This window comes from Ambystoma mexicanum, chromosome 3p (genome assembly GCF_040938575.1).
Source record: "Ambystoma mexicanum isolate Mex_15411 chromosome 3p, UKY_AmexF1_1, whole genome shotgun sequence".
Classification (NCBI taxonomy): Eukaryota; Metazoa; Chordata; class Amphibia; order Caudata; family Ambystomatidae; genus Ambystoma; species Ambystoma mexicanum.
This window is the reverse complement of record NC_090925.1, coordinates 164,629,479-165,197,171: the sequence shown is the minus strand read 5'-3', so window position 1 is coordinate 165,197,171 and position 567,693 is coordinate 164,629,479. Positions and strand designations below refer to the sequence as shown.

The following is a 567,693-nucleotide window of genomic DNA, read 5'->3' as shown; positions in this document are numbered from 1 at the left end:
GGAGACCTGAGCAAGGGAGTCTGACACCTCACTGCACCACATGTGCATACCAGGAGTACCCAGGGGGAAAGGTGGATGGACCCTGGAAAGGACCAAGGGAAGGTCCACCCATATGGGAGACAGCTACACCAGTGCCCCTAGTTAAATAAACAGACACAGTCTGGCTTCTGGTAATAAGCGAAAACCGCTTTCCTTTGTATATTTGTATCAGTCAAACCAATCCTTATTACTCATGAGCCATATTACATTACTGCGCTCCTAACTGAGGCTCTCTCAGACAATACAGGAAATTAACAATGTTCAACAGTTTAATTTCATCACTTTCGGTATCATTAATTACACATTTTCTGCCTTAGGTGTTTCTCAGTGGTTCCTGTGTGGCCCTTGGGACCCAATTATTCACCTTTTTGTTGAACACCTATTCATTTATTTAAGTGCTGGCACCTGTGAATCTGTGCATACACATTTGTTCAATTTATCTTCATATATCTCAGAGAGATCCCCTGAGAATTTGCGCATTCACCTGTTTAACTAAATATACACATATCATATTTAACACTGACGTCACCTGAGAAAGTGCACATTCACCTTTGGTAAATAAATATTCAAATATACCATGCAAGTCACATGAGACGTGATCATTCACATTAGTTGAATAAACATTTTTATACACCAGAGGGGTCACCTGGGAAAGTGCACATTCACCTTTTGGTAAATAAATATTCAAAAATATCATGTAGGTCACATGAGAACGTGCGCATTCACCTTGGTTAAATAAATATTTGTATACACCAGAGTGGTCACCTGGGAAACTGTGCATTCACCTTGGGTAAATAAATATTCGACTTGATCGCCTAAAACTCCCTCTTCACACAGGTAGCTGCAGACTACCACTGGGAGGTACCCACACTCACACCACATTACGTCAATCTCCCCAGTCAAGATAATCCCTCCTCACCACAGTGTTCGGAAAGGCCCCCTCGGAAAAACCATCCCAGCATGAATGATCACGTTCTGCCTCCAGAGCGGGGGAAGTGTACAAACTAACAGGCGTGTCAAATACTGTACCCCTCAGGGCTCACCAGAAACCAGATGAATCCCCACTATACCAGCATGGATCTACGACTAGCCACATGAGAAATGACAGGGATCCTTCAAGGGGCCCAACCCCCTGTGGGAACCACAGCACCTTCTTCACAGCATCTGTGAAAGTCGGACAAAACCCCTTTCTTCAGAGCGTAGGTTAACTTAAATGCCTCTCAGCATCCCCCTGGAACAGGAGAGGAGAACATTTTTCATCCGTCCGGGCACTCCACGGCCTCGTGTAAGCCGGCAGGCGGCTCACGCAGGGGTTTGGGAGCCCGTTTTAGTGTGATCGATATATATATCTCTCTCTCTCTCTCTCTCTCTCTCTCTCTCTCTCTCTCTCTCTCTCTCTCTCTCTCTCTCTCTCTCTCTCTCTCTCTCTCTCTCTCTCTCTCTCTCTCTCTCTCTCTCTCTCTCTCTCTCTCTCTCTCTCTCTCTCTCTCTCTCTCTCTCTCTCTCTCTCTCTCTCTCTCTCTCTCTCTCTCTCTCTCTCTCTCTCTCTCTCTCTCTCTCTCTCTCTCTCTCTCTCTCTCTCTCTCTCTCTCTCTCTCTCTCTCTCTCTCTCTCTCTCTCTCTCTCTCTCTCTCTCTCTCTCTCTTCTCTCTCTCTCTCTCTCTCTCTCTCTCTCTCTCTCTCTCTCTCTCTCTCTCTCTCTCTCTCTCTCTCTCTTCCTCTCTCTCTCTCTCTCTCTCTCTCTCTCTCTCTCTCTCTCTCTTTCTCTTTCTCTCTCTCTCTCTCTCCTCCCTTAACAATGGCCCCCGGCACACTCCCTCAACCCCCGGGGTGGGGGAGAGAGACTGGCTTCCACCAGGCAGACGGCCTAATGGAAGGGACCATCACTGGACACCAGAGGGCCAGGGTGCCCCCAGTGCAGACTCAAGCTCCTGTCTTCATTCGTCTCTCCCCTGCTCTGCCTCTACCGACCTCTCCAGCCACTTATCCTCCGCCGGGATTACCCAACAGTATCCACCAGCAGGGGGGCCCGCGACAGTCCAGAGGTGAAATCACCTCACAGACAACCCAAGATTTTGTGGACAGGGAAGTTGGAGGGGTGAATCTGTTTCAGGTGCATCTCAATCACTGACCCTTGGATGGTTTCCTGTTTGAAGAGGTGGCTGAGAAGCACACAATCTGTTTTGGTCAGGTCGAGTTGTAGATATGCATGTTTCATCTATGGTTGAACAGTAGCGACATTTTCAGAGGCGAGTAATGTCGTGGGAGCCCCTTACAGCTGGGTGTCATCTGCATTCTGGTGTAGCGAGATGTCTGGGTCATCAAGGAATAATCCCAGTGGTTCCATGTATACATTAAAAATCACCAGGGAGCAGCGAGCCCTGGGACACTCCGCAGGTAACCAGGCGGCGGTAATAAGTGAAGGGGTCCATCTGTACAGCCTGGCATCCGACTGAGAGGTAGGCGGAGAACCAGTAAACAACTGTCCACATGACCCCAGTTTTTGCGGGATGTTGCTAATCAGAGTCTGGTGGTACACCCTATCGAAGGCAGCAGTCCAAGAGGAAGGAATCCCCTTTGTTCATGAACAGGAGAGCATCATCAGGAGCCTTGCTGGTTGTTTAGAAACACACCTGGGTTGGTGGTTCTGGAGCGCAGCTGAATTTTTGATTTGCTCAACAAGTTAATTTGCCACTACTTTCCTCATTATTATATCAATGAATGGGACACTGGTGATTGGTCAGTAGTTGGCAAAGTCAAGTGGGTGCAGTGTGGGCTGCATAAGGAGTGGGTGAATCAGCCATGTTTTAGAAGGCTTAGGGATAATGCCCTGGTTGATTGTGGCATTAACAATCTGAAAGAGTACACAGAGTATGAAACGAGATCTTTTTTAGAATGCTAGGAGGCAGGATGTCACTGGTATAGGTTGGATTTAGTGAGGGAGTGTGTTGACTAGATCCTTTATAGGTTGGCTTAAGTGAAGGGAGTGTGATGACTAGATCCTGTATAGGTTGGCTTTATTGAAGGAAGTGTGTTGACTAGATCCTGTATATTCTGGCTTTAGTGAAGGGAGTGTGTTGACTAGATCCTGCATAGGTTGGCTTTATAGGTTGGCTTTAGTGAAGGGAGTGTGTTGACTAGATCCTGCATAGGTTGGCTTTAGTGAAGGGAGTGCATTGACTAGATCCTTTGTAGGTTGGCTTTAGTGAAGGGAGTGTGTTGACTAGATCCTGTAGGTTGACTTTAGTGAAGGGAGTGTGTTGACTAGATCCTGTATAGGTTGGCTTTAGTGAAGGGAGTGTGTTGACTAGATCCTTTGTAGGTTGGCTTTAGTGAATGAAGTGTGTTGACTAGATCCTGTAGGTTGACTTTAGTGAAGGAGTGTGTTGAATAGATCTCTTTGTAGGTTGGCTTCAGTGAAGGGAGAGAAGGGAGTGTGTTGACTAGATCATGTATAGGTTGGCTTTAGTGAAGGGAGTGTGTTGACTAGATCCTGTATAGGTTGATTTAGTGAAGGGAGTGTGTTGACTAGATCCTGTATAGGTTGGCTTTATAGGTTGGCTTTAGTGAAGGGGTGTGTTGACTAGATCCTGTATAGGTTGGCTTTAGTGAAGGGAGTGTGTTGACTAGATCCCGTATAGGTTGGCTTTAGTGAAGAGAGTGTGTTGACTAGATCCTGTACAGGTTGGCTTTAGTGAAGGGAGTGTGTTGACTAGATCCTGCATAGGTTGGCTTTAGTGAAGGGAGTGTGTTGACTAGATCCTGTATAGATTGGCTTTAGTGAAGGGAGTGTGTTGACTAGATCCTGTATAGGTTGGTTTTAGTGAAGAGAATGTGTTGACTAGATCCTGTATAGGTTGGCTTTAGTGAAGGGAACGTGTTGACTAGATCCTGTATAGGTTGGCTTTAGTGAAGGCAGTGTGTTGACTAGATCCTTGGGGATGAAAAGGTTGAAGTCATTCCAGGATAGGGGTTTCTGAAGTGGGACGGATGATTTGAAGGCACTTATTTGAAGTCTAATTTTGCAAAGGAAGGAATTATTGCTGGCACTTCTCCAAGGAGTCTGGTAAGTCGTGGGTTTGGTATGAAGTGTGTGCAGTGTTTGACTATTTGACTATAGTGAAGAGGGGTTTGCCACTATTGGAGGCTGTTGCAATTGTTGAGGAGGAGGCTTTGATATCAATACCAGGTCCTGGCATGTTGAGCGTAAGGCCTTAAGTGTGAGAAGGTTCTCAGGTTTGTGTTGTGAAAGTGTGTTTGCTCTCATGTAATTCCTGGGTGCTCATGGGGGGCAGGGTTTGGCTTGGCTCAGACACATCATTTTTAAAGGGGCTTGTGTGTCAACCAACTCTTTTGAGGTTTGGTTGAAGGTGTCCAATGTGGAATTTACATTGATGGTTGCAGGGATGTCGGTCAGGCTGATTTTCAGTGCTTCCACTGGGAAGGTTTTGAAGGAGCGACATGTGGACACGGTGGGTTTGCCCTCTTCTTATTGAGAAAGGAGGATGTGTGAAGTGTGAAAGGGACTGTGGCATGGTCTGTCCAGTTCAGTGGGATGGGTCAAAGCATTTGATGAGGGGGGAAGAGGAAAGAACAAAGTGAAGGATGTTTCCCATGATGTGAGATGGGGTTTGCACGTGTTGCATTATGTTAGGAATACTGGGTCCTGGGTAGTTGGAAGTCCTCGATGAAGATGTTGGTAGAGTGGGTGACTGAAGCAAACAAGAGAGTGGGAATCGTCATGTATGACACGCCATAGATTTTAATGCTGTTTGACTCTGTAGTATGCAAGACATTTCAATCTTATGGGTGACTGTCGTGTCTACCCTGGCCTTCCCTGACTGGTCAGCATATTGGATGCTGAATCCAGATGGGACAAGGATGTCAATGACATAGGAGGAGGTGGGGGAGAGACCGGTTTCCGTGATGAGGATGGCAGATGTCATCTAGCTTATTAGTGGTGATGAAACTGGCAATGTCGGCTGAGTGCAAGATGGCAGAGTGATAATGAGCATCAGAGTGTGGGGGGGTGGAGCTGATAAGGGAAACTTGGATAAGGATTGTAAGGTTGTATGTTCGTACTGATAAGCTTGTTTGTATGAATGAACCGCAGCAAGCAAGTGTGGGGAGGGGTTGTGGTTGTAGGGGATGCATGCTGAGGTCTTACTGGTTTTGTGGGAGAGGGTGTCTGGCCCCTTGGCCCTACCAGGCTCAAACAATCAATGTCTGTGTCTTTGTATGTCCTTGGCTGAGGACAGCAGCGATAAGAAAGCCTAGGTGAGTCAAATGAAATAGGTTGCTTGAGGGAGTACATGGCAGAGCAGAAGCCACATGCCCAAAGCAGTCTGTACTCAACCACTGCCTGGAGTATCTCGCTTCTGCATGACCAAGATAGGTGGGAAAAAACTGAAACCATAACAAGCCAATGGGCAGGTTGGATAGTTCAAACACTATAGTAGCTCAGACTCAAACACAGGCTGGTGGATCTGGATTTTGAATGCACGAGCTGCAGGTGCACAAGAGTAGAGTAGCTGATGCCCTAACGAGCCAATGGGCAGACGGGAGAGGTTGGAACAGTAGTCACATGACCAAAGCAGCCCAGTCTCAACCACGGCCTGAGGCTGCCTATTTAGAACGCCAGATCTAAGGTGTAAAACAACAGAAACCCCAATGAGCTAATAAGCTAACACACTAGATCCACCAGCTCACTAGGAATTAGGGAACTGGGGTTCCCTTTCCAGGCCCTAACAGGGTAAAACAAGAAATTCCCTTTTCTTCATCTGCCCTTCACTTCAAAAGCCCGGACACTCTATGATCTAAGAGTTAAAAAAGCAAAAAAAGAGGCAGGGCTAATCAGGTGGGTGGGGCAGTGGTCACATGACCCAGATCTACTTGCACCCGTTGGCCAACTACAAAAGAAAAGTGTCTGAAAGGCAGCTAAAGTTGGGAAAGAAAAGGAAGGGGCTAGGAAATAGAGCACCAAAAGGCACAGTAAGATTAGCAGTGATTAGCAGGTGGGTGGAGCAGAGGTGTTAAGGGTGGGGGGCACCTGGTCTGCAGTACTGCACATAACTATTCAAATTCAGTTTAAGTACCAAATTAAATTTGTGTCGAACCAATCCCCATGCTCAGCAACAAGTTGGAAGCAGGGAGCTGGAGGTAGCAGATGAGTGCTGTAAGAAAGCAGAGTGCATCAAAGGGGAGGAGGGTGAGCACGAGGAATATGGGATTGGAGGTGGCCACAGAGAGCGATGAGGAGGGTGGAAAGCAGGAAGGGAGAGCGAAGGGAGAGAGAAAGAGAGAGAGCGCGAAGGAAGAGAGAAAGTGCGAATGAAGAGAGACAGAGCGCAAAGGAAGAGAGAGTGCGAAGGAAGACAAAGAGAGAGCAGCAAGAAAGAGAGCAGAAAGGATGAGAGAGTGAGCAGGAAGGACAAGAGAGAGAGCAGGAAGGACGAGAGAGAGCAGGAAGGTAGGGAGCGCAGGGAGAGAGCATGCGCAAGCAGGAAGATAGAGCAGGGAGAGGGTGCAGGAAGAGAGAGTGAGCAGGAAGAAAAGAGCGAGCAGGAAGATAGGAGAGTTAGAGAACAGGGAGAGAGAGAGGGAGTGAATGATTTTGAAGTGGACCAGACAGACGATGGTGAAACAACAAGAGGAGGAAGAGAGGGTATTGGAAGTGACAAAGAAAGTTAAGAAAATCATTCTGTTAGGTGAGGTAGAGAGAAGTAGCTACTTGGATTTGAAGAAGGAGGTACCAGAGAATATCCAGATAAAGTTGAGAGGGGAGAATAAGAGTGCCTGGACATTGCAGGACGTTGAGGGGGGAGAAGAGGAGAGTAAGACAGTAAAAGAGAGAAGGAAGAGCGAGGAAGGTCAAGAGAAGGAGGAAGTGACCAAGGCCTACAGCCCCGATTGGTGGGACACCTACCACCCCAGTGCTGGCAGAGACTTTGCAGAGTCTTACAATGGCATGAGGTGGCCAGAGTCCTTCCCTTCCTGGGCCGAGGGATCTGGCCAGAATCAGTAAATCCACAGGCCACACAAACTCAGGTGGTGGAATGTGCTAGCAAGGCGAGCAACATCCTGATCAGAGCAACTAGAAAGTGACCAACAATCCAAGCTAAGAAGTAGTATCAGGGCACTTAAAACCCACAAAGACAGAGTGACTTCATTGAAGCAGCGGCTGGTGAAGAGAGGGCAGCACTGATAGATTATGGTCCTTAAGCAAATTGAAATTGCTCAAAGTTGTGTTCTTTAAATTCCATGTAACCCTGGTTACTATCTACTCCAAACCCTTCACACTTTTACTTTGTAAAATATATCATTTTTAATGTTATATTCTGAGCTGCAATTTCTCTCTTGATCCACTGGGCCAACAGGAAAAAGGGGAACCGGAGTATCTCAGTCAGCTAGGGGACACATACTGAACCCTAAAATGTGAAAAGGGAGCAAGAAGGAAAGTAGTGGGAAAAGGGCAAGGCATAAGGGTCAGGGAGGAGAGGTTAAGGTTTGGCTTCTTGTTCTCTATTATCCAGTAGACCACATCACAGTCTAGTCATTAGTAGAGACAGGACATTTTTGAGAATAACACAATAAATCCCTTTCATCGCCGGCACAGCCATGGCTTTTCACTGCCCCACTCCCGCCAATGCACAAGACATATGGCTGTAACCAATCTTAACAGACCGGGCGTAGCAGAGTAAGGCCTATTACCTTCAATTTGGTGTAAGGGATTGTGAATCACCCTGTCCACTAGGGAACCATTATACTGGACACTAGTCCCTGGACATATTAAAGGAATTTGCATGAATTTCCCGTAACCAAAATGACCGAGGAAGAAAAGATTGAATGTTATTTGTTCGAAAATAACATTTGTTTTTTCTTCCTGCGTCCATTTCGGATACCCCGATCCCACCCAACCCCTTACTTACCCATCAGCGGCACGTTCCGCTGACTTGCTGTGTCCCTGCGACACCAGTTCCCAATCACAGAAGTCTTCATCTTGTTGGTGTGACTCCAGGAACCCCGGAGCCCGCAATTTCCATCTAACTAGATGATGTTCGCCAATCAGCCATCCATCACCACTAAACCTCTTCCCACTTCCCAGTCTCCCACACAAACTGAAGAAGAAACCTACTCTGTTTATCCTCCACCCGTGTTTTCCAATCGAACAAATCAGTTAACCCCTGTACAATCACCCCAGTGCCACTCATCCTAACTCAGCACATGACATCTCATACAATCCAACATATAGTGAGTCACTGTCTCTGGGCAACCACACGCCTCACACGTCGCCGAGGCAACTCTACCCAGCATAAACTTCCACCCTGCCAACCCTGCATGACCCACCCTAAGGCTATTCAAGATTGTTTCCTCCTTTTGCGCCAACTCTACACCCCCCAAAAGCCCAAACCCGCACCTCCCTGCACACTGCATACAACTGCCACTCCTTCAAACTCATATCCCACCGATCTTGCCACATATCCTTAATCCTGCCATGCACCACCACATGTAACTCAGCCAAACTCAATGGGACTTCTACATCCACCTCCACCCTCAGTGTGGCCCCATACGCATCCCTGTCCACCAATCTGTTACCCAAAACCCCACAATGAATAGGGACCCATGCCAACTCCACCACGGAACCCCCCACGATACACTCCTCTAACCACTGTCTAATGAGCATAATAATATCCCCCATCACAATTCCCCTCCTTGATAGCCAACAAACCACTCATCGAATCCACAAACACCACCACCCTAGCCAACTGCTTCCCCACAATCCGAAGCACTGCCATATTAACAGCCATCAACTCTGCTGTGCAGACAGACACATCATCCGACAACCTAGCCACCTAAAACTCCTCATCCGTCCAAAAACAGCAGGCCATACCAACCCTGTTCCTCTCTGGATCCCTGGAACCATACGTATACACCTGAGCACTAACTTTCCTTTCCACATACTGCACTAACAAACTCTTAATCACCCCGCGATCAGCACTTTTCTTGACCATCACCTTCGCCAAGTCCAAACAGTTAATAGTATCATGCAGCGTCCAAAAAGGCCCCACCACCCTATCCACATCGTCCATCATACACAACTCCTCCACCCTCAATCGTTTCAACACCAACCTGTCTGCATGGAACCCAAAAGTACCCCCTTTCCTCTCCCAGCACCCACTCTTGTAGGCATGCAGCCAATGAACCACCAGACACTTCTTCAAAGGATGCCACACACTGAGGGACTTACATTTCAACCAATATCTAGAACTCAGCTCCTTTCTTCTGAAATCCAGTGGCAACATCCCAGTCAACACTTTCTCCGTGAGGGATGACCGAATCGTCCCAGTCACAATTCTCATCGTCCTTGCCTGGACACCCTCCAACACACCCAGCTAAGCCGGACTATAACCGCTCTACAGCTAAACTCCAAATTTCAGCACACTCCTGACCAACCCCACACATCATCCTCATACTCTTCTGCCCTCCACCCTACTCCTGACCCGACTCCGCCTTCAACAAATTAAGTCGCCTTTTACACTTTGCCACTGTCTTCTTCACTTGCTACTTACAAGACAGGCATTCATCCAAGAGCATACCAAGATACGGGAATTCCTACACCCGTACCAACACAGCCCAGCTCAACTTAAGTTCCAAACTTACACCACTACGTCACCTGTTAAACAGCAAACACACCGTTTTGGAGGAAGACACTGTAAAACCCCAATTCTGACACCACACTTCCATCAATTCCAAATCCTCCTGCAACCTTTCTTGAATCACTCCACACACCTTACCCCTAACACAAATCACACCATCATCTGCATAAAATCCCGCCTGACAACCACACTCCCGAACCTTTTCACTAAGGCCATCGACAGCCACAATAAACAAAATAGAGCTGACAACACTACCCTGCAGCATCCAATTTTCCATCAGAAACTCCCGGGATAACACAACCCCAGTGTGCACCCAAAACACTCTATTCCCCAGAAAATCCTTAATCTAAGAATACATTGTCCCCTTAACACCTTTCTCTCGCAGCACAAACAGCAACCCATCCCTCCACACCATATATTACGCTTTCTCCATATCAACAAAGATCACCCCCACCATCTCCTGATAGGACAAAGCCCCTTCCACATCTGTCGCCAATGCAACCACAGCATCCATCACTGATCTAAATTTATGGAACCCATGCTGAAACACACTCAGCCACTGCTCTGACTCCAAAAAGTGCACCAAACGGCCACACACCAATTTTTCCATCACCTTACACAAAACAGAAGTCAAAGCAATGGGCCGATAGGACCCAAACAAGCCAGCTGACTTCCCCAGTTTCAGAATCGGCAGGATGACAGCCCTCTTCCACCCACTAGGCAATTTACTGGAGGCAATGTACCTCTACCCCACACTACATTAAACAGCCGCAACATCTCCAGCAAACAAACATTGGGCAAATTCTGCCAGTAAACATAATGTGCACCATCCTCACCCTGACTAGAATCCCGTCGTCCCCTCAGTGCAGCGCACAACTCACTCAAAGTGAAGGACATATCCATAAAGGACATCCAATTGCCCACGGCATTCAGAACACCCTGATTAACAGCCACAAACTCAGACATCTTCCGTCTGGGCACCAGAGAATAATTTTCTGTGCTGTGCAAACCCGCAAAATTCTCACCCACCAGCCTCCGCTTTACCACCATCATCCACCATATCTCACCCCATAACAGTAATCACCAGAATCTGACATCCACCTTTTGCCTGCCTGCACATACGTTGAAACCTCGTTCACACCCACGACAAACAAGTGTCACCAGAGAGAGTACCACAAAAAGTCCTCAATACACCCGCTTATGATACTGAATCACCCTCTGCACCAGGGCACTAGCTTCTTAATATGCTATAATGACCTCCACCACTTTAGAATGCATGGCCTTCCGCCGCTTCCTCTTCCTATCCTGAACAGCCACTGTACAATCCCATACCCAACACAGGACCTCAGGTTTCCGGAAGAGCTTACCTCGAGCCGGGGCCAGGTCCACCACAACACCCCGAAAGATGCCTACCAGAGCAAAATCCAACTCATCGACAGTAGTCGGCAACGTCACCCCCTGGGTACCACCCACACCCATCAACCTGCTACACCTCTCCCCAAACTTCACCCAATCCAAATTATGGAAGTTGCAACCCCTCGGGCAGGACTCGTCGACTTCCCACCCTGACATCTACCTCCACGGATATAGACCCATAATCACTCACCACCTCCCCATCCATCCTCAGTTTCCACACAAACTTAGAGACCAAAAAAGCATACCCAGGTCAAATCCAGGCAAGACCCAATACCCGTATGAACATCAGTCCTAGTATGCCTCGGTGAGTTCACTAAAACAAGCTCGCAATCATCAGCCAGCACCTCAAGACTAGTCCCATTAACATCTGTCACAGGACTATTCCACAGCGTATTGTGACAATTAAAATCACCACAAAAAACATATCTGCCACTCTGCCCCAAGGCACGCTGTAATGCCCCCACATCAAGAGGCCAACGCGGATTATAAAAATTCAAAACAGCCAACTCACCATCACCAAGAAACAACCTCACACCAATTGTCTCCACCTCCCCAACAAACTCAAGGACAGAACATTGAATACCAGTCTTCACCAAAATGCAGACCTCTCCCCGCGACCCGCCACTCTATCCTTCCTAAACAACACGTACCCCGGAAAGCAGAAATCAATACCCTTTCTCAACCACGTCTCCTGAACACACACAAGATCAACATCACCCACCCTCAACAACTCCTTCTTCAACTCCTGCCCATTTGCCAACAGACTCCTCGCATTCCAAAGCCACAACCTCAGACCTCTGAACTCTCACGGGAGACATCACCACCACTCATCAAACTATGTGCATCCCTATCCGTGATAGTTCCAATCTTCAAATACATGATTTACACTCAGCCATCATATTGATATTTGCCATAATAAAACATAGCAAATATGTCATTCTGAAATGACACCTCCACCAATCACTCCACCCATCACCCAAAGGCTGAACCTACCCCATCGGCTTCACCACTTCAGCAGGAGTACCAGACACAACCACCTTCTAAACTGCTGCAGCATAACCGATGTTATGGCTCACCTTTGTATTCACAACCTTCCAGGCCTCCACATGAGCAGCACACCCCCTAAAGGAAGCAACGTGCTCACCACCACAATTGCAGCACGTCGGCGTACACACTGAAACACAATCCTTGATATCAAGGGGACCACTACACTAAACACACCTCCTCTCCTTCCTACAAGATCGTGCCACATAGCCATACTCCTGACACTTATAGCACTGAAGAGGGGCTGGAACATAAGGTTTCACCTTAAACCACTGAAACACCAAATACACGTGCTGCGGCACCTCACACCTCATAAACCGAATAGCCATAGTCGTAGAAGTAATGCCCCATCAGGGCCTTTACTACACAACCGCCACACCTAAAAAAAAAACAATTCCTGCAAGGAACTCACAATATCCTTGTCATGCACACAGAGGTACCCCATAAATCACCCTCTTACACACAGCACCACCCTGTTCTGACACAGAAACAGGGTGCCTCGCAGGGCCACCCAAATCCAGTGCCTTGTTCCTGGTCACCTCACCCACACCTTTAACCACCAACCACCCCCACTGATCACCTGTACAGACTGCACAGCTCCAATCACTTTCTGGACCCACTCTGACACCACAAAAGGGCTAACTCCACCAAGATCCTGATTGGGCTTCGACGACTCAACTCTGCCTTCATGGGCTCAACCACACACTCACACACGCACACTGCTGCCCATCACCAGACCTCCCCACCGCCCTCAACCCTCTGATCCACAGGGGATCTCCTACGGAGCAGTACCCCACCGTCATCACCATGCGATCCCTCCTTCATCCCCCCAACATTAACCCCATCTCCTGCCAAACCGCCTGCCAGATACTGGCGACCACCACCCACACCCAATCTCCCTTTCTCACCATCACCCTTGTAACCTTTTCTTCCCACTTCTCCCCCCTCCAGTCCTAAGGGCCCCCTTGTCAGGCACCCCACCACCAACCACTGCAGACCCAAAGGTACCCTTGCTGCTCAAAGCATCACCCTGCCCAGGAGCAGGCCTTAAGCCATCATGCACCCCTTCCCCAGTACCGCAGCTCACAGCTGCCTTCTTTGGAATGTTGGGGGTTGCCTGCCATGGATCTCTGGCAGGCACCCTGGGTGCTATTCACTTAAGCACACGACAGGCCCAGTGCCTGTGGGGGTTGGGAGACTGCCCTGGACATCCGGCAGGCCCCATGATACTTTGGGTCATCAGCACCTATGAAGGGTAGGGGCACAGCCTGCCAGGCCTCTGACCATGCGGACCTTTGCCACCGTCCTGGCATGAGGGTTCCACGCATCAGGGCCTGCAGGCCTGGGCCTCCATGTGTAGGCCTGCAGCCTACATGCAATGAGACACGGACACAGGAGTCCCTCTTCTGGAGTCTCCAGCCGTTCTGCCTCAAGTGCCTGAAGGGGCTCCTTTTATTAGTCTGGGCCAGGACACAATACACGTGGGATGGACAAATCCCCTTAAAGGGGCAATACACATGGGAGGGTCACACCTAAAATGGAGCATTCCCCTGCCCACTCATTGCCAGGGGGCAAGGACACCCACCACACCCGTACCGACAATCAACTACTATGCCACTTTCAACCCCCCCGAACACATGCAGCCCCCACTAGCACCTCCTACTCGCTGCCTCTCTAAAGATGCATTTCCAAAAAAGAACATCAGTGCAGACTATGCCTCAGCCTTTCCTGCTAGTAACTCTCTCATGTCTGCGTCTCAGGTGATGTCTAGTTCCCATCTCACAAAAGGATCCTCAGCGGAAAACAAAATCATGGAAATAATTCGGAACAGACGTTGCAGGGTCCTTTTCTTATTTTTCTTGTTTTCGTTATGTGAACAGGTGCAAGGGACACCCCTGCTGACATTATGGTGAACAAGGGGGTGGGAGACACTCCTGCAGCCCCCACTCCCCTTGTTCACCATAATGCCACCAAATGCGGCATTTGATCGAATTTTTCGGCCGGTCAAACTTTTCGTTAGGCCGAAATTCGATCAAATGTCCCATTCAGACTTTTTTATTCTCTCTTTTTGGGTGTTTCCATATTAAAGCATTGCCAAGAATGTGTGTTCTACTAAACACATTTTCAAAGGCTGTATGGTGCGTTATGCTTATTTTCGATTACTGAATCACTGAAGAGAGCATATGTGTGCAACTGTAGAGATATCGCAAGACTTCCGAGTCTCGCGAGATCTCACTACGGAGGCGGAAGAGCGGCTCCCGCGTGCCAGAAGCTGCAGCACAGGTCACGGAGCAACATCAGCTTCCGTGTGCTCCTCATATGAACTGACCACCCATTATCTTTCATGCCTACAGACCTATGAGGCAGAGAGCAGAGTTGTGGGGCTTGTTGCCCCTGTTACATTGCAGAGTTATTGTTGCATGAAAGAAGCTGATGTCAAGTACAGAATAAAGAAGTGTCATCAGCAAACCTTCAGTCTACTGTGCATTATTATACAACATAATTGGTGACGAGGATCAAGACTGAAACCCACATGGCGCCATGCAAGGAGCAACACCACCACCGCCATTTCTTCAAACGGCAGGTAGTCCTGCCATTCCTTGGCCACAATGGCAACCCTTATTCACCACGTATCTCGAAACCTTGGGTGGCGCAGGCTACACGGCAGTGAGACGCAGAGCCATGCTACTGAATGCCCTGGGCGTCGAAGGCCAAAGAGTTTTCGAAAGTCTCACCCCTGAACCAGTGGCCGGTGACAATGATGATGTATTTAAGGAAGCAGTTAGAAGAATAGTCAAAAGATTTGCCAGTAAGGAGAATACCGTTCTACACAGGATACGGTTTTACAGTGGCAAACAGGAAGCGTCGAACCAGTAGACGACTACGTAACCAACTACGTGAATTAGTCATGCTGTGCAACTTTGGAAACAACACAGAAGGGTTGATCTGCAACATGCTAGTGGTACATACCAACAGCAGGAAGGTGCAAGACAAATTAATTCTAGAGAAGGAACTGCAGTTGGAAAAAGCTGTCAAAATCGCGAGAGCGGTGGAAGAGACCGCTGGGAGGAGGAAAGAATACGCAAGCGGACACAGCGTACAAGTGATAGCCTTCCGCCCAAAGAAGGAGAAACCGGTTTTCGACATGAGAGAAGGGAAGTGGGCAAGGAAAGAACCGTTAAACTGTCACAGGTGCACCAGCACAAAACACCTAGCCTTTGACAAAGAGTGCCCAGCAAGGGACAAAGAATGCTCAGTGTGCAAAAAGATTGGACATTTCTCAAAAGTGTGCCGATGGCGAAATAAAAAAGTCACCAGCGTCAATGCTGAACACAACATGGAGAGGGAATCGTCATTTGATGAAGAGGCAAGGCCGACTGTATGATGAACAGCCCACGGGCCAGGAGAGAAAAGCCCCACTGTGCCACTAAAATAAACTGATTTGAAACGAGAGTCGTGGCAGACTCGGGCTCTGACTTAACTATATACCCCTGCGCACACACAAAGAGATGATGGGCACAGAGACAGTCAATGTGTTCAGCACTCGGCACAAGCCCACGGTGTTCGGAGGCGCATCAATTGACCTACTGGGCTATATCAAAGGAAAGGTGGAGTTCAAAGGGAGAGAGACCACTGCACTAGTATACTTCAGTCAAGAAGGCTCACCAGTGTTAGGTTGGGATGATCAGGCTAAACTGCAAATCAAGCTTGACCCCAGCACAGAGGACCAGGTACTCTCAGTCAGTTCTAGAGGAGCGCCAGTAGCCAGAGAAGATTATCCAAAACTGTTTTCAGAAGGGCCTGGACACATCAAAGGCTTTGTCCACAAAATAATACTCAAAGTCAACGCAGTCCCCGTCAAACACAGAGTAAGGCCAGTACCTGCGACTTCCAGAGACACGCTCAGAAGCCAACTGGACAAAATGATGAAAGAAGGCACCATCGAAGAAATCAAAGCATCAGAGTGGCTGAGCCCGGTCGTGCTTATAAAAAAACAAAATTCACAAGAGTTAAGAGTATGCATCGATCTCTGCAGTCTAAACCTAAAAATAATTATGGACAGCTACCCCCTGCCAAGCATCAACGAGTTAATCTTCATGATGAAGGAAGCCAGAGTGTTCTCCAAGTTGGACACGAGGGACGCGTACCATCAAATACAGTTACACAAAGACTCCAAGCCACTGACCGTATTCATCACCCCGTTTGGCACCTATCAGTTCACGAAGATGCCGTTTGGCATATCATCTGCAGCCTCAGCGTTTCAATGCATGATGGATGCACTACTACGAAACGTCAAGAACGTGTCCTATTTCCAGGATGACATCCTAGTGTACGCTGCAGATGAACAAACACATGATGTCACGTTGAAGAAGGTCCTTACCAAGCTCCAAGTAGCGGGAGTGAAACTAAGGTACGAGAAATGTGTACTGAAGGCACAAGAAGTCTAATATTTGGGGTACAAGATATAAGCGCAAGGCATAAGCCCCAAGCAAAACCTGCTGCAAGCAATAATCAAAGCTCCCGAACCTACCAACAAAGACGAGGTGAGGTCATTCTTAGGTCGGGCGGAATACTATGTTAAATTCATCCCCAAATTCTCTGAAACCTCAGCGCCACTTCGTGAGCTCCTCAAAAAAGGGTCAGAATACATGTGGCAAGAAGCTCAGAAGAAAGCGGTGGAAAGCATCAAACGACATAGTGGAAGCGCCGTGCCTACAACCGTTCAATCCAGACTGGTGTACAGTCATTACCACGGATGCCAGCACGTATGGATTAAGAGCCGTCCTCACCCAGAAAAAAGGAGACACGGAACATGTAGTGGCATTTGCCTCCAAGGCCCTATCACCAGCTGAACAAAATTATTCCACAGTCGAGAAAGAGATGCTGGCTTGTGCATGGGCTGTGGAACACTTCAGGACGTACGTATGGGGCACGAAGTTCAAGTTAGTCACCGACACAAGCCCCTCATCCATATGCTCAGCCCAGGAGGCACCAAAGTGTCGACACCCAGGTTGGCACGCATAGCAGCCAAGCTGCAAGAATACACATTTGAGCTACAACACATCTCTGGGTGGAAAAATTCACAGGCAGACTGCATGTCTAGATTGCCAGAAGGAAAAGACAAACCCACCACCTTCTTGCAAGAAGAATGCATAGTAGCATCCATCATAGAGCTCAGGGCCCCAGACTACCTAGAGCTGAGCGAAAGACATTGGATGGAAGAAGATGAGAAAGACCGCACCATGGTGAGAACCAGGGAATGGATAAAGAATGGATGGCCAGATGAAAGGGCAGTGCCAGAAGGAATGAGACCATATTGGAATGTGACGGCATAATCATGAAAAACGACCAAGTAATTCCACCCACAGGAATGAGGAAAACCATCCTGTGCAGAGCCCACGCAAGACATCTAGGAAACACCATGACACGACGAAGAGTGAGGGAAGCATACTGGTGGCCCTCCATGGATCAGGAGATTCGTACAATGATGGAGAGATGCCATGAGTGTCTTAACAGTGATAAACGCTTGAAGTTAAGAGAAGCTCCCATGATTCCCGCTGAAATCCCTGAAACAGTGTGGTCAAAAGTAGGTCTGGACTTTACTGGACCACTGGAAGTGATGGCGCCCAAACATCGATATGGCATAGTGTTAGTGGATTACCCATTGAAGTGGGTTGAAGCAGAGTTTGTCCCCAACATCACGACTGTCACCATGATAGAAGTCCTCACTGCCATCTTCCAGAGGGAAGGGCTCCCCAGCGAGTTAGTAACAGACAACGGGGTACAGTTAATTTCTAGAGACATGGAGTTGTTCCTGAAGAAACATAACATTTACCAGAAGAAAGCAGCTTTATATCATCCACAAGCAAATGGACATGTGGAGAAAGCAAACAGATACAACAAAGGAGCCATCCAATTAGCGACTGCCTCGGGAATGGATCCCCTCAAGACGACCAAAGAGGCCATCGCAACTCACAGACTGACTCCCAATGGTATCACCTAAATCTCCCCATTTTGCATGTTGAGAGGGAGGAGAGCAGCCTCCACAATAGTACCACCGTGGTTGGCCAGAGTAAGAGAAGACGACGAAGTAGACATGTCGGAAGTAGTGTGGAGAATAGAGAACAGCAAAGCACTCATGAAAAGGTGGAGCGACAGAAGAAGAAGGACAAAACAAGGTCGGGAGGTAAAAGAAGGAGATTGGTTTAAAATATGTTTACCGACCAAAGACCAAATGACCGGTTCAAGGTTCAGCAGACACATAAAAGGGATTCACAGAGGAACCAACCACGTCCGCACCGAGGACGGCTACACATGGAACATGGAGAGAGTAGCCATGTTCGAAAAGAGTCAAGAGAGAGAAAAGATCTATGAAGGACCCAAAACCTAAGAAGTACCAGACAGAGAGGCTGTGAGAGAACAAGAGCCGGAGACAGGCAGAAGAGAGGTCGAGGAGGAAGAAGTTGAAGCAGATGCACCCATGATTATTCAGGAAGCCGATCAAAAGCAGGACACCAGCAGTGAGAGGGATAACCAGCCGAGAAGGGAACACAGAAGACCAGTGAGATACAATGACTATGTCATGCAGTAACCTGTTTTGCATTATCAAAGGGAGGTGTGTAGAGATATTGCGAGACTTCCGAATCTCGCGAGATCACGCTACGGAGGCGGAAGAGCGGCTCCCGTGCCCCAGAAGCTGCAGCAGAGGGCACGGAGCAACATCAGCTCCCTTGTGCTCCTCTTACGAACTGACGACCCATTATCTTTCAAGCCTACAGACTTATGAGGCAGAGAGCCGAGTTGTGGGGCCTGTTGCCCCTGCTACATTGCAGAGTTATTGTTGCATGAAAGAAGCTCATGTCAAGTACAGAATAAAGAAGGGTCATCAGCAAACCTTCAGTCTACTGTGCATTATTATACAACAGCTACATATTTTAAATTGTAATGGCGATGTTGCTTTCCCAAAAAAGAGGAGCATACTCTCAGTGTTATTCCGTCACTTTAGGAGCCGAAGCATCACTGCCCGCCCCTCCCACCTCCCGTTCATAGCATTTTAAAGAGCCTCCACCGTGCTAGAGGCTGTGCCAGGCAGTGGTATTGTGGGATTATAGAAAGGCAGGGTGCTAATGTTGGGGTTTATAGTGATAATTTCGAAAACAAAATGTCGACTTACAAAAATGTCGAAAAAAAATGTCGAAAACAATAATGTCGAAAACCTATACTTATAATGACAAGAGTAAATTTTTAGAAAAAAAAATGTCGAAAAAAATGTCATTTAGCACTATCAATAAATACATAAACAAGAAGAGTCCCCCCAACCCCCCTCACCCAACACCCCCCTGCCACCCCCCCCCACCCCCCCACCACCCTCTCACCCCTCATACTCAACACATTTTAATTATATATATATTTATTTATTTATTCAATAAATAAATAAACAGGAGTATCATTTACTAGGGGTGGGGGGGTTCCCCCCCAACCCCCCTCACCCAACACCCCCCTGCAACCCCCCCAACCCCCCACCACCCTCTCACCCCTCATACTCAACACATTTTAATTATATATTTATTTATTTATTCAATAAATAAATAAACAATGAAAATATCATTTACTAGGGGGGGTTCCCCCCAACCCCCCTCACCCAACACCCCCCTGCCACCCCCCGACCACCCTCTCACCCCTCATACTCAACACATTTTAATTATATATTTATTTATTTATTTATTCAATAAATAAATAAACAAGGAACATATCATTTACTAGGGGGGGTTCCCCCCAACCCCCCTCACCAAACACCCCCCTGGAACCCCCCCACCACCCTCTCATCCCTCATATTCAACACATTTTAATTATATATATTTATTTATTTTTTTCTAAAAATTCTAAAAAATGTAGAAAAAAATTCAACATTATTGCTTTTCTACATTATTTTTTTCAACATTTTTTTTTCGACATTTTGACTGTCGACATTATTGCATTCGACATTATCACTGACCACCTAATGTTGGGTACAGTTGGCTGGCAGATGGGAACTGAGAGGGCTGGGCTTAGGGCATCAGTTCCAAGGAAATGCCATGCAGGTGGTAGCAGCAGTACCCAGTTAGAACATGCACAGCATAGCGGAAGGGGGAGCAGAAGCAAGGGCAGAAAGGTTTGAGGGGGACACTGTAGCACTGATAGAGGAATGGTTAAGCAAGGGCAGGATAGGCAGTGCAGTGTTAGAAGGGCAAAGGTGAGGTTGTGGCAAGACCAAGGCTCCTGGGAAGATTCAGGGTGTGTAAATATAGGGCCAGTGGAAAATGGGAAGTTGCCATCCCCCTATGAGGTTGGGAGATGGGTGTACAAGAAATTTCAAGAGTTGGATGAATGGGCATGTTAGTAATAGTATGGTGAACCAATCAAAACAGTTGTGCACCATATGCCAAGAGGTTTGCGGTGTCATAGAGCTATCGGCCCAAACTGTGCCCCATTGAAGCAGCGATGAAGGTAGAAAAAGATAGTGGTAGAATGAGAAGGATGAGGCGGCAATGAGGGCGAAGGAGGATTCTGAGTGCAAGGAAAAAGGGAACCTTGAGCGTAAGGCCAGGAGTAAGCAGACTATCAGTGAGGAGAAATAGGGAAAGGAAGAAGAATAAGGGCTTAGCGAAAATGGTGAACAGGAAGGACAAAGCTATGGAGGAGAGTGAGGAAGGTGTGGTTTGCTGCAAAATAACAGTTGGTGAGGAATCACAAAAGGCAGTGAACAAACAGCACGAGTAGGCAGAGCAGCGACAAGAATAAGAGCAGCAGCGAGTCAGACGAATTGTCAGACTGCAAAAAGGGCCATCCTTAGCGGCAAGAGCGTCCCCAGGCTGTTAAAAAAAAATTGGCGCCAATTATGTTTTTCTAAGTCCCCGCTACGGTGCCTGGCAGGGAGTTAACCGCTGGAATAGGGCGCTCATGTTAATGCATGAGCTCCCTATTCCTATGAAAACCACCTCGCTCCTGCATCGGAGCTAGGAGGTAATCATCTGAATAGGGTGCTGATGCAAAGCAGCAGCACACTATTGTTATTAAATGTGCCCCGTGGATGCATTTAAAAACAAAAGGGTGCTTGCCGCGCATTCGCTCACTATGCCAGCTCGGTGAAACCCTTGAAAGACTCCTCCGAGCTGGTGTGGCAGGGGGCTAATGGCACCCTGGGGGGTATGGCGCACTGGGCGGTCGCACGGCCCGCCCTGCCGAAGGCCGGCCCTGACTGCAAAGAACAGAAAGAAAAGAAAGAGTGTAAAAGAAGCAGAACAGCAGTTCAGCGAGAATAGAAGGAAAACAAAATAAGAGCCTAAGAGAAGAGTTGAAGGCAATGCTCACAAGAGCTGGAAAGGGTGAAAAACAATTAAGGATTGTTTGGCAAAATGCAAAAATTAAGAAGAGCTGGGTGGCATAGATGACGCATAGTGAGTTGACTATATCGCAAGGAGCAGGGACGCCAGCCATGTCTGGGTCAAACCTCTGTCCATGTGCGGGTGAGCTGAGGGACAAGTGTCCAGGCTTCAGTGTTTGAACCCCCTAAATGGGCACGGTGTAGCCGTGTCAGTGAAAGAAGGCTCCTCTGTTAAGTGTCCATGGGGCGATTGAAAAGTGGCTCATCTGCTTAGGTCTAATGGCCACTTTTAGGGGTGAAAATAGACATGTCTAACCAGTGCCAGATTTAGACGTTGAGGATGGCTGGTGTTACCATGACCAAGAGTTTTCAATATACAAAGAGTGGTACCCAGCAACCGGGCGGGACCACGTGAAAACCAATATAATGTTGCGGCAATGGGCAGACCGGTGTACTGGACCCTTGGTTTCAGAACCTTGCCTGTGGGACAGAGACAGAGAGAGATATGCCATTTTAAGTGTCTAAATGTTGGGGCTATGCTGGCAGTTTGATCTGGTGAAACTGCTGAGCAGGTCCAAATTGCAAATAACCCCACAGGTATTACCCCTGTGAGTCACATAACCCCAAAGCAGCAGCAAGGCCTCAAGCACTAAGGTGAGTTGTAAGAAAGAGACTGCCACCTCCTGCCCCTCCTACATTGATACATGGCATGGAGAAGCCTGTAAAGGACTTTTCCAAAGCAGAGATGGCAGATTTCTGCTGGATGGTTGTACAGATGGGTCTGTCATTCTGTACAGATGCCACGTGGTACCCAGGGTGGTAAATAAGTTGAATTCCTAGTGTTCAGAGGAGCTCCAAGAAAAGATACAGATAGGGTGCAGGAGGGTGTTATGGCCTATCCCATCGCCACCGCTAGACAATCTAAAGGTTTCACCTATGGGGTTGTGCCTAAAAAGGACAGAGGAGAATTTAGACTGCGTTGCTACCAGTCTGTTCTGAAATCCAGGTCAGTAAATCCACCTGAACAAGGAGGTACTTTCAGTAAGTTAAGCCTGGTTTGCTCCGGGGTTGGCATCTTTTGGTAGCTGCCATTGCAATCCGGAGGGCGCTTCCCACTTTTGGTGTTCATGGTGCATGACAAATTTTAAGTAATATACAAGAGAGGCACTCAGTTTATGAAAAGGGTCCCAACGCCGGCAAATGTAAGCTGCTAAGGAGACCCTATATCCCCGCTTGAAACTAGGATCTTCATACTGCCCTCTATCGACCCAACTAGGTAACTGCAGCTCATGAAGGGTAGACGCGGCAGGATTATATAGATGAACTCCCAGAAGGGCACGTGGTCAACTGGAGAGAAAGGTTGCCTCCCACAGCACCCTAAACATCTGCATGAAGTTCCTGGCAGGCCTCAAGAACTCCCAGGAAGCGCGAGCCAAGGGTATTTAGTCCCAGAGGAGGAGGCGGCCCCTAAATGACGTCTTTGCTCCATGAAGTTCCTAGCAGGCCTCAAGCACTCCCAGGAAGCGCGTGCCGGGGGTATTTACTCCCAGAGGAGGAAACCCCGATATATCGTTCCTAGAAGGCCTCAAGAACTCCCAGGAAGCGCGCGCCAGGGGTATTTACTCCCAGAGGAGGCAACCCCTAAATTACGTCCCTGCTGCATGAAGTTCCTAGCAGGCCTCAAGAACTCCCAGGAAGCGCACGCTAGTGGTATTTACTCCCAGAGGAGGCGGGCCCTAAATGACGTCCCTGCTGCATGAAGTTTCTAGCAGGCCTCAAGAACTCCCAGGAAGCGCACGCCAGCGGTATTTACTCCCAGAGGAGGCGACCCCTAAATGATGTCCCTGCTGCATGAAGTTCCTAGCTCAAGAACTCCCAGGAAGCGCGCGCCTTGGGTATTTACTCCCAGAGGAGGTGACCAGTAAATGATGTCCCTGCTGCACAAAGTTCCTAGCAGGCCTCAAGAATTCCCAGGAAACGCATGCAGGGGGTATTTACTCCCAGAGGAGGTGACCCCTAAATGACGTAACTGATGCATGAAGTTCCTAGCAGGCCTCAAGAACTCCCAGGAAGCGCGCACCGGGGGTATTTATCACAGTTCAAATCACACCATCAGTTCAAAATGCCCCCTCGTTGCTCCCAGCATTCCTGTCCATAGAGGCTGGCCCTGCATGGCCTTGGGAGAAAATGGAAGGGCACACTGCTCTCTGCTTCTTTGTGCATGGTTCCAACTCACAAACGCTCACAATGACACCCTGGCATTGTGGAATGGATAAAGCCTGACTACCTGTGAGACAACACATGCTCGCCCCATTAAGCGTGTCAGGTTGTGATTGCATAGATAACAAGACATCTGGCACTCAGCACCCTGCCTACCCTGTTTGTTACACATCCACCTCTGCATATGACACTGTGCAAGGACAGAGTCTGGATAAGGAGATCAGATTATATTTTGTCACTATAGATGGCTACGTATATTTTGATAGCCTACTCCCAAGCAAGGTACCATCCTATGTCACCACGAACTAAAATATAAGTCCAGTATGATATGGCACACAACAAACTCCTAATAATAGCCTTTTTGACATCAAGGTGCTCGGCTTTTTCAAATGATCATACTCGTTTGACGACTGCACTCCTGTACCTTCTGCTATGAACAGCAGTCTATTCTTGACTAGGCCACTCTTGGCTCAGGCTTGGCAGTTGCATAATTACAATTCTGGAGTTTGGCCTGGGATACAATGTCACATTGTGTACGAACTTACAGTTCTCCAATTCTGCTTTGGAAACATAACATTATCACAATATTTAGCACATATCATCCACCTCCCTTTTGCAGAACTATGGTCCAGCTACCAGGACTGGCTTGAACTCGTGCAATAACAAAACATTCTTTCCCTGCTGCATCCCTCCCTTTCTATGTTTGTAGCTTGTATGTCCCGCTCTCCCATCGTCTTACCTCCCCTATCTTATTTTCTTTTCTGCCACGGACTAAGGGCTGGATATCCAGGTGTGGGGGCACAGAACGTCTCTCCATAGACCAGGGTAGGCACTCTCAAACTACTCTGGTGGTGAAAGCCACAGTATAAAATCATATTAACTTAACATAAAAGCAGGGCTCAAGATTTGCACATACCACTAGCAGTTGGCTAGTGACGATTGGATTTTGGCGAGTAAGAAATGGTGTGCTGTGTATATATGTATAATTGAAGTGGCAAGGAACATTGTGGCCGGTTAGTAGTTTGTAGTTTTGAGGTGAAGCCAAGTAGGCCTAGGCAGAGGCAAACTCTGCTCCCTAACCATTCCCAGGGATCTTTGGGGGGTGACCCACTGCAGGAACAAGATCTGCCTCTCTGCCAGCCACAGCGATACCCAAGACCTCACTGTACTGAAGGACCCTTGTTGTTTTGAGCCAGCCTCCCCTTTGTTTGGTAGCCCTGGAATAAGAACCCATCTTGTCCCTGAATCCTTGGAGTGGGACTCACAGCAACCTGAGGAGTGACCTACTGGTGTTGCAAGACCTGCCTCTCTGCCAGCCACAGCAGCACCCATGACCTCACTTTGTTGAAAGACCCATGCAGTTGTGTGCCAGCCTACCCCATGTTTGGGAGCACGAGAAAAGGACGTACCTTGCCATCAATACACAAGCACCTGCAGCAGGCATTCATTTATTCAGTTGAATTAGGTTAATAACATTATTTTATGACCTCTGTTTACGTACAGGAGTTCCATCTCACGTGCATTCTTCAAAACGTGCATCTCCTTCCTCCAATGGCGATGTAAGAAAGAAAGCGTCCTTGATGGACACATTCACTGTTTAGACAGCGCCTTCTTTGTAGTTGCGGCAGAGTCCAGGCAGGCAACAATCCGATGGAAACTTTATCTCATATGTCGGTGAGTGCTGCTAGCAGTGAACAAGTGTGAAGTCTGGTTACAGGCCTCCTTTTGGCCGTTTAATTGGTTACTGTTAAGGAGAACTTCAGGCTACTAGCCAAGATGTTTTCAAGGTGGTAATCAGGTGCTCCCTGGAAAGTAAGGACACACTAGTACATTTTTAACATTTTTAGGTGAAAAAGCTCTTGATGAAAAATCTTTAGGTGAGTAGACTGTATACCCTGCAGTCCTTTCTACAGCTCGTTTGCAACTAGTGTTATTCCTACAATGGGTCTTAAGAACAAACAACCTTTCACTAGACTTTGCAAAGGTACAAAGGAAGGCGTACATGTGCAAGAGGAGTTATTGGACAAATGTAATGCCCAGTGGGAGAGGGCTGTTTGGATGCATTTGGTAGCATGGGATTTGGACCCTTATTGGGAACACCGTGCTGCACTGAATCGTGGCCTGCTGGCTGCAAGGAGCGAGATGTTAGGGCAACATCAACTTGCAGGTGCTCTTTCCCATACAGGCAGTAGTAGAGATTTTGGTGGTCCATTTTGGGAAAAAGGAGTATAGTTTTGTGGCCAGACAGTTGGTCAACAGTACACGCCCCAACAATGAATCAGCTATTACTATTATTCCTAGCACTTGCCACTTGCTGGCTGCACTACCACTGTTTGTTGCTTTTTGTTATTTCATTAGTTTTTAGATATGAGAAAATATCACTCCAATGCGACCACTCCTAATTGAAGTTTCATAAAAAATAATTATTGATGGTGAGTCAAAAAAAGAAAGACAGTCATTCAATTCATGTTCATAGTGTTGATTTCACACTTCTTTACTTTTAATCAGGTTTTCATAGTCAAATTTTCTTGCTCTTAGTATTATTTTCACACCAATCTGCTTTCACAATTTGAATTCAGTTGTCCATAAACAAATTCACTTTCTCAAATGTCCTTGCTTTTAGTGTTATTTTCACACCAATCCGCTTTTACAACATTGTGCCCTCTTGGAAGTACCCCAATACATCTGTTGTAAGGACACCTTAGGTTCAAACACGTTAATCTCATGAGTCCATGTGTGGGGTCAGGGGCACAGGAGGGGTTACTTGATCGTCCTGTCCTGATGGGTGCGGTGAGGGATGGTATTATGATCATAACAAAATTGCTTTCTCATGACCATTTCACTTTCTCGCTTTCTCATGACAAATTTACTTTCTCAACACGTGTTTCCCCATTGCCAATAGCAAAGGTTCATCAGGAGAAAAGAAATTGATTTCTATATGTAGAAAAACATAAAAAGAAAAATAATTTATTGGGTTTTGTGTCTAACTATAGGTAAAATGAAAAGAAAATCATAATTATTGGTATTGATTCCTAATCAATGGACTCACCCTATTTGTGTAACCATTGTAATGCTTTTCTTTAGGCCAGTGTAATTTTCAATAGAATTTTATAGATCACTTCAAAAGGGCAGTTCTTTGGTTTATGGTTGTAAACAAATTGCTTCTGGGAAGAGAAGAACAAAGAAAAGAAAAAACTCTTAATTATTTTAAAAGAATGAGGAACACACCTCATTTTGTGGTTTGGAGAAAGTAATTTGTGCTAGGAACTAAGGTTTCTAGCTGCTTGTATCAAGTAGACCTTACCTTTATTGCAAATTTTCCTTGTGTCTTCTAAAGATTACTCGCTCGCCATGATAAGCTGTACGCGCCTCTTTGGCTGCCCTCGCAATGAGATGCACTATTTATAGCGTGCTTGTTGCGGATGTGACGTCACCACGTCACGCGCAGCGTTGATGTGCGTGACGCAATGACGTCACCTCGCCAGCACGTTTTCGACGCTGCCCGCGGCCATTATTGAGCATGCTGCATGTTTGAATGCTCGCGGAAAAAGGTCCATTACTAGTAAATGTTTAAATTCGATGGAGCTTATTCTATTAATGCCATTTAGTGTGTGTACTTCACTATTGGCAAAAAACAGCCAGTGAGTGGTTTAAATTTGGTTATATTTTTGCCGCTAATTTGCTGGTTAATATGGGGCAAGTGAATGTAAGCGTCCCCTAAAATGCACCCCCCTTAATGAGAGGCAATAACGGACACACCCCAGGAGGGAATGAGACCAAGACCAAGTGCGGGTGATATCAAAAGGGTTTTATCTAAACCAATATAGGGCATGCAAAGGACTCTGAAAACTCTGAGAGCGCTCTGTCTGACAATAGCAAAGACAGTCCTACTTATTACAAAACTACGTCACGCATGACACAGCGCTATAGGGGGCACATAGTCTTAGGGATTGGGTGGTGATGGCTAGGTGGTATACATTGTATACAGTTGCTGCTCCAGGATTGGCGGACGTCCGTGCGGTGCCACGCGGGGTGATGGGTCAGCTGGGCTCATCAGGATGGAGTGCTGTAGTGATGATAAGTGGCGACTCTGATACTTTGCCCTTGTGGCCAAACATTCACATTCATTCATCATGCTATACAATTTCAGTTGTCTTGTAACTCTTGTAATACATTGAGCTCAGATCGAGAATGAGACAGGGACATTGATATATAATAGGAAGTACCCCAATACATCTGTTGTAAGGACACCTTAGGTTCAAACACGTTAATCCCATGAGTCCATGTGTGGGGTCAGGGGCACAGGAGGGGTTACTTGATCGTCCTGTCCTGATGGGTGCGGTGAGGGATGGTATTACGATCTTTTGGTACAGGGGTGGGCGCCCCCCTTCGAGGGCCATTAACTTGGGGTGAATGGGGATACCAATGGGCCATGGGGGGCATGTAACCGGTGCCCGGGAGACAGTGGGATTTAGGACCAGGTAGCTCGTAATTCATAGAGTCAGGCTATGGCAGCCTTTGACATGGGGGAGGTGGATGCTTGAAGCGGGTCCAGCAAGATTGGGAGGGGAGGCGAGGATGTGCTGTTCGAACACCAGCTATTCCCGGCGAGCCTGGGAGGGAGGAGGGGGAGACGACCTTGCAGCTCTGAGCCTGTCTCCCTGCACAGGGCAGTGTTTTGTACCATTGGCAAGGGGCAGGTGACAACAATTGGGGGCTTCTGGGTTGTGCACATATATTTACATTAGTAGGAATATAAGCTGGGTGACTTTGTCATTTAGCTCAATATTTCATAACAACAGTTGACATACGAACATGAGGTAGTGTTAGATTGGTTGGTGTACAAAAGAGGGCAATACATATTATACCATGATACAGTCTGGCTCCAGTCCCTTGGTGGGCCTACATACATTTCAGCAGTTCATTATTACATTATGTACAGGGGCTGTCAAAAAGCTATCACATCTCATATGGCCACTCTTCTACACAATAGCAGCAAACGTTAGTCAACCCGACAAATATCACAAAAATGGTTACCACACAATACAAGGTGCCTCGGGGGTGGGCCGGGTAAGGGGCGCCACACAGTCCGACTTTGAGGGCTTGGTACAGGGTCAGGGCATGCAGGATTGGGCTGGTTTCGGTTGCTTCCTAATGAGCTTGGTCACGACTGGGGCAATGATGTACTGCGGAACGTTAAACGATACAGTGTTTATTTTGTTGTTTGTTCATGTCTGGTTGCTCGTGAGATGAGCTCTCAGCAGATCTACCATGAGATGGAGGCCGGGGGCGGGGAGTGCAGGCCTCTGTCAACGCGGTCAAGCAAGGGTCAGGCTGTAGCTTTCTTTGTGTGCAAGTTGTTCTGCCTGTGTTAGGTTTTAGCGCCTTTGACAAAATTGAGTTGTCTAGTGCAAAATGGTGTCTGTGTTGTGCCATATATGTGGTCGTGCAGCCTCACGTGTTGATCCGCAGCCACCTCGCCTTCCAGGCCCTGGGGCGCGGGGGCTGCAGACGAGTCATGAGTCTTCCCCTGGGTAGGAGATGTAGGCTAGAGGGGGGTCCGATTGACCTGCCCTCCCCCACATTTCCCCGCTTACTTAAGTAACAAATACCGCAATTCCCTTAGCCGCTCATGTTCTTTTTCATCCATTACTGCTTCTTCCCATGCTGGTGTCCCCTTTATTGGCATCCACGCTCTACATACTCCCCGGAGGCTTTCTCCCCTTCTAGCATACGCATCTGGCGTGCATATCATATATATACATCCCCCATCTCCCTCCAGGTCTACCCATACTTCTGTGTACCATTCTAGTTCCAGGGGCTCTTTTATTGTTGTATGATATAACCTATCTACTATATCACCATCATAGTATATGGGCACCATTCTGAACTTTGGCTCTGAGTTCTCACCAGTCTGTACGTGTACCTCCTGTTGCGTTCGTGCCACTCCTCTAGCGTTGCCCATTGTCACCATCATCATTGCTCCATTGGGGACTGCGCCTGTGCAGCAGCGAAGACCCAGCTGGCACACACAAAAAAATCAAGAGAAAAAACACGATGAGGGGCATCAGCATTTTGACGGCGAGTCCCATTCAGGAAGGCACCCATGAAAAGATGTTGTCGAACCATGTGCTTGACTCCGCGCCGCCTTCTTTCTTCATGCGTTCCCCCAAGTTGTGCAAGGCGGTGATAACGTGCGATAGTGTCCCATTATCTGCGACTTCAGAAGGCATGAATGTGCAACACGCGCTCCCGATTTTTCGGCAAACACATCCCATCCATCGCCGTCAACAGGTCTAGGACATACCTGTTTTGCATTGTCATTAGTCTCAGGGCCCTTAGCTCCACCTTGATCACGTTGAACCCTTCTTCAGTGTCGTTTGCCAGTTCGATCAACTCCCAGCGCGTGATCTGCAGCCACTTTGCGTTTGTTCATGCCTGGATGCTCGGGACAAGGGAGGCGAAAAAGGTCTCTGCTGAACTGAATAACCTGTACTTGTCTGGGATCTTTGCCAATAGCTCTGAGGAGGCTTTTGATATATAGTTTGACGACCTTCGTTTCCGGGATACACCCCCTTTGATGTGGCCCTCCAACAGGGCATACAGCCGTGGCTCCTCAGTGGGTGGGGCGTTGGCTGCCCATCGAACCACTGTCCTGCTTCCTTCTCCGATGTGGCTCTCCGGGATCCCCATTAGGGCTGAGTGCAGCGTTGCCAGGGAACACGTGACCCTCCATGATGGTGGGAGGTGCATGTGCGCCCGTTTGACACAGACCCAGTAAGTGTCCATCAGAGCGGCTGTCCCCTTTTTCATGTCTGGTATCATGAATGTTTTATTGCAGTTCGTGTTTCTTTCCAGATCATTTTTTCCTTCTCCCAGGAAGCAAAGTTCATTTGAGATTTCTTTCTGCACCTTGAACAGTTTTTCTATGGCGCTCACCCACGTCAGTTTGGCTATATGTTCTGTCCAGATTGTGGTACAGGTTTTCTCGACCCATTGTAGCTTTTTGGCTGGCAACCCTCGCAGTGCTTCAGCCTTACACGTTATCACGACATCCTTCCACTTGTTTTCAGAGAATAGTGTTCCTTTTATGATGAAAAATGGTTCTTTGAAGCACAGCACTCCCTTGTCTCTTGAGTAGCATGTCTTCTAATTTTGCATCATTTCGAACGATACCGTGTGTGCCTGGAAGGTGTTCTTAATTCTACACAGAGTGAGATGAAGGAGACATTGGGCATTTATGAGAGGCAGTTCTTGTGGCATCAAGACCTTAGGTGTGCCTGAAGCATGGGGAATCAATGAGCACACATAGCAACTTTCGTTAGTTGTTTGCTTAGCTGTGGAGCTCATGTCTGCATACCATTTATTTGATCGGTGTAGGTGTCTGGGATCTTCTATTGTGTCCAGCCCCAGGCCGGAGTATTCGTCATATTTTTTCCTACCCACTTCCCTCCTCCTTCTAATGCTTTTAAGGAATTTTTTCGTATTCCTGGCTGCTCGTAGTAATGTATCCCTTTCCCCCGCCCCCCTTTTCCCACTCGTCATACAGGGTCATGAAGTTGTTAGTCATTTCTGCATTTTCTTTCATTCTATCTGTGATGTAAACATGTTCTATTGGTTGACTGGTTGCTGGGGTGGGCAGGGTAGCAGTGGTGTCATATAGCCATGATATAGCAGAGGGATTGCGATCATTGAAATCATATACACTGACATGTTTTGCATTGAGTTGGGGCTTTCGGAGTGTGGTTGGGCTGTTACTGGTATCATCATGCTGCTTAGCTTGGTCGGGGTAAGGGCCGCGCCCCCATACCAGCTGGAAACCATCCCATATCAAATAATTACCCTCCTTAAACGGTTTCGTTGCATTCTCCATGATGGTTCCATTACCTCCCCCCTCATTTATCTCAATGGAGATAAATGCAATCGCCCAGTAAATTATGAGCCCAAACATGATAGTAAAAAATAGAATTGCACAAACAGTCAAACCACATTCATACGAATAAGTCCGCAAATCAAAAGTTAAATTTCTATTCCTAATTTCCCTATCCCTATCCGTTGCAGGCTGCCGGTTTGTTGCCATGGTTTCTCCTATATGTTAAAACATAAAGGTGTATTAAGCATACAGTTATATTCAAATTCAAATTTCTCAATTTCCGATAGTATAGGTAAGGAGTGGAAGATAGAATAAGGAGTGAAAGAGAAGGAAGAGGGAGAGAGAAAGAGAGAAAGAGAAAGAGAGAGAGAGAGAGAGAGAGAGAGAGAGAGATTTCACTTATTTACATTTAACTTTTTTTTTACACAGGTTAAATATATTTGTCATACATTGTCATTCACTCTTCTTGTACATCACGTGGAGACATTCAGTGTGGCTATTTTGTCATTGTTCTACTCTTGTGCTTCTTGTACATTTTCACCATCTGTGCTTTTCACCTGTGTGACGCTGTCATAAACCCTTCGGACGTCTGTCAAATGTATCCAATACCTCAGGCCCTTTACCTTTACAGCTGTGGGCGTGCAATACACCACCTTGTATGGGCCATGAAATCTTGGGGCATTCCACCTACGTACAAAGCTTCTGACATAAACCATGTCTCCTGGCTCTAGCTGCCCTGTTGGTGTTTCTTTTTCTGTATCTGATGCGTCTGCTTCTCCCTCGCCTGTGAATGGTAGTGCGAGCTGCCTTGCTATCATGCAGGCTGCTTTAGTAAGTTTTGTCAGATACTCATTAAATTCTTCTACCAGTACAGTTGCGCTCCTGTAGGCGTCAGAATGTCTGCGAAGGGGTGAGTTTGCTGTGTGCATTCGTCTTCCTGTCACAATCTCATGGGGTGACAGATGGTGGTACTTGCTGGGCTGATTTCTCAGCTCGAATAGGGCCAAGGGGAGACAGTGCACCCAATTCTTTTTAAGAGTGAAGCAAAGCTTTGAGAGTCTCCCTTTCAGCAGGCTGTTTATTTTTTCCACCATGCCGTTACTTTGCGGGTGATAAATCGAGCACAATTTGTGTTTTATGCCCAACATTGATGTTACTTCCTTAAAGAGATAATTTACGAAATGCGTGCCATTGTCTGAGCGAATTACGTCGCAAATTCCCCAGCGGAGGAATACCTCTCTCACCAGAAACTTTGCAGCACACTTCGCATCAGGACGTGCACATGGTCCTGCCTCGACCCACCTTGAGAAGGGGCACACTACCACTATCATGTACCTAGCTCCATTGCACCTTTCCCCCATGTCTGCATAGTCAATACGCAGCTCTCTGAATGGGCCTATTGGCCTTCTTAGTGTTCTTAGAGTCATGCCTGAATTGTATATCTGACACGTTGTACATTCTATTGCCAATTTTGAAAGTTGTTCTTGCAACCCAGGGACGAACCAGTGTTCTTGTATTTCTGCAGCAATGTGTTGTTTTGCATTGTGTGCGGGAAAATGCAAATGCTGGAATGCCACTTCTAATAATTTAGTGGGCATGACCACCTTCTCTGTGTTGTTTTGTCGCCACAATAAATCAGTTGCTGACTGGCTGCATCCCCTCTTTTCCCACAGTTCTTTTTCCTCTTCTGTTGCTCCTTCTTGCAGCTCTAATATCTGTGATGTGGGCATAGTGTTGTAACCGTCTGGGAGGGCCTCCGCTGTTTCCTTCCTCACTAAGTACTCACCTGTCCTTTCTTTTACAAAATAGGATGCTTCTTTGGCGGCAGCATCCGCTGCCGCGTTTCCCAAAGAGACAAAATCGTTGTTGGTAGTATGGGCTTGGCATTTCACTATTGCCACTGCAGTGGGATCCTTCAAGGCCTCTATAAGTTCTTTCAGAAGTTCTGCATGTTGCACCGGGGACCCATCAGCCCTATTAAATCCCCTTCTTCCCCACCTTGCAAGTCCACCATGTACCGTTGTGGTCATGTATGCTGAGTCTGTGTAGTTTGTGACTGCACAACACTTTGCAGCACGCAGCGCTTCAATCAATGCTATGAGCTCTGCCGCTTGTGCTGAGAAATGGGCGGGCAGGTGCTGCTGTATTAACACTTCGTACTCACCTTCTTCCAATCGTACGACAGCCACCTCTACATGTTTTTCTCCTGTTTTTGAATTTATGGAGGCTGACCCGTCTATGAAAAATATTTCACCTTCAGCTAGTGCCTTTTCACTCATTATTGTTGCCCCCTTTTCCTCTCCTTGATATGTTGCAATCATGTGCTTGTACCTCCTCCACAGTGCATGGTTCTGAAATTAATCTTGCAGGGTTCACTACCTTACACCTTACTACATGTATGTTGGCGCTTGATAGAATTACCTTGTATGCAGTGGCTCTCTGTGTGGTCAGTGTGCTTTTGGATTATTCTAGTATGGCGAACAAGGAATGTTTCACGTACAGTGTCACTGAATACCCCATTACTATTGTGGTGCTTTTCTCAATGGCGAACGCGGCAGCTGCGAGGGCCTGTTCGCACGCAAAGTGTCCCTGCATTACTGCGTCTAGTGTTCCACTGTAGTATGCCAGAGGCTTTTGCCCCAATGATGTTTTTTGTGTTAAGACCGCTGTCATGAGCATTCCTTTGCAGTGTGAGAACAGGTAGAACTCGCGTTCATAATCTGGGTTCGCGAGTACTGGTGCACTTGATATGAGTTCTTTGAGTGAGGTGAATGCGTCGCACACTTCTGAGTCCCACTGGATCTCTGTATTTTCCTTCTGTGCTTCTTTGAGTGCCTGAAGCAAGGGGCGTGTGTATGAAGCATAATCTAAAATCCATGCACGGCAGTAGTTGCACATCCTTAGGAATTTTTGCATGTCCTTCACTGTTTTTGGTCTTCCTACAGCTGAAATGGCTGCTACTCTGTCTGGAATTATTCTCTTGCCATCTTTTGAAATTAATTGCCCTAGGTACAGCACTTCACGTTGACAGTATTGCAACTTTTCTCTTTCAACCTTGTACCCCTTTTGGGCTAGCAATGTCAAGAGGGCAATGGAGTCTTTTCTACATTCGGCTTCGTTTTTACTGCAGATCAGCAGATCATCCACGTACTGAATTATCGTGCTGTCTGCTGTCATGTTTCCAAGATTTTCATGCAATATTCTGTTGAATATGCTGGGGCTTTCACAATAACCCTGGGGCAATCTGCAATGTTCGTACCTCCTCCCCCCTAGGGTGAATGCTATCAGGTATCTACACTCCTCTGCAAGTGGTATTGAAAAGAATGCATTCTTCAGATCCACAACTGTAAAGTGGGGTGCATCTTTTGGGATGCTGCAGAGAATGGATGCAGGATTTGGGACCAACAGGAACTCTTTCTGAATGACGTCATTAAGTGGGCGTAGGTCTTGGATCATCCTCCATGCCCCTCCTTTTGCTTTATTGATGGGGTAAATACATGTGTTACACAGGGAGTTTGAAGGTACTATTATCCCCTGTGTTTCTTTTATCCCTTCCTCTACTTCCCGGGACAGGGGGTATTGTTTCACCCGGGGCAGTATGGCTCCAGGTTTAAGGGTGATTTTTACTGGAGTGACCCCGTGTAGTGGCCCTACATCATGTGGACCTGCTGTCCATAATGGCAGGGCACTGATTGCATGTCATCATTGAAAAACGATGGTGGGGCCCCCACTACCGCCATTAGCTGTACTGGCACCTGTCTTTGCTGTATCATTATTTCACAAGGGATCGCTATCTCCATTATGATTTCTCCATCACTCTCCGAGTCTGTGAAAAGCTCCTCGTCTGACAAATCTTGAAGTGCAATGTTGGTGTTTATGCATAACACTGTACGCCACTCGCACCCGTGTATGTCCATTGCAATTACAGCTATTCTTTTGGCCGAGACTTGTACTGCATGTATGTCCAGTGACATGACTGTCCCTGGCACTATCTCTGGGCGGGCTATTGGACGAAAAACAAATTCTGCTGGCACCCTCCACTCCAGCTTTTTTAACTCTGGGACCACCCGGACCAATGTTTTTAACCCATGGAGGAACATCTCTGGGTCCACCAGTATGCCGCGCACCTCTGGGCATGTTGCTCGCGAATATATCACTAGTATTACGCGCATGGAGCACATCCCTGGGGTTGAGCAAACAATCCCTCCTCTTCTGGTAAACAAAATAGTCATGTTAAGCTTGCTGAGGAGATCCCTCCCCAGTAGGTTGACAGGGGATTGCTCATAATACAATAGGGGTGCCCTTACTGTTTTTCCCCCTACTGTTACATCCAAATCTTCTGTGTAAGGAACTTCGACCACCGCCCCACAGAACCCCTGCGTCTCCAATTTACGATTAAATAGCGGAAACCGGCCTTCACGTATACATGACTTCTCGGCTCCGGAATCTACCATAAAGATGAATTGCTTATTCCCTATCTCTGCCCCTTTCAATGGTTCCTCAGTTGCATTGAAGGTTGTCGATAGGATTGGACATGCAAGTGCTCCCTGTGGGCTGTCCTATGCTGGGTGTCTTGTCGTTCCCCCTTGGCTGAAAACATTACCTGACACTACCGCTACTCCGCCATATGGGCTAGGTGCGCCATTCGGTGTCGTGGTGAAGGGGTTGTTTTGTGTGTAGGGGAGGTGTTCACTACTTTGTGGATGTTGTTGAACATTATGTGGTTGTTCCCTATATTGCTCTTGCCCTCTTTGGTCTTGCTGTTCTCTCCCCCGTCCCGGGGCAATCCGTATGGACTCCATGGATGGGGGTGCCCGCAATACTGATCATCTTGGTAAGCTGGGTTCGGTCTGCTTCTACACTCGCGTGAGAAATGTCCCCACCTCCCACAATTCCAACAGTTTCCTTGCCCCCCTCTGGGTCCTGGTCCCCCATTTCCGCCATTACCTTCATATCCCTGTCCACCTCCTCGGCACCCTCTGTACCCTCCTCTCCTGTTGCTGGGGTGCCACACTTGCCACTGCTGCCCTCTGTAGTCCTCCTGTCCATTCCACTGTCTTTGCCCGTTGTCTGCCCAATTTGCAGCCATCCTCCCCTGTATCGCTACCAGTCCCTCCTCCTCCTCTGCGTCTTTGTCATGGGGGAGTGCTGCTACAGCTGCAGCGACCTTCACTAGTTTAGTTTGTATTAGTTTAGCTTCATCTGCCAGCCTTTTTTGTACCATCTCCTTCTCCCTCTATTTGATTCTTTTGCAAGGGTGAACTATTATGCTCTGTATTTCTGGCCATCCCTTCGCCTCGATCCCTGCTATTTTGTCAAGCGCTTTTTGAACTTCTTTTGGGAGCCCTCTCTTTATTATGAAGTAAAATAATGATGTTGATTGGTCATACGGCGTACCCGTTTTAGCTCTCCACATCTCCTGCACTCTGAAAATGTAATCATAGCCTCTTCCCCATCATTCATGGTGCATTGCATCACTGACTGTAAATCTGGCGTGTCTGGGAATGTTTCCCTCAATGCATCCCAAACTCACGCTTGCACTGTATTGAAAGCAGCACCATCATGTCTGTCACTGTCCAATGTTATTCCCGGGAAACCTGCTTTTGCTCACACCCGGTCTGATTGGTCCCCTACTGCTGACACAAGTAAACTCTTGACATCTCCTATGGCCAGGGGTACTCCCGCGGTATGTTTCTCAAAGGCATATATCCACTTACTGGCTCCTCCGGATAGCGGGGGCAATGATTTTAGTAAATTAGCCTTATCCATTTGTAATGTATGTATGTAGGGTATGTAATTTGGTCTTCCCGCCCCCCGATGTATCATTGGGAGTTGTAGGCGTCCCTTGCTTCCTCTCCCAATACTCACCTTTGACCCTTTCCTTCCTACCAGGGCCATCCTTCCCATCCTGTTCCTTAATCTCCCTGTCCATTCTTGTTCCATTGCTCTTCCCAATGGTGTCTCCCCAAACTCCACTAAATCACCCCGTGGCCATTCCTAATCTCCCAGCTTCTTGTTCGTCCTCTTCTACATCACACCATAGCTCTTCTCTCCCTTCGTCCGCCACTTCTTCCCCCTCTGCTCTCCCTCCAAGGTTGTGTGCTCCCAGCTCTGCTATCATTGTGGGCTCCTCCTGTATCCTGAATAGTATCTCCCCCTTTGACCACCCCTCCTCATTTGATTTATCTAGGGTGTGTGATCGGGACAATCGCTCTGATCTTGTTGTGCCTGACTCACTTTGTTCACATATGCTTTGTATCATTGATATCTCTTATCTGGCTATTGAGAGACGGGTATCGAAGTCTTCTGTTAGTTTACATATGCTCACTGATGGCGTACTCACCTGCCCACTTGTTCGGGGACAATCATATGGCGGTGGTGCTGTTGGTCATGCTGTGGGGGCGGGGGTGCTGGTGGGCACATATGTGGGGTCACTATAACCTTCAGCAGGTGCAGGCTTATTCAAGAGTGGGTACAATCAGGTTACCTCTACCGATTCTTCTTTCCCTTCATCCTCCTTACCACCTTCTGCTCTTGCTGATGGGGTGGCAGTGAGGGCAGGTTGATCGAGTGTGGTATCTATTTTGTTTGGTGGGGGTATTTCCTCGAATAATCGCCACAGATCTAGTATTTCTCTCATGTTATGAAAATGTTTTCCCTTGTATTTTAGGAATATGCAGGTGGCCACCATATCCAGAACGCTCTTATCAAAGGACCCTCCTTGTGGCCAAACCTGGGGGAGACCCTCCCGCTTCAGCTCCGTGACCCACTGATCATGGTACTTAGTTATTCTTTCCGCATGTCCCGGTAAACTTCTACAAATGTGCGCTAAGGGTGTCTCCGCCCCCATGTTTAGACTTGTGTTACTCTATTCTCTTGAGTCAATCTCTTATATCACTATACATGCGTAACTGTATATGTGGGGCTCTATTCACTATGAGTTTCTAACGATCAACTTATACTTTTACTCAAACAAAAACATTTTTTTGTCAAATCTTACCAGGTCACACTTACCTGGAAATCACTTAAATCAGTAGTAATTTATATAGACAATCGATTGCAAAAAATCATAAACACACAATGTGCACAACATACGACAGACATTCATCATACTTCAGCATACACGCATAGCATTTACCCTCCCTGCCTGGCCCTTCACCTTTCTCTCCCGCGACACCCCCTAACCCTCACACAACTTCTTTTGTTTGTTTGTTTATTTATTTATTTATGTTTTCTATTCCTTTATGCAGACCTTGTTTTACCCCAAATAAGAAGGAGAAGAGAAAGAAAGACTAGTTCTAACTTATTTACCGTGTCTCTTTACTTAGACACCCTCAATTTATTTTTCCATTGTTTTACTAATTCCCAGCACTAGTCGAGATAGCACTATGCGGCGCCGCCTTCTACCCCCTTGCAGAGTTAGGTTCCCGTCCTCTTTTCCCTTTTTCACTTTTGTATCCTAATGGCCATATGCAAAGAAAGAGAAAGTATTATAAATTGAAAGTCCCCTCTATGTCCCCAACTTATTTCCCCTTGTCCTCTCGATTTGTTCCCCTTTTAGTATCGCTCGCACTTAATACTCACGTGCCCGTCTTGATCCGAGACTCTACGGACTTGGTCTGTCCAAGCGGCACGGCCTCACACTCAATGGCCCCACCCGGCTCCGGCGAGCGGTACTAAAGGTTTTTTTTCAAACGGGACCGTACCCTCTCCCCCTAACTGCGTGCGCACGTCTCTGCGTACCAGTTGCCGTAGGTGGGCGGCTCTGTTGAGCGGGCGCGCCGAGCGTCTCTACTGCGACCGGGGCCATCTCGTGCCAAGGGGACAATTATTACAATAAATCACGTCTATGGGGTCACCACTGAATCTAAGCGTCGCCAAAAACGCACCCCCCTTAATGAGAGGCAATAATGGACACACCCCAGGAGGGAATGAGACCAAGTGCGGGTGAGATCAAAAGGGTTTTATCTAAACCAATATAGGGCATGCAAAGGACTCTGTAAACTCCGAGAGCGCTCTGTCTGACAATAGCAAAGACAGTCCTACTTATTACAAAACTATGTCACGCATGACACAATGCTATAGCGGGCACATAGACTTAGGGATTGGGTGGTGATGGCTAGGTGGTATACATTGTATACAGTTGCTGCTCCAGGATTAGCGGACGTCCGTGCGGTGCCACGCGGGGTGGATGGGTCAGCTGGGCTCATCGGGGTTGAGTGCTGGGCCGGACATGACTTGTAGTGATGATAAGTGGCGACTCTGATACTTTGCCCTTGTGGCTAAACATTCACATTCATTCATCATGCTATACAATTTCAGTTGTCTTGTAACTCTTGTAATACATTGACCTCAGATCGAGAATGAGACAGAGATATATAATAGGAAGTACCCCCAATACATCTGTTGTAAGGACACCTTAGGTTCAAACACGTTAATCTCATGAGTCCATGTGTGGGGTCAGGGGCACAGGAGGGGTTACTTGATCGTCCTGTCCTGATGGGTGCGGTGAGGGATGGTATTATGATCTGTTGGTACAGGGGTGGGCGCCCCCCTTCGAGGACCATTAACTTGGGGTGAACGGGGATACCAATGGGCCGTGGGGGGCATGTAACCGGTGCCCGGGAGACGGTGGGATTTAGGACCAGGTAGCTCATAATTCATAGAGTCAGGTTGTGGCGGCCTCTGACATGGGGGAGGTGGATGCTTGAAGCGGGTCCAGCATGATTGGGAGGGGAGGCAAGGATGTGCTGTTCAAACACCAGCTATCCCCGGCGAGCCTGGGAGGAAGGAGGGGGGAGACGACCTTGCAGCTCTGAGCCTGTCTCCCTGCACAGGGCAGTGTATTGTACCATTGGCAAGGGGCAGGTGACAACACTTGGGGGCTTCTGGGTTGTGCACATATATTTACATTAGTAGGAATATAAGATGGGTGACTGTCATTTAGCACAATATTTCATAACAACAGTTGACATACAAACATGAGGTAGTGTTAGATTGGTTGGTGTGCAAAAGAGGGAAATACATATTATAGCATGATACAGTCTGGCTCCAGTCCCTTGGTGGGCCTACATACATTTCAGCAGTTCATTATTACATTATGTACAGGGGCTGTCAAAAAGCTATCACATCTCATATGGCCACTCTTCCACACTATAGCAGCAAACGTTAGTCAATGCGACAAATATCACAAAAATGGTTACCACACAATACAAGGTGCCTCGGGGGTGGGCGGGGGAAAGGGGTGCCACACAGTCCGACTTTGAGGGCTTGGTACAGGGTCAGGGCATGCAGGATTGGGCTGGTTTTGGTTGCTTCCTAATGAGCTTGGTCACAACTGGGCCAATGATGTACTGCGGAAGGTTAAACGATACAGTGTTTATTTTGTTGTTTGTTCGTGTCTGGTTGCTCGTGAGATGAGCTCTCAGCAGATCTACCATGAGATGGAGGCCGGGGGCGGGGAGTGCAGGCCTCTGTGAAAGCGGTCTAGTAAGAGTCAGGCTGTAGCTTTCTATGTGTGCAAGTTGTTCTGCCTGTGTTAGGTTTTAGCGCCTTTGACAAAATGGAGTTGTCTAGTACAAAATGGTGTCTGTGTTGTGCCATATATGTGGTAGTGCAGCCTCACGTGTCGATCCGCAGCCACCTCGCCTCCCGGGCCCTGGGGCGCGGGGGCTGCCGACGAGTCATGAGTCTTCACCTGGGTAGGAGATGTAGGCTAGAGGGGGGGTCCTATTGACCTGCCCTCCCCTACACAAGTTAAATGACCGGATTAGCGATATCCTTTGGTTGTTTATTTTATTTTTATTTTTAAATAAATAACATTTGTGTTGATATATTATTATCTGTAAAGTGAAAAAGTGGATGAAAGAAAGCAGAAGGAAAAAATTGAAGGTAACTTAAAGAATCAAAAATATAAAATAAAGTAAAAAATAAAGTAAAAAATGTTAATAAAGAAGAGAGCCAAAAAATAGGAGAGACCCAAAAAGTATTTGAAAGTTTAAAGAAATGCAACCTCTATGAAGGTTAAAAATTAAAACAATAAGATTGTCCATGTTTTACAATAACTCAATGTTCTCATCATGCAAAATACAATATTTCTAAATAGACTGATGAACAACATTATAACCAGTTATACATTTCTGAATCGCAATTCAATCCAGATGCACATGTGTCCATGATACAAATCCATTTACTCTCATGTTTTCGTAATAGCTCTTCTTTGTTTCCTCCACTGGGGGGTGCAGGAATTTTCTCCAAACCTTTGCTTTTTGTTATTTATTCATATTCTTATTTACTTATTTTTATTTTTGCTCAGCACTTTCCACATCTTCCCCCTCTCCCTTGCACTTACCCTGCTCCCTCTCCCATGCACTTGCTGCGCATTCTCAATGTCACGGGCCTAGTAAGAGCTTTGTTTTTGTTCTCCCTTGTTCCCCTCCTTTGCGTCGTCGTGCTCTGAAACACTTGTCTATGAGCGCAATACAAATAAAATATCAATAACAATAGGTGCCCACACATCCAAATCCTGGCAAAGGTGCCTGCAACTGAACATCCATTTTAATGCAAGGGCTGTAAATATGAGATTGCTGATGCCCTTGCTCGTTTCAAAAAGATGTTCTGAGAACAGTCCACGCACACAGAAACCCAGAAAACAATGCCATTCTACCAAGGCATTTGGGTCATTGGGCAGCATTGGTCTGGGACAACAAATAAACCCAAGCAGCAAAAGAGGAATTGAGACAAGACCCCAAGAAACGTGGCTCACATTCATGAACCACGATTGAGACTTTTCTGAATAGTAAGCACTGTGAACCAAAACATGTCTAGGGGCCATCAATTTTGGAAGATAAAGTAGAGTGAGTTTAAATGAGTAACCCAGAATATCACACTTTGGTTAAGTGTTGAAACTGCTCACTCTTTACTGGAATGAATATCGGTGTTCCAATAATGATTCTCAGCTTTCTCTCTTACCCATTCTTTATTGGAATGTCTATACATACTTTTATATAGATGTCTACTCTTCTCCAGTAAATTTAACATTAGGTCCCTGCTGGGCCGAGTATGATGCTCCTCTTTGTTATTCTCGGTATATCTCCCGGCTCTCCTGCCTCCCCTGTTACCTTTAACTCTCAGGATTAGTGTCAGCGGGTCTGCGTTCAGGATGGGATCCTCTCCTCTGTCAGAAGAGGTTCTCTGTTTTCTTCTCTTCTTTGTGGTTACCGCTTCGTGCTGTATTTGGGTAAGGGGTCTCCGCATATTTATTGGACTTCCCAGTCCACCAACTCTCAGTCACGCCACCACCTTGGATTCGGTTGCTCATCTGAGGCTTCCGTCCTTATGTTTCTCTCGCTTTGGGTTTCACCCAGGTAGGGTTTACACACCAGTTTCCCTCTAAGCTTGGAAACAGCTTGTCCCTCTCTGCTTCAGAGTTCCTCGCCCAGCTCACTTGAACCTCCTGGGCTTCTCTCTCGCCCAGACACCTCCACATCCTTGCTTAATGACGTGATGCAGGGACTTTCCCAGCAGTCTGTCAACGTCCTTCTTCTCTGTTAGATGAGTACTCTGTATTACTTGCATGATCATCTTCTGCCCAGTATGAAACAATTATTTCTTTTCATGTTTACTTAAGGTCTCTTAAGGATTGACAGCTTGCTCCTCATGTTTTCTTTGTGTAGGTGTTTTCAGTGATGGTGTATAGATGAGTGCTTTAGGGAGCCTCTTTGCAATCGGAGTCCTTGTCGCCAAGGAGGGTGGGAGGAAGTCTCTCCCTGTAAGGTCCCGCTTGCCTCTGCCCCTAGGGAGGGTATCACGTATGAAAACTCACCTACCTAGCCCCACAGAAAGGCTCCACTGGGGAAAAGTGGCTAAATCCTGTGATTCACCACACTTCACGTTATTGAGTGTACTAAACAAAAGCTTTTATTCCCCATCTACTTAGGGTGGAGATTATTGTATTCAAGGATTGCACGCAGTGATGACTCTAGCCTCATCTTCATGTAAGGCTGTTTTTTAAGTACAGCAGACTTGTTCATAGTCATCTCAAACAGTTCCAGTTGACAATAGTAGATATGAATAAACAGTCACCCGTCATCCATCTATATTGAAGTCAGGCTTCTGTATCAAGTGTTCATCATGGAACCCTCCTGTGGCCAGCAGGTGAAAGTTGCATGATGTCAAGATTTCCATTCTGTAATGGCCCGTTTGCTTCTGAGAGGGAAGAGAAGGATACAACAGAGATGTAATGTCTTGGACTATATGGGATGTTTTGAACATTCCATCACCTTCATTGCAGACTCTGGTCTGCTACACTGCAGTGTAGTATAGAACTGAATGAGGACTTCATATCTAGACCCTTATAAACAAGCCAACATGATACATGGGGGATGCTGCAATACCACAGCATACCCTTAAATGCTGCACTGGTACCCTTCATGTAAAATGGCAAGAAAGTACAAGAATGCAGACTTGGGAACATGATTCAAAGTCTACTGTTTGTGCTAGGTTTGTAAAGCGAATAGATCATATAGCATTCTCAATGCTTAAGAGTTCTACACTGCTCATCTCGTTCCTGCATTTCTTGTCCGGTGGTCCCCCGGGTGAAGCCAGATTCACAACAGAGCATTGTACGTGGGTCAACGCACAGTAGAGCATCACGCTTCTCCTGGACAGCCTCTGGACATAGGAGCAATACGGACCAGACCAAGGTAAGTGGCAAGGATGTGGGAGGGAATGGTGTGGAAGGCGGTGGGAGAGAGGAGCTGGGGGCGTATAGACATTGATACATTGCTCGGCAGATGCACAGTAGTGGTGACAGATGTTATCAGAAACACATGAGCTGATCTCTTGAATTGGTTTTAAAAGCTAGTTCGAAGTTCACATCTTTATTTTAAATTTTATTTGCTGTGACAATTCTGATATTGCTCATCTTTTTCGCCAGGCACAGAAAGAATAGCTTCTGCATTTAACATTGGGGAATTTCAAAAGCTGGGAAAGAGTTCTTCAGACAGGTGGGTTATGATATATTGCAGGTCTATGACCCATTCTTCACATTCACTCTCCTTTACTCGCTGGAGTAGGTGGCAGTGGCAGCAAGCTGTTTATTTTGCTTCACCTCCATCACTATGAAAAGTAACCTGTCTGGGGCTACTTCAGAATGGCTCATTTCAGTAGGAGGCCGTCGGTTCAGTTACTTGTTGGCAGATTACAGAGCTCCTTATCCCCTGATCTTCCATTGCCCAGTAGTGTTCCTGCAGCCTTTAACAGCTCAGAGTTGCCTTCTAATAATCAGGAGAATGGGTCTACAGTTTTGCAAGAGGGAGGCTATGGGAAAAGAGGAGGAGGAGGGGATCTAGGTGGTGATGTCTCCACTCGTTCAATGTTACTGGAAGCTGGACTTTGATCCTTGCGTTTGAGAATGTCTCACAAGAGATTTCTGCTCCATGACGATCCTCATGGATAAGTTCCCGAGACTGCTCCAGAGGTTCTTTAGGACTTCCCCAGTCTGGATTTGGCGCCACACAACCATTCTAACTATGGCTGTGACTTTTCAGATCATGGATGCTGACTCACTTTGCTTTTACTTGCCCGATTCCATGACTTGGTTTTTCACCCGGAGATTGGAATTAAGGACACGTCTGCCTTTATCTGTTGCCACACTTACGTGAAACAGGTGTCTAAGCTTCCAATCATGTTATTGTTTTGGTTTAAAGCCATCTTGGGCGTTTTTTCTTCAGTAGTCTTATTTTATGCTCAATTTCTCAATGCCTTTTTGTTTGGTGGCACGAAAATAGCATATTATTTTGCTACATGGAGTGAGGGTGCTGGAATTGCTGCCTTGCTACACCGAAGTTATAAAATGGTGTGTTCCTTTATAAATGCAGTACAAACTTTTTAAATGAAAGGCTGCATTACAAGCAAAGCACCTGCCCCGGGACCCCGTACTCCTCCTATTTCCTAGCCAGGAGATAAAGGTGTCTTATTCCTGGTTAAAACCATGAGGCTCATAGTCTTTCTCTATGGAGGGTAAACTTAAACTGTGCCTTCCTCCTTTCCCACAAGTAGGGAAGGGGGTTCTTTCCTTAACTGAGTCTAGTCAGAAGCTACCACATTATCTTGCATATTCTCTCTCGATTCTTTCTTTGTTTCTTTTCCCGCCCTCTTACCGAAATTATCATGTCCAAGGAATTTAATAAGTGGTTGACATCACATCACCAAATTGGGGTTTCTTGCCTTGTTCATTAAGTGGTGCCAGCCTCCTATTAGTGTCTAGCCTGGAAGATTCCCCATAGTAATGGCATCACTATACTTTTCCGAGAGAACACCTCCATTACAGTCAATTAATAAGGGTCAAAATAATGCTAAATGATCATGAGAAATGCGAAGCTGAACTCAGTAGAATGGCTTGAAGATTTGAGGATAGAGGTTATTCAACAGATGAAATTGCAAATGCTAAAGTATAGGTAGAGAACTTATCCTAGGAATCTCTGTTGAGAGGCAACCCAAAAAAATAAAAGAACCCATTGGTATTTGTAACCACATATTCTGTAAAGAGTAGCAAGATCATTAGGAAAAGATGAGAGATTTTACAGAGTGACAACCGAGTTAAGGATTCTTTCCCCGATTTGCCCGTTTTCCTCCATCAAAGTTTGCAATCTTAGGTACCAATTGGTGGTTACAGATTACACAAAATGGGGAACTAAAAAAACCTAAAAGAGTAGGGACTTTCCATGTCTGCATTGCTCCAACTGTTAAGTAACCAAGAGAGTTGCGATAATATATCATCCTCGCATTGGTGAGAAGATTAGACTGAGTTGTTATGCTACTTGCAAACCAGCAAATATAATCTATGCTATCAGATGCCCTTGTGGCATCTAATACATTGGACAATCATCAAGCCCAGCGAAACTTAGGTGGAATTAACTTTTGAATATATGTACCAAGAATCAGAATGCAGCAGTGGCCAGTCACTTTGAAATGTACAAACCTCAGATCAAGTTCCAGATTTGGGAAGTGGTCAGCACAAGGACGCACAATGATATGAAGAATTGTTTGGACAGAAGAGAATATTCTGACCAGACTGATTAGATGCTTTATCCCCAGGGCATATGAATGAAGAATTGAATTTTGCATGTTTTCTTTAAACACTTGGATTGGTTGCGACATTCTGCACTATAAGTATGTGCTTTAAGGAAGTATTTTACATATTTATGTGGTGACAAGTTTGTTATAACCCACTCTTTGTACTGGTCTTTGAGATATGTAAATATCAGATTGTGTTAAAATTATTTTGACACACCTTCTGCTTTATCATTGAATAGATTATTGCAGATTCTTAACATTTGTGTACTCTGTAGGTTATAAACACATTATCATGTGTTAGTGATTATGTAACCCAAAGTTTATGTTACCAGAGTTTTTTCCTGCCATTTTTGCCTGCTATTGATTTCTTGATAATTTGGATAAGTATTACACGCCTAGTTGATACTAATATCGTCCTTACAGCTTTTGCGTTTACAACTGATCCTGTTATTTCTTTCACATCTTCTTTTTTTAAATGTCCTCATCCTTTGTTAATGTGTCTTATCATATTGGTGGAGAGGATGTGCAGCCTAAAAATTGTAATTAAATATAAAATAAAATATTTGAGTACTTTAAAAAAATGTCCTACGTCCTCCGGTAATTTGTTTACATTTACTGGGCTCCCGCGCCCCTCCTCTGATGTCATCACTTTCGCATATTGACATCATATGATGACATAACTATGTGACGTGCATTGCACAGGTTGCCTGGCACACATAAAACTGGTTCAAGGTAGGATATACAGTCACATGCTCCAGAGTTCTGTCCAGGCAGGATTATTGATAATGGGTAAGCAAAAGTCCATGCCTTATGTCTACAATCATGTTGTGATTGGATAAATCAATGATGAAATGTTTTTCTTGTTCTCTTTGCTCTCTTTTTTCAAAACTGTATCACAGCCAGTTCGGTGTATATTGTAGACCATGCTAGTTTCAGCCAGCCATTAGGTAGTACATGATTTAGATGTCTTGTGTACCCAATTGACAATTGTTATGAGACTCTTTCCCTCTCCATTCTTTCCTCCGGTCCGACGCACTACAGCCCAACACACCTTGGATGCTCTCATCTCTGCAGACATCCCCATCTCCAACCCTCTCACGTGGACCTCCTGGGTCACCCGGATAAGCCCCCCCCACACTGTCAGTCTCCTTCTCTGTCATTCAACCCATGAAGCGGGTGTCAGTTGCTGCTTATGCTGCAACCTTCACTCCCCCTCCTACTCCTGCCATTGACTCTCGATCTGACACAGCCCTAACTAGCCTTCAACTCCCCATCTCCAACACCCTAGACATCCTTGCTCCCGTCTTGAGGATCTGCATGAAACCTGCCTCCAAGTGCAACTCCTGGTATGACTATGACCTGGCTTCTCTGAAACGCAAGTGCAAAGTAGATGAGCAGATGTGGCTGGCTTCAGCACATCCTCTGACAAACTGGCCTGCCACCTGCTCCAAAGGCAATACAGACTTTCCATCTGTTCGAAGAAGGCGGCCTATATCCAAGCCTGCATGTCTGGGGCCACTAACACAGCAGAACGTTTCAAAATCTGCAAGGAACTCGCCAGTCCTACTGCAGTCTCCATTTCTCCTCTGCCTTCCCTGGCCTTCCAGACTTCTCTGGCCTCTCATTTATTTTCTAAAACTCTCGACATCCTGTCCTCTCTCTACTCCAAACCTCACCCTTCTCCCTCACCCACTCTCAGGCCTCAATTGCACAGCCTTCCCGCCTACTCTCCTCTTTCTCTCCCATTTCACCTGACGTGGTTTCTAGACAAGTCCGCTCTACGATAGTCTCATCCAAACAGGTGCTCCCCTGCTCTTCCAGAACTATGAAGGACAACATTGTCTCCAATGCTCCAGCCTTGGCTGACTTCTGCAATCACTCCTTTGACATTGGATCCTTCCCATCACTCCTGAAGCACTCCCTTGTGCACCCCCTCCTCAAAAAGCCTTCTGTCACCCTTCCTGTCCGGCTAACTATTATCCTATCTCCATTACCTCCTTCCTGGGCAAACTCTTGCATAAAATGGCCATCTCCCAGCTTATCCACCACACTGAATCTGTTAGTTGTCTCCCTGACCACCAGTCTGGCTTCATAACTGCCAGAGGCAGAGAAACTGCACTCCTGAACACCCATGAAGACTTGCTCTCCATTCTCGACTTCAACTCTCCTTCAGTTCTCATCCTTCTTGACCTCTCCGATGCCTTTGATATGGTCAATCATGTTACCCTTATAAATCAGCTCTGTGATACGCTCGGCACCACAGACCTGCCGCTGGAGTGGCTGACCTCCTTCCTCTGTGAACGACCTTCCCAGGCTCAACTGGGCACATTTCTCTCAATCATCCTTTTCTCCACCTGTGGTGTCCCTCAGGGCTCTATTCTCTCACGTTGGCTTTTCAACATCTGCCTTGTCCTCTAGCCCAATTTGATCTCTGCCTTCTCTCCTTACTTCCAGTGTTATGCAGGCGACATGCAATTCTCCTTCAAGCGTCCCGCCTCTGCCTCCTCCACTTCCTTTCTCATGCCTGACTGTCTGTTATTCAGGCATGGTACACTGCTAACAATCACTGCCTTAATGCCAGTAAGACTGAGATCTTTCTCTTGGAGACGCCAGCTCCCTACTTTCCCTCTACACTCTGGCCACCCTCCAGGGACCCACTCCCCTCACCCTCGATGTCATCTTCGACTCCTCTCTCTCCTTCTCTCCTCACATCATGGTCCTTGCCAAGAAGGCTCACTTTCAGCTTCAGCTCCTCAGAGGCATTCTTCCTTTCCTCACCTTCCCCCAGAAGCTCAATGTCTTCAGAGCTCTGGTCCTCTCCAGGCTGACTACTGTAACAGCCTCTTCCTCAATCTTCCTAACTTCTCCCTTCGCCCCCTTCAACTAATTCAGAATAGGACTGCAAGACTTATCCTTGTCTTCACGCCCAGGGACTGTGTCTCTCCAGCCCTAAAATCTCTCCACTGGCTCCCGGTTGCTACGAGGATCAAGTTCAAAACCCTCTGCATCATCCACAAGGCTTTCTGGGGCCTGAGACCCCACTACATCCAACTCTCTCCCAACATACCTCCCTGCTAGAGCCCTTCGGTCTTCTAGCTCCAACTCTCTGCAGATCAGACGCTTCAAGCAGAGAATGAGCGGTATATCTCTCTCTCCTCTGCAGGTGCCTCCCTCTGGAATGGCCTCCCTGCCCCTCTCAGACATGAGCCAGATCTCCAGACTTGAGCCAGATCTCCTTAAGTTCTAGAAGCTTCTCAAGCCCCTTCTTTTCTCTTCTTCCTTTCCTATCCCCCTCCCCTGCAAATTTTCCCCTCTTTTGCCTCTTGACTGGCTGCCTGGTTCCTTCAGATTCTTACAGGGCACCAGGCCCTCCCCTACTTTGTCTCCTTTGCCCCCGTAACCTGCTCTTGCCTTTCTGGGCTCCTTCCCCCTGCACTAGCCTGGCTGAGCCTGCACCCCCTTAGCCCTCCCAGGCCGTTCCTTGCACTTAGCACGTGGACGTTTCTGCCCCTGCACTCTCTTCTCCCTGGGCTCTGTCCACCCGGCCTCCCCGGGCACTCGCTTAACCCTCTGGCTCCCCCCCCACACCTCCCCTGCACTTCTATTACTGCACTTGCACAATCCTAATGTCACAAGACCTAGTATGAACGTTTTTGTTTTGTCACCCCTGTTCCCCCCCCACCCCCTGGTGTTGTTACGCCTGGAAACACATTGTGAATAGGCATATTATAAAAATCCAATAAATACATAAAATAAAATGTATATTAGCTATATGTTTCTTTTTAAGGCTCCTATTTTATACGCTCATTTTTCTATTGGTGATTTTAGTTAATGTGCAAGTGGGTACTGGTAGTATTCAAACTAGTTGAAATCAGCATTTATTTGAAGGTGATTAGATATCTATATTAACTGTTATCCGTTTTCGGTTTATGTTCCCTTTCTTATCTTTGATGCATATTCCATTCAGATTTTGCCCCGACGACGGACTGTGTCTGAAACGCATTGACCTTGTTATGTTACACACATGTGGATCTGGTTTCCTCCTATATCTGCAGAGGTTTATTGTATTGTAAAAAATAAAAATGTAATTACCAGTTTAGAATTATGAATTGTTTTGGCTTCCCCGAGTTAAGTCATCTTTACTGAAGGTTTTATGGCCTTATGGGGGGCACACAGCACCTAGAGAAATCTTTGGGGTTATCGAGTGCCCTACACTTTTCACCACGGGGAGAATTTAAGCCATCTGTAGCTTCCAAATCATTACTGCAGCTGAGCCTTGCACGCTACAGTGAACAGTCATAAAATGCTATGTTTCCATTTTCTTTTTAAATGTAGTTTTTAGTATAATGGCACATTACAAGTCGACCTTTTCAACTGTTAGAACGGATGCTTTGCATTTTATAGTGTGAGCATTATGCGACGTGTTATGTGCTGCAGCTATTTTTGCACTGCATGCATGAAACAGTATTTCCTTTCTTACACAGAAATGTAAGTGATGTATTAATGAATGCTGCTTCGTGCAGTTCTTAAGCTGGATGACAGAGTAACCTCAAATAGTGATGTAATAAACCATAGTTAAGCCAGGCTGTAATGAACTTCGAATGATTCATGCTGCAAGATTTTATCTGTACTGGTGGGATGCCACTAAAACGGACCTTCTCATTTGTCTCAAATCACATCTTTCTCCATCGACGGTAACACCACCGAGGTCTCCAGTCTTGTGAAAATTCTGGGCGTTTACCTATATGCAGACCTTTCTATGCACAAACAGATCAACCCCCCCCCCTGCCTCATCTGCAGCATACTCCACTAAGCCGATCAACCTCAGCAGAACATTTCTGTCCTCCGATAATTGCCTTACGTTAGACAGGCCCATCATTGGTAGAACATTGAATTATTGCAATGCCCTCCTCTCTGGCAACTCCACCAAAATAATTTCCAAACTACAACTGATCCAAACAATGCCCTTCAGGCCACCAAGGGTATGAAGCAAACTGATCACATCTCCCAAGCGAGGCGGGATGGCCACTGGATGCACGTCAAAGCATGAATTGAGTTTAAGATTGTATCCATAACTCACTGCTGCATCCACAATACTGCACCCGCATTCCTCAACCAATGCATTTCCAAAAAATTAAACCCTCCTCTGCCGCCCTGGCTTTGCTACACCAAGGTACACCAGAAAGAGAGCAGGTGGAGCCAGCTTTCTGGTTACAGCACCCACCTTGTGGAACGCCCCACCTCCCTGCATTCAAGAAGAACCATCACACTTAACTTTCAGAAAACGCCTGAAAACCTGGTTGTTTAACAAATATGACTCTCTTCCCTACTTACAACCTGACTGATATACCTTTTATGTCTGTTTATGATACCAACCTGTACCAGCGCCGTGATACCTCCAGGTCTGGCCGCTGTCAACAAATACAATAAATACAGTATATGTTATCTATTTTGGTGCAATGCCACAACAATCTTAAACACTTTCACTACTGTGCATTGTACAGTTCCACCTAAATCCTCTATAACTCGTTTTTACCTTGGACTATCTTGCAGTGACCAAATGCCATCACAGCCAAGTGTATAAGAGTATCCAGTTGGCCTGAGAATGTCTATGCGTGTTGTCCTCCTGATGCCAGAGAAGCCGTGTGAACTTGATAAGAAGCTGTGGGAACCTGGACATTTTGTTATTCAGGCTGATTTTAGGCAGATAGCCAGACGTTGAGAAGATGCTGGGTAGGTGAACGTGAAGATGAGATTAACAAAGTTACTCACCATAGTGACTATCTTACTCCTAGTCCATTGTCCCCTTTCCTCCATACTTTTGGGACATTCCGTCCAGTGGGATGGGACCGGAGCACTTTTGTAAAAAAGCATAACATTTAAAAATGTGTCCTTCTCTTTTTACGCGGGGTACTGCACGTGGCCGTAACCCCGCCCTCCTGAGCTCCACACATCGCCCTTCAGTCCTTTTCTATCGCCAGGTCTGAGAACTTTTAAGCAATAATAGAGGATACTTATTAGAGGGGACGGCGGGCGGGTGTATGAAGGAAAGGAGATTATGGACTAGGATTAAGATAGTCACTAAAGTGAGTAACTTTGTTAAACTCCTACATCCCGCCCCCTTTCCTCCATACTTTTGGGAATATTACCAAGCACTCCTCACAGGAAATATGGGTGGATGGAACCTCCTTACTGAAAAAGGTTTTTAAGAACAGCCTGGCCGAATTGAGCATCGGTTCAGGAGCTCAGGTCTAAGCAGTAATGCTTACCAAAAGCTGATGGGAAAGCCCACGTAGCTGCTTTGGCAACGGTTCAATGTGCTTACAGAGCAACCAATAGATAGGAGGCAATGAGGGGAAAGCATAAGCTTTCATGTTGACCCACAAGCTGCGAAGAACACCACCTCTGGCGTGCCCTATTGCTGGAAAAAAGTGGAGATGATATTGCTGTTCATCTCACACTCATAACCAATGCCGACTGGCGACTGAATTAATCTGCGGTCACATTGAGGTGACCCGGGATGTGTGGAGCCTGGAGCCAAACAATATACTGGATGTCCCAGCCCAAATTTGTATGGGAAGATCCACAAGAGAGGAGAGCGTCGCCCTGCTTGTTGATGTAAAACATTGCTTTAAGGGAGGTATTCAAAATGGTTACTGTGGCCCGCAGAGGTTGGACCGCCATTATCACACACCAGGGGTGAACTGGGTCACAGGAGCAAGTGGAGCAATAGTCTCCCCAGGGGAGTCAGGGGCCCTGTGTTCCATCCTAGCCTTGAAACAAGGAACCTTGGCAGAGCCGCTACTGGAAGATCTAGGGTGTTTACTCAACACGTCAGGGGCTTCCCCAGAATTAGCCTTTAGTGGAGGATCCTCGGCAGAGCCGGTACTGGAAGGTCTGTGGTGCGTGACTGCCTTCTTTCGCCCCCTCAACAGAACTGGTATCACCACGGCCGCGCGCATGTAAAGGCTTCGGGATATACCTTACAGCCAGGAACCTCGATGAGGGACTCTCAATTCTTTTGGTGATAAGTGCATAAGTCTCTGAAACTTCCTGAAACTTCTCGAAAAAGGCATCCTCTGATGAAGATTTAGACACTCTGGTGGGCAGAGGCCACTCATAAGGGGCATACCCCCACGAACGTAATGAGGAAGGCTGCCAGGAAACGAGACCGTATGAGGTAGTGGCATCCGAGCATGCCAGTCATAAGAAGGGGCGGAACGGATTCACACTGACCCGTGGAAACGGTTGTTCACCAAAGAGAAGGTTGCCAGCACCCGTCGTCGATAGTGTGGGTGTAAGGGAAGAATCCAAAATGGCCACCGTAGACCACAAGGTAAGGCTGTAACGCCCACCTGGTTCCCACGGGGGCGCTGATCTAGTCTGGATTACTGCGGCCTCTTCTAGCGTGATGCGCAGGACCCGGAACACCGATTGGACAGGATCTCCAAATCGTGCTTCCTTGGCCCGTAGGAATATCCTTCTGCAGATGAGAAAGGGGATTAACAGTCTGCAGAATGGTGTGCTAGCTCCCCCCTTCCCCCCTCCGTTCCTCTCTATTCCTCCAAACCCGGTTTAAGCTCACCTTATGGTTTGGAAGGTTGAACTCTCCATCCTGCTTCTGGTGCAGGGGCGCGCGTTCGTCCAGTTACTTCACTGGTTTTCAGAATGGCACTGGCAAAATCCACTTGACTTTCCTGAGCGATGCGCCGTAAGTATGAAAGTTCAAAGTTCAAGTGAGGCCCCCTTTATGCTGTCTTTCTCACCTGTGATCTGTCCTTTATTTCAGGTGCAGAATGAAGGCGATGCGTCGAGGGGTTAACCTGCCGAGGTGAGTAGTAATGAGGGCGATCCCTCTAGATGTCCTTATCATTCCTCTGAAATGTCTCTAGTCCTTTCCCCATAGGGGCCGGGGTACGGTACCTGCCAACGGGGCGGCGCTGACCCGAAATGTGGAAGAAAAGCCGGTAAGTATTATGGCTGTTAATCAGGCTTTCCTTCTGTGTGTCCTTCTGCTCACCTTTTGTTTCTTCCTCTCTCCCCTAGGTGCAGAGATGTGGCGTCCGATGCTGACAGCCGCGATGGAGCCGGGAGATGTCTCGAGGACAGGACAGGTGAGTGAAGCGTGGCGCTGCAGCGAGCAACGCGATGCTTTTAAATTGAAGTCTTCCTTCAGGGATGCTGGCGAGAAGATTCCGGATGCAGGTAAGAAGCTTGAAATAATCCTTGGTTTTCACCTTTCTCTTCTCTTCCTTCCTTGCAGGTCTTCCAGGTTCAAGACGGGCGTGGCTGTAGTCCAGGAGCAGACACGGTGAGCGTTAAGCTGCAGGAAGCAAAACAACGCGAAGCATGAGCTGCTGTCTGGGCGTGGCTTAAATAGCCTCCAAAGAAGTCCCAGGTATGTATCCTTCCCTGGCCACGCCCGAGTGAAAAAATAGTCCCTATGAAATAATAGTCCCTTTCAGGTCTCAGGGAGGCCTGAAGCGTGCAGCATGGTCTGCATCAGGTAAGTGCACAAAACACCTCCCTTTATGAGCCTGGCGCCTATGGCGCCAGGACTGATGTCCAACATGAGCCTGGCGCCAAAGGTGCCAGGACTGAGTCCAAAGAGTCCCTATAAGGGGCCGCTGGGCTTTTACCCGAGGGCATGATGCCTGCTTCCGGGGGTGCTGGGCCTGGCCTGATGCTCCGGGGGTAGGCATCATGACAGCACTCCCCCCCCCAAGGCCCTCCCAAGGTCGTTCCTTCTGGAGGTTTCGGTTTGTTTGGGAAATTCCGATGGAACCTTTTTACCAGCCGAGGTGTATGTACGTGATCCCTGGGTTCCCAAGAGCTTTCCTGAGGCCCGTACCCTTTCCAATCAATTAGATAGAAAAGCTTTGATTTTAAGATTTTGGAATCCAAAATGTTCTTTACTTCGAATTCTGGCTCTCCATCTATCAGGATTGGGTCTGGTGGCTTTATTAATCTGGTTCCTGGTTGTACTGGTTTCAAAAGTGACACATGAAAAACGGGGTGAATCCGCATGTTGGCTGGTAGATCGAGCTTGACTGCTACTGGGTTAATTATAGCTTTGATTGAGTAAGGGCCTAAATACCTTGGATTAAAAGTTCGAGGTCCCTTGAGCGATAAGTGTTTGGTAGCCAACCATACTTGATCCCCAATTTGGTACGGAGGCGCCTCCTTTCGATGTAGATCCGCATTCTTTTTGTATTTCTCTTTCGCATGTTGCAAATGTGCAGTTGCATCCTTGAAGGCTTCAGTTATCGTAGAATGCAAATGATCCACTGCGGGCATTTCAAGGCTCGAAGGTGAGTCCAAGTCTGAAGTACGAGAGTGATGTCCATATAGGGTAAAAAAGGGGCTTTGCCCCGTTCCAGAGTGTATGGAGTTATTATAAGCATATTCAGCCACCCACAGAATATCCTTCCAATTACCCTCCGATTGGTGCAACATACATCGTAGAAATTGTTCAAGGGTCTGGTTCGTTCTCTCCGTCTGACCATCGGTCTGTGGGTGGTGGCTGGTCGAGAGTCTTACGTCGATTTGTGCCAGCTGACAACACTTTTTCCAAAAATGAGAAATAAACTGGCTTCCCCGATCGGAGACTAGTATGGACGGGAATCCATGCAAACGGATGATATTCTCGAGGAATTCCTTGGCAAGAACAAAGGCTGAAGGTAATCCTTTCAACGGAATAAAGTGGGCCATTTTGGAAAATAAATCCACCACGACCAGAATAGTATTGTAACCATTACAAGAGGGCAGGTCCGTGATAAAATCTAGTGACAGGGTGTGCCAAGGTGCTGGTGGAATGTCTAAGGGCTGAAGAAGACCGGCGGGTCTTGTCTTTTGACCTTTGTTTTGGGCACAAACTCCACAGGACATCACGAAAGATTTAATATCCTTTCGCCAGGAAGGCCACCAGAATTGTCGTCTAACCTTTTCCTCAGTTTTGGCAATGCCAGGATTTCCTTCCATCAGGGTGTCATGATGACGGGAAATAACCAGTTCTTGCAATTCCTTTTCTGGCAAAAATAAGCGTCCTTGGAAGTAAGGTAAGCCATCCTTGACTGAAAAGTTAGACCCCTTTTTGATCCAATCCTGCAAGGCTGAAGAGTCCAGGACTTGTTTTACTCGTGCTTGAATGTCTTCAAGGGTTTGTAAAGTGGTTATTCCCAAAATTCTTTGTTCGGGAATTATCGGCACAGGTTCTGAGTTTGTGTCTATTTCTTCCATTCCAATTCGGGATAGAGCGTCCGCCTTACCATTCTTAGAACCGGGGCGGTAGGTGATTACAAAATCGAACTCAGCAAAGAACAAAGCCCATCGGAGCTGTCGAGACGATTCGGCCTTGGCAGTTTTTAAATATTGTAAATTTCGGTGATCACGGTGATGGTATGCCGGGCGCCGAGGAGATAATGCCGCCAAGCCTTAAAGGCGGACTTAATGGCTAATAGTTCCTTATCGGTAATCGCATAATTTATCTCCGGCAGTGAGAACTTTCTGGACCAAAATGCTACGGGGTGCAGTTGGTTGGTTTCAGGGTCTCTCTGAGACAGGACAGCTCCCATGGCTAAGCTGGACGCGTCGGTTTCGACTATATATGGGAGATCAGGACGCGGGTGCTTCAAAATAGGTGCGGACGTGAACTTAGCTTTCAACTCCTGAAAGGCCTGTTCGGCTTCCTCGGTCCATTCAAAACGTTTATTTTTTCGCAAGAGTGCAGTGATGGGTTGCACCACACGTGAAAACTCCGGGATAAACCTGCGATAAAAGTTGCCAAAACCAAGCATGCTTTGGACACCTTTCACTGAACTAGGTGATGGCCATTTGAGGATGGCATCCACTTTCCGTGAATCCATTCGGACCCCTTTAGGTGTCAGGATGAATCCGAGAAACTCAACCTCGGTGGTATGGAAAACACATTTTTCCAGCTTGGCAAACAGTTTGTGCTGGCGCAGTTTCTCTAGGACGGCCCTGACATGTTTTCTGTGATCAGATTCCGAAGAGGAGTACACAAGAATGTCATCGATATACACGATAACACAGACATCGATGAGTTCCCGAAGGACATCATTCATGAAGAATTGGAAGGCAGCAGGCGCGTTGCACAACCCGAAAGGCATCACCTGGTATTCGAATAGTCCATATTTTGTACGGAAGGCCGTTTTCCATTCGTCGCCTTCTTTTACTCGTACCAGATGATAAGCCCCCCGGAGATCTAACTTGGTGTATACGCAAGCATCCTTCACCTGGTCAAGGAGTTCAGGGATCAGAGGCAGAGGGTAACGATTTTTAACAGTTATCTGGTTCAATGCGCGGTAATCGATACAAGTCCTAAGGTCGCCCTCTTTTTTAGGCACGAAGAACAAAGCTGAAGATGCCGGGGACTTTGACGGGCAAATGAAACCATTGGCGAGGTATTGATCTAAATATTGTCTCAAATGCAGATTTTCAGGTTCAGTAAGGGCATAAATCCTGCTACAAGGGGGTTGTGCACCGGGCACCAGATCGATTTGGCAATTGTACGATCTGTGGGGAGGTAACGTGTTGGCCTGTTCCTTTTGGAAGACGTCCTGAAAGTCTTGGTACTCTGGAGGTAGTTGCACGGGGACAGAGGTTACTGATGCTAGATTAATCTTTGGATTTTCTGGGTAGCAGGTTTGTGCACAATCCGGGAAGGTTATTCTCTTCGCTCGCCAATCAATTCGAGGATTATGTGTCTCTAACCAAGGGACTCCGAGAATAAGCTGAAACTGTGGAGCCTTGATCACATCAAACACAACTGCCTCCCGATGGCCATCCGGACCTACAAGTGTCACCTCAGCTGTGGAATGTGTTACCGGTCCAGAGGCAATTTCGGTTCCATCTACAGTGGTGATGACATCTTTGCTGGTTTTAGGACACAGAGGGAGGTTTATCCTAGAGACCAATTCTCGATCCACATAGTTTCCTATAGCCCCGCTATCGATGTATGCCTTTATAGCATGCAACCGTTTTGGCTGTTCCGGATCTATGAGGACCATTGGCACAATGAAATGCGAGGTCTGAGAGTTAGTTTTCAAGCTCGGCAAGCGGACCCCTATGCTTGCCGGGCGTGGTCGTTTCCCGATACAGAGTTTCCATGGATTTTATCAGCGGTTCCTACCACCTTCTTGGGCGGCTTAACCGGGCAATATCGTAGAAAGTGTCCTGAGGACCCACAATAAAGGCATAATTGCATCTGTCGTCTTCTTTCCCGTTCTTTTTGAGTTAGGGGTCCTTTAACTCCTCCGATTTGCATAGGCTCCGAGGCATCAGCCCCCTTGGGGTTAGCGTGGGTTTTGGCCCACACCCGGGTTTCAAACTTGGACCGATCTGCTTTTCTGTTTTGCAGCCTGTGATCCAACTGGACCACTAAGTCTATATATTCAGTGCATTCTTGGGGCGGATTTACAACTTGTGCCAGGACATCTTTAAGTTCTCCGCGTAGACCTCGATAGAATAACGTGATTCTTTTATCCTCTGGCCAACCAGTTTCCACAATTAGTCTATTGAAGGTTGCAATGTAGGATAGAAAGTCTTTATTGCCCTGTCGCAGAGATAGAAGTTCGTCATCCAGAGCCTGTCCCTGGGAATGTCGAGCAAATAACCTTTCCATGCTTGTTTGAAATCCTTGAAAATCACGAAGAATCGGGTCATCTTGAGTTACCAGTGGGACTGACCAATCGGCAGCACAGCCGCTGAGATATGACAACACAAAGGCTACCTTGGTCTGATCATTAGGGAAGGCCCCGGGTCTGCATAGGAAGTGCAAACGACACTGATTCATGAATACGGCGAATCGTTTGGGGTCCCCAGCAAAGCTTTCGGGTGGGGCCAGCGGCATGTTTGCAGGTAGATTAATCAGCACAGGGTTACTGGAAACCACAGGAGTGGGGTTCCCCCCGGAACCGGGTAAAGGAGTTTGTCCAGCTTGACCTTGCAAAAGCTGTCTAGCCAGGTCATCAGTCCTTTCCCTTGTTACAATCACTTCTCTTCTGAGAGCATTAGTCTCTTGACGAGCGGCATGTACCTCGGCCCGTAATTCCCCCAGTAGTTGGGCCAGTTGGTCAGTCTCAGAAGTTTCCATAGCGCCTGGGTGGGAATTTGTAGGGAGGCTTCGCGTTCTGTAACGCCCACCTGGTTCCCACGGGGGCGCTGATCTAGTCTGGATTACTGCGGCCTCTTCTAGCGTGATGCGCAGGACCCGGAACACCGATTGGACAGGACCTCCAAATCGTGCTTCCTTGGCCCGTAGGAATATCCTTCTGCAGATGAGAAAGGGGATTAACAGTCTGCAGAATGGTGTGCTAGCTCCCCCCTTCCCCCCTCCGTTCCTCTCTATTCCTCCAAACCCGGTTTAAGCTCACCTTATGGTTTGGAAGGTTGAACTCTCCATCCTGCTTCTGGTGCAGGGGCGCGCGTTCGTCCAGTTACTTCACTGGTTTTCAGAATGGCACTGGCAAAATCCACTTGACTTTCCTGAGCGATGCGCCGTAAGTATGAAAGTTCAAAGTTCAAGTGAGGCCCCCTTTATGCTGTCTTTCTCACCTGTGATCTGTCCTTTATTTCAGGTGCAGAATGAAGGCGATGCGTCGAGGGGTTAACCTGCCGAGGTGAGTAGTAATGAGGGCGATCCCTCTAGATGTCCTTATCATTCCTCTGAAATGTCTCTAGTCCTTTCCCCATAGGGGCCGGGGTACGGTACCTGCCAACGGGGCGGCGCCGACCCGAAATGTGGAAGAAAAGCCGGTAAGTATTATGGCTGTTAATCAGGCTTTCCTTCTGTGTGTCCTTCTGCTCACCTTTCGTTTCTTCCTCTCTCCCCTAGGTGCAGAGATGTGGCGTCCGATGCTGACAGCCGCGATGGAGCCGGGAGATGTCTCGAGGACAGGACAGGTGAGTGAAGCGTGGCGCTGCAGCGAGCAACGCGATGCTTTTAAATTGAAGTCTTCCTTCAGGGATGCTGGCGAGAAGATTCCGGATGCAGGTAAGAAGCTTGAAATAATCCTTGGTTTTCACCTTTCTCTTCTCTTCCTTCCTTGCCGGTCTTCCAGGTTCAAGACGGGCGTGGCTGTAGTCCAGGAGCAGACACGGTGAGCGTTAAGCTGCAGGAAGCAGAACAACGCGAAGCATGAGCTGCTGTCTGGGCGTGGCTTAAATAGCCTCCAAAGAAGTCCCAGGTATGTATCCTTCCCTGGCCACGCCCGAGTGAAAAAATAGTCCCTATGAAAAAATAGTCCCTTTCAGGTCTCAGGGAGGCCTGAAGCGTGCAGCATGGTCTGCATCAGGTAAGTGCACAAAACACCTCCCTTTATGAGCCTGGCGCCTACGGCGCCAGGACTGATGTCCAACATGAGCCTGGCGCCAAAGGCGCCAGGACTGAGTCCAAAGAGTCCCTATAAGGGGCCGCTGGGCTTTTACCCGAGGGCATGATGCCTGCTTCCGGGGGTGCTGGGCCTGGCCTGATGCTCCGGGGGTAGGCATCATGACAAAGGCCCGCCATTTTGTCCAAACCTGAAGAGGACTGCGTCACATGTGTGGATAAGGCAGGTATCTCCACAGGATGGTCAGGGGACTTGATCGAAACTTTAGCCTTGACACAAGAATCCTCGGCAGAGCCGGTACTTTGGGGCCTCAGATGTTTACTGGAGATCCTGAAGGGGCCCTTTCAATTAGTCTCCAAAAGAGGAACCTCTGCAAAGCCGGTAACAGAGGAGTCACAGTCAGAGACCTCTCTCTTTTCCCCCTCGACAGCACCGGTATCACAGCGAGCGCGGGAATGTTGAGGAATCCACCTCACAGACAAGACCCTAGCAGGTCTCTCAGTTCTGTCGGTACACACCTTAGCCTCAAAGACAGGAACCTTGGAACAGCGTCCGGTACGTACAGCTTCCCCGAGAGGGGCCTCGAACCGTGGTCCGGTACAGAAAGCCTCAACAGAGGCCTCAGGGTGCACCCCGGTGTATGTATGGGAAGCTCCAGACAAGGAGACCTTGGATCGAACTCCGGTACCCAAAGCCTCAGCAAGACAGGGCTGACTATTAGCACCTGACTGGTGAACCTCGGATCGTAGTCCGGTGTCGGCAGGCCCCTCGCGGGAACCCTCAGAGAAAAACCCTGGTACGCCCGTGAGGCACCTCAGGGGAAACCCTGGTAGCAGAGCTTTTGAAGCCCCTCCCGGACCTGGAGGACCACGGCCGGGGTGCCCTAAAAGTAAAGAATTTACCGGGCGTCACTTCTTTTCGTCAATGAAAAGTTGAAAATGCAGTGGAGGAACGCTGGTAGACCTCCTTCCACCAAGGAAGACAACTCTGAAGTGCCCGGACCTAAAGGGAGTCGCAGTAGAAATACAAATCCCAACGGTGATCCAGTCCCAGACACTTCAAACAGAGAGAATGGGGATCCACCCTAGTGAAACGACGTTCTCAAGAGGAACAGGAGATAAATCCCAAACGATCCGGCATAGACGGAGGACTACACGACTGAAGTAGGAAAGAAGGACAACGGGGAAGAAGAAAAATAACTTCCCGGTGATGCACGTGCGTCCAGCCCCGACCGCGCAGAGAAAAGGACTGAAGGGCAATGCGTGGGGCGGAGCTCAGGAGGGCGGGGTTACGGCTACGTGCAGTACCCTGCATAAAAAGAGAAGGACACATTTTTCAATATGACGCTTTTTTACAAAAGTGCTCCGGTCCCGTCCCACTGGACGGAATGTCCCAAAAGTATGGAGGAAAAGGGACGGGACGTAGGAGTAAATGTGAGTGAGGCAGAGCCATACATAAGGTATGCAGAGAGCTGCACCATCGATAAGGACACTTGAGAGATGGACATAGAGATGAAATAGGAACCTGTTTCTGGGTAGAGAGGCATGCAACGTCAGAGGAACTGCACTGCTACCCGCAGTGCTAACAGAGGATGATTCTGCCAGCTTTAATCAAAGGATAGTTTAAGCCAGCTAGAAATGCATTGATTTGTATATTGATTGATTGACATTTTATTTCTATCACACTCATACACAAGTGTTTCAGAGCGCGACAAGGCAAGGGAAGGGGAACAGGGTAGAACAAAAACAACAATCTTAGTAGGCCCAGTGACATTGAGAACGCGCAAGTGCATGGTAGAGGGTGAGGGGGAGAAGTGCTTGGAAGAGGGGACAAAAGGAGAGTGCGGAGCGAGGAGGAAAACAAAAACAAATAATAAATGAATAAGTTAAAAGGCAACAAACAGTGGAAGTGCAGCCAGCAAGTGGCAAGTGCTGGGTTTAAGGCAGCAGGCTGGGTAGGTCTGATATGTACAGTACAATGAACTATGTCAAATTGAGATGACATTTTACCAATTTATGATTGGCTTGAAGAAGATGCTAAGTTGACTTTCCTGTGAACTTTTAATGATAATGGGAATAGCTAACTGTATAAATATTATTATAATATTTGTCGTTTCCACATGGGGGATTAAACTATATAAATATCAGTATAATTTCTAAAGAGGCATTTCTATGCAAAAATTCTTGAAAATATGAGTGAGTTCCTATGTGCTCTTCATGGTAAGCCCACAACAAATTATTGCTGACAAGAGAACGCCTGTCAGTGCCAAGTGGGAGAAGAAGACCCCAGCACCTCGCTCCAAGGCGCTGCATTGGTAATTAGCGCCATTTCTCTACTGCACCAAAACTTGCTCATCTCCTGGTTGGATTGGAAGCTGGACTCTAGAGTTGGGTGTAAGCTCTGGCTGAGCATGGTTCAATGAATATCGAGTCACTACCAAACGTCCATCCTTCTTCAAGACCCCTACGATTCGGACTGGCAGTCACTCTTTCGTTTTTCAAGAATGTCAACCGGAACATTCTGGGCCATCTAGTCTTCCTCAAGGCCGTCAATACAAGGCCCTCCATGCTCGCATTTTGTTGTCCCAGTGTCTTTGCTAGCAGCAGGAGACCACCTTGGTGGTGTACGGCACACCTTTCAAATGTTCAACATAAATAAAGTATTGTGTCCCAATTGTAATGAGCAAAGCGAGAGAGTGGATGCTGGGACATGTGGTGCTGTGAGGCCTTTCAGTGGTCTCAGGCAGTGTGCCTTCTTTGACATGCTGTCCTGTGGTATGATAAGATATATGATATAAGGCATTTGTAACGCGCCTATACACAAGTGTGTCCTCTGCACTCAGTGAGGAAAGAGTGCATCCAGGGCAATGTAGTCCTGTGAGGTTGATCGGTCCTGAGGGAATCCGAGTGCATTCTGGGCCATCTACTCCTGTGGGGGTCGAGGGGGGGGCATCTGTACTGAGTGAGGGCTGTTCTGTACATATTTGGGCAACATGCATCATGTGAGATGTAACTCTTTGGGGTGAGACTTCCTGACTGAGACAGGCTGCCTTCTGTGATATCTGCTAGAGAACCATGTAGGGGGAGATTGAAAGATCCCACATATCCATTGAGACCCTGAAAAAGGGCAAGATACCCTCTTATAGCCCTTGTAAACTCAAGAAATAAAACCGCCTTAGATGTATCAGTATGGCGAAGCCAGCAGTAAATAGGTAATTCCCCTCCCCACTTATAGAAACCCCTCTAATGTGAATATGGAAGGGAGTCCGAGTAGCAAGAAGAAATATAGTGGCGATTTCTTTGAACCAAGGCCCCTGGAAATACCTGCTAATATATTGCAGACTAAGGCAGCGGATTCAACCAGTGAAGATCTTTTAATTGCGACGCCAGCTCTCCACATTTATCCATCTACAGGACCTCCACTCCGGACCCTGTGAACTCAACAATCCAAAGCGGAAAACCTGGTTGGAAACATACTAATACTGTTCATGAACAACGGGCTGATGGGTTTCTAACCTTACAGCCATTAATCTTCAGCTTTATAAATATCACCCCAAGTGAAACTGGTATGCCAGACGGTTCCATCCCGTTTTCACGGAAGGAATTACTTCGAAGGAAATTACTCTATTGTAATTTCTGTCGGTAAAACCAACGGGATACGATGCCAGACATGGGTCTTGGGCTTGATGTGCCAACAAAACCACGCTACACCTAACTGGCTATGCCCAAAGTGGCTGCCATATCTCTTATATTGCTTATGGCCTTGTGGAGGGGATATCAAGTAGCAGTTCGTGGTGTACTGCCCCTTTTGTGTGGGACCAACCCTAATTTCCATTTGTTCTTTCCCTTTGGGTAATAGCATATTAGGCTGAAACACAGAGGTGTGGAGGGTTTCCCCGAGCAATGCCAGAGGTTGCGTTCATTCAAAACCTTCCTGACCATCAACCTTCAGTTTTGCAAAGGTCAGAGTAAATGTCCACTTATACTTTCTCCCAGCGGAAGAAACAATAATGGGAGTCTCTATCCTACGTTAAAGCAAAGATAATGCTCTAGCGGGTGTAGTTTGGGAAGAGGCCCATTAGCTACAAAAAAAACAAACTCAGCAAAATAGATGTCTCTAGGCAGTTTCACAGTAGTCACGAGCACTAAAATCTCAAACAATGGTTCTAAATGAAGTAAAGACATTTTCAGGACACTATAGGGCCTCATTATGAGTACTGCGGTGCAGGGCAAAAGTGGCAGTAACAGAATTGCTGGTTGTTTGCAGGGTCCTAGAAGTTGGTCACTTCCCTGGCTTTTTGAACTGAAGATTTATAATAGGTATTACATTGCAAATTATGTGTTTCTGTATGTAATTTTATAATGGATTGTGGATGTTGCTTGATGTGTATGACTGGTATGGTTGAGTACATTGTTTTCATAATTAACACATTAGGTGCATGTCTAACTTTTTAATTTCGTGTTAATAGTAGGCAGTTGATTTCAAATTGACCTTGCCCTTGAAATGATTGTATGATTAATTTTTCATTTTATAATAAAAAAAAAAAGAAAACGTTTTTTTGAATGAATATAATATAGAACAGTTTCCAGTTTCTCTTTTTGCTTGCCTGGTTCTAGACCTTGGTGACACCTGCTGTTCCGTTCCTTTTTTTTTAGTAACAGAATTACCGCCACTTTTCCCGCTCCACCATATTACGATTTTGGCCAAGGAGTGGGAGATTTACCTCCAGTATTATGGAAAAATCAGCAGAATCTGTCCAACGGACTCTGAAAGAATGGGGATTTTCTCTGCCACCGCCACTTGTGATCTGGCAGTAATTCCGCCAGACCAAGTGGTGGTAACGGTAATTCCATTGGGTGGCATTTTGGTGGATTTACCGCCGGAATACCGCCCAACTCGTAATGAGGTTCCTAGTTCCTAAACTAAAATCAATTCTGTGAAAATGCAACATGGAACCTTATCTAATCAAACTGCAACCAGAATACATCCAGTTTGCAGTAACAAAAGAGAATTGACTAAACAGGCACAACTCAAGCCAGCTGCAAGTCATGGAAATTGAAGGTGTGATCTTGTAATTTTGAGAGGTGGAAGAGGCAACGCGTTTGTAGGTTCAAATCCCGATCCCCTTGCGTCTCTAAGCATTATAAAAGATTCATTAGGAAAACATCAGTCTAATATCCTATTGTCTTGCAACTTTGAGAATCTTCACTAAAGAGACTTTGATACACAGAAGTCATTCATTTAAAAGAAACTTCATGCAGCTCCGAGTATACGAGCATGAGCTTGTTTATCACTAAAGGAATAGCTCCGTTTACCACTGAACTGCTAATAAACAGATCTTGACCAATGACAAAGAACCCTCTAACTGCTGCTCGGGCAATACATTGCATCATGAAAACGATGGCCCGGTGCTGATTTAACGTCCAGTCACTGTTCAAACGCAGAAGAGCTTCAGGAATTGTTAGTAGAAGCAGAATAATGCATTGCTAATTCGAAAGATAATTAATCTGTGATTCTTTTTATTCTCTGTTTTGTTGCACTTCCTTCCTGAGCCTTTCTAGGTTCTTAGATGTCAAATTCTGGTTTATATGATTTGAACTGTTCTAGAGACTAATTTACACTGACCTTTTACAACCATTGGTATCAAATGGCCAGAAAGAATTAGATTGGAACGCTACTATAACAGGCACGATATGATAAACCACAACCAGCTATTACTGCTCGTAAAGATTAAACAAGATAAGCTTGTCCAAAATGTAAGTACCTATACTGTATGCAGCGCTCCTGATAAGATTTTGAAGTGGGAGTATTTTTTAAAGTTGGGAGTAAAATGAATTTTTAGGGAGTAAAAATGTGAGTCCAATTCCCAACAGGAGTACTTTATAAGCAAATAAAAGTATGTTTTAATGTAAAATGCAAATGTTTTTGTAAGAAGTATTCATTTGCACCTAGTTATTCATAAACATTAAAAAGATACAGGTTTACATCTCCCGATCAGGTCATAATAATAGTAGTTTCTTACTGAGGTACAACGGGCACTAGTGGTCCAAACCTATCCACGGAGCTGTGTGGGTGAAAGAGGCACACGGTCCTAGTGTTTGTTTCCTATTTTTTTGTTGGGGGTATTTTCCCTCCCTATTTTTATTTTTTGGGAGTATTTTCCTAATTTTTAGGGAGTGAAAGTAATATATACTCCCCTTATCTGTAGGGCTGATTGTATGTGAAAACTATAAGAAACAGCAATTAAAAGAACGTTTTTTTAAGTTTCTCTGCCAAGACATTAACAAGCCGATTCATGGAATTAATGTGCGCCCAAAATTCCCGCGCAGAGGTGCCAAAACGTGCGATTCGCAGTAAAAGTGCGAAAATCACAGTGCAACTGCGAAAATCGCAGGGAAACCAGCGCACATCGATTCATGGAAGTCGGTGCGCGAGAAAAGTATTGGATGTGCGCTGAAAAAGTGCGCGGCGCACGCCGGAGCACAGGTCATCCAACGGCGTGCGCCACGGCCGCTGCAAAATCGCACATAGCGTGGCGCACATTACAAAAGTAGGCGGAACACGGGGCGTAAAACTCGGAATGGGGAACAACGCGTGAAAATATGGGTGTCACGGGGAAAGTACAGGAGGCAAGTGCGCGGAACGCCCACACGCTCGCCTACAAATCGTATTCATGGAATCGAATAGGGCAAACCAGCGCACGGTCAAAGACGCGCACAGGGCCAAACAAGTACGCCACAAGAAAGCAGGCGGTAGCGTCCCTGCGCCTGAAATAAATGTGCACCAAAATGTGCGCTAACAAAAAGCACCCATATACAGCTATGATGAATGATCCATACAGTGGCCCTCTAGGACAAATCAGGTGCAAAGGGGTACCGACAAACACGGACACCCGCTGTGTGAAAAATAGCGTGTGCGTGTATTACGGGGTTCGCGGGAAGTTCCACACGCGATTGGCCTGGGCACGTGTATTCCGGGGTGCGCGGGAAGTTTCACACGCAAATTTGCAGGGTACGTGTATTTCGGTGTGCGCGTGAAGTTCCACACGCAATTCCGGCAGGGTACGTGTACTCCAGGTGCGTGGCAAATTCCACACACGAATCCAGCAGCCTACGTGTATTTCGGGGGTGCCAGGGAGTCCCACACGTGAATTGGCCGTGCGGGTCCTCCCAGCTGTTCCCTCTACACCCTCCACAGCCCCTGCAGGCGGCCCACACCAAAGGGGACTACCCTGCACCCCTGCACATGTCCCGCAGGCAGCCCATCCATGTCCATGCCCCCAGCCAACCCACATGTCACCTTGCACTACTGCCCACCAACGCATGTCTCCCAGCACCCCCACCCCCCCAGCATCCAGGGGCACCCTACACCAGGCCCCCACTCCTGACCCCCTGCACCCCCACCCCCCAGCACTGTAGGGCACCCTCCAACAGGCCCCCACTCCTGTCCCCCTGTACCCCCACCCCCCTGCATCCAGGGGCACCCTCCACCAGGCCCCCACTCCTGTCCCCCTGCACCCCCACCCCCCTGCATCCAGGGGCACCCTCCACCAGGCCCCCACTAATGTCCAACTCATGCCCCCCTGCACCCCCACCCCCAGCACTGTAGGGCACCCTCCACCAGGCCCCCACTCCTGTCTCCCTGCACCCCCACCCCCCAGCACTGTAGGGCACCCTCCACCAGGCCCCCACTCCTATCCCCCTGCACCCCCACCCCCAGCACTGTAGGGCACCCTCCACCAGGCCCCCACTCCTGTCCCCCTGCACCCCCACCCCCCTGCATCCAGGGGCACCCTCCACCAGGCCCCCACTAATGTCCAACTCATGTCCCCCTGCACCCCCACCCCCAGCACTGTAGGGCACCCTCCACCAGGCCCCCACTCCTGTCTCCCTGCACCCCCACCCCCCAGCCGTGCGATTTGCCTGGGTACGTGTATTCCAGGGGTGCACGGGTAGTCTCACACACGATTCCATCAGGGTACATGTATTATGGGTCCGCGTGAACTTCCACACGCGATACCAGCAGGGTATGTGTATTACGGGGTTCGTGGGAAGTTCCACACGCGAATTTGCAGGGTACGTGTATTTCGGTGTGCGCGTGAAGTTCCACACGCGACTGGGCCTGTGAGAGTGGGGTACGTGTATTCCAGGGGTGGGCAGGAATATTTACTCGCGTCTGGGCCTGGGAGAGCGTGTTACGTGTATTCCTGGGGTGGGCGGGAAGATTTACACGGTCGCCTACAATGCGGCAAAAAATAAAAGGTCCAATCCTGAAACACGTACGCCAGCATGAAGCAGGCGCACATCCCGCGCAGCATAAAAGAGTGCGCAAACAACAAACAAGCTCAGACGCCAGGATGAATATACCGTTCCTAGCAGCAGTGGCCGTGGGATACCGCAGGAGGAGGAGAAGGATAGTCAGGGCCAGAACCAGCCTATTTGGTATGCCTGATGACCAGGTGTATGGGAGGTACAGGTTTCCACCACACATAATACTCCCTGTGCTCCCAAGCACTCAGCCCCCTGGAGAAGGTCCTCAATGTACTGCACTTCTTGGCTACTGGATCATTTCAGCGGACAAGTGCCATAGTGGGGGGGTGTCACAGGCCACGCAGTCACGGTGCCTACACCAGGTGTTGGCCATCATCACTGCACGCCCATCAGTCCGCAGGCACATATACCTGCCCAGAACACCTGCAGAAAGGCAGGCTGTCAGCCTGGATTTCTACAGGGTGGCACAATTCCTCAAAGTGCTAGGTGCCATTGATTGCACCCATGTTGCTCTACGTCCCCTCAGGGCATCTGAGCACATCTATAGAAACCGCAAGCACTGGCATTCCATCAACGTCCAGGTAGTATGTGATGCCAAGGGAATCATCACCTCAGTATATGCCAACTATCCAGGGGCCACCCACGACAGCTTCATTTACAGGATGTCAACCCTAAACCGGGACATGGAAGCTGGGCGGCATGGCGATGCATGGCTGCTTGGTGAGTAGAAATGCCACAGCACACGCATGCATGACAGATACAGAGTAATGCCAATACCCCACTAATGATCCCCATCACCACCTCCCCAGGGGACAGTGCCTACCCTCTGAGCACACACATGATGACGCCAATTCGGAACCCCATCACGCCTCCCGAGGTAAGATACAACACAGCCCATATTGCAACACGGGGCATAGTGGAGCGCACATTCGGAATGCTCAAGTCACGCTTTTGGTCCCTTGACCGTTCTGGTGGGCAGCTGTTATACGCTCCCCCAGTAGTGTGCAGGATCACAGTGGCAGCATGTGTCCTGCACAATGTTGCAACACGCCGGGGCCTGGCCGTGGACATGGTGGTGCCCCCACATCCCCAACCACATGTACGCCCGCTGCGCATGGGAGGGGAAAGGGCACGGGGTGAGGCAGCCCGTACGCAGCTGGTGGCTAATTACTTCACATAGAAAGCACACCCCTGTGGAGTGCACACAGTCCTGGCACATACCATCTGACAATCAATGATGACTCAATCTGACAATTCTGATGAATTAAGGGACAGTCAACTGTCAGAACCATAGCAGCCTGAGATTGTTCATCTGGAAGTGTCACAATGTGTGCATCCCTACCTACACAAACACCACCAATGCAGTGTCATCAAAATACACACTTCCATGCAGCAAAAATTAATACCCACTTGCAAAATACAACATGAGAACAGTGCCATGTCACCCAACCCCTCCCCGGCACGGCCACACAACACACCATGGCATGTCATGCAATGTGAGAGCAAACAAATTAATCCCCACAACATGCCCCAAGTGTCACCAACTACAGTGTCCCTAATGGAAACTGGCCACACATGAAATGCTCACAGTAATGCAGGACCAACAACACAAATTGCCAAATACTTACCAATAATACCAATCACCTACACAACCGCCAACCTACCATAAACATGACAGTACGGACTTAAAAAATTGGTAGCCTCACTACCTAATAATGCCAGTACTTCGAACACTTCCAACTATACAGTGTTAGCGCCACGCAAGAGTGTAGGTGCACTGCTTACAACATGGACTCCAGTTCCAAAGTAGACCGCCTTGTGAAGACATGAGAAATGGACCTGCAAATTAGGAGGATGAGATGGATGTAGAGGCACATATCAATACACCATGCAGTGTACAATACAACAATAATATGCACTAGGAAGTGCAGTATTGACTACAGACTGCCCACACATCAAATGGGAGTCCAACGTCACCGTGTAAGTCAATGTCACTTGGGCACACCCTTTGCAAGCCCATGGAAACGGGAAGCAGGAGGGGTGTGTGTCACACAAACCCAAGCATCTGACCCAAATTCAGGACAAGCCTGCATGTGCCCAGCCACAATACAGCGTATGCCCACGGGAGCCACACAAGGCAACACACTGTCCAAAAAAATCAAGATTCAAAAATCAAAAAAAAAAATATCAAAAATCAAAAATGGCCATGAATGGGCCCAGGGGGTTGGGGGAGGCCACCCAGGAGGTCCGAGGACAGGGTGCACACCAAAACCCACCTGTGTGGATCTTGCGAAAAAAAACACATCCATGGGCTCATGGCCTGCACGGCTACCCTATTGTGGGAGAATCGCTGCTGTCATTCTCCTCACCCTCTGCAGCTGCATCAGGAGGTGGTGGCACTATGGGAGGCAGCCCACGCAAAGCCCTAGTCTGGTCCTCCATGGCAGCAAGCATGCGGGTGTGGAAGGTCTGGTTCTGAAGGATAATTGTGCGTAGGTCCCCATGCAACAACTCACGGGATACCCGGACCTCCTCCCTAGTTTCCTGCATCTCATCTGAGAGCGTACGTGTGAGCCGCTCCAGCTGCTGTTCTGTCCTCGTGTTAGCTGAAGCCTCAAGCTCAACCAGAGTTGCCCTGAGCTGATGGAGTTCCACCCTCAGGGCTTCCCTGTGGCCCTGGGACTCAATGGAAATGGCTTCCCGCAGAGTCTCCAGTGCCGCCCGCCTGTCCCTGTTGGACGCCAACATGTCCTCCCTGTATGACTGGCTAATGGAATCTGTTGCCTGCTGTAGTTGTTCAATTAGCCTTTCTTGGGGGACAATGGAAGTGGCCACCCTATCCATGGCCTGAGCCATCATCTCAGTTAAAGCTGCCTGTTGGTTTGCCATACCGTATATGGATTGCTCCCATGCGGTATTGCCAGGTGGCGTACGGCCACCGCGTCGGCAGGCACCACACCTGTCTGGGGCAAGGCGAACTGCGCCTTGCTGTGCCGGCACTGCCTGAGGCGGCAGGACTGCATTCCCCCCCTGATCTGCTGGCCCAGGAACAGGATCAGATGTAGCGGAGTGTGACCCTGCATCCGTAACCACCAAAGGCGGACCTACCAACACGGACATCCTCATTGAGGGTTCTACCCCTGGTGCAGGTGGGTTGGACAGTACAGAATCCCTTCCAGAAACACTTACCTGCGACGGCACATAGGTCTCATCATCCGAATCGACACCTGAATAGAGCTCGGGGGAGGTGCACCCAGAGACACCCCTTGAGATGACGGCCTGCAGCAAGTGTGGGTTCTCACCCACCACCACACCACGTCCCTCACTGGTGCCAGGTCGGGCCTGAGACCCCTCTTGGGTCTGCACCATCTCCACAACCCCAGCAGTATCAAGTGCGTCATCCCCCGCAAAGACATGAAAGAAAAGAAATGGGAACAGGCATTAGCACCATGGAACACAATTATGGCTGAGAAGCAACAGAAACAGTACTTCATTGACACATGTACCACATGACTATAACCCTCCCATGCATGCACTGTCACTGCGTATGAAGGGGAGGCAAATGGCACACATTGATGACACCAAGATGGAAGACCAACACATTTGCTGCATGCTGCCTAGTAGTGCCATCACACATTGGCCTGTGATTGGCATGTCCAATACACATACATGACACATGCCATCATACAGATGGCATGTACCCTAGCCATGTCACACATGTGACAATAGGACTGAGAAATGCCTAGTGAAAGTGGTGGAATGCAGACAATCAGCCTGAATGAACACAGAATAACATGCAACTATGTTGTGGCAAGATGACAATTCAAGGGCAACTGGCGTGAGGTTGGGCTGAATGTCTACTGTTGCCAGAAGGGATACTGCAACACCCAAATCCTGGTGCGCAGAATGTATTGGATGAAGCACATGGGTGACCCAAACCACTCAGGCACACACCCCCTCACCTGGCACTCAATCAGAAGCACTCACACACACCATGCACATGGATGACACACACATCCATGTGCACTCACCGGACAATGCCTCGTAATCTGGCAGGTCTCCCACGCCTTGGATCTGTTCCTCCGTGACGTAGGTCCCAGCAACATACTCATGTGGAATGAGTTCTATGTCCTCTGCCGGAGACCCACCTCCAGTCACTAGAGTTGCGGCATGACTTGAGGCCAGCTTTTTCTTTGCCCTGCGCTTAAGGTCATTCCAGTGCTTGAAGCAATCATTAGCTGTGCGCCTCACGAATCCAAGGGCACTTATGAGTTCCGCAATGGTCTGCCAGTGTGCCTGACGTTGTGCAGGTGTGGTATTGCATCCTGCAGTAATCACCATTTCGCTGTCATGTGCGGACACATTCTCCACAAGTGCATCAAGTTCAGCCTGATTGAAGCTGGGCTTCCTTGGTGGGCCGGACTGTGTAGCCGTGTCTGGGGCATCAGCCTGTACTGGACGAGCACTCTTCCTCTTCCGCTTGGAAGGTGGTGGTGATACTGAGTGTCCTACGCCGCTCTGGACACTAGGGGCAGGAGCCCCGGTGGACTGTGGACTAGGAGTGTGGGAATGAACACTCACCATGGGACTTGGTGCAGGCATTAGCTGAAGTGTGGGAACGTCAGCAGGATGGACTAGGACCGACACTCTCCTGGCTGGGACACTCAGAGCTGGGGTGGATGGAGCCGCAGCTGCCCCTGCAGCCTCCCCACCCTGCCTACTCAGGGCAGCAGATGACATAGCTGCCCCTGATCCACGTGGGCTGGTGACACCAATGTGCACCGCCACACGTGGCCTAGACCTGCTGACCTGGAAGTCAGCCATGGAGTCACCCTGTGCCAGGTCTGGTGCCACAATGGGCTGGTCCAACAAGGGCTGAGCGGGGATGTTGTCAGCCACGTTACCCTCAACCAGGGAGGGGGGGCATGGGTGTCCCTGACTGGTCACCCACACATGGGGGGCTAGGGGCACCCTGCAAGTCCTGGCCACGTCCCCTACCGTATCCACCACGGCCACCTCTTGTGGCTCGCCCACCTTTGCCACCCTTACCGCGTTCTCGCCTCCCAACCATGGCACTGATGTTGTTGTGCGTCTGGGAGTTGCAGTAAACTATTGTCCTGGGCAATTGGGGGTCAAAGGGGTAGGGTACTAGATGGAATTCGTACCCTAGTGCTCTAGCAAGGCTGTATGTGACCCCTGGGGGAAGATGACGGGTCACGCAATGTACAGGCACCCCGAAAAAGGGAGATAATGTGCACGCAACCCCTCCTAGACCACGTGCGTGGAAAAAAAACCTGCACTACGCTGTGGCACCCAGAAACACAAAAATGAACGTATGCGTGTCACACGCAGCCTAGACTGACCTCTGAAGGGGTAGGCAACACACGGGGCAAGCACAGATGTCAAATACGTGCACAACTCACCGTCTGCCAGGAAAAATCGCGTGAAAAATACGCGCGTGTGCGCGTTGGCAACACCCCCGCCAAAAGAAGAATTGTACGCTGTCTGAGGAGACAGGACAACAGGAGAAGTGAATGCTGTTTGAGGAAACAGGCCCAGGAAAAAGACAAGAAGACAAAAAGCTGTCAGAGGTAACAGGGAGTACGAACTTGGAACGCCGTGAAGTAAATCGCGTGTGAACCGACAAGAAGTACAGATTTCACCCACTCGCTCTCCACGAAAAGCACGTACAAGGAAATGGCGTTCTACACGTACCTTTTAAACATGCCCACACGTCCAGCGTCACTTCCGCGTGTACGCGCTAAGGCCTCATCCTCTAATTAAACAAGCTGACACTCTGACGTGCAGTCTTTGGACGTGTAACATGCACTCGTGTACATGGAAACGCCTGTGCACGCACGTCACAGACGCGCATACGCGCTGGTGGCCTTTGGGCCAATGAATTCGCGTACGTGTGCTGACGCGCTTACGCACTAAGGCCCTTTCCTCGAATTACACGCAGACGTGCTGGACTTTCACGTGCCAAATCACTCCGTATCAAGCTGGCCACGCGTAAGCACACGGAAGACCACGCTCCTGCCCAGAAGGCCGAATTACTGCCCCCCCCAGAGCCCCGAGCACGCTCCCACCTGCCATCTGCTGCTGCCTGATTGCCTGCTGCCCACGTGCCCTGCCATTTGCTGCCTGCACATCAGCCAGGGGTGCTGTTGCTGTGACCACCCCTGCTGGAACCGAAGACTCCCGACTGGGATTCCATCGCTCCACAGCCCAGCCCCAGGACCCAGTTGCCCACCCACTCCTGCCTCTGGGGTTGTCATGTCGGGCACTGCAACATCTGGCACCACTGACAACCCCCGGCCAGAGAGGCAGAGGGGCACCAGCTTCACTGCCACCGAAGTTGGTGTCCTGGTGGAGCAAGTCCTGGGGCAGTATGATGCCGTCTTCGGAAGTTGGCGCGCCGACAAGGAAGGACGGACTCGGATCTGGACGGATATCGTGACTGCCATCAACGCGGAGGGGGTGGCAGTCTGACTATTCCATCATGTCAAGAAGCGCTGGGAGGACTTCAGGTCCAGGACCCTCAACAAGGCCCGGCGCCTCTTGAAGGCAGCGGATGCTAAGGGGCACCGGGGCCACTTGTCGGACGATCAGATGAGGGTCCTGGAACGCATATCCCCAGCGCTCCACGTCCAGGTCCTTGAGAGGCAGACCTGTCGGGAGTCGAGCGGTAAGTGTACATGCATCATGATTGTAAGCTGTGCGTGTGGTGATGTGCCAGTAGTGTGCAGGTTGCACATGTGTTGTATGGGGCCAAGTATGGGTGGGGGTGTACAGGGCCGTGAGGCTAACACATGCGAGGGCTCTCATGTGTGAGACATGGATGGTGCTTGTGTGTGTAGGCTTGCATGCCAAATGCAGTTGTGTGGGCACACATGTTTGGATGAATGTGTATGTAAGTAGGCATGTTCGTGATGTCACACATGGATGTTGTTTTCAGCTGCATGTATCAGCACTGTGTACATGTGCATGTGTGTGTATTTGACAAGGGTGCAACAGTGATGCAACATGGATGCATGTGACACCGGGATGTGGAAGCCTGATTGGCAGATGTGACATGGATGCCGATCTGAACACTGCGACAGTTGGCAGAGGTGTACACATGCATGCAAGTGTGGTGGTGTGCGTGCATGTGTAGTGCACTCCCTGTGTTGCATGTGATGTCTGGCTCACCTTTGCCTGCTCATGCTGTTGTATGTGTATGGATGGTGCTGGCTGTTGCAATATGGCTGTGGTATGGCTCATGTGTGCAAGTTGAAATGACATGTGTGTTGCCGATTGTGATGCCATATCTGAGGTTTGCCAATGCCACTCATGTACAACTGTCATGTGTGTATGTGTCCATTGTACAGTGCCCTGATGCCTGTGTTTTATTTCTCCCTGTCTGCAGCGTCAACTGATGAAGAGGGCGGAGAAGGTGCTGTGGAGCACAGCGGCGGGGATCGCACCGCCAGCCGGAGACGCAAGGCCCGGCTCCCCTCCCAGGTTGTGATCTCGTCGGGGAGTGAGTAGTCCGGTGCCACGTCCCAGGCCGCAGCTGCCGGGGGGAGGTCCAAGAGGCGGAGGTCGCAGTTGGACTCCTCGGCAGCAGAAGGGGCAGCTGGGACCCCACAGGGCCCAACGGAGGAAGATGGCACGGAGTCATCCAGGTTGGTGGGGGGTTTGGTGGAGGAGGAGGAGGCTGTGCAAGCAACAGAGACGGGGTCTGGAGGTGGGGATTCCACTGGTGCTAGTGGTGCAGTGCAGGACCAGGGACAGGAGGCAGCACAGGCCGCCGCGGAGGTGCCTGTGTGCAATCCTGTCCCTGATCCTGTCACTGCATCATCTTGCACCAGCAGGGATGCCTATGTCCAGACCCGTTTTCAGGCAGGGGATGAGCTCACAACAACTGGCCTTCCTCTGCCTGCGGACGTGGCTATCCGGGTCCGGGTTGAGCCTGTCCTGACTGGTGTGGCGTTGCGTCAACGGGCCATGCGAGGTGACCTGCAGTCTTTTGATGAGGAGACTGCACGTCATCTCGAATGGCTCGTTGACCGCGTCGGCCTACTGGGGCAGGTCACCCAGGCCGGATTCCTCTGTTTGATGGGGCTTGCTCAGACCCCCTCAACTGAACCCCCTATGCGCCAGTCGTCCTCCGGACCATCTTCCCACCCATTAGTCACCTGGGTGCCTTGTGGAGCTGCCTCTGACGGTGCGGCCAGGCTGGTGGAGGAGGCATCCCTGCCACAGTCGGGAGTCGGACGTCCAGCAGGGGTGGCCACATCAACGACTGCACCCCAGCCGGTGGAGGATGTGCAGGCAGCAGGAGCCAGGGCACGGGCACAGCAGCAGCAACGAGGTGGGAGCCATGATGGCTCGGGGCCTTCGACATCGGAGGGGCAGGCATCGGCCGGAGGGCAGGAGGACCCAGGATGGGAAGTGTCTTCCGTGTGGCAGCGGTTGGGCCACGCCATAGATGCGGAGCGGCAGCGGGCGGAAGAGGCACGGCTCACGATGGTCAGGGCGGAGAACTCCATGCGGAGGGCCCTGAGCCGGGCCGAGTGCCTCGAGGCAATCCGCAGGGAGTTGGAGGTGAACATGTCGACGGCCCTGCGGACCCTCGGGGCCATGGAGGAGGACCGCCGCCGAGACATTGAGCAGGAGTTCGATGATGCCCTGGCCCGGAACATCCCGAAGTGAGCCGTCGGACTGGCCCGCTGCCCTTGTAAATAGTTCTGTAGTTAGTGTTAGGTTTCCTTTGGTTTTGCATTTTTTTTGGACCTTTTGGTCAATGGGCCACATTTTTGTATATAGTTTTTTTTATTAGGTAGTGTTATTAGATAGGTTTCATTTCTTCTGTTGGGATCATGGACCCTGGATTGTTTATCTGTATATAGTTGACTGTTGGATTTTCTATTTTTTTTATAATTTACCCATGGAGCAATGGTTTCCGATTTTGATTTTCCATTGGATTTACTTTTGTGAACTGTGACTTTGGACACCTTTCCTTTGGATTATGAGTTGTGGTTTTACATTATTTTACAGACATGCTGCTTTCTTTTTTTTAATTCCCATTCTTGTTTGTTTATTTTTGATTCAATTTATGTTGCTTTTAATACATATTTTTTCTTCAAACTTCAATGTGTGGTATCATCTCATTGGTTTCATGCTTATCATGATATGGGTTTTGACATTCACTGACACCCATTGTGTGTATGTGAGGGACATGTGTTCATTTACAAACTTGCCATTGGGGTTGTATCATGTAATTGCCATTTCTAAGTGGGTGGATGCAATACTTGGGTGGGTGTTTGGCATTTGGAGGCTGCCCATAAGGCCCAGGGATCTAGATTGTGATGACGTGTTGGCTGGGGGACATGAGTGGGGGCCTGGTGGAGGGTGCCGCTGGATCCAGGGGGGTGGGGGTGCTGGGAGACATGAGTGGGGGCCTGGTGGAGGGTGCCGCTGGATCCAGGGGGGTGGGGGTGCTGGGAGACATGAGTGGGGGCCTGGTGGAGGGTGCCCCACAGTGCTGGGGGGTGGGGGTGCAGGGGGACTTGAGTGGGGGCCTGGTGGAGGGTGCCCCACTGTGCTGGGGGGTGGGGGTGCTGGGAGACATGAGTGGGGGCCTGGTGGAGGGTGGCCCACAGTGCTGGGGAGTGGGGGTGCAGGGGGACATGAGTGGGGGCCTGGTGGAGGGTGGCCCACAGTGATGGGGGTGCAGGGGGACATGAGTGGGGGCCTGGTGGAGGGTGCCCCACAGTGCTGGGGGGTGGGGGTGCAGGGGGACTTGAGTGGGGGCCTGGTGGAGGGTGCCCCACTGTGCTGGGGGGTGGGGGTGCTGGGAGACATGAGTGGGGGCCTGGTGGAGGGTGGCCCACAGTGCTGGGGAGTGGGGGTGCAGGGGGACATGAGTGGGGGCCTGGTGGAGGGTGGCCCACAGTGATGGGGGTGCAGGGGGACATGAGTGGGGGCCTGGTGGAGGGTGCTCTACAGTGCTGGGGGTGGGGGTGCAGGGGGACATGAGTGGGGGCCTGGTGGAGGGTGGCCCTCAGTGCTGGGGGGTGGGGGTGCTGGGAGACATGAGTTGGACATGAGTGGGGGCCTGGTGGAGGGTGGCCCACAGTGCTGGGGGGTGGGGGTGCAGGGGGACATGAGTGGGGGCCTGGTGGAGGGTGCCCCTGGATGCAGGGGGGTGGGGTGCAGGGGAACAGGAGTGGGGGCCTGGTGGAGGGTGCCCTACAGTGCTGGAGGTTGGGGGTGCTGGGGGACATGAGTGGTGGCCTGGTGGAGGGTGGCCCACAGTGCTGAGGGGTGGGGGTGCAGGGGGACATGAGTGGGGGCCTGGTGGAGGGTGCCCCTGGATGCTGGGGGGTGGGGGTGCAGGGGGACATGTGTTGGTGGGCAGTAGTGCAGGTGACATGTGGGTTGGCTGGGGGGCATGGGCATGGTGGATGGGCTGCCTGCGGGACATGTGCAGGGTAGTCCCCTGTGGTAGGGGCCGTGGAGGGTGTCGAGTGAACAGCTGGGAGGACCCACACGGCCGATTCACGTGTAGGACTGCCCGGCACCCCCGGAATACACGTAGGCTGCTGGATTTGCGTGTGGAATTTCCCTTGCACCTTGGAATACATGTACCATGCTGAAATTGAGTGTGAAACTTCACGTGCAACCCGAAATACACGCACCACGGACAATCTCGTGTGGAACTTCCCACGTACCCCGAAATACACGTGCCCAGGGCAATCGGATGTGGAACTTCCCGCGCACCTTGGAATACACGTACCCTGCTGAATTTGCGTGTGGAACTTCCCGCGCACCCCAAAATACACGTGCCCAGGGCAATCGCGTGTGGTACTTCCAGCGCACCTTGGAAACACGAACCCTGCTGAAATCACGTGTGGAAGTTCACGCGGACCCATAATACACGTACCCTGATGAATTTGCGTGTTAGACTACACGCGCAACCCTGATATACAAGTACGCAGGTGAATTGCACTGCTGGGGGGTGGAGGGGTGGTAGAAAGGAGTGTGGGCCTGGTGGAGGGTGCCCCTGGATGCTGGGGGGTGGGGGTGCAGGGGGACATGAGTTGGACATGTGTGGGGGCCTGCTGGCAGGTGCCCCACAGTGCTGGGGGGTGAGGGTGCTGGGAGACATGCGTTGTTGATCAGTGGTGCAAGGTGACATGTGGCTTGGCTGGGGGGCATGGCCATGGTGGATGGGCTGCCTGCGGGACATGAGCAGGGGTGCAGGGTAGTCCCCTGTGGTGTGGGCTGGCTGCAGGGGCCGTGGAGGGTGTAGAGGGAAGACCTGCGAGGACCCACATGGCCAATTCACATGTAGTGCTCCCCGCGCACCCCTGAAATACACGTGCCCTGATGGAATCGCGTGTGATACTTCCCGCGCACCCCTGAAATACACGTGCCCTGATGGAATCGCGTGTGATACTTCCCGCGCACCCCTGAAATACACGTGCCCTGATGGAATCGCGTGTGATATTTCACAAGCACCCCTGATGTACACATACCCAGGACAATCGCGTGTGAAACTTCCCGCGAACCACTGAAATACACGTTCCCCGCTTGGCGTTTGCTGTTTGGCAGCCCTGTGAACTGGTCCAGGGTTAGCGCAGCCCTTTGCGATGAATTGGGAATTTTGATGGCTTTTCCAGGGCGTTCTTGGGGGCGTAACTGGCGCTGCTGCAGGGTCGCTGCGCCACGGCTGGTTTTGGAGGCTAAAATCCATGAATATGCTGTGCGATGAAATGGATTTTATCGCACACGGCTGACGCAGTGTATCGCACGGGGACACTGTGCGCCAGCCGCGTGTGCCACTTTTGTGCGAAATTCTATGAATTACCCTGTTAGTAGTTTTGGTTAGAATATCATCTACTGAACAAGTTTGCAGAATATGGCTATTTTGACCCTGTTGGTTTGGTGTTGTCATGGATTTGCAGGTTCAAGGCTGAAGTAAGTGCAATATTTGCGTTTCTTTTGGAATTTACCTCTTTGTTTGATTGCTCATTTAAACTCTGTTCCTTCTAGATCTGGATGTGCATTATAATGTAACCAAAAAAGTGATGGGTGGAAGGTTTTGAATTAATTGGATCCACAGGCACTGCTCTTGGCAACCTTCCACACCACCGTTTTGTAGCTCGTCTGTGCCATTGCAAAAGGGGTCCAGCCATATGCAAATCAGTCGGGTACTGCCATCAATGGTAGCAGCCCAGCCCCGAACTGCTAGGTCAGGTCCCCTCTGCAAGGTAAGGCAAGCAACCCCAGACATGTTTCGGCCTTGTTGGGCCTCCTCAGTGAGGTGCAGCTTGGATTCTTATGGCACAGGGGCAAGAGACCGACGTCTGGGCATACCCTCTCTCACATAGGGAGACAAACTAACCAAAAAAGGGATGGGTGGAAGGTTTTGAATACATCTGAACCACTGGCACTGCTCCTGGAACCTTCTACACAATCGTATTTTAGGCCATCTGTGCCATTGCAAAAGGGGTCTAGCCATATGCAAATCAGTCAGGTACTGCCACCAATGGTAGCAGCCCAGCCCGAACTGCTAGGCCAGGTTCCCTCTGCACATTATAATGTCCTTAAATTATTGATTGGAATGATTTACTGTCATAATGTGTATATTCCATATCTACAGTTTAGCATTGTGCGTGTTTTTATTGATGTACTGTTTAATGGAAAAATCTGATCTAGAATAACTGATGGGAAAGGTATTTGGTATATGTGTTTTCTAATGTCTTAATAACTTGAAAGGCCTGATGCCTGCGAGTATAACATATTAAACAATTCTAAGACCCCAGTGGGGTGACTGGGTTTGATTTCCTGTTCAAAGGTAAAGCAGTTACATGTACACAGGGCCTGCTAAAGAAACATAACTGGCACAAGCAGTTACACATTTGGTGTCAGACCTGTGCTTTCCTTAAATTAAAAACTTGAATATGAAGCAAACACAGATACTAGTTGTTTTGCCACCTAAACTTTAATTTATAAAGTGAGCAGAACGAATTCTATTTTAACAAAACTACGTATTTCATTTGAATATATTCTCCAATAAATGACTAACTAATTTGTAAAGTGGACTTTACGAATTCTATTTTAACAAAACTACTTATTTAATTTGAATATATTCTCCTAAAAATGCAAATCTAGGTAGATAAGGTTTCCGGACTATGAAATGGCTGCTTGCATCTCTGCTTTTCTCAACGCCTACTCCTTCTTGGACTCTTCTAGAATTTCCTGCCAATTCTTCTCCACTTCTTCCTTGCACTTCATAAAGGCGTTTTCCAATTTCCTCATGGATTCAGTCAGCACTGGGTTGGTTCGCATCACCACCATGTCATAAGCCATCCAAGTCGCTTGCACTGCAGCCACAACAAAAAAGGAGCTTGTGAGAACAGTGGAAGCATGGAGGAGAACCAAAAGTTTTACAAAGGCTAAGACAAATGTTCCATGTTAACAGTCTACTTCGGTTTTATTTCAATCGGATATACGTCATACTCAACTTTTTGAACGCAAAAAGGTCAGGGATTTTGGTACATGAATTCCTATACGCAAGGCAACATGGTGTGGTCATGTGATTAAGGCTTCCTACTAAGAAGCACTGTGTTACTACTCAAGCAACACGTTGTCTTGGAAAAAAAGTGTGACATTTTCAAATCTTTTACTTTTTTTGCAACAGAGAGAATACTATGAAATTATAACGATTATGTGTCACTGTTAAGATGGATTTCTGACTTCTGAACTGGTGGGCAGAGGTTCAGAAGGCCAGTCTAGTTTCTTGGAACAGGGTAACTTTATGGAAAAGCCAGACCAATCAAGGTAGCATTGGCGACGGTAAAGACTAGGTCTCAGGAGGGGTGAGGGTGATCGAAAGCCCACAATGAGCACACACAGCAAGTACACTAAAAATTACTCCCAGTCTGGTGTATATCAAAAATACATATACATTTATTAATGGCCTTTTAAATCAAACACGGAAGTAGAACACAGCATTAACAATTAAACCAACACAACACTATTATACAATGGGCCCCATTACGACCCTGGCGTTAAGGGTTTAACGGCGCCGTAAAAGGTGTTTGCGCCGTTAAATCCTTAACGCCTGATTACGAGGTCCCTTTACGGGACCCGACCTTAACGGCTGGTTTTTCCAGCCGTTAAAGTAGGGACCCGCAAAGGGACTTTGGTGCTAATAACGGTACCGCAATTTGCGGTACCGTTATTGGCGCCTTCCCCATTCCCATTGAGCCCTATGGGGCAAAAATGAGAATGGGGAAGGGCCATGGCGGCATGGGGAATTACCGCCCCACCAACCTCAGAATGGGGTAGTAATTCCCCATTACGCCATGGCGGACACCGGCATGGACCATGGTGCTAATAGCACCATGGTCCTCGGCCTGGGTCGTAATGAGGCCCAATATATATATATATATATATATATATATATACATACAGTAACCAGTCCTAAAAGAGATGGCACACAGAAAGGGTCCACAACCTGTAAAGAAAGGGATCCTACAGTGTACATATTTTTTGGGTAGTCCTTCACTTTATCAACCGGGACTGAGAGGCAGTCCAAACCCTAAGCAGAGTGGAGCCTTGTGCTCCAAATTACAGTTGGGGGCTGGTGCACATGATTGCGCGGTAGAGGCTAAACAGGGTCTCTTGAAGGGGCTATAGCAGCTCGGGAATGTAGGTGAGGCAGTGAAGAATAAGTTCCCACTATACAAGGAGGGTCTCCCCAAGAGGGTAGAGCAGGATCCAAGCGTTGGGAATAGGTTGCTAGCACAGGATACCTTGAGAAAGGAAGAGTGGCCCTCAGGGGACACTTGTGCGTAAAAATGGATGGATGCGCCAGGGGCCCCCAGTAAGGGTTCCAAGTACTCACCGACACAATGCGCACTTTCTATCACACTTCACCAGTCAAGTCCTCTTCGGTTGCGGGTTCAAATGCTGCAATTGTGTGGCTCTGCTGCTTTCAGCGGCTGAGTTCCAGGGATGATTCTGTGGCAGGAGAGTGACAATTTCTCCTCTCCTGTTGAAAGGATTGACTCGATTTCACTGCAGCACGTTTCAGGGAAAAGGGGGGCACAGCAGCAGCGCACCCACGAAGTTCGTCACCAAGGCTAGGCGACACAGTGACCGCATGTACTTGGGCTCTGGCAAACTCTTTATTCCAGACCTGGGAATGCCAAGTGTACGAAATTCGGTTGAGAGTACCGTGAACCCAGAGCTAGCGATCTTCAAAGTCTCAAGTGTCTGCTTGAGACGGTGGCGGTTCCAGAGCTATGGTCCTTTGCAAGCTGGTCAGTTCGCTGGTTGGCCCAGGAACACTTCCGAGAATGCTAGCTTTCAGGATAAGTTAAGGTGCCAAGAATAGTTGGTCTCACTATTCCAATGGGTCGAAGCGTCTTTGCGGACCTTCTGTTCGATCCAAAAAGAGGGGGGTCCTGCGGGACAACAGCAGACTCACGGTGCAGTTCCTCGACTCTGCTTTGTAGTTTCAGGAGACTTGGCTCCTATCCAAGGTTCGCTGAGAACTCAGGAGATCGACCTGGCAGGGGTGCTAGGAGCCTTCTCTTATCCAGAATCTCCTTTGCGCCAAAACGAGGAGGACCCATTGGGAGATCTGCTTACATACAGGCATGCAAGACGTGGGCCAATCACGGACCACCGTGGTCCCAGTCATTCCCAGCACACCAGACTCTCTGGCACCAAGGATGTGTATTGAAACTAGACAGTCCAGCCCACATCCTGCAGGCACCCACACAAGACATGCAGAAGCCTCTGAAAGCTTGGCGTTTCGCAGGAGAATGCATGACCAAATAAGGACTGACCCGGGTCTGCCCGACCTAGGGAAGGCAAAGGGACAAGATGGCCAAATGACAGGACAAAGAACCTCGTAGAATGGCCATTTTGGAGCCAGGCCACCTTCCTGGTCAATGCGGTCTGCATGGCAAGAATGGGTTCAAAATATGCGAAAGTATAAGCTGCCACCAGCCCTGTCCAAGGCACATCTGGACTTCTACCAAATAATCCTTTGAGGGATCTGGGACCTTTGGAAACGAAAGGAAGACCCCAGCGCACTGTACTGTAAGGTACTTTGTGCACAGGTAACATGTTGCAGAAAAGTTACAACACTGGAAAGGACTAAGGTAAAATAAATCTCCCAGTATTGGCTGTGCTTAAGGGCATGTCAGTTTCCCCATAACAAAGTGAGCGAAAACCCAGTGGAGTGCAGCAGAAGGCTGTGCTCTACTGGCAAATGTCAGACTATGGTGTTCAGACAGCAGCAAAAAGTTGAGAGGTACAAAACTGGAGGGAAAATTATGCAAACATTGAAATCTTTCCTAATAGTCACCCCCATCATTGATAGTTTATGTGTTTGACAACCATGCCAAGAAAGGACCATTAGGCCGTCCTAGGGGAGGGATGCTCGCTGCAGTTAGAAACACTCCAGGGTGTACAATAGTAAAACATAGGTGCAAAACTGATTCATTGTTGTTCACCACAATTTCTGACAAATCTAATGAAAATAATGTCTCCATTCTATTGATTAATATGTACTACAATCCAGTCAGTGATGATGAGATACATATTGCATTGGTGAATGCGGCAGAGAAGCAATTAACAATGATGGTGGGGGATTTCAATAGCTATTGTCCTTGTATAGATTTGAAAGACACATACAGATGAGGAGATAGATATGTCTGTCGGCCCAAAGCATAGGCCTCGGGCACCTAAAGGTAGCAATGGATGCATTTGGTCCACCTTCTTGGCGAGGTGGGGCTTCTGCCAATTGAACACACTGTTTAGTCCTGAACCAGTTAGCACTTGGTTTGGAATGGGTTGCAAATCAACAACTGACTACATACATATGGATAATTGTGAAATCTCTCTCATAACCTCTTTTGAGGTAAGAAAAACAGATAGAAGTGACCATGCTTTGCTGCTAGCAACAAATTTAGTTCATACTAATGAGAGGGTCTGTTCTACTCAATGTGTAAGTCTAGTCACTAAAGAAGCAGGGAATAGGGTGTCACAATTTAGGAAGAGCTATAAACAAATCAGCAAAGTAACATAGGCTTGGTGGGATTCCATTGATATCAAGGAGAAACATTTTAGGTGTTCCCCACTTAAGATCCATAATACCTTGTCAATGCTCAAATATAACACTCCATGTCCGGTGTCCTTGAAGAAACGCAATTCTGTTGGAAGAAAATATTTGATAGCAGTTCACGACATAAGTGTTAAAAAAACACGTTTTCAGACACAATGTGAGACAAGTAATCAAATCTAAAAGAGACTGGCAACTGAAGAAACTGGAAATTAGCTCTTTAAAGAACAAATATAAATCCTGGCTCCGAAATCAGAAGTTGTTCAAATATATTAAGATCTCTTCTTGGACTTGTTGAAAGGTAATTCCCGGTCACTATGGAACAAATTAAACTTGAAGGAGAACAGCCAGATTTGCAAACAGTCATCAACTATAGCAGAGAACGACTGGGTAGAATGTTATGGTAATACATTCTGGGACAACTCTAAAATTGCTTCAAATAAAAGAACCAACATCTTTAATAATAATGAGCCCTAGTGGAAGCATGTTCTAGATAAGGATTTAATAATGCTGGTCATTAGCAAATAGAAAAACTCAAGGGCTTGTTGACCAGATGGGTTCAACAATAGTCTTCTGAAACTAAACCCGGTCATCTGGTCTGAAATTATTTTCATGTTGTTCTCCCATATAGTAAAGGCGGGCTTAATTCCTTCATCTTGGAAGATGGCTACTGTAGTCCCCATCTTTAAAAAAGGAGATAGGAATGAACCTTTGAATTACCATCCAAAATCGTTAACAGGTGCATTGTCGAAGATCTTTTCCAATATTTTCTTGAGGTCAATTCTTAAATGGATCGAAACGATAAGTATTTTAAGCCCTCTATAGATGGGCTGCAGAAAGGGATACAGCACTGTTCTTAGTGGGTATACTTTAACATCATGCTTAGCCCAGGCAGGAGGTAAGACCAGGAGGACTCTGTATGTTGCAGTTTTGAATCTCTCAGTTGCATTTTATAATGTAGGACGAGAAATTCTATGGGACAAATTATAGTAAACAGGGAATGGAACACAACTTAAGTATACTGCCGATATTACACTCTGACAATAGTGTGAAAATAAGACTAAATATGGAGGCGGATCTTTCTAGAAACATTGCAATAAACAAAGGAGTACAACAAGGTTCCATATTAGCCCCCACTCTGTTTAACCTATATATGTCGGACCTATGGGAAGATAGTAAAGAATGGTCTTTGTACCCCCCAAGATGTGGTGAGTTACAAACTAGCTGCATCGCATATGCGGATGATGTGCTCCTCCTTGATTTTACACCAGCAGGTCTTCATGTTGTTTTGGACGAAGTAACTAAGTACCTGGAGGAGAAAAAATTAACACTTAATCCACTTAAAATATAATAGTCTATACTAACAAAAAGGTCAAAAAGAACTATGTATGGAAAATAAATGAGACTAGAATTCAAGAGACAGACAAATTCTATTATCTGGGATTTCTGTTTGCAAACAGAAACCTATCCTTACATAAGAGAAAGAGGCTAGATGAAAAAAAGTGAGAACATGCACTTCTATGATTGGAATCATTTATAGGTGCTTCTGTGCCTATTCTTTAGTCCCTCTCATTGAGTTTTTTTAATCTTAAAGTGACTCCAACAGTCCTGTATGGAATAGAGCTCATGTCCTTTAAGGATAGGAAAACCCTTGACATCCTGGAGGGTGGAGTCCTAAAAGAAGCTCTAGGCCTACCCAAATACATCTCCATTAGTTTGATTAGACTGGAATTGGGACTCCAATCTTGATGGTCCATATACATCTACAGGAGCCTGTCACTCTATCTTAAAATAGATGAAAAAGGGGACATGGGTATATCCTACTCCTTGAAGCAAGTGATGGCTGGTGGTATAAATAATTTCATTAAAAAAACCATAAGGAGAGGTGTTAGAGTTGTATATCTCTGATGAGCAAAGATGAAATTCCAACTCAGTTGGCCCTAAAACAAGCACTAACAAAATGGGATAGAATTTGGGATATTGACGAACAACATATATCCCTGCTAGGAAGCAAAGGCTTTATTTAAGAAAATTCCCTTCGGCTGTGTCCCGGCAATGGTACATGAAATTTAGATTGAACTGCCTTGCCACACTTGAAATTGTAGGACCTCAATTAAATATTCTGTGCCAACTTAGATCTTGCAGACTTTGCACAGAAAATTGCACTGAGACACTTTTTCAACTAGTCATTGACTGCACTGGATTGACAAAATATAGAATCAAATATTTTAAATATCATGTTCACTCAACTGAAAATGTTAATGGTGCATTTTTATGGATTAGACACGTCTCTAATTTTAGCTTTAGTAAACATTTTGAAAAAAATATTTGAACCGATATCAATTGTCAGGAAGCAAGGAGATGCTCTTTTACATGAATTAGTGTAAATAAGTATTAATTTAGTTTATTGACAATTTAACTTACTTGAATTGTTTCTTATTTTAGATATTTTGAATGATAAACTCTTCATGGCTCTTCATGGACTCTAAAGATATGTTGTATAAATTGTTATTTTATGGTATGTTAAATGTGTAATTCTAATTGAAACTATTGTGTAAGATATTTTTCTTATACTGTATACGCAACAATAAAAAAATATGAAATTAAATGGAGCCTGACCTCAAAATAAAATTGTCTACATATGTGTGCATACGTTGTAATCCAAGCAGGGATGTTTGGACATGCATCTCAAAGAACCAGAGCCTTGATTATCAGAAAGTTTATACACCTATGTGCTACGGGGTCACGTGAGCCTCGGAAGCCGTGGGCCAGACAATGTGAAAGCCTTGAACTGTCCCATGGTAAAATGTGCCTCTTGGAAATAAGGATAGAGTCGGGGTTTGGGACTCAAAGCAGTGACAGTGACAGAGAAGAAAGCCAATTGCCCTTCAATTTGACAAGCAGATTATTGGCTAAGGAAACAGCAAAGACTCATAACTGTCTGGACAGCAGCCAATCAAAAGAAAGGGTTAGAGAACATGCTCTACTTGGGAATAAGTAGGAGGAAGGCACACTCAGATTGGGCGGTGTTGGAGCCAGGAATTAAAGGCCAATCCCAACTCAGAAAGCAACAAATTGGAGCATTCAAACTAAGCAGCAGCTGTATGAGGAGGAAGAAATCTCCTCCCTTGGAAGGTATTGTGGGTGTTAATACAGTGTAAAAGTCAGAGTCAGGTGTTGCAGCCAGAGGATGGGATTAAACAAAGCAGAACCTGAGCGTGCCAAGCTAAAAGGGCGAGATTGCATGAGAAAGACCAGCAGAAGTATCAACGTGGAGCCTGAGTTCGGCAAAGCCAAAAGGGCCAGATAGCGAGAGAAAGACAAGCATGAGAAGACGCAAGGCAAATTCTGCATTGGGCAAGCCAAGAAGCTCATCCTGAGACAGGGTAATAAAGGGAGTTGGCTTCGTTGCGAAGGCCAGAGCTTAGGAGAAGTCAGGTTGAGACAGAGATATACGGAGAGGCTGCTGGCCTGGTCCTAGAAAATGGCAAAGGGTTGTCGCAAAAGTGGCTGAAACAGCAAGAGAAGCTAGCTCGGAGCTTTATTTCAGATACTGTTGGGAGTAGATTTTTTATGTGACTAACTGATTATGTCCTGGGTGCAGAGGCTACATGAGGTTCGGATTTATACAAGGGAATTTGCTGGATTTTTGACTCAAGAGACAGGTCCTTTAGAAGAGGATTCAAAAGCTTTTAATTTACCCCATTTACCCCATCCCGACACATTCGACCTCCTGACGCACAAGGAGCAGGAGCTCTTTCCATCAAGGGGCACTGCTGGAGCAGTGAGCCTGATTTAACAGGATCAGAAATATTTATATGAGGTGAGCCAGAGGCCCGACCACTGCCCTTCACCCATCTGACCCCTAGCCGCATCCACCACCGTGAGCCTGCTGGCTCTTTCATTCTTTCTTTTTGATGCTAAGGGTATTTACTGCCTGCACTCCCTCGTGCACATTTACTTTGTATTTGCCTGATGCTCACGAAGCCAGACATTCCAAGATGGCCGACCTCTAGGTGCCTCGGCACCCTGAACACCAAGTCTTTCAGATTGGATGCCCACCAGCTATGTTTGCCTCCAGTCTCCCGGCAGGCGCAAGCCGGCTCCCGCACTAAGGCGGAGAACGAAGGCTCCTGTCCTGAGCCTGTGAATAGCCTAGGAGAGGCCAGGGCAAGCCACTATGCCAGTTGACCACAGGAACTCCTCTGTTACGACAACTTTGGTCGAACATCCAGATTGCTGATAACATAACATTGAAATCAGCAATACCGATACGTATCGAGCCATCACTTCGCTGGGACCCAAGATTACTCTACACTACTAGCCCACCACCCTATCCAGCTATATTACATCTCCTGTGTTCAATAAACCATGTTGGCGAGCTCTACCGCTACCCTATGGTCCTAGCTCGCAATGCTACTAGCAACGCCGTCACTGCATATGTCTAGCCTACCCTGCCGTTAGATATACTGCCATTTCATATGCCTAGCCTGCCATGCCATTAGATATATTACCATTTCATATGTCTAGCCTGCCTTGCTATTAGATATACTGCCATTTTATATGTCTAGCCTGCCTTGTCATTAGATTTACTGCCATTTTATACGTCTAGCCTGCCTTGCCACTAGATATAGTGCCATTTCATATGTCTAGCCTGACCATACCAAAACACCCCACACCCAATGTACTTGATTCTGCTCAGCTGTACCTGATCTTGTCCATTGCCTGCTGCCCGAGCTAGTTGCATTTGTCTACGGCAAATCATGCATCTGCCAATGATCTATACTGTCCTATTGAGGACCATCCTAAACCTAATTAGCATACTAAACCCTACCATGGCACACTCTGTCTTTAGCAGCTCCTGCGACCCATTACAGCAAACCCTTGTGTCAGAATAATCTGAACACTAGACCATGCAGTCTCCTTCAGAGAAACCTCAAACTCTGTGCCAGACTCCCTAAAATCTACAAACCTCTAGCTAAAACCTCACACCTTCTCATAAATAAGACCACCAAATCCTTGAGTGGCCCACAGCCTAATACCAAAACCTCCACTCACAAAACCACTAATACCCAGCACCCACTCCAGATTAACAGCCGGCTCACCCGAGATATCAACACCCACCCGAAATACCACCATAACACCCAGCTACCACCAATGGAATCTACAAAGACTAGCATAAAAGGAGCCCTAATAAATGCCTGCTCCATGGTGGCCCATGCCACTGAAATAGCTGACTTACTCCAGACAGAAAAAATGGACTTCATCGCCATCACTGAATCCTGGCTTCATTCAGCAGCAGGCCCAGCAATCATGCTAGCCATTCCCGAGGATTACACTCTCCTTAGACTCGATCGCACCAAATCCTGAGGCCGAGGCCTTGCCAGAATTGCCAAAACCAGTCTAGCATTGAAATTCGCCACGCCGCAATATGCAGACTCTTGTGAATCCTTCACTGCCAAGCTGACCATCTCCGACACCCAGACCCTGTCTATCCACCTCATATGCAGACCTCCTGGCCCCTTAGGATCCTTCGAAGAAGACTTAACTAATATTTTATCTGACAAACTTAAAAATTCCTCACAATGCCTTCTCTTAGGAGATCTCAATTTAGGCTTTAACGGCCCATCAGATCAGAACACCACGCTTATCAACCTCAAGGAATTAGGGTTCACCGAAAAAAGTGACGGGTGCAACCCACACTAAAGGTAGGACCCTCGATTGGAGAGCAGAGCATAACTGCCAGACATCCATTATCTCCATAACACCGCAGCCCTGGTCCGACCACCACCTGATCTCCTTCTCCTTAGAGGCCACACCTCCCCTACCTGCCAATAGTATAGCTCCTGCCGTTCCCACCAGAAACAAAAGAAATATCACAGCTGAAAAACTCACTCCCCTGATTCTGCCTACTTTGAATTCGCTTACTGACCACACAGATCCATTCACCTTGGTAGAGGAGTACAACAAAACAATGCTATCTTCACTAGATGTCATAGCACCACTGAAAGTTCGAAAGAGCAAACCCAAAAAACAATTGAACACCTGGTTCTCTCCCCACTTGAAAGCAATTAGATTAGAAAAACGTAAAAGTGAACATATTTGGAGACAAGATCCCTCTGACACTAACAAATACAACTTTAGCAAAATATCCACTCTCTACAAAAGAGAAATTATCCTTGCCAAACAATCGTCATACAACCTACATATTACTCAAACCAACTCAAGCTCTAAAGAACTGTTCACAATCCTTAAAGAGATAGAAAAGCCAATCCAAGCCCCAGACACCTGTCTCAAGGACAAAATATGGTGCACTAGTATTCAGAGTGCCCTATCTAACAAGGTAACGACCCTCCAAGCTAAGATCAATAACAAAAAAGAAACTCTCCTCCTTGCCCCCAAGCCCAACAAAACCTCTGCGCCACTGCCCCAGCCTACTTCGCTACCTGTCAATCCACCCATACCCCGCTTCAACTTCAATAAAGTATCCATCCTAGAAGTTGAAAAAGTCATCCTTACCCTCAAACCCTCCAACTGCCACGGCGACCGCTGCCCAGCCCAAATCATAAAAGATGCTGCACACAATCTCTCCCCATTCATCTCCAAACTCATAAATGCTTCCTTCTCCATCAGTACCATACCCAACAACTTGAAATAGTCTTGGGTCCTCCCACTACTTAAAAAACAAACACTTGACCCGTCCATACCCACTATCGCCCTATCACCACAGTCCCGTTCCTGCTTAAAATTCTAGAGAAGGTGGCTTACCTCCAAATCCAACAATATCTGGAGTGTAACCACCTTTTAAGAGTATGTCAGTCAGGCTTCAGACTACAACACAGAACTGAAACTGGGCTTATCAACCTAAGGCACAAATAGACGCATTGAGAGACGACGGTAAGGCAGCACTTTTGCTGCTGCTTGATCTTTCAGCGGCGTTTGACCTAGTGGACCATAAGATCCTATGTAACCACTTGGACTGTGCCGCCCATTTCCCCACAAGAAGCGATAGGATGGATCCAATCCTTCCTTAACAATAGAACAATGCGTGTCTTCTCAACCCTAGCTGCCGCTGACCCCATACCCATCACCTGCGGGTTTGCCCCAGGGCTCCTGTGTCCGCCCCACCCCGTACAACATCTTCACAAAGCCCCTCTTTGATGATCTATATGGCCTGGGTATCACCTACACTAATTATGCCAATGATACACACATCCTCATCCCGTTGACGGGCGATTACAACAAGGATTTGGCCTTTGTGGACAGAGTGTACCTCATCATCCAGGCTTGGATGGCCTCTCATGGTCTATGCCTGAATGATGACAAAACTGAACTTCTCATTCTCAGCACCCCTGCGAACCTCAACAAATTAGGCCACAACTACTTGAACTTCAAAATAGACAACAATATCATTACAGTAGCCAAGGAGGTCAAAACCCTTGGATTCTACCAAGACTCCACGTTAACCTTTAAAAAAACAAGTCAACTCCATGGCCTCATCTACTGCTTACACATGTAAGCTAATCAGAGCTGCCAAGCCCTTCCTCTCCCCCAACAACTGTATCACCCTAGCAAGAGCCCTTGTCTTATCCAAACTGGATTATTGTAATGCTCTATATGTAGGGAGCAACAAATACATCACCAACAAGATTCAGATCCTACAAAACAATGCCCTGAAAGCAGCCCTAAGTATTCCTAAGAAAGCCCACATCTCTGACCTCAGAAAGCCCACATCTCTGACCTCAGAAGATCCAATAACTGGCTCTCCACGAAAGACAAAATCCTCCTCAAAACAGCCTCCCTGAAACACAAACGTCTCCACTATGCCGCCCCACAATACCTCATAGCTAGATTTACAAGACAACCCTCCAACCGTCCCATGAGATCTGCTAATGCCAACCTCCTAACGGTGCCTAGATTTAAATGTACGAAGACTGGTGGAAGCAGCTTCCCGGTCAAAGCTGCCCAATACTGGAACTCCCTCACTCCGCCCCTGAGGAAAGACCTACCCGACCTACGCTTTAGGTCCAACCTTTTCCATTGGATCAAAGAAAATGTCATCTGACCTCTCACTACATAGAGAATGTAATTCCTGTTCTGCCTGTACCTTCTGTATGTACTGTCCACGGCCGTTTCTGCTGTAGTGTGTAAACTGCCTGTTTTATGCCTGTATTTGTACATACTGCCCGTTTACAACTCATTGTATAATGTATGATCTTGTACAGCAATGTACCAGAAGCTGAACAACACTCTTGATGCCTATTGCGCCCTGATACCCTTGGGTCTGGCGTTTATTACCAATATTAAAACAAACAAACATTTTGCTTCTGAAAACTCTCCATTCTTGTTTTTTTAAGTCTATCGCACAGATCCAGCAGGAGTCAACCTCACTCTACTAACCCTGATTGTAAATAAGGACTACACAACTCTAGACCTTGAAACCAGGGAAGCTAAGATTGGCTTGGGGAAGTCATTGCAGTATGTTTTTTCGCAGGTTTCTTTACCGTCGATTTTCCAATGAAAAAACTCATAGAATTTATTTTTTTTAAATAAACCCCCATCCACTTTTATTTTTTATATGATCACGAAAACCCACACCCTAAATATATATTACTCCAACCCCCTAAAAAATGTGATAAAAAATCCTGCGAAAAAACATTCCGCGATGAAAGGACGTTATACCTGGGGCAGGTGGAGGGGGCGACCTATCCTGATGATATGAGGTGCAGTTCCATATTCACAGGAAGATATTTGGGTTCAAGAGATATTCCGTTGTTTACCTTTGACCATCCCGCTCAGAGGACAGGGGGTGTTAGTGTCGAGATTTAAGAGCAGGTCTTCACAGGTATTCAGAAGAGCGTTTTCCATTCCTCTGGATGCTCTCTAGCCAGACTGATGGTCGTGGAGGCAACCAGCAGATTCAGTGTTGAGGGTGAGCTGAGAGATAGCCAGCTTCTCTAAGAGTTTGCCCAGGAAGGGGGTGCTAGAGATGGGGCGGTAGGTTGCTGGAATGGAGGGGTCGGCAGAGGGTTTCTTAAGCAGAGGGTGCACAATGGAGTGCTTAAGAGAAGATGGGAAAACTCTAGTGGTAAAAGAGAGATTGCAGTGATCAGCCAAGGCTGGAGAAAGAAAGTCAATGTTGTACTTAATGGTTTTGGAGGGGCAGGGGCCCACCTGTTTGGATAAGGCCTTCATAGATCGGACTTGTCTGGCGACCTCATCAGGTGTAATGGGATTGAGAGAAGAGAGGAGAAATGGTAGAGTGGCAAAGGGAGGCTCCAGAAGTTTTGGTGTATGATGTGATGTGGAAGTGAGAGAGAAAAGGATGTCTTGGGTTTTTTCAGTGAAGTGTGCAGCCAGGGCCGAGCAAAGGTCCTGGGTGGGTGTGACAGAGGAGGAGGAGGAGGGGGAATATTCAAGATTACCAGTAAGTAATCTGAGTATTACCTCCACGTCCCTCTTTCTCGTCCAGGTACTTACCTTTGAGTTGTACCAAAGCAGAAACAGGAAGGACGCCCATGCCCACCACAAAAGACACAGACACCAACGGTAATGCGAAACCCACCCAACACCAATTTATTCAAGATACAGCAAAAAGCCAAAGGCAGGCTGACCATGACTCCTAGCACCACCTCAACCAGACACAGCCTCCAGACACCAACACCAAATGACTTAGACTGGAGCTCCTCCATGTTGAGTTGGTAATGCAGAATGAATGTATTAGGTGTAGCTCATGTGGCAGCTCGGCAAATATCCAACAAAGGTAGCCCCTGCAGGCCTGCCCAGGAGACGGTCACCCCCTTGTGGACCGACCCTGGACCCAAGCTGCAGTACAGAGGCCCACAGACTCATAGAATCAAGGATTAGTCCACCGGCTAATCGTTGGAATGGAAGCCTGGCAACCACAGTGCCCTGCCCCCTGATCAGTGATACAAAAGGACTCTCTCTGGATAATGTAAGACCGCCTGCTTGGCATCCAGAAAATGCCAAGCCTCCCCCCAAGGAGAGGACGGAGCAAGAAAGAAAGCTGAGATAACCACTTCCTGAGAACGATGGAACCAAGAGGCGACCTTGGGCACAAACGAGGGGTCACAGCCCAGCACCAAAGCCTCCTCCTCGACCACTAGAAACAGTGGCCTACGCAAGAGGGCCCCGATTTCCCCCAAATGCTGAGCCAAAGTAATGGCAATCAGGAAGGTAGTCTTCAGCAACAACTATTTCATCTCCACCTCCTCCTTGGGCTAAAATGGAGGCTTATGCATTATGGACATGACCAAAGGAAGGTCCCACGGGGAACCCCAACTGGGCCCAAAGGATGAGTACCTGCTACCCCTTTCAAGAGCGTTGAGACCAGAGCCTCGCCCCCTACCGGAAAGGACCAGGAAACCTGGAAAGCCTGAATGGCAGACCACTGAGAACAGAAAGTAGAGACCACCAACCCCTTCTCCGCCCCTTCATGAAGAAATTGCAAAATGTCTGGGATGCCACACTCCAGTGCCAGGACACACTTCAGGTGACACCAACCCAGAAAATTAGCCCAATGACGGTCAGAACTTAAGTGTAGAGGACTGACGCGCCCTCTGAACCATCCCAGCCACTGCAGCTGAAAGGCCTAATGCCAGGAGATCCCTCCTCTCCGTTTCCAGAACCCACAACGGATGAGAGAGGAGAAGGGGGACATTGACCACCCGCAATGCAGACGGCCACCTGAGCAACACCCAAGGAGAAGCTAACTGCATCTCCAGAAGGCCCGGGAACCACCCCCTCTGAGGCCAGTAAGGGACCACCAGGATAAACACACGTGGAGATGATCTGATTGTGCTGATGACCTGCAGAATTAGGGGATTTGGAGGAAAGGCATAAAGAAGCTCTGAGGGGCCAAGTCAAGGGAAGAGCGTCCACCCCCCCACAAACTCCTGGGGAGCAGAGTCCTTAAGCAAAACCAGGAAAGTTGAGAGTTGCAGGGGGAGGCAAAGAGGTCCATCCAGGGATGCCAAACCACCGACACACATCCTGAAAAACCTTGGGACAAAGAACATCTCCGCTGAGACCCGAAACACCCTTCTGAGCCGGTCCACAGTCACATTGTCTGCCCCCCGGATATGGACCGCTCTCAAGGAGACCAGGTGTGCCGTGCTCCAGGTCCAAATGGACAAAGCCAGATCCTCCAGGGAGCGGGACCCATAGCCCCCTGATGGTTGATGGAAGCAAGAGCCAAGGTGTTGTCTTTCCGAACCATAACATCATTCCACTAGATCGAAGACCTGAAGACCACCAAAGCCCTAGAACACCTGATAACTCCTTCCAATTGGAGGAGGGCAGCTTGAAAAGAAAAGCGTTCCAGTGAGCACGGAACATACTCAAAGGTAAGTACTGGGAGGAGGAATGGGGACATGGAGGTAATGACTTATTCATTCAAATGGATGTTAAATTAATTTTAATACATATTACATTCACTTCAATGTGTGCAATATTCTTTTCAATGGGTGTCATATTCATTCCATTGCATGTCCTATTCACGTCAACATGCGTCATATTCATTTCAATGGGTGTCATATTTATTTCAATGCATGTCCTATTCATTTTAACGCATGTTTTATTCATTCCAATGCATGGTATATTCATTCAAATGCATGTTATATTCACTTTGTGTGTCCTATTCATTTCAATGGGTGTCATATTCATGCCAATACATGGTATATTCACTTCAATGTGTGTCATATTCATTTCAATGGGTGTCATATTTATTCCAATGAATGTTATATTCACTTCAACCTGTTTCATATTCATTTCAATGGGTTTCATATTCATTCCAATGAATGCCCTATTCACTTAAACTTGTGTTCTATTAATTTCAATGGGTGTCATATTCATTCCATTGCATGTCCTATTCACTTCAACATGCGTCATATTAATTTCAATGGGTGTCATATTTATTTCAATGCATGTCCTATTCATTTTAACGCATGTCTTATTCATTCCAATGCATGGTATATTCATTCAAATGCATGTTATATTCACTTCAACGTGTGTCATATTAATTTCAATGCGTGTCATATTCATTCCATTGCATGTTCTATTCACTTCAAAGTGTGCCATATTCATTTCAATGGATGTCATAATTATTTCAATGCATGTCCTATTCATTTCAATGTGTATTTTATTCATGCCAATACATGTTATATTCACTTCAATGTGTTTCATGTTCATTTCAATGGGTGTTATGTTTATTTCAACGTGAGTCATATTTATTTCAATGGGTGTCATATTCATTTCAACGTGTCATTTATTTCAATGGGTGTCATATTCATTCCATTGCATGTCCTATTCACTTCAACGTGTGTCATATTCATTTCAGTGGGTGTCATATTCATTCCAATGCGTGTCCTATTCACTTCAATGTGTTTTATATTCATTTCAATGGGTGTTATATTTATTTCAACGTGAGTCATATTTATTTCAACGTGTCATTTATTTCAATGCGTGTCATATTAATTTCAATGAGTGTCATATTTATTTCAATGCGTGTCATGTTCATTTCAATGGGTGTCATATTTATTTCAATGGGTGCCATATTCATTCCATTGCATGTCATATTCACTTCAATAGGTGTCATATTCATTTCAATGTGTGTCCTATTCATTTCAATGCATGTCTTATTCATTGAATTTCAGTGTATGTCATACTCATTTCAATACATGTCATACTCATTTCAATGCATGTTATACTCATTTCGATACGTATTATAGTCATCTCAGTGTATGCCTTACTCATTTCACTGCATGTTGTATTCACTTCAATATGTCACATTCACAAAGGTGTAATCTTGACTTGAACGGCCTCCCCATATACAGCCTCACCTCAGCATCAATTAGTACCGTCGGCAACACACTACCTTCCCTGCACTTGCATAATGCCTCGCCTCCATCAGGGCACAACCTCGCTCCCCGCGGCAAACAGCAGCGCCTTCATCAGCGTATCTCACACCCAACAGCACACAGCTTCAACTGATCTCCACACAGCCTCACCCGAGCAATACAGTCCCAATCAAGCCGCATACACAGCCTCAAACAAATAGAACGCACGCATTCCATGTCTTTTTGAAAACTAAAATACGTATTATATGATAGTACTCTTGCAAATTAAACAAGATTAGCACATTGAAATCATTGTTTACCTCCCCTCAGCCAATCAGAATGCTTAGAGTATTCAGTAACGACTGGTATTCCCATCAATCTGAACATTCCGACTTCAAAAGCAGAGAAACAAAAATGCAATTTCAGGGAAAGAGGTCTTTCAAGGAGACACCTCTCTTGAAGGACCTGCTTTTACACTGACATCCTGTTTGTAACATAAAGAGAAAGCTAAAACATGGGGAAATGTTTTCACTTTCTTATAGAGAAACCATTTACTTTTGCTCAAACTCTAATGCATACTCATGTTAAACCCTCCCCACTTTAACAAAGTATGCAATTGACATGTTTTACTTATGAAGATAGCGTTGTGAAGTAACAGGGTTCTTCATGACAGACACTAGCCAGACCAGCAGGTAAGTTTTAAGTATGTTTATTCCTAGTGTCTCACATAGGTCAGGAAAACGCTGCAACATCCCACCCAGCCAGCATTAAGATATCAACTGCCACCCATGCAACACTCATGGCTACCCTCACCAGAACATTCCACAATGACATCCACACATTCCACACAGCCCATGACATAACACCAGTAACACCAATTATAACACCTCTTCCTCCGTACAACCCAACAAAGGCAACCCACAACAAGTTCCTCACCAATCAAACATGTGGCCAACATGGAGATAAATAAGAAAACCGCACCTCCGCCCAAATGGATACACGTACTCCACGTACGCGGGTCAATGCTAACATGGACACCTGTGGACCAGAACCTACTACACAACCCACAGGAAGCACATCACACAGAAACATCGACACTAAACTTCACCACTACCACAACTTCACCACTACCAGACACCCACCAGAAATAACCCAATTCAGAGATGCATGCGCAGACTCTTAACCACTTCACCATCCACTGCGTTCCCATCAAACCAACAAGGAAGCAACACCCACCTACATAGAAAAAGGGCCTAAACCTTCCTCTCAAAACAAATCAGAACCAACTACTACCTTCGAGGACTAAAAATAACAAATAACAGCACCACAACCTGTCCCAAGCGGCCCCTCAAGACCACAGGCCTGCCACACCCGAGCATACCACACCCGAATGGGTCACAAACTAACAACCCTGCCCATCAGTGCACAAACTCCTTCGGCCCGAGCTGCCCCCCAGAGCCTCAGACCTGCCAAGCCCAAGCACAACTAACTCAATTGTGAGCAACAACAAGCACCACTACTATTTGGCCCAACCATAAATCACATCCAACAACAGAGAAAGCCACCTCAACACCCACTCAGTTCCAGCACCACAGCGGCTACCAGACACCTTCCTAGATAATCACAAGAGGAAAAATGACCGGTACCACCACAAAACATTAATGGAACTAAACAGAAATCCAAACCATGGTGTCCACAGACACCAACCAAGACAAAAAACTCACAACTTACATCAACATGCCCCTAGTCACTGCCACCATCATAATACAAATTAACCCGATACCCCATGTGACATCTAGTCAAGTCACCACCTCCACTGTAACAGCAGTTTAAACACTACGCACCAAATGCGCCCCAACCAAACTAAAGATCGCCCCAACTGAAATCACCTGTCACCCTGCCTGTAACCTCAGACACCAAACACAAGAAATCGCCCTGACAGTCCAACAGTCCAACAGTCTCCCTGACTATAACCCCAGTCACAGACACACAGAACCCAGCCGGTATTCTGCAGCGGACTAATCCCAAAGTTATGGTGAACACACCACCCCAACACCACAGACCCACCCAGCCATCTGCAGACAAGAACCACAACCCTACAGATCCACCTGGTCATCTGTAGACCACACCTGCAACCACAAGTTATGACCAAGATTCCGCCTCATCCCCCGCCTTGGCCAACATGACTGTAACCTAGCCATGCCACAAATAGGGAACCCGCCCGGCATTCCACCCCATGTAACCAACAGCGTTAAAGGATACACACCCACAAATCTCCTCGGCCGTAACCTGATGCCATTCCTACAACTAGACAAACACCAAGAAACACACGACACATCATTTTATGCACATCCCAACAGAAAACAATTAAATCAGCCTTCCGTTGCAGAAGAACAAGTTATTTACCAACTGGTAATGTTCTTTCGACTGGATTTTCCTCCAACGTATACCTCATCTTTGATATCTTGTCCAGCTTCGGCTGCTTTCAGAAAAAGAATTCTCGGCAGAGGGCACCGTGCGTCGATGCCGTTGAGTCGAGGTCCCTTGAAGGCCTCCGTCGAGGGTGACGTCATTGGGTCTACAAGAAGCACGCGTGGCGCCCGTTGGCCTCCGTTCTGTTTTTCCCCCTCCTGTTCGTGTTGGCTGTAGTGTAGGCAATCAGCAATCTGCCCTGCGAGATCAGAAACTGTAACAGCATGGAAAATTCTACCGAGGGGTAGGCTGGGAGGGCGATGAGGAATACGTTGGAGGACCATCCAGTCGAAAGAACGTTACCAGTTGGTAAGTAACTTGTTCTCCGAATGGATTGTGTCCTCCAACGTATTCCTCATCTTTGAATGACTCCCAAAGCAGTGTGCAGGATTTGGAGGAGGGAGTAGAATTTGAAATTGTCTGTATTTTATAAGGCCGAATACAGTACTGCCTTATCAAAGGCAACGTCCTGAGAGTGGGAAGTATCTAAACAGTAATGCTTTGTGAATGTATGCAGTGATGACCAAGTTGTTGCATCAAGGATAGATTTAATAGGTACGCCCCTTTGAAGGGCTGCAGAAGAGGCTATACCTCTGGTAGAATGAGCTCCCAAGCCTTCTGGCGGGTCCTTGCCTGCCGATTTATAACATTCTGAGATGCCAAGAATAATCCACCTTGATAAAGTCTGTTTTGAAACAGCTTGACCCAATTTCCTTCTGGTGTAACCAATAAAGAGTTGGTCATCCACTCTGAGTTTGGAGAACCTAGAAATATAAAAGCTTAAAGCTCTTCTAGGGTCCAACCTACGGAGCCTTTCTTCCTATTTACCGAGATGCGACGGGGGGTAGAACGCCAGCAGAACAATTTTCTGATTTAAATGGAAAATCGGATACAACCTTAGGTAGGAAGGAGGGTTTTACCCTTAACACAACCCTGTGTTTGTGAAATACAGTATAGGGTGGCCTAGAGGAAAGTGCCTGCAACTCGCTCACTCTACGTGCAGATGTCAATGCAAACAACAATATGGCTTTGAAGGTCAACATCCTCAAAGGACATGCGGGCAAGGGTTCAAATGGGACACACATTAAAAACTTTACAACCAGATTGAGATCCAAAACTGGGGCCTGAAAAGAAGAAGGTGGGAACACGTTTGTGAGCCCTTTAAGAAATTGAATCACAAGGGAATTTTAGAGTAGGAGCATTCTCCTGAAGAGCGCTTGAAAATGGAGAGCGCTGCCAAGTAACTCTTAATGGTCCCAACATTGAGACATTTGTGTGCCAATGATAAGAGGAACGTTAACACCTCTGGAGTTGAACATAGAAAAGGATCAACATTCTTTTCTCTGCACCAGTAGCAAAACTTGTTCCAACGGCAACGGTACAGGGATTTTGTTGCTGGCCTTCTTGCCAAAAGCAACACCTCCATGATGTTATCCGGGAGGTCCCAATCCTTACATCTCAGACTTTTAGAAACCAAGCGTGTAGGTTGACAGTGTTGACCTCTGGATAGAGAACCTGTCCCTCACTTTGTGAGGGAAGACCTCTCTCTGCGGAAGACGATTCGGAGGACAGATGGACATATCTAGAAGGTCCGGGTACCACATTCTCCTGGCCCAATCTGGGGCAATTAGGATCATGTGGTTTCCAAACCATCTCAATCTCCCGATTACTTGAGGAATGACGGGGATCGGTGGAAACGCTTAAAGTAGTGGGAACTCCCAATCCACCACAAACCCGTCTCCTAGAGCACCTCTCGGAGTAAATTCCCTTGAGCAATACCTTTCACACTTCCGGTTGATCCCGGTCACAAAAAGGTCTACTTGAGGGGTTCCTCAATGGGCAAAGAACTCTTGAAGGACTTCCTGAGATAGTTCCCACTCGTGGGACACTGTGCTCTGCCTGCTCAGAGTGTCCGCTGTTGTGTTTTCCTCCCTGGCTAGGTGAACTGCTGATAAGGAGATTCCTTCTTGAATTGCCTAGTACCAGAGCTGCATTGCCTCTCTGCGCAGTGGTAGTGACCCTTCACTACCTCTTTTTTTGAGGTAATGCATGGCCACTGTGTTGTCTGTCATTATCGGGACATTCTTTCCTCAGATCAAGGGCAGGAAGGCCTTCAGCACTAGTCTGATTGCCCTCAACTCCAAAAGGTTGATGTGTAGTTTGGACTCCGATGGAGACCAACGACCGCTGACTGGCAGATCGTTGGAATGGGCTCCCCACCCCATGAGTGAAGCGTCCGTCACTACTGTAATCTGCGTGGTTGCCAAACATGTTCTCCCTTCAGAATATTGTCCTTGCAGGCCCAGCACAGAAGATCCTGTGCGACCATGCTTGGAACCTGAAGTCGGTCTGTCATCTTTCCTGAGAACTGTGACCATTGAGTTCTTAGAGGCCATTGAAGGGACCGCATTCTCAGGCGGGCTTCTGGCACCAGAAAAATGCAGGATGCCATGAGACCGAGCACCCTCAAGGCCGGAAGATTCTGGGCAGTTTGGAATTTGGTAACCATCAGAAGAATGTCTTGAGCCCTCACCTTGGGTTGCGAGCTCTTTGCCAAGGATGTGTCTAATACAGCTCCGATGTACTGGAGCTGCTGAGAAGGTGTAATCTGTGACATCTCGAAATTGAGGGAGAAGCCCAGTCTGTGAATGGAGTGGCAGGTGACTGAGATGATCCAGGGCTTGTTCGGGAGAGCGCGCCCTGATCAGCCAATTGTTCAGGTAGAGGTAGACATCCATCCCCCCTCTCCTGAGATGAGCAGCCACCACCACCACCACCATCAGTTTGGTGAAGACCCTCGGGAGGAGGTCAACCCGAATGGCAGGACTCGAAAACCGATAGTGCGAGCCGCCAACAGCAAACCAAGGTATTTCCTGTGCTTGAGGTGGATTGGCACATGAAAATAAGCATCCTGAAGATCCAATGATACCAATCAATCCTGATGTTGGAGGGCCTGAAGGATCAATTTGTCCTTCCTGAGGAACTTGTCCAAGTATCTCAAGTCCAAGATGGGTCTAAGTCCCCCGTCTTTCTTGGGGATCAAGAACACAGGTAGTGGTTCTATAGCACCTTTCTCTAGCAGGGTTAAAATTTCTTCACAAGGAGCAGCTTTGGAATCTCAAAGGGTGTTTTTCCCCAGTGGATTGTTGTGAGGCTGCATTATAAATGGAAGACAGTAACCTTGGGCTATTGTCCCCAGAGCCCAAGCATCTGAAGTAATGGCTCACCATTCTTCGAGATGCTGAGACAGTCTAACCCCCACCGGTGATTCATGATGCAAGCTCTCAAAGTGCTTTTGGAGCGGTTGCTGCAGCTGCCGATGGCAAGAAAGTGGTAGCTGAAGCTGGCTTTGCACTTTTTCCTCGTCCACCACAAGGGTTTCTTCTTTGGCATCTTTGACTGGCCATTCCTCTCACCTTTCCAAATGAGGAGTAGTAACGATAGGATCATCCCCACCAAGGTTGTCCTGAAGGACGAAAAGGCTGAGGTTACCTAACAGCGGCCCTTGAAGATTTGACAGCCGCCTTTGAGGTCTGCACCATCTCAAGCCTCTCGTCAGCCTTGTTACTAAAAAGGTGCGACCTGTCAAATGGCATGTTTAGAAGACGGAACTGCACATCTGGTGCGAAACCAGACTTCCGCAACCACGCAAATCTGCGCATAACCGTGCTTGTAGCCATAGACCTGCTGACGCTGCCTGCAGTGTCTAATCCAGATTGAAGGGATTCCTGCATGGACATAATATTCAGGAAGCTCGGTACAGTTGCATCAGACTGATCTACTCTTTGAATAATTTACAGTGGACATAATATTGTGTTGAGGTATATGCAAGTAATATTACAGTATCTATGTGAATATGTTGTGCTGTGATTTTAAAGCAGGCATGATGGTGGATGTTTGTATGGTGTGCTAGTATTTTAAGTGCACAAGATGTCGAGTATGTAATTGAGGCCTGGCTGGGAAGGCGCATGGTGGATGTGATGATGTTGTGTGGTGTATAGTTGATGTGTATGTATATGCAGTTTATTATTATTCTATTTAATCGTACAAAAGATTATACCATAATAAACAACACCAAAAGAAAACAAAAACAAAACAATTTAAATTAAAAATGTGTTTAACAGTATGCTAGATTTGCAGGTTATGCATTTTTGGACTGCACCTATGGACTCATATTACAGGATATGTGGATATTGTTTGCTCTGAAATTGATAGTATTATTAGTTTTGGTTAGTGCTATGAAATGTTACTGAGCAATGATACATGATGATATATATCTTTTGTGAAAAGAAATTGGGAAATGCAATGTTGGCATCCTGTTATGTTTAATGATGGGTGTTGGTTATAATGTATGAGTAGTGGCTGTGTTTCAGGTTTTTGAAATGTGTGGTGCCATGAAGTAGCCCAAATAAAGTGAATATGATCAATTGGCCCGAATGCTGTATGTGATGCTAGGGTGAGCCCAAATATTATATATGTTTGTGAGTCCTTGAATGAAATGTGTCTTGCTAGGGCGTGGGTGTATTTATTGGAGCATGTTATGAACGCAGTGTAGTGCGGGTAATTATTTGGCATATTTTGTTCTGAAAGATGAATGCATTCATTGTTGCTGAAAGACCTTTCACACTTGACCAGTCAACCTGATCAGTTTTCTGTTGTGGTGTTTCCTTTCACGCGCTGTTTCTTTTTCAGTAGCGTTGTTTGCATGTGACCTTTGTTTTGTAAGTATCTTTTCTATCTTTTCCCACTTTTATATGTTTTCTTGGAGGCAGCGAGTGTTTGTATGGACTGTATAAAAGGACGAGGCAAATGATGGGTTTTCTGGAGAGAATGGTGGTGTATGTGGTTATGGATGTGATGATGTATATTGATTGGTCTATCTGGATGCTAGTTGAGTTGTCTAGATGGTTGCGTGTGCACGCGTTTGTGCTGCGGGTGTGGCAGGCCCAAGTCTCCATGTGGAAGATGGAGTGGAAGGAGTATACGCTGTGATGGTTGTCGGGTGTGGTCAATGTCTGTATGTGCTTGCAGGTGGCAGCTGTGAGGCCCGGGAGTGGCAGTCCCGGGCAGGTCGCAATTAGTGTATTATGTTGGTGCTGAATGTTAGTTATGAGTTTGTGGTATACGCTGTGAGGGTTTGTGATTGTGGCATGGTTTTGGTAGATTTGTAATGACTTGGTGGTTGCAGAGTGCCTGGTTTGCAAATCCTGTTTGTGTGTTTCCATTGGAAGGAAAGGGGATGTGTAGTATCTGCCTATAATGTGTGCACCATTGCAGGCAGTGGAATGTTGCGATGTCGGCTAGAACCCTACGGGTCACCAGAGTTCTCATAATGTCAGTTAGCAATTCAGGATGGGAGAACTGATCTGAGAGGATGCTTACTGTTTAGCTCCTACCTTCACCCAACTTGCCCTATAACTTATAATAAACCAACTTACTTTTATATACATATGCCTCCAGTGTCATACCTGTCTCCTGGTGACTCTCCGATGTACCCAATACTACAAGAACCTTCACATGCCCCTTAAAGTCGGGATCAATAACGCCTGCTAAGAATCCATCCCGAACTTCCATGTGAGGCCAGATTTTGGGGCTAACCGAATGTAACACCCCAGAGGGGGTATAAAAACCTAGTCTGTAGGAATCATTCCTCTCTTCCCAGGGGGGGGCGGTAGCTTTCCTACTGCTACAGATGTCAAACCCTATTGATTCCTTGGTGGCGATGGAAAGGCTACAGTCTCTCTGACTAAGTTTCTGAAATTGTAGGGTTCCCCAATTAGTTTCAATTGAGTCACATCCCATTACTGACACCATATGTAAGGAACTCACAGTGGCAACAGTAAATACAGACACAAGTGATCACAGTTCAAGGGTGTTTATTGAACTATAAATGCAAGGTGTAAAAACGACTAACCTAAATCTAAGATGGGAGCAGGCGTTGACCATCAAGTGAAAAATAAGGCAGTCCTAGTGGCGCCATGTCATAATAAAAGGGCCCATGCTAAGAAAAACCTATTGCCAATTACTTACAACTAATTACAGAAAGAGTGTGATAGGGTATCAAAATAAAGGAAACAGTCTTCAAATAATAAGACGGGATGTGATTGCCTCGAGGTATCCCTTCCCCGTGTTTTTAGCACGGGACAATGTGGGACTTTGGAGCACAGCACACGCTTGAGCCTTCCCAGCACAAGCCGACAGTTCTGTTCTATCAGGTTCTTCAATGGTAAAGTCTCTTTTCAATAAAAGTCTCTTTCCCTCGAGGACCTGATGTATTCCACAACAAACAAAGTTCTGCTTCACCTATACTTTGGGTTACAGCTTCAGCCCTTAGTCTTCCTCTTCTGGGCGCAAACCCCTCAGTAATTGTATACAACAAATTCACAACACAGTTTCCTTCTAGGAGAACTTTGGGTGACCACTTTCCACCCCTTTATTTCCCTCGGCCGGGCTCAGGTCCCAAATGACAAGGGGGGCACTTTCATTCCCTTTGTGTTGCAATACTTCTTACTTGCACAAATCGTAATGTCTTTTTAAGCAGGCTTCCAGGCTTTGCCCCTCGTTGTCGGTTTCCCATCGGCTGGGTTCACTCTCGCAGACTTTTCCGATATACAGCTCATGTATTAACGGTTCACTGTGCAGGATTCACTTCCCTGAGCTTTTGCAATCATCTGCCGGACATAGACTTGACAGTACAGAGGATTTTACAAGACGCCTGTATGACCACATTGACTTCTTTTCGCCTCTTCCCAAGGGCTTCTGGTTACGGTGGTCTTTCTACCATTGGGTAATCGCCCAGATTTGCCTGCCTGAGCACCCACGTGGTGCAGGCCTTCTCAATTGCTGGTTTACCCCCTCTTTAGCTTCTCAAAGTACAAATTAGCCACTGGCTACTTTTCGTTCAACACAGTTTGGTTTCTTATCGATTTCGCCCCTCAACTCGCCGGCTGTGATGAACCACTTGCCTTTCTTTATCCTTACAGTCAAAGTTTGTACCACCGAGACCGATATCCTTCCCTGGCTAGGTTTTCAGCGGAAGAGGGTCTCGCATACCATAGACATCTGCTGCAACACATGCTGGCCTTTGTTTGCGGTCTTATGTTTCCGTTTGTGGAGGTTTCATGGGCCTGGCTCGGAAAGGGCAAGGTCACTTCTCTCTTTGTCACCCCCTCCGTCTGCGTCGTCCTTCTCCTCTTCTTGAACTGCTGTGCCGAGTTAGCTCTTACGTCGTGCGGACTGCCTTGCTCGTACGTGCTCCATGTTTTATCCATGTGAGGAAGAGAAAGGACCATCAGGTGTGCGTGATTCTGGTCTATTGCCTGACCCTGGTATTGGGAGATTTCAGGTAGGCAGTGTTTTGGCATGTCCTACGTGGTAGGATGGGGAAAAGATGTTGAAAGAAGAAGGTTGATACCGGGTCTTGCCTGTTAGTGTCCCACTCCCACTCACCAAGGGCCCCCCCAGGTGATCCTCCCTCACTGGTCCACCCCCAAGAAATGGATCCAATAGCGATGGCGCTGTCCTGGCCACCTGAATAACAAGCTAGCGAGACACCTTCGGGTTTCTCACACTTCCCACACATGAGTGTTCAGAGTCACCCTTATCCATTATCCAGAATGCACAGCCAAAGATGCCAAGAACCTTCTTCAACTGTCTTTACTGAGGTGTTTCTGCCCAGGCAGAGTTTACACACTTTACTTGTGATTTTGTCATATTTTAATGACATTCCAGCCCAAGTGATTGGAGGTACATCGGCTACAGCAGGTAACTTGCCTTATGTCCATTTTGCACCCTGCTAACACCAGAGCTCAGGGACAACGTGCTCGCCTTGGATGTCCCTGTGCCACTTGCACATATTTCATATGTAAACTTCACCATTTGACGAGACCAGATTTAAAAATGTAGTTATCTTGCATTAACATTACAGACCAGGCTAGATGCTTCTCAAGAGTGACATAAGGCAATTTGTGATAGAAACCAGATATTAGTATTAAAACCAAAATTCCTCATTCCAACCTTCTCCCACTTGTGTCCAGTTGGCAGACAGGTTATGTTTTTAGCACTCTCTAAAAGATTGTTTTCGGACCTAACCGAAAGTAGACAATTAGCCGTAATATCTACCTTTACTGCATTGAACTGTAGAACACACTGCCTTCTCCAAATCTTGGGCAGCAGAGATCTGAAAACAGTCTTTCAACTAACATAACATACAAGTTGACAGGCATGAATTAATAGAGAGGAAGCAATATTTTGTAATCTCTGCAAATTTAAAAACATCGTTATAATGTTATAGAGCGAAAATGGGGACGAAGGGGTGTAGTTTGGACAACACAGACAGAGTTTGCTGAAGGGGGGAATCTGATTAAGGTGGCAAGTTGGGTAGAGGTGGAGTAAAGTTGGGGGGGCACATGTACTGATTTGGGCTTAGGGAAGCAGAAAGCATAAATAGGCCACTGCCTAGGGGGAATATCAGGTAGCGGGCTCACCTCCCTAGCCTAACAGGGAAGGACTCCCTGCCCCCCTGGCGAGAAGTAACGGGATCCCATGACTCGTCACACTGCTTATATGGGCATTGGAAAGACTGGTTAGTTCTGTTTTGGACTTTGCAAATAGTGACATTTCTTCAATCGCTTTGGCTTCAGGAAATGCTGGATCTTGCCTAAACTCCACACTCAAGAGGAGCGGCACACCCCTTTTGTTTGTGATGACGTATGTAGAGCAACAAGGAACTTGGAATGAAGGAGAGAGAATCCTACGCAAAGGTGAGCCTCTGACGGGAGGAGATCCTGGAGGTGAGGAGAAATGCTGGACCACGGAGTCGGTGGTAGTGTGGTTAGGGAGCTGCTCACAAGCAACACGCCTGAAGCCTGGAGTTCTGAGCTGCAACAAAGCTGAGAGGAGACCGTCTCTCCTGGTGGCATGACCAACCGGCTCCAATACCAGACCGCAGCAGAGGGTTCGGATCCCCGTTATACGCAAGAGAAGAGCATCAGCTGCCGAGCAAAGCAAGGGAAGCTTACGCTCCCGAAGAGCTAATGTCGCTGAGAGGGGCAAACAGCTGTATACAAGGATGGAAAAGCCAAAAAGGTTACAGGAGCCAGGAAAACCTGAACGGGAAGAGGCCCCAATAAAGCAGGCCTATTCGAGAACAAACAGGCTCTGTGGAGCCCAGGAAAACCAAGAAACTTTGATATCCACTGCTGGGAATCACCAAAAGGGTTACAGGAGCCAGGAAAACCCAAACAGGCAGAAACCTGACAGAGACCTCACTAAAGCAGGCCTATTGGGGAGCCGTGGAAATATAAAACAGATGAAGCAAGATTTGGGACAGAGAGAACCTGGAGGGTCACATTCTTCAAAAAAAAAAAAAATTGTAAACACTGAGTCAGAAATTGTGGCACTGCATTAAGGCGGAAATGTATAAAGATTTAAGCCTGTCTGTTAAAAGACCTGCTGAGAGACTCGAAGACCGTTTTGTGTGAAAATGAAGACCATTTAAACCTTCTTTTGGGAAAGAGATCCCAGTAGTTGGCCTGGGCAAAACCCAAGGATGTGGTAGGGCCTTATAGTAGGGTTTGGACTAAGGACTATTTCTTTTCAACATTTGATGAGCACCATTAGTTTTTGGTTTGTTAGGTAAGGAATTCCCCTCACAGTGGTAGGGCTATGCAGGCTTTTTTTATATATTACATAAACACACTTGAACATGTCACATCTTAGTCCAACTCCTTCTTGCTCACTACAGTACATACAAGGAACACGGGCTCTATAAGAAAAATGACATTAGTGGCATATCTATTAAACTTTAATTTATCAAAACACTTTTGGTTGGTGGAATCATGACTCTAACATTTTGCACATTAAATATAGGATTTAATCACCTGATATTTTTTCCATTTCTTCTAACATTTTTTCTAGGTCTTTGTTCAAGTCCCTCAGCATCTGGGTCACATTGTCATAGTTCTTGTCACTAGTCTCCGAGTCCGCCATCTAAAAGAAAAGCAAATGGACCAGCAGTGTACAGCAAATTGAGACATAAGGGCCTTGGAGGTGATTCAGGGCATTTGGTGCCTTCTAGACTAGCCAACCCTAAAATAATTAAATCCACAGTGTGGTCCAGACACCAATGATTTTGTAGATACAAGCAGGGTTCGAACTTGAGGGGAGATGAGAACTATTTAAGCTCTTGCTCGTAGCCTAGAAGAGCCTGGTTAGCTTGACACTAACAGCTGCCAGGAACTACTTTTGGCTTCCCAAGCCAACTGATGCTAGACAAGCGTGTGGACAATCTATACATAAACATTAGGACACAGCTAAACATTTAAAGCATAAGGAGTCCTAATTGGACACAATTATAACTTTGCATCTTATATGAAGTTGTTGAAAGCCAGCTAGCAGCTCCTCTTTCCCCAATGGTAGATCTTGGTCACTGGTTAATGCAAAATACCCAGGAGCTGCCTTTAGCTCCTGAAATCTTTATTTCGATACATGTATATAGGATAAAGACAAGTAGCCATAAGCATTGTTAGGGTCTGTTATATGTCCCAAAAAGGTAGAGAGACTGCAATGTGAGCGAAACAAAAAAGGGACTGACACTCAAAAAAGTCCTTAAGTTATGCCAGAGTCTGGTCATAACTATTGATTAAAAACCGAATTCACAAAGGTTTTGAGTGATTCCAGGCACAACTTACTCCAAGAGGGAATTACGTTTAAGTTGTTCAGAAAAGAGAGCTGCTTGTGCATGCTTTAGTCGGCAGGTCTTTTATAAAACAAAAAATGTATTCTCCAATTAAATAAAATATAAATATAAATATAAACAAGAGGTTTTCTTTTTTTATAACATATTCACACTTTCGCCACACAATCCACTAACTTGTAAGGCACAATTTTATTTGTTCTACTATTGACACCAGGTTTAAACCAAGAACATCGAGACAGGCTTTTATCATCAAATAGGTATTTGCAGATAACAGAAAGGTTTGTGAATGCTTTCTAAATTACAACTTTGTGAGTGTGTACATTTTTACAAGTGGCAAAACACCTGGATGCATTTACTAATTGAATGAGAACTCCCTTGGCATACCTTTTTCAGGCTACTTACTGCAAACACTATTAGTTACAGATAAAGTAACCAGATACACAAGACAACAATGGAAGTGGAGCAGATTTTTTGAAATGGTGCGATTTAATGTCATCCAAACTGGTTGAGTGTTATGAAACATGTATGCAGGTTGAGTCTGCAAGAGAAATACATCATGTAACAAGGACAGCCGACAAATGTTTTGACCGGATTGCAGGTATTTTTCAAGGTTAACACCATTACATCAAAAAACGAATACCACACATTGTAAATCAACTGAAACGTGAGTCCCATGAAAAACATCAGTCCCCATGGTATCAAAAGATAATGAAATTGTAAAATAACCACAATCTGCGGAGGCGAGCATGTTTAGTTATACAATCGGTATGTACAAGATTGGCCAACATCGGGTGCAAGGGGGAAGAGAAGAACAGAAGAACTAGCAATGTCATGTCATGCTTTCCCATCAGTGATTTCCCTTCATTTGCGTATTGCCTATATATTTAGGAAAATGGATTTCCACAGTGGATAAAGTCAAATTTACTCTACGAAATACAAACCATTTGTTCAAAGGGTTTAACAAATCTATTTCATGTTTAAAAAGCTGGTGAATTATACAATACATTGCATACACAAAGATACATGTCTCAATCAAACAGTGAAAAAACAATACAACTATTGTATTCTTCTGCCCCCAACTCACCTCTAGTGCAAAGTCCCTCAGCTTCACCAGCGATTGAGACCTCTCCTAAAAGCATACATCATCAAGAAGACAGGCAGAATGGTATCAGCTCCACGCTAGCACAGAATCGAACCCTTCATCACTGCCAAAGACTTTCTTTCCATCGTCCCGGCTTCGGTTCTCTACCACCTGGATGGTGGTAACGCCCTCCTGGTAGGCCTCCCAACACTATCCTAGTCACCCTGAGAGTTGCCCAGAATGCCGCAGCACATCGCATTGCAGGACTGAAGAAACTGGATTCGTATTTCCCCCACTCTCAAGAAACTACAATTGTTAGCCCTCCAAGTTTGCATCACCAAGTCCACCATCACCAAGTTGGCTCTACTATCCAAGACGCAATCATACTTAGCTGAGAATATCACCATCTCAGGAGGTCAACAGAACACGAGCAGCCAAGATATCGGCAGACTGAAATCCAAGAAATGAAGACCAGAAAACAAACATTCTCCTGCTATGCATCCAGCCACTAAAACAAACTACTTGGTAACATTAGGGTGGCTCCTTCCCTCATGTGCGTGCTATGTGTATTATAGAGAGCCTATGGCGGAGGCATCTAAGCGCTGTGAATTGGGAAAAGATCTGAAGACCCTGTTCTTCCAGGAACACTTCACTGGCAAATTAGGACTATAGGCCGATAAGGCAATCCTCTTCCCACTATGTTAGTCAATCAATAAACTTTATTCATATAACAATATCCATAAAGGTACAATATATAAATATAAAAGTTACATAAAATCCATACCTTAAAGCGTAAACATTAAAAACACCCTTACTCTGCCCTTCTACTTAAGTGAGTGAGAGATGTACTTAGATTGTTGCCAAAAAGGCCTCTTTTTCCTGCATAATCGTATGGCGCATTTTCAATGCCCTGTTTGTAAAGATCGACAGGGCTCAGGCTGTCAGAGGGGCTTCGAACCAACAACTATCTTCTTAACGCGGCGCAAGTAGGGCAAAACAACAGGAAATGTGCCAAATCCTCTAGCCCGCACCATAGAGGAAAGACAGCAAGTATGCACAATCCCGTTCTCTTTGCCATTACTTCCCCAAATAATAGGCCGTTAAAGCGGGCTCTGGTAATGTGACTTCTTTGGGACTGTTTGTGGGACCAGACCAAATAGTCTTTAATTTCGTTAGTTTATAATAACATGAAATGTCTATTTGATGGTTTTATTGTCTCAGAGAATTCTCTTCTCCCAAGAATCCAAGATGTCACTTTCTTTCCCATTTCACAGCTCCTCACCCTGGACAGTGGGTTTAACATATCAAAATGCCATTCCAGATTTGAGCTCTGTAATATTTGTTTTATATATAATTGGACACATTTGATTTGGTTCGCCCCTTTGTGCTTAGCAATGCTTTGTATAAGGTGCTGCGAGAGAGAAACGTTGGGGTTTGCCCAAACCCTGAGTTATAATAAGGGAGTAGTTGCTTACCTGTAACTCCATTTCTCCAGCGTTGGTATCTTTCATGGATTCACATGCTTAGAATATTCCCCGTCGTCAGACTGGGAACCCTCGGTACACATATATAGTCGTTTCCTATAGGAAAAAACTTCCGACACTTGTGTGTCCTATCCACATCTACGTCCTCCCCGGGGACGTCCACGCACGCCCCATAGGACGTAATGGTATAAAAGCCCCGCCCCCGCGGGTCCCGTCAGATTTCGACCCCTCCAAAGAAGAAAGGGGCAAACCTGTTTATGCACATATCCTGCACATTGCATTTCGGGGAGGCTGGTGGGCGCATGTAAATCCATGAAAGATACCAACGCTGGAGAAATGGAGTTACAGGTAAGAAACTACTCCCTTCTCCAGCATTGGATCTTTCATGGATTCACATGCTTAGAATAGATTGTATAGCAGTATCCTAGAAGAAGGAGGTGAGAATGCAATGCAACATACATTACAAAACAAACCACTCCCAGTCCAAATATACATATATATATATGCACATAAGCAGTAACATATTTCTGATATAAACATTCATAATACATACATACATATCTATATATATCTATATCTATATCTATATATATATACATATATATATATATAAAGGCGACACATCAAGGAAAAAACCAAACATCGGCAAGGTAAAAGACAACAGTCTCACCATTTGGCTTACCTCATTGAAAAAGATGGCGCAGCACTGCCCTCCCCATCTGTACTTCATCCGCATGCTGCCTTTCCAGGCAGTAATGGTGTGTGAACGTGTGTGGGACTGACCACGCTGCCGCCTGGCAGATGTCTGTCAGAGGAATTCCTGCCCATAGCGCCGCGGAGGAGGCTGTCGATCTCGTGGAATGGGCTCTAGGGTGCCCTTGTAGGGGTCTCCCGGCCTTGGAATGACTAAAAGCAATTGCCGACAAGACCCATCGAGCCAGTCCTTGCTTGGAAATTGCCCTCCCTCTCGTCGACGGACCATATGCGATGAACAGCTGTCTGGTAGTTCTGAGTTCTTGCGTTCTTTGCAGATAAAACTTTAACGCTCTTTTCACATCGAGCGTATGAAGAGCCTTTTCCGCCGGCGACGACGGGGTCGCAAAGAAAGTAGGGAGAGCAATGGTCGAGTGCTTGTGATAGACCGTCGGTACTTTCGGGATGAAAGTAGGATTAGTTGATAGTATCACTTTATCTTTAAAGAATCTCATATATGGAGGGTCTATGACTAATGCCTGTAATTCCGACACTCTTCTAGCTGACGTAATGGCAATTAAGAAAGCCAGCTTCCACGATAGGAACTGCATGGATGAAGAGGACATTGGTTCGAAAGGAGGCTTCATTAAAGCCGCCAACACCACATTTAGACTCCACGATGGTGGGAACTGCTTCGTAGGGGGAAAAGTTCTAAAGAGACCCCTCATGAAATGTTTTACCAGTCTGTCGCTGAATAACGGTGCGGAATGTCTCCTTATCGTGAACCTTGAGATGGCCGCCAGGTGCACCTTGTTGGATGACGAGGATAGCCCACCCTCTGCTAGGTGAAGAAGATACGGTAAAATTTGTTCAGGAGTTACTTCCCAAGGCCGTATTTCGTGCTGTGTTTGCCACCACATACAGAACCTTCGCCACTTGCATATGTATGACTTGTTAGTGGAAGGAGCCCTAGCAGCCTGTAGAATTTTCCGGCAATCTGACGAGACTTTCAAATTGCCAAATTCTGCAAAGTCAGGAGCCATGCCGTCAGGTTGAGGCTGTCCGGATTGTGATGCCACACCGTTCCCTTGTCCCTGGATAGGAGATTTGGAACTTTCTGGAAAGTTATCGGTTGTTCCAACGACAGGTGTAGTAGGTCGGAAAACCACGGTTGTCTCGGCCAATAGGGTGCCACCAGAATGACCCGGCATTTGTATCTGCGAATCCATTGTATTGTCCTCCGTATAAGGGGAAACGGAGGGAAGGCGTACAGGAACTTGTCTGTCCACGGGAATGAGAACGCTTCCCCTAGGGTTCCTTTCTGAGGCCATCTGCTCGCGAACTGCTCGCATTTCTTGTTTTCTTTCGTTGCGAAGAGATCGACTGAGGGGTGACCCCACCTTTTGAAGATTCTTTGCAGCTGAATGGTGTCCATCTCCCACTCGTGTATCTGAGCCATGCTCCTGCTCAGGGAATCCGCTTGTACGTTTTTCACTACTGGGAGATGGTGAGCCACTATAGATATGTTGTGTTTCAAAGCCCAATGCCATACCTTTTGAGCCTCCACAGAAAGGGTCCTGGACCTTGTGCCGCCTTGTTTTATCAAGTAGAACATGGCTGTCGTGTTGTCTGTCAGCACTCTCACTCTCGACCCCTTGATATGTGGGAGGAATGATTTCAAGGCCCATCTCACTGCCCTCAGTTCCAGTACATTGATATGTAGGCGTGATTCGGTGGGAGACCATCTGCCCTGGGTTTAGTGGTTGTCCATGTGTGCTCCCCAGCCCGTCAGGGATGCGTCCGTGATGATGGTATTCTGAAATTCGGGTTCTTGTAGAGGAACCCCTCTGTCCAGGTTGTGAACGATTTTCCACCATTGGAGGGCTCGGATGATTTCGTCGTCGTCGACGGTTAGCCTGTCTGACCACCGACCCGTGGACTGCTTCCATCTGTCCGCTAGGAATTCCTGAAGTGGCCTCATGAACAATCGACAGTTGGCTACTAGATGGATGCAGGAAGCCATGGAACCTAGGATCGCCACATACTTTCTCACTGAGAGTGTGCCATGTAGACGTAGTTGACTCGTCAGCCGATTGATCTTTGACATTCTGTCTAGGGAAGGCTTCACTATTCCCGACTGGGTTTCGAATTGAGCTCCTAAGAACTTCTTTGATGGCCTTAGAGAGGACTTTTAGAAGTTCACTGCGAACCCCAGTCGTTGCAGAAGCTGTAAGGTAGCCTGTACGCTGTCGTTGGTCGACGCCGAGGAGGATCCCCTCACAAACCAGTCGTCGAGGTACGGGTATACATGATGCCCTTTCTTTCTCAGCCAGGCTGCCACGGGCGCCAAACATTTTGTGAACGTTCTTGGGGAGGATTTGAGACCAAACGGGAGCACTGCGAATTGGTAGTGTGTCTGACCTACCATGAACCTCAGAAACTTCCTGTGTTTTTGACACATAGGGATGTGGAAGTACGCGCCCTGTAGATCTAGAGATGCCAAAAAATCTCCCACTTGAACAGACCTGATCACTTCCTGCAGCGTGAGCATTTTGAATTTCTGGCTCTGTAAGGTCTCGTTGAGGTCGCGTAGGTCGAGAATGGGACGCCATTTTCCGTTCGGCTTTTTTACCACAAAACACTGCGAGTATACCCCTTGGCATTTCTGCGATGCAGGGACTAACTCTATGGCACCTTTCTGTAACATAAGTGCTACTTCCTGCAGCAAATTGTCCAGATGTGGTTGGGGTAGGGGTATAGGTGGACACTTTGGAGGTTTGCATTTGAATAGTAGAGAATGTCCGTACCTCACTGTGTCCAACACAACCTGATCTGTTGTGATGTTTTCCCATTCTTTGACGCAGCTTGACACTCTTCCTCCCAGAACGGTGCGCTTTCCGTCATTGCTGGTCTTTCTGTTTGCTCGTCGACGACGAATAGGTCGGTCGTCTCTTGGATGACTGGAAGTTTCTGCGCCGGCTTGAGTTTTGAGCGGCGCGTCTATATCCTTGGGAAGGGAACGCCGATCTGCCGAAGGATCTATCCCTGGGTGTAGAAAATCTTTGAGTTGCCAGATGCCCCTCTAAAGGGACGAAAGGATCGAAAGTGTTTACCACCCTGAAGAGCACCCAACGACCGTGCCGTATCCGAATCCTCCTTCATGCCCTTCAAGGCCTCGTCCACCTTTTCTCCGAAAAGAAGGTCACCTTCGAAGGGCATGTCCAATACCTTATACTGCACCTCGGGTCTGAAGTTGGTGCACTTAAGCCAAGCCTGGCGTCTTAGAACAACTCCGTTGTTTATCTGCTTAAAACCCGAATCTGCCAGGTCCACCACTATGTTAATAGCATGATTCGACGCCTCTTTGCCCTCTCGTACCAGAGACATCGCCGTTCTTCTATGTTCCTCCGGAAGGTGGTCCAGTATAGGGGCCAGTCTGTGCCACATCTCCCTGTCGTACCTGGCCACAATAGCCAGAGAGTTGGCTGCTTTCACAGTTGCAGCACCCACGGAAAGAACCTTCTTACCAAACACGTCTTGGCGCCTTGCCTCATTATCCGGAGGGGTAGAGCACTTGTGTTGAGCCTTGGCTTTCCTCGTCGCCGCTGCCGACACCACTGAATCAGGTGTAGGTTGGGACGAAAGACACTTCGGGGTAGAGTCTGGCACTTTAAATTTCTTTTCAATGCGGCCTTTGACGGCCGGTTCAGAAAACGGGTGACGCATGGTTTGAACACCCTCTTTCCAGACATGATCTAAAATGGGTATTGAGAATATTGAGCGTCTATTCTTACCCATATGATCGAATAGAAAGCAGTCCTTTTTCTCCTCCTGCTGGGCCAGGCCAAACTCCTTACATGCTTTTTCCATCATTGAATGAAAAGCGCCAATATCGTCTGGTTGCGATGGGTGAGTGGGGCTCTTTGGTGTTTCCAGTTCCACATCCGAAACCCAGGATGGATCCCTAGATGGAGACAGGGAGATATCCGATGCTGACCCACGGTCAGATAAAGAGTCCGAAAGCTCACCCTCCTCCTGGACTACTGGAGTCACCGGAACTCCGATCGTTTTGGTTGGACGGTGTGACGGGCCGGGTTCGTCGACGGGGGGGGGGGGGGGTCGATGCCACAGGTGGAAGCCTTTCATCCAACGATTTTAGCAGCGAGTGTAAGGAGGACAGGACTTCCATGGACAGGGCCGATTGAGAGTTTGGAATATTGGTAAACACCTGAGAGCAGGTTGCTCCTGGTTGCGACTTGGCTCGTAGCCCAAGGTCTTCCGGGCCCGCAATCCTGAAACCGTCGTCTTCCTTCGAGGAAATCGACACTGCTTGTTCCTGCAGTAACGTGTCCGGCAACCTCATATCAAAAACTTCTGGTCTCCAGGCCAGAACTTCGGTCGACGAGGACATCGTCGCCGTCGTCATCGGGTTGATGACGGGGGAAACCAACTGCGTCAGAGGCAGTGAGGACACTGACTGGTTCGTCGTCGTCGACAGTGGGCCTGCAGGTGGCTTAGGCGGTCCCGCCTTAACGGTGCTCTCCCTGCGTTTATCCGATTCTCTACTCGTGGCAGATCTATGAGGATCGCCCGAGGAGGATTTTGGCCTTTCCTTTCCTTGTTTTTTCGACGATGATGATGATGGTATCTTTTTCGAAGATTCTTTTGAAGAGTCCTTGGAAGAGTGGCTTCGTGGAACATCCCTTTCCGCCGGTCGAGTCTTCTTCGCCGGTGGTTCCGACGAGGTTGAACGGCGCGGGGCTCCCGATGTTTTCGTCGAGGCCACGCTGCGCACGGAGCCCACCTCCGACTGAGGGTATGCTCCCGCCCCGTCATTTAACCACGACACCAGCCGCCGATTCCGATCTCTCAGGGTTTTCTGAGAAAAACCCTTACATATTTCACACTGGTCTGCGGAATGGTGAGGGTGGAGGCAATAAATACAATCTAGATGGCCGTCCCCCTCGTAAACCTTCTTCAATCCGCATGTGGCGCACGGGCGAAACAGAGGTTTGCCCGACATCCTGGTAAGACCAAAAAAACCTAGAGGGTCGTTCGGTCAACCCAGCGAGTAATTTCAACGATAGCCTAGAAAGTAGAGACTACGCGAGGAGATCCCACTATCTTTGGAGACGGTTGAGATCTGACGGGACCCGCGGGGGCGGGGCTTTTATACCATTACGTCCTATGGGGCGTGCGTGGACGTCCCCGGGGAGGACGTAGATGTGGATAGGACACACAAGTGTCGGAAGGTTTTTCCTATAGGAAACGACTATATATGTGTACCGAGGGTTCCCAGTCTGACGACGGGGAATATTCTAAGCATGTGAATCCATGAAAGATCCAATGCTGGAGAAAATCTGTTTTCTTGCCACCTCGTCCGTGATGTAACCTAAAGCCACCTCATTGTGTACCGCTGTACCGCAATGTTCAGTGCTGACAGTGGCAAGGCCAACAACTTCTTCAAAAAGGCATTTTCTTCTAGTTAAATTCCCTTCTGGTTCCCATAACTCCAAATCACTGCACCATATTTTACAACGCCTCTGGTCCTGGCCACGCTGATCGTTTTAACAATCTTTTAACAGCTGTTGCTTATGTAGCCCCATGAACCGAAAAATACCCCTTAATGACTGCATCATACTGCACAATTTTAAAGTGATCTTCAGGAGAAAATGCCTCTCAGAAATGGACCCCCAGCTAATCGAACGAATCGACCTGTGGAACTGGGTCCGTCCCACACCACATGGTCCTAAACTTCCCCTTCTTCCTGTTTGGACCACAGTACATCACTGCAGATTTCTTGAAGTTCACCTGCAGGTCTAATTCTCCCATAACAGCTACATAACTATTGATCAGGCATTGCAGAGCTATTGGAGTCTGTGCTATAAGCACAGAATCATCTGCATAGACTAGATCCGGCAGTGACATAACCCCTATATTTGGAACATCCGGCTGATAGTCTTATGCAGTCTTATTAGAGCTTATGCAGTCTTATTAGGGAAATTTGTTGATATACAAAGAAAATAAAATCAGGGCAAGTACGCACCCTTGCTGACCCAAGCCTGGATCAAAAACCAACATGTGCCCTCTGCCCCCGATCTTACACATACCACGTTATTCTCGTGTAGGGAGAGGAGGAGCACCAGAACCGCTGGAGTGCCAGAACCCATGGTGGAAAATCACAGGACGTCAGCACTTGCCATAACCTTGTCAAAGGCAGTGCTGAGGAGCATAAAAGCAAGATACACTGGCTCTTTCTTTATGTGCAGGGAATGTGCAATAATCAAATAGAGGTTAAGACATTGTTCAATAGAGCCCAGTGATGGACGGAATCCAAGTAGAACTGGGGGATAAGATTGCATTTACTGACACCCAGTCCTCTAATATCTTCAGGAGACATCTCCCAAATATGTTACTGCTCGAGTTTAAAAGTGAGATAGGGCGTTACGCTTGAGGAGACTCTATGCACCCTTTCTTAAAAAGGGGGACAATGATTGCTTTCTGCCATTCTTCTGGGACAATGCCCGCCATCATCATGACATTGGACATCCCCGCTAGAATGGGTCCCCAGATCTCAAACTCTTGATAATAATCTACAGGAATCCCGTACAGCCCTGATGCTCCATTTCTTTTAGACCTCTTAATTGCCTTTACTACATCGAAGTAGTCAAATTTCACATAATTGTTTCTCAGTGCTCGCATGATATTGCACCGGGTAACCTGAGTCTCCCTACTTTCCCTCTCCACGTCGGCTCCTACATTTGTGGCAGAGTAATTATACAGTTTTGAGAAATGCCCAACCAGCCGCTGTCCGGTATCATAGTCTCCAGACCCGAAACTTGCACCCAATATGTAGGCGTTTTATTCACTGCCTCCCAAAAGCTTTGTTATTTTTTTTTCCATGCTGGCTGCTTCCAATGATTCAGACAAGAAATTAACACGTATGCACACCTAAATACTTCGGGGAGGACCCTGTTTAGTGGTTTTCTGATTGGTAAAGAGATGCAGAGGAGGGGGGAGACAACCCTGACACTAGGTTGTGAGTTTGAGAAAACAAAAAGGAGGGAGGGTATCCACAGCTTGTGGACCCCTCGCGTCCCCTGCACCCTCAAGGTACTGTAGCTAAACAGTCAGTAGGTATAGTTTTCTAGAGGAGGATATGTACCAACATGTTTTCGGAAGAGTTACTTAAAGCTAATTCAGAAAGAGATCGTTTTCTTAATATGATTTTGGTATATGCGTAAATCGAATTTAAGGGTGATATTACTACAACCTGATACTATATGGTAATATTCATAAGAATAAATCTTCACAATAATTTCAAGAGGACCAATATTTGTTTATTCACAAATATTATTCTATTGGTAATTATAGAAATTACACGTATTTGCGTACATCAAATTTAGTCAGAACATAGCAATAATGTATATAATACAAAATTGTGCAGATATGTAACAGTCTCTGTTATTCGTCACAGGTAATAGGTACATAGTATTCTCAACGCGTTTCGGGAAAAATTCCCTTCATCGGGAGTGATTGTAGTAGTTCCTTAAGGTCTATTCATCTTCATAAACCTTCATAATTTTCTAAACTTCAGTGAGGAGTTTTTCAGTGTATCTATAAGAGAGATCATAATGTTCAGAATCTGTTTTGCTCACATTTAGCAGTAGGTGTATTGTTAGGTCTGTTATACAACATACTCTTTCCTACCTTGCATAGGTGCCCCGAGGTTGTCTCTAATGCTGTATTGTCAGCAGTGGTTCAGGATCAATTCCACAGTGTAAATAGGTAAGTAAGTTGCCTAAAAATTCAAAAAAATAAATCTTCTTAGTAATATAAAGTGAATATGACATATGGGGGAGGGATACTGGGTAACAGGTAAAATGTACCTTAATCATGAGTCTGTAAAATATTCCTGTATAGATGACTTGTCCAGCCTGGGTATCCAGTGGATCCGAGCTGAATTTTCATTTACTGTAAATGGTTAAACAAAATATCAGGGAAGTACTAGTATCTCTAGATAATAAGCGCAAAAAAGTGTTGAAGTATGTTAGGTAAGGGAAAGGCAGCTTACCTGCCAGTAAAATAGGTCCCATAAGGTAGGAAACAATTCAGGGTGCCCTTGGGAGGGTAACTCTTTGCTCAAGCGGATCTCCTATCAGAGGAGAAAACAAAGTATTATAGGAAATAGTTAGCCATCAGTCAAGGACTGTGTAATGGCCCATAGTTAGCTATATTATGAACTATACAATGATTCCCAAGCAGTAATGTCCATCTATAGTTTCTGTTTTCTATGGCTCTGTGTTAGTGTCCCTGTATTATACACCGTTCTGTTGCTTTAGAGCTAGGTTTGAGATATATAAATCACCTATTTGCATACATAAATATATACAATACAGCAACAACAAAAAAAATAACAATTCACAAGCATAATTATTTTGGTATATTGCTTTGTGAATCAACACATATGAATGTATGCATAGTTTTGGCTTTACACACTGTTCAACACAATTCGTTAAAAAAGATTTGTTCTTGTTGGTCTTCTATTTGCTGGTCTCCGAGTTCACCTAACTGACACTGAGACCTACTAAACACCACCTTAATCTTTTTTGAGTGACACATTTACCCCTTATTGTACTGTTTTCAGCCAAAAGGAAAGTCTCCCGTCCCATATGTTGAAAAACTTTATAGATTCAACAAGAGACTGTATATTGTCTACCGATGCGGTTCTGGTCAAGAGTATGTTGTCCAATTAAATGTGCAGACTATGCTGTACAATTTGTTTGTTGTTAACAATTTACTTTGAATACTACCTTATACTGACTTTTCTGATTTCCATTCTTTCACATCTAGACTTCCCGACTCTTGCTTCAGGTTTTTCTAATGAGTTTCTTGCATTAGTTTGTATATATATACAACTTGTTAATATTAGTTTATTGTGTACTACCAAGTATAAATATGATACCTACACAAATGCTAAGGCGCAGTGTGTCATAGCTTCTTTATCGTTCTGAAAACAAATAAGAGGACATTTCACCACTTGTTAATCATTAACAGTAGGTTCTAGTTCTCCTCTTTGAGCGACCAATACGAGGACACCTCACTAGATATAGGTACCTACACAGTGTACAGAGTGCCCCCCTCTATAGTTATCTATTGAGACAGTATACAGTGACTCATTCCACTGTTACACAACACAGATTTGCCTGCCAGGACAAACTCCTTTTTTTCTGGTCTTCTATTTATGGCAGATGGTTAAGCCAATATGTTGTAGACTCTTAGGCAATTCCTTTGGCACCCATCTTCCTCAGGGTGAACAATGGAGAGTTAGGTAATCATTTGGTTTGTGGTACACTTTACACTATACATATTGCAAGAAGAACAAGTTACTTCTTACCTTGTAACGTTCTTTCGATGGGATGTTCCTCCGACGTATTCCTTATCTTAGATATCTCTTTCCAGCTATGCTGGCCTCGGAAATTTTTTCTCTAGAGGGCGCTGCGCGTCGACGTCCCTCGACAGCCGCCGTATCGACGTCGACGTCATCCTGCCTATAAAGGCCGCACGCAGCGTCCGTTGCTCAGTTCCGTTTTGTAGCCCACAATAATTATTTCTGGACTAGACTAATCACCCTGACGGAGCGTAAGCTGCAACAGCAAGGGAAGTAGTACTGCGGGGATGGATGGGAGGGTCGATAAGGAATACGTCGGAGGAACATCCCATCGAAAGAACGTTACAAGGTAAGAAGTAACTTGTTCTTCGAAGGGATTGTGTCCTCCGACGTATTCCTTATCTTAGATAGGCTCCCATAGCAGTATTCTGTTATTGGAGGTGGGAGTACTGACTTCATGCTTCCTCTTATTGATGAATAGAGTGCAATACTGCCCTTCCAAACCTAGTTTCCTGACTGGAGGAGGAATCCAAGTTGTAAAACCGTGTAAAGGTATGGACGGACAACCATGTGGCAGCCGCACATATGTCTCGAACCGGCTCTCCTCTTTTGAGGGCCGATGAAGCTGCAATACCTCTGGTCGAATGAGCCCTAAGATTTTGAGGGGGCTCTTTTCCTGCCAGTTTATAAAATTCCAAAATGGCTAAAATAATCCATCTGGAAATGGTCTGCTTAGTTATCGGTAGCCCCAGCTTGTGACCTGCGTAGCCTACAAACAGCTGGTCTGCTTGTCTTATCCTAGCCAGTCTACTAATGTAAAAACTTAAAGCCCTTCTTGGGTCCAGCCTGTGTAACCTCTCTTCCTCTTTCCCCGGATGGGGAGGAGGATAGAAAGATGGAAGGGTAATCTTCTGTGTGATATGAAATTCAGAAACCACCTTTGGGAGGAAATTAGGCTTCACTTGCAGAACAACTTTGTCTTTGTGAAAGATTGTATGAGGGGGTTTACAAGAAAGAGCTTGTAACTCGCTCACCCTTCTAGCAGATGTAAGTGCTACTAATAAAACAGTCTTAAGGGTAAGAAACCTTAACAAACAAGACTGGAGTGGTTTGAAAGGTGTGCCCATCAGGAAAGTTAGTACTAAATTTAAATCCCATAGGGGAACCTGGAATGGTCTTGGGGGATAAACGTTAGTTAACCCCTTTAGAAACTGTATTACCAAGGGTAACTTGAAATAGGATGGTTCTTCCGCAGTGCACTTAAAGATGGATAGCGCTGCAAGATAGCCCTTGATAGTGCCAACTTGAAGGCCTGAATTTGCCAAGTAGAGTAGAAAGGATAACACCGTTGGTGTACACATGAAAAGGGGTCGATATTCTCTTCTCTACACCAGCTGCAAAATCTGTTCCAACGGCAGCGGTATAAAGATTTTGTTGCTGGCCTTCTTGCCAAAAGCAACACCTCCATAACGTCATTAGGGAGGTCCCAATCCTTGTACCTCAGCCTTTCAGAAGCCAAGCGTGAAGGTTGATGGTTTTGATGTCTGGATGGAGAACCTGACCTCCCTTCTGTGAGAGCAGATTCTCTCTGAGTGGAAGTCGAATTGGAGGGCAGATGGACAAGTCTAGAAGGTCCGGGTACCACGTTCTCCTGGCCCAATCCGGGGCAATTAGGATCATGGTCTTCCGGAATCTTCTCAACCTCCTGATCATTTGAGGAATGACGGGGACTGGTGGAAACGCGTACCGGAGTGGAAACTCCCAGTCCACTATGAACGCGTCTCCCAGAGCTCCTCTCGGGGGAAATTCCCTTGAACAGAACAGATCGCACTTCCTGTTGACACTGGTGGCGAACAGATTCACCTGAGGGGTTCCCCAAAGGGCGAAGATCTCTTGAAGGACTTCCTGAGCTAGTTCCCACTTGTGGGAGACTGTGCTCTGCCTGCTCAAAGCGTCCGCTGTCAAGTTCTTCTCTCCGGCTAGGTGAACTGCCGACAGAGCGATTCCTTCTTGGATTGCCCAAAACCAGAGCTGCATCGCCTCTGTGCACAGTGGTAGTGATCCTACGCCTCCTCTTTTGTTGAGGCAATGCATGGCCACTGTGTTGTCCGTCATTATCAGGACATTCTTTCCTTGTACAGATGGCAGAAAAGCCTTCAGCGCAAGTCTGATAGCCCTCTGCTCCAACAGGTTGATAAGTAGGCTGGACTCCGATGGAGACCAATGACCGCTGATCGTCAAGTCGTTGGCGTGGGCTCCCCACCCCGTAAGTGAGGCATCCGTGACTACTGTTATCTCCGGCCAAGGTTGCCAAAACTGCTCTCCTTTCAGAATGTTCTCCTGACAGGCCCACCACTGAAGGTCTCGAGCCACCCTGTCGGGAACCTGAAGAAGATCTGTCATTCTCCCTGAGAATTGTGACCACTGAGTTCTCAGTGCCCACTGGAGAGATCTCATTCTCAGGCGAGCCTCTGGCACTAGGAAAATGCAGGATGCCATGAGGCCTAGCAACCTCAAGAAGCCGAAGGCTGGGAGACGTTGGGCATTTTGAAACTTGGTGACCATCTGTAGAATATCTTGAGCCCTCACCTCTGGTGGCGAGGCTTTTCCCAGGGAAGTGTCCAGGATCGCTCCGATGAACTGGAGTCTCTGCGATGGTATTATTTGTGACTTCTTTAAATTGAGGGAGAAGCCCAGTCTGTGAAGGGAGTGGCAAACATAATCTAGCTGGATCTGAGCTTGTTCCGAAGATACAGCTCTGATCAACCAATCGTCCAGGTAGGGGTAGACGTGAATCCCTTCCCTCCTTAGACTTGCAGCCACTACCGACATTAACTTGGTGAAGACCCTCGGGCGGAGGTCAGCCCAAATGGCAGAACTCGAAATTGATAATGAGAGTTGCCAATTGCGAATCTCAGGTATTTCCTGTGTTTGAGATGGATTGGCACATGGAAATAAGCGTCCTGAAGGTCCAGAGATACCAACCAGTCCTGGAACTGAAGGGCCTGAAGAATCTGAGAGAGTGTTACCATCTTGAATTTGTCTTTCCTGAGGAATTTGTTCAATTCCCGCAAGTCCAAGATGGGTCTCAGTCCTCCGTCTTTCTTTGGTATGAGAAAGTAAGGGGAGTACCAGCCCTTGTTCCTCTCCGCTACAGGTACCGGGTCTATGGCACCTTTCTCTAGCAGGTCTAAAATTTCCTGCAAGAGGAGCGGATCTGGAGCTTTTTGAGAGCTGATCCCCTTGTGGATGACTCTGAGGTATGCGTAGGAGAGGCAGGCAGTAACCTTGTGCAACTGTCTCCAATGCCCAAGCATCTGACGTGATAGCCTGCCATTCCGCCAGATGTCGAGTTAACATGCCTCCTACAGGTGTCTTGTGAGGGAAGTCCTCAGAGTGGTTTAGGGGCGGCTGATGCAGATGCCGATGGTAAAGAGGCACCTGCTGTTGCTGCGGCTTTTGAATATCTACCCCGTCCACCTCGGGTAGTTCTTCTTTGTCCCCTTTGAGCCGGTCGTCCTCTATCTCTTCCGAATGCGGAGTAGAAGCAAAAAGACTTGCCTCTCGCAGAGGTTCCTGTGGGACGAAAAAGTTGTGACGGATTGCAGCGCCTAGGGATTTTGCTGCTGCCTTTGATGTTTGCAGTTTTTCTAAACTGTCATCCGCCTTTTTCCCAAACAAAGAAGAGCCATCAAATGGCATGTTCAAGAGCCTGGCTTGCACATCTGGGGCAAAACCAGACTTTCTTAACCAAGCAAATCTCCTGGTTGTTGTACTTGCCGCCATTGCTCTGCTGATACTGTCAGCCGAGTCAATGCCCGTCTGGAGGGATTCGCACATAGCGTCTTTACCGTCCCTTATGATATTTAGGAACGCCTCCCTTTCTTCTCCCTCCGGGATGCAGTCAGCCGCTGTAGAAGCACACTCCCAAAGTGTATGGCTAAATCTAGCAAGGGTGCAAGAAGCATTAATAGATTTTTAACGCCATGCTACATGCCAAAAAGACTTTCTTAGCCATAGCATCGTATTTCTTATCGTCCCTGTCCTGTGGGACGGTATGGTAAGCAGTCTTGATGTCAGTAGAAGATGCTGCCTGTACCACCAGACTTTCTGGGGATGGGTGTTTGGACAAAAACTCCAGGTCTGCAGAAGATACCCTGTATTTAGCAGACAGTTTTTTATTTACTGCCGGGACGACATCTGGGGTTTCCCAGTTCGTCATTATTTTTCTTTGAAGAGCTTTATGAAAAGGTACTACAGGATCCTCCTGTGGACCTTTATCAAGAATATCCGTGAGGTCATCCTGTTGGAAAGCCGGTGAAGGTGTTGACCACCCCATAAATTCTGTATTCCTGGCCATTAAGGCTCTATAAGGGGTTTCAGCATGCTCCCCCGGGTCTGGCCTAGCAAACTCCACCTCTGGGGAAGTGTCTAACCCACTTGCCTCATGTAAGGAATAATGGAGTTCCTTTAATCTGCGTTCCTCTGAGGATAACTCCTCTTGAACTTGGGTTGCAGATCCCTGCAACTCAAATGGCTCTTCTTGATCAGATAGTTCTCCCTCTTCCATAATTGAAGACATTGTTCTCAATTGGTCAGAGCTCACAAAGGGTGTGAAACCCATCTCCAAGGCAGAGGGTGCCAAACTTGTCGTAATCGGCCTCGAAAACGTCGATGACGCCGACGTCGAAGGCTTCGAAAGTGGCATCGAAAACAAAGGTGGAGGCCTCGAGGTCTTCGATAGAATCGGAATTCTGCTCGAGGATATCGACAATCTCGACGACATCGATGACCTGGGAATAGCCACTGGGTGCGCCGCAACCGTGACTTTCCTTGGCGTCGACGCCGGTGTTGAGGATGGCGTCGAGTCGACAGACCCGTCTGTCGAAGGTCCCTTCGACAACGGCGTCGAAGACATCGACCTCAGCATCGACGGAACCTTCGTCGACGGCGTCGACGGAACCTTCGAAGAAGGATTCGAGGTCTTTGCTTTACTCGAGGGTTCGTGACGCGCTCGAGAAGCTTCCTTCTCCGGGTGCTGCGACTCGCTGCGTTTTGGACCTTCGGGTCTTTCGACCAGAGCATCGCTCTCGGCAGTCTTCGAGGGGGTCGAGTCTGCTTTCTCGAAGACGCTCATCATATTTTTTCAGAATTCCTCCCATTCAGCCCGGGAACTATGCTTCGTGGGGCAAGGGATTCTCTTAGGTGAAACAGAGGAAGAGGAGGACGAAGAAGGGGATCTTTGGCGTTTCCTTTTCGAGTGCTTCGATCTCGAAGAGTAATGGGACCCGCTTCAAGACCTGGAGCGCGAATGGTGACGAGGAGACGAATGTCTCGACTTCGTCGAGGAAGAAGAAGCTTTAGAAGTCTTACCTTTTTCCAGCTTCCCCCTACGCTCCTTCAGGGCTTTAGCTGTCATGGAAATACAGTCCTCACACTCCCAACAATGGTGTTCAGCTCCCAAACACCACAGACAGATCCTGTGAGGGTCCGTTAGCGACATCTTTTTTCCACAGTCTCGGCATTTTTTAAAGCCGGACCGAGGGGTCGTCGGTTCAGACGAGGAAGCCATCGAGTATGGATCGAATATCTCGAGGAAAATGGAATAATATATCTACGAAACTGAGCAACGATATTCCGAGGCACTGAGTAAGCGCGGAAAAACGGAACTGAGCAACGGACGCTGCGCGCGGCCTTTATAGGCAGGATGACGTCGACACGCGGCTGTCGAGGGACATCGACTCGGCGGACGTCGACGTGCAGCGACCTCTACAGAGAAAACATTTCCGAGGCCAGCAAAGCTGGAAAGAGATATCTAAGATAAGGAATACGTCGGAGGACACAATCCCTTCGAATTAAAAGTTCATTAAAATTATTCAAGGGAAGAGATTTACACAAAGTGACTCTGGAGCTGCAGAGAGTCAGGACACTACTTGAATTGCTTCTGTATGAGAACTGAATGGTCCTGTTCACTCCATGTGGTTGGGTTACGTTAAGGGTGTGCGAGTGGGAAGCACAGAGACTGACACAAGGGCATATTTCTCAAGAAATACGGTTTATTTACATAACAAAATTAGGAGTTGGTTTCTTCAATGTCAGTTCCTAAGTAATGAAAAGATCTCAAACAAAGTTGTTGGTTTGATCTCTCCCTACTCCAATGTCCAATGGCTACCCAAGTCTTTGCTTTAGAGTTGCAGGCTTCTAAGGATCCCGAACCCCCTTCAGCCAAGTCCATAGTGAAGGCCCTCTGAGGTCAGCAGGTACTGGCCAAGCAAGGTCATAGGTTCTCCATAATTAGTTGCAGACCCAAGTGGATCTTTCCCCAACAAAGGTCTTTCAGGGTCTTATGCACGCTGTTGGAAGGAGGGGACCCTCAGTTACTGAACACCTGCCTGTTCTAGGGTCCTTGTCCCTGCGGTGTTCTCCTGCTGGTTATCCCTGACATAGCCACCCTGTTACTCAGTGAGGTTGCACCGGCTCATACCACCTTCCTTCTCAAAAAATCTACCCTGGACCAACCTGGTTCGAATGAACCTCCAGACTCTCGCTTGCTAGTTGGGGAGCCTGTTCTCATCCCACCTTCTCAACTCTAGCAATTTTATCTCCCATTCAATCTTCTGCTCATCCTCCTCCACAGACAGTAATGGTTATATTTGTCCCCACCCAATACACCACTCCAAATGATAACTTTCTCCCTCCAACCTCCTTAGTGTAACTCTTTCATAATGGTACCTCTACCCCTCCACTGTAACTTCCTCCAACCTCCATTAATATCCTCCTATGTATCCTCTCGAAAGACTTCTTGCTTGACAGTCTACTCCAAACACTTCCTCTAGCTACTTCTCAAACACCACAAACCTCAGACTAAACAAGCTGTCTTTTACAGTTGAGCATCTGCTTCCTTTGGATGGTGTGCAGGGACATGGGCTGTACCAGTGTAGTGTAGGCAGGTCAGTTTTCTGATTGTGCCATGTTCCTGTGGTCATGTGGACTCAACAGAAGTTGGCCTGAGCTCATAATAAGGCCTGCCAGAATTGTGAACACTACATAAGCCCTATACATGTGTCTCTTTCTGCCTTTGGAGCCTACTGACATAGCCTCTGTTGGTAGGGGTCCCTCTGTTTTTCCAGATTGCACCTGGACCCCAATCGGCCCATAGAGCTGGGGGTTGCGCAATAGCACTTTAAGATGGAATAGCAGCACCCCTGAGATGGATGAGGATGCAGAATAATACTCCAGCATCAAATCAATAATGACAACTCAATGGTTTGGCAAAGGAAGTCTGTTTAATGACAAGTACAAAAAACAGGGAGTCTCATGAATATCAGTGGATGCGTGATCTTCCTTCTCGCTTCACAACTCCAACGAACTTCGTAAAAAAAACACATCATTTATACTAAGAAATCGTCATGACTGACGTGTAACACTTAAAAGTTGGCATGCAAGTCTATTGGTTCTAGGAAGGTAACTTTAATATAGGTACTATATCTGTATATGGTAACGGAGTAAGGGGATTGGGTAAACACTGTCAGGTGGGCCATCTAAGCCCTACCTCGAAAATGGCTATTGTAAACGTCACTAAAAGTACGACGTCCCATTGGTTCTACTAACTATAGGACCCTAGATTACTTGGTTCACTATGATTGGGTTGGCACCAGCCCCACTCATACTTTTCTACTTTGCCTAGCAAAATGCAGAATGGTCGGCCAGATGCAGTGTGCCCGTCAGCTCCCCCGGCCTTCCTCCAATTATTGCTACAATCAATCAACACTTCAGTGGTCATGTGTCAATTATTTCACTGTGGTTGGCCTTGAGACTGTATCTCTGTCTGGAAAACGTTCTGATATCTTTGCATGGCACTCCGCCATGCGTAGGTGTGAAAGTCTCACTTCTTCTCGCTCGGCTGGTCACGTGATTCAGACACTGTAAAATTGCCTTATTCTCCATGTAATTCGTGTATTTGATTTTCGTTTTGCCCACCACCTGCCTTTGGTTTCTTATCTTGACCTTTCTGAGCAGGATATTCTGTTCCTTGCTTCATTAATTGTAGCTACTGTTCGTCTATTTTAGCCGATACAACCTTGGCTTTTTGGCACGATTTATCTCTGCTGAGTTTCGTTTCTGCCTTTTATTCTCAATTTGTTAAATATGAAGCTCTCCTCATGCGGCCACTAGTAACCTTTGGTTAATTCTGCTTTTTGTGCATAGTGGAAGTATACTTATATAACAGGCTTCTTTTGAGGTAGATATGTACAGGTGGTGCTTGCCGCAATCTATCTCACTACTAAGCATAGCAAGTTGCATGATTTTCTTAGCTTTCTTGCGGTTCCAAGCATATGTACATGCGTAAACTGGTTGAATATTTTCATCATGCTCATGGCATAAGCGTCTTACATTTGACATCGTCCTTTCACTTTAGGTTCACAAAGTCCCTTGTCCATGGCGTCTCATCTCTTTACGTTATTCTCAGGCCATCATATCTTCTATATGTGAGTCAGTCCGGGTTCTTGGGACGTCACTATTTGTCTTCCATTAAGACCTTTTTGGCTTCTTCAGGGACTGTACTCGGACGATCTTCATTTTGTTTCATTTGTTGATATGGCTTTCTCAATGGGTACCGTACTGTCCAGGTTTTCTTTGGTGTTGGCACTTCAATAGGTGCTGTTCTGATAGGTACTGGACAGAGCTCCACTGCGTCTCTCTGCTGGTTTATTTGCTCATCATACGTCTCATACATTGGTGTGAACGTTCCTGGTACTTCAAAATGGACAGTTGGAGTGCGGGCTGTAATGGGACCTCCTCTACACTCCCCCCTCTGGGCGATTCATTGACCACTTTCATTTCTTCCTTTGTATCCCGCTTCTTTGGATCCTCTGCATTCAATTTCACTTCATCGTCTGGGTTCTTTTTTTCTTCATCTTCTGGGTCTATACATGACGGTCTGAAGAATTCTCTTTGGGGTCCATATTTTCATAACTCATTTTAGACTTTGTCATGATGCCTACCCCTGGGCATCCAGACCAAGTCCAGCAACCCCAGAAGCAGGCATCAGGTTACCCAGAAAAAGCCCAGCAACCCTTGTTAGGGGCTATATGGGTACAGTCCTGGCGTCTATGGCGCCAGGCTCATATGGGGGAACAGTCCTGGCGCCACAGGCGCCACAGGCGCCAGGCTCATATGTTAAAACTTACCTGATGCAGACCATGCTGCAAGAGATCCAAACCCATGTGAGGCTTGGAAGGGACTACTTTACCTAGGGACTATTTTGTTACTCGGCTGTGGTTGTGGAGGAATACTTACCTGGGACTACTTTGGAGGCTATTTAAACCACGCCCGAAGGGCAGCACACGCTTCGCGTTATTCTGCATCAAGCAGCGTAACGCTGACCGTGCCTGCAGACAGCATCCAGCCGCGTGCCACGCCCGCCTTGAGTCCAGAGCGCCTAGAAAGAAGGGAAAAAAGAAGAAAGGTTAGAACAAGAACATTTCTTACCTGGTTCCGGATTCATCACACCTTTGAACGAGAAAAAGACTATTTTAAGCACGGCGCTTCGCCAGCAGCAGCGCCGCGCCATACTCACCGTTCCTCGCAGCATCTCTACGATCCGGCGCTGTCTCAATCATTAGGTTGCCGTATTCCAGCACCTAAGTGGGGACAAGAAAACAACAAGGTGAGCCGAGGGGAAACAAATAAGGACAATCTCTTGCCACCATATACTTACCTGATTTTACCGCCGGAGGTATTATTCACCAGAACGCCAAATCTTCTTATGCCGCACCTGTAAGAAAAGAGACAGCAGCGAGTTAAACTTTGGCATCATTTAACGGACAGTGTGGGATAGCACAGACCCTTACCAGAACGCTTTCGGCTGCTACAGAACTATCTTCATTTGGGTCTAAGCTGCAAGATAAACAAAGGAATTGGACAAGAGTGATTATTCAGACATTTTGAACTCTTTAGAACTATATACTTACGGCCCTTCGCCAGAAGTTTTGGAGCCAAGATTTGCCTAGAACTCTTCCAATATCCTCAAGCCAGTGAAGAAACTGGCCATCAACGCGCCCCTGCGTTCCTCGCAGGATGGAGAGCTCATCATTCAAAACTATAAGGTGAGCTTTGTGAACGGGAATATCAGAGGTGATAAATGGGGACGCAGTGAGGGGCTATTACTCAACTCCAGGGGTGGCTAATTCCCTTTCTCCGCCTTTAGGAGACTACTTCTACGGGTCAAGCAGAAGAAGCTAGGTGGGCTAGTCCAGTCAGTCATCGCTGCACTAGGCATCACGTTGGTGGAGACCGCAGCTGTCCAGTTCCGCCCGACACCCCTGTGGGAACCAGGTGAGCGTTACACTTTCTACTGTTCTTACGTGTTCATCTTTGTTCCACGTCATTAGTTGACACTGTCCATTTGGGCTACAATAGATCCATCTTCCCACATAATTTCTATGCTTCCTGGGATATAGAAACTTTGTTCCTTCTGGTGCATAAATTCTGGCATTCACAAAGTCTCTTATTTCTTCATCAGTCAGGTCTTTGGGCTTCCATCCTGGTTCGACATCAATCATGATCTTCATCCCTATGGCCATTTTTGCGTTTTCTTTTTTTTTAAAATTCTTTTTTATTAGGCAGCCTGGCAGCAAAACAACAGGCGAACAGCGCCCAGCAGGTACAGACTGACAATACAGATCATGGAACAGTCATACGGAGATTGCACATTAGATGACTCAAAGAAACGAAAACAGAATTACAAACGACATACGGGGAGGGGAGGCTGATCAAAATAAAATAAAATGGGGGGGAACTCTCAGACTAGTGAGAAAGAGCAGGTGGAGGGGAAGCAGCCGGAGTCATGTCAAGGTCGGACAAGTAGGAGCGGAATCTAAGCCAGATGTCCCTAGGCCTGGAGTGAGTAGGTTGCATGTGAGACCAAGTTTCCTCAGAGTCAGAGGCCCATGTAACCGCCCTTAACCATTGGGCATGTGTGGGGGGAAAGGGGCGAAGCCAGCAGAGCAGGATGGACCGAACCGCTAAGAGCATGCAGAGGCCAGTCAGTTTTTTAGAGTTACGAGGGAGGCCAGGGAGATCATGGAAGAGACACAATGCTGGAGAAGGATCGATGGGGTGATCGAGCATAGCAGATACCGTCGCGCAAACCGCTCCCCAGAACTGTGTGAGGCGGGGGCAGGACCAGATCATGTGGATGTAGTCCGCGTCATCATGCCCGCATCGAGGGCAACTAGAAGGATGCTCACTGGACATGCGATGCAATCTAGCCGGAGTATAGTGGAACCTATGCAGCACTTTTAACTGAATGAGTTTGAGTCGGGAATTAAAGGACACCCGGTGAGTGCGATCGCATATATGTGCCCAGCGGTCGTCCGATATTTCCTCCCCCAGGTCCCTCTCCCAAGACCCCCTGAGTTTAGAAAATTCTGGAGAGGATCTGGACTGCAGCATGGAGTATAACCTAGAGATTTTACCTTTCATGGGTGAGGGGGAAGTGAGTTCCTCAATGGCCGGGTCGTCTGGTGGTAACGCAGGGAATGTTGGATAATTACGCTTAAGGGTCTTACGGAGAGCCGCGTATTGAAGCCAGACACTCCGGTCACTCCTCAAGGGTAGGGGAAGATCAGTCCACTCGATGAATATGCCCTGGTCAAACACGTCCCGCAGCAGCTCATAGCCTGCCTCGGCCCAGCGACGAACAATAAGTTGTGTGACCTGGGGAACCCCCGGGAGGAAGTTCCAGAGGGGAAGGTTGCCGTGGAAGGCGCGGGCTATTCCAAGCAGCTTCCATGTTTTGGCTAATGCAAGGGATGTGCAGGCTAATGGGCTCTGTGAGTCCAGCACCTGAGGAGCGGGTTGTATAACCAAAGAGCGGATTTCGCGGTCACAGACCGCAAGTTTCTCGAGCCGGACGTGGGGGGGGGGGTCAGTTGTATTAAACCAATGGGAGATATATTGGATCTGGGATACTAGCCAATATTTGAGAAAATCAGGGGCACCAAAGCCCCCCCTGGCCATGGGGGTGGACAAGGTCTCATACTTAAGCCGGACCGCTCCCGAGTGCCAAAGGAAGGAGTTAATCGTACGAGTCAGGTCGCGAAAAAAGTCCGCGCCCGGCCACAAGGGTACGTTGGCAAACTTGTAAAGCAGCTGAGGTAACACCACCATTTTCAATAGACCCATTCTGCCCGCGAGAGAAATCGGGAGCTTGTCCCATGCTAAAACCTTAACAGACAGGAGTGTAAGGTATTTCCGGAAGTTCTCTTCGAGGGTTAGTGCCTGCTGGCGCGTTACTGCTATCCCCAGGTAAGTGAATGTGGATTGAGCCCATGTGAATCCCAGAGTGTCAGGGGGGGGAGAGTGCATTCCGTGAGTGGGAAGAGGATGGATTTCGAGCAGTTCACCCTAAGGCCCGAGACCCGGCCAAAATAAATGATATCTTCCAGCACTGGAGGCAAGTTGAGGGATGGAGAGCGAATGAACAGCAACGCGTCATCCGCATATAGGGAAACTATGTCCGACCTCCCGGCAGTACGGAGGCCTCTGTGGGCGTGGCGATGGCGAAGCATGTCCGCGAAGGGCTCTATGGCTATTGCAAAAACCAAAGGAGAGAATGGGCACCCCTGCCTCGTCCCCCTGGCGATCCCAAAGGAAGGAGAGCAGTGGTCACCTGTACGGACCCTAGCCACGGGGGATGAATAGAGTAGCTTGACCCAAGAGAGAAAGGAGGGACCAAATTTACAGCTCTCGAGAACCCGCCAAAGGAATTGCCATGAAACCGAATCAAAGGCCTTTTGCATGTCCAGCGTAGCCGCTACAGCCTGAGTCTCTGGGCTAATCCTGTCAATTATATTAAATATACGCCGTAAGTTCAGGGAGGTGGACCGCCCCGGGACAAAGCCCGCTTGATCGGAATGAATGATGGACGGAAGGATGGGGGCCAACCTGAGAGCCAGGGCCTTTGCGTATATTTTGGCGTCGCAGTTTATAAGGGAAAGCGGACGATACGATCCACAATGCGAGGGGGGTTTGCCAGCCTTTAGCAATACTGTAATCGTGGCCTCACGTAGTGAAGGGGGGAACACACCTGTCTCGACCGCCTCCTCCCACACAGCCAACAGGTGAGGAAGGAGAAGTGATTTATAGGACTTGTAAAATTCGACTGGGATACCATCGGAGCCGGGGGCTTTCCCAGAGGATAGGGAATCGATAGCGTCGGAGAGCTCTTCCAGTGTGAGTGGGGAATCGAGAGAGCCCGCGGCCTCAGGGGATAAAGTTGACAAGGGAAGGGATTTGAGAAAGGAGTCGATTTCTTCCACTGATACTTCGTCCGCATTGGAGTATAGGGACTCGTAAAAATTAAAGAATTCCGTGTTGACGTCCCGGGAGGAGACAGCCAAAGAGCCGTCCGGTCTCTCAATCCCGAGAATGTGTGGGGAACCCGTCTCATGTCGGATCAACCTCGCGAGGAATCGGCCAGGGCGCTCGCCCTCCCCGTATTTCCGCGCGATACCTGGGTTGTCCAGAAACCTCTGTTCACGATCAGCCAGGGAGCGAAATGTATCCAGTTCCGTCCCAATGGCCGCTAGGTTATCCGGAGAAGAGTGAAGTGAACATGCAGCCTCCAGGGTCGACAGCTTGGATTCACTCTCGGCTAGGGCTCTCCTAATTGATTTGAGGACTCCGTTTTCCTTGGAAATTGCAATCCCTCTAATATAGGCCTTGAAAGACTCCCACAGTGTGGCTATTGATGGTACCGAGCCTGTGTTTAACTCGAAGAATTCTTCAATAGAGTCCTCGAGCTCGGAATGAAACTCTGGATCAAGAAGGGCAAGGGGTTTCAGTTTCCAGCAGCGGGACCGGCCAGGATCAGGGGCCCAATTCACGGTGATGGTCACTGGAGAGTGGTCAGACAAGGTTCTGGGTAAAATCATTAACTGTTTCACGTCTTTAACCAGGACATTGGAGATCACCCAGCGGTCAATTCGGGAGTACGAGTCATGGACTGAAGAATAAAATGAATAAACGCGAGAGTCAGGGTAAAAGAACCTCCATGCATCCACCATGGCCAACCGGGGCAGAGATGATAATGCAGCATAGGCTGCCCTGGAAAGATGACGGGGCTTGGTCCCAGATCTATCAAGGGCCACATCAAAGATAGTATTAAAGTCCCCCCCCAGAGAATTGGAACAAGGGGGAAGCCATCTAGAAGGGACGTGACCTGTCTGTAGAACTCAGGGTCATCGAGGTTGGGGCCATAAATGTTCAGCAAAACCACTTCTTTCCCTTGAAGCGTGGCGTGTAATAGTACATACCTGCCCAGGGGGTCAATATGTGAAGAGATGAGGGTGAACCGGAGACTCTTGTGAATAAGGGTCATGACCCCACGACTTTGAGTAGAGAAGTCGGTAAAAAACCTATGGGGGCCCCAGGTTTTGGCGAAACGCACGCATTGTTCCATGCGAGCATGTGTCTCCTGCAAAAAGAGGATCTTGGACCCATGGCGCTCAGCCTGCAGCTGGAGCTGCCTCATCTTTCTATAGTTCCCCAACCCCCGCACATTCCAACTCATAAAGGTTAAGTCCCCCTCTGCCATGGATGTGGTAGTGGTATAGTCAAAAAAGGTGTCCAAGACCAATGGGTGAGTGCTGCACCCCAGTCCGCCCTCGCTGCCAGTGCCAATTTTCTGATAATAAAACCCCAAACATGTCCCACCCCCACCCACATCCCCCTCCCAAACAGAGGAATGACAATCCCAAACCCCCTAAACCAAAACCAAACTAGAGGCATCAGCGCCTGGGGGCCTGTAGGCCGGGCTGACCGCAGCGCTCCGGGCCGCAGCAGGACCAGTAGAGCTCAAGGTGCAACTTCAAACATTGAATGTAACTTAAGCAGGGTGTCTTGCACTTAGCAGTATGGCACATCATTGAAATGAAAGGAGAAACTTGAACAAGCCGAATCCGGGAGAGAGGATCAATGCGGCACCAGCGACGGGGAAGGGCCGGACCCGGCCTCCCCCCGCAGGGCCCAAGGGGGAAGCTGCAGAGTTGTGGACAAGAGAAGGAAGTCAGCCTGGGAAGTGTTCGTCCATAAACTTGGAGGCCTCTTCCGGGATCGTGAAGAAGAACACCTGATTAGCGTGTTCTATGCGCAGTTTGGCGGGGTAGAGCATGGCATATTTAATGGAGTGATCTCGCAGTCTCCGCTTCACAGCCTGGAAAGTCTTGCGTTCTCGTTGGACGGCGGTCGAGAAGTCGGGGTAAAGATGAATCCTCGCACCTCCCAATAAGAGCTCGCCCTTGACCCTTGCAGCTCTGAGTAGAGTATCACGATCCCGGTAGTTCAGGACCCGGGCGATGATGGGACGAGGCGGAGCCCCGGGTTTGGGTTTAGCGGTGAGAGCACGGTGCGCCCGCTCAATAGCGAAGTGGGGGGAGAGCTTGGGCGAATCCAGGAGTGACATTAATGTGTGCTCAACGAAGTCCTCCATTGGCTCGTGCACCTCGTTCTCAGGGACCCCGATGATGCGAAGGTTATTGCGCCTTGAGCGGGATTCCAAGTCCTCGTTCTTCTTCTCCACCTCGAGGACTCGGCTCGAGAGAGCGACAACCTCGGAGCGCAGTGCACCCAGTGCATCCTCGGCGGAGCCGACCCGTGTCTCGACCTCAGACACGCGGCTATCGGTCCTCTCGATGTGGGCCTTGATTGAGGAAATTGTGCCGTTCATATCGTCCAGTTTCGAGTGTAGGGCAGTGAAACCCTCCCTGATAAAGTCCATCATGCCCTGGGGCTCAGGTGCCACTGCGGACGACGACGCCACAGGGGCCCGTTCAATGGGGTCCTCCGGGGATCTAACAGCCGCCTTTGCAAACATGTTGATGGAGCTCTGTTTCCTCGCGCCCCCCTTGGTCATTTTGACAATGGTGATGGTTGAGTGGGGTAAAGGGGAGTCACCAGCAGCCCCAAGAGGGAGACGGGGGGGATCCCAGGCCGTGTAAGTCAATAATCCAGGTGGGGTGCGTGACAAGAGAGGGAGGCAGGAAATATTGTGGCCACGAGACTATGCCGTAGAAGTGTAGGCTGCAGGGCTCCCGCCCGATCAGGAAGGTGTGGAAGACAGCCAGAGATGGAAGAGTAGGGACCAGCGGTATTGACGGAGCCCTTCTGCAGAGTATCACTCCGGGTGGAGCGGCAGGAGCCTCCAGGGTACTGAGGCGGGGAGAGGCCAGCCCCCAGTGAACGATAGGGCCACACAGAACGAGGGATTCCAGCCAAGGTAAACGCAATATGAGGTTGGTGAAGGCCGAGTAGCCCCCCAAGGGGGGGGAGAGCTAGAGCTGGGCCCCAGAGCAGGAGAGCCAGGAAGGTCAGGGCTCACCAGGCGGAGCCGGTCGTCGTTGTTTGTGGGCCTCAGATACCCCACACCGCAGAGAGGGCGGCCCGCCAAGGAGGGGTGACCCCAGAGTCCCGAGGCAGGGTGGCGGCAGCTCCGGCGTGAAAAGTCAATGGAGCCTCCCCAGCACGCACCCAAAGGCCGCGTCGCCCCACCGGCACAGGGTGTGCAAGCAGGGGGGGGAAGGTCCCCCCGTCCCCCCCGCTGGGTCCCAAGGAAGGAGGAGAGAAGACCACACGGCGACTCCCAAGCTGGGACAGGGGATCAGTCCAGGCGCCTCTCCAAGAATGATGGGGGCGGCGCGCTCCAGGCCACCCGGCACCAGGGGGAACGAAGCTCGGCCCCCCCCAGCAGATCGCAGGTGCTGGAAGGAATTCAGCAAGGCGGATCCGTCCACCCCCAGCCGGGGCCGGCCGCGGCTCACAGGATCACCCCAGGAGGGGGGGTCGGCCCAGCGGGGCCCGAGGGCTGCAGGAGCACCGAGGCGGCGGCCGCAGGATCGCCCCCGGAGGCAGCGAGACCCCCGCAGCACGTACCCGGGCCGTCGGGAGGGAGAGGCTCCGGCGACACCCCCACAGGTCGCGGAGATCCTCCGAAGAGGGCGAGGAGGGCCCAAGATGGAGTGTGCAGCAGGGGGGGGAGAGCGGGACGGCCGCGTCACAGGTCCAACGTCCCTCCAGGGACACGGGGGCAGCCGCCCCAGGCCGCACCGTCCCAGCAGAAGCCGCAGCCCCGCCGGCGGGCCACGATCCCGGGCCCCCGTCGGCCCCACCGCCGGAAGGGATGAGGCACGCCGGCCCCCACCGATGCCCGGCAGATGTGGGAGGCAGCGCAGCAGGACCCCGGCGGGTACGACCACTCTCCGCCGGGGCCGAGTCTTCGGCGCGCAGGAGCGCCGCAGGCGGGGGGATGGGTGCTACGGAGTCGGGGAAAGCCCTTCCCGGCTCCGATTCACAGCAGGATTGGGTCCGCTGGATCCCCGAAGCCGTGGCAGCAGAATCGTGTACCCCGTACACGGCAGCAGATAGGAAAGGCGCCAAGGAACAGGATTATAAGGTCCGCTCGCCACGGAGCTCACGCATCAAGCGGCCATCTTGCTCGGCGCACAACAGCGCCCCCCCATTTTTGCGTTTTCTGACACTGAGAGATTGTTATCTTGATAACGCAAAATCCGAGCAATATCATCACTAGCAGGGCTCCTAGGAATTTTAATGCGTCTGCCATCCATTGTGGAACCCATGAGGATAGAGATCCAAACCAGCTGTCGTCGCCCACTTTGTCAGTTTCATCAATCATTTGATTTATAGTTTCGTCAGCATACCTATGGCTTCCGTTAGAGTTCCATTTTCTTCATCGTGAGAAGGTATAAATGTGCAACATGATTCTCCGATTTTTGCACAAACGCCTCCATCCATGGCTGTGATCATGTCAAGGACATATCTGTTCTGGAGAGTCATTAGTCAAATCACTCTCAACTCTTCCTTTATGGCGTTGAATCCTTTTATGGTTGTGTTGATGGTCTGCAGTAATTCCAATCTGGTTATCTGCAACCGTTTAGTATTTGCTGCAACCTGAATTCTTGGCATGAAGATTGTCGTGAACACTGATGAGGTCTGGCTGAACAACCTATGTTCATAAGGGTAGCATCAAAAGCTTCTATGGATTTGGCAGAAAAGTAATTCTCTCGCGTCATTCGATTCATCAGTTCCACAGATCTCTTCTTCCTCAGGTGAGCATCTGCTTTCGGGAAACTGTCAGTATTCAGGTCACTTTTCGGAATGACAAACGCCGGAATGTGGACATTCACTATTGTGCATATACCTCCCCAGTTTCTTGGAAGTCTGATATATGCTTTGGATCTGCATGCCCAATAATGATCCATGATCACTGCAGTTCCATGTACCATTCCTGGAGCATCAAAGACTCGTCCACAGTTCTTATTCTCTCCCATCTTCCTAGTGCCATTATTCCTGAAGCGGAATGTTGGGCTTTCCAGTGGCACTATCTGCAAGGGTCCTCCTCTGTCCTCGACCCATGTTAGCAGCTTTGCAAGCTTTGGCCACAATGTCTTGCATCCGTTCTGTACTATATCAATGGTGCCTTGGTAACGACCAATAACTATCCATGCTCTGCCAATCACTACTCCTTTCTCCCATTTGTCTGGTGAAAGCACTGTTCCCCAAATCTGCATTTGGCCTCTGTTCTTCCAAAGTTGAGCCTCTTCTGGAGTTTTTCCTTGGACATTTAGCTTCTGGTTCGCTTCTCTTCTGATTTCTGCTCCTTTAGATCCAGGCTTCTAGTATCTGATCACAATGTGTTTTGTCTTTCCATTGTTTCTTGTCTTTATGTCCTGGACATAATTGCCTTCATTTGGATTGGTTGCTTCAGTTGCCCATTTTAGAGAGGCATCACTTCCCATGAACTGGCCTCTGGTCTTGCACATTGCCACGTGCGATAGACAGTGTGCTGTCTGGGCATCAATTTCTACAGCTACAAAGATCTTTGACTTCCCCATGCTGTAAGGTAAGAGTGCACAAACAAAGCATTCCCCCTCTCAACTCCGTCTTCCAACTTCTTTCATATGTTGGTACCATATGTTGTTTCCCAAATGTGCTGTGCTGTCCAAGTAGTCGTTTAGTTCACTGTCATCTCCTTGTATGCTTCTCGTGATCCTCATGGTTTTCATGTAGTTTGCTATAACTAGATCCTTGAATGCATCCGTATGGCTTCTTCTAACTGGAGGATTCACAGGTATCCTGATCCATGGTGCAGGCATCTTCATCTGTGCCAGTTGAGTAGAGGAAAGTGAGGCACATTTTTCTTTGTCCTCTTGTATTTTCTTGTCTCTGGTTATGAACACCATATTTATTCTGCTATCATCTGTACCTGTGAGATTTTCTCTGGGCTTGCCTTTGTCTCCATCAGTACTGCATCAGAGGTGTTCATTAATATTGTTTCAGTTGGTTTCCTCTCCAAGTTCTTTTGTCTCTTCAAGAGTTCAGCTTCCTTCATGTGGCTCTCAACTTCGCTGATAGTAGAGCTTCTCATTGTTGGCAGTCCAATCTCCCCCTCTTCTTTGGCCTGTGGTTCTGTAGTTAGTGACACTAGAACTGGTGTGGGTGCATTCATCGTTTGCATGTGTGTGGTTGTCAGTAACCTTCTTTCATTCTTACTCTGCCATCCCTGTCTCCGGCTTTTCAATTTGCTTGTTACCATAAATGTGTGTGTGTCATTGCTAATCACATCCATCTCAAGTTCACTCATTCCCCTATCAGACCTCCTAGGGACTGGAATGACTATGTACGGTCTGGGTGCCTACGTGGGTTCAATGCGTACATCATTAGATGGGTGCACTGGAATTGGAACGCTTTGTGCACCAATAAAAAATGCAGTTCTAATCGTCAGTGATGGTAAAACAATGAAAAATACAATATACAAGTACATGATACCCCTATAGGTTAATCTACAGCATTTAGTTATGGAAAAATAAGAACGTCCCTCCACCTTAGGGAGGACAAGGTTGCTACTTGTATTTCCCATCTTGATCATCTGTTGAAAGAAACTAACTTTTAATACACTTAGACAATATTATTTCTGGATTCTGCTGGTTCTTGTCACGCTCACCTGGTCTCCACTGGGGCGTAGTGTCTGCACTGGCGTTGCACGGTTTAAATGAGGATGCTAGCCCGCGTCTTCCCTTCGTTCTCACCTCAGGAGGCGTTTGCCTGCAAAGTCGAAACAAGGTATTAGCCAACTGAATGGAGCTGGGTTTGGCTTCACCTCCTACCGATTTCCCTCTCTTCCTCTGGCTCACCTTGGGTTTCTTAAAAGTGAGCACTCCGTCCTGCACACTGGCAGGGGCGCAGTTTGTACAGTCTTTCCAAAGATCAAGTTACTTCACTGATCCGATGGAGGTTGCTGATTTGGAAGAACTGGGGTAAGTAGGTAAGTCGCTATCCCAATAGCTTCTTGGAATAGCTGCATAAAGTCTTTCTCGCTCAAGTTTAACTAATGTTCGTTCTTTTCTTTCAGGCGCGGTGTTGAACGGTTTTCGGATAATGGACTGACTCTCCTTACAATGATGAGCAGGATTCCTGCAGGTTAGTATAGTGCTTTGCGGGGCGCGCAAAATGTTCTTTTAAATAGCTTTCCTTTGCTTTTCGTGACTAACCTGCTGTGTCTTTTCTGTTCAGCAGGTGCGGCGCAATTCCAGGAAGAAGATGGAAAAACCGCTTGATGGAGTTCCTGGATGATGTCGAGGTGCGGCGCAATTCAGGATGATGGAAGAACTGCTCGATGGAGTTCCTGGAAGATGCCGACCCCAGGTGAGTTTAGCTACCCGCGTGGGTACCTTCTTTTCTGCTTCTTCTGCAGATGCGGCGGTCCGTGAATAAAAGGCGAGGCCGGGATGTTAGACTGCAAGTAAGGCCTTCAACGCTTTAATAACTCCTATTCTTCTCTTTTCACAGGTGTCGATGGACGGGAAACTCTGGACGGGCGTGGCAGAAGAGGCAGAAGAGGTACAAGAGCTGAACAGACATGGTGAGCGTTACGCTGCAGGAGTGCAGAATAACGCGAAGCGTGTTCTGTTTGCAGGGTGCGGTTTAAATAGCCTTGCAAGTAGTTCCAGGCAAATAGTCCTCTTAACCGTATCCTGCCTCTTCAGGTAAAGTAGTTCCAAGCCACACCCTGCACTGAAAGGCTCAGCCTCCCTAAACTGAGAATATCGTCCCACGTTGGCGCCAGTACTGAGTCCAGGAGAGTGTATTTGGGGCTTGATAAGCCCTTAAGGATGACAGTGTCAGGGATGGGCTCACCAGTTTCAGGGGTTTGGGAGCATGCACCATGATAGTTCTGCTTGTGGGTTGCAGGTACTGAAACAATTGTACCTCTTTGCCTGAACAATGGATTGTCTATTGTCTCTGGATGCAGTTCCTTTTTCTACGTATGAGGAAATGTCAAAATCGAGTAATAATTCAGCAAGTCTCTTTACTGTGCATGGTCAAAGTACACAAGTTCCCAGTCGGTGCCTCTTATTTGCTTTGCTCCAGAGGACATGTCGTTCCTGTCAGTATAACAAAAGTGAAGTCTCTGGCAATACCCTCTCGATCTGTCCCTCGGCGGAAAGTTTTAAAATCTTCTCAGATAGTTCTGTTGATGGTTAGAAAGTTCGACTTGCATCACGATACCATGCAAGAGCATCTGTGTAGAATTAGCTGGGTCTCTGATGAATGGGAGGACGTCAACACCGGCGGGCCTCCCCACAAGTTCTGGGAAATCCTCGACTAGGCGAAAAAAGACATTGCTTGCCAGTCTGCTATCTTCTGGTGACAGGGACATTTGTCCTGCCCTTGCTGAAGTTTGGAACTGTTAGGCCCTCACTCACTGTGAGCAGTTTCTGCAATTTCGTTGTATGTGGAGAGCAACTTGTATGATCATTCCAATCAGGATTATACTTAAACGCTCTGGGTTTGCTGGATCTCGAAGAAATGTCAAAACGTCTGTGGTTCTCCCGACAAGATCTGGGCAATCTTCAATTAAGCGAAAGAACAGTACGTTGATAAGCCTATTCGCTTCTTCCTCTGCTTGAGACATTTGGTTTTTCCTTGCTGTACTCCGGAAGCAGGAGGAACTGCTCGGCAATCACATTGTCTTTTCGTTTTCAGGATCTTGAAGGAATTCAGTGATGTTGGTAAGCCTCCCCACCAATGACGGGTATGATCTCAAAAATATATCAAAACATCCTTAGTGATGTCACTACTGTGGGACACCATAAGTGAGTCCAAACAAAGTCTCTGTGCTGAAAGAATCTGGATACTGTGTTTTCTTCCAATTTATGTGTCCTCGATCAAAATGTGGCATCCATTTTTCTTCTCAAGGCTTCAGTGTGCCTCAGTCCAAAATTCAAAGTAAACAGACTATGTTCTGGTTCAGACGTGCACTTTTCTTCTTCACCCTGCAACTAGGATGCACAGAGTGTCCACTTGTATGTCCTTATCCTCTTTTTTGCTCAGAGGAATGTCCAAAATGAAGCCACAACTTTGTACAAAAGTTCCTCGTCTTTGCTTTGCTGCTGGTCATGCGTCCTTCATCCTCGTCATGGCTCTTGTCTGCATGTGCTATGGTTTTACCCCATTGTCTGTAGGGGTGCGGGCAGGGGCCTTCCCCGATGTATGGCCTGATGTCACCCAAAAAGATCCAAGCTCTTCTTCCTTTTATCTTTACTGCAGAGGGAGTGACGTCTTCCACTGTAAAGGGACCGTTAAACCTTGGCTCGTCCCACTTCTTTCTCATGTGATTCTTCACCAGGACGGTGTCTCCAGGGAAGATTGATGGAACACAGACTCTGAGCTGTGTCTGCAGTAATATCTCCTTCCCAGTTCTGTGCTGCCCTGCACCCTTTTCGTCATCGCTGCAGCTGGCCTGAAATTACAGAAAGACAAGATGTCATGCATTTCAAGTTATTTTGCATTTCAGACCCTAAGATTTCTCCTGTTGGCTGGGCATCACATCTAGCTCTATCTCAGGGTGTCAGGGGAGTGTGCATCCTTATCCCTGTTGCTATTTCGTGCGGCATAAGATGATGGTGAGAACCAGGTTGGTTTCTGTGTGCGTACAGTGCCAATGGAAGGCAGTGTAACCATCCCTCTTTTAGAGTAAGCTTCAACTTGGCTATACTTTAAGCCGTTGAGCTTCTCACATTTCCCATTACCTTGCGGGTGATACGCCGACGGGAACTTGTGCTTTATACCAAGCAACAAGCTAATCTGTTAAAAAACGTTGTTGACAAAGTGAGCCCCATTATCTGATATCATGACTTCACATACTCCCCACCTGAGAAATACAGCTCACACCAGAAATGTGGCCGCACAGGTAGAGTCTGAGTGTGTACATGGACCTGCTTCTATCCATCTAGAGAATGGACACACCACAATAATTAGATACCTGTGCCCGTTACATACTTGAATCATATCGACGTAATCGACAAGCAAGTGCTGAAAAGGTCCATTGGGCCTTGGGATGACTCCTGTAATTACTTTTAGTGTGTGCGCAGCCGTGAACTGCTGGCAGATTATACAGTTCACCATAAAAATGCAACATGCTCTGCTAAGTTCAGTATAAACCAGTCTTCAGCGAGCGTTGCTGCGAGATTCTCTTTTGTCCTGTGGGCTGGTTAGTGTAACTGTTCCAATGCTATTTTTAACAGGGCTATAGGTATTACTGGTTTACCAGTGCTGTCTTGTCGCCACAAGCTTTCGGAGGGGTTTAAAGAACACCCTTGCCGCTTCCAAAGATTTGTCTCCTCCTGTGGTGCTTCCCCTTGGAGTTCCAGTAACTGGGTTTGCCCCTTGTTATTATAGCTTTCGGCTTCACTTCGTGCAACAATAATTTTTTCATTTACATCAGTTGTTTCCACCTCCATTATAGCTTTGCCCTTGGACACCATACGCTTGGCCTCTGTGTCTGCTGCTTGATTTCCTCGTGAGATCAAATCTGTCCCTTTCGTGTGGGCGGCACATTTCACGACCGCTATGACCACTGGGAGCTATAGTGGCTTAATGAGCCTATCCAATAGGGCTGCGTGCTGTACTGGCGTGCTGTCCGCTCGGAGATAGCCCCTTCTTTTCCAGCGCACTAAGCCTGCGTGTACTGTTGATGTCACATAGGCAGAGTCACTGTACACTTACTTCCTGGTCTGCGTGATTCTCAATCGCGAGTATCAACGCCAATAGTTCTGGAGCTTGTGCTGAATAGTGAGATGGTAATCGTGCATTAATGAGCACTCGAAATACTCCATTTGCTGTGTGCTTCATCACAGCAGCGCCTGTATACCTTTGCCCATCGTTTTGATCGATTCTTGAGGAACCGTTAATGAAGACAATTTCTCCTTCTGCTAATGCATTTACTTTCACTCTGGGAATCTCATCATAAAATTCTTCATAATTTGCGCAATCATGTATCGGCTCTCCTTCAGTGACTGATTCTGCTATGAACATAGCTGGGTTCACTATCTTGCATCGAACTATCTTAACCGATGGATTCGATATGATCACTTCATAAGCAGAGGCTCTCTGCAATGTCATTGTGCCCTTTGGGTTCTCTAGAATAGCAAAAAGTGCGTGCTCGACATACAACGTCATGGAGCATCCCATTACAAAGGTTGTAGCTTTCTCAATGGCGAACGCTGCGGCAGCTAAACTTTGTTCGCAAGGGAAATGGCCTCTCATCAATGGGTCCAAATTCCCACTGTAGTATGTCAGGGGCTTGTACCCCAATGTGGTTCTTTGTATGAGCACTGCAGTCATAACGCTGCCATTCGTGTGTGAAAACAGGTAAAATTCCTCTGCATAATTGGGAATCCCTAAACTGGTGTGGTGCAAATGGCTCCCTTGAGTTCAGTAAACCCCTTTTCCATGGTCTCGGACCATTGCATTTTTTCTTTCGTCACCTGTGCCTTCTTTAGGGCCTGTAACAAGGGCTTGGTATATGAGCTGTAGTTGAAGATCCATGCCCTGACATAATTGCAAAGACCTAAAAAGCTCTGCATCTGTTTTATCGTGTGTGGCTTGGCTGTGTTCAGTATGGCTTCAACCCTTTACGGGGTAACCCTTTTCCCCACATGTGAGATCAGCTGGCCTATGTGCTGCACTTCTTGCTGACAATATTGTAACTTTTCCTTGTCAACTTTATATCCTTTCTCAGCCAATATAATCAATAGCTGAATAGAATCGTGTGTGCATCTTTCCTCTGTTGTGCTGCAAATCAAGATGTCATCCACATATTGCAAGACAACACTCTAATGCAATATTGCTTAAGTCCATCTGCAGGACTCTGTTGAAAATTGAAGGAGACTCACAGTACCCCTGGTGTAACCTCGTGCTTTTCAGACGCATCTGTCTGAACGTAAATGATGTCAGATCTTGTGAGTCTCGGTGCAATGTGATTAAGAAGAATGCATTTTTCAAGTCAATCACTGTGAAATATTGTGCCCCAACAGGTATATTACAATGGATTGTGGCCATACGCAAATATTTCTGGCTCTAATGGGATAGCTCTCATAGCTGTGTGTCCTGCGTATGCTCTAATGATCTTGCATACGTTCAAATAGTGCATTCCTTGAGTAGAACATACTATGCCCTTCTCTGTGAACGAGATTGTCATATTTAACTTTGCCATTAGATCTCGTCCCAAGATATTTACTGGGGTTTGTCTTGTATATAACAGTGGTACATTCATATCACATTCTCCTATGGAGACTGGAAGTGCATCTGTAAAAGGAACACGACTTGTAGCTCCTGTGAAGCCCTAAGTATTTATAGCATCGCCGGACAAGGAAAACTTGCCTTCACTTATTCACAAGCGTGTTGCACCCATGTCAACTAAGAAGGAATAGTCTTTATCCCCTATAACGACATCTACCCTTGGTTCCTGGTGAGGGTCTGGTGTCACTGATAGGATAGAACACATCAGGTTTCCCAGTGAGCTGTCCTAGTCCACATACAACTTGTCAAATTTTGCATGAATGGACTTCCCCATCACCAGTGTTAGCTCTTATCCCAGAGTTCATAGTCTGTCCTGCACTTACTGTGACAGTTGCATCAAAGACTGTTGAGACTGCCCTTGTGGAAAACTCATCAAATTCTGAGGTTGCAAGCTTTGCTGTCCTCCTGGCATTTACTGTCGCACTGTGCGATTCTGTGCAACTCCATTTCCTCCATGCTGTAAAAACACAGGTAGATTCACCATACCTGCTCTTGTTCCTTGGTCGTTTTGCACCATGCCTTGACTCCTGCATGTGCGAGCTAGATGCCCTGTCATCCCACACACCCAACATATTGGCGGTGGTCTGATCATTTGCCCATTTGACATATCCTGACTTCCATTTTGCATGTTTTGAAAACCTCCTTGATTGTTCTGAAAACCTCCCTGATTGCTCTGCCATCCTCTTCCCCTAAACCCTCTCCCTCTGGGGTAGAACCCATTATTGCCCTGATTTGCCTGTTGTGGATTATTGACCTGCTGCATGCTCGGTCCGTCTGTGCTAGTTATCATTGCCCCTTCAATGGCATATTTTGACAATTTCTTCTGCACTCATTTTGCCTCTTCTGCTTTTCGCGATTCCTCTTTTTTGCGATTCTTCTCTTGCAGCAACCTGCAGTAGTGTGCTATGGTCAACTGTATTTCAGACCACGGTTTGGCGTCGATTCCTACCAATTTCTTGTGCTGCTTCTGTACCTGATCGGGCAGCCCGTGGCATAATATATGGTAAAACACGGGTATAGATTTCCCCCAAGATTCCCGCGTTTCCAGTAACCACGCATCATGGAAATTCTGAATGTAAAGCAAAGTGTCCTCTGACTCCTTCATCTTACGTGTCATTATAGCTCCCATGTCGGAAGTATCCGGATATAGCAATCGTAATGCTTTCCATACCGCGGCTCTGCAATTGTTAAATGGCGCTCCTTCAAGCGCAGTATTAACTGTAGTCACATCAGGGTAACCTGCCCATGTCCAAACATCGTCAGCTTTATCACAAAGTATGGCAATTAAAAGACCCTTGATATCCTCTATAGCTAACGTGTTCCCGCCCGTAATTTTTTCTAGCTCGTGCATCCATTTTCTGGCTCCCGATGTCAGCATTGGAAGCTTATTTTTCAGGTTTTCTCGATCCATATGTGGCCATGGAATATACTGTGGTCTCGTTCCTCCTTTCTCGAGCAACGGAAATTGGGACGCATAGCCCTCCCTCTCTTCTCTCATTGTTTTTCTGTCTATTGCAGGAGTAATATTCCCGCATCGCCTCCTACCTGGTAATGTCCTTAGTCGGCTCACATAGGGTGGTGGAGACACCCCCCTCTGACCTTAAGATATTTCTTCAGGTCGGTCTGACTGTGTGGCTGACTCTGGTGCCCTCGGTGCAGACCCCAATAGAACCTGACCATCTTGTCCCTTTCCCTCTTGACGATCGTTTTTCGCGTCTCCTCTCTTCCTCCTTTTCCTCATGTTCCTCTCTTTCGGTGTCTGATATTGTCTGTGCCCGACTCGTGCAACTTCTTGCATCCTCCTTGTTCTTACTGATTTCCAACCTGTCTAGGGACAGCTCTCTATTTCTACTACTTCGGGAGACGTCCTCAGCATCATAAAGCTGAGTGCTCTCTAGGTACTCGTCCTCCCCTTCCCCTTGGGGTACTTGTTCTAGCCCCATCTCATCATATATTCTATCAATCATCTCTCCGATGCGTCTGGTGTCGAAGTCAACCTCGATATTTGCCCTAGATGTGCCTGGTACTGAATCGTACCCAGGAAAGAATTCTTCGATGTCCTCCCAATCTACTACTGGATCAGGCTTTTTAACCTCTCTTTCCAGATATTCAAGATTGCGTGCTCTCTGTCTTCGCTTATGTTCTATGTCGTTATCGAATTCTCTGCACTTCCTCACTTCCACTCCAACTATCTTCTTCCTCTTTCTCTGCATCTCTACATTCATTTGCCATTCGAATTTCCTCATCCCTTCATCTCTTTATTCTTATTTATTGTATCTTTTGCTCTTCTTCTATTCTCTGCTTCTCCTGTCTTTCCTGATCCTTAGCTCCTCTCTGCTTATGATTGCGTTGTCTTTCTTGCTCTTTCTGATATAACTGCTCTCGTCTCTGCCTATTTTTTTCTCCTGATTCTTTCGTCTCTCAATCCTTTTTCCTTTTCCTTTCTCTGTAAATCGTCTAGCTTCCCTTTTTGTTTTTATCAAGTTTCAATAAAATCTGACCTCCCATACATTTGTTCTGTGTGAATGCTCTCATCAGTTCAATCCTCATTTCCTTTCCATCTTTTGCCCTCTCTCTCTGTATCGAGAGTTGTACTTGCTTGTGCCTGGTCTTTCCTCTCGTTCTCGCGTCTCTCCTTGTCCCTCGGGACCTTGCAGGTGATATCTCTATCTCTGTCTTTTGTCTGGGTTTTCGTCACTACTTTGCGTGGGTGAATCATATGCCGGGTTGCTATACCCCGTAGCTGCTTTAAGTTCTGTTAGCGGGTATAACCCTTCATCCTTACTGACTTCGGAAGGCATCTCCCCCCCTTTGTGCATACGTTAAGTATCCAATCTAACAGCAGCTCCTCCTCCTTATCCACTTGATACATCTTCTAAAGCTCTGAACTAGCTAGGCGTTTGTCTAACTTTTTACCTGTGTATGTAGCATCAAAATATGTTGTCATTTGCTGTAGGACCGTTTTAGACAGCGACCCACCCTGGGGCCATGGCTTAAACATTTTGTTTACGGTTCCTTTAACCCATTCTGCACTGTACTTTTTCAGCTTAGGTGCACGTTTTGGCAACTGTTTGCACAGGTGCACTAATGGAGTCATGTCTTCCATGCTTAAATCTGTTCACCTTCTCCTTATATAACACTTGTTATGCATTTCCATTTCTTAAACAACTTCAACAATATCAGCGTGCACCAATCGTCGCAAGCGCCAATCCCATTTTTTCACAAAAATTATACTTTCTTTTTCAACCAACGAATATCAATTCATATTCTACAATACTCAGTTACTCAATCGCGTAATTTCTATGCTAGTTCCTCGAAGGAAAAATGTCATCCTATGACGTCACAACAAACAACACATAAGACAGACGTTAACAGACTAGACAAACTCCAGCTGGCTACACAGATCTCTGCCCCTAAATGTTCCACGACATGGGGTGTAAGCCCATCCCTTTCATGGCGTCTTTAACCGCTATGGTCTCCTAGTTATTCCTATTTTATTCAGGATTTAGGATGCAGGCTCCTTCTAACCGCTATATTAAGCGTAGGAATTTGGGCGTATCCTCTTCTTGGTTGTCCCCCCCGGTATCTCTCTCTTCTCAGGTATCCTCCTGGTATTCTCCTCTTCTCGGGTGTCCTCCTCGGTATCCTTATCCACTACTCGGTCACCCCTTGAGTCACTATTTCCTTCCCCTTATAGACATACATTCTACTCTACTTCTAACTGTATTTTTGTTTTCCCGCCTCCCTCCGTTACCTTCCCTTATTTGTTCTAAGGCATGCACTTTTGGCCAAAGTATTTAGTCTTTTTCACTCACCGTTCACATATTTCCTCTCTCGATGCTCGGGATCACCGCCTTCGTCACCGCCTCTCCTGCCGTTCACCCGATCAGCTGCTCGTAGAAGTGGGAAGGGGTTTGTGGGAGAAAGCACAAGTCCCTTCAGACCTTTACCTGCAGGTTTTGCTCTTTATTCTAGCCACTATCTACGGGGACCTTCACGGTCTACTTAGCCGGATGGCAAAGGACTCGTGATATTGCCGAGGACCTAGAGTTACATTATGTTGACGGTCAATGGGTGTCTTATCTAATAGATAATCGATAAACCATCCTCTGTTACCAAGTGTGCACCAGGTCCCCAACCGGTCCATAGAGCAGGGGGTTGCCCAATAGCACTTTAAGATGGAATAGCAGCACCCGTGAGATGGATCAGATGCAGATTAATACTTAAGCGTTCCTGTTTTCAGTGAAATCCAATAAACCCCGGAAGAAAAGGGGCCCCCTAGGTTTACACTGAAAAGCACTGTTTCCCCTTTCCCAGTGGTGCCTTAGTATGAGCAGGGATGGGATGAAGTTTGGAGTTGAAGGAGTGGCTGGAGAAGGGGCTTGGCAGACAATAGGTAATGGGCCCTACTACCCCCACGTATGCTTGTTTGCTTTCTCCCATTGCTTCCCCTCCTGCTCCCTGACCTGATTCAAAAACACTGTACATTCAATGTTACATCGTTTTCTTTGTAAAAAAAAATGTAGTCATATGTGCTCAGAGCTATTTTGATCAATTGTAAACGAATTGCAGTTACATCTTATTTTCAGGTTAAGATGGAGGTGACGAGAATAGTTGTTTCCACTATTTTAATGGGTCGAAGCGCCTTTGCAGACCTAAGTTCAATCAGAAGCAGGGGGGTCCTGCGAGACAACAGCGAGCTCAGGGTGCCAAACCTTCCAGCGGGTCACCAGCAGTTCCTTTACTCAGCTTCTTGGTTTCAGGATGCTTGGATCCTTTTCCAAGTTCGGTGAAAACTCAAGAGATCAACCTGGTATGGGTGTGTGGGCCCTTGCCTTATCCAGAATCTCCTTCATGCCAAAACAAAGAGGAGCCAATGAGAGACCTGCTCACATACAGCCATGCCAGGTGTGGACCAATCACAGACCACGGTGGTCCCAGTCAATCCCAGCACACCAGACTCTCTGGCACCCAGGATGTGTATTGGAACTAGACAGTCCAGCCCACATCCTGGAAGCACACACACAAGGCATGAAGAAGCCTGCGAAAGCTTCGGTTTGCGTGAGGAGCTGCATGACCAAATAAGGTTTTTCCCAGGTCTGCTCGACCTGGGGAAGGCAAGGGGACAAGATGGCCAAAGGACAGAACAAAAGACCTTATGGAATGGCCATTTTGGGGCCAAGTCACTGCCCTGTGCCAAACGTGGTAAATGCGATATGGAACACACGAAAGTGTTAAAAATATTTGAAAAATAACAGCTGCACCAGCTCTGTCCAAGGCACATTTGTACTTCTACCGAGAAATCATTTGAGGGTGTCTGGGGCCTTAAAAATGAAAGGAAGACCCCAGCGCATTGTACTCTAAGGTACTTGGTGCACTGGTAACATGTTGCTTAAAACTAGCAACAAAGTGATAGACTAAGGGAAATAAAGTCTCCAAGTACTGACTGTCTTTAAGGCATGTCAGTTTCCCCCATTACAAAGTGAGCGAAAATCTAGCGGAGTGCAGCAGAAGGCTGTGCTCCACTAGCAAAAGTCAGGCTAGGATCGTCAGACACCAGCAAAACTTTGGGGTGTTCACAACTGGAGGGAACATTACACATAAATGGAAATCATTTCTAACAGTGCCTGATCCTTTTGCAATGGGCGGTGGAGGAGGGGTGTTTGGTGTGCACAAAGGCTCTTTGGGCTGCCTCCTGCCAGAACCTTTTCATCCCTTGTACATCTCCACAGGACTAGCATCCGCTAGCTCGGATGGCACATGGCCCCTGTGACCACCCCACTGACTACTCCCTAATATTAGGCAGAGGACTTTTTCCACAGTTCATTCTGTAAAGAAGAGGCATATACATGAGATTCATCTGGGAAATCTGGGTTATAACAACAGACTGGGGTAAACTGGATGACTACTTTATATTAAATCAATGTTGGTAAATTTGTTAAAAGTCTAACCTATATTATCAAGCTCTGCTTGAAGATCAATTCCTTGGTAACCGCCTAGTTATGGGTAGCACAAATGCCAAAAAACAGAAATGTTTAATATAATGCACCTTTTGATGAGTGATCAAATCTGCATAGTGATCCACTAATTACTCTTTTCCTGGATAACTCCTGTGTGGCCGTTATTGTAAAAACATTCAATATCTGTGCAATTTGTAGCCTGTAGAATTTTGGAAATGGAATCTAGATTGGTGCATACAGAAAGGGAGATGTAAATAAATGGGCGGTTATCAAGGCTCAGCATTTGAATTATATAAAGGTGGCTGACTAGGCTAAATCAGAGCAGTTGCGTACTAACATTGTGAATGGCATCCTGAATCCTGCCTGGGCCGCCACGCAATGGAAGCAAAGGATTGCATTCAGCATGTTCACTGTGAGCTGCCATAACAGTGCACCCGGCTACCTCTGGGTTTGGTGCGCATTACCAAATAAATAAACAAAACAAACAAACAAACAGTATTTATAAGTGCCCAGTATTAACAGGACTAAACTGTCGTCAAAAGATAGCCAGCCATCCTGGAAAGAAAAATGGCTGGCTGTTTTGCAAGTCTACTGGGTCTACTTAGAGTAGGAGTGGGACTGATCTAAACAGCTTATTAATCCATTGACAGATGTCTGTCATGGACAGATGGGCATCATGGAAGAAAAAAGAAAATCACCATCTGTCCGTACAGTTAATCAGGGTGTCATCTTTAATGTAGAAAAGGCTGCGCCTACAGGGAGTGTAGCCACACAAAAAGTACCTTGACAGAATAAGGTAGTAATTAATGGCGAAAGGCTGTGCTGATGTGGGATTGAAATGTTCAATTTATGGTTGAAAGATAGAAGAACAAGTTACTTACCAACTGTAACGTTCTTTCGACTGGATGTTCCTCCCACGTATTCCTCATCTTGTGATATTCGTTATCGCCAGCTTCGTTGCTTCGGAATTTTTTTTCCGGCAGAGGGCGCTGTGCTCGAGGTCGTGGCGTCGATTGTCCCTCGACGGGCTCCGTTCCTTGTCGACGTCACTGCTGGTATAAATAGCTCGAGCAGCGCCCGTTGGCTTAAGTTCTATTTTTTCGATGAAATACTCGTGGAACTACCAGGCGTATGCTGTGACTGATAGGCCCATCGGGAGAGGAAAGTGTAAGATAACGTAAACTGTACTGCGGAGCAGGGTGGGAGGGTCGATGAGGAATATGTGGGAGGAACATCCAGTCGAAAGAACGTTACAGTTGGTAAGTAACTTGTTCTTCAAATGGATATTCCTCATCTTTTGATAGACTCCCATAGCAGTGATCAATTTGGAGGGGGGGGAGTGCTAGTTCTTGTTTTCATGGACGGAATTCAGTACCGCCCTGGCAAATAACCCCTCTTTGGAGGAGGAGGCATCTAAGCAGTAATGCTTGATAAAGGTATGCATTGATGCCCATGTTGCAGCCGAGCAAATGTCTTTTGCAGGGACTCCCCTCTTCAAAGCCGCAGAAGTAGCCATTCCCCTAGTGGAGGGAGCACGTAGCCCATCCGGTGGGTCTTTTCCTGCTAATCTGTAGCATTACAAAATAGCCAGAATGATCCAGCGGGATATAGTTTGTTTTGTCAACGCTAAACCCAATTTATGACCTGTGTAACCCACAAAGAGTTGGTCATCTTGACGTAATTTTGCCATTCTTTAAATGTAAAAACGGAGGGCCCTCTTGGGGTCCAGTCTAGGCAATCTCTCCTCTTCTTTACCCAAATGAGGAGGAGGATAGAATGTTGGTAAAATATTTTTTTGCGACAAATAGAAGTCAGAAACTACTTTCGGTAAGAAAGAGGGTTTAACTTTAAGAACTACCTTGTCCTTGTAAAAGATGGTATATGGAGGTTTACATGAGAGAGCCTGTAGTTCAGTAACCCTGCAGGCTGATGTTAATGCTACAAGAAGGACAGTTTTAAGTGTTAAAAGCCTCAATGGACAGGAGTGCAGAGGCTCAAATGGTATACAAGTTAGGAATTTAAGAACCAAGTTTAAATCCCAAGTTGGGACATGAAACGGTATTAGTGGATATACATTGGTAAGTCCCTTCAGGAACTGTATGATTAATGGAATTTTAAAGTAAGAAACCTTCCGAGGAGCGCTTAAAATGGCCAGCGCAGCAAGATATCCATTAATTGTTCCGATCTGGAGCCCCAGATTGGCTAGATGTAACAGGAAAGAAAGCACCATTGGGGTGCCACATTGAAAAGGGTCCACATCCCTATCTTTGCACCAGTTACTGAACTTGTTCCAACAACACCGGTACAAGGTTTTCGTTGCTGGCCTCCTGGCCGAAAGCAAAATCTCCATTATGTCATCCATAAGATCCCAATCCTTGAATTTCAACCTCTCGGAAACCATGCGTGTAGATTGAGTGTCTTGACCTCTGGATGGAGAACCCGACCTTCCCCTTGCGAGAGAAGATCCTCTCTTTGCGGAAGACGTATTGGAGGGCAGATGGACATGTCCAGAAGGTCCAGGTACCACGTCCTCCTGGCCAGTCCGGGGCAATTAGGATCATGGCTTTCCTGAACTTTCTCAACCTCCCGATTACTTGAGGAATCACGGGGACTGGAAGAAACGCGTACAGAAGGGGGAAATCCCAGTCCACCACGAACGAGTCTCCTAGAGCTCCTCTCGGGGGAAATTCCCTTGAGCAATACTGATCGCACTTCCCGTTTACCGTAGTCGCGAACAGATCCACTTGAGGGGTTCCCCAAAGGGCGAAGACCTCCAGAAGGACTTCCTGAGCCAACTCCCACTCGTGGGAGACTCTGCTCTGCCTTCTGAAAGCATCTGCCGCCGTGTTCTGCTCTCCGGCTAGGTGAACTGCCGACAGAGATATTCCTTCTCGTATTGCCCAGAACCAGAGCTGCATTGCCTCTCTGCACAGAGGTAGTGATCCTACGCCTCCTCTTTTGTTGAGGTAGTACATGGCCACTGTGTTGTCCGTCATTATCAGGACATTCCTTCCCTGTACAGAGGGCAGGAAGGTCTTCAGCGCCAGTCTGATTGCCCTCAGCTCCAATAGGTTGATGTGTAGTTTGGACTCCGATGGAGACCAATGTCCTCTGATTGTCGAATCGTTGGTGTGAGCTCCCCACCCCGTGAGTGAGGTGTCCTTTACTACTGTTATCTCCGGCCATGGTTGCCAAAAAGATTCTCCCTTGAGGATGTTGTCGTTGCAAGCCCACCATAGTAGATCCTGAGCAACTGCGCTCGGGACTTGCAGAAGATCTGACATACTCCCCGAAAATTGGGAACACTGAGTTCTGAGGGCTCATTGGAGGGATCTCATTCTCAGTCTGGCCTCTGGCACCAGAAAAATGCAGGATGCCATGAGGCCGAGCAACCTCAGAAAATCAAAGGCTGGCAGATGCTGGGCTTTCTGGAATTTTGTTACCATCTGCTGGATGTGGAGAGCTCTTACCTCGGGCGGCAAGGCTTTGCCCGAGGAAGTGTCCAAGACTGCTCCGATAAACTGGAGTTCTTGGGATGGTATCATGTGGGACTTCTTGAAATTGAGGGAGAAGCCCAGGTTGTGGAGGAAGTGGCAGGTGATCAACAGATGTTCCTGAGCTTGTTCTGGAGAACATGCTCTGATCAACCAGTCGTCCAGGTAGGGGTAGACGTGAATCCCCCCTCTCCTGAGACTCGCTGCCACTACCGCCATCAGCTTGGTGAAAACCCTTGGAGCGGAGTTCAGCCCGAATGGCAGAACTCGAAACTGATAGTGAGAATCTCCAACTGTGAACCTCATTTTCTGTGCTTCGGAAGGATTGGCACATGAAAATAAACATCCTGAAGGACCAATGATACCAACCAGTCTTGGAGTTGGAGAGCCTGAAGGATCTGAGAAAGGGTTACCATCTTGAACTTGTCTTTCCTGAGGAACTTGTTCGATTTTCTTACTTCCAAGATGGGTCTCAATCCTCCGTCCTTCTTTGGGATGAGAAAATAAGGGGAGTACCAACACTTGTTCCTCTACGCTACAGGTACACATGTTCTATTGGACCTTTCTCTAGCAGGGTTAAAATTTCCTGCAAAAGGAGAGGGTCTGGAATTTTGGTAGAGCTGGCTCCCGGTGGATGATCGTGAGGCCTTTTTAGGAAGGGAAGGCAGTAACCTTGAGCTACTGTTTCCAGTGCCCAAGCATCTAAAGTAATACCCCGCCATTCTTTCAGATGCTGAGAGATTCTGCCTCCCACTGGTGTTTTGTATGATAAGACCTCAGAGTGATTTGGAGGCGGCTGCAGTAGCGGCTGAGGGCATAGATGCTGTTCCTGATGATGGCTTTGTAGTCTTTCCTCGTCCACCACGAGTGACATTCCTTTTGCCCCTTTGAAAAGCCTGTCCTCTTCCTCTACCAACAGAATAGTATGGAAAAGGACGACCCCTCTAGGAAAATGAGCCCGAATAGGGTTTCTGAGGCTGTCGCATGGAGGTACTAAGGGATTTAGCTGCCGCTTTTGAGGTCTGTAGTTTTTCTAGGCTCTGATCAGCCTTACTACCAAACAGGCTTGAGCCATCAAAGGGCATGTTGAGAAGTCGGGTCTGCAGATCTGGGGCAAACCCCGACTTCCTCAACGATGCACATCTGCGTAGCACTGTGCTTGATGCCATGGATCTGCTAATACTATCAGCAGTATCCAGTCCAGACTGGAGACATTCCCCCATTGCCTCCTTCCTGTCTGACTATATTCAGGAAGTCTTCCCTTTCCTCGCCTTCCGGAATATGTTCAGCCGCCGCCCAAATGCATTCCCACAGGGTATGTGTGAACCTGGCCAAGGTACAGGTGACATTGGTTGATTTCAAGGCCATGCTACCTGAAGTAAAAACTTTACGAGCCCAAGCATCAACCTTCTTATCCTCCCTATCCGGAGGTATGGTTGGGTATGCTGTCTGTCTCAAAGTAGTAGCAGCCTGAATAACCAGACTTTCTGGAGTAGGGTGTCTATTCAGATACTCTGGATCAGAAGTAGAAGTTCTATACTTCTTTGGAAGATTGCTGTGTACTGCAGCAATGTTATCAGTTCTTTCCCAGTTCCTTTCAACTGTCCTTTGAAGCGCCCCATGGAAAGGGAGAACTGGATCTTTCTGGGGCCCTCGGACTATTATGTCAGTCATATCATCTCGCTCAAAAGTAGGTGAGGCTCTTCCCCAACCCATATATTCGATCACCCTGTTCATCAAACTCCTGTACCCTGAGTCTGCATACTCTGCAGGATCAGGTGCAGCAAACTCTAATTCAGGTGATGTGTCAACTCCACTAGCAGAATGTAGAGTTTCGTACAGGTCTCTCATTTTGGATTCAAGGTTTATAAGTTCCTCTGGAACCTGTCTAGTGCCATATTTTACTCCCAACGGAGTGACATCTTCATCCTCCGAGCCAGATTCTTCAAAAATGGAAGACATGGACCTAAAAAAAAATCTGACTTGGGTAAAGGTGTGAACCTTCTCTCTTCCTCCAGATTTTTTGTCGAAGGAACAGGTGTTTTCTTCGAAGGTGTCGAAGGAACCTTCCACACACTCTAAGTCTTCGATAAGGGCGTGGAAGATAGTAAAGGCTTCGATGTCGAAGCTGTCGGCAGCAATGGCGTCGACGAAGTTGCACTCGATTTCGACAGCTTTTGTTTTTATGAGGGATCAGAGAAACACTTGATTCTCGAGGATCTCTCGACGATTTGTGGACTCGAGTTTTACGGGCTTCACCCATACTACTGGGTTTTACCGCAGTAGTTCCCGACTTTCCTGTGTCGTCCAATGGAGCGTCCGGGGTCTGGCTCTTCTGAGGTTTCTTTGAGGAGGTCGAGGCCGCATTCTCAAAGACCTGCATCAATTTTCTTCTAAAATTTTCCCATTTAGTTGGGGAATCCGATATTGTTGGACATCGAACCAATTCAGTCGAACGGATGATGACGATTGAGATCTATGTCTCCTTTTTAGTTTTTAAGAAGAAGACAAAGAAGATTGTCACAATCTACTATGAGATCGGGATCGCAGTGTTTTTATGACGTTCCGATTCCTTTGAATCGGACGATTTTTTTATGCCTTTCCGATGAGGCCTTCGAAGTGGCCTTTGATGCCTCCCGCCCCACCACTAACTTACTTTTCCTCTCACGGAAGGCCTTCTCTGTCATCGACTGACAGGAGCCACAGTCGCAGGTTCGATGATCTGAACCCAGACACCAAAGACAGATACGGTGAGGATCGGTGATAGACATTTTCGACCCGCACTTCTTAAACCCAGTTTTGGGTGTCGAAGTGGTTGATGAAGACATTTTCTGCCAGAAAATCTCAAAGCGCGCCGTTCACCAGAGGGAATCAATCGGAAAAACGGAACTAAAGCCAACGGGCGTGGCTCAACCTATTTATACCAGCAGTGACATCGACACGGAAAGGAGCCCATCGAGGGACAATCTATGCCACGACCCTGAGCACAGCGCACTCTGCCGGAAAAAAAATTCCGAAGCAGCGAAGCTGGCAATCACGAATATCACAAATGAGGAATACGTGGGAGGACACAATCCATTCGAAATGCTAATTTCTCAATAGCACTAGCCATTCCACCCGTTCGTTTAGAACATCAATGTGGCTTCTCAAAACAAGGATCAATGGTTCTATTTTATTTGGTCAGTGTTGCAGTGATTAGTCATGTTTTTGACTATTTATATTATGGTTCAGGATATGTTGTGTTCTGAATGGTTGTTTGTATAAAACATGTGGTCTTTTACAGTTTAAGAAATGCTCTACGAACCATGGTTTGTTATGGGTACAAACAGTGCTCTTCGTGGTTATAGGGCATGAAGATGTTTAGTTTCAAGTTACACTAATTTATAGGATTACCTAATTCACAATTCACCAAGCATACGGTCTCAAATGCAGCATGCCTTGATGTTAAAGACTGCAAACACTCTGAGGTGCACATAAATGTACACCAGGTAGGATACATTTACATGCTTTTATTAATACAGTTTACTTGTCAATGTTTTTGACTGTTTAATTCTTAATGTTTGCATATTTTGTTTTTTCTTATGCACTGTTGGAAGGCCAAGCAATGATACGAGGATGAACTGGTTTGTGCTTCAAAGCGGTTCCATTAGTTATCGGTAAATCAAGGTTTGGGTTGGTAGAAGGCCTACAGGAACCAGGGAAATGATTTAGAATTATAAGGAGTAACCATAGCACAGTGTCAAGGATGGACAATGCAAAGTGGGGTTCTTAAGGCACTGACACCAGTCTGGGGTGCTGTCAGTAAACAAAGTCTCAAACCTAATCTAAACAAGTCTCTGTCCTTCCAGGGATTCTCTGGTCTACAAGAAAAAGATCCAACAGGGCCGTGCAACACAGAAGTCCCCTTGGTAACCCTAATCTTATATAGGAAATGTTCCAAACCCTGGCCAAAACAACAAATCCACAAACCTAATCTAGAAATGCCCATCCCTACTCGTCAGGAAGAACTGACAGCCTCTCAACAGCCTTTAGGTTTCTTCCGAGCTCTTCATTGTTTTTCTTGTTCTCTAGAGCTCTTCTTGGTCATTTTCTCTATTTAAACCACTCAACTGTGTGTTGGATATTTTTCTCAGCACTCCTACTCCTGCATTGGTTTCGGGAGGTTGGCTTTCTTTAGCTCTAATATACACATTTGCTCCTTCCTAATGCAAAGAGTACTGCTTCCGCCTAAATAGGGTCCTGGCAGGCAGCAGATGTTATTACCCTCCTGCCATTTGTCTTGTCTTCAGCTCAAAGTCTTCTCAGAAGAACCCAGCTCTCAGGTCTTCCACATTCTTCCAATCCCTGGGGTAGAACTGTGCTGTGTACTCCACGTCCGGCACACATTTGATCCTGGCGGTGTGGTCTCTGACTAGGGTCCGATAGAGCTTCTGCTGCATAACTGCCAACAGCTAGGCTACCTCAGTCCAGGTAGCAGTCTCACTCTTCCTCTAGAGAGCAGTGAGCAGCATGTGCACTTACTCCTGGTTTCAACCGTTTTCTAGCCTTCCCTATCTCCTTTTATACACTTGGGCGGTGGGTGAAGTTTTGGTCTGTCTTTTGGGCAACCTATCTTGGGTATTCTGATTAGCCCCTTTTCCATGAGTTCCCTAAATGGGCTGTTAGGTATTTTATATATGTATATATTTTATTACTGCGCTTTTGGCTAAATAATTAACCTTTTGTGCAAAAGAGCAAAATATTTAACATAGCATAAAACATATTAAAATTATAACAATATCCAATACGTTTTTGAGAAAAGATACAGAATCTTCTCATTCTTAAACATTCATAACACTAGACATTATCTTAAAGAAGGAAAAAAGAAGAAAACCATTTACACCCTCCTCAATACAAGGGCATTTTATATGTCATATAATACACATCAAGCAATGTCCAAACTTCTCTCCACACATTAAAAGCTGCAGCAACAATCACCAAGGGATCTGCAATAAAAATAGCCACCCAGCATTGGTCTGATTGGATTCTGTCCTCTGTTGCAACAAATTTCGTGTAGCCCTTAAAATAGTACCGTAATAACATATGGCATTGGGTTAATACATGGCGAGCGGATTCAATTGCATGATGGCATAATCAACGTCTTTCTTCCGCTTTTATCCCTCACCAAGCCCCAAGATATTCTAATGTTGGGAGAATATTAAAACGGAGATACATTATAAATCTACGTAACTTTAACAGGCATCATTTTGTCAGATAGGGAGAACGTGCCCTAAAACCCTGTTTGTCACCATATCTCTTTTTGGTGCAAATGGTATTTAAATTGGCAGGCAAGTCCCAATCATGTGTCTTGTTTTTTAAGACAAGAGCGGAATCCAAAGTGAGACCAATCTATTTTAAAATGTGTGGTTGCCATGTGCTGTAGATGCTGAACAAATCTATTTGAACCTCCCTCCAAATACATGGCCATCAGTCCCAGTAGGTATCTCCATTACCAGCAGTGGAGATTAACTTGAAATACAATTTTGTGCGCAGAATAATCCATAGTAATTTGAATGACTGTAGTCCTAGCTCAAATCGTAGGGCTGTTACTGGAACCACGATGGGCACGCCCAATATTGAGTGCAAGATTTTTCCTTCAAGATTTTTGACCACTCCAGTTAAGAGGAGTGGGCACTGGCATTACCACTAGACCATACAAAATCGCTGGAATTATATTTTTGCAATAGATGCTAAGGAGCCCTGCGATGTTAAATTCCCCTTTACTGGAGATTAATTTCTTTATGATATACCACTTCCTCATGGTGCGAGGAGTAATAAATTCACCCAAGAATTGGCAGGACGGATGTGATTTAATTGGACTGCCGAGATAGAGATGTAACTGTCCATATGTCCAAAGCCTCATTCGCCAGCTTCCAGGAATATGTTGGTTCATTCCTAGACCTCGGCCCCATAATCAGAATTTGTGACTCTGCCACATTTATCTTCATGTTATTCACTGGGGTGAAGTCATACAAAGCATTCAACAAATGTTGGCGTCGAATGATGAGGTTCAGGAGCACTGTATCAGCATATGCTAACCAACTACAAAGTTTGTTACCTAGATTACGGGGATTATTATTGGACCAAGAAGACGTCACTAGTAAGCAAGTAAGAACAGCCAATAGGATTATACAGAAAATAATTATAGCCTCAGGTATACGAAAAAACCCAATGGATTTGCTTCCGTTCAACCAGTCTTCAAGGACGAGTGATCTCCAGATGGCTGGGATCCAACTATGTAGTGTAGCTTGATGGGAACCACTGTTTGCCCGATTTAAAGTGGAAAACAAACTCTCTTTCTGTAGATTGGGCTTTCCTTAATGTTCCCACCTCCTTCTTCAAACTGGTAGCCTGCCGCACGGCTATAGACAAGTTATCCGTCGCTTGCTTGTGGCATATGTTTAATTGAAAACCCAATGAAGCCAGAGCAGCATGGCTACACCATAAAAGGTCCACAATAGAACAAACAAATTCGACCACCACCCAATTAGTCTGGCTATCTGCCTCTGGGAGTTCAATATGTATACTATCATCCAAGCCAATCACTCTGAGGCTAGGAATTTTCTGAAAAAGAATCCGAAGGTAGATTCGATTTATGAATGGGCTCATTGTCAAGCATTGAATGTCCTAAATCTTTGCCCACTTACCTACCATCACTGGTTGAGGATTTAATTCTGAAATCGGCTGTGTATTTTGTGATGGTTGAGACAATACAGATGGAAAAGAAGACTGCCAATACTGCGGACTGATATAAGGTCATTGAAGCCACAGATTTAAAGGAAGAAAATTATTTGCAGGCCTAATGGGAGATCAATTAACCAAATTGAAACAGTTCATGGCAGCACAAGAGTCAACTGGGAAGGCACTGGGCCTGGTAGACCTTAAGAGAAAACTGTGCCATGCCCACCGACCTGACCTTGATAGGCAGGGCGGCATCCATCCGTTTTCACAAGTGATCCTCCACTGAAGTTGTGTTCAGATGGTAAAGTACGATTCCAAAAAAAATTCAAAATAATTCCTGATATCAATGATGGTATAGAGGACTTTGCCACTTGAGAATCCCGCCCTGTAATCCATTTGTCCATTGGGCCCCTCAATGTTACTTGCCTAATTATAGCATCCGAAAGTATCTGAGATATAATGGTATTGCCTGTTTGTGAGGATTTGGTATCTCTTGGGCACTTATTCCTACGTGGGAAATAAGTACTGTTTGCAAAGTTTACTGTTTTACAAGTTATTGGGATATATCCAGAAGGCAACAACAATCTCTTCCCACACCGCCTTTTATGCCCCAATGGTTGAGCCAGTGGGGTTGCAACGGTTTCTATAATATTAACTTCATCAAAGATTGAGTCAGAAGAACCTGGTATATCCATGTTGCTAACAACCTCTTGTGGACAAATAATGGCATCCGCGTCAATATGCCTGATGGTTCCATCAGCATCATCCTCTACTCTCAAAGTAGGTAAATCTGGAAGGATCAATGAGCAAAGTAACTCCAGATCAATGTGAGGGGGAGGCTGGACAAGATGCTGTAATTCCGATTCAAAATTGCACGAAGGCGAATGTGGGCGCGGAGAGATTCCCTCCCCCAGTCCCACCGGTAAGTATAACATCCACCATCAAAGTCAAAATGTTTTTAAAATCCATTTGTTCTTTTGCAATTTTTGAACACAGTTTAAACAAAGCGTCTAACGTAGAAGATAGTGCACTAAGGGAGGCTGGTGGGAAGTGCAACGCATGACAAGCAGAAGATCCAGAAAGGATTGATGAAGAATCCGTATCACTCTCAGAATCCACCAAAGGTGCAGATGACAAAATATTTTCCAAATCAAGCGTTTCAGAAAGATTTGTGCCAAGGATTGTATTAAAATGGGGAGATACCCCCTATGTCCCACCCAGTGAGTCTCTGCGCAGCCCCATGCACATATTCAGCATGACATTATTATTATCGATTTGTAATGAAGTACTCAAAATATTGGTGTTATTTACCACTTGGCCTGTATGGGGAGATGAAAAACAATCCGGTTGAAGGGCTCCTTTATGATTAGTAACATTTGTGCTTTCAAAGAAACCTGTACTTTTTGGCTGCACCTCCTGAATAGAGTCAATTCTCAAGCAATCAATCAATCCGCTACTTGTATAGTGCACTTTTACCAAAGGCATCATGGCGCTTAAGCACACGATACCGGATGGTGAGGCCTGGAGCCAGCTCACCTGAAGAGAAGAATTTTGAGACAGCTCATCTGAAGAAAAGCGTTTTGAAACTTTCTTTAAAAGATAAGTCCACAGTAGTTCTTAGATGATAGGGCGGAGAATTCCAGAGCTTGGGGCCAGCCACCGAGAAAGCTCAGCCACCCAGCCGCTCCTTCCTGTATTTGGGTACAAGCAGAAATGCTGCATTCGAAGAACTCAAGGACTGAGCTGCGGTATAGCTGTGTAATTTCTCCTGAATGGCTAAACATCTTTTGCCATTCAGCGCCTGATGCTTTATGCACAAAACTTTGAATTTGACCCTAACTTCAATAGGCAGCCAATGGTGAAATTGTCAAGCCCTAGTTACTCCCGCTCCAATCGGAATGCACCGCTGCATTTTGCAGCACTTGCAAGTGATGGATGAGGAAGGATGGTTGAGCTAGATCGATATCGTTGCAATAATCAATGCTTCCACTTACACACGCAGCAACTATCTGGGCATGGAATTCAACAGGAACAAACGGGAGATCTTTCTTCAGCTGTTTAAGCTTGAGAAACCCTACTCCACATACTGCGTTAACCTGGGTCTCCATAGATAAGGACTCTAGTATTTTGACACCCGAATTTCGAACTACTCTAGCTAGTTCAGGCAGAGGGCTAAGTGAAGATGGCCAGAAGTAGTCAGTCCATTTCCTAGCCGCATCTGGCGTACCAGTAATCAGGATCTCCGTCTTCCCACCATTCAACTTAAGACATTTTGCCTCCATTCAGTCCCAGACAGAGTCCAAACAATCTTTTAATCTTTTGCTCGCATCCGCCTGTTTCGGATTCAGTCTAAACAAAATGTGGGTGTTGTTTGCCTAAGAGAACACCCTAAAACTAAACAAGTGAATAAGTGCCATAAATTAAAAAATAAAGGAGACAAGGATGAACCCCAGGGAACGCCACAGGTGACCACAACTGGAGACGAGCGATAGGGTAGAGAGAAACTATTTGGAAATGTGAAAACAAAAAAGCACAGAACCAATCTAGGACTGCCCCCGAGAACCCTGACTTCACTAGCCTGGACATCAAAATCCCATGATCAATCGTATCGAAGACGGCCGACTGGTCCAACAAAATAAGGCCTGCCATGCCCCCCTCGTCTCGGATCATGGCGAGATCGTCAAGTACTGATATTAGGATTGACCCGGCTCCCATCAGAGGGTGGAAGCCCATTTAGCAGCTGTCTAAAATGTTCTGTCCTTCTAGAAACGTCCTCAGTTGTGGAGTAACAACTGCTTGTAATACCTTCATGAGGAAGGGTAGAAGCTAAATGGGGTGATAATTCACCAGTACAGAGGCGTCCAAAGATGGCTCTTTCAATAGAGGTATAACACAGGCCTCTTAATTTATTGGGGATTTCACCCTAAGACAGAGACGAATTTACTGCTATGGCCAGAGTTTCGTAGAAATCTTCAGGTGCCAGCTTTTGACAAATGCAGAGGAATGCCATCAAGAGGGGACACAGATTTTAGCCCTACTACTGTATTATTCATCTCCTCCTTATTTGTTAAAGTAAAGGCAGAGAACTGTTTTTATTTCTATGAGCAGTATCAGTATTTCACTTTCTGGGATCACCGAGTTACTGATATTCCTTTTATCTGTGATGCCTGTCCTAAACTCCTCAATTTTAGTATTGAAGAATCCTGAGAGCTCTTCACATAGTTTTTTTGGGGCATTAACCACAGTTTGAATAGTGTCTGCAAAATAAAGAGATTTGGCAGCCTTCAGGGCCTTGTGATCGGTTGTGTGTTGTTGCTTATAGCCTTCACACAATTGGACATCATAGTGTTTTCTCCATTTATGCTCCGATTGACGAGTCGCGACAAGCGAAGCGCTGGAGTGTACCAAGGGGCGCAATATGATAACGCTTTTGCCATCAACTGCAGTGGCGCCAATTTGTCTGCCACTTCCCCCATTATTTTGCCCAGCCTAGCTATATCCGACGATATAGGGCCAATCTCCTGGGGAGTCTCGGCACACTGCTGGATAACTTTCGAAAAGACCAAGGCCGGATCAGCTCTCGCCCCATTTCGTCTCAAAGTTGGTATGCTATGATTAATTGTTTTTTTCAATGACCCGACTGTTTCAATCATAAAAGGAACAACATAGTGGTCTGACCAATTAAGTGGATGACATGGGAAAGCCTTCCCAAGTGAAGGAAAAGAAAAAAATGAGATCTGAAGTATGGGCTTTAATATGAGTGGGTCCCGTAACTTGTTGTACTAGCTGAAATTGCAAGAAAAGGCTTGTTTACTTGGGTCGATCCCTCCTCTGCCCATAAATTAAAATCTCCTAAAACAATCACATTCTTGTATTGCATCGCTAAATTAGATGAGTCATTCAAGAAAGATCTAGTAAATATGGCAAGATTGGTTGAGGGCAGGCGGTATCCTAATACAAGGTGGCATACCCAAGCCACATTTACTACAATTATAACTACTAGATGTTCCATCTCTGCCTCCAGTAAACTGGACAGCAGTGAACATTCATATTGCACGTAACAGATCAATGCCACCCCTCCTCCTGAATGATATCATAGGTTATTTATAACATGCTTAATACCCAGAGGTTTCCAAGCACGGACCCAGGGCTCAAACCTGTGTTGCTCCGTGTCATCTTGCTTCCAATGCGAGCATGTTGCCGCTGAGCTATACTCCCGAGGATGCTTAGTACCTTGGTCGGCCTGGAGTATAGCGTAGCCAGGCGGTAAAGCCTGTATGACATCCGGGTCCATGGAATCAGAAAGCAAAGTTTCTGTAGTAAACACAAAGTCTGGACAGTGGTATTCTAGCAGGGAAAACATCTCAAGTCGATGCGCTACCAAGGACAGTGAGTTAATCAGACACACTTACAGGGGCGTTGAAGTTCCACAAACAGGTGGCAATAGTCGCTGTGTTTCCTGCCAACCAGCTGGAAACATTTGCAGCGGTGCCAAAGCAGTTATCTCCCTACGAGTTACCATCAGCATGCTGTGCCCAGAGCACAGATTCCGCACGGACGAGCGCAGACGGGCCAGAATTTGGCCTGACTTCGGGCTGCACTTGGTCGCTGCGCTTCTGGCGCAATCGTTAAAATAGTCCTGCTATAAAAATTGTACAGACCAATCCAAAAGCAAGAAAAGACGTGCGTGCTGCAAAGCGTGCGTGTAGAAGTAAAGACAGCTGGGAGCTGAAGCCCCCGGCACGGGCACCAGCTCGCCCAAGTCCAGGCACACTTGAGTCGCTACAAGTGGTCTACAAGGAAAATAGTATTTCACAAACAGCAAGATTTGAAATAAAATTGGCAAGAAAGAATGCCTCCCTTCCTAAGAATTCTCTCCTTCTTGGGAAGGGGGGGAACCATGTTGCTGGCGGCTCATGCTGAATTACTTCTGAGCCCATAATTTTGGTGTTTAATTCTTTTCACTCTTAGGTGCAGGCGTAATTTATGTAGATATGTACCGATAAGAAAGCACTTGCACAATGTAGTATGACTCCCACTCACCATCGCTCAGTCACTAGACGTGCAAGACCTCATCATTAGGGATAACATCGGCCTACTGATTCTGAGTGAGACCTGGCTGAATGAAACCTCTGACCCCGCCCTTGCCCTCGCCATCCCTAATGGCTATACCATAGTCAGGCAGGACCATTCATCACAGAGGGGTGGAGGGGTAGCCGTCATTGCTAGGGAGACTTTCTCTATCCGAAGGATTGAAGGGGAACTTGGTCAGAATTGTGACTACCTTCTGCTCTAACTGTACCATCTTTCCATGTCGTTTACCACCCGCCTGGCCCAATCACCGACTTTCATGAAGGCTTAATTCACTCGCTCTCGGACAACTTCAAAAAAACATCCAAAGTCTTGCTCTTGGGAGATTTCAATTTAGGCCTTAATGACCCCAACAATGCCCACGCTACTGCCTTGAATAAAGCCCTATACACCTTAGGGTTCACCCAAGCCATCTCTAAACCAACCCACATTAAAAGGTTGCACGCTGGACTGGGTGTCCCACCATAACTGCTCTCTAGTGGTCACCGATATTACCCCCATTCCATGGTCCGACCACCACTGCATTAAATTTGACCTTAATACCTCTGAAGGGCCCCCTGAGCAAACGATCCCTCTCCCTGTGGCACTCTTGAGAGGCTCTCGTCAGCTCACCAAGGAGAATATCACTCCTTATCTCATGGTGCCTGCCCTCATGCGCTCCTTTTCAAATGACCCTGAAACTCTCGGAGTGCATCTAAAATGGTCATCACCGAAGCTGTCGATTCAATTGCTTCACTCGCCCTAAAGAAAGCCAAGAGAGCACAGCATTCTAATGCCTGGTTCACTCCGGAGCTTCTGGAGCTACGCGCTAAGAAAAGGGCAGCACTCTCGACCTGGAAAAATAACCCCAACAATGCTTCAAAAGTATCCTTTAAGACTATCTCCAAAGTTTACAAAACTGCCATAATTAAGACCAAAGCTGCATCCTTCAACACAAGGATAGCCAATGCAAAATCAGGAACAATGGAAATCTTTGCTATCTTCAGGGAGCTGGAGACCCCTTCAATCCTGCCCCCCTACTCTCTTGAAGGATGAAAACTGGTGTAACGAAATTCAAACTGCCATGCTTGATAAGATGAACACCCTGCAAACCAAAATCTTAGCCCACCAACGGGCAGTTACCCACCTTATAGCTAACAGTCACAGTAATCCATCCCCAGTAACCAACTCGGGTCAGTCCCCGATGTTTGAATTTAAGGATATGAGTGAACCAGAAGTCATTGCCCTCCTCAAATCCATTAAACCGTCCAATTGTGAAGGGGACGCCTGCCCAGGGAACTATAGACCCATCACCACCGTCCCTTTTTTGCTAAAATTCTTGGACAAAGCAGCTTACCTGCAAGTCCAAAAATTCCTTGAAGACAACATCTTCTTGGTCTTCGGCAGTCTGGGTTCCGGCCACGACACAGCACCGAAACGGCCCCTTTAGACTTAAAAAATCAAATGGACAACCTCAGACGCAGGCAAACCTGCGCTCCTGCTGCTCCTTGGATCTATCTGCAGCCTTTGACCTGATCGATCACAAGACTCTTTGCCATCCCCTCTCCTCTGCGGAAAATGTCTCCCTGAGGGCCTGTGCTTGGATCACATTGTTTCTAAAGGAAAGGGCCATGAAGGTCTTCTCTGACTTGTCATGTGCCAATCCAAGTCCCATTAAATGTGGAGTCCCACAGGGCTTGTGCATTGCCCCCACCTTCTACAACCTATTCATGAGGCCTCTGTTCAACATTCTGGATGCACTGGGCATCTCATACACAAACTATGCTGATGACACCCAGGTGCTCATCCCCCTTTCGGGTGATTACAAGTCCGACATGGACACCCTCAATTCAATTTACTCAACAGTCCAATCCTGGATGGCAGAAAACTGGCTTTGCCTCAATAACGAGAAAACCAAACCTCTGTTAATTGGATCCCCAGCCACCTTGGATAAACTGGAAAAGCAGTACAGCTCCTTCACCATTGATAATATCCCCCATCAGTGTGTCCCAGTCCGTCAAGACATTGGGTGTCTACCTGAACTCTAACCTGACGATGAATAGGCAGGTCAATGCCTTTGCTTCCTCCTCAGCCTACCACTCCAAATTGCTTAATATAGCCAGACCTTTCCTATCCCAACAGAATTGCCTCACTATTGCTAGGACAATAATTGGGTCAAGACTGGACTACTGTAATGCCCTCTTTGTAGGGACGTCCTGCAAGAATATTGCTAAACTACAACTAGCACAAAATAACCCCCTTAGGGCTGCCACAGGCATTTCAAGAAGGAATCACATCTCTGAGGTGAGGAGGAAAGTCCATTGGCTTCCCGTTAAAGAAAGGATTATTTTTAAAACCCTTGCCCCGACGCATAAATGTGTCCATGACGCAGCACCCCCCTACCTGGTCCAAAGAATTACTAAACCAACCCCATTCAGGCCAACTAGAATGACATACTCCAACAGGATCTCTGTGCCCAAGACCCGCAGAGTTTGTGCTGGCAGTACCAGTTTTCTGACTATGGCTGCCACATACTGGAACCTCCTCCCTCCCCATTTCAGCATAATCAACTCTCACATAGCCTTCCACAAAGCAATTAAGACCAGGTTATTTGTATGACGCTGCACTTGCATTCCCCCTTGCATCCCTTGTTTTTCTGCTTAGTGTGCTGCTGTTTTCCTTATGGAATATGATAACTCCATGAAAGTGTTTGAATTCCAGTCACACACCTATAACTGATACTGATATTTGGCCACAATCTACTGCTTTCTGTATGTAATCTACAGTCTAATGCCAAATTCCTAACCACTGTTGTATGTAGTTATTTTACCAATCACCTGGATATGTAACTATGCATTTGTACCAAGAAACATGCATAAAGTAACTTCATTGTTGGGCCGCATTTGTTGTAACCCTGAATCAAGCCTACTTACTTTCTCCTGTAACAGCGCCTCAATGCCCGCGGGCTGCAGTGCGCTCTACAAATCCAAAAAAATAAAATAGGTAGTAAGACACTTTCTAACACAAAATAAATATTGCACAATTAGGACACCATGTAACAGAAATCCAACGAACAGCGTTCCTGGCAATGCTTACAGTACTAACAGCACTCTACCGATACTCTGTATATAAATTAATTAGCCTATAACAGGAATGTTTTCCTACCAACAGGACTGGAGAAACTGGTAGAAATAAACTCACTCAAAAGGGCCACCATGGGTATGGAACCCCACAGTCACTGAGCGCTAACCAAACTTAGCTCACCACCAGTTATGCGGGTGTAACGTGATTGAGGTTAATGACTCTATAACCTTCCAGGAACTGGACCTCTTCACCCGCCCTTAATAGGGGAGGCACGCCTCATACTTCCATGTACCACCGGAATTGTTATCGGCAAACAGATCAATACCGTTATCAGCGCCTGAAATATAGCCGATAACCAGGCCGAGTTGCAGCTCTCATTGCACATGCTCTCACCGTGAGTCGTCAACCATGAACAAAGGACGTCAACACGTCATCTGTGCACTAGTCACGCCGCACCTCACACTAAGCGTTGGCCGCTTAAACAAGTTTCTAACACATCCTTACACTTTTGCCGGAAAAATATTTTATGTTTAATCCATAATATTTAATATTAGTCTTCTTGGATTGGGTAAGTGGTAAAGTGCTGCTATTATTCTAACCTGCTGGTTCCACTGCTAAATATATGCCATGTCCTCGACACTATATTGAAATTGCTCCACCGCTACCTATGGTCACAAGACTAACGAGTATGGCATTGCTGCCTTACTACCACGCAGTCCACAGAAGGCCTGGAATCTGCCTTCTACTTAGGATACATTGCTTTTGTTACCCACTCGAGGTAAAAGATACATTTCTCTCTGCAATCTGTCATGGTTAGGGACAGAGTCTATTTGGACTTGAAGTCCTGAAATGATGTTCACGGTCCTCGAGTGCTCAAACAGGAAAACATAATACTGCATCTTGAAAGGGATGACAAGAACAGGAAATCCCGCTCCATCAGCCCTCTGGGAAGCTCGTCTGCTAGTAGCTTGACCTCTCCGGCCACTTAGAGTTCGGCCACGCCATAGCAGAGGATAGGGATCACCTCTAACTCATCACAGTAACTATTAATAGTTTGTTCAGTTGTTAGTAACTTTAGGTGAGAAAAGTGTTTATTACTAACACCGTTTTTATTTCCTACAGACGCTTATGTTTTGAATGAACACTATAGCAATGCAGGCTATTCTTTTGGATTTCGTACCTTTGATGTGGTTTGCGTTCATGCAGCAGTTGTAAACAGGAATCTCACACACCGCCAATAGTTCATTATCATAAAGGGTTGTAAACATTGCCTAAATACATTTACCTAATAAATACGTACATGGTGACTGACCTGCTTTTTTAACGGAATAGTGCGTTCAGAAATATTATTGTCCCGAGGGTTTGGGCATGTGTTTTTAAGCATACGTTGATCCATCATACAAACATTTCCTATGCACCTTACTGTCGTTTTTTCACATGTGAAATCAGGCAACAGGGCCCGGCCATTTTGTGATAATTTTATCTGTTGCTGCATCGCCCAAGCAGGACTGCCCTTGCGGAACTAAATCATATCCCCCGCCCCTGAGCCTAACATCACTAGATGCGTACAGCACATTTCACAACGCCAAAGCACATCTCGTGTCAACGTTCTCTGTGCTTCAGCTAATGACGTGTTGCCCATGGAAAGGGCAGGACGCCTCTTTCCTCAAGAAGTATAAACAGACCACTTCACAATAGACAACATCAGATTTTCTTTTTCCATTCCTCTGACGGTCTTTCTTTCAGTATTCTGTGCCTCGTTTCTGTGCTCTGGTCAGCTACCTTCTTTGCTTCTAGCCCGTGCGAACAGATTCCAGTACCATTACCAAAGAGACTGCATTTCTGCATTGAAAGGATGAAATATAGGACATTACTAGCGGTATTAGCGCATAACAAGAATGTAGGCCATGAACAATCGAGGACTTGCAGAAACTTTGTGATGCTTCGCTACACTAGGGCCTTTACGAAAAGAAGCAAAAAATGGGTGGTCAAGCCAGTATATGAGGAAATGGAATTTGATTTTGTGAAAGATCTTGTTATTAATGTTTTGGAGATGCATAATCACGGAATAGCACGCATTTTTGTTCCGAGTACACATACATTGCCACAAAACATTGCCAACGTGCCCTGTCCACCTAAAGCAGAGCTCGTGGAACAGTTCAAATCCAGGTACAAATGATGACCATCTGTTTTTTGTATCAACAATGCTTTTATGAAGTGTACAAATAAAGCATCCAATTTGTCTTTTAAAATGTATCCGCGTTGTTAATTTATTTTTTCAACTAGTACCATTTTTAGGATTGACATACAATGTAATGCTGTGCTTTCACAGTTCACAGTTTCATGAAACTACTGTGGGACCTTCACTGATCGTGGGAGGGCTAGATGGATAACAGTGTGAAAGAAACTTTGGGTTTTCGGCAGTTGCCTTACCATACAGATGCCAAAATAGCTGAATAACTGCTCGTCCCACAAAAGGGATACTCGGCACGCAAGAATGTGAACAAAACAGCGCATCAAAGTGCGTTGTTGGTGATAAATAGAAGAACTCTGACCAATATAGTCACGGGGGCATGTGTTGGGGGTCGTTTCTAATGAAAGGAAGGGGTGGGTCAGTTGAGCCCCCGCCAAACTACATTATACGTGAAAGCGGAATCCTGATCTTGCACTCGCGGTGGGCTCCTCCTTTGCCAATCTACTGTCATGGGGAAGGAAGCCGTGACATAAGCAGAGGTGGGTTTTGCTAGACACACTTTGACTCCATATTGTGTAACCTAGACTCCAATTTTGAATTAGGGCGCATTCTGTCATTGCAAAGTTTACCCTACCCCTCAGCAGCGCCACAAACAGCAAGCATTGACAGCCCCCTTCATTTTTCCTCCTGTGCCCGTGCTTCACAATTCCAGTTCTCATGGATGCGGTGAGACAAGATGTTGCAAACTAAGAATGTATCTTCATTCTGAGCGAAGGTCACCAGCTTTGAATTTTTCCTTGCGAGCTGAGGAAGCCCACGCATCACACACAGTATAAGGTTCAATTGTTTTTTGACCTTGAGAGAAAGGGACCATTCCGAAAGGAATTGAATTAAAGGAGGGGTGTAATAACGTAAGGTATGATAAGGTTCTCCATTACAAAACTGGACTAAGGAACATGTAAGTTCAGTTCATGAAAAATCATTGAGCCAAACGGAGTCTGCGTTACGGCCTGTGTTATGCCAAGAGAATGAAAATGCTGAATATAATGTAAGTTTGACTTTCAACGATTTTATACCTGAACAATTCAATTTATCATTAGCTGACCTTTATTGCTAGGTTACTTTGTATTCGTTTGTTCTGTGTGGCATATTGCGATGAAACGCAAGTACAACCTTTGTGTGTACTGGTCTTTCTACCGGGCACATGGGCAGTCCAGCATCGAGATGCATGTAAACCACAACTAATTCAATGCTAATATTTCATTAAAATGCCATCTATGTGCACCTCGAATTGTAGCGTCAGCTTCCGCATCCCGTTTAGAGCTGAACATACTCCATAGCACTATCATCCGACGCAAATTGTGGTGTACTTTCCACGTTGTTTTCTCTCTGTTCACATTGTTTCACGTCTGTGCTTATCGTTAGTTTTAACTAGATACCGAATTAATAAATAAAATGATAAATTGTAGTAAAGATCGGCTACTGAGACAAATTTCTATTATGTTTTCCAAATAGGTAAATCCTGCCATTCTGCGATTGTCATCGATTCCAGATACTAACTGATGGCTTTTTCAACCGGCAGCTGCAGATACATGTCAATAACTGGGTATATTTGAATCTTTTTTGGGACGATCGCCAAGGGCCGATATGCCCTTACACCGTACCAGCGATTAGGAGCAACATAACGTCTTTTACGGTGGTCTAGCGCCAAGTTGATGCACAAGACTTGCAATTCACCGTGCGACCAAAGCGCTTCTACCCAAAACAAACACCTTGTGTACCTAAAAGGAACACTGCATGACTCACGATAAACATTTGCGGATCGAGAGCAAAGAAACAAGTTACAAATTGTAACGTCTTGCTGTTTCCTTTTAAAGTACAGGTTTATATTCCGAATTGTGACGCGCTGTGTTGTAAGACGATGTGTGTTGATTTCCGGGTTCTGCGTCACGTCACGTAGGTGAGGACTTGGCGCATTTGGCTATGCTGCACAGTAACGCCACGGAGAAAGTCAGATAATATCACTAGGTTTGGTGATGTCAGGCTCAGGGGCGGGGGATACGATTTAATGCCGCAAGGGCAGTCCTGCTTGGGAGATGCAGCAAAGGATAAGATTATCACAAAATGGCCGCGCCCTGTTGCCTAATTTTGCATGTGTTCAAAAGTGAAAAACTACAGTAAGGTGCATAGGAAATGTTTGTACGATAGATCAACGTATGCTTAAAAACACATGCCCGAACCCTCGGGACAATAATATTTCGGAGAGCACCATTCCTTTAATTATTTTCTTGGCGAGGGAATAGGTCTGTAAATGAGCCGTGCTCTGGTGTTTATATGTGATTTGAAGCTGTGACATTCATGAAATGTACATATGTAATGTGAAACCATGACAGTGAAAGATGTATTTGTTCTTTTGTATTAGGCCTTACCTAAGTGTTGTCTTGCGTGATGGTGCAAATGAAAGTTTGTTCCGGGTGCAGATTATTTGAAGGGACCATGCAAGATGTTATGCACTCATGGTACAAGGCTTCGGATGATGTATTGGTGCAGTATGAACCTGAGATGTATATGCAGTTGTCCGTCTATTGCCTTTTGTTTGGGGAGTTTTTACTGAAGAATGCATGTAACACACAATGTTGTTTTCGCAGGTGTGAGGGTGTCTGAGTGAGTGCTGAGGGATGGCTCAGAGTATTAACTGGTCACAGGTAACGTGTGGGTTGTTCCGATGTGTTTTGTGATGTGCTTTAAATGTGATGTCTGTTTTCATATCACACACTTGTGAATGCAATTACATTACAGGTTGTGTTTGTGTGGGTTGTGAGTGAGTGCTGCAAGTGACTATGGTGATTTTGTCAAACAATTTGTTCCTGAAGTGATGCAAGTGTTTTTGCATGAATGGATTTTCTTCAGGACAGTTTGTTATGTTGAGTGCAAGATTGTTGGCTTCACTGTTTCTAACGTGTACATGTGTGTTGGGGAGTTACTTTTTGGGATGGGAGTCTCCACATTGTTGCATGGGGTTTTGTGCATGTGTTGGACTTAATAGCCTGATTGCTAGTGTTCGACTCTTGGAGCAGGCTCCATGTGTTAGACAATAATGTAACAGAAAAGGAAGAAACAATAAGTTGTAATGCAGTTAGTTAGTCTTGTGGATGCAAGAGTGTTTAAATGTATTGACATGGGTGGCTGTGAGTGGGAAGAACAAAGAGGCTGATGCAAAAATACAATTCTCAGGAAAGTAAAGTTTATTTTTACAACACAAGCAGTAGATGATTCCTTTAATAACAAATTGTGATCAAAGAAAAGGTCTCATACAAAGTTCTTTGACTGGGCATGTGCTGGTCCCAATCCAAAATCCTGTGTACTAACCAGGCCTTTGTTTTTTTGCTTCCTAAACCGCCTTGCATACAACGGCTGTGAGAAACCTGAAGGTTTTCTCCCAAGTAGACCTCGAGAATCCCTTATTCAGGTGGCCAGGGAAGGACTGGTGCTCTCAGATCACAACCCTGGGGGTGGACGAGGGTAGGAGGATCAGCTGGGTAGGGGAGCCTGGGATTACACTTGGGGGGGGGGGGGGGAATCTCCCCGGCGAAATCTGTATTATACCGGGAAAGAACAAAAGTAGATCAAGGTCCTTGAGGTCTTAATAGGCGTACCAACTCAACCTCCCTTCTGCCCAATGAGTCTCCTTTACCAGACTCCAACCATTTCTACACCTCTGGTAAACCTATTAAGAGCCCAAACCCTGTTACAGTATGAAACAACCTCTCTCAGAATCCCAGTTCTTCTGTTACCTACCCGAATATTCCTGGTAATTCTTTTCCACGTCCATCTGGTTATTTTCCGAACCCCCGATCTGCATTGACAAAACACTACTGTTTCCACAAACCCCCCTGTCTATTTGATAAACCCTACCAAACGCTATTCCCTGCCCCTTTTCACACACAAACACTTTTTTACACCATGAAATACAACGGACTAATATCCCCCACTTTGTACAATATTTTTACAAAACCTCTCTTTGATATATTAGACAAACTAGGGGTCTCATATACCAACTACGCTGATGATACCCAGATTCATATCCCAATCCAAGGAGACTATGACAATGACACCAGCCTCATAAATAAAATCTACCAAATCATCCAAACCTGGATGGCCACACATGGCCTTTGTCTTAACGACGACAAGACTGAGTTCTTAATCATAGGGTCTACCAGCAAACTTAACAAATTATCCCACTCGTACAATTCCATCACCATTGATAGTATCAAAATCAAGGTAGCCAAGGAAGTTAAAACCTTAGGATTCCACTTAGATTCAGCTCTCACTCTCGACAAGCAAGTTAATGCTACAGCCTCAGCAACTAGCTACACCTGCAAACTTATTCACGCCTGCAAACCATACCTATCCACAGACAGTTGTACCACCATAGCGCAAGCCCTCATCCTCTCTAAATTAGACTACTGCAATGCACTGTACCTAGGCACCAGTAAACACAACACCAATAAACTCCAAACTCTGCAGAACAATGCCCTTAGAACAGCTCTAGGAATTCCCAAAGGGCAACACATATCTGACCAAAGAAGAGCTGTCAACTGGCTGGCTATCAAAGACCGTATTAAACTTAAAACTCTGAACATTACACACAATTGTCTGAACAATAAAGCACCCATATACCTCACAGAGAAATTCACAAAACACACCTCCGAACACCCCATCAAAACAGCCCACTCAAATAGTATCAAAATCCTCAACTTTAAACTGAAAAGAACTGGAGGGACCAGCGTTCCAGTACTAGCAGCTCATCTCTGGAACTCTATCCCAGACTCACTCAGAGCAACCCCTTCCTTCCATGTGTTCAAAGCTAACGCCAAACTCTGGCTTCACACCAACGACTGTTAAATGCCTCAACTGAACCTAATATTATGTATACTTAATGTAAATATCTGAAACTGTAATATATCGTACTTGTAAATCATGTGACATTGTAACATAAGAAATGCCTGATATATGATCCTGTAATATAAGAAATGTATAATATTTGTGTACCTGTAACACAAGTTTTTTATTTCTTGCAAGCGCCCAGTTGCTTAACGGCCAGGTGCGCTCTATAAATAAACAATACAATACATTGAGAATGGTTTACCCGACATGTCCCCACCCAAGGGTCAGGCAAAGTCAGGCAATTGACCAGAATTACACGCACCTGATGGCCCTTTCCTTTCCCCACAGGAATAAAAGGTGGCGCACAAGAGCACACGACGAGCAAGGCCGAACGCACGAGGAGACAGCTACACCAAACCGGCAGTACAAAGGGAGAAGAAAAGCGGTGAGGGCTGGAAGGACGAGGAAGAGGGAATTGCCCTTGCCCTTTTCAACTTAGACCCACAAAGCCTCTGAAAGGGAAATCATAAAACCGGGAGTTACAGCTGGCGTGCGGAGCAGCAGATGTCAATGGTACACAGGGACACCCGCATTGATAACGCAGGCAGAGAGGCAAGCTGGCTACCGTGGTAATATCCTTGACTCCAGAGAACAAAGAAGAGGGTTCAGCACAGCCGGCAAGTCCGAGGAAACGGATAGAAAACCAAACTGTGTTGAGCCCAAGTTTGCAAGTAGCAACATTTTTTTGAATGCAAGGAATTTACAATTTTATAAGAAGAAGTACTTGTGTGTATGTTTGAACTTCAAAGAAAGCCCAATTGAGGTCCAGGTGCAGAGGGGTCCAGCACCACGTGGGCGCTCATTCGAAAGGCTCTGACCGGGACCTGTGTTTTTTAAACTATGAGAACCAGAAGGTACTGGGAAAGGGTGGCGTCAGAGTTGTCCTACAAAGGTCACGTCAAAACCTTTGTACAATCGAAAGACACTGAACCGCTGCCAGAGGAAAGCTAGGGGAAGGGAACCCAGTTATCCATTAAGATTGTGAACTGTGATAATTGGCCAGTGTGAACCCAACAGAGGAATGCCGACAGAGAGCTAGGAGAAGGAAAACCCAGTTTTCTGATGAAATGTGCAAAGCATGAAGGAAGGCCGTTGTGAACACGACAGAGGGAGGCCCAAGTTGCAAGAAGGATATGAGCCCGGCCGAGGGAGAGGCCAGGGACGAAGAACAATCACCCAAAGAACATTTGTTTATTTGTTTGCTGTTTTACAAAGAGGGGTGAAGAATAATACACCCACGAACAGGGTGTCAATGCGAGTGAACCCGGTAGAGGGTTGGTCACTTTGTTGTTAGTCTAAACGGACATTAAATCCATAATCCGTAATCAAAGATTACGAGCGATAGGCCGTAGTGAACCCGACAGAGGGATGCCTGTTTTTGCAAGGAGGATCCAAGCCCGGCGGAGGGAGATCCTACGTGCAAAAGAGCAATCGGCTAAGATGCAAGATCACAGAGAGAATGTATGTTTGTTTGTTACTTTGAATCAGCGAACCTTCTGAAGCAAGATACTTTTGCAAGAAAGAGACTTAGCCCTTGAAGGGGTTTTGATATTATTGAACTAAACTGTGAACCTTGTGCTGCCGAGGCCCAGGGGTGTGCTATGCTGGAGAGTCCCGCCTTGTCCCGTGCTTCAAACGTGGAGAAGGGAGACCCAGTCATACCATCCGGACTCATTTTGTAAACATGTCTTTCTTTTCTGGTGAACATTATCCCACACTCTCTTTTGTAATGTAGTGGTACGGATTGGAAATAGTTTTTCTTTTAGTATAGGCCCTTTTTTTATTTGACAAGACTCCACTAGGACTGCCTTATTATTATTTGATGGTTGTAGCTTGCTCCCATCTTCGATTTAGGTATAGATTGGGCGTTTCTCTCACCATTATGAAGTTCAATAAGCACCCTTGAACTGTGATCACTTGTGCCTGTATTTACTGTTGCCACCATGAGTTCCTTACATGGCCCATGAGGCAAACAGGTGCTGGGCTTGAGAAAGGCCTAAATTCTCTTTCAGAAGTCTTAAACACAAGTCAATCTTTCTCAGATCCCGATCCACTTTCCAGGATTTGAGAGATACACATGTGGGATGCTCTGTCACATGACCTCTTCCCTGCTCTATTCTTTTGGTCCCAGGGACTTTCACCTCTTTTCTACCATTGACGTAGCTTCCTGCCACTGGTGAGGCTAAATGGTCTTGAACAACCACCTACTTCTGAAGTTCCCTAAACCAAACAGGTACACCAGAACCTCCCTAATCTCTGTCATCTCTAGTATCGGCTCCCCTCACGCCTCAGGACTTTTAGCTCCATCTCCCCCCCCAGTTTTTCTCCGACCTCTAATGCTGGGATGGGTGCTCTCCTCCCACCTTCCCCAATCCTCCTCTCCAGATGGTAAATGATGAAACGCCATTTAGATGAGTGTGCATGCCTAAACGTTAATGTTAACTGTGTAAAATGATACTGGTTATTCTATCTCAGAAGGTGAACTCTGCTAATCAGGCTTTACGTACATAATGCTCAAGCTGCAAAAGTATAGTGAACATATTTTACCATTGTTGGACCTCGTAAACTGGCATCCCAGCAGCCACCATGCAGTTGGGCACCATGGCAGACAGATTAATATGTACATTGTTGACAAATACAGTGCTGGAACCCAAAATAAATCTAACAGGGCTGCCTTCAACCGATGGCTCCCATGCCAAATGATTTATTTCCTTGTATCGCCAAGGCCTGTTGGCCGATTGGCTAAAGCCAAATATAAATCTAGAGCTGACTTGAAGGAGCAGACTTTGAGGAAATATTGCTATAGGAAGCCAATGTATTGTGCTTAGTTGAATTCTTGAGGGTAGCCAATGCATTAAATTTAGCTGAATTGTGATGCAACTTCCCTCTACCTATACTAATAACTCTAAATTCCTGCTCACTGAACCTCAAACAAAGAACAAAACACACCCATACCTCTTCAGCAACAAAACCTAAAAATACCACAAACACTACTCAACACCCAATATTTAACTAAATCAACCACACAATTCCCCACCTAAACACTCACACACCAAACAACGACAACCCGACAGATAAACCAGCACACAGTAACCATTCTTTCCGAACTTAAGCTATCAACACACAACAAAGCTCTCCTGCTCTTTTCCCTCTCAATCCCACTAACCAAGCCCTCCAAGCCCCCTTTTCTGTTCAGATCCTCCAGAGCGCATGGAGACCATGACAATGGCAGAGGTGCGTGGGCTAAGTCCCAACACATAACATAACCTAACATATTGGCAAAACCATCTGAAGTCATTTAATAATCAACTGGTTCCCTGTGACTCGGGCAGATGCCAGGGGTTTTGTAGGTTATTGCTTGGGCTGAGGGCATCATTCACAAGAGAGTGTGAGCCCAGGATTGCAGTTGTTCTCTGCTGGGAAGTCTTAACACTTGCCAGGGGAATAGGACACCCCACGGTATATGGATTTCAATCTGATGCTTTAAAGGAAGGTCTGGCCACACAAACGTGAGGACATACCAGTGGATAATGATCTGAGTCTCTTTGTTCTTCTGCAAACAGAGAAGGAAGAGTATAGAGTAGCCACTCTTTTAAATACTCAGAATACATTTCCCATCTGTCAGCGCTGCCCAAGATCCTGCAGACAAAGCCCTCTGTGAGCAGACATCAGAAGACAAGACACTAGTTGAAGAAGCTAGGACTGGCATCTTAGAGACGGCTTGAGATGGACCAATCCACTGTGACAAAATTACTAATATGGGGTGAGATCTCCCTTTATGGGAATCAGCTTTGGACTCGAGAAAGGGATTTCACTTCAACACTATTGGGGTTTTCAGCCTGCCAAATATCCCCTGCCATTAGGGTGAAGATAAAGCTTTCCAAAGAAGGAGCTAAACCTTCCCGTCACCCACATCAGGGGAACATAAGGACTGACCTGGTGTTGGAGAAGGCCTGTCTGCAGCCTAAAGACTGGTTGGTACTCAGGACTCTGGCTGCTGAAAAAGAAGACATGCAAGGGCTCTGGATCAAAGCAATTTGGCAGTGACATAAGGGCAAAGTCAACACATTTCAAAAGCAGGGATTGGACACCCAAAGCAGTCTGACTTTAGTCCAATCACCTGGGGACATTTGCCTATAAAACAAGGGGTCTTCCACCACATATTTGAATCATCTTGGAACTCATTTTGAAGCAGCTAAAGATCATCAATTGAGAAATTGAGAAAGTTTAGCTGGACCCTGCTGAGAGAGCAGTCCTCTCTAAAGTCCTCCAGTTGTGAAGTGAAGGCAGATTTTACAAGCAAGAGGCCGGATATGTTCCCTAGCCATCCCTAGGGACCATCGGGGGCAAACTGTGTTGCAGGTTCCTTAAAAGGTGTGTTCCAACCTTCCCAGTGTTTGTGAGCCTGAGAAAAGGACGGACTTGAGACACTGGAATGGGACTCACAGAACCTGGAAGGCAGAACAGCTAAGGAACCTTGTGTCAAAGACGACCTGCTCTCAGCCATGACTGAAGTGGGCTCAAGGCCAAGCATTCTAGCAAGACCTTTCGGAGCTGCTCTTTGGTGTACATTGTTCTCTGAACCGCTGTCTGACTTAGTTTGCCGCTGCAAGGCACCTGCAAAAGCACATCGATGCCTCAGCAAGAACCACAAAGTACTACTACCTTGCCCAAGCCACCATCCAAAACACCAACTTCTTAATTGCATGTCCAGTAAGTCTATCAACCCAACCCTGGCGTTCCCTGAACGACCTCCGAGCCACTGCATAGAATCCACTCGCCTGCCCATCCTGGTACCAGCTCATCGCCAAACTCCATCAACGGAACCGCAGGAATGCCCGATCCGCACAGTGCAAGTAGACGATAAGACACCACAACCACCTTCCATTTCGACCCTGACTCGACACCAGCTTGCCACTGGGCCATCGCAACTGCTGCATCCTCGAGCCAAGCCAACATCATGATCAGCACAAAGAAGCTTGGTTTGACAGCATTAAACCACCAAAACATTTGCAAAGGTAATCTTGACCAGTATCTTGCCCCTGGTCCATCTTTGTGCCCTAGACACTGAATAGGTGATTTTAAAAACCCCTTTTGCAACTAGAAGAAACATCCTTTTGAACATTGTGGTCTTTTGTTTTGGACATCAGACAAGGGGACAGAGCAGTGCTGCATCTATTCCATCTGTGCATATTCTGTGTTTCTTCTACAGCGGTGGGGTTTTACAGTGTTTTCTAGTTGGTTAGTATTGTACATGGTGTGTCCGATTAAAGTATATATTTCTATAGAACCTTGATTACAACATTCCTTTCCTTTGGACTGTTATACTTTGCTGTTTGGGTTGCTACTGAACCCTATTCACATCCATCTTAAGACCATAGCCTTCCCTCGGCCCACGTTACCATAAAAGGCAATAGAGTTATCTCTCTTCACTGTGCCCGTTTTACCTTTATGATTGTGTCGGCTCTTGGTTTGTAGAAGTGTGAGGGCTGAGTGGGTATTTAAGCCTCTACTCATCTTTGTACTCTTGCAGGACAGAAGTCAATTTGTGAGAAGGAATGCAAGTAGTATAGTGAGAAACAGAGAGGAGCTAGAGTGAGAGTGTGGAACATTGGAGGGACAGTAAGGAGGAACAGAAGGTGAGAGGTGGAAAGAAAAGAGTAGGTTTCTTATCTGTAACGCCAATTCTCCAGAATTGGCATATTTCATAGATTCATATGCTTTGAATATTCCCCGTCATCAAGATGTGAATCCTTGGTTACACACTACTTACTTGACAAACAAAAAAAATAAGTGCCCTTTCCAGTTCAGGCACCTTGTTTTGGGTCATTTTGTTTCCAGCCAATAGGACGTATTGAGTACAAACCCTGGAGGCCATATTCAGATTCTAACCAAGCGTTGTGCAAGCACAATACGTATATTTCCCTTGGTCTGGTGTAGCCTTTACTGGTAATGGTGGAGATTGCATGTGAATCTATGAAAGATACCGATGCGGAGAGCTGGAGTTGCAGTTAAGAAACAGACTCCTTCTCCAGCAGTTCCAGACTATTTCAATGATGGCTTGGACGATTGCTTTTTGTAGGATGTCGATCATTGATCCTTTAATGATTGAGAACTATGTTGTCGTCGATGGGCCCAATGATTTTGATGACAATGCTGTCATTGATATTCAGCTCTTCAATGATTTAGAGAACAAGGCTATTGTTGATGAGGTTGTTCCTGCTAATGCGATCCTCATCGATGTGTTTGATTCCCCCACCCCACCTTTTGTCTGTGGATTTCGTGGACAACAAGGTGCTCATCGACAGCGGGTCCTGCTATTGTGAGGAATCCTGGCCCTTCATCATGATCTATGTTGTCTTTCTTCTGACCTAGGTCTCTTGTGGCTTGCAGAGGTTTTTTCTTTAGAGCATATGACTACCACTCTCCTGGAGGACACTGCTTCTGAGGGTGGTACCTCCCCTCATTTAGCCAGCACACTAGGCATCAGTGCCTATCTTTAAGAATGTTTGTACAGAATCCTTGGCAGACATCACAATCTTCCATAGTATTCTTGGAGTGCAAGCAGTATATACAGTCCTCATGCGTGTCCCTTCCATACACATTTTTGAAGCCACATGTGGCACAAATTTATGAAGAACAGAATTATCAAGTCACCTTCTTGCGCCCCTGAAGTTAACGCTAACTATAGGTTAAATGATGTTCCAAAAATCATGTTTGTTGTATTATGAGGCTTTTTTATTCCAAAAATGATCCTCCAAAAATTGTTCTTACATTGTAGTGCCCTCTACACATGTTTCACCAAATCTATTGGCTCATCAGGAGGGATTTATAACAGAAAATTCAATTCAAATTCATTGATTAGATATAAACATGCCTAATGATTAAATGAACAAGTTACTTCTTACCTTGTAACGTTCTTTCGATGGGATGTTCCTCCGACGTATTCCTTATCTTAGATATCTCCTTCCAGCTTTGCTGGCCTCGGAAAATTTTTCTCTAGAGGGCGCTGCGCGTCGACGTCTGCCGAGTCGATGTCCCTCGACAGCCACCGTATCGACGTCGACGTCATCCTGCCTATAAAGGCCGCGTGCAGCGTCCGTTGCTCAGTTCCGTTTTGTAGCCCACAGTTTATGTCTGGACTAGACTAATCACCCTGAAGGAGCGTAAACTGCAACAACAAGGGAAGTAGTACTGCGGGGATGGATGGGAGGGTCGATAAGGAATACGTCGGAGGAACATCCCATCGAAAGAACGTTACAAGGTAAGAAGTAACTTGTTCTTTGAAGGGATTGTGTCCTCCGACGTATTCCTTATCTTAGATAGGCTCCCATAGCAGTATTCTGTTATTGGAGTTGGGAGTACTGACTTCATGCTTCCTTTTATTGATGAATAGAGTGCAATACTGCCCTTCCAAACCTAGTCTCTTGACTGGAGGAGGAATCCAAGTTGTAAAATCGTGTAAAGGTATGGACGGACGACCATGTGGCAGCCACACATGTCTTTAACCGGCACTCCTCTTTTGAGGGCCGATGAAGCTGCAATAGCTCTGGTCGAATGAGCCCTATGATTTTGAGGGGGCTCTTTTCCTGCCAGTTTATAACATTCCAAAATGGCTAGAATGATCCATCTGGAAATGGTCTGCTTAGTTATCGGTAACCCCAGCTTGTGACCTGCATAGCCTACAAAGAGCTAGCCTGCTTGTCTTATCCTGGCCAGTCTACTGATGTAAAAACTTAGAGCCCTTCTAGGGTCCAGCCTGTGTAACCTCTCTTCCTCTTTTCCCGGATGAGGAGGAGGATAGAAAGATGGCAGGGTAATCTTCTGAGTGATATGGAATTCAGAAACCACCTTTGGGAGGAAATTAGGCTTCACTTGCAGGACAACTTTGTCTTTGTGAAAGATTGTATGAGGGGGTTTACAAGGAAGAGCTTGTAACTCGCTCACCCTTCTAGCAGATGTAAGTGCTATTAATAAAACAGTTTTAAGGGTAAGAAATCTTAACGAACAAGAATGGAGTGGTTCGAAAGGTGTGCCCATCAGGAAAGTTAGGACTAAGTTTAAATCCCATAGGGGAAACTGGAATGGTCTTGGGGGATAAACATTAGTTAACCCCTTTAGAAACTGTATTACCAAGGGTAACTTGAAATAGGATGGTTCTTCCGCAGTGCGCTTAAAGATGGATAGGAGGACTCCTTTCAATACGACGTGCGGTTAGAAGACGCTCATCTGTTTGTCCCTTGCCTTAGTGTGGGCACTAAGATAGGGAGGTCTGCGGATCCCTATAAACCTCCACTGTGTCCACAATCCACAGCTTTGGGCATCTCCCAGACCCTTGTACAAACTCACTCACCAAGGTTAGACAGGGGACTTCATCATAGGAAGTCTAAGGGTGGGGCTGTTATTAAGTGAAAACCTCCATTTAATAGTCATTCCAGAGGCTGTAAGGCATGCCTAGTGATTGGGCAGATGAAGCTCATCCAGATGAAGATCGTGGAGTGACTGAGGGGGAGAGCAGGAGCATGATGAATGAGCAGGTTCTCTAAAGTGGCACAGGTTTTAGTATGTCCGTGGCTACCAAATGTGCATGGTTATTGTGACAGAGTCATGATCCTGTCAGGGATGGGTACAGGTACCCAACTTGACCTGGGTAGAAAGCCTACCAAGGATGGGGTTTAGGAGGGCCCCAGTCTGTACCCCCCTACATGTGCCATGCTTGTGAGAGGGGTACCACTGTCACCCAATTCTGGACAGAATTATTTGTGTTTTGTTGCAGGACTACCTGTCCTAGAAAAACCATGCAGTAGCTACCAATCACTGTGCTCTACCAAAGGAAGCCATCAACTTTGCAGGCGATGGTAGACCAGAAATAGAAATCAAGTGGCCCTTTCCAATAGCAAAGCAAACAAGGGCCCACTGGACCAAGCCTCCCACTATGTGTTAAAAGGGGCAGAGGTAAAGGGAGAATTAACAACTCTAGTTATTATGACCCAATCCCAGGGGTGACAAAAAAAAGACCAGATTGGCCCTATAGATCAGATGAAGAAGACAGCCAATGGAACGGGGAGGAAAGGGAATTCCAGGGTATAAAAACTCAGCAAAAGCCAAAATGATTGAGTGGTTTTCAGGTGAGGACAGGCGGAGTGGAGGCAGGCCGAGAGACTCGGAGGAGGAAGGACCTTGAATTGGAGCATTGCAGAGATTGTGGGAGCTTCTTTGCAAGTGGGTGTTGGTACTGAAAGTGTGCTACTTGATTGAATGAGAGGAAAGGTTGTGAATCAGAGTGTGTTTGGTGAACGGTGTGAGAGGAGATAGGAAGAGAGTACATGGTGTTATTTAGTGATTAAGGAGAGTGAAAGCGGTGTATGTACAGAGAGGGGGAGCTGATTAGGCTAGAGAATAAAGTAGAAGGTAGACTGGAGTGTGAACATCCAATAGAACAAAGCAGGAAGACAAATGGGGGAGTGAGATAGAACTGGAGGAAAAGACAAAGAGTAAAGTAGAGGGAGTTGTAAGAATCAGAGAGAGAGACATGAAGAGAGAGCAAAAGAGAAAGGCTGAGCAAACCAGTTTTTGATATATGCACATAAGGAAACCATCAAGTCCTATTTGACAACCCTTGGGAGTGTTAGGCTAGGGCACCCTAAAAGAACACTGGTGGGAATCAGATAAACCAGGCTAATTTCCTTTAGGCCCTCAACAGTAGGTTGTATTAGATAGTAATTCTTACACATCGATAGCTGGGAAATCTAGGGCTTAGGACGCCTGGGTTGGGGTGGCCGAAGCCCACTGGAGGTTGAGAGTTAATTAGAATATCCAGCCGCACCCTGACCAGAGAGACAGCCGCAATTATGACCATTTCTAAAATAAAACCCCTTGAACCATCCTAAGTCATAGAGGGATTGTTCATGCCCTGATGGAGACTGCTCACACAAGGAAAACGGAGGGAAGATCTGAGGGAGGAGATTCCTGTGTCTTGATAGAGAGATCTGGGAGCTAGGGATAGAATTAGAATTAGAATTTCTGCGGCTACAAACCCAACCAGGAGGATGAGAATACTCTGGGCAATCAGCCGGATCTGATGCTATTCCAACTGAAGTAGACAACCCTGAGGAATCTACAATATTGGCCCAGAATCTAAAGCGTGCACTGGTGGACACGATTCAGGAAGCCTGTCAAAAATCAAGTCAGTTTAGGACGGCAGAATCCAGTGCAACTGGGTTGGCAGGTGTCATTTATACTCAAGTGGAGTCTGCAGTCAAGCCATCAGATGAGGATCCCAACCTCAGAAAGACCAAGTTAACTGCTAGCATTATGGAAGACCTACTAAGAGCGCTGGTAGAGGGTCAGTTGGCCATGACTCGACAACATCAGAAGACATTAACAGCCTTACAAAGAGCTATCACAGAGAGAAACTCATCTGGTAGTACTACCCACGGTATCACCCAAATTGACCTTTTACAATTGACCTTTTGCACAACTGACCTAATTATAGTGGTCCTAATTGACCTTCTGCACAATTGACCTTCATATTATTTTGGTTATTTTATATATGTTTTGGGTTGGTTTTGGATTATAAATGATATAAGGGGATTGGGTGGGGAGTTGCAGGGAGTTTTGGATTGGGTGGGGGCTGCGGGTGGTTTCCCCCCTTATATATGTCCTAATTGACCTTCTAAATCAGGTCAATTCTCCCGAGGTCAATTGTGAAAAAGTCAATTAGTATACAACCCTAACCACAGTTCTATAAATATAAAACAATGGAGAACACCCAGCCACCTTTTTCAGAAATTTAAAACGATTGGCAGAAACAGCTGGGTGGCCCTGAGACCGCGGGGATTGTTACTACATAGCCCTGCTACCCACGGGTGAGGTCGTTTATAGTGACATTTTCGAATGCCATATTTTCGAAATGCCATTTTGTCGACACAAAATTGCTGAAAAAAAAGTTGATTTTATTTTTATTTATTTTTTTAAAGGGGGGGGGGGTGTTCCCCCCCCAACCCGCAGTTTTTTTTATTTTTATTGACACTTTTTTTTTACTTACGAAAACGAAGAAAAAACCTAAACTAAAAAAATAATACATTTGGAATTTGTTTTTCGGCATTCTTTTTTCGACAAAATGGTATTTCGAAAATAAGTTTCAGAATTTAACCGGATACCGGGTGAGGCACGTGAAAGCCTGCCAAGCTCTCAACCCCGGTGGGTCTACCCCGTATGAAGATCTGAAACAGGGTATTCTGCAGAAACTAGGTCACGAGCAGGAACTTTATAGAGTTCGACTTCTACATCTAGAACTACTGCAAGGCAAGACTTCCCTGCAGATGTCTTATCTACTTAAGGGCTTACTCAACTAGTGGCTGAAGCAAAATACATATGAGCAGGCAAGAGAGATTCTGGTCTTAGAAAAGTTGGCTCTCTGCTTCAAAATTTAAAGGATAGTCACTAATTGCACAAACCATCTCTCGAAAAGGCCATGAAGACAGCTAATGCCCCTCAGAGAGCCACATATTTCCAAGATCCATATCCAGGGACTATGAAACCCAGTGAGGTAAAACCTGGGGCTCGGGCAAGAGGAGAGTCAAGCCATAAGAAGATACAGTCCTGCACAGAACACCTTGGAGACAAAGGCCGCACCTCCCCACCAAGATACTCAGAGCCAACCAATATCCGCTCCATAACACAAACTGGGAATACAGTGCTATGCTTGCGGGAAGCCAGGGCATATAGTCAGATTTTGCCCTGAGGAGCCCATGGAGATTGGCACAAGTGAAGACCTTGAATGCAAGTACCACCTGTAGAGGTACTTTTCCAAACAGATTACCCCTATTTCAATAGCACCTGGAATTCCTACAAAGCCGGAAGGGGAGAAAGCACCAAACATCAAATGCCTCCAGGCAGTTGGGGCCACAAAAATAAGATTATTCAGAAGAAAGGGTGGTGGTATGTGATAGGGTCAGGTTCATGACCCCATTGGGGGGAGGAGGTGGGCTTCCTCTCAACCTCGGGCAGGAGGCCTACCAGGGTTTTCACCAAAGTCAGTCCTGCTCCAGGGGCAGGTTGGGAGAGCTCCAGTCTGTGCCCTCTCATTTGTGCCATTTTGCATGCACTAGGTACCACCATCAATCACCCAATACACCCAAAGTGATTGGTGTACTGTCGTGCCCCGTGTGTCAGGTGACACCGGCACGTGAAAACAAAGATGGATCATGTGACCCTAGTTTATGTAATAAAGCAGTTCCTGTTTAATGCACTCATCTGTATGGCTCACCATTATTTGTGTGTGTGCTGTGGAAAACCCAAGGGATTTTCACTGTACAGAACCTCGAGGAGCAGGGTAGGGGCACCCGATGGTTTAAGTGGAGAGTGAACTGTACCTCCAGAAGGCAAGACCAGAGACAGCTGGGGTTGCCTGGCAATACCCACAACAGAATTCCTACCATGGGCCAGGGAGGCAAACCCAGGACTCCGAGGGGCAGGAGATGAAACCCTGACCTCATTTAAACATCCTCCTTTTAACTCCTACAGCTCCCAACATCTTGGAATGCCGTTTTGGGGAGCACAATTATCACAGTGCATTCTGGGACAGAGTCCGATAAAACTGTTGAAACCATGAATTTTGAGAGGAGGCTCAAGACTGGTGGAGGGAAGTGAACTATAAATCTAGAAGAGAGGGGTCCGAATCCGGCAGAGGAAGACCCTAAAAGGCAAGACAAGCAAGGCAAATGCAGGTGGTCACGGCAGCACCTCCCTTGCAAACAACGATGGGGCTTGAAAGGAGGTGAGCTGCACCTGACGAAAAACCTTGAACAAAAAGTATTCGATATAGAATATCAGACTCTGCTGGTGAGTGAGAGGAGAAGCCGGCTTGCATGAACGTATGATGCGATAAGCGATAAGCGTTTGAAGTACTTGATCTGTTTCGTGGAACAGCGAGTGAGAGACATTGTAACCAGAGTGAAAGATGCAGGGGTTGCACGTGTTATGAGAAGCTAGCCTACACCAATTTTGTGATTTAACAAGATAAGAAAATAAGCCTTGAAGAGGGGACGAACAGTCAAAGTGGTCATACGGGGAAAAGGCATGAGTTCAAATATCCCTTGTACAGGCGAAAGTCTTGACGAATGAGAAACAAGGTATGAAGCTAACCTGAGGAAATATTGTGAAACTAAATGATCTAAAACTGCAAATACCAGAAGGCCTGAGGAGCGTAGGCAGAAGAAACAGTCAAAGTGGTCATACGGGGCTCAAGACAAATCCCTTGTTCAATCGAAGATCTTTGACAAGTGAAAGGAATTGTGTTAAAAGAACAAACTGTGTTCATGGGCAGAAGTGAACCCAACAGGGAAGCCAAGTAAAAGCAAGGGAAAGGGAATCCCGTCTTATGATAAAGATTGATTGAAATGAACAGTGCTTTAAAGACAAGGGTGGATCCAACGTAGGGGGCCTCAGACAAAAGCAAGAAGAAGACAACTCACCATTGTGAAGGACACTGCTCTCCAAGCCCTGTCTGCTTGGAACAGATTGCTTTCTGGGGCCTACAGACTCAAGGGGGAACTCCCAATCTTACCATTTTTTCCGCCTTGTCCCGTGATCCAACATGGGGAAGGAGGCATGTCAGTTCAGCAGTCCTCAACTACCGAAACCCTTTTGGACCTTTCATTTTGCTAAACACTCTTGTTATACACATCATTGTCCCACACCCATTTTTATGTTTAGAAGTAGGGATTGGCAATAGGTTTTTTAGTATAGGGCATCTTTCTTTGACGCAGCACCACAAGGACAGCATTTTCTTTATTTGATGGTAGAGGTTTGCTCCCATCGGTTTAGATTAGGCGGTTTCCTCACCCAATTACTGTTCAATAAACACCATTGAACTCTATGATATTGTGTCTGTCTTGCTTATGATACCATGCCTTCCTTACAGTGCCGGCTCGCATGATCTCAGGCCAGGACCCGACACTGGTGACGAGGGAGCCGTTGATCCCACACAAATGGCTCTAAACATCAGCTGAACCCCAGCATGCGGCATCCAGCGGCAGAGACTGCCGTCAGCGGGCGCAGAGGCCCACCGCAGCTTGGTGCGCCCCATGAGGCCCACAGAGATCATAATTGCCTGGGAGGAGGGACACCTGGAGGACAGAGGTTAAGCCGCACCCACAGAGAAGCATTCTGCCGGCGACTGAGCACCCGGCAGCAAGTCCGGCCCTCGAGAGGTGAGAGCTGCCCCGGCTCTCAGCAACAATAGGAGCTGCGCACATCGTATTGAAGACGTGTGCAGACTGAGGAGCTGACTATACAGGCACAGGGGAGATGCGCATGCCAGAAAACCAGCACTGTGAGGGGAATAGCAATTCAGTATATACCCACTGCCTTTTGGTGGAGCAGTAAGGCACAAGAAAAGGGAGAAAACTGGACCTCAGTGCCTACTGGGAGGCTGAGCCCCAAAGAGGACAACTGGCAAGTGACTGAAGATACCCTTGTGTGACCACTGCACCGCATCCACAAGACAGAAGACAGAAGATAGGTGATCAAGCGCCTGTCCCAGCCCCTTTTGCACTGGCACAGCATGTGAGGGATTGGTTCCCTATGCCGACACTGTTCCTTTTGATATGATGGACGCCACCAACCTGGGCCTCAGGTGGTGTCGATGGGTTAAAGAATTTGATGTTTATCTCAATGTCCTAGACCCACAAGAGGATAAGCGCATCACAGGCCTACTCACACTGACAACTGGCCCAGAAGTGAGAGACATCTTTGAGCTGCCCGAGGACGTCATTATTATTATTATAAGTATACGTACCTCGTCCTGAAACGCATACAGAATTAACACTCTCCATCCACAAAAACGTGGATTATGCCACGTCTTCCACACCACAATGCAACACCCGGGCAAAACCATGGATACGTTTGTGACACTACTCAGATCCAAGGCAAAACACTGAATTCTATCTGTATATCAATGAAGAGGCCATAAAATCCCAAGTCATTACGGGCTACGAATCAATGGCTCTTAAGAAAAAACTGTTACAGAAACCTCACACTCTGGACGAAACACTGTTCCTAGCAAGGACGACCACAGCACTCCAACTTAAAGTCTCTACATTAGCAAGATCCACATCTCGCCAGCAGCCATGGTCAAGGAAGAGTCTCTGAACAAATGTGTGACTCAGCCGGCCACGATGAAAGATGACAAGGCGTGAAGTGGCAGGGCTTCCAATGAGGTTAAGAGTTCCCACATGAGGGAACGTGCCCAGCGATCGGCCAGGAATGCCCAGTTTGCAGAAGCAAGGACCATTTTCGATCCATGTGCCGAAATCCCAACGCCTTCAGATCGAGCCAGATGGAACACAGACTCACAAATACAAATCACCCCCAAGCAGAAAGGTGAAGCATTGGTAACCGAAGAGGAGATACAACTGGGAGAGATGCAGCGCCAGGACATAGTGCCCCCCTCCCTAGACGCTTATCGTAAAGGGAGGAGACGGGTTTGCCACCTGCGCACAGCCACACCATCCACGCGCGAGTCAACGTCCCAGTCAAGCACGGAACGAAGGAGGGGGGAGATACCCGTTTGCCCTAGGGAACCCTTCCATCTGAGCACACAGCCCCACTTTACCCCTTACCATGCAAGTGAAAACGCTCAACTTCCTCAATGACTCAGGAGCAAGGAATGGGAATACAAGAAGCTAGCACAAGCGCTGTAACTGAAAAGAGCCTGAAATTTGCATATACACATATGGAGCAAAGCAGCTGCTCCAATGTCTGGGGGCCCTCACGACCACACCCGTCCACAAAGATAAACACGACCGCATACTCATCTATGTCATCAATGCAAAAGCCTCATGTGGGGTTAGCAATCCAGATGAGGCTCATCCACATCTTGTACCACATCATAACAGACAAATACATCAGACCAGCTGCCAAGATTGAAGCGACCTTCCCAGCTCTCTTCAAAGGGATTGGAAAATTGAAAGGGAGCAAATTCCAGCTGCACATTGACACATCGGTGAAGCCTATCACACAAGACTATTGAGGGATATCTTTCAACATTCAACATCAAGAAAGAACTGCTGGCCCTCATCGACGCCAACATGATCAAACTCCCTACCGGCTCCACCCCATGGGTCTTACTGGTTGTACCCATGCTAAAGAAAGGCCCGGAAGGACAAATACGGCTGTGTGTGGACAAGTGCGAGCCCAACCAGGCGATATTGAGGGAGCATATCCAATCTCCACGCATAACTGACATGATGCATCTGCTAAACGGAGTCAAGGTCTTCTCCAGGCTAGACCTGAATAAAGGGTACCACCAGGTCCAGTTGAGCCAAGAGTCCCTCTACATTACAACATTCACTACACATCTTGGGCTGTTCCGCTACAAGCGATTGCATTCGGGATCTCTGCGGCTGCAGAAATATTCCAGGAAGAGATCTGGAAGGTTCTATGCCACATACCACACTGCATTAACTAGAGTGACGATATTGTCATCTTTGTAAAGTCACAGGAGGCCCATGATGCAACGCTCCTGAAAATGCGCAAAGCCCTCAGTGACGCAAATCTAACTCTCAATAAGGAGAACTGTTCATTCAACAAGGCCACGCTAAATTGCTTCAGCCACATATTCTCCGAAAGGGCATTCAACTGGACCCAGACAAGACCCTATTGCACACACTATCTCCCCGACTTTGCATCCACCAGCGCCCCACTGCGGGCATTGACAAAAAAGATCAAAAGTTTACGTGGGAGTCAGAACAACAAAAGGCGTTAGACAAGATCAGGAAGGACATCGCTGCAGCAGTCTGCATGTAATATTTTGACCCCAATCTGCACACGGAAGTGACCGTGGATGCAAACCTGGTTGGCCTAGGAGCCATCCTGGCACAACACTCCGGCAGTGAACATGCCCCAAGGAAAATAGTGTTGTACGCTAGCAAGAGTCTCACTGAAGCCAAACAACAGTACTCGCAAGCTGAGAAGGACGGTCTCGATGTGGTGTGGGCTTGCGAACACTTCCACCGGTTCCTGTATGGCAAACCGTTCACTGTTACTGACCATCAGGCCCTTGTCACAATGTACAGGAAACCTACAGCCCAGATGCCACCCTGCATAGCTCGCTGGGGACTTTGCCTGCAAGAGCATCGATTTAACATCATGCATAAACTGGGAAAGGAAGAAAACACAGACGATGTCCTGTCCCACATCCCAATGCCAGGACCACAATCCTCAGTGAGTAGATATGTCAACTATATTGAACATCATCCCAAACCACAGGCCATTTCCATGGAAGAGTTAGTGTGGTGCGCTGCATAGGACGCAGCCCTGGAACACGTGGCTGCCTGTATCCACAGTGGGCAGTGGAGGTCAACAGAGGCCTCAATACAGCACAACCAGATGGTGAACATGAAGCATTTTAAAGCACCGGCATGATCAAAAGATTAACTATCCATGTCTCCATCCATGCTGATCCTCAAAGGGGATAGAATCCTGCCGCCAGCACCCCTAAACAAGAGAGCAGTGGACATAGCGCACAAAGGCCACTGGGGGATAGTGTCAACCAAACTATTGCTTCCGAGCAAAGTGTGGTTCCCTGGAATGGACAGAATCATTGAGAGTAACCGCTGTGCGTGCCGCGTATGCCTCAATCTGCAACCACAGTCATCCCCTGAACCCTTGCCAATGGCAACACTCCCGGGTGGAATATGTGAAGAAGCAGCCATCTACTTCTTCGGTCCGCTCTGGTTGGGAGACTACATACTTTTAGTCCTCAACGAGTACTTCAGGTACCCGGAGATCGAGATCCTGCAGTCCACCACGGTCACAGCCGTGATTCCGGCATTAGGTAGGATCTTCTTGTTGTATGGCATTCTGAAAGTAGTGAAGTCGGACAATGGGCCCCCTTTCATAAGCCATGACTTTTGAGATGTTGCACTGTAATTGGGCTTAAAGGTCATCCTGCTGTAGCCCCAGACGAATGGGAGAGTCGAACATTTTATGGCCAACGTTAAGAGAGCTGTCAGGATATCCAACATCATGCACAAGCCCACAGAAGAGATGCTATATCAACTCTTGTGGGACTACCGAAACACGGCACATGACTCCACAGGTACCTACCCAGCGCAGCAAAGATTTGGTTGCCCAGTACGCACGAGAATGCCCCATTTACCCTGGAATGAGGACCACTTTGCTAGCGACAGTGAGGTGCAGAGAAGGGATGGGGAGGGGAAAGAACGGATGACGGCATATGCCGACCACAAGCGCGGAGCCCGGCAGCTGCACTTACAGCTAGGTGGCCGTGTTCTTGTGAAGCAAGCTGCCTTCCACAAAGGAACACTGCCCTTTGACCCTCATACATTATCAGCATGAATTTATTCTTATTATTATAAGTGTTCTTTTAACGTGCTTAATACCAACGGGTGGTTTCTAAGTGCAGGAATGGGATTTGAACCTGTGTTGCTCTGCGTTGTCTTGCTTCCAAGCCATCCTTCCCCTATCATTTGTGGCTCTATGATCACAGCTGTAAGGGGCGATAAACACGTGACAGGAAATGCTGCTTTCTTCAAGAAGATACATCGCGAACACCAACAAGGAGACAGACTGGAGGAATGATGATGAAAGACCAAAGAAATATCAAGGCTTAGTACCACAAATGAAATACGCCAGTCACGGGTCGAAAAGATATAAGTATCTTTTATTACTGTACAGTATCAAAGAAAAACAGATGGGTATCTGGCTCCCAACAACTTGCAGTGTGTACCAGCAGACACAGTGAGGGGTGAGAGTGCTGGACATCTTAACACGCACCTTTTTATACACTTTTCAAAACATTGTCCAGCCCCTCTCCAAACTAATAAGTTACATGCTAGGGTTTGTGCCCAGTTCACATGTCAAATATTACAATATTGTACAACGGATTAAACAAGTTTGCATGTCCATGAAGTTACATGGTCTTGTTTATATGAGGATGAGTCTTGTGAGCACAGACAACACTTGGATTGCAGTTCATACGAGGCACAAGGTTTCTTTGCCTAGAACAAACAGTCTGCTCTCGGTCAGCCTAAACATTAACTAAACTCAAAGGTCGTTTGGCTCCGCTGCAAGTCGAAAACACAGTCCACCATTTTAGAACACAAAGCAGGAGTTGAAATCAAAATGGCGGATGATCTTAAAATGGCGGCGAAGTTGATCAGAAATTGAAACATTTCAGACTCTGCTTTCCGTGCAACGCGAATGGGCTTAGGCCAATATTCATAACAAGGTGGTATTATACGAATACAGTTTAACAAACCCTCTGTTTGGCCTAAGCCAAGAGCATTACTCAAAATTTGCTTTACTCAAAAACACATGCCTCAATGTCCGTACATCCTGAATCACATTCTTCAGAAATATCAATCGCCATAAGTTCCTTGATAGTGATATCTTTCATTACAAAAGCATTGATAGTTTTCTTGGGTGTTGGTCCTAATGTACCTTTAGTTTGTGCACCACATCCTCCTAACATTGAACATATTGAACATATGGTAGGAAGACATTGGGCCTCATTACTAGTCCGGCGGTAATCGAGCCAGAAAAACTGGCAGGTTACCGCCGTACTCGTATTACCATTCAGCCTCTGTGATTCCTGGATTACTGGGGCATTACGACCCCAGTGACCAGGGAATTCCGGAGGCGGAATTCTGTAAGTCCCTATTCCCATGGAGTCCTAGAGGACTCCATGGGAGTGGGGAAGTGGAAACACCAGCACCATGTTGTAATGGTGCCGGTGTTTCCATGTCCGCCTGCAGGCAGGTGGTGTTAAAGCCGCCAGGTCAGACCTGGCGGTAGTGACACCTCCTGCCTGCATAACTCCGGTCCGGAAAGAACGCTAAACCCTCAGCCCACTGCTTAAGCTCTTCTGAAGTGGCATCAGCCTGAATGTCTTTTGTACAACCAATCCCTTCATCTATTATACAAGTGTTAGTGGCTTCTTTTATTACATACATTTCAGAATACGAGTCGGTGCAGTCTGTTTGGCTATCCTGTCAGCAAAAGCGTTTCCCCTCCCCATATCATCTCTTACTTTCTGGTTTGCTGCGCACTTCATTATCGCTAACTGAGTAGGAAGCGCAAGTGCTGAGAGTAGCCGAACTATCAAAGTGCCATGCTGTATCTTAGTTCCATGCGAAGTCAAGAAACCTCTCTCTGCCCAAAATCTACAGAAGTTGTGTACCATCCCAAAAGGCATACTGACTGGCTGTAAATATATTCAGACTAAGCCCTTCGGAAGTTCACAAGCTCGAGTCAATGCAATAATCTCTGTGGCCTGCGCGGAGTTATGCGGAATTCTTTTGGTTTCCACTATAGCGCTGAATGTAGTGATGGACTAAGCAGCAGTGGATGTACCATCCGGTAGTTTGAGGCAGGAGCCATCGTAAAACAGCTCCTCTTATGTATCTTTTAACGGTGTATCATTTAAGTCAATCCTGCCTTTAGTCTCTTGTTCTGAGGTATAGAGGCAGTCATGTGACATCTTGTCACTGCAAGCAATTTCTTGCGGAAGAGGCAATAGTTGGGCCGGATTTAATGCGCAACATCTCTTAATTTGGATATGCGGTGCAAATAGAATCAGCTTGTATCTTGTTAATCGTGCGGATGTGAGATGTTGCATTTGCGTTCTGTTTAATAGAATGTTTACAGAGTGAGGCACCATCACGGTTAAGGAGTGACGCAGAACCATACCCCCACTTTGTTTTATAGATGCAGCAGCAACAGCTCTCAAACATCTCGGCAAAGCGCATGCAACAGGGTCAAGCGTTGAGAAAAAATAACCGCACAATCTATTCTTCCCTCCATGCTCCTGCGTCGACACAGCCAAAGCGCATACATCACATTCATGCACATACAAAACGAATGCCTTGTCATAGTTTGGTGGGGCCATGTCATAGTTTGGTGTGCCCAAAACCGGTGTTGAACACAACACAGCCTTGAGCAGATCAAAGGCTTTCTGGCAATCCAAGTTCCACGGTAAAAGCAAAGAAATGTCCTTCTTTTTCAATGCCAACATTGGTTTTATCATTAATGAGAAATTAGGGATCCACAGTCTACAGTACGAAGCCGGCTCTGACCTCTTTCTGTGTATTTGGGACAGGCATGCTAGAGATGCTTTTTATCCGTTCAGGTGTCAGTCTTCTCCCCTCCTTTGACAGGAGATAGCCTAAATAGGCGACCTCCTGTCGACAATATTGAAACTTTCAATGCAGCCTTATGCCCACGTTCTGCTAGATGAATAAGCAGGAGCACGGTGCCCTCCTTGCAAGCAACTTCCGAGTCCGCAGCTAAAAGAAGATCGTCAACATACTGTAACAAGGTACAAGTGGAAGGTAACTCAAGTGTATCGAGCTGCTCCTTCAAAGCTCTACTTTAAAGCTTGCTCACCGTCAACTGAAATCTTACACTGTGGAATATGTGGTAGTTTAACACCTGGTTTCAAGACAATTTTAACAGGTTCAATTTGTAGAAACCAACATCATTATCATCAACCGCCCATAAACATGCTGGAACCTTATCCAATTCAGTCGATAAAGGCCTAATCAAGAATTGTGAAACAGATGTTCGTTGAGGTGAAGTCGTCAAATGCACTCCATCCGGAGAACAGTGAATTACCGCATTCAATTCTTTCAACAGATTCAATCCCAACAAATGTTCGCCACAATTCGTCGTCAAAAGAAATGTACATAAATCAGTGAATGGCCCCAGTGATTGATTGATTGATATTTTATTTCTATCGCGCTCGTACACAAGTGTTTCATCGGTACCGGGTGAGAGACCGAACTAACCACTGGCATGCCAGCGAGCCCTACAGAAATGTTATTCTGCCCTGACAGTGGAATATCTGGAACCCGTGAATGATCAACGGAACACTTCTGTGCTCCTTTATCTATTAAAAATAGATGCTTCCTATTCCCCACCTTCATTTCTACGTAGGGCCCTTTCTGATCGACGGGAATAGGTACTGGTTCCTCTGTTTCGGGCTGTCCTAACGAAACAATATGTCATCAAATGCGAGATCCTCAGAAAGATAGACAGTCGAAGGATTATCAAAAATGTTCCCATTATTTGCACTATGCTGCTGACTATCCTGTGACGGTTGATTCTGAGTGAACTGACTTCTACTAGGACCCCCTATCCCAGGACTGCCTCTTACTATTTGCTGTAACAATACTTTAGTTTTCAAGTCTCCCTTCTTTTCTATCCTCTCTTTTTCAGTATTGACTCCATCTTCATAATATTGAGCCAAATGCAATACTTCAGACTGCGATTTTGCTTGCCAGGCACTTTCGGAAGTCATCATTTGTGATTGGATATCAGGCAACAATCCACTAAAATATTTGTCAACAAACAGCCTCTTTCCTGACTCGGTGCTTAAGTTCTGACCGCTAAAATCTGAAAATACTCGTTCAAACTGATTAAAAAATTGGGTAGCGCCCTCAGATTTCCCCTGGATGCAAGCTTGTCCCAAACTATTCTTCTCTCAGGAACCAAAGTCTTCAATTTAGTTACTATTCGGTTTGGCAGTGTGAATATCACCTGTGACGGTTTCTCACCAGCTTTCCTTTCTCCATCTATCCGTACCAAGTTAACCCATGTGTCACCCAGCCCTACCAGATCATCTATAGTTCTAATCTGTTTCCATAAATCAGCAGGTAGGATCACAGCGAACAACAAGTCTATATCACCCAGCGTGAAAACTGATGAATGCAAGACAGATTCTATTTTTTTTATAAAATCCTGTTGGATTTTTCCTAATATCTGTAATCCTCTGTCTAATAGTATTCACTTCCTGTCTAGAAAATGGAACATGAACAAACTGTGAAACATAATGAGCTTCAATAGTAGCGGCTGCTGCGCCTGTTGCGGCATTAGCTGGAATCTCGACCTTAGGAATAAATGTCAGAGGAACCTCCCTCACTGGCAATTGAGAAGTAGGTAATTCTGAACGGTCATTAAGCAATAGGGCTAAATCAAGAGACAAAGCAGTTAAAGCAGTATCGGGCGAAAATGCTCTCTTATAAATGACCATCAAATCTGCAGGGCAACAAACCTTTTTCTTCATAAACTCATCCTGCAGGTACTCTATCATTACCTGTAAAACTTTCCTTTGCATAGCCGGAGTATACTGACTAAACGTGTCATATACTTCCATGGGAGATATCGAAACATCTGAAATCCATATAAGCACGTCCCTTGTGCAAATACGCGTTTCTTCACTCATCGGTTTACAAGAAGGAAGAAAATGTTTCTGCAAATACGAAGCATCCAATCTATCGCCATCCATATCATCATTCTGTAATCGATCTAACTCCCTCAAACTCAAAAACCCTCTCAACATGCTCATGTACTTTCTCCGCAGTGTCCCTTGAGTAAGCCAAGGCATTCATATCCCTCAACCCGTGTGGGACATCCATGTCCGTCAAAACACTCCACATTTTAGCCAAATGCATTCCTATCCCCTCAATCAAAATATTCTGTTCAGGAATACTTTCTTGGTCAGAAATTGCAGTTAAGACAGCTAATGTGTCACCTTTTTCTATACATTTCTTAGCCCATGCATACAATTCTCTTTTTCTCGCTTTAGAAATTGCACTTCGAGTCACTACTTTTGAATCAGCACTCGCCCCTTCAATTGCTACAAGTGGAGCAGAACCACTTGGGAAAGAAAGTTCAGACAAATCTTGTACAACAGGTAGTGGAGACATTACTGCTGGCGGTAAGGACTGAGTTAAGGGAACAGCGACTGGCGGTAAGGGCAGAAATGCCGAAGGGGGAACAACAACAGGAAGGGGAGCAACAACTGGAGGAAGAGGAACAACTGGAGGAAGAGGAACAACAGGAGGAACAGGAACAACAACTGGAGGAGGTGCAACAGCGAGAAGAGGTAAAACAACATGGAGAATCACATAAGGAGGTGGTACGGTGGCAATGGTCCTACACTCATTCAAAAGCTTATTAATTAGTTGGTCTGAGGCATGAAAGTCCTGAGACGGATATATTTTATATGCCCCAAGTTGAAAAGCCCTATCCATGCTTCTAATAGATTCCGACTGTTTCTGTTGATCATACAAATGCTTTTTCTGAGTTAGACATATGTCGACGTGCGTGTTTCTCTTTACTCTTAAGTTGCTGCATAGCTTCCTTTCTCCAATTCTGAATTACATCAAATGCTGCAGTCCCAGCCTTTTTCTTTAACAATATAGACTCTAAATACTCTATACATGCAATCTCAAAACTACCATGAACTGGCCACTGAAATCCGGAAGCATGTCTAGTTTGTCTGTGTCAAATATCGTTGAATACTATACTACCAAGGCCGTACTTGCAGTACACGCAAGAGACCCCTCCGGTGGCGCTCGTCGGCCATATTCCAAAGATTGTCTGTCTCTGCAGAATAAACCCCTGAAACAGGCAGACAATTTCCCAAGCATATCAGATCACTGGTGTTACCTGGCGTCGTTTGAACCTGCGGGTGCAAATCTACAACCAAATATCAGGATACTTGGAATCGGGGCACGACTCACCTGATTGCAAAGTCTAAGGAGGTCCGATCAGATTACAAAGGATCCTCGTGGTTGGCGATTCTGGCAAAGAGCCCGCCTCGATATGGGGACCCTCGTCAAGATGCCCTCTCGAACCGCGTGCTCACCGTTCAGGGATCGAATTGTGCAGTATTGTCGAGGTGTCGCGTCTCATACCAAGGGGCCCCCTTTTTCACACTCCAATCCCAGTTCGATAGCAGCGTTTTCTTTTCAGCCAGGAGACCTCAATCTTGAGGGTCCCTATTCGGGCGCCATCTGAAAGTCGATAGAAATATCGAGGCTTAGTACCACAAATGAAATGCGCCAATCACGGGTCAAAAAGATACAAGCATCTTTTATTACTGTACAGTATCAAAGCAAAACAGAGAGCTATTTGGCTCCCAACACCTCGCAGAGTGTACCAGCAGACACAGTGAGGGGTGAGAGTGCTGGACATCTTAACACGCACCTTTTTATACACTTTTCAAAACATTGTCCAGCCCCTCTCCAAACGAATAGGTTACATACTAGGGTTTGTGCTTAGTTCACATGTCAAATATTACAATATTGTACAACAGATTAAACAAGTTTGCATGTCCATGAAATTACAATGATGCCGTTGGTTTTCTGATCCATAGTAAGCCTGGTTTCAAGAATCGCTACAATGCAGTTCGGCAAAAACACACGATCTGAGTTTGTTCTACATTGTCTCGTTTTTATATGAGGATGGGGTTTGTGAGTGCAGACAACACTTGGATTGCAGTTCATACGAGGCACAAGGTTTCTTTGCATAGAACAAACTAAACATTAACAAAACTCAAAGGTCGTTTGGCTCGGCTGCAAGTCAAAAACACAGTCCACCATTTTAGAACACAAAGCAGGAGTTGAAATCAAAATGGCGGATGATTCTTAAAATGGCGGCAAAGTTGATCAGAAATCGAAACATTTCAGACATGGTTTTCCGTGCAACGCGAATGGGCTTAGGCCAATATTCAAAACAAGGCGTTATTAAACGAATAAAGTTTAACAATGAGATCGCCACACAAGAGGAGTCAGGATATATGGAAGACAAACAGGAGTCAGAAATTAAGAGAAGTTCTGACCCAGGAAAGGAACAGAGAGTGGAGCCCCTGCATCCCAAAACAGACTGTCAGGCAAGTAGGATGTTCCGACGACTGAGAAGGTGGATCGAGGCAATGGGTTAGTAGACTTATTTTGGGGGGAGATGTTCTGTCATGCTCAGTGTGTCAGGTGACACCGGCATGTGAAAACAGAAATGGGTCATGTGACCCCAGTTGGTGTAACCAGGCGCGGTAATAAAGCAGTATAATACACTCATCTGTGTGGCCGCACTATTATTTGTGTGTGTGTGCTGGCAAACATGATCCCGGGCCAGTACCCGACAAGTACACTGCTACTTTTTTTTTACTGTCAGCATCTCCATTACTTTTTGCAACCATTTTCACCATTCTGGAACTCTTCTTTGTGAAGTTAAAGCACACTTCTCCATTTTACCACCGACTATCATTTACAGCAAACTGAAATCTGTTTCAACTCAATTGGCTGTCTACCAGCATGACTGTAACCCTTGCAAAAATCTGTTGCACGTTGCTCTCTTCTTTCCTACACTGTCCCCAACAGAATCACAGTTCCACTGCTTTTATGGTACACTGATTAACATCTACCAAACAAAATGTGGTCAAAGCAAAACATCGAGGAAATGTGCACAAAGAAGGTGAACACGAGGAAATGGACCACGAAAAACAAACATGATCCTATATTATATTTTACATGTCAATTTATGGATAGGCATGGTTTTCAGTAGTTACGTGGATGAAATAATTGTGTGTAGCAAGATGATTATTGGCAGGTTTATTTCAGTCGGTACACACAATGAAATCAGATGCACTCTCCCAAAAATCAGGGGGGATGCAAAGAAATGACAAATTAAAAATAGGTACATATAGGATGGAGTTACAATAAATGTAGGCTGAAAAACCACACTCCACCTGCAGATATGTCACGAGCAGTGGGGGATCTAGTTAACAAAGAAAGGGGAATACATTTAAATGGTCTGATCTTTCGTCCTGATGAAGGCCATAAAAAATGGAGTGAATAAGACCAACATACTCCATGATAAGGCTTAAACACATAGGGCCTCATTACGACCCAGGCGGTAAGTTACCGCCTGGGTCGTACCTTTACCACCATGGCGTAAACTACGTTTACGCCATGGTGGTTGGCGGACTTACCGCCCCATTCCGAGGTTGGCGGGGCGGTAAGTCCCCAATCCCCATTTACCCTTCCCCATTCCCATTTTTGCCCCATAGGGCATAATGGGAGTGGGGAAGGCGTTAATTACGCCACCGTAAATTACGGTGGCGTAATTAACAACAAGGTCCCTTAGCGCCATGGATTTTAACACCTGCTAAAAGCAGGTGTTAAATCCTCCATGGCGCTAAGGGACCTCGGAATCAGGCGGTAAGGGTCGGCGCCGTTTACGCCGCCGTAAACCCCTTACCGCCTGGGTCCTAATGAGGCCCATAGTGTTGACGCAATGTTTTAAATTGTTTTTATTGATTTGAATGTATTTGTGATAACATCGGGAAGGGATGCATCTCGGGGTCACGGAAGACATTTGGAACAATGAGATGCAAAACTAAATAATGTGGGTGTTAAAGGTGCTAATTCAGCACCACATAGGGGGGGGCGCACCTACCACCCAAGGGAGTAAGCCAGAGGGGCTGGGGCACCGCCAAGAGGGCAGAGGGACACATGGGTACACACATGCGCTGCAGTTACGCCATGAAAGAAGGTTATGCAGGGAAATGTTGGTGTAGGGTTGCACTGTGTATGCCATCGGCCCAGGGAGCTTTTGTATATTATTACAAGATAAGGACAAAAATCCCAGATAAACACATTTTGCAGGGACTCCCCCGGGTGGGCCATGCCAGGGAGACCTACTCTGAACACATGACCAGCACACCATGGCTTAGGGAGGAGGGAGACGAGGCTTAGGCTGAGAATCTCAGGTGGACCAAAGCAGCTAAGACAACACTGGGTGATGTAATGACAGGGCGGAAAGTCAATACCACGGGCACAAGGGGGGAGAGGGGAAGTGGACCTGAACCAGAGAGCTGTTCACATAGCTACAATTGCCTATCAGCAGGTGGATATGGCAATGGGAAGCGGAATAGAGTGGCGTTCCTGGGAGGACCAATCAAGTTTCTGTGTCCCTGGGAGGCGACCAGCCTTCAGAGTATCCACCACAAGGTTTGCGAAGGTCGTTATCCAGCAGGTACCGTGTGAATTGTCTTCCTTCCCACCAGAAGCAGGGTGTCTCGTGTTCCTCTCAGAATGGTGCTGACCAATGGCAGAATAATAAAGTCTCAGCGGTCAGCACAAATGTTATTTTACTAATTGCAAACTGTTCCCAGGCGGGGTGAGAAGCAATGTGACGCCACATGGGGAGGTGATGAGTTGGGATACTATTGATCTGTTCTACTAACATACGTTTAGCTCCAAGGATAGGATGTAGTTTAGCCAATGAGTTTCTTGGGAGACATGGAAAATATGACCATCATGTCCTACAACTTCAAAGGTATTGACCATTGTATTCGTAGTATAAAACAAATGTTTTCTGTATGCCCAGATGTCAGCTCTCATCGATCAGTTTCAGTGCACTGTTCTGTTTGATTTGTGCTCACCCAGCTATATTGAACAGCATGGTTTCCTGTCCAGTGTGGGCTCCTTTTTGGATTACTATTTTTATATGGTGGGAGCGGAGGACCCCTGATACATAGGCGTGGAGACTATACAAAATCTCTGTTGTGTATCCATAAAAAAGTGGCGAGATATAAAAGGAAGCACCCTTCCATTCACTGTATTCTTCTAAATCATAGGAATGTTTTAGGGTAGATTTTACACATATATAGATGGTAACCTCATGTAATATTGGTGATCTGGTGAAAAAGGAAATAGAAAACCCAATGATGTCCTACAAGTTTTTTAACATGATAAAATGATTGAATAAATGGTATGGAAGTTATTAAGAGAAACACACAAAGGATTGTGTCTATATATATTCAGTAAAAAAACTTTGCTAAAGGGACGTTATGGTTCCAAGTAAAACCGAAAAAAAAACTGAAATTCGCCAGTTATGGTAAGCTAAGCAACCATAACTCGCGCCACCACCGTGCATTGCTAAGACTAACACCGAGGACATCAAAGATGACATCACAAATGTCATTGATGACATCACATGTCTGACTCGCTCTTTTTTCCTTTAGTGATATATCGTGACCAGTAATAGTTTGGAACAAAGAAATCAAAAAGTACTATATTTGTAGACTTATACTTCAAATATGTTCTTACAATAATTCACTTAGGGTCCACTCACAGCATATGAAACATATACATAGGAAAAATACACACTTAAAAGATAGCAATGCTTTCTGTGTATGAAGACAATCAGTAAGGTTATCAACACTTTCTTATTGTTCTGCTGTTTTTTTATTACTTCTCTGGATGTGCTCATATTTGTATTTGCATTACTTTCTTTAGGGTGCAGTCACATCATCTGATATGTGTACATAGGGAAGGAGTGGGTTTGAAGCAGAGCAATCCTTTCTGTGCATAAAGATAATCAGTTAGGTTGTGAACACTTTCTGCTTCTACTGCTGCTTTTTTTGCATACTTCACTTTATCTATATATACTCATATTTGTCTCATGATATTTATTCCAATGATCCTTGACACTTTTTGTCAACATTATAAGAATCCCTTGTACAGACTTTTCATGAAAAGTAAATGCACATGTGATGTCATCAATGACATTGATGTCATCTTTGATGTCCTGGGTGTTAGTCTTAGCAATGCACGGTGGTGGCGCGAGTTATGGTTGCTCAGTGTAAAGAATAGTAATGCTTTAAGGGGGCGCTGTTGCGCGCATCAAAGATGGCCGCTTGAAGGGAGAGCTCCGGCTCATACGAACATCCTGATTTCAAAATATCCTTTCTACGCCGCTCTACATAATAACAACACGGAGGTTCCTGTGCCGTAAGACCTGCTGAATGTCCCCTGCAAAATTTGAGAACATCCGTGCCCGGGCTGCTGAGTAATCACGCCCGAGGGAAAGAGACGGCTGCGAGTCGTGGACGTCGCCGCCCGCGGCTCCACGGAATTCCTACTGGAATCCAGAGGCTGACACAGAAGATCAGGCCGGGGAGGGGCGCGGCACTACGCGCGACGGTGCCGAACCCTCATAGCGGAGCTGCAGAGACCCGACGTCCTCGATCTGCTATGCCTGGGTGCGGCCAGCTGCTCCGGTGTCGGACGAGGTTGGAAGTAGTCTCGGTGGGCGTGAAGCGGGTGAAGTGGCACCGGCTGTCCTGGGGCTGGGACCCGCTTCGGGACACCGCCGGCGCGGGGGCACCCGGAACGCTGCGCGAGGGCTCTACTCTTACGGCCAGACCCGGCAAAACAAGTAAGTGCAGCTGGATCCGAGGGGGCCCATGCTGTGAAGTTACCCAGGGCTCCTAGAACGACTGAGGTGATCCTCCTGGATAGAACACTTTTGGTACAAGGCCCTGCGAACACAGCAGTTGTTTAGAAGGAGGTTGCGGCCTGCATTGTTGGTGTGAGTCTGAGCGGTCACTGGCAGAGGGAAACCGCGCTCAGAGGAGTGGTTCCATGTCCGCCCCTGCTGTGTGACGCAGGGGCCCCTAACATCCTGAGAGGCCACAGTAGCAGGGTTGGCCGAAAATCCCTTTGCATCTTCCGGAGTGGCCAAGTGGAACACCCCCCTAAGAACTATAAACTTCAAATATCCTGAGCAGCTGGGGGGGGGGGGCGCATGGTGGCAATACCGGTCTGTATGATCTAGAGCAAGTGTGGGAGAGCAAACACTCGGCCCAGGTAGTGAGCGAGAGAGACACTGGGCTCGTATACTATTGGGTCTCTATCAACGACAAGATACGTGGGAGGACATAACCCATTCTCAGACTACACACTAATCCACATGGGCCGCGTCGAGAAAAAAGGCACGGGAGGGAAAAAGACGGGCCCAATGGATTCCTTCGCCAGCTCCCAACCAAGCAAGGCGCCTGATGAGGCGCAACAGCCGCCTGACAGGCAGGATGAAGACCCCCTAGACCGCCTGGCAATGCTGGTACAAAACGGCTTCATGGCAGTAAACGTCAAACTTGACGACATTGTGGCAACGATCGGATCCCTCAAGGCTACGGTTGAGAAAGAAAGCTTGCGCATCACAGAAAAAGAGAACAGGATCAGTGCAAATGAGGACACCATCACGCAACACGGCCGCGACATAGCCCTAATCAAAACAGAACTTCGTAAAACCCAGGTTAAATGCGAGGATTTAGAGTCAAGGTCCCGCAGAAATAACATTCGGATTGTTGGTGTGGCAGAATCCTTTGGCAAGGGTGACATGGAGAGGCAAGTGGAACGTCTTTTGAAAGATATCCTGTGGGCTGAATCTTTTTCGGAACATTTTCTGGTGGAGAGGGCCCACCGCACTCTGGCACCTCTGCCGAGACCCGGGGCACCGCGCCGCAGCATAATAGCACGTATCCTTAACTATAGGGACAGAGATGCTATCCTTCGACTCTCCAGGGAGAAAGGTACTTTGCACTTTGATGACCACAGATTTCACATATATCTGGATTTCTCAGCTGGGGTACAGGCGCAACGTTGATCCTATGAGCCCGTAAAAAGACAACTGCGAATGCGGAATATACCCTATGCCCTGATCTTTCCCGCAAAAATCAGAATTCAACATGGCGGCAGAGCCCATTTTTTTGAAAATCCGGCGGAAGCCATGTCATACGTGGAGGCGTCTATCTCACTGTTTCCCAGAGATAGGGCAAACAATCAAAACGGCGGAGTCCAGCCTGGAGCAGATGGACTTGATGTAGCAGAATGATGGGTCTACACTATCCGATTCCCAACACGGGAAAACATGGGAGGGAAAAAAGAATGGCTTAGAGCGGCCTAGATGAAGATTCAAGGTAGTCTTGAGCCGTGAGCCCCCGAAAGGGCGGCCGGATGGATGCAGCAGGCACCCTTAGGAAAGTTCCAAGTTATTTGGGGGAAAATGCCCATCGGGGTAGACCCGAGCGTTATGGGGCAGCATCGTCATGTTGGGGGTGATGATGTGGGTGGGGGGACGAGTTGGGATGTTACAATGTTGGTTGTTGAGATATATGTGATTCATGATGGAGGGGAGGGCATTGGAGACTCAGTTGAAAGGGTTCTACAGGTTGAAAATGTTGGTGGCATCGTTGCACATGGTATTCATCCGGTTCAATCCGGTACAAGTGAAATGATATTAAGGCACAGTCATGGCATACACCGGAACAAGGGCTAGCGGAATGAAGTTAAAGCTCCTCACATGGAATGTCCGCGGTTTAAATAACCGGGCTAAGTCTAGAAAGGTGGGGGCTTACGTTACTAGACATCACCCGCAGGTGATTATGTTGCAAGAGACTCATGCACTCCGAAAGGTAAACATGGACTTTCTGAAAAACTGGGGACAACAGATTTTATACTGACTACTCCACACAGGCGAGGGGTGTTCCAACTCATACACCCTTCTGTGGGTTTTCGATTCAGTAGGAGTAAGGTGGACACTCATGGACGTTACGTCATAGTATGGGGTAGTGTTGCAGGGAGGGAAATGATACTGGTGAACACCTATGGACCGAACGTTGATGATCCCGAGTTCTATGTAAATGTTGTACAGGAATTGGAGTATACGGGCTCTGAACAGATCCTCTGGGGAGGAGATTTTAACACAATCCTTGCTGTCACTCTGGATCGGTCCAATACAAAACTTCGATCCCCCTCCAAGGCGGCGGTAATGTTGCTACAAATCCTGTCGCAATTGACAATAGAAGACACATGGAGAACGCTACACCCTTATAAGAAACAATACACATCTTATTCTACAGTACATGACACAGAGTCCAGAATAGATTATTGGCTGACTTCCACAAGCCTCATGAGTCATATAGATAAATGCGAGATACTTCCCTGCACCCTTTCAGACCACTCCCCTGTTACAATGGAAATGTCATTGAGGAATACAGCTCCCACAGTTAGGCGATGGAGGATGCCACCGGACATCCTTAAGGACCCTGCAGTAGCGGAGGCGTTACATATAGAAGTTGAACACTTCCTTGAAACCAATACAGGATCAGTAGATAGTCGGCATACTCTTTGGGAGGCTTTCAAAGTTTGGGTGAGAGGGATATTGCTTTCCAAATCCACAGGCATGCTGAAGGCAGACAGGAGAGAACTTGATGAGGTGGAACAATTACTAGGTAATTTAGAAGCGAAATACACTGATGAACATGACAACGAGACCCTTGCAGAAATTAATAGTGCCCTATTGGAATTTAATAAACTAGCGGCTAGAGAACTGCTTTATATGTCAACCCCTCAGAGCGCGTAGATACGGCGAGGGCAACAGAGCTGGGCGCACCTTGGCCAACCTCCTTAAAGCAGATAGTCAGCACTCGATCTCTAGTATATCAATGGGTGACGGCTCAGTGGTCACTAGTGAAGAAGGGATAAATAGGGAATTTACTCGTTTTTGCACAGAGCTGTACTCCAACCATGATTCGAAATCACCGAGTGACATGGAAACGTACCTCGACAGCATCTCCCTCCCAACGCTTCCTGTGGAATACAGACTCGCGTTGGAGCAGCCTCTGACCGAAGATGAAGTCGCCGAGGCGATCAAGTCACTGGCTAGCGGCAAAGCACCGGGTTCAGATGGGTTGGGGCGGAACTATACAAGGAGTTAAGTGAGGAACTATCCCCAGTGCTACTGTCGATATGGGAGGAGGCAGTTGAAGTGGGTACCCTGCCACCATCAATGAGAGAGACCATAATAACAGTTTTGTTGAAACCCAGACGCCCACCCAACGAGTTGTCCTCCTATAGACCCTTATCCCTAATAAATTGTGATGCTAAAATATTTGCCAAGATCCTGGCCACCAGACTCCTCCTGCACATGCCCACATTGATACACCCAGATCAGTGCGGCTTTATTCCCACTAGGTCAACGGCTCTCAACCTTAGGAGATTGTTTGGCATCATGGCCCAGATAAAACCAGCGGCTCAGGCGGTGGCTGTATCGCTGGATGCTGGAAAAGCGTTCGATTCAGTATCTTGGTTGTTTTTGTTTAAAGTATTGAAGAAATTTGGTATAGGCCCATATTTTTTGAGATGCGTTAGTCTGTTGTACTCTGACCCCGGAGCCAGGGTACTGACCAATCGCACGTTGTCCGACTGGTTTGGGCTGGGAGGGGTACGCGACAGGGATGCCCTTTTTCCCCCAATACTATTCGCCCTCACTATTGAACCAGTGGCTGCAGCAATTAGGGAACACCAGGGACAGAGAGGTATCACAATGGCCGGCCTGACTCACTCCATATCCCTATATGCTGATGACACATTGCTATATATCCTCGAGCCGGATATACACTTACGTCCGGCGGTCGAGACCATCCAGGAGTTTGCCGATTATTCTGGCTATAAAACCAATAGATCCAAATCTGAGATATTCCCCCTTACCCCTGCCACGAGATGTCCAGCCAACACATATGGGTTAAAATGGTCCCCACGCAAAATAAGATATCTGGGAATTTTAGTGTCCAGTGACGGCGCCACCCTCCACTCTGACAATCATGAACATCTCCTGGGTGGTATTTCCACCAAGCTCGGTTTGTGGACGAAACTCCCCATTTCGCTCATTGGCCGAGTGGCCATATTAAAGATGGTAATATTACCAAAGTTATTGTATATATTCACAAACGTCCCGCTATGGCCGGGGGCGCAGTTCTTTACGACACTTCGTTCCCTGGCGGTGGAATTTGTGTGGGGAGGGGGCGCAGCCAGAATGAAGTGGGAGAAAATGGTTGAACCTTACAATAAAGGGGCATTGCGGCCCCAGACTTTGAATTGTACTACCTAGTGGCGCAGGCCCAATTTATCAGGTACTGGTGTGATGAACAGTGTACCTCCCCCATGTTATTGAAAGACATGCTGCAAGCCCAACCGACTTACGCTCCATAATCTTTAGCAAGAAACAAAGACGACTGCCCATTCCACCCGGTTAGCATAACTGTGCATGCATGGTCCAGATTATTCCGTAGGCTGGGTTTGGAGACTCCCTATTACTCGGAAGCCCCCTTCTGGAACTTCCCCGGTATAGCACCATCTTATGACCCGGATGTCCAAAAAAACTGGGATCCAGATGAGGAATTCAAACTAAAAGATATATACCCCAATGGTAAATTCATAACACTAGAGGAATTTAAAGTTGGTATGGTGAGGGATCAACTGAAGGTACTACAATACCACCGGATGCGGATGGCCTTTAAGGCCAGATGGCCCCTGTTCCCAGAAGAACCACCTGTCCACCCGTGCCTCACAACATTGTCCACACAGGAGAGGGTCAGTGTCTCAGGGCTCTACGCAGTAGTACAGGCAAATACGCCCACAACAAATAGTATCAAGGCTTCGTGGGAAGCTGACCTGGGAAGCACCATCTCAGACAAGGCATGGGAAAAATACTGTGATCTAACCAAACGGGTGTCCATGAATGCAGGTCTACGCCAGATCCAATTTAAGGTATTAAATAAGTTACACTATACACCTGCAAAGGTGGCTAAGTTCACTTGAGATGGCCCGGCCAGTTGTCCAAAATGTACTGGAGTTGCCCACCCATATACGAGTTCTGGAGAGAAGTTGCGTCCATCCTTGTGGACATCACACAGATCCCGGCAGACCTGACGCCCCGAAAATATCTATTTGGAGATATTGGGAAGACCTCGGAGATGACTAGGCGTCTATTTAATGTAGTGTGTATAGTAGCTAAAAAATGTATACTGCAGCAGTGGAAGAATGCATACGCACCACGGGCCAATCATTTCCTTAGGGAACTGGCTCAGGTCAATGAATGTGAAGAACAGTATATATTATCGCTACCAAGACTATGTAAGCCTAAAGACATCTGGGCCCCGTTCAGAGTCTACTTATGTGAACTAGGTTCGGACGGCAGTAGCCCGACTAGAACCGAAAACTAACAGGCTGTGTAAGAAAATGTTGGTTGTAATTGTGTTTCGACTTTGTAATAAGAACTATTGTATGCTATGTAATGTCATGTTTAAGCGGCGACGTATACCACCATAATTAATAAAGTTTTAAAAAAAAAAGAATAGTAATGCTTTAGAGCGCGTGCCGTCACGTGAGCCTTTGTTCCTTGTTTTGATTCTAAGGGAAGGGGTTCGCCTGACGGCAACGACGGTTGATGTGAGGCAGCTTTAAGAGTGGTTGTGCCGGCGGGCTCGCTATATTAAACTTGATATTTACTCACAATTACCGCCTCCGGATCTTCCTTACATTTGGCGACGAGGAGAAAAACAACAGCGATCCCGCGGCAGGAAGCAACGCCGCAGCAGGACATCGCATGCCGCCTGGGTCGGACGACCACTGGTGTGTTCCGGCGCCCCTGTCTCTCTCCGAATCCATGGAGGGGGCCGAGTGAGAGGCGCCGCCGGGACCTGCTGCCAGCCTCTTCATCCGGCGTATTGCCCTGTGAGGCACACAGGAGTGTGGCGGGAACGCTCCGGCCCCGCTTCCCAAAGACGGAGTTGCCAGGTGAGGAGGGGCACTGGGAGAGCGGGGAGGAGTTGGGCAAGGAGGGGTGTTCCCTCTTGTTGCAAGGCACCGCAGTGCACGACAGAGCAGTTATGTAGCTCACACCCCTCAGCACGGCCAAAATTTTGAAAGAAATTGGAAAACGAGCTCCACCGCCTCACGGACTCGTATATAAACAAACACACCCACGGCTGCAGTGGAAATGAGGAAATAAGCCCAATCTCCTCGCAGACTCAAATAAGAATAAACAATTTGTTTGAAAAAAACTGATCTGTTCAGCACAAATTACAGAGCAAGCAAAGAACGTCAATAGTGACGGATATACAGTGGTCAGGAGAGAAAAGCACACATACTTTTCAGTTTCAAACTTGGTGGGAGTTGGGTTTAAGTTCATTTTTTCTTTGCTGAAATAGTTTCTGGTGCTGTACTATTTAAATATGGCAGCAGCCAGTATGGCCCCACCTCCTCCTTTCCTAATGGAACCAGGAGTTCCACCAATAAGGTGGGACAGGTGGAAAAAGATGTTTGATACATCTCTTGTGGCAATTGGAGGTGACAAATTTGCTGCTGCAAGAAAGTAAGCAATACTCCTACATAATCTAGGCACGGAAGGGCAAAGCGTATATGAAGGTTTGCCACAAACTCCACAAGAAGGTCAAGGAGAAGTGGATCAGTACACACTGGCTGAAAAGAAGCTGGAAATTCATTTTGAGGATAGGAAAAATATAACATTTGAGAGGCATACATTTTTTCAAAGAATAGAAGACCCCAGTGAACCAGTAGAGAACTTCATAGCTGCATTAAAATATTTGAGCCACACGTGTGAGTTTGGTCAATTAACGGATTCGCTAATAAGGGATCAGTTAGTGCGTTGTACAAACAACATGAAGATTCAAGAAAGACTACTGACTAAAGGTGTATCTCTAGAAGTAGCAGTAGAGACTGCCAGAAGCATGGACCAGACACATAAGTACATGTCGACTATGAAGGGGGACAAGCATGAAGGAGAAGTGGCGGCTGTGAGGGGAATCCGAAGAATGAATATGAATAAAGAGACTAAGTGCTATAAATGTGGCAGCAATCGCCACATTTTGATGAGCGCATTCTGTCCAGTAAGAAACATTAACTGCTTAAAATGCCAAAAAAGGGGACATTTTGCAAGAGTTTGTCAAGATGCAAATCAAGTGCATGACATTGAACCTGGAGCGAGATTCCCAGAACAGGAAGATAGTGTGAGCACAGTTCAGAACATACAAGCCAAACATTTGTTGGAGATAGCGGAAGTTTCCAATAGGGGAGGTTCTCCGACAGATGTGTTTTTGGTAAATGGAAGAGTAGGTACATTGAAAGTATATAGTTGCTCACCTTGGACTTTAGTATCCAGAAAAACTTTTGAAAGTTGTTTACAAGGAAAACTCACTGATCTGAAGGAGCACAGCATAGAACCATATGCATATGGCAGCGTGAGGATTGAGGTGTTGGGAAGGTTCCATGGAGCCATTAAATATAAAGGGAGAAGTTGTGAATCAGAAGTATATGCAACGCAAGAAGGCTCTTCTCTTTTAGGTTGGGGTGAGCAACGTAAACTAGGCATTCGTATTCAGGCGAGTGCAGAGGAGCCAGTTACGGTTGCAGAAGTAAAAGACAAGTGGGAAAAAGGCTTTACAAAAGGTGTTTCAGGAAGATTTAGGGATGCTCAGAGGATTTGAGCATGAAATTCGTCTGAAAACAGGAGCAATACCAAAAGGTGCACAAAGTGAGACCAATACCTCACAAGTTGAGAGAGAAACTTAAATTGGAAATTGAGACTCTGATGCAGAAGGGAATCATAGAGCAATGTGAGAGCTCAAAGTGGTTATCCCCTATTGTGGTGGCTGCGAAACCAAATGGACAGATAAGGCTTTGTGTTGACACGAGAGACGTAAATAGGAACATACTTGTGGACAGACATCCATTGCCGATAATTGGGGATACCCTGTCTTACTCTCAGAGGAAGTAAGGCGTATTATGTGATAGACCTTTCTCAAGCATATCATCAGATTCCATTGAAAGAAGACTGTCAACATCTAACTGCGTTTATTACGCCCTTTGGTACCTTCAAGTATTGCAGAATGCCGTTTGGGCTTGCTTCGGTGGCATCAGTGTTTCAGAGAGTGATGGATACTGTTTTAGAAGGGATAAAGAACATACCGTTTCAAGACGATGTGCTTGTGTATGCAAGTAGTGTGGCTGAACATGATGTGATTTTAACCAATGTATTGAGTAAACTATCTGAAGCTGGTTTGACAGTGAGGAGAGACAAGTGCAAGATTGCGGTTCAGAAAGTGGAATACCTTGGGCATGAAATTGATGAGTCTGGAGTGAAACCAAAGAACAGTTTGGTAGAAGCAGTAAAGAATGTGCCAGTGCCATTTAACAAAGAAATCCTTTTTGGGTCTTGCTGAGTATTACCATCGTCTTGTCAAAGATTTTGCTATGGTTTCAACTCCTATAAGAATGATACTCAAGAAGGGTGCCAAGTTTGAATGGTCCCCAGAGTGTGATGCAGCATTTGAAAACATTAAGAAGGGTATAAGTGAAGCTCCTTCAATTGGAAGGTTCGATCCATATGATAAGACAGTGTTGGTAGTAGATGCAAGTATACTGGGTCTTGGAGCTATATTGGTACAATATGACAAGGATAAGAGGGAAAGAGTCATTGCATTTGCATCAAGGGCATTAAAGGGAGCAGAGTCTAAATATTCTGTTATTGAAAGAGAGACCTTAGCTATGTACTGGGCCATCAAGCACTTTAAGTATTTTTTGTGGGGCAGGCAATTTGTTGTTAGATCGGATCACAAACCGTTGGTGCAACTATTTGAAAGTGGGAGGTGGGCTTTAGGTTCACCCAGGATAAGTCGATGGGGCCTAGGACTACACGCATTTAACTTTGAGGTGAGTTTTCTTCCAGGAAAGAAGAATATTGTAGGGAACTGCCTATCCAGGTTAATGATTGAGGACACTGAAGATTGATGAAGGTTGATGATGGTAGAATTGAAAAGTCCGTAGTGGCAGAGGTAAAGGAAGTGGTTAGTCAGGAGATATGGTTGCAGAGAGAAGAATCTGATCAAGAACTTAAATTAATCAAGGAGTAGACAGTGAAGGGATGGCCCCAAAAGAGAACTTCGGAAAATTAAATTTGATGTATGGTGGGAGCTCAAGGAGGACATGAACATTTTTGAGGATAGACTAAGAAGAGGAAGGTGTATTGTTCCTCTGGAGTCTGTCAGGTCAAGGTTATTCGAACTTGCTCATGAGGGTCACCTGGGGGAAGGAGCTATGAAAAGAAAACTTCGTCAGAATTATTGGTGGCCACGGATTGACAAGATTTCTGAAAAGTGGGTGAAAGACTGTATGATTTGCCAGATGAGTGACAAAACTAAAGTTGTACGTGAGACACCTATGATTCCCAATCCTGTTCCCATTGAGCCTTGCATCAGAGTTGCTGTGGACATAATGGGTCCAAGTAGGGGTTTAGGAGGTCTAAGGTTTTTGTTTGTGTTGATTATCATGCAAAATGGGTTGAGTGAGAAGCGGTTAAGGATGTCACAGCTAGAGAATTGATAACTTTCTTGAAGAAGTATTTTTTAGAAGGGGTGCCAAAGGAACTTGTTTCAGACAACAGAGTACAATTTGTGTCAGAAGCTATGAAAAATTTCCTTAGAAGTTACGATATAAAACACATCAAAACGGCGTTGTATCACCCAAGGGCCAATGGTCTTGTAGAGAGGGTCAATCGGTGGCTGAAGGAAGGGTTGCAATCAGCTATGAGAGGGGGGCAACCGTGGAAAGAAGTTTTAAACTTGTTGACGTGGAGTTATCTAACCACCCCACATTCAGTGACAGCAGTGTCACCTTTTGTATCTCTGAAGAATAGAGAACCAGGGACCAAGTTGTGTCTGGCATGGTTAGGGATTGCCAAAGTGGTTCATGTAGATAGAGAACAAATAATGAGACTTATAAATGCCAGCCAAGAAAAATGTACAAGGGATTTCAATGTTCGTGAAAGAGTTAAAGAACGTGAGTGGAAAGTGGGTGAGAATGTGTATGTAAAGAACCCCAGACTAGTCGAAAAATGTTGTGAAAGTAAATATTTGGGGCCAAAGAAGATATCAGCAGTTAAAAAGTCAGTGGTAATTTAAGGAGGACAAGTCTGGTCAATAGGAAGAAATGCGAAAGCGTATGGAATGAATGAAAGAGGGGAGGATGCAGGGCAGCAAAATAAGAAGGGAAGTGTGAATGAAGAAATGAGTAATAGAAATAAAGGAAGAATTGCGAAAGCGTATGGAATGGATGAAATAGTGGAGGATGAGGGGCAGCAAAATAAGAAAGGAAGTGGAGTGTGAATGAAGAAATTAGTAATAGAAATAAGTTTGGTGTTTCTTGCAGGTTGAAGTTCAAACCAGCATGGATGAAATACTATATGTTGTGAATTAATAAAGTTTTGTGTAAATTAATATGATATTTCTATACAGGTCTTGGTGCCTCTATGATTCCACATTCTGTTGTGCCTGTTATTTCCTAATATGTGTTATTTTTGTTTTGGTGCCTCATATGGTTCCATAATTTATTGTACATGTTATTTACCTAGATTTTTTGTTTTATGCACTGTTCATTAAAATTAAATATTTGGAGTTAATTTGTACTCCTAAGGGGGAAGATATGTAGAGAATAATAATGCTTTAGAGCGCGTGCCGTCATGCAAGCCTTTGTTCCTTGTTTGGATTCTAAGGGAAGGGGTTCCCGTGACGGCAACGACGGTTGATGTGAGGCAGCTTTAAGAGTGGTTGTGCCGGTGGGCTAGCTATATTAAACTTGATATTTACTCACGATTACCGCCTCCGGATCTTCCTTACCATTACTGGTACATTTCAGGTTTTTTTTTGGTTTTACTTGGAACCATAATGTCCCTTTAACAAAGTTTTTTTACTGAATTTCATAGGTTTTTAGTAGCGCAACTTAACCATAACGCCTCTTTAACAAACTTTTTTTTACTAAATATACATTTTCATAGTGTAAATTTGATAGATGTTCACTAGGGTTCCCTTACTTTATATACAAGTAACATAGAACATACCGAACACCGCTAATGATTTTGATGTCCGCGGACGGTCACAGACGACATCAACACTACCCAAACACGCAGGAGGTATCTAAAATTGTTCTATCATACCATATAAACACTACGCCAGTTCAAAAACCAGCACATGAACACATTATATATCATAATAAATAAGCAGTGGCACCTACATATTTCACACATCAACCATCCATTGAAGTACGATATGTAATAAAATGGAGTATCCCATAACAAAAAAGATATACCTCCAACATAATTACCTCACAGAAACTGCAGAGCTAGAAGCAACAGTAGACCTACACAACACAACTAATACAACTTAACATAAACTAGTAAGTAAACTTAATTTTTTTATATATTGCTCTACTTTTTGTATGAGGTACAGTTTAATTAATATACTTTTGTTTTTCACACAAAAATGTGCAGTACTTTGGAGTGGCTGGAAGAAAATTTTCCACATGAGGAAATGTCTGAAGACAGTGATAATAATGGTAGACACTTGTCTATACAAGCAAATTAATAACCATTGCCTTATTTGTACTTAACACACATATATATATATATATATATATATATATATATATATATATATATATATATATATATATATATATATATATATATATTTATATTTATTTTTTACAGACCATACAAACATTGAAAATGTTACTCCAAAAGACACATTGGAAAAGACTCTGGAACGCATTGAACAGAAAGTAGACATGCTTAAGGAAAATTTCAATAGTTTGAAACAGTTAGTGGAGGACCACATAAAAGAAAAAAATAAGTACCATTGTCCCACCTGTACCTGTGCCCCCTCTCCATGTCGCAGTGAACTATCCCCAAACCCTCAACAACAAGATAAACATTTTGATGAGACTTCGATCCCTTCATCTGCTCTGACCCATCCTCTACAAACCCCTAATTCCCCTGTTTTTGTCTCAGTTTCTGCTTCCCCCTCTTTCATAATTTGTGTATATGTATATAATAAAAACAATGTATGTTTCTTTTAATTAAATTCTTTGTGTCTTATAGTTTTTTTTAAAAAGTAGTTGAAATGTCCGCGGACAGCGCACCTGTCCGTAATTAACAAAAACTGGATGTCCTAAGGACACTACACCTATCCGTACCGTTCGCAACCAAGATGGAACTGTCCGTAAAACAAGCACAGTGTCCGGGATGTCCGTAGTCGAACAAAATGGAGCTGTCCTAAGGACACTATACCTGGCCGTACAGTCTGCAGAACATCTATGCCGTTGCGCACCACATCCATAAGTCCTGCGAACATTGCACCTGTCCGTAACTGCCCGTCTCACTTGTGTCGGACTTTTAATTAGTTTCAGGACCTGAACACTGTCCGTAGAACACCTGTGTGCATGTGCACAACCGCTCCTGTGCATATGCTGTCCTGCGGACACCCATTCCCTTCGCGGTCGTGTTCCCGACATCATCATGTGACCGCACTCAGGCTGAGCGTGTGTCCTAATTTGCGTACTCTGTCCGGTTGCCCAACATTTTAAAAGAACTTAATCAGACAAGGCAAATTATTTTACAGTAAAAAAATAAATCACCATTTCACATGTCACAGACAATGGCCCTGGCTTTCCACATATTTTTTGTAACTTTTTTAACGCTTTTGAGTGTTCGATATGTTCTGGAGGCGGGCCCCTCCACCCCTATAAAAGGCCACACCCCAGAGCTGATCTTCATTGTACTTCTGGCTATTGCAGATTGACTTTTGCTGGCTTTCCTGCTGTGGCTGAGATTACCTCATCAACCCTAATGGCATCCATGGCTGCTGTTGCTACATCTGCCTCAGCACCACCCCCAAACCCTCCACCACCACTCCCGAAGGGCCTGCAGAGGGGAACACGCATGAGGATGTATAGAACGAGGATGAAGAAGATGAAGAGAATGAGGTCGAGGAACTCCCTACTACCAGCACTCGCCGGGAGTCTTGGGTGTGGCGGTTGTTTACCGTTTATGGTAACGTACCAAAAGTACGTGCGAACAAGGTCACCTGTAACCAGTGCAAATTAGTGCTGAGTCATGGGAGACGTGGTTCGTACAGCTTTGGTACGACATCCATGAAGCGACACCTAACTTCGTTCCACGGTGCGGACATTTGCAAGGTTGTACCTTGTGATGAACGTAGTAGGTTGAGTTCCTCTACATCATCCTCCGTTTCTGCTCCTCTCACCACAAGAGACACTCCTGTGGGAGAGCGCATCCCTCCAGCTGCTTCACAGGCCATTCACGATGCTGTTGACCCTTACCTTTCGAGGGTCACAATATTGTGTATGTACTGCGACGCAGTACTCTGCAGAGGGGAGAGTCTTCGAAGTGCTTTCGAGACTACGGTCAAGGACCACCAGAAGACCTGCTACCTACCCAAATAAAGCCCACCCTACATCTTCCTCTCTCCACCTGCCCTTTCTTATCCCGTGGTTGGTGTTCCTTCCTTACCCTGCTTTCCCCTCCTCTCCTAGTGTGTCGTGTGTAAAAAAAAGGAAACAAAATATAAATCCAAAAAAAGGCTCTTTTCAGAGCTGCCTTTCACAGTTTAAAAATAGAAGTATGAAATAAACAGTGCAGGGCCCTGCGCATTTTTTAAAAGTCTGCAGACAGTCCGAGGACAGATAAAATGTTGTGGTGCTGCCCTAGCAAAAGCAATGCACTTTTCTCTGGGAGTAAGTCGTGGCTCTGAAAAGAGCCTTTTGGTGGTGTTTTTGTGTGTTTGAAAAACTTGGATTAGTCAACATCTAATGCAAAATAGAGGACTGTAATTTCAAAAAAGGTCGCCATGCATTTTGTACATTTCCCAGAAAAATCTGATTGCCAGCATATGTAAGATGGACTCCATCTCTGCGAAAAATGTATGTGCTACGAAACATAATATTTTCATTGTGAAAAGAGGACATGCCAACATCTCTTAGAAAGGCGCAAACAGCCTTATTGACATTGTGCCTCGCTTTCTCCATTTGTGGACCAAATAAAGAAGAACGCAGCCACATTTGTCTTTGCGCAATACGAGAAACAATTACTTGGGAATTTGGAAACATGTCCATGACCTTCTCAAGCCCTTCTTTCATTGCAAATTGCAAAGAAATTCCAGACATGTCCTAAACTGTTCCCTCCATAATGAATTGCAATTATGTCTGGATGATGCTCTGTCTGTAAAGTAGCACAGAGAGGTACCAAGTCGAGGTACCAAAAACAGTCACTTCATTCCACGCACTCCATGCCAGTACATTTCCACATGAGCGAATCCAAGATCTGCAGATACACCACAACGTTCTGCATGCACCTCCAACCAATGTATCCATGAGTCTCCCAAAATCCAGATAATCTGTTTTCGAAAACACACAGCCATAGCTATCTGTTCTTCTCGCAGGAAAAAGACGTTCTCACAAAATCTCTCCTTACACAACACACCCACTAAACTTTACTGACCAATACCTAGCTCTGTTCATTCTCATTTGCATGCCTCTCCACCCCAGAATCCCTGTATGTAATACGTGCTGTCCGCAGACTACCGCCATGTCCGCGGACATATAGAAGATCTGAGCGTGGTGAATGTACATTTAAATAGTATGCCCTACTTCCCCTTTGATGTGGGCTCTGAAAAGAGCCGTTTTTTGGGGGTTTTTTTGCAGATGCCTGACAGATACCTGTTATTATGTATTTTTTTGGGGTTTATTTCTTCTTATTTTACAACTAAAATCTTCACATAACCTGTTCCAAAGCAACCCTTACATTCCAAAACAGCATGGCATTTCCCAAAAAAGATAAACACCATCTGCTTCAAAATAAGCAGCATTACTCGAACAATATTCTTGTTACAGAAAAACATACCAGCCCTTAGCATGAAAGCATGGATGCCTCGATTGATTGCACACCTAGCAATGTTTTGCTGAGGACAAAAAACAGAACTATTGTCCCATATTGCCCTAGGTAGTAATCCAGAAAGAATGACTTTCTCATTTGGAAGGATGTTGATTACTGCTTGAACAAACTGTTCTAAATCTCCCAACAAAGTAGGGGAACTCACGTAGCCCAAATGGAAAGCACCATAGTGCAAAACTACCAGATTGGGACTGTTCATCCTACACATATCTTCACAAACTTGGAGAATTGCCTCTACATTGCAATCAGGAACAGCGCTCCACACCACCTTGACACCTCTTACATCGAAATTGTTTTCAACATGCCTGCATTCAGAATACTGCTGTAAACCATTGACAAACATATCTCCGAGCACCAGCACCCTGACTTTCTCCACCTCTGCCATCTTCACTGCACACACTCTCTTTCTACACAAATCCACAACGTCAACATCTGATTGGCTGATCCCTACAGTCCCCTTTCCATGCTGGATTTGCTGGAAAACCCTGTATGTGGCACACCCTACCCGCGGGAATCTGCGATGTCCGCGCGGCACGAAACTCTTAGCCAGCCCTTCTACACCACTCTCAGTTCCATTCCATCATTGGATACAGCTAAGCAGTCACACAATCATCCACCAATCACATCCAAGACCTCTACATCTAACTCCATCATCAGAGTTCCGCACTTCAAATGTACTGTTGATCACTCTGAATACAAGTCTCATATCATTGGAAAGCACCTACTACAAAATCTACTGTACAAGTTTCGAAGATTTCTGCTTATAGCTCCATGCATATCCAACAATATGGGCTTCAATGACCCGGAAGACCAAATTGCCAATACTACACTTAAAACCTTCTCCGAATTGGGATTTACCCAAAGATGTATGGAACCTACACATGCCAAAGGCAGAATACTCGATTGGGTGGCTGACTATAACTGTCTAGCTAACATCACCGACATCTCACCATTAGCCTGGACTGACCACCATTTGGTATTGTTCAAGCTCTCTACCATCCCACCCACACCCCTGCTGATAAGTAGGGCCCCACCCACACTCACGAGAAACAAGAAGAGTATTACTGTGGAGAGAGTTATCCCAAACTTACTCCACACACTCAACACACTCCCTGACAACTTGGATCCAGAGACTTTGGTTAAAGAATACAATAAAATCATGTCCACCTCGTTGGATCTAATCACCCCCCTCAAACTTAGACCAAGCAAGCCCAAAATGCATCTGAACAAATGGTACACACCATTCCTCAAAAATTTAAGACAGCAAAAAAGAAACTGCAAAGCCACTTGGAAAAAACTCCCTTCAGTAGATAATAAATTTAAACTTAGTAAACTAGCTGCCCTCTACAAAAAGAAATCTACCATGCTGTTCTGATCTTGATGGTCGTGCAGATAAAAAAATACCTCCGTCCCCAAGTATCACACAGGCAGAAAAATAATCACTGCCTGTGCAATCTTTGAGGCCACAGGTGTGTAGTGAGACGTCAATCTGGAACCAGGAACTGCCGGAAGGACCCCCTGACCACTGAAAGGCAATGAGTAATTATTCAAGAGGTGCAATGTGGCTGATCTATAAAGATAAGAAACAATCGTAGCATAGCTTACCTAAATGTAATGTAATCACAGGCCCAAATGTGGTGAGGGACAGCAGGGGCCAAAGACAGAGTCCGTGAAGTAGGTTTCCAGTGAGACTTAGGTAACAGATGAACACCTGAAGCGATAGTAAATGCACAAAATGTAGTCCGTGGCAGTCCAGTGTGCAAACAAGGTCAAAAGCCAGTTCAAGAGCTGAAAAGTTCCAAGCAAGGAATGATCCGTTAGACAGTCCGGTATGCAGAATCCGAGGTCGGGAGCCAGAGGAAGACAATAACCATGTCCGAAGGAGGGGGGCGTGACCAGCTGGCGACCGATGAAGACGTGAGCCCGTAGAGCTCCCGAAGCCGCGAGCCACATTCTGAAATATCCTGGGAATTTGGGCAAATATATCCCTAAAAAGGTTCCTCAAAGGTGGCGGAAACCCAGTAGGAACAGCATCTGCAACTGGAGCTGAATCCGAAGCGTCAATCCCAAAATATCTACATCTGGAAAGGGAAGTAGTCGGCGCCAAAACAAAACCAAAATGGCCGCCGGCGATACAAGCTAGAACTACAGGCGCTGCCTCTCACGGACGCCGTAGATAATCCGTATAAAACTGGGAGAGACCCAGCCCACAGATCCGACGGAAGCGGCGCCAACCTCCGCCTGGGAAAGTCAGCCGCTCCGACTCTGACACTCGTTGCAGACCGAAAGGAACAAGCACCTCCCTTCCCCCTGTGGCCCTTGTTGGGCTAGCCATCCTGCGGGACGACATCCCGGCTTCCCCGAGGCCCACAGCACCAGCGTACCTTAGGCGGCCTACCTCCATCCGGCGAGCATGCACGCCTAACACGCGGCAGGCCGAGGACCGCGCAGGCGCTCCGCTCCCCCGTAGAGCGCCTGCCGCCAGCAGCAGCGACCGCTGCGGTGACGTGGAGAACCCGGAGAGCAGCGCAGGGAAGGACCGGTAAGGAGAAGGGGGGGAGGGGAACGGCCGTCACGATCTCCTGAACCACCGAGGCACAGCAGACGGTACCCCGGACTGATTGTCCGCCTGCCTGCCTCCGCCCCCCTGACTTCCAAAGCCCGACCTACTGCCAAGAATATCCGGGGGAAAACCACGCGCTGTGACCCCATGCGCGCCCGAAGCGAACAGGCGAGAACCACCCGGTTCGCCCAATAACCAAGGGGGAGAGGTGCAAGGGCACAGTGAGCAGACCAATATTCTCCACAACGCAGGCAAGTGCCCAAGACCACAGTCCAGTTAGCAGATGGCAAGGTAATAGAGGTGAAAAGTGTCCCCTTGCAAGACAACATACTCACTTGTGAACAGAGAGGGCACCCCCAGAAAGATTGGAATGAAAGGTGGAGGCGCCTAGTATCAGGCCCCACATACAGTGGGTCAACCCAACCATTACACTGCTGTCACGATGCCTGCCCCCGGAAAGCCAGACCAGGCCCAGCAACCCCAGAAGCAGGCATCCTGCCACTTGAAGCATGCCCAAAAACCCCAGTTAGAGGCTCTTTGGCTACTGGGAAGTGATGGCCTCCTGGTGGACTTTTATAAAGAATGTAGCTCCACCCTGACCCCAATGTTAAAGGTTTTTGAGGAGGCATACGAAAGCAGTATCCTCCAAGCCAGCATGAGGGAGAAATTGGTGATCCTTATCAAACCTGGGAAGCCTCCGGAAACAGTGCAATTCTTATCAGTCCCTAGTTATGTTGATCTGCGATGTGAACCTACTCACAATGGTGCTGGCCGCCCGCTGCATAGAAATATCAACTCTATCATACATACAGATCAAACTGGGTTCATGCCGGTCATAACACTACCCTGAACCTTCGACACTTACAACATGTCATTGACCAAACTAATCTTCGGGCTGACAGCTGTGTAGTTGCATCTCTTGATGCTGTCAAAACCTTTGACTTCTGGGAGTGGATGGTGACTGCTTTGAGGGGGACCAGGTTTGGGGAAGGCTTCCTTTGTTGGGTGGGTGACATTACTCTTCCCCAACAGCTAGAGTGAAATTGGCCAGTCGGTTACCCTCCTCTTGGGACATAGATAGCGGTACATGCCAGGGATGCCCTCTTTCCCCAATGTTGTACTTACTAGCTCTGGAGCATGTACCTGTGTACCTATGGCAAGAATATTTGGAAGCTGACATCGGAGTGGGGTGGCGGGCATACACATCTTATCTCGTTATATGCGGATGATGTACTTGCCCATTGTCTTAGAGGTTTTAGACGGGTTTGCTGCATAGTCTGGGATTTCTTTTAACAAACAAAAGTCATGTCTTTTCCCCCCTCACAGGACTACGTAGGAAGGGTAGTGAAACTCTCCATGACTTGCACCTAAAATGGGAATCGCATTCCTTTAGCTACCTGTGTGAAATTCAAAAGAAAATATCGAGGCTGAGTACCCCAAAAGGAAATACACCAAACGCGGGTTACAAAGAAAGATGCAGAAATCTTTATTTTATACTGAACAGTTTCAAAGGACAAAGCAACAGATAGCTATCGGCCCTCAGTACAACACAGTGAACCTCAGCCCCGTTTGGTGTGCTCATAAGAATAAAGTCAGTCCTGGCGCCATGGGCGCCAGGCTCATTACAGAAATCTTACCTGTTGCAGACCATGGTGCATGAAGCCACAAGCCAAATGAGGCTTAAAGGGACTACTTTACCTCAGGGACTCCTTTCCTCTCGGGTGGGGCTGTGGAAGAATACTCACCTGGGACTTCTTCCAAGGCTATTTAAGCCACAACCGGACAGCCACACGTGCTTCGCGTTATTCTGCTTGCTGCAGCATAACGCTCACCATGTCTTCAGCAGCTCCAGTCTTCAGCCATGCCTGCTTCAGTCCTGGAACACCTGGAACAAGAAAAGGAGAAGGAGAAGAGGTCAGAACAAAACCCTTACCTGAATCCTTGATCCAGCACATCGTCGATCTGGAAGAGAGAAGCCTTCTCAGGTGCATTGCCACGCACCTCACAGAGCCGCGCTGAACTCACCAACCGAGGCTGCATTCCTTTACTCCTTCGCGAATCCAGCATCTCCAGGCCATTCTTCAACACCTGGGGAAGACAAGAACAGATAGGTGAGCAAGGGCAATACAAACCACCCCCAAAGACTTACCTGATTACCACAGGGGGGTACTCACCTCATCTCGGGTCGGTGCAGTCAATTCCGCATCACCGCCGCACCCCGGCCCCTAAGGGGAAAAAACAAGAACAAAACAAATCACCCCCAAAGACTTACCTGATTTACCACAGGGGGGAACTCACCTCATTTCGGGTCGGCGCAGTTAATTCTGCATCATCGCTGTACCCTGGCCTCAAAGGGGAGAACCACAATAGACTTACCAGGATCTTACCAATTACTACTTGGAACTCTTCTGGTGGTTTAAATACGCAACCTGCAAGGAATCTGGCAGAGTGAAGATCAGACTTTTGAACTCTTACGAACAATTGGACTTAGAGTCAATACTGGAACTCACCAATTCCTCCACGCCAGTGAAGTAACTGGACGTCTACGCGCCCCTGCGCTCGACGCAGGATGGAGAGCTCATCTTTCCAAATCTTCAGGTGAGATTAAGAGGGAACTTCAGGAGTGTTCAGTGGGCAGACAAGGGGAGTGGGAAGGCGGGTTAACGCTCAGATTACGGGAGGTTAATTCCCTTTCTCCACTGCAGAAAGATATTCGTACGAGTCCAACAAACGAAGCTCAGTGGGTCTGTCCAGTCTGTCATCTCGGCTCTACGTGTTACTTTGGTGGAAGCAACAGCGGGCTTGTCTAGATCGACGCCCCCGTGGAAATCAGGTGAGCGTAATAACTGCAATCTCTGGGCACCAGGGCACGCAAAGATACAGGACTCCCCGAGACGAGACCAAGTGGAGAGGGATTGATACAAGGAAATATATCGCACAAACAGCACTGGCAGTGGGTCACACTGAAACTGTACTAGAACGAGATTGCAACGCTGCGCCACTGAAGAGTGACACATCTGTTTCACTGAGCTGCCTCACCAATATAGCAGGGCAACTAATCTGATAACCCCGAGCTGCCTCGTAACAATCTACATACCAGAACCTCACAAGAGCCAAATATATCACGCCAGAAATGGGCAAAGAAAGGATCAAGAAAACTGACACTCAGAATACAATGGAGCAATACACGACGTCTACCCCGGCACCGCCTACGGATCAGAATAAAACGGACAAATCACCAGAGCCTGGGGACGACATATCCCTTAGAGACGTGATGAACGCCATCTCCAATTCTCGATCCGCCATGGAAGTCAAAATGGACAGCATCTGTACAGACGTCTCCTTGCTGCGTCATGATCTCCAGAAACTATCGTCTCGAACAGGGGAGGCAGAAACGTGCATATCAGTGACGGAAGACGAGATAAGAAGCATGGGTCAACAAATGAATACTGCACTAGATCGCACCAAAGCACTGGAGGAGAGGGTGGAAGAAGGAGAAGGCCGAAAGAGAAGGAATAATATTCGAATCCTCGGCCTGCCCGAAAAAACAGAGGGACCTAGCATGGAGCTGTTCCTCGAACAATGGCTCGCGGACCTATTCGCTCCCAAATCCCTCTCAAATTTCTTTTCAATTGAGCGGGCGCACCGGATACCAACTGGCAGACCAATCCCCGGAACACCACCACGAACAGTGATAGCCAAGATCCTAAACTACAGGGATCGAGATGCGATACTCCACATGGCAAGGAAGAAAGGGACCATGACATATAACGGCTCCAAGATAGCCTTCTTGCCTAACTTTACTAGAGAAGTACAAAGAGCAAGGCAATCCTTTGACCCTCATAAGAAGCGGCTACAAGGGCTGAATGTGAAATATGGTTTGCTATTTCCGGCACAGATGAAAATATACCATAAGGGCACAACGGTGCACTTCACAGACCCTTAAGAGGCATGGAGCTGGGCGGAACGCAACCTAGAAGGTGACTGGGGCCCATGGAGACGGCAAGAAAACCGGAGAAACAGACCCCGGCCAAACAGACCGCCAAATGAGCCGCCACAGCAACAAATGGAAGAAATACCACAGAACGGAGGTGATTAAATACAATCAACAGGCATCTGCATAGAAACACATTCCGCAAGTGGATAAACGGAGGCACAAGCTGAAAACCAATACCGCACAGAACGGCTGGCGGCTACGATAAGCCACACCACACACCCCCCCCCTTGATTGCAAACGGCAAAGAAGATAGCTCGCAATCACCCACCGTGGCATCTCCAATCCACGGCGGCGAAAAGAAAACCCAAAGTCTCCACCGCAGCACCTCCAACGCCACAGTGACAAGAGACACCCCAAGTTCAACAGTTTGATTAAGTTTGGTTGTGTGGGCGACAGATGCTTCAGTTGGGGAAGGAGTATGGGGAGGGGGGAGAGTTGGGACTTGATCACGTTATTTGTTGGCAGCAGGAAAAGCACGGCTTGGACATGCACTTTGAGTTGAAAGGACACCAGGGCAGCCCAATCAGTCACAGCGCAGGACTCCTCTCGTCTAAACTGCGACCACTGACACAGACAATCACACACGACAAGGAATGAGTGTGACTGGACCAAACACCAAAAAGCTTACTCTCATGACGTGGAATGTTAATGGCCTGGGAAACAGTATTATGAGAAGACTGGTAACACAATACCTGAATCGTCATAATCCAGACATAGAACTACTTACCGAGACACACCTGGCTGGCACAAGGTGCCAATTTTTCAAGAGAACCAAATACCGTACAGCAATACATGCAGGCTTTTCAATGGGCTCGAGAGGTGTGTTAATACTAATAAATAAGAGAATCCCTATTGAAATATCCAGTATAACCCAGGATACTGGAGGAAGATTTGTCCTCATACAAGGAAAACTATGGAACCAAACCATTGCCATAATGGCGGTCTATGCTCCCCCTGCGCTTATAACAACTCTACTCGACGACATCACACCGATCATAGCCAATAATACTGCAGATATACTAGTAATAGGTGGAGATTTCAACGAAGTAATGGATGTCAATAAGGACCGCACACATATAAGGGGTAGAAATCCAGCGATACCAACCAAAATAGCCACCTTCGCAACGGCAATGGGACTGAAGGACGCATGGAGAGATTTGCATCCGACAGAAAGACAATACTCTTTCCACTCAGGTGCACACGCATCATTGTCTAGACTGGACTATTTCTTCCTCACCGGCGAAGACATACACAAGGTAACTGAGGCAACTCTAGAGCCCCGAGGGATATCAGACCACTCCCCGTTAATGATCCTACTTGAAACAGAAAGACCCCTGCCCCCATCGACATGGCGACTAAATACATATTATCTAGGATTCCCAGAGCTGGTAGAAAAGATCCAGGAAGCTACCGCTTCATATTTCGACCTAAATCAAGACTCGATAAACGATGAAAGAACCATATGGGAAGCATATAAGGCAACTTTGAGAGGTGAAATACTGAGTTGGACACAGCAGCACACAAAAAAGGGCACAGGAAAGAGGTTGAAGACGCTGAAACAGAGGTGAGAAATGCCGAAATGCAATATATAAGCACGGGTACTTCAGATGACAACAGAACCCTGCAAGTGGCACAAAAGAAATTGCATAACATCACACTCACCTGTGCGAAACAAGCACACAGAGCCATGCGCACTAGACTATATGAGACTGGAGACAAAGCCAGCAAGATGTTGGCGTGGTTGGAGAAGAGAGAGGAGGGGTAACGCCAGATAAGATGCATAGCCACCATAAATGCAGAACGGACCTCGACTGATCCAGACATCGCTGAAACCTTCGCAGCGTACTATGAAGCGCTATACGCCCCCCCACCGACAACTCCGATAGATCCCAGCATTCTAGATACACTCACCATTCCACATTTAAACGATACGCAAAGAATGAGTCTAGAAACAGAAATCACAGAAGAAGAACTATCAACAGCCCTATCCCAACTCCAAAATGGGAAGACCCCAGGACCTAACGGCTTCCCAGTAGAGACGTGGAAAAAGATCGGCAGTGGACAAATAGTACCACTCATGCATAAAATGTTCCTGTATGCCAAAGAAAGAGGAATCCTGCCCCCGGATTTAAGAAAGGCCACTATAGTGGTGATACAAAAGGACGGCAAACGGTCAGACGCATGCAGCTCCTACAGGCCGATTTCACTTATAAACATAGAAGCCAAAATACTAGCCAAGGTACTGGCTAACAGGCTCCAGACAGTAATAAACACTCTTATCCACCCAGACCAATGTGGCTTCATGCCGCAGAGATCCACACGAATGAACATTCATAGGCTGCACGCCGCTATTGAAAAGACCCCAACACTGCAGGATTCACTAGCACTCCTCACAATTGACTTCGAGAAAGCCTTTGATTCAGTCCACTGGGAGGCCTTGTGGAACATCATGGGTAGAATGGGGCTGGGTGAACAATTCATAGGTTGGGTCAAGCTGCTATACAATGCACCGACAGCTGAGATAAGGGTGAATGGATGGGCCTCACGTAGCATTAACTTGGGTAAAGGGACCAGACAGGGCTGCCCCCTCTCTGCGATGCTATTCGCACTGGCAATTGAACCCCTTGCAATAATGCTGAGAGGATCACAGCTGTGGAAAGGGTTCAAATGGGCCCACGACTGGGAAGATAGTGTCTCCCTCTATGCTGATGATCTACCTGAGTGATCCATCAGTGTCATATCCCATCGTCACCCACATACTAAATAGATATGGAGCATTTAGTGGACTACGGGTAAACTATAGTAAATCCATTCTATTCCCGATTAAAGAAATTGATGCGACAGCTCTAAATAACTGCCCATACAGAATAGAAACTGGGCAGTTGAAGTATCTTGGGGTACAGGTTACGACGGACCTCACGCAATATGTATCCCAAAACCTACACCCAATTAGAGATAGATTCGCAAACGATGTGAAACACTGGATGACCCTCCCTCTTACCCTATTAGGAAGGGCGGCAATGTTTAAGATGCTGGCTCTACCACAATTTCTATACATCCTCCAGAACGCTCCACTGTATATACCCAAAATAGAATTCCATAAAATAGACGAGATTCTCAGGAAGCTGCTGTGGGGAGGAGGGCACCCCTGAATTGCACTAAAAACCCTACAACGCTCTGTATGGGAAGGAGGTATAGGACTTCCCCACCTGCAAACATACTACTGTGCAGCCCAGATGCCAATAATAAATGACATCCTTCACAACAACCCTGAATTACCACACAATAGAGCGGATAGCCAGATGAGAACAGGGCTCACCCCACTAGAGACCCTCTACCAAAGCAGGACATGCACGATCCCCAACACAACTACAGCACATAGAACGCAAATATGGATAGACGCACACAAGCATCTAGGTTGGGAAGGGAAGCTCACACTGGCACAGCCCCTATGGCGGAATAGGCACCTACCAGAGCTTGGTAAACTTCCGAAATGGGCAACCTGGGAGGTAGCTGGGATAACAAGGCTAGCAGATATAATGCAAGATGGAGCGATAATACCATTCCAGACCCTGAGAGACAAATTCAAGCTATCTTCCACAGAACACTTCCATTACAGACAGATGCGTCATGCACTTACCACATGTGCGATAGACCCACTGAACATTCCAGACTGCACACCAATTGAGAGGAACATTGTGGTAGAGCGTATCGATAGTAAAATAACCTCCATAATGTACAATGCAATAGCCTCTTTCGCTACAATGGAACTTACAGACTTGAAAGCAAAATGGGAAAGAGATATGGGACCAATACAACCGGAAGAATGGACCAAAGCACTCATGTATCCAAGGGAAGTCGCCATATCGGCTAGAATCAGACTGATTCAACTTAAAATCCTACATAGGGCATACTACCCAAGAGAGGCCTTACATCAGTGGGGGAGAGCAACGGATCCCAACTGTCTAAGATGCCAAAAGGCGAGAGGGACCTTTTTTCACATCTTATGGGAGTGTCCACAAATCCAGATCTTTTGGCAGAAATGTTGTGACAGATTATCATCGGTCATGAGCCAACGAATACCTATGGACCCCAAACTGCTATTACTCGGGATGGATGAAGACTTGGATATATCCCGATTTGAGAAACTCATGCTGGCAACGACCACAGGGCTCGTAAAGAGGAACCTGGCCCAGATATGGGGCTCTCCCTCATCCCCACAATATGAACAATGGATAACGGACGTAGATATCTGTGTGCAAATGGAAACAAGAATATACACTACCAGAGGATGCCCAGGGAAAGCACGCAAGATCTGGCAAAAATGGGAGGACACAATAAAAGGTTGAGAACTCATGAATAGACTCGATAGACGTTTGGAGTCCCTCTGAGACCCACCTGCACGATGTATAAATTGGAAGCCCCAAAACCTACTATATGAAGAACCTTTTGTTATTTGAAATGTGTATGGAGAACCGTGCTTAGAGAATGCGTGTATGCCCGATTGGTGTGATCGTATTACTTGTCGTTAATTTGTATGTTTATAAAATATGTTATAAAAAAAAAAAACTATGTCCGAAGCAATGGTGATGCAGGGCGAAGAGAAAGCAAACCGTGCAGCAGTCTGTGGTCATAGTATCAAGAAATCCGATCAAAAACAAAGCGCCAAACAGTCCTTAAGAAAAGCAGCTGTGAAGCACTGCTTCCGTGTCTTCCAACGCATTTAAATTGTTTGATGTAGTCACGTGATGTGAATCACGGAAGCGTGGGAACTTGTCACGTGATACAAGGTGAACGAGATTGTTGTGCAAGTCCCATCACGCGACGCCTCGCTCTCCGTGTAAGATGTCAGTTGTGCCAATCAAACGGGAGTCTCCATTTCAGCTGCCAACGGAGGGAAGGTCGGAAAACTCCCAGACTGCCAAACAGCGCTCTACCATGTCTAGCGGGAGGTTGCCGCTTTTGAGTGCGGGACCGTGAGTACTGAGTGCCCTGGTGGCTAATTCGTGCACTCGCGGAGTATACAGCAGGGTGTGTGCTGTGAGACGTGACAGAGCCCCCCCCCCAAAGGCCCACGACCCCGTGGGCTGGAAGGATTATCCCAATGGTAACGTACAATCAGAAGCGGGGCATGGACATCCCGGGAAGGGACCCAAGAGCGATCTTCAGGACCGTAACCCAACCAGTCCAAGAGATACTGCAGTCGACCCCTGTGAAAACGGGAGCCCAGAATGGCACTAACCTCAAAAACCTCGGGGATGGACACAGAGACAGGAGCAGGAGGTGCACTGATATGGGTAGGAGTAGGGCAAGGTTTGAGTAGGGAGGTGTGGAAAACCGGGTGTATATGCCAAGTAGAGGGTATCGAGAGTCGCAAAACTACAGGATTCAGGATTTTGACGACTTTGCAGGGGCCAACAAAACGAGGAAGCAATTTGCGACAGCCAGGGATGTGCAAATGGTGAGTCGATAACCACACGCGATTACCCACATGATAGTCAGGGGCTGCCACCCGCTTCCTGTCCGCCTTCGTCTTCATGATAACCTGGGCTTCACGTAAATGGACAAGGGTCTGGGCATGAACTGATACAAGGTCGCGGGCGCCGGCATTAGCAGCAGGAGTAGCGGAGGAGAAATCTAGGAGAGGAAGGGCTCGGGGATATTGTCCGTACAGGGAATAGAAAGGGGAAAAGCCTGTAGATGAATGCCACAAATTGTTATATGCGAACTCAGCAAGATGGAGCAAATTAAGCCAGGTGTCCTGATACTGGAGGGTCAAGCAGCGTAGGTATTGTTCTAGGGCTTGATTCACTCTCTGTCTGCCCATCGCTTTCTGGGTGATAGGCTGAGGAGAAGCGGGTATCAATACCAAGCAGCTTAGTAAGGGCTTGCCAAAAACGGGATGTGAACTGCGAGCCGCGGTCTGAAACAATGACCTGTGGCAGACCAAAAAGGCAAAGACTGATTTTAAAAATAAACGGGCTAGTGTAGGGGCTGAAGGTATACCTGTGCAGGGTATAAAGCGGGCCATCTTTGTATAGGAATCAACGACTACCCAGATAGTGTCATAACCCTGTCTGCGGGGTAGATCTGTGATAAGGTCCATAGAAACCATATGCCAAGGTCTGGGGGGAATGGGTAAAGGCTGGAGCAAACCCAGTGGACGACCCCTACGTGATTTGCACTGTGCACATATAGAACAGGTATTTACATAGAACTCTACGTCTCGCCTCATCGACGGCCAACAGCACCAAAGCTGCAATAGCTCCAGGGTGCGTCATTGTCCTGGGTGCCCATTGATGGAGGCATCATGGGACCAAGCAAGCGCCTGATTGTGAATATCACTTGTGGGGAGAAACAATTTTCCTTGAATGAAAGGTAATCCCTCCTGAAGTACCAAATCCCATTCTACCAATGCGTGCGGATGCTGGGAAACCCACTGCCTGATGACAGATAGCATCGGAGGGGATGGAGTGCACATACAGATGACATGACCCTTACCTAGTAATGTGTCAGGAAACAGATAAGGAATCTCCCCAGGAGAGCAGGAAAGTGCATCCGCCTTACCGTGGGTAACTCCAGGCCTATGTTTCACCACAAAATCGTATGCTGCAAAAAACAAGTGCCAGCGTACTTGTCTGCTGTTCACACACTTAAGTGTAGCCAAATCTTGTAGATTTTTATGGTCCGTGTACACCCCGGTCTGATGTTTAGCCCCTATAATATGGTGTCGCCATGTCTGGAGCGCATCTTTTATGGCCAGTAATTCTTTTTCAGTAATCGTGTAATGAGACTCGGCTGATGTGAACTTCTGCAAATGGTATGCAACAGGATGTAGACGGCCCGTGGCCGGACAAGGCTGGGAAAGTACCGCACCTAGTGCAAAAGAGGAAGCGTCTGCTTCCAGGACAGACGGGAGTTCCGGGTCAGGGTGTTGAAGTACAGGAGCGGTGATGAACCTAGATTTGAGTGCTTCAAAGGCTTGTTGATACCCAGATGTCCAACAAAACGGGACGAGAGGACTGGTCAGAGCAGTTAGCGGGGACACAATGGCGGAAAAACCAGCGATGAATCGCCGGTAAAAATTAGCGAAACCAAGAAATGATTGTAGCTGTTTGAGGTTGGTTGGAGTAGGCCATTCTGTAATAGCACGGATCTTTGACAGATTCATGGACAGGCCTCTGGGTGTTATATGAAAACCCAGGAAATCCACCTCCTTCGTATGGAACAAACATTTCTCCGGTTTGGCAAACAAGGCATTTTTCTTGAGGCGAGATAATACTCCTCTGACATGGACTATGTGTTCCTCCAAGGAGGACGAAAAAAATCAGGATGTCATCCAAATAGACTCCTACATATATGTCAAGGATGTCAGTGAACACTTTGTTGATGAAGCGTTGGAATGTAGCAGGGGCGTTGCATAGACCGAAGGGCATTACATTGTACTCGAACAGCCCTTGTCTGGAACAGAACGCCGTTTTCCACTCGTCTCCACAACGCATGCGGGTCAGGTTGTACGCCCCCCAAAAGTCCAATTTGGTAAAGATAGATGCCTGTGTCAACCTGTCTAGTAGCGTGGAGATGAGGGGAATGGGATACCTGTTTTTTATGGTAATAGCATTCAACCGTCTGTACTCGACACATGGGCGTAAATCTCCTTTTTTTGGCACAAAAAAGATGGGGCTAGCAGCTGGAGAACAGGAAGGCCGTATGTGGCCTAACCGTAAAGCTTGCTGGATGTATTATTTTAAGGCCTGTTCTTCTGATTGCGATAAGGAATATATTCTGCTCTTTGGTATCGGTGCGTCGGGAATTAGATCAATGGGGCAATCATATGGTCTATGTGGTGGTAAACCCTCTGCCGTGACCTTGTCAAAAACCGTTAAGAAATCATGGTATTCAGTGGGGATACCAGCCATTACAGCCCCCACGGTGTGTGGCGTGGTTACAGTCGGGACTACGTCTTAAATATGGGAAGAGGCCATAGCACCGAGAATACTGGCGGGCGAGGAGAGTGATTCAGGTTCCGTTAGGCAGAAATGCTGGCATATATCTGATTCAAAAGTCACCTGTCCAGTTCCCCAATTGATCAACGGAGTATGTTATCTCAGCCAAGGAATGCCGAGAATGATACCAAACTGTGGGGTGGTGATGAGATCAAATGACAGTTTCTTTGTGGGTGTCCTGGATTACCACTTCCAGAGGAGCAGTTTGATGCTTGATTGGACCAGAAGCAAGGGAGGTACCATCAACTGCTTGTACTGGTTCTGGATGTTCTTTCTTAATCAAGGGTAAGTTGAGATTGTGGGCTAGTGAGATGTCAATGAAACAGCCAGTGGCCCCAGAATCGATCACTATGTGTACTGGGTGTGTAAGCTCCCTGGTGGGTTTTAACAAGGCCTGGACCACTATAGGTCTGATAGGACTGAAGACGGGTTCAGTGGGGGTCAATTAAGTGCTCGCCCGTACCCCCGGTCTCAAGGGCGAGCCTTCTGAAAACCCAGATTCTTGTTTCTTGGGCGACGGGGGCATTCTTTTACATAATGCCCATTTATACCGCAGTAAAAACAGGCATTATCCGTTCTTCTGCGTTCCCGTTCAGCCGGAGTTATAGGACTCCGAATCCCGCCGATTTGCATGGGTTCAGAGCTAGTGGATGCCAAAGCTGGTGAAGACTGATTAGAAAAACCGGTCTTTGCTTTACGCTCAGATCTACGGGCGTCCACCTGCAGAGTCAGATCCACTAAATCTGAAAAAACAGAGGGAAGGGCTGGGACCACAGAGAGAGCGTCTTTAATGGCATTGCATAGACCTCTGTAAAACACAATGGCCTTTTTCTCCTCAGGCCATGAGGTCTCTGCGGCAAGTTAGTTAAATCGGGTGATGTATTCGATAAGCGTTTGCCTACCCTGTGTGTGATCTAATAGTTCCAGGTCTCGAGATTGTGCCTTGTACCTGGTATCAAAAACCTTCGCCATTTCTGTTACTAGAAGATCAAAATCATATAAAGCAGGATGATCATTTTCCAATAATGGGTTTGCACAAGTAGCTGCCACACCGGATAAATGGGAAAGTAGAAAAGAGGCCTTAGTGACAGAGTCGGGGAAAGCCTGGGGTCTACATAAGAAGTGGAGTTTGCACTGATTTATAAACGTGCAATACTTCCTGGGATCACCCTGATAACGTTCTGGAGCAGCAAGAGGGAATGAGGTTGGAAGTAACAATGGAGTGGGAGCTGTGGATTGGGTGGGAGAAGACTGGGCTTGGGGGCTGGAGTCTCCAAACTCGGCATCAGCGGGTAAAGGATGACGTGAGCTCTGTAAAGCATCGAGACGATGGTGGATTGCTGTTGTGGCTGCAGCCATGTCGGTCCCAAGGGTCGCAACAGCCTGCATTAGAGCAGTCACAGGGTCCCCGGCGGAGGGATTCATAATCAGGACGATCAGGAAGGTCTCACAGTCTGTTCTGATCTTAATGGTCGTGCAGATTAAAAAATACCACCATCCCCAAGTACCGCACAGGCAGAAAAATAATCACTGCCTATGCAAGCTTTGAGGCCACAGGTGTGTAGTGAGCCGTCAATCTGGAACCAGGAACTGCCGGAAGGACCCCTGACCACTGTAAGGCAATGAGTAATTATTCAAGAGGTGCAATGTGGTTGATATATAAAGATAAGAAACAATCATAGCACAGCTTACCTAAATGTAATGTAATCACAGGCCCAAATGTGGTGAGGACCAGTAGGGGCCAAAGACAGTCCGTGAGGTAGGTTTCCAGTGAGACTTAGGTAACAGATGAACACCTGAAGCGATAGTAAATGCACAAAACGTAGTCCGTGGCAGTCCAGTGTGCAAACAAGGTCAAAAACCAGTTCAAGAGCTGAAAAGTTCTAAGCAAGGAATGATCCGTTAGACAGTCTGGTATGCAGAATCTGAGGTTGGGAGCCAGAGGAAGACAATAGCAATGTCCGAAGCAATGGTGATGCAGGGCAAAGAGAAAACAATCCATGCAGCAGTCCGTGGTCGTAGTATCAAGAAATCTGATCAAAAACAAAGCGCCAAACAGTCCTTAAGAAAAGCAGCTGTGAAGCACTGCTTCTGTGTCTTCCAACGCATTTAAATTGTTTAATGTAGTCACGTGATGTGAATCACGGAAGCGTGGGAACTTGCCACGTGATACAAGGTGAATGAGATTGTTGTGCAAGTCCCATCACATGACGCCTGGCTCTCCGTGTACGATGTCGGTTGCGCCAATCAAACGGGAATCTCCATTTCAGCTGCCAACGGAGGGATGGTCGGAAAACTCCCAGACTGCCAAACAGCGCTCTACCATGTCTGGGAGGTTGCCGCTTTTGAGTGTGAGACCGTGAGTACTGAGTGCCCTGGTGGATATTGACTGGATGTGGGCTAACTGGGTGTGGGCTAATTCGTGCACTTGTGGAGTGTGTAGCAGGGTGTGTGCTGGGAGACGTGACACTTGCAAAACTAACCTCCTTTGACTCCCGTATATCCGTAGCAAAATCAAACATGAAGGAACTATTTTCCATCCTTAAAGAAGTAGAAACCCCTATAGCACCACCAGATACTTGTACCAAAGATAAAAACTGGTGCTTAGAATTCCAAAATGCCTTAGCTAACAAGATTGCTACTCTACAAAATTAAATTTCTTGCAAAAAAGCTTCCCTGAATGACCCTCTCCCCTCCAAATTGCCTGAGAAGCTTACTTTAAGGGAAACTACCCACTTTAATTTCTCTAAAGTCACCACACTTGAAGTAGAAAAAATCATCTTGTCACTGAAACCTTCAAACTGTCAGGGCGATCTGTGCCCTGCACAGCTCATTAAAGATGCTGCCCGTGACCTCTCCCCTTTCATCACGAAATCAATCAACGCCTCCTTCTCCACTGGTTCTATCCCCACCAACTTAAAAAAATCATGGGTACTTCTACTACTAAAAAAAAAACACACTCGGCCCAGCCATGCCTACAAACTATAGACCCATAACGACCGTACCATTCCTTCTAAAAATATTGGTTAAGGTCGCATACATACAAATACAGAAGTACTTGGAAGAACATCACCTACTAGGAGCTAGACAATCAGGCTTCCGTCCTCAACATGGGACTGAGACTGCTCTCATTGACCTTAAAGCACAGATCAACAAGCTTAGAGACAATGGCCAAGCCGCCTTACTCCTCCTCCTAGACCTTTCTGCAGCATTTGACCTGGTCGATCACTCTGTCCTATGCACACACCTACACACATCAGCTCACTTTTCCGTTGAGGCCATCACACGAAGCACTCCCATACCACGAAGGTCCACCGGATCCGACCAATGGGCACCACCAGCCCCTTCCACCCAACCCCACCTCTTGTCACCACCTCCAACCTTCCAACCCTCCACCCCACCTCACTCCCTTCCCCTCACCAAACACCAAGCCAGAGGCGCACGATGGCGTGCCACCCACCCCAAGACCACCACTCCGACGAACCACCCCGATCAGCCTACCATAATCACACACCCTCCTCACACAACCCTGCCAAATACACCCAGCCCGGCAACCATCCAACCATCATCCCCCCCAGCTACACCCACCTCCATCCGGCCACAACCACACGCCTTCCTTTCCCTAAAAACTGCACGCCTAGCCCTAGCAAGAACAGAAGCCTCATGCCTCTCGCCCTCCGACCCCCCTACCCTCACGCACTCACCACTCACAACAAAGACACGAAAAAGGAAACGTACCTGGTCCCCCTCAATCTCCCACCACTCATCCCCTCTCCTGTCTCGATCCACCACCCTAGCCCCCCTTTCTCCACCCTCACCCTACGCCTCACCCAGCTTGAAACCCCTCTTCCTCGATTTCTCACCACCCGCTGCTGAAACTCTTTACCCAACACACCCCACCTTAAAATCCCCTAGACCAAACCGCAACAGACCAACCCATATACTCACCCACTCAATACCCAACACTTCCTCCGCCCGCCCACTCTTCCCATCATCCATCAACCACTGCACCCCTCTGACAGCCCTCTCTCCACCCTCCCCCCCGCTCTCACCCATCTCGGCAACTCCCACATCGTCCTCTCCTACCGAAGTGAAGTGCATACTATTCAACGCCCGATCCGTAGCAAAAAACAGACACAGCATCTATGACCTCCTCGCTTCTGACAAACCTGACCTGGTTTTCATTACCGAAACCTGGCTCTCCGACGACTTCGCCCCTATAGTCAACGAAGCGTTCCCCCCAGACTACTCCCTCATCCCTCTGAACCGTCCCTCTAGAGGAGGTGGAATAGCATTCGCATTTAAAACTCACCTCCACGCCTCAATCATCGACAACAAACCAGCCATCCCTTCCTGCGAATCACTCCTAGTTAAACTATCGCTCTCCCCCTCACTCTCCCACAGCTTCCTATTAATTTACAGACCCCCTGGCTACGACAGACAATTCTCAAACAACCTCTGCGACTCTACTTCTGCACTCCAACTAAACCATCCCAACCTCACCCTTCTGGGAGATTTCAACATATGGTTCGACATCCCAGCCAACCCTATGACACACTCTCTTGTTGACGGCCTAGACGCAATCAACCTCCATCCCCACATAAACGGCCCAACCCACCATAAAGGACACACTCTAGATGCCATCTTCACCTCCCACAACCAGATTCACCTAAATCCCCCAATCCCTATCATCTGGTCCGACCACTCCATCGTTTCATTCACTATACGCTCTCCCACTCCAACACCTGTACCCGAACCAGAAACACTGACTATACGCAAATCCTGGAAGAAACTAATAATCCTTCCTGACCTAGCCAACGCACTCCTCCAGTCTCCCCCGCCTACCTACCTATCCAATAATCAACTAAACCCTGATGCCTTTGACTCTTGGCTCAACACCCCTCTAACTCGACTCACACCAACCTGCAAACCATCAGCCCGCTGTGGCCATTTTCCTAGATGGTTCACCCCTGAGCTGAAAACCAGTAAACAACTATACAAATACCTCGAACGTAAATGGCGGAAAGACAAAACTCCCCTGAACAGATCCAACTTAGCCCGGCATCTCCGCCAATACAAGGCTGAAATCCGAAAAGCAAAAAAAGCCCATTACAACTTCCGAATTCTAAACTGCAAAAACCCCAGCAAAGAACTCCACAAAATCATCTCCGAATTCACCAAACCATCATGCACCGCCTCCACACCGACACCCTCTCAATCGCTGTGCGACTCACTCTCTCTCCACTTTTACACCACAGCCCTCGAAAGAACAAGCAACCTAACAAACAAACTTGCTCTCTTATATCCCCCAACCAACCCACCGTCCACACCAGTCACCCAACCGCCAACGACCTCCAGCCAACCAACATTTGACTCCTTTAGTCCCATATCAGCAGACCAATTTCACAAACTCCTTTCCGCCCGAAAACCATCCGGCTCCCCGCTTGATCCATGCCCGGCATCAACCCTTAAAGAAATATTTGCATCTACCTGCGCAGGAGAACACGCAAGAACCATCATAAATGACTCACTCACATCAGGAATCTTTCCAGACGCATTCAAAACTGTTCATGTCAAACCCCTATTAAAAAAACCATCCCTCAATCCTCTCGACCCCAAAAACTACCGCCCCATCTCAAACACAAGATTCCTTGCAAAACTCATCGACCGATCTGCCTACGCCCAACTAAATGCCTTTGTCGAATCCAACAATCTTCTTGATCCCGCCCAATCCGGTTTCAGAGCCCGACACGGAACCGAAACCACCCTAACCTCTATCTGGGATGACCTTAAAAACACGGCAGACGCCGCAGGATGCGCTGCATTAATCCTCCTCGACCTATCAGCCGCCTTCGACACAATCAACCACTCAATCCTCCTAGACCGCCTCCACTCCCTAGGAATTCGTGGAACCGCTCTAAAATGGATGGCTTCTTTCCTCAAAGATAGGCACCAAATAACGATACTCTCCACCTACTCCTCACAAACGCGACCAGTCGACACTGGAGTTCCACAAGGAGCGTGCCTATCGGCACTCCTATTCAATCTCTACTTGATCACCCTCCCACCAATAATTCGCTCACACAACCTCCTGTGCTACAACTATGCCGACGACACCCAACTAATTCTAAAATTCCTGAACTCAAAACCCTACTGCCGACCAGAGCTCACTTCCTGCCTCCTCGACATAGAGCTCTGGATGACCAAAAACCACCTTCTGCTAAACCCTTCCAAAACAGAAATCCTGGTATGTGGCAACTCTGAACTTCTTCCACACCCACTACCCTGGCCATCAACCATGGGCAAGTCCCCAACCCCCTCTAAATCTGTAAAAAACCTTGGATGCACTCTTGACTCTGACCTAACACTCTCGTGCCAAGTCAACAATGTCTCAAAGTCCTGCCATTACCACCTTAAAACTCTCAGGCGCATCTTTCCATACCTCTCCTTTCCCAACAGACTCTCCGCAGTCCAAGCAATTGTCATATCAAGACTAGACTACGCCAACCCACTCTACCTTGGAATCCACACCTACCAGCTGAATAAACTACAAAGAGCTCAAAACGCAGCAGCCAAACTACTACTTGCACTCGGACCAAGGGACCACATCTCCCCTGCTCTCAAAACTCTACACTGGCTTCCAGTAGCCCGAAGGGTGTCTTTCAAAACCCTATGCATTTCTCACCGAGCGCTGGATAAAACCGGACCTCAATATCTTCAAGATAAGTTAAAACCCTATCACCCACCACGCACTCTAAGATCTAGCTCGGCCGCCCTCCTGGTCGTACCTAAAACAAACTCAGTCAAGTTAGGTGGGTCATCATTCTCAGCCTTGGCCCCCAAGCTGTGGAACATGCTGCCACCCCACATCCGCCTAACAGAGGATCTAATATCCTTCCGCAAACTATTGAAAACTTGGCTCTTCCCCTAAAACCAACCCTGTGCTAAAACTAACTCAAACTGAATAACACCACTGCAATATTACCAGCCCAACAAACTACTAGATCTCGAACTGCAATATGACAAATAATAGTATAACATCAAGATCCAAGCGAGAAATCGACAACCAATAACCACCAATGTAAACTAAAGAACAACGTGAATAGGTCATAACAGCGAAATATCAACATGATGAGTAAAGCAAATGTATAAAACCAATGAATGTTTAGAGCGGACAAACACATAAACGGGAACGTTGCGTGGAGGCGATGAAGGCATAAACCAGACGATTGAATAGGACAGAGAAACGTCTAGACCAAATGACTGAACTGATGTACCGAACTGATGATTGTATAGAGCGAATGAATGTATAAGCACTGAGGGAGGTATAAACCCGCATGAGCACAAGGGACTGATAAATATGTAGAGCAGATGAAAATATTGAATGGATGAGTGTATTGAGCAGGCGAGCGTATAGAGCGCACGAATATATTGAGCGAATGAGTGTATAAGAACGGATGAACCTATAAGGGCGAACAAGCGCATAGAGCGGACCAACGTATTGAGCAAATGAGTGCGCTGAGCGCATGTGCGCACAGAGCAAATGAGTGCGCGAAGCGGTTAAGCGCATGGAGCGGATGGATGCGCGGAACAGATGGGTGCCCTGAGGCAATGTGTGCGTGGAGCTGACGTGTACCGACGGGTGTGTCGTGCGGACGGGTATATGGAGCGGACGGATATGTGGAGCAGACGAGTGCGTAGAGAGAGTGTGTGGAGCGCACGAATGCGTCGAGATGACGTATGTACGTATAGCTGTCGTATGAATGTGGAGCGGACGTACATTGTAAAACGGAATTATGTGTGTAGAGCGGACGTGGATGTGTGCAGTGCGGACGTGAGTATGTATAGAGCGGACGTAGGTATGCGAGCAGAACAGATGTATGTGTGTCTGTAATGCGGACGTGTGTTGTGTGTTGTGTAGAGCGGACGTGTGTGTGTGTAGAGCGGACGTGTGTGTGTGCAGAGCGGATGTGTGTGTGTGTAGAGCAGATGTGTGTGTGCGTTGAGCAGACTTATGTGTGTGGGTGTAGAGCGGACGTGGATGTGTGTAAAGCGGACATAGATGTCTGTAGAGCGTGACGTATGTGTATGTAGAACGGACATGGATGTGTATGTAGCACGGACATGTGTGCGTGTGTAGAGCAGACGTGTGTGCATGTGTGGAGCAGACGTCTATGTATAGAGCGGACGTGTATGCACGTGTAGAACGAACGTGTGTACATGTGTAGAGCGAACTTACGTGTGTACAGAACGGACGTGTGTGTGTTTAGAATGGATGTGTGCGTGTGTATAGAGCGGTCGTGTGCGTGTAGAGCGGACATGCAGGCGTAGAGCGCACATGGATGTGTGTCTGTAGATCGGACGTGTATGTATGTGTCTGGAGCAGACGTATGTATGTGTAGTACAGACGTGTGCATGTGTGGAGCAGACGTATGTGTGTATATAGAGCAGATGTATAGATGTAGGTGTAGAGCGGACATGGGTGTGTGTAAAGCGAACCGGAGTGTGTGTAAAGTGAACAGGAGTGTGTAGTGCGGACGTATGTATATGTAGAACGGACGTGTATGTGTAAGTAGCGCGGACGGGTGTGCGTGTGTAGAGCAGACATATCTGTATGTGTAGAGCAAACATGTGTATGTATAGAGCGGACATCTGTGTGTATAGAGCGGACGTGTGAGTGTGTATAGAGCGGACGTGTATGTGTAGAACAGACGTATGTGTGTGTAGAGCGGACGCGCGTATATGTGTTTGTGTATAGAGCTGACGTGGAACAGACATGCACGCGTGTGTGTGTAGAGCAGACGTGTGTGTGTATGTAGAGCAGGCACCTGTGTATAGATCAGAAGTATGTGTGCGCAGACCAGACGAAGTACCAGCTAGTAGAGCCGGTGATTCCTTAGTGCAGTTGAATGCATGATCGAACGAACGCATGAGCGACGAATTAGGAAGTATGTAGATATAATCCGATCTCATACGCATCATATCACATCACCACGCTTACTCTCTTCTTTTACACCATCACCCAACTAGAACACAGCGATACTATGACACCATTCGGTATAGCTGTTCTCATACCAACATCTTCCTCATACTACACATCACTCTAACTAAACACTGCTGGTTACACCCTCCAGCCGGCGTTCTCCTCAGGCCTAACGCAGCCTCAATCGATCTGGATAATCCGGCCAGAACAAACACATACTCCTCAACCCTCAACCACCACACCTAATGCTAAGAAGCTGCCTCCACATGAATGCTACACCTGCAGCACACATATACGGTGCGCACACGCATCTTTGACGCCTTTATACTCTCTCTACTGACTTGAACTTCGGTTCCCGAGGGCGTTCAACCTACCAGCGCCTTGAGACTATACCAATGGTACATAAGGCGCTATATAAATGCAAAGTAACATAACATAACATAACATAACATGATTAGATCTTTCCTCAATGGCAGAACCATGAGGGTTTTTTCACCTACAGCTGCAACAGACCCCACACCTATCACTTGTGGTGTGCCACAGGGCTCTTGTGTCTCCCCCACATTGTACAATATATTTACCAAGCCCCTTTTCGATGATTTGGATCATCTCGGTATCACCTACACGAACTACGCAGATGATACCCAGATCCTCCTTCCGCTTTCTGGAGATTATGGGAAGGATTTGGCCTTGGTGAATAGAGTGTACATCATCATCCAGGCATGGATAGCCACACATGGACTATGCCGAATGATGATAAAACTGAACTCATAATTCTAGGTACTACCACCAGCCTAAAGAAATTAGGCCCTGCCTATTGTTCTTTCATGATCGATGGCAATAGCATTAAAGTAGGACAAGAGTTTAAAACACTAGGCTTTTACTTGGACTCCATCTTCTCCTTCAACAGACAGGTGAATTCCTTAGCCTCTTCCATGGCTTACATGTGTAAACTGATCCGTGCAGCCAAACCCTTTCTGTCCGACTCTAGCTGTTTGACCCTCGCTAGAGACCTCATACTGTCCCACCTGGACTACTGTAACGCTCTCTATCTTGGGTCCTCTAAAGCCACCACCAACAAACTTCAAACCCTCCAGAATAACGCTCTTAGAGCGGCACTGGGCAGCTCCAGAAGAGAGCATATTACAGTATACTGCCAACAGAATAATTGGCTCTCTATCAAATACAAAATTCTCCTAAAAACTGCCTCACTCACTCACAAATCTCTCAATAACGCTGCCCCTATCTATCTGATCGACAGATTCCATAGACGGACCTCCCTAAGACCCACAAGAACAGCCTATAAAGAATGCCTTTCTTTTCCCAACTTTAAATGCTCCACTATAGGGGGTAACAGCTTCCCAGTGAAAGCAGCGAAACTGTGGAACTCTCTACCGTCAACTCTCAGAATGGAGTTGCCCTATCAGAACTTCCGATCTAAGGTCGTTTTATGGTTGAAAACGTAGGCCTCCAAACACATCCAGGCGCCTAGTCTTTCATACTCTTGCCATCTGTACATATTGTACTGCCTATTGCCTGTACTTATTGCTGCCTACTTGTATATATGTATATAATCCTGATATTACTGTGTGTTATATATTCTTGTTGTTGTAACTAAGCCTCGCAATTTAATGTAAATGTTGCGCACTGTTACCTGAGGGTATGCTTACGCATTACAAATAATAAAACAAACATGCATGATTACAAAGTACAGGTATGCATATTTTATTCAGAGTACATGTACAACTTATGAATCCATATAAACAGAGTAATGCCACTAAATCTTCATAGCCTATACATACATGCCAACGCTCCCGATTTAAGCGCAAGACTCCCGATTTTTCATTGAAAAATCACACTATTTTTTACTGTCCCCCGCATAACCTATGCATACATGCCAACCCTCCCGATTTACGCGCAAGACTCTCGATTTTTCATTGAAAAATGTCACCATTTTTTACTGTCTCCTGCCTAAATTAATGCTAATCCCAATGCAATCCTATGAGAAAAATAAATGTTCCCGATTGCTGTGATGAAATCTCCCGCTCAGGTGCTTCCGATTGTTGGCATGTCTAACTATAAGATGAAAATATTCAAATTTTTCCCATCTACTATAATGAACTATCACTTCCAAACCTGTCTGCTATCTACAAGACAGCTGTAAAAAAACAAGTGAATTTCATGAACTTAAAATTCTACTCATTTGCAAAGCATGCTAAACTAATGCTCATTTGCAAAGCATGGTAAACTAACATACTGTAAATAACATATAAAGGCTGCACATAGTCAAATGAAATGCATACATACACTATGTTCAGATATCAAACAAGAATAGTACCACAAAAAACATAAAAATCAACATGTACATTAACATCAGTGCTATAAACACACAAAATTACTAACTTCTTTCTTTTACAATTGCAGTGAAGACCACTCTCCTGAAAATCAGCAGCATATAAACTACAAACATATCCGAAGAAACCTGCTCATTCCACAAAAAAAAGATTAAGTACAATACTTCCTTTATATTCTTACTGTTCCTCAAAGACACTGTGTGGTTCATTCATGTAATTTGCGTACCAAAAACCAACATCGATTTCTGAACCATTCTGCCTACAAATCCGCATTTAATAAATGGAGATTAGCGGGCAGAATGGCACACAAATCCCCACTTTTTTGGAACACAAATAACATACTCAACCCTTAGAATGTTAGTACTACAAAACAAATAACTTTTAATTTTATACCATTACGTTTACTATTAATGCTTCTACTCACCACTAGCTCACTTTCTACTCTCATCTGATCCGCAGTGTAGTAACACACAACCAGAAGAATAGCCTTCCCAACTCATTGTAACTGCCCAATGCACAATCACACACCACCACATACATCTTTCCGATAACTCATACACTCATGCACACATACATTGCTAAACAGACCAACCCATACCTTCTTTTTTTTTTCAACAGACCGCAAAGAATGCCTACCAAAAAGCAAGTCCGTAGAAAGCAACGCAGAAATAGAGTAAATGAAAATAAAAAAGTGTCCAAAATAAGCATCCATCTCTACCAGAGTTTGTACAAAACGTTCAAACAAAACAGCTAATGCAGTCATTTAGCGAAAACAAAACAAGCTTCTAGTACAGAAACTTATCCTCTATCAAAATGTAAAATGAAACAAAAAATGCTTAACAAGAATTCGGCTACCACTACTGCTAAAACTGCTCCCATCAATCTTCATATACTAGCAAGTAACCATATCAAAAAAAGTATTTTAGCAAAAATGTTCCGCCACAGAGTCCTTCAGAATCTTATAAAAACAGGAGCGAAATCAGGCACAACCCTTAAAACCTACCGTAGAAAATTAATCCTAGAAGCTCTCGTAGATAGTGCAATACTTCTCAAAAGGAGGTTATTTATTTTAGTTTTAAGCAGGATGAAACCACTAACAAAACTAAGTACTAAACTACAAAAAAAAAAAAAATCTCAATAAACGGGATGTCAACAAAAATAACTTCTTAAATATCTGTGGAGGTGAATGGAATCACACCACGACCACAGAATCATATTTTAATGAAGAAGCGTACAAACAAAACCAAACACACACAATTGCCATCCATAGCAGTGGACGAGGTTATGAAAAAATTAATAATACCATAATGGAACAAGAAACACTCCTTACAAAAATATCCCCAGAAAACTCAGTCTTACCTCTCCATTCGACTGAACCAGAACGTCCAGTATACAAATGGCCATGCATGTCAATGTGTAACTTCCCAATAAATCTTTCAAATCTTTACGCCAGTTCCTCAATCAGTATGGGAAAGGTAAAGACAAATCAAAATGAAAGTACTGCAAAATATGGATACCTGTCCAGTGCACAAATACACAGGACTACAAGGACATTCATTAGCCTGCATTTCAGGACCTATTTGCAAAAGCACCTTCCATGATATCAAAATGATATCAACACATCATTCAACTTTAAGAAATGTAGTCTATAAACTGTACTATGCTAAAAGTCCTGCTTTAGAACTATCCAATTTAAATAACACTCTTCTACATGGTACAGCCAGAGACCTACAAGAAGAAATCGATAGTATCCAGAGAAAATATTTTGGAAGTGAAAGCCACTTACAAAATGCAATAGCTTTACAACAGACTAACAACAATTCTGCACATGGCAACCTTCTACTACACATACAAAAAAGCAATTCGAAAATTTAAAAGTACATCTGCTGAAGTACCAAACTATGTGCGTGTGTATTGCCGCATAACTTTTTACAAAAGTAACACAAAAACTATAGACGTAACATACAAAATAGAAGACAATGAAGATTCCAATTGGTTTGAATTAGCTCTCTACCTTTTAGCAGAAAACAAATACGAAATAACTGACCCCTTAATACTTTGCAGTTACTGCACTACAAAACTTGACAACAACCAAACTCCTTTACATGCTATTACAAATAACCTGGAATTATTCCCACTACCAAAACCCCTGCAACAACTCAATTTATATGAGAGCATCATAATTCAAACAGTACACCCATTTCAAGCAATAATACGCCTTCAACCAAAACCAGCAAAATTACCTCCCTCTGAATTGGTGAAAGGCATTTGTGGCAAAGTAGTATAATTACCATTAGATCTGACAGAAAATGTGCACACTCTAGGAGTGCAACGTCCAATAGCGCAATCTTTAATTTTCTTAGTAAATGGTATACCAACAAAAGACAAAAGAAATTGGCAACAACTCGTGGACTTACATAAAGTTAGACAAGGATTGCAATATCTAAAAGACAATAATGAATACTACAAAGAAATAAATATTGAAGAAAACTTAAGGGAAACAACTGAAATAATTCAAGAGTAACCAGAAACTGCTCAATTTGAACTTCTAGATCCTGCTGCAGTATCCAATATTTTAGACCATTATACAATTCATCCATTACACTCTAATGACAGCATGGATAATGCTCTAGAAACGTACCAAATGCGACAAACCAAAGGATCACCAATGAGCATATGGGAAAAAAGTATAGAAGCACATGCTTTTCCTCTACTATTTCCTACTGGCAAAGGAGGAAGGTACGATGATAGACCCAATCAGATAACAGCATCAGAATACCACTCATTACGAATGTATTCTAAATACATATTCCACCTACTCTTTGCAAGTGAACTAGCAACTCTATGTTATGGAGTTGCACACATATTGAAATCAGGAACCCACTTTCAAAATATGTCAGCTACGCAATTAATACAAAAAATGCAAGAAAAATATGAGGTTTTACAATCAAGCATTACAAATCTGTTTGCAAACATGCGTGGTACGAAAGAAAACTGGTTCCGACGTCACGGAGATGTATGTTGTATGATCAAAAACCTTGGACCACCCACTTGATTTGTTACATTAAGTTGTGCAGAATATGCATGGGAAGATTTACATGATTTCCTACGCATATCAAACAAAAACAAAACAAACAGATATACTAACACCTGGAGAACTTTGCTTTCTAGATCCTGTTAATGTTTGAAGATATTTCCACCATCGTTTCATTGTTATGCTACACTTTATTTGTAATAAAACTGTTCCTCCCCTTGGAGTGGTGCAACACTTTTTTTTGGAAAAAAGAATACCAAGCCAGAGGAGCACCACATATCCACATGCTTTTATGGATTAAAGATGCTCCTAAATTTGGTCAGGACAGTGATGCAACTGTTTTGCAGTTCATCCAAAAATACGTCACGTGTGAAATCCTTCACAAACGAGACATAGTGACCTTCATGCACAAATTGTACAATTTCAAAGACACAAATATGGCAAATATTGCCGTTACAAAAACAAAGGGAAATACTACACCAAATGCCGCTTTGGTTTCCCTAGACCAGTTACAGAAACAGGTGAAGTGAACAACTTCATGTCTTCAGTTAGACATAGTGTTAAAGGTAAATCACCTAAGAACACGTATTACATAAAAAGAACAGAAGAATCAAAATATATCAATGATTACAATGCAATCATTGCCCTCTTATGGAATGCAAACAGATGTGCAGTACATTGCACTGCAGCTGCACGATATGTTACAGCCTACTTAACAAAAGCAGAAAAAACAGTGCTTCAAGACCTCTGGAATGACCCAACATCAGACAAAACACTCAGAAATTGTACAGCTTAGGCATAAAAATGCTCTCTCAGAGAATGCGGCTCCTATGAAGCTGCAGATCGTTTAACCGGTACTGCTTTGTATGGAAAATCTGAATATATAGTATGGCCAAGTCTTGGTCCTGCTAAATCTAGAAAAAGAGTTCTCAAATCATATGAGCACATAGAAACAATAGCCAAAAATGATCCCAACAGCCAAGACATTTTGAAAAACAATTTACTAGACATATGCTATCCGAACAGGAGTACCACTTTGGAAACCATGTGTCTATACCACGTAGCCCAAAACTTTGCATACAAAAATAATATAAAACCTGATGGAAAAAAAGGTAGATATAGAGTGACAGATTGTGAAGGCAGCTTAGTGAAACTTACCAAACAAAGCTTAATTAATCATATCAAATTATCATTAAAAACTCCTCAACAGAAAGAACTATATTACATGTCCCTGCTACAACTTTTTAAACCATGGAGAAAAGAAGAAGAGATACTAGATAACTATGACTCCTATGAAGACGCTTTCAAAGCAAATGAAAGCACTATCACCGATGTAAACTTTACGCAGTACAAAACAATGTTGCACAATGAACAGCAACACGAAGAAGAACTCCAGGCCCAACTAGATAAGGACACTTCCGACAGTAGTCAACCTTCTGTAACAGGAAGCCAAGAACCACTAGGACAGGCACTAATAGCAAATGAAAAAAACCTATTTTGCACAGAGCACACCTAATTTGTCAAACTATTTGTGGTGTTTCCAGGATAATTTGTGGGGTGCCGGGGAGAAAAACAACCTTGACACTAGGTTGTATTAATCTATGTAAAACCAACAGATGTCCATATACTTATGGAACTCTCCGTCCCCTGCACACCCTTTGAATTGTAAACAATCAAAATTTTATAACATTTATAATGCTCATGGATAAGAAGAATTTAGGATACCAGTTTTTTGCAGGACATTTTTTTGTATTCACATTAAATTCTGTGATTCACAGGGTATTCATTTCATTTTAGTACATCAAATCATTTGTTTCTGAATTGAAATCATACTACAATTAACATAATTAAAGGACAGTACAATTCGTGCCACTTCCTTATTGAACTATTTGTTCCCATGGGTCAACATTGTTTTAACTTAAAACTTCAACTCGACGCGTTTCAGGGTTTAGATACCCTTTCTTCAAGAGTTGTTCACCCACTTTCACTTTTTCTTTCTTGTACTTTTATCTTCAATCACCTATAACATATAATTTCGTAGTCAAATAGTGTTTTCTTGATAAATATTGTTCTGTCATATTACCATAGCATCAATGACTGAAATAATCATGGATATTCATTTCAAGCTCTGGGTCTCATTCAGTCTAATTTTGTGTTAACAAAGGGTGTCCTATTTTTCAATTGTAAGCATTCAAAAAACCAATACAAAATAAGCTAATTGTTAAAAAACAGATATATAGCAGGTCTCTTTTAGCCAGTAAAACAGAGTATGCAGATTTTACAGAGCACAGTCTGTTTGAGAATAGGAGTATCACTAAAGTGCCATTACCTTAGAGTCTGTGTTAACTTATCTTGACTTATCTAAACCCCGAAAAGCGTCGAGTTGAAGTTTTAAGTTAAAACAATGTTGACCCAAGAAGTACTTAAAACAAACTACGAAGAATTCTTTGGAGGAAAACACATTGTTTTCAGAGATCTTCTTCAATTGACACCAGTGAAAGGTGAACCTATTTTTAAAATCTTAGGACACAAACTCTGCCGTAAAACTGTTGGCAGCATAGGAAATGTCAACCTTTGGCAACATTTCCAATACAGAGAATGAACAGAAAACATGTGCCAATCTGCAGACCTCACTTACGCCAACATTTTAAAAAGTATTAGAGTTGGTGTACTATCTTAAGAAGCACAAGCAATATTAAAAACCTGGCACATCCATGCACTTTATGGTGATAACTCATGTGCTACTGATGTTATGGAACAATTAACGCACAAAAATGTCAATTGTATGTCCTTAATGCCAACTCTTGCAAACTGTTCCAAATTCAATGAAACAATGTTGAGAAAAGAAATGCAACCAATAATTGAAATTTGCTCTACAGACAAACTGGACGTACATGGTATGACACTACCCATGTGTCAACAAGCCACAACAAGCCACAACAAGACGAAATACCTTAGAAAATTATATCTCCAACACACCTGGTTTGGAGAAAATATTAAAATGATCCTTAAACTGTAGAGTAATGCTTAAACGTAACCTTGACATGGAGCAAGGACTAGTAAATGGAGTACTGGGTACAGTTGTTTGCTTTCAAACATACCCACGTGAGAACAACATTGTTTGTCAATATTCTCTTTGACAAACTTTCAGAAGTAAAAAGGTTAGGGCGCTCACCAGCTCGATTCCTTCTCTTCAAAAACATGTATGTACGCAGACAACAATTTTCTCTAACTCTAGCATATGCAGTCACCATTCATAAATCCCAAGGTCTTACCCTAGACAAAGCATTGATAGATAATGATAACCGTCTTTAAAGAAGGCATGAGCTATGTAGCACTATCACACTTATGTACACTTGAGGGTCTATTTCTAATCAACTTTGATGCAAGTAAATGCTCATATTCCTTGCATTTTAGAATACAATAGACTACGTTCACTATACACCCCCCATCTAAACACATATCCAGTACCACAAAAAGGAAAACGTTGTAAAAGAAAACTAATTCAAACTGAAATGCAACAGGATCTGACTGCAAATCCTCCAAAGAAAGTAAAAGAAGCTTGCACTTCATCTATTACCACAACCAAAGAAGAACCTATTATTCAAAGTAAGTCAGGTACTTCTTCAAAGAAGCAACACACACTCCGAAAAAATGACTTGGACACAGAACTATCTGGTCCATTCAAATTTTCAAATATAACTGGTGTAAGTTGCTAGGCAAATGTAGCAATGAATATTCTATTTCAATTGCCACCAATTGTTAACTACATTTACTTACACAGTACAGACCAATTGTGTTTGCAAATGTTAGTCCTTCATAGAAACGCAACAAACAATCCTGACAACATGTATAGTGTTCACGGAATAAGACAAGAATTGGACTACTGTGCTGGAATGGTGAAATTCACTATAAACACACAAGAGGATCCACAAGAATTTCTAATGTACTTACTACAAGTACTGGTAAACAAAAACATACCTATAAATTAAATCTTCCAGATTTCATACATGTGGAAACATACATGCACTCTCTGCAACAATGTGACACAGGAACACATCCCTAATGAGCGCTTCGTATATGTATCCATACCTAATTGTGAATCCATCCCATTTCAGCAACTTGTACAAAATGCAAACCATGGTAATTATGTACTACCTGCAATTCAGATAATCGCTCCACCTTACTAATATAAACACATAGTAACTACGTAATACTAATGCTTCTACGTTACAATGCAGATGGTACCAAAAACAACTGCAAGCTGACTGGATTCACATACGGTCAAGTATCACTTGGTAAGAAATCCTTCACAACAATAGGTATAATCTACCACGCAGGAGCCACAACCAATGCAGGTCACTATACTGCATATATAAAAAAGAAATGTGGATGGTTCGAATGTAATGATAGTACCATTACTCTAAAGCAGAGATTACCAGCAAATATTAAAAATGCTTATTTAAACTTCTTCAAACCAAAACTTAAATAACTAATCTGCACTTCAACATTAACAAAAATTCAATTAAAAAACTATAAACAGAATACGCCAACAGGTATCTAACTGGCTCAAAATTCTATAACAACCAACCAAATAAATGAATACCACTAAGGTATAACAAAAAATAGACAGTTAGAATACGCCAACATGTATCCAACTGCTTCAAAAATCTGCAACAAGCCAACAGATAGAACATTAGCCAGAAACTACAAGTGAACACTGAAAACAAACAAACAAATAGACTGTAGCATAACAAAAAAGGTTTTTTTTAATCCTTCGGCCATGCACCCAAGACTCTAGGTCCTGGCCACAACCACTGCAACATATCAAACCCATTGTGGCTTATAACTTCAATGCTTATAACTTCGGTCTTCCAAGACTCTAGGTCCTGGCCACAACCACTGCAGCATATCACACCCATGGTGGCTTATAACTCAGTATCACACCCATAGATTCAAAAATGTTAACTGCTGCATATACTCAATCTTAATGTCCGCTGAGACCACGCGTGTCCTTAGAACAGTTTCAACTTGCCTGCGCACAGCACAGACAGGAATACTATCCTTAGGACACCCCTCATTTTCAGTAATTACGCACATCCCAGACAGCGCGGGCATGGCGAATACATCAGTAGCACCTGCCACCTAAACAAATACAGTATTTCACCCATCTCTTACTCCCTAAACCTCCCCAAGCACTCTTGCACACCAAAACACTGCGCAAAACTGCATTTTGCCCCTGTTCGTCGCCGCGCTGTCGGCAGATCCAAGATGGTGGGCGCATCGGAACAATTTGACGCACATCACGCTTCACTCCAGCCAATCGGCGGACACGTTGAGTGTCCGCGGACATGACGCGAGCCGATAAGCCAATCGGTGTCCTGCCCGCGGGGCGAACAGGGAAGTGTCTCTGCAGAGTGGGCAAAGATATCACTAATTTCTTTTAGACCTACTTTTTGGTCATTTTAAAGAAAACTACTGGACGGATTTTCACCAAATTTACAAAAGCATGTTTTCAGGACCAAGCTCCTGCCGGACATTTGGTGAAAATCCGTCCAGCGGTTTGGGCTGTAGGCGTGCGCAAAGTTTTTCCCCCATTCAGTTTATGAGAAAAAAAGTTTTGGGACCCCCCCCTATAACTTTTCCCCCCTTGACCAAACCTCACTAAACTTTGCATAAAAATTCAGAGTGGGCCATATACAGTTTTTGCAAAGTTTGGTGAGGATTCGTCCAGGGGGAGCGAAGTTATAATTCGCCCAAAAAGTGCTCTTCCTATGGAAACAGCAACTTAACCATAACTACACAGCCACTACCGTGGTGCTCCCCATCAAGTCCAGGTAGTGAATCCACTACAACTCCCATGAGGCTTCTGGTGGCCTGTAGTCCTAGCCTCAGTCTCAACCTCCAATAAGGCTTCCTCTACTGGTATACGTCCTCCCATGACTAGGTGCCTCCCTCTTCTTTTTTGCTGCTTACACAGCTAAGTACATCTCCTACATTTTATGTCATAAGTTTCATAATTACTTTCTTTACAGCTGAGAGTTATTCATAGCAACGTCATGTAGCGAGAACGCGCGGCGTGTAGTTTAATATCATAAGGCTTACCACGCGCGCACAAATATGTATATATGATATAACTTAATATGTATATAATTTAATTATGAGAGTTCACATACCCTGTGATATGCTGTGACGAAGGACCGGCCCTCGAGCGTTATTGCTCGCTTGTGGGCTCGTCCCGTCCTCATTTTCATAAGCGTAGGTTTTCCTCAGAGTGCCGCTGGAGCTCCGTACTCCTGAGGCGGCTGTGGCGCGGTGTACACGCCAACGCTATATCACGCATGCGCGAAGCGTTTTCTTCCCGTAATGGTCGCGGTGCACCATATGAGCTGCGCAGCACGACACAGGAGTCCTCACGCCCGCGGAAAACTCTGCATTAGGGCGTTTTTGAAGCAACATCCAGAGGCAGCATCTGAATTAGAAAAAATTAAAAAACAATTACATTTCTAATTGAGAGCGCACAGCTCCAGACGGTCTCCTGACCAAGATTTCTAATATTTGGCACTGGTCAAAGACTGCACACCCTCCATCAGAAGCACAGCCCCGGAGTGCACAGAAAACCATGGCAAGTGACAGGAGTATGAGGAACAAGAGGCAGATACGCAGGAAGAAGAGATTGACCTTTCACTCAGTTTCAAGAGAGTGTTAGGTTACTCCCTAGTCAGAGCAGTAGCTGAGGGAGTGCAACCCATACAAGAGAGACTCCAAGTCCTTGAGGAGTTGCTGGGTGCTAAGGCTGGCTGTCAAGAAGACCCAGGTGAGGGGACCTCCACTAGACCTCTAGAAAAAGGTAATAGGGGGTGTAAAGTGGCCCGGAAGAGAAAGCACTCTTCTACTCCCCCCACCCCGGGCTCTGTCAGGGGAATAAGAGAAAAGCCCCAAGAGGCAGCTGATGCTTTCAACAGATTGAAAGAAGCCTTTCTGGCGAAATCAGCAGTGCCCTGCCTCAAACCCCTTACCCCAGGGGCAGATAATATAGGGGAGGCTTTTTCATCATCTGAAGAGTACGGGCTGGAGGAGGACGACAATGATGGTAGTTTGAGCAAAGAAAAGGATACTGAGCAACCCAAAGTAGGTACCAGTAAAGCCAGCACAGTGGAGAGTACCCCAGAGGATGACATATCTGATATGTTCGAGACTGATACGATCAGACATCCTAGGTCCACGGAATGGACCCCATCGGCAAGAGTGGCGATATAAATAGCTCAAAAGATTAGGAAGCCTTTAGAGAAAGAAACAAGATTTCGGCTCAGATCAGAGTGTCCCAGACGAGAGCTCAGCGGGAAGGTCTCCGAGACACCAGGACTAGACCCTAAAATACTTACCTTTGTCACCAAAGCAAGCAAAGATGTCAGGAAAGGAATGGACCGCGCATGGCAATCCTGTCAGGATAAAATACTGGACTTAACAGGGCCCATTGCAAAGATCATGGACCTAGAAGAGAGGGCCCAGGATACTGGGGAATCAGTACATCCTTTTATCCTAGCAGGCTGGGGGCAACGTAGGTCTATTAGGGAACGCAAACTCTGCCATATCAGCAGAACAGAGGCGATCCATGCTACTAAAGAGAGACAACTAGGTGACTTAGCCTTGTACGAGGCAGGAGAAGGCGCTCAGGGTCTGCTCTTCGGAGACACGTTCGTAAAAAAGATGAGCAGATTCGTAGGAACCTATACGGCCCTCGAAAAAGCACAGGCTTCGATCAGAAAGCTTTTCCCTGGACGAGTTTTTGCCGGGCCGGTCGATACAGAGGCCGCTCGACCGGCCGCTTTAACTCTAACAGAAGGCCACAAGGCCCGAGGGCCCAATACTGGGAATCGCGTCAACAAGACGCCTTCTTTCCAAACAGAAGCAGAGGCTTCAGAGGGAGAAGAGGAGGAGGATACTACAGACACCAGACTAACAACTCAGGTGAGAGAGCGCAAAGCGACATACCCGCCTGTAGAAGGCAGAACCTCGTGCTTTATACACAATTGGCGAGAGCTTTCAGCAGACGCATGGGTGCTACAAGCCACGCAGGGCTATCAGCTAGAACTCATACAGCCCCCCAAGCAGCAAAGTCCCCACCGTGCTTATACAGCTCAGAAGCAGAGGCAGAGTTACTAGACAGAGTTGCAAGCGCTTGCGCAGAAACAAGCCATAGAGAGAGCGCATCCTCATTCAATAGGTTTCTTGAGCAACATGTTTTTAGTACACAGGAAAGGCAAGGTTCGGCCTGTTATAAACCTGAAAGAACTGAACAGATGGGTAGTGTACAGGCATTTCAAGATGGAGGGCATACATCTACTAGCAGACCTTCTCAGGAAGAGAGACTGGCTATCACGTCTAGATTTGAAAGACGCTTATCTGACAGTACCGGTGGCCCCTCAGGACCGACGATTTCTCCAGTTTATATGGAGAGAGCAAAGATGGCAATTCAAGACCCTGCCGTTTGGTCTCGCATCCGCCCCCTGGGCGTTCACCAAACTGATGAGGCCCCTCGCAGCAGCTCTAAGAGACGAAGGGATTTGAATGATCATCTATTTAGACAACATTCTTTTTATGGCCGAGGACAAAGAGGTTACGGAAGCAAGTCCAATGGGCAAGATCTCTGATTTCAGGGCTGGGATTTCTGATCAATACTGAGAAATCAGCCTTAGTACCATGCAAGAGAATAGAGTTTCTAGGTTTCATGGTAGACATGAGGAACGCCATGCTAGAGCTCCCCGGTTCCAAGATCAGAGCGATAAAGAGAGATCTGAGAGCAGTTCTGAAGAGACCGGTTATATCGCTTCAGAATCTAGCCAGGATAGTTGGACTTCTAGCAGCCTCCATCCAGGCGATATTCCCAGGGCCCTTGTATTATAGAGCGCTTCAGAGACTCAAGATAAAGTATCTGCAGAGGGGATGGAGGTATCATCACCTGGTCCCTCTAGACGAAGACAGCAAGACAGAGATTTGCTGGTGGCTTAACAACGTGGAGGCCTGGAATGGCCGAGCCATATTCGGAGACCTACCAGAGATAGTCACAGAGTCAGATGATAGCAAGTCAGGCTGGGGAGAAAGATGTGGTCTCGTAGAAACGGGGAGAAAATGGTCACAAGAGGAGCTAACACTGCACATCAACTGCCTAGAGCTTCTAGCAGGATCGTTCGCAGTCAAAGTTTTTACCAAAGAGCAGGCGAAATGCTGCATCCTGCTAAGGATGGACAATAACTCAGTGGTAAGATATATCAACAAGCTGGGAGGCACAAAGTCCAAGATGTTAGCAGAGTTAGCCAAGGAATTTTGGCACTCATGCTTAGAGAAGGAGATAGCGGTGAAAGCCAAATATGTTCCGTGAGCGAAGAACACAGTAGCAGACTGGAACTCCTGATACTTGACAGACTCCAGCGACTGGAGGCTACACAAATCTGTCTTCAAGAAATTGCAAAGTGGGGCCCTTTCGATACAGATCTATTTGCATCGAGACTGAACACCCACCTTCCAAAATACTTAATCTGGTAGCTGGACCCGGAATCGACAGGGACAGATGCATTCCTGCACAACTGGAGGGGTCAGATTCAGTATGCCTTTCCCCCCTTCGCGATGTTAGCGATGGCTCTAGTGAAGACCTGCAGAGACAGAGCAGATATAGTGATTGTGGCACCGGAGTGGAAATTGCAAGCCTTGTTTCCTGTTCTGATGGAACTTTCCATGGATTTCCCGCAGAAGATTGCCCACAGAGCAGATCTCCTAGTCGATCCGAGCGGCAGTCATCATCCACTGATTCAGAACAAGACTCTGAACCTCATAGCCTGCAGAATTTCAGGCGCAAATGGTGCTTGCCAGGGCTTTCAGAGGAAGCTACAGAGCTTATCAAGGTATCATGGGTTCCGTCCACAATTCAGAGCTATAATGCCGCTTAGCAAGCCTGGGACATAAGGTGCAGGGGGAGGTGTATTTCTCCCATTTCAGCTCCTATAGAGCATATTTTGAACTTCTTTGCATCACTGAACTCTAGCGGGAAAGCTTTCAGAACAGTAGGAGTATATAGATCAGCCATCTCAGCAGGAAACAATCTGGTAGATGGAGCTCCAGTTGGGGAACACCCAGCAGTAGCACGATTTCTTAAAGGAGTGAAAGTGAGTAGACCCCCGTTACCCAAATATTCAGTACTGTGGGATGTCAACAAAGTCTCGCAATTATTTGAACAATGGCCTAGAAACAACCTCTTATCAAACAGGCAACTATCCGGAAAGCTAGCTACATTGCTCTGTTTAGTCTCCTGGAGAAGGGTATCAGACGTTAAAGCGCTGGAGATTGACAGAAAAATCTTTTATCCAGAAGGCATAGCTTTTAACCTTGCGCAGCGCACAAAGACTATTTCTAAAGTCATCACTTACCCCTGTTTCCAGAAAACAGCAAGCTCTGCGTAGCGCAATGTATTAAAAGTTATGAAGCAGCGACAGCAGCAGTTAGACCTCATAATGTCACACAGCTTCTCATAGCGCAAAGGAAACATTTCAAGGCAGTGGCCCCAGCTACTATAGCAAGATGGGTGAAAGAGGTTATGGAACAAGCGGGCATAGACATTTCTGTTTTCCGAGCTCATTCAGCCAGAGGATCTATGGCTTCGGGAGCTTTTGCAGCCGGAGTTCCACTGCAGGAGATCTTGAAGGCATCAGACTGGTCAAGTGACTCCGTTTTCAGAACCGTCTATTGTAAGCCCGTAGTGAATATTGCCTTAGCAGTAGTGCAAAGCTTTGAACAAGCATAATGCTCGCCTCCGGTCTTGTCATAGAATGAAGATTGCCAAAGCGCATAGCGCAGGAAGTCTTGATTCTATTAAAGACACGGAGACCAGCAAAGATGCCGCTTTCAGTTCAGACGAACTGAAAGCAGCATCTGCAATACATGGTGTCCCTTCTGCATTTGAGAGACTTGTCCATTTGACACTGCCACTGAGAAGTGTGCATTGCAAGAACAATGGACGGACTGAAAGTGTACATGGTCATACTGTTAACCATTATTATTTCTTCCATAAAGAAGCATTTCTCGTGTGGTTCTTAAACCCATTTTATTGAAGGGGAATATTTCTTCATACTGCAACCTTCTATTTTCTTTGTTGAATCAATGGAGTGTTGGAACTTTCTGTTGTCAAGTTGGAGTCACAAAGAACTGTATTAGAACTTTGTTACAAACCAGGATTTCCTTTATTATTTTTGAACTGTGAAACAGAATCATGTTTGAATCTGGGGAATGGAAATTCACCTAGAAGGAGAACTGTTATATTCAGAATTCAATTGTTAGATTTCGTTTTGTTGCCTTTGAACTGCCATGCATTAAGTTGTTGTATGTACAAGTGTCAGGGGCAGATATCGAGCGTTTCCTATAGTTTATTGTAGGCAGGGAAATCCTCACAAGGGTAGGGATAGTGAGGCGCATATCTAACTTTTTTATTCAAAGAAATGAGTTATGCTGAAAAAGCTTTACAAAGTTGTCCGCCTCACATTTCTGACCCTTCACATCTCTTAACAGGCTCTCCACCGCCTTCCTCACTACTTTCTCCCACCAGCTCTTTAAGGTCCTCCACCTCTTTGCTGTTCCCACCTGTGACGAATCATGCGATCATCTCACTTCCCAGAGGGAGACCTTCCCTGTGAGGTTAGGGAGGTGGGCTGCTACCCGATATTCCAGCTAGGGGTGATAAAGAGGCGGGAGGACCTCACAGGGGGAAGCTACCCTCATAGGGATGAGGACTCTCGTCCCATGATGGATCTCCCTACCACTCTAACTGTGGAGGACCCAAAGACCCTTAAGACTCCATCTGATAGCACAACTGCAGGCTACAGCAAGATTCCTTCCTCTATGTCGATCCACGTACTGGCAAGAAGAGTATGCAAGGAGTGATGCCGAATACCCACTTGCCAAGTACTGTGAAGATGATTCAAAGGAGTCATGAACAATAATATCTACCCGCCAGGTACTGAGAGGAGGCCCACAGGAGGCATGAAGATCCACTTATGGAAACTAAAGTAAGACTTTGACAGGGGAGGAACCAGCTTCAAGATATAAAAAAGCAAGGAAGTATTCAATGAAGAGGAAGAACAAAGCTGGAGAAGCAGAGGAAGTTGGAGATGGAGAGGAACAGCAGTGCACGGAACACCGGCAGAAGGTTGAGAGAGTCCTTTTCAGATGGGGAGCAGGTGCAAGTAGATCTAGGTCACCTGGCCTAAGCCCCGCCCCCCTGGTACCTTCCTGCCTGCTGCTCTTTTTCACCACTTAGCAAGCCCCGCCCACTTGGTGCCTTCCTTCACCATCACTGTCTTGTGGCCAATGCTGGATTTGACATTTATGGACTTCATTCATTCACAGTGCGTCACTCTTTCTCAACTCTCATGCTGGACTTCCTTTGCATCTTGTACTCATGGTGGCCCTGAAACATGCTGTTCCCATCTTCATCTTGTATCCTGGATTGCAACATTATGTGTTACTACTGACTTCTGCAATTGTATTTGCTCTCCACTCTTGCTTCTCCACTCTTTTTGACTGCTCTTTTTTCTCTCCTCCTTTCCCTTCTCCTTTTTCCTATCTCCTCCCCTTACTTTCTTCTACGCACTTACTCTATCAGAATTGTCCCTGGACCTAATATGATAGCAACCTCGCCCGTTTCCTCCACCCTCCCATTACTGTTTATTTCCTCCCCACCACCCCTCCAGCACTATCTGAAATGTCGTCATGCCTAGTATGATAGTCGCTTGTTTTGTTCCTCCCCTCCCTTTCTGCACCCCTCTCCCTCACCTTTTGTTTTTCTCCGGCTCTACCAGAAATGTCGTCAGGCCTAATGCGGTAGTCGCCCGTCTGTTTCCATTTCCTTCCCACTCTCCCCCTCCCTTCCTTATCTATGTCTTCGCTCTTGCACTATCTGAAATGTCGTCAGGCCGAGTATGATAGTTAATTTCACATCCTTACTGTTCATGGCCTGTAAGAATGTGGTTGTATTTTCCCTTGTTCCCTCCCTTGCCTTGAAGCGCTTTGAAACACATTGTGTATAGGCGCTATATAAATAAACAATCATATCATATCAGGCCTAGAAGAAGCAGGTCTGAGTGCAAGCTGTATGCAGGCAGATGGTGGCGTGACCTGAACGAGGTGTACCGTTTGGTCTGACAACTGTACTGACACTGATGCTCAGAAGAGAGCACAGAGCCGCTGTGGAACAACAGAGACAGAAGAGGAAAACCTGGGAAGCCGATGACACTGATCCCAACACCAGGAAGAACTGGTGACATGCCCAAACTCCACATCAGGTAACGGAAGGCTCGGGAGACCCGGTAGGGGTGTGTGGGTGGCTGAGAGGAGAATCCAGAGTAATCTCCCTCCTCACAGTGGTTGCAAGAAAGAGTGCATCAGGAGTAATCTCCCTCGTCACAGTGGTTGTAGAGAAGAGTGCATCAGGAGTAATCGCCCTCCTCTCAATGGTTGCCAGAAAGGCAGAATTGACCCAGAGAAGTGTGATAGAACTGTGCAAGACTTTGGGAGTAGTCTCCCCTGTCCTAGTGACTAAAATTGGAGGAGAGCTCAGAAAGAGTTGCAGGAACTCATGAAAGGAATTCCATGCAAGGATACCAGGAGAAGGGAGTCATTCTCCCGATACGTTCTGGATCAAGAACCTCTTTGTTTTGAGACTGTAATCAATTCCCTACAGCAGACCAGTCATACTCCTGGTTCATTTACTTTATTGTGCTTCAGTGGTAGGGCTACAGTAGAGGAGAATTATGGACAGAGGACATTTATTTTATGTTGGAAAGTTATCCTGACGATGAGCACCTTACATATCTTTTCTTTAGGTAGGGTGTCCCCCTTAGAAATAGGGATATATAGGCTTTGGTTACTTCATTTCAATAAAAGTTGATGGTCAAAATGCCACCTCTGTGTCAGTCTTCTCACTTTTACACCACACTCCATAGATACCTCCTCTTCAGTCCTGATGTCCTTCCTAGCCTCATTATTGATCCTCACCACATCCTCTTTGATATTCTTCTCTTTCTTCTCCTCCAACCAGACTCTCCCCAGACACCTGCTTACAATTTACCTCCACTTTAACTAACTCATTTTCTCCTTCAACCTTCAGCCACGTCTCTGCAGCTTTTCTCTTCTGCCTCTTTAACGTTCTATCACTTGTTCTGGCCAATTTCTGCTCGCCTGTCATCCACAAACTCCCACACAGCAACTTGCCAGCTCTGCACTTCTGAACTGCCATCCATTGCTTGGGAACTGGCCCTTATAGAAGACTGGGTTGAATAGCTTCCCGCTGAGTGGCTGGAGGTTTCATGTGACCTGTATGGGTATGCTATGTTCCGGTGATGTTGTGTAACCACAACTCTTTGGAGGAATTCTTTACCTTCCAACTTGGATCTCTTTCCAGAATGTTGTCCTTATTGGGCAGGCTGCAGCTACTGCTCTCCCACTCTGTCACTGGACGATTCATCCACCCAGTTTGGAATTCCCTTTGAGGAACGGGAAGATTGTAAAACTCTTTCTCTAATGCAATATATAAATTGGGAATCGGTCTAACTGATTTAAAACAAGTGAGTGGCTGCAGGGTACTCCCTTTCCTTTGTGCTTGCAGCTGTGAGGGAGATCGGAGCTCTCTGCTTGTCACGTCTCTGTTCACTGTGGGCTCGAAGTGCAGTTCTCCGGGGGAATCCGGTTGCTGCAATGATGAGGGAATGAAAATTGGAAAAACATGAGAGTTCCCCATGACTGTCCTGATTGGGTGTTGGAAAGCAGTTTTGTCCCGTGCCCAGGACTTCCCAAGTCTTCCATCTGTACAAGAGTGGTATTATGAAAACATAGTATAGCGGTGCAGGTAAAATTATTGCACCTCTGTACTACAAGTTTGGCAGCAAGGTGGAAGATTTGCTTCCAGGAAAAAGTTGAAGGTTAATCTTCCACCTTACCGTCAAAAGGTCTGTTGGAGGACAGTTTACGTTACTTTCCAAAAATCCCACCAGAAGTTGATGGTAGGCATGTAAAGATCACGTTTTCAAGATTGTCTGGCGCATTATGGTAGTGCCAAAAGTTAGGGAAATCGTGACAACCAGCATCTGTAGTTTGGTCAACATCCAAAACATCTGATGGAGCAGAAAGAAGTTAGTTTGCGATAACCTTGCTGTACAGATTCTGATGTGGTTGCAGTTCCAGAAAGGAGTCCAATCAGGCATGCCAAGAATTTCTGGATTACCAATCGTCCATTTGTTGGTTATCTGGCTTTTTTGTTGATTGCATTATGGGATGTGAGGATGATAGTCTAGGCAGAGAGCCAATAATAGCTGCTATGAGATGAAGAAAAGAGCAGTCTGTGCTTGATCTAAAGCCAAAGAGTGGGACAAGTTGTACCACCTGGTGTGAACCAGTACTGGGAAAAATTGTTTCTGATGCTTGTGAATCTGCTTAGAATCATATGCTGTGCATATAATCCGACATCTAGTGGTAATCGCAGATTATTGCATCTGATCTTTCGAGGATGAAAAGGGGGATGTCGACTTGTGGTAACCTTTATCATTGTACAATGCATCTTGCAGTGCGGTACAATGGGGGACGTTTTTCTTTTTGCCCTGGACAAGCACACTGACAATGTTTTGGTGCTTTTCGTTTTAGCCTTAAGGTGTTTGCTTACTAACTGTGGCTAGTGTCCTTTGGCCATCTTGTTTTTTTAGCCTTCTTCCTGGCCTGTGACGCCAGGAAAATCCTGGAGGGCTATGTGTGTTTTCTGGCAGGATGTGGGCTGGGACTGTCTGGTCCCAATCCACAAACTGGTTTCAGTGTGTGTGAGTGTTATGCACAAGTGTTCCCGCCGGTGGTCCCTGCACCTACTCTATAGAGATCCTGGAGTAACCTGAAGGAGCTGGGTCTCTTGTCCAGCTGTGAGATCCGTGAGGAGACCGAGGGCCCGTCTGAAAGAGGCCTGGCGGCCAACTTCTGCTGCGATCCTGGAGTAGCCCAGTCTTGCTATTGATCTTCAGAAGTCCTATGAGAGAGCTAGGACCCGTGGAGTGGGGCGGGGGGACATCCAATCCTGGCATCTGCTCGGTGCCCTGCGAAGAATAACCTTCGGGAGTGCCCTGTGGCTGACCAGCTCTGAGTTTGGGCTACCGTACTGCCGCTGTTACGCGTTGAGGCCTGAAACAAGGGGGGGTGAGGGACCCTTAGCTTGTCCGACAAGACTTATCTCTGAGAAATTTCGGAGTCGTTGCATCAAAGGTGTTAGGGAGAATTTAAATTTCTGTGCCAATTTCCTTCAACCTTAGAGACCCCCATCTCTTTTGCTGGGCTTCGGACTTTTTAATTTTAACCCTGAAGTGAGCGAGGCCTTTTTCTCACTCATGCGTTTTTTACCTGCTTTGGATTTTGTATTTTCACTGTTTTTGGGGTCTGACAAACTCCATCAGCATTTGCTTTTTGTATGGTGACACACAGCACCTTCAATGCAGAGGTTACTGAGAAATCCTTTGGATTGCCCCTAAATTAATGTTAAAGGATATTTATACCGCGCACTATCACCACCGTAGTGGTCTTCTGGCATATCTGAAAAAAAGGGGGTTGGTTGGGGTACGTTAGTTGGACAAAGTTTGGAGAAAGAGCAAGAGAGCTGTGACGCGCTGTTGGCAGCTTCAGTTCAAATTAACACTGTTCGCTGAGGTTTTTGGTGTGGTATTCGTTTGGTGTCCGTCATGTGCTATTGTGTAAGGCTCTGTGTGTTTTGTTTGTTGCGGTGTGGTGAAGTGCGTGCAGGTTTAAATACCTTTTCTTGGGTGAACTACAGTTCCCCAAGAATAGTAAAGTGAAATTGACTTTTCTCTTTGTAGGTCCAGCACACACAATCCTATGTAGAGTGCAGAGGGGTTACTTAGTAGCCCCTTTTCCTACCTACTCATGTAACATTAGTTCTTACCGTCACTACTTTACATGGCAGGTGGCAGTGGTTTACTTTTTACTACCATGTTGCATTTCTACCGCAGGCTGAACCATCAGCTGGTCCCATAGCACAGCGAGTAGAGCGCTCGTTTTGACATCTGTGCAGAGCTTGCTGATGCAGGTTCGAATCCCGGCAAGGCCAAACTCAGCCTTTCATCCTTCTGAGGTCGATAAATGAGCTCCACACATCGTGAGTAGTAAAAAACTGCGCTCAGATGCCTGAGGGTTCGTAGCGCTATATAAATGCTAAATTATTATTATTATTAGCTGCAGTACAGCACCCATGGGTGACCATTTTGTCAAAATGGCCCCTGTCTTTTTCCGCTATTTTCTGTTTTGAGGTGTTTCTTGGGTTTTACTCTGTGTGTTGAGACAGGTTTGAGCCCTTTGTTCTGCCTTGGTCGAGCTCTAGCCCTGAAGCCCGCCCCTGGCTCCAGTGTGTCTGGAAGGACAGGATGTGAGGGAGTGTCCCGAAACTCCCTGGTCCTTTTTCTCTAGGAGTGCCTGAAAGAAACTAGTCCCGATTGGCTGGCTGGCTGGCTGTCCTAAAAGGACAGCCGCCGTGCTGTGCGATTGACAGCTTGGGCTGTGCATGAATGGGAAAACTTGCTTAAAAAAGTGAGGTTCTTGGGACTACAGAATACTCTCAAACACAAGACGTTCCTCCTGTCACAACACGTTCCAGGGGAACTGAATCTTCTGGCCGATGTGCTCAGCAGAGACTTCCCATTACCCATAGAGTACGAATGGCAGTTACACAAAGACATTGTTCTCAATGTCTTCGCAAACTGGGGCTTTCCAGAGATCGACTTGTTTCCAACTCTGGAGAATGCACAATGCCCACATTACGCCTCCAGGTACCTGCAGAACCGCTCAAAGGGAATCGGTCTCTGGATAACATGGCCAGGGAAATGAGTCTACGCATGCCCCTCACCCCCCCCCCCCCGCCGACTCACCTACTCAACAAGATAGTGCACAAGATGCACCAGAAGCCAGTCACAATGATTCTGGTGGTTCCCGATGTGCGCCCGCCAACCCTGGTTCTCTCACCTGATGGCAATGTCAGTCGCACCTGCGAGGAAGGAGACGCTTCATCCATACCCGCAAACTCTCAACTTAGCAGCCTGGCTGCTGAGGTCATAGAGTTCGGACACCTCCAATTTCCTCAAAGATGCACAGACATACTTAGAGAAGCACAAAAACCTAACACCAGACTTTGCGTCTCCAACACCTGGTGACGCTGCATCATCTAGTGCAATACCAAGAGCATCAACCCTATTGACTGCTCTCCAACACAAATTGTCCTGTATCTCACTCACCTACTAGATTCAGGCCTGGTTTTCAATTTCTTAACCCCTTAACTGCTAAGGGTTTTCCCCTCAGTGTCAAGGCCTTTTTTGGTGATTTTGGTACGTCGCCATTCAATCCCTTGTAACTTTTTTGTCACATGCGATATCTTGGCCAAATTTGGCCCTTTATTTTCCCACATGTAGGCGGTCATAACGCCACTAAGAAATCCTAGTTTGCTGTAGGGAGGTGACAGAAAATAAGATTTTTTCAGAAAAAGCCAATAAAATGATGTACAAAGAAGCCTGTGGTTTTTTCCTTGTAAGAGCTAGGAACAAACAAACAGTTTACTGTGCTGAATTCGCCATTTTCCCAGCTTTCAAAAACAGGTTTTGCCCTTTTTTTCCAATAGAACATGCATGCAAGGAATAGGAAAGCTGAATGCGAAGACGGAAAGGCATACTATTCTGAAAAGTAGACAACATTCCATGTTTAGGAAGGGGTGATTTGCGCAGGTCGGTCATAGTTTGGGGGAAAAAAATCAGGAAAATTACGGAAATAAATAAATAAATACATTTTAAAAAAGGGTATGTGGTGGACATGGTTGGCCCGGTAAGGCAATGGCTTCTGTGAATTTTGAGAAAAGCAATGCCCCGCTACATTCCCGCGACTCTTCCAGTTAGGAAATCACTGATTTTTCATAATGTTTCACAAAACAAGCATTACCACATGCCAAAAACTGAACCATGGTACACAGGTTTCTTATGCTTACAGCCTAAACAGACGTACTTAGCATGTGTAATTAAAGAAAATAAATGTAGTGCGGAAGGGTACGCATACATTTTTTTGAAGAGCACAGGCAGACCTTTTGAAGGGTAAGTGACTTGTGCAGGTTACAAAAGTGTATAGTGCCTAAAGCAGCGACTAAATGTAGGTCACATTTGGGAAATTAAAGGGTTTTGTGACAAAGTGCACCAGCAAATGTTTGAAAACATAAACCACGCAAACACAACACATGTCCTACCTTCCCACGTTCCCAGAGGTGTCCCGATGAAAACGGTACCTCACATGTGTGGGTGCACCTACCTGGGCACAAAGGGAAAAGTCTAAACCACTTGCAACCCCAAGAGTTTTGGCAGAGCAGATTTTGAGGAGTTTTGCTCTTGTGGAAAACCTACAGATTTTGGACCTAGGGTGTCGCACCCAGCAAGGAAAACAGGGAACCCCAGGCATTTCCGAAAAGAAAACACCCATGGGAATCCACAGAGGTCTGACTTGTGCAAATCGCCCCAAAATGTATTACCCACAATCCACGGGAAAGGTCTGAAATTTGGCAGAAAAAACAAAAGTTTCAGACATTTCCCTCTGTCCACCCAATGAAACATGCCGCCAACACCACATGTCCTACATTCCCGCATTCCCACAGGTGTCCTGACGAAAATGGTACCTCACATGTGTGAGTGCACCTACCTGGGTGGAACAGAAAATTGTCGACAGTCCACAGTGTCGAAGTTCTACGGCAGTCCTAGAGAGCCCCGCCAGGGTCTCCAATCTTTCCCGGAGGGAGAAGCTGCAACGCAGGCCAGTTAGAGCTCCAGAATAGTTGGGGGTAATGTACTGGACTTGGTGGGCTGTCTCCCATATGGGGCGACCATCCCAGTTGCAGCAGCGGTTCCAGGGAGCCCCGGCATGGTCCCAGACCTTTCCCAGAGGGAAATTCTGTAATGCTGCCTAGCCAGAGCTCCAGGATGGTCGGGGTGAGGTCCCTGGCCTTGGGTGGTTGTCCCTGATGTGTGTTGACCGTCCACAAGGTCCAGCAGCAGTTTCAGGGAGCCTCGGCGGGCTCCCCGTCCATTCCCAGAGGGAGAAGGTGTAACACAACCCAGCCAGAGCTCCAGGATGGTCGGGGTGATGTCCCAGGCCTTGGGGATTGTCGACCCACATGGGACATCACCCCGAACCTCCTGGAGCTCTGGCTTGGATGCGTTACAGAATTTATCTCTGGGAAGGGTGAGGGACCCTGCCGGGGGCTCCCTGGGACTGCCGCCTGCACTTTGGGCTGGTCCACCCACATGGGAGACAGCCGCACAAGGCCAGGGACATTACCCCTGACTTTCCTGGAGCTCTGGCTGGCCTGCATTACAGCTTCTCCCTCTAGGAAACCCTGCTGGGGCTCCCTGGACCCACTGCTGGGCTTGAGGACGGTCAGACCACATGGGAGACAGCCACAGGATTTCCCTCGAGGAAGCAATGGGGACCCTGCCGGGGCTCCCTGGGATAGCCACTGCACTTGGGATGGTCGCCCCATATGGGAAACAGCCCACGCCCATCCTGGAGCACTACCTGGGCTGCATTACAGAATTTCCCCCTGGGGAGGGAAGTGGACCCTGCAGGGGCTCCCTGGCGCTGCCGTTGTGCTTGGGGATGGTACACCCACATGGGAAATGGATGCTGACGGCCGGGGACACCATCTCCAACTGTCCTGGAGTTCTTGCTGGCCTGTGTTACAGCTTTTCCCCACCATGGAGTCCCGGCAGTGTGCCAATACCTCCCCGAAGGAAAAAGCTGTAACGCAGCCCAGCCTGAACTCCAGGACGGTTGGAGGTACATCCATCTCCCATGTGGGTCTATCGTCTCCAATCACAGCGGTAGTTCCAGGGAGCCCCGGCAGATTCCCCATCTTTTCCAGGAGGGAGAAGCTGTACCACAGTCCCACCAGATCTCCAGGATACTTGGGGGGTTATGTCCCCGGACTTGGGAGGCTGTCTCCAATGTGGGTTGACCATCCCCAAGTGCAGTGACAGTGCCAGGAAGCCCCGGCATAGTCCCTGTCCTTTCCCAGAGGGAAAAGCTGGAACGCAGGCCAGTCAGAACTCCAGGATGGTCGTAGGTGATGCCTCCGGCCTTGGGCCCCTTGTCTCCCATGTGGGTCGACCGTCCCCAAGTCCAGAGGCAGTTCCGGGGAGTCCCGGCAGGATCCCCATTCCTCCCCGGAGCTGACATCTGTAACGCAACACAGCCAGAGGTGCAGCCTGGGCTTGCGGGCAGTCAAAAACAAAACGTGGGAACGGGGGTGCACAGCTTGTTAAGATCACATTAATTTATATGAATTCAGAATAGAGGATTAATACTGTTTCAGGTGCAGGTGGGCTGTCGTCACAAGACCACTTGTGACAAAAAATGTGCACAAAACCTGAACTGCGTATTGCTATGCAGTAAGCCCAGATGCACTCCTAATGAACCTAAATTCAATGATTCAATTATTGCCACATAATCAGATTTTTGCCATCAAGGGCTTGAATTAGAACATCTTTTTCAGAATTTGTGATGGTTATCCTAAGCAGATTTCAAAAGTACACTCGCCACAGTCTTTGCAACAGTCGGCACGTACTGAGAAGCTCCGAATGGAGGCGAGTGTGCGGATTCAGTAAGATAGCGTGTTACCTAGTGGGCTTCATCTGAAGTCACTTGACGTGCCTCTCACACCTTGGCGAGATGCACGCTGCATTTACAATAAATACTATCCGGCTGATTCACAACATAGGACTGGCCTTAAGCCTTCTCCGTGACAACTCATGATTAGCTTAAAATGTAGAAATGAGTGAGTTCAACTCAATCGTAACCAGTAAATTCACTTTCCTTAGGGTTTCGCCGGCCAGACTTTGCTGTTTCCCAGTCTCCTGTGATTTTCAGTTGAAGACTGGGTGAGTGTATGGTAAAAAGGTACTTGAGTGACTTTCTTGCTTCCTTTTGATAGGTCAAAATTTGGAATACATCTGTCCCCTGGGAGAGGTTAGTGACATTAGCCTCTCTTTGTTTTCTCAGCCACTTAACTTAGCCTCATTAATTAATGAGACTAAATTACTTGTCCCTTTGAATTCCCCACAGGAAAAGAATTAAAGAATGTATCCATTGTCAATTACCCGTCATATATAGGAACAGTGAAGCCCCCACCCTGAAGATGGATCATTAGATCCGAAACGCGTTGGCCATTTGTAAAACCCATAAAGGGTCTCCCCAGAGGGAGCCGATCACCCCACGAGACAGTCATCTCTGATAATTGACATGTACACTGGAACAATTGTATGATTATTGTAATGCCTGTGTCATGCTTCTTATGTTGTTTAATTAGTTGACTTTGTTAGAAATTTCATTTTGAGGGGAAAAAACGGTGATTGGTCAATTAAAAATGAACCATATCTCTAGATATTGTTGGAAATGTTGTTTTACACCTTTGGTCTATTGAAATACACGCTTTGTATTGAATGTACCTCTGAAATTTGCTTAGGATAACCATCACAAATTCTGAAAAAGATTTTCTAAAGTTATCTGCTTTAATTCAAAGCCCTTGATGACAAAAATCTGATTATGTGGCAATAATTGAATCATTGAACTTAGGTTCATTAGGAGTGCATCTGGGCTTGCGGACGGTCAACCCACATGGGAGACAGCCGCTCCCAGGGAAACACCAATGTTATGCTGGCATTGGGGGCAATTTGTGGCCTGACCCTGCAGTTCTGTCCCAGCCCACCAAAATATCTCCCCAGACGGCCTACTCCGGCCCACACCACCATCAATCCATCCCCAGTCCCACCCACCCCATTGACAATGGGCCTTAACCGTAGAATAATAAACAAAAGTACTCACATAAGGTTGCAGCTGCTTGCGCAGAAAAAGCTGTAAATGAAACAAAAATCATTTGTTACCTATGGTCACCCCAGCAAAAACAAATCATAACTACTACTCTCTGATCACGGCCCCCCCTTTCAACCCATCCCTAGTGGTCTGCTGACCCTCACCCCCAGTAAAAAGGCATTTCCCCTTCCTAGGGGCTGGTTGCAAGATTGCACTAGCAATCTGCCCCCAGGGAGGGCTACATGAGAGCCCCCCATCCATTTGGGGTGGGGGGGGAAGAGGGCCACCCCCCTTTTTTTCATTATATAAGGGGCTTGTGGTTTAGGGCGCCCCCCCACCAACAACGTAGTTTTTTATTTTTTTTGCCCCTACCCTAGAGGCAGATGGTCCCATTACTGTGCCCATCTGCCCCCAGGCTTGGAAAAAAGCACTGCCCCATGCTTGGGTGTTAGACCAGAAAAGCAACCCTATAGTCAAGTGATATGTATAATATGTTGGCCAGAAGCCAATCGCATCATGTGACAAACATGGCAATCCTAGCATCGTCAATGTAACCAAAGGGCGTCCATTTTGTGAAATGTTGGCCATTTGCTTTTTTCTTTTCTGTCAAAATGCTTTGCAAATGTATTCTATGTTTTAAACTCGCACACCGTGAAGCCACGGCTTGAACGCTGAAATACTAACACAGACAGGAATGTCAAACTGTGCAGAAATACATTGTTTTTCTCTCTCACTAAGTCCTTGAAGTCGAGCAGAAGCCGCATCTAATCAATATTCCAGGTGCCGGGTTCTCTTGCAAGCGCTGTTGTAAAAGGTAGTTAAACATGAATTATATTCTCCTAGTGGTGCTCCTTCGCGGAGAGTGGTATTTTCTGCTTCAGAACTATCTGACCCTTAGCTCATGAGACGAAACACAGATAACGTAGTAAGGAATGTTTCCCTGCTAAGAACACGACATCCTTGCCGAGCCAGAGCTCCATGTTCCTCATAACAGAAAGCTGTCTCTGCTGCCTTTGCTAAAATAACTATGTTTAGGCTGAATGAAGACTTGTCATAATGTGTCATAATTGTGAATCACTGAACCCTAGCCTGTATGACATGTATGAGGGCGGGTCGAATTGCTTTAGCAAAGGATATGTCTAATGTATATATATTGCTGCTTGAGCACATTTCGCTCTTTCACATCTCACAGTGTTTGGGAACACACATCGTGAGGCGATGAGACCCAGTCAGCCGAATGAGAATACTTTGAAATAAACCATACTTGTTTGGAAAACGAACCTCGCGTCTGACGTGTCATGTTGGTATATGGTTATTGTGCCTTAGTTTCCATATGCAGTCTTTATGGCCTAGCAAGTATGGTGCCCGAATAGGGACCCTCCCACTAGTGCTCCATCGTATACGTTGAAGTTGAAGGAAGGCAAAAACAAGTCGAGGACGAAGCCGTTGAACCAGGATCGGAAGGTGTTCGGGGCGCCCCTGTAGAAGTGATGAGACTCCTCCGCAGATCTGTACACAGCTGATCCCTGATCGACGAGCATCACCCAGAAAGCATCAAGGCGAGGGTCCTGGAACGAGGCAGATTGAGCTAGACACGCAGTCATGATGATTCTTGGTTGCATCTGTATACGGGCGAATTGCGTCCTGAGTGACGAATTGGTTGATCAGGTGAGTCGTGCCCCGATTCTTAAACGTCCTGATATTGGTAGAGAGTTGCACTTGCAAGTTCAAATGCCCAGGGTAAGAAAAGGGTAATAATTAACCATGCCTGGGAAAATGTCTTCCTTTTTAGTGTGTTTTTTCACTGTGGTAGACAGTCTTTGGAAACTGGCCAGGTCGCACCATCCGAGGGGTCACCGGCACATGAAATGTATATGAAGTATGGTCTAGGGGCAATAGTGTTTAATGCGATTTGGCATAGGCAGACCAGACGTGTATCAGACCTTTAGTGGCCCAATAATGGGAGCTTTGAATTAGCACGTATAAAACACCTAGAATTAGTATTGCTACGGAAAAAAGCCCGACCTGCAGCGTTCGACGTTGTAAGAGACTGAAGGAAGGAAGCTAATCTCCGTTTGAGAAGTAGGAAGAAACACGCGCAGAAATAAAACAAATGTAGAGAAAGCGCTAGAGCACGATAAGCATCAGCAGACAGAAGCCATTAGAAGCATGGACAGGGCTTTCCAATTAGATATACAGAAAATATATCCCCAGCAAGATTTCCATACATCAGATGAACTAATAAACAAAATATTAAATGAGCGAAGAAATGAACATCAAAATACTGATCGTCTACTGACCCAGTTGCACCTCCTCCTTGTGTACCTCCCATTCCCGTTATTCCATCTGCACCTGCAGTAAGCAGTTTGTTTCCCCTGTGCCTGTGACATCATTTCCTCCACCGCCTCCAGAGCATGAGTTAGCCGCTTTAGCAGGCAGTTCTACAGAGATGGGGCCTGCGCAAGGAAGCATTAGACAGACTCGTAGTATGATTAGCAAAGGAAGGAAAGAAGAACTGAAAGAATGGGCCGAAACGTATATTGATGACAATGAAGTGGCTGTGCAAAGTTCCATTTCTGATCATAGTCTCCTTGGTGAACAGCAGGTATTGTTAGAATGCATCAGGAATTATCTTGTGAAAATATGGAGTGATTTGACTGATCCAGTGGTACCGCAAGAGTTGCGTGGTTTGGTTGTTCTTTCAAATTTGCGAGATAATGCGATGAAAGTACGAGAACACGTAGGCCGAACATTTGTGTTTAAGGGAGAACTTGATCGATTGCATAAAGAATTATTGAAGAAAGATAAACCGCATATGTCGTATTTCCAGCAACAGTTTTTACCACCGTTCAAACCGGTTAGTGAAGAAATGCGAATTTGTACATAAGATGCACTTAGATGGATTACAAATGCCGCCATTTCCCCCAATTGAAGTGCATGATATGTTTAGTCAGTTTACACCAGAAATGCAGAGAAAGGTATTGCAGGTTATGGTAGAGTACCTACAGGATGAATGATTGAAGAATAAGATATGTTGTCCCGCTGATCTAATGACAATTTATAAAAGAGCATTTTCGCCTGAAACTGGAACAACTGTTTTTTCACTTGATTTAGCTTTGTTGCTTAATAGACGAACGAATGTAGAATCGCCTAGTTTGCAATTACCCATGAGGGAGGTGCCTCCCACGTTTTTCCTGAAAGTAGAGGTTGCTGACGCTGGAGGAGCTCCAGCGCGAACAATAGAAGCTCATTATATCGCACAGTTTGTACAAGTCCCTTTTTCTAGGCAAGAGGTAAATACTATAAAGCAGACGATCCCTGATATTAGGAAAAATCCGGCAGGATTCTAGAAGGAAATGCAATCTGTTTTGAATTCATCTGTTTTACATTGAGTGACATTGATTTACTGTTTCCCGTGATTCTTCCAGTAGACATATGGAAACAGGTTAAAAATATAAATGACACGCCGATATTAGGCGAAACATGGGAGAATTTGATTAGAATTGATAGTGAGAGAAAGGCTGGAGAAAAGCCACTGCAAGTAATGTTGGCTCTACCATTGCGAATAGTAGAGAAATTGAAAACTTTAGTGCCCGAAAAGAGAATAGTTTGGGATAAATTGACTGCTTGTTTACAGGGCAAAGAGGAAGGAGCGACGGATTATTTTAATCGGTTTGAACAAGTATTTGCAGACTTTAGTGGTCAAGATCTAAGTACGGAACCGGGGAACAGATGGTTTGTTGATAAGTTTGTGCAAGGGTTGTTACCGAAAATCCAAAGTTTAATAATGACATCTGAAAGTGCATGGCAAGCAAAAACACAACGTGAAGTATTACATATGGCCCAATATTATGAGAACAAAGTAAATTCAGAAAAGGATAAGGAATGAAGGGACAAAGGGAATCTGAAAACAAGAGTATTGTTACAGCAAGTAGCGAACAATAATAGAGGTGGTGGGAATGCACCGTCCAGAGTCCAATTTGCATTAACTTCCAATATGCAATGGGGTCCAATAGGGATTAATCAATGTGCCTATTGTACACAAGAAGGCCATTGGCGAGCACAGTGCCCGCATATACACAATAGAAGAACAAGTTACTTACCAACTGTAACGTTGTTTCGACTGGATGTTCCTCCCACGTATTCCTCATTTTATGATAATTTGTTATCTCCAGCTTTGCTGCTTCGGGAAAAAATGTTCTCTCGGCAGAGGGCGCTGTGCTCGAGGTCGTGCCGTCGATTGTCCCTCGACGGACTCCGTACTCTGTCGACGTCACCAATTGTATAAATAGCTCGAGCCGTGCCCGTTGCTTCAGTTCTGTTTTTTCGATGAAACATATAGGAGGAACCCCCAGGCGTGCCCCATAACTGATGCACTCTTCGTGAGAGGAAAGTGTAAGAAAACGTAAACTGTACTGTGGGGTAGGATGGGAGGGTCGATGAGGAATACGTGGGAGGAACATCCAGTCGAAAGAACGTTGCAGTTGGTAAGTAACTTGGTCTTCAAATGGATTGTGTCCTCCCACGTATTCCTCATCTTATGATAGACTGTGGCAATTTTGGAGGTGAGAGTACTAATTACAGTTTTCATGTACAGAATGCAGAACTGCTTTGACAAATAACCCCTCATTGGAGGAGGCAGCATCCAAGCAGTAATGTTTGATAAAAGTATGCATTGTTTTCCAAGTTGCAGCTGCACAAATATCTGCTGCCGGGACTCCGCTCTTTAGAGCCGTAGAAGTAGCCATTCCCCTTGTAGAATGAGCTCGAAGACCATCTGGTGGGTCTTTTCCCGCCAATCTGTAACATTCAATTATGGCCAAAATGATCCAGCAGGATATGGGGCCTCATTACGGGTGAGGCGGTCCGGAATTAACAGTGGCGGTAAACCCGCTGCCACTGTTAATTCCGGACCACCCGATCCCGAGTCCTGCAGGCGGGAGGTGATATTCCCGCCAGGTCTGACCTGGCGGATTGCACACCTCCCGCCTGCAGGTGGACGTGGAAACACCAGCACCATCACGAAATGGTGCCGGTGTTTCCACTTCCCCATTCCCATTGAGTCCTATGGGACTCAATGGGAATGGGGATTAACACCATTCCGCCTCCGTGACTCCCGGGACACTGGGGCTGTAATGCCCTGGTAATTCCGGGAGTCACGGAGGCGGAATGGTAATACGAGTCCGGCGGTAACCAGGCGGTTTTACCACCGCGGTTACCGCCGGCCTCGTAATGAGGCCCATGGTCTGTTTTGTCACTGATAAGCCCAGTTTATGACCAGTATAACCCTCAAACAATTGGTCATCTTGTCGTAATTTAGACATCCTCGAGATATAAAAACTAAGAGCCCTCTTGGGATCTAGTCTATGCAGTCTCTCCTCTTCCTTGCCCAAATGAGGAGGAGGATAAAATGTTGGTAGTATTTTTTGTGACAAATGGAAGTCCGAAACTACCTTTGGTAAAAAGCAAGGTTTAACTTTAAGGACTACCTTATCCTTATAAAAAATAGTATATGGTGGTTTGCACGAGAGAGCCTGAAGTTCACTAACCCTGCGGGCTGATGATAGAGCCACAAGAAGGACAGTTTTTAGTCTTAAAAGCCTCAATGGACAGGAGTGCAGAGGCTCAAAATGTATGCAAGTCAATAATTTTAGTACTAAATTTAAATCCCAAGTTGGGACATGAAAAGGTACTGGAGGGTATACGTTAGTAAGCCCTTTTAAGAATTGAATTATTAATGGTATTTTGAAAAATGAAACCTCCTCCGAGGTGCGCTTGAAAATTGACAGCACAGCAAGGTATCCTTTGATTGTTCCTATCCAGAGCCCCAGATTAGCTAAATGTAAAAGAAAAGAGCACTACTGGAGTGCCACATTGAAAAGGGTCCACATCCTTATCTTTGCACCAGTTACTAAACCTGTTCCAGAGACATCGGTACTAAGATTTTGTTGCTGGCCTTCTGGCTGAAAGCAAAACTTCCATTTCGTCATCCGGAAGATCCCAATCCTTGTATTTCATTCTCTCAGAAACCATGTGTGAAGGTTGAGTGTCTTGACCTCTGGATGGAGAACCCGACCTTCCTCTTGCGAGAGAAGATCCTCTCTTTGCGGAAGACGTATTGGAGGGCAGATGGACATGTCTAGAAGGTCTGGGTACCACGTCCTCCTGGCCCAATCCGGGGCAATTAGGATCATGGTTTTCCTGAACTTTCTCAACCTCCTGATTACTTGAGGAATCACGGGGACGGGGGGAAACGCATACAGTAGTGGAAACTTCCACTCCACTACGAATGCGTCTCCCAGAGCTCCTCTTTGAGGAAATTCCCTTGAGCAGTACTGATCGCACTTCCGGTTGATCTCGGTGGCGAACAGATCCATTTGAGGGGTTCCCCAAAGGGCGAAGATCTCCAGAAGGACTTCCTGAGCTAGCTCCCACTCGTGGGGGACTGGTCTGCCTGCTCAGAGCGTCTGCCGCTGTGTTCTTCTCTCCGGATAGGTGAATTGCTGATAGAGAGATTCCCTCTCATATTGCCCAGAACCAGAGCTGCATTGCCTCTCTGCACAGTGGTAGTGACGCTACACCACCTCTCTTGTTGAGATAATACATGGCCACTGTATTGTCCGTCATTATCAGGACATTCTTGCCCTGTACAGAGGGCAGAAAGGCCTTCAGCGCTAGTCTGATTGCCCTCAGCTCCAAAAGGTTGATGTGTAGTTTGGACTCCGATGGAGACCAACGTCCGCTGATTGTCAGATCGTTGGTGTGTGCTCTCCACCCCTTGAGTGAGGCGTCCGTCACTACTGTTATCTCCGGCCATGGATGACAAAAAGATTCTCCCTTGAGAATGTTGTTGTTGCAAGTCCACCATAGAAGATCCTGAGCAACTGCGCTCGGGACTTGCAGAAGATCCGTCATATTCCCTGAGAACTGCGACCACTGAGTTCTGAGTGCCCATTGAAGGGATCTCATTCTCAACCTGGCCTCTGGTACCAGGAAAATGCAGGATGCCATGAGGCCGAGCAACCTCAGAAAATCGAAGGCCGGTAGATGTTAGGCATTCTGGAACTTTGTTACCATCTGCTGGATGTGGAGAGCTCTCACTTCGGGAGGCGAGGCTTTTTCGCAAGGAAGTATTCAAGACTTGTCCGATAAACTGGAGTTTTTGGGATGGTATCATAAGGGACTTCTTGAAATTGAGGGAGAAGCCCAATTTGTGGAGAAAATGGCAGGTGACCGAAAGATGTTCCTGAGCTTGTATTGGAGAACTTGCTCTAATCAACCAGTCGTCCAGGTAGGGATATATGTGAATACCTCCTCTCCTGAGACTCGCTGCCACAACCGCCAACAGTTTGGTGAAAACCCTCGAGGCGGAGGTGAACCCGAATGGCAGAACTCGAAACTGATAATGAGAATTGCCAATCGCGAACCTCAGGTACTTTCTGTGCTTTGGATGGATTGGCACATGAAAGTAAGCATCCTGAAGGTCCAATGATACCAACCAATCTTGGAGTTGGAGAGCCTGAAGGATCTGAGAAAGAGTCACCATCTTGAACTTGTCCTTCCTGAGGAACTTGTTCAAGTTTCTCAAGTCCAAGGTGGGTCTCAGTCCTCCGTCCTTTTTTGGAATGAGAAAGTATGGGGAGTACCAACTCCTGTTCCTTTTCCGCTACCGGTACCTGTTCTATGGCACCTTTCTCTAGCAGGGTTAAAATTTCCTGCAACAGGAGCGGATCTGGAATTTTGACTGAGTTGGCTCCCGGTGGATTATTCTGAGGCCTTTTTAGGAAGGGGAGACAGTAATCTTGGGCTACTGTTTCCAGTGCCCAAGCATCTGAGGTAATGCCCCGCCATTCCTTCAGATGCTGAGAGATCCTGCCTCCCACTGGTGTTTTATGCAACAAGGTCTCAGAGGGATTTGGAGGCGGCTGCAGGAGTGGCTGAGGGTACAGATGCCGCTCCTGAGGCTTATTTTGCACCTCTTCCTCGTGCTCCACGAGGGAAGTTTCTTTTGCCCCTTTGAGAAGCCTGTCCTCTTCCTCTACTAAATGAGGAGTAGTAACGAAAAGAAAAACCCCTCCAGGAAGATGAGCTGGAATAGGGTTTTAGAGGCTGGCACATGGAGGCGTTAAGCGATTTAGCTGCCGCTTTCGAGATCTGGAGTTTTTCTAGGCTTTCATCAGCTTTGCTGCCAAACAGCCTCGAGCCATCAAAGGGCATGTTAAGGAGTCTGGCTTGCACGTCTGGTGCAACCCCCAACTTCCTCAACCACGCAAATCTGCGTAGCACAATGCTTGCAGCCATGCTTACTATCAACAGTATCCAGTCCAGACTGGAGACATTCCCCCATTGCCTCCTTCCCGTCTTGGACTATATTCGGGAAGCCTTCCCTTTCCTCGCCTTCCGGAATATGATCAGCCGCTGCCAAAATACAGTCCCACAGGGTATGGGTAAACCTGGCCAGGGTACAGGTGACATTTGTCGATTTAAGGGCCATACTGCCTGACGTGAAAACTTTACGTGCCCAGGGACCAACTTTTTTATCCTCTCTATCTGGAGGGATAGTGGGATATGCAGTTTGCTTTGATGTGGATGCTGCCTGAATGACTAGACTTTCTGGAGTAGGATGCTTGTTTAAGTATTCGGGATCCGTACCAGCTGGTCTGTATTTCTTGGTAAAATTACTGTCTGCAGCAGCAATGCTCTCAGGCTTTTCCCAGTTTTTTTCCACCGTCCTCTGAAGAGCCCTGTGAAAGGGGAGAACTGGATCTTTTTGAGGACCTCTGACAATTATATCTGTCATGTTATCCTGTTCAAAAACGGGTGAAGTGTTACCCCAATCCATATACTCAATTACTCTGGTCATAAAACCCAGCGTCTGCATGCTCTGCAGGATCAGGTCTGGCAAACTAATTCTGGGGAGGTGTCAATTCCACTTGCAGAATGTAGAGTGTTACTCAGGTGTCTCATTTTTGATTCTTGATCAATGAGTTCCTCAGGAACTTGCTTTGTGCCATATGAAATTCCAAAAGGAGTAACTTCGTCTTCCTCTGAGCCAGATTCCTCATAAATTGAGGACATGGACTTAAAAAAGTCTTATCTGGGCAAAGGAGTGAATCTTCTTTCTTCCTCTACCATACGAGTCGAAGGAATAGAGATATCCTTCGAAGTTGTCGAAGGAATCTTCGATGACTTCGACACAGGCGTTGAGGTCGTTTTTGGTTTCGATGCCGAAACGGTCGACGCCGACGATGAAATTGTCGAAGCCTTAAACGACTTATGTTTTTTATATGGCACCGGAGAGGTGCTCGACTCTCGAAGAGTCCTCGACGACTTGGAGTCGACTCGAGTTTTTCGAGTATCCTCAACACTACCGGTTTTTACCATGGTAGTCTTGGTCTTCCCTTTGTCGTCCAATGGAGAGACTTTAGGGGTATGGCTTTTCCGAGGTTCATTCGAGGGGGTCAGGGCCACATTCTCGAATACCTCCATCTTTTTACGAAACTCTTCCCATTTTCTGGGAGAATCCGATTTTGTTGGACATCGAATTTCTTCGGTCGACTCTGAAGATGATGAAGAGGGAGATCTACGTCTCCTCTTCATTTTTTTGGACGAGGAAGAAGAGCGTCTCGATGTACTACTAGATCGAGATCTCTTGGAGTGCCTATGGCAATCCGATTCCTTCGAATCAGTCGCTTTCTTCTGTTGTTTGGATGTAGCCTTCTTAGAGGCTTTCCTCCCCACCGACAGTTTACCTCTCCTCTCACGAAGAGCTTTCTCGGTCATGGATTGGCAGGAACCACAGTCGTCGGTCCGGTGACTGGAACCGAGACACCAGAGACAAACCCAGTGAGGATCCGTGATCGACATTTTTGATCCACAATCTACGCACTTCTTGAACCCAGTCGTGGGTGTCGAAGGAGTCGAAGATGACGAAATTTTCTTCACAGAAAATCTCAAGCGTGCCGTTCTCGATAGCGAAGCGATCGGAAAAACAGAACTGAAGCAACGGGCGTGACTCAAGCTATTTATACCATCGGTGACGTCGACAGAGTACGGAGTCCGTCGAGGGACAATCAACGCCACGACCTCGAGCACAGCACCCTCTGGCGAGAGAATTTTTTTTTACGAAGCAGCGAAGCTGGAGATAACGAATTATCATAAGATGAGGAATACGTGGGAGGACACAATCCATTCGAAATGGGACTTTTCCGAGAAGACAGAATAGAGGTCGTCCGGGAATAGAAGGACAGAATAGAAACAAAAAGGCGCCACAATTTCAGGAAAATCAAGGTAATCAGAATCAACAACGAAACAATACAAATGGTGGAAATATTTTTGACAATCAGTCCAATGCATATTACTCTGGCGACTTTACATCTGATGATGTACTGTTCTACTAAGACAGCCCGAGACAGAGGTTGGAACTAGTATCTATTCCCGTAGACCAGAAAGGGCCCTACGTAGAAATGAAGGTTGGGAATAGGGAGCACATTTTTTTTGTGGACACAGGTGCACAAAAATGTTCAATTGACCATCAGCGGGTTCCAGAAATACCACTGTCAGGGCATAAATGTCTCAGTAGGGTTCTCAGGTATGCCAGTAATTAGTCCAGTGTCACAACCAGTACCTATAACACTAGGTCCATTCACAGAGTCTTGGCCATTTCTTTTGATGAAAGATTGTGGCGAATATTTGTTGGGATTAAATTTGTTGAAGAAATTGAATGCGGTCATTTATTGTTCTCCTGATGAAGTGTATTTGACGATTTCGCCACAAAAGACTCCTGTATCACAATTTGTATCTAAGCCACTACCGACTGAATTGAGTAAAGTACCGGCTTGCATATGGGCAGTGAACGACAATGATGAGGGTTGTTTGAAAGTAGAGCCAGTAAAGATTGTTTTGAAAGAAGGAATTACATTGTCGCGTATTCCGCAATATAAAATTTCGGCAGAGGGAGAAAAAGCATTGAAATGCATTGTATCAGATTTCATTAAAAGAAACGTAATTGAGGAAACTTCTGGTAGTATTTGCAATAGTCCGATTTTTCCGGTTTACAAGAAAGGAGGTAATGATACACCTTACTGTTTTATAATTGATTTACGCGGAGTAAATAAAATAGTTGATCTGCAAATTTCCATTAGTCCCAGATGTCACTACAATTTTGCCTATGCGTCATATTTTTGTGTAATTGATTTGAAAAATACATTTTTTATTATCCCAGTGCATCCAGATAGTAGATATTTGTTTGCTTTTACACTAGGAGGACATTCTTTTACATTCACACGAATTCCACAGGGCTACACTGAGAGTCCAAGTATTTACAGTAGAGCTTTGTAGGAAAAACTAGATATGCTTGAACTACCAACAGGTTGCATATTACTACAATACATAGATGATTTGTTAATAGCAGCAGATACATAAGAAATATGTAAAGAAAGCACAGTTGCATTATTGACACATTTAGCAGTGCATGGACATAAAGCTTCGCTAAAAAAATGCCAGTATTGTCAAAAGGAAGTGGCCTACTTGGGCTACCTCCTTTCGAAGGAGGGAAGAAGATTGACACCAGAAAGAATAGAAAGCATCTCCGATATGCCTATTCCAAATACGCAGAAGGAACCGATGGTGGCATTGACAAGGAAGGATGTTACCTTACCTTTGCCATGGAACATGGAATGTCAAGAAGCATTTGACCTGCTCAAAGCTGCATTGTGTTCAGCTCCAGTTTTGGGCACACCAGATTACGACAAGAGTTTAAAGTTATTTGTGCATGAAAACAATGGATGTGCTTTGGCTGTTTTGACTCAGGAACATGGAGGGAGAAATAGACCATGCGGCTACTTCTCTTCCACGTTGGATCCTGTTGCATGTGCTTTGCCGCGTTGTTTGCGAGTTGTTGCTGCAGCTGCTGCGTCAGTAAAACAAACAGAGTGAATGGTTTTAGGTCACGCTTTAACCTTAATGGTACCTCATTCAGAGGACGTTCTTTTAAATAGAACGCAGACGCAACATCTCACATCAGCCAGCTTAACCAGGTATGAAATTGTTCTATTTGCACCGCATATACAAATTAAGAGATGTTGCGCTTTAAATCCGGCCGAGTTAATGCCTGCTCCAAATGAGAAAGGGGGTGAAAAACAATTCCCCCATAGTTGCTTAATGGTTACTGAACAAGAGACAAAAAGGAATAATTGACCTCACACCCCACTAAAAGAGCCTGATGGAGAACTGTTTTGTGACGGTTCTTGTTTTAAATTACCAGATGGCACATCAACTGCTGCTTATGCCATCACCACACTGAAAACTATTATAGAAAGCAAATGAATCCCATATAACTCAGCACAAGCTGCAGAAATAATAGTGTTAACAAGAGCATGTGAAATTTCTGCAAAAGTCAATGTAAACATATATAGTGACAGTCAGTATGCCTTTGGATTGGTACACAATTTTGGTCGATTATGGGCTGAAAGGGGTTTCCTGACATTACTCGGAACCAAAATCCAACATGGTACTTTGATAGTGAGACTGTTGTCAGCACTTGCGCTTCCCAAGCGATTAGCGATAATGAAATGTGAAGCACACAAAAAAGTAACATGTAATGTTGGAAAGGGAAACGCATTGCAGGCAAAATTGCAAAACAAACTGCCACCGATTTACACACAAAAATGTATGTTGAAAGAATAGAAGTACCCTGCCTGATAGAAAACAGAATTGCAACATTTAAGGAAATGCAAGCAGAAGCTACTGTAGATGAAATAGAAAACTGGTCTGAGGCTCCAGCAGAATTAGATTCTGAGGGTTGTTGGGTGGACAAGCAAAATAACTGATGGATGTTTCCGAATGCCTATGTGATGGCCATGGTCACTATGGCTCACAGTTTGAGACACATCTGTTAGAAAAATGATTCAACAGCTGGATTCTGTATGGCAGAATCCACACATTAGAAAAACTGCAGAAAGACTGGTTCAGAATTGCATGACTTGTTTACAACAAAACATTGGAAAGGGAACAGTGATGCCAATAGGAAGTTTTGGCCCACCGTCTATGCCATTTGAAGTCATCCATTTTGATTTTATAGAAATGGAGAGGTGCCAAAACTATAAGTATGTCCTCGTGGTGGCCTGCACATTCAGCAAATGGGTAGAGGCTTATCCCCTGAAAGATTGTACATCTATGTCCACAGCTAAAGCCATGCTAAAAGAATATTTTCCCCGATTCGGGCTACCCAGTGTCATATAGTCAGACAATGGGCCACACTTTATTGCGGCCGTGATATTGTAAATTTGCGCAGGTCTCCAAATTGATAAACGATTCCATTTGGCCAGACACCCGATGAGTGTCGGCTTGGTAGAACGCCAAAAATCTGCGCAGGGAGCAATTTGAAATGGCCCGATGCACTACCCAAGCTTTACTTTGCATGCGAACAGCAAGGACAGGCAAGGTCTGGTCTCTCCCCTTACGAGATTGTGATGGGGAGACCAGCAAATGTATGGAACGTGCCTCCACCAAAATGGTTGAGGGATATTGAATACCCATTACTTATTGATTATTGCCAACAGTTGACTCAAAACTTGCGTTTGATTCATCAGCAGGTGCAGGAGGCTCTTCCTGTTAGATATACCGGCCCAGGACATTGTCTACAGCCTGGAGACTGGACTTTGGTAAAACATTTTGAAAGAAAATCTTCACTTGCACCGCGCTGGACGGGACCCTTCCAGGTGCTACTGGCTATGCAGACTGCAGTCCGAGTGAATGGCCGCAAGCACTGGATCCACACAACACACACAAAAGAGTTCCGTTTTCCTTGCCACATGAGAAAGAGATTGATGATCCTGATGTCGAAAGAAAGATAGCTGCACTTGATCACAAAGATATCATCATAAGTTCCCTGTCAGAAGTACTTCCTAAGCCCGAGAAAGGGCCCAGGGAGATTACAACGAAGATCGAAAGGCCAAAGTTGCCTCAACTTTATCCGACTGCTGCCTCATCATCATCACGCAGTGCATCACAAGTTGGCACTGATCCTGCATCTGGGAATGAGAGTGCATTGTTCATCGATCATACTGTGCCTAGAGCTGTAAGGTACAACCTATGTTCACAAAATCGGAAATGATCAGCTTTTGTTTCGCCTTTGTTCCTAGCTCACGGATGAAGCTGGGAACGGAGGCCTAGGGAAAAGGAATATATGAGCTGTCTCAAGTTGAAAGCTCTGGCACACGGTTTCCCGGTGCTACCATTGAAAAGTGAAGGGCGTTGCAACCTGGCACGGACAAGCGGGGGCAAATGGTACTGACACTATAAAATTGATACTTGCTCCTGCCTTTTTGGAGCTCTGTGCAAATTAACATCAGCTTGCTATCATCTATAAGCAGGCTTGCCTGGACTGGCCTGAACGTTTGTTGCCAACATGTGCTGCTGTGGAGAACTTTCCCAGACGGTCACTGAAAAGCTTTTTCTGAAATAAACATTACCAATCAATGCCTATATTCGCTCCTGCTCCCTTCTGCATCGATGCTGTTGATGATACAGAGATAGAGATTAAGCCTACTCCAAGAACTACTTGGTCCGGAAAGAATAATATGCTAATGATTATGATACCGCTTTGCATTTTGATTACACTGGTCCCAATATTTTGGTATCTAGAGACTGTGCATCCCTCAAACTCTCTCCTGACTGCTACCAATGCTCCTACCACGAGCAGGTCAGTACATGTGCTCTCTGATACTCTCCCTTCACAAGAAGTGAAACGTAGAAAAGGGTATGATAATAATACATTACTATTGATTATGAATATGACCCACGCCATCTTGAATAGGTCCAATTGTTGGGTCTGTTCCCATTTACCCCAGCATGGGGAAAGAGGAATGGGTTGGTATGTACATCCTTTGCCACTTAATACCGCCTGTTATGCATCATTGAGAGCGCTATTGTTTGGAAAATTGAATGATGGCGTCACTGGTCAGTTTGATGGAACAAACAAATGAATTTGAAAGATTGGTACTGGAACCGTTGGGTTTGTCCGTATTTACAAGCAGGAGCAAAATAAAACCGGTAACAAGTCCAGTAGATAGGCTCTCTGGGCCTTACCCGTCCCTGATCACTTTGAAAATGGCTCCGGTATGAAACCACAATGCTGTGCCTCCCTCCTATACTATTAATCATAGTCCACGTTCTGTCCCATTTTGCTTGCGGAAAAAAAGGTTCCTACCCAGTGGAGATGCATGAATATTGCTGTGCTTGAACAAGAAGAAAAAACATTATATATAGGAGGTTTTGTCTATTTTATATGTGGAGATCAGGCCTATCCATGGTTACCTAGAACATGGGAAGGGACCCGTTATTTTTTTAGGTATACTTTTACCTGGTGTATTTCTTTCCAAAACTTCTGAAATAGCAAAATTATCTAGATCTCTGCCACAACGAGATGATACTGCAGGACAAATTGTTGGGGATATAGCAAAATCATTTATACCATTTTGGGGACAAGCAATAAACTCATGGAATATAAGAAAACTGTGCAGGGTTTTAGAAAAAAAACAATAAATGGGACAACAGATATACTCTATAATATGACATTGGAACAAAATGCAATCAGATTAATTGCACTTCAGAATAGAATGGTGCTTGATATAATTTTGACTGATCGTGGAGGAGTATGCAAATTGGTGGGGTCAGCGTGCGGTGTATTCGTAAGTGACTCCTCCCTCTCGATATTTGATGCAATTAAGAAATTGCATGGCCTAACTTCTGAAATTCATGTTCCCACAGGAGGTTGGAATCTGAATATAAGTTAATGGTTTTGGGAACTGCTACGATCATGGGGATGGAAAATAATTGCAATTTTGGTTATGCTATTTGGAATCCTCATATTCTACTGTTGTTGCATACAATGCCTGCCAGTCCTTTGCTCCCAAATTACAAATGAGTGTGTACATACAATTAGAAGGACATTCCTTGCATGTTAAGGGAAGGTGCACAACACGAAAATGAAATAATTAAAGAATTTATGGCAATTCATATTTCTGCTGACGATTATAGCAGCTTGAGCGGTTCGGAATTGGACACGTGGTCCGATAAAGACACGATGTATGGATGATGCTATTGGCTTAAGGCCAAAAGGAGGGTTTGTTAGACCAGAAAAGAAACCCTATAGTCAAATGATACATATAATATGTTGGCCAGAAGCCAATCGCATCATGTGACAAACATCGCAATCCTAGAATCGTCAATGTAACCAAAGGGTGTATATTTTGTGAAATGTCAGCCATTTGCTTTCTTGTTTCCTTCAAAATGCTTTGCAAATGTATTCTATGTTTTAAACTCGCACACCGTGCAAGGCCACGGCTTGAACGATGAAATACTAACACAGACAGGAATATCAAACTGCACAGAAATACATTGTTTTTCTCTCTCACCAAGTCCTTGAAGTCGAGCAGAAGCCGCATCTAATCAGTAGTCCATGTGCCGGGTTGTCTTGCAAGCGCTGTTGTAAAAGGTAGTTAAACATGAATTATATTCTCCTAGCGGTGCTCCTTCGCGGAGAGTGGTATTTTCTGCTTCAGAACTATCTGACCCTTAGCTCATGAGCCGAAACACACAGATAACGTAGTAAGGAATGTTTCCCTGCTAAGAACACGCTATCCTTGCCGAGCCAGAGCTCCATGTTCCTCATAACAGAAAGCTATCTCTGCTGCCTTTGCTAAAATAACTATGTTTAGGCTGAATGAAGACTTGTCATAAAGTGTCATAATTGTCAATCACTGAACCCTAGCCTGTATGACATGTATGAAGGCAGGTCGAATTGCTTTAGCAAAGGATATGTCTAATCTATATATATTGCTGTTTGAGCGCTGTTCGCTCTCTCTCGCATCTCACAGTGTTTGGGAACACACGTTGTGAGGCAGTGAGACCCAGTCGGCCGACCGAGAATACTTTGAAATAAACCAGACTTGTTTGGAAAACGAACCTCGCATCTGACGTGTCATGTTGGTATATGGTTATTGTGCCTTAGTTTCCGTATGCAGTCTTTATGGCCTAGCATGGGGGAGGAGGGGAGGCATGTACCAGGATTTCTGCTGGCCCTCTTCCTCCAATCCAAACGGATGGGCGGGCATCTCATGTAGCTCTCCCTGGGGGCAGATTTCTGCCCCTAGAGAGAGCTACATGAGATGCCCGCCCATCCATTTGGACTGGGGGAGAGGGCCACCCCCCTTTCACTATAAAAAAAAGCCTGGTGGTATTGTGGCACCCCCACCCAAATATGAATTATTTTTGTAATTTTTTTTGCCCACTTCCCTAGGGGCAGATGGGCATCCATCTGCCCCCAGGGGGGCCAATACGTGCAGCCCCATGCTTGGGGGGGCCTGCACCAATATTTCTGGTGGCCCTCTCCCCCTCACCCCAAATGAATGGGGGGGCATCTCATGTAGCCCTCCTTGGGGGCAGATAGGGGCAGAAATCTGCCCCCTGGGAGGGCTACATTAGGTGCCCCCATCCACTTATGGTGGGGTGGAGAGAGCCACCCCCCTTTCATAGTACAAAATATCCAGGGGGTCTAGTGGTCCCCGCCTCCACCCAAATCTAAATGTATGATTTTTTTTTCTTTTTTTGGCTCCTGCCCTAGGGGTAGTGGAGCAATATGTGCTGCCCCATGCTTTGGGGGCTGGAGGGGGAGAGGGCCGCTTACATAGTAACCAGCCCCCTCTCCGCCCCAATTCGCAAACATATCCCTGCCCATCTAGCGGCATTGCTGGGCATGGCTCGAGCGCTCTGCGCCAGATCCGCACCCAGCAATGCTTCAAAAAAGGTGTTGTTGGAAAGGGGAGAGACTCCCCTTTCCAACAATATTTCCCTCGATCTGAACGGCACAATAGTACCACAGATTGAGGGAGAGAAAGGTGGACACTCACCTTTCAATTTCACTGTGGCAGCCGAAAAGGGCTGCCGCAGTGAAAATGACTTTCAGTTTCATGTCAGCACGCATTACGCGTGCTAACGTGAAACTGAAAGAAATCCAACCCCCGGGCCGTGAGTAGGAACCTCCTCCTCACATAGCCCGGGGGTTGGATATCATTTTTGTGCCAAAAAGGACGCGCTATCTCGTCCTTCATAATAATAATAATAACTTAGTATTTATATAGCGCTACAAACGCTCAGGTATCTGAGCGCTGCTTATTATTACCCATGGTATTTGGTGCTCATTTATCAACCTTGGAAGGATGAAAGGCTGAGTTTGGTTCTGCCGGGTTTCGAACCTGTGTCAGCAGGCTCTGCATATATGTCAAAGCGAGCGCTCTGCTCGCTGTGCTATCGGACCGGCCTGTTTGGACTTGGCAACAGGAACGTAATGCCAAGGACGAGATAGCGCATCCTTGGCACTTAAGGGTTAAAGGTCCACTTAGCTGCACTTTCAGCCTACACCATGTCCCAGAAGAAGGTTTTGTGGTGGAAAATTCCAGTGATCAAAGCTTTTATGGAAGGGGTTAAAAGACTTCATCCCCCTATCTCCAACCCAGCTCTCGGATGGGACCTGAATGTTGTACCAACTAGACTAGTGGGACCTCCCTTTGAACCCATGCATAAGGCTAGCCTTAAAGCACTCACTTACAAGACCACCTACCGGGTGGCAGTTACATCAATAAGGAGAGTTAGTGAACTGCAGGCCCTTTCAATTCAAGACTCATTTGTCACGATTCACAAGGATAAGGTGGTCCTGCGCACTCACCCACGGTTTGCGCCTAAATTTATTTCAAAGTTCCATGTGAAACAATCAATAGAACTACCCACCTTTTTCCAGAACCCCACTAACGTGGCAGAAAGAAGCCTCCACACACTTGATGTGAGGAGAGCGGTGATATATTATCTGGAGAAAACAAAACTACTAAGAAAGACAAACCAGTTTTTTGTTTCAGTGGCAGCTGGTAGAGAAGTGGACCCTGTCTCTAAATCTGCCATTTCAAAGTGGATTGTAAACTGCATCACACTGTGCTACACTATTGCCAAGAGAGAAATGCCCTTTAAGCCGAGAGCACACTCTACTCGGGGGCACTGGGGCTTCCATAGCATTCATTGCAAATTATCCTCTCGCGTCCATTTGTAAAGCAGAAACCTGGAGTTCTGTACACACCTTTACACAACACTACTGTTAGGTCTGACTCTCAGGTGAGACAAGCAGTGCTAAAACATCTCTTTGCTACTGTTCCTTCACATATCCCACCATCATCTCTGGGTACTGCTCGCTAGTCTATGCACAGCATGTGATTCTAAGCAGATTAACAAACATCAGAAGATATGCAATAATTACTGTAATAGCATTTCTGATTATTGTATCTGCTTAGATTCACATGCTCCCACCCTTCCGCCCCTCTTGGAGTGGAAGGAAAATAGACCTCTTACACCTCTCTCTCTCTTTGTACTCACTCACGGTTGTCATAAGACTCCCTCATGCAGAAAAAACACAATCCGAGGGACCTCGACGCACAAGGGATTTTGGGTACACTACACATCACGCTAGGGATAGTGTTACAGGCACGCCCATGTCGACGTCCCCCTTCGATCCTCGAAAGAAAGATGAAATGCTCTGCGATTACCACCAGATGTCGGACTATATACGCACAGCATGTGAATCTAAGCATATACAATCATCAGAAATGCTATTACGGTAAGTAATGCATGTCTTACGTTACCCTCACTACTTTAAATGGCTGGTGGCAGTGGTTTAATTTTCCTTCCATTGTGCTTTTCTACCGCAAGTTGAATCCTCAGCTGCAGTATAGCACTGAGGGGTGACCATTTTCTCCAAATGGCCCCGGTCTTCTTTTTTTGCCATTTTCTGTTTGTGAGGTCTTCCTTGTGTTTTACTCTGTGCGCCAAGCCAGGTTTGAGCCCTTTGTTCGTTTTGCCTTTGAAGGACTCCAGTACTGAACCCCGCCTCTGGCTCCAGTGTATCTGGCAGGGCAGGAAGTGAGGGAGGTTCCTGTAATGCCCCTGTCCTTGTTTGTACGAATGGCTGAATGCACCCAGTCCTTATGTGCTGGCTGTCCTTTCAGGCCAGCCACCCTGCTGTGCGATTGATAGCTTAGGCTTTGCATGAATGGGAGAAACCTGCTTAAAAGGTGAGGGTTTTGGGACTAGAGGCAGTCGACCACTGGGAAGAACACCCGACGAAGAAACCGTGAACGAAACTTGCTGCATCCTCCTGGACCTCTGAATTGTCCGGTGAAGCCCTGCTGCTGGTCTGAAACACCTTTTTCTGATTGACAAGAGAAGCTCCAGAAGGGATGACTTCTTCCCTTGGGTTAGTGGGTCGAACTAACCCGGAGGCAAACTCCACTGGACCATCTTCCCTGACTGGCTGCACTTCTTTGCTGCTGCAGGAACAGAGTGCCATGGGTCGAGAAATCCGTAGTCGAGTGCAACGTTCGATCTGGAGCTTCTGGCCGGGAGTCTGCTAAGGACCCTCCAGAAGCAGGACGACCAGAGCTCGAGTCCCCTCACCAGAGTGCAGGACTCAAGGAGTGAAGGAAGCCCAACCGGTATCCAAGATCCGCAGTGGCGCTGTTCACTGCATGGTGAAACCGCAAAGTCCGCTGATCTGAAAATATCCCGTACCTGCATCCGACCTCCAAATTACTGCCGCAGGAGTCCTCCAGACGTCCCCATGACTGAGGTTCAGGAACCCAGGATCTGCATCGCTGCAACCAGAAACAAGCCAGCTGGAACGCTCTTCACCGAACCAAAGGTACTGTTTCAACTTGGGGTACTTACCTCAGTGCCTTTTGCTTTGCTCTTCTCAGTTGAGACTTGCAGTAGCTACCTTGCTAGAGTTGATTTCAGCTCTACCCTTCACAAGCGTAACAGCTTGCAACCCTACAGTGATTTTTCTTCAGAAACTCTTGAACTTTCTGCAAGACTTTGTTATCTAAGAAGTGCCTCAGCTCCTGGCTGTCCTGGCTCCCTGCAGACTCTTCTAGTCCATTTGACTTTACATTTTCTGTCCCTCAGAGGCGATAACTTGTTTTTTAACTATAATTGCTGGGAAAGGTTTTGCCTAGGCTTCATTGGAAGATTTAAGTATACTCACGTGCCCTGAGAATCTGTTTAACCTTTTTCCTTCCTTTAACCTTTCCTTTCTACAAACCTCAGAATCTACAAAGTGTACTAGTGATATATACATGCCATTACTGTCCTGGTTAGTGAAGTTACCTCCAGGTGTAGGAAGTGTGTAAAAAGCATCTCCAAAGAGCATCTACTAGCTTTGTACTGATTCCGGAAAAGTATTTTAAAGTACATTTGATTGTTACATATATATTGCCCTTTTTAAAGAATGCTTATTTAAAAATTGATGTTAAATAAATAACTATAACTGCAACATTGAGTGTAAGTGTTACTTGGTATCTTGTATTTGCGAATTTCATTGCTGCGGCTCTACATTTCCCCCTCTTGAGATAAGCCTGGCTGCTCAGGCACAATACCAACTTGTGTAGTACAGGCCTATACCAATAGGTGGGTTACCTAATACCAAGAGGACAAGTGTTGGGTAGTCTCCCACACGGTTACTACATCGGTTCTTGCCCAACACTGATCTGTGGTTCTGCATACAGGATCCCTCCTCAGATCCACAATTCTGGTGAGTACTCTCACCCAGCCAGACAATGAGCTCTCCCCCACTCATGCATGCCAGCTGTGGTCCAATCAGGGACTACTGTGGCGCTCATGCCCTTGTGCACATCAGACATCCTAGGACCAGTAGTGTGGATTTGGTATCAGACTGTCCCAGCCACTTCCTGGGTACCCATACACGTGGCCTGCATTAGCCCACGAAAGCCCCGTCTTTCGTGGGGAAACTGCATGCCCAAATAAGGAATTCCCAGGTCACAGAGACCAGGGGGAGGGAGGCCAATGGACAAAATGTCCAAAGGAGTAGACCAAAGACCTTGTGGCGCGGCCATGTTGGACACTAGCCACAGTTATGCACCAAACGCAATAAGAGCCATATGGCTTGGTAAAAAGTTATACAATTACACCAAAAAGCTTCTGCTGCCACCAGTCCACTCCTAGGTCCACTCATAGGTCCATTGTCCAGTCACCAAAAATTAGAAAATTCCTTAGTTGATGACTAGTACCAGAAAACACAAGTACCCCATTGCGTGGTACATTAATGCACTTTGCGCAATGATAAAATGTTACCCATAAGTGGCAGCAAAGTCGAAAGACATGTCAGTTTCCCTGAAAGGAGGAGCAAAAGCCCAGTGGAGTGCAGCTGAAGGCTGTGCACCACTGGCAACAGTCAGGATGCTGAAGCAAAAGGTTGGGGGGGGGTCCACAAATAGAGGTAAATAGGTCGTAAGAGAAATGTTCCCCAACAATACTCACACAGGATGGGAAATGGCAAATCAAGGGCCAGAGATTGCCTTAAAATCGCATTTTTAAAGTTAGTCCTCTCTCCCTCTATACAAGACTCTCAAATCTTGGTGTGTTTTTCTCTTGTACTAAAACCGCATTGTAAAACCTTGGCCTCTCTCCCACCTTACAGATCTTTCAATTCTATGTGTGTTTCTCTCCTGTATGTTAACTGCATTTGAACGCTAGTCCTCTCTCCCACTATACAGGACTCTCAAACCTAGGTGTGCTTTTCTCTTGTACTCAAACCACATTCTGAAGCCTCTATTCTCGGTCGGGTGTAACGCACACCTAGAAAGTGCCTCACTGGGATAGTATTGTGAACTAGTTCCCTACATAGTACACTTTGAAATTGTTAATGTTTTATTGATTTACACCTAGAAAGTCCCACACTGATATAGTACTGTGAATTGAGTGCCTCTATAGAACTGCCCCCTGCATTAGGCCCTTTCTTCTTGTGTGCTGGTCTCCCCAGTCTGGCAATACTGTTACATCCAGGGTGATTGCATATTACTTACTACTGCATTAACTGGTGCCGCAATGTTAGACTGAAAATGTGTTAATACTCCATTGTACCACATCTATTGAGTACCACTATAGAACTGCCCCCTGTGTTAGGCTCGTTCTCCCTCTATCCAGATGCCCAAAGTATAGGAACTGTTGTCTGCACCCAGGGTGCGTGCATATTACTTGCAACTGCATTTCCTGTTGTCATCGTAGTTACTCTCCCCCTCGATCCTGGTACCGTGAATCTAGGAGCTGCTGTTACATCTAGGGCTCTTGAATTCTCTGTGACTGCATTTGCTGGTGTACCGTGGTGGGCCTATTTTCCTCTGTTCAGGTGTCCCAATCCTAGGCGCGGCTATTGCATAAAACAATTGTCACACTTACAACTGTTCTTGTTACATTGACTCACATCTAAAAAGTGCCCACTAAGATATTACTGTTTTACTTGCCTGTGCCGCACACTTAAGAATGTTCTTGTTAAATTGATTCACATCTAGAAAGTGCCCACTGAGATAGTACTGTGATTGATCTCCTCCTCTAGAAGAGCTGTGTTTTTTAGACCTGTGTTGCACGCGTAGAAACATTTGATAATTCTGCATTGTGCCCCATCTATAGAGTGCCACTCTTGAATTCCCCATGTGTTAGGCCCTTTCTCCCTCTATCCTGGTGTCCCAGTCTAGGCGCTGCTACTACATCTAGACTCCATTCTACTGTTCCTCCCACCCCTCTCTTTGGCCCTCTCCCACTGTCCTGCAGTCCAGAATCTAGACGCAGGTTCTGCATCTAAGGCCACAGCCTCTACTGTTACAAATACATCAATATCTAGGTGTTGCCCTTAACCTCCCCCCGGAATGGAGATCCCAGCTCAACAAAGACCTCTCTGCACCATAGCCTCCAACCCCCCATAACTCACTGATCGCAGCGCATAACCTGCACTCTAGCACCCAACTTCACGCCCCCCCCTTTATCGCCAGACTATTCGCAAACCACGACCCCCCCGTACAACAATACCCCTGGACACCGCCCACCCACTCTCCTACTATCATCCCTCGTCTGTAAGATCAGAGGAGCAATCTGGCGTGCCAATACCTGCATCAGTCATCACTCACTCCCCATCCCTTCCAAACACATCAACATCCACTTTCCCTCTGGCATTTGAGAAAAACCTCATACCCCCCCGCCCATACACCACACCCATTATCGAATTCACAAGCCAGAGGAGCTCTCTGTCACTCAAAACAGCGAGAATCCACCTTCACTAACACACCATCCGTGTGCCCACTGAGGAACTCCCCACCCTCTAAACCTACCTCCCATGCCACCCTCTCCCTTCCACTTAGCCCTCTGGGGAACTACCCACCCTCTTAACCTACCTCCCCCTTAACCCCTACTCAACGCCCGCCAACAGACCCCTCCCTTCATATCCCTTCCCTTCTCTGAAAGTAGCTTGTCTTGCCCTTGCTAGAACGGTAGCCTCTTCTCCCTCCGCCTCTGAACACCCAACCCTCTCAGACTCCTTTGGCACCAAAACCTGAAAAAAGCTGGACATGCAGCTGGTCCTCTTCTCGACCCTCCACACCTCACCACTTCTGCTTCAGTCCAACCTCCCAGCCTCTCCCTCCCTTACCCTCAGACACTCCCCTCTCCTAGTTTCCACCCCCTTGCTCTTGACTTCTCACCCAGTGCACCTAAACCCCCAGCGTTTCAAAATCCAAAACTCCAAAAACTACCCGCCTAAACCCCCACACCTCAAATGAACTACTCGCCACCCTCCCAACCCCTACGACCCACCCCTCATCTCTCACATTCCTACCTCACCCGCCTACTCTTCCCGCCCTCCATCAATGCAACCCTCCCACCTGACACTCAAAGTCCACAGACATCCAGCCCCCCCACCCCATCTCAACTGGACTCAACCACCATGAATGATCCTACCACACCCACCACACCCACCACCCCATCGGGCACCCATGTCCACCGACCTCCCCCTGCGATGAGCCTCACGAAAACCAACTCCCCTCACAAAGTCACATGCATCCTTTTTAATGCCCGCTCCATAGCAAAAAAATAGACATAGCATCTTTGACCTATACTCTGACAATCCCGACCTCATTTTTATCACTGAAACCTGGTTCTCTGATGACTTTTCCCCAGTAGCGCACAAAGCCTTCCCCCCTGGCTACTGGCTTATCGCCTACAATAGACCCTCCAGAGGTGGTGGAGTGGAAATCCTCTTCAAACCACATTTCTCTGTCTCACTCGTCAAATCCCAGACATGCAATGTCTACTGTGAATCCCTTCTGGTAAAACTCTCGCTAACATCGACCTTCACCCACAGTTTACTACTCATCTACGGAGCCCCTGGATACGACAGACATTTCGCCAACAATCTCTGTGACTCAATAGCTACAATTCAGGTAAATCAACCTTCTCTTACACTCCTGGGAGATTTCAATATCTGGTTTTATATGCCCAACAACTCTATGACTCATCTGCTGGTTGACATTCTTGATGCGCCCAACCTCTCCCAACATACCACTGGTCCAACCCACTCAGGTGGGCACACCCTTGATGCAATTTTCAGCTCTCATGACCCTGTTTATATATCTTATCCCAAAACGCTCATCTGAACCAACCACTTTGCCATCCCTTTCTCTATCCACACACCTGCCCCTCCTCCTACAGCTCCCCCAGGACCCACCCCTGATCTCAGATGCTGGAACAAAGTCAAGGTACTCCGCGACCTAGCCGAAGCCCTGCTTCTCCATCCCCCAGCTAAACTGCCCTGTGATAGACCCTTAACCATCGATTCCTTCGACTCCTGGCTTAATGACCCACTAATTCCTCTCACCCCCTTGCGCCCCACACCATCACGCAAAGGACCAGCCCCAAATGGTTCACGCCCCACCTGATGAATGTCAAAAAACAAAATAACTTTCTTGAACGCAATGTTATAGTAAACAAATTCTCAACTGCAGCAACCGCAGCAAAGAACTCCTATCGGAATTCGTGAAACCTACGTGCACCTCTGCCCTATCCTACCCCCCACACAATCACTCTGCGACTCCCTCTCCCTACATTTCTTCAACACTGCGCTTGACAGGATGGCAACCCTTAACACCAAACTGCCCTTGCTCTCCCCCTGACCCTCTTCCCTTCACAGACCCCTCCTGATCCCATTGCCCCGAGGCCCACTTTACCTATGTTCGACTCCTTCAAACCCACCTCCAGAGGCTAGTTCCTTGACCTATCAGCCAAGAAACCCTCCGGGTTGTCTCTCGACCCCTGCCCCGCCTCTGTCCTGAAAGAAATATTCTCCTCTACCTGCGCAGAAGAACATGCGAGAGCCATACTAAACTACTCCCTCACCTCTGGCATTTTCCCTTAAGCCTTCAAAATAGTGCATGTCAAGCCACTTCTAAAAAAGGCATCCCTTGGCCCCAAGAATTACAGGCCGATCTCCAACACCAGATTTCTTGCGAAACTCATTGACCAGACTGCATACTCCCAGCTCAACTCCTTCGTAGAATCCAACAATCTCCTCGACCCCGCACAATCAGGCTTCAGACCGCGACATGGAACAGAAACCACTCTGATCTTGATCTGGGATGATCTCAAGGTCACTGCAGACTGAGGGCTACGCAGCACCGATTCTCTTTGATCTCTCTGCAGCCTTTGACACGGTTGACCATTCAATCCTCCTTGACTGCCTCCACTCCCTAGGAATCCGTGGCACTGCTCTCAAATGGATTGCCTACTTCCTCTGCAATAGGAAATAAATAACTTTCCTCTCCCCTTTTGTCTCAAGTGCTCGTTCGGTGAACACTGGAGTATCCCAAGATGCATGCCCATCAGCTCTCCTGTTCACACTCTATCTCACCACTCTAACAGGAATCATCTGCACGCACATCCTCTCCCGTTACAACTATGCTGATGATACACAAATTATCCTAAGAATCCCCAGGACAAGCACCATCTCTCATCCCGACCTTTACGTTTGTCTCCATGATATTGACCGATGGATGACAAAAAAAAAAACACTGCCTTTTGAACCCTGATAAAACCGAAATAATTGTGTGCGGCAATACTGCCCTTCTCCCACATATGCTCTCATGGCCCCCCTGCCTTGTCCTACCCACCCCACCCCTCCGATATAGTCAGAAATCTAGGCTGCACTATGGACTCGGGCCTAACCTTCTCTCGTCAGATCAACAACGTGTCAAAACTACATTAAGTAAAAACTTCACGGCGGACCAGCTAAAACAGATATTGGACGACACCAATGAGAAACTGGTAAAGTACAAACAAGAATTGGAGACGAAGAAAATCCGCAAGTTCAGACGCGACACCCAGGACTACAAGTTAAACATAGTATATACTTGGCAGGAATACTACGGTCAACGTCCCACTAGACCGTTTCAACCACGTACACCCAGAACTGGTCCTGTGAACCCAGACGCCACTTCCTAAGAAGCCTCCAGCACAGAACCTGAAGTTAGTACTGAGACTGGAGCATCTACATCCTCTATACCTAGAGGTGAGGAGACCACACCCACAACAGTTCCTTTTTTTTTTTTAGAAAAGGACCTACCAGACGGGGACAAGGGAAGTAAAAAATCCGAGAGGAAGAAACAAATCATCAAAAAGACCTAGTTGTAAATATCTCATCCTATCAATTATCTCGTATGGAATTACAAGTCCTCCACAAAGGTCTTTCATTCGTACCCCACCATAAAACCAACCTCTTGAGGGAAAAGATCAACTTTTTTAAGCTCATGCGGAAATTGAAACTTAAAAGGTTTTTTCAATGATCTTGAGGAAGAAGAGAAAGTTAAGGAACCCTCGAGTTTCCTAGAACTAACATCAAAAAGTGCCTTTAACCCTCCCATTAGTAACCATGTACTGGCGGTGTTTGAAAAAACAGTCTTAGACCAATTCAAGAAAATTCCTTTTAGAACCAAGGAGAGAGGTAACTTCACCATGGGAGAACGCCAAACCCTGAAGAAATTACTTGACAATAACGATATTTTTAAACCAGCAGACAAGGGAGGTGCCCTAGCCCTAATGGACAAAGCAAAATACATTGCAGAAATCGAAAGACAATTGACTGATCGTGAAACCTACCAAGAGATTGACTTTAACCCCACTGAACAACTGAGGGAGCTGATCAGGGAAACACTGGATGAGGCTGAAGCAAGAGAGGTGATCTCTGAGAAGACACGTAGATTCCTTGAAAAGACACACCCTATTACACCAGTCATATACATTCTTCCGAAGATCCATAAAAGACTTATTGATCCTCCCGGCCGCCCGATCATAGTGGCAACTGAAAGTATATTGGAGCCATTGGCTAAGTATTTGGACATTATCCTACAACCTCTTATACAAGATACTCCAACTTACATCAAGGACACCATCCACTTCTTAACCAAATTGAAGGAGGTTGAATTTGTGAACACCAGGGACATCCTCTTTACGATGGATGTAACCTCCCTCTACACCAACATTGTACATGAGGCTGGATTAGAAGCAGTGGAATGGCTACTCCTAAGGAATGACAACTGCAAAGGTGCCAGATTGTTTGTTTTGACACTACTCAAATTAGAGCTGATGAATAACTTTTTTCGATTTCAAGATAAATACTATCTTCAAGTCTCAGGGACCAGCATGGGGGCCGCTATGGCCCCGGCATATGCCAACACATACATGTACCATCTGGAAGAAGAACACATCTTGACTTCTGCAAGGTGGCTACGTCATCTGACCATCTTTGTTAGATATATCGACGATGTGTTCGGCATCTGGTCAGGCCCAGAGGAGGAATTAGGTGAATTTTTTACTATGATGAACTCCATGCACCCAAGGATCAAATTCACTACCCAGACGAGTAAAACACACATCAACTTTTTGGATGTTGAACTTTATGTCAAAGAAACCGTCTGGAGACAAGAATCTTCACCAAAACTATCGATAGAAATAGCCTTCTATTGGCAACGAGTTTCCACCCTCAGAGGACAATTGACAGTGTTCCCTTGAGTCCGTTTTTACGATAACGGAGGAACATCTCTGAAAATGCTGAATATCAAAGACAGTCATCTTTGTTATGTCAGGAATTTAGAGAGAGAGGATATAACCCATCCAAACTGTCACAAATTGAAGAGAAAGTGTCGAACATCGAGTGGGACACCCTCCTCTCACCCAAGAACAGCAAGAAAGATGACTATGGTATACGTCACCACATACTCAGCAGAGTAAGAAAATTAGGAGCATAATCCAAAGAAACTGGCCCATGTTGCAAATGGACCCACGCACACAACCCCTCTTTCAAGATCTTCCTATTTTTGCTTATAGGAACAGTAACACCCTTAGAAACAGCTTAGTGAGAGCCGAACTGTCGACTACTCCAACCAGACACACAAAACATAAGGGCACGCAACCATGCCATAACTGCCAGCATTGCAGCAACATCATACCAGGCAATATTATCTCACATCCACACACAGGCAAACCCATTAAGTTGAAGCACTCATGCACCTGTGACTCCACGAATGTGGTCTACGCCCTGAAATGTCCCTGCGGTTTCTATTACGTAGGGATTACCTCAAGAAAGGCCAAACTACGTTGGACTGAACATAAGTCTAATATCCGGACCAAAAATTTGAGATCTCCTATGGCAATGCACTTTGTTGAAGCAAGGCATTCAATTGCCCAACTACAATGTATGATCTTAGAACAGGTGAAACTAGGTCCGAGAGGGGGAGAAGTACAGAAGAGATTACTCCAGAGGGAGATCAGCTGGATCGACTTGTTAGATTGCCTCAGCCCCAGGGGCATGAATTGTGAATTTGACTTAATGTGTTTTCTGTAACTCACTCCACGTTTATCCTTTTTTTGTACTTAGTAAATAGTGATTTTTAACAGAGTTAAACCAAGCTAACGGTTTGTGTACAGATCATTGGTCCAATTGAATATGTTGTTGTTATACCGTTGACTTTCACCTAGGTAGCCCTAAAATGTGCAGGGTTTATATGTTTTCGCCTGCATAATCAATCGAATATACTTTGACTCAGTAGATTGTAAACTGGCATCAGACCAGGAGTATCATTTTGTAACATGACAGACTTTGATGTGTGGTGCTGGAAGAGGGGAATCTTCACAGCAACTGTCTCACCCAATATGTAAAGTGTATGACATGAGATAGCTGCCTTGTTTAAAACATATCTTTGCCTTAAAAAAATGTGCGAACAGTGCACAAATAACGATGCTTTAGACCACGCCCTAACTTGCTAGTATTACAACTAGACTGACAGTCCATGTGGGGACGATGCAGGCTATTGCCTTAGGATCGACTCACTCAATTTGACTGTCACTCTGCAGTATTTGAGCGGTGGGTAGGGGCACGAAGCAGTTTTCCAACTGCAGTAGTGCCCCTCCCCTGCTAAACTAATCAATTTGACTTCACCTGAGCAGGCGGATGCACCCCCATCCACAACCGGACAATGCTATGATCCCCACCTATGTACTTACTAGTACGAGCGAAGCAGAACAACTGACAAATCCAATGGCAACGTGGCGCATGCTCCGAGCGCGTCCTTAGCAACGGTAGCTGGGACGCGCTTGCGCAACACCACGACAGCCCTGAGTAGAATCATTCTGTTGAGCTTCCCATACAAAGATGGCGGCCCGTGCGGGGATGCGCATGCGCGGCTATTCCCAGGGCAACGGATTTGGCTTGGGTAGGCTGTGCAGCGCCTCCTCGAGGCGGGCGGCTTCGTTCAGCGTCCTACAGGCGATCTTTCTCACAAGTAAGTTCAAGGACAACGAAAACGAGTATGAGTAATGTTTGAGCGAATATGTTACCAACAGTTAATCAGTAAACAGGGGTGACTTTTTCACCTCTCATCCAACGGCACTAATAGCCATTCAGTACGAGTACGTATGCATTGAAGTTACCCCCTCTCCTTTCTTCATACTTACAGTCGCTCATTGTTGAAGCCACAGCCTTATACAGCCAATACACCCGGCGAGACATCTTGGGTCTTCCGACCGGGTGAGTCACAATGAAATTATATTCACATAATTTGAGATTTTGATCCCTCACCAATGATCTGATCCTGACAAGCTGCTTTTGTCATGTCATTTTAACTACACAGGTGGCCATGAATTTTTTATGGGTACCAAGGAAAGCAGGTTAGTTTATCTCTACCTCTGTTAGATACTCATTTTAGTTTCTCCAAACTCCCCATGAAACCAATTAGTGTATCCTTATACCCTCAGGAAAATCCCACTGAATTTTGAATCTTGTTGAAATCTAAAACACATCCTGCCCTGAAGATGGATTTCCTACAATCCGAAGCGCGTTGGCACTGACAACTCAATAGGAGTGTCTTTAGAACTTCTGAGCTGAATGAATGTGATGGCTCAGAAGCGGGAAAATTGAAATTGGACAACTGTTTTTGTTCTGTTCTGTATATGAATGACTTGTTCATATTATACTGCTAAAAGGTGTACCCTACCTTTGTTACCTACAATATATGTTTTTGTTAGAGAGCATTCTGTCCAGAGCAACTGAAATGTTGTCCTTGGTTTGTGAATTATAAACTTTCTTAGATATACTATTTTGGGAATTGAATTTATTGATCCTCACACCTCTTATACTTTTAAGTGAGGGAAGTTGAATTTGTTTTCAATGTGAATGATATGACTTAATGTCACCTAGGTCAGCCTGTTAACTGTGTTTGCTCCCAGCCGGATTGTTTGTTGACTGGGGGCCTACAGCGAGATAGAGCTGGATGTACCAGGTGAACCACTTTAACACTTCAATACTTTAAACACTTGATTAAGCTGATTGCTTTTCTTTGAAATTGTTGAAAATTTGCCTTGCTGAACAACTACTCCCATCTGGGAGTGCTTTGGTTTCAGTCAGGCTTAATCACTATTTGGGATATCATTCCCACTAGGAGTGCAGTACAGGGTTACCGACTGGCAACAGTCTGTGCATGTTTTGTTCCTCAGTATTCTGAATCTCGAGTGGCCTCGAGCTTCTCCCTGCTGCACCTGAATCATTACATACCTACATTACATACAATACGTAAGACGTTTTGGGTCAATTTACTTGGAGTTACTTTAAATTATAAATTATAACTAGTGGTGCCTCCCACCTACTCTCTTTTTCTCACTAGACGGAAGATAGATCACAGATGTAAGGATAGTTTTGGCGAGTAGGGAAGGTACAAGGACTTGAAAAAGAATTGCGATATACTAGGCGAACTTACGTAGTGTTCTGATACTCCTACGAGAGTAGCAACACACTGATCCCACCGCTGACATCCCGGATATGTTTTGGAGGAAGGGGACGTGGCTACCAGTGGCTGAGAACAAAAGACTAGACTGTGACCATGGCCAGAGAGAACAGCCCTGTTGGTGTGTGACTGAGATGGCTGGAAAGGAATACTGCTGTCATAACGATCCAAAGAGGAGACTACCATCACACACACTCAAGACTATATGACCTTCCATAAAGCTTTAAAACTGTGTTTTTTTCCGTGATGCCGACTTAGACCATCTGAGGCGACTAAGACCTGCAACCCATTGGTAAATGCTCAATGAGATCCCAAGCAATGACACCACTGAATACGCTTATTAAGTCACTACTAAGCAAGCACGCGCTTGAAATCCGGAATAGCAAGCTCTTTAGATATAACTCCATCCAAACACTCAACTCCCATATCACTATGCTTACTCTCTACTCTACACCAACACACAATTAGAGTGCAGCTACACCCCTCATCAATTTCGGCCTAGTTGCTCACATACGAACGTTACTCCACAAACACCTCATCATTCTAATAAAACACAGCTACATCCCACTAAACCGGCCTAGCTGCACACATAAGCGTGCTACACAGGCCTGACGCACCCAGCCAGAACCCAGTCTTAGTGTCCATCCTCCAGACTGCACACATTCAACTGATATCAAATTACACCACACCCAATGCTAAACTGCAGTTACCATTAGGCAATTGCATTGGCTGCCCACATAATTGGTGCACCCAAGCACCCTATGACACCTTATTCTCTCAACTGACCTGGACTACGGTCCCCAAGGGCGTTCAACCTACCAGTGCTTTGAGGTCATACCAATGATATATAGAGCGCTATATAAATGCCAAATAACATGACATACTATGCCTTCTTGAAGTTTGGGCACTGAAGACCTCCTCTGGACCTGCTCACCTTGTACAGTTTCATTTCACTTTTGTATCCCTCCACGTGAAATCAGAAATATCTTTGACAAATTGCTTGTAGAAAGAAGGTGGGAATAAAATGGTTAAACTTATGTATGGTAAATTTGCAGGCGATAACCATTTTGACCTCTCAGTTCTTCCCCATCAAGCTAGGCAGGGAGGACCAATGGGTGGTATCCTCATGGATGGCTGCTATGATTTTTGACTATTGAGAGAGATTGTGCTTTTGATATTTCTTGGCAAAGAGATAGATATTGAATATAATTATGTTCCACACAGGGTTGCTTTGCGCCAGAAATCCCAGTTACATAGCAGGTTTAATGCAAAGAATTTGGACATCATTTTTTTGGGAAGTAGCCAGGCATTATGTTGACGGATTAGTATATAAAACATAATAAATATATTAAATATTATTAGGTTGATAGAGAAAACTGTTTTTTTAGAATATACACAAAAAGGGGCTGTAGGTCAAAAAAGAAAAGATGGGGATGAAAAAGGGAACACTTTATTAGTACTTTTGGAGGGACCAAAAGGTTGATGCTGCCATTGACCAAAGGCGATGTTCTCTGGTATAGTGCGGAGACCATTCTAAGAAAGAGTGGGCCATGACTGAGAGCCACAATTTTTAGACGTTGAACACCCTTTTTCACCATCTAATGTTATCCAACTTACTAATCCAGTTTTGTATGGAGAGAATCTTCTTTTAAAACACTACATTGAACTGGATTTAATATGGAATGCATAGGGGTGGAAGTTGAGAATTCTATAGTGCATTTTAAGTCCATGGTTAATGAGGGTATTGGACGATAGTTTGTTACTAGGGAGTAGTTCACGGTGTCCATAGCATCACACAGTGATCTCGCACATTTCCCTGTTCACGAGATGTGGTGAAATAGATTGAGACTGTGACACTAGGAGTATAGCGGATTTAAATTTCAGGAAGGGAAAAAGGGGTGCTTAGCAAAGAGTGTGCTTCTTTTGACAGTTTGGCAAAGCTTGCATTCAGTAGGAAATCTTGTTTTTTTTCAGATTCAGGCTTGCTGTCTTCCTTATAAAGATGGAGAAATTCATTGGCAAGGTCTTCTTTTGAGACAGTGGTGCCTCCTGAGTTTTTTGAAAATAGGGATTTGGGTTTTGTTGGTTTTTATTTGTAAACATCCTGCAAGAATTTTAGTTTTGCCTTATTTCTAAGTTGAACATCTAAACTAAACTGTTATCAGTGAGTTGCATTCCTTTGTATCTCCGTTTTGTAATTTCTGTTGATGTAGGTTTTTTGTTGTGACAAAGAGGCATTCATCAGTAGCAACTTCCTTTTGCTATTGGTCCAAAAATTACCATTTCACTGTGAAATGATAATTGATTAAATCTTGTGCTGTCGACTTGTGGGTCTTGGAAAAAGGAAAATGAAAGTAAAAACACTTATAGAAACATTGTGACAGCTCCCTTGGTGGTAAACCGCAAAGTAAACACAGAAGAAGAAATAACGTGAACTGTTTTGAAACAATGCGAAGGGGCATAATAAGACAATGGAATGGAAGAACTATATTGCATAAAAGAACATAAATACCAAATGTGTCTCATGGAGCTAGAAAGTGAGAATGCATCACCAAGGGGTCATGGTGTAAGACTGACTGGAGTACAGAGAATTGTTACTGAGTATCGAAGAAAGAACCTACATAAAATTACTGTTTAAATAAACAAGAATGCTCACTAGGGGACATAAGTTCGAATTGAATGCACTGCTTAAAATCAGGATAGACTGATGTAAAGAGAACTCCGATGTATACTCAAAGAAAGAATGTGTATAAAACTTCTTAATACATAGTAGATGATGACAAGTTTCAGATGATATCCCAAAAGTAAAATAAGTGACAAGCACCTCCCAGTCAAGCTTCTTTGCCCTGTTGGGGGGAAAAAAGGCAAATCCCAAATCACTCCCCCCACGCAAAAACTGACAAACGTGAGCATGTGCACTTGGCAAATGAAGATCAGGCTAAAATGGACTCCTTTTTTGGAAACAGACTGCCGGCGACAAATGCTGAACAGCGGATTTGGGCTCAGAAGGCAAACACTGAACAGCAACGACTGGCCCAGGATGTTCAAAATGATCCTGAGGAAGAGGTCTCAGGAAAGGCAAATAACTTATTGGATAACAATTCCTCTCTCCTTAAGCTATGTAAAACCATCCAAAGGAACTCCTTGGGCCGAGCAGACTTCGCTCAGGTTAATACACAATCATCTAGCCTGTCCCAGTCACCTGACTTATGAATCGACATCAATTGAGAGTGACTACGACGAAGAAACACCTTCAGAGTCTTCTATTGAGGACTCAACTATAACGCAAATATCGACCAAGGAGTCAGCAGGCCCCTTAGAAGCAAAAATTGAAGCACTTTTGCAGCTTTGTTCCAAAATGGCAGAGTAACAGAGGGGTTTAAGGAGATCGTAGCGAGGCTACTGGAATTGTCACTACACAAAAACCAAAACCATGAATCCTTGGATGAACCAAATCTGATTGGGCAGGACAAAGAACAGCCAGACTCTCCTAAGCCACCTCCTAATAAAAAGAGGATCAATACCAGAAACACAGGAGGGATTATCGATACAAGGAGCCCTAAACGTGGCCAGGAACATACATTATTCTCTTTCCGAGTAGACCTGCAATCACAATCCTGCTATGTGGTGGCTGAATCTGATAACTGTGCACTAGAGGCTCTTCTGGAGGAAAATTCAATACCCCACCATCGCCTCCTAGGAGTATGCAGAATAAAGATCCCGCCCCTCCTTTCCAAAGTTTTCTGCCTAACCTTATACAAAAGAAGGCAATGACAAACCCACGGAATCAGAGAAGTGATTGAGGTGAGAAAAAGGCAACAGAAAAAATAACCATCACAAGGTCATGGGCAACAGCACAGTCAGAATGTTCCAGCTGATGGATAAGTGGCTTGCTCCTGGTACAAATGGAAGAAACACCTCTCGCATACAACTGCTGCAAGAGATGGAGCCACAAAATACTGCTCCAATAAATGGAGAAGACATTGCTGGTAAACAGCAACCATGGTGGGGCCTTACATCACAAGGAGTTGAAGGTAAAGGTGCCTCAAAAACAAATGGTGGTTCTATAAGCTAGGCCCGAAGAACACATGGGCCAGTCCCACCCCCAAGAGGGTAGAGAGAAAGGGGAAAAGAAAACCAGTCCTGCATCAGCACTGGATGAACCCCCACGACTCACCTGCGGAACTTGGCTGAATCATGTGGAAAAATTATGCCAGGCAAAACAAGTGTTCGGGCCAACCCATGGAACAAGGGTAACCTACTAAGGCCTGCATTACATCAAACTGGTAGAGTTGAATCCCACAGGGACTAGTCCTTTCATAAATAGTTCATGGCTACTGGAGTTGCTGCATTTAGTATCAGAGCTTAAAGTCATAACGAGGAAGGATTTTAGTAGGCTTGAATTATCAGCTCGTAATAGTGTTACAAACTGGATTGTGGTGAATTTTGAATCTTCCTTTGTATTGAAAAATGAAGGAGCTTTGAAGGAATTGGGTCTTGAAATAATGGTTTTTCACGCGTAAAAGTAATATACCAGAGGAGAACAAGAAAGAGGTATTTGCAACAGCGAGTCTGAGATTTAATTCTTGGCTTAGATGCCATAGACCTGTAGTAAACTCTGCTTCTTGGAAGTTCATTAACTACCTTTTTGCGAACAAATAATTCCAAGAAATTCTGGCAATTGATTTGTACTAATGAGGCAGGTAGGGCAGCAATGGAAGTTAATACATAACCAAGACCCAATAGGTTGCAATTTTTCAGGAGACTTTCTGGTTAGATTATGAAGTGAGAGACGAGGGGGGGGGACCCAGTCTATACGGGCTTCATTGGTCGCTGACTGCAATAAGGACATTGATTTGGAGGCTACGATAGTTAGAATGAAACCCTCTGGGGCCAATAGCCCAGATGGTTTGTCGAATGTGGTAATTAAAAGCTAACCCAATTTTTTGGGGCGCCTTGTTGCAACATTTCTTTATACGCATATGTGATGAGGGAAGGATTCCGCGCACATGAAGGAGCTCGATACTCATCGCCGTACACAAGAAAGGTCCCCACAACATGCCGGCCAATTTCAGACTTCTGGCAGTGCTAGATTGCAGTGCAAAGCTTCTCCTTTCACTTTTGACTGACTGGGTGAAGGAGGGACCGCTGCCCTTTCACCAGACATCCTTTAGGAAGGGGAGTGGAATCCTGTGTGGGCACTTATGACTAATGACAGACACGCATTCCTACACTGGATTTGCCCTTTAGCTCGCCTTTGTAGACTACTCTGGAGCCTTTGACAATGTAATAAGGTCAAGGTTGTGGGAGAAGCTGGAAGGGTGGGGTATAGATCCCTCATTGCTGCATTTCATTAAAGCACTATACTCTGACACGGAGGTTAGGATAAGAACATCTCTGGAAGGTACCCTCTCCATGGCCTTTGACACCAACAGAGGGCTTAAGCAAGGATGCCCATTGGCCCCCCTTCTTTATAATTGATATGCGTCTGAGCTAGTAGATGCCCTTAGAAGCGCACGTCATTTTCCACCTTATTACGCCAATAAAGCACTTCATTGTATTGCATACGCGGACGACACAGTCATTTCGGACCGAACACACATAGGGTTACAACGCTCACAAGAGGATCTCCATGTTTTTGCAAAAGAGTTCAGACTGAGTCCCAACTCCACGAAAACAAAAGTAATGATTGTGGGTAGAAGGGAGAATGGATTGACACATTTCCACTAGAAGTCAGCTAGGGTACCCTTGGAACAAGAGGAAGAGTAGGAAACGTCCAAAAAGCCTGCAAAGAAAAGCCTGAATGGGAGAATTGGCTGAATTTCAGCCGTTTGAAAATTCTGAACGGCCGAAAAGTTCGATCAAATCCCCCATTCGGTGCAAAGGGCTGTGGGGGTGTCCCCTGCACCCTTGTTCACTATATTCTGTGTGTGGGTAGCTGGGGTGTCCCCTGCAGCCAATCCCAAAAAGTAAAATAAAATTAAAAAAGGAAAAGACCCAAATCGGAATTGTTCAGAGGAGAAAAGACTGAAGGTTTTTTTTTCAGGAAAAAAACTTCGTCTTTTCTCACTCGAACATTACCGTCACAGGATTCTAGCCCCAATCCAAAGAGTATACATACTTAGGAGTGCGTATTAGACCTAAAACCTATAATGAGCTTGGCACACCTATAACAATCCATTGGTAACAAACCATAGAAGAAATGGGTGGTATTAAAGAGAATCAGATTCCCATGCAGGGCGATATGTGGAGGCGAGGATCAGAGCATATAGGTGTTCTATTGTTCCCTGCATTTTGTATGCTTTGGAGGTTTTGCCAATAAGATTAGTTAATTGGGTCCCAAAACTGGAGGCAAAGATTTTGCGTTCCTTAGTAGGCTTACCTGTAATGGTTCCAGTAGAGGCCAAACGGTTGGAGCTGGGGCTTCCTTCTCGGATGTCACTTTGGAGGTGACATTACTGAACCTCACAGCCTTGCACGCTGGAGGTTTCTCCAAAAGTGGATGATATAGAGAACTGACCCAGCTGGTATTCTCTCACTTTAGGGAATTAAGTATAGATGCTCTTTCCCACTCTTGGCCAGAGTTTTACCTTCTCCCAAGAATATTCCCACTGACATATAGGGAGAGAACAGCAGGTGCACTATATTGTTCGGCGTTGCAAGACTGTGTTTAGGCCATTATGTTGGCCGAGGATGCCCATGCCATAGGATTTCGCAGTCAACATGCATCACCAGTCCGAGTCCCTTTATCAACACAGATGCAAGTCAGTGGTGTGCATATCGAAAACCTTTAAAATAAAAACAAAAAAATACAATTGATCAGTCTAGCTTACATGGCAGCATACTGTACAAACACACAGGAGGAAAAAAGTCATAGGAACATTTGAACAAACTGTATGACAGCAGCTGAGCAAAAGTACTCCACATATCGTGCCTGCACATGCCAAGGCATCCACACCACATGCAACATAGTGATTTGCAGAACATAAGCCGTTATGCAGAACACTCTGCTGGCAAGATATAAAACAACATATTTTAGAAATCAACATGAGTGATCTGATGCCTAATCACACAGTCAGACAGGCTCCTCAGTAACTTGGACAACATTTCTAGCTACAGCCACACCCAAACCCATGCAATTTTCTAGCCATAGTAAACGTTAATAGGCATAATAAAGTAGGTGAACCAAAGACTAATGACTAAACTTTGCCTGTGCCAACAAATGTAAAAGGACTGCACCATGCAAAGCTACTGTTAGCAAAAGACCACACTTTATTAGCAAGAAACCTTAACTGTGTTGCTAGGAAACCTTAATTGAGGTCATAAAAAGCCTCCACTATGTTAATCAGATTGTATGCCACTGAAAATAGCTTATCTCTACAGCAATATCAATTTGCTACAAATGTACATCTATTTAGAGAACAGCTTCACATGTATGCCACAGCCACACCAGCACCTGATGAAATATACAAGCAAAACATGAACAGCTAAACTTTGTTAAACGATGGGGCACTCGAGTATGCAGAGCAAAATGGCTGCTCTTTAAGAGAGCTCCTTGGACCCCCAGCCCGCCTCAAATCGAAGCTAAATCCTATGTTTGACACCTAAATGTTTGGACTTTGAACAGACAAGCACACGGAACCTTGACACTTTGGATCCTTCTGAGTATCCGTTGCACCTGTGGAGTCAGACCAACATAACATTCCTGTCCCCTGCATGTTTTGTTTTACCTGCATCACACTTGCAGGGTTCTAAATTGGGATTCAATAAGCAGGAGCTAAAACCACTGTCCAGTTATCGCTGTGGAACCGGAAGCGAATACACGGTGCACCGAAGTCTAGGTTCTACAGGAGAGGAGAACCTTTTACCTTTTGCATATCAAGTATGACCAATTATATTTAAATGTGTAATAGATGTGCCCTAATCCTTATTTATGAGCATTTCTCGACTATTTAGAGTTAATGTCAAATATGTTTGTAAGGCACTAGTTTGCCTGGTTTGATGAATCAAGAGTATTCACTCTTCCCCCTCCTAGGGGGGCAACCTCCTTTGAGGCTAGGGAGGTGAGCCTGCTCTGCAAGACCCTCCGTAGGTGTCCGGACAAGAGCAACCTTACTGGGAGTGACTCACCTTTAGGGGACAAGGACTCTCATTTCCACAAGGATCTCCCTTTGCAAGCAACACTATCTGCCTGTATGGGATTGCCTTCCATCAAAAGAAATGTCTTCCTTTTGTTTGCTGGGGAACTGAAGGTGCTGGAAAACCATATGCTCTGGACCAGGGTATTACTGTACCAGAAAATACTGAAAAAGGTCCAGAGGATGTTATTTAAGAACGTATCAAAATGTATTTAACATGTTACAGAATTTATAGAAATAGAATAAATCACGTTAATACACACTTCTAAATTTAATAAATAGTGAATCATTCACACCTTTTTCAACATTCAGTGCCAAACATTCATCCATAAGCCACTAAAATACAGACCAACCTAGTAGGACATTATGTAGTGGGACATTCTAATTGTCACCACGAACATCTCTATTGCATATACATTAATTGTTAGAAATCACAATGATTATGCCACATGTGATCTATTCATGGGGTGGAATGAATCAATGTGCTTCAACAAATCGCATCCCCACTTATCTTCTTAACTGGTTTCGACGTAAAGAGATGATTAGGTCAACGTCTTCATCAGGAGAACCATTAGTGTACTTGCATCTGTACTACTGTGCTCCCATGGCCATAAAAAGTAGGACCCCCCTGGCCATCACCATACCAGCATCAGCACCTCATAACATGAGGAAGAGAGTAGATGCATCAAAGTGCAATGATGGTGCACCTACCGCGACAGGCGTGGTCACGTCTTCAATTTAGATATGTCCTAGCAGTGTTGCTCAGAACTCTCCCCACAGTAATTTGTTGTGCGTCCGATTAGACTCAAGGCATCTCCGTCTTGAATCCGTCAGCTCGAGCAGTGCCAATTGTCAGTGTTACTTTTGTTAGCCTTCAGGTAGTGCTGGATACAAAACACCAGAGGGAATACGAAACGCCCCTTTGAATATGAATGCGTATGTAACAGGGATGTACCGATCGAGAGGAGAGAGGGCTATACGCAGGGGAAGCCCTCTGACGTAGCAACGTCGTGGAGGGGTGAAGCAGTGTAGATCCCACAGCACAGCAGAGACAGACACCAGAGATCAAGCGCAATGGACAGTGGGGACACCCCTGCCAGGATGGAACACTGGAAACCATCCGACACAGTGGCGTGACAACGGAATAGCTGTGGTGGCCTGGGGGCCCCGATCAACCACACCTAAACCAGAGTGAGCAGGAGGGACGACACCTCCCATCAGCAGCCATACGCTGAGCACACCAACACAGTGAGACACAGTGAGCGGGTCCGCAGTGAAGAACAGAAAGAGGAGATCAGGAGTGGAGGACCTGTGCTTATGCCGAGCCCCGAAAATCCACCCACCAGAAGTGAAAGGGGTGGAAACCAAGACCACATTTATTACTTGAAAGGAACTGCAAAGAGGACTGTTTATCATTGAGAAGGAACAAATATGTATTTGGGGAAACCACGACAAAGTTACTAAGTATAATTGTGGAGTAACCATGGAAGCTAGTACTAAGCGACTTTGAAATCGCTCTGAGTTAAGTACAGGTATTAATCTCCAAAATCAAAGTGAGAGAAAGGGATACCTAGTCGAAAGGCCCCAGGCCTGGTGGTGCCACACCATAGTTAAGGGTACACCAAACCCCATCAGAAAGGGAGTCCAGTTTAAAGAGTCTAAAGGACTAACAACAAGAGGAAGGAATATACAAGATTACATTCAAAAGGATAGTAAGAAGGACATTGCTGGGTCTCGCACACTCTGGGATTGCCAACCTATGAATATACAGCATGAACTACAGAAACCCATGAAAGGGGCACTGGGAACCAGGGTCAATAGTTTCGACTAACTTGTTTTCAGTAAATGGGCAATTTAGACTTGTTGCAATTGAAAACGTTGAGATTAAGCTTCAAGAAAGATAGCTAAAGGGAAGATGGCAGAAGATATATATTTTGGTAATCTTTAGTTATTAGTTGTAGTGGTAGGATCAGTTAAAGCTAGGTTTCAGACTGAGGAAATGTTTCCGTTAAGAAGGAAACATTCCTGTAGCAATACAGGCATTTTTCTTGTTATTTAAATAAAATAGTTAAAATGTCCAATGTGAATCAGACTCCTTCTGACCCGCCACACTAAGGAGCTAAAAGTAGCCCCTGGTAGCTGTTGGTTTCAAGCTAACCAGGTTCTCTAGAAGGAGCTCAATAGCTCCCAGCAATTTTGAACCCTGTACTCAGATCGTTGTATAGCTTCACCGCACCATTTCTTGAAGGTTCTTTCTCACATTGCTTTTTTTTAATTTAGCCCCCTGACACTACCAATACCCCACTCCTTTTTTTCACGCACACTTACAGATTGACTACGACAAATCTTAAGATTCTCTCACTAAATGTAAATGGTCCAGTGGGGAAAAAAGTCCTAGAGTACTTCAAATGACATTGAAAAAGACATGGGCCTCACTGGACTGCAGTAGAAAAGTAGCAGTAACCGATTTACTGCCACTTTTACTGCACTGCTGAATTATGTTTGACCTGGAAGTGGAGTTTTTACCTCCAGTAAGGTGCTGGAGGTAGATCGACAGATTTACCACAGTAGAATTACCACCAATGGTAAATCTGCCCAAATCCTCATAGAGTGGACACCAAACATTTACACTAATGTCGCATTACCACCATTTCTAATCCTCCAGTAAAATGCAAAACTGCGTGGCAGTAAACAAGTTTAGTGGAAATTTAACTAGATTACCACCAAACTCGTAATGAGACACATGTTCTCAAAAAATACATCTGGGCATTCAAGACCCTTCCCGACTGAAAGCCAACTAGGATGATATGAACCTAACCTCTCTGGTCCTTAGCCACACATCGGGTAAAGCAATCTTATTTCCCAAGTCATCTAATGCCAACTTGCCTCATTCTGCTACCAACAATGAGGGTAAAGGGACATGCATAAAAGTAAAAGTTGCTGTTTCTTGGGTGAATTCTTGATCCATCTATGACCCCATTTCAGATGATGCCAGAGTTTCTAGAATACTTACTATATGCAATGAACCAGTAGCCATGGAAGGAAATCTATAGGGAGTTCTCCCAGTATGTCGAGATCGACTATCTCCTTCAAATTCAGAAATCCCAAATGGACAGCTTCCTTCTGGGCTTACTCGCCAATCTTTCAGACTTTTGGAGAATTACAACTACTTTCTGCTAAAACATTTTTCCTTTCTGGTATATGTATTTGTCCATCATAACATAGAACTCCAGAACATTATTTACCATTTACCTTATTGTATTCTTTAATATGAATGATACATTGCTTCCCTGCATATTTTATTTCTATTTTAAAACCATCAAAAACATATACTTGTGCTGCCACAATCACAGCCCATCTGATTTATGCTAGGTTGTAGCCATATCATTAGATTTTGTTTTTACAATGTTCATACTCTTGTACTATGCTTTTGCGATCATCAACCTGAAATGCAACCTGAAATGCTTCATCCATACATTAGCATTATGAGGACATCTGTTCACGATAGTCAGTACAGTGTAAAACCTAATAAAGGACACAGAAAACGATACTCATGTACATTACATATACCCAGGATAACCCACAGTTAATTTGCAGACACTGGGTAATATACTTGATTACAGGCTCTCCCTGCTGCCACATATGGCTCAGAGCTTTGGGGCCACTGTGATATTTCTAAAATTAACATATACAAGTATACGTTTTTAAAGAAGCTCCTAATGCTAACCCTCAGGGTATCCAGTCGTTTCGAAATACAAACCATCGAAAACAAAACCATTGAATACTTACCATCGAAAAGCCATTCCCTCGAATAGTCATTCCCTTGAAAACAATTCGAGGAGGATATCTAAATGAACTGTTATGCACATTTTTGGAAAAAATCAATGTAGGCTTGTTTATTGTTAACATGTTTGTTCTTTATTTCAAATAATTTCTTAATTTAATATTAACATATCTATGAAACTTTCGTAACTGTATTTTCATTAGATATTTAATAAGGTAACTAATGTTTGAATTGTATAATTTTAACGTAGTTTAAGGTAAGTGTAACTGTTTAATTTATTTGACCGGTAGATGGCACCCTTGTACTATTTTTGCTCATTTCCACTTGTATGCTAATGTCATTTAACGTATGACGTGCACGTAATGAGTACGTGGACGCCATTTTGTAAGTTCTTTCCTTTGCGTCGGTTGGGTCGCCTGGAGCTTTCTCCTTTTTTTGGATGTTTTTTCCTCCGGATTGCATTTTTTTCTTTTGAAACTGGAACTTGGATTGGATTTTGGATTTTTACATGGTCCGGATCGTGGTTTTTGTTTTCTTTTTTGCAAAATTGGCTTTTTTGCAGCAGATTTCGGTCTCTGCTTTGGATTTCAGATTCTGCATCTTGGATTGGATTCTGTATGTTTACATGGCTGGATCTTGGATTTTTATTTTTTTTGCAAAACCTTTTTATTCCATGGATTTCGGTCTTTCCTTTGGATGTTGGCTTCTGCATCTTGAATAAGATTCTGTATTTTTACAAGGTTTGGTCGTGGATTGTGTTTTCTTGTTTGCAAAACCTTTTTTTTTTGCGTGTGGATTTTGGTCTCTCTTTTGGATTCCTTGGAATGGATTTTTCTGCCGATACTGGACTTTTTGGTGAGCATTTAGTTGTATGTTTTTTTTTTCACATTTCAGGTTATATGCCAGTGCTTCTAGGTAGCTAATAGAATCAATTGTTTCGAATCTGTTCACTATTGTTAATACACGTTCCTCATAATCTCTGTACTTTTTCTTTTTTGCATGGGTATGTTCTAGTGAAATGGTCTGTGCTATTTTAAAGTCTTGGGCTGATTGCTCCATCTGCAAGTGCTTTAAAAATGCCAGAGGTTTGGGTTGCTTGTGTTGAATTGTTTATTTGTCCTGTTGTGCCACCCCTCCAGTATGTTGTTCTAGCTCCTTCTTCTTTGACTGCTAAGTAGTAGTCCCATATTGAAATTGCATATCTTGCACGTCTCTGTGTTCCATTGCGCGTCAGTTTCCTTATCCAGTTGCTTTCGATGTATTCCAGTAAATCTGTAAAATGCTGGTCATTTACTTTGTAATAGTCTGTGTCAATTAATTTTTCGTAATGTTCAATCACCTATTCCTCCTTTACAAATGCCAATGCAAATATGCTGTTTTCGATCTATTTGGATTGAATTTTTCACCAAATGGCCTGGCTAAAGTGGAAAAAACATCCCTGGATGTTTGTGTCTTCTTATATTGAATGCTTTGATTGGTCCGCTTTCGAAGTCCATCACCATGGTTGTAGGTTTCTTATCCGAGATTGCTTCTTTCAGTCTCCCAAATACAGATCTGCATATTTCTTCTGTTTTTTATTTGGCATTAATATATATACTAGTGGTATTAGTGTCTGGTTTATCGGGCCGTGCACACTGTAAAACTGCGTGAACAGGTGAGGACACGCTTTAAACGTGGTGTCACCATGCCACACTCTCGAACTTCCAAGGTGTGATAAGTTATCTTTTGTTATATATATTAGTATCTTTTCATTTTTTGTGTCTATTGTAATGAAGTGAAATTGTTCCCCCTTGTCAGTTGTTTTAAATATTGCTGGAATTTCCACCTCTTCATGTTCGCAGTGCCATTGGCAGGTTTTCCTTCAGTTGTTTATTTCTGTTTATGCAACGCTGTATTAGCTTGGTCTCCCGCATTTGAGCCGCAACATGAAATGGGATTTTGTCACATGTGCTTTTTACCTCATTTAGTGTCTTTTTGATTAGTATAGCCGTTCTGTCAGGCATGTGATTATGCTCCCCATTAGTACCCCCCCCCTAACGTGCACATTTTTCGGGAAAATTAACTTTTCATTTTGTACTGTCTAATTACTTACTACGAAGCTTTGGTTTCGATGGAATGATGTTTTGCATTTATCCTATGTACTGTCAATGCTTTGAATTTAGGTTTTTTTTCTATACTTTTGTATGTCAACACTTTCTTTCGATGCTATCACTATAAACCAAGGGCCTTGGTTTAGAATTCAATAGTGTCCCAGCTGTCCATATGATTAGGACAAGATCAGCTTTTTTTTGTCCCAAGCTATGGAGACAACATGGCCTGGAGTCCTATCTGGCAGCTCTATTGCACTACCTTGCATTGGAGGGCAAATGGCAAGTCTGTTCTCAAGGAGTTGGACGCGACTGCTCTATGGACAAACCTGACGGCTCTATCAAATTCCCCCACACTGAACATGAAACATGCACTAAAGCTAAACTGTAATGAAATCCTTGTCCTTGATGCGGCCAGGCATAGGAGTTGTTTGGATTATCTGGACTATAGGGCCAATAGGTTTTAAATCATATCTGGATATTATTTAATCCCCATTTGAAAGATCTTTATATCTAAGATTTAGATTGGGTACCTTACCTGTTTCGTCTTTTATGATAAATTGGTGGGTATTCAACTCAAGTGTGTGTCCCTTGTGCAAAGCTGCAAACAAAATGATTATTCCCTTTGTGTTCATTTGTGAGGGATCTATCAATCTAATGAAGCATTATATAAAGCCAAGCTTGAGAGAGGTGGGATTCCCAAACAGCTATCGCTGTAAGATTCCTGTGCCAATGTGATAACCTGCATGTAATCTTTGCTACTGCTTGTTTTATACACAGAGCCTGGCTTAGAAGAGTAAAGTGTGTGGGGCTGTTGGGAGTCAGCAACAAAGCAGACCAATGAGGGTGAGGCTACGAGAATTTCTCTCCCGACCCTACATTGCTACATCACATGGCCTATGAGAAGTAGTAACAAGGATTTTGAATGGGCCAATGTCTGAAGATGCACGGCATGGGCGAGGCTGCGAGATTCTCTCTCCTAGCCCCATTCTGTGTTATTCTACCACATAGGTGGTGTAGACCTGAGGATTTTTAATGGATATATGCTTTTACAATACATCAGTAGATTTTTTTACTAGATTATTGTGTTATACATCAGTAGATTTTTTTACTAGATTATTGTGTTATACATTTTCACTGTTTTTAAAGTTTATTTTTTTTATTTTTTATAATAGGCTTATTGTTATTAAAGACTAATGTACTCTCTCAGGCTGCCACGTATATGCCACACCACTGTTTTTTACTTTTGTTGTACTCTCCCGGTTGTGGCATCACCTTATTTCACATGTATCGCTGTATTTGTCTTTGTATTGTGTACTTGTATGGCTTTTTCGCCTAAATACATATTTTATGTATGATATAAATGCCCTACCTGACTTTTAATTATTCAATCTCTGTATGCGTTCAAATTTTATCGTGCTCCTGGCTATCCCCCTCTCCTGACTTCAAATGCCAAGTGGAAAATGGGGGTCCTCAATTACCCACCGCTGCTTTGTTTGAGGGAAGGAATACAGTCCAATTCTGAGCAATCCTCAAATTCCTCCATGTTTTGTTATATCTTTAGTTTATGATGATAATTTACCTTTTACCTCATTCAACTGATACTCTATTGGCAGCGCTTTGTCTGTTCACTGCTGTTGTTTTCTGCTTATGTGTACACAATTCCGGACCTTCAGACCTGTATTAAATGTGGGTTGATCTGGAGTGTTTGGTTCACCGATTTCCATCGTACAACAGTGTTTTTTCCTGCGTCACTGCCCGCAAATCGTGGTACAGCAAAATATTAAAATTCTGCAGAACATGAACATTTTAAAATGTGCCCTCATGCATGATCACAGATGTCTCACCTCGGTCACTAAGCATTTGCACCAACAACCCCCAGCTTATCCATGGCTGAAGCATTCTTTTAAAACAACCACTAAAACTCTATTTTCTACCATATTTCTTTGGATGTTTTGTCTGATACATAGAAGTGAACCCTTGTTTTGGTGCACATTATTTTACTACATAAAGTATTGTGCTGCATATAGTTTAATCTATTGTTAGTGCCCCGTCGAATGGAACGTTTTAGGTCTTTTTTTATCCAGAGGAGGTCAATGAGGTTGCAGTGAGAGGTAGGATATTTTTGCGGATCAATTTGTGCTTAACAGAGTACAAACCTCACTGTGTGTTGTCCCTCCAGCCCTACCATGCATGTACTTACTGTCGAGTGTACCACTTACAGATGCTTGTGTGTGCTACACCGTGTGCAGATATTATTTATTTGTCTCTCCACACTGATTGCACATGTACTGCTATATTGGTACATTTTGTTTGGCTGAGTGAATATTCGCGTTTGCCTGAACCAGGTTGCATATCTTTATGTCTCAAGTGTGGGCCAAATCTCTCAAAAATAGAAGCAGCACATTTTGAGATATGACCGTATGATTTTTCAGCCTCTATAGAAATCCGAATTCAATGTTTTCATCGGCCATTTTGGGCATGAAAACAGTGAAGGAAGTTCCCCAAATTTGGCTGAAGTGTGAATCAATTGCCAAATTTGGCAAACTTTCATTGACGAGAAGAAAAGTTACATCGGAAGAATCAGTATTTACCTGTATAAAGTGTCATTTAACCCAAACTAGAATAGTGACTTGAGACTCAATGTTCATACTGGGTGCATATATGCATACAATGGCTACGAGGTGGCGATATGACACGCCTGGCTTGTGACCTGAACTAGTCAATTCTACAACATACAAATGTTTTGTAAATAGCAAAGTTTTATTTTCTTAATATTTGAGAAAAGACTTTTTTCATTGTTATGCTGTTAACACTCCAGCAGTTACCAACAATAGAATATTAAGTCAAATCCCCACCACCCCATCTAGAGTGGGTCAGTGTTTGAACACTAGTAGCAAATTAACTTTTTGTGGAAAAAAGTGCAGTTTCCTTCTTTGATCAATAGAGGACTTATCCTATCTGCTTAAAGAATGTTGAAGCATCAAAGTTTACACAAAGACATGTTCGGGTCTTACTGTGAATATGAGGAATTTGAATCCGTTTTTGTAGAAGGAATGATAGATATAACAAAGGATTTAATAGTCATGTGTAAAATTAGATTTTGTCAATTGCTCCTCAGTAGAGATTACAGAAGCTTTTTATTATCAAAAGGAAAATCTGGCCTTTAGGTGAGGCCCTTAGAAGAGGTACAGGAGGTAGAATCTTTACATGCCTGCCAGCAAATGAGCCTGCTTGAAACGTAGCTCTCACTACAATGCTAATGTAGTCTATTGCTGAATTGAGAAGGAAAGAAAAGGACTCGTATTTTCCTTTACTGTGACTAGCAGTGAATTTGTGTTATTTGTCAAAACTGAATTTGTTTTCACATATTGTGGTTGAAGCCAATACATGTTTAGAAGGTTATTTAAAGTGAAAGTTCTGTCCAAGGGATTCGAGAAATAAAGAATCCCTAACATGGCCAGTGCTCGGCATAGGTAGCTTTTGTGGTTGTACAGAGCTCTACGCTAATGGAGCCCTGCAGACAGCAGCTGCATCCCACATAGTAACCGTGAGAGTGCATTTTGAAAGTGCTCCTTCTCCAAGCAAGGTTCCCTATATCCCCCCCCTCCACACAAGGCCCTGCCAACCCCCCCTTCCCTACATACTCCCCGACAGGAGGCCATCGGGACATTTGAAGAGGGCGTCCCTGCAATGCCCCTCTGGAACCCCATAAGCATGACAGCCCGAAGAGCCAGAAATGCAAGATGCCAGTCAGAGTTTGGCCATACCCCAGGAGGGCCAGTGACATCTACTTATGCGAACAGATATTCTCTCAGCCAACCATTCAAACCTTATCCAGCTGAGGTCTTCTTGGATACACAGGTGCCCCAACAATGGTCATGGATGCAGGTGCCTCACTGGACCTGATTGACTAATGACAAACATTCAGCTGTGCTGAAGTCATTAGAGACATCACAACATAGTAACGTTAACCATGAATCAAACTTACATCCCTGCACGACGTTACACTGACACATGTGCACACACGAAGAACATGCTTACACAGTTTTGTAGATAGAGGACAGATACATATGCATGCTGCAAGAAACCTCTCTCTTTCACTAGCAAAATGCAGAAACGCAAGAAAAGCAACAGATGCAGAGCAAGCTTGCAGCCACTTATTGCGAATAACCATATGGAACTACAGGGTCGTATAAGGAACCTGGAAGGACCAAGTACCACTAACCTAAAAGGAAAATAATACAATATAGACATATATAAATCAGAGCTGTGAGGAACTCATGGTGGCAAGAGTAATGACAGACACAAGTGATCACAGTTCAAGGGTGTTTATTAAACTGTATATGCGGGTTGGAAAAACGCCTAATCTAAACTTAAATCTAAGATGAGAGAAAGCTACAACCATCAAAATAATAATGAGGCAGTCCAAGTGGCGTCTTATCAAATAAAAGGGTCTATACTAAGAAAAATCTATTGCCAGTCCTTACAACTAAATACAAAAGGTTGTGGGATAGGATTCACAAGAAAGAAAGAAAGACATGTTCACAAATGATAAGTCTGGATGCGTTATTTGGGGGTCTCCCTGCCCCACGTTTTGAGCACGGGACAAGGTGGGACTCCGGCGCACAGCATACGCTCGAGCTTTCCAAGCACGAGACTACAGTTCTGCTCTCAGATATCAGGTCCTTTGGTGGTTAAGTCTCTTTTTTACAAAAAGTCTCTTACCTCCGAAGACCTGATGTGTTCCAAAAATAACCAACAAAAGTTTCTTTCTGCTTGCGCGTTGGGTGATGCCTTTTCACCCCAGGATCCCCCTCTTCCGGGCTCAGACCCTTCTCAAATGTTAGCCTCCCTCCGTCGGGTTCACTACGGCTTTCCAAATCAATTCCACTTATGGCATTCACAAATCTGAATGTCCTTGAATAAAGTTCACTGTGGACATCCCTCTGCCGGGTTCACGTTTGTCAGAACACTGTTCATGGGGATTTTTAGGCTTTGTCCCTTTCCAAACGGCTTCCCTTCGTCAGGTTCACTCTTGCCAACTTTACATTTCCTTATACTGTATTCACTTCCCTTGGGTTTACAATCATCTGATGGTCAAAGACTTTCGACTGTACAGGGGATTTTGCTAGACCCCTGTATGTCCACTTTGACTTTTCCTCACAGATCTCCAAGGACCTTATGGTATCAGTTGTTTCAACAAACACGGATCACCCTTAGTGTCTTGAATGAGAACCCACGTGGTGCTGGCCCCTCTGCAGGTGGTTTTCCCTTAACGTTAACAGTACTTTGAACTTCGCTTTTCTGCCATTTTGCAACTTTCATTCATCACAGTTCAGTTTCTTATCGGCTCTCCCCGTGACTAACCGGCTGTGATGGCTTGGATTTTCTGGTCTCTGGAGTCAAGGATGGTACCATGGTAGCATGCGTCTCACTCTGGCTTGGTTATCAGTAGAGGAAGGCTTTGTGTACCGCTTGTGTCTGCTTCAACACACGTTGGCTATTGTTTGCGGTCTTGTGATTCCTTCCACTGAGGTTTTGCGGGCCTGGATTGGAAAGGGCAAGGTCGCGTCTCTCCTGGTCACCCTTTTGGTTGCAGCCGCTTTTCTCCTCCTTTTGAACTACCATGCTGGGTTAGCTCTCTTGTCGTGCGGTCTGCCTTGCTCGTATTGTGCTATCATGCTCCCCCTTTTATCCCTGTGGTAAATGAAAAGGGCCGTCATGTGTGTGTGTGTGTGACTCTGGTCAATTGCCTGACCCTTGTGTTAGGACATTTCAGGTAAATGGCTCTGGTGTTTGTCCGTCATCTTTTGTGGTGTGCAAAAGTGTTCGTGTCGGAAGGGGTATCCAACATGGTAGGATGGGGAAAAGTGTTATAAGAAGGGGGATACCGCATCTCACCTGTCGGTGCCCCACTTCCACGCCCCGAGGACCCCCCCATCCAGGTGATCCCCCCCTCACTGGTCCACCCACACGAACTGGATCCAATAGCAATGGCCGTGTCTGGCCACCTGGATCTCCGAGGACTAGTCAGGGAGACACCTTCAGGTTTCTCACAGAGCATAACTATAGTAGAATTACATGATGCCACAGGCCTCAGAATATGGGACGAAGGAAAACAGATGGAAGTAAAGTATGGGGTCAACTGAGACTGAAAAGATGATAAAGAGAGTTCTTTCTCCAAGTAATACTCTAGTGATTATAAGCTGGAACCTACAGCATGGGAACGCAGAATGTATAGAAGCAAAGGAAAATAAAATTCCCAGGTAAGGAAAACACAGTTCCTGAGGGCTGGTTCAAAGAACTGAAAAAGAAGATGTATCTAATGTAGCAGATAGAACTGAATACCGATGAGCAGGGCCTAGAAAACGTGCAAAAACAATACATTTTACATCAACCAGGAGGGAGATGTTGAGATGATTCAAAGTTCTCATTAACTTGCATTGCAACGAGAATGGTTTAGAGGCAGTGAAATCAACGAAAAATAACAATGTTTTCATTATTTTTTTTTTTAAGTGAGACTCTTCCCTAAATAGGGAGGATTGGCAATTATGACAAATGATGACAAGCATTGTGAAAAAAACAAAAAAACTGCACAGATAAAGCCATAGGCCCGATCTGAATTGGAAATTTTAGACCCAAAGGGCACGCCTCTCAATTTACATGGATTTAGCGGGTGTCTCTAATATGTCACCCGTAGCTTACCCGCCAGCAAGCCCCTTAACGCATCCATAGACTTTAAGATGCTCTAATCAGCCAAAAAAAAAAAAGCGCGCATCTCTTTTCACCCGCCCTGGAGACTCAAACGGTTGAGAGGTATGAAAGAGTGATGTGCAAATAGTACATATTTTTCAGAAGGTGTGTATACAAGTACAACTTCTACACCCATCCACCATTTAAGCACAGTTTCTAAACCCATCCACCATTTAGGTGTACTCATTAGTAAAGGCAAAGCTCTGTTGTACAGCCACTCCACGAGTTCGCCATTTGTTATTGATTGTTGACGACTATTTAGTTGTCAATACAAGGTTTCAATCATGAAAGTTATAGGGGTTTCCTCAGATAACTAAAGATAGCGTGCAAGTAAACTGCATGCATCAGCTGATAAGGTTAACTCTGTGGTTTCACGCTCCTGTCTTGGAACCTTGGGGTACCTTGAAAAATACACTTATGGTGTCAAAGGGTGTGTGAAAAGTGCCAAGGCATTCGATTTACAAACCTTTGCCGCCAAGGATCATCATCTTTGCTTTCCAATGAGACATCTCACCTCATGAAATAGACCTCCCACAATTACACAATGAAATTTAGCTGGGGTATTTCACTAACGCACATTTAGGAAAGTGTGTCAGGAAAACAGATGCACTTTGGGTAGCCCAGGGCCTGGAAGAACTTTCCATGTCATTTATGGAACCAATGGCATATTAAACATGTTTCAACGTGCCTTTGTTCTGTGATCGGTGGAAGGGCAATAACTCTTACCTGTTGCCCGCCTTAGTACAAGCTGTGACCCTTCAAGTTGGAAGGCAGACGAGCAATAGGCTGGAACGCAATGCTGATGCAATGACGTCCTGCTGCATAGGGCCGTGTTGATGTCATGACCGGATCCGACGTCGAGAGTAACAGTCACCGAGGTTAACTATAGTTTGCTTTGCTTAACTGCCTTGAGAAGAGTTTTGTTTAGCTGGTGATAGAAGTTGAACTCACAAAATGAAAGATGGGAAAATGAATCACTGACACAGGGACTAATAGGGCTTTCGATCTACCCACCCATTGAAACCACCACATGCAATTCTGGGCCAGTTGCTCACTAGACCCTACTCAGCTTAATGGCTGTTGCATATCTCTCAACCTTTTGCAACGACTTGGAGGATGAGAGCATGGGTGGGACACAGAAGGTGAAATCACAGGAAGTGACAGGAGGAAAAGATGTACCAAAAATAATGATTTATGCCACAGATAAGGTTCAACTAACTAGGGTGCACCAACGGTAGGCACTTTTGCATAAAGCAGTTGTAGCAGGTACTGCTCACAGATGCACAATTAAAAAACAACTGCAAACCCACATTCGTTCGATACAGTTTGTAGTTTTTCCAGAAGGGCACCTGTTTAAAAGTAAACTTACAGGTCATTTTTGCCATAATTGTCATCCAAATGTAGGAGCGAGTCAGCAGGAAATGGGTGCAGGCATATCTAAGAAATGTAAATGGTGTAACCAACTACTGACCAAAACAGCATAAAAGCACATTTGAAGACAGCATTAAAACATGTCACCAATAGAAGTACCACACAATGCTTTTCAGTGCAAGGAAGTACACCCTCTGGAATAGAAAACTTTGTCAAGATATGTGTTCAGAAGATGTTTAGACCATCCAAAATAAGCATGGAGATAGTCAAACTGGAGAAAAACAATTGCTGACAAATACCAACCATAAAATCTTAAAAAAACAGTATCAAAACATTTCACCAATAGAAGTGGAACGCAGTGATTTTTGGTCCACGGGACGGATGACACTGAAATGGACAACATTCACAAGTGTCACCCACAGAGTCAGCTGTGCTCACAGAATTTGGAGACAGTCAACCTGGAGAATAATGCCCAATTTTAAAAATGAATTCTTGCAAACAGATTGACACAGAATTGGCTTAGCTCTTATGCTTCAAATTGCATGCTCTTGAAGCCTGTTTGGCTATCTCAATCAAATCGTTGCTTGGCTTCAATCTGTGGCAATCAGTGGCAAAATTTTGTGGCTTCATTGGTATGTGCTTTTATTCATATAATGGACAATCGTGTACTGGACGGATCTAAGCTGCTTCCAAAATCAGTTTTGTTCTCTCCTATCATGGAGAACACTCTTTCGTCCCAAGCATTTGAATGAGGCAAAATGAATATCAGGTGTGCTACTTCATATCCGAGGGAAAAGTTTTAATTTCTTAAACCTTGCCCACATTGTGTCCATCCTTTGAAGTGTCTCATCAATGTCTTTATTTGACAAATTCCAGGGGATGTATTCATTAGTCAAAAGATGGTGATGCTCTTCAAACTCATTCCGTATGAGATAACTGTCAGAAATGGGTTTGTACCAGTCTAAAAAGTAAAAGTATTCAACAGACTCAAAGGAATCAATTTCCCTCTTTGCTACATTCACTAACCTTGAGTGCTTCAGAAAGGCATCATGAAATGGCAGTTTTTGCAGAGCAGGGGATGCTGCTGATTTATAGTACTTCTGGCAAGCAGGCAAAAAAAACACTGCTTGTCCCCGATTGATATCACCACCTTTCACCATTTTTGACAAAGAAGATCGGGTTGATGCCCCAATGAATAAGCAGTTATCATTTTGCTGTTATTTTGGGTCCTGATATTTAACGCTTGCTGGGGACTCAGCTGCCTTAATTACAGAAATCAAAACTCAACAAGAGAAAATCCTTTTTGACGAAAGAGCACATTGTGCTATAAGGTTGCTGTACTGATGTATTTGTCTGCCCAAAAACTGGCAGCACTTGTGAAAAGAAAAGCAGACATATTTTAGTCATTTTTTGACAAAAAATAGCTTTTTAAGTCTGAATACTGCTGGTACATATGTGACATTGCTTTACCTAAAGTAAGGCACCTTCTGCCAACATGCTTCACCAAGTCTCTATATGTCATGTCTGTAAAATCACAAAACACATAATATTCCCCTTTACATTGTGTGATTTTATCAAAGTAGTAAACAACATCAACTACAAAGTCTTCAACATCAAATTGAGTTTCTTTGCATAAAGCAGATGCTGCACGGTAAGCTGTATGGAGTACAATGTGGCTACACACCGATAAAGAAAAGGACCAGGAACCGCTGCCGTGGGCATATCCCCAAAACAACATCCCCATGTTTGCTTATGTGTTGTCGGTAGAAAATCCCACACAACTTTCCCAGGGTATATTATTTTATTATTTTCAAGTAAAACCTCATCACTCTTCGAGAATGTGGCTTTAGCTGGTCCTACTTCCTTCCTTTTGTTATCCCCATATCCAGAAATTGGATTCTAACCCTTTCTTTTTCTATATCAAAAAGGTGGACTGTTATTACAAACTATTGTCCCCAGAACCATCACTTGCTAAACAGTAGGGAGTTTCCTGCAAGTGCTTTACAAGAGCAGCCTTTAGCCTGACTTACAGTGCATCAGTGAGAATGCAATTTGTTTTTGTCGCACCCCAACGGAAGTTCCGAGCAATCTGGAAATATCACCCTCAATAAGGGTGTGATGTGGTCTGCTGTGGCTAGGGGGAGGGTATGCTGGACCAGATAATTGGCCTTCTTAACCTCTGCAACGGTAACTGATTTGTCCCCAGATGTTTTAAAATAGAGAAGATAAAGTGTATTGTTGCCGTTTTACTTTACAAAGTTCACAAGATCCCTTCTGCCCATGTGACAGATGCTCACATCCTTGCACAAATTGGACAGTAGAAATAATAAGGTGATTTAGAGGGCTTAACAAAATCAAATATTCTACACCAGTCATTTTTGGACCTGCAGTTTAATTTATGCGACCCCTCTTCTAGAAGCAGCTTCCCTTGCCTTTTCTTGTGGAGTGCAGTCATCCAAGCCTGCAGTGCCTGGCTCCTCCATTGGCTGATTCCCTGCAACCATGCTGCATCATCGCTTTGCTTTTTGAAAGCTTGTGGCATCATAATCGCTTGGTATTGCCCAATTTTGTCTGGCACTTTTTCGATGATCTCTCTTGTGCTTGCTGTGTCCAACTCACTCTCCATCAACTGTGGCAATAAATCTGTACTGCCTTTACTACCTTTATTCCGGTTATCTTTTCTCCTACGCGTCCAGACTGAGAATCATTCATGATCACCTGGGACAAAACATCTGCGCTGGCATTTATCGTCTTTCCATGGTATAGATCTGCAAAACCAACAAGGTAAAAATCGATGTTACAATGTATCATGTATGTTGACTAGGAAAACAAATGCAATAAAACTACTTGGAAAATAAAAACATTGTATAATATAATCGTAAAATTGTAGTTTGAAAAAATATTTTAAAACAAAAAGAGGAAAGTGGGCATGTGGCAACTTCAAATCACGATAAGCATGACTGTTCCTTTTATGCTTCTGAAGCAGACCAGTTGTGTACAATTACACTGTGCAAAACTTTACTGTGATTAGAGGTGGGAGGATTAAGAGAATAGTTCAGCCTTGCATGAGAGTATAATGAAGGCTTTATTAAAACAAGGCACACTAAAAATATCAGAGGTATTTTTAAAACAGACTTTATGAAATTTAGAAGGAAAAAAACATGAACGTGACCAAAGTGAAAAAGGGTACACTCAACAGAAATACATTTAAAATGCTAATAAGATCAAAATGTCAATGAATGAAAAACAAAATGTCCATACCTGTTGATACTGCAGAGTTCCTGGGTATTCTTGTCACAAACGAATCCTTGTAACCCACACTAAAAAAAGTGAGAAGAAAGAATATGAAGCATTGATACTCTAATGTGGGCTATTGAAAACGAATAGGGTTACTATAAAACGCTATTACATTTCACACAAAAGAGCGAAAAGAGGTGACCATAAGCATTTTTTAATTCAAAGTGTGCTTCTTTAAATCATGACCCCCAGATCATCTAGAGCCCCTGGCCAGCTCTGGGCTCACAGTCAAAAATAAAAATGTTATTCTGGACCACCAAAAGGATGCCCCACCCATGCCCGTACCCCATCCCAGAACTCGGCACAGCCTACCTACCCAGAGTTAGGCCCACCTCACTCAGAAGCTGGCAATGCATGTGCAGATTATGGCAATAGCTTGCTAACGTCGAATTACTGACTAAAGTGTGCCAAGAGTCTGTAGAAAAGCCACAGCTATTGCCTTGGACCATGCTTATTCCATTACATCATCATTGAAGAGTTCAGCATATTCACAAGCATTCATTTACAGGGATGACCACTATTTTAAGGGCGACAACTTTATGTTTGGATGCCATGTGTGTTATGAAATGTGTGCAACCCTTCAAGTGATAATTCATTCAAACATTAAAAACAGCAGTACCCCCTCCCTCCAGATGTCACTCACCAGGCTGTGCGTGTCTTCAGTTTAGAAGCTGCAGCAGCTCTGCATCTGGTTGGTTCTTAGCTGAGGTGCACACTCCCCCCGCCTGCTCGCTGGGCACTGTCCTGTTTCTCCTGTTGGTTGAGGACTATAGTCCAGTGAATTTGCTGTCCGTTTTGTTCTCCCGGGCCCAGCAGTAGAAGAGGCAGGAAACATCAATACCATGGGACTGACTGTTGGTGCAGGTGGTCCTCAAGCAGCTCTGCACCCAGCCAGGATAGACGGAGTAGAAGACATGCAAAAAGCAGTGCAGGCAGCAACACCATTGCCAGATTAGGACCTGGAACCAATAATAATCCTAATGATAGAAGGCATCTGCCATTTTCTGTTGGCCTCACTGTTTGGCAGAGTTGTTTGGGGGTGTGCTATCCAAGGAGAGGGCCCAAAGAACTAGAAGTGCATGGGATGCTTAAGGCAGGTCTGTCTACTAATGTTGGGGAGTGTGATAGAGCTGATGGGAGGAGCAGGAGTCCTAGGTGGGTTGTATTCCTGATGTTAACTAGGTATACAATAAACATTAGTAGGGGACACGACAATGTGGCTTGAGTTGTACGGGTAGGGTTTTAACAGGTGGTTGGTTAGAGAGGTTAGACATGTGTGGTTGGGGTGTTGTGAGGAGAGGGATTGGCGTACAAATGAAAGGGCCACGGGGGATGTTATAGTATGAGACAGCTGGTGACACGGCGTCTGCCCCAACTGGATTTGAATTTGTTCAGTTCGGGCCACATGTGAAAGGTGGGCACTTAAATCCCCCGATTCATACACCATAAGAAAGGCAGGTTACCCGAAAATATTGACTGTGGGCAAAATTAAGTTTGAGGTTTTCTAGTGCTTCTGTTTAATCCGAACACTGCAATTAATGGATCAATCCAAAAAATGTGTATGGCGCAGAACCTAATCATAAATGACAGAAAGGTTTTTGTTCTGCACAAAAATGCTTTTAGCGTGAAAAATAACTTACTGAATTCCACAATCCACGTCATGAAGAATATGCCTTCACTGCTATGTACGATTTCAAGGGCGTGAGGATAACTATGTGAACCGGAATTAGGGTTTTGCGATTGCCTGCGAGTGTCGGCACCCTACACGACTTCTGCAAAATGAGCAGAAGCTGCAGATTGGCAACTTTAGTGATCACGAGCATTTATATTTTGCCCATTCCTTTGTGGCAACAATGTGAAAAGGGTCCATGCCAAAGCATCCAGAGAACTTGTAATTTCCGAAATAGGATTGAGAGAGGCCATGGGTTAGTGGAGAGCCTGCAAGCGACAGCACTATTTATTTTTATTATTTTTGTATTATTGAAAGTGTACATGGTTTACAAAAAACCTTATACGCCATGCCAAACATAAACATCCACACAATTCTCTCATTTAAAAGAGATAACAATTATAACAATCAATATGAGTGTAAAAATACATTAAATCAGCAAATTAGAGCTACACTACAGTGATTTCTACAGCTTCAGTTTAAATGAGTCCAAGTTCATATGCCTTAGATGTAAAAGAAACAATGTATTGCGAGTGTCTGGATTCTCTGCACACTGGTGAGAAAGCAGCCTTTTCCACTTCTAATCATATTTGAAAAGCTGCAGCAGTGACCACCAATAAATTGGCAGAAAACACATGAGCCCAAAATTGATCAGTTTGGATCTGGTCTACATTATACACAAACCTCACGTAAACAGCAGATTAAAAGTGGACTCATTTGATACAGGAAGTTAATAAATGATGCAGTGTCTCCATTTCGACCCTACATATTGGAGACAATCTAGTTGCAAATGGTATATTTTTCCAGGCACTGATGTTAAAGAACTTCAGCCAAGCATTTAATCGAAGGCACATTATTGATTGTTGTCACATACATAAAAGGAGCAGGGATAATAATGTCTATTATTAGCCAGTGACACCAGATTATTAATATGATCCCAGGATAGTGCTTTAAATCGCAATTCCTTCATGGCTATACCATAAGTAATGGGCAGGATAGGCATCCAATCAATACGTGTATGAAATCTCTCACAGGTTTCTATAAACTCTTTTAAAGTATTAGATTGCACATGTTCTTTAGAGAGTAAATTAGTGAATAAACTAGATAATGACTCATCATTATTCGGATTAACCAATATTTGTATGTACCGGCTACTACTACCTGCTATCTTCCATAAAGTGAGCAAGGAGGTTAGGCCAAGCTCACAGCGAATGGCTTTAATCGATACTGTGCACGGGAGACCAAGGACAGGATGCCAGAGCTTACCCTCAATTAGTTTTAGCCATGCTACATGCTTCTCAGGATAAGCTTCCATACCATAAAGGGTGCCTGGAATAATACAAGATTTGAACATCTTCAAGAGTGTTGGGATGCAAGTAAAAGCCAACTTCATTTCCGATCTTCCCAGTCAGTGCACAGACATGGCCAGTGTCCCTGGAGGTAGTTTAGAGGGTCGTGCAGTGATTGACCAGGTGTAGGGTGCGACAGTAGCCCAGGTACCGAACAGAAAACAGTAAGATAAAGCTTATACATTTGAGAAATTGATCTCCAACCAGTGGTGTCTTAGTGATGTTTTTTAGAAGGCAGCATGCTCTCGTAGCACGGGAAGCATGTGTCCCAGAGATGCAACATGTTTCTAAACAGGAGTCGCAGCAAGATCTGCCAAATGTACAGCCACAAGTATGAGAACTATAGTGGGTGCCAAACGTTTCGGTTGCATGGGAAAGGGAGGAGGTATCTGTTGCCACACTGTCTGCACCTCACATGGGATTGGTTGGGCAAGAGGGGCGAAACACCATGAGATACTCAGGGATGGGTCGACCAATGGGGATAGGGTTTGAATGCAACAAATATACCTAAACCTAACAGCCAATGTGGACAGAGAATTCTGGTGGAGTCAGATATGAGATCATTGATAGGGGAGCTAGTCTCAAATGGTCACAGGGATATATCTCGGCCAACTAATGTATGGTTTTCTTTAGGGGACGTATGAAGTTAGCCAATGGGATTGTAGAGATTTACATGGTTCTTGCAACTGTTTCAACTTCATGCTTTTAGTTTTCTCCTTTATATAGCGCCATGTAATGTAGGCGTGTTGAATAAAACCGGTTGCCTTCGCGGACGAAATTGCATGTAATAAAACTTATTAAACAATTCATGCACTCATTATTGCTCCTTGGATTGTTTTTTTGGTCGTTCAGGTTTTGGGCCTACCTTACAAGACCTTCAATAGAAAAGCCCCCTTTGAAGTTATGAAAGATCCAATAACCCTAAACTTTTTCAGTGCCTTGGAACCCATATAAAACTTTCAAGATGTCCCTCGCTAGGATTGTCATTAATGGGCACACATGTCATTTCTTACCACATCAAGCAAGATGCCATCACTCTTCCATGTTAAATCATGCCGTTTACCTCTTTCTTCAATCAATAATGAGAATATATATTCGTTTTTTTTAATTAAGTTTAAGATTGTCCTCATTAGAATAATTATACTGGACTGATATGGTTCTCTGTAGGCCCACTGGTGTCCTCTCCATAGCCATGAAACATGATGGTTATCAATACACAGAGGAAAATGATTATAGCTTTGTAAAGGATCATGCATGTCAGAAACAGAGTGTGTATAAAAGAGGCGCAAATACACACCCTTGTATTAATCCACGATTTGTGTGAATGGGCGACATGAGACTTCCTAAGTGATTCAACCTGATGGTAACAGTGGTGCCTTCATACATTTGCTTAACTATACTAAAGAGTGGAGGATCAAGGCCCAACCTTTTCAACTTACTCCATAGTCTAGATGCTTGACGCCATCAAATGCTTCTGCATATTCAACAGCGCTGTTATGATCACTGTTCATCCCCAGTCTTCTCTCCAACCATTCAATGCCAATAACTACACTACCTGGCAGCGATTAAGCTCGTTCCATGCCAGCGAAAGCTTGGTAGGCTGCATATATTTAAGCAGGATTCTTCCATGGCTTTCGTCATGAGGCAAGTCATGGACTACTTTACAATCAATTGCATTAATATATATCTCCCACCATGTCATTATATCCTAGATTAAAATAAAGAGTACATTAATATCAACATCAAAATGAAGAGGTCATTGTCACTGATAGAGGGGCTGGTCTCATTTGGTCACAGGGACAGATTTGATCCAATAGGGCCACCTAATCTATAGTTTTCTTTAGGGGACTTATGAAGTTAGGCAATGGGATTGTAGAGATTGACATGGTCCTTCCAACTATTTCAACTTCATGCTTGTAGTTTTCTCCTTTATAGCGCCATTTAATATAGATGTGTTGAATGAAACCTGTGTCCTTCCCGGCTGAAATTGCATGCAACAACAGTAGTTTCTCTTGCAATTCATGCCCTCATTATTGTTCCTGGTAATTTTTTTTTGTCGTTTGGGTATTGGGCGTACCTACATTGTGGTGACCCCAATGTCCCCACCACCGGCAAGGAGCTAGAAGCTCCCCCGTCACATATCCTAGGTTGTGGCACCTACCTGCAGAGACCAGTACCCATGCACACAATGGAGAGGTGGGCTGGCATCTGGATTAATCGAAGTTCTGCCTGATCGCTAGAGTTGGGCTCTGTGCCCAACTGTGCTGGCCTTTGAGGGGGACACCACATCGGAGGACCTCGGAAGATGCATACAAAGAATAAAAAGAAGGGGTGGTTTCTGGGGTATGAATAAAGAGTAGTGCGGAACGCCGCGTGGCATTTCTTCTTTTATGTAGTAGAGAGAAAGAAGAGTCCCCAGAGGGGAGTAGTGACGTCACAGTAGTAAAAAGTATAGAGAGAAGAGTGGAAAGCCCCACGAAAAGAGAGAATGGAGAGCTGCGTAGAAAAAAGTGCTGGTCCTGTAGTGGAGTGTGGGAATCCCTCTGCCCCCAAAGTGAAAAATAAAACATTTTGTAAAGAAGTCTTTTTTGTATTATTTGTGTATAGGGGTGTTTTTAGTAGGCTGAGAGTAGCCCAGAGTGCGTGGAGATGGGTGGAGGAAACATTCTTCTTGTTGGTAGAGGGAAGGTGGCTACAGGGATTATTGTGCAAAGACGCACAGGGAGTTGTTGTTGGGTTAAAGATGTTTTGGAACAAGGGCACCGTAGGGGTGGCCCATGAGGGTTACAGGGATTTTGTGTGTGTAAGGTCCTATTGAGTTATCGTTGCTGAAGAGGAAAAATAATGAGTATGCAATAGAGCACATGTGTAAAGTGCTCCCGAGGTACAGGGATAAGATCCTGAAGTACCACCAAGAGTGGGTACAAGGTACAGAGAGTAAAATGTTTACTGTGTTGCCCGCTGAGGGCACACAAAACAAGAGGATCCTTTAGCAGCTGACTGGCCCACCCCTATCCAGAACATATCCATTGCAGCCTGCCACAGGATATACAAATACCAGGTATGTGCCCAGGTCTGAACGCAAAGCAAGGGTATAAGAGGGTAACACAGATGGAACAGGAAACCCACTCATAATGGAGATAAAGCGCAGGGCGCCCAGGGACCTGGAAGCAGCATTACAGGTGACAGAGGAGGAGGTAGCAAAAGCAACTCTGAAGGGTGAAGGGGGAGGCCAACAACCAACAGTAGATACCAGCACATGGAAGGCAGGACTGATACTACTTAAAATGGACAATACAGTCAGAGGGGTGCCGCCAAGCCTACATTATGACTCAGAAGAACAGAGGGCAGAGATCAAAATTAAGGTTAGACAAGCAGGAGCTAAAAGCAACTCCTGGGTATCGGGCATTAACCATTGACCACAAGCTACCACTGGGGATCCAGGAGCTAGTACATAGCATTTCGCAAATCTAGCTTCAACATAAAATGCTTTAAATTTCATATAGATGTGTCCTAATGCCCTAATGCTAATGTCCTAAGAGTTAAATTCCCATGGACGGGGGAGTGGCCAGCCTGCGGATTATGTGGAGGTGATCCCCCCTGGATGCTCCGACGGCCACCCATACGAAATCCTGAAAAAACAGAGCCGGTGATGAGCTGCAGGCAAGCTGCAAGATAGGTGTGGGGATTGCCTGGGGACCCTCTAGATGTGAGGTGGGGATGGTATCACACCCCTGAAGCAGACTATATGGTGCCAGGCCCCGCAGCGCTGGGCACGAACACGAGAGCCCAAGATGGCCACCGGCAGTCTTAGCGGATGACTGCATAGGTGGGGTAATAGCGGCGAGAGACCAGGAGCAGAGCCGGAGATTGCCGCCAGTGCGGCCCGACCCCTGGTGCGTTGTGGATGCTGGTGGTGGAGATCAGGTGGTCGTGCCCATTGAGGAGCTGTGGAGACAGTAGTCTACGGAGGAACGACAGCCACCAGGGGGATTGCAATCCCTTGCCGGAGACTCATTGGCAGAGACATCCTTATGCCAGCACGTGAGCATGGCGTAAGTGTGCTGTATGCAAGAGGAGCGGATGGTAGAACACACCTGTTCCAGGAGAAAGAGCCCCGTGTGGCAGGCCTGAACATAGTCAAGTACATGGCTGCTGAAGAGGAGGCTCCCCTGCCCGATCTCCCAGCTGTGCCAGCAGGGGGAAAGAGGTTGCTGGGACCCCAGGCATTGGCTGGTGAGGCGAGGGTGCAGGAAGCTACCAGTGAGGACCCCCCCAAGGGGAGGCAGGATTTCAAAGGTTAGGAGAAGCACCTGGACAGCAAAGAGTGGCGAGTGGGGCAGTTGCCATGAAGAGAGAGGAGTGAAAGACAGTGAGAGATTAGTGTATTTCTCAATGGGTCGGCTCCACAGGAGGCAGCAATACCAACAGCAGTGAGGCTCTTTGGAGCAAGGAGAGGTCACAAGGAGAATCTTGGTGGCATTAGGTCCGGGTAAGAGGGCTTCCGGACACGGAGGAGACGAGAAGATCATAGGCAACTCTGCGGAGGAGAGCATGGAGCCGAGTGCAGTGCAGCCATGCGAGAGGGGCTTTGGTGGTACAGGTGGCTTGACTCTACCTAGAAGAAGGGAACTATGACTGGAATCGGGCCCAGACCCATCATGGTGAAGGGCCAGCAAAGAATTTACAAATACACAGACCCCAAACACAAAATCTCTAGGCAGGAGTGTGGAGGGGCACAGAAGGGAAGGCCGGGAGGGGTCACCATGGACACACTTATGAATGCAATTCAGGCAACCAGGTCTTTACTGGAAGGCAGCATCAAGGAGGTGGCAGTGGATGTGTCCCCGATATGGGCAGACCTCCGGAAGGTGTGTGAAAGGGTAACAGAGGTGGAACAGAGCATCAGCTCGGTGGAAGATGAAATGCAAAAACTGAAAAACCAGGTGGTGAGGTTATTGGGAGCGACGCAAACCTTGGAAGCCAAAGCAGAAGATGCGGAGGGTCGCTCCTGGATGTGTAACATATGCTTGGTGGGTGTCCCGGAGAGAGAGGAGGGGTCCTGTGTGGAGTTATTGGTGGAAAGTCTGCTCCTGGAGAAGCTGAAGGTGAGGGGCTCACAAAGCTTTTCACAGTGGAAAGGGCGCATAGGGTTCCAGGCCTGCTCTTCCCCCACCACTCCACCCGTAGGACAATCCTGCGTAATAGTATTTTCAGGGATAGATGCTATCCTGCAAGAGTCCCACAAGGTTGGCTACTAGGAGATGGGTAGTTCAAAGGTGCACATTTAACCAGACTTCACCATGACGGTGCAGCGGCAACGCAGGACCTTTTATGGGGTGCGCCAGAGCCTCAGGGTGTTGAACATAAAATACATGATGTTCCGTCCAGCCAAATTGAAGATTCTGGCAGAAGGCAAGTTGTGGTTTTTTACAACACCACTGGAGGTGTGGGCCTGGCAGGAGTCCACGGGGCGGCACCCAGAGCAGAGATGGGAGGTGGCAGGGAGAGCCCCACAGTTTGTGGACTGAGGGCAGTTTGTGATGGGGCGGGGGGTTTGCAGGTGGGTGAAATGGCTGGAAAAGGTAGCAGTGGCAGTGGTCACTGACGAGACTCATACTGCTGGGGCGGGATGCGATGAGGTCCCAGACTTGTGGTTGCCTATCCATTGGAGGGGCAGGGGAGATGGATGGGTAGCTATGATATCAGACGGGGGGAGGGAGTGCGAGAGGAGGTGTTTTGGGTGAGGGGTAGGGAGGCAGAGGAAGGGGAGGGTCGCAGGCAATAGGGGCGGGATATAAGTTTGGAGGTTCCTGGTATAGTTATCTGGGGTTTTGTGGATGTTGGGAGGGGTAGCCGCAGAGGAGATCGGAGGTCTGGTGGTTGAATGGCGGGGAGTGCAGCCAACTCCGGTGACACAGACGGGGCAAGTGGCCATGGTTGGGGAAGAATTGGGTATGGGGGAGATATTTATGGTGGGTTTTAAATCGGTAGTGACGGCTTAAAGATTGGGACGTGGAATGTCCGGAGGCTGGGAAGGCGGCTCAAACGTCAGCAAGTGGGTGGGTGGGTTCCTCAAGAGACACAGGGTTAATGTGGTATTACTCCAGAAAACCCACATGGTTCGGAAAGATCTGGAAGTGCTCCGAAAACAGTGGGGTGCAGGCAGTGGTGGGAACATCATACTCTTCACATGCCAGAGGGGTATTGATTTGGGTGGCCTCTGGAGTTCCCTTCAAGGTTGAAAAGGTCCTGATGGATGATGTTGGGAGGACGGTAGTGCTGGGATGCTACGTGTGTAGTGAAATTGTACACGCCGAATATTGATAAAGATTATTTCCTGGCACTGGGGGATCCGGTTGGTGTTTACATTGGGGGGGGATTTTAATTGCTAGTTGGACTCGGAATTAGAGCGTACGGGGATGTCTGGGCTGCAGAAACGCCAGCATTGCGGAAGGTGGAGGGTCTAGAACCTGGTGGAGTTGTGGGGTGAGGCGCATGGGCAAGAACTGGGATATTCCTACTTTTCGGGGGTGCATGGCTCTCATTCTCACCTTCATTATATTTTTGTGGGAATGGAGGACTCTTTTGATGGCACAGAGTACTTGGGACAAACCCTGTCGGACCATTCCCACCTGGTGACGCGGCTGTGGGGGTTGTGACTGTGGCCCCCCCAAGGAGGTTATGGCTTTTGCAGGTAAAGGCCTTCGAGGATATAGGATTCACAAGGGTGGTACCAGAGGAAAGGTTTTTTTAACTTAATGAAGGGTCAGTGGAGACACCAGGGTCTCTGTGGGTGGCGTATAAGGCAACAATTAGGGGAGAGGCAGGCTGGGGAAGGGCTGGCCCAGGTGCTAGCCACTCATCGTAAGGCCATGACTTTGCTGTCAAATTTTGAAAGCAGTAGACTGGATGTACGGATTCACGGGCAGGGGCATAATGCAGGGAAGCTATTGTCCTGGCTGATACATAGGGCGCAACCGCACCACACTGGAATTGGTTCAGCTGCCTGTCCTAGCAGCGGATGGAGGGGCCAATTGAGGAGGCAGACATACAGGGTGCGTTGCCGTCTATGAGGAAGGGGAGATCTCCGGGTTGTAGCGGCTTTCCTGTTGAATTTTATAGTGAGTATGCAGATCTGTTGATCCCAAGGCTTAAGAGAGTATATGATGAGGCTTTTGAGACAGGGGTCCTGCCGGCTTCTATGACGAAGGCAGTCATAACAGTGTTGTTGAAAGAGGGGAAAGATCCACTTAACTGCTCGTCCTCTCTCACTGTTAAATGTGGACAGAAAAAGTTTGGGGAAGATCCTAGCTAATAGGCTGTCTGTCGTGGCTTCAATACTAGTACATCCGGAACAGTGCAGATTTATTGGGGGGTCATAGGACTGTGATGAATATTTTTCGCTAGCACAATGTAATGGACCAGGTTAAGCACATGGAAGGGGAAATGGCATTGGCCTCCTTTGACGCGATGAAAGCGGTTGATTTCCTGGAATGGGATTGGCTGTTTAGAGTGTTGGGGGCCAACGTATTCGGGCCAAATATCTTCCTCTGGCTGACTCTGCTATATAATAAACTGGTAGCAGCGGTGAAGACTAATGACTGGGTGTCACAGCAGTGGACGCTGGGCAGAGGCACGCGTCAGGGATGCCCGATTTCACCAATTTTTTTCTCCACACTGGAACCACAGGTGCAGTTCTTGAAACAGGAAATGGGTGAAACAGGGATTTTAACAGAGGGATATGTCATGTGGTTTTGTTATATGCCGATTTACTGTTGTATGTGGGGAACCCGCAGGATATGCCCATGTTGCTTCATGTTGCTTGATGTGTGGGGAATTTCCGAAGGCTGTGAGGATTCCGGATTAAGAAAGAAAAGTATCTTCCATTTCCATTGGGAGGGCTTACAAACAGCAATTTAGCTGATCCACCAGATTGGTGATCTGTTGGGAGGGGATGTGGGGGGCGGGGGTCTCATTACGGTATTTGGGAATCCAAATCTTTCAGGACAGAGGACACGTTTGTGTATAACACAGGGAGGATGTAATCTGGGATAGGGGGCTCCATCCAGTTTTGGAAGAAACTGCTGCTGTCACTAATGGGGAGGGTAGCACTCTGCAAAATGGTGATACTACCCAGGCTACTCTTTATTTCACTAATATTCCATATGCAATAAAAAAGGCTTTGTTCAAGAGAAGATTGGGGAACTGTTGTGGAATCCATGGAGAAGGAGGGTGTCACTGGTGACCCTGCGGCATCCGCGCTCTGACAGTGGTCTTAATTTACCAGACTGAGGTGTACTTTCTGGCAGCACAGTTGCAGGCAGTATTTAAGTGGGGGATTATTGAGGGGATTGGTGGGGGACCTTCCAGTGGCTCGATGGGGGATGGAATCTAAAGTGCAGATCTGTCATGGAGTGCAGACCTGAAGTAACGTCAGGTCCTTGGGAGGGTAGGCATTGGGCGGTTATGAGAGAAAGGTTGACGGACGGTGGGGCACCTGTTTGAGGGCGGCAAACTGATGACGTTTGTAGACTGGAGCGTGCAATATGGGCTTTCGAAGGGACATTTTTTCTTTTTTTTTTAAAAAAAAAACACTTTCTATTAGCATTTTCCATAACAACCACAACACCAGAAAAAAGCCCATCTCCCTTCCCCCTCCCTCCTTACTCCTTTGAGTAGGATACTCCATCAGGTCCTCATCTTCTTCCCCCCACAGTTTAACGGTAAACAGCCTTTCATGTTCTACGGTTCCACTGGGGCCAGGTCAATCTTGCGGCTCCCGCCCATTATCATCCCCACCACCCTTTTCTAGCACCAAGTCTTTCATGTCGGTTTCAGGTCATTGGAATTCGATAGGTCATTCAGCAGTGGACTCCAGTGTATTGTCACTCCCTCCCCTTCCGTCTCAGTTTCTGCTCCCTGCAGTGTTGCAGTTCCGCTATCCCCCACCTACGGGCATCCGCCTGCCACATGGTAATTGCCAGACCTTGTGGGCGTTTCCTCGCGATAGTTACTCAGCGTTTGGTGAGTATCAGTAGGAATCGAATCATTCTATTCTGTATTCTTTGTTTTTCCCCCCCATGGGAGAACTCTTCAAATACATATTCACAGGCTGCATTCCAGTTTAGTCCCCAGCAATTCGTTCACCTCTTTAACCACCCTTTCCCAATACTCCGCTATTACTCCATAGTCCCATATCATATGTCAGAATCCTGCCGGGCCCCTGCCGCACCTGGGGCACTCATACGACAACTCATTATTCATTGCTTGTAGCCTGACTGGGGTTACATATGTTTTAAGTATGATGTTAAAAATTGGATCAATTGGAATTGGGCGTTACGTGACACCTTCCAGACCAGTCCCCAAATCTGTACACACTCCTCTTTCGATATCTGGCATCCCACATCTGCCCCCAGGTTTCCTTCACCTTCAGTTCCGCCTCAGGTTCCTCTTCTCGTAGGGCGTAGATCCGTGAGATCCTTGCCCTGTCCCCAGTCTGGTCCAGCAGCACCCGTATCAGTGAGATTGCTTCTGGTTCCTCCGGGATTCCCTCCCATATTTCTGCCAGCCTCTGGACCACTGCTCCATATGCCAGAAACAGGCCCCTCGACAGCCCGAACTTCAGACACCAGTCCTCGAAGGTAAGCAACTTCCCTCCCTCAAATAGATCCCCCACTAGCACACACCCCTGCTCACGAAGACTCTGTATTCCTGGCCTCAAAAACGCCTGCTGTAGTTTCTGATCCATATGCTAGGGTAGATTCCCATCATACAGCTCCCCCGGGTCCTCTCATGCAAAGGTACTTCTTCCACGTCTCCCTCACCACTTCCAACACAATAGATGTCCCCTTGTTACCCATTGGATACCACAACAATTCCACACCTCTGCAAAGTGCAGGGAGGTCCCCCATTAGCCCTTTCAGATTGTCCCCTCCGGCTGATCCCATAGCAGCACCGACTGTAGTTGCGCCGCCACAAAATATTTCCCGTAGTCTGGTAGATCCAGTCCACCCTCCGCCCTAGCTCTTCGCAATATCGCTAAGGATCCCCCCTCCTCCTCCCCGTATTCCACAATAGCTCCCCCACTTTGCTGTCCAGCATTTTAAAGAAAACTCTTCTAACCACATATGGTATATTGTTGAAAAAGTAAAGCAGCCACAGCAGGATCACCATTTTATATAGGGCCACTTTGCCCATCAGGGAGAAAGACAAATCCTTCCAGAATTGAACTGAATCTCCTATCTTCGACAGCATCTTCTTTGTGTTATGTACAAACGTCTCGTCCATTTCATGGAATACCCATATGCCCAAATATTTAAAGGACTCCCTCTCCCATTTTATCTCCAGCCTCGGTAGGTCCTCCAATCGGCAAGCCCGTAATCCTCCTAGTGGAAACAATACAGAATTTTCTTCATTAATACGGAAGCCGGACATGTGCCGGAAATATTTCAGTATTTCCAATAGCTCTGGGGGGTACACCCTCTGATTTGATACATACAAAAGCAGGTCATCGGCATATAGTGAAACTACATGCTTCAGGCCACGCACTTCAATCCCTGCCTCTATCATTTCCTGCCCTAAAAATGCTGCCAGGAGTTCCAAGGCCAAAGCAAATAGAATCGGGGAAGCTGTACATCTCTGCCATTTCCCCCTCCCCAATTCCCATGCCACAGACACCCAGCTATTGAACCTTAACATTGCCATCGGCTTGCTATATAGCAGGTACATTTACAGAAATGTTCCCCCAAATCCAAATTCCTTTAGCACTCGAAATAACCATTTCCACTCCAGCGCCTTCACCTGATCCATTACATGGTGGAGGCGAGTAATGTTGCCGGAGGTATTCCTACCCCCGACAAACCCACATTGGTCTGGGTGGACCGGTTTCGGCGCCACCTTCACCAACCTGGTTGCCAGGATTTGCCCCAAGATTTTCCTATCGACATTTAGTAGGGATATGGGCCGATACGCCCTACAGTCCAGCGAGTCCTTCCCCTTTTTCAGAATTACTGTAATTACCACTTCCCTCATAGATTCCGGGAGGTGCCCCCTCTGAAATGCTTCCTCTTACACCTGACTTTGTGGGGCCAGAAGATCAACAAACGTTGAGTCAAACTCTAGGGGGAACCCTTCACTACCAGGAGCCGTGCCTTTCCTCGTATTACATATTGCAAACCGGATATTGCCCTCCTCGATTGGGGCCTAAAATTCGTCTCTCACATCCTCTCCTAATCTCGGTAAGTGTATAAATTCCAGAAGGTTCTCTACATCAACATCCACATACCCATGTTCACTCTTATATAATTCTCTGTAGAAGGCTACCCAGACTTCATTAACCCTCTCTTGAGTACCCACTATCACCCCCGAATTGGTCCTAATTTGGGTAATGACTCGACTCTGGTTCTCCCCATGCAGTCGACCATCCCGCTTGCTATTGTGAAACTGTGTCGAATCTGCCAGTTTCTTATGGTAAAGCTCAAGCTTCTGTGCCAATCTTTCCCCTACCAGGGTACCCCTTACCGTTTCCCTATCTAGTTCCGCCACCTGGGCCCCCATCCGTTGCAGCGTGTCCTGCCACTGTTTTTGCATGCCCACCATCGTGGAGAGGCACACCCCTCCTATATTCACCTTGAAGGCCTCCCAGAGCGACTCCGTTGATGTCACTGATTCCTCATTGAACTCAAAATAGGTTTCGATCCCCTTGAAAATTTCATTAAAAAACGCCCCATCCCCCAATGCCTCTTTCTGTATTCGCCATAACCGTGGGGTGGGGGGGGATCTCCCACTAGTCCCTAATAACTGAACCACCAGGGGTGGGGGGAGTGATCTGATAGAGTACAACCCAAATATTCTGGCCCCTTGAAGGACTGATAGTATTCCCTCCCCGTTAGGAGATAATCCAGGTGAGAATATGAACCATGCACTCCAGAGTAGTACGAAAACCCCTTTTCTTCCCCATGGCTTTCCCTCCATATCTCTACCAGGTCGAGTTCCTCCATCGCCCTATGGAGTGACACCGTCATGCGCTCCTTACTGGGTCCCCTGACCCCGATCCATCCAGAAACTCATACAAGTGACAATTAAAATCCCCTCCCCATATGATCATTTTTTCCCTATACGCCCCCATCATACATACAACTGACGGGAAGTACTCCTTATCAGTATTTCGGTGCCTATGAATTAACCAAACACAATGTGCATTCTTCCCATAAACCCACTATCACCACTGTTCTTCCTAGCTGATCTCTCAGTACCGTTTCCACCTTTAGTGGTACCCCTCTAGCTACCCAGATTAGCACCCCCTTTGCCTGTGTTGAATAGGTCGTCCCGTACACCTGCCCTCCCCATAATTTCCCCAATTTCCCCAGGCCCTTCCTACCCACATGCGTCTCCTGTATCAGGGTGACTTGTATCTCATGCCGTTTCAGGAATTCCCCCACCCTCCATCTCTTCTGGCCAGTTCCCAGTCCTCGGACATTCCATGTCCCAATTTTCAGACCCCTCAGCTCAGCCATCTAAACTGCTTGAGCCACATTCCCATGGTTACCCTCCTGTCTCTTATGGGTCCCTCCCCCTTGATCCAGCCCCCTTTTCCATTGTCAGTCCCCATTCCCAATCCTATTTCCGATATGGCAGCCTCCTCTTGGTTCCCCGTTGGCCCTTCAACTCCTCCCTGTCTCTTAACCTTATCCCCACCAACACCCATCCCCAACTAGGTGTTTTCAAACCCCAACTCCCCCCCAACACCCCATCCCAACCCCAACTCCCCCCCCACTCTCTCCCGCTCCCTCCCCTCTTCCCTCTCCAACCCTCCCCAAGTACTTCACATGGGTATCTCCCAATCGGGTTTCAGCCCACCATTTCATTTTCCCAAACTGTATTAACAGGATGTCGCCCCACTGGGTTCCATCCCACCTCTCCCAGTATGTAGACCCCTTGACTAGCTCTCCCACATCCCCCTCCTCACTTGTGGGCGGCAGCCAATGGCGTCAGGTATCTGGGGGGGCTAGGGGCTCTACATTGCCCCCATCTCCACCGGCTCAAAGAAATCCCTACTCGTTCCTCATATCCATCCCAGGGTGAGTATTTCCTACCAGAGTCTCTTTACCAGCACCCAAGAAGCCCTTTCCGATCTCAATCCTTTGCCTCAGGCCGTGTCCCCCTTAGCCCCCCCAATTGCCCTTGGCCTTGTGGTTTCCCACTATGCAGTGAAGAATCCAACCAGTCCCACACCTCTTTCGGGGAAGTAAAGAACCACGACTTCCCCCCATGATATTACTTTCAACTTGGCCAGGGAAAACATCATGTATTTCAGGTTCAATTCCCTATGCCGGCGTCTCACTGCATCGTATGTCCTCTTCTGTCGCTGCACTTCCAGTGTGAAGTCCGGGAAGATTCGTAGTTTTGTGTTCCCAATTTCGTAGCAACCTATTTTACAAGCCTCCTGTAGGATGGCCTCAAAGTCCCGAAAATTCATAATCTTAGCCACCATCACTCTTGGCGGGGCACCCGGTGGGGTTGGGGGGGGGCATGCCTTGCACCCTGTGCATTCTTTCCATTGTAAAGAATTTCGATAGGCCGTTGATCCCCAGCACTTTCAGAACTACATTTTCTACGAACAGCTCTGCACAAGGTCCCTCTTCCGACCGGCCTGATGTTACAGCGTCTGGAGCGACCCTCTGCATCTTCTGCTTTCGCCTCCAGGGTTCTGGTCACTCCCACCAGGCCTGCCACCTGGTTTTTTAGAGTCTGGATGTCATCCTCCACCGCACTGACCCATTGTTCCACCTCCGTGACTCGTTCACAGACTTTGCTGAGGTCCGCCCAGACCAGGGAGTAATCTGCCCCAACCTCCTTAATGCTCCCCTCCAAGTAGGCTTTGGATGCCTGCATCGCCACCAATAGTGCGTTCAGGGTTACACCTCCCCCACCTCCGCCTGTCGGCCCCTCCTTTGCAGTTCGGTCCGCACCCAGGTGCTTCTGTGGTTTATCCTTCACTTCTGCATACTTCTCCATTTTTTGTTGTCCTTTCACCATCTTGTTCCCGGGTTTGTGTCCCCTCAGGTTATGTTCCCCTATTTTCTGGTCATGTTGATTGCCCTTGGATGGGTAGACAATGTGCACCCTGCCGTGCAGCCCGGAACTGACCCTTCGCTCCAGCTGCAGGCTATATCACATTCCTGTGCCATGGCTTTTTCTTCCCTATGTCCGGATGTGAATGCAGTCTGTTATGGCCTCCATGGGTCTGGGAAAGTCCTCTTCTGCATAGCAACTTCTCCCACCAATGTCTGACAGGCTGTTAATGTGGCTAGGGGCCAGGATTCCCCAACCCTGGTTTGCCTTGCACAACCCCCAGGAGGGGGGCTTCCTGTACTCCTTAGTGTTAAGTCTCTCCCCAGGAGTGCTGTCATAAGATCCCTTCCCCTATCCTCTGGTTGGTCTCCCCCGCTCAGTCTCCCACGCTGCTGTGGCGCCTCAAGGCGCGATCAATGGCTCCATTGGGCAGGCGGCCTGTCTGCGCACTCTCGTGCCGCCCTCCCAGGGCAGCGTACTACCGTGCCTTCCTCCCGGGATCCCAGTATGCATGCCTGGTGTCACCCCCGGCTCTCAGTGCGTGTGTGGACTACTTCGCCTTCCACCGCAGCGTTGCCAGTGGCTGCTTCCCTTTCTAACATGCACAACTTGTGTCCTCCAATCCAGTCTGTTTCCGGGACATCCCGCCTGGACCAGCCCCGTCCTGCCGCTTAAGTTGTTGAAGAGGCCCGTCGCGGCGCCCTCCCAGGCAAGCACAACCTGTTGCTCTGCCGAGGGACTGTCTACGTCTCTGCCAGCACCTGTAGGGAGCGCCTCCCGGTCACTCCCCCAATGTTCCGAGGGATATCCCGGTTCCGCCTCTCTTCCCGATGTGAGCTGTCCCGCTCACTTATCGATCCTCTGCAGGGATGCCACTCCTTCCTTCGATCAGGGATCCGCCACTTCCCCCGCTCCAGATCATTAACTGCAGCTGCCATTTAAGACCCGCAGTCTGCGTCTCTGACGGTCTCTTCTTTCATGATCCAGATCAAACAAGAGTTCCCAGGCTCCCTGCAACCTATTATGCGGAAACCGCTTTTCTTCTACTGACTTCACCGTACCATAAGTCTTCTCACAGGGAATAAATCACAGATTTTATGCAGGATATTAGACGGCAGAGCAGGAGCTTTGCAAAACTACATGCTCATTGCACACCGGCTGGCCACGCCCCCCCAAAGGGACATTTGACATATGGGCAGTGACTCAACAGTTAGCTGCAATATGGAAGGAGATACCTGAAGAACCAGGCGTGTGTCTGCTGATGCAGGTGCCGATTGATCAGGGTGGAGGTGGGTCCAAAATCTCCTGCATTTACCAGGCATTGAGGAGTGAGACACCCCTGGAGGAGCTAGCAGTGAAGAGTAAGTGGGAAAAGGATGGGGGTTGCCAGATATAAGAAGGAGTGGGCGGAACTGTGGGAGCAGGTTTGAAAGGTCTCAAGAAATACTCAGTTTCAAATTATTCAGTTTAATATACTGCATAGAGTCTATGTAACCCCGACTAAACTTCATGCTATGAATGACACCCTGAGCCAGGGTTGCCCAGGCTGTGGGATGGGACTGGCAGGGCATTGGCACATGATCTAGGGATGTGTGGTTATTGCACGCTATTGGGGAGCAGTTATATAAAAAAAATCAATGAGTTATTGGGCTCTAGTTTTGAATCTGATCCAAGGGTGTGCTTGTGGGGCATGCTGTCATGGGGGAAGTGGCACAGAACGCGAAATCGGCTAGACCAATTTTTGATGATTCTTGCCAAACGGCGAATAACCAATGCCTGGAGGAGGCGCTAGGGGCCAACAGTAGAACAATGGGAGGTAGATGGTGGGGGTGGCAGAATTAGAGAGATTGCAGACAAACAGCGACCCTAAGCAGGATGAACGGGTGATGGTAGACTGGTGCCAGATGCTAAATCAGCTGTGTTCCTCTGCAGATTTGAAACCCTGATAAGGGAAGATGGGAAAGGGAGATTGGGAAGTGAGGGAAAGCAAAGCAAAGGGTGGCTAAGCATTATCCTTACTTGATTGTTGTCATTATAGGCTATGTATATGTTATTGGGGGAGTGCACACCAGGAGTACTATGAGTAAATAAATACACCAAAAGAAAAGAAGGGAGGGGGGTAGAGGGATGGGCGGCTTCAGGGGCAGGGGGATGTTTACTGTTTGTCATACAAAAAAAATCAATTAAAAGATGGTTTAAAAACATTCCCATGGATGTTTGGCATTGGTTGGCCTGGGGAGTGTAAGGAAAGAATGGTATCAAGAGTAAGACAGACACAAGTGACCACAGTTCAAGGGTGTTTATCGAACTTCAAAGAGGGTTTGAAAAATGCGGATCTAATCCTAAATCTAAAGATGGGAGCAAGCTACGACCATTAAATAATAATAACAACACAGTCCTAGTGGTGTTTTATCAAAATAAAAAGGTCCTAGTGGGAAACAATGTTGTGTAAAAGAACGAAGTGTTCAAGAAATGACATGTCAGGATATTCAGGCTGTTGACCTCCCTTCCCCACATGTTTCTGCACGGGACAAAACGGCACACTCGAGCTTAGCACAGTCTCTGGCTTCTCTAGCACGAGGGTACAGTTCAAACATTAGCATCAAGGCCTTCTGCCCCAAAATCTCTTTGCCTTTCACAGTCTCTTCTTTCAGAGGGCCTGAGGCGACAAACAATATGTTGTTTTCCTCTCAGGATTTCACACTCACTCAATTTCTCAGGTGATTCACTATTCACCTCGGATCCCCCTTAGACAGGCTCAGATCTGTATCAACACAATGTTCAATCGGTCTCCGTCTGCTGTCTTCGGAACAATTTCAATTTACTTTAACACAAACTTGCTTTATCCAAAGGCTCTCAGCTGATCTCCCTCGTTCGGGCTCGGACCAACTTTATCTATTTTATCATCAACTTTATTTACTCTAGCAACATTGAAGACTTTTGCTTGTGCACAGGATTTTGCTTGACCCGTTGCAGGGCCACTTCGATTCACAATCCTTTGTCACTCTTTCACTTTTGCCACCTCTCAGTTGGATACCTTATAGAGACCTTCGAATGAGCACGACGCAGTGCCAAACCACTCTGTCTAAGATATCGTATCTTGGTTTCAAAGTTCAATCACTCATCTGTTGTCCAATTTTACTAGCATTGGTTATCACATGCGCTTCACACACTGTTCGCTTCAGCGCTGTAATGAGAAGGGGAACCTGCACCCCCCCTGGGGCCAGCCCTTGGTGCAATAAATTACTCCTAATCACTCTCCCACACAAGTAAGAATCTATGCGAGGCACAATGAACTCAGTCTGGAGGAAAGCCAATCACACAGAAGATTTGATGCTTGCATTTATTTACTACATACACTAATTATAATCAAGCAGCAGTTTTCAGTAATATGGGAATTAAAGTGCAAGCTGAATAATACAGAGTATCAATCACAGATGAATATGCAATTATGGATCTAGGAATTGTAGATGGAGGTACGATTGAATCACACCCAGGTCCCATGCCACTCAGTATGCCTGGCACCGTTCAGTGACTGGCCTAGTTCCTTGAAGGCCTGCACCCAAAGCGGGAATGTGATGCCAGGAACCTCTGCCCTCTAGTGCACGGCTGGTTGTCCAGGCGCTGTTTCTCTACGTGCGCGCGTCTCATGAACAGACCAGGAAGAGTCCTCCCCTAACTGGCCCAGGTAATGTTCTCTTATTAGGGGCTGCATGTCAATCACTATGACGTACTAGCTCTTCGAGAATCTTCTGGGCCCAACCTTTTATGCAGCAAAACATGTTTTCGCCTGGAAAGTTACAACTAGAAACGGCCAGTCTTGGCTCCCAGGCTCCGTGTACGTTGTTTTGGGAAGGCCTACTACATTCCAGTGTTATCAGTGCACCTGACTCGCAGAGCGAAGAAGAGCAAGGCTGCGCCTGGCTCCTAGAAGCTGCGCAGGGCTTCTTGCAAAACTAGATGTTTATGTCTTCAAGAAGGGCCTTTGCAGTTAACCCCTTACAAGCATGCGGGCTCACCCAGTTCGAGAGGCCTGGCTGGTTCAGCATTTTCCTCCACGCTTCGAAAAAAGCTCTAAATACATGCAACATAGCTCAGTAGGTTAATGCAAGTGCAGGTTACCGCAGGCGCCCAGAGGCTTTTCACGACAAGCGTTCACTGTACAATGTTGCCGCTTGCAACCTTGGCTTCAACACAGACCGGTCTGGGATCGACCTCCCCAACTTACTGGCTGCGTTGATTTCAGTGGCGCTGCTTTATTGTAGGCGCCAAGGATAGTAACAAGGCAGCAGGCGATTATCCTCACCTTGATTATCGATGCGGGAGAGTCTTGGGTACCTCCGACACACAATTCAGGATTCTTCAGCCTGGTTTCCTGGTCTTATGCTTTCTATTGTCGAGGTCTCGTGACAGTAACGGTTATTCATCAAAAAGGTCAAGGGCACTTCCCTCCTTACGATCACCTTCTGTTTTCCATCATTCGCCTCGTATTAAACTGCCATCTTGGAACTGCTACCTCACTCAGAGTGTGCTTTGCCTCGCTCAGATTGTGCACTTGTGCTCCATCTTTTATCCGTGTGGGGAAGTGTAATGGAAGTCATGTGTACGTAATGGTCAGTAATTGCCTGACCCTGCCCGACTATCGTATTGGGACATGTCAGGTATACGGTTCAGTTGTTAGTCTTTTTACTCTCATAGCGAGCTGTCCATGAGAAAGCATTTGTGTTGTGAAAGGGGGTGGCAGTTTAGTTCCCAAATATCCTACCTGGTAGGATGGGGTAAAGGTGTTACAGGAAAGGGGATACTGTGTCTCGCCATCCGGTGTTCCACTCCCCGAAAACCGCTCACCCAGGTGATCCTCTTGCACTGGTCCACCCCCAGTAGCTGGATCCAAAAAGCGATGGCCATTTCCTGGCCACCTGGATGACAGATCCCCAGGGACTAGCGGATGAGACACCTTCAGGTTTCTCACAGGAGCCAAAGGTAGCTCCGGGTGGCTGTTGATGTCAAGCTAACCAAGCTCTTCTAGGCTACAAGCAGGAGCTAAATAGCTCCAAGCTCCCCTCAATTTCGAAGCCTGGAGGGACATAACACCATGGGCGTCAGGCTCAGAACACGTCCTAAGCGGATGTTGGTCGCAAAAGGGAAATAACAGGGGAAATGGCCCAATAAGGGGAAGTTAGGAACCCAGTTCTGTTTATTGCAGAAAGGGACTGGAAGGGCTCATTGTTTGCCCTGGCCACACATGGACAGGAACAACCTAATGAAAGCATTGCCTGCACTCACATCAAGAGAAAGTAAATGAATCTATGCCCTAGAAAAGCAGACCGCAGAGGTTACATTAGCAGTTGGGGACATGAAGAACTTGGTTGCCACAATATTAGGAGAACATACGGACATCATCTGGGAAAAGGCATGGTATCCAGGGGTACGGCTACAGAGGAACATAAATGATGGGGCTTCATTTAATAACTGCTGAGCCCGTATGTGGAAGGCTTTGAGGGACGCATATCCAAACAAACCAGATATAGGTGCGATTGTGGCACGCACAATGAAATCAGGAGGATCCAGCACTTTACATTGATTCAATTCAGGAAATGTGGCATGAAGAAACAGGGGTACAATTGGATGAGAGCATACCTGTATTTTACCATGTGCTCCGCAGGTGTCTCCCCACTGAAGTACAGGTATATTTGGAAAAGGTAGTGGATATTGAGGTGAAAGGATGAGCCGAGAATCAGGCGCATATAGTGCATTTTTGCAGAAGGAGGGCGGAGAAGGGGAGGGACAAAGTGGAACAAGTGCAGAAGCCAGAAGCAAAATTAGTGCAGAAATAACTGGCTAAAGTACGGACGGAGCAGTAATTAACATTGCAGAAGTGCAAAATGAGCAGCAACAGCAGCAGGGATTGACAGAGGGATAAGGGAGGGGGGTATAGGAGGATTTCAAAGAGGGAGAGGCAGCTCCAAATGAGAAAGAGGAGGGGGATTCAGAGCCATGGGACCCTGTTGGATTTGCGGGAGGATGGGACACTTTGTGCGAGATTGTCAGAGCAAAACCTCCAGCCACCCATAATGCACGTATACCATTATGCCCCAGGACCAACGCAAGCTCCCAGTCCTATGTATGCCCCGACCCAAAGCCCTACAGAAACGCAACCATCAGGTCCCATGCAAGTCCTGATTCCCATGCAACCACAGCACAATTAGTACCCACCACCGGCCATCATGTATACACCCACTCAACAAGCACCAGCCCAGATGAACATACAACCATGGGATAAGAAGCCTTCTCAAACAGCACAGTGACTCATTACACAGAAGCGAGTGTCCTAGGGGCAGAATCCTTTCCCGCTCCCAGGCACAAACGCCTATCCACAATAGGACAGCCCGCAGAGAGCTCTGACGTGCCCAATCCTATCCATCACCCCAGACCCGAAGTGGATCCCTGGGTGGGAGTGAGACAGAAGACAAAAGGTTCACCTTTTTGATAGACACAGGGGCCATCAAGTCCTGTTTCAGGAAGATAGGTTTCCTTTGATCAACAATGTTATGGGCACACAGGGATTCAATTGGGCTGTAGTTGTGGTTCCTTTAACTGAAGATTTGCCTATCAATGTGGGGGCAAATGAGTTGTCAGCGCCATTGTTGTATTGTAAGGAGAGCCATGTCAATCTCCTGGGTAGGGATGTCCTGAGATAACTGAACCTGACCATTTCTTTTACTGACAAATGAGTATTGTGCTTGACAGCAGGCATGCATCAAACAAGAGAAGCATCAGTCCTTCAGGCACTATAGAGTTCCAGCACAGTGCAATGGGTGGCCCTGCATGAACACCTGGTCCTTTATGGAGTAACGGTTCTACTAGGGTGGTTGCCCGGGATCAGGGACATGATATTCCACCTACCCATAGAATTTTTGTCCAGACCAGGGATCTCCCAGGAAAGGGCAGTGGGCACCATCCTTACCCTAGATTTGGTGATTAAGAGAAAAGAAAGTAATTTTGGCAATAACTGACAAGGAGGGGCGTAGAATGGTGCACCGCGCTTTGAATAGACCTCAGCCTGCCACTGAGGGAGGTGTCCAATCGACAGCATTTCGAGGAAACAGAAGAGGAAGGAGACATGGTGTTTGAAATATGCATACCCTGTCACATAGCAGTACAACACAGAGCAGTACTGCAGACTGCACTGGTTGTCAAGACACCACTGTCACTCTTGTATTAAGACATTGCACAACTACCCAGCTGTGTATGAACTAGCAACCCACACAATGTAGGGTTATTGAAAAGCATAGAAGCAGTCCAAATCAAGCTTAAACCAGGTGCTCTTTTACCCAGAGTTAAGCAATACGCCCTGTCCAGAGAGGCTGAGGAAGGGATCTATTCCACCATTGCTGCATTATATGAACAAGGCATTATCGTGGCATCAGCATTCCCATGCAATATGGCTATATACCCTATGAAGAAAGCAAAGGTTAATCGTGGACGATGATACAAGCTATCTGCCCCTTAAACAACATTGCTGAAGCAGAGTTCCCAGTGGTGCCTAACACCCGGCAGCATCCTGTGCCATATACCTACAGAAGCAACCCATTTCACTGTTATCGATCTCAAGATAGCATTCATCTCGATTCCACTTCACCCCGATTCCCAGTATTTCACCACATTTACTTATTGTGAGCCGCAATTTCAGCACAACCGTCTATCTCGGGGGTACTGTGACTGCTAAAAAGGGTACTCCAAATGGACCTGGGTAATTTACAGGTACCAAGCAGTCATCCAGTATGTAGACAACCTTTTGGTGTGCAGCCACATAGAGGAGAAGTGTATGGAGGACTTGGTATAGATGGTGGCCTTACTCACACACAAGGGGTACACAGTGGACAAGGATAAGTTGCTGTACTGCCAGAAGGAAGTGGTGTACTTAGGAAAGACCAGATCAGCAGGTAGGAAAGTCACCCCGGATAGGGCAGTAGCCATATGCAACACACCTCAGCCGACAACAGTCAAACAAATGCAGCAGTGCCTGGGGCTGTGCAATTACTGCAGGGCATGGATCTTTGATTATTCTACACCAGGCCCCTGTTGCAAGCATTGAAAGAGGCACACAATGAGAAAGTACCTATTGAATGGACAAATGTGATGGCAGAATGTTTTGAGGATGTCAAACTGGCAATCATAACGGCCCCGTGCTAGCAACACCCGATTAAAATAAGCCATTCTTTCTATCCTCACACTCTGATGGTCAGGTAATGACCGCAGTTATCGCTCAGCACACATCCATGCGTCACAAGCCTTTAGCCTTTTACAGCAGACTATTAGACCTAGTAATGCGAGGCCACTTCCCTTGTCGAGAAAGTTCTGGCAGCTGCCACTTTTGCAATTCAGAGGTCTTTCACGATCACACGGGCTGCCTATTCACGTTTTATGTAGAGCATGCTGTTTTGGCATCACAAAAAAATCCCAATCCACCCTCACTACATAGAACACTTCAGGGTACGAGGAGATGCTATAAAACACAGCCATTCACATTGTTAGGGGTTACATTGTGAACCCAGCAATATTTGGAGTAAGGCCTGTGGAGCCACAGAACCAGGAAATCCGGAAAAGGGATAAAGGCACACGGGAGCAGCAGTGGTCAAACATGTGAAGGGTCAGGAAGATGAGAACAGGGTGGTGATACAGAAGAAGTTGCCCCCATACTACTTGGCCCAAGCGGCCGAACTCATTGCACTCATTGAGGCTTTAGAAATGTCAGCAAAAGATGAGGTTACTATTTATTCAGACTCTGTGTAGGTTACATCCACAGTACTTTCAGGCCTACCAAGATGGCGCAGGAGGGATTTTAGGAAATCTGGCAGAACCCCAGTACAGCGTGCAGCATTGCTCTCCAGACTAATTGATGCACTAAAATGCCACTCCCTCATGGCCTCATGGCAATCATGAAGTGCACTGCCCATACTAAAAGTGGCAGACCCAATCTCCTGCGGCAATGAGGCCTGCAGACACAGTTGCAATGCAGGCAGCATATTTGCCCTTTCCAGAATAAGAAAAGTGCCATTTCATAGCACTACAGCAGGCACCACAGCCAGTCCCTTATAACTCAGTTCCCATGGCACAGATCACAGTGCTGCAGGGACGAGCCCCACAGCAAGAACAAGACCTATGGATCAAACAAATGTGTGCTTTATCACCAACAGACAACACATTACAGGTAAAGTTGTGTTGCCTTTGCAATTACTTACCATTTCCCTGGATTAATTACACCATCCCACTCATGCCTCAAAACAGCACACTGCTGCAGACATCAGTGAAGATGGGTTCATCCCCATCATTCAGAAGACGTTGATAAATGTATGGTCAATTGTACCACGTGTCATCTGTTGAGCACAGGTCACACGCTGAAAACACTGAAAGCAACACTGCCCTGCCCCTTAGAGCCCTTCAGAAAGCATCATATAGACTGTATCAACATGATAAACAGGTGCCTCATGGGGCATCTGTGATATCCTGTGGTCAGATAACAGACCCCATTTTGCAAATTAGCTCTTTCGAGAGATAACCACCCTACTGGACATAAAGCACAATTTTAGCTCTGCTTACCACCATCAATCCAACTAATTCGTAGAGAGATTGAATGGGTTGCTCAAACATAAACTATGCCACTTTTTAAATTTTATTAGTCATGTAATCCGAGATCTTACATTATCATATCTTCACATATTACATATGACTCACTCCCTTTCCCCCCTCCCTCCTCCCCAAATCCATCGCTAACCCCAACTCAAACCAGAACTGTAAACACGGCTATCATGTCCCGAAGGTTCTCTGGCAGACTGTCCCATAGGTATTCAAGTTCTTCTGATGAGCTCTTGGTTTCCTTCCCCCTTCTCAAGTGGTCTGCCTTCATCAAATCGGTGCTCATGTCCTGTAAATCTATTTTCTCATGGGGGTTTGTCATTGGGTGAGGTGAAAAGTGCATGCACTAGTGCATTCCAGATCGTTATATCATCCACGCTTTCCCCTTCTTCCCAGTTGGAGTGCTTCATACTACACCAAAAGCCTCCACCATGGACCATGTTTTTAGGTCCTCTCACATCGCGCCTTGAAACACTTGTGTATAGACGTGTTATAAATGCTATATCATATCATACCATCTATCTATGTGTGGGCCCACCCATGGCTTCCATGCCATTGCAATTCTCCTTTTTGCTAGTACCCAAGCCAGATCCATCATCCTATTCGCTGGCTTAGCTTTTTTGGGCCTTGTACACCCCTAGGAGGCATGGCTCTGGCATTCATAGCCTGTTAACTCCCCCTCCCTCTTCAATCTTGCTTCCATTCCTAGCCAGAACTCTCGGATCACTGGGCAGGCCCAGAACATATTTCCCATATTTGCTTTTTCTACTCCACACCACAGGCATCTGTTTTGCTCCACGTCTGGAAAACGCGATACCAACTGAGGGGTCATGTATGCTCTATGGAATGTGTAGTATTGGGTCAATTTTAGTCTGCCATTTCTTGAACGTTTCTTGGGGTATAGCATCGCTTTTGACCACTCCTTTTCCATGAACATGAGCTGCCTGCCTATCTCTGCCTCCCATGCTCATTTCTTTTTGAGTTGGTCCTTGGCTAATGCGTCCAGCAATCCCTGATACAGTCTAGATACAGCAGGTCTGCCTTCTGCACATCGTAGAACAGTCCCAGTACTGTGTTTTCTTCCCCCTGATTTAGGAAGACTGGCCATTTATTTTGTAATGTGTGCATTATTCCAGAATATGTTATGAACTAGCCTGTGTTTCCTTGAAATCCTGAAATGTTAGGAGCTTTTGTGAGGAGTAAAGATCTCCTATCGTCACTACACCCCTTTCTTCCCAGTACATTCTGCTCGGAGCTACGTGTTCTTCATTATCTCTATGTAAGGCAGCCAGGGGGTTATGCAGGGAGTAGGGTTCTTCCAGTTTTAGTATCGCCTTGGTTCTGGACCATATTTTCCTGCCCAAGTGCAGGAGACACAGAGGGTTTTCCATCCTCGTCTTTCTTAGCCACAACACTTCTTTTAGGAGGAACGGGGCTATACCAGGACTCTTCAAGATGTGATCACCTGTTTCCGAGTCAGCTAACCATCCTGCCACATGCTGGAGCTGTCCTGCCAGGTAATTAAGTTTGAAGTTTGTGAGGTGCAAACCTCCCTCTGTGTATTCCCTACATAGGACGTTCAAGGCTACTCTTCTTCTGCTGCATCCCCATATGAAGCTTCTTAGGTCAGGTCTCTAAAGAAGGTCATGGGTATGAGATATAAAATATATTTACAAAGTGGTACAGCACGCAGGGAAGGACTACCATCTTCTAGAGTGCTATTCTGCCGATCACTGACAGGGGCAGCTTCCCCCAAAACTTGATAGAGGCTGCCAACCTAGACTTCACTTCTAGTACATTATGTTGATGTGTGTTCTTTGTATTGTGGTGACTATTAACTCCTAGGTACCTAAAAAAGGTATGAACCTTCCATTGTAGCCCCAGGTGTGGGAGATGTTTCGCATCTACCCCCATCCACCCCGCCAGTCGAAATAGGCAGGATTTTGTCTTGCTAATCGAGATCCTCGACAGTATAGTGAAATTCTTCAGGACCTCTAGATAAGACTCCAGATTGTCCTCGGAGTATTTCATGTATAACATATAATCAGCATACAGGGATATCACATGCCGTACTCCGTCTAAATGGAGTCCTGTGTCTTTGAATGTTTTCCTCATAAATAATGCTAGGGGTTCTAGAACCAGAATATATAGCAAGGGGAATAAGGGACAGCCCTGTTTTGTGCCTCTTTGGATTGGGAACTGATCCAATGTGCGTTTACCAGTGTGTACTCTCGCTGTCGGGATCGAATACAACATATGAACCCACTTCATGCAGTTGTGCCCCATACCAAAGCTTCTTAGGGATGCAAACAGCCACTCTCACCTATACCGAATCAAAAACCTTAATGGCATTGAGTGCTACCACTACGCAGCCCTCTGGCCATGTCCAGGTTCTGTCTATTACGGCGTGTAGACTTCTAAGGTTTTCTGATGTTGCTCTGCCCGGATCATAACCAGTTTCATCCAGGTATTTAATGTTGCAATCACTCTTTTTAATCTCTCGGCTAGCACAGCTGTGAGGATTTTGGTGTCTTGATTAATTAGTGATATCGGCCTGTACAATTCCCAAAATCTCCCATCTTTGCCTGGCTTCAGAATCGGGAGTATGATATGATTCTTCCAAGCTATTGGGTAGTTTCCCTTTCTTGTGTGCCTCTTCGAGGGTCAGGAGTAGTTGTGGGGCCACTACATCTGCAAATTCTCTATAAATCTCTGCTGGGAGGACATTCCCCCAAACTCCCTGATTTTTGTCAGTTGGGAGCAGAGCCATCACCTCTCTCAGCTCTTCTTGTGAGATCGGCGCATCCAACATTTCTCTCTGCTGTCAACGTGGGCAGACCAATATCTGTCAGGGTTTCTGTTATTTCCCTCTCCTTGGTGTCCCCCGAGTCCACGGAGGTTTCGGTAAAAGGCTCTAAAAAGGTCTCATTTATTTCTTTTTGTGACCTCCAACATCCATCTATTATCTCTACAAAACCCTCGAGTTTCTGTGTCTCTAGTTAACCAAGCCAGCAACCTACCTGGCGTATCTTCTTGCCTGTTCCATTTTCTGGTGTATTTTGCATAGCGAGATCTCAATGAGTGTCCTTTCTGATTCCGCCGTCTTATTCCTAGATCCTTCTATCTTTTTAATCTTAGCCTTAGTGTTTGCCAGTTGTGGTTCCAGTTCTTTCCTACCCTTCCTGTCTTAGCTATGGCTGCACCCCTTATCACCACCTTGAAGGCGTCCCATACGGTCCTCATCCCCTTATTAAAGCTGAAGTATTCTTCTATCTGCCGCCCCAGCTCCTCCCTAAAGGCACTGTCTCATAGGGTTTCTACTCTCAACTTCCATGTGGTATATCAGGGCAGGATGGTTGCTGAGTACACAAACCACCAGGGGTGAATGAGCTGAAAGCATTCTTCCCTTATAGGAGGCACTAACAACGTCTCCCAGCTGGTCTTTCCCTGTGAGAATGTAATTCTTGTATATATTTTATGCACAGGCGAACAGAATGAAAATTCTCTATTAGGTCCATGTACCCATCTCAAGATCTCCTGCAGTTCTAGTTCCTCTATTAGCGGGCCCTTATCGGAGGGGATGCAGGCACAGCTCGATTGTCTGACCTATCTAGACCCGGATCCAGAGTGCAGTTGAAGTCTCCACCCCAGATCCATGTCCTACCACTATAAGGAGCCAGTCTAGTACATAGGGAGCAAATAAAGGTGGCTGTGCTATGATTGGGTGCATATGTATTGATCAAACAAACTTCCTTCCGGTCAAGGAACCTGTGAACTAGTACCATTCTCACCTCCGTATCTGTTTGTACTCCTATCAGCTGGAAGGGCACTATAGGGGCCACCCAAATAAGGACTACCCTTGCATAGTTAGAATACACCGATCTGAATCCTTTCCCACCCCATTTTTTCAGTACCTGGGATTGTCTCACAGACATAAAATTCATCTCCTGTAACATGACTATCTGGATCCCTTTACGACGCAGATATGTTGCCACTCTTAACATGGTTATTTATCACCCTCACATACCAGGAGATTTTACGTATGTCTGCAATCAGGTTTTTCCTCATCTCATCCCGCTCTCCCCGTCTCACCCAAGAGCTCCCACTGTCGTTTCCACTGTGCTACTAACCTATGGGTTCCCGTCGTTCCTCCACCTATATGATTAATAAGGCTTTGTTGTTACTTGAACAAACTAACCCCAACATAAACTTTAACAAACCGCCCTCCAGGGTTTACCCATAGAGGCCCAACTGCCATTTGTTTCCTGCACCCATCGTGATTAGGAGATCGAGAAGTACTTCAAATACTCCATGGTAGAGTAGTAAAACAGAGCTCCCGGGCCCATTGGGTGAGAGAACAAGACGTGGACCCTTCCCAATAGCACTAACCAGGGATTTTTCTGTTAGGATAAAGTCTTGTAAACCACATTTCAGGGCCCCTCACCATTGTTTTCATATCTGGGTTGTGTATTCAATGTCAAGTATTTACATTGCTGTTCCCCTTCACCTGTTGGCACCTCTGATATCTTCTTTTCTCTCCGGGATCTGCCGCATGAAATGTTCATCCATCCAGGCATTCACTTCTTCTGGATTCTCAAAACGTTGGGGGTCATTTCTAACCTTGCAGAGCACAGGAGCATGTACTTTATGCCCTGGCATCGGAGTCTTTCTTTAGTCGGAACAAACTGGCCTCTTCTCCTCTGGACCTGAATCGTATAGCCTGGGTAGATCGCCAGTAATGCGGATTCCCGGAAGATCTCTCCCCCTGACCTGGAAAAAGCCAGGATCTTCCTGTCCCAGGAATTTAGAATTTTTGCAATAATGTCCCGAGGAGGTACTCATTAGTGCACTGTGGGCTTTCTTCACTGTGAACCCTTGCGATAAAGCCGCTGGCCCTATTTCCTGGGGGAGCATATTCTCTATGTAGGTATTGGGGTCTCTACCTTCTGCTCCCTCAGGCAACCCCAGGATTCAGATATTGCATTTCCTCGCCCTTCCCTCTGTGTCCTCAGCCCTGTCCTGCAGCATCCAGACGCTTGCTTTCAAACCTTGGACTGTTTCTTGCAAATCCTTTGTGGAGGATGAGGTCTCCAGTTTTTCCATTTCGCCCACTCTGCCGCCTAGGTTGCGTACGTCTAGTCACAGAAGGCTTAGATCACTTTTCACCTCTCCTATGTGGGTCTCCATGGATGCTCGCAGAGCCGTGATCGCATGGAGTATTCTGTTGTCGGTGTTGTCCCGTTGAGGTTCCTTATCGTTTCTGTAACGCTCACCTGATTCCCGTAGAGGCGCCGGTCTTGACTGGGCGTATACTGTATCTGCAAAGGTGATGTGTAACACACGGCTGGCTCTTTGGGCTGGACCTCTGTGCACTGTATGTCTGACTTGAAGGGTAAGATGTCTGCAGATAGAAAATATGGGATTAAGGAACTGGGTTATTGAATGTCTCTCTCTTCTTCCCTTTCTCTTCTCCTGTAGAACCCCAAAGGTTAACGCTCTCACCTTAGGTAAGTGAACGCCGTGCTCTCCATCTGCCTCGGGGCAGGGTGCTGTAACCAGTTTCTTCACTGGATAAGGGGAGCAGGCCTCTTGACTTCAGAGGACTGCTGTCCGTCGTTTACTGCACGAACGGTAAGTTTCGAGTAATTCTAATGTCTTTAAAGTCTTTAGTAATGATGTCTCTTGTTTTGCAGGGTTACGGCGATGGCGGATGACGGGCTGAAGTGAGTTGAAGATGGAGCCCGTGTGATGAATAGAAGCGCCTGGAAGCACGTAAGTAAGCGCTTGTTGCCTGCTTCACGATGCGCTCTAACTGTCTTTTTATTTTGCAGGTACAAGTTCGGAGCGGCTGCAGGGTGCCGGAATACCCACTGGGTTAGATGTGGAAAGGAGTAATGGCACGTGAGTATTAAAGTTCCCCAATGTCTTTAAACGCACCTTGTTTTGTCTTTCAGATGCGGGATGCAGCGCCGAAGGCCTCCGGAGCGTGCGAAGAGTTGGTAAGCTTTTGTCTTTCAGATGCCGGAATGCAGTGTGAAGACCTCCGGAGCGCACGAAGAGTAGGTAAGCCTTTGTCTTTCAGATGCCGGAATGCAGCGCGAGGCGTTGGTGACAGCCGATGGACCAGGTAAGTGAAGCGCTGTCACTGAAGACCGTAATGCTAACCTGTTCTTTCTTGTCTTTATAGGTGTTGCTGAAGACTGGATTCAGGATGGTAACCCTTTTTACTTAGGCCCAGGATCAGATGCAGAAGACACGATGAGCGTTCTGCTGCAGAGGATGCAGAATAACGCAAAGCAAGATTCATCCATCGGGTGTGGTTTAAATAGCCTCCTGTAGTGCTTAGGTGTCTCCTTCCACAGCCACGCCTAGGTAAGAAAAGAGTTCCTGCTTTCCAGAAGAGTTCCAGTGTTCTGAATCTAGGGAGTGGCTCCTGCCCCACCCAACAGGAAAAGTAGTTCCAAACAGAAGAGGATCAGAGGCTCAACTGGCAGGCAAGTAAGCAGCATGGTCTGCTGCAGGTAAGTCCACCCAAGCATTATGAGCCCGGCGCTTCCAGCGCTGGGACTGGGCATATTTATGAGCCTGGTGCCACTGGCGCCAGGACTGGGTCCAAAAGGTCCCAATTGGGACTGGTTGGCACTCGGAACCTGGGTTATGGATCTGCTTCCAAGGGAGTTGGGAAAACCCTGACCTTTTGGAAGCAGAGATCATGACAGTTTCCCTGCAAATGTTCATCCAAGGTTTTGGAATCTAGTCTCTGGTCGTTTTTATTTGGCAAACGTCTCCATCTTGGTTTGTTTTGGCTGCGCGCCCCTCTTTTTTCTCCCTCCTTCTGGCATTGGATTCTCTTGTGTTTTATCAGTGGGTCTGCGATCAATTCGAATGGTGGTATTTCTCCCCCAGGCAACTGGATCATCATATCCCTTATAGCATGTCTGTTTGTTCTTCCTCTCAGCATGGTTAGGCTTCACGCTATGACTCCAGGTGGCGTCTTCCGTGGGCCCCTGCTTTTTGTTAACCATTGAATAAGGGCCCCCCCTCTGTTGTGGTATGGAGGCAGATACTATGTCTCCGTCTTGGAGTCGTGCACAGATGTACCCCACCCCCCTGGTGCCTGTGTGAGTTCAGCCGTACTCTTGCTTATCCACTACTGTACTTTCTTCTCAGGTATGTCTGCTCCCACCTACTGATTATCTGGGCTATATTGAAACCTGTATTCCTTTATGGCTACAAAGGGTGTTTTTTCCTGGAGGACCTTAAGGAGCGTTTCAGCTCTTGACGGACTGCTATGCTCTTTGTTTCCGCTCCCGGTATGACTTGTGGGACACCGGAGGGAGGCAGCTCTAAATTGCTGCTAGCAGCTCACCTTAGTTCACTGGAGCGTTGTATCGACGGAGGGAGACTCCGGTGGCTTGGTCCGCTCTTAACTTCACTCTGCCGGAGGATCGATGAGGCATTGCTGGTACTTGGGCAGGTGGTGTGTGCGGTGTACAGTCCATCGCTCACGCCGTGATCTGCTCCTCTTCTTCTGCTGCGCAGTTCATGGCCAATGTACTCCTCATACAGCGGTGTCACTGATGCGGTCTGTTGGCTCCCTACTCATCTCCTGGAGCTCTGGGAGGTCTTTCATGGTGTGCAGGCTCTTTATGACAGGCTTTCACGCAGCTCTCTCCTCGTACTGGATCGTGCCCGCCATTTTTGAGGTGTCCTTCTCAGTCTTGACTCAGCTGATTTCTCCTCTACCGTGTAGCTATTTCTTGCGAAAATCAATGCAGAGTGCTGCAGCCATCATGCAATATAACTGTGCAAGCTAGGTATTCTGCCTTTCATTTAAAGCATAAAAGTAGTTGGTTTGATAGATCAGATGAAGAGCTCACACAGAACACGTCCCGTTCACATTGCGGCTAGCCACGCCACCAAACTATGCCACTCCTTAACAAAAAGTGTTGGCTGCACTGTTTGCCTCTGGCATTGTTCAGTGTGCATAACCAGCCAGGGAAGGATCATCATTTGACTCCTCACATGGTGGTTACAGGTCAGTGCATGGATATGCCGTTTATCCCTGCTCAAACAATCTCAGACACTCACAAAAGTGCAGAGGTTTTGGCGGAGGAGTTTTGGGGGTACCTTAGGGACCTAACCACATGTTCAAAAGTTCTCTTACCAGGTTGCCACACAACTGCATGAACCGGCCGCACCGCTCACACGCAAACCATCGTTCCTAGAACAGCCCTGGTTGTTTCCAGGTGACCGTATTTACATCCGTACTTTCAACAAGAAGTGAGACCAGCAGAAGTTTGCAGGCCCCCATGAAGTTGCATTCTCCACCCCCACTGCAGTGAAGGGGAAAGGGAGACGAATGTGGGTTCACCTGACTGACGCTCGAAAGGATACAACTCCTAGAAAATGTTGGTACACATGAATGTGAGGGGAAGAGCCAAAAGGATAAACCACCAGGCCACAGATACGCACTGAGGGGTTGAACCTCTGGAATAACCAATAGGTGAAGGGGTGAGCAGTGTTCTGAGCAGAGGGGCTAGTGGGCTTTACAAAAGACATAGGGCCTCATTACAAGGTTGCTGGTCTGGTAACAACGGTACCGGTAAGCTTGCCGGTACTGTTGTAACCGGACCGGCAAACTACAAGGTCTGCGAGCGGGTGCCCTTCAGTTCTCACCTGCCGGGCGGAACGGGCCCCCGCGAGCAGACCTACACGGTAGCACCACACCAACGGTGCCAGCACTATCGGCCTGCCATTTACCATTGAGTTCTATTGGACTCAATGAGAATGGGGAGCAATTATTACCGGCACCCAGCGAAGGGGAATTACCAGGTCTGCCAAGGCCGGAATGCCCCGGTACATTCCCATTGCTGGGTGCCGGTAAGAAAATTACTCTGCCAACCTTATAATGACCCCCATAGTATTTGTCACCAATGAGCGATGCAAAACTGTGTGGGACGAATATGTTGGGAAGTTAACCTGCCTGCAAAATCATAAGGAACCTGTTAAGATGCAGAGACTCACACAATGTTGCTTCTGTATCAGAGGTAATGGGGCTGTGCACGTTGGAAAGAACTCAAACTGCACTAAAGCGTTTGTCATGCCAGCCTTGAAACTGGAGACAGCCATGCTCATGGATATTTTTTCGATTTGCAGAGATATGGCGAACTTGCACCTGCCACTATAATAGAGTTGGGTGTGTTCTTTGGCTACCCTGCATTCTCCAATTTTGTTGGTCCCCGAGTACCACTTCTCTGTGGCCCCTCAGAATCCACAGCCCATAGAGTACCTGCCCACATCACACAGCAAAATAAGAGGGTCTTGACTTTGTCCCATAGAATACAATCAAACTATTTCTTGCAAGAAGCTACTGAGGGCCTGAATAAAAAACCTCTGCAGTATCTGTTTTCCAAAACACATCACTGGTAGCTACTGGAGTGCAAGCAGCCACAAATACCAATTGAGTGCAGATAGTCAGATGAGACGTAGTGCAGCTTGCCAATCAAACAGAGCATGGCCTCAACATAGTAAAAGAAGAGTTAAGGGCACTTAGGATCATAACAGTCCAGAATAGATTTGTTTTGGATCTCCTCAATGCTATGGATGGAGGGGTCTGTAAAATGATAGGTTCCACTTGTTGCACATATGTTCCCCCAACTGACCTGGAAAATGGATACCTAAGCACAGCGATAAAGGTATAAGCGGATTAGCATAGGCAAAGTAAGGTGGACTGCACAGGCTCAGATTGGCTAACAGAAATACTGTCATGGATGCCCAATTGGTCAAGTGCCACCTGGAAAATATCTTTTCCTGTTCTTGTTATTTTGTTTGTAATTTTGTGTTCCTGCCAGGTGATCGTTGCATGCTGTGCAAAATCTGTGTCCAAAGCAACTAGAAGCAAGGTGCTTGCAGTAAGGACAGGTGATGCCACTCTCTTTGTAAACATTAGCAAACACAAACGGATGAATGGGACGGTAAGAGAGCATAGAATGGTGAAGATAGAGCATCCAATTGGACCCCCAGGCACGATTTGGTCTATCCCTCCAGATGCAGAGAATTATTTGAAATGTTATGTGGATTCAACAGCAGACGGGGACTCTAGTTTCTAGGGAGGCCCTCCCTGGGAGAAGTGGAGGGAACTTGCACAACGTTCGCAAAATCTGGGTGCTAAAAGATTAATATGACTGGGCCAGAGAAAGAGCAGGAGGAAAAAGAGGCAACTAGAAGATTTGTTTTGGGGGGGGAACGAAATGGGGGAATGTTGGGATGCAAGTCCAACATCCCAAGCAAAGGAGGAAGTACAGATTGAGGAACTTCCTGTAGTATGGAGAAGTTGGTCAGTTCCAGTGTCAGCATCTTTGTCATCAGACAACAGAGTACGGCCGGATGAAATATAGGGCAATAATGCAGATCATTTGTCATACGTAGAGTGCAGAACTATAGGGTATTGGGCAGCATGGTAACAGGTTGAAGCAAAATAAAAGCTTTTAGCTAGTGGCACAAGGTGTAGGTGAAGAGCGAGCAGTGAATACATTAAGGAGTGTAGAAAAGTATTTTTTAATAGGCAAAGTGTCTTAGGATATGATTAGGCTGCTGTTGCCAGCTCGGTTGTGAACAGTTAAAGTAGTCTTCATTTCTGATCTTCCCAGTCAGTGCACAGACATGGCCAGCGTCTTTGGAGGTGGTGTAGAGGGTCGTGCAGCAATTGGCTCAGGTGTGTAGGGTGCAACAATATGGCAGGCAAAAAACAAAACCAGTAACAAAGTTCATATATTTTAGAAATTGGTCTCCAACAAGTGGTGTTTTTAGACGGCAACATACTCTCATAGGAGGAAGGGAAGTATGTGTCCCAGAGATGGAACATGTTTCCAAACAGGAGTCGCAGAAAGGGTCCGAATGCAACAAATGTACCTAAAGCTACCAGCCAATGGGGACAGATAATTCTGTTGGGGTCAGACATGAGATCATTGATAGAGGGGCTCGTCTGGTTGTGTGGATAGATTTGGGCCAACTAACATGGTTTTCTTTAGGGGACTTCTGAGGTTGGCCAATGGGATTTTAGATATTTACATGGTTCTTGCAACTGTTTCAACTTCATGCTTGTAGTTTTCTCCTTTATATAGCGGCATTTAATGTACGAGTGTTGAATGAAACCCGTTTCCTACCCGGACTAGATTGCATGTAATAAAACTTGTTTTTCTAGTAATTCGTACACTCATTGTTCCTTGGATTGTTTTTTAGTTGTTCGGGTTTCGGGCCTACCCTACAAGACCTTCAACAGAAAAAACCCTTTTTGAAGTTGTGAAAGCTCCAATAACCCTAAACTTTTTCAGTGCCTTGGGAACCACATAACTTTCAAGATGTTCCTTGCTAGGACTGTCATTATGTACACCATAACAGATGTAAGTGAAATCATGCCGTTTACTCTTTCTTCGATCAATAATGAGAATGTATTCTTTAATTGAGCTTAAGAGGGTTGATATAGTTCTCTGTAGGCCCACTGGTGTCCAATCCATAACGACTGTATCATCCACGTATGCGAGCCATGAAATGTCATGGTCATCAATACGCAGAGGAACAGCTTTGTAGTGGATTATGAATGTCAGAAACAGAGATTGTATAAAATAGGCACTATTACACATCCTTGTTTTAATCCATGATTCATATGAACGGGCGACAAGACGCTTCCCAAATGATTCAACCAGGTGATAACAGTGGTGTCTTCATATATTGGCTTAACTATACTAAAGCCGTCAGATAGCACAACGAGCTGAGCGCCCGTTTCTGACATCTGTGTGCAGCCTGCTGATACAGGTTTGAATCCTGGCAGGGCCAACTCAACCTTTCATCCTTCCGAGGTCAATAGATTTGAGTACAACGCAATACCATACTGTGGGGTAATATCAACTGTTATCTCAGCGCTCAGATGCCTGCGGGCTTGTAGTGCTGCGCTATATATAACTAGATAGCATTATTAAAGAGTGGAGGATCAAGGCCCAACCTTTCCAACTTACTTCATAGTCTAGAAAGCATGACACTATCAAATGCTCCGGCATAGTCTACAGCGCGGTCATGCTCAATGTTCATCCACACTCTTCTCTGACCATTCAATGCCAATAACTACACTACCTGGCAGTGATTAAGCTCGTTCCCTGCCAGCGCATGTTTGGCAGGCGGCATATATTTAAGCAGGATTCTTCCATGGTTTCCGCCATGAGGCAAGCCATGGTCTATGTTGCCATCAATTGCCTTAATATATCTCCCACCACCATGTCAATGTATCCTACAGCAAAATAAGGTGAACATTAATATCAGCATCAAAATGAAGGAGGTCATTTTCCAATTCCTTACCCCAGTTAAAAAATATGAGTAAAATCCATATGTCCAGTTATTGGAATTTATATCGTACAACACTGCCATTTGCATGGTCTACAAGTGCTTTAGCAGCTAAAAATTTTTTTTTAAAAAAAAGGACAGGTGTGGGTTAGGTTAGTGAGGGAAGCTTTGTTACTTTATTTGAGACAGGGAAGTCTCTTGGGGTGGATACGCAAACAAAAGTGGTGGTGGGAATCTGAGGAGTAAGTGCGGACTTGAAATACCACTCATATGCTGACAGCATGCAGATTATACACTGAGGATGCCTTCCGTAAGCTCAACCAATGTCTGGATGACAAATGATTGAAAGTCGATAGCCAGCTCCAGTAGAAAGCATCAAAGACTGAGCTCATCCTGTTTGGGCCCAAACAGTTGGTATTGACCGCTAATGAATTCTGGCCCTGAATATTATTGTTGAAAAGTTGCAATTCACCTCCAAGCGTACAAATTTAGGCTGCTTTTGGCATAAGAATCTTGGAATTGAGGCGCAGGTCACTGCAAAGGTCCAGGCAGGTTTTACCGTTTATTCCTGACTAGGACCAAGCAATGGTGGTGGGGGCCCTGACTAAAGCCCAAAACGCAGCCGTCAAACTGGTAGGTCGCCTGGGCAAATCAGTGTGCATTTCCCCTTTTCTTAGAGCACTGCATTGGTTATCAGGAAGACCACATTAAATTTAAAGGTGGCATGCTTAATCTTTTAAATGTCTTAATAATCCGTTACCACCAACCTTTAAGGACACTCTGATCTAAGGATCAGCTCCTGTTGAGCATTGCTCGATCGGCATTTGTTTCCAGAGGTGATAGACGCTTTGCAGTTGCAGGTCCGAAACTTTGGAATAGCAACCCTTTGGAGATCAGGGCTTCTGATACGCTTCTTCAGTTTCGCAAGGCCCTTAAGACATTTCTGTTTAAATAGGAGAAGGGATTTTATGGGTGGAATTCCACTGCATCGCTTTTTACAGAACGTATGGATGCACTTCTTTTTTGGCTTTTTGAGTCGTTATCTGTCAATACCAACTGCGCCTTTATACGGTTGAGACCATCCTGAGCATGTTCTAAATACTCAAATCAAATCTGGCAAAATGTAACTTGCTTTCAAAGTGGTTCCATGGGATTTTATCGAAAACATTTTAGAACATTTTCAACGAAACAAAAACAGTGAAAAATACCGTCCCAAGCCCCCCGTTTCCCTAGGTTTGTAAGCCCACTCCAACCCTCTCCCATACATATTTGTTTTAAAGTGCAGTGTTTTTTTGCTGTTTTGCTTTCTTTGAAATTGTTTTTTTCTATTCCATAATAACACTGGATACCTTTCTAAGCAACTGCAAAAGATAACAAGTTGGAACTTCTGTGCCCAGGCCTTCGATATGAGAGGTTAATTGTTGGCCGTTTTATATGATGTTTTATTACACCCAATTTTACTGTCATTACAATAAAGTACTGTTTGTTGGCATCCTCCTCCTGGCTGTTGTTCCAAGGTAAGTGAACACCATCGCTAATTAACACTGGAGTGTCATCTACATGCCGGCTGTGGGTCTTTCTGTACTACCTGAGCCCGAGGACTTGAGTCGATGTGAAAAAAGTAAATTTATTGGCTGTTTAATCTGTAAAAAGAATGCCCAATTGCTTACTGCTGTTTGCAAACTGCGGCAAGTAGCCACTTTTTTCAGCATCTTACCTGCAGTCTTCATCTTTAAACACTTGCAGCTACTGAGAACAGCTTCCTCGAATCTGCACGCCTCCCGGACAGAACGACCTGAAAGAGGAAGATAGAAGCAGCATTAATGAAAGCAGTAAAGACATTTACAAATTATGAACTGCTCAAAAGGCTTACCTGGCTGGTCGACTCTCGGCTGGCACCACTCCGGACATTCCACTCGCGCTGAAGAACACTGCAACCTACAAGGAAGGAAAACACAGGTTAGCAAAGGCAAGACTTCGTAGCGCTGCGCATAGCGCTTACTTACCGCATCATAGCGCTCTAAATGTGCCATCATTTACCAGCAGGGCTCAACCAAGCCAGTTCGCCGCGCTGAAGCTCCGCAAACCTAAGGGAGAAAAGAGAGACATTTTAAACAAAGAAAGGCATGCAGGATAGCAACAAAACTAAAAAACAGCAATAAGACCTACCTGAACAATATCAAACGGGCCGGCGTCAGTGAAGTAACTGGACCGCACTCGCCCATGAAAGACAACGTGCCCCTGCAAAGAAGGCAGGACGGAGAGCATGCCTAATTCTACCACAAGGTGAGGAGAGGACGCCAGAGGGACTGAAATCATACGGGGGTGGAGGGAGGATACTTACCCCAGTCAGTCAGTCTTGAACACAGTCCTGTATTTTCAGACAGAACCTTCCCCACAGACCACATCAGGGCAAAGATGAGAAGCATACTAGTGAGTAACCCGGCTGGGTGGCGTCCCTGTGGATACCAGGTGAGCGTAACACTCTGCCACAGAGTTGATCTTTCTTTACTCACGGTTGCCGTATTACGCGCAACCTTGTCTTGATACAGTTACTTTCAAGCAAAAACAACCAGGCCTTTGTTCTTCTATTTTGTTAACTCGCTGGCTGTTTTTTAATATTGTTTGCGTGTCCGAGTTCAAGGTTCATTTACTCGTAGCTTTTTTTGCACCTCCCCAATTCAATCAATCATTCAATGGGAGGGAAGCAGGCTCCTCATCAAGGTTTTTCAGAAGGATGACTTGCAGCTCGGGTTATCAGCTCCTTGTTGCAAGTGCTGTTCTTTTGCCTGGCTTTCTTGAGACTTCTCCACAGCTTGTAAAGTCCCCTGTTTTTTTGCTCTCCAATCTCACATTCGCAGCTGCTCCTGAAGTTCAGTTCCCTCTCGCTCAGAGCCTCGCTCTGAGTGTACCCGTGTGCTTTGCCTTTTATCCCAGTGGAGAAAGTTAACAGGTTTCAGGTGGGGATGGTTGGAAAGGGAGGCCTGACCTTGCCTGGCCTCATTACCGGGACAGAGCCATTGAAAAGAGTCAGAGGAAATCTTCATGACTCTGTTCCTGATCTTCCTCTGCCCAGTAGTACTGATAAGAGTAGGAAGGATGAGGATCATGGGAGTTATAGTATCCTACAAAGTAAATTGGGATAGGAGTAGGGAAGTTGTCAGGAGGACTCCCTGAGGGCCCCTTACTCAGGTGATCCTCTCTCGCTTGTCCATCCCCATGGTCGGGATCCAAAAGCGATGGCCCTCACCTGGCTACCTGAGCAACGCATCCCTGGGGTTTACGTAGTGAAACACTCACTGTCAAAAACTAGGAATAAATGTATTAGGGTATGCCAAGGTACCAGCCCTAAAAATCTCATGCAACAGAACACCCTGAGCATCCACCCAGAAAGCAGTCACAACCCTGGTAGAATGACCCTGCTTAAACAAAGGAACAGAAAGACCAGAGGCCAAATACAACATAGAAATGACCAACTTGATCCAGCGAATAATGGAAACAACCGATGCCTTCCTCCCTGAACCAGCCGCATCAAAAGTCACCAGAAGACTGTCGGAATGCCCAACAGGGTCTGTCCTGACCAGGTACTACAGGACCACCCAACGCACATTAAGGGAGTGCCACAACACCACCGTTGTGGACAGAGGGTCAGGAAAAAAGGCCAGGCGGACCACTTCCCATGACAGATGAAACTTAGAGGCAAGAACTGGGGATCACACCGCAACACTAAGCAGTCGGGTAAGATACACAGAAAGGGAGGACAGCAAAGGAGAGCCCCAATCTCCCCCAGATGCCGTGCAGAGAGGATGGCAACAAGAAAAGCCATCAGTTTAAGGTGTTTAATATCAACAAGGCCAATTGGTTCAAAGGGAGCCAACTGAAGAAAATGCAAAACCTGGGGCAGATCCCAAGGGGGCGAACCAAACACACAGGTGGTGTCGAAGCCAGACCCTTAAGGAACTGGCTCACCAGACCCAAATCCAACAGAGGAACACAGTAACCCTCCAACAGGGTCTTCAAAGCAGCCCATTTAGTGGTGTTGCCAACCCCTTACACAAACCATCCTGCAAATATCCCTGGGTCGCCGCAACATTGGGGGAAATTCCCGCCCCATCACACCAGCTGAGAAAATGGGCCCAATGCCCATCATAGGCCTTCAAGGTACTAGGTCACCTGTGTGAGAAACCTGATAAGAGTTTTATGTCAGCATGCTTGTATCTCACCCACTAGTCCTCAGGGACTTGACATGCAGGTGGCCAGGACACAGCCATCGCTTTTGGATCCAGTTCCTGGGGTGGATCAGTGAGGGAGGATCACCTGTGTAAGGGGTCTTCAAGGAGTGGGGGTGACATAGCCGATGGTGAGACGCGGTATTCCCCCCTCTTTTGTTCATCTACCCCATCCTATTCTTTAGGATTTTCCAAAGTCCTAACCCCCCCCTTTTTACATAAACACTGGGCCGAGGAAGAGGGCGACTAAGAGTAACCAGACTACCTCTCTCACATCGTCCTGGACATGTCCCGTTAATTGGGTCAGGCAAAGTCAGGCACTTTGCCCTACGTGCATACATCTGATACCAATTAGCTCTCCTCACACGAATAAAAGTCAACATCTAAACACACGCCCTGAGCAAGGCGAACAGGAGAACGAGCAGAACTTCCGGAACAGAAGACCCAACTGCTGGAGCAGTGCGACGGACCAAGGGACTGAGAGCAGCGGGCTGAAATCCCCAAGGCTTCCCTACCTGAGGTTGTTGCCTCAGACAGACCGCAAAAGACATGTGGAGAGGCCAGATCCCACAAGTGACGATTGCATTGTGTTCCAAGGACAACAGCGATCCTCCCGGGTGAACGGCAGAGTTTGGGTGGCAAGGTCAAGCCTGTGGTAATAACCTTGACTCGAAAATCAGAAAACGCAAAACAAGAAAGAAGCCCACACAGCCAATGAGTTGGCAAGTGACCAGAGAGACCGGTGTGTGTCAAAGTGAATAAAGTAGCAATAGCATATCACAGGTGAAGGCTGCACGTGTGTGGATGAAACACGAAGAAAGGCAGACCCATGAATGAACTTTAAAGTAAAATACAGGTGCAAGATCAGTGATACTAAGTAAATGAGTGGTCCGGTGAAAGAAAATAGCCCATTCGAAAGTCTCTGTGAAAGGTGCATTGCTTGAAACGAACTAACGAACAAATAGCAAGAGTGGAAGTAAATAGTGAACGTTAAGTCAAAGTGGTCCTGCGGTGGTCTGTAACAAAACCCACGCACATTCGAAAGACTTCAACATCCGAAAGTGGTCCGAGACCGACTGAGGGAGACCCAAAGTGTATTAAGCTTGGGGAAGGGTGACCCCGCCTGCAACTTTGTGTGAACTGTAGCTTGAGAGGTCTGAGACCGGCAGAGGGGGACCTTTGTGAACGTTTTGGTTCAAACATTATTTTGGAAGTCAAAGAACAAATAAAAGAACTTTAAACGTGGAAGGCCAGGCAGACCTCGAATCACGGTTTTGAACTGTGTACCGTTTTGGAACCCGAGCCAGAGTGTCTCATCCTGCCTACAAGGATCGCCTTACCCCGTGAGGCCTACCGTGGGGAGGGGAGCTGGTTCAGCTACAATATCAATTGAACACTGACTTTCCTTTTGCATACATTTTCTCCTTTTTTGCACAAGAGATAGGGCAGGCTGGTTTTGTTAGTATGGGCCATTTTGATTTGAAAGACTCCAGTAGGACTGTTTTATTTATCGTTTGATGATCGAGACTACTCCCATCTTAATTATAGGGTAGAATAGGAGTTTCCCCAACCCAACATTTTCAATAAAGGTTTTACAAATTGTATTCATTGTGTCAGTGCCAATACTTATGATACCATGCCTCCCTACACCTTGAATGGAGAATTATTTCCACCAACGGAGCCGATAAACCCAAAGTCAACAACCTTGCCCTCTCAGGAACCAAGCTGACCAGTGGATCACAGGCAATCCTGACACCGGAACCCTGCGAAGAGGGCAAGGCCAGCAGGGAATCCTCCAGACCTCCTGCGCCTGAAGATCCATGAGCAACAGGAACCACCCCGTGCGAGGCCAAAAGGGAACCACCAAGCTCACCAGAGAACTTCGGCAGATTTTCTGTACCACCCGGGAAATGAGAGCAAGAGGACAGAAGGCGTACAGACGACCCTGAGGCCACTCGATATTCAAGGTGTCCACCCCATGTCCCTACTAATGGGAACTGTGAGCAAAACCTAGGAACCTTGGCCGAGGAGGGGGACGCAAACAGATCCAACACTGGCGTCCTGAGCCGGCGACAAACACCCGCAAACACCTCATCTGACAATATCAACTCTGGGAAGACCGATAACACCCGAGACGATTTGCAACCACATTCTCCACCCCCTGAATGTGTAAAGCCTCCAGGGAAAGGAAATGCTGCTCAGACCAAACCCTGATGCACCCCGCCATACAATTCAGGGTCCTGGACCCAGAACCACCTTGATTGTTGACATTGGCTATGGCAGGGGAACTGTTCCAAATCAATATAACCTGGCCCTGCAACAGGGGAGCAAACCACACATGAGCCCAAAAACGGCAGTCAGCTCCCTCCAATTCGAGGATTGATGGAGCCCCTCCACGTCCCATTACTCAGTACCACACGAGGGGGGACGATCCAACTCTACCCTTCTCAATAGAGACACATTTTTCAACCTCCAAACCAGAGAAACCCGCAGGTCACTCTAAATCAGGACCCATATCCCGAGAGACTGTGAGAAGGGGGACCAGTCAAGCAGAAGATGTACCACCAGGGGACTAAGATGTTGACGGGCTCAGGTGACCAGAAAAGCACAAGAAGCCATGTGCCCCTGAACCACCAGGAGCTCCAGTCCAGACACTGAGGAACGTTGAAGGACCTTAGAGAGGAGCAATTGGAGCTAGAGAGACCAGGCCCTGGGCAGAAGAACTTTCCCACTCTTGGTGCAGAACCTAGCCCTGATGAACACCAGGTCCTGGGAAGGGGCCAACAGTGACTTCTTACAGTTGATCAGAAAGCCCCACTCCTGGAGCGACTGACAGAAAATCAGAATGTGAGAATGAACAGTGTAGTGGAGATCCGCCTTAACCAGCCAGTTGTTCAGTTATGGGAACAGTTGGCTCCCCTTCAGATGCAAAATGAGCCAACAATGGAGCCACTACCTTCGTAAAGACTCTTGGAGCGGATTTCAACCCAAATTGAAGGGGCCGGAATGGATAATGGGCCCCTCCCCACAGAGAACCTGAGTAACTGCAGGTGCGACGGGTGTATGGGCACATAATAGGCATCCTTCAGACCCAAGAAGACCATTCAGTACCACCTCTTGACCAGAGAAATAATCTTCTGCAAAGACTCCATCCAAAAACGAACACCCCTTACAAAGGCATGGAGTTGTTTCAAGTCCAAGATCAGACGGAACCTCCCGAGGCTTCCGGACAAAGAACACCCGAGAGTAGAACCCCATTGGGCTAGGTAACGCCTGAGGACATGGCTGCTTTGTTGGCTGGGTCCCCGGGCAGCTTAGTCATGATCCAGGATGGCTGAAGAGGAGGAAACCGAAATTCTATCTGGTAACCTTGCCGGATAATCTGCAGGACCCAGGCATTGGAGGCCCACTGTTCCCACATGGGAAAATAATGCTAGAGACAGGACCACAGTAATTGTCAGGCCATCAGATGGCCTTCCGCTAGCTTCTGACACTCAGGCCTGGGACGGAAGTCCTTGGAGCTATGAAACAGGCCATGCCTGCCCCCAGACCTCATGCTCCGAGGAGCAGTTTCCGAAGAACGGCGAACCTGAGGAGACGACTTACACCACAATCGGTCAGCATGCTTGTCAGCCCGGGACACCAGGTAAACCTGGTCTTCCAGACAGTCGCAGAAAAGCTTCCAGCCCATAAAGGGAAGCCTAAGAGTGGCACCCTTCTGGGAGTTGTCGGATATCCGGTCACTCAAATATAACTGACAACAAGCAGATACGCAAGCACCCATGGCCATGCCCCCGACGCCATTGTAAGAAAGATCCGAAAGGAGTTGGACTTGGAGCTGCATATCATCAAGCACAGGAGCACAGTCTGATCCATCTTCTATTGCCTTATGGAGAATCCAAAAGCCCCCCATAACAGTCCCTGCCTTATCTGAACCGTAGACATTGGCCCTTAGTGCTAGATGCGAACCCACATGAGCCTTCTTCAGTGAGGCATTTGCTGCACGGTCCACCGGGTCCTGAAGGGCAGCATCCTCTACAGCCATGGAACAGCCCACCAAACTGGACAGAATTTCATTGACAGCCACTATGTCCGGGAGAAAGTCCTCAGCCCCGTTCAAAGGATAGAGTCGTGCCATGAAGATGTATTTGGGTCCTTTCATTCACGGAGCACCTTTGTTTTTATATCCGATATCAGAGGAAACCTCAGCATTGGAGTGTGTTTATATTGCTGTATCTTAGGGTCAGAGGACCACTCCCCATTCAACCGGACAGAAACCCCCATGGAGTCCCAAACCAGGGAAATCACAGTCTCCACTTCATCCCGGGAGAGAGATTTTCCTTCGGCCTCATCATCTGAATGGGACCCCATTGAAGATTGGATAGAAGCAGGAAGAGGGTGAAGGGGTCAAAGAGGAAGACTAAGCTGAAGAGGAGGGGCTGGCCCTATACCTGTGCAATCCCCTAGAACTCTCATGCTCTTCTTAAGGACTTTGGTCTCCTTCTGCGACAAAGGAAACTTACACACTGTGGGCTTTTTGTGTTTCTTTCTGGCGTGATATAGGTCAGGACTCTGAGACGCAGCAAGAGAGTCCACATACCTTCACTTCTCAGAATGCTTGACCATTACAGAACAGAATACGCCATCTCACACTGCCTGCAGCCCGACTTTGACCAGCCACACCCCCAGTCAGGTCTTCCACGAGGATATCAGACCACCCAGGCTAGCAGAAACCCAGTGAAAACCCCACCCACAACAAGGCTCCAGCAGGAAGATGCTTGGGACCAAAATGCACAGCACTCGGCACAGCCGTATGAAAGCCACCGAAACCGGCATTTTGTTTGTACATGCGAAGAATCCCAAACCCGCAGGAGATCCCAGCCAGAAAGAACAGCTCAACCGTGCCCCAAGCCAAGCAGGGAACCCAGGTGCCCACACCTTACCGTGAGACTGCTGCCTCCCCGCAGGAGAAGCCACCACAGAGAAATCTGCAATGATGACTCCCGGAGCCCGGCACCCAGAGGATCCAGTCCCTGTTGGAGAAAGGATAAAAAGAAAAACCGTCCTGTAGGTAGGCAGGACCTCACAGGTGAGTACTGGGACGAGGAAGAAAAACGTGGAGGTAATGTAGTTGGGCCCACCGTAGTAGCATTAACATCTGTAAATACCCACACAGCATCGCAGAGTGGGCGTTTACAGAGTTTGGGTGGGCTTTGTCTGCCAAGTCCCTACCCTACGCATTTAGTTGCTTCGCAAACCTCAATAAAAGAATACTATCGAGCTAGATTGCAATTCCACAAAAATACCATAGAGCAATTCTTCCCTCAAAAAATGCATCATAATAAATTAATAATTGCTAGTTCATAGTGGGCCCACCAAATGGGGCAAGGATGATCGATGCACTTTTTCCACTATAAGTAAATGAGCAACGGAGGAAAACGCATACAATTTCACCTAACTCTACACTTTGCTCGATTCTCGGAAACTCTGGGTTGAGCCAGACATGAATTGTCCTGCACTACTCATCAGCTAACACAAAATGTGCATGTAAAAAAAGTCCACGTCTCATTGAAATTCCTCACACTTTGGTGAAATCAGAAAAATAAAAAACATATCCTAGTTACGCCACAGAGTCAAGAAATACCAAATTATTGGTGGGAGGTTTTTGTAAACAATACCCCTCTTTCATGTTGAGAAGAAATCATTATTTCCACTCACTTACCGCTGCCGTACTAGTGTGTGCGTTTGCTACTTTCAAGGGAAGAAACGATTCACTGCCTCCTCAGAACTTCTCCTCGTGAGACTCAGAAGCGAGTGAAGTCTGTGACGCGGACACGAGCCGCGCTGTCAGGGCGGAAACTGACAGTCTCTCGCGCCAAACCGTGCGACCAATCATGAAAAAGCAGGCATGGTGATGCCCAGAATAACTTTTCCGAAAATTGTGGAATGTCCCCTCCAAAGATGGCCGCCAGGGACCACCTACACTGACGTTTGACACCCGGCGGACGCCATGTTGGAAATTAAAATCATGCTTGTCTGGTCACTTTTTGCTACGTGTCGAGAAATCCTATAGTTGCAAAATTAGCACGCGTCTCGCATTTGCGCATGCTCAGTAATTGATTAAGTGTGTAGGATTTTTTGACCGTGTGAACATCCCATCATATAAGCGGCCGCCTGGGTGGCAAGGATCCCGAGAGTACTGGTGAAAAAAAGGACTGCATGCCTTGCTTTGATTTTTGCCTGTAAGCAATTAATTAGTTCTGTGAGTGTGATGCTACCTGGAAGTTTCCACTAACAATAAATACATACCTCTCAACCATTTGCCTCGCAAAGGCGGGTGAAATCACCCGATTTTGTTTTTGGCGGGTGAGACGCCCATTGGAATGAATGGGAGTGCAGGAGGCTTGGCGGGTGAGTCAGCCCTTTGCAAGGCGGGTGACACCCGCCAAAAGCGGGTGAGTTGAGAGCTATGTAAATATATACATATTTATCTCATTCAAATAACTTATCTTAATGACTAAAATACTGTATTCGATAATAGTGCACAGTTTATTGGCGAAAAACCAAATTGCCGTAAGAGCCTGCGTATTTGTGCACATGTGAAATCAATAAAATGATCTTCCAAACGCGACCATAAGCTATCGTGTAGCACGCTATGAAGTTGGAATAAATGGTTCTTTGTTAAAAATAGACTACACCGAGGTCAGCAAAAAAACAATTTCACAGTTGTTTGTGGATAAAGGACAGGGCGTATCTGAAATTGAAGTAGCAACTGTGTAAATTACAATACAGATATTCCATACTCTGGAAAGTCATGATTCTATTAAAGACACAGAGGTGTGATGTCCTGCTACATGCCTTGCCTGAGGCCCCACACGAACTCACTCAACCATGGACGTGAGGGAGGAGATGGACTCGAGAGGAGGATGCCAACACGTCTTTATTCCATCAACTCTCAACCGTAACTAACTACCTCCTCCCGCCCCTCCCCTTCCCGCAACTCCCTGTCCCCCCCGACACATGACATGGGATTAAACGTCACTCCCTGCCCCCTCCAGTACTAAACAAAATTATGTCATTAGTTAATTTCCTCAATCAAACGTTGAGGTTGATTGCGAGCTCGCTGAGGTCTGCTCGCAAGTCTCATGGGCTCACGGGCTCTGGGCACCCGTTGCATAGCACTCAACCTTTCATGGCCCTTGGGCGGGTGAAAACACCCGATTTTGTATTTGGCGGGTGAAAGCCCATTGATTCCTATGGGCGTGTAAGGAGCTTGGCGGGTGAGAGAGCTGCCTAAGTGGCGGGTGACACCTGCCAAAAGTGTGTGAGTTGAGAGTTATTGTCAGGATCCGAGTTGCCCACGTAGTGTAGTGGACGAGTTCTTCCACCTGATGCACCCCTCTGGCCGTGTAATCAAACAACCAGAGCAGAAAATCAGAGGAAAGAAGAGGATACCAGATGAGACCAGGATGTCGCAATAGGAGACAGCTGCCACAGGTTCGAGGCCGTCAAAGCAGGTGTCAAGAGGATACGACGATATGCGTAGGACAGAACTAACAGTAACCTACAAACAAAGTGCAAGGTTACTCACAACATGTATATGCAGGGCAACCACTTTTTCTCTTGAAAACGAAGTACAGACAGTGTATACAGTTTTGTACTGGGCAGGTGAAACGTGATGCTATGCTAAATCAATCTACCTTAGCCCCCTCCCCTTAACTAGAAATACCACAACAACAACCCCTTGCAGTGTTACCATATCAATGGCATTAGGGTCTCTGGAAGTTCCAAGCAGCAAGGCAAAGTGAGGCAGGTACGGATTCCAAGGAAAAAGAAAAGCACAGCCTAATCCGACGGCACAAGGACGCCTATGTACACTTGTGGCAGTCTCTAGTCCGTGTACAACATGCCAGAGTCACAGTTCCCAGAGAATCCAACGATCCAAGATAATCCCAGAGTCCGTGGTTTTCAATACCCAAAGCAGTGGTTGAAGAAAGACACCGTTCAGACACGGTCAGGTTCAAGAAGAGCGGCACAACAATCCAGGCGAAGACAAGGCAGTCCTTTTAGCGGTCCAAGGTCATAAACAGTAATCTGGCAGAAAGTTAACAAAAGGGTAATCCAAAACTCAGTATCCAATATTCGGTCCCGGTCAAGGCAAAATGCAGTTCCAAGACAAAGAGTGGGGGGGGAGCAAGGAGGAGTGGAAAACAGGAACAGAGGGTCCATGGGCAAGGAAACAAGGGAGAACAAGAACGAACGGGCACCTCTCCGTAACTCCACTAATTCAAAATCAGAAGCACCGGACAGCAAGTGGGAGGTGCTTAAGTACGAGTCACGTGACGACGTTACGTGCTACTCGACGTTGCCGGCACTAGGAAGAGGGAAGGACGGGATGCCAGCGTTGCCATGCCAACTTCCAGGCACCTGGCCGCAACGTCCTTAAAGGGCTATACGCGTACGATCGGGGAACGATCGTACGCGTAGACATGACAGGTATGCCATTGTCTTCTGGCCCGGAATAGGTTCGCTCATCGCAAGAGTCCTCCCCATCTCCTTCATATGATGAGTCCCACCCGGCGGTGGCGCCCTCGGAGTTGGGGGCAACTTCCAGGATGATACCTGTCATGCGTCTAAAGTGTGATGAATTTCTGGTGATGCTTTTTGTTACACTCTCAGCTATGATGCGGCAGCCTTTTACATGCGTCACCGTTAGGGGCTCTTTGTCAAATGCAGCCATCGCTTTCTTTCCTTGCGGTTGATGCACTATGACTGCGTCTCCAGGTTCTAGAGCGCTCGGTCGAGCTCGCCTGTCTCCGTCCGCTTGTTGTTTCATTTGTTCCTTGCGTTTGGAGTCCTTCTCTCTCATTTGAGCACTCCTTCATATTATTTCAGAAGGTGGCTTCACCCGTCGTGCTGTGTGGGGTATTTTAATAGTCTCGTAATTGCTGGTAAGGTTGTTTCTGTATCGATTCTACAGTCAGTCTGGTGAGTGTACACTCCTCTTTACATCGCTCATGAAGCATTCTACTGTGCTGTTCGCTTGCGGCCACAGTGGGTTGATGTGGCGATGGACAAAGCCAATATACTCAGAAAATCCCTTGAAGTACTGTCCAGTGAACGGAGGGCCATTGTCCGATTTTAAGATGCGTGGTATGCCGTATGCAGTGAACATCCTGTCAAGGGCAGGGGTGGTGTGATATGCGGAGGTGGATGACACTATTTGTAGATCAGGGAAGCAAGAGTATTCATCAACTGCTACGAGGATGTGTTCCCCTCATTCTAGTGGTCCAAAAAAGTCTACTGCGACCTCGTCCCGTGCCTTCTCTGGCAGGTCTGTCATGGACAGAGGTTCTGGACGTGTATGTGAGTTGAGTATGGTACAGGTGGGGCAATTTTTGAGGAGCTCCTCTACCTGGGTGTCTAGCCGAGGAAACCATACCTTTTGTCTGAGCATCCGTTTAATCGATACTATGCCCAAGTGGCCTTCATGAGCTAGGTCTAGTACCTTGCAGCGGAGTGCTCTGGGAATTACCAATTTGCTTCCTTTTAGTACGAGTCCTTCAGCTGTACTGCTTAGTTCATCCTTGACAGCCATCAGGCAGGTGATGTCTTGTTTCATTTCCTCACCGGTGTTCTCCCCCGCCTGTTTAGCCTGTTTCAGTGTCCAGTTTCGATGCATCGAAGGACCACTTGCAAGCCCTGGTCGTTGTCTTTTTCCTATGCAATTTGGTGCTGGTCCAGACCTTTTGGCGTGGTGCCTTGTACTATGTAATGGATGTACTGATCTGCTATGGAACGAGAGCTTTGAGGTTTTTTGCGGGGATGCCGCAACAGGAAGTCCGCTGGGTTGTGTTCTTTCCCTGGTCTGTGCACGATGTTGAAGCTGTAGTCTTCCAGTCGTATTGCCCATTGGGCTATCCTTGGTGGCATCTTGGCCCGTGGATTACGATATAGGAACAGAGTGCCTGATGGTCAGTCACTACCGTAAATGGTTTGCCATACAAGAAGAGGTGGAGGTGCTCGCAGGCCCATACCATGGCCAGTCCTTCCTTTTCCGCCTGCGAGTAGGCCTGTTCCGTCTTTGAGAGGCTCCTGCTGGCATACGATACTAGTGGAGAGTCCTGGTTACCTTGCAAAATAACGTTTTGGGTGAATCTTATAAGTACAAAGATTCTCACGCCGGATGCAGTGTTTCAAAAGTGTGTTTCTTTATTCTTCATAGTGTAGACACATGGGTCCTTCTCAAGGCAGGTTAAATTATGGTGGTCATGGGGTTTGTTTCCCCAGAAATCTTCAATTGTGGCCATGTGGCAAGTAAATCATGATCGGGTCAGGTTAAAGTTCATGGCTCATACCGCCGTCCGTCAGGTATGCTGAGGTGAAAATGAAGCATCTGAGGCATAAGATACTAGGTGTCGGGCGGTCCAGTCCTTGGTGTCAATCTGCGTCATGATGGTGCCAAGACCAACCGGGCTGGCATCAACTATGAGCCCCGTATCCCTCTTTGAGTTGAAGTAGGCCATGTTCTTGGCATCAGATATGCGTGTAATGATCATCTGAAATGCTTGCTGGCACTCCTCCGGCCATGTGAAGTCTGTGTTCTGTTTTGTGAGAGCTCTGAGTGGCTCGCTGACGGATGCAAAGTCTTGTATGTAGCGGGTGCAATAGCTGGCAAGCCCGAGGAATGAGCGAAGGTCCGGCACATTTTTAGGTGGCTCAGCCTCCTTTAGTGCCGACATGTTTTCAGGGTCAGGCGTCATGGCCTCTGAAGAGAATATGTGTCCAAAAAACCAGAGGGTTTGCTTTCTAAACTCGCACTTGTCCTTGTTTAGCGTGAGGTGGGCTTCCTCTAGGGCCATGCAGACTCGCGCAAGTGTGTTGTCGTGCTGCCCCTGGTCTTGTTCGAATACTAGTATGTCATCGGAATAATTCAAACCGTTAGGTATATGTTTTATTTCATTGTGAATTTCGGATTGGAAAATCTCTGCTTCCGACGAGACTTCAAAGCGGAGTCTTTTATACCTATATAACCCCAGATGGGTAGCGAATGTGGTGATGTAGCTTGAGTTTTTACTAAGTTCCAGTTGGTGATATCCCTTGTTAAGATCCAGTTTGGAGAATGTGGTTGCCCCATTTAGCAGATGCACCATGTCGGTGATGCGTGGTGCTTGGTGTCGTTCACTCAGAATGGCTTCATTTGGCCTGCGCATGTCCATGTTAGTTGAGTCCTTCTTTGGTACTGGGACAATGGGGGATACCCACGGGGTGGGTCCCTCTGCTGGTTCAATGATATCCGCCTCGATAAATTTTAGGAGTTCCTCTTCAACCTGTTTCTGTATGTTGATCGGGATTCCCCGATAGTGCTGAGCCACTGGGGGCACTTTTGGGTCGACGTGCAGTTCTATTTGGCGCCCTTTTCGTTTTTCGGAGGCATTCCAATAAAGCAGGCAATTTTTGCCGTGGGGTCCAGATATTTATGGACCATCAATCTGTACAGTACATGGATCAGGCCCATTTGATTGGCTGCCTTGTAACTTAAGATGCAACCACTCCCGATGGCGGCCTCGAGGACATGCATGGGAATTTCCTTTGACTGTCCTTTGTATGAGCATAACGCCAGAAAATACCCTTTGCAGGGTAACAGTGCCTTTCATCCGCAAGGGTAGATATGAGATTTCGCTGGTTTGGGCCTTGTGGTATGCTGTCATATATATATATATACCTCTTCGCTGATGATGTTGCCGATTGCACCTGTGTCAACTAGGAACTCAGCTTGTGTCTGGTTTACTTGAAGGATGAGGGTTGGGCTATGTTCCTTTGCAGTTGGGTTACCTGGGGCGTACAAGTATCCCTTTTTCCTTGGCTCCTCTTGCTGCTTTACGCTCCTCTGAGTCTCTTCTCCCGAGGATGCGCTTGATCTGCTGTCTGATTGAGAGTGCTCAACTAGGTAACGTACATATCCTCTGGGCCGTCTTCTTGATCTGGTCGAAGGTGGTTTGGCATCCCGCCATTCACTTGATGTTCTGTCATGTGACCTTCTCTCTGGTTTATCTTCTTTGGGTCTGCGTGGTGGAAGGTCGAGCATCTTGTTGTATGCTCTGGGAGGGCTCTGAGCCTGTCAGTCTTTTCCGGAGGACTGTTTTCCTTCACCTCGCATCTGGCTTCGGTACATGCGGTATACCACTTTAAAATGATTGTCTCCCCCTGCAGGCTGAATACTGCTGGGCAATGGCGGGGCATCGGACCTCATGTGGGAACTTGTAGCCGCACCTGTAACAGAACAGCTTGCCATTGCCCCTCTGGGTGTGGCGTCTAATTTGTTGCTGCTTTCACTTTTGCCGTGGGTAATCTTGATTTCACCCAGGCCCTCTACTTGGGAGGCCACAGCTGCGTCAGAGTGGGCGAGGCGTAGTATTTCCTCCAACGTGTGTTGTTTCTGTAGTAGCCTTTTTCCAAAATCTGCACACTCACAACCCAATATGATTTGGGATCTCAATGCTTCGTTGTTTGAATAATTACTGAAGTCACAATGTTTCATTTTTACCCTGAGCCGCATGACGAAGGCGTCCATGGACTCCCCATTTGTTTGCTTGGTCGTGTAGAACACATGCCTCTCATAGTGCACGTTTGTGTGAGGTGTGAAGTAGTATGTTTGCGTCGATTTCGGGTTTGTGTATGTGTCCTTTGCGGTATCAGGGAGCTCATCCACGATGTCCTTGACGTTGGGGCCAATGGACAGTGTGAGGAGGCTGTGCTTCTTTTCCTCATCTACAGGTCCAATTGCCTTGCTGCACACTTCAAAGTCTCCGATCCATCTCTTCCATCCATCTCTTCCATCTCTTCCAGTGTGGCCCCAGGCTGCTGGATTCCGTCAAGTCGAAGTGTGTGGGCAGCTGTGTAATGAGGCTCTCTTGCATTCTTGTGGGTAGGTTTGTCGCAAGTGTGAGTGGTACTGTGAGATCTTCATCCTCTGACATCTTGTATCTGGGTTGCTCTCACTTTCCCCTTCCTTTACGCTTTGTGTGGATTGATTGGGCCTTTCCTCTTTGAAGGGGTGTGGGCTGTGCCCCCAGAAGTCAGTGACACTGACCTCGGTGGGTTTTGGTTGCCTGGTGGCCGTTTTTGGGTCAGATGAGGATGTGGGTGGGAAGGTATGGTCAGGTACAATGATGGTGCAGCATGAATTGGTGCGCACGGTTTCTCCCATCTCCCCACGTGCGTTGTGCGAGCTGCACGCTTGTCATCAGACCGGACTTGTCTATGGTGCCTCTCCGCTGCAGGCTTGGGAGTCACTGTAAGCAGCGTGCTGCGGTAGGCATTATTTATGCCAAATGCTGTAGTTAATTGAAAAGTTCCTTTGTTTCCAGACTGCCGTGTTAAACTTTCAGACAGCGTTTCCTCTGCCGCTTGCTGTGGCTTCCTCATGCCAGCCAGTGGTTCAGTTGGTGCTTGTGTGGGCGGAGCCGTGCTCCACGCCCTGAAAATGAGGTGGGGGAGCTCTGCGCATCCCTCCGGTGCCCGCGGGCTCCACGCTCACTGTGGATAGAGGTGGGCCGGTAATCCCACCCTGCGGTGTGCAGTGCGGCCTTCCACTCACGTCACCGGGAGGAGAAACCGTCATGGGTGGGGCGTCGATAACCCCTCATTGCCAGTGTGATGTCCTACTACATGCCTCGCCTGAGGCCCCACACAATCTCACTCAACCACGGACACAAGGGAGGCGACGGACTCGAGAGGAGGATGCCAACACGTCTTTATTCCATCAACTCTCAACTGTAATTAATTACCGCCTCCCACCTCTCGCCCCTCCCCTTCCCCACGACACGTGACACGGGAGCACCAATAATGTGTAAATGCCACAAGAGGCAAAGTATTATGCTTCTCGCTCTTTAATCTCAGAGAACCTGTCTCTGCCGACTGGTTGCTTCGCTACCCTCTTAGTCCACTGGGTACCACATACATGCCAACATTCTCGACCACCTAGGATGGAGATTCTGCTCCCGAAAGCGGGAGAAAGGAATTTCCCCATCGGATTGCATTGGGGTTTTAATTATTTCAGGCGGGACTAAGAAAAAACTTGCAATCTTTCTCATCTAAACATCGAGAGCCTCCCGCCTAAATCGGGAGGGTTGGCATGTATTGTGCCAGGCTCCTCCATGATCAGTCTCCCCTGCACTGCCTCCAGGCCTCCAGGCCTACCGGGCCCTTAGGGGCTGTAACTGCTATCTACAGTCCCCTGCGTCCTGGCACTCCCCCTCCCCTCTTCCCCCTGCACTTTACATTGCAGCACTTGCACGATCTGAATGACACAAGGCCTAGTAAAATCATTTGTCTTGTCTTCCCTCTGTCTTCCTCCCTTGTCTTGTTGCGCCTAGAAACACTTGTGTACACGCGTTATAAATGACATGACGTAATCTAGGAATAAAATAGGGTGGCACAGGCTCAGATGCTGAGATTGCCAGAGATTTTGTTGTTTCCTGCAGGATCCCTGTCTTTTGGAGAATAAAGACGGTATATTTTGCCCAATGGCTGAGTTCTCTGTTATTGCCAGGGGGAGGGTTCGGATGGGCCCCAGATACTCTGCTAACTTGTGATATCACTGTTGCGAACACCCCCCGTCCTCTGGTATACTATTACAAGCGGATGCACCCAAGCCCTCCACTTCCTCTCAGCCAAACTGCACTTGTGTTTCAGGGCAGCAAGGTTGGAGTCATACCAAGAGTTACAATTGGAGGTAGGCTGCAGACGGATTCTCATGACAGGGGAAATTGGGCTGTATCAGGGTGCAAGTCAGCCACAGGAGTCGGAGGAGCAGAGAAAGTAGAGTCAAACTGACACTCGCTTCATGGGACGGATGACCGAGAGGAAGGTTGCAGTGCTGGGGTAGGCTTTGCTTGAGGGGCAAGTCGTTTCAGGTGAGAGGAGAGCAGAAAGTGGTAAGTCCAAGAGAGATGAGTGGTGAGAGGGTTAGAGAGGGGGATGTCTGAGCAGATGAGAACATCCAAGGTGTGTCCGGCAGAGTGTATCGGACCAGACAGTAGAATGGAAAAGGAGAGAGAGTCGCATGGGTTGCAGAAGAGCCCAGAGGAGGGATTAGAAGCATCCAGTGGATGTTCAGGTCTCCAGGGAGGAGAAATTGAGAGTTCAAGGCAAGGAGAAAGGAAGAGAGGTCAGCCCATTCTGAGAGGAAGAGGGTGACTTGGCCAGGTGGCCTGTAGATGGTGGCCACAGTCAGAGAGAGGCAAGGGGAGACAGAGAGCCTACAGACTAGGCATTCAAAGGTAGGCCTGGGTAGGAATGACAGAAGCACGCACCCATCCTGGAAAGATCAGGGCTACTCCACCTCTGGGCCAGTTGGGTCTGGGGGCGTGGGGGCAATAGGGGTGAAATTGGTCACTGGTATGCTAAATAGGATGATTTTAATCACTGTCCATGGGCATGGTAGGTTTGAGATAACCCGAGATGCTGAAGCAAGTTTAGATCAGCTAGCTATTGAGGGTGCGCCCTTTTACATGGGTAGGGTTAAGAATGCATTGCTTCTGTGCAATGCACCAGCAGGCTACTGAGTCTGCACTCTTATCCATTTTGGCATGTAGGCCGAGGTTCATATCTCCTGGGAGGATCGTTTTTGAAGGTGGTGTTGCGTCAGAGAGCAAGCGCAGGATATCTTCTTCGAAGGAGAGGATATAACCTGGGGCACGATAGACTAGATGTTGGGTGACGGTGGCAGTATGGGAGATGTTAAGCTTACTGCTGAATACCTCTTTCAGAGGAGTCAGGAGTATTGGAAATTGCTCTAATGAATAGAGAATTTTTGGCTATAATTGCGACCCCTCCACCTTTTCAAAGTGGTCTATCCTTGTGAAGGATACTGTAGTTGGGGGGGATTGCAAGTGATAGGTTAGGGCTGGATGTAGCCAGGTTTCGGTTACTGCAAGGATATATATGATATGATTGATCATTTATAACACGCTTAATAACCAGAGGTTTCTAAGCGCGGACCCGGGGATCGAACCTGTGTTGCTCCGCGTCGTCTTGCTTCCAAGGCGAGCACGTTGCTGCTGAGCTATCCTCCCGAGACCCAAGTCATTGTTTGTTATAAGGTCTGAGATGTCAATGTAGTGTGCCGTGATCGATCTGGCATTCAATAAAGCTCCTTATAAAGGAGTTTTTACAGGCTTGCTGCAGTTAGGCTGGATTGGGGACTGAGAGGTGGTTATATGTTTTTTATGGGCCTTATTTGGTAGAACCTGATGGTAGTGTGGTAGGGCACGTACGTGCAAAGACGATTCATTTGCGTGGAGTGTGTCGGCTGTGTTAGTCAGAGTTGACATGGGCATAGCATCCTGTTGTGCCATGTGTGTTGTGGCTTCCAAAGAGTGGTTGGCTGTTGGGTTGGCTAAGGCATTTTGGGGTAAAACAATGCTCTGTTCCTGTGAGTGCGCAGGAAGGCAGGCATGCATAGCTTTTTACCACTGGGAGTGAGTAGGCTATGGGAATGTGTGAGTGGGGTGGACTTGCCTATGCCGTTGATGCAGAGGCAAGGGCCAAACGAAACACATTACTTTTTCGTTGCTTATGGTTGGTAGCATGCATGCAGGTGTTCGGGTGGGTTGGTAGGCGTGATGTACTGCGGGCAGTCAAGGTGTTGCTTGCACGCAGGCGGGGGCTGGCTCAACTGGGTTACCGTGCTGTGCCTCGGCTGGTGGGGCAGGCGGGGCAGTTGGGCAAGCAAATGAGAACATTTCTCTGAAAGAGAGAGGAGGCTCAAGTGTAGCGACGGAAGCTGTGCCTGGTATTCTATTTCTGCTTGGAAGTGTGTAGGGTCAAGGCACTGGTTTTCTATTCATGAGCAAGTTTAGGCGTGCTGGCGTGCTTTGGGGGTTAACCGTTCTGCGTGATTTCCATCTGGGGGATCTTTGCATAGACGAGTGGGTGCTACGTGGACAGCAGGGGTCGTGGGTATGCAAAGTGGGTGGGCTAGTACAGGAGGAGAGGCGGGTCAACCTGGCTAAGCCAATCCTTGACACAGAGGATGCAAGAGTTTGTTCTGGGCAAAAGGGTCTGCAAAATTGCTACGGGCTAGGTAGAGTGCACAGTAGGTATTATGCAGAGTGGGAGGAACGTCGACGGGGCAATGGATAAGTGGTGAGGGACCGGATTAGGCAACCAGAGACAGAATTAATTAACATTACAGCATTGCATGGCATACCTTGGTCCTGTTGTATCGGTGGGGCCATACAGGTGTAATGTCCTCCTTCGTCCTCCCCCGAGCCAAGGCTCTTCTCTTCCTCCTCACCTGTATCACTGGAGTTTGGGCTGTCTGGGGTTAGTCGCCATCTGGAACTGTAGTCTTTTTCTTTTTTGAGAAGAGGGGTCCTACTGCGAGAGGAAGCCACAGTGACTGTTTAGCATGATGGCAGTCCTGTGGCCCCTTTCCCGAATTAGGATAAGTTCGGGGAAAAAGCTCTTTGACACAAAAAAACCCTGATGTGGTAGATTCTTTGAAGGAGATGACTTGAATCCAGAGAGAAGTTAGGGTCCAACACGCGGGTGAGTACAGGCGGCAGGTATCAGCCCTCGGAAACTCTGATCCTTAACAATCGTGCAGAGGAGAAAGGAGAACAATATGGGCGTCCAGCCACAGGGAGAGGCAGAGCCACACACGGTCGGCAGGTAAACAAAGCCCAGCACCGAGGGAAAGGGCGCACAAATGAAGGCTAGCTCCGCACAGAACCGGGGCGGAAAGGTAGGAAGAAGGCAGAGGGCAAGGGGTGAAGCGCCCAGAGAGGAGATGCTGGAAAAAAGGGAAGACAGTACGGAATGGACAGACAGCAAGGTCCAAAACAGAGGAAGCCAGAGAGAGCGAGGTATGGAGGGAACTGTACGAGACACGGACCAAGAAAAGAAACAGAGACGGAGAGTGAGACGGGGCGACATAAGCCTCAAAAGAGAGGAGAGATAGAGTTCCGAGATAACGAGCAAGAAAGGAAAACTAGCGTATGGCCGCACAGAAGCAAAAGATGCAAGCGTTTGCAACGCGCCGACCGCCGGGAGTGAAACAACTTAGAACCTCCCGGCTGCGGCCATGTTGGGAAAGACTAGACCGACACAATGGGAACAGGGAAAAGACGTGAAGGCACAGTCTAATGGCGACCCAGTTTCCACCTATGCCAAAGATGGCAGGCGCCTGGACGCATGACAACAGGACTCAATAGCCTTAATGTGGGCCAATCAGGTGCACGAATAGATGGGACATTGGGGCAGCAAGGCCCTTCTGCAATCCTTGTCGTGGCCATCTTTTAATAGAGCTGATGCTCCAGTAAGTTACATATATCCTTGGCAGCTGGAGACTCCAGGAGGCTGGAGAGGCACAGTGAGGGTGCCGATGCTGGTGTAGAGGGCCAGCCAGGACTCAATGTCCTTAATGTGGGTCCTTGGGCCATTCTCATTTAAGGCCTGGCAAGGCCAATCAGGTGAATGATAAGGCGGGACATTGGGCCAGCATGGACAGTACGCTTAGCTCTGTTATGCAGTAATGTGAAATGTGAAGTAACATTTGGCAATACTAAAAACCCTAAGGGCTTGACGTGAATGATTTCCACTTTGAGGCACCAAAGACCATCACATTTTCATGATGGGTGTGGGGAGTTGGAAATATTCCATGTGCAAAGTGTACATGGGTTATGTTTTGGCAGAATTAGGCACTTTCAGCAACATTATGTACATCCAAAAGTACACTTGCTGAAAATAAGATGCAGGCTGGGCCACCAATTTCCAGACTAGGCATGATGAGTTAAAAACATGTGGGCAATGTTTCAAATGTAGGAGTGCAGGAGACCGAAACACAGGTGGTAGGTGTGGGGGCTAATTACTTTTTTCAGTGCAAAAAGGACAGAATATCTATCTATCCCTATTACTAATAGGGGTTTCCCTGCCTCAACTAAAACACTAAGGGCTCTGTCAGACTGTCAGTGTAACTCAAAAGTCCACAATCCTGTGTCCAAAGTCCCTATCTCTGTCCCTTACACTTATAACTAAACTAAAGTTTGCACTAATGTTCATGGTGCAGGAGAATTACTGCCTTTTCCTGGACTAGGTATCACAGTTCTGTTTGTGATTTGCCTTACAAGTTCTTTACCAGGGGGACTGACGCCTTTCCCCTGGTTGTATTGTTCCACTGGTGACCCTTGTTTAGCCAGGGAGAATAATTCTCTTCCCCAGGTTTCTTTACTTGATCCTTTCATCTTGTTTTGTCTGCCAGGAGAATGACTCCCATCTCCTGGTATTCAGGCTCTCACAGTTCCACACAAAACCAGGGGGAATGACTCCCTTCCCCTGGCCTCTCTCCAACACAGTTCACACAAACATAGGGTCCTAGACCGAACTTCTCTTCTTTGACTCAGCTTACTTGGTTCACTACCCTGCCAAGTACTGCCATGAGGAAGATGACTTGTGTATCTCTCTGAATTGGGGTTCTCGCCCCGGGCTTCTCTTTTTTGACTCTGCTTACTTGGTTCACTATCCTGCCAAGTACAGCCACGAGGAAGATGACTCGTGTCTCTCTCTGAATTGGGCTTCTCTTCTTTTGACTTGTATTATTCTCTGGGTTAGGGCTATTGACCCTGGTTTCTTGTTTTCTCCTTAGGTTTGGGTCCTTGACTCTTCCATGCTCAGTAGGGTTCTTCCATCCACTGACATGAGGAAGAGGAGCTTTTAGGTCGATCTGATACCCATAAGAACCAATTTGAGTGTCCCAGCTACTAGGCCCGTGGAGAGTCTTTAATGCCTGTCTCCCTTCTAACCGCAAGTCCCCTCCGGGTCTACCTTACCTCCCTTAACCTTCACAAGCGGTGTTCGTACTTCACTGGGGCTTCCAGGGACAGGGGTTTCCCACTCCCCGGATAAAAGGCTTCTCTCCATGTCTGCTACCAGGCTGGGGTTCTCTCTGTGTCTCCAGCGGCAGCTCGTCTCCCTCTCTGCAGCTCGGCTTCTTTGGGTTTCTCTCCGCGTCTGTCATGGCAGCGCAGTGGTTAGCTACGCTGTTCAGCTTCCTTCTGGATTTTGGGATCGCTCCTGCAGAGCCTGAAAGAAAGATTGTGGCGGCTCAGCAGCATCCCCCGTGATCGCTCCTCTGCAGTCTTCCAGGCTGCTTTGAAACTCCTGCACCTGAGAGTTCCACCAGTTGCTGTCCATCCTAGCTGGAGTTGACAAACTCTATAGTCCCTTGTCATTTTCGATTATAGTTTCTTCCATGGCACATCCCTTTGGTCTCAGTACTTGTTCCATAAGACTCCCCCGTGTAGTTTAGTTTCTATTTTGTCCCAGTAGGTGTCAGACCCATGACCCTACGCATGTACATGGGGTGACAAGGTATAGTGTTGGGGTGTACAGTGTGGATGTGAGGGTTGGTTTGGATGTGATTATAAAGTGTTCTCCCTAGATGGTTGTCATTGTCCCAAGAGGGGTAGTCTCACCCCATGAGATCCCCTCGCTGTGCACAACCCCTAGAGGGACTATCGGGTAGCAGCCTCACGACCTGGCCTCACGGGAAGGGGTTCCCCCTCGGGGAGAAGCAACATCCCATGATGTGTCACATACCCTTCCCCTAATGCTGCTGACTTGCCCATCTAAGACTGAGGAGTGGGTTTCTTTAATCCCCCTAAAGGCTTTGATCAGGTTTGCCATACCGGCCTTCAATGTTCTTATCCTCATCTATAGTTGGGCTATATGGGAGACCCAGTGATTGAATTGTGGTACTGTACTGCCCATGACCAATTGGGTCGGGAGTTTTGGAATTATAGCCGCTCTAATCTCTATTTCATTTCACAAGATGGTAATGAGGAATTTGATAAAAGGGTGTAGATTTTGGTGTGGCCATCGATGGAATGTACTTATTCTCTTTTTATTCTTTTCCACTCCCTGGGAATTAGCTCTGGTTTTATGGCACATCCCTTGCTCCCACTATACAAACCCTTTTTCTCTGAATGGTGCCTGCAGCCTATTGATATTATGATCGCCTGTAAATAGATGATTATTTTTTACCTTTCTTCCATGCTTTTCTACCCTTAAGGAGAGATTGACCCAACTCCTTTTTCTCAACTGTGAATGTTAACGTTGAGGTCTGTGCATAGAGAATAGCAGAAAAAGGTAGTCGAGATGTCCCTGTCTATACCGCTCTGATCTTTTTGAGACTTTGGGGTCATTCCGAGTTCGGAGGTAACCACGCCGCTATTTGCGGCATGGCTGCCTCCTAACTCGTCCAAACTCCGGCATGGTGAATGGAGTAATTACCGGTCCATTCCGAGGTCGGAGGGACCGGTAATTCCTCATTCTTCAGGGCCATTCCCCGTTCCCATTTGAGCCCCCATAGGGCTCAATGGGAAGGGGGAAGGTGGCAATAACGGTACCGTAAATTACGGTACCGTTATTGACCCCGGAGTCCCTTTGCGGGTCCCATCCTTAACGCCTGCTAAAAGCAGGCATTAAGGAAGGATCCGCAAAGGGAACTCGTAGTAGGGCGGTAAGGGTTTAACGGCACCGGTCTCCTTACCGGTGACCGTTAACCCTTACCGCCCTACTCGGAATGAGGCCCTTTGTCTAGCTGGTGAGGTGAGAGATCTACAATTTATAGGATAGTGTCTCATGAGGTGACCCAATCTCCACACGAGTAACATGGGCGTTTTCCGTGGTGAGGAGAAGGTGTTACATGATCCCTCCTTTCCTTCCAACTAAAGTGTCAGTAACTAATTGTCCATTTTCAAGCTTCTCTGGGGGAGTTATACCCTTTCCGTTTAGAGATGGAGATAAAAACGTGGCTTCTTTGATGTGTAATCCAAATAAAGTTTATACAGTGCAAGAAGGAACACTGCTTTATTGCAGAAACAGCTGGGAGAAGAAATTCAGACAGTCCTGTGGAACTGAACTCGGTATGGAATTCTCAACTCTGCCCACAGCTGAGACACTATTTATGCAGCAAAATAATTAATTACATTTCGGGGCAGGTCAAAATAAATGATTGGCCAGTGTCACTGAGCCCCTAAGAGACCCCATACATTAGTCAATGCTAACTGGTGAAACCATTTCCTGGATCAAAAATCTCTACCACCCCTTCATGATGTAATGATACCAAAATATTACACCCCTTAATTACATTACTTAAGCTGGCCAGCAGGAAAACTCTAAGCTGTAATTGGCTGGCACAGTTCGAAATATAAATGGATACTATCGAATAGGTGCAAGTTAATTGGACCCTGTGTTTGGAGATAGCACGAGTCAAAGACATTGTTACAGCCCCTGGAACACCATATGCCAGTCCCTTGATTGGTTCCCTTCCTCCCTTGCCATGTGCACCTGCCAGTCCTCCCTGTCTCTTCCCATACTTTGTGCCAGCTTTAGTTAGAAAAAACTTTGCAGGACCTTTTTCTCCTTTTTAATCCTCTTGTACTATTATATTTTCTGCCAAGGCCTTCAGTACCAATTACGGTGCCCTTGAAACTTATCATGTGGGACTGCACCTGTAGTCTGGCTGGAGCTCTCTTCCCATGAGAAACGTTTCCCTTGGCAACAAAAATTAGCTACTGTGGACTTCTTTTTTCAACCTTGGTGAGCTGATCCACTGTTTCTTCGTGTCAGCAGATATTCCATTTTACGGTGTGTCAAACACTTAAAAATAACGGCTTCTATGAAGTCTCCCTTGGGCCTGCTAAAACATGACCAGACTGTGGTTCAATAATACACCTAACACTTAACCTTATTATACTCAGATTCTAATCCTAATCCAGCCATTTCAATATGAGATCCGCTGTAGGTGTTTCCTAGAGCGGAGTTGAGCCAGAGCCAGGGCCAGTCCTCATTTACTTTCTATGCCGGGAGGCAGCCTTCAAAGAGGCTTTGACTAGCGGATCGTGCTGTGTGCGCTGTGTTTTTCTGCAGTGTTTCCTACAGTGGAGTTGAGCCAGAGCCAGTCCTCTATTACTTTCAATGCCGGGAGGCAGCCTTCAAAGAGGCTTTGACTAGCGTGCAGTGTGCACAGTGTTTCCCTGTTCCCGTGAGCCTGTGTGGGCAGCCCAGCAAGGTTTAGCTTGGTGGATGTTGGTGGATGTTGCAGCTAGCCCATCCTCATCCCGAACAGCTAAGGCCTCACTGTTAAAGGTACTTTTTGCTCTTCTGTCTTTGCTGTTCAGGAGCAGGAAATAGACTTGGTCTAGGGGGCTGGCGATATTGGCACTGAGGGGCCATTCTCCCGCCCTGAAAGCACTAATAATAGTGCAACACCAGATAACGTGAACAAGGGGTTCTCCCCAGGTTTGTTGACTTTGCGCCAAAAACTCAGCACTGCATTTAAATACAGGGGGAGTGTCAGACCCCACAACAGAGCTTGCATATTACAACACCATGGAAGTCCATGCAGATATCACATGCTCTCCGAGACAAGTGGACCTGGAGGACCTGTTGGAATGTGTTGACTCTAACTTTGTCTCAGCCATATCAATTCTGGCTGTGGTAGTCTCACTGGAACTATCTAAGCGGGTTTGTTTATCATTAGGGTTCCATACAGCAGTTCCCCTGGCTACTTGTCCGGGGACTCTTCAAAGAATAAGGAATCATGGAGGAGGTGGTCCTGCACAAATCTACAGGGAAGGTGGCGTTTAAGCCACCACTTCATGGGGATGACTCTGGGCTTTCTCCTAATCGAGTAGAAGCCTGGCTGTTCTTTAACAAACCAGGACCAAACTCTTCCCAATGTACTTCTCCTATGAAGATTGCCGGCACCGTGCAGAACCACGACAAGCAGTTCCTGCCTCTAAAGCAATTGTATGACCAGCCCGCCTATCAGTAGGAGCCTATAAATGATGCTATTTACTTTCCTGTACTCTCCAGGATTCTGGACACTATGGACAGAGGCCACAATCAGAGTTTACAGGAACTGCGGGAAGTGCGCTCAATTTTAAAAGTTCTACCTACCAAAATGAATTTTATTGAAGTTTTATTATGTCATCTGGAATTTGTAATGTGAATGGTGGGAAACGTCATGGGGAGGCATATCGCATTACTGACTATTTGTCCACAGCCTCTCAAACGGCACCCTTGGAGACAGTGGGGGCTGGTGGGGTGTCTGTTTATTTGGCTAGCTCGGCAATAGCCTGTAGTTTACAGAAACTGAATGTAGAACCTACTGCTACCAGAGGGTGTGAAACATCCGGCTGCGGAGGCACCTATATTCCCTCATATGGGTTTCACCCCTGAGTAGATGGAGGCCATGGCCGAGCCTGATTTGGCAAGGGAATCTCTGCCCCCACAGACTGATGGTACTAAAAAGATAAAAAAGAAAGCCAAAAATGTGTGAAAGCCAAATGCCGTGTTAGGCCACAATAACAAAAGTTCCCTTAAATTCTTTCAAAGCGCAGATCGACGTTATCCCTGAGGAGCAGGCTCCAGAGGATTTGCATGATGAAAACCGAAAAGTGGCTATTTTGTCATGTAAACTAAAGGTGCCCTCTATACGAAAGAGGGAAACAGATACAGCCCCCTCCAACAGCTCGTATTCTAAAAGGTCAAAACTGTCGGAACTCGACAATAAGCCCAATGTTTTAATGACAGCCTATTTAAAACCTAAAGAAGAAACCATGACTGAAAATGTGGTTAACCTCTCGATGCTTTCCACCTATTCTATAGATTCTGTAGAGTGTGAAACCAACCTGATATCAGATGCCGTACATGAACCTACGGTTCAGACTCTGAGCGTGTGTGGAAGTGGTGAGAGGTCTAGCCCTCCCTCGACAGCTGGTAGGGTTCACGCCTCAGTAGCATTAAAAACATCTGCCCCAAGTTTTGTACCAGCTGCTCAGATGCCCCAGGTTGATTTGGATGGATCCTCCATCTTTAGTACAATGGAGGAACGGAGGCTTAGAGCTACAACACAGTTTGTACCCCCTAGCCCGATAGACCAAGTTCCTCGGGCACCTAAAGGCCCAAATAGATTGTTACCCTATAGGCTCCCAGTAATAGGGGAAGCTGACGAGGGGATTCCACTCCCAAGTCAGAGGGCGTCCAGTATGATCTCGGGGGAGGGCTTAGCTTATCTCTCAATTAAAAGTACGTTCAAGGTAAATGGGGTTTACCGGATGAATTGCCAATATATTCTGGCTCTGTTTAAAGAAATTCAAGCTTTATACTCATTGACATCAAGAGACATTGCTAGAATATTTTTCGTGGATTTCAGAAGGGTGGACATAGTAAAAGTGGGTTTCCATTCCCTCTTGATTAATAAATTGGTTATGGCTGAATCAGAGAGGTTGGGCAATATGGGAAACGTGTTAACTGAAGATTGTGAAGATGTGTTACCTGTTATTCAAAGAGAATCTTCCAGTATGGATCTTGAATCAATTCCACGTGGATCCCTGTTGATTAATTTTAAAGTGGACTCTATCAGTACCACGGGTGCAGGGCCTATTAACGAGTATAAGCACACAGTATTGTATGATTGGACTCATGTGATTAATTCCTTTGAAGAGCACAAACGGGGTCTAAAAGGTTCCAGTTGAAATCTGGCCACTAGATTGCTTTCTTGGAACATTCAAGGGTTACACCATCTTTATTGCAACAGTGAGTTTTGGGATCAGGCCGATCTGTTCTGTTTGCAGGAAACTTTTATGCTAGATACCCAGTTGCAGATGGCTTTGTCGTTCAACATGAGCCGCCTCAAAAAGGGCAAAAAGGAAGACCCTTTGGTGGCTTATTGATTGTCTGGTGACTTTCGCCGGGCTCTCAGGTGGAAAATCTCCTATTGGGGTGTGGTGACATGCTGGTTATGAAGATTACTTGGTGGGATGCTGTTGATTCTATCTGGAAGTTGTTGATTGTGCTAAACGTCTACTACAATCCTGCCTCAACACTGACTTTTTGTCTGCCATTATTAAGTGCACTGAACCTTACTGTGCCTCTAAAAAAGCCGGACTTGTCATCATAGGTGACATTAATTCAGAATGTCTAGATCCTGCCTTGTACAATCAAGGACCTGCCCGGAAATGCTTGTAGTGGCCACTCGCAGCTGCTGATGTCATGGATAGGGTTTAATAGTGTGTGGTCTAGCCCTCATAGAGATCAGACCCCGAGATCAGGTGGTCTTTTGGCATCCCAAAATAGCTGATTGTTTTAACGTTAAAGTAGAACAACACTTATTGGAGGGAACCTTCGTTTATATTCCCCCTGATACGTTTGGCCCCCATTTGCAGACTATACTGCAGAGTTTAATACCCCCGTCTATGTTGAGCCAAAAGATATCATGTCCCAATTTATCGCATAAACACAACATAGCTGTCAGCCTAACAAAAAGAAAATGAAGATATGACATTAACAAAGGTAAAAGGTTGGGCCCTGTGTCATTTACGCTGATAATGAAACTAACACAAATTTATAGAAATTGGCTAAAGGGCCACAGGTACTTTTTTCAGAAAGACACAGAGTGTATGTGTTCTGCCTTGAGCTCAAGAGATTTGTCAAATTTATTTTTTAAAGTAATTTCTATTGGTTTTTACGTATACAGAATAATCAATGCAACTTGTCCTCCCTTCCCTCCTGTGCCTCCCCCCCTCCGGATGGCGGATGTGCTTTCTGGGTCTGTGTTGTTTGTAGGCTCATAGGATGTCCAGAATTCGGATCTTATGTGGGCACCATTGGAGCATATAGTCACTTTGGAGGTATGACAGAATAGATCCCCATGTAGTTTGGAAGCATTCCGGTATTCCTTGGATCTTGCACGTCATCCACTCTAGGGAGATGAATTTCCATACTTTTTGGAGCCAGTCTAATTCTGTGGGTGGGTCCGCCCGTTTCCAGTGTTGGCCTATTGTCAGCCAGGTCGCTATGATGAGCATCATCACCCCTTTCTGTTGATTTTTCGTGTATGTTTTTTGTGTGGGGTCCCACATGCCTGCGAGCCATACACTGTCTTTTATATCTTCTGCGCCTTGTATCATCTTGCCCATCAGTTCTTTTATATTTTCCGAGTATTTTGCTATGACCAGACAATCTCACCAAATGTGCTTCCAGCTCCCGAATTGTTGGCATCCCCTCCAGCAGTTTTCATTGACGGCGGGGTACATTGTATGGAGTCTTTCTGGCATGTGGTGCCATTGGAGGAGGACTTTTTGCCACATTTCCCTTAGTTGTATAGACCACGTCAGCTTGGGGATTTTATTCCATACCTCCTTCCATTGGTTTCGTGTTATAGATTCCCCCAGTGTCTTCTCCCACCTCTTCATATATCTCCACTGGGTTTCCTCCTCTTGCTCATTCATAAGTTTGTACATGTTTGATATCATTTTGTAGGATCCCGTATCCGTCATCATGAATGTTTCAAATTGGGTTAGCTGTCTCGTTGCGGCTTCTCAGCTGACAGGGGATGATAGCCAGTGCACAAGTTGGGTGTAGACCCTTATACATATCTTGTATTTTCATACATCCTGCCCGGATCCAGCTGGAGCACGCATTAGGTTCCATTTCTGGCAGGAATTTCCGAACACAGGGGTGAAGGGTGACTGGTGTATCGTCAGATTCCCTCTTTTGGTCGCTGTATCCCACGCTTCTAATCCTGCACCCATAATGTTGCTTATTTTGGTGTTCGGGTGTCTATATTTCTTGTTCCTCCATAGAAGATTCGACAAGGGGGCCCGTGCTACCGCTTCGTCTTGTTTCGCCCATATATGTTGGTGGGGGTGAGTCACCCACTCTCTTATAACCCTTAGCTGAGCCGCTTCATAGTATTTCCTAAAGTGGGGAAATGTTAGTCCTCCTTCATTCTTCTGTGCCGTTAGCATTGCCATGGTCACTCTTGGCGGTTTGTGTTGCTATATGTACGCTGATACCATCTTGTTTAGGGATTTGAAGAATGCTTTCAGCAGTTTAATTGGGAGTGTCTGAAAGTAGTAGAGAAGCTTCAGTAGTATTGTCATTTTGATAACTGTCATCCTGCCCCACCACGTGATGTTGAGAGGGGACCATTTAGTTAGATCCACTTTTAGGTTGATTAGCAGATTTGGGAAATTATCTGCGTATAGTTGTTTTACCTATGGTGTCAATTTGATCCCCAGATATGTTAAATTGCTCTTTCCTTTTTTCGGCTGGGTCGTGTGGGCCAGATCTGAGATTCTGTCCAGGTCCGCTGTCAGATTTACAATCTCCGACTTGTGCCTGTTAATTTTCAGACCAGAGATGGTCCCGAAGCAATGTGGGCCGGTAGGGATCGGTCTGGGTCCGCCAAGGCCACTAGCATGTCGTTGTCGAAGGCCATTGTTTTATGCTCTTCTCCTCCCATTTGAATGCCTTTGATCTGTTGTAGTGTTCATATTCCTATCAGCAATGGTTCCAGAAATAATGCGTAGAGGAGGGGTCAAAGTGGGCATCCCTGCTTTGAACCTCTGGTTAGCCAGATTTGGGGCGATAAAAGGCTGTTTAGTGATACCCTCATTGTGGGCATTTTATAGTTGGCCTTGATCATCTACATGTATGAGTGTCCGAAGACCCTGTCGAACGCTTTCTCTGCGTCCAAAGATACCAGGATCGCTGGGGTATTTGTGTATTCAATGAGATGGCTTACCCTTCACGTATTGTCCACCATTTGCCTCCTTGGAATAAATCCTGCTTGATTGGGGGCCACAAGCGTTGGTAGGAGTTCGGAGAGCCTTTCTGCCAATATCTTTGTATAGAGCTTGGCATCCAGGTTAATTAGGGCGATTGGTTGGTACGACCCCAGCAGTATCAGGTCCTTTCCTGACTTAGGGAAGGTCACCAGCTTCACCTCATTCCTTGAGGGGGCTATTGTCATGACCCTTGCCCCTGGCCCTCACTGGCAAGTCAGCCTTCCAGTTAGGGCCAGGTCAAAGGCCTTAAAACCTCATCCAAGACTCTCTTGGAGTCAGTCCTGGCACCTTTGGCGCCAGGCTCAAAACCATCATGAAGACCAACATTAGAATGGGACTATTTACTTGGGACTATTTAACTTGGGGGGGGTTCAGCCAACATGGAGGCACATACATAGCTTAGTTACAAGGAACTGAGCTATGCACTCTAGTCTTTTGGGTGTGGCAGGCCTGGGACTACTTTACCTGGACTACTTTGGGTGTGGCAGGCCTGGGACTATTTTCCCTGGACTACTTCACCGGAAACCATTTAAACCGCACCCAAACAGTAGAACATGCTTTGCGTTATTCTGCTGTGGGCAGCGTAACGCTCACCGTGTCCAGTTCTTTGATGCCAGTTTACCTGAAACCAAGGACCTGCAGAGAGAGAAAGAACACTACGAAACTTACCTGGAACAGTATCCTGTCTTCAATCCATCGCCGACTTCAGTTCCATTCACCTGAAGGTACGAACTCCATCATCCGGCACCACATGCATCCTGGAATACCATAACCTGGAAAGAGGAGAAAGAAAGACAGCATTAGTAAGCGTTTACTCGCGTTTCCTCCCGAATGAAGAAAGCCACATAATTCTTACCTGGGTTGTCAACTCCTGGTCAGTATCATTGCTGGAACATTACGGCTCTCGGCGAGGAACATCGCAACTTGCAAGGAGAGAAAAGACACAGGTTAGCAATATAAAGGGAGAAACAGCGCTGCGCATCGCGCATTACTTACCAGACAGCATTGCGCACACAGCGCTTTCGCCTACCGTCCCATGCTCATCTTCATACTGCATAACAACACCAAATTACCTTTCCATACCAAAAGGAAAGAAGCAAGACATTATTATTTGAACTAAGCGGAACATAAGAACTGCATATAAAGACTGTAAAGCAGCAAACGGAGTCGCAGCAGGCCTGGATTCCCACAGGGGGGCTTGCACCAGTGAAGTAACTTGGTCGCTGCTCGCCCCCCCACATCTGCGTGCCCCTGCCACGAGGAGCAGGATGGAGAGTTCACCTTTTACAATATTAAGACCCATCTTTAACCAGAGGCCTTACCAAGGGACTAGGAGAGGGTTCGAGAGTGCAAATCATCCAACCAGGGCTGGGTGGCGTCCCCGTGGATATCAGGTGAGCGTAACAGAACACAAAGCCTCAATAATATTATCCACCTGGGCGTCATGGAGACTTCAGAGACTGACCAGTTAGTTCAGTTGTTGGGACAATTATGCGCTGAAGTTCATTCAGCCACGCAAGAAACCAACGCTCTTAGGAGGGATTTGATTGTTACTAAGGATCGTACCGATGAAATAAGTAGACAATTGTTCCAATCACATGCAGGACAGACCCCATTGCCTGGTAACATTCCGCCAGCACCTGTACCAACTTCTTCCACCAATCCAGTACAAATAACCCTTCCTGGGGCAGTTCCTTTAGCTCCACCTGAACGATTTACAGGGGACCCCAAGAAGTACGCAACGTTCATGAACCAGTGTCGTCTTCATTTCCTTTGCAGACCTGGGGCTTTTCCTAATGACCAAGCACGGGTTGCTTTTGTCTTGTCATATCTGAGTGGCAGTGCTGCGGATTGGTCGGTACCATTGGTAAGTCAGGATAACCCGTTGTTACATGACTTTGGGGATTTCCAGATGGAAATGGAAAAACTCTTTGCTCGTCATACCCAAGGCCAAGCATTAGACAACAAACTTTTGTCACTCCGTCAAGGAAGTCAAGACTTGCTTACATATATAGCAACATTTAACAGACTAGTCGTTGAAGCTGCATGGCCTGAGGAAAAAAGGACCACACTATTTCATCGGGGTCTACGAGGGGAACTAAAGGATGTCCTTGCTCAAGTGGTTAACCCACCTAAAGACTGTGGAGAATTCATCAACCTTGTGGTGCAATTAGATCACAGATTACAAGACCGAAAAGTGGACCGGAAAAGGCTAGACACTCGAGCTGTGTATGTCCGGTCAAAGGATAATGTTCCACGTACATTGGAAAACACGGTAGAACCCATGCAAACCGGAGGTGTACGGCCCCCTTTAACTAAAACTGAAAGAGACAAGGGAAGGCAATATCAATTATGCTTATATTGCTGAAAATCAGGCCACTTCCTCAAAGAATGTCCAGTGAAACCACCAAGAAGAACTGTTGGAGCCACAGAGAAGGAAGATAATAACAAGGAGTCGGAAAACTACCAAGCCCGGCAAGCGTAGAGGTCCGCTTGTCGAGCGAGAAGGATGAGCCACAGACCTCACACTTTGCATTACCAGTGATTTTGATCAATCACCAACAACCGTCTCGGATGCATGCTTTCGAAGCATACATAGACAGCGGAGCAGTTGGGAATTATGTAGACCAAGATCTGGCAACAGAGATGGGGCTTCCCTTATGCTCTAAGTCAACTACTGAAAAAGTTACTACTGTTGATGGGACAGAAATAGCTTCCGGGCCAGTAACCCAATGTACAGCAGCACTAACCCTACTGTGCCAGGATGGACACCGAGAATCTATTGTATTCAATCTCATCAAAGCTCCTCAGTTTCGACTAATCATAGGGATGCCATGGTTGGTAGCTCACAACCCTCTAATAGATTGGCGTTCCAAGAAGTTGGCATTTTCCGATGATTGTGCTCGCACCTGTTATTACCAAGAAAAGGGGAAAACAGACTTAAGTATATCTGCTACTCCCAGTAAGGCGGCGATTGTACTAGGTGTGACTAGTACTCTACCAAATGAATACCAAGATTTTGAAGACGTGTTCTAGAAAGAACAAGCCAATACTCTACCACCGCACAGGCCCTACGATTGTCAGATCGACCTCATACCTGGTGCGCAAATTCCTTGTGGTCGAATCTATGCACTTATTGAACCAGAAAACCTACATTTGAAAACTTATCTTGATCAGTATCTGGCAAATGGATTTATCCGCCCATCTAAATCACTGGCAGCCAGTCCCTTATTCTTCGTACCAAAGAAGGAAGAAGATTTGAGGACTTAAATCGACTATCGCACATTAAACCAGATCACAGTAAAAAAAAACGCTATCCACTGCCCCTTATTCCTGAATTATTGGATCAAGTCAAAGACGCCCAAAACTATACCAAACTGGACCTTAGGGGGGCGTACCATCTTGTTCGAGTGAAGAAAGGAGACGAATGGAAAACCGCCTTTTGTATCGAATACGGCTTGTATGAATACCAGGTAATGCCTTTTGGACTTTGCAACGCTCCTGCTGCATTCCAGTACTTTATGAATGATGTTTTGCGGGAGTTAATCAATGTTTGCGCCCTGGTTTACATTGATGACGTCTTAGTGTATTCTGCTACAAAGGAAGACCATGTCAGGCATGTCCGCTCCGTCCTTACTAAACTCCGCCAACATAAACTGTATGCTAAACTCAAAAAATGCTCTTTTCATGTCACCGAAGTGGAGTTCCTCAGTTTTATCCTCACTCCAAAAGGTATCAGAATGGATAGGCACAAGGTAGATGCCATTCTTAACTGGCCGTCACCTACTTCATTTAAAGGAATCCAGAGTATGTTGGGCTTTGCAAACTTTTACTGCCGATTCATCCCAGATTTTTCCCAAATAGTGCATCCAATTACATCACTATTGAGAAAAAACAATAAAAAGTTCCATTGGACGAAAGAAGCAGAGAAGGCCTTTCAAGAACTTAAGAAGAAATTCACTTCTCCTCCAGTTCTACGGCATCCTCGCCCAGACCTCCCTTATATAGTTGAAACAGATGCCTCTAGCATGGCTATGGGAGCTGTTCTCTCACAAAGGGACCCAGGAACTGGCCAGTTACACCGTGTGGCCTTCTGGTCACGAAAATGTTCACCTCCCGAACTCAACTATGCTATCACAGACAAAGAACTCTTGGCTATAAAATCAGCTTTCAAGGCATGGTGACACTATCTCCTTGGTGCTAGACATACTGTCACTGTCATAACTGATCATCGAAACCTGCAAGACCTAAAAACAGCAAAGGCTCAATTATCCCGTCAACTGCAGTGGGCTCTTTTCTTCGCTGAATATGACTATGTGATCACCTACCGGCCAGGAATCCAAAACGGAAAGGCTGACGCCTTGTCCCGCATGGGTGTTGTGAAAAGGTATACATAACTCCAGATCCAGTAGCCATCATTCCAGAAGACAAACTCCTGGGTCTTACGACAACATTGACACAGGGTGAACTCCAAAACATGATACAACGCTTGATGGATCCCACTTTCTCACAAGAGTGGTGTACTCAAGGAGAACATTACATCATTAAAGACCAGTTACCATATTTTAGGAACCGTCTATACTTGCCAAGTAAAGATTTACAAGAGCAGGTTATTTCGGGTTATCACGACTCCCTGATTGAAGGTCATCCTGGAATTGCCAAAACTCTAGCTAAAGTAAAACTAAACTATTGGTGGCCCACATGGCGTAAAGACATCATACTTCAGAATTGGATCTCCCAACCCCTTTGGAAATGCCAGCAGTTGAAAGCCTACATAAGACTATTTCAGAGGCCTTCAAAGAAGCAGCAGAACATTTACTCCAAGCCAAGAACAGACAAAAGAAATTTGCTGACCAACATCGTAGTAAAGCCCAGACTATCAAATTGGAGACAAAGGGGGTCATTACGACCCTTGCGCTAAGGGGTTAGCGGCGCCGTAAAAGGCTGCGGCGCCGTTAACCCCTTAGCGCCTAATTACGAGGTCCCTTTGCGGGACCCGACCTTAACAGCTGGTCTAGACCAGCCGTTAAAGTAGGGACCCGCAAAGGGACTTTCGAGGTAAGTACGGTACTGAAATTTGCGGTACCGTACTTACTGCCTTCCCCATTCCAATTATGCCCTATGGGGCGAAAATGGGAATGGGGAAGGGCCATGGTGAAATGGGGAAGTACCACCCCGCCAACCTTGGAATGGGGTGGCACTTCCCCATTTCACCATGGCGGACTCGTTACAATACCGGCACCAACCACGGTGCTAATAGCGCCATGGTTTAGTGCCGGTGTTGTAATGAGGGCCTTTGGTTAGCATCAAAATATGTGCCCATAAAAGGGACTCGGACCTTTCGTCCCCGATATCTGGGACCTTATTCTATTGAATCCATAATAAATCCAGTGGCAGTCAAATTAGCCCTACCACCCACTATGCAGATTCATCCTGTGTTTCACGTACCACTCCTGAAACCGGTACAACCCGGTACTCGGGTTACAACACCACCAAAACCAGTATTAGTTGATGGAGAACCAGAGTTTGAAATAAAGGATATGCTAGACTCAAAATACACCAGATCCAAACTATACTACTTAGTTGATTGGAAGGGATACGGCCCTCAAGACAGATCATGGGAACCTAGTGAATACATCCATGCACCTCGCTTAATTAAAAAGTTCCATCAGAATTACCCAGCCAAACCAGGACCAGGCAGAAGTGCCACCGTGAGAGGGGCCTTGGGGGGGAGTGCTGTCATGACCCTTGCCCCTGGCCCTCACTGGCAAGTCAGCCTTCCAGTTAGAGCCAGGTCAAAGGTCTTAAAACCTCAACCAAGATTCTCTTGGAGTCAGTCCTGGCGCCTTTGGCGCCAGGCTCATAACCATCATGAAGACCAACATTAGAATGGGACTATTTACTTGGGACTATTTAACTTGGGGGGGGGTTCAGCCAACATGGAGGCACACACATAGCTTAGTTACAAGGAACTGAGCTATGCGCTCTAATCTTTTGGGTGTGGCAGGCCTGGGACTACTTTACCTGGACTACTTTGGGTGTGGCAGGCCTGGGACTATTTTACCTGGACTACTTTACCTGAGACTATTTAAAGCGCACCCAAACAGCAGAACATGCTTTGCTTTATTCTGCTGTGGGCAGCGTAACGCTCACCGTGTCCAGTTCTTTGATGCCAGCTTACCTCTAAATCAGCCTCGACGATGTGGAGGAAGCCCTTGCCCTGGTTAGTTAGTGTGTGGAAGAAATTGGCCCTTGGATGGAAAGAAACTGGTTACAGCTCAACCTAAAAAAAACAGCGGTGATCCTGTTTGGGCCCAGGCACCTCCTTGCAGGAGATAAATGTCCTCCTCCACCTAGGTTTTTGGGCACCATCCTTAAGTATTACTCTAAAATGAAGAAGCTGGGATGTATTTGGCAGAGCGACCTGGGTTGTAATGCCCAGGTCTCTGCCAAAATCCAATCAGTCTTCTATAACATCCACCTTCTGCGTCAAGCACTACCCTATGTACCATCTACTGATCGTGCCGTGGTTGGTTGGGGCTTTAGTCAATTCTCATCTAGACTACTGCAACAGACTTCTGACCAGAGTTGCAGCCAACCAGATTCATCGCCTCCAAAAGGCAAAAAATGCGGGTGTAAGACTGGTCTTTGGTGCAACCAAAAATACCCACACTTTCCTGTCCGCCGATCACTGCATTGGTTAGTGGTGGATGATCGGATCAAATTTAAAATAGGGTGTTCGGTTTATAAATGCCTAAGTGGGCTGCACCAGCCTATTTGACTAACAAACTGAAGCGATACCAACCAACCAGAGCCCTTACATCTAAACATCTACCTCATCTTGTTATTCCAAGGACAAATTATAGATCAAGAGGTGATCAATGTTTTTCAGTGGCTGGACCTCGTTTATGCAACAGTCTTCTGTTGAGCTTAAGACAGGCAACCTCACTGCTTAAATTTAGAGCAGGCCTAAAGACGTACTTATTTAAGTAAGTCTGATAATTACATAGCGCTGCTCTAATTTCTGTGTCACCTGTTCTCAGCAATGATTATATGCTTCTTTGCCATGAAATATTAACAGCTGCACCAGGATATGATTAAGTTTGTTATGCGCGCGTTTATAAATACCTCAAAATTCAAAAATTAAAATTCAAAATTCAAAAATTGGGAACCTCCAGGTCCAGACCCCTCCTTTAGGATTTAAAATGTTGAAGGTGGATACTATTGGGGTGTGGTCCGAGAGTGATATTGGACCAATTTCTATTTCTGCCACCTTACCCACTAATCCTGCCGAGGCCCACATATAGTCAATTCAGGATTGTGTGTTATAAATGTGGGAGTAGTGCGTGTAACCCTGTGCTTCTCCTTTCTTTGCCCGCCAGAGGTTGTGGATGTTTAGTGTTTCAAAGGCTTTCTTGAGCGCTTTCGTGGGGATGCCTGCTTCAGTTCGTGTTTTGGAGCTTCTGTCCAATGTGGGGTTCTATGCTATATTGAGGGTCCCCCATGATGATTGCTCCTGTTGCAAACTCTTCCAAAGCCGCTAGAGTTCCTTTAAGAAATCTTTCCTGTCCTGTGTTGGGAGCATAAGTAGATGTCAGGGTGATGTGCCTGCCTTCTAACGTCATATTCAGGAAGAGGTATCTCTCCTCCTTGTCGGTCTTGTGAGTGTGCACTTGAGCGTTGAGCTTGTCTTGTATTGCAATGAGATGAGAACACCACCCCTTTTCCCCTCTGCATTAGCCTGGTATATATGTGAGGATCCCCTTATCCTTATCTGTGATTTGTCTCCCTTTTTTATATATGTTTCTTGATACATAACGATATCCGCATTCATTTTCCATCCTTGCCGTTCTAGTTTTTTCCTTTTCGTCGGTGTGTTCATCCCCCTGACATTGTGCGACAAAATCCTTATCTGGTTAGTAATGTTCTTATCCATTGTCCCACCTAACAGTAATCCTTTCCCTCTGCCGCTCCCTTGGAGTTCCATGTTCTAGTTTTTGGTGATTTCTCCGCCATCCCTTCCCTCTCGCCACCCCCCCTGCTCCAATGTCCCATTCTCCCTGAGGGGGGGGTGAGGTTCCTATGTTCGCCTGGGTGGGCCATCCTGCGCTCCTGGCCCCCTATCCACTTCAGTGCCTTGTTGCAGGGGATCCTAAACCCCGCTGTAGGTTCCAAACAGGCCTTGCCTCTGTCTCCCAGGGCCTGTGTTTTGTTATTCCGGGCGAGTCCTCGCCCTTAATCTGTGCTGTCGATCTCCTTATTGTACGATCTTTCTTTCTTTGTGTCTCTTGTATTTCCTTGTTCCGGTGTATTTCATCTGTTGCTTCCACCTCTGTTTTTCTTCATCACTGTTTTCCACCCCTCCGGCTTTTTGTGGGCTCTTGGTTTTCCTGTGCTGCCGGTCGTGATTTGTTTCGACTCCTTGTTGCAGTCCCAGTATGTGCTCCCTTTCCTCGCATGTTGTTATCCTATGTTGGGTCCCTTCCCATGTCAACAGGAGACCGAATGGGAAAGTCCACTTATACCTCACTTGGTTTGCTGCTAAGTGTTGAACCACCGGACCCATTTTCCTTCTCTTCAGGCAGGCAGATTGGGCTAGATCCTGATATAGTTAGACTTCTTGGCCGTTAACTCGCATCGGGGTTGCAAATCTCTCCTTGTGCAGTATTTGTTCTTTTTGGGCATAAGAAGTTATGGCGGCCAGGACATCCCTTGGCCTTGTCCCTGGTTCTGCTGATCTCTTGGGGCCTACCCGGTGTAATCTGTCTATTTTTATTTGGGGGTCGGTGTCTTCTGCTAGAATTTCAGTGAAAAGTTGCGCAGTCGTTCCCTGTAGGTCTTTGTCTTCTACCGACTCGGGCAGGTTCTTGATCCTGATGTTCAAGCTTCTCGATCTATTTTCCAAATCCTCACACTGGAGCTCTAGAATGTTGGAGGCGCGTGCCAGTTGTTCTAGCAGTTTGTCCGATTTTTGCGTGTCTTCTTCCACCTTCTGCACTACTCTATCTACTGTGTCCGTTCTCTCTTCTAGCTTAGCAATATCCACTTTGACCTCTTGGTGGGACTGTTTCATGTTGTCTCTCAGTGTTTGAAATTGCTTTTGGATGGAGAGAAGGAACTGATTTTGTATTTCTTTAAAACAGTTCTGCATTTCCGTTTTGGTCATCGCGTTGTCTTCCATATTTTGCAGGGGGGGGCTCGTGTGGGACTGTTCCTGTCTCCCCTCTGTTAGTATCGGGTGGGTCCAGGCGCTCCAAAGCTGTCTTTGGTTTCGATTTTGCTTTCTATGGGGAGGGGACTGCGCTGGGGTCATGGCTCTAGACATCGAGTCTTGTGGTCTGCGCTTCTCGCTGTTCTCTTTGTGTCGTGCCACTTCTGTTCATAATCCCATACTTGATGGGCGTGGGTTTGCCACAGTTCACCACTTTATCCCTGTTCCATCTCTCCTTTTGTGGGGGGGTCCTTCCGTGTGCCGGGATTTTTGTCACCTTGTGGGCGTGGGTTTTTTTCCTTGTGGGATGAGAATAATTATTAAGCTTTTATTGTGCCAGAGTATGGGAGCTATTTTGTTTTCCCCTTTTGGCTCCCTTTCTCCCAGACCCTCCCCATCGTGCTTTCGGTGTCGCAGATCTGTTTTGTGTCCGATATGTTATCACCCTTTTTGTCTGTGCACTTCTGGTTGGTTGACCTCCTATTATTCTGGTGTTCCGTGTGCCTCGACCCCCGTTGTGCCCCTTGTGCTGCGTTAAGGTCTTGTGTGACCCCTAAGGCCTATGTTTGTGGTCTTTTTACGTGTTGTGTTGCTTCCGTCCTTTTGTTAATCTGTTCCCCTTGATTTGTGGCTTCGTACTCCTTCTGGGATCTGGCCTTCATTCCCCGTTGCTCCCCTGTATTACTGCGTATTGGTTGTGGTGATAAACTTATGGCGTCGAGTGGAAGTCTTTGAGTGGGTTTCCATGCATGTTTCTTCGTGTGAGACCTTCCCCTCCTTCTGGGGCATAGTGTACTATGCGCTGCGTGGCATTGTATGCCCCTTTTGCCTCTAGGTTCTGGGGGTGCGTGGCCTTACGTGCGTGTGTGATGCTGGAAATGCATTGGAGGGACAGGGCCTCCGTATCCTTGTCCTTTTCTGCTTTTTATCGTGTGTTCTGTTGTGTTTTCCGCACAGGAGTTCATGTGGGACTCCTGGCGGTGCAGCTCTCTCTCTTTTGGTTTGGTGAACGGACCCGTGGGATACCCTTATGGCACCCATGGGTGGGGGGTACAACCCTGTGCCCCTAGTGTATGTTTGTGGGCACCTATGGGTGGCCCGCAGAGCAGGGTATGGGCTGGTGGCAGCTCCATGCTGAATTTGACAGGTGCGCGGAGTATCCTCCATTTTGGGATACCCCAGCCCTGCCATTGGGATCAGTTGATTCCGGATGGAAAAGAAAATGGCCCCTTGCTTTCTATTACCCATTACCTTGTTTTCCCAAAGTCCTGAGAAGCCCTGACTCTTTCCCTTCCCCCTGGCTGGCTGTTGGATGGAAGTGCCATATATGGTGTTGTTGTGAAGGCCCGGCCAGACTAGCTGTAGCCTTCCCAGTGATGTATGTTTTGGGTACCTCCTGTGGGTGGGACCCGAGTGAATAGAGTGTGTGACGAATATGCATTCTGTGTTGTGGATGTCTAGTATCTGGTGGTTGACACAATGACTGAGACAGCCCTGCCCGAAACCTGTATGAATGCAGTCTGGAGTGTTGAATGGCTCAGTACTTGTCCCAATACACATAACTTGTTGTGAGTGTCTGGAGAGAAGTGAATGGCCTGAATACCTTGTGTGCCTGATTGGCTGCCTGCCTGCATGAATGCCCTTACTCGTGATTGGATGCTTGAGTGTGACCCAGCGGAATGAATGGGAGATCAACAGTATATCTGGGGACCTCTCACTGCTAGGAATCGTGTTCAGAAGCTTAAGTCCACTACGACGAGTAACTGGAGTAACTGAAGCTTGACCTTGAAGCCCCGCTGAACGAGAAGAAGTGCTGTTGCTCTCCTTCACAATCTGAAAGCTGCTGTGCCTCCAAGGACTGACCCAGAGAGGACCTGGTAAGGCGCCCTCTTCCCGAGCTACGAGGGACCATCGTGCACAGCTGATCTTTGCCAAGGCTTCCTGGTAGACAGACCTTCGACAGGCTGCCGACCCGAGACGGGGACTGCCGCGGAATCTCAAAGAGAAGCACCCGGACTGTTGTCCGCCACTGTCGACCGGAGCCGCCGTGCTCCCGTTTGCCTAAGAACTTCATTTTGATCATCGGACGCTCTTGTCTGCATCGCCGCCCGCTTTATCCCACTGGAGAAGGCCCGACCATCGATGCGCCGAGGAGCATCCGCCGGTGGGTTTCCCGCCACCTAAGGACCACATAGACGCTGACGACTCGACGCCCTTGCTGGGCCACAGTTCTTCATCATCTCTTTGCAGTCCAGAACTATCATCACCGAGGGGCCCCGCACGCCTCTTCCTTGCAGGACGCCAACGCTCTGTCGTCGACGAGCACCGCTAGGAACGAAGCTGCCACTTCACTGCCATAGTTCAACCTGTTCGCCGTTGGACATTCGACGACCCGTGACTCCTGCCTTAAAGGGATGGCACTCAAGAAGGATCGTTCGACGCATCTTCAGAGAACTCTACTCCACCAGGTACATTGGGGGGGTAAAACCTTAATAGGAGGAACTAAGACTATTGAACAATATATGGACTGGGCTTGTGCTATATATCTTTATTTACAGGTTGCCCAGGTGGGGGGATCTCCACACAGAACTGTGTCTAGGTAACAGGTCCAGCATTCTGCCTATCGTTTCAACCATCTTACTTCCGGCCTATCTCTATTGCTGGTGTCCTCGTTATTGATCTGTGTGACATTTTAACCGTACACTTGATGCACTTTAATGAGGTTCGATAACATTGGTGGTACCACTTTAGAATTGTATATATTTATCATTATTGACTTCCGAGTACAAAGTGCATTATTGTGACCGTGTACATACCTTTGAATATTAATTATATAAAGACTGTGTTTCCAGTAATACAGTGTGTGGACATTCCTTTGTGGGGGTTCGGGGACTACACTGTACTTAAGAACCAGCCTGCATCACCTCCTGAGAAGCTAGGCCTTGATTGCTTGTCCATTGCTACCACAATAGAGAATCTTGGCTGGGGTCCTCTGTGCCTCTCCTCTACAATATAGAGAGCGGAAGTACAGACACCCCCTACCAGTCTTTACAGCGTGCATTCAATCCATGGACCTTATGGGATGTGATTGCGGGGGTCTCGCTGCAGGTTTAGTTGTACTCACTGTGCTATCTCTGTGCCTGGTTGTCCTGATCCTGATGCAGAGACCCATCTCAGGCTCTTCGAATTGGCGGCCGTCCCCCGTGCTGCTATACCTGGGCGGCGGGTGCTATGGGTTCCTTCTTGGGTTGTTTTCCGTTCTCCATCCCTTGGAAGGCTCCTATATGGGTGAAGAATGGGGGACGGTGCCCTCGATTTATGGACCACCAGTACCTCCTTCAGCTGGGCTAATGTCCCAGCTGCAGTTCAACGTGGTGTGTTGCTGGTGGGCGTTAAGTGATCAGGCCTCATTGTTTCAGAGACCCCCAGGGCCGTGTGTGCAACAGCTTATTGTCCGCAGGAGCGGCTGGTCTAGATTTGCTGCCCACTTTTCCCCCTGTGTGGGTGTTATGGTCCTTGGCGGGTGGGTGTTTTAAAATCCCTGCTACTCTGTAGTGCTGTATGTTGCTGCACTCTGTCTATGCTGCTCCACTATAGTGGCCGGGCCCGGGAGGCAGGCTCAATTTCTCTGCCCGTTCAGTGACGCCTTTTCTCTGCCTAGGTTTGGCGGTCTCCATGCCCTGTTTCGGCTGCAAGTCTTCCATATGTTTGGCTTCTTCCGTCCCTGCAGGGGCCCTCCGGGTGATTACTGTTGTGGCTGGGGTGTCCGGCTTGCCACCGCTCCCTGCAGGTCTCCTTTTCAGGTGCTCCGGCGTGCTGGCGGTTCACATGCTTAAGCGGCGGGGGAGCCGGACACCATCTCTGCGTCCTCAGAGTGCGGTTTCTCGATCAGCTGCTTATTCCGCTCTATAAAATTTGTGATCTTTGTCTGTCGTAGTTGTTGGGGTCCGACTCACCCGAAATGCTAATTATTATGCTAGTTGGTGCGGCCCGGCAGGGAGAGACACTCGGGCACGTCCTCCTCTGCCGGCCGCCATCTTGGAATACCCAGATTTGTTGAATCTTTTGCAGCTAATTCGTGGACAAGTCACTCAGGGATCATGACAAGCACAGTCAATATCGGGGTCCGCATGGGATATGCTCATTTTAACACCTTATATGGCCTCATGAACATGGAGAAGGATCCCGATGTGGCTTCCCGGGTCCCATTGGTGCCTTTCTCCTCTTGGGAGGAGCTGCAAATCGATACAGAAGATAAAGTGTGGGCAATCAAGCGGCCATAAAAGTCCAATGCTCCTGGCCCGGATGGGCTCACAAATCTTACTTTAAAATCTGCTCCACTGATATGGGCGGAGGTGCTATTGCACTTGTACCATAATCTGTTGGTGAGTCATCAATTACCACCTACTTGGAAGGAGGCAATAGTTGTAGTGATTTTCAAAAAGAGATAGAGCGGATCCTGCAAATTACCGCCCTATCTTTCTATTGGACTACTCTTACAAGATCATCTCGAGATTCTTATTGCGTGTCCTGAAGCACTGGGCGGAGGGCTCGGGGAAATTTGGCATTAGTCAATCTGGCTTTAGAAAGGGGTCCAGTACATCCCTTAATTGTTTTTTGACCCGCCAATTGACCAAACAAGGGCTCAAGCCAAAGCACACCGTCTGCATGGCCTTTTTAGATATTACAAAGGCATTTGATTGTTACGGTTATGGAAGATGTTAAGGGATTGGTGCTGCCTTGAATATCTGGTCAGTATCTTGGAACATCTTGGAACAGCTACACGCAGACACCCGTTTGAAGGTCAGATTGCATCAAAGGGGGACTTATATGAAATGGATCCACGTAGCATGTGATCTTCTACAGGGCTACATGTTAACGCTGTTCCTATTTAATTTGTACATTCTAGGAATAGTAGCAGCCTTAGCTACTATTATTGCAAACGCACTGAAACTGGGGTCCGTTAAATTGCAGTACCTTCTTTATGTAGACAACGCTGTCTTGTGGATTACACCACAGTGGTTTTGCAATCTTCTTTGACTTTCCTGGGTGAATACTTTAAAGACCTTGGTCTGCACATTAGTGTTTCCAAATGCAAGGCCCTTATTTTGAATCAGCATAAGCCGCTGTCAGGGCGGAAACATTTCTGCTGGTTCATTGATGGTCGAAAAATGGAGGAGGTATCTAAATTTAAATACTTGGGCGTAGTCATCAAAGCCAGGAGATCATTGGTCTTGGCAAACCAGGTCCTCAAACTGAAAGCTGTTTCGGCCGCAACCCAACTCATTGTTTTTGATAAAAAATATGACAGATTCTCTCTTGCCCCACTGATCAAGATGTACAATTAAAATGTTTGTCCCCAGATTGATCTATGGAGTTGAGGTACAGTAGGAGGGCCTATTGTGATCAAAAGTGGAAGCAATAATCTGGAAACGTGTTCTTTCACTACAGCTGTGTGTTCCATTGGCTGCGATTCTACATATTCTGGGCCTGGTTTCACTGGAGGCCATGGTCTCTTGGCGCAGACTACAGTTATTAAGAAGTATTTTATTCCCCCCATTTGGTACACTGTTCAAACAAACGTAATGCTTCTATCACTCGAGGAGACTGCACTACCTTCACTCAATGGATCAATGAGTCCATGAATATCCTTGAGTGTAACACTTTGTCATTGTCTGACATGGAATGCACTCCCTCTAAGGTTAAAAAGAAAATGTATGAAAACAATTGGATCTCGAACAGATCTCGTTTAGAATCGTACAACATTTTTGACCATTTCGTACTTGACATCAAACCATACAATAGAGTGCAGAAATGTTTGATTAGACATCCCGCAAAGAAATTTTTGGGTACGCCTGAAATTAAATCTTTTTTTGACGAAGGATGCCTTGGGGATCCGTAGCAAGCTAACTAACATAGATCGATCCTGTCGGTACTGTATGATGGTGAATGAAACTTTAAAACATGTAATTATAGAATGCACTGCACTTTGTGACCGCCTTAAAGAGATGCTTGAACCATATTTTAGAAATAGCCTCTTTTTAACTTATGAACATTTGTGGTGGACTCTCCTTGTAGAACCTAACGAGCAACTCGTGATTGCGTTGATGAATTTTGTAAGAGACCTGTTTTAACTGTTTTTCTCTTTTTAGATCGTAAAAATGTTTTTGTTTTAAAGAAAAAATAATCTATAACTTGTATATTGATGCATGTGTTTTTTTTTGCAAATGTGCCATCGGTCAAAACAATACAAAATATGTGTCGTTAACACAACCTAGGAGCAACAGTTCTGCTCCACCTATGCTAATAAAATAAAAGACAGACAAAAAGACCTATGTGCTCACATAACAAAGCATGCATAATTGTGCTCTAATATATTTCCCTGCTCAGCACCCTGCTCCCTGACGTGTGACACATTAGGTGCAGAGGCGTTGCTAGGGGCGGGCTAAGGGGGCTATAGCCTCTGATCTTTTGGTTGTAGCCCCGGATCTTTTCCAGACCTCAGGAGCTACAACCAAAAGGCTAGCTAGCCCCCAGTCCCGACAGTTCCCACATCAGCGTAGCCCCGGGTCTTTTCCAGACCTAGCAACACCCCTGACTAGGTGTATTGTGCATGTGTCGTGATGTCACCCTTCAAGTTACTTTTTGCCGTTACTGCATTACTTCTTCTTTAGTTCATACATGCCAGTTCCCCCATCCCCTGGGCACTATTGAATCTACCCCTTTACAGAGGCATAATCTGGGGTACTGTGTGGCTAGTAAGGGATAGCAGGGAACTTTCTACAGGGTCTCCCCGAATTTCTCTTTTATTTTGGCAGGAAGAAAGATTGGAAGGCGGTCTCAAGTCTTCGGGCCAGCTGTTGGTAGTAGGACTCAATTCCTCTATGAATAGTACATGGTTGTCATTGAGGGGGATAACTCTGGAGATGGGAAAATGGTATGGCGCCCTTATTTTCAAAAAGTGGAGGAAAGGAAAAGGGTTCCCTAATTTGGGGAGTTGACTGGGATGTTTCTTTTGTTGGTTCCTGTGTTTCAAACTTTCTTGGGCAGGATTCTCAGCTCTAAGGTGTTCTGGCTCTCCCCCATGTTCTATACAGCTATTGTCCCGGTGAGCTGACATGGAGGCTGTGGCCACTGGGTCTTCAAGATTTTCTATTTTCAGGGGGAACAACATCTCTCAGGATATTGGAGGACTGGTAGGTCTGGTATTTTCTAATGAGGTTTTTCCCTCAATTTTATGAGGACCCGAGTCATGTTTCCAATTTCGGGTAACAGAAAAATAATTCAGGCATCATCTTCCCACCATGTTGTTTCTTGGGTTTATCTGTTTCTCTGGTTTATCTCGATCTCCCTCTCTATAGTTCTGTATGGCATAGTCCCATACGGTCTCATATATTAGATGTCCCATCAACTTGCTCCTCTTAATTGAACTGGAGGAGAAATTCAAGAGGACAATGTTCATCTCGTCTCCACAGGATAGGAGGGGTAACACTTTTACTTGTCTCTTCCTGCCCTTTTCTTCCCAGGGCATAATATATATCATTGAGTAAGGTGGAATATATACTCTGAAGTTCAAGCAGAGTACAATCTTATTCCTACCGTGAACCCAACATTCATGGGGGAAAAAGGTTGTAACCATTCCCCTCAGACTTCCTCCTCACCAGTAAAATGGCTTGGAAAGTCACAGGGACAAAGGTCAGCCCTATCCTAGGACCTAGTGTTAGGCAGAATCCCGTGCAGTGATCTTCGGGACCACTACACACAATTAAGACTACAAGTGGTAATACAAGTTCACCTTTGGTACAAGCCTGTACTACTATGTTAAAGTGGTAGCAGTAGCAGAGCAGCCAGGCTTATCTCAAGAGTATATGAGCAGTAGCAGAGATTACACAAAGGGACCACAATTACTGTGACCCAAACAAACACTGACTCAAGGTTTCAGGTAAAAAATATAAGTACATTTATTTTTAAACCATCTATCATAAAACACAACACTTCTATAAATTCAAAACCACACGAAAAATACACTACAAGTAACCAATTCTCTTGGCACAGAATCACTCAAGGTAAGTACCTTCTGTTTTGGCGGACCGGTGTTGTGAAACAAAAGACGTTACCGGGAATACATATGCGATCACTTTTAGACAACTCGGTCGTATTAAAGAAACACGTATCCGGGGCAAGGGATGTTACTGGGGCAAAAACACACTTAGCACCTGGGCTAACCAGAGGGAGTTGGGGGCAAAAATCATGTGCAATACTTCTGTCAAGTCAGACAGAATCAGAGAACACTTGCTGACAGAAATACAAAAGTCAATAGGCCGGAGCCAGTGTCAAGTGGAACCGGGTTCCTGTTGTCGAGGATCACACAGTCAGACAGTTCAAGATTCAACGTTGCCAAGAGTACTTGGATATTGTCTTTAGAGGAAGCAAAAGTTATAAGAAGGAGGGAAGACAAGGGCAAGCCTTGGAGGAGGAGAAAAGGGATTCACCCTAGTTCCTCAAGCAGAACACAGTACCTTATTCAATGAAGAAGCTGGTGCCACAGCAGTTGTTCCTGTTGGTTTCCTGCAGACCCACGGTTCCTGGAGCTTCGGCAAGAAGGAGGATGTCTGGGGGGGTCTGCACCACACAGGGATGAAGCCAGCAGCAGCGACGGTGAATAAAATGTGCACTCCTTTAAAACAGGAGAGGCTCTTCAGGTGGCTATCCGGACCACTACAGCAGTGTGCAGAGATTTCGACCACAAAGAGGATCCTCTGGCTGTGGAAGATGGGCTGATTGACCCCACCAAGCTCAAGGGAAGAAGACTCCGGACTGGATCTTCTCTGGTCGTTGAAGGGTAGATAGCTCAGGACTGCAGCAGGGCTTCACCGGGACGGGGTAGTTGCAGCAGCTGACTTCTTCTCCACTTCTCTTCGGTTCCTTGTAGTTCCAGTGGTGATTCTGACTTCTAGCCGAAGAGTCCTGCCTTTTATGCGAAAATCCCCCATTCACACAGCCTGGCTGTCAATCACGCAGCAGGGGGGTTGTCCAGCCCAGACAACCACCTCAGCCAATCATGGCAAAGTGCGACTTGGGTTTCCTAGGATACCCTGTGCAGGGGGTGACTACACCCCTCCCTCACATTCAGCCCACCTAAACACCCAGGCGCCCAGAGAAGGGCTTCTTGGCAGATGCCCGCCAAAAGACGGTGAACAAAGAAGGCAAACCTGGTTTGCTGTGCAAAGTAAAACACAAGAAGGACTTTAACAAAAAGAAATGGCAAATAAACCCGACCGGAGCCAAAAGAAAGAGTATTTGGTCAAGCGGGTATATGTTCGAGGCTAATATAATAGCCTAAAACAATACCACATTTATATAGTATAAAGTTAGAAAGGTAGAAAGGTTAGGGTAGATAATAATAATAATAATAATAATAATAATAATAATAATAATAATAATAATAATAATAATAATAATAATAATAATAGATACGACTGCCACCAGCCAAGTCTAAATGTTAAAAGAGCAAAACAAAGCTCTACGAGGTACAGATAAAAAAAGTCAAAGGATTAGCCCTTTCCAGTACTCCATGTAAAATGGGGTGTACTGGATCTGTGGTTAAATGACTAAGTAAAGTTAATGGCAACTTTATCCTTTTCTGGGGGACAGTAGTCAGCCCCAGAAATGGAGTCAGTGGGAAGCCTAGAAGACAACCCTGTGTCACTGCACTGAAGGTGCTGTATAACACACAAAAGAAGGGGGCTACTGAAGTGGTGTACTCCAGAGTCCACAATCACAAAAACAGATGAAATACACATGGCAAAACACAGGTAAGAGTGGGAAAAAGAGGCACACTTACCAAGTGGAAAAAATAAACTCCAGAAATCCAGCTAAACTGCTGGGGGACTCACTAGGTGAGGGAGATTAGCCATAATATGAGAATTCTCCCTAACACTTAGGAGGTAAAAACATCTGTGGCCTCTCACCCAATCAGGACCTTGTTGTCTTGTCCCTACTAAGTGGGGTTGATCCCTTTCCATTTCCAGTGTGGATGTTATACTGGAGGAAAAGAGGACGTTAGTCGAGTCCTTTATGGGTGTATCAACCCGGGGGCTAGAAATCATAGTGCTCTGCTGACTACTCTCAAGGGGCCCCCAATATGTTTCGGTTGGCAGGATCCCACTCTGACACCATGTGTAGGGGTGCAGTAGGAGAAGACCAACAAACACACAAGTGGTATGTTTGGGGGCTAAATATTGTTATTCAGTGGAAAAAGGAAACAAAGCCTATCTATGCCTATGCCTTGATTCCTGTGGCTCCTGTGTCATCACAGCGCCAAGCTCATGCCTGGAAGCCCCCATGGTGGATGGCTCGGGTACTACATGTCCCATCAGACATTCCACCAAGCAGCACTCGTCATGTCATAATGTCGTTGGAAACGTGTCACCTCACCTGCATCCTTCACACAGAAAACACAGAAAAAAAATCTGTGTCGGCTCAATCTTCGGTGCTACTCGAACTGTATTTGCTTTTGCAAGTGGCAGTTCCCATTGTGCTATTCCCCATTTCCTTTGAACTTTGGGACTACTGGTTTTTTCGACCCTGCATTCTCCACAGACAGATTCTTTTCTGTGCTTCTTGTGTTGTTTTCTCCACAGGCTTTTGATCTTGGACCGTCCCTGGACTGCCTCTTGGTTTTTTCCTTTCTTGGAGACCGGCACACTGGTATCGTGACTGTGGCTTGCTTCCTGGACTACTTCTAGATTCCCCTAAGGATTTTGGTAACTTTTCTACATTTATCTGGATTATTGATTACTACATTCTAGTGGAACTGCTAGAGGACTCCCTGGATTCCTTTTCTTCTTGTTCACCCTTGTTCCTTTAGATTTCCGTCCTTGTTTTGTTCGGGTCAGCTACACCGTTATGTTTTCTTCTTCCGCTCTCCCTCAATCTCCCGTGGGAAGGAAAATGTTTTATTGGCCTGTGGCCAGTACTATTTTGCATTTAATCCTGATACATCACCCTTTCTGTTTCTACGACCCGCACTCTGGTAGGAGTCTTTTCATTGAGTGTGTGGTAACTTTTCTGACCGGATCCTGTTCAATTACTTGTTCCTTTTTATTTGCAGCGGATTAGAGTCCTTGGGGAATTCTTCTTGTCTTTTCACCCTCATCCTCCCTACAGGCCTTCATTTGTAGCCTGTATGGTGTATTAGGGGGGAAAGCTCTGTCACCTTCAAGTAATACTTAGTACCCGCATTGTAACAAATTGAGTAGCCCTAAGCTCCTCCATGGTGACAAATGGGTGTGTCCCAGGATCTGCTGGCTGCTCTTATGCAAGCTATGGCATCACTGCGCAATGACATGGTCACAATCCATGCAACCATTCATCAGTATCTTGACCCCATGCAAAGCGCCGGGCAGTCCTTGCCCCCTGATACCGAATTTGACCCTGATCAGGCCATGGCGTGTCCACTGGGTGCTGCAACTGTCGCTCCACCATCAATTCCTGTTTTGAAGCCACAAACATTTCCATTAACCCCCTGTGATGAATCCAATTGAGTCATCACAGATTCCCTAGCGGTGACCTTCTCCCATGTGGCCAGGGGACAGCAGCCGGTACCTGATCCTGACCCTGGGGGCAGTTATATGAGAGAGGATTGCATGAGAGGAGACAACTACCAGGGAGAGGTTTTGACTTCATTTGACAAGATGCAGTTTTCTGCCCTTTCCCATGAGGAAGACTCTCTAATACCCGAGTTCTTAATGGCCTATTGTCATTCTAGTCAGGCCCCCACCTTTGAACAAAGCACCCACACCTCACACATAATACCTTTTGTTTCTAATGTGCATTTATGTGAAATCTCTGAGAAAAACCGTCTAGGAGTTAAAAATCCAATGACATCCATGGACTCCAACTTCCATATGATGTGTTATTTATATAGCGCTATTAAGCACTTTACAGAGCACATATAACCACCCAGGTACTGAGACAAGGAGGAGAATGAGGGAGTTTGTGCAAAGTGACAAGAGCTTGAAGTACAACATGCAGGCTTTTTGATTTTCCAAGTCTTCAGAGCGCGGGACATTTAAAGATGTCACTACTGGACTTGCACTATAGGATCGAGTAGTGCAGTGCAGGAGAAGATGTTGAACCCCATGCCATGTCTCACAAAGGCGAGGTACATGGACTGGTGTAGTGGAATGGAGAAGGCTGCCGGAATCGCAGGAGAAACGTGTGCGAGCAAGAAGGGGTCGTGGAGATGCTGGCATCTGCACAGGAGTTCCTGGATGTTGGGCTGCTCGAAGAGACAGCATTCTCCAGTCTAGGCCAAAAAGGAAAGCTGGCGTGTGACCGCATAGCCGTGCAGGACGCTGGAAGAATGTCTGCACACCCCAAAGTGGAAAGCGGTTGTAACCACACTGCAGAAATGTGAGCAGTCTCGGAGACGCTGTAAGGAACCAGTGAGATGGCCAAAGCATCTGGGGACCCCGGGGCATTTCCACAAGCTTGCCAACAAATGTTTGAATAGTAAGAAATTGCTGATGCAGAAAATACCCAAAGTGTGTTTGAATGCAGTCAAGGCAAAGTACAAATTGAACACCCAATAAGAAGAATGTTTGAATGCAGACAAGGCAAATTACAAAGGCAAACCCCAATCAAGTACAGATGCATGAGATGCCTGTGTGGGGGCGAGGTTTGAGGAAATATTACCATAGACCGATATACCAAGCACCTTACAGTATATGCGTTTGTGGTATAGCCAAAGAACTGTGAAACACATAAGAGAAGACATGTCAGGCAAGTACACCAGGCAACCGAAATTGTATGAAGATTCCTGGCAGGGACGGATACCAGGTGATCTTAAAAACCATAAGAGAAGTCCTGCCAAGCGAGTTCACCAGGTAGCTGAGATTGTATAAAGATTACTGGCAGGGGAGTATACCATGCGATCTGCAAAATGACAAGAAATACTACAGAAAGACTATTTCAGAATGTATTGCTTAAACAAGACCTTTGTGAGTACTGCGAAGACACAAAGGAACTGTTAGCCAAAGAGACATGTTTCCCATCCTATTTAAGAATCCAGGGGAGGGTGACCACCCCCTGGATCCAAGGGTCTTCACCTTGGAGAACATTTTCTTTGGAGTCATTCTTATACTTTTGATTTTGAACACTTTTTCTAACATCGACTTAAAGACATTTCGTTGCACCCATTTGTTGTTTTGTTTATAGTATGAGGGTCAGGATAGGACATTTTGGACACAACGATGGCTTTTCAGTTACTGACATCCTGAAAAGAAAGATCCTTAGTTTTTGGTTCTAGATACGGAAGTTAGTATTTAAAATAGGGCCAGAGAGGAATTTTCCCAACCCATTTTTGTCCAGCTTTCATTTCTCACTCCTTACACCCCCAGGATGTTTTCTTGGGGATTCCAAGAGATACAGAACAATCGTAGACCAATGCAAATTCGATTTCTTGTGTCTCCCTGCCGCCTTTCCTGACGCTACCACCAAGGCCGCATCCATTTTGTCTCATCTTGGGGGAATGGCCGCCACATGGGCAAACCCTTTCTGTTTTGTATGAATTTGAAACATTGTTGGAAGCCATGAACAGAGTGTTTGATACCAGGTACATAGCTCAATCGCTTGATATAGATCTACTGGCTTTACAACAAGGTACTCAGTCGGTTCTCTCTTATGTTGCTAGGTTTAATCAGCTTGTAGCAGAGACTTCCTAGCCAGATGTGAAGCATGCCACCTTGTTTTATCGAGGGCTGTCTGACTATAAAAGATGCCCTCTCCACAGTACCCTTGATTACTGAAACGTATCCAGAACTATTAGACATGGTTTTGCACATTGATGCACGTCTTGCAGATCGTCAAGGGGAAAAGAAACATCCCTCTATGCGCCCGATTTCTATACTAGAGTTGGAAAGCCGGGAGAAGCACAGTGACACTACAGAGCCCATGCAGATAGGGTCTATACAGGGTTCATTAATATCTAAAGAGCGGGAACATCGCCGTTCTGCCAATATTTGTTTATTTTGCTGCAAGTCAGGCCATTACATTTGTGCATGCCCTCGTTGACCGAAGAAGCTGTCGGAAAATGAGAGGTCACATATAGAGATGTGTCTGTCTGGATGGGGCTAGATCTTCATCGGCCTCTCACTGAAACCAAACCTCATTTGTACTGTAAAGGCATCATGAAGGAAGACACAGACAATGGATTTAAATTTCTGATCAAACATTTTATTTTATTTGAATGTCAAGATGGAGTAGGGCCTAACCTGCCCTATACTAAGGTGGGATTTCCCTACATAAAGAAAACTAAGGTTAGTCTGTGTCAGTAATTACAAATCAAAAGTCTGTCTGTTTTCAAATCCTATACTTGCCCTCACAACTAACTGTATACAATGAGTAGGGATGTCAGCAGCTAAGTGAATAGGGTTCAAAATAAAGTTCCAAGCTTGCTCCAGCTAATGACTTGTAATCAGCTTCCCCTTCCCCAAGTTCAGAACAGTTCAAAAAGCGTCCAGTTACCCTTCCCCAAGAGTTCAATACAGTTCAAAAAGTCTCGGATTCCCTTCCACCAGCATTCCACACAGTTCACAAAGTCTCTGGGTTTCCTTGCCAAGAGTTCAAATCTTCCAGCTTTTCAGAAACAATACTAGTTCAAATCTTTGGACAGCCAGGATTTTCACCAGTTCACATAAATTGCTGTTTCTTTATTTCAAAATCACTTCCACAACTGTTGCAAAACATAAGCTTCTTTATAGGTACGTTTCTTGGTTCTTTCCAACAAGGGGCCATTCGGTCTAGGTGCAGTTGTCGGACCACATGGTCCACCCATTACAGGTCACGCAACCGATAACCCTATGCACTTTGTTACACTTTCTGTATTCTTCTGACTTTTGCCAACACAGGTTTTCTCCTAACCTGTAGTATTTTTGGCTCCTGTAATTAGTTTCTCATTTCATATCCTTCCTGGTAATCTTTTGTCTTTGCCACCACTTGTGTCTCACACAATTCATTCTGTGGTATCTACCATTAGCATCACCTTGCTATCACTTAATTAATAAGTGCTCATCACTTGCTATTGTTCTGTGCAGTATTCAAATCTGCTCACAAAATCTTTCAGTCAGTTTGGTATTCAATATTACTTGTTTCAACTTTCAAAAGTGCTCGTAATAGCTTGCAGCATGGCTGGACCCCTTTTGCAATAGCGCAGACGGGCTAAAAAACGGTGGTGTGGAAGGTTGCCCAGAGCAATTGCCAGTGGTTCAGATTAATTCCAAACCTTCCACCCATCACTTTTGTGGTCACAGTTTGTCTCTTCATGTGAGAGAGGGTATGCCCAGACGTGGGTCCCTTGCTCGCTGCGCCATAGGGAACCATGCTGCACCTCACTGAGGAGGTCCAACAAGGGCGAAACATGTCTGGGGTTGCTTGGTTTTCTGTGCAGAGGGGACCTGGCGCAGCAGTTCGGGCTGGGCTGCTACCATTGGTGGCGGCAGCTGACTGATTTGCACATGGCTGGACCCCTTTTGCAATGGCGCAGACGGGCTAAAAAACGGTGGTGTGGAAGGTTGCCCAGAGCAATTGCCAGTGGTTCAGATTAATTCCAAACCTTCCACCCATCACTTTTGTGGTCACAGTTTGTCTCTTCATGTGAGAGAGGGTATGCCCAGACGTGAGTCCCTTGCTCGCTGCGCCATAGGGAACCAGGCTGCACCTCACTGAGGAGGTCCAACAAGGCTGAAAGATGTCTGGGGTTGCTTGGTTATCTGTGCAGAGGGGACCTGGCCTAGCAGTTCGGGCTGGGCTGCTACCATTGGTGGTGGCAGCTGACTGATTTGCACATGGCTGGACCCCTTTTGCAATGGCGCAGACGGGCTAAAAAACAGTGGTGTGGAAGGTTGCCCAGAGCAATTGCCAGTGGTTCAGATTAATTAGAAACCTTCCACCCATCACTTTTGTGGTCACTGTTCGGTGTTCAAAGACACTTGTTTTCTCCTTCCAGAGTACTTCTAACAGTTTTCAGTTTGTTCGGCATTCAAGCATGCTTGTTTCCAGTCCCTGGAGCGCCCCGGTACGAGAGTTCCCTTCTTTTCACTCACTGATCGTATACATCAGCTCCTTCTCGTTTCTCTGCTCTGCTTTCTGGCTTCTATTTGTTCCGCTTCTCTCTCGTGGGAACCACAGCAAGCAGACCTCGCCCTCCTGGAATCCTGCAGCAAATAGCTCTGCTGTTCCCCAGTGGCAGCTACTGAGAGCACCAATTGTTCTATGTGAGACCTGCAGTGATCGGAAAGGCTTTGGTGCCCCACAGCTCCTATTGTTGCCACCGGACAGGGAGGACAGCAGGATCCTAGACCCTCTCACAGACAGTCTGGGCAACGGTGTCACTCTCTCACTGCTGCCATGTACGGCTTCTCTGAAGCCCGTTTCTCTCCACCCCCCTCCGATTCTCCAGCCCGTTTTCTTCTCTCCAGGCTGTCTCTCTCTCCCTGTGCTGGGTGGTCAGCATTTCTTTTCTTTAAAGATTTTATTTTTCACTCATGCTCTCAAATTTCAGTCATGTTACCAGCAGTGGTCTATCTACAATAAGACATTTCAATTTGTACAGCTATCTTATCCAACATCACATTACATGGTTTCAGTGAACATGAGGTTGTATATATCATAAACAAACCCTAGAACTTTGCACCCCCTTCCCCGCCCCTAACCACAACATGTATGGTTTCAATCTTATAGCTCCGGGTTTTCAGTCTATTATTCTTTCATACGAGAAGACGTTCCATTATGATCAAATCACATGAATATATATATTTTTTACTTTTCTTTATTGCCAGAAAGTAGCAGCAAGTACAGAACACAGTGCAAGAGCAGTGTCATATTCACAATTAGGTTTCACAATACATTCAAAGAATATACAATGGGGTGGGCTGTCAGGCCATTGTACTTTCCATTATCCGGGGCTCGGGTATATTCAGCAGATTTGGCGGGGTGGTGGAGACCATTTCAATATCGTTTTTGTTATTTAGATAGCTGCAAAACTTTGTCCACACATTTTTGGGGCAAGAATTCGTAGGGAGGGAACTGATATACTCCTCTTCGCATGTCTGCGTCCAAGTGAGAGACTTCAACCACATCTCAAATGTAGGGGGGGAACTGCGCTTCCAACACTGCAATATCCATTTTCTGGCCACCATGGTGCTCACATTGAAAAATGTAGACTATTTTTTACATCATCCCCCACCCAAATTCCAAACAGTAAAGCTAATGGGTTGAGGCCCACCGGGGTCCTGATAAAACCACATGAATATTCTTGTGTAGCTTTGGTTAATACAATTGTCTTTCCCTGTCCTGTACTTATTCATGGAAGGGACTCCATACCGCTAAAAACATTTGATACGTCCCTGCTTTTAATGCACATACTTTCTCCATAGCCATGAGCCCCCAAATCTTCACCCAGCACCAAGCTATTGCTGGTCCCTCCACCGTTTTCCACTGTAATTGTGCCCCTGTGATCAGTTTGATGTGCCCCACGACCTCTTTCCAATATATTTTAGCTTTAGGACATGTCCACCACATATGCTGTAATTCACCAATTCTCCACATTGCCTCCAACACAGAGGGGGGTAATTTGCATTCATCCCATGTAGCCGGTGGGGGGACAGGTACCATCTATAACAAATTCTGTATGCTGTTTCTTTAATAGACGTGCTATTGGACATTTTGTGTACCCTCCTCCAAATGTGTTCCCATTCCTCTCCCGTAATTGGGGCGCCAAAGTCTTTTCCCCACCTATCCATATATGGGAGTTGATCTCCTAAATGTGCCCGGTCCAGCAGTCTATATAGTATGGACAATCCTTTAGATGTCATGCCTTCTTGGAGGGTCAGTTCTAATCCTATCGAGGCCCTTGTTCTTGCCTTTGTGACCTCCTTGTGTGTAACCCAGTGCCTACCATGTATGTATTTGTATCAGTCTTCTTCCCCTGTACCAAATTTCTGTTTACATTCTTCAAAATGAAAAAAAATCCTTTAATGCCAGGATTTTATCCCCTCCAGGTGTCCCAGAATTTCCCTTTCTTGCCGGGTGAAGTCATTATTGTAGGACATTGGGGTATATGGTCCCAATCCCCTGGGTACTTTCCTCCTTTTAAGAGCTAGGACCCATCCACGTAATGATACCTTTGTTGCTTCTAGAAGCTGCCCACCTGCCCTCTCGGGCAAAGGTTTGCAGAGCGTGTAAGACTCTTAAGGGGATGGTTATGACCTTTTGTTCAATCTCACACCAACCTCTTTGTGTCTCTTCTGCTGCCCATTTCAACATTGGCGCTACTTGTTCCACGGGGATGTATCTCTCCAATTCTGGGGCCCTCAAACCACCCCAAAAGTGTTGGGCGTACCAGGACTCTCTATCTTTTTTTTGTTTCTTCCCATGCCATATAAAAGACACCATTTCGGACTGCAATATCCTACACATGTGGGATGGTATCTCTACTGGGAGCGAGCTTACTATGTACAGTAGGCGGGGAAGAAATGTCATTTTGACAGCCGCTATATGTGAGAACCAGGGAGTACCTGGGAACCCCATCTATGTAGGTCTTCCTTCAGTTGTTTCCACAGTGGGGTTATTTTTGCTCCGTATAATCCTTTATATTCGCTCATTAATTGTTTCCCCAGGTATTCTATGCTGTTCTCTTCCCATATCAGGGGGCATTCTTTGCTTAATCTCACTATTTCCGTACTGTCTTTGGTTATGTTTAGGGCTTTGGATTTTGTACAGTTTATGGTGAATCCTGAAATTGAAGCAAATACTTGCAACCTCTCCATCACTCTGGGCAATTAACTTTTTGTCTTTTTCAAGAATAACAGGATGTCATCTGCGTAAAGCGCTATTTTGTGTACCTCTTTTCCGCTCCTTTTCCCCTGAATCTTCTGATCTTGTCTAATTATGACCGGCAGCGGTTCCATGGCCATGGCAAATACTCTTGGGGACAGAGGACACCCCTGATGTGTGCCTCGCCGTATTTTAATCTGTACCAAGGTTTGCCCGTTGACCAGGAAGTTAGTTGAAGGTATTTGGAAGTTCGCTAATATCATCCTGGTGAACTTAGGTCCACATTCAAACGTTGTGAGAACCATACACAAGTATCCCCAGTATAGACTATCGAAGGCTCGACGTGCATCTAGTGCTGCTATTGAGAATAATTGTCCAGTTCTTGTACTCAGGCTATTATATCTATGTCTCATTTTATGTTGTCCTGCGCATGCCTCCATGCTATAAAGCCTGCTTGATCTTCATGGATTATTCCCAGGAGAACCTTCATTATTCTAGCATCCAAAACCTTGGCATACATCTTAGCGTCACTGTTTAATAGGGCGATGGGACTAGCGCAGTCTTTGGGGTCCTTTCCTGGTTTAAGAATTAGTACTGTAGTAGATTTCCCCATCTCTTCCGTGATCACCCCTTGTTGTCTTATATGATTAAAAAGTCATGTTAATTGTGCAAGCAATTGGACCCTAAATGTTTTGTCGAAGCCGTTTCCTAAGCCGTCAGGACCGGGTCTTTTATTACTAGGCAATGAGGTTATTGCATCACTAACCTCTTGTGACGTGATGGGTACTGATAAGGATTCTCTTTCCTCTCTAGCTCTCTAGGTATTGTGGGTAGCTGTAGTGTTTCCATATATCTAGTCTGTGACAGCGGGTCTAGCCCTTCTTGTTTCAAGAGCCCTTCTTGGAACGGTTCTATTATTCTGAGTATATCTGCTTCTGCTGTGAATAGCATACCTCACTCGTAGTTAGGTAATGTAGTTCTGGGGTTTTTGCTTTCTAATTTTCACTGCTAGGTATCGATTGGCTTTCCCTCCCATGTAGTATGTTTGCTTAGTATTCAGTAGCGCTCTTGCAGAGCACTCTGCCACATGGGCTTCCAGCTGCGCTCTAATCTCCCGTAATGCCCTTAGGGATTTTTGTGTCTTTCGTGTTTTATGTTGGGCCTCTGATTCTTTAACCTCCCCCTCCAGTTACTTCCTGATCTCGTCTTTACCCCTAACGTATATCAGGTCATTTAATCTCCAATGTTTCCGAGTGCCTGGGTTGTCCTTGGCCATTTCAATTTGTATTATCACTGGGGCATGGTCAGTAAGGTATTTAACCCTGATTTCTATTTTAACCACTTGGGGGATTAGTGTTGCAGAGACTAGACTCATGTCTATTCTTGAATAACCCTTTTGTACTGCTGAGTAATGTGTGTAGTCTTTTTCCTGCTCGTGGAAGAATCTCTATGCCTCTATTACCCCCAGATCTTGAAACAACTTCCCCAGTGCTTGCCTATTCTTTCTGTCTGCAGTGGTAGGTGGGAGCATTTTGTCTAGTTTAGGGTCCAGCACGCAGTTGAAGTCTCCACCCACAATCACCTGTCCTTCACACCAGCTTCCTATTTACTGGAGTGTTTTCCCCAGAAAAAGGTCTTGCTTTTCATTAGAGGTGTATATTACCACCAATGTGTACACCTGCCCCTCCATTATACCTTTGAGTATCAGAAGCCTTCCCTCAGGATCCCTATAGAGAAATCGTTTTGTAAAATTCACTTTGGCCCCTATCATGAGTGCTACTCCTTTCGTCTCTGTCTTGCTAGAGGCATAATACTGTTTGGGAAATGCCTTATGCGACATCCTCCGTTTATCCTTGAGAAGTAAATGTGTCTCCTGTAGGAGCGCTGTGGAAGTCTGAAGTTCTAAGAGCCTCCCCAGTATCGAGTGACGATTTGCAGCTTGTTCAGCCCCTGCACATTCCAGGTTATAATGTTTATCTCAGCCATACCCAGAGAGTCCCAGTGTCCCTCTACCAATGCCTACACCTCTTGCTTCTCGTACCTTTAGACCCACACAAGATTTGTACCATACAACAAACAATTCCCGGACAGTCCCCCACTCACCCCCTTCTCATCCCCCTTCCCTTTACCCCAACTTGGCCTAGGTTCTCACAAACTCCCCCCAGGTAGAACTCAGGGGGTGTTGGGCTTTGTACAACCCTGGGATTTCCCTCCGCAAGGATATTACGTATCCTGATTTAGATTCCAAGATAACCATACACTTGCCCCTCCACTCGGGTTCACTCCTCCTTAATCTAGTTTGTTTTATCCATTCCTCTCCCCATACCATGTGATAACAATTTATCGGTAGCCGCCTTTCATTTATTTAGTGTCAGTTTTGCGTCCCTTTCTTGCCTCCTGTTTCTGTCTGCAGTCCACTCCCATGGTTTAGGGACACCTCGCAGGGAGTTTTGACTTGCAGACTGTTCGGTTTTGTCCTCATCACCTTCCGTGTGCATCAGCGACCGGCCCTCCTCAAATGTGATGATCTGCTTTTGCTTGCCATTCTATGTAAATAGCAGTCCGAAGGGGAAGGTCCATTTGTAGGTTATATTTTTAACTGCGAGTATCTTCTTAACTGGTTGCATCGATCTCCTCTTTTGAAGTGTAGCAAGGGCCAGGTCTTGATAAAGATGAATCTGGGACCCGTTTATTGATAGGTTCTGGTGTGGACGTGCCTCTCTGCGTGTCTCCTTTTTCATACTATATGAGGTCAGGGCCACTAGAACATCCCGGGGTCTTACACCCGGGTCCCTCTTCTTAGGGCCCACTCTGTGCACTCGATCAATCCTTATGTCCTCTGGTTGTGTTACTTTCAGGAGGCTACTGAAGCATTGCTGCATGGTGTCCGTTAAGTCATGGTCAAGGACCGATTCCACAAGACCCTTAACTCTGATGTTGGACCGTCAGAAGCGTTTCTCAAGGTCCTCCACTTGAATCTCTAAATTGTGAGTGGCTATAGCCACTTGTTCGAGTAGCACTCTATTTTGTTTAAGTTCCTCCGACACTTTGGTTAATCCATCCTCTGTCACATCCACTCTGTTCCCAAGTTCCTTTATTTCCTTTCTGACTTCCTGTAGTGATGTCTTGAGCTCTTCCTTCATCTTCCCAAATTGGTCCTGAAGTGATTCCATCATCCTTGTTTCCATTCCTCTCAGACAGTCTTGTAGCTCTTCCTTACTCAATGCCATGCTTGGGGGGGGATCTCAGTTTCTTCCCTTTCTCTGCACTTGTTTCTCTGGTGCTGGTGTTTGGGTGTCTTCTTGTTGCGGTCTCCAGCATTGCTCCAGCTGTCCTCCTTGCACGTTTTTTATCCATTTAGCTCTTGCTGGGGTACTACGAGGTTTTGTCTCTGGCATCTGAGATCTTTACTTATGCTTCAGTTTTCAACTGAGTTTGTACCCCCCTCTGTCTATCTTTCGGGGGTTGGGGACTAGTGTTCAGTAATCTTAACGTTGATCAATGTTGGTTTAGTGTGAGGGGACTCTACAGTGATCGCCGTAGCATATGGCTTACAGCTCTTGTGCCTAGTCTTTTCCCCCAGTACAAACAACCCGTTCTTCTGTTTTGTATCAATGCAAAAGTTGGGCGGTAGATAAACTATTAGCTTCTTTGTTCCTTTCTCTGTTCTATTGCTTCCAGGACATGCCTCTGTGATTTAGAGGTGACCCTATGCATGTGTTTGCCCGGAACGGCAAACACATGCCTGTCTTTCAGAGGATGGGAGGCTAGTATTCAGTGAGCCTAACGTCGAGGAATTACAATATAATGCAAGGGAGTGCTGTAATGGACACTGTAACTTGTAGTTTTTACAGCCCTTGTGTCTTGCTTCTTTCCCCAGTGTCCTCAAAACTGTTAACTTCTATACTCCTTCCTCTCTTCTATCGCTTCTTGGCTGTGGCCTTATTTTTCAGAGATTACTCTATGCCTGTGTTTGCATGGAGTGGCAAGGGGCATTCACATTGAGTATGACACGTTTGAATATTCCCTTCACTGCCTTTAAATTGCGAAGTGGCATCTCCGTGCCGATTTTGCTGTTTCCCGCATGCTTACAGCTTGCCCTCGTTGTTGAAGTCGCCAGTCTTTTAGGAAACCCTCTGCCTCTGCGCATTTGCACATTCTCCTGCCCACTGGCCCTGATACCGGTCTTTCCTGCAGTGCCTACATTTGGCTGATCCAGCCTTCCGCCCCAAGGGGGTCTTTCTTTTCTTAAATGTCAGAGCTAATGTCCGTGCGCTCATGCTTACCTCCTAGTCCAGTGGCTGCCTGCTTTTCTGTGAAGCCGACCACCGCTTCGTCCTTTTGAACCCCTTCTGGGACTGCTGTTGCTTCGGCATCCTTCCGCGTAGACTACCGTGTTGTACACACTGCTTTTCGTTTTGCGCCTTGCCCTTCTGCAGCTCCTCACTCGATTCCCCTGCTGTGCTCCTTGTTATCATGGATCTTCCGTGTCTCTCTTTCCGGGCAAGGCGGTCCTCCGCTGGTGTGCCACCTGCTCACCCGACGGGACCTATGTTGCTGTTGTCCCTCACGTCTCTGATGCGGATCCACGGTCGGCTCCGCTTCCTAATTGTTGCGGTGGCAGGAGGAGGGTGGGTGAGCTGTCCTCCTTATCCCCTCAACAGTGGGGAGAGTAATCTGTTCTGCTTGCCGTTGTTTTGCTTCTAAGTGCTCTTTATATCGTGGCCCAAGACAGAGCACTAGGATGTGCACCCTCATGATCTGGTGGCCATCTTGGAATCCAGGGTCAGCCTTTTTATACACCTGGAACTTGTTATGACCGCAGGTGCAAGTACTTTAATTTAATTGCCTGTCCATAGTGAAACCTATTAGCTGGACATGTCTGGCTATTCCAACTGCAATCCTCCACAGCCCTCTTTCTCGACTCAGAACTGAAGTGGTGCTTGGGGAGGTTTGAATAAATGGAAGTGTGCGTAATTCCTAGTTATTTCCACCTCAGCCCAGTATTAAGGTGATATGAATGTGAGACATTGTGGGCGGAAGAAAGGGAAAAAGACTGATAGTACCCTACAAAGGTTCAGGGAATAGCAGGTTCATTTTGGATAGGGAAAGGGAGATCCCATGCCTCATCTAAGGACACTTGTGTATGAGCGTGATACAAATAGAATATCAATATAACACAAGGACGGCCTCTCCCCATTCCTCAAATTCCCTCCACCCAGGTGATCCTCCCTCGCATATCCACCCCCAGGGTCGGGATCCAAATGAGATGGCCTTTCCCTGGCAACCTGAGAGGAAGAACCAGAGGAAAAGCAGTGAGGACACCGTCAGGTTCCTCACACTACCTACAGGTCTTTTCAGCTTGTCAGATATGGCCGAGGTACAGACCCCTGTTATGACAGAGATATGTTCGGTATTGGGGTGTAACCTTAGTATGGGTACTGTGATTTTCCTATCTTTTATGTTGTCACTTGCAGCAGCATCCGGACTGGTAGGTAGGTACCCCTCACCCACTCAAAAAGTCTTAGAAACATTCAAAATTTGGTGCTGACAAATAGCACTATGACAATGATTGTTTAACAGTCTTTCATTTGTGTTTAAAAAATAATGATATCTTGGCTACAAATGTGTGATTCCATTTTAATGCTGCACTTAGTCACAGCCAATACTGATGCTTCTGAGTATTTCATGGACTCTGAATTCGCCTAGAGGCACAGCATTCCTATTGTGGACAAAAAAGAACCTGAGGCTATTGGTCGGTGGACGGCACAACTTGGGTAGCAGGCCCATTACCTCTCATACCTTCCCTTTGTTGATGCAAACTCTGCAGGGACTCAAAGAAAATATTGTGTTTGATATAACCACTACTCCACACTTCAAAGTTATTTTGGGGATCCCTTGGTTACAAAAACATCACCCCCACATTGGCTGGGTTACACATGATGTAGAATTGACTTCATCCTTTTGTTCCTCCTTCTCTATAACTTCTGCAGTGCACCAACTACCTTCTCATATCTTAGCAGGTCTTCATGTATTCGGGGCAGTGGAGACCACTTTACCCTTCTGCCTATCATTCCTTTGTTGATGTGTTTAGTATTAAGGACACCGACCATCTCCCACCACTTTGCGAACATGATTGCCACTCAGAGTCAGCTGACACATCCCTGTTGTTTTTCATTCCCCAACGGGAGGGTACCCTTTGGCCCTGTATAGACTACTGCAGGCTTAATGCAGTAACCATAGAAAATAATTTCCCATTGCCCATAATATCAGTACTCCTGGATCAGATCAAGGCGGCCACTAAAGTTGGAGGTGAGAGGCACCTACAATCTCATACGAGTACGACAGGAGGACAAATGGAAAACTGCATTTTGCACATGGTACAGTTTATACAAATACCTGGGGATGCCTTTTGGCCTTTGTAATGCTCCTGCAAAATTTCATCAATACCATATTATATGAAATTCTAGACCTGTTTGTGGTTGTCTAATTGGATGATATCCTCATATACTCAGGTAATCTAGACCAACATATCGATCACGTAAATCCTTCTCGCAACTGCTACAGGAAAACCATTTGTACGCCAAATTTGAAAAATGCTGCTTTCATGTCGAACAGGTCGAATTCCTTGGATTTCGTTTGATGCCCAAAGGGGGAAAATATGTGTCCCTCAAAAATCCAAGATGTTCTGAAGTGTCTGACACCTACACCCGTTAGAAGTTTGCAATTGTTTCTAGGTTTTGCAAACTTATATTGTCGCTTCATCACTTGGTTTCTGAAATCGCGGCTCCCTCTTACTGCACTTACTAGGATGTGAGTACCATTTGTATGGTCGCCCGTAACAGCATGCATTTGAGAGTCTAAAACAGGCTTTTCCTACCGCTCCCATATTACAATACCCCCACACGGAGCAACAATTCATAGTGGAAGCAGACGCATCAGCTATAGGGCCATTTTATCTCAGAGATGTGCTCAAACGCAACAGCTTCATTCTGTTGCTTTCATGTCATGCAAATTCAATGCAGCAGAGAGGAACTATATAGTAACTGAAAGAGAGTTGTTGGCAGTCCGCAATGCATTTCAGGAATGGAGACACCATCTACAGGGAGCACTCCAATCTGATCTTGGTATATTCGGACCATCGTAATCTACAGGTCATGGCCTTCCTGAAATGCACCAATCCCAGGCAGGCAGAATGGGATTTATTTTTCTCACTATTCGATTTCGTGATAACATATTGACTAGGCCGTTTGCACGGTAAGGCATATGCCCTTTCACGTGTTGATGATGGAAACTCCTCACGTATTTAACCTGATCTTTTGCTTAGTTCCAATAAAGTTATCTGCAACTCTACTCCATCATCTGATCTTGTCAAACACCTTAAACTATGGGTTCAAGAACATCCAGATGCTATCACGGACATGAACACCTATGTAATTTTTGGGGCTCCTTGTATCGCAGAAAGCCTTTTTTATACGGTGCAAACAACACCACTGACTTGCCCTGCAGTGGTGCCATGACGCTAAAATCGCAGCCCACCCCAGGCAGCAAAAACAACGGGTCTATTAAAACAATGGTGTTGATGGCCCACTCTTCGGCGGGATGTAATAGATTACATTCAAGAGTGTGTTCTATGTGCTCGATGCAAATCCAGACACACAAAACCAGAAAGAAGATTGCAACAAATGCCTATACTGCATCATGCCTTGTGGCTTATTTCATGGTGGATTTACCTCTGTGAGGAACCTGAGGGCGTCCTCACTTCTTTTCCCTGGAATCTTCCTCTCAGGTGACCAGGGAAAGGCCATTGCTTTTGGATCCCGACCATGGGGGAGATATGCGAGGGCGGATCACCTGGGTGGAGGGAACTTGGGAAGTGGGCAGAGGACGTCCTAAAGTGAGACATGGGGGCTCATTACAACTATGCCGGTCCGGAAACAGCGGTGCCGGTAAGCTTACCAGCACCATTGTTTCCAGACCGGCATACTACAGGTCTGCCTGCTGAAGCTGCTGTGCCTGACAGGTCTGACCCTGCCGGGCACAGCGGCCATGGTATGCAGACCATCACAGAAGCACCAGCACTGTTAGCAACGATGCCGGTGCTGCCTTGGGGACTCTATGGAAATTGGGACATACAATTTAACGGCACCTGACTTTTCGGGCCACCAGGGTTGTTACTGGTCCGTAGGGCAACCTGCTGGTAGCACCGGCACGGTTACCGCCGGACCCATAATGAGCCCCATGGTATTCCCCATTCCATTTCTAAACCAAACCTTCTATCCCTCAAGCATTTGTAGGCTACTGTCAGCCCTGTCCCTTTTATTCCTTCCGAAATGTCCCCCAAAGTTATCACCTCGACACTGGAACGAGGAAGAGACCAACTAGGAGGACACATCTTCATTTAAATCAGAGAACCCCATATTCACCTTCTGTTGTGTGAAGGCATCATGAAGCATGAAGCAAGACGCAGACAACAGATTGAAAGTTCAGAACAAAATGGTTCATTAAATCAAATGTCAGGATGGTAGAAGACCTAACTTGTCCTATGCTAAGGTGGAATTTCCCTATCTGAACGAAACTAAGGAACATTTGAGTCAAAAAGTTCAACTTAAAAGTCTGTCTGTGTTCAAAACCTATCCTTGCCCTCACAACTAAAGCTAAACAACGTGTAGGGATTGTGAGAAACCTGAGGTTATTCTTACTCCTACTCTTCTTAGATCCTCTGTGCAGGTGGCCAGGGAAAGGCCATCGCTGTTGGATCCTGACCTTGGGGGTGGAGAAGCAAGAGAGGATTGCGTGGGTGGAGGGTCCTTGATGATTGTGAGTGAGGTGCCCTTCGGCGAGACATGGTATCCCCCTTTCCCTATTGATGACCAACCTAACCCTCCCCCAACCTTTATGGGCTATTATATGCCAGTTCCCCTCATTTTTCCACATGCAACACTTGACAGTACTGGGACGAAGAAGAGGCAACTAAGAGTGATGAAGACTACACCTTTTCACCTCTTCGGCACTGGGGAGTAGATGCTGGCGCTTGGAAACACAAAACAGTCTGCGTCATTGTAAGTCAAACTAGAAAGGCCTATACTAAAGAAACCTAACCTAGCCCTCTTCCTCTAACAACAAATGTGTGCTGGGGAAATAAAGAGCGTTATCAAAAGAAGTGTCAGAATGGCTTGTATAGCAGTTCCCTTCCCCACGTTTACTGGCACAGGGGTTTAGAGAGTTCAGATGGATAGGTGACAAGCACAGTTTCATCAAGTTCAGCACACTCTGGCTTACTGAGACACCTGCACAGTTCAACAGCTCCTTTAAGCTCCCTTGGTCTTGTTTTCCATGTACAGTTCAGTTCTGACACAACCCTAGGACCATCGTCCTCCACAGGCCTTCCTCTGCCGGACTCAAACCTGTTTCAATGTTCCCTTTTCTTTCACCACAGCACAATGTTCACGTTCATGTCATAATATTTCAATGTGCACTTTCCGCTCACCAAATGTTCATTATAGGCTTTCCTCTGCCGGGCTTGGGTCTGCATTTTCCTTTCACCTTGTGGTTCCCTTCCCCAAGTTTGAATTCTCTTGTTTCAACTTCTCTTCCCTTAGGCTATTACTAGCAAAGACTTTTGAAACTGCAAGGATTTGACTCAGACCTTTGCATAACCACTCTAACATTCATTAGAACAGTTTTCTCAATTTCAAAAGGTTTGTGAAGCTCTAATCAGGTTTTCTTACTTTGGTCGTTTGTCCCTTTCACAATTTTTATCAACTGTTTACTTTCAATCTTCAACAAAACTTCAGCTTCCTAGGATGTCGGATACTTTTCCTGTATTTGCTTTACTAAATGGCGATTCTCAATTGCTTCCCATATCTAGTGTTCCCTTTTGCACAGAACTTTACTTTTATGCAGAGTCTTTAGAAAGGCCGATGATTCCTCGCAAACCTCTCTGTTAACCTGTACCCTTTCTCGTCTCACCATAATAGCTCTGTTTCATTAAGCATTCAGCAGTTCAATCGCAACCTTTGGTCAACACTGCTCTCCCACTTCTAACACAAGACGGCCTTCAGATCACTCACTGGTCATGTAATTGGGGGGCTTTCTTCAGCACCACCTTCCTGCTTGCTCCCAAGGCTGTCGCCTCAGCCTTGTCTTTTCTCCCGACCTTGCTTCATGCTCGGGAGGGGAGCCAGCTGTCCTGGAGCACCTGCAATGCGCGCCTCTCAGGTGGACAGGCCGTTCAGTTCGAGTCGCTCACAGCTGTCTGCAAACACAAGACTCCCACCAGGGTTTCTGCTGCTCGCAGCTTTACTCACGTATTCCGCTGGCCTTCCCTCTTGACAGCACCTCGCTCCTTCTACTTTGTTGGAACTGCTTTTCTTGGCTCCCAGTCTCGATCTCTGTGTGTTTGTGCCTGCCAAATTGTATCCCTCTGCCAAGCGTTCACAAGGCTCAGGGGTGTGTGATCGAGATTACATGCCTGACTCTGCCTGACCTCATTAGTGTGACATGGCTCTAATAAGCAAAGGAGGTAATCCTCATCCTGTTATTCCTCCTCTTCCTTGTATTCCCATAAAATAGGTAGGGACAGTGATTTCTGGGGTAGTTGGAACAAGGGGATACCATGTCTCACCATTGTCTCTCCACCACACCCAAGGACCTCCTACCCAGGTGATCCTCCCTCGCTTGTCCATCCCCAGGGTCGGGATCCAAGAGCGATGGCCCTTCCCTGGCCACTTGTGTAGGAGATCCTGGGGGCGTAAGGTGGGAAAAGCCCTTAGGTTTTTCACAGTGGCCATCGACTCTCTAAGCAAATTGGGTAGGATTATTCCTTGTAAGGGCATTCCAAGTGCCTCTGTCCTCGCTTCATTATTCGTTAGACAAATATATTCTGCACCCATGGCTTGCCTTCTGTGATTATAACAGATTGAGGTTGTCAGTTTACATCTCATTTTGGAGATCATTATCAAGGCTTTTGGGGGTCGATGGCAGGTATTCTTCAGCGTGTCACCCACAAACTGACAGACAAACGAAACAGGCTAATCAGACAATCTAACAGTACCTCCGTTGCCTCAATATCCAGCATCAAGAATCGTGGTTACCCCTCCTTGCTTTCGCAGAATTTGCTTGCAATAATTCATGCCATTCTTCTATGGGAGGCCCTCCGTTCCATGCATTATATGGCCAGCACCGTAGGTCTTTGCCCATTGAACCCATTAAGCCATTTGCTGGGCCAGCATCGACCCATAGCCTTACGCATAAACTGCAGATACAAGAAACTGTACACGAACATCTATGTGCAGCCCAAGCGAAGCAATTGCTTATCGCCAATCGGCAAAGACAAGCTGAAACTGTATTGTGTGCATGATAAGGTGTGGTTATCCACGGCCCACATACATTTACACGAAAAGAAGAAATTCCTGCCCAGATATGTGGGTCGGTACCCCATTACATGGGTAATAGATCCGGTTGCTGTTGACCTCAAGCTACCTACCAATTGGAGACTTCATCCTACCTTTCATGTTTCCCTGCTGAAACCTTTTGTTCCTTCTACACACTTGCCTAGGAAACCCTCTCCGGAATCTGGTATGTCCGTGTCAACTAGCACACTGCCCTAACCATACGTCACTTACAGTGACATAAAAATAAATTACAAGGTCTCGTGAAACACATGTGATTGTATTGACATAACTTAAACTGTACTCTTACAGATCATCTATTTACCCCAATTAGAACCTTTCCGATAAACTGCATTGTTTACCATCAGCTAAGAAAACCTTGTTTGTTAGTTTTAATTCTCAAATTATACTTTCACTTTACAATATCAAACACCATTAGTAGTCCCTTTCAAACATAGATGGAAATGGGAATTTCCTATGTATTCAACAACCTGACATCATGCTTCTACAATACAACATTGCACAAGAATGTAATGTCTTTTGTAAAACAGCCAGCTGCCGACACGTGTTTCGATCAGTGGTCTTTCCCAAGGCTGACACTTCACCTGTTATTACAAAGCAATATTAGGCATCCAATATGCCTGTACTCGTTGCCCAAACAATAAATCAAATAAAGATTCAAATATATATATATATATGTGTGTGTGTGTGTGTGTGTGAAAATACAAATGGAAGAGGGAACAGGACAAGAACAAACATGAAGAAAAAGAAAAGAACAAAACAGAAAATTACAAAACATAATTATGAACCATTCCACAACAAATAATAAGTATATGTCAACATATTGTGTTAGTACACTGTAATCACCCCAATTCGTGGCTGACGATGAAGCAACCAAAATACCCAACTCACAAGACCACTATATCATCCTTGTTCCCTGGTATTGGAGAATCTTGAATTCCAAAAGCCCATGCATTGTGTCAATGTTATGTCCCATTCTAATGGTATTAGTGATCAATTAAGTGCACAATGAGCGCCCTACATGTTGACCAGTTAGCACATTGTTGTTATCATGCCAGTTAAAGGTGCCGATATCTCAATACACCAATTCTATCAATTGACTATTGTGGTCATCCTTATGTGATACATCAGTGAGGTTTGGCAATTTGACCGCTTGCCACACTGCTCCCTTGATATATCCTAGTCATCAAGTCTTGGAGTGGACAAGTGCCACAAATCCTCATCTGAAAATATAATGGTTTTGCCGTTATCCAGCTCAGGGGAGTCTTTCAGGGTCTCCCCCAATCTTGAGTGGTGCTAGAAGGAATGGTGGCGGGGCACATTTAATAACAATAGGACGCTGATGCTTTCACAGGGTGCCTCTTCAAAAATGTAGCGCCCCGCCTCCATGACCAGGGGCGCGCCCAGGTGGGGGCAGGGACACACTTTTGTTTTGTTGCCCGGGGCACTGCTGTCCTAAAGCCGGCATTTTTTGGGTTGCACGAGTGAACAGTAAAACACCTGTAACCACACCATTCATTGCCCATCTCAACGTTTGGATCTGGCCAGAGTCTGCCTAAGAGCCCATTCCACTCTGACGTGGCTTACCGGATTCCACAAAGGAATTCATTGTCATGGGAGGCGGGTCATGCTGCCTTGTTGTGCTATGGCGGAGAGCAGGTTGGGTGAAGTTTGTGAAATGTTGTCCAAGAACCTGTCATTTCATAAAATGTATGAACTGTAAACAGCATGCAGCCGTGAGTGGCCGTAGGAGAGTGCTCCACCACCCGGCCCTACTGGCAGACATGACATGGCCTCCTGTAGGGGTCTGTGTATCAGAGATGGGAAGAGGGAGCCACATTCTCATCCCACCAGGTGCCTTGGATGCATAGGGTGATGTCAAGTTCTCCCGTGCAGTCACCAGTTCTAAATAAATTCCATTGAGAATCCAACATTTCAACCGCACTATTGAGAAAAAATATTGAAGGGATTCAAAAGGGGTGGGGTTTTCCCAGGGGTTCGGAGGGCATATGGCTGAACGCTTCCCATGTTAAAACAAGCATTGGCAATGCCAACAGTTTGGGCTTTTCGGTAGGCATGGGAAAGGCACTGACCAGGCACTGGCGTAGTGGTATAAAGTGCCCATTGATCGTAGCAGGTGCAAAATGGTGCGAGCACCTGGGCATCTAATAGCAGTGTTTGGCAAATGCCTAATTCTTCTACACCAACCAAAAAGGTTGGCTTTGCCCATGCTTGTTTTTAACAGGACTTCAGTGAAGGACACACAGAGGGCTTATCAATCGAGTGGCTGAAGGCAAACCTGATTAAGAAATTTTTATTACACAAGTTGATGTTTACAACTCCAATTAAGTCATTGGGCCTCATTACAACCCAGGCGGTAAGTTCCCTACTTTACCATCATGGTGTAAACTCTGTTTACACCATGGTGGATGGCGGATTTACCGCCCCATTCCAAGGTGAGTGGGGCGGTAAATCCCCATTCCCCATTTACCCTTCCCCATTCCCATTTTTGCCCCATAGGGCATAATGGGAGTGGGGAAGGCGGTAATTACGGCACCGTAAATTACGGTGCCGTAATTAGCACCAAGGCGGGTTAGCGCCTTGCATTTTAACGCCTGCTAAAAGCAGGCGTTAAAATGGTAATCAGGCGTCAAGGGTTAACGGCGCCGTTAAACCCTTAACGCCTGGGTTGTAATGAGGCCCATTAACTCTCAGAAGAACACTTCGAAAAAATATTGGAAGGCACTTGAAAGTACAAAGTTTGATGGTAATTGATTAAAGCGAGCTCAAAGAGGAGGTGTTTTGGGCGGGGAGATGCAGGGACTTGGTGGGAATAACCACAAGGGTTAGCATGGCCACCGACTGGGTGGGCAAATAACCAAACAACACCCACAAGCTCTGTGTCACTCCTCATGGGCCATTCCCCACTATCTGTACTCTAAAGCAATCGTTTCAGCTTATAGGTGTCGCAAGTCCAAACTAAAAAGGGCAAATACAATTCAATAAAAAAAACCACAAAATGAAGCGTAAACATAGCCCATTCTCATTAAAGAGTAATTTAAAAGAAATGTATTTAATTAAAGTGTACACCAGTTAAAAGTTAAGTTTTCTCGTCAAATTTAACACAATAAAACCATGTCCTTCAAACCAAGAAAAATATACGATCTTATAACAAAATTGACTTAAACGTCTTCAATTTGATGACTTCATTTATCAGTGCCAAACGTAGTGAAGTCGACTGACCGCTGTCTTCTTTTTATACTACAAGTAGTCAGAAGGAGTCTGGTCGTTACCATTGGTCCATTCTGTTTATAAAATCTGCAATCGCCTTCTGCCAGTTGTTTCCCTGGTGCGCAGTGGTTAAAGGGGAAGCCTAAAGCATACGGCTGAGGCTGCGCCGCTAATATAATACATGCATTGTAACCAGGGAGAGTTGTTTTGGTCTGTATATATGGATTATAATTGCAATCAGATGGTCTTGGTCTTCTTCGAATTTAGGACATAACTCGGTCTCCGTGTCTCATCCACAATAGGACAGTTCCTTTTGCTAAGTGTTTCTCTGATTCATTCACGCGTTCCCACATTTCAAGCATCTGCTGTGGAGATATTGCGTGACCATATGATTATGACCGGGTTATTTTATAACACGCTTAATACCCGGGTGTTTCTAAGCGTGGACCCCGGATCGAACCCATGTTGCTCAGTGTCCACTTGCTTTCAAGGCGAGGGCGTTGCTCTGAGCTATCCTCCCAGCAGAGACGTCTGTATGGGAGGGCAAAAGGGGCACCTTGGAGGGGAGCCCCACGGAGCTAAATAAATCAGTTTCCATTGTTCATTAACTTAAATAGCACCCGTCAGGATATTTTATGGCATGCTGCTGAGGCTCTAACCCTCATGCCTAACTGTTGACAAGTACATTCTGCTCTGATCAATTCATCCTGTAATGGGTTGTGCTCACAGTGGTACACATACTTTGGGCATTCACTATAGCGCATAAAATGGCCCTGCCTTCAGTCCCATGCAGCCCATACACCCGCTTCAGGAGTCAGGTTGCTACGTCTGGAAAAGACCCTGGGCTAAACTGATGTCGGAACTGTTGGGACTGGGGGCTAGCTAGTCTTTTGGCTGTAGCTCCTGAGATTCTATCCGGGCTACACCCAAAAGATCAGGGGCTATACTATAGCCCCTTAGCCCCCCCTAGCAACGCCCCTGCACTGCCAACTCGTCGCCATTGTTACATAGCAGTAGGCCCCAATCCGGCACTGAACAACATCCTCCCCAATGAGGACACAGATGCAGGTGTTTCCAGTCTGGGTTCTGCTAATGCACTGGAGTGCCGACGCGCGAACGCCCCTTTTATTCCACACGTGGCAGTTACGTCACTCGGTTGTGTGTGCCAAGTGACACCATCACAGTGAGAGGGGCCGGTAAAAAAGACTAGAATTTATTACAATTGAGACATAGTATAAAGTTAAGAAGAGGAGATACGTGAAGGTGGGACCATGCAATGCCAGCAGTTTGGGCTTTTCTGTGGGCATGTGAAAGACGCTTGTCAGGAATGGCCATTGATGGTATCAGGTGGAACATAGTGAGAGCACCTGGGCATCTATTAGCAGTGCCTGACAAACGCCTAATACTTATACACAAGCTAAAATTGTTGGCTTGTCAACGCCCGTTCTGTTAAGTGCCGGAAGGTGGCAGCCAGCACAACAGGAAATCTATTTCCGTTGTCATCGTAGGTCTGGGTAAGCGATCTCGTGGTCTGCCGTCGACAGAAATGATTTTAAATATGTTGCTTCCCAATTTGTAATGGACTACTTCAATATAATTTATGAAAACCAAGCGCGTCGTAGAAGATCTGATTTTCTACGTAGCAGGCGTGCCAGGGGATATGCGATGGCCTTCCATTTTCTCTTTACGCTGCAGCGCCTGTACATTGTCGTTTCCCGGATTGGTCCGGCCACATGTCGCCGTTCAGGCTCAGCCTGAGGCCTATGAAATCTATCACAGGCCGATTCTACAGAATGTTTCGCTAATTGCGCCACTGAAATGTTTCTACTGCACAAATGTATAATCCAAACTGTGCGAGTGCCGCCCTTTGGTCTCCTGAGGAAATTCGATAACTTTCTGCCAGGACTTTGCATGTTCCCGTTTTTTTTTAATGCAGTTGATAAACAAAGAACATTGGCTTCTCCGGATGAGAGCAAGTAAAAAGTGACTCTGTCAAAATATGAAGGGTTTACAGGTACACAATATGGACACCATAAAAACAAGGCTAAGTGGGTGTTTAACAAAGTGTCCGCTGTTTCTGTCCAGTGATGCCCAAATGAAAGGGAGCTATAACTGTAAGCTCGCCACCATGTTGTCTGCGGTGGTAGCAACATTTATGGGTTTGGCGATTTTTTGGGGCGCTTGCTCGACAAAATTGCTGAAACCATCGTTTCAGAAGGGCGAGAGAGGGAATGGGGGTTCTGAACTGAGAATATCTGGTTGGGATAGCAATGGGCAATGCCATGTCATGAAACTGCCAAATCACTTAAATCTCTTTTCCCAAACTCTGCCACTGAACCACCCAATGAGAACTTTCTTAACAATATTCGCTCCAATTGGCAGCTTATTAAAGAAGAAGGTCGGTCCAGGGCTATCCGTTTCCCCCGGTGTACAGTGATTTCGTACTGGGCTATACAATTGTGCTATTTTGGGCTACTTTTGATGGCTGGTCTTTTTTTTACCACCCTGGGCTGCCTCTATACGGACAACCCACCCATCCCACACCCACTCTATCCCCTTCCACTCTCTACCCCCACCCTCCCACTCGATTATGTGTGTTGGTTTTGTTTGGGCTACTTTTGACAAGTCCTCCCAAGGCTGTTTTGTTCTTCATGGTTTTTGCCCCAACCTACAACCATCACCCACCCCACCCCCACTCTCTCCAACTCCACCCACCCATACCCACCCTCCCTTGCCCTCTCCCCCTGCCTCTCTAAACCCACCCATCTTACCCCCACCTTGTCTACCAACCAGCACCCATCCTACCTCCACTCTCTGTACCCCGACCCACCCTACCCCACTCTCACTACTACCACCCACCACAACTCTTACTACTCCCAACCACCCTACCCCCACCCTCTTTTCCTCACCCTCTCTATCCAGGCCCATCCTGCCCCTACTCTCTTTACCCAAACCCACCCCACCCCACCCCGAATACGAGTGATTTTTCCGCGGCTGAAATTACTGCAGGCGAATCGATCGCATGAGAAAGGTGCGAACTACCAAAAGTTTGCACCTTTCTCATGCGAACACACATACAAACTCACACCCACACACACACAACACACCCATAACACTCCCCGACCCACAGCACACCCCCATCCACACCCCAACATAAACAAACCACACTTGTCTTCACGCTGGTTCCCGGCAGCGCCAGTTCCCTTTCACTTACGTGATCGGGAACCAGCGCTGCAGGGTCCTTTTCTTTTTTTTTTTTTAAACGGGAGGCTGCGGGGTTGTCCCCCACAGCCACATACCATAAAGTATGGTGAGCAGGGTGATGTGGGGGACACCCCTGCAACCCCTGTTTTTTTTTATAATGCTACCACCAAAGGTTCGAACTTTTGGCGTTCGAACCTTTGGTGGTCGAATTTTTAGAACAAAAGGTTCATGCGAACCTTTTGATGTGGGAAAATCGTCCTAAACCCTTCACCCCCACTCTCGCTACCCCAACCCACCCTACTGCCACTCTCTGTAACCCCATCCACCTCACCGCTCTACCCCCTCGCATCCTTTCTCTCACACACTTTCTGTATTTCTTACCCGCTCACTCTCAACCTTTCTCACTCATATTTCCCCTTGCTCATCATCGATGGCACCCGCTCGCAATCATTTCCTCCCCTGTTCTATTCTCCTTCCTTCTTATTCTCTTGCACACCCGCGCCCATTTTCATATCCTCCTTTGACACTTTGCACTCTCCTCCTTGCACCCTGGTGCCTATAAATGCAAAATGCAAAGAACAGCAGTAAACACCAAAACTATTGGCTTTGCCAATGCTTGTTTTTATGTGTGCCGTAATACTTATGGGACCCTTGGCACATTACAAATGGATAAATAAATATTACAATACATTGTTTAAACATATATAGCACGAGACAGTGGAAAATGAAACTATATTTCTTAAAGATTTATTTTGCTTAGCTAAGCGCATGGTTAATTTTTTAATGAGAAATGGCTCCTACGATCGTTTGTGCTTGGATGCTGACACAGTATCCTGGAATTATATAAAAAAACAGAGGCATACAGGGGCACGTAGGTTCAAAAGTCTGATGTTAATGACGCGGTCATACCTGTCTTCCCTCGTGTTATTTTATGTCACGGACACGCCTTAAAACATTCCTTTCCTACAACTTCTGAACCCGCCCTTCCTGGCACAGCAGTCACCCAGAAGTAAACCTGTGGTTTATAGCCACAGACTGTTGACGTGCTGGCTATTGGATAAGAGTCGGATGACTCAGTTCTTAAATATCTTCCTCACACTAACTACCCCGCTCCTACTTCCTCCAACACACCACCGAAATACTATACACGCACACTGGGCTAGCCATCCTATACACAAACACACACCCAACTCAAGTAACACACGCTTATAACAAAGAAACCCAGACAGTGGACCTTACTCATATGGATACAAGCCAGAGCGCACAACCTGAAATACAAGCCAATCTACACATCAAACACACATACACACTCCTATATAACAAACAGTCACATAGAAACAACCCAGGCATTGGACCTTACCTGTATGGATACAACAAGCCAGTGCACACAACCTACCATCTGCAAGCCAACACACACAGACACCGGTTTCCCCTGGTTATGGACCTATCCTATCATTCGGCACTCACTAACCATCCATGTCCTCTTTCCTGAGAGGCACGTGAGCGCCTGGAGACTGTCCTTGGGTGGTAGCGGTGCGTGGTTTAAACCAACATAACATAACACGACCCAACATGTGGGATCTGAGCCTTGGGGCAGGGTATTTTCTCTCCTCGGTTCCCTTTTCTGGTAGAAACCCACACATTGGAGGTATGGCTCTAGGTATAAAAAAACAAGTGGCCCAGATATGTGATGTCATCAGTGGTGGCATCATCTTTGATGTCCTGGGTGTTAGGCTTAGCAATGTACAGTGGTGGTGCGAGTTATGGTTGCCTAGCTTACCATAACTGGTGAATTTCAAGGGTTTTTCGGTGTTACTTGTAACCATAAAGTCCCTTTAACAACATTTTGTTCACTGAATTTCATAGGTTGTTACCAGACCCCCCTTAACTTGTTAAAACATTACTTATATTTACCACACCCAAATATATCTTTTTGTACAATTCATCATTTCAAACTGTACAAATTATTTTTTCATTTAGCACACAATATAATGGAATGCACCAAGCATAGACTATAACTCTACACCTCATATTATCACTTCAGTACAACTCTTCATACAGACTCAGATATACCAGGCACTCATTACAAAACAACCTCTTACCAAATAGTAAGTACACTCTATTTATTTCTCTATTATTACCATGCATTGTATAAATATTTCTTATAAGCAAATATCACTATTTTTTTATTTTAACAGAAATGGCGAAAACACTTGAGTGGTTGGAAGAACACTTATTTATTTATTATTTATTGTATTTATACATTTATAATGCGCCAGCAGCCCGCAGGCATCAGGGGGCTAAAGACAGAGGGAAGATCAACAGGGAGTCAGAGAAAGGTTATTCAAAGTGGAATGTTTTCAGTCGTTTCCTGAATGATATGTGATTCCTATCTGAGGAGAGATCTTTTGGGAGATTATTCACACACGTGCCACCTGTGCCTGGAAGGATCTTACCAAACCCTTACTTCGCTTGCTCATGGGGATGGCCAAACGAGCGGAGTCACTGGATCTTGTTACTCTCTTGGGACAAGAAGCCCTTATTGAGTACTCAAGATAACGCGGCGTGTGACAGTAAAGGCATTTATGCACAACAGTGCATACTTTGAATCGAATCCTGGCTTCTATCGAGAGCCAGTGCTCTGTAATGTGTTCTCGCCTAGAAACACCTTTAACAATGTGCATGGTATCATTTTGTAGAATTTGAAGTTTTTGAATACAGCCCTTGCTGGCACCGACCAATATTGTGCTACAATAGTCAATACGTGACATAATCCATGCACGAACTATGCTGACGCAATTATACTCGGAAACAAAAGGTTTAACTAACCTAAGTAATCTCATGAAGTATTAAGCCTTATTTGTGGTGTGCTGGATTTGGGCATCTGTGTTTAGGGAGGCCTCAAATACAACACCCAGGGACTTAACCTTTGAAACAGTGTTTAGTTGATGGTTCTGCATAACAAATCTTGAAAATGTATCGTCCAGTTTTGAGCACGCCTGGGCGGATCCGAAAAAAAGAAGCACAGTTTAGGCCGTTTTAAGACACATACCATTGTTAGACATCCAACTTTGAATAGTATTGTAGATCCTAGAGATGAGACAAAAGCCTTTTTCATAGTTACCACTGATATTTATAATCAGTTGGGTGTCGTCTGAGTAATTAGAAAAACGGACTCCCAAAGAGTCAAGGAGATCACATAATGGATGACAGAATATATTAAAAAGAGCTGGTGAGAGGCAGGTGCCCTGTGGCAGACCACACTGTAGCCCCTCTAATTTAGATCGAGCTTCGCCCCAGATGATTTTAGAAATCCCATTTTGTAGAAATGACTCGATTCTTTTCAAAAGACGAAATGAGTGATGAAGACATCTCTAATGGTAAACAATGCATCTTTCAATATAAAGAAAAAATGTATAGAAAGCTCAGTGAAATAATTCTTATAGTACATGCTTTACATGAAGAATTACCCCAATTTAATTATGGAGAATACCAAGAATCACAAAGATCATCTCTATCCCCAACTGTACATAAATGATGATCTTGACTGCAAAATTGGATGAACTTCATAATGACTTTAAGGAACTTTTAAATTATGTCAAAAATCATGCTATTAGAAATGTTGATTATCAGTGTCCTTCTTGTACCTGTTCCCCTTGGCCCCAGCAATCAGACCCATCAAATTCCCAGAATATAAATGAAATACGCTTTGATGAAACTTCACTCCCTCCCTCCCCTGATGATCATTGTATAGAAATTCCAAATTCTCCCATTTATGTTTCTCATTCCGATACCCCATCCCTTTCATCATTAAATGTATTTTTTATACTATAAATATCTTGCATATTATTCTGTCATAATTTTTTTTTAAACCTCCATTAATAGTCAGGGGACCATATGACTGTTCATGGTGTTCGTTTACGAAATAGGGTGTCCACGGACATCGCACTGTGTCCCGACATGTCCGTTCTCGCATGGCACACTTAATTAGTCTGCTGACACCCCTGAACATGCGCCCTGCATCTCCCGCTCAATGGACGTCTGCGGACACCTGCCTCAGATGTCCCCGGACGCCATCATGGGACCACAACTGTACGGTGTGACAGCGTGTCTGCTGTGAGAAACCAGACGGTGTCTCATCCACTAGTCCCAGGGGGTCTGCCATCCAGGTGGTGTGAGAAACCTGAAGGTGTCTCACCCTATGGTCCCCAGAGATCTGTCATCCAGGTGGCCAGGACACGGCCATCGCTAGTGGATCCAGTTCCTGGGGGTGGACCAGTGGGAGGGATCACCTGCTCGAAAGGTTTTTGGGGAGTGGAAGTGGGACACCGAGGATTGAGATGCGGTATCAACTTCCATGTAACACCCTTTCCCCATCCTACCCTGTAGGATATTTGGAAACTCTACCCCCACCCCCTTTTCCCACACAAACACTTTCTTACACAGTAACAGACAACAGACTAACACCAGAGCCATTTACCAGACATGTCCCAACACTCGGGTCAGGCAGAGTCAGGCGAGTAGCATTAGTCACGGACACCGGACAGCCCTTTACCTTCCTCACAGGTATAAAAGGTGGAGCACGAAAACACACTTAGAGCAAGGCCAAACGCACAAGGAGACAGCTACACCAAACCGGCAGTACAAAAGGAGGAGAAAAACGGTGAGACCTGGAAGGACGACAAAGGGGAAATTCCCCTTGCCCTTTTCAACTCAGCCCTGTGAATCCTCTGAAAGGGAAATCATAAGACTGGGATTTTCAGTGGGCATGCAGAGCAGATTTCAATGGTACACGGGGTCCTCCTGCATTGATAACGCAGGCAGAGAGGCACGCTGGCCACTGTGGTACCATCTTTGACTTCAGAGAACAAAGAAGCCAACAGGAACTTGTGTTTATGTTTGAACTTTAAGAAAGCCCAGTTGAGGTCCAGGTGCAGAGGGGTCCGGCGCTCATTCGAAAGGCTCTCCCTGGGACCTGTTCTTGAAACTACAAGAACCAAGGCCCTAGGAAAGTTGCGGAAGGTTAATATGTTGGCAGTGCATACATACTGGCCAACATGACCCATTCCAATCTGTAGGTGCTTATCAAGTCTTGTTTTTTTCTGGTGCATTCTGTGACTTGTAATTTCACTTCTTCCATTACAAAACAACCTGGACTACAAGTTCCAGAATGCAAATAAAACCCAGGAATATTCTGGAAGATTCGAAAGTGTGACATTTATATGGCGTGAAAAATGGAAAATGCTGTGTGTTTAAAAATGTTTCTTTTTAGGAAAATTTTCATGAAAGTAAAATAATGCACATGTGCATTTCTAACAGCACTGTGTGACTTTTATTTTCTAAAAGAAAGAAAATGCAGATGGAAAAGATTTGCATAACATTTTGAAGTGGCACCTGGTGTGTGGAAGTTTAATATATTGGCAGTACATGCATACTTGCTAACATGACCTGCTCCAATCTATAGGTGCTTATCCAGTCAGAGTTATTTTCTCTGCATTCTGGCACTTGTAGTCTTATAATGGGAAAAGTCACAAGTCCCAGAATGCAAAGAAAAGAACCAAGACTTGATAAGCACCTACAGATTGGAATGGATCATGTTGGCAAGTATGCACCGAAAACAGCCAAATTGCCTCCATCTGAGTTACTGAAAGGCATTTGTGGCAAAGTAGTATATTTGCCATTAGATCTTAAAGAAAATGTAGAAACTCTAAGAGTGCAACAGCCAATAGATCTATCTTTGATTGTCGTAGTTAATGGTGTATCAAAAAATGATAAAGAAAGTGACAACAACTAATCGACTTAAACTAAGTTAGACAAACCCTACAATATCTCAAAGAAAACAATGAATACTACAAAGATATAAACATAGAGGAAAACTTAAGAGAAACCACCCAAATAATTAAAGATTCATCACAAGCTGACCAATTTGAACGTGTAGGTCCTGTTACTGCAGCCAACCTTTTAGGCCAGTATACAATTCACCCCCTACACTCCAAAGACACCATAGAAGATGCATATGAAACATATCAAATGCATCAAGCCAAAGGATCCTCAATGAGCATATGGGTGAAAAGTGTAGACGCATGTTATTTTCCTCCACTCTCTCCTAGAGGAAAATGAGGAAGATGTGATGAAAAATCCACACAAATTACTGAAGAATCTCGCTCTTCACAAATGTATTCTGAAGACAAAATGTAGAATACATTTTTCACCTCCTGTTCGAAAGTGAACTAGCAACTCTATGTTATGGAGTTGCACACACATTAAAAATAGGCTCTAATTTTTAAAACATATCCTCTACCCAAAGGCTTCAAAAGATAAAAGACAAAGATGAAGTTTGGCAGTCAAGTATCACAAATCTCTGGCCAAGCTTGCATGGTAGAAAAGAATACTTGTTCCGATGTCACACTGATGTGCATTGTATGCTAAGGAACCCAGTGGCTTATTAAGTCTTGTTTTTTTGCATTCTGTGACTTGTAATTCCTGTAATACTGATGCTCCACAGTATCTGTCTAACCAACGTTCCCTTATTCCATTAGGATGCTCCATGCACTCTTATGATCCCACCAAATGTACACAGCCCAGGTTTAAGCTCCAGAGTTTTGGTGGCACTATGCTTGACGCACAGGCCCCTCTGGCCTGGAATAAGCTTACCGACCACTTAACACTTAAGGAAGGCAAACTCCCTCTTTGAGTTCAAGAAAGGAATGAAGACCCTCCTTTTTAACCTTCATCCAGGTTAAGCTTCTTTTTTATTCCTTTCTTCACTGCTTACCTGGATTGTTTTTGTACTCATTTGTATTGTCTTGTTTTCTTTGTGCTTTGAGGCCTATGGGCGATTTAGCGAGTTATAAAAATTAAACTAATCTAAACTAGGCCCACATGGGATGGCTACTTCCACGACTTTGTAAGCATTGAAAACCAAAATAAAGAGGGAATACACCTACAAACACCAGAACTCTGTCAATATCTCAAGGTACTTTCACCATCACTTCATTGCCATACTGCACTGCATCTGCAATAAAACTACCCCTCCACTCGGAGAAGTGGAACTCTTCTTGTGGAAAAAAGAATATCAATCCAGAGGAGCATCACACATCCACATGCTTTTGTGGATACACAATGCACCCAAATTTGGCCATGACAGTGATGCCGCTGTTTTATAGTTTATTGAAAAATACATTACCTGTAACATCCCTTCAGAAACCACACATAGTGACCTATATACACAAATGTTACGCTTCCAAAAACATAAGTGTGGTAAATATGGCCAATGTAGATAAAAAAACAAAGGTAAACACTACACAAAATGTTGCTTTGGCTTCCCTAGACCACTTTGTGCAAAAGGACAAGTAAAAAGCTTGATGTTTTCTGTTAGACACAGTGTTTAAGGCAAATTCCCTAAAAACACATACAACATCAAAAGGGATGAAGCATCCAAGTATATCAATGATTACAATGCAACCAAGGCCCTCTTGTGGAATTCAAATATAGACATAAAATACATTGCAGACAGTTCCACTGCAGTTGCATGATATGTCACAGCCTATCTCACCAAAGCTGAGAAAACAGAGCTAAAAAACTTCTGGGATGACATATCATCTGACAAAACACTGTCACAAAGATTTTACAACTTTGGTTTTAAAGTGCTCTCCCATAGCAAAAGCGGGTGCTATGAAGCTGCAGACCGTTTAACAGGCAAAGTATTATCTGGCAAATCAGAGCACATTTACCGGCTAAACCTTGGTCCAGCTTCATCCCAAAAAAGAGTACTAAAATCCTACCAAGAGATAGAAATAATAGCCACAAATGATTCCAACAGCCAGGATGTTTTAAAAAAGCATTTAATTGACACATACTACCCATACAGAAGTACTGCTTTTGGAAAACATGTGTCTGTATGACATGGTCCAAAACTACTTCTACAAAAACAATGTCACACCAGATGTGACAACAGGCAAATATTCAGTCTCAACGTGTGAAGTAAGCCTAGTAAAACTTACCAAACCCAGCCTAATTAATCATATAAAATGATCATTTAAATATCTGCAACAAAGAGAACGTTATAACATGGCCCTACTGCAACATTTTAAACCTTGGAGAAAGGAAGAAGAATTATTAGGTGGCCATGACTCATTTGAAGCTGCATTCAAAGCAAATGAAAGCAGTTTAAAACATGTCAATTTCAAACAATACAAACAAATGTTGGACAATGAACGTCAAAAAAAGGAAGAAATTGAAGTGCTACTAGATAAAAACACTCCTGGGGGCTGTCAACCTTCCCTTACAGGAAGCCAAGAACCACTTGGAGAACCACTCATTCTAAATGAAGCAAAATAGCCATGACTGCAGGTAGAAAATACCATGTACCAATCTAAACAATCTGAAAAAGACTTGTCAGTGCTCAAATCACAGCTAAATGATGAACAACTCTCCATTTATCTAGAAGTCACTGAAGAAACTGAGCATGGTTTTAAACATGACACTAAAACGTTTAGCTGTACACATTTTAAACTTCTGACCCTGAAAGGCAAATGGGGAAGCTGGTTTTGGTAAAATGTTCTTAATTAAAATAATCAGCCAATTTCTACAAGACTTGACAAACAACAACCTTTCATCTGTTGTAACAGCCCCTACAGGTTTAGCTGTCTACAACATAGGAGGTGTAACTATACACCGACTACTGCTCCTCCTAGTAGAACACAAAAACACATTATAATACTAGAAATTATCAGCAGAAGCTGCTACTGAAGAAAGCAGATTTCTTGAACAAATGAAAGTGCTCCTGATAGAAGAAGTAAGCATGATTTCCAACCTCCTACAGTTAACACCAGAAAAAGGTCAAACTATTTTCACTTTCGCTTTGTTGTATGGGTTGTCTCAACCATCCAGCTGCCCAGAGATGACTTAAGCTACTCAGCGCCTTCAAGTCCAGCGCTGCAACATGCACACAGGCTCAAATGTCCATGCATTCACATAGTTGGAATGCTCTGATACGACTCACTGGCTCCTCTAGTCTACTCTATAGACAATAAGATTCCCGCCAGGGCAATACATATGCCCGTTATGCTAGCACCTCGCCCACCAGCTTGATACCACGCAGAAGACCCTCTTTCAGAGACACATACGTAGGCCCAGAAAAAGGCAGCCTTCACTGCCTGCCGAAATGCCTTTGGACCAGCACCCCTTTTGCTGTCCACTCTGTATCACCCGGAAATAATGTTCTGACGTTGATCTTGGATTGGTCTTTATGCACACACTGTGACCAAGTACTGGTCACTCTTGTATTCAGAACAATTACTTTGAACTGAATGGGAGTCAACTATGTAATTCACAACAGCCAGAAATATGCACCTTTTCTATCTGACCACATTACGCTCCAGCTCTGTGGGTTGCTTTTCTCATTTTATTATAAGATCATGTAATTGGTTTTGCATTCTCTTGTTTACCATGTATATGCAACACATCAGTTACTATGAACTATATGTATATGTATTTGTGTGTTACTCATCTGAGAGTGCACTCAACAACGTAATTTGAGTATTTCTCTGTTTATATGCTTTATCAATGATTGTTAAAGATTTTGCTTGCCAGAAGTGATACACAAACACAGTCAATAAATAGGGGCCACTAAGTCAACCGCTGTTCTGTCTCAACACATTTGAAATGACCCTTACATGTGTCCTAGGCTTGTGCTATTCAATAAATATGGCACCACCCTGTCAATTGAATTGAATATTCAGGGCAGAGACAGGGTTCTTTCTTTCTCTTTTTTGAGGCCAATTTGGTTACAGCCTCCCATCTTTGATAAATTCACACTGAAATCATAAGTATGTTGGCAGTGTACATGGGAAGAACAGACCCCCTCTTTTCTTTAGCAAACTATTTTCAAAACATTAGGACACAATGCCCTAACACACTCAGCAGCTTTGGAAATGTAACTCTCTGGCAACATTTTCTCTACAGGGAACTAACTCAAAACATGCATCAGATTTTAAAAAGCATTAGAACTGGTCTGCTTACTAAAGATGCTAAATCCATCTTAAATACAATACTAATCCATGAGCAAAACATATCTGCTGTGGATGTCACGGAACAATTAACTCAACGAAATCTAAAATGCATGGCCTTAATGTCAACCCTTGCAAGCTGTAGTCAATTCAAAGATACAATGTTGAAAAAAATGCAACCCATACTGCATATCAGCTCTACAAACTAGAAGTGCACGGAATGACACTCCCTATGTGTCAACAAGAAACAGCATGACTAAATAGCTTAGAAATATGCATCTCCAACACAGTTGGATTAGAAAAAGTATTACCTCTGTATCTAACTGCATAGTAATTAAAAAATGTAACCTTGACGTTGAACATAGAGCAATTGTTACAGTTGTTGGCTTCCAAACATATCCACAGGACAGCAACGTTCTGTTTGTCAACATCCACTTTGATAAACTTGTAGAAGTTAAAATAATAGGCTGCACAATAGCACGTTTCCTTCTTTTCAAATAAATGTATGTATGAGGCAGAGAACAATTCTCCCCATCTCTTGCATATGCTGTCACTATTCACAAATCGCAAGGTCTAACCCTAGATCATGCATTGATTGACATTGGCAACACAGTCTTTAAAGACGGTATGAGTTATGTAGCACTTTCGCCTCTGCAAACACTGATTGGTCTATTCCTAGTTAACTTTGATGCAAACAAAGTCAACACTGACATTCCTTTCATCCTAGACTACAACAGGCTATGTGCACTTGACACCCCATTTAGATATGTACCCGGTACCTCAAAAAATAAAACCTTTCAAAATAAAACATATAAACAGAACCTATAGCAGATCTCCCAACAATACTGCTAAAGAAACAAAGAACTGCTACTCCATCAAATATTACAACCACAAAACTGTCCAGTACAAAAACAACTACATAACCATCAGAAGAAAGAGACAAATGTATCTTCTCAAAAAACAACTGCAGGCCCAACAAAAGAAAAAGAGAAAAACCCAGACTGACTACCCCTCTCTCTTTGGTCTGTCAAAGAACACAGGGGAGGGATGCACTAAACCTGCTTAATAATAGAGCAGAAAAATACACCTGTTGGGCGATACATTATTGAAGACTGGATTCGTTTTTACAAAAAATAGAAAAATCTTTTTAATATTTTCATTGTTTAAAAATTATTCAAAAACAAACAATTACAAATTACTACATGCATTCATAAACAATTGCATATCAATCATTAGATTTGTGAGAGTCCGGGGTGCTACAATTAACATGTATTGGAAGCATAATTGTCAATTTCACTATGCAAGACACCAGAAAAAACACAATTAAGTTTTCCTATAGGTGTCTTGCATAGTGAAATTGACAATTATGCTTCCAATACATGTTAATTGTAGCACCCCGGACTCTCACAAATCTAATGATTGATATGCAATTGTTTATGAATGCATGTAGTAATTTGTAATTGTTTGTTTTTGAATAATTTTTAAACAATGAAAATATTAAAAAGATTTTTCTATTTTTTGTAAAAACGAATCCAGTCTTCAATAATGTATCGCCCAACAGGTGTATTTTTCTGCTCTATTATTAAGCAGGTTTAGTGCATCCCTCCCCTGTGTTCTTTGACAGACCAAAGAGAGAGGGGTAGTCAGTCTGGGTTTTTCTCTTTTTCTTCTTAGAATCTCCCTTCCTCCAGCTCTGACCCCCCGATAACAAAAAACTTTGGGAGTACCCACTTTCATAATTATAATTTGGCCCAACAAAAGATACAGAGGCACAACTCTCCGGTCCATTTAAATTCAGCAACACAACTGGAGTAAATTGATATGCAAATGTAGCAATCAATCTTCTCTTCCAATTGCCACCAATTATTCATAACATTTACTAAAACGGCTTGGACCAGTTGTGTATGTAAATGCTCGTCCTTAATAGAGATGCCACAAATAATCCTGACAGCACTGTCATGGTCATGAAGACAGGGGCACATGCATGCAGGGGTCGCATGCCCAGGAGACCAGGGTGGACACTGTCCGAGCACTGTTGGCACCAGGCTCATGAACAAAAGTAAACAAGAACATCCATTTAACACCAAAAAGCTTGTAGTATGGACATAGCACTTCAGATGCATTAACCTTGAACATTCCATCCATTAAGCAGGATGTATTAACCTTGAACATTCCATCCATTAAGCCACCCCAAGTGTATTCTTGGGTGTGGCTGCCAATGGATTGTCTTCGCAAATGCTCACTCTCTAGGAATGGCAAGGTGTGGCTAGTAAGCTGGCCCTAATGGGTGTGCCCACGATCTCAGCTATATAAGCTGCCCCGATCCTCAAGAGAGACGCTTCGCGTTATTCTGCACTTGCAAGCAGCCTAACGCTCACCGTCACCTGAGGTCAGACTTACCTTTGAAGATCCTGCTTCCTGGACATCCTGCTTCCTGCCAGCTTACTTACCAACTGGGGGAAGCTGTTCTTACCTGTACATCTCTCCGGCGAACCAAGTATTCATCTTTACACTTTCCGGAATGCGATATCTGCCTCTTAGCACCGCAGCACGACACGCTCCATCGTCGACAGCAGCGCCTGTAAGGAAAAAACAGAAGACACGGTTAGACATTGAAAAAACAGTCAGTTTAAGGTTGCGCTTTGCCATACTTCGCACTTTTCCTTAAACCATCACTTACATACCATCTTTCATCCGGCCGCGTCTCACGCCTCACAGCTGCATTGAGGCTGCATTTCCATCTAAGGGAGGAAAACAGAAGAGAGACATTATTGCGGGCATAAATAGGAGCAACATATAAAGACATTAAACAGAAGGAACAGTATCACAAGAGCTCAAGAAAGACTTACCAATCATAAGGAGAAACAAAGTCACTGCTGGACTGGACTAATCCTTATCATGGATCAGTGAAGGAATTAGATCCCATTCTACGCGCCCCTGCCAGAAGTAGCAGAACAGAGAGCTTGTCTTCCATTATTCACAGGTGAGCTTTATGGGTGGCCTATGCTCACAGAAACCATACTTTGGGGTAAAGGGTTCTAGAGGTACAACAATCACAGATTGGCGCACTCACACACTGTTATCTCTACGCAGGAACAGTATCACCACGTACCACCGCTCACAGCTTTTCTACTGAGGGAGAGGCCTGAAGGGGGTGATTCAAGTTCAGGGAGGGCTGCAACCATGCCCCACCGCCTCCGCAGAGACCAGGTGAGTGTAACAGGCACCAACAGTGTCTCAGGTACAAGGCAAGAATTGGTTTACTGTACAGGAATGTTACAATTTACTATAAACACAGAGTAAGATCCACAGCAATTCTTAATGTACTTACTACAAGTACTGGAAACCAAAAACATCCCTATAAATGAAATCTTACAGATTTCATACACGGAGAAACATACATGCACAATCTGCAACCATGTTTCATAAGCGCACATCCCTAATGAACGATGTGTTCATGTATTCATACCAAATTGTGAATCCTTTCCATTTCACCAGCTTCTGCAGAATGCAATTCAAAGCATATTGTGCCCTTTTTGTAATTCAGACAATCATTCCAACATACAAATAAACTCACATAGCCAATATGTGATACCAATGTTTCTAAGCTACAATTCAAATGGTGCCAAAAATAAAGGTAAACTCACTAGCTTCACAGACGGCCAAGTATCTCTTCGCAAGAAAAACTTCACAACAGTGTGCATAATGTACCACACTGGTGCCAAAACCACTTCTTGCCACTATACTGTATATGTCAAGAAAGAAGTGGTTGGTTTGAATGAAACGACATCTCTGTTACTCCAAAACCTAGGTTATCAGTGAATCTAAAAAAAGCCTACTTAATAGTCCTTCAACCCAGATTTTGTCACTAAAGTATAGCACATTAAACAGTTAGAATACACCAACGGATATCTAACTACTTCAAAAATACCCTTCATTGCAATACACTTCAAATATGCCATCACAGTTCTTGTTACTGCAATACTTCTTGTAAAATTCAAGATAATTACAATACAGCAACGTTACCACCAAAGCTAAAAAATGCCTACTTAATATCCCTTCACCCCAAATTTACTCACTAAACTATAGTAAAATAAACAGTTAGAATATGACAACTGGCATCAAACTACATCTAAAATACTATAAAAGTACTGTTAAACTCCAAGACAGTTAGAATACGCCAACGGGCATCTAACCATACACTTCAAATATACGATCACGGTTATTCTTTCTGCAAAACTTCATGTAAAGTCCAATATAGTTAGAATACGCCAACGGGTATCTAACTATACACTTCAAATATACCATCACGGTTATTCTTTCTGCAAAACTTCATGTAAAGTCCAATATAGTTAGAATACCCCAACAGGTATCTAACTACTTTAAAAATTCCCTTAATTACAACACACTTCAAAGAAATATACTATTACACTTGCACTCATTTTTGTAATTCTCTATGGATTATTTTCCCCAATGAACAAATTATTATTTCATGTTTATACAACAACAGTGTAGCACACACTAATGTTGTGCCAAACATAGTACATAGAATGCACTATTTATGAGGGTCAATAAAGTAAATCTATATGTAACATTGTATGCAATTAAAGCTTTTAAACTATCCTGCTTAACAAATCCTACTTTTTTCACAGAAAAAGAGCCAGATTCCAGCTTTATTATTGTATGTAACTACGTAACCATACAAAGTATTATCCTATTTATCTTCACAAAGAAACACATACAAAATCCATAAGCACTATCCTCAATTGTACTACAATCATAAATACCATATACACTTCAATTTTATCATTCCACCATATTACACATACTGTATACTCCCTCTACATTACCTATAATTACTAAACACATATTAGTATGGTGTATCTGGCCAAAACTAACCACAATATAATAAACCCCTTAAGTGCCAAGGACGAGCATGCTCATCCGTTTTTTGCATACACTTGCATAATAGCCTGGCAATTAAGTGGTTTTAAACCATATAACAAATAAGTACAATACACCTTCAAATAACAAGACTCACCCTGAACCCCCTGCATTCCAAATGAGGTCCACAGACAGCAAAATTTACTGTGGACTTGGCGGCACCTGCAAACCTTATTTTCACCTATAAAAGCAGCTCCATATCAAGTTTATTCTACTCCCCCACCCTTTCCAGGCCCTTTTCGACCACCAAATAACCCCAAATGTGTTTTCCAGACTGCTTGTTCACTGTGATGTCTGCAGTCAGCTGCGGCTTTCCACAGATCCAACATGGAAAACATTTAAAAATTTAAGACGCACCTTACGTTTTTCACCATCCAATCAGCGGGCGCTTTTGGTGTCCACGGACATTGGGCCTCATTAAAAGTGTTGCGGTGAGGCAACAACGGTGCCGGTAGTCCTACCGGCACCGTTGTTACCTCGCCACAACATTACGAGTTTGCTCGCGGGTACCGCTCTGGACGCCTGTTCAGACCAGACGTCCAGAGCGGCACCCGCGAGCTGACCAGGATGCTAACAACGGTCCCGTCATTAACGAGACCGTTGTTAGCATGCTCCCCATTCCCATTGAGCCATATGTGGGCTCAAATGGGAATGGGGATGTACCGGGTCCTGAAAATGGAAATTACTGGGCCTGCAAATGTCGGAATGGCCCGGTAATTCCCATTTTTCGGGACCATGACCTGGGTTTGGGGGTAGCCATGCCGTTAAAAACGGCATGGCTACCTCCAAACTCATGATGAGGCCCATTGAGACACCCCTTGATTGGTCCAAAGGCCTCCACGGGCTTCGAATCAGGAAATTAGTCAGTGGACCGGACCCAGATATCACAAATTATTTTTTACCTACTTTTTGACAATTTTGTTCAAAACTACCAGATGGATTTACACCAAACACACGCTTTCGGGACCAAGCTGCGGTTCCTGGCGTAAGTTTGGTTAAAATCCGTCCAGCAGTTTAGCCTGCAGGTGCAAGCAAAAAAATGTTTCTGTTGCGTCTATGAGGATTTAAAAAAATGTCAGACTCTCCTATAACTCTGCCCCGCTGGATGAAACCGCGCCAAATTTTGCAGAGTCATTCTGTGGGTGCCTATACGTTTTGTGCAATGTTTGGAGAGGATTTATCCAGGTGTGTGAGGTTATAAGCCACCCAAAAAGTGCTCTTTCTATGAGTCAAGCAACTTAACCATAACTACAGACTGCTGCGCAGGCCCTGTAAAATATATATATATATACATATATCTACACACCTATCTCTGTCTCTCTCACTCACACAGACACACGTGCACAAACACTTAACAAACCAACCTGACAATATACAACTCAAGCACATGTTGAGCGAAAATTTTATGATTGTAGTAATATGAGCCTTAAAAAATCGAATCTGTGTTTTAAACTATCACGACGGGAAGAAACCCAATGAAATCATATGGGCCCCTCCTGGAAAACATGATGTCATCCAGCTTGCAGCTTCAGTCACCCCTCCCATTTCTAATAACTTAACATCTACACCTCCCAGGGGTAAAAGACGCTCCGAATCATGCCATCGCACCTGTGTCTGCAACCCCCTCACGTTAACTGGACATTAATGTGCTTCAAAGCAAAACAAAAGAGTAGCATATGCTCCTGTGAGGTCAGAAGCTCATCTCCGTGCGCTGGGAACACGTGTTCACTGTGGGGGGAATTTGTGGAGGCTTGGGCTTTTCATTTCGAGCCTTTGGAACACAGTGAGACACCGTTTTCCGGTTTCTGAATCCGATGACACTAGGCACAATTGCAGCACTGCTGTACACAAACCTCCACACCGCCAAACACAGACACAAATGCACGCAGCCAGTCACATACGTGCAGAGGTGACCGATAGTCAGGTTTATTTTTTTTTATTTTTTTTACCTCATATGCATGCCCTGGACGCGGGACGCTGCAGTTACTGACCATTCCATTATATGGGGAATGGCAGAGGTGCATTGCACTTGCCACGCGCACCCGAGGACTGGCATGAGCCTGCCTGCTAGCACGCGCTTTTCACTGCCTGCCACCGGATCATCGCCGCACAGACACTCACACATCAATAGCACAGACAGGAAGTCACGCGATAACACGTGAATGTGCACCTGAGCCACAGCCGCCTGCCGCGCCACACCCATACACACCATCATCCGAGATTATGACCGGACACGCAGCGCACATGCAATGAATCAGCGGGGCAACTACGCAAACATTTCCAGTGTGGGACTAACCCTTGAAAGGTTGGGAGAGGAGCAGAGGTCAGAGATTATGAGGGGGCAACATTGCTTGTGTGGGGGCATCTAACTTCTTAACACTTTCTAATGCGGCTATACTGGTGAAGCTTCAATATTAGAAGCACTTAACTCCCCCCTTCGCCTCTGAACCACTCAAGGACGGCTGTGAGACTGAGTTGTGTCCTGACCCCACTCATCCCCCCAGCCTTCCAGTCACTCCCCTGACCTGCAATCATGAACCCATCATGATTTCAATTGCCTAAAAATGTATGCACAGTAATGCAGGTGCACTATGAAATGTTTTGCACTAGTAATTGGCAGGCCTTTGCAAACGTGGCACCGTTTATTGTCTGTGCTCTGTCCTGCCAGGGCTCGTTAGGTCAGCCAGGTCAAGTCACCATAATGCAACATTTCAGGGGGTTGGGGTGGTGGGAGCAAAGTGGGGGAGTGAAACGCCCGAACCAGGCATCACACTCATACACACATCCCGTCATCGCCCCCAGCCAAGGACGTCATTTCACCAAAATGCCAGGGGTAGCGGTAGTGACATCACATGACCCTTGATCTCTGATGACATAACAGGAAGTGATGTAATTTGACCCCACCTTCAGGTGACATCACAGGAAGTGATGGCACATGACCTTTCACCCCTTGACAAAACAGGAATTGACATCATATAACATTGTTCGTCAGTACACAAAGAAAAATATGGTTACAAAATCACTGTATTATATGATGTATATTTCATACAAGAATGGATCACCACATGTAGTGCTAATATCAGTGTGTATAGCCCCACAGTACCAAATTACTGCGAATGTAACCAGACGTCCAACACAACAACCTGGACTATTGTACATCACTCGGGCTAAACTGTAAACTAACAGAGCATCTCGAACTGGCCTAAACCCTAAAGCACAGACATCCAATCCAGTGCCTGCCAAGTGTCTGGCCGTGGACGGCAAACAGCAACTGACAAACACAGGTCCAACTAGAAGACAATCAGAGTCTGTACCACTGCATACTTTCACATTTTGGATACCACGCGCATGGATTTTCTTGTCAATAGTGCCCTTTGAACCATTGCACAGCAACCCACTTCCGCAAGTCTCTGTCATGCCTGCCACCCCAGGGTCTGTTACTTACCACAAATGCTCCTATTTCCCGGCATCGTCAGCCTTCAGAAAGGCCAGGCCGTTCTATACTCAATGGAAATTGGCCGGGAGACACTACTGAGAGAGCTCGCATCACATGACCAACGTACGCATCATTGCGTTGGTCAGGTGCACGTCAGCTGACATTATTTAATGAGGCTGATGCCTTACAGCTGCGCTTCTGCTCGTTTTTGGTATCTGCGTTCCGGAGCTTGCTTCTGCGGTTCTTCGCAGACGCTCTTCTTTTCATCGCAAGAAGCGGTTGCCTTTCCCCGCGTTCCTACTCAGTTTCAGGCAACCTCCCAGCTCGTCTCAGAGCTATTCCTTTCTTCCGCGTTCTTACGCAGCCTTCTACTAACGTTATCTAGTTCCAATACGGAGCCCTGTCGCGTTCCTACGCGACGCTCTTCAACCTGTTGCTTCGTTCCAAGACGGAGCCCTGCAACGTTCCTATGTGACATAGCAATTTCCACAAACTGCAATCAACACCCGGCAGAGTTCCACTCCATATACATCCAATTCGGCAATACTATTAACCTCATTACTCTTTGTCATTTTCCGTAGACATTTATTTCCATTCTGGATATACTTCCTCTGCTAAATCCCATCCTACTTGCAGGAGAGTTTAGTCTGGCAGTCTCTGTACTCACTCCTGATCAGGACTCAACTGGACCTTCAACTATTGTAAAGGGTTTGTCTTCCTGGATCAAGATTTTCTTTTCCTCCTACTACAAAGTGCACAGAACCTTGGACACTTACCTGTGTGCACCAACCCGACTCTAGTGCGGCCCTCGTTCCGTCCGGGTTAGATTCCTCACAACCCTTTCCTTGTCGTTGTTTTCTCCTTGGATTCATCGGACATTGTTGGGACTTACCTGTGGCTGTACATCCAGGTTAGTGTATTTAACATAGGTTTTTACTGTCCTTTTGTAACAATAGCCTTCTAATTAGTCCACTCTCTATCGACAGCCTGGTGAATCTTGGTCCACTCCTGCCCTTCTCACTAATAGCTCTCTTTGACTGTGGGTTTTATTAGTCAGAGAGTGACATTAGTTAGAAGGTTTCTCTTGAGACACTACATTCTACCTCTGACAACAGTAGATGGGAGAAGACATCAAGTGTATCCTTTGCAACTACCAGTCCGTATCCTTTAAGTGAACCTTAGACATTCCTTCTGTATCTGTTGTGTTCATTATCACAAACCTGGTTATAACAGTCAGCCAGGGCCTGAATATCCCCTAGCCATACTCACCAGGGGCACACCACCATCCATTGCGAGTCGCTAAGGGCCCTCCGGCAACAGTCTTACATGTCTGGCACCTGCTCCCACCCTCCAGCATCTTACAACTCCAATGCCTTGCTCCAACACCTTTGTGATTACACAGTGCTACACTCCAACAACTTAAGTCTCCAGCATTCTCCAACACCATCGACCTTAAGACCAGACGTCCAGAGCGGCACCCGCGAGCAGACCAGGATGCTAACAACGGTCCCTGTGCCAGTGGTTATGAATGATTTCAAACCTTCCAGCCAGGGGTGTTGCTAGGTCTGGAGACCCCCTAACAATGTATCTGCTTCCAGCCATCACCTTTCTGTTTTGCTTATTTGTTAAGTAGTCCACTGTTTTTTTGTTAGATGGGTGATAGAGGGGAAGGATGTGTTGCAGGCCCCAGCAATTGCAGGTTTTAAAAATGTTAAAATGTAAACAGCAGCAGCAGCTCTTTAACATCACCCCCAGAAAAGGCCCATTTTATTATTTTCTTGGTCATTTATATGTTGCTTAATGCCAGTCTCTTCCAGCTTTTAAGCACTGGAACAGGAACCAAACCCATGTTGCACGGCATCGTCTTGTCCCAAAGCAAGTATGAAGCAAGTATGTTGCCCTTGAGCTATCCTTACAAATATATATATATATTTTTCTTGAGGAAGCAACCATTGGTTTACTTCAAAGGCGGAGGGCAACTTCATGTACATTCATTACCTCACCTTGCATCTATCTACAGTGTGCCTGTGATGCAGGTCTGGCAGATCTGGGTCAGGTCACACAGTGGCCATGCAGGATTGGTGGCAGAAGCCACTGGGGCGCACACCCCTCTCAGCACAGGCCCAGCGGCTCACTGGATGGGCAAAGCAGACAACGGGAAACACTGATGAGATTTGTGTTCATGTTGTGCTGTCACTGAGTACTACAGGCTGCTCTACCCTTCCTGTTGCTACAGTACTGGGTATGGCCTGCACAGACAGCCCCAACTGAACCCAACCATTCAGACATTCCTGACTAATGGACGGTCAACGTGTTAGTGATGGCGGCTTCATGGTTTTTCCTCCATCCTTGTTATTTCTCCAGCTAACGAGATCTAGATACCAGGTGAAAAAAGCTTTGGCACATTTAGCTGCATTTAAAGCTACATTTTCCAAGTGCAACACAGATGTCTGCTCTTGGCACTGCCTCTTTGTCCAGTGGTCATGGGGTAGCAAGGGCAGGTCTAGGGGTAGCAGAGTGGGAGACAGGGGTAGCAACTGCTACCCTTGGCAATCCCCATATGACGTCCCTGCCCACAGCCTGGAAGAGGATGCAGGGTGCTTAAAGGTACCCAAACTCTTGCTAGAAGAAGTCACATTCCCAACCACATATCTCTTCCCGTAACATCCTAACCGCACCTCAGCAAATCAATGATCAGGAACTCACAGAATCTGGCAGCCGTCTGGCAACATCCAAGACAAGTAGCAGGCTCTTGCCCTGACAGCACCGACCAGGCATCAGACAGATACAAGCACATCACTCCATCACCCCAAGCCAGGAAGAGGGTGCAGTAGGCCAAAATGTACCCAACCTCCCACTAGGACAAGTCACATTCCCAACCACAGATCTCTTCCATTACCATCCTTACCGCAACTCAGCAAATCATTCACAAAGGTGCACTATGACCTCAGGAATCACATCTAAGTCATTTACACCACCACCCATTTCCACACCCCCCTCAATGTCAACATCACCACTCACTTTCCACACCGGCCTTGCGATCAATTTCCATACACCATTACAATCCACATCCCTAGCTCCTGGCTATCTGCAGCGCCATCGCCTTGAACAATTGTGCGCATATCCCCACCCACCCCTACACACTGCACCTCCATGGGAACCTTCATCCAAGCTGTCTGCAGGTATCCCCTATCCCCCTGGGAAACTGCATCCTGCCCGAGCCACTGCACATAGATGCAAATATTCTAATCACCCATCGTGCAGCTCTTCATGTCTCCAGTAAAGTAGGCTTGCATGTAATCATTGCGAGTGCGCACCTTCTTGCTGTCCCATCCCCTCCCTACCGCCCACGATAAGTTCATCAGTCACCAGATTCCATTTACTACTGCACTGTCCTAAATGCAGCCCGTCTTGGGGTTGGGCAGTCAGCCTTACATCTGTATGTACAGAGGTACTTGCCGGAGCTCTCCTCTCTATCCTAATAAATACAAAAGTGAGGCACATTGATGTGATCACCACCCGACTTTAGCCCACAGATACTCTTTGTCACCCTTATGTACATACATTAGCTATGATCCACATGCCACATCCTATGTCAATATGGTATTTATTGAGGTACTTAGTATATCCATCGAAAGTCTATCCATCGAATGCATTTGCATCGATAAAATATGCATCAAATGCATGTTTTTGAGCGGTAAAGGGTAAAAGAATTTTCAGTGGGTTTTAAAGGGTAAAAAACATGGGTTTGGGGGTGACCCCCCGTTAAAAAAAAAGCATTTGATGCAAATTGTTTCGTTGCAAAATATTTAATGGAAATGTCCCTCGATGTAAAGAATTCGATGCATAGACCATAAACCATTTATTGAGTGTGGAGCTATCTTTGAGAAGCCACAGAACGCTTTACAGATGTGTACAACAGAACAGATATATAACAGAGCGCTTTACAGAGGTAACAACAGAACACATATACAGTGGGGGGTAGGGTACAGAGGGCCACAGACGAGGGGTACAGCTGTACACGGTGACTGGGAGGAGGGGGCGGATGGCGTCTAGTGAGTCAGGCGGCATGAGGAGGGACATGATGGCCTAGGTATTGAGGAGGAGAGACTCCTGGAAGAGGTGGTTCTTGAGTTCTTTTCTGAATTGTAGGGGTGTGGTGGGAACCAACAAAGGTTCTGAAAATAATGTTCAAAGGGGCCCCATATTACACATTTTTATCAAACCCTACCCTTTTCCTATGAGAAAATGTGGAAATAAAATAGGTTACCACACAAAAGAGGGCAAGCGGCGGGTTTCAAGTCAGCAGTTGTCCTGGCTTCTGGTGGTGCGCTGTCCATCCGAGATGCTGAGTTTAGCTAAGGTAGCTGGGTGAGTTGAGGGTGACTGCCTTATAAATAATGCAGCAAGACTTGAAGGTGATTTGTGTGTGCAATGGGAGCCAGTGAGATCGATGAGGGCCGGGGCCATCCTGAACCCTACAGCAACCCTCTCTACGTTTCATGGCATACACGCACCACCCTCCCATCATGCTGAAACTCTGCATAGCCATCGCTGACACCACCCCGTTATCATTAGAGTGCACCAGCACACATGACACTACCCAGCAAAGCTGCGGGGGGCAACACATTCATGGGGTATCAGCTAATATTATCCCCATATATATGGTCGCCGTACATAATATCGCCTGGAAAAGGTTGTGGCGATATTATATGGGTGACCATATATATGGGGGTAGGGGCAGCCAAAAAAAAATAAAATGAAAAAAAAAGGGTTTGGGGGTTGCGGGGGTGTTCCATGCAATAATGTCCCCACCAAAAACTGCCATTTTTCGTCGATATTTTTGCATGGCGATATTTTTGTGGGGACATTATTACATGGAACCATTCATGGGTATTTATTTATTTATAAAGCGCAGAAACCAGGCCCAGGGGCAACCGGGCGCATACTCTTAAACATGTTACAATGAACAGTAGTTACACAGTACATTACAAAATATACAGCATATATACATATACCGAGGGGTACCATTAAGAGAGTATAATACAGTACATAGCAGAGAGAGAAGTATATACATGTCCTGTATCACACAGAGGGGCTGGACTGAGTAAGGGTCTCATAGATCTTGGGAGAACAGCCATGTTTTGGCATTGTTCTTGAAGGAGTGGAACGATGGTTCAGTTCTAATGGGCGTGGGCAGGGTGTTCCAAAGTTTGGAGGCTAGGACAGGGAAGCTCACCCCACCTGCTTTTTGGAGTTTGCATCTCGGCACGGTGAGGCTGTGAGTTTGGGCTGCTCGAATGGGTTGAGTGGATGTGTGGAGTGTGAAGCGAGCGAACAGGTAAGGGGGGGTTGTTGCTCAGGCATTTGTGAGTCAGGGCTAGGGTTTTCAGGGCAATTCTTTGTTTTACTGGGAGCCAACGTAAGTCCGATCTGATGGAGGAGATGTGTGAACGTCTCGGGATGTTTAAGGCTGCCCTTAAGGCATTATTTTGTACAGTTTGTAATTTATTAAGGTTAGACTGATTAGTCCCAAGGTAGAGAGCACTACAGTAGTCGATTTTAGCCTTGACAAGTGTTCTGGCGAGGGTGATGCAGTTGGTAGAGTTTAGGAAGGGTCTACAGGCAGTGATGAGATTGCAAGTATAGGCCGAGGCTGACCTAACTGCATTTGTTTGTCTGTTCAGGGAGAGCGTGGGGTCGAGATAGACGCCTAGGGTCTTGGTGTCTTTGAAGACTTTAATATCGTTGCCGTCAATGATGAAGGACTTGTAAGATTGATCTAATTTGTTGAGCCGATGGTTAGATCCTAGAAGTAGGAGTTCAGTCTTATCATCGTTAAGGCAAAGTTCGTGATGTGCCATCCAGGCCTGGATGACCAAGTAAACATTGTTAAGGGCTTTGGTGTCAGCTGTGTAGTCTCCCGTGATGGGGATGAGTATCTGGGTGTCGTCTGCGTAGTTGGTCTAGGAGACACTAAGATAGTCAAGCACATCGATGAGGGGCTTGGTGAATACGTTGTACAACGTAGGGGATACACACGAGCCTTGAGGAACGCCACAGTGAATGGGGGAGGGGTCCGCTGAGGCCATGGGTGAGAAGACCCTCATAGATCTGTTGCTCAGGAATGAATGGATCCAGGCATTGGCAGAGTCAGAGAAGTGGGCTGCAGATTTGAGATGCAGGCAGAGTATTTGGTAGTTGACCAAATCAAAAGCCGCGGAGAGGTCGAGGAGAAGGAGAAGAGCTAACTTCCCCTTGTCCTTTAGTGTCTCCATCTGAGTTTTCAAGTCAATCAGAGCAGATTCCGTACCATGTTTAGGGCGGAACCCTGATTGTCTTTTAGCCCAGAAGATTGTTTAGTTCGAGGTAATCCTGAATCTGCAGGTAAGCTGCGCGGTCCAGGATCTTAAGTAAGAATGGGACTGTAGTGATTGGTCTGAAGTTAGTTGGGATATTAGGGTCAAGGGAGGGTTTTTTGAGGAGTGGGATAACCCATGCATCCTTTAGGTTGTCGGGGACAATACCCGTTTTGAAAGAAGCATTTATGAATGCTGTGATGAACGGGGCTAACTCATGAGATGCATCCTTCATAATAGGTGCAGGGCAAGGGTCACCTTGGCAATTAGATGGTTTTAAATTGTTTATGATGCGTTCTACTTCGAGAGTGGTGAGCGGGGAGAAGGTGAATGGTTCATGAGAAAGCTTGGCTGGGTGTGTATTGAGTGTAAGTGTGGTCAGTGGTTGGTCAAGCTGTAGGGATTTCTGTTTGACTCTGATTTTGGATTGGAGGGTGGCAATTTTACCCAAAAGTGCTGACTGAATATTGGTGCACCAGGTGCTGTCTTTAGTACAAGAGTCAGGGGGGGCTGCAGGAGTCTCCAGTTCCTTAAGAATATTAAAGAGTTCCTTGGTGTTAGATTGGGCTGACATAATGCGGTTATTGTAGGAATCTTTTTTTGCCTGGAGTACAGCTTCCTTATAGTTAAGGGTGGCTATCAGAAGACCGTCCTTGTGGGCGTCAGAGAGGTGACTTCTCCAGCGTGACTCTGCAGTACGTTTCTCTTTACGTAACACTCTAAGCTGGGGAGTGAACCACGAGTTAAGGTGTGCTCGTTGTTTGGGTTTCCTCAGTTTAAGCGGGGCAATGGAGTTGATGGCTGCAAGCACTGACTGGTTGTACATGTCGGCTAGGGTAGTAGGGTCTGCACAAGTGTCAGGAGAATTGTTTAATGTGGGAAGGATGAGGGGGAGTAGCTTTCCAGTCGTGATGTTCTTTTTATTTCTAGTGAGGGTGGCTGGGGCGACCAGAGCCGTGGGTTGTGAAGCTGCTTCGATACTGAAAGTGATGACGTGGTGGTCAGACCAGATGCAGGGGGCATTGGAGAGTACGCTAATGTTGCAGTTTGTGTCACTGAGCCAGTCAAGGGACCGCCCTTTAATGTGGGTGGGTTCCTGTATGTGGTGTGAGAAACCTAAATCTGTTAAAGTGTTTGCAAGGTCGAGGGCCGCAGGATCATTAGGGTCTTGGTGTCCTAGATTAAGGTCACCAAGAATGATGGTTTGAGAGTTGGGTTTAGCATTGTTGAGTACTAAAGTAGAAATGTCATCCACAAAGGATGTGGTCTGTATATTAGGTGGACGGTGACCGTTTGGTTGGCTGAGAGTCCGAGTTTGACAGAGAGTAACTCTGCGGATTCCGCCTTAGTGCTTGGGATGGTTCTAAGTTCTAATGAGTTTCTGAAGATAAATGCAATACCTCCACCTCTCGAGGTGCGATCACATCTGATGATGGAGTAATCCGTGGGGATGGCCAGAGAGAGTGCCGGGCCAGATGCCGCGTGCAGCCATGTCTCAGAGATGGCGATGAGGTCGAGTTCCTGAGTCTTGATAAGATCAGCGATGTCCAGAGCGTGTGCGGCTAGGGACCTTGCGTTAATCAGGGCAGCTTTAATTAGACCAGCGTTACTTGTTGAACCTGTGTTGGTCTGAGGGTGATTGAGCGTGGATGAGATGGGCGTTTGTGGAGGCGGGCTGAGCATCTGTGTTTTCAGATGTGGGCTCAGATACATGGGGTGACCCTTCTTACCCATAAGTCTAGATCCTAATCTTAGGTTTCTAACAGAGATGGAGCATGGTTGGTTAGGTGAGGGTATTTTGGCAAAGTGATCAAGCCATAGGGCCGGATTGTTGAGGTAGATGTTGTTTTGCGATGCAGTGCTTGGGTAGGTATCCGCAGGTCTGTAGATGATGGCCATGGATGAGGTGTACAAGGAGCCAGGTGCAACTACGTTGGATGGTGGTAAGTGTAGCGACCAAGTAATTGCCCACACAAAGAGTGGTACTTGTAATGATACGGGCAGTGGCCTTAGGGAAGACAAGCGTGGTAACATGTTACTGAAGTTCGAGAGGAAAGGGGCACCGGGTTTGTGGAGCAATTGTAAGAGTTGCAGGCACTATTTGGCTAGGCAGTGCGTACTCTATGCGAGCAATGCAGGTTCAAATGTTAAAATGCAGTCAGGTTTAGACTACTTAATTCGGAGTCTAGGCAGTAAGGGTGCATCGAATTAGAGTACACAGGCAGGGCAAGTACCAGGGCTTGCACATACATTAGCATATTAATCAGGGAACAATGCAAAGTGCATGAGGCATGTGTCAATGGTAGCGGTGCAACAATTCTGTCAGGACAGGTACTCTAATGTTAGCAACAAGTATTGGCAAATCGGGTGGATGTCAAATTAAAGGCACGGCCGAGTAAGGCATGCACCCTAGAATTAACTTACAGCGTGTGGGCATGTCTCATGCGGAGCAGTACAACATGTGTAGGCATAGATCAAAAGGTGAGGCGCAGCAAGTTAGGCAATGCATAGTGAACATATCAGGCAGAGGCAGAGTAGCATATATCATGGAGCTAACAAGTAGATCAATGTTGTAGTTTTGAGCGGGAGCTCAATCATTTCACATGCGAGCAAAGGCTGGCGGCAGAGCAGTTTCAATGCAAGCACAGGCGAACAGATCAACAAATGACATGGTCATTCAGTAGGCATGTACAGGCTGGGTGGCAATGTGTAACAAATATGAACAGTGCAGGCAATTTGGGCACTGAAAAGGTATATTCACTTTATGGTAAGCAGTTGCAGAAGTAGCGACTACTAGCTCAGATACGCAGTCGGCTCAGTTGTTGTTAGACAACAGCAGAACAATACAATTAGCAGGGTATGCAGGCACGGGCTTGGAGTAGCAACCAACCAGGAAAGGCATTAAGACCAGGCTATGCATACTACACAATAGAACGATAGGTGCGGAGCGTGAGGAGGCACTGAGATACAGCCGACACAATCACGTCATGGGTATGCTGAACAGAGATGCAAGATGAACTAGTAGACGAGGCATACATTCTCGCACATGCGATTGACTAGCAGCTTTGCAGTTGGAAACAGACAACAGAGGGCTCCAGAACCCCGAAAGGAGTTAATACGTGTAGCGGCGGTGTATGTAATGACTGAGTCCAGAGTGGTTGAGTAAGCAGTGAAAAAGTACCTGTATTGCACTACAGAGTGGTGCTGGTACCGCGTGTGAAACGGCCAGGGGTCCGTGCTGACGGCTGGGCAGGCATGGACAGGCTGAGGACAGGAAGCGAGCCTTCTCTCGTGGGCCTTCCCAAAAGTGGACCAGCTTCGCCTGCCGGCTGATGATTGGCGCAGAAGTATATTCTGCTGGCCAATCAGGGTGCAGGTTTCCTGAAGCAGGTAGGAAGTCAGGCAGTCAGACAGTGTTGGATAGACCCGAGCTAGGGAGTCTGGCCTTGCACCAATGGCCAAACACGAGCTGAGGCAGGAACATGGCAGCGTAATACAGAATTCAATATTTTGCCAGTCACACAAATATTTATGCAAACTAGCACTAGTAGTGGGAAGATATCAGGTAAAGTACCTAAATCGGAGACTAGGCTCACCACATGTGTGATCCTGGGCAGATCATTTAATCTCACCATTTCATCTGTGAAAATGTTTAGTCCCTAGAAATGATTCAGTTACTTAACTTATACTAATAACAAAAGCCCCAGTCAGGGTTTAATAGACTGTAGTAGTGTGCCTCCAAAAATATATATTAGAAGAAATATACCTTTTTAATTAGGATTTCTCCATTTACATAAAAAGAGCAACAACATTTTATCATTAATTTAAAGTCCATCATAGTTAAAAATGACATTCCACCATATCCTGTTCGACATGTCCTTACGTCATTTGCTCTGAAAAAATGTCTAGGCCAAAGTTTACGAATGGGTAAATACCAGGGCATCTACGGATGGGTAAATACCAGGGCAAAGGAAAAGAAAATGAACCAGGTCTTTGTGAACACTTGACTTCCCAAAGTTTCCATCTTATGCATTTTTTGTTTTTTTTTTAAAAAAATGTAAATTTAATTTATTGTGCATTAGCCATCATTTTTGACTTTTTACACATATTCTATAAAATGAAAACACACAGTATTAAAATTCATACATTTACATCAAATTCCACAAAACAGAAAGAGCAAAAATGAATCAGGAATGGAAAAGAGAAATACAATTAGACCTGTCGGCCAAGTTCTTTTCTCAGTGACCATCTAATTTTAGATCTCGTAACAATCTATGTCCGGATGAAGCTCTGGACCAAAATTCCTCCATATCTAACCAGTTAATATCATGGACAAATCTTCTTAACCTGGCGACTCTCAAGTCCTTTGTGCCTGTACATTTAGAAATCAGATGTTTCAGTGTTTGTGTTCATTGATCTCGCAATTCAAACATCTATCATGAAGTGAATTATGCATTTGTTTAGAGGCAATAGATGTCATCTAGCAAGCAGCAGCCACCTTCTGTAGGCAATGCTAGTGATGCCCACTTGCTCATCGTCACGTGACCAACGGTCTGCATGTAGTGCATTTAGTGTGAGTGAGGCACGCGTATTTATGTTTTGCCTTGTGTCTCTCTTCCCCGTTGGGTCGCTTTCACTTTAATTTTTTCCTCTAGCTCCTTAGATTGCCAAAGCAGCTTAAATCTATATTTGTGTCTTGACTTGACCACACTTCCCACAACCTGATGCTTGCATTGTACCACTTATAGTTTAGCACCCCGTTAGCTGCTGCCATTTCAGAGAACCCACCATTCACAGTCCCATTAGCAGAGAATCGCAAGTGACCCCAAGAAACTAAAACTCTAGATTGGGGCTCCAGTACTATACTCGAACCCCCTACTTCCAATCTCAGCACGATATTCGGGGGTCCTTGAGGATGGCCAACTAGCTGCCTTAAAAGTTGACCTTGTACCCCTTCGAGTTTGGGTCATTTCCCATGGCCATAGATGCTGCTGCCATATAGAGTCATTGACAGCAGCTTTGTTTGGTCCACCTCGAGGCATTTATCAAGTCTTACTTCTCCAAGCGTACAATACAACATTAGGGATCCTTTGGCTTCAGGGTTTTGCTGCTGTGCCCTGTTCTTTATATGTGCAGACCACTTCCATCTGCACATACATGTTAGCCCTACGTATACATATTTCGACACTATTTCTATGTTCGTGTTATTGAATGACCACTTGTATGATTAGCCTTTTTTTTCCACTGAATACCATAATTATTTATTTTCAACTTATGTACACCCAGGTATTTTTCAGCATAGTAGTAATCCTTGCTGATGGGCCAAGTCCAGTCTTACGGTACCGTGAGCATGTAGGCGTAGAGATTTCAATTGTGGAGGGCACACTTTTCTCGCTGCTACATTTGGGTCAACATCTGTTAAAACAGTATATATAGAAGTGGGGTGTTCTATTGCAGGTTTAGCTGTTTGACAAATTACTCAGGAGCCTTAGTAGATTCGTGGTACATAGGTAAGTACATCAGGATATGTGTAAGACAGATTTGTAGGAGAGACGCATCCACTGGCCCCCCTGTGCCAAGCTTAAGTTTCCAACTGACAATTCAGGAACACAGGCACTCACATCATAACATTCCAACTAGAACATTCCATACCAAACATTCCAGACTCAGACACACACACATAACTAGAATAGGTAAAACAAAACATGGGGCCAGCGGGCAACCCTGCTTCCCCCCCTCTATTGGTAGGCAAGATCAGTTTGCAGCCTACGTCTATCGATAAATGGACTAATGAGGTGGTGACTTTGTAACACAAATGAACCAAATTTGAAAGCCCTTTTGGCATTCCCAGAGAGTCACACTTTTTCAGAATTGGGACAGGCTGCCTATAAAGGTCCTACTCTTGCCGTACAATAGTTTTCTATTCTATGATAATAACCATTCTTATATTGCCCACTACAAAGTTGTGTGCCTCTCGGGTTACTCATAGTAACTTCTTGTATGTCACAAACGCTCACACTCTGTAGTGAGGATGGGGGTGGGGAGTTAGGGGTGTGCATGGCACCCAGAGATAGCACTCTGGGACCGGGTTATCCTTAGAGAGTTTGGACCTGGGGCACATCAAACTTTGGGGCCTCTCTCAAACCAAAAACATGAAGGGACCAAATAATATCTAGTAGCTCGCTCCACCCACCCACAATCATGTTTACAAACTATAGAGAGGAGGATAGATCAGGGGGCAACGTGCTCGTCTTGGAAGCAAGACGACACAGAGCACCACAGGTTCGATCTCCGGGTCTGCGCTTAGAAACCTCTAGGTATTAAACGCGTTATAAATAACCTATCATATCATAACATAGCTTGGTGTGTTGCCATGTATGGCGAGTCAGAAGGAGGGCAGGGGCTCATTGTAGGCACTGTAGTTAGCGTTTTATTAAACACACCAAATACTGGCTATCTTTCCCTATCAGTGTGGGTGTTCCCTGCCTACTTTAATAACTAAGGTGCTCGTCAGTCAGTCGTGATTTCACAAACAATATAAGTCTGCTGTCTAAACTACCCTCACTGAACCTACCAGTATGCAAAACTACCTTAGATCAGGAGAATGACTCCCGGTGTGTGAGCCTGATACGTAACCATGCCCTTGGAGGTGGCAAAATTCAGGACCTCACATCGAGAGACTCGCCTCATGGGGACAAGAATTCCCATGCCGTGAGGGAACTCCCTAACCCCTTCACCTCTGAGACCATGTAATCCACAAGGTTTTCCAAAAAACAACCTGAGAAAACTGCTGTCTGTTACTGAAATACTCCCTCCTTCCCTTTTGTAAGATTTGACTCCACCAAGATGAGGAAGAATGAAAGGAACGTACAAAGCAATATTAAGTTATCTCCTAAAAATACTGAGAGGAAGAAGATTGGAGGAGTTATGCCATCTACTCCTTTTACAGCTCCAGACAGTACTGGGAAGAGGTGGCCCCGAGGAGGCATGAAGAGTACTTCAGATAAACAAAGGAAACACGGTTGCACTCTGCTTGGGACGTCCCATCTTCAGGACATAAAAAGCAGGGAAGGACTCTTTGATAGGGGAAACCAACGTGAAGTCTGCCAATCCCGGGAAGCTCGAACCTGGGAACGAAAAGATCTGAAGGAGGATCAAGTCCACAGTCGAGAGGATGCTGCGAATAAAATGTCACAGGAATCCTTCAAAGCCAGAGGGAGGCCTGAGTAAAAGCTGGAGAAAGGCCAACTGTGGCGTGGCCTCAAGGAGATGGACCATGTGGTCCTGCAACAACGCCAATACCGAGAGGCCATGTAAAGCCGCAGCAGCGCAGCAGGAGCAAAGAGTCATGGCGAACGGTCGAGGGGTATGAGCCAACCCAACACCCCAGGAAGAACTTGCGATGTGGCCCCAGCAAACAGAATGTAACGGGAGTTATGGTAGACCCGGTAGGGGCTTGAGAGAGGGCAAAGATTGTATCAGGAGTAATTTCCCTCATCACAGTCACATGGGGTCATTATAAATTTGTTGGTATCCCAGCGGTAATTCTGGCAAACTGACAAACTGTTTCCACTGCCTGATATCCTGGTGTTACTGGGATATTACAGGCAGCTTAAAGGGTAGTAAATCCCATTCCATGACTCCTATAGGACTCCATGCATTGGATTGCTGGTATTTCCGGGACTGGTAATACCGGTGCCAGAAATACCGGCTGTTTCTTGCTGGCAGGGGCCTGATTTACCTCCAGCACTTGGCTGGAGGTAAATGAGTGAACCCCCACCAGCAAACCTGTAATTAGGTGGGTCAGGAAAAGAGCCAGCCTTGGAATTACCGTCACTTTTACAGCCACGTCTCCCGCACTGCCAAACGTATACTGACCACCACCGTGCTAAAGAGTGCATCAGGAGTAATCTCCCTTGTCCCAGTAATAGTGTTAATGATACCTCGAAGATGTTGACAGCAGTGATGATACGTGGGTTGTGATCGGAGTCATTAGTAGTGGGGATGAGGCTCTGTGAGAAACCTGAGAGTAATCTTCCAAGTAGACCTCGAGAGTCCCTTATTCAGGTGGCCATGGGAGGGTTGGTGCTCTCAGATCCAAACCCTGGGGATGGACGAGCGAGGGAGGATCTCCTGGGTAGGGGATCCCGGGGTTGTGCCTGGGGAAATAATCAAGGGGAGGCGTGGTATTATAGTGGGCGAGAAGGTGTGGAGGGTGTATTTTATGAAGCTTTTGTAGGCTGCTCCAGATCTACTGCCCTTCCTCCCAATGAATCTCCCTTAGCCAAGCCAACAAACCATCCATCCATATATAGTAAACCCTTTGAGAACCCAAACTCCAGTGCCAGGAGAAACTACACCTCCCAGAATCGCTGTCTTTCTGTTGCATACCCGAACACTCCCAATCATTCTTCTTCATGTCCATTTGATTATTCTTTCCCGAAACCTCAGTATACTGCATTGACTACACACTACCATTCCCACAAACCCCCCTGTTCCAGTCATGATAAAAACTCTGATAATTTTCGTCCATTCCCCAAACCCCACCATTCTCCCTCTCCTGAGTTTACCCAAACCGCTAGTACAAGGGCTATAATCTTGTGTAACACCATTTCTCCATCCTAACCCATAGGATACTCAGAAACTCCACTTCTCTCTTTATACAATCCAAACCCTTCCTTACATTGTGACAGTCAATGGATTAATGCTAAAACTGTTCACCTGACATCCCGACACAAGAGTCAGGCAAAGTCAGGCAATTGACCAAAACCACACACACCTGATGGCCTTTTCCCTTCCCTACAGGGATATAAGGTGGAGCACAAGATGAGCAAGGCAGACCGCACGACATGGGAGATAACTCAGCACGGCAGTTCAAGAGGAGGAGAAAGATGGTGCATACCGAGAGGGTGACAAGGAGAGAAGCGACCTTGCCCTTTCTGACCAGGGCCCGTGAAACTTATGCCGAAGGAATCAAAAGACTGCGAACAAGAGCCAGTGTGTGTTACAGCGGATGTCTACGGTACACAAGACCCTCCTCCACTGATAACCAAGCCGGGGAGAGATGCGGGTCTCCGTGGAACCAACCTTGACTCAAAGGAAAAGAAAGCCAAGTTATTCATCACAGCTGGTGAGTCGAAGGGAGAGTCGATTAGAAACCAAACTGTGTTGAACGAAAAGTAGCCAATGGCTAATTTGTACTTTGAAAAGGATAAAGATACTATTGATGAAAGTGGGGGAAAACCAGCCATACAGGAATCTGGCACCACAAGGGAGCTCATGCAGGAATCTCTGGGCGATTACCCTATGCTAGAGAATACTGTAACCAGAAGTCCTTGGGAAAAGGTGAGAAGAGGTCAAAGTGGTTGTACAGAGGTCTTGTAAAATCCTCTGTACCATGTAATGTCTTTGACCGACAGATATGATATGATAGGTTATTTATAACGCACTTAATACCCAGAGGTTTCTAAGCACAGACCCGCGGATCGAACCTGTAGTGCACTGTGTCGTCTTACTTCCAAGGCAAGCACGTTACCCCTGAGCTATCCTCCCAATGATTGCGAAGATAAGGTAAAGGAATCCTGTTTGGTTAAATGAGCGATTGAACAGTGTGTAGTAAAGGTTGGTAAGGGAGAACCCTGGTGGAGGGATGCTAATGAGAAGGGTTGAGGCCTGAAGTCCCTATGAACAGTTGTTAAGATGGATTTCTGAACTCTGACCTGGTGGGCAGAGGTTCAGAAGGCCAGCCTAGTTTCTTGGAACAGGATAAGCTTCTGGACAAGCCAGACCACTCAAGGTAGCCTGGCGGTGGTCAGGACTAGGTCTCAGGAGGGGTGAGGGTGACTGAAAGACCTCAATGAGCACACAGAGTAAAGGACACTTACAAATCACTCCCAGTTAGGTGTAGATATTTTAAAAATACATATACATTTATTTCAAGGACTTTGAGTTTCAACACACAAATCAAATCACAGTAATACTTATTAAGCCAACACAATCCTATCTAAATAAATATATACAAGACCAATGGGGTCTAAAGGGTAATGCACGAAATGGGTCCACAACCTAAAAGGGGAAGGAAACAGGCAGTGCAAATAGTCTTTAGTCCTTCTGCAACCAACACATTCCTAACTAAGAGGCAGTCCAATCCGTAAGAAGAGTGGAGCCTAATGCTCAAATGTACATGCAATGCCAGCACACGCTTTAGTTCAAATGGGCAAAACGGGGTCTCTTCAAGGGTCTGTAGCAACTTAGGAAGGTGAATGAGGTGATGAGGAATAGGTTCCCACTATTTGAGGAGGGTCTCCACTTGAGGGCAGAGTCGATTCCAAGAGTTGGGAATAGTTTGTTAGTCCGCACTAGCAGTGGAAAGGAGAGGGGCCCTCAGGGGCCACTTGTGCATAAAAATTAATAAAGGCACTAGGGGCCACCGGCTAGGGTTCCAATTACTCACTGACTGCCGGCGCTCTCTGGACCAAACTTCAGCAGTCGAGTCCACTACGGTTGCAAGTTCAAGTGCAGCAATTTGGCGGTTCTGCAGCTTTCAGCGACGAAGATACAGCGATGATTCCCAAACGGGACAGTGGCAATTTCTCCGCTCCAGGTGGATGGATCAGGCCAGTTTCACTGCAGCAGGCTTTAGGGGAAAGAGGGGCACAAAGGCAGCGCACCTGCAAAATGCATCCCCACAGCTGGGCGACACGGTAACCGCGAATGCTCTGGTTCGGGCGCACTCGTCTCACTTCAGAACTGGGAATGCCAAGTGTATGAAATTTGGTGTGAGAGTGCCGTGAACAGAGAGCTAGCGATATGCCAAGTTTCAGAGACTGAGCAAAGGTCCTGCGTAAGCTGGTCAGGCCACTGGTTGGCCCAGGGACACCTCCGAGAAGGCCTACTTGCAGGGTTTGATGAAGGTGCCGAGAATAGTTGGTCCCACTATTCCAATGGGTCAAAGCATCTTTGCAGACCTTCTAGGATGACCAATGCAGAGGGTCCCACGGGATGACAGCGGGCTCAGGGTGCCAAACCTTCCAGCTGGTCACCAGCGGTTCCTCGACTTGGCTTCTTAGCTTCAGGATACTTGGATCCTATCCTTCGTTCAGTGAGAACCCCAGAGATCGACATGTCATATGTGTTTGGGGTCTTCTCTTATCCAGAATCTCCTTCACGCGAAAACGAAGAGGACCCAGTGGGAGAGCTGCTCACATACAGGCATACCATACGTGGACCAGTCACGGACCACAGTGGTCCCAGGCATTCACAGCGCTCCAGACTCTCTGGCACCCAGGATGTGTATTTTCGACAGATACCGTAGCCCACATCCTGCAGGCACACAAAACAAGGCATGCAGAAGCCCACGAAAGCTTGGCATTTCGAGGGAAAATGCATGCCCAAATAAGGACTGACCCGGGTCGGCTCGACCTGGGGAAGGCGAAGGGCAAGATGGCCAAAGGACAGGACAAAGAACCTTGTGGCATGGCCATTTTGGAGCCAGGCCACCTATTCGTGCCAACCACAGTAATCACGGTTTAACTGGCAGGAAAGGGTTAAAAATACATGAAAAGATAAGCTGCCACCAGCCCTGTCGGTGACACATCTGCACATGTCCTAAAAAATCCTTCGAGAGTATCTAGGGCCTTTGGAAATGGCTAAGAGACCCAAGTGTACTGTACTGGAAGGTACATTGTACACTTGTTACATGTTGCAGAAAAGTTGCATCATTGGAAAGGACTAAGGGAAACAAAGTCTCCCAGTACTGACTGTCTTAAGGGCATGTCAATTTCCCGATAAAAAGTGAGCGGAAGCCCAGGGGAGGTGTTAAACAGCAGCAAAAAAGTTGAGGGGTACACAACTGGATGGAAAATTACACATAAATGGAAATCTTTCCTAACAACAGTGTGTTGACAGGAGTGAACCCGAACGAGGGATGTTCACAGTGAACTGTTTTGCAAAAGGTGACCAGAGTGAACCCGGCAGAGGGAGGCCGACAAACAGGGGCGAACCATGAGGAACTGTTGAAAAAGACATTAAGATTCATGAAAGCAAGAAGTATTGTAAGACCAGGGGAAGTGAATTGTCCCCCTTGTCATTCAGGTCCGAGCCCGACCAAGGGAGATTCAGGGGTCAAAAGTTGTCACCCAAAGTCTATTTGGAAAAGGAACTCTTTATTTGTTTGTTTGTTGTTGAATACATCAGGCCCTTGAAGGCAAGAGACTTTTTATTCAAAATAGACTTAACCATCGAAGAACCCGATTGCTGATACAGAACTGTTGGCTTGTGCTGAGAAAGCTCGAGTGTGTGCTGTGCTCAGGACATCAAACTTGTCTTGTGCTCTTGCATGGGGAAGGGAGACCCTTGGCAATCCCATTCTGACATATTATTTGTGAACACTTCTTTCCTTATTGAAAACCCTATCCCACACTCTTTCTGTAATTAGTTGTAAGAAATTGGCAATTATTTTGACACAATGCCACAAGAACTGCCTTATTTTGCATTTGATGGTCACAGCTTGCTCCCATATTAGACTTAGGTTTAGATTAGGCATTTTTCCACCCTGCATTTCCAGTTTAATAAGCACCCTTGAACTGTGATCACTTGTGTCTGTCTTTACTGTTGCCACCGTAAGTTCCTTACAGCTCTCACTGGGGATGTTGACAGCAGTGGTGATATGTGGGTTGTGATGGGAACCGATGTTGTGGGGATGAGGCTCTCATTTGGCATGTTGATATCAGCGGTGATACATGGGTTGTGATGGGAGTCATTGGTAGTAGTGGGGATGAGGTTTTCATTGGGGATGTTGATAGCAGTGGTGATATGTGGGTTGTGATGGGAGCTGATGTAGTGGGGATGAGGCTCTCATTTGGCATGTTGATATCAGCGGTGATACATGGGTTGTGATGGGAGTCATTGGTAGTAGTGGGGATGAGGTTTTCATTGGGGATGTTGATAGCAGCGGTGATGCATGGGTTGGGATGGGAGTCATTGGTAGTAGTGGGATGAGGCTCTCATTGGGGATGTTGATCTCAGCGGTGATGCATGGGTTGTGATGGGATTCATTGGTAGTAGTGGGGATGAGGCTCTCACTGGGGCTGTTGACAGCTGTGGTGATAGTTATACATGGGTTGTGATGGGAGCCGATGGTGTAGTGGGGAGGAGGTTCTCATTTTGGATGTTTTTATCAGTGGTGATGCTTGAGTTCTGATGGGAGTCATTGGTAGTAGTGGGGATGAGGCTCTCATTGGGGAAGTTGATATCAGCGGTGATACGTGTGTTGTGATGGGAGCCAATGTAGTGGGGAGGAGGTTTTCATTGGGGATGTTTATGTCAGTGGTGATACATGTGTTGTGATGGGAGCCAATGTTGTGGGAATGAGGCTTTCATTGGGGATGTTGATAGCAGTGGTGATACATGGGTTGTGATGGGATTCAATGCTGTAGTGGGGGATGAGGCTGTCATTGGGATGTTCACAGCAGTGGTGATGTATGGGTTGTGATGGGCGTCATTAGTAGTAATGGGGATGCAGATGTCAGTGGAGTTGTTGAGAGCAGTGGTAATGCGTGGGTTGTGATGGGAGTCATTGGAAGTAGTGGTAATGAGGCTCTCACTGCGGTTGTTGACAGCAGTGGTGATCCATGAATTGTGATGGGAGTCATTGATCGTAGTGGGGATGAGGCTTTCACTGGGGATGTTGAAAGGAGTGTTGGTGCATGGTTTGTGATGGGAGTCATTGGAAGTAGTGGTGATGAGGCTCTCACTGGGGTTCTTGACAGAAGTGGTGATGCATGGGTTGGGATGAGAGTCATTACTAGCAATGGGAATGCAGATTTCACTGGATGTTGACAGCAGTGGTAATGTATGGGTTGTGATGGGAGTCATTGGTAGTAGGTGGGCTGAGGCTCTTACTGGGGATATTGAAAGGAGTGGTGATGCATGGGTTGTGATGAGAGTCATTAGTAGCAATTGGGATGCAGCTTTCACTGGAGATGTTGACAGCAGTGGTGATACCTGGATTGTGCTGGGAGCTGATCATGCATACTTGCCAACATTCTGTGACCAAAAAGATGTAGGATTTTTCAAGTTTCAAAAATAATATTTCCCATAACGATGACATCACAGGAAAATACAAAACATACATTGTTGGCACCATTGAAACATTCTAAAATACACAATCCATCAAACAGCACAACATGGAAAGATTTTGAAATGTTAAAAATGTATAATTCTGAATGGCAACTTTACACCAAATTCAATTACCTAACTTCACAGAAGGTAATCACACAGAGCTGGTAGGCAACGTTGGCCACTGCTCTGTTGCAGCAGCCCAGGCAGTACATATTTATAAGTTGAACACTACATGGCGACTGATACCCCCATCAGTCTGATAGGCAGATGCTGTGTGATGGTGTTACACTCTGCCACTTGCCTTCACTGGTGGTTCACCTAAGGGTTGCCCCAGCAAGTGTGCAGGACAGAGTCACGTAGCTGTCAGGTCAGTGGATTGGTCTGAGCCCAATCAAAGTAATCACCCACCAGCCCACTGTACAGACAGCCTAACTAATGTGCTGCATGCTTTGTCCTGCAGCCTGCCTTAGAGTCACGTACATTACCTGCCACTGTAAAAAGCAGTAGGATCCGTCACTGAAATCTGTAGGCAGTAGGACTGCTTAAAAAGCAGGAGCCCACTGCCTAAATTTGTAGGGTTGGCAGGTATACTGATGTAGACCCTGTTAGTGGTGTCATTTGCTGCCAGTGCTCCATGCATCTATTTTCGAACTCTTGGCATGGGCGTGGCTTTATGTTAAAGCATGGCACGTTTTACAGTAGGTACACAGCCTAGCCTATACGTCAGTGTGCATGACCCGCCTCTGCAGTGCCTAAACGCTGACGTGGACTTTGCATAATGCACAAGACGCACCCGGAAACTGTCTCGTGATTTTCCACACCTGTCTACCGGAACACCTGAGCAAATAGGTCTAGCTTGTGAAACCGGTTATTGGGAAAGGCTGCGGCAGGGCAGGCGCTAGAAGACTCCTTCTGCGTGTGTGCCCCACGCTCTCCACGCCTCAAGGTATCCCTTGCAAATTGCTGTTCCCAAAATGGCCAGAAAGAGAAAGCAACATTGACCAAGCCAATACTTTGTGCTGTTGCACCGCACTGTGAAAACGATTTGTTGAGCTCATGCATAAAGCACACCTAGGGTAAGGTGGCCAACTTTACAGAAGGGTTTCGCAGGACACTTTAGACGTGGTGGCGCATCAGAAGCAGCCTGCCTCCCGCACTGTTCCATATGGTGTAATTCACGCCCCCTGCCACACACCCACTGTTTTGGTAACATTAGTGGCAGATGACATTTTAACACATACACATCACAAAAAAGGTAGGAACATTACACATGCAAGGCACTCACCTGGGAGAGTTCTGGCCAGGCCCTGTGGGACAAACTAAACATCAACATTTGCATACACTTTGACAACAACAGAAGCGACTTCCCAGAAAGAGCACTGCAAAAAGCGTGTACCAGTCTTTGCTACTTACAGACACCACGGGAAGTGACATCACAATAAGCTGCCATGAGTAAATCGCGTGTCAAATAACTTTGTGTTGTGCAATGCAGGAATTACACTATTATTATTATTATTATTATATAGGTAGCAACTCTATAGTTATGAAAAAGATCCTCATTCATGGTTTTAATAACAGTTCATAATAACATAATTGTATAATAATATGAGCTATGAACTGAATCACTTATAGGGACTCCAGATAAGACACTGTTGGCCTCATCACGAGTTGGGCGGTATCCTGGCTGTATTACTGCCAGGATACCGCCCGCGGTAATACCGCTACCACCACCCAGTCCGGCGCTAGCGCTGGATCAAGGGTTGGGCGCTAATGAGTATTCCCCATTGCCCTATTGGATTTTAGGCACAATTAGTGCACGCTAATAGGGCCACGCTAATTGTGTCCGAAAATGGGCGTTAAATTGGCACCTTTAATCCAGTTTAGAGCTGGAGGTAAATGCTGCCAGACTCATGATTGGGCGTACCCTTAAATGCGGCAGTAATAGCGTTACCGCCGGATTTAAGGATTACCGCCCAACTCGTGATGACCCTTTGTGACATTAAATGATTAGCCCAGGATCACACACTAACGAGTGAAAATGGGATGTGGGCAATTTAAGCAGTTGACCACATATCTTTCAAGGTTTACTTGATATAGATATTTACTAAAGCTTTGTTTATAGAAATGCTTTGGAAAAAACGCATACAACATAATAAACTAGCATCTCACAAAAAACTTACCTTACACTATAGAAATTGTCATATAAACATGTTGAGCAAAATTAGTATAACTTTAACTTTATTTTCCCCATCCTGCATGGAAGGTCATATGAGCGCCAGGCAAAGAAATGCAAGACAAAACATTCTCATTTGGGTTTTAAAACCATAGTCTTATTTCAAACACAGCATGCTGCATTATGCACCCTTCCCATTTCTAATCACCCCCCCAATTCACATTTCTTAAGGGACTAAAGTCCCTGCTAATATTCCCCCCAACCCATACTGATGTCTAATTACTGTTATTTTAATGCTCTGTTGACACAAAGTCATGTGTTAAGATGTTGCACACCCTGGGAGAGCCGTTCTTCTGCCCTGAGCTTCAACTAAAACACGAAAGTGTGAGCTCAAGGCAGACAAGTGTTTGAACAGGCGGAGGGTCGAGGCACAGTCGTGACATTTGGCATCCCGCAGAGGGTGCCTGAAAATTGCGGGACAAACCCCATCAATGCGAGTCCTGCAAAATATGGGACTGTTAGCCATCGTGTCATGATTTATTGGGCGGTGTGAGAAACCTGAAGGTGTCTCCATAACTAGTCCCTGGGGATTTGGCATACAGGTGGCCAGGACACGGCCATCGCTATTAGATGCAGTTCCTGGGGGTGGATCAGTGAGGGAGGATCAGCTGGATGGGGGGTCCTCAGGGAGTGGAAATGGGACACCGACGGGTGAGACTCTACGCCCCCTCTTTTCTGACACAAACACTTTAGCACACCACAAAAGACAACGGACTAACACTAGAGCAGTTTACCTGACATGTCCCAACACAAGGGCCAGGCAAAGTCAGGCAATTGACCAAAATCACACACATCTGACTGCCCTTTCCTTTCCCCACAGGGATAAAAGGTGGAGAACGAGAGCACAGTACGAGCAAGGCAGACTGCACAACAACTCAGCTATCGAAGTACGGCAGTCCAAGAGGAGGAGAAAGGCGGTGAGAACCGAAAGGGGGACAAGGAGAGAAGCGACCTTGCCCTTTCTGACCCAAGCCTGCAAAGCCTCAGTGGAAGGAATTGTAAGACAGCGAACAATAACCAGCGTGTGTTGCAACAGTTTAGTTTAGTTTAGTTTATTCATTTGTATTGCGCACCAGACCCGAGGGTATGAGGGCGCATGAGCATCATGGTTATTCAAAGCTTGGTTACAGGTTGCTTATACATTACAGTATTACAATATGACAAAGGATGAAAAAGTTTGCAACTTTACAACAAGGCAGATATTTTACAAATTTACAGATAAACATAATTTACATGGACTGCAACAGTGTGGTGGGTTCGAAGTATTAGTGGTCCTTGTTCTTTATCCACTGGATATAGTTGCGTCTAAAGTGTGTATAGGTTTGGGGTGTCCTGAGGGATGGTGGAAGGGAGTTCCAGTGTTGGGGTGCTTTCACCTGGAAGCTGTTGCCACCCATTTTGGTACGTTTGAACCTGGGAACTATGAGCAGGTTTGCGTTGGAGCAGATGTCAACGGTACACAGGGCCCTCCTCTGCTGATAACCAAGCCAGGGAGAGACACTTGTCCCTGTGGAACCAAATATCGCCCTGCCATTCAAGGCTTCCATGTGGTGGTACCACCTCTCTAGTTCCGTCCTCGCTTCCTGTGAAATAAGGACTTTCTGTTCGTATGACAATCCTTGTCAGATATGTTCTATCTTTAGATGTTACAACAACTGGTTATGAAGAGGTCCCTGGAAAATGGCTTGTATCGAGGATGACAGTCAACCTACCAGTCTGGCTACCCAGAGCTACCAATCACCTCTTTTGCCATCATGTTCTTTATTTCCCTCTTGATAGAGTTCACCTTCTCTAGTGGTAAACTGGATGGATGGGTGGGTGGCTACTGTCCCAGTTTTTGCTGGGATCCGATTCAGAAATTCTGAAATCGGGGGGCCGAAGCGACTTTTATGCGTGAAGGCTTTTCATGCCCTCATTTCCTCCCCCTTCCCCTCCCTAGTCACTCTCCTCCAATGAGAGGAGCGTGGCTGTAAAACTCCCCACAACATAAAAGTAGGACTACAGTTTTATTTGAGGTATGTTGGTGTTTTACTGTAGCCCTACTTCTATGCCTATGGCCTGTCCCATTTCTTTTTTTTTTAACTCTGGTCACCATACGTGTAACACAGGTACTACATCTTCCCCAGTCCACCATATTAGTGCTTGGTGCCTATTCCCTTACATTGGCACCTTTCGGGGGAGGGAAAAAACAAAAAAGAAAAAAAAGAAAAACATTCCGGTACGAACCACCTCCCACTGTTAAAAAAATAAAACTAACAAAGGAATGTTATAGAATTCATCTACTTTGCATGTTATGATATATGATATGGCATTTATAACATGCCTATACACAAGTGCTGCAAGGCGTGATGAGGCAAGGGAGGGGAACAGAGGGAAGACAGAGACAACAATCTTACTAGGCCATGTGACAATGAGATTGCGCAAGTACAGGGGATGAGGTGAAGGGAAAAGTGCGAGGGGGAGGGGAAGTGTAGTACATAGGATAACAGTAAATAAATAAGAACAATAAATAAATGAGAACAATAAATAAGAAGGGCGGCCAGCTGGTAGCAGGTGCAAGGGTAGGTGCATACATAAGTGTAAAGTGCTGGTAGGGGGCTGTAGGGATACAGAAATGGTACAAAGTCCTTTCATCGCCTGCATGTTCATCCCCAGGCATTTTAACGTGCACATTCCATCGAATGTGCTGATCACATTTTTTAAGGGGGGGTGGGAAAGGGCAGATAAGGGTTTGGGTGGATAGGCAATAGCAAAAATAAGTGTGTGAGGGGGGTTTGGGTGGGGGAACTACCCCCAAAAAAATAAAAAATAAAAAAACAATGAGCATTTTCGATGGAATGTGCACGTTAAAATGACAGGGGATGAAATTACAGCCCATGAAATTACATGCAACCACAGAAACAACCCCAGAGTGCAAGGGTAGCCAGCGGGGCAGTGCAGTTTCAGTTCAGCCAGGCGATCAGCAGGGGAGAGGAGGAGAGAAAGCAGAAGCAAAGAGGAAGGTCTTGAGGTGGTTCCGGATCTGGTGATGGTTCTCCTTAAGTTTCAGAGAGGCAGGGAGGCTGTTCCAGAGGGAGGCCCCAGCCTAAGAAAGAGATCTACCACCAAATCGTTGCTTAGAGAAGTGACTGACCCTGAGGGAATTGGAGGTGGATGAACGAAAAGCTTGAGAAGGAAGATATTTAGGGAGAGTTGAAGGTATTGAGGTCCCAGGCCCCAGAAGGCCATGTGGACAATGCAGAGGGGTTTGACAAGGACAAGTCTCGCAGTCCTGTTTTGGATGAGTTGCATAGGGCAGAGAGTAGAGGCGGAGAGTAGAGGCAGGCAGATTTAGAAAGAGGCTGTTGCAATAGTCCAGCCGAGAGAGAACCAGAGCTCTGGAGACAGTGAGCTTCTTGGGGAAGTAGAGGAAAAAATGAATTCTTCTGGGGAGGTGCAGCTGGTAGTGTGACTTCTTAGAGATGATAGAGATGCGAGGAGAGAAGGATCGTGTGGAGTCAAAGATGACCCTGAGGTTTTTAGCCTCACAGGTGGGAGCAAGAAGAGGACCAAGAGAGGCCTGTAAGAGAGGGACTGGAAAGGAGGGAGCGGATGTGCCGATGAGGAGAATCTCAGTCTTACTGGCATTAAGGCAGAGATCATTGGTGGCACACCAATCCTGGATAGCAGACTGTCAGTCAGAGATGAGAGAATGAGATGAGGTGGCTGAAGGGAGCCTGAAAATGAGCTGAGTGTAATCTGCATAGCACCAAAAGTTGGGGCAGAGAGTGACAATGCGGTGGGAAAGAAGTGCCAGGTATTGGTTGAACAACCAGGGAGAGAGGTTAGACCCCTGGGGAACACCACAGGTAGCGATAGAGATAGAGGAGAGGAAAGACACAAGTTGGAGCTGGGTGGGTCGATCGGAGAGGAAAGAAGTCAGCCAAGTCATGGTCCATGATACCTAGTATACTGATCAGTGATACCTGTTCAATAAAGTATATAAACTCAATAGGATTCTATTGGCTGAACTTTAAAGAGCCGTGCCGCATTGATTACATTCGCCCTCCCCTAAGACAAACATCACTATACACTCAAAATGAGCTCCCCTGCTTGAAAGACGTTAGTGGGCACCGTAGCTAAATGTACAAAGTCATCACCAACGTCATAAAGGTATGTTACGCACAACAAGGAAGTTAAACACAAACATCCACAACAGATGCAAATCCATGGTCTTTTTTTACTGAAATGATAGAAACATTTAATTTTTAATAAAACAGCAGTAGTGGGTACCGTAAAAATAATTTTCATTTGGACACAGCAATGAAAACATTCACTTAAGACCATAAAAAATGTGTTAATTTTTTTGGACCCAGTTCATAGGTACCCAACGTCTCAGAGTTTACATTTTCACTGAAACTCAACTGTAATCTTCTACTGCCAAATCCAATCATCGATTCATCCATGCAAGTGTTTGCGTTCTCCAACAAAAATAATTTTCCATAAGCAAGGAATAATCTGTGCACATGCCGCTCCATTATGCAGGATTATAAATTAGATATAGATTATAAATAAAATAGTTCAGTTTCTCAGTCTCTGGTTTCCAATTGAAATAAATACAATACTTTCACATCTGCACTTTTCTAGAACCTATAAGTGACCATGTTACTTCTTGTTATTGCAATGGCTAAAGCACAACTTGTTGTCTGGCGATCATCCCACACAATGTTCACGACACATCCGTTGTTGATAATTATTGTCCAAACACCGTTGAAAAAAACTTTGGCCGGTAGACTGAACCCATGATATGCACACAGCGGGATTATATAACTATGTAAAATAGAGGACATTCATATTTTGGCTATAATTTAAAGTTTCTTGTAACATGTACTATGTCTACTCTTTGCGGCAAATTCAACATTCATGCATGACAGCGTTCATCATATGGCATAAAGTTACTTTCCACACGTCAATAGCTTTCATGTAAAATGTTGCTTACATTGCATTTTGCGAATTCATTTTTCCAATATTGGTCACGACGAACCACTTCACAATAAAGTTTTCAAAATTTCAACCTTTACTTTCCATGTCTGCTTTTAATACAGTGAATCTTATCATTTCTTTGCGGACTGTAGACACATTTACTCCCACAAATTCTTAGTGCACTGTTTTGAAGGCCACATAAAATTGTCACCTTTCCTGTACTTAACTCAACCGCCAAGGCCTTCTCCGTAGTACCATGCTCTGCACACGTTCAGCTTCTAGATAAAAGATAGAGAAGAACTATAACAAAGACCAGCGCCACAAAATAATGCCACCCTATGTACGTAGAAGATGCGGAAACATAAACGGGGGCTCCGGGGACCCATAGGGCGAGTACAGCGACCCTGAAGCTATACAACATTAGTACAGCTCTTTAAGTACACAGCACTGACAGTGGTTGTTTTCCTCCCTTTTCCCAACTAATGTCATGATGCCTACCTCCAAGGAGCCAGGTCCGACCCAGCAACCCCAGAGGCAGGCATCATTTCCCCCAGGGAAGTGCCAGCGGGCCTAAGCTGGGGCCCTTTGGACACAGTCCTGGCGACTTAGGCGCCAGGCTCATGTTGGACCCCTGTCCTGGCGCCTTAGGCGCCAGGCTCATAAAGCTAGACATGTGTTCAAGTGTTTTAAGGTGCACTTACCTGATGCAGACCATGCTGCTACATCCAGGCCCTCTTGAGGCCTGAATTGAACTACTTTACCTGTGGAACTACTTTCCCCTGGGTGTGGTCGGGGAAGGGTACATACCTGATCGGTGGAAGGATACATACCTGGAACTTCTTCCAAAGCTATTTAAACCACGCCCGATCAGCAACTCACGCTTCGCGTTGTTCTGCTCCTCGCAGCTGGACGCTCACTGTGTCAGCTCCTGCTTCTGGACTTCAGCCACGCCTGTCAGCATCCTGGGTCACTTGCTAAGAGAGAATTGGAGAGAAAGAAGACCTTACCTGCTAAAGCTGCATCACGGATACTTCACACCGACGATCCTGAAAGGGAAGACATCATTTCAAAAGCATTTCGCTTTGATCGCTGCAGCGCTGCATTTCACTCACTTTTCCTGGGCACCTCCATCTTCAGCAGCGATCATCCGGATCCGCAGCCACTTCCCAGAGCCTAGAGAGAAAAAGACAAGAACACAAGGTGAGAGAAGGAAGGGAATAGGAAAAGCTCAGTTTCCTTCTAAGACTTACCTGTTGGGTCATTCCCATTTCATTTCGGGTCCTGCCGCTTCCTGGCATTCCGGACCCCGGCCCCTATGGGGAAAAGAGACAAAGACATTGAATGAGCGAATGCAAAGACATTACCCGAACGCTCATCCAGAACTTACCTGTCATTTACTGGAACTGCACGTTTCACTTCGGGTCGGCGCCATATCTCCGGCATTCCGAACCCCGGCCCCTAAGGGGAAAAAGACATAAGCGTTAGCGCTTGCTGCAATAAGACAATGAACATTATTATTAAGCTTGAACTTTTGAACTTGCTACAGAACTCTTACAGCGCCTTACCTGAATAGTCAAGCTTATTTGAACTCCCATCAAACCTCAATCCAGTGAAGTAACTGGGTTTCAACGCGCCCCTGCATCAGAAGCAGGATGGAGAACTCATCCTTCCAGACCCTAAGGTGAGACTTCACGGGGAATCGAGGAAGGGTATCGTGGAATGTTGGAAGGGAGTGGGAGGCTTGAGCATTATTCCGTCAGTAGGTAATACTCCCTTTTCACGCACAGGGGAATATTCCTGCGAGCCAGTGAGTCCATCTTCAGAGTCCTGCGCTTCACCATAGAAGAAGCATCAGCACTCGAAGCCAGACCTGCGCCTCTGTGGGAATCAGGTGAGCGTGACAGAACGCGAAGCCTACGCACAATTTCCCACCCGGGCGCTATGGAGACTTCCGAGACAGATCAGCTGGCCCAGCTTTTGGGGGAATTACGGGCAGAAGTGCACTCAGCCCGCCAGGAGACTAACGCTCTCAAAAGAGAACTGATCCTATCCAAGGAAAGAACAGATGACCTGGCCAAAAGGTTATTGCAGGCCCAGGCAGGGCACACTCCTTTACCTAATTCCGGAGATACTTCCACATCAATGGGTTTGAATAACCCGGTACAAATCAATCTACCTGGACACATGCCTTTGGCCCCGCCTGAACGTTTTGCGGGGGATCCCAAGAAATATGCCGTCTTTATGAACCAATGTCGTTTACACTTTCTATGCAGACCCGGGGCCTTCCCTAACGACCAGACCAAGGTAGCCTTTATACTATCTTACCTCAGTGGCAGTGATGCCGATTGGTCTATTCCATTGGTAAATCAGGATGATCCCATTCTCCAGAATTTTCAGGGTTTCCAGGCCAGCATGGAAAGATTGTTTGCTCGACACTCTCAAGGACAGGCCCTTGATAACGAACTGCTATCCTTATGACAAGGTAATCAGGATCTTCTGTCCTACGTTGCCACCTTTAATAGACTGGTTGTGGAAACTGGATGGCCAGAAAACAAAAGGATCACATTGTTTCATTGAGGCCTGCGCGGAGAGCTTAAGGATGTTCTAGCTCAGATAGTAGATCCACCCCAGGTCTGCGCAAACTACATAGACTTGGTGGTTCAACTTGATCACAGACTTCAAAATAGAAAAGCAGATCGGTTCAAGTACGAAACCCGAGTACCGATCAAAACCCATGCTAACTCCAAGAGTACCGACATATCCGAACCTATGCAAATCGGCGGTATTAAAGGACCATTAACACAGAAGGAACGAGAGAGAAGGCGGCAAATGCAACTTTGCCTGTATTGCGGGACTTCCAGTCACTTTCTTCGAAATTGTCCGGTTAAACCACCTAAGAAGGTGGTTGGAGCCACAGATAACGATTTATTGACACCTGATTCGGGAAACGACCTAGCCCGACAAGCGTAGGGGTCCGCTTGCCGAGCTTGAAAACAAACTCTTTGACCTCACATTTTGTCATGCCAATGGTGCTCGTGGACCCAAAACAGCCTCAGCTGTTGCATGCTATAAAAGCATACATCGACAGTGGAGCTATTGGAAATTACATAGACCGTGAATTGGCTTCCAGGATTAAGCTCCCTCTCCGCCCGAAAGTAACCCAAGATGTCATTACTACAGTAGATGGAACCGAAATAGCCTCAGGGCCTGTAACGCATTGCACTGTTGAAATGACACTGGTGGGTCAGGATGGACATCGGGAAGCAATCGTGTTTGATGTGATCAAGGCCCCACAATTTCAAGTAATTCTTGGAATTCCTTGGTTAGAAACACATAATCCCAGAATTGACTGGCGAGCAAGGAAGATAAGTTTTCCTGATTGTGAACCAACTTGTTACCCAAGAAATCCAGTTATGGGTCTAGCCTCAGCAACTTCCACCCCTGTACAGCTACCGTCAGAATACCAAGAATTCCAAGACGTTTTTAAGAAGGAACAGGCTAACACGTTACCTCCCCATAGGTCTTATGTTTGCCAAATCGATCTGGTACCCAATGCTCAACTACCTTGTAGTAGGATTTATGCTCTTACGGAACCTGAGAACCTACTTTTGCGTCAGTATTTAGATCAGTACCTAGCCAATGGTTTTATTCGCCCGTCCAAGTCTCCTGTCTCCTCAGCTCTGTTCTTTGTGCTGAAAAAAGAGGGCGACCTTAGAACATGTATAGACGCCCTAAATCAAATAACGATTAAGAATCGTTATCCTCTGCCCCTGATCCCTGAGCTTATCGACCAGGTGAAAGACACTTGTGTGTACACCAAGTTAGATCTCCGAGGAGCTTATCACCTTGTGCGTATAAAATAAGGCGACGAATGGAAGACTGCATTCCGCACCAAATTTGGGCTCTTCGAATATCAGGTGATGCCCTTCGGTTTGTGCAATGCACCTGCCGCCTTTCAGTACTTTTTGAATGATGTTCTTTGGGAACTTATCGACGTCTGTGTCATTGTTTATATTGACGACATCCTGGTGTACTCTTCTTCAGAATCCGATCACAGAAAACATGTTAGGGCAGTTCTTGAGAAATTGCGCCAGCACAGACTATTTGCAAAGTTCGAAAAATGCGTTTTTCATACCACAGAAGTGGAGTTTCTCGGATTCATCCTGACACCTCAAGGAGTCCGAATAGACTCGCGAAAGGTGGACGCCATCCTCAAATGGCCATCTCCTAGCTCGGTGAAGGGAGTTCAGAGCATGCTCGGCTTTGCCAATTTCTATCGAAGATTCATCCCGGAATTTTCCCGAACAGTCCAACCCATCACAGCTCTCCTAAAGAAAAACAAACGCTTTGAATGGACTCTTGAGGCCGAACAAGCCTTTCAGGACCTGAAAACCAAATTCACCTCTGCACCTATATTGAAGCACCCGCACCCAGATCTCCCTTACATTGTGGAAACCGACGCATCCAGTTCGCCCATGGGAGCTGTCCTGTCGCAAAGAGACCCAGAAACTAACCAACTACACCCTGTGGCCTTTTGGTCCAGGAAATTTTCTCCTCCTGAAATCAACTACGCAATTACCGACAAAGAGTTACTGGCTATTAAATCTGCTTTCAAGGCTTGGCGTCACTACCTTCTCGGGGCAAGACACACCATCACCGTAATTACGGACCACAGAAATTTACAGTATTTAAAGACGGCCAAGGCTCAATCTTCACGACAACTCCGATGGGCTCTATTCTTTGCGGAATTTGATTTTGTAATTACCTATCGCCCTGGCTGCAAGAATGGTAAAGCGGACGCCTTATCCCGGATTGGCATGGAAGAACCCAATTCGAGTTTAGAACCTGTGCCAATAATACCTGAACAAAGAATCTTAGGCCTAACTTCATTGCAAACTATTGAGGACATCCAAACGCAAGTAAAACAACTTCTAGACTCTTCAGCCTTACTGGAATGGAGTCAAAAGGGTCCTCATTACACCGTTAAGGATGACTTACCCTACTTCCAGGAGCGGTTGTTTCTGCCTAGTAAAGAATTGCAAGAACTTGTTATTGCCCATCACGACACATCCGTTGATCATTGATCGTTGATCAATGAATCATTAATGGAAGGACAACCTGGTATCGCTAAAACGGAGGAAAAAATCAAACGCCACTTCTGGTGGCCTTCTTGGAGAAAAGACATAAAGTCTTTTGTATTGTCTTGCGGAATTTGCGCCCAAAATAAGGGTAAAAAAAAAGGCCAGCCGGCCTACTTCAACCCTTGGATATTCCACCGGCACCATGGCACACCTTGTCAATGGACTTTATAACTGACCTGCCTCCTTGTGCTGGTTACAACACTATCCTTGTAATTGTGGATCTATTCTCCAAAATGGCCCACTTTATCCCTTTAAAAGGTTTGCCTTCAGCTTCCACCTTGGCCAAGGAATTTCTAAAGAATATAGTTCGCATACATGGTTTCCCTTCCATATTAGTCTCGGATCGTGGAAGTCAATTTATCTCCCATTTTTGGAAGAAGTGTTGCCAACTAGCACAAATAGATGTGCGGCTATCCACCAGCCACCACCCCCAGACCGACGGACAAACCGAGAGAACCAATCAGACTCTCGAGCAATATCTTCGGTGCATGTTACATCAATCCGAGTTAAATTGGAAAGACATCCTTTGGATCGCAGAATATGCATACAACAATTCAGTGCATTCTGGAACCGGACAAACTCCTTTTTATACTTTGTATGGTCACCATCCTCGGACCTCTGATCTAGATCCACCTCTGACCCTGGAAATGCCTGCAGTAAATCATCTGCATTCCACAATAACCCAAGCCTTGAAAGAAGCTGCAACTCATTTACAGCAAGCCAAGAAAAAGTATAAAGAAAACGCTGATTTGCACCGAAGTAAAACTCCTCCTTACCAAGTAGGAGATCAGGTATGGCTAGCAACGAAACATTTACCCCTCAAGGGCCCGCGAACCTTCAATCCCAGATTCATAGGACCTTATCCCATCAAGGCTATAATCAATCCCATGGCCTTTAAACTGGATTTACCGCCTAACATGCGTATTCATCCAGTTTTTCATGCATCACTTTTGAAGCCAGTACAACTAGGGACCAACTGTCCAAGCCTCCAGACCCAGTTCAAATTGAAGGGGAATTAGAATTCGAAGTTAAAGACATTTTAGACTCCAAGGTGTTAAAGTCCAAACTCTTCTATCTTGTTGACTGGAAGGGATATGGACCTCAGGAGAGATCGTGGGAGCCTAGTAACCATGTTCACGCACCTCGATTAATACAAAGGTTCCACCAGAGATTTCCGAACAAGCCAAAACCCCCGGAGGGAACAACCTTGGGAGGGGCCTTGAGGGGGGGATCTGTCATGATGCCTACCTCCAAGGAGCCAGGTCCGACCCAGCAACCCCAGAGGCAGGCATCATTTCCCCCAGGGAAGTGCCAGCGGGCCCAAGCTGGGGCCCTTTGGACCCCTGTCCTGGCGCCTTAGGCGCCAGGCTCATATTGGACCCCTGTCCTGGCGCCTTAGGCGCCAGGCTCATAAAGCTAGACATGTGTTCAAGTGTTTTAAGGTGCACTTACCTGATGCAGACCATGCTGCTACATCCAGGCCCTCTTGAGGCCTGAATTGAACTACTTTACCTGTGGAACTACTTTCCCCTGGGTGTGGTCAGGGAAGGATACATACCTGGAACTTCTTCCAAAGCTATTTAAACCACGCCCGATCAGCAACTCACGCTTCGCGTTGTTCTGCTCCTCACAGCTGGATGCTCACCGTGTCAGCTCCTGCTTCTCGACTTCAGCCACGCCTGTCAGCATCCTCGGTCACCTGCTAAGAGAGAATTGGAGAGAAAGAAGACCTTACCTGCTAAAGCTGCATCACGGAGACTTCACACCGACAATCCTGAAAGGGAAGACATCATTTTAAAAGCATTTCGCTTCGATCGCTGCAGCGCTGCATTTCACTCACCTTTCCTGGGCACCTCCATCTTCAGCAGCGATCATCCGGATCCGCAGCCACTTCCCAGAGCCTAGAGAGAAAAAGACAAGAACACAAGGTGAGAGAAGGAAGGGAATAGGAAAAGCTCAGTTTCCTTCTAAGACTTACCTGTTGGGTCATTCCCATTTCATTTCGGGTCCTGCCGCTTCCTGGCATTCCGGACCACGGCCCCTATGGGGAAAAAAGACAAAGACATTGAATGAGCGAATGCAAAGACATTACCAGAACGCTCATCCAGAACTTACCTGTCATTTACTGGAACTGCACGTTTCACTTCGGGTCGGCGCCATATCTCCGGCATTCCGAACCCCGGCCCCTAAGGGGAAAAAGACATAAGCGTTAGCGCTTGCTGCAATAAGACAATGAACATTATTATTAAGCTTGAACTTTTGAACTTGCTACAGAACTCTTACAGCGCCTTACCTGAATATTCAAGCTTATTTGAACTCCCATCAAACCTCAATCCAGTGAAGTAACTGGGTTTCAACGCTCCCCTGCACAGAAGCAGGATGGAGAACTCATCCTTCCAGACCCTAAGGTGAGACTTCACAGGGAATCGAGGAAGGGTATCGTGGAGGGTTGGAAGGGAGTGGGAGGCTTGAGCATTATTCCGTCAGTAGGTAATACTCCCTTTTCACGCACAGGGGAATATTCCTGCAAGCCAGTGAGTCCATCTTCAGAGTCCTGCGCTTCACCATAGAAGAAGCATCAGCACTCGAAGCCAGACCTGCGCCTCTGTGGGAATCAGGTGAGCGTGACAGAACGCGAAGCCTACCCACAATTTCCCACCCGGGTGCTATGGAGACTTCCGAGACAGATCAGCTGGCCCAGCTTTTGGGGGAATTACGGGCAGAAGTGCACTCAGCCCGCCAGGAGACTAACGCTCTCAAAAGAGAACTGATCCTATCCAAGGAAAGAACAGATGACCTGGCCAAAAGGTTATTGCAGGCCCAGGCAGGGCACACTCCTTTACCTAATTCCGGAGATACTTCCACATCAATGGGTTTGAATAACCCGGTACAAATCAATCTACCTGGACACATGCCTTTGGCCCCGCCTGAACGTTTTGCGGGGGATCCCAAGAAATATGCCGTCTTTATGAATCAGGTGAGCGTGACACCTAAGTTTCAATTTTCTTCTCTTCCACTCCCCTTTCCTTTAGCCACAATACAAAAAGGGGACCACCGGAGGAAGCAAAAAAGAAGTTGGGATATCACAGCATGGTGCCAAATGGGCCCCAGTGAGGACGGGGGATGGAGGGAACACACGCAAATGCAAAGGTTTTGGTGCAAGCCAGATGGCAAAGGCAGCAACGCAACCACCAAACCAATGACCTAAGACAACAAAAAGCGGATAAAAAGGACCACAACACAATTAACTGCATACCAAGTATGTATCATACATGGTGAACTAATGAAACTCACCCCAGAATATATTACCTTTTCAATGTTTACTTCCTGACTGTCAGTGTAGAAAAGCACCTGGTGTACATATGTCACTGAACAAAAAAAGAGGGAGCCAGACATGTGATGTCATCAGAAATGTCATTAATGACATTTGTGATGTCATCTTTGATGTCATGGGTGTTAGTCTTTGCAGTGCACAGTGGTAGCGCAAGTTATGGTTGCTTACCTTACCATAACTGGCGAACTTGTGGGGGTTTTTGGTTTTACCTGTAACCAGAACGTCCCTATTGCAACATATTTCCATTGAATTTGATAGGTTTTTAGTAGTGAAACTTAACCATAACTTCCCTTTAGCAATGTTTTTTCACTCAATGTCATAGCTTTTTACCAGGATACCCTTAGTGTGTAAACTGGTACTGAACAACATAGTGAACCTGCTGCCACCCTGTTAATGCGCAGAGCAGTCACAGACTATGCGTCTGGTGGCGGACATCGGGTGGCATCCAACCTGCTGATAAAGGTAGGTGCTCTCTTACATAGTGGAACCATTCAGCAAACATAAGGAACAAATATACAAAAAGCATCACCTGCATGAATTGCAAGAGAAAATAGAGTACGTCTGCAAACTGGATACTTATGAAACAAACAGCACAAAGGCATAGAGAGAACACCATAACAGAATGCACCAAGAAGTGACGCCTGCCTTCAACAATCTTACTGCACTGCTACTTAACATGGCAACAAAGAATGAAAGGCCAGAGTAAGGACTGGAAAGTACTAAGACCTGAACGTCACTACAACGTAGTAAAGCACATTAAACTTTGGCTGATAATTGCACAGGTGGCACAGTGTACAACAGTAGATAAGCATAATGTTTCTTCTTTACGCAGCAATGCCAATCATCGTACAGAGGCTAAGAAAGAATTTTCCTCATAACGCCACGACTTATGATAGTAACCCCATTTGTATGCACCGTAGTTGGAAACATACAATATTTAATATGTATTGCTTCATGTAGACCAAACACGTTCTTTTTTCTGTAACACAACATATTGGAATGGAAAGGAAGGCAGCACAAGCGACACCCCTTCCACAACAGCATAGTAGAATTGGAAAGAAAATAAACCCAGTAAGTAGCAAAGAAGACAGCCTGGAAGCAAAAATAGCAGAATGTGAGAAAAATGTTGGCGTCTTAAAAATGTACTTACAAGCACATATTATGGAGAAAATAAAATAGCACTGCACTTCCTGCACATCTACCCCTTCCCCATTTCACAGCCCGGCATTCCCTCAAAATCCGTGTGATCAGAGACGTTATGATGATACCTGAATCCCCTCCTCCCCTCACGACCAACTTGTATAAATCCCCAATTCCCCACAATAAGTATCCACTTGTGCTACCCCTTCCATTTCCTAACAGTATACATGAATGTGTGCAACTATACATTGCTATTCAAATTCTTGTTGAGTGTACATGTAGCTTTTCCTTTGTTTTCAAAATGCCGTTATCACTCAGCACTCACAGTGCTGGTGGGAATGACTGCTTGTAAGCAAAAGGTAGGTGTCCTACGGACACCGCCCCTGCCCGGCTTATCCGGAAACACAATTGATGCATACGTAGTATGCCAGTACGACCTGCATGTCCACATCTTGTGAACCACCTAGAATTAGTTGTGGGAGCGGACGTCTCCCCGTTGCACAAGTACCCGCATGCGTATCTCTTCCTCTGTCTCCTGGTAACACTGCCCCTGTCGAGCATATGCAAATAAACTTGTGATGAAGTTTAATTATTTGGAGCCACCCACCCACGCCCTACAGGCAGCTGTACACGTAAACATCCTACCTGCTACACCCTATAAACATCCAGCTTCTCCCAAAATGGTGTGCACACTTGTGTCGCACTATGAATAAGCCCACAGATTGCAACGGTGTGCATGTGACACCTATGCACATGGCCACAAAGTATTTTGGGCAAAACATGTCCTGCGCACAGCCGTGCCAATCGAGAACATTTGCAACGTCACCATGCGACTGCACCCATGCTGCACGGGGCCCTTATTTCACTGACAGGATCCGAGCACTCAGACAGCGGAAAATTACAGTGTTGTGCAATGTACGGAGTGTTATTGTGAAAGTAAACGCTTACAAACACCCCACAATGTGCGATTGCACATCTATGTGTTTGTGTGAATGATGTAGTTCTGTTTTACAGATGCAAGATCTCCACTGCGCCCCTAGAAAGGCCACACCCCAGAGTTGTTCTGCGATGTGTTTGTACCTTTTCAAAACAGAGTAGCTGACCACATTAGTTTTGAGCTGTATTTCATGTTGGACCACATCTGCTGTGATACATTACCTTTCCAAGTAAAGGCAAGCATGTCTGCCCATCTTACTATGCACAGTAATGGAGAAAAGTGTTAATGGCTGTTCCTGTGAACCACACCTTCAGTACCAAAAATCCCCACTGTCCCATTCCCATGGGCAGCATGCTGAAAACGTCAGTATGTGGCACGTGCGCTTCCGCAAGTACCGTGAGGGTGGTGGCCCACTACAGCATAAACAGTCCTTCTTCTATTTCCACTAAGTTCTATCCAGCACACCCTTATTGGCTACTGTTCAATAGTCACACAGGCATCCACCATTCACATTGAAGAGCTCTCGCAGTAACACTATCAGCTCTTACCACACCCACCAACGATATTCCACAATCCCTTAGTCTGCACAGTCCCATTTCCATGCCCGCCATCCTCAAAAGCCCTATATGAGGCTTTTGTGTTCTGCGCGGGCGTGGGGGAATAAATTGCAACCAGGGTAGGGGATTGCATCATGAGTGGTGGCTCTAAAAATAGCCTTTTTTGTGGGTTTTTTTAGGTGCTTCTAGAGAAACACCTCTATTTGCACTTTTTAGAGGGTTTTCTGATTTCTTCTCCTCACATTCTCAGAGTAAACTTTTCAATGCCTCCTGTAGATGGGCAAACAAAAAAGCATCACCAAAGCTGGAGAAAGAAATGCCATTTGCATGGAAAGATTCTGCATTTTGATAATTAATTATGTCATTGTTGCAGAAGAACAGCCCACGAGGGGGCAAAAAATCACACATGCTTCCATTGATGAGACCTCTTCCAGCCTCTGGCTGTGAACAACATACATTAGGATAGTCCCATACGGTTGTTGGTGGTTTGGCTGAGGAAATCACCTGTGCAGTGGCAAAAAGCCTCTTCACAACATTCATCAACCTGTTCAATTGATGGAAGAAACGTGAACAAGGCATGCAACCCAAATCCATGCTGCCATAATGCACGACGACTGCATGCATAGTAGCAAACCTGGCCACTTGTCTGCAAATTGCAATCCTATCGCCAAAACTGCGGACTTCGACAGAGCACCACAATGCGTCCACTCCTTCCAAACCGAAATCGCCATCAAAGTGTCTTTCCTGGGCGTACTTGTGGAGATCTATCTCAAAGGCATCACCCAAAAGCAACACAATGCGTTTCTCCATGTCGGCCCTCTTCAGTATGCAGAGTAATAAAAAACAGTGTTACCGCCTCTTCCTGTGAACCACACCCTCAGTACCTCATTGGACAATCCCCATAGTCCCATTTCCACTGGCCAGCATGGTGAGAAGCACAAATTATATCACGTGCCCTTCCCCAAGTACCGTGAGGGCCACGTCCCAGTAAACAGGAGTAGTCCTTCTTCCCTTTCCACTACTGTTGGCCCACCACTACCTCATTGGCTACTATTAAATAGTGACACACGCATCCACCAATCGCATCCAAGACATCATCATCTAACACTGTCAGTTCTGTACAACACTTCAAATGTACCGTTACACATTCACACTGCAAGTGTTATGCCATTCCCAAGAACGTTCACTACAAAGTTCAGTAAAACTATGCAAGATTTCTGCATCCACATATATCCACATGGCCACCCAGGATGTGGCATGTGTAATCCTGAAAGTACCGCAGAATCCACTAAGTTTTCGTGCTAGTGACGGGAGGGGGGAGGAAGCTATTTCAAGCAGGGTAGGGGATTGGGTCTTCTGTTGTGGCTCTGAAAAGGTTTTTATTTTTACATGCTTGCAAGCAACTTTTTTTGTTTTTCTCTTTATACGAGATTCTGTTTGCCTCTGCTCACATTTTTACCAAATTCTGGTCAACACTTCTTGCACAGTGTAAAAGAAAATGGCATTGCCAATGGCGCTCAAATAAATGCCATTTCTACGAAACCACTGCATATTTTGTGACCTCAGGATCTCATAGTGGGTGGAGAACATCCCAGGAGTCTGCATACACCAGCATGGTCCCATTCTCCTCTTGGTGTTATGCAGGAGAAAACGATCTTGGCAGTAGGAAAAATCTGCATCACTGCGTTCAGCAACTTCTTCAAGTGATGGAGCAAACATCCACATGACATGTAACCCAAATATGGACTTCCATAATGCACCACGACAGCATTAACATTTGTAACAGAGGCCACATATCTGCAAAGGTGAACCATCCAGCCAAAACTGCAGTCATACTGACAGCCCCAGAAAGCGGCCACTCCTTCCAACCTGAAATTACCAGCAACACCTCTTTCAATGCAACACCTGTGCAGATGGCCCACAAAGGTATCACCGACGATAAGCACTCTGCGTCTCTCCATCTCTACCAACCTCATGACACAGTATCCTGTCAACCACACCCTAAACACCTGATTGCATAATTCCCACAGTTCCATTTCCAGGCCCACCATGCTCAGAATGGCAAGATGTGGCATGTGCGCCTTCCCAGCTAAAGCGAGGGCCACGCCCCAGTAAAGCAGAGAAAGTACTTCTTCCCTCACACATGCACCAATGACATCAGAAACCTCTGCATTGCACACTATCATTTCTGTACAGCACTCCATATTTACCGTTAAACACTCTGGGTGCACATTGCTTGTGCTTCCAAAGCACCTCCACTAGAAACTTCTGCTAAAGAATTCACGATTTCAGCATCCACAAACATCCAGAGCGACACCCATCACGCCTTTGGTCATGCACACAACAGTCTAGCCCTTCCCTACACCCATCACAATATAATGGATCCATGCATGTAAACATGTGGCCAGATACCACAATCCACAAACGTAACATAGCTAGCAGCACTTCTACCCAAACCCTGCACCATAACACAGCCATCCATGAAAACATGTCACAGTTAGCAGAATCCACAAACATAACACAGACTCCGCCACTGTCAAAACTCTTAAAAAGGGATAGGGTATCAATATCCTCTCCCGAACCACAGAAGCTGAAATGATTGACCCTCCCACCGTGGTTGGCACGGGTGCCTGGATAATAATAGCACAGGTAACCATGTGGCAGCCAATGGGGGAAGACGCACACTAGTACCTTAGAACCTATACTCCACAACCTGACCTACTATAACCTGTACTATACCCTCCGGCCTATTCCTGCTATCCTACTGATTCCTGTTACCCAAACACTGTACTTGACACAATATAAGGTTTACACATGAATGCACATACCACAGATGGGTTAGTTATTGTCACATAAAGGGTACAAACATTTATCACCAGCTCTTAAGACCACCATACACAGAACATTGATTTGCAAAAGCTGAATGGCACAAAACAAAAGGGGAATTCCCTTAAGTGACTGAAACGTAGACATATGGCCCTTCGGGCAAGTATAAGCAACAAACAACATAACATTACACATTAAGCTGTGTTCCTAGCAAGCGTTGCCAGGACTCTCCTTGCCTGGCAGGTAACATCCCCACCATAACATGTACCACAGTTCTTTTGGGATTCACAATCCATCAAGAAAAGAAAGTAAGTGTCCTTTTTGCTACTACTCCCTAGATGCGCCTCATAAATCACTATGCGTTAAGTGTTTGCATTACACGATCAACAAAACAGTCTATGGCCACTTAACTGAATGTCCGGATGCCTCTCGAGACTGTCTGGACCCATATGGATGACGCAGAATTCCACTGAGCTACCTCCCTTCACTGCAGCAGCCGCAGCCGGCAGCCCGGGAAAATGAATTCTACGAGCGAGTCCGCTGCCGCTTGTTCTGGAAAATCGAAATCCGCTTTACTCCGGCGTTCCTCCGGCCTGCCAAATGATCACAGCATTTCTCCTCCTTGACCTGCAAAACCGCCACCGCCCGTGCTGTCCAACATTAATTAAATGCACCAGAGCATGGGCAGTTGGCAGTTATGAAGACCCTTAATGGCAATTAGCTGGGCCGTAGCGCGAACATGCTGCACTACACAATGACCCACTTCCTACTGGGAAGTGTAGTTCAGCCCCTTATACTCAAATTCCTTTGGCCCAAACCCTTAATCCTGACAGTACCTCCTCTCCCAGTGCTCTTCCCAGGATCTGCTTTTGCGGGATATTGTAAATGAAACTGTCTTACCAAATGAGGAGCATGCACTGAACTGGCCGATTCCCATGAACAGTCTTCCAATCCATATCCTGCCCATTGCATAGATACCACAATCCTTGCCGTCTTCACCTTGAATCCAGTATTTTCTTCACCTTGTATTCTGTCTGACCTTCTTTGTAAATTGCGGGTGGTCTCTGCACACGTGTCCCAGGAAATGCGGGTTTAAGCAAAGACACATGGAATACTGGATGTATCGTTAAGGTTTGAGGCAATCTTAATTTCACCGCCATCTCTGACACACATTGCACAATTTCATAAAGTCCAATAAATTTGGGAGCAAATTTACGAGGTCCTACTAACGGCAAATTGCATGTGGACAACCATACTTTATCTACCACCTTGTACTGTGGGGCCACCCGTCTTTTCTTGTCTGCATATATTTTGTACTATACTTTGGCCTGCTCTAAATTGGCTCGAGCCTTCTGTCTGATGGTTGGAAGCAATTGTTTCCTCTCTTGAAGGACGGGCATGTTTTCCGCCTCAGGTAAATGCTCTGGCAGCATATTTTGCACTTGTCCATATAAACATTCATTTGGTGCCATACCCAGAGAGGCTTGCTCGGTATTGTTGTATGTGAATTCTGCTAACCATAAGGCTTGCACCCATGACTCCATGCCCTCACCTAAATAGCAGCGCAAGTACTGTTCCAGAGTCTGGTTAACGCTCTCGGTTTGTCCATCTGTCTGAGGATGATAACTTGTGGACAAAGCACAATCGATTCCTAACATCTGACAGAAGGTGCACCAAAACTTAGAAGTAAATTGAGGACCCCTATCAGATACGATACTTTGAGGCAATCCATGTAGCCTAACAACATGTTGCAAAAATAATTCTGCCAGTTTCCCCGCTCCCGGACTTCCTTTACAGGGCACAAAATGACCATGTTTAGACAAATCGTCCACCACTACCCATATAGTGTCATACTGCTCATCCGGAGGTAAATCTGTAATAAAGTCCATAGATATATGGGTCCACACCTTTTCTGGAGTGGGCAATGGTTTAAGCAACCCTGCTTTCTTAGTATGGTCAGTGTTACTACATACACATGTTTCACATCTCTGCACATAATTAATGACATTCTGCCTCAAATCCGGCCACCAAAAGTATCTCTCTAGCATATCTTGTGTCTTTCGACTTCCAGAATGACCTGCCAGGGGCAAATTATGACACCAATGTATTGCTTTCTTTTGTAAATCAATAGTGGGCAAATATAACCTTCCTGCATAATACAGAAGCTTATCCCTAAAGGTTTCTAAGGGATCCTTCGTCCCCCAGTCCAAATTCTTTTGTCTTCTCATTTCTTGTTTTACTTGTTTCAACAATTTGGTCACCACAGCTCCTATCACCTTTTCTGCTGAAATGATTGTCTTTACCTCAGTCACAATATTCTCCAAATTCTGCTGTCTGGACAAAGCATCCGCTTTTCCATTTTTTTTCCTAGTCTGAACTTCACCAGGAAATCAAACTCATTAAAATACTGTGACCAACATAATTGACTGGGGCTCAATGTATGTGCTGTCTTAAAGTACTGTAGGTTTTATGATCAGTAACTACCATCACTTGTTGTCTGGCTCCCAATAAGTAATGCCTCCATTCCAGAAAGGCCGCCCGTATGGCTAGCAGATCTAATTCTGCTCACAACTGGTGAGTTTACAAGAATAAAAAGCTACTGGGTGCCAAATCCCCTCTTCATCGTTTTGAGACAACACTGCCCCTACTGCCATGTTTGACGTATCTGTTTCCACTTGAAACATTTTCTCCGGATCCGGGTGTCTCAATACTGGTGCTGAAGTGAAAGCCTTCCTCAAATCTTGAAAAGCCCTATCCGCTTCCTGATTCCAACCAAAGTTAGTTGATTTTCTTAACAATCTAGTTATGGGTGTCACAGTTTGTGAGAAGTTGGAAATAAATCTTCTATAGAAATTAGCAAAACCCAAAAAAGACTGGATATCCTGAACACATTGGGGAGTCGGCCAGTCAGTAACTGGCTGTACCTTTCTTTTGTCCATTATTATTCCTGTCGGAGTCAGAATGAATCCAAGAAACTCCACCTGAGTGATATGAAAGGTGCATTTTTCCAACTTTACATACAGCTGATAGTCTTGTAATTTTTTTCAAAACTGCTCTAACATGGCCTACCTGCTGATCCTTTGAAGAAGAGTACATCAAAATCTCATCAATATATACAAAAACAAAAATTTCCAAAAATTCACTCAACACTTCCTGCATGAAGTATGGGAAAGCTGCACTGCAGGAGCATTACATAAACCAAAAGGCATAACCAAATACTCAAATAACCCAAACTTAGTCCGAAATGTAGTTTTCCCTCCTTCACACGAATCAAATGATATGCCCCTCTCAAATCAGGTTTGGTATATACCACTGCTGTCTTTACTTGATGAAACAATCCTGAGATTAGAGGCAATGGATACCTATTTTTCACCGTCACCTATTTAAAGCACAGTAGTCAATGCAAGTTCTAAGTGTTCCTTCTTTCTTTGGAACAAAAAATAAAGGGGATGAAACTGGAGAAGTGGAATGTCTAATTAAGACTTTTTTCAACATGTCATCCAAACACTCTCGTAGATGTTGATTCTCTGTTTCTGTCAAAGCATATATCCTACTACAAGGCAATTTGGCCCTAGGTTCTAACTCAATCACACAATCATACGATCTGTGAGGAGGCAGTCTTTCTGCTCCTCCTTTGTCAAAAACACTAACAAAATCTTGATACTGGTCTGGAACACTCAGTCCCACGGCTCCCACTACTTGAGGTGCCGGTGTCTGATCCACCAAAAACAAGGCTGGACCCAGTTCCTCCTCCATGTGACCCATACACTCGGGACCTTCAAAAAACACCTCCCGAATAACCCAATTAATCCTAGGGTTATGGTGGGTTAACCAATGCATACCTAAAAGGAGTCCAAACTGCGGTTCCGCTATCAAATCCAGCACAGTTTCTTCCACATGCCCTGAACCCACACCTCATTCTTATGGGTTGAGTTTGCTGACAAATGGGCCCTGAAATTAAGGGGGATCCATCTACCGACTGCACCCCTTCCACCTGAGTTTTCTCCCTCAAAGGTAAACACAATCTTTTAGCCAAACTGATATCTGTTAGGAAGAATCCTGTGCAGTTCCCTTAGGGAGCACTACAGAAGATTAAGACTACAGGTGAGAGCAATAAATCCCCTTTGGTATCAGTCTGTACCACCAAGATTTAGTTGGTAATCGTGGCTGAGCAGTCAGACTTATCTCAAGAGGGAGATGAGCAGTATTCAGGGTTTACCCAATAGGCCTACAGTACTATGGCACAAGGAAACACTGACCAAAGCTTTGTATTAAAAAGTAGTTATATATTTATTTTATACACTTCTAATAAAACACACTTATCACAGTCATCAAGCAAGTTAAATTAAGTCAAAGGAAAAATATACACACTCCCAAGTTAAATTGTAGACCAAGTGAACCAGAGTGAAAACTGAGCAAAACGGACAGTGAAAACCACACACAAGGGATGTTCTAGCAATTTCTCACAAGGGAGGGAAAACACAAGTCATACAGAAATAGTTTCCTACACACCCTAGCAACACTTCCCATAAGTGTGTGAACCAGTTTAAGCAAGACAGTTTATCTGTATAGGCAATACTTAAATGAAAACTGAGCAAAATGGCATTTCACAAGGTTTAAAAATGGGAAGGAAAGGGTAGTTGTACAAAATAGGTGCACCACACAGTTCTAGATGAGAATCAATCTAAAGAAGGCAGGTCTAACAAATGTAGCCAGAGTCAGTAGGCCTGTGCCAGAGTCAGTGGTACAGGGCAAGGGCCCAGGAGCAAAATGTTCTTGTAGCTGCAGTCAAGTCTTTGGTTAACGAATTTGAAAGTTGAAAAGATAATGTTAAGAGGGAGGGGCGGCCAACCCAACAGGTAGGTAAAGGATTTAAAACATCTTTAGTGCTACCGCGAAGAAAGGGCGGCCTGGCGGAACAATGTACCTTCAAATGAAGAAGTGGCTCCTGCGGTGGCGGTTGTTCCTGGTAGTTCCTGTAGTTTGGGTGATCCAGCAAAGGAAGAGAGGCTCTCGTCCTGGAGGAAGGTTCGAGTTACTGCACTACCCAGGGATGAAACCAGCCGCAGTGCTGCCCGACGAATAAAAGGTACGCTCCTTTAAATGGCGGTCCGGGTGGACTGGTGCCTGGCTATCCGGCCTCCGAGTACAGGGTACGGGAGATTCGACCAAGGCAGGCCCGGGAAGGCGATTGGCAAACTGGTTGGACCCACCAGCTCAATGGAAGAAGGCTCTTTCAGATGAAGATCTTCTCTCGTTGTGTGGAGAAAAGTGGTGAGATGCTGCAGCAGGGCTTCAGAGGTGGTTCAGTCATTGCAGGTGTCTTTGGCTTCTCTCCTCTTTGGCTTCTTAGTTCCAGTGGCGACGTCTTGCTCTTCCAGTCCTCAGGTCCCTGCTTTTATGCAAAAAGATCCCCATTCATACAGCCTAGCTGTCACTCTCACAGTGGAGTGGTCATCTTGGTGGGAGACCCTCCAGCCTATCAGGATAGAGTGTGACATGGGTTGCGAAGGCAACCCTGTCCAGGGGTCCTACTCCCCCTCCCACACAATGGACCCACCCCAGACTCAGTGGCGCTGAAAGGAGAGCTTCTCTGTAGAAGCCCGCCAAAAGGACGAATAAAGGATCCCCAACATAGGTTAGGAGTTTAGAGAAAGACACGTGAAAGAAGTTATATTAAAGTTCTGTCAAATAAAACCTACCGCGGTATGTTAGAAGCTGTCAGAAAAAGTGGTAGCCTCGAACAATGGGAAAATCCCATAGGGAAATATTTGCTGTCGAATATTTACGGTAGTAACCACTGCCACCAGCCAGAAACATTTGAGAGAGGGACTGTACGGAACCCTCTCGAAAATGAACATACGGGAAAAACTATTAACCCTTTCCAGTACTTCCATAGTAAGATGGGTTGTACTGGTTTAGTTCATAAAAATTGACTAGTATAGTCAATTTGGACTTTACATGCTCTGGGAGACAGCAGTCAGTTCGAGGGTATGGAGTCTATGTTTGGGGGTCGCTACGACACCCCTGTATCACTTCACTGAGGGTGCTGTGTAACACATGTGAATAAAGATGGTTCCTATGGGGTTGAGAAAATCCCATAGACATTAAACACAAAAATAGCCTAGAACACACATAGCAAAAATGCCTAAGAGTGCAGAGTCACACACTTAGCAGGAGAAAGAAACAAACCCTTCAAATCCAGCAAAGCTGCTGGGGGACTCTATAGGTAAGGGAAATTAGACATAAAATGAGAATTCTCCCTAACAATATCAATGACGTTTCCTGTGGCCCCTGAATCCACCATAGCCGACACCATCTGCTTGGTACAAGCAAAGAATAATGTCACCAAAATGTACAAGTGGGAAAAACCCTTTATTGCCATATTTGCTACCCAAGTGGGGAACCTACCTTCCACTGGGCCTGACACCTGAGTTCCCCCTAAGGCCGCCCCAATCCTTTTCCCGCCTCCCCCTTGTTCCTGTCTCCACCTGCTATCTTCTTTGGAGTGTTTGGGCAAGTTTGAATATAATGTCTGGGTTGCCCACAGTACAGACACAAATTATTAGCCTTCTGTTGCTCCTTCTCTGCTGCAGTTAATGGACCTCTTGTCCCTCCAATCTGCATGGTTCTCCCTCTCCACTTCTGCCTCCTTTACCCCTGTCCAATCTTGCAAATGGCACCACCTCAGGTCTTCTCTTGTCTCCCTTGCGTTTATTCATACGATAATCCAACCTTAATGCTAAATCAATCATGGCCGTACAAGTACTGGGTTGGGGTTCTACCTGAGCCATGCATCCTTTAATTCCTCCCTTGACAAAACAGCACCGTCTGTTTATTTTCTGGCCAATCCGTTTCAATGACCAATCTATTAAATTGGGTCACATAGAAAACCAAATCACGCGTACCTTGCTTTAATGCCAGTAATTCTTTATCTTGGGCTAAGGAAACTTCTCTGCGGTCAAACAAACTACCAAATTCCGCCAATAAGTTATCCCAATTGTATAGGAGAGGATCATCCTTCTGAACCAAAGGCATTGCTCAAGCTGCAGCATCCCTTGTTAAGTATGAAATGACAAATGCAGTCCTAGTCTGAGTAGTTTCAAATGTTGTAGGTTTGCACAGAAAATGCAATCTACAATGTGTCAAAAACATCATGAATTTCTTAGGATCACCTGAAAACCTTTCAGGTGCCGCCAACGGTATGCTACTCGGCAGCTGGACAATCTAAGTAGATGACCTAACTGCTGGGATACCAGTAGAGGGTCCTGCTTCCTCTAATGGGGTACCTTGAGCTACCAAACCCTGCACTTGAGTTTTAAGCGGACCTGATTCTTGCCTGACCTGTACTAGCTCCATTTGAATCTCCTGTAAAGCATTTAGCACATCTGCTAACGAGGGAGGGTTCTCCATTTTGGCCTGGGTGGTTCAATTATCCCACAATGGGGGCAGATAGCTCTGTCAAAACTCTTAAAAAGGGATAGGGTATCAATCTCCTCTCTTGAACCACAGAAGCCGAAATGATCGACCCTCCCACCATGGTTGGCACGGGCGCCTGGATAATAATAGCACAGGTAACCACGTGGCAGCCAATGGGAGGAAGACGGAGTTAGGGAAAGGGGATGGAATGACAAAGGAAAGGTAGGGGAAGAAACATACACAAATACTACAATACTTATTTCTATAACCAGCACACTAGTACCTTAGAACCTATACTCCACAACCTCACCTCCTACAACCTGTGCTACACCCTCCAGCCTATTCCTGACATCCTACTGATTCCTGTTACCCAAATACTGTACTTGACTCAATATAAAGTTTGCACATGAATGCACATACCACAGATGGGTTAGTTCTTGTCACATAAAGGGTACACACATTTATAACCAGCTCTTAAGACCACCATACACATAACATTGATTTGCAAAAGCTGGATGGCACAAAACAAAAGGGTAATTCCCTTCAGTGACTGAAACGTAGACACATGGCCCTTTGTGCAAGCATAAGCAACAACCAACATAACATTACACATTAAGCTGTGTTCCTAGCAAGCATGGCCAGGACTCTCCTGGCCTGGCAGGTAACTTCCCCAACACAACATGTGCCACAGTTCTTTGGGGATTCACAATCCGTCATGAAAAGAAAGTAAGCGTCCTTTTTGCTACTACTCCCTATATGAGCCTCATAAATCATTATGCGTTAGGTGTTTGCATGACACGATCAACAAAACAGTCTCTGGCCACTTAACTGAATGTCCGGACGCCTCTCGAGGCCATCGGGACCCATATGCATGATGTGGAACTCCACCGAGCTGCCTCCCTTCACCGTTGCAGCCCGGGAAAATGAATTCTACGAGCGAGTCAGCCGCCACTCGTGCTGGAAAAGCGAAATCCGCTTTGCTCCGGCGTTCCTCCGGCCTGCCAAACGATCACGGCATTACTCTTCTTTGACCTGCAAAACCGTTGCCAGTTATGAAGACCCTTAATAGCAATCAGCTGGGCCGTAGCGCGAACACGCTGAACTACACAATGACCCACTGCCTGCTGGGAAGTATAGTTCAGCCCTTTATTCTCAAGTTCCTTTGGCCCAAACCCTTATTCCTGACAGCCACCTCTACCCACTTCCATTCACAAAGTATTGTATCACTGCCAACCTAACCACAAAATCTTCACAACATTGGGCCTACTCCAACAAATCTACACACAGCAGAGTATCCAAGCACATATAAGCTCCACTTCAACCATACCCTCTTCCATAATCAAAGTATTCAAACACTGCACCCAGTGGCTACACTGCAGAACTTCTCACTGCACCATCTCCAGCCATACACCAAATACTGTAGCATATTCCAACTATGACCACACCCATGGAACCAACAATACACGCATTTCAACTCACTTCTGCTGCTCTAGCACGTCTACAATGTGCTCCACAACCATTCTGTATAGATCACCACCCTCTGACTGATGCAGAGTCCAAACTGCATTGCTGCAGTGGGTGTGCTCCTTGGACACATCCACCGCAATGTAATGCAACCATGCATGTGAACATGTCACCAACTACCACAATCCACAAACACACCACTGCCACCAGAATTCCTACCCAACCTCTGCACTGCAATGGAGCTATGCTTTGAAAAATGCAAGTTACCATAATCTACAAGCATTTATGGTGTTTATGGCACCCCTATGCACTTTCACTCAGATACTATGGTTTTACCCACTTCCATTCACCAAGTATTGTGTCACTGCCAACCTAACCACACAATGTTCACAACATTGGTCCTACTCCAACCAATCTGCACACAGCACACTATCCAATTACATATAAGCTGCACTTCAACCATACTGCCAGTATGCAAACACTGCCCCAGTGCCCACACTGCATGACTTTTCCCTGCAGCATCTTCAGCCATACATCAAAAACTGTACCATGTTCTAACAATGAGCACACCCATGAAACCAACTATAGACGCATGTCAGCTCACTTTTGGTGCTCTATCACATCTAAAATGTGCTCCACAACCATTCTTTACAGGTCACCACCCTCTAACTGATGCAGAGTCAAAAATGCATTGCTGCGGTGGGTGTGCTCAAGCCCTTGGCTTTTGAGTGCATGGCCTATGGCCTACGCCCTTCGACCATGCACCCAATAGTCTATGCCTTGAACACACCCACCGCAATGTAATGCAACCATGTATGCCACCATGTGACCAACTACCGCAATCCAGAAACCTACCACAGCCACCAGCGCTCCTACCCAACCTATGTCATGTGCAATTCACTCCCCTTCTGCAATTCACCTGCCACCACTCACCACGGAAAGAGGTTGCCACAAAGAGGTTGCTGCTCAAGCTATCGTGCCATTACGAAAGCTGCCTGCATTCACCACACAAGGTAGTCGCCTGTCGAGATACCAGCAAATTGGCGCAATACGCACAAATACTGCAGGCACACCACCGTCTTCTTCCACCTAATTAGATATGTCACATAAACCACTTCTCACTTCCCCACCTTTTCCATCCATTCTTCCCACCAACACATCGCGTAAAGTATATTTTCCAGACCATTCCGCCGCCGCACTGTCCTCCGATACACCATGGCGGAGTTTGGCAAAAAATGTTGACGCACAGCACACTTCCCTCCAGCCAACCACCGGCTGCGTCCAATCTTCGCCGACATCACGGCGTACTGCAAGCCAATGAGACTTTTGTCCATGGAGCGAATAGGGAAATAGGTCCGTGGAGCATAGCCAGATATCACTAATTTTTTCAGATGTACATTTTAGATCATTGCATCAAATCTATTACTCCGATTTCCACCAAACACACAAAAGCACGCTTTCTGAACCAAGCCCTCCCTCCTGCCTTAAATTTGACTAAAATCCGTCCAGCCGTTTGGGCTGTAGACGTGCGCAATGTTTTCCCCCATTTAGTCTATAGAAAAAAAAAATTATTGGGACCCCTCTATAACTCCCCCCTTGAACAAACCGCAAGATTCAGAGTGGCCCATATACTTTTTTTGCAAAGTTTGGTGACGATTCGTCCAGGAGGAGTGAAGTTATAAACCGCCAAAAGAAAATAGGCTTCCTATGGGAGGAGCAACTTAACCATAACTATACAGACGCTACTGCGGGCTGTGTAATATATATATATATATATACAAAGTTTTTTCATATATATATATATATATATATATATGAAAAAACTTTGTTAATGGGACGTTATGGTTATGTTGCGCTAGTAAAAACCTATCAAATTCAGTGAAAAAATGTTGTTAAAAGGGACGTTATGGTTCAGTTGCTGTAATTAAAACCAATCAAATTCAATGCAAAAACTTTGTTAAAGGGACATTATAGATAATTTGGACTTATAATAATCGATCCATGTTATGGTTACAATTAAAACCGAAAAACCCCAGGAATTCGCCAGTTATGGTAAGCTAAGCAACCATAACTCATGCTACCAACGTGCACTGCTAACACTAACACCCATGACATCAAAGATGACATCACAAATGTCATTGATGACATCTCTGATTACATCACATGTGAATTTACTTTTCATGAAAAGTATGTAGAAGGGATTCCTATTATAATGTTGGCAATGAGAGGATATTGGGAGAAATATGAGCTACGTAGTTCATTAAGCAATGCATTGCTATAAACACCATTGCATTACGGAATTCATAGAGGTGGAATAATCATAATGTTGTCATGTTGGATAGTAAAATGATAAATGTTTCGTATTAGAGTTTTGTGTACTGTGAAACATGTGATAAGTAGGTAATGAAGACCCACTTACTACATAATTGTACTACTACAGACATGAAATAAAGAAAGCACAACACATACAAATATGAGCATATACAGGGAAAGTAAAGTAAGCAAGAAAGTAACAGTACTACTAGAAAGTGTTCATAACGTAACTATCGGTTCGCTAACCGAAAAACTATCAGAATACATAGACCATCATCTACAACCATTGGCAGCAAGTCTATCATCATTCATCAAAGACACCAAGCATACAATGCATACAATCATACCAAGCATACAATCCAACAAATGGAACATATACAATGGGAACCAGATTATTGGCTGGTAACTCTTGATGTGACAGCTCTATACACCAGTATCCTTAATAACAAAGGACTTGACACCATTAACTATTTCTTAAAAATGATATCGGTGTCCTACTACCACCAAAACATGATGATTCTGGAAATGTTCCATTTTACTTGACAAACAATATTTTCATTTTCAACCCTCAGTTGTACAAACAGATCCAAGGAACCGCAATGGGCACTGAGATTGCCCTGCCCTACGCTAACCTATATATGGGACATTTCAAAGTAGAACACGCGTGGAGACACCCAACGTTCACCATCAACAACAATGTGGCCTACTGGGGCAGATATATTGACGATATCATCATGATCTGGCAAGGTACCAAAGAACAATTAATAGACTACCACAACTACCTAAACATGAATACTTAAAATGTGAAACTAACAATACAATGCAACCAATTAGAAATTGCACAACCCGAAAGGGATTCCAAAAACATGTAAACAACACCATACCAAAATTTAAGCAAAGAGGATACAGTGAAAAGCACCTTAACAAGACCTATCAGAAAACTTTACACCGTAAAAGCGAAGACCTCCTACAAGACAAACCAAAGACTTTGCAGCTGACAAACCAAGCAAAACCACGGTTTATAATGACATACAGCACAAATAACTATAAAATCAAACAAACCTTGCAAAAAAACTGAAACATATTAAAAATGGACCCAGATTTTCAACAGATTCTAGATGACAAACCAACTATTACCCTTCACAAAACCAAAAATCTAAAAGACAGGTTGAGTCCCTCGCATTTCCACCAAGTGAAAACAAAAGAAATTGGAACATCGACAATGTGGCTAAAACCACCCATCACTGGACACTACAAATGTGGTCAATGCAAGATGTGTAAATTCTCTGAAAATGCAAAAACAAGCAATTGAAGACCAACGGAAAACAAGTGCATATTAAACAACTAATAAATTGCAACAGTAAGAATGTCATTTACTGCATAAAATGCCTTTGTAACAAACATTACATAGGGAGCACCATCTGCTCTCTCAAAACTTGAATATGGGAACATATTAGACCCATTACAAATAAAGATCCACGATCATCCCTGGCAACACACTACCAAGCCAATCATGCGATTGAACACTTGGAAAAACAAAAACATTTTGGAATCGAAAAAATAATACCATCAGAAAGAGGAGGAAATCTAGAGAGTACCCTTATAAATCGCAAAGCCTATTGGATGAGCAATATGGATACCTGCCACTCAGGTTTAAATTCGGACCAGGAACTATATCACTACCTCTAAAGACCCAAATCATTTACCATTGCCACCACTGTCTGGCTAGATAGCATAACTAGAAACTATGCACAATATAATGCAGACTATAATATCAACCAAATAGAATCACAAGATGTTCTAATTTAAACCATCCACTCCCTATCCCCATATACATAATGCACACGAGAAATAAATCTAATAGTTACTTACATCTCAGCCTCGTATATACTGATTCAGCAAACATCTTTCAAAAAAATTATTGTAATAACCTAATGACAATACAAAATGCTGGGGGATTTAACCTCTGATTTCCATAAATTGGAAACTGATTTGAGGCAAAGAATTAATAGGACAAGAAACAAAGCAAATAGTTATGAACAAATCCAAGTGTAATTCAAGTTTTCCCAAACAAAATTGGCAGACAAAATGCGTATGACGTCGCCACATGATCGCACGCGATGACATCATCACGTACTATAAATAACAGCCAAAATGTAACAAAAAACACAGCAATCTAACCGTGAGGGTACCAGGAAACAGGAATAATTCCAACAAGAACAAATTTCAGGTAAACAAAATTCAAACTTCTATTATTTAAAACAGTTCATTTTTAAGTAAACTAGAACCATTTTTAGAATATGAATGGCCAGCTTTTACTTTCACATTCAGGAAGAAACTTAATTCTGTTGATACACTTTGGAATCTAACACCATTTTAGAGCTGGAAGCGTGAATATTCCTATACTCTAACAAAGGAAACTCTATTGTAAGTAACTTTGCCTCTTATTATTTTATTTACACAAACAACATAAGGCAATTAAATCATTAAAACAAAAACTGTTTTATGTTAATCCCCAGGGTACCACATAATACTCAAATTCCTATCTTGCCCCCCCCTGTTGAACCGCCTGAAGATATGGCGGGGAAACACGTGTTGGGGTGCATACAATTAATCAAAACAATGTGAACAACCAATTCAATATAACTAAGAACAGGGAGCAATCATAAAAACAATAACAAAGGAGAAAAATGATGCAACACAATTAAGAACAACAAATCAAATGAAGGAGGACCTTAGATAACCAAATATGACAGTGTATGAATGAAGTTACTTTAATTGTAAAGCCAAAAAAGGACACTATTGAATGATGTGTAATTCATCTATCAAGCCAGTACACAAACAATATCTGTAGCCATCAATACAGGATTACCAAAATATGAACTGCAAGAAGTAAAATGAATGACAGCATAGAATGAAGGCAATTCTACTGTCAGTCAGAAAGAAGAAAAGATATTGAAAACTGATACTATTGAATTCAATTATCAAGCAAAAATACAAATAAACTGAATGAAGTGCAATTTATGGCAACACTGAATGGAGCTAACTTTATCTTCAAGCACAACAAAGAATAAATCCAGGACATTTTAAGTGTGATCTGCAAATACAAAAATGTCATGAAACAAATTCAATAGGCATAAGCCCACCAAGATTGAGAAAGTAAAATAAAAGTTTAAGTTTATATTTACATGAATTATACTGTCATCATTGATCTGAATTGAATATATTAGAAATCAAAGTGAAAGTGCAACATATTTGGATTTATAAATTGAATCAACTAATTATATTACCCTGGCCAGCTTCAGGGTTCAAAAAATCCAAGTAAGCAGCTCACTTTTTCAACAATTTACTATAAACCTTGGGTGAAGCGCCAAAGTGCTGGTACAAAGCTGGATTTCTGTCAATACTTTTTTACCCGGATAACCTTAGTTTGTATAGATGTACCATACAACATACAGAACCTCCTGGCTAATAGCTGCAGGGCCCGCAGACTATGCGACTGTCCACAGAGAAATCGCACAATTCGCGAGGGTGGGGACAGAAATTGCAACCATGGGAGCACATTTCCTCTTGTTGGTGGCTCTGAAAAGAGCCTCTTTTTTTTAAGGTGCTTCTACAAGACACATTATATTTTCTATTTTTTTGGGGGAGTTTTTTCTTTTTTCCCCCTTTTTGCTTCACATCAACCTCTGCAAAGCATCATGTATATTCTGAAAAAAAACAGCAGTTCCAAGAATGGACAACGAAACGCCATCTGCGGTAAAATAGTGCACACTGAGGGAGTCAACATTCTCGTTAAAAGAAAACAGACATCTGAATACCTCGCAAAACTGCACCCATGCCTCTATTAACGAGACACCTATCAGCATGTATGCTGTGGATTAAAAATATTGGGGTTATTCCACTGTGTTCTACGAAGTAATTCAGAAAAAAAACACCTTCACATTAGTAAACAGCAGCATCACTTCTTGCACTAACTTCTTCAAGATCGGAATCAAACTCACAGCAGTAATGCACCCTAAATGCTCTCCTCCACAGTGAAGTTCCAAAACATCAGGACCACAAAAAGTAGCCATATCTTTGCACAAAGCAAGCAATGCCTGCAAATTACGGCCAGGCACAAAGTACCAGAAAGCCTGCAGGCCTTGAAAACCAAGATCTCCACAAACACCTCTTACCTCAGCTTACTTCTGTAGATAATGCACAAAAGTATCACCCACCATCCACACAGTAATTCTCTGCCTCTCTCCAACACCAGCCATCTTCACTACACAACAAACCCAGAAATTAAAAAACTATAACCCCTCCTTTCCTGTAAAGCACACCCTTAACACTTGATTGGCTAATCCCCACAGTACACTCCCATTTCCATGCCTGCCATCCGCAAAATCCCCAGATGTGGCACGTGTAATCCTGGAACTACCACGGTGTCCGCAGACTTATCATGCTGTGTGCGGGAGTGGGGGAACACATTTCAACCAGGGTAGGGGATTTCGTCTTTACTGGTGGCTCTGAAAAGAGCCTTTTTTATGTTCTTGTACACAAACACCGTTTTCTGGGGTTTTTATAGGGATTTTTGTTTTCTTCTCCCCCTTACATTCTTACAGTAACCTCTTCAGCGCATTCTGTAGATTGCAAAACAAAATAAAATTTTCGATGGTTGACAATGAAATGCCATTTGCATGGAAAAAGTACACATTTGAAGAATTGAGGATGTCATTCTCACAGGAAAACATCCCAGCAGCGGACAAAAAAGCACAACGCTTCTGTTGATAAGACACCTTCCGACCTCTGGCTGGGGACAAAGGACATTGGGATAGTCCCATACACGTCTTGGTGGTATACATGAAAAAAACACCTTGGCAGTGGGAGTAATCTGCATCACTTTTTTCACCAACTTCTTTAGTTGACTGAACAAACGTGCACAAGGCATGTAACCCACATGCAGGGATCCATAATGCACCACAAAAACATGAACAGTAGCAACAGTGGCCACATCTCTGCACAGTGCAAGCACAGCGCCGAAACTGGACACATGGACACTGCGCCACAAAGCCTCCACTTCTTCCGCATTGCAATTCGCAGCAAAGCTTCTTTCCAGGGCATGCTTGTGCATATCTTGCACAAAGGCATCACCCATGATCAAAACTGTGTGTCTCTTCATCTCTGCCAGCCTCACTACACAGAGTAATGAAAAAAAAAGTATTACCGCCTTTCCTGTAAACCACACCCTCACCTGATTGGATAATCCCCACAGTTCCATTTCCATGGACCGCATGCAGAGAAGTTCTGTATTTGGCACGTGCGCTTCCCCAACTACTGCGAGGGCCGTGCCCCAGTAAAGCAGAGGCAGTGTCCTTCTCTTTCCACTACTTTTTTTCTAGTACTCCCTCATTGGGTACTGTTAAATAGTTACACACACATCCACCAATTACATCCAAGACCTCTGCATCTAACACTATCATTTCTGTACAACACTCCATGTATACCGTTAAACATTCAGAGTGCAAGTCTCTTGTGATTCGAAAGCACCTCCAGTAGAAAGTTCTGTGAAACTATCCAAGATTTCTGCATCCAGATTCAGCCACATCGGCACCCATCACCACAAAGTACAGGTATGAATATTTGTTATGCAGTATGTTTGCAACTCTGTTAGAAATGCCTCTTAGCAGGGTATCTGCCACTTGACCTCCATAACTTACTCAAAAAGCATACTGTAATTTCTCCCATCACCTAACATCAAATGCCACTTGCAATGGTATGTGCTTTGAATGTTTTCATTTACTGATATCAGGCATTGTAATCTCCAAACAGTTACTCTCTTCTTTCCTTCCGTCAATTGTACATATTTTTTTCCGCACTAACGTATCTCCTATAAAATTCAGAAAATTGTTGCAACAAAGGAGCACTTACTGCATCCTACCAACCGAAACCAAGTACATGCATTGCATGCATAAGAACAGGGTGCCTGCCTTGCACACTTCACAGAATGTAACATTACTTTGAAAGTCAAAAAAATGTATGTGTGCATTGACAAAAGTATCAATCGTAAATGTGGGTACATAATTCCAACAAGTGAAATGATTGCTGTACTCATGTAGGAAGCATATATGTGCAGAAAAGTTAATGGAATTTCACACACAAAAACATTTTCCTTTCCAAGCTGTACACCTTTTCCAACCTTTTTCTCACCCTTCTACAACTAGGACTAATGCATTTGCAAAGCAAATACTCCTGTACCAATGCACACACTTCCAAAACGGCACATCAAACGGTACACTTACAAATGAACCATGTACCCCATACCAACAATGCTCCCAAATCCCCATTCATATACAAAGCCATCCAATTACACACACAAACTAAGTCGTCTTGCCAATACCCCCCTACCCTTTTATGTAATATATTCTCTAAATGCAGCCAGTATGTCATTAACAAACCTATTTTCTTACTGTCTTCGCTGACCATTGCAGTAACCACCTCTGTCCTGAAAGCCAGTGGCGTGTGAACTTCAAAATGCAACCCAGAGAAAGCCTACTCTCGACAGCCAACAAAGTAAGTGCAATGTTATCGTGCAGGTGCGCCTCTTACTAAGATAATGCAGTGTTCTTATATATTAAGGTACACAAATGCATCAACCCACTGGTATTTGCTTCATGCTTACTCATTTCACCTCAACAGTTGCTCACTTTGTATCGTCATGTTGGCAGCATTATATTAAGTCCCAAATAGTAATATAGTGTTCCCACCGTACACTAACAGACCATTAAAAAAATAACACACCTCTAACTGTATTCCTACTCTCATTTTCATCCAGTCATGCACAGATGCACACATATACATCACAAAATGTGCAAATCTACACTATCCTTTTTTCTCCAACAGCTGCAACAGAATGTCTACCAAAAAGGAACTCCATAAAAAACAACACAGTGTGTTTAGAAATAATAGGCCTACAAAGAAATGCTGGGCACAATCCTGTAAGCAGTTACACTGTCTCAGGAATAAGGCAGGAATTGGACTACTGTGCTTGAATAGTAAATTCACGTTACACAGACAATGAGAGGTACAGGAAGTTGCGATGTACTTTCTACACGTATTGGAAAGCAAAAACATACCCATAAATGAAATCTTTCAGATTTCCTACATATGGAAACATACATGCACTCTCTGCAATCATGTCATTCAGGAAGAAGGCCCTAACAAACACTTTCTCTTTGTATCTATACCTAACTGTGATTCCATTCCATTTCAGGATGTGGTACAAAATGCAAACCATAGCATATTGTGTAGGCCTTGCAATTCCGATAATCATTTCACCTTACATTTACAATTTCATAGGCAATACGTAATATGAATGCTTTCAACGTACAATGAAGATGGTAAAAAAAAATAACTGCAAGCATACTACCTTCACACACGGACAGGTATCACTTGGCAACAAAACCTTCACACCAATAGCCGTAATCTACAACACAGGCGACACAACCAGGTCAGGTCACTATACTGCATACATTAGAAAGCACGTACAATCTTTGAAGAAATAGTACAGGAATTTGTTTCCTTTCGTGAAGGAGAGGCCCATAAATCGACTTTCCCAAATGCACTAAAGTGCGTAAAATGGCCCTGCCAACAACGTATGTGCAGCCATTGCACACATAGTCCGACAACATACACCATTACTGCGTAACACACTGCACATATAAACACTAGATAGAGCCCGTAAATGTACACTCATATATTGTATCAGCTGTACATTCATTGCACCATGTATAAGATACCAGCATGTCACTATCTACATAACAGTAAGTTCTACGTAACAGTACTTAGCATCGGAAATGCACGATGAAATGGTAACACGTTACCGCCTGATTTTGTTTTTGTATCTCATAAATGCATATGTGAAGTACACCTTCAACTGTATGTGGCTGGCTGTGACATTGTCCATATTTTAAATGTGTGATGCAGAGGAATTCCTTTCATGGTGCAATATCTCACTGCACTTCCTAAAGAAAGGGTCTTAGAAGGGGCAAACTGTAACAAACACAAATTGTGGCATGTCGCTCCCTAATGGGCAACAAGTGCAATAACCTACACCAAATGGTAGTGTACGCATGTCAGCTCACTTCTGGTGCTCGACCAAGTCTACAATGTCCCCACAACCATTCTTTAAAGGTGAGATGCAGAGTTAAAACTGTTCGATGCATCAACGTATGGTTGTAACAACTTATCCTAAGGAGCGAAGGGAAAAAAGAAATTACCCCATGAACATATTTGTGGCATCCATATACCAGTATCACAGCGTTGACATGCATGGCTACAGTACGTTGAACACCGCGTCTGTTCGGCTCTGTCGGATGCACGTGTGTCACACTTTTAATTAGTTCGGGGAGCCCGACCTGCTCCTCATTATGCTTTTGGATTTCCAAGATAGAGCACTGCTTGTCATTGGGCACTTGCTGTCATTGGCATTTCATTGCTGCATTACTTGCATTGCTATTGCTAATAGCTCTCCAGGACTACTGTTGCCGGTTGCTGTTTAGCTACCTGTCACATTACTGTGTTCCTGCTGTTCCTGGTTCCTGATACCTTTGGTGATGGCATCCAAGGCTGCTCCTACTGCTACTGACTCTGCCTCAGCAGCACCCCCACCCACCCTCACCCTCACCACCACCACCTTTCCAAGGGCCTGTGGAGGGGAACAAGCATGGTGATGTAGAGAGAGATCAAGAAGAGAATGAGGGTGTGGAGGCCGTTTACCACCATTGGAGACGTGCCTGAAGCTTGTGCAAACAAGGTGAAATGCACTGAGCACCGGTGCTCAGTCACAGCAAACCTGGCTTGTACAGCTGCGGCACTACCTCCATGCGGTGACACCTGTGGTCAAAACACAAGGTGGCAGTTTGGAGGGTCGTCCCCTTCGAACAAGGCAGTAGGTGGAGTTCCTCCGCAGCATGCTCTGTATCAGCTCCTGTCACCACAAGGGACACTCCTGTGGGGTATCGGATCCCTGGACCAGCCTAGCAGGCCATACGCACCGCAGCAGACCCATACCTTTCGAGGGACACTGTATTGTGCATGCACTGTAATGCAGTACTTTGCAGTGGGGAGCAATTTCGAAGTGCTTTCGAGGCTTCGGTCCGGGAGCATGAGAAAAACTGCCACCTACCTAAGTAAGGCCCACCCAACATCTTCCTATCTCCACCTGCCCTTTCATATCCCTGTAGTTGGTGCCCCTTCCCTACCCTCCCTTCCTTTCCTTGTGTGTCATGTATAAAAACACCAAAATAAATACAAACAACAAAAATCAAAAATAAAACTCTTTTCAGAGCCACCTTCCACAGTTTAAAAATAGAAGTCCCAATGAAATGATGCAGGCCCCCCTGCAAAGTCTGCGAAGTCTGCGGACAGCATGGTAGTCCACGGACATCTAAAAAATGCAAGGGGTGGCTCCATCAAAAACACTGCCCTCTTTTGCGGGAGAAAGTGGTGGTTCTGAAAAGAACCTTTTTTTGGTGTTTGTTTTTTGAAAGTTTACAGTGGCCAACACCTACTGCTAAAATGCTTGCTACAGTTTCAAAAAGGGCTGCAATGCATTTTGGATATTTTGCAGAAAAAGCTGATTGCCAGCATCAGTAAGATGTACCCGATCTCTGCAAAAAATGTTGGTGCTACGAAATGTAATATTTTCATTGTGGAAGGACGACATACCTCTCAAAAAGGCGCAAACAGCCTTGTTGACATTGCGCCTTGCTTTCTCCATTTGCGGACCAAATGAAAAAGAGCGCAGCCACAACTGTATCTGCGCAATGAGAGAAAAAATTACTCAGGAGTTTGGAAACATGTCCGTAACTTTCCCAAGTGCCGCTTTCATTGCAAACTGCAGTGAGATTCCGGTAACATGTCCTAAACTGTTGCCTTCACAATGAATAATAATAATGTCTGAATGATGGTGCGTCACCAAAGTGGCACCCGAATCCAGCCACTTAATTCCACGCACTCCATAGCAGTGCACATCCACATGATGGAATCCAAGATGTGTAGCCACTCCACAGTGCTCTGCATGCACCTCCAACCAATGTATCCAGGAGTCCCCCAAAATCCATACACTATGCCTCCTGAAAGACACAGCCATAGCCATCTGCACTCCTCTCTGCAAACAGACCTTCTGCCACAGTCTATCCTTGCACACCACACCCAGGAAACCTTATTGACCAATCCCCTGGCCTCCACAGTCCCATTTCCATGCCTGCTGGCCTCAAAAACACCAGATGTAGAGCGTGCGCTCCGCGAACTACCGCGGTGTCAGTGGACAATCTCGCAATACACGGAGGTGGGTAAAGACATTTCAACCAGAATAGGAGATTTCCTGGTTAATGGTGGCTCTTAAAAGAAAACAACTTTAATTTTGTATTTTTTAAAGTTTTTTTTATCTTCCTCTCCTCCTTACATCAGCCTCTTAACAACATCCCTCAGATTCTGGAAAAAATTAGCATTGCCCAGAATGGACAACAGAACTCCATAGGCATTAAAAAAAATGCATATTAAGGAAGTCAATGTTGTCATTGGAAAAAAGCAACATATTTGCATGCAGCATAACTGCACCCACGCTTGTATCGCATGCAAACTTCCAAGATTTTGCTGGAGATTAAACACATTTGCTTCCTTCCATAGTGCTCTTGGTAATATTTCCGAAAACACCACCTTTGCACATGGGAACATTTCCATTAGTCTATCCACAAAGGACTTAAAAACTGCAATCAAACCTGGGGCACTGTTGTACCCCAAATATTCTCCCCCGCAGTGCACCAACAAGATTTCTGGACTTCCAAAAGTAGACAAGTTTCTACAAAGAGAAAACAGTTCCTCGAAATTGCGTCCAGGCATACTCCACCACAACACCTCCATGCCTGGAAACCCAAAATCTGCAGCAATACCTCTGGATTTTGCACACCTCCAAAGATCAGCAACAAACCTATCACCAAGTACCCAGACACAATATCCTGCCATCTTCACAACACAAACAACACAGCAATGAAAAAAGTATAATCCTCCCTTCCTGTAAAGCACATCCTTAACACCTGATTGGACAATCCCCATAGAACACTCCCATTTCCATGCCAAGCATGCTGACAAGCCCCGGCTGCAGCATGTGCGATCCGTGGACTACCGCAGTGTCCGCGGAGCTCGAAAGACAGAGGCAGCCCTTCTTCCCTTTCCCCTCTGCACCACTCCCTCATTGGCTACTGCTAAGCAGTCACACATCCATCCACCAATCACATCCAAGATCTCTACATCTAACTCTAACATCACAGTTCAACACTGCAGGTGTACTGTTCAACACTCAGAGTATAGGCCTCCTGTGATTCCCAAGTACCTGCATCCAAAAGTATTATAAAACTCTCCAAGATTTCTACTTTCAGATTCATCTACATCTCCATCCATAACCACAAACTACAGGTATGTGTATAGTTTATAATGCACACAGAAAATTAAAACTATATGTATTTTACCAAAGTGTAGCAAGTACATAGATTGCATGCATTTGAACAGGGTGCCTGCCACTTACCTTCTATAACCTACTAAATAATCATACTGTCATTTGTCCCATCTCCTAACATCAAGTAGAACTCACTTACACTGCTGTGTGCTTGTGCACTTTTCTTTTAATGCCCACATGCATAACTGTTTCAAAACTCATATTTCCATTTCATCAACACTCTCTCTGATGTATTTGTAAATGAAAAAAGAAAACCGCATTGGAAACCTTTTTAAAGCAAGTTGAAGTGGCAGGTCTTATGCAAATGGCCAGAATGCACACAGAAAAGGGAAACTTCATGTTTGTTGCCAAAGCATGGCAAGTACATACTTTGCACAATTGACAGAACACACCATTGCTTGAAAAGCAAAGAAACGCATATGTATATTGCGAACAGTGCCATTTGTAAATGTGGATAAATACATCAAAACAACAGAGGGTTTCTGCACTCATCTAGCAAGCATCTATCTATGTGTGGGAAAGTTAATGGAATTCACACACACAAAATCATTCTCCTTTCCAATCTGTACATCTTTCTGAGCCTTTTTCTCACCCTACTACAACTTGCACTAATCCATTTCAAAACCAAATAGTGCAACAGCAACTCACACACTTGCAAGAGTGCACCTCATAGGACACACTACGCCCATGGCCCCCATAGCAATGATGCTGATGCTCCCAAGTCCCCATTCATACATAGTGCTGTGCTATTTCACACACACACACTAATTCTTCTAGCCAAGAAATCCTCTTACAATTTTAAATAATTTGTTCTCCAAGTGCAATTACTATGCCATTAACACACATATGTACTATCATCCTTCTTTCGCAATTGCAGTGAAGACCAGTCTCCTAAAAGCCGGTAGTGTCTCAAGTGGAAAATAGAACCCAGAAGAAACCTACTGTTCACATCCAAGACCAGTCTCCTGAAAGCCGGGGGTGTCTCAAGTGGAAAATAGAACCCAGAAGAAACCTACTGTTCACATCGAAGACCAGTCTCCTGAAAGCCAGTGGTGTCTCAAGTGGAAAATAGAACTCAGAAGAAACCTTCTGTTCACATCGAACAAAGTAAGGGCAATACTGTAGTATTGTTCTGCCTGTTACTCAGACAGTGAAGTGTTCTTGTATTGTAGACTACACAAGTGTGTCAACCCAACAGCATTTGCTTCACTCTTACTCATTGCATCTCATCAACAGGTGCACACTTTGTATTGTCATCTGAACGCCAGTATAGTAACACACAGATACCAGTACAGCCTTCCCAACCTGAAGTAACAACCCATTCCACAATCACACACCTCTATATGTCAGCCTACCCTAATATTCAGACACTCATGCAGAGTGCACACATATACATTGCCCAACCTCCAAACCCACACTTTCCTTTTTCCTTCAACAGACACTTAAGAATGCCCACCAAAAAACTGCTCCGTAGAAAGCAATGCAGAAATACAGCAGATCAAACTAAAAGCGTACAAATAGCCATCCGCCTCTACCAAAATGTGTACAAAAAAGTTCAAACAAAACAGCTAATACAGTCACTAAGCAAAACTGAAACAGGTAACAAGAAAGAAACAGTGACTCCTCTTTCAAAATATAAAAGTACAAAGAAATGTCTTTAAAAGATTGCAACTACCACTACTGCTAACACTGCACCTACCAATGTTAATGCAGCCACAAGTAAGCGTTCCAAAAAAATTATTTTACAAACAATGTTCCAACACAGTGGCCCTCATTACGACCCTGGCGGAAAGTGACTGACCGGACCGCCACAGCGTAAATAGCGTTTCCGCCATTGCACGATGGAGCAAAGTGCGGCCCATTCCGACCCATCGGGCACGAGCACCACGGCATGGCGGAAGTGCAAAGTCCGCAATGGCGGAAATGACCCCAAAACGGCCCACACCGCCGCCGTACGGTGCCCTAGGTGCAATACCGCTACCCATCACAGCGGACACCGCAGTGAGCGCCAACCGGAAAGTACGGTGACCGTAAATATACGGAAACGGAAGTAAAAACATGGGCCCGGAACGGGAAACATCCCGCCGTACACCTATAAAACCACAAAATCCACACAACCACTAAAAACACTACCCTGAGACACACCCCAACCCGTCATCCACCCTAGCGAAACCAAGAAAAATGGGAAAAGTAGCGAAGAAAGCGTGCGACCGCAAGCGGCAGGTCCACTTCTCCCGTGAGGAACTCACCGTGCTAACAGAGACCCTCCAGGAGAATGCTGCCGTCGTCTTCTCCACGCAAATGACCAGGACGGCACTTGCGAACAAGAAGGCCATATGGGCTCTGGTGGCACAGCGGGTAAGTGCGGTGGGGACCGCACCCCGCAACCCACAGCAATGCAGAAAGCGATGGGACGACCTGCGGATACGCGTCCGCAGCATACTTTCTGCCAACCGCAACATTGCCACAGCCACCGGGGGAGGTCCTGAACCACCCATCAAGTTGACCCCCTGGGAAGAAATCTGTGCCTCCACCATCGGAATGGAGAGCATAGAGGGAGTCGGAGGGATGGAGAAAGGAGTGCAGACATCCGAAGATTCTGGTAGGTGGGCCAAATAAAACAATGCTAAATCCACAATGTCCAATCATGTGAAGTACCATGTGTCCACATAGTGCAACAGAAACACATGTCCAGGAGAACGTCCACACACATCGGCCTGATAGCGCACTTTAAAACTCACAATAAATACATAAATAATTAAAAACCCCTAAAACACCCACTACACGTGCAGCAGGCACACCCTAACTGCAGGCTGCCAAACAACTGCACCCTCACTCCACACACAAATGAAAGCACCTCCAAGGCCCCGACCCAAATCACCCTCAGGTACCACCCCAATGCATGTGATACAATGCCATTCCAATACCCACAGACCCATTAATAACCCTCGCCCTCCTTTACTCCACCACAGGGTCCGATCCAAACGACGAGCATCAGGACACCCCTACCAGCACACCTGCAAAGAGGGCCAAGACCAACGGCCAAAGACCCTCCACCTCAGCTGCACGCATCAAGACACGGCAGCAGCACAAATCAGGTGGCAGCACAGAGGAGGGAACATCAACAGGCACCCCAGCAGCCAGCATGCCCACAACACCACCACCACAGGTCCCCCCAACGGATGCCACAGAAGGCACTGCCTCTGGTGGCAGCAGCACCATAGGTGACACCCCATTGATGGCAGCATGCTCCGACACAGAAGACGGGGATGTCGAAGTCAGATCCATCCATGACCTGTCCCAATCCCCCTGTCTGTCCCATCCCGTACAACATGAGGATACCACGCAGGGGCACCCACAAGACGACGACTGGCCATCCCCCACAAGCCCTGTGGCAAGGCAACATGAGGTCAACAGCCCCTCTGTGACACCCCCGCAAATGGCCATGGCCCAGCAGAGGCAACAGTCCCTCGACCAGTTAATCGTGCAACAGCAGCAACTGGCCACGCTCCTCAAGGACCATGCCGATGAATGTGGGGGCACTAAGGCAGACATAGAAACATCAACTGAGACACTTAGGGCAGAAATGGAGAGAAGTACAGAGACACTAAGGGCACAAATGGAGAGTAGCACCGAGAGCCTGAGAGTCCAAATGGAGAGTAGCACCGAGAGCCTGAGAGTCCAAATGGAGAGTAGCACCGAGAGCCTGAGAGTCCAAATGGAGAGAAGCACCGAGAGCCTGAGGGGGGAACTGCATGCGACGTCCAAAGACGTATGTGCCGAACTTGCCGCAGTGCGCCGTGTGCTCACTGAGCTCTCACAAACCCTTAGGGACATGCATGGACGTGAGCAGGCAGAGACATCATCCGTTGCAAGTTCCGTCCAGGGCAGCCCCCAACGTAGATCTGGGAGGAACCTGCGCTCCACAGGCAGGGGTGCCCCTGATACCCGCAGAGGGGGCTTGCAATAGCGACAGCCCACTGACAATGAGCATCTTTGGACACTGGTGTTCGGGGGGGAGGTAGGAGGGTGGCGGGTCGATAGGGTGTTCAACATGATATCACATATGCCATAAACAGTGCACGATCAACCAATGAGATGTGTGGACAATGATCTTTGTGTACTAGGCCATCATAGGCGTACAGTCCATATTGTGCATGTACCAGACACACACAGTGCCACGAGTCCCGTGTCCATGTATCAGCCACCAGGCGTGAGTGCTAGAAGCATGCATCAATGAGATGCTGACGAATGTCACGGCCCTCCGGTGCCTCGCAGACTCCTTGAGGTGCTGCCACATCCCCACCCTCATCATGACCATCTTCAGGTGCTTGCAGTTCTGCGTCAGGGGGCATGGGCACATTTCTACGTACGCACATGTTGTGGAGCATGACACATGCCATGACCATCTTTGCAACCTTCTCATGGCGGTACAGGAGTGCCCCGCCAGACCTGCTGAGGCAGCGGAAACGAGTCTTCAGTAGGCCGAATGCCTGTTCAATGACTACACGGGTACGTGAGTGGGCATGGTTGTAGTCCTCCTCATGCTGGTCCCGTGGGTTCCGGACTGGTGTGAGGAGCCATCTCTTCAGTGGATACCCAGCATCACCTGTATGTGGACGAGAAACGTATGATGTGGAATGCCATTGCTACGTACGCACACCCCCCCCCCCTTCCTGCCAGGTCATTGCCGAATCACATACCCCACATTATCATGCATGTAATGAGACTCACCGAGTAGCCAGGATCTGTTCCCTGCGTGTCGCTCCATGTAGCGTGGTATTGTAGAGTTCCTCAAGACCATAGAATCATGGGTTGATCCAGGGAATCGGGCACAACAATGTGTAATGATCCTGTTGGAGTCACACACCATTTGTACATTCAGGGAATGAAATTGTTTTCGGTTGCGGTACTGGGCCTCCATGGCATGTGGGACGACCAATTCCACATGGGTGCAGTCGATGGCACCAATGCAACCCGGTATGCCGGCAAGTGCATGGAATCCCACTTTTGTGTTGGTAATTTCCTGCTCCGAGCGTGGTAGAGAGATGTAGTCGTCTGCGTGCTGCAGGAGGGCATCGAGCACTTGCAATAGTGTCCGTGAGAACAGTGGCTGTGAAATGCCATGCAACTGTCCGACTGTGTGCTGGTAGGTGCCTGTGGCCAGGAAGTGGAGTACAGACACCACCTTCAGTAGGGGTGGGATGGCGGTTGGGCTATCTATCATGCTGACAAGGTCAGCCTGTGTCATGTCCACAATGGCGGCTATGGTGTCCCGGTCCAAACGGTAGAGGGTGTGGATCTGCTCATCAGTGAGGTTGAACGGATGTGCTCGGAGGCGTGGGATTGCGGGCTGCCTGCGTGGTGGTAGTGGCTGTGCTGGCGGCCCTTGCTGGCCCTGCCTTGGCCTCCTCCTCCTCCTGCGTCCCCTCCGTGCGGCCGGTTGTAGTTGGTGTTCGTCTTCTTCTTGGAGTTGGAGTACTTGCAGTGCTATCAGGTCCCCCAGGGCCAACATCGCGAGTCCTGCCGGTAGCATTTCGGAGTGGGTGTGGTTGTGGGAGGAGACTGGGTGTGCAATTTATGTGTTTTCAGGCTGTATGGCCTCCACCTGTGGTGATTAATTCCACCTGTGCAAGCTGCTCTCCCCTTTGGCCGAGCACATCCCGCACACAACGCTGCAATTCGAGGAATGGCATCTTGCTATTGCAATCATGTATTTGTACCCGATGGCCGTGTAACATTTGTTGATATGTACATTCGGCTATGGTCCCATTGTTTCACATACAATCTTTGCAGTCGCGAACAGACTTGTGATGGGTCAGTGGAACGTAGTACTCGAGTAACGGTGGGCCCTCATGCATCACTGTACCGAGTTGCACCGACGGGCGGGGCGTCCCATTTGTGGGTGAAGGCAGTTGCCATTTTCACACACAGCCGCACTAGATGGATTAATTTGTGATTTCAAACGGCCACAGATGCCTTTTCGACGTGATGTTGCAAATGAGGAATTCGAAGGGCGGCGCTTTCGGTTTTCAGCTAGCGGCGAGGAGATGCCCACAGGTCTGACTGCAAATGTAACGTTCTATTGTTCAATGTCCTTGAGACAGGGGCCATGGCGAGGATGCAATGATTGATATGAATAGTTTGGGATGCGCAATAGCGACGTGGGCGATGAGGCCGGACGTTCCCAAATACATGTTACTTCACAACACTGGAATTACGGGCTGGGGCACAGTGGATTTTGCAGGCTGCATAACGCACAGACTCAATGGATATTTCTAATGTTATGTGAGTAAATATTCAGGAGTTCTTATACCGGGATGAGGGAATGATGAATGGATGCATGGGCAGATGATTTGATACAGAGTTTGCCATGTACAGGGCTTCTTGGAATCTATCCGCCTCCCCTGCGCTATGTGATGCAGGGCTGCCATAGTGGGACCATCGTCTATCTGGCCTTGTTGAGCCCTCCCTGTCTCGACGCGCCTTCAGACACTTGTGTCCATGCACGTTAACATTCCCATCTGATGGATTCTGTGTTGACAGACGCATGCACAGGTACACTCGTTTGTGATGGTGTTTACACCTCGATATAGATGGTTATGAGTCGCAAGTGGTTTTGGGGTGGTGATGATCCTTTGGAGTGGGCTAGCATGCATATGGCTGTGGATTTAGTGTGATCATTGAAGTGAGTTGTTCGAATGTAGTTCTGATGGCCATTCTGTTCTTTTTCTTTTCTTTTGGTTGACAGGTATCTCCTCCCCTTTTGCCACTGCCATCTGTATGCCACTCCTGCAGATGGCTTTTACTCCCGACACCTGCTGCTTCGTGTTAATCAGTGGAGCAGCATTACGATCTTATGGGACGATCGCCAATGGGCCACATGCCCTTACGCAGTACTAGTGGCTCGGAGCAACATTTCGGCCTTTCAGCTGGACTAGTGCCTCCCCATTGGGACGGCCCTGCGGTTCTGTGCGCTTCCATGTTGCCTTTTCGTACGTGAATGTGGCTCTGTGTACCATGTTGGAACAGGACGTCACACAAGTAGTAGCTGGTCATTTCTTGCGGATGCAGCCCACAATGGTGAAATGTGTTTTGGAGTTCATGGCCTAATGGCTGTATGGGCTTGGTGATTTTGTTGTGCATTAAATTTCTATTCTGATATGGGCCGTGTAGCGTTCTTCTTTGCGAGTGATGTGGCATATTCCTATTTGGGGAGCGATGTATTGTGAGGAGATCTGCATTGGGTTCCAGCTTCGGAGTTTAGTTGCGTGGTACTGTGCTGGGCGCGTTTGCCTACGAAGCCCAGTGAGGTCAGGGATGGGGGCTGCCAATATGACGGTTTGAATGTTGTCATGCTAAGGGGCGGGGGATTGGGTTTTGTGTAACAGATGCCGGTCAGCCAGGTGGACTGGTGGAATGATGTGATTTTCGGAATGTTGCTGGTCACAGGTGCCTGTGTTTGCGTGCGTTTCTGGGGGGGGGACTGTGGTCATGTCCATTGGAATGGCTTCTGTATTTGTGCCATCTGTGCCCTGCAGCTCCCATTGGCCCCTCTTGTGGATCTTTTGTTCGTTGGCATGCATGGGTGACTTGTACATTTCACTGGTTGCATTGTGACTTCATTGCACCTACGGGGAGTTGTACTTTGTGGGCAGGGAGCGGTGTACAGGCACTCAGTGGGGCCGTTTACGGTTGATTCGCGATGCCGTACTTCTCACCATGGCGGTATGGTACTTTCCGCCATGCTTGATGGCGTTAGGTACATGTCCGCTAGGGTCGGAATTCGCGTACCCTTGCGCCATGGTGGTATTTACGGTTTGGCATGGCGCGCGCGCGCGTACTTGGTGCAGTTAGCGTTGGCGTTCACTACGGTGTCGCTAATGGCTTCGTACTTTGCGGTGACGGGTCATAGTCGCACCGAGCGCTATTCGATGGCGGTATTGCATTTCCGCCATCGTTTTTCGATTTCCGCCAGGGTCGTAATGAGGCCCAGTGTCCTTAGAACCTTTTAAAAACAGGGGAGAAATTATGCTCAACCCTTAAAACTTACCGCAGAAAACTGATCCTGGAAGCTCTCGTAGACAGTGCAATTCTCCTCAAAAGGAAAATCTTTATATTAATTTTAAACAGAATGAAACAACTAACAGAAATTAATTAGTAACCTGTAACAAGTACTTCAGAACAAATTCAATATCAGCATAGATACCTTTGGAAACGTCTGTACAGGTGAGTGAAAAAAAGCAAAAGGCAAATACTACACCAAATACTGCTTTGGTTTCCCTAGACAAGTTTCACCAACAGGACAAGTAAACAGCTTAATATCTTCTGTTAGACACAGTGTGAAAGACAAATCACCTAAGAACACATACTGCATAAAAAGAACAGAAGCATCAATGTACATCATTGATTACAATGCAAACCTTGCCCTGTTATGGAATGCAAATACAGATATGCAGTATATTGCAGATAATTCCACTGCAGTTGCATGATATGTCACAGTCCACTTAACCAAAGCAGAGAAAAGAGAGCTGAAGACCTCTGGGATGAAATATCATCTGACAAAACACTGTCACAGAAATTGTACAGCTTTGGCATAAAAATGCTCTCCCATAGAGAATGTGGCTGCTACGAAGCCACAGACCGTTTAACCGGTACCACCTTGTATGGGAAATCTGACAACATAGTCTGGCTAAGCCTTGGTCCTGCTGCATCCAGATAAAGAGTTCTCAAATCATACCAAGACATAGAAACAATAGCCAAAAACAATCCCTACAGCCAGGACATTTTGAAAATCAATTTATTGGACACATATTACCCAAACAGGAGTACTGCTTTGGAAACCATGTGTCTATACAACATAGCCCAAAACTTCTCATACAAAAATAATATTAAACCAGATGAGAACAAATTTAAATACATAGTCAAAGGTTGTGAGGGAAGCCTGGTTAAACTTACCAAATGCAGCCTGATTAATCAGCGTGATTAATCATATGAAGCTATCATTAAAAACTCCTCAACATAAAGAACTGTACTACATGGTCCTACTGCAACTTTTTAAACCATGGAGAAAAGAAGAAGATTTATTAGACACCCAGACCTCCTATGAAGATGCTTTCAATGCAAATGAAAGCCCTATAACAGATGTACACTTTACACAGTATAAAAACATGTTGGACAATGAACTCCAACAAGAAGAAGAACTTCAAGCACAACTAAATATAACCACTCGTGAGAGCAGTCAACCTTCTGTGACAAGAAGCCAAGAACCACTTGGACAGCCACGCATAGCAAATGAGGCAGAATTAGCCATGACTGAAGTAAAAAATATCATGTGTCAGTATGAAAAATCTGCAGAAGACTTTGCTCTACTGAAATCACAACTGAACAATGAGCAGCACAGCATTTTCCTAGAACTAACTAAAGAAATTGAACATGGTGTGCAACACGAAACTAAAACTTTTACCTGGCAATACTATAAAACTTTACTCCTGTATGTAAGTGGTCAAGCTGGTTCAGGCAAAACATTCTTTTTTTTATAACCTATGTTATTATTTTGCATATACAAGATGAACAAATTACGGGACTCCAAGGTCCAACCTGGTCCTAAGTGACCATTTACGAAGTATCACTCGTGCACATAAAACATAGGAACCTAAAAGAAAAGCATAGAAAAACATACAAACATAAAGATTGGGTCTCGAAAAGTCTCTCATCGCTTACACCAGAAGTTGATCAGGCGTTCCCCTACATTTCCCCTACGTTCAGTACTTTGTGTCTCTCGCCCAAACAATTGTAGTGCTCATTGCGCGTCTTCCCACCTCTGCCATATCTTATCAGCCTTCCCGGGACGACCTCTAGCTGTATATGCTCTACGTTCCATTACAATGCACACATTCACATCTGTGATCCATTGTTCATACTGGGGGACTACTGCTGAACCCCACAACCTCGCAATGTTCCTTTTGATCAGTACTGTGGTCGTTGAGAAAAACAGTTTCTCATATCTGGACAGATATCCCTGCTCCTCCAGCAGTAGTTTCGGGTCTCTGCATATCTCCCTCCCGAGTACACGTGAAAGTTCATTGCAGCATTGCTGCCAGTACCGTTGGATGTTGTCGCAAGCCCATAGTATGTGAAAAAAGGTTCCTTCTTCCTTTTTACATTGGAGGCACTGTGGATCAGTAATTTACCCCCACCTGTAAAGCGCCACTCTGGGGTAACATATCCTATGCAGTATTTTAAACTGTATAAGTCGGAGTCTGGAAGAGATTGTCACCTCCCGGGGGTACATGAGGGCCGTCACCCAGTCTTCTGATTGTATGGTTCCGAGATCTCTCTCCCATTTCAGTTTCAGGCTCCATAGTTCAGTCGTGGCAAAGGAGGTTATAACATTATACATTGTGGATGTGATTTTAGTATCGATTCTTGCCTGAACAATGTTCTTTTCAGGCATATTCGCCAGTTATTGGAAATGAGACCTCAATGCATGTTGTAATTGTGTATAGTGGTAGTGCTCGGTAAGTGGGAGGTGGAAACATGTTACTAGGGATTCTAAAGGCACCAGTTTGCCTCCAGTGATGATGTCCCCTACTGTGTTGATCCCAAGAGTCGTCCAACTGTGCCATCTCAGACGTTTATTCACCTCAGGAAGGTTCATATTACTCCACAACGGTTGTAGTAGGGCGATTATCGCCTCCCAGCCTACGTATTTGCGCGCTGCTTCCCAGACCAGTGAGATATGTGACAGCATGGTTTCAGGGGATGTGCGGGTTGTTACTTTGTAAAGGAGTTCAATCCAGGGCCTGCCTTGTTCTTCAATGCTTAATGCTCTGTTGTGTGGCAGCGATTTGTCTCTGTGTAGCATATTGTTAACCACAGCCCTTTTGCTGGCCCAGTAGTAGGACTGTAGGTGTGGGAGACCAATCCCTCCTTCCCATATGGAACTTTGGAGGGTACATAATGCAATACGGGGGTGTCCACCGCACTACAACAACTTTTTGAGTATGCGGTCGATGTTTTGAAATTATTTCTGAGGAATGTGTAACGGGGCGTTTTGTAATATGTATAAGAAATGGGGGAGGGTCCTCATTTTGAAGAGCGCTGCTCTGCCCAGCAGGGTCAGTGGGAGGGAGACCCAGTGGCGGGTATCCTCTATGAATCTAGCCGTGATCGGCTGGAGGTTTTTGTCCACATAGTCACTCAGGTTACTTGTGACTTGTATACCAAGGTATTGAAATTGGTTAGTTACAATTCAGTATGGACAGTTATCTGGTACCACAAATTTTGATTTGTCTACTGGGAATAATGTTGATTTGGACCAGTTCACCCGGAGTACACTAACTGGTATTAACTGGAATTAATGTGCGCCGAAAATTCCCGCACAGAGGTGCCAAAACGTGTGATTCGCAGTAAAAGTGCGAAAATCGCAGTGCAACTGTGAAAATCGCAGGGAAACCATCGCACATCGATTCATGGAAGTCCGTGCGCGAGAAAAACATTGGATGTGCGCTGAAAAAGTGCGCAACGCACACCGGCGCACAGGTCCTCCAACGGCGTGCACCGCGGCCACTGCGAAATCGCACATAGCACGGTGCACATTACTAAAGTAGGCGGAACACGGGGCGTAACACTCGGAATGGGGAACAACGCGTGAAAATATGGGCGTCACGGGGGAAGTACAGGAAGCAAGTGCGCAGAACGCCCACACGCTCGCCTACAACCCGTATTCATGGAATCGAATAGCGCAAACCAGCGCACGGTGAAAGACGTGCACAGGGCCAAACAAGTACGCCACAAGAAAGCAGGCGGTAGCGTCCCTGCGCATGAAATAAATGTGCGCCAAAAAGTGCGCTAACAAAAAGCACCCATATACAGCCATGATGAATGGTCTATACAGTGGCCCTCTAGGACAAATGAGGTGCAAAGGGGTACCGACAAACACGGACACCCGCTGTGTGAAAATTAGCGTGTGCGTGTATTACGGGGTTCGCAGGAAGTTCCACACGCGATTGGCCTGGGCACGTGTATTCCGGAGTGCGCGGGAAGTTTCACACGCAAATTTGCAGGGTACGTGTATTACGGGGTTCGCGGGAAGTTCCACACGCGATTGCCCTGGGTCCGTGTATTTCGGGGTGCGCAGGAAGTTTCACATGCGAATTAGCAGGGTACGTGTATTTCGGTGTGCAGGGGAAGTTTCACACGCGAATTAGCAGGGTACGTGTATTTCGGTGTGCGTGTGAAGTTCCACACGCAATTTCAGCAGGGTACGTGTATTCCGGGTGCGCGGCAAATTCCACACGCGAATCCAGCAGCCTACATGTATTTCTGGGGTGCCGGGGAGTCCCACACGTGAATTGGCCATGTGGGTCCTCCCAGCTGTTCCCTCTACACCCTCCACGGCCCCTGCAGGCGGCCCACACCACAGGGGACTACCCTGCACCCCTGCACATGTCCCGCAGGCAGCCCATCCACCATGGCCATGCCCCCCAGCCAACCCACATGTCACCTTGCACTACTTCCCACCAACGCATGTCTCTCAGCACCCCCCCCAGCATCCAGGGGCACCCTCCACCAGGCCCCCACTCGTGTCTCCCAGCACCCCCACCCCCCTGCATCCAGGGGCACCCTCCACCAGGCCCCCACTCATGTCTCCCAGCACCACCACCCCCCACCAGTCAGGGGCACCCTCCACCAGGCCCCCACTCATGTGTCCCTGTACCCTCACCCCCTGCATCCAGGGGCACCCTCCACCAGGCCCCCACTCATGTCTCCCAGCACCCCCACCCCCCTACATCCAGGGGCACCCTCCACCAGGCCCCCAATCATGTCTCCCTGTACCCCCACCCCCCAGCACTGTGGGCCACCCTCCACCAGGCCCACACTCATGTCTCCCAGCACCCCCACCCCCCTGCATCCAGGGGCACCCTCCACCAGGCCCCCACTCATGTCTCCCAGCACCCCACCCCCCTGCATCCAGGGGCACCCTCCACCAGGCCCCCACTCATGTCTCCCAGCACCCCCACCCTCCTGCATCCAGGGGCACCCTCCACCAGGCCCCCACTCATGTCTCCCAGCACCCCAACCCCCCTGCATCCAGGGGCACCCTCCAGCAGGCCCCCACTCATGTCCCCCTGCACCCCCACCCCCCAGCACTGTCGGGCACCCTCCACCAGGCCCCCACTCATGTCTCCCTGCACCCCCACCCCCCACCAGTCAGGGGCACCCTCCACCAGGCCCCCGCTCATGTCCAACTCATGTCTCCTTGCACCCCCACCCCCCTGCATTCAGGGGCACCCTCTGACAGGCCCCCACTCATGTCTCCCAGCACCCCCACCCCCCTACATCCAGGGGCACCCTCCACCAGGCCCCCACTCATGTCTCCCTGCACCCCCACCCCCCTGCATCCAGGGGCACCCTCCACCAGGCCCCCACTCATGTCTCCCTGCACCCCCACCCCCCACCAGTCAGGGGCACCCTCCACCAGGCCCCCACTCATGTCTCCCTGCACCCCCACCCCCCTGCACCCAGGGGCACCCTCCACCAGGCCCCCACTCATGTCTCCCAGCACCCCCACCCCCCTGCATCCAGGGGCACCCTCCACCAGGCCCCCACTCATGTCCCCCTGCACCCCCATCCCCCAGCACTGTGGGGCACCCTCCACCAAGCCCCCACTCATGTCTCCCTGCACCCCCACCCCCCTGCATCCAGGGGCACCCTCCACCAGGCCCCCACTCATGTCTCCCAGCACCCCCACCCCCCACCAGTCAGGGGCACCCTCCACCAGGCCCCCACTCATGTCTCCCTGCACCCCCACCCCGCTGCATCAGGTGCACCCTCCACTAGGCCCCCACTCCTAATGGCCTGTGTACGTGTACATCAGGGTTGCGCGTGTAGTCTGACACGCGATATCAGCAGAGTACACATATTACGGGGTTTGCGGGAAGTTCCACACGCGATTTCAGCAGGGTATGTGTATTTCGGGGTGCGCGGGAAGTTTCACACGCAAATTTGCAGGGTACGTGTATTTCGGTGTGTGCGCGTGAAGTTACACACGCGACTGTGCCTGTGAGAGTGGGGTACGTGTATTCCAGGGGTGGGCGGGATTATGTACTTGCGACTGGGCCTGGGAGAGCGTGTTATGTGTATTCCTGGGGTGGGCGGGAAGATTTACATGCTCGCCTACAACACGCCAAAAAATAAAAGGACCAATCCTGAAACACGTACGCCAGCATGAAGCAGGCGCACGTCCCGCGCAGCATAAAAGAGTGCGCAAACAACAAACAAGCTCAGACGCCAGGATGAATATACCGTTCCTAGCAGCAGTGGCCGTGGGATACCGCAGGAGGAGGAGAAGGATAGTCAGGGCCAGAATCTTCACACCCAGAACCAGCCTATTTGGTATGCCAGATGACCAGGTGTATGGGAGGTACAGGTTTCCACCACACTTAATACTCGACCTGGTCAGTGAGTGGGAGGATGACCTCACATCACCCACCCTGTGCTCCCAAGCACTCAGCCCCCTGGAGAAGGTCCTCAATGTACTGCACTTCTTGGCTACCGGATCATTTCAGCGGACAAGTGCCATAGTGGTGGTGGTGTCACAGGCCACGCAGTCACGGTGCCTACACCAGGTGTTGGCCATCATCACTGCACGCCCATCAGTCCGCAGGCACATATACTTGCCCAGAACACCTGCAGAAAGGCAGGCTGTCAGCCAAGATCTATACAGGGTGGCACAATTCCCCAAAGTGCTTGGTGCCATTGTTTGCACCCATGTGGCTCTACGTCCCCCCAGGGCATCTGAGCACATCTATAGAAACCGCAAGCACTGGCATTCCATCAACGTCCAGGTAGTATGTGATGCCAAGGGAATCATCACCTCAGTATATGCCAACTATCCAGGGTCCACCCACGACAGCTTCATTTACAGGATGTCAACCCTAAACCGGGACATGGAAGCTGGGCGGCATGGCGATGCATGGCTGCTTGGTGAGTAGAAATGCCACAGCACATGCATGCATGACAGATACATAGTAATGCCAATACCCCACTAATGATCCCCATCACCACCTCCCCAGGGGACAGTGCCTACCCTCTGAGCACACACATGATGACGCCAATTTGGAATCCCATCACGCCTCCTGAGGTAAGATACAACACAGCCCATGTTGCAACACGGGGCATAGTGGAGCGCACATTCGGAGTTCTCAAGTCACGCTTTCGCTCCCTTGACCGTTCTGGCGGGCAGCTGTTATACGCTCCCCCAGTAGTGTGCAGGATCATAGTGGCAGCATGTGTCCTGCACAATGTTGCAACATGCCGGGGCCTGGCTGTGGACATGGTGGTGCCCCCACATCCCCAACCACATGCCCGCACGCTGCGCATGGGAGGGGAAAGGGCACGGGGTGAGGCAGCCCATACGCAGCTGGTGGCTAATTACTTCACATAGAAAGCACACCCCTGTGGAGTGCACACAGCCCTGGCACATACCATCTGACAATCAATGATGACTCAATCTGACAATTATGATGACCAAAGGGACAGTCAACTGTCAGAACCATAGCAGCCTGAGATTGTTCATCTGGAAGTGTCACAATGTGTGCATCCCTACCTACACAAACACCACCAATGCAGTGTCATCAAAAGACACACTTCCATGCAGCAAAAATGAATACCCACTTGCAAAATACAACATGAGAACAGCGCCGTGTCACCCAACCCCTCCCCGGCACGGCCACACAACACACCATGGCATGTCATGCAATGTGAGAGCAAACAAATTAATCCCCACAACATGCCCCAAGTGTCACCAACTACAGTGTCCCTAATGGAAACTGGCCACACATGAAATGCTCACAGTAATGCTTGACCAACAACACACATTACCAAATACTTACCAAGAATACCAATCACCTACACAACCTCCAACCTACCATACACATGACAGTACAGACTTTGGTAGCCTCACTACCTGATAATGCCAGCACTTCGAACACTTCCAAGTATACAATGTTAGCGCCACGCTAACATTGTACGTGCACTGCTTACAACATGGACACCAGTCCCAAAGTAGACCGCCTTGTGAAGACATGAGAAATGGACCTGCAAATTAGGAGGATGAGATGGATGCAGAGGCACATATCAATACACCATGCAGTGTACAATACAACAACAATATGCACTAGGAATGTATACACAGTATTGACTACAGACTGCCCACACATTAAATGGGAGTCCAACGTCACCGTGTACGTCAATGTCACTTGGGCACACCCTTTGCAAGCCCATGGAAACGGGAAGCAGGAGGGGTGTGTGTCACACAAACCCAAGCATCTGACCCAAATTCAGGACAAGCCTTCATGTGCCCAGCCACAATACCGTGAATGCCCACGGGAGCCACACAAGGCAACACACTGTCCAAAAAATCAAAAATAAAAAAAAAAAAAAAAAATCTAAAATGCCCATTAATGGGCCCAGGGGGTGGGGGAGGCCACCCAGGAGGTCCGAGGACAGGGTGCACACCAAAACCCACCTGTGTGGATCTAGCAAAAAAAAAACCACCTCCATGGGCTCATGGCCTGCACGGCTACCCTATTGTGAGAGATTCGCTGCTTTCCCTCTCCTCACCCTCTGCAGATGCATCAGGAGGTGGTGGCAATATGGGAGGCAGCCCACGAAAAGCCCTAGTCTGGTCCTCCATGGCAGCAAGCATGGGGGTGTGGAAGGTCTGGTTCTGGAGGATAATTGTGCGGAGGTCCCCATGCAATAAACCACGGGATGCCTGGACCTCCGCCCTAGTTGCCTGAATCTCAGCTGAGAGCGTATGTGTGAGCCGCTCCAGCTGCTGTTCTGTCCTCGTGTTAGCTGAAGCCTCAAGCTCAACCAGAGTTGCCCTGAGCTGACGGAGTTCCACCCTCAGGGCTTTCCTATGGCCCTGGGACTCAATGGAAATGGCTTCTCGCAGAGTCTCCAGTGCCGCCCACCTGTTCCTGTTGGACGCCAATATGTCCTCCATGTATGACTGGCTAATGGAGTCTGTTGCCTGCTGTAGTTGTTCAATTAGCCTTTCTTGGGGGACAATGGAAGTGGCCACCCTATCCATGGCCTGAGCCATCATCTCAGTTGATGCTGCCTGTTGGTTTGCCATACCGTATATGGATTGCTCCCATGCGGTATTGCCTGGTGGCGTACGGCCACCGCGTCGGCGGGCACCACACCTGTCTGGGGCAAGGTGAACTGCGCCTTGCTGTGCCGGCACTGCCTGAGGCTGCAGGACTGCATTCCCCCTCTGATCTGCTGGCCCAGGAACAGGATCAGATGTAGCAGAGTGTGACCCTGCATCCGTAACCACCAAAGGCTGACCTACCAACACTGACATCCCCATTGAGGGTTCGACCCCTGGTGCAGGTGGGTTGGACAGTACAGAATCCATCCCAGAGACACTTACCTGCGACGGCACGTCTCATCATCCGAATCGACACCTGAATAGAGCTTGGGGGAGGTGCACCCAGAGACACCCCTTGAGATGATGGCCTGCAGCAAGTGTGGGTTCTTACCCACCACCATACCACATCCCTCACTGGTGCCGGTCGGGCCTGAGACCCGTCCTGGGTCTGCACCATCTCCACAACCCCAGCAGTATCAAGTGCGTCATCCCCTGCAAAGACATGAAAGAAAAGAAATGGGAACAGGCATTAGCAACATGGAACACAATTAGGGCTGAGAAGCAACAGAAACAGTACTTCATTGACACATGTCCCACATGACTATAACCCTCCCATGCATGCACTGTCACTGCGTATGAAGGGGAGGCAAATGGCACACATTGATGACACCAAGATGGAAGACCAACAAATTTGCTGCATGCTGCCTAGCAGTGCCATCACACATTGGCCTGTGATTGGCATGTCCAATACACATACATGACACATGCCATCGCACAGATGGCATGTACCCTAGCCATGTCACACATGTGACAATAGGACTGAGAAATGCCTAGTGAAAGTGGTGGAATGCAGACTATCAGCCTCAATGAGCACAGAATAACATGCAACTATGTTGTGGCAAGATGACAATTCAAGGGCAACTGGCGTGAGGTTGGGCTGAATGTCTACTGTTGCCAGAAGGGATACTGCAACACCCAAATCCTGGTGCGCAGAATGTTTTGGATGAAGCACATCGGTGACCCAAACCACTCAGGCACACACCCCCTCACCTGGCACTCAATCAGAAGCACTCACACACACGCCATGCACATGGATGACACACACATGCATGTGCACTCACCGGACAATGCCTCGTAATCTGGCAGGACTCCCACACCTTGCATAATCACCATTTCAGTGTCATGTGCGGACACATACTCCACAAGTGCATCAAGTTCGACCCGATTGAAGCAGGGCTTCCTTGGTGGGCCGGACTGTGTAGCCGTGTCTGGGGCATCAGCCTGTACTGGACGAGCACTCTTCCTCTTCCGCTTGGAAGGTGGTGGTGGTACTGAGTGTCCTACACCACTCTGAACACTAGGGGCAGGAGCCCCGGTGGACTGTGGACTAGGAGTGTGGAAATGAACACTCACCATGGGAGTTGGTGCAGGCATTAGCTGAAGTGGGGGGACACGAGTTGGACATGTGTGGGGGCCTGCTGGCAGGTGCCCCACAGTGCTGGGGGGTGGGGGTGCTGGGAGACATGCGTTGGTGGGCAGTAGTGCAAGGTGACATGTGGGTTGGCTGGGGGGCATGGGCATGGTGGATGGCCTGCCTACGGGACATGTGCAGGGTAGACCCCTGTGGTGTGGGCTGCCTGCAGGGGCCTGCAGGGGCCGTGGAGGGTGTTGGTTGAAAAGCTGGGAGGACCCACACGGCGCATTCACTTGTAGGACTGGCCGGCACCCCGGAATCCACGTAGGCTGCTGGATTCGCGTGTGGAATTGCACTTGCACCTTGGAATACACGTACCCTGCTGAAATCGCGTGTTGAACTTCCCGCGCACCTTGGAATACACGTACCCTGCTGAAATCGCATGAGGAACTTCCCGCGCACCCCGAAATACACGTACCCAGGGCAATCACGTGTGGAACTTCCCGCGAACCCCGTAATACACATACCCTGCTGATATTGTCAGACTACACGCGCAACCCTGATATACTCGTACACAGGCGAGTCGCACTGCTTTGGTAGGAAGGAGTGGGGGCATGGTGGAGGGTGCCCCTTTATGCTGGGGGGTGGGGGTGCTGGGAGACATGAGTGGGGGCCTGGTGGAGGGTGCCCCTAAATGCAGGGGCGTGGGGGTGCAGGGAGACATGAGTGGGGGCCTGGCTGAGGGTGCCCCTGGATGCAGGGGAGTGGGGGTGCTGGGAGACATGAGTGGGGGCCTGGTGGAGGGTGCCCCACAGTGCTGGGGGGTGGGGGTGGTGGGAGACATGAGTGGGGGCCTGGTGGAGGGTGACCCAAGATGCAGGGGGGTGGGGGTGCAGGGAGACATGAGTGGGGGCCTGGTGGAGGGTGCCCCTGGATGCAGGGGGGTGGGGGTGCTGGGAGACATGAGTTGGACATGATTGGGAGCCTGGTGGAGGGTGCCCCTGACTGGTGGGGGGTGGGGGTGCAGGGAGACATGAGTGGGGGCCTGGTGGAGGGTGCCCCTGGATGCTGGAGGGTGGGGGTGCTGGGAGACATGAGTGGGGGCCTGGTGGAGGGTGCCCCTGGATGCAGGGGGGTGGGGGTGCAGGGAGACATGAGTGGGGGTCTGGTGGAGGGTGCCCCACAGTGCTGGGGGGTGGGGGTGCAAGGAGACATGAGTGGGGGCCTGGTGGAGGGTGCCCCTGGATGCAGGGGGGTGGGGGTGCTGGGAGACATGAGTTGGACATGATTGGGGGCCTGGTGGAGGGTGCCCCTGACTGGTGGGGGGTGGGGTGCAGGGAGACATGAGTGGGGGCCTGGTGGAGGGTGCCCCTGGATGCTGGGGGGTGGGGGTGCTGGGAGACATGAGTGGGGGCCTGGTGGAGGGTGCCCCTGGATGCAGGGAGGTGGGGGTGCAGGGAGACATGAGTGGGGGCCTGGTGGAGGGTGCCCCACAGTGCTGTAGGGTGGGGATGCAGGGGGACATGAGTGGGGGCCTGGTGGAGGGGGCCCCACAGTGCTGGGGGGTGGGGGTGCTGGGAGACATGAGTGGGGGCCTGGTGGAGGGTGCCCCTGGATGATGGGGGGTGGGAGTGCAGGGGGACATGAGTGGGGGCCTGGTGGAGGGTGCGCCTGGATCCAGGGGGGTGGGGGTGCTGGGAGACATGAGTGGGGGCCTGGTGGAGGGTGCCCCTGGATGCAGGGGGGTGGGGGTGCAGGGAGACATGAGTGGGGGCCTGGTGGAGGGTGCCCCACAGTGCTGGGGGGTGAGGGTGCAGGGGGACTTGTGTGGGGGCCTGGTGGAGGGTGCCCCACTGTGCTGGGGGGTGAGGGTGCTGGGAGACATGAGTGGGGGCCTGGTGGAGGGTGCCCCACAGTGATGTGGGGTGGGGGTGCTGGGAGACATGAGTGGGGGCCTGGTGGAGGGTGCCCCACAGTGCTGGGGGGTGAGGGTGCTGGGAGACATGAGTGGGGGCCTGGTGGAGGGTGCCCCTGGATGCTGGGGGGTGGGGGTGCAGGGGGACATGAGTGGGGTCCTGGGGAGGGTGCCCCTGGATGCAGGGGGGTGGGGGTGCTGGGAGACATGAGTTGGACATGAGTGGGGGCCTGGTGGAGGGTGCCCCACAGTGCTGGGAGACATGAGTGGGGGCCTGGTGGAGGGTGCCCCTGGATGCTGGGGGGTGGGGGTGCAGGGGGACATGAGTGGGTGCCTGGTGGAGGGTGCCCCTGGATGCTGGGGGGTGGGGGTGCAGGGGGACATGAGTGGGGGCCTGGTGCGGTGTCCCCCACGGATGTAGGGGGGCGGGGGTGCTGGGAGACATGAGTTGGACGTGAGTGGGGGCCTGGTGGAGGGTGCACTGACTGGTGGGGGGTGGGGGTGCAGGGAGACATGAGTGGGGGCCTGGTCGAGGGTGCCTCTGGATGCTGGGGGGTGGGGGTGCTGGGAGACATGAGTGGGGGCCTGGTGGAGGGTGCCCCTGGATGCAGGGGCGTGGGGGTGCAGGGAGACATGAGTTGGACATGAGTGGGGGCCTGGTGGAGGGTGCCCCTGACTGGTGAGGGGTGGGGGTACAGGGAGGCATGAGTGGGAGCCTGGTGGAGGGTGCCCCTGGATGCTGGGGGGTGGGGGTGCTGGGAGACATGAGTGGGGGCCTGGTGGAGGGTGCCCCACAGTGCTGGGGGGTGGGTGTGCAGGGGGACATGAGTGGGGGCCTGGTGGAGGGTGCCCCTGGATGCTGGGGGGTCGGGGTGCAGGGGGACATGAGTGGGGGCCTGGTGGAGGGTGCCCCTGGATGCTGGGGGGTGGGGGTGCAGGGAGGCATGAGTAGGGGCCTGGTGGAGGGTGCACCAAAGTGCTGGGAGGTGGGGGTACAGGGGGACATGCGTTGGTGGGCAGTAGTGCAAGGTGACATGTGGGTTGGCTGGGGGGCATATTGGATGGGCTGCCTGCGGGACATGTGCAGGGTAGTCCCCTGTGGTGTGGGCCGCCTGCAGGGGCCGTGGAGGGTGTAGAGGGAACACCTGGGAGGACCCACACGGCCAATTCACGTGTAGTGCTCCCCGCGCACCCCTGAAATACATGTGCCCTGATGGAATCGCGTGTGATACTTCCCGCGCCCCCCTGAAATGCACGTACCCTGCTGATTTTGCGTGTGATACTTCCCGTGCACCCCTGAAATGCACGTACCCTGCTGATTTTGCGTGTGATACTTCCGCGCACCCTTGGAATACACGTACCCTGATGGAATCGCGTGTGATACTTCCCGCGCACCCCTGAAATGCACGTACCCTGCTGATTTTGCATGTGATACTTCCCGCTCACCACTGAAATACACGTACCCTGATGGAATCGCGTGTGATACTTCCCGCGCACCCCTGAAATACATGTACCCTGCTGCTTTTGCGTGTGATACTTCCCGCGCACCCCTGGAATACATGTACACTGATGGAATCGCGTGTGATACTTCCTGCGCACCCCTGAAATGCACGTACCCTTCTGTTTTTGCGTGTGATACTTTCCGCGCACCCCTGGAATACACGTACCCTGATGGAATCGCGTGTGATACTTCCCGCGCACCCCTGAAATGCACGTACCCTGCTGATTTTGCGTGTGATACTTCTGCGCACCCCTGGAATACACGTGCCCTGATGGAATCGCGTGTGATACTTCCCGCGCACCCCTGAAATGCACCTACCCTGCTGATTTTGCGTGTGTTACTTCTTGCGCACCCCTGATGTCCACGTTCCCTGATGGAATCGCGTGTGATACTTCCCGCGCACCCCTGAAATACACGTACCCTGCTGATTTTGCGTGTGATACTTCCTGCGCACTACTGAAATACACGTACCCTGATGGAATTGCGTGTGATACTTCCCGCGCACCCCTGAAATACACGTACCCTGCTGCTTTTGCGTGTGATACTTCCCGCGCACCCCTGGAATACACGTACCCTGATGGAATCGCGTGTGATACTTCCTGCGCATCCCTGAAATGCACGTACCCTGCTGTTTTTGCGTGTGATACTTTCCGCGCACCCCTGGAATACACGTGCCCTGATGGAATCGCGTGTGTTACTTCCCGCGCACCCCTGATGTACACGTACCCAGGACAATCGCGTGTGAAACTTCCTGCGAACCACTGAAATACATGTTCCCCGCTTGGCGTTTGCTGTTTGGCTGCCCTGTGAACTGGTCCAGGGTTAGCGCAGCCCTTTGCAATGATTTGGGAATTTTGAAGGCTTTTCCTTGTGCAAGGGCGTTCTTGGGGGCGTAAATGGCACTGCTGCAGGGTCGCTGCGCCACTCTGCGCCACGGCTGGTTTTTGAGGCTAAAATCCATGAATATGCTGTGCGATGAAAAGGATTTTATCGCACACGGCTGGCGCAGTGTATCGCACGGGGACACTGTGCGCCAGCCGCGTGCGCCACTTTTGTGCGAAATTCTATGAATTACCCTGTTAATGCTCCATATCTATTCAGGAGGGTTGTTATCACGGTGCAGGAGTTATGCAGGTCTCTCAAATAGATTAATAGGTCATCTGCGTAAAAGGAGACCTTATCCTCCCAGTTGTCTGCCCAGCGGAAGCCGGTCCATGACATTGAAGTTCGCAACAGCACCGCCAGGGGTTGAATAGCCAGTGCAAATATCAATGCACACAGGGGACACCCCTGTCTTGTCCCTTTTCCCAGTTTGAAAGGTCTCAAGGGCCATCCATTAACTCTAATTTCTGCCTCAGGAGACTCAAATAACAATTGTACCCAACTCAGATATAGTGGCCCGAATCCCATGCAACGCAGTATTTTCCATATTGCCTCGCAGTGCACCGAAACAAATGCCTTTTCAAAATCTATTGCAAGCAATGCCAGGGGGCCTTGTATAGTAGAAGCCTTTTCTAATGCTGAGTGTAATCTATGGATGTTCATGTGGGTAGACCTTTTCGGCATTGATCAGGGTGAACCAGTGATGTTATAAACTGCTGCAGTCTATTAGCAAGCACCTTTGCCAAGATTTTGGTCTTGCTATTAATAAGGGAGATTGGTCTATAAGAGCTACAGTGGTCCAGTGGTTTGTCTGCTTTGGGAATCACTATTATTGAGGCTCTTCACAGGTCTGTGGGGAGGGCCCCCTGGGATTTAGAGTGTGAGAACATTTGCAGCAGATGTGGAGCAATCACATTCCTTTCCAGTTTTTGCCACATTTCTATTGGGATTCCCGGTTTGGAGCTCCGACATGGCTGCTGCGACTTCCTCTTCTGTTATGTCTTTTTCTAAAAGGATCTGTTGTTCCGTGCTGAGAGAGGGAAGCATGACCCCATCCAGCACAGAAACATCTATCAGTGTCGTGGGGGGTTTGTATAAATTTGCGCAGTAGGAGGCAAAGCCTTCTGCTATGTCACTGTCAGTTACCAGTGATTCTGAGTTCTCCATTCTGATCATCCTCTCTTGGCCCTCTTCCCGCTCCCACCTGCATGGCTAAAAACCTCGGGGTCATCTTCGACTCCACACACTCCTTCTCTCCTCACATTTCTGAAGTCTCTAAGAAGTCAAACTACCAGCTGCACCTCCTCAGATGTATTCTTCCTTTCCTCTCCTTCCCCCAGAAGCTGACTGTCTCCAGAGCCCTGGTTCTCTCTAAGCTGGACTATTGTAACAGCCTCTATCTAAATCTGCCTGCCTCTACTCTCCGCCCTTTGCAACGTATCCAGAACAGGACTGCGAGACTTGTCCTTGGCCTCAAGCCCAGGGATCGTATCTCTCCAGGACTGAAATCTCTGCACTGGCTCCCAGTGGCTGCGAGGATTAAGTTCAAAACCCTCTGCATTGTCCACAAGGCCTTCTGGAGCCTGGGGCCGAAATACCTTCAACTCTCTCTTCCTAAATATCTTCCTTCTCGACCTCTCCGCTCTTCCGGCTCCAACTCCCTCAGGGTCAGTCGCTTTTCCAAGCAACAAGTTGGTGGTAGATCTCTCTCTTCGGCAGGGGCCTCCCTCTGGAACAGCCTTCCTTCCTCCCTGAAACTTGAGGAGAACCATCTCCGGTTCCGGAAACACCTCAAAACCTTCCTCTTTGCTTCTGCCTTCACTCCCCCTCTCCCCGGTTGATTTTCCTGACAGATACTGCACTGGATACATGGCCTCCCTTCTGATCTTGGGCCCAGGCCCGCCAGTTGCCCACCTGCACTGCCTCCCTGACAACCCCTGCACCTGGGGACTGTTTTCTGTATCCTTTCAGTCCCCCTACCAGCACTTATGTTCTGCACTTACTGTACACTTGCCACCTGCTGGCCGTTTTTATTTATCTTTTTTATTGTACTATCCCTTGTATTGCACTTGCCCCCTCTCCCTTCCCCCCACACTTTTCCCTTTCCCCTTCCCATGCACTTGCGCGATCCGAATGACACCTGGCCTAGTAGGATTGTTGTCTGTCTTCCCTTTGTTCCCCCTCCCTTGCCTCGTCGTGCCTTGAAACACTTGTGTATAGGCGCGTTATAAATGCCATATCATATCATATCATATCATATCATATCATATCATATCATATCATATCTTCCTTACTTGGCGACTGCCCTTATCTCTCTTTTCCAACCATGCTAACATTTTGCCTGCTTTGTCGCCTGTTTCATAGATTCTGGCTCTCATCGTTCTATGGGCGTGCCTAGCACAGTCTAATGCCACATTTTGGAGGTGTTTTTGGGCTTGCATTAATGTGCGGTGGGTCTCCGGCTGGTCGAGATTCAAGTGATCTGTTTTGGCTTGTGTGACCTGTCGTTCCGCCTTGATCATGGTTTGCAGGTGTTTTTTATATGTGCCGCGGTCCAAGAAATAATCTCGCCCTGCAGTAACGTTTTATATGCCTCCCACAGCACACCCGGGTCGTCTACTGATCCAGTGTTCTGTTCAAAGTATGTCGTTGTAGCTAGATGTACCTGTTCTACTAGCTCCGGGCAACCCAGATAATAGTTATTTGGGCACCATGTGGGGGGAGGGCGTGGTCTGGATGTAGTCGGCTCAATCATCAAGGGGGAATGGTCCGATATGCCTCGGGGTAGCAAGGTCGCCTTGGATGCCCTGTGTATCTCTGGTGCTGGGAGAAAGAAGTAGTCCAGATGTGACAATGAAGCATGCACCCCGGAGTGATATGAGTATTCCCTCATGCCCGGGTGTAAGTCCTGCCACACATCACGGAATCCTAGCACAAGTGGCTAATTTGGTGTGGATGGAGGGATTTCTCCCATATAGGTGTGTACGGTGTGTCTCTACTTCCATAACTTCGTTGAAATCCCCACCAATAATAATAAGGTCGGACTCATCTGCAGCGATTATGGGCATAATATGATCTATTAGTGTTGGTAATAGTGCCGGGCGGGCGTAGACCACCAGCATTGCTATGGTCTGGTTCCATAGTGACCCGGTGACATGTGCAAATCTATTGCTCGTATCTTGTGTCACTCCTGTGAGGGTGAAGGGCAGTCTTTTATGTACCAGTACAAGGATGCCACGGTAACCCATGGTGAAGCCAGCGTGTATTGCCTGTTTATAATTGGTACGTTTGAATAGATTACACATGGTACCGGCAAGATGTGTCTCAGTCAGGAAAACTACATCCGGTGCATGTCTATTTAGAAACTGTGTGACAAGTCGTCTTTTGATCCCTCCACCCAGCCCATTAAAGTTCCAGGTCAGGATTCGGAGGGCTCTAGCTTCAGTGTTTGTGGGGGCCATTCAGTATGGTGATTGGGACAGTGAGTATCTTCTCACGTATTGCATGCAGGTGCAGTGACGGATTGTTTTATCATGCATAGGGTTCTTACAGTGTGCGTGAGGGTCTCCTTCCAGACCGAAGTGGTAACAAAACTATTAACCATTAACTAATCTATCCCTCCATCCAACTAGAAGTATCTGTCACCCAAGTTATTCACAACCATTCATACCAGCCAAAGTGGCCAACAGCTAAACAAACCAGTTCTCCTGCTGGCGTGGCGCTCCTGGAACTCCATGGGGGGGAGAACCTATCTAATGGCCGCCATAGTGTCTTTCATCCTTGGTCAACATGTAGCATGTGTAATCAGTGCCAGATGATTATCACCTACTGTCACCCCATCTCCTCATCTTGGGGGGCCACCACTGGTTGCTGTGGCAGCAATGGGCCTCTCTCTTGTTGGGCTCGCGGGTTTCTCTGTCTGTTGTTTCTCCAGTCTCCTTCAATGTGATTTTCTGCCCATCTCCAGGCCTCTTTTGGATCAGTGAAATGAACTGTTGTTCCATTATGATATATTTTAAGCTGGGCCGGAAAGAGGAGGCCATATTTGACATTGAGGACGTGCAGTTGTTTCTTCAAGTGATCAAAAGACTGCCTTGATTTCTGGACCTCTCTTGTGTAGTCAGGGAAGAAAGCAATTCTAGCGCCATTGTACGTCAACACACCCTTGGCCCTCACTCTCTGAAGCAATGCGTCCCGGTCTCTATAATTAAGGAGTTTTGCTATCACAGTATGGGGAGGTGTCCCAGGGATCGGCTTTCCGGATGGTATACAGTGTGCCCTCTCGATCGAGAAAGAGTTGGAGAAGGAGTCAGGTTCGAACATGTCCGTAAGCCACTGTTCAAGGAATATCTCCATGCTAGGCCCCTCTGTATACTCGGGCAAGCCGAGGATCCTGACGTTGTTGCGCCTAGATGGGCCTTCGCTTTCGTCCATTCTTTCAGCCATTGTTTTAATTTCTGTTTTGACATCGGCGAGTTGTTGTTGCGCCTCTCGTATACCATCTTCGGCATCGGAAATGCGCTGCTCTGCCTCCCCAGTGCGGGACATCAGTTTTTGTACGTCATGGCACAGGAGTGACACGTCCATACTTATGCCGTCCATTTTTTGCTCCATGGAGGCACACGAGTCGGCTATGGCAGCCATGACATCTTTCAGGGACAGTGCAATTTCTGGGTTGGAAGCACCGATGTTCGGCTCTGGCTCATCCTGACTTTGTGTGGGCAAGGCAGTATATTGGTCCATTTTGTGTTGTAAAGCTTGCTTCTTAACTTTGTCCTCTCCTATGATAGCCAAGTTCACCATCCCTGTTACCAAGGTCGTGTGATGTTAATTGAGGCCGGTGCACCCAAGGGCACGCTCTCCTTCTCACAGCGTCCAGATCTCAGCAGATTTGCACATTGGTACAGAGTTATTTGGATCAGCCAGTTATGTGTGGTAAAGCTGTTTCCTTATTGGGTGTAGAGGGGGTACGGCAAGGTCGTTTTCTCCAGGGTGTTGGCGGTGCAATTTGTAGTTCAGTAGACAATGTTGTTAGAAGCGAGGTGGTCTCCGTGTGGAAATCTTTGCTCTGCAGGACCTGCTGACCCTCCGACCCACTGCTGAAGTTGCTGGAGTAAAGGGTCTCCTGTGTCTTATGCTCTGTTTCACTGGGCTCAGCAGCGAAATGGGATAACGTTTCCTGTACCTGGGCTGTTGCCATATGTGTCTCGGGGGGGGCACCTCCTGGCCACCAGGTAACGAGAGTGTGCCGCAGAAGTGTTCCTCCCTGCGATCAAGTGAGAGTTCTGGAGGGCGCCAGATCAGCGCTTGGCCCACACATCACCAAAGCAGGGGTGTCCTTCCTTCTCCCTGCTGCCGCAGTGTGTGCATGGGTTACTGCACTTATATTCCAGAACTTGACATTCAGCCGCACCCGGATCAGTGCTCGTATGGCCAGTCATTGCTACAATCCTTCTGATTGGGCAGTAGCAATTAGGTACAACACTCTACCTACCCAGCTGGTGACAACACTCCGGGGTGGCTGTTCATTCTCGCCAGGCGCGGTGCGTCCTAGGGTCCTGTTGGTGAACTAACCATGCTGCCCACCCCGCGCACAGCACCTTTATCTCAGGGGGGGAACCTTGTAGGCTGTCTGCTTCGGCCAGTTATTTCCTGTCATGGGCAAGTCCGTCGTCTCCGGAACCATCCCGAACACTGCAGCTACCGTATCAGGGTTTGGGTCTAGCTGGTAGGACCTCGCACAGATCTCCGCCTGCAGATAGCACCTTTCCCAACTGGGTGATACTTCCAGGGAGCCAGGCCCGGTCCGCTCCGTAGTCCCGCTGCTGCATCTGATTTCCTATCCTGCAGCTCCCCTGCTCAGCGGTCCGGGGAGGTTGCCAATGGCGCCACCGGAGCCCGGCTGCTCAGACCCAATCTCTCTCACTCGGTTCACTTACGGGTCGCAGTGGGTGTTGAGCGCCATTAGCAATGTCCAGCTGAGTCCTGGTGGTAGGACCCTCTCCGTGCTCTCCTCTTGGTCGGCAACTTGCACGGGGCCACGGGGCCGAGTTGCCCGACTCCTCTCCAGGTTTATTTCGGAGCTCCGCGGCTGTCTGGTGTTCCGCTGGTGTGCAGACTGGGCAGCGTTCACACACTGCCATCGGATGGTCGTCCTCACGGGCCCTAGATAGTATATACAGGTCAGTAATCTGTTGTGTATGCTCGCAGAGCTGCAGCTTTTATTCAGTCTCACGCCCTTTGTTTGTCTAAGCCTTAGTGCGTCTTCTCTCCCGTGTTCAGATCGCGGGTCATGGCCATCTTGCGGAGGGGTGCTGTGTCCCCAAGCCTTCTTTTCAGTGCCAAATATCACTGCAAGGCTCTGGATTCCACAGCTCACTCTGCGTCCACCGATGCCTTACACCTTCCTTTTTTCAGAGAGTGCAATTGTAATGAGTTTCGCCAAAGGATGCAGGATATTCGCCAGGATAGTTTTGGCAGCCACAGGAGCCCCACAGACTCACATATGCATTGCTCTGCAGTTAGCCACGTCCCCCAGGCAAAACATTCTTAATGAAAATCATCAGCAAGTTCCTCCAACAATGGACACACAATAATCTTTCAGCTGTTGTAACTGCCCCCCACAGGTTTAGATGCCTCAACATCGGTGGTGCCACTTTACTCTGATTGCTACTCCTTCCAGTAGAATACCAAAACAAATCAGGCTACTACACACCTTCAGCAGAAGCTGCTATGGAGCTATGCAGAGTTTTGAAACAAATGAAAATGCTCCTAATAGTTTAGGTGAGCATGGTCTCCAACCTAAGTTTGGCTTTGATTCACCTCAGATTGCAAGAGGTCCTTAAAACAGACTATGAAGAATTCTTTGGAGGAAAACACGTTATTGTTTTCGGAGATTGCCTTCAATTAACACCAGTGAAAGGTGAACCTAAACCTTAGGAAACAAACTGTGGCGTAAATTTCTTGGCAGCATAGGAAATGTAAATCTCTGGCAACATGTCCAATACATAGAACTAACTGAAAACATGCGTCAGTCTGCAGACCTCACCGATGTCAACATTTTGAAAAGCATTTGGATTGGTGTACTATCTAAGGAAGCACAGTCTATCTTAAATACCAGATGCATCCATGAGCTATACGGGCATAAAACATGTGCTAGTGATGTCATGGAAAATTAGCACACACAACTGTAAACTGTAAGTCATTAATGCCAACTCTAGCAAGCTGTGCACAATTCAACAAAACTATGCTGAA

At 46.4% G+C, this 567,693-nt stretch overlaps 1 protein-coding gene across 3 annotated transcripts; it reads right to left on the bottom strand.

Moving 5' to 3' along the window:
* Positions 1-82,286: 82,286 nt before the first annotated feature.
* On the bottom strand, positions 82,287-386,201 carry SYCE3 (synaptonemal complex central element protein 3). 3 transcript variants are annotated; one of them, XM_069650554.1, is made up of 5 exons: positions 386,044-386,201; positions 317,970-318,375; positions 279,387-279,416; positions 111,653-111,761; positions 82,287-82,687 (listed from the first exon to the last, which is right to left on the bottom strand). In XM_069650554.1, the coding sequence occupies exons 4-5, from the start codon at positions 111,759-111,761 to the stop codon at positions 82,533-82,535; spliced, it is 264 nt and encodes an 87-aa protein (XP_069506655.1). In that variant the 5' UTR covers positions 279,387-279,416; positions 317,970-318,375; positions 386,044-386,201; the 3' UTR covers positions 82,287-82,532. The 3 variants fall into 3 exon arrangements, with proteins under 3 accessions (XP_069506655.1, XP_069506656.1, XP_069506657.1); XM_069650555.1 differs by lacking the exon at positions 279,387-279,416; XM_069650556.1 differs by lacking the exons at positions 279,387-279,416; positions 317,970-318,375.
* Positions 386,202-567,693: the final 181,492 nt, after the last annotated feature.

Excerpts from the sequence above, each read along its gene's own strand:
- SYCE3 (XM_069650554.1), bottom strand. The coding sequence starts at position 111,761 with ATGGCGGACTCGGAGACTAGTGACAAGAACTATGACAATGTGACCCAG. Across the intron at positions 82,688-111,652 it reads AGAAATGGAAAAAATATCAG|TGCAAGCGACTTGGATGGCT; the intron begins GTGATTAAATCC and ends TTGTGGCTGCAG.